The sequence below is a fragment of the Symphalangus syndactylus genome, chromosome 12 (assembly GCF_028878055.3).
Source record: "Symphalangus syndactylus isolate Jambi chromosome 12, NHGRI_mSymSyn1-v2.1_pri, whole genome shotgun sequence".
Taxonomy (NCBI): Eukaryota; Metazoa; Chordata; class Mammalia; order Primates; family Hylobatidae; genus Symphalangus; species Symphalangus syndactylus.
The window spans coordinates 138,924,927-139,501,642 of NC_072441.2; the positions used below are offsets into that span (position 1 = coordinate 138,924,927).

General features: G+C 45.1%; 3 long non-coding RNA genes and 1 other non-coding gene across 4 annotated transcripts in view; 2 read left to right on the forward strand and 2 right to left on the reverse strand.

The window, feature by feature from the left end:
• Positions 1-48,616: 48,616 nt before the first annotated feature.
• On the forward strand, positions 48,617-369,495 carry LOC134734595 (uncharacterized). Its single transcript, XR_010117730.1, has 3 exons — positions 48,617-49,109; positions 345,712-345,833; positions 369,335-369,495. It is a non-coding gene; the product is annotated as an uncharacterized lncRNA (long non-coding RNA).
• Positions 257,044-257,150, reverse strand: LOC129469278 (U6 spliceosomal RNA). The gene has a single exon (XR_008652972.1). It is a non-coding gene; the product is annotated as a U6 spliceosomal RNA (small nuclear RNA).
• Positions 369,496-462,096: 92,601 nt separating the features above from the next.
• On the forward strand, positions 462,097-467,785 carry LOC129468904 (uncharacterized). The gene is made up of 4 exons (XR_008652861.1): positions 462,097-462,147; positions 464,392-464,745; positions 465,004-465,092; positions 466,002-467,785. It is a non-coding gene; the product is annotated as an uncharacterized lncRNA (long non-coding RNA).
• Positions 467,786-561,762: 93,977 nt separating this feature from the next.
• The window catches only part of LOC129469077 (uncharacterized), an 18,784-nt gene continuing 3,830 nt past the window's right edge, over positions 561,763-576,716 (reverse strand). The window contains exon 3 of the long non-coding RNA XR_010117727.1: positions 561,763-562,315. This is a non-coding gene — a long non-coding RNA (uncharacterized lncRNA). The remainder of the gene's footprint in view (positions 562,316-576,716) is intronic.

Below are 576,716 nucleotides of genomic sequence, written 5' to 3' on the forward strand. Positions count from 1 at the left end.
CCTGGTCTTAATGTAGTATTTTTAAAAATTAAAATTAATGAAAAAATCTTTGATGAATAAAATACCAACATTCTAATTAAAGACAGGCTCTGTTGACAGGGGCAGTGAAGTAAAGAGATGAACCATGCAAATGTAGAGTGTGCTGTGAGAGGTAGTGAGGACATCGCCACGAGTTCATCAAAAGCCATTTCGTCTTCCTCCTTGGCTTGAGGATGAACTTCACATCTCCTCCTCCTTTGCAGTTAAGTGTGGTTTTGCAGTTAAGTGTGTGCAGTTAAGTTCTAGCTGATGGATTGTCAGTGGAATTGACGTAAGCTACTCCAGACCTGGCCATTAAAAAATATCTAACATTCTCTTTTCCATTCTCTTTCCCTCTCCCAGCTTGATACAGATGAGCACGGTGACCTCATATGCTAAGGGGTGAAAATGACAGAGGCACAAGATTAAAAGAACCTGGGAAACATAATCACTAATAGAGGAGAGCAGCCCACTGGTCAGATTAGCCCCCCTTTTAGGACCCTCAGGGACTTTAAAAAAGCCTTATGTTGTGTTAATCCACTGAGATTTGAGGGGTTTTATGCTCCAGCAGCCAGTATTACTTTAACTAATATAGAACTTGTTACCAGAAGTGGGGTGCTGCTGTTACAAAAACCTAAAATACATGACATTGACTTGGTGGCCAGGTAGCAGGCAGCAAGGAAACTGATTTTAGAGCTGGACTTATGGAAAACCATGACATATAGGGGCAAACCTTTTGGTGAAACTCACCTGTGACAACTTGGAAGGCAGACCAGGTGCCTCCTGAGCCTGCTGCATTAGGGCACACAGTTTGAAACAGTCAAAGCTATAGTATCAGTTGGATTTTACTTTCTGCTTTTGCAATGTGTTACCAGAAGGAGGTGAGCTCAAGAGGAACTTGGCTGGTTAGTCTTAAAACACCTCTTGAGTCCCTGAACTTGCACAGAAGAAAGCAGCTGCAGAAGTTGTAGAGCCTTAAAGAAGGGAATATTCTACAAAACCCACTTCAGATGGGGCCACAGAAGACAGTGAGCAAGGAGAAACTTCTGAGAGCCAAGTCAGGAGCCACAAAAAGTAATGAGAGTGGAAGGTTCTCCCAGAGAACAGAATCGGCATCTAATTAGGAATATCTCTCCACTGTAAGGGCGAGCATCTCTTCTTACTCCTCTAAATTATGGTAGCAGGTTGTTTATCTAGGCCATTTTCCTCGCACCCCTTGCTGGGCTGTGCGCTCCTTGAAGGCTGGCGTGGTGCTTAATGGGTTGGTCAGAGCCTGGTGAGATTTGCATTCCACCTTGCACTAGCAACAATATAACCTTTTCTGCAACACAATATACGTCAGGAGTCTTTAAAATGCTTATACCCTTTAGCCCAATAATTCCATGTCTAGAAATCTAGTCCCAGGAAATAATCTGATGTGTAAATAGAGATGTAAACATGAAGTTATCCAACAAAATATTATTTAAATGATAAAAATTGGATATTACCTAAATATCCAACAGTGAATTAAATAAATGATTTAGGAAATTTATAGTATTTCTATAGGGTGCAATATTATTTATCCATTAACTTTTTTCTTTGCATAGAAAAAGTTTTTAATGATTCAGGAAAATGCTTATGATGCAAAACTGTGCATATACTAAGACTTCAACTATGTACAAGACATATGCACAAAAAAAGCTCGAAGGAAATGTGTTAAAATGCTACCGGTGATTGTATGGGGAATTATAGGGTTTACTACAGATAATATCGTTGAAGATTTGGGTAACACACTGTACAGATTTTCCACAAAGGTCATGGATTGCTTTTATAATTAGAGGGCAACATCCTACCTTAAAAGAAAAGAATTTGATCATGTGTCAAAGTCTTCTTATATCTGCTGTTCTTCCTATTCCAACATCGGACTTGATGTGCTGGAGACAGCATTGGCCTGACGGAGATTTGAGTTCCGGATTAATTTGCTATGTGATCTTTGGCCTCACTTGAGCCTGTTGTCCCATTTTTACAAAGAAGGGGCTGCATGGGATAATACTGAACCAGCCTTTCCAGTTCAAAAAGTCTTTGTACAAATGTGCTGAATCACTCTCTGGTTTATCATTCTTTTTCATTCCTGGAGGTAAAACCAACCTCAAAATCTTGGAGCCTGATAGACTTTGAAATTGGACCTCATTTTAATTCTCAAGTTTTTAGCATGAGAGCAACATTCAATATGGTTCTGAAATATCTCATGCAAAAAAGTGCCAGAGTCATAGACTGAAATATTTATTTGAATATAAATGAACTCAGATTTGCCAAAATACGTTCCCCCTGTTGTCATGGACACAAATGCTTGACTTTCTGATTTGCATTTCTTTTCTAATGGGTACAATATGTTTCAGCTCCTCATTGGTGCTGGGATTGGATTTGAGAAACTCACCCTTCTGTGAGCTCCCCAAAATGTCAGCCAGTGGGGAACTTTTCTGCCTTTGATTCCACTTTACCTAGCCAGCCGGAAGTAAGTTTGCACCTCTGTGGGGTCAGGACAGGGGCTCAGAGTGCTCCTGTCCCCTCCCCGACGGCTTCCCTTGGAGGTACAAATAGTGAATTTTGGAGTGCCAGGAGATGTTCCACCTACTGCCTCTCGGGGCCTCTTTTCCAGCCCAGACCCTTTCCCACCTCTTTGGAAACTCATCTTTGCTCCTCTAGTTCTGTGGTAGTGAAGGTTGCAGGATTTCTTCTTATGCAGACATTCCTGGTCCCTGCCAGCATCTGCTCCTTCTCCTGTGTGCTCCCTCTTGATCCGAAGTTGCCATCTGTCCCTTTCTCTAAGCTCAAATCCTCAGAAGCACGTTCCACTTACTTCTCCCTTTTCATCTTCACCTCAAAAAAGACAATCTCCAAAGCCTGCTGATTCTGCCTCCTAATGACCCCTCTGCCTTCATGGAGCCTTCTTCCAATAAGTTTCCCATGTAATAGGGATAAAACTCTAACGGGATCCTGTTACTTTGCCTTGTTTAATGGCTTGACCCTGATATTAAGATAAAGTCTGAAATATTTGTGATGGCTTTTGAGATAAGATAAAGTCTGAAATATTTGTGATGGCTTTTTGAGAGGAGCTGCGCTCCTCTCCAGCTCCAGGTCTGTGCTCATTGCTGTTCCTTCCATCCAGAACACCCTCCTCCTGCTCCCTGACCAGACACTTCTACTCAGGCTCCGGGACTCACCTTCAGTGCCATAAGTTCAGCACAGCCTTCTCTGCCATCCCCAGCAGATTGTATATTGCCCTGATACATGTACTCAGCCCCACTGGGCTTTTCCTCCACAGACTTGTCATAACCAGAATTCAATATTTCTTTAATGTTCAACTTTTCTGCCTATCTGTAAGCTCAAAGATGGTCAGGATCATGTCTATTCAGTTTGCCACTGTCTCCAGCCCCTTATCAGTGTCGGGGGTGTGGTAGGTGCCAAATAATTATTTGAATGACAATTAGTTCTTCAGATGAGTTGTCAGGATAAATTTCTAAATAAAAGTGTGACTGTATAAGCCCCCAAGCCACAACTCTCCCCTCCCCTGACAAAACCAAGTAACTCAAAACTTATCCTTGAGTTCCTTGCTCATCAAAAGAAAAGAAAGGCCGAGTTCCCTAGTATCACACACGAGGCCTGCTGCAGTCTGACGTGCAGCCCGTCTTCCCAGCCTCGCTCTTCACACTCCTGCCTGAACTTTCTGTGCCCCAGGCTCACCCATCCCCCGAGAGCCCCTGACCCCATGTGGCTGCTAAGCTCGGGTCCTTGAATCTAAGTCCTGGGTTCTTTTCCCCTCTTCTCTGTGTGGAGAACTTCAACACACTCTTCCAAACCCGGATCAGACGAAGGAAACAAGGCCTTCACCCTCCTCTGAGAAGCCTTCGCATCACCCAACCAGCTCATACAGCCCCGCTGGGCTGTATTATTCATGTAGAAGTCTGTGGTCTCTTTCACCCTCTTGTGAATCCTTTTAGGACAGGAACCCCAGCTTCTTCTCCGTGTACCACCTGTGCCCAGCACAGGGGTAAGCTCACAATGCAATGAGAAAATCCTTCCATCCCCTGCCCATAGTTCCTCTCTGCTCCAAGATGAGAAAGAACTCTACCTCCCTTCGTGCCTGGGGGTTGCCCCTGCTCTAATCCCTCCCTAGTCATGCCCCTCCCACAGGAGGAGATGTTGATAGCCGGAGCGAACAGAGTAAGGATATTCTCTGGAACAAATCGTACTAGTGGGTGGGTGTCTGTATCTTAAAGGCAGGAACAGAGGCTCTGTGCCTCCTCCACCTGCTAGTCCAGCCAGGCACCCCACCCTGGATGCAGCTTTGGGCCTGAGCCTGAGAGGGTAAGTCATGCGGGGGCCACTCTGAGGCTCTCGCCATCTTAGGTTCAGGAGTGCTGGGTAAGAAACCCTTGCACAGACCTCCTGGCAAAGCTTATCTCCTTATCTCAGCTTTTCCCAGAGAGCCTTGCATGTCGGGGGGTGGGGGGGCGGTGAGGAAGGGATGCTGGATGTGTGACCAGTTGCTAGTAATAAAGGGCTGCTTCATTTTCCACTGAAGCCTAGTACACCTAGTGTGTGTGCTTCACTAGCCAGGTCCTCTGACCCACAGCTACTCTCTCGTATGACAATTGAGAATATGTGTTCTTGATTCACAGTGCCTGGGCTCAAATCCCAGCTCAGCTACTTGCTCACTGAGTAACTTCGGACAAGGAATTAGGCCTCTATTTCCCTATCTGAAAAATCAGGGAACCAAAAGTCCCTACCTCACAGGACAAAATGAGAACCTTTGAGCACAATGCCTGGCACATGGGAAGCATCTATAACAGTTAGGGATCCCTGCTAGGGCAGTGGAATGTAAGCTGTCTGAGGGCAGAAATGTGTCTGCCTTGCTCAGGGTTGTATTTCTCATGTCTGGAACTCAGCCTGACACATAGTGGGTGCTTAGTGAGTGCTTATTGTATGAATTATTGTTGTTGCTATTGTTAATAATGTATAGCAGGTGCTCCATGAAGCTTTTTTTTTTGAGACAGAGTCCCACTCTGTCACCCAGGCTGGAGTAAGTGGCATGATCTTGGCTCACTGCAACCTCTGCCTCCTGAGTTCAAGCAATTCTCTTGCCTCAGCCTTCTGAGTAGCTGAGATTACAGGAACGCACCACCATACCTGGCTAATTTTTTTGTATTTGTAGTAGAGATGGGGTTTCGCCATGTTGGCCAGGCTGGTCTCAAACTCCTGACCTCAGCCTCCCAAAGTGCTGGGATTACAGTCATGAGCCACTGCGCCTGGCCTCCATAAAGCTTTTAAAGTGAAACAATGGATACATGAATGTCCCTCCAAAGCCAGGCTGCAGTACACAAGCTCACTGACAGATAGAAGAGTCTATTTTAATTAAATATATGGATGCAGACCAAGGAGATCTCTATTTTGCCTTTATCTGAAATGTCTGCAGAATTTTCCAGGTTTGAACAGCATTGGCATTTTGGAACAGTCACGTGGTGGGAACAGTGTCATTCATTCATCCCACGGGACTCCTCCCTGTCTCAAATGCTCTTCTGGGTCCTATGGACACGGACAAACCAGGCACTGTTCCTGCCTCAAGGAGCTCCAGGCTCACATGTGAGAGCTGGGGCAACACCTGGAGAACAGCCTCAGGTGTCGACCACATGAGGTTCCAGCTCTAGCTCTGTCCCTTACTTGGTGAATCCCCTGAGGATGCCCCCTCCTGTACCTTGAATGGTGGGGTTGGACTAGACCGGTAGTTTCAACTCTTTAGAGTAGAGGAACCCTTTGTTTCAGCAGTAAGGTAGAAGCGGAGGGTATGAAGCAGATGAAAAGGGAGCTGAGAGGGGAAGGGAGGTGGGCTCTGCCTGCCCATTCAGTCCCTGGGGCCTCCTGAGGAACCCAAGAATTCGAAGAGTGGCGAACAAAGGACCCATTGGCATTGTTCGTGATTCTGAGATAATGCAACATAAGTGGTTCTGTTCTGTGTTATCCAAGGAGGTTTTTTGCTTTTGTTTTTGTTTTTAAATAAAGTTCGATTTTAGAATAATTTTAGATTTACAGGAAAAGTGTGCAATACCACAGAAAGAGTATCCATGCCCTAGGCACACCCAGCCGCTTAGAGCCCCCTGGCCCACCTGGGGCTTCTATGTACAGGGCACACACCCACTTTCTCCTATGATTAACATCTAACATAAGTATGGTACAGTCTTCACAATGAACCAATCAGTACGGATACATTATTGTGAACGGGAGTCCATACTTTATTCAGATTTCCTTGAAGGTCCTTTCTCTGTTCCAGGGCCCCATCCAAGATACAACATTGCTTTTAGTACTCATGTCTCTAATTTAGACCTTTTTGACTGTGACAGTTTCTATCTTAGTTCAGACGGCCTGGGTGACTTAAAGAACACACATCTGTGTCTCACAATTCTGGAGGCTGGGAAGTCCAAGATCGAGGTGCCAGCAGACGTCTGGGGAGGGCTCGCTTCCAGGCTTGCAGACGGCCATCTTCTCATTGTATCCTCACATGGTGGAAGAGCAGTGGGAGAGAGCAAGCTCTCGTATCTCTTCTTATAAGGTCACTAATCTCATTCATGAAGGCTCCACCCTCATGACCTAATGGCCTCTCAGGGGCCCCACCTCCTAATACCATGACATTAAGGGTTAGGATTTCAACATATGCATTTTGTGGGGACACAGACATTCAGTCCATAACAGTTTCTTAGGCTTTCCTTTTTTTAATGACCCTGACAATTTTGAGGGGTTCCAGTCAGGTATTTTGTAGACCATCTCTCAATTGGGATTTGTCTGATTTTTTCTCTTCATTATTAGACTAGGGTTATGGGTTTTAGGGAGAAAGGCCACAGAGGTAAAGTGCTATGTTTATCTCGTTTATCAAGGGTACACACTATCAACTTGACCTCACTGCTGATGTTGATCTTGATCACTTGGCAGAGGCAGTGTTTTTCAGGTTGCTTTAGTGCAGTTTGTCTTTATTCCCCCTTTCCATATTGTACCCTTTGGAAGGAGGTCATTATATACAGCCCATATTAAGTGTTGGAGAGTTATGCTGCACCTCCTTGAGGGCCAAGTATCTACATAAATAATTTGGAATTCTGCCAGGGAGGATTGTCTCTTCTCCATTTATTTGGCCACTCATGTATTTATCTTAGTATGGACTTCTACATATGTATTTTATACTTTGTGTTATGATGCAATATTATTTTATATATTTTATTCAAACTGGATCCAAAGGGTTTTGGTTCCAGAAGGACTCAGATATCAAATGGTCATGCCCTAGGGGAGAACCATGGTAGGGATACAGAGTGCTGGTGTGAGGAGGCAGGTGGGGACAGTTAGTTGTGGGAGACCTTCACTCCATCTGGGCTTTATGCTGTCACAGGGCCCCTGGCAGCTGCTGCTGAGGACATTTTGGGAAAGTAGGAAAGAGAAAGCACCCCTCCCACCCCTACTCACTACCCTTGAAAAATTAGAAAAGAATTCGACAAAGAAAGGCCAACCGGGCTGGAGACTACCTTCTGTTCCCCTGAGTGGTTCTGATGACAGGATTTTAAGGGGCAGCCACATTTGCTCACATTATCTCCTGTTACTTGTGTCACATGTGGAAAAGCTTCTCGAGTCAACTGGAGAGCAAGGCAAAAGAAAACCTTGATGGCTTCACCTGCATGTGTACCTTAAAAGCACGTGCTCCATAGTGGAAGAGAACAGAAGTGTGCATGTGCATGTGTGTGCAGGCAAAGGCCCTTCCTGATGACTCACGGTGTCTGCCGATGGCACGGCAGAACCCAGCATGGGAGCTTAGCCACTAAGAGGGGCTGTTGGAGGCAGAAGGTCCAGTGCCAGTACCTGCCCCTTCATCAACTGGCCAGGGGACACTAGGCAGAATGCCCTGCCTCACACATCTCTGGGTCTTGCTTACCTCACCTGTAAAATGTAGGAGTTAGGAGCAAAGAATATAAATAACAGCAGCAAGGCCAGTGATAGCACTGTCTGTATGAGTTCTTACTGCATAGTAAGTGCTGTGCCAAGTATGCGACATGCACCATCTCATTTAACCCCCACAACAAACCTGAGAAGTCAGTTCTTGTCCTCATATTATAGATAAAGAAACAGTAGTGTTCTCGTAGAAAAGAACACAGTTAGTAGCAGAACTGAAGTTTGAATCTTTTTGTTTGTTTTGTTTTTGAGACAGGGTCTCACTTTGTTGCCTAGGCTGGAGTGTAGCGGCATGATCACAGCTCACTGCAGCTTCAACCTCCTGGGCTCAAGCGATCCTCCTGCCTTAGCCTCTGCAGTGGCTCAGACTACAGGTGCATGCCACCACACCTGGCTCATTTTGTTAATTTTTTGTAGAGATGAGGTTTCACCATGTTGCCCAGGCTGGTCTTGAACTCCTGGGCTCAAGCAATCATCCTGCCTTGGCCTCCCAAAATGCTGGGATTACAAGTGTGAGCCATTGCCCCCAGCCATCTTTAAAAATTATGGTAAAGGCCAGGCACCATGGGTCACGCCTGTAATCCCAGCTCTTACGGAGGCAGAGGTGGGAGGATAGCTTGATCCCAGGAGTTTGAGACCTGCCTGGACAATATAGTGAGACCGTGTTCTACACACACACACACACAAGACAACAAAAAGCAAAAAACAAGTGCAACTCCCCTTAAATTGGGGTAAAATATATAGAACATAAAATTGGCATTCTAACCATTTTTAAGTGTACAATTCAGTGGCGTTAAGTATAGTCACCTTGTTTTGCAACCATCCCCGCAGCTCATCTCCAGAAGTTTCTTGTCATCGCATATTGAAACTCTGCAGCTGAGAAACAGTAACTCCCCATGGCCTCCTCTCCCAGGCCCTGGTGACCATGGTTTGACTTTCTAGGACTGGGGTTTCTCTGAGTACAAATGCAGGCACTGGGACAGATCTCCTGGGCTTGAATCCTGTGCTACTCAGACAATTTTGTCCACTTCTGTGCCTCTCCTTTCCCATCTGAAAATGGGGGGCACTCATAGCATTTGCCAAGAGAAAGGAGGCTGTGTTATCTGAGAGATGGCCCTTGAGGGAAAACCCGTGGAGGGAGCTGAGACAGATTTAGGAGGCAGATGCAGACAGTTCGAGCTCATTAATTCAGACCTCACTGGTTTGGAGTCTGGCATGATTTGAAGCCAGTAAAACCAGGCTTCCTTTACACTATTAGTGATTATAAATAAGATTAGGTGGAGAAGTGCAAGGAAACTAAGGTAGGCCATTGTTATCATAATATTGCAAGGGAATGTTAATTCACACCAGCAAACAAACTGTTCACAACTACTTTGAGGCTGCTGTTTATACATCGACAGTGTGCTAATTACACACCTGTTTTCTCAAAGCGGGCTCTCTGGGTCTAGTCTGTTAGCTCTTATTGGGAGAACTTTTTACATTTGAAGGCAGTTAGAGTGCTTTTCTTTAAAAATATTCTGTATGATTCAGACTTTTCCCTTTACTTTGGCATTCACCAACCAGTGGATGATCCGTGTGCCCCAGCACTGTGCCTGGCATAAGGGAAATGGAATGAATGATGCAGGCAGGGTGCTCGCAGGAGGGGCAGGCTTGGGGAGAGGCAGGCAGGGGCTACTGGGGAGCTGAGGAGAGAGCCTTCAGGGCATGGAGGTGCCTGGGCAAAGACTTCTCAGGAGGAAGTGAAGGCTGACTTTGGTGTTAAAGGATAGGGGGTTCAGCTTGATGGGGGACGTGTTCCTCAGCTCACAGCCCTTCACCTGTCCTCACCCCATATGTCTGTCTAGCTTCCTTTCCTTACCTTGCCCCACCTTTCATATGATGCTCAGCTGTCAAGTCAGAGCCCAAGGACCAGCTCCTGCAGGTAGCAGCACCCTTCGAGTGATGTGGCTGGGCCCTGGGAGCCATGGGAAGCTGAGGCATTGCCCCTGCTTTGAATGCATAGGACGTGATGTTAGGGCAGGATGGTAGAGTAGTAGTTCTCAAAGCTGGCCACCCCTTAGGATCACCTGGCAAGCTAAAACCAAACCAAACCAATAGATTCCTGGGTCGCTTCCCAAACCAATTACATAAGTAGGAGAGAGAATCACAGCTATAGGGCTAACCACTCACACTGCTCAAGGGGATGCTTAACCCCACTATGCCTTAGATGGCTGTCAGACTGTTCTGTGTTTTTGTGGCTTTTCCCTCATTATGAGCATAACTAATTCTTAAGCCAGCCAACCTTTATTGAGCATCTACTTAATACCAGGCATGGAACTGTAATCTGGAGGTTCGATAACAGATGGCATAATCCTGCCTTCAAGGACTTCATGGCTAGGCTGAGGGAACTGTGGTGAGAAAATAGTGTTCTGTGTGGCCAACGCTATCCTAGAGGAGGGAGCACGATTGTGTGGAGCACAGAACAGGCTGTGGGGAGTCACAGCTTGGAGGGGATGCTACCGGGAAGAAAGTAGGACTTTTCCAGGCCAAGAGGAGGGAAAGCACTTTGGGGCAGAGGGAACGGCAAGTGCAAAGGCTGAAAGTGTGAAGGTGTCTTGTGAATGTATTGCTCTGTGTCAGGCACTTTGCATTTATGAACTGTTCATAATCCTACAAGAACTGCTTTCATCTCCAATTTACAAATTAGGAAACTGAGGCATAGGGAGGCCAAACAACATAGCTAACATCACATAATCAGTAAACAGAGATTGAAACCAAGTTGTAACCCAACCCAGAGCAAGAACTAGTTACGAGAACATGGGTTGGGAGGGCGGGTGTGTGTAACAAGAGTAATGATCATAACATGATCTTATATTTATTGACTGTTTATATAGTGCTCATTTCTAAAACACATTTCCATTCTTTTTGTGTCCAACAAATCCTGGCTGGACTGGCCGGCAGTGAACTACCCCTCAGCCCTCTGAAGCCAGGTGGTATAGAAGGGTGGCCAGAGGCTGTGGGCTGGTGGCACGGTCAGGTGGGACTTCTGTGTGGGGCCACTGGCCTTGGAGCTGCAAGACGAGGCTGTGGGGGTCTCTAGCTCCAAGGGGGGATGCATTATACTGTGAGTGTCTGGAGTGCAGATGGCATTGCTTAGTGACTTGGTGGGCTTCTGTGGTCAAAGGTTGAGGAGTGTCATGAATTTGGATGAGCGTAGATACTCATTTTGGTGCCACCTTTAGGTCTCCAGCTAATAACCCAGAGTTTCACTGAGGTTGTCCATGGTTGTAATACTGTGGGCGTGTCTCTTGTAAAAGTGATATTCTTATGGAACAGCCAAGAGATTACTTTTGAAAAGCAAGAGCTCTGGGCGATGAAAACCCAGTTCCTTGTTAGGACAGTAAGTGACCAGCTCATAAGGACAGTTGGAGCAAGAAGTCTCTGCTGTGTCCTAGAGCTCAGCAGGAGGCCATTGATGATTCCTAACACCAGTTTTGAGGGACATGGGCCACTTGGCATTGTAACAGAGCTCAAGTGGAAAGTGCTAATCACATGTTACACTGACGAAAGTTAATACTTGTTTAAAATACACATCTCTGGGAATCTTCTCTCGCAGAACCAAATAAATGAATTTGAGGAACAGGCCCAGTCTATGTTAAACATAAAGAGGATGAGAGAATTAATTAAAGAGGAGGGGCAGGATTTATCTCAGTGCCTGAAGCCTTGGGGCCTTGGTTTGACACATCCGTGACAGCCTCTGATGTTTATACTGAGATGCCTTCAGAATGCGTCCTCTCCACACAACACAATGGGGAAATTAGATTAGCAAACATCGTAGAGTGAAGACTAGAAAAAGGAGTCCCTTCTGGAAGGAAGCAGCCCTGAGGTGCCCAGATTGGCCAGCCTGGGAGGCTGATTCCTTTGGTCTCCTTGCTCCATTGGCCAGGGGCCTTCACGAAACCTGCACACCTGTGCCTTGCAGTCCTGTTTGCAGGGGCCCTGTTGTTGAGGTTTGACACCCCCTCCTCCAAGAGGGTAATCTGGAGTTGACCTGGGAGCCAGACAGACCTGTGTTTGAATCCTGGCGCTGTCCATTGCTGGCTTTATTTTCTCACCTGTAAACTGGGAGGAGGTCAGTCCCTACCTCATCAGGTTGTTGTGAGAATAATAAAACAATACCAGTAAAAGGCTTAGCACAGTGCCTGTCACTCAGCAAGTGCTCAGCGAAAGATAGTGTTAGAAGGATGTCCCTGCCTTAGGACTCTCAGATGAGCTGTTTTAAAAGTGTAGGGTTTATTATTATTCAAGTATAGGGAGAAGAACAGATCAGGAAACGATTGCCATTAAAAAGATAGTTTGTTACTCACAGGTGCCAAGAGGAGGGGGCACACCACGCCACACAGGGCCACGTCGAGGAGCACCGGGGTCTGTCAGGAGGCTGAAAGAGTGAGGTGGGGGGTGGGAGCCTTGGCTGTGGCTTCCGTGGGAAGGAACAGGCACAGCAGGGAAAGTGGCCTTAGGATTGGCTAGTTTGAATAATTTCAGTGGGCTCTGGGGGGTAGAGGCTGTCTGGAGCTGTCTGGTACCTGGCCCTGGGGTGATTATGGCCTGGAGTATAAGAGCCTGGGAGAGCCCAGTGAAGGAGGTGCCCGGAGGATGTGGGCTTTGGATTAGTTGTTTTGTTGTTGAAAGACTCCCTTGGAAGGGAGTAGTTTGCATCTCTTGCAATTTGCTAGCCCTGAAAGGAGCGGTCTCTCCCCAGTTAACAAGGCCACAGATGCCAGAGCATTAAGGATACAGTAAATAGGCCAGGTGTGGTGGCTCACTCCTGTAATCCCAGCACTTTGGGAGGCCGAGGCAGGTGGATCACCTGAGGTCAGGAGTTCGAGACCAGCCTGACCAACATGATGAAACCTCGTCTCTACTAAAAATACAAAATTAGCTGGGCGTAGTGGCAGGCGCCTGTAATCCCAGCTACACAGGAGGCTGAGGCAGGAGAATCGCTTGAACCTAGGAGGCGGAGGTTGCAGTGAGCTGAGATTGTGCCATTGCACTCCAGCCTGGGCAACAAGAGCAAAACTCTGTCTCAAAAAAAAAAAAAAAAGAATACAGAAAATAAAAGATATATAGTTATTGCACAAGTGAAGAAGGCAGATGGGTAGATCGGTAATTCCTGAGCACGGTGGTGAGGGTTCCATTCCAGTGATGGACACAGAGAATCGAGGAAGTAGGAAGGCTCCCAAGAGAGGCTGTGAACTGAGTCGGGGCCAGGAGGGTGATGCGGGAGGTGCTTTGCCAGCAGAGAAGCCACAAGTATGAAGCCCAGTGCTGTGAGCATATCTGGCCTGATGGACGACAATTGTGTATGACTAAAGTGTTGGAACCAGGGGAACCGCGGCGTGGTAGAGAGGACACGTCTGCAAAGGTTGGTTGGGGGCTATTCATCAAAGGCCTTGGATGCTCTGACAAGGAGTCTGGAATTGATCCCGTAGGAAAGTGTGTGTGTGTGTGTGTGTGTGTGTGTGTGTGTGTGTGCATGTGTGATTGTGAGTGCGTTCCAGTGGAATATCCTGCGCAAGTGAGTGTCCTGGCGCAAGTTCTGCTGTCAGCAAATTCATTTGACAGTGGGTGTGGGTCTAGACTGTGCTTCTCAATCTCGATGGCACATTTGACTTACTTTTGAGCACCTGAGGAGCTCTGTAGAAATACTGACACCTGAGCCCACTCCCCAGACCAGTGACGTCAGAATCTCTAGAGGTAGGGCCTGGCAACTGACAGGGTTTTAAAAGTTTCCTAAGCCGGGCGCGGTGGCTCACGCTTGTAATCCCAGCACTTTGGGAGGCTGAGGCGGGTGGATCACGAGGTCAGGAGATCGAGACCACGGTGAGACCCCGTCTCTACTAAAAATACAAAAAAAATTAGCCGGGCATGGTGGCGGGCGCCTGTAGTCCCAGCTACTCGGGAGGCTGAGGCAGGAGAATGGCATGAACCCAGGAGGCGGAGCTTGCAGTGAGCCGAGATCGCGCCACTGCACTCTAGCCTGGGCAACAGAGCAAGACTCAGTCTTAAAAAAAAAAAAGTTCCCTAGATGTGATCGTTTAAAAGAGTGATTTTAAACTGCAGATTGCACCCCATCAATGGGCTGTGAAATCACTCTAGTCTGTTGTGGCCAATATTTTTACATCAAATAAAGCATATTAGAATACTAAATAACCAGAATGCATCAAGTGCTGTTAGGTGAAACTTTTGCTTAGTTATGCACACATACATCTATACACACAGATGTGTGTACTGGGTGGTGGTACGAAATGTATTTCATACCTATGAGAGGTGGTCTTGGTCAAATGTTTGAAAGCTCCTGGCCTGGAAGGGAGAAGGTGGAGTCATTCCCACCCAGTGCCCAAGGCTACGGGCCTTGCTCAGATAGTCCATGCTCTTGTATAGCTCCCCTTCCAGAGGGAAGAGACTGTGCCTTGGTTCTCTCCATGCTCCTCTACCTCAGCCTGGCACAGCCTTGTGGCTGGATAGGAGCAGCAGAAGCCAAGAGGTGGTGGGAATTGGTGGCCAGCCAGAGACATCCCATCTTATTTCCCCCCAGTTCTGTCTGTAAGAAACCATGGACCCAAAGATGGCACATTCCAAGAGACCTTCTCAAGAACACACCAGGGCCTGAGACTGACAACATCACCAGGGAATCATATGGAGTCAGTCACCTCTTGTGTGCCAGGCAACATCTTAAGTGCCAGGTACTGAGCCAGGCATGGTATATGCATTTCCTATGGCTGCTGCAACAAATCACTACAAATTGAGTGGCCTCTAGAACAGGAGGTCAGAAGTCCAAAATAGGTCTTATTTGTCTAAAATCAAAGTGTTGGCAGAACCACATTCCTTTTGGAGGCTCTTTGGAAGAACCCATTTCTTTGCCTTTCCAGCTTCTAAAGGTTGCCTGTCTTCCTTGGTTTGTGGCCCCTTCCTTCATCTTCAAAGCCAGCAGTGTTGCATCTTCAAATCTCCCTCTTTGACTCTTGCCCTCCTGCCTCCCTCTTATAAGAATCCTTGTGATTACATTATGATTACAATAACCCAGATAATCCAGGGCTGTCTTCCAATCCCAAGACCTGTAACTAAATCACACCTGCAAAGTGCTTTTGGCCATGGAAGGTAACATATCCCCAAACTCCTGGATACAGGATTAAGATGTGGGCATCTTTGGGGAACCATTATTTTGCCTACCACAATACCTATCTGTTTCCAATTTTTTTGTTTGCAGTGTTTATATCTCCATTAGACTGTGACTTCTTGAGGGTGAGAATTTTGTAAGGTTTGTATCCTTGGCATGTAGCACATTGCTTAACACTGCAGCTATTGTTAAACATTAGTCTGAGCAAATATATCTTGACCTCTTCCTCTTGTGGATAAGAACACAGATGCCTAGATATATGAGTGGCTTGGTCAAGGTTTTACAGATTCTAGTGGCAGAGCTGGATTCAGAACCCAGGTCATCTGAGTCTTTCAATTTTTACACCTAAACAGACAGTGGCCCAAATTCTATCAGTGAATGAGATATCCTATTCTATTCCCCTGGGCTGACATTGACATTTCTCCCAACCCTGCTGGCTGTGATTGTTTAGAAGGATATGGCTTATCCATGCAGAGTACAAGGAGGAGTTCAAGCTATGGAACCCGTAAGACCTAGGTCTAAATCCTGGTTTTGATATGGGAGGGGGGCAGAAAAGTGCTGGGTAGAGAAGGGTGGGGTCCCTGGCGAGGGCTCCACCTTCAGGCCTATGCCCATGGACCCAAGTGAGAACAGGCACTCCTGCTTTTGCACCCAAATGTTGCATTTTCCAAGACCACCCTCACCTGCCACGCACCCCATCCTGTGCCCACATAAACACGAGACCCTAGCAGGCACAGATACAGGCAGAGAATGTTGAGCAGGCACAGACACCAGCTGACCGGCAGACCAGCGACAGCGGAATGACGTGGCAGAGAAAGAGAGAAAAGGAAGGACATCTGGACACCAAGGGGAGTTCAGCCGGGACTGGGCGGGGGGCAGTAGGAGAAGAGTCCAGCTGCCAGGTAGCCCGACTCCAGGGGAAGACTACGTTCCCACTCCATCCCCCGCTTCTGACTCCCCATCTATCTCGCTGAGAGCCACCTCCACCACTCAATAAAACCTTGCACACATCCTTTGAGCCCACATGTGATCCAATTTTTCTGGTACACTGGGCAAGAGCTCAGGGTACAGAAAGCTGTCACACTGGCCCTCTGCCCTTGTGATAAGGCAGAGGGTCTATTGAGCTAATGAACACAAGCTGCCTGCAGATGGCAAAGCTGAAAGAGCACACTGTAACACACACCCACTCGGGCTTTGGGAGTCACAGACACCCACCCCTAGACACTGCTATGGGGCTGGATCCCAAAAGCGCTCCCCACAGCCTCTGCACCTGCCTGTCTGCATGCTTCCCCTAGGGGTTTGAGCACTGGGGCAACTGAAGGAGCGAGCCACAATCCTGTTGCACGTCCTGTGAGGGGGATAAGGGAATTCTCTCGTTTCAGTTTCACCTTGTAGCAGTTTCACCTTGTAGCAGTTAGCTATTGCTGTGTAATGAGCCACCAGTATAAGTCAGGGTTCTCTACAGAAACAGAACCAATAGGATAGATAGATGATAGATAGATAGATTGATAGATAGATAGACATATGAGGAGATTTATTATAGGAATTGCCTCACATGATTGTGGAGGCAGAGGTCTCGCAATATGCCATCAGCAAGCTGGAGCACCAGGAAAACCAGTAGTATAATTCAGTCCTAGTCTAACATCCTGAGAACCAGGGAGCTTCTGGTATAAGCCTTGAAGGCTGAAGGCCCAAGAACCAGGAGTTCTCATGTCTGAAGGCAGGAGAAGATAGATGTCTAGCTCAAGAAGAGAGGGAATTTGCCTTTCTTTGCCCGTTTTGTTCTATTTGGGCCATAAACAGATTGAATGATGTTCACACACCTTGATGATGGTGATCTTTGCTCAGTGTACTGATTCAAAAGCTAATCTCTTCTGAAAACACCTTCACAGACACACCCATAAATAGTGTTTAAGCAGATATCTGGGCATCCCTTAGCCAGTTAAGTTGACACATTAAATTAAGCATCACTCTACCTCAAAACCTCGTGGCTTAAAAAAGCAATTTATGATTTCTCGTTAGTCTGTGTGTTGGCTGGAGAGTTCTGTCGATCTGGGACAGACATAGCTGATCTTGGCTGGGCTTGGCCATGTGTCTGTGGTCACCTAGTAGGTCAGCTAGGGTCTGAGTGGTCTAGAATGACTGAAGCTTAGACAGATCAGATCATGTAGTCTCTTATTGTCTAGTAGGCAAGCCTGGATTTATTCTCATGGCAGTGGCAGGGTTCTGAGTGATAGTAGAAGTGCACAAGCTCAGAACTGGCACATCATGACTTTTGCTGCATCCTGTTGACCAAAGCAAGTCAGAGACTGGATTCACAGGTATGGAAATCTCTCCATGTCTTTATGGGAATGTCTTTAAATCATCTTGCAAAGGGCATGAATACAGGGAGAGATGGGAAATTGGGGCCAATTTAATAGTTAATCTACCATATTCCATGACTGGCCAAGTTTCTTAATTCCTCTCATCCTTAGTTTCTTCATCTGAAAAATGGGAAATAATAATAATATCTATTTCATTATGGTGAGTATTAAATAGGATGAAACATATAGGACACTTAATAGTGCCTCCCATGTGCTTAATAATGACAGCAGTTGCAGTGCTCAATGAAGACAGCAGTTAGTATGATCACTGTTGCTATTATTATTGTTATTGCAATAATAATTGTTATGATTATCATAGTTATTAAAAAGACTGGCAGAAAACTGTGGTTCTGATAAGGGATAGCAAATGCTTCCATGGTAAACCTGACTTTGCTGGTGTGGGGGCAAAAAGGTGTGATAAGGGCAAAAAAAACGATGATGTGGTTTGGCTTTGTGTTCCCACCCAAATCTCATGCTGAATTGTGATCTTCAGCATTGGAGGAGGGGAGCCTGGTGGGAAGTGATTGAATCATGGGAGCAGACATCCCCCTTGCTGTTCTCATGATGGTGAATAAGTTTTCGTGAAATCTAGTTGTTTGAAAGTATGTAGCACGTCCCCCTTTGCTCTTTCTTTCTCTCCTCCCACCATGTGAAGACGTGCTTGCTTCTTTTGTCTTTACACCATGATTATAAGTTTCCTGAGGCCTCCCCAGCCATGCCTCCTGTACAGCCTGTGGAACTGGGAGTCAATTAAACCTCTTTTCTTTGTAAATTACCCAGTCTCAGGTAGTTATTTATAGCAGTGTGAGAATGGGATAATACAAAGGTGTTATATCTTTCTTTACCCATCAAAAGGGCCATGGCCAATACGCCTTTATAACAAAGGACAGATTAGCAAGGGAAAAGCATAATAGATTTATGTAATCAAAGTTTTAGGTGACACAGGGTCCTTCAAAAATGAAGAGCCAAGGACTCAGGCAAAACTGTCCGTTTTAATGCTTAGATTAGATGAAGAATGCACAGTCATGTAGACAGACAACTGGACAAAAGGGTATGACCTAATGGTAGTAGACTGAGGGCAGGGGGACCAAGCAAGGCCTGTCTGTTCAGATTCTTCTTGGCCTTTCTCTGTAACATTCCTCCCGCTCAGGTACAGGGTAGGACCCCTCTGGAATGAGGGTCTTATGACCTACCCTCAGACAAGGTGGGTCGGATAATTTCTTTATGGCTGGATCCTACACAGAAAGGCAGGAGAAGGTTAAAGTAATATGTCTAGGTTTTATGGCTTGCTTTGGGGCAGAGGGATCCTACTTCCTTGAAACCACCTTGGGGAAGAAGAATTCCAGTTTCTATTACTTGCTTCGTGGGAGAAGAGAGGTAAGAGGGGTAAGACAGTGGAAAGGAGGAGAAGGTCAGGGAGAATTTGCTTCTGAGGCCTTCCAGTCTCCTATAGTTCAAACTACTTGGCATGCCAAAGCAACACAGTTTAGGGTGTAATTTTTTGAGCCCTAACATTGGGAAAGGGAAGAGGCCAAAACATGGCAGTTTTTCAGGTTATTGAGCACTTATTACCATTTCCTTCTATTTATAAACAGATGATTATCATTCAAGATAAATATGAAAACAGCACTTAAGGATAGCATGGGACTTGAATTAAGAGGATCTGGATCCATATACTAGTTCTTCATTTTATTAGCTGTGAGGATTTGGACAAATTCCTTTACGTCTCTGAGTTGTGATTTTTTATCTGTAAAATGGAGATAATAGTACCTACTTCACAAGTCTGTTACACGAGCTGAATCAATGGATATAGGTTTAAAAAAAGCTTTGTAAGCAGTAAAGCACTAGGCAAATATTAGTTATAATCAGTGCTTTCCTTTTGCCATTTGCATCTATGACCTCAAAAGCACATCTCAGGATGACAAAGCTTTAAAAATATGATGAAGTTTCTTGGCTCTCCGGTATCTGTGAGCAGGAAACTTCTTTAAACTTGTGTGATTTTCCAGCAGTTATCCAAGCTTAAAAGTTTCATTAAAAAGGACAAATTCCAAATGTTCAACCTTCTAAAATAAAAAGGAATGACTCACAGGTCATTAGCATCCCTGGAACATAGTGGCTTCTGTTTTATTGCTATTAAGTAGGATTTAGCTCTATTTTATTAAGGCAATTTTTACAATCATGTGAGAGGTTAATGCATTTCGCACATAATCCATGCCTAGCTCACTAAATGCTGAACCCATTAAAGCCAAGCCATACAGGGGAAAATTTCAAGACAGAGCGACATATTATGGGTGGTATGGAATGAATGACTGAAAGTATCTGAGGGTTTTTTTTTTCCTCTTTAAAATTTAAAATTCGTTCTCAAGCAGGAAAATAACAGGGTTGTCCTGGCAAAAATACTTACTTAGGAGCATATTGCTACAGCGGGGAGGCTCTGCTGGGGGTCGATGAACCGATGCCTAGGCTGTTAACGCTGGGACCACTTACAGAGAACCTTTTCGAAAAGCCCCAACTCCCTTGCCAGTAAGGTTTACTTGTGTTATTTCTATACATCCTAGCACCTGAAAGATGGTAGGAAATGCCAAGAAAACTGCATTTATTAAGCAATGATGAATTTCTTCCTCATAATACTCTCCTCACCAAAGACATAGGTGATTGGAGCTTTGAGTAGATAGGTCACTATGACCACATGGATCTGAAGGCTGGAGAAGAGGGAGGCAGGGGTCAGATCACGAAAGCCTTTGTGATTTTTTTTTTAAAGACAGTTTCAGTTTTATCCTTTCGGATGTAGGAAGCAGAGCAGGAGTTGTTTTTATTTTCGTTTTTTAAATCACCTTTACTGAGGTATGTTACACACAGTAAAATGCACCCATGCATCAGTTTTTTGTTTTTTTGTTTTTTGTTTTGAGACGGAGTCTTGCTCTGTTGCCCAGGCTGGAGTTCAGTGGTGCGATCTCGGCTCACTGCAAGCTCCGCCTCCCAGGTTCACACCATTCTCTTGCCTCAGCCTCCCGAGTAGCTGGGACCACAGGCACCCGCCGCCATACCCGGCTAATTTTTTTGTATTTTTAGTAGAGGCGGGGTTTCACCCTGTTGGCCAGGACAGTCTCGATCTCCTGATCTCGTGATCCACCCGCCTCGGCCTCCCAAAGTGTTGGGATTACAGACGTGAGCCACCACACCTGGCCTGTCAGTTTTAAGTATACAGTTTGATGAATTCTAACAAACGTATTCATTTGCACAAATACTGCCACAATCAAGATGTGGAACACCCTTGTCACTCCCCTAGATTTCCCCCGTGTCCTTTTATGTTTTCTCTCTATTCCCTCCCATCTCTGACCTAGACAGCCACTGGTCTGATTCGTCACTATACAGATTGATTTATTTTATTTTAGAAGTTAGCATAATGTTTTTGGTCCATGTTCTTGCGTGTGTCAGCACTTCATTCCTTTATATTGCTGAGTAGTAGTCCATTGTATGGATTTCCACAATTTGCTTCTCTATTTGCCTATTGATGCACATTTGAGTGCATTTGGATTATTTTCTAGTTTCTAGTTTTACAAATAAAACTGTTATGAATATTCATGTACAAATCTTTGTGTGGACATATTTTCATTCCCCTTGGACAAATATCGAGAAGTGGAATTGCTGGGCCATATGATAAGCATATGTTTAAGTTCTACCAGTCTCTTTTTTTCTGAAGTAGTAAGATTTTTGAGCTTCTACCAGCAATGTATGAGAATTCCAGGAGCTTCACATCCTTGTAATTTTAGCCATTCTAGTGGGTTTGCAGTGTTATCTCGTTGTCTTTTAATCTGCATTTCCCTAATGACTAATGATATTGACATCTTTTCACGTGCTATTGCGGGCAGGATTTTAAACAGAGGACTCTTCATGTCAAATTTGTGTTTAGGCTCTTGAACCAAGATACCAACTGAATTCTACAATTTGATTTCTTCTCATCATTCCTGCTGAAACGATAAAACCAAGGAACAGGGAAATCCTATGTAAGTGCTGAAAACCACAAAGAGATCCCACCCACCCATTTGAAATCTCTGCAGATTTTGGCAATAAACAAAGGAAGCGGAGAGCACGAATACAGATGGAGGAAAGCACTGACTGCCCTCTCTGCTATCCATTGAGTGAAGCAATTCCCACTCTGCCCCCAAGCCCCTAATTCTTCTTGTATCAGAGTGGAACAGATGGAAATAGATAAAGGAAAACTTCCATGTCAGAAATTTCAAGTTATTCCCTAACAGCCATTCTCTTCTTGTTTCATAGCAATAGAAATTTTAGCTGATCAAGCGGCTACCCAGAATACAGAGAATATTGTCTAGCCTCCTTGGCAGCTAGGTATGGTCATAGGATTGAGTTCTAATCACTAGAATATGAGTAGAAATGGTGAGGGTCATTTCCAGAAAGTGGTTCTTAAGGGGAAGATGTGTGATCTTTCCCCATCTTCCTACTGCTGACTGGAATATAGACTTGATGGCTGGAGCTAGAGCATCCATTTTGAACCATGCAGTCCAAGACCATATACTGAGGAAGGTGGAGCAATAAGATTGAATAAGCCAGAGCCCCTGGCACTGTGAAACACCCCTGGGGTTCTTTTGCCTGAAAGAGAAATAAAGTTATATCTTATTTAAAGCACTGTTTAGATTTGCTGTCACTTGTAGCTGAAACTAATTCTAATTCATAAGCCCTAACTGCTGGCTGCCCTCAGTCAGTAGTAGAGGAAGGTACAGTGACTTACTAATCACCAATAGATTATCCAGAGTAAACCATCTCTAAACCTCATCAACAAGTATGAGCAAATGGTGAAAAGCTGCTGGCACTATGAAAAGACTTAGCAATTTAAAGAGAAGGACTGAGGAACCAATGTAAAACATATAGCACAAACTATATCCAGCAAAAGTTTCTTCGGGAAGTAAGAAAGAACTTTAAAAAGCCCTCTTAACTGTATTTTTAGTGAGATTTGAGGTGCTGTAAGGCTGATTTAAAAAGATCAATCTGGTGGGGAGTTGCCAAGATGGCCTAATAGGAACAGCTCCAGTCTGCAGCTCCCAGCGTGAGCGATGCAGAAGATGGGTGATTTCTGCATTTCCAACTGAGGTACCTAGTTCTTCTCACTGGGACTGGTTGGACAGTGGGTGCAGCCCATGGAGGGCGAGCTGAAGCAGGGCAGGGCATTGCCTCACCCGGGAAGTGCAAGGGATTGGAGTATTTCCCTTTCCTAGCCAAGGGCAGCCATGACAGACCACCTGGAAAAACGGGACACCCCCCACCCAAATACTGCACTTTTCCCAAGGTCTTAGCAACTGGCAGACAAGGTGATTCTCCCCTGTGCCTGGCTTGGTGGGTCCCACGCCCACCGAGCCTTGCTCATTGCTAGTGCAGCAGTCTGAGATCAATCTGTGAGGTGGCAGCCTGGCTGGGGGAGGGGTGTCCATCATTGCTGAGGCTTGAGTAGGTAAACGAAATGGCTGGGAAGCTCGAACTGGGTGGAGCCCACCACAGCTCAACAGGGCCTACTGCCCCTAGACTCCATCTCTGTGGGCAGGGCATAGCTGAACAAAAGGCAGCAGACAACTTCTGCAGACTTAAACTTCCCTGTCTGACAGCTCTGAAGAGAGCAGTGGTTCTCCCAGCATGGTGTTTGAGCTCTGAAAATGGACAGACTGCCTCCTCAAGTGCGTCCTTGACCCCTGTGTAGCCTAACTGGGAGACACCTCCCAGTAGGGGCCAACGGACACCTCATATAGGTGGCTGCCCCTCTGGGACAAAGCTTCCAGAGGAAGGATCAGGCAGCAATTTAAATCAAATTTGCTGTTCTGCAATATTTGCTGTTCTACAGCCTCCGCTGGTGATACCCAGGCAAACAGGGTCTGGAGTGCACCTCCAGCAAACTCCAACAGACCTGCAGCTGAGGGTCCTGACAGAAGGAAAACTAACAAACAGAAAGGAAGAGCATCAACATCAACAAAAAGGTAATCTACACCAAAACCCCATCTCTAGGCCACCAACATCAAAGACCAAAGGTAGATAAAACAACAAAGATGGGAAGAAACCAGAGCAGAAAAGGTGAAAATTCTAAAAACCAGAGCACCTCTCGTCCTCCAAAAGATCACAGCTCCTTGCCAGCAATGGAACAAAGCTGGACAGAGAATGACTTTTACAAGTTGACAGATGTAGGCTTCAGAAGGTCCGTAATAACAAACTTCTCCAAGCTAAAGGAGGATGTTTGAACCCATCGCAAGGAAGCTAAAAACCTTGAAAAAAGTGATTAGATGAATGGCTAACTAGAATAAACAGTGTAGAGAAGAACCTAAATGACCTGATGGAGCTGAAAAACATGGCATGAGAACTTTGTGATGCATGTACAAGCTTCAATAGACAATTTGATCAAGTAGAAGAAAAGATGTCAGTGATTGAAGAACAAATTAATGAAATAAAGTGAGAAGAGAAGTTTAGAGGAAAGAGAACAAAAAGAAATGATCAAAGCCTCCAAGAAATATGGGACTATGTGAAAAGACCAAATCTACATTTGATTGGTGTACCTGAAAGTGACGGGGAGAATGGAACCAAGCTGGAAAACACTCTTCAGGATATTATCCAGGAGCGCTTCCCCAACCTAGCAAGGCAGGCCAACATTCAAATTCAGGAAATACAGAGAACAACACAAAGATACTCCTTGAGAAGAGCAACCCCAAGACACATAATTGTCAAATTCATCAAGGTTGAAACGAAGAAAAAAGTGTTAAGGGCAGCGAGAGAGAAAGGTCAGGTTACCCAGAAAGGGAAGCCCATCAGACTAACAGCAGATCTCTTGGCAGAAACCCTACAAGCCAGAAGAGAATGGGGGCCAATATTCAACATTTTTAAAGAAAAGAATTTTCAACCCAGAATTTCATATCCAGCCAAACTAAGCTTCATAAGTGAAGGAGAAATAAAATCCTTTACAGACAAGCAAATGCTGAGAGATTTTGTCACCACCAGGCCTGCCTTACAAGAGCTCCTGAAGGAAGCACTAAACAGGGAAAGAAACAACCGGTACCAGCCACTGCAAAACCATGCCAAATTGTAAAAACCATCAATGCTATGAAGAAACTGCATCAATTAATGGGAAAAATAATCAGCAAACATCATAATGACAGGATGAAATTCACACATAACAATATTAACCTTAAATGTAAATGAGCTAAATGCCCCAATTAAAAGACACAGACTGGCAAACTGGATAAAGTGTCAAGACCCATCAGTGTGCTGTATTCAGGAGACCCATCTCATGTGCAAAGATGCACACAGGTTCAAAATAAAGGGATGTAGGAAGATCTATGAAGCAAATGGAAAGCAAAAAAAAAAAAAAAAAAAAAAGCGGGGGTTGCAATCCTAGTCTCTGATAAAACAGACTTTAAGCCAACAAAGATCAAAAGAGACAAAGAAGGCCATGACATAATGGTAAAGGGATCAATTCAACAAGAAGAGCTAACAATCCTAAATATATATGCACCCAATACAAGAGCACCCAGATTCATAAAGCAAGTCCTTAGAGGCCTACAAAGAGACTTAGACTCCCACACAATAAAATAATGGGAGACTTTAACACCCAACTGTCAATATTAGACAGATCAACAAGACAGAAGGTTAACAAGGATATCCAGGACCTGAACTCAGCTCTGCACCAAGCAGACCTAATAGACATCTACGGAACTCTCCAACCCAAATCAACAGAATACACATTCTTCTCAGCACCACATCACACTAACTCTAAAATTGACCACATAATGGAAGTAAAGCACTCCTCAGCAAATGTAAAAGAACACAAATCACAACAAACTGTCTCTCAGACCACAGTGCAATTAAACTAGAACTCAGGATTAAGAAACTCACTCAAAACTGCACAACTACATGGAAACTGAACAACCTGCTCCTGAATGACTACTGGGTACATGAAGGCAGAAATAAAGATGTTCTTTGAAACCAATGAGAACAAAGACACAACATACCAGAATCTCTGGGACACATTCAAAGCAGTGTGTGGACGGAAATTTATAGCACTAAATGCCCACAAGAGAAAGCAGGAAAGATCTAAAATTGACACCCTAGCATCACAATTAAAAGAACTAGAGAAGCAAGAGCAAACACATTCAAAAGCTAGCAGAAGGCAAGAAATAACTAAGATCAGAGCAGAATTGAAAGAGATAGAGACACAAAAAAAACCTTCAAAAAATCAATGAATCCAGGAGGTGGTTTTTTGAAAAGATCAACAAAATTGATAAATTGCTAGCAAGACATATAGTGAATAAAGAAGAAAAGTTAATAATAAAGAAGAAAAGAGAGAAGAATCAAATAGACACAATAAAAAATGATAAAGGGGATATCATCACTGATCCCAGAGAAATACAAACTACCATCAGAGAATACTATAAACAACTCTACACAAACAAACTAAAAAATCTAGAAGAAATGGATAAATTCCTGGACACATACACTCCCCAAGACTAAATCAGGAAGAAGTTGAATCTCTGAATAGACCAATAACAGGCTCTGAAATTGAGGCAAGAATTAATAGCCTACCAACCAAAAGAAGTCCAGGACCAGACGGATTCACAGCCCAATTCTACCAGAGGTGCAAAGAGGAGCTGGTACCATTCCTTCTGAAATGATTCCAATCAGTAGAAAAAGAGGGAATCCTCCCTAACTCATTTTATGAGGCCAATATCATCCTGATACCGAATCCTGGCAGAGACACAACAAAAAAAGGGAAGTTTAGACCAATATCCCTGATGAACATCGATGCAAAAATCCTCAATAAAATACTGGCAAACCAAATCCAGCAGCACATCAAAAAGCTTGTCCACTATGATCAAGTGGGCTTCATCCCTGGGATGCAAGGCTTGTTCAACATATGCAAATCAATAAACATAATCCATCACATAAACAGAACCAATGACAAAAACACATGATTATCTCAATAGATGCAGAAAAAGTCTTCGACAAAATTCAACAGCCCTTCATGCTAAAAACTCGCAATAAACTAGGTATTGTTGGAATGTATCTCAAAATAATAAGAGCTATTTATGACAAACCCACCGCCAATATCATACTGCATGGGCAAAAACTGGAAGCATTCCCTTTGAAAACCGGCACAAGACAAGGATGCCCTCTCTCACCACTCCTATTCAACATGGTGTTGGAAGTTCTGGCCAGGGCAATCAGGCAAAAGAAAGAAATAAAGGGTATTCAATTAGGAAATGAGGAAGTCAAATTGTCCCTGTTTGCAGATGACATGATTGTATATTTAGAAAACCCCATCGTCTCAGCCCAAAATCTCCTTAAACTGATAAGCAACTTCAGCATAGTCTCAGCATACAAAATCAATGCGCAAAAATCACAAGCATTCCTATATACTATTAATAGACAAACAGAGAGCCAAATCATGAGTGAACTCCCATTCACAACTGCTACAAAGAGAATAAAATACCTAGGAATCCAACTTACAAGGGATGTGAAGGACCTCTTCAAGGAGAACTACAAACCACTGCTCAACCAAATAAAAGGGGACACAAACAAATGGAAGAACATTCTATGCTCATGGATAGGAAGAATCAATACCATGAAAATGGCCATACTGCCCAAGATAATTTATAGATTCAATGCCATCCCCATCAAGCTACCAATGACGCTCTTCCTAGAATTGGAAAAAACTACTTTAAAGTTCATATAGAACCAAAAAAGAGCCCGCATTGCCAAGACAATCTAAGCAAAAAGAACAAAGCTGGAGGCATCACCCTACCTGACTTCAAACTATACTACAAGGCTATAGCAACCGAAACAGCATGGTACTGGTACCAAAACAGATATATAGACCAATAAAATGGAACAGAGGCCTCAGAAATAATGCCACACATCTACAACCTGATCTTTGACAAACCTGACAAAAACAAGCAATGGGGAAAGGATTCCCTATTTAATAAATGGTGCTGGGAAAACTGGCTAGCCATATGTAGAAAGCTGAAACTTGATCCCTTCCTTACACCTTATACAAAAATTAATTCAAGATGGATTAAAGACTTAAATGTAAGACCTAAAACCATAAAATCCCTAGAAGAAAACCTAGGCAATACCATTCAGGACATAGGTATGGGCAAGGACTTCATGACTAAAACACCAAAAGCAATGGCAACAAAAGCCAAAATAGACAAATGGGATCTAATTAAACTAAAGAGGATCTGAATGGCAAAAGAAACTACCATCAGAGTGAACAGGCAACCTACAGAGTGGGAGAAAATTTTTGCAATCTACCCATCTGACAAAGGGCTAATATCCAGAATCTACAAAGAACTCAAACAAATTTACAAGAAAAAACAAACAATCCCATCAAAAAGTGGGCAAAGGATATGAACAGACACTTCTCAAAAGAAGACATCTATGCAGCCAACAGACATGAAAAAATGCTCATCATCACTGGTCATCAGAGAAATGCAAATCAAAACCACAGTGAGATCCATCTCACGCCAGTTAGAATGGCAATCATTAAAAAGTCAGGAAACAACAGATGCTGGAGAGGATGTGGAGAAATCGGAATGCTTTTACACTGTTGGTAGAAGTATAAATTGGTTCAACCATTGTGGAAGACAGTGTAGCGATACCTCAAGGATCTAGAACTAGAATTACCATTTGACCCAGCAATCCCATTACTGGGTATACACCCACAGGATTATAAATCATGCTACTATAAAGACACATGCACACGTATGTTTATTGTGGCACTATTCACAATAGCAAAGACTTGGAAACAACCCAAATGTCCATCAATGATAGACTGGATTAAGAAAATGTGGCACATATATACCGTGGAATACTATGCAGCCAATAAAAAAGGATGAGTTCATGTCCTTTGCAGGGACACGGATGAAGCTGGAAACCATCATTCTCAGCAAACTATCACAAGGACAGAAAACCAAACACTGCGTGTTCTCACTCATAGATGGGAACTGAACAATGAGATCACTTGGACATAGGGTGAGGACCATCACACACTGGGGCCTGTTGGGGGTGGGGGGCTGGGGGAGGGATAGCATTAGGAGAAATACCTAATGTAAATGATGAGTTGATAGGTGCAGCAAACCAACTTGGCACATGTATACCTATGTATCAAACCTGCACGTTGTGCACATGTACCATAGAACTTAAAGTATTAAAAAAAAAGATTCAATTTGAAAACAATAAAGAAATCTTAGAAAGGAAAGGCATGATTTTCAAATTAAAGCACCCCATAAAGGCCATACATAGCAGAATGGATACTTCAAAAACCAACTTGAATAATTAGTAAACTTACTTGAGAAATTCTCCCAAAACTCAGGAGAAGGTGTGAGGAGGTGCAACAGAAATGCTGAGGGAAAAGAAAAGAATTTTAGAGAGATCAGGGAAATATAAGCAAAATAGCATGAGGGCCAGATCCAGAGAGTCTACCTCCATATAAAGGAAGTCCCAGAAGGAGGGGACTTTATAGAGTTGAAATTATAATAAAAGAAATACTAAAAGAAAATGTCCTGTCCTTGAGTTGAAAAAATATGTATCTTCAAATAAAAATATGCACCAAGGGTTGGGAGAAAGCATTAAAGGAAGCTTAGAACTTGGAAGATTATCCTACAAGGAAGAGTCAGAAAAACCAACAAGAAAAGAGGATTGGACTATTGTCCGATTTATCTTCAAATTGTGCTCAAACATAGTGGAAAATATTTACCCAATCCTGAGGAAAAATTATTGTGACTCTATAATTTTTCCTAAAAAATAAACAATTAAAATAATGAAAGCCTTTGTTACCTCCTATGTGCCACACACTGTTCAAAGTGCATTTGTTGAATTATTTCAATTAACACTCACAACAATCCCATAAGGTAGGTACTATTATCCTTTTTACAGGTGAGGAAATTGAGGCACAGAGAAGTTAAGTAACTTGCCCAAGGTCACACAGTATAGAAGTAGACAGTGTAGAAGAGATAGAGATGAACTCAATTCATGCTCTTAACCAACCAGACTTTAATCAAGCATTCTTACATGTAAATGTAAAACAGCAACTATGGTAAGTACCATGAGGAGGTGCTATGGAATTCATGGATTTAGGGATCCTGCCTGTCATTTTACAGATGAATGGCATATAGCCACCGTTTATTGAATGCCTTTTTTCCTAAAACAAACAAACAAAAAAAAACAAAACAAAGCAACAACAAAATAAAACAAAGCCAGGTACCCAAAGGGAAAAGCTAGAGGGAAGGACCTGGGTAATGATTTTCCTCTTACATGGAGCACTTAGAAACTCAGACGTGAAAGGGACCATGGCCGATGTGGTGCCTCACACCTGTAATCCCAGCACTTTGGGAGGCCGAGGCGGGTGGATCACCTGAGATCAGGAGTTCAAGAGAAGCCTGGCCAATATAGTGAAACTCTGTCTCTATAAAAATTAGCCCAGCGTGGTGGCTGGTTCTTGTAATCTCAGCTACTCAGGAGGCTGAGGCAGGAGAATTACTTGAATCACTTGAACCCGGGAGGCGGAGGTTGCAGTGAGGCGAGATGGCGCTGCTGCACTCCAGCCTGGGCAACAGAGCAAGAGTCTGTCTCAAAAAAAAAGAAAGGGACCATGCCTATCAGAGGAGTGGGCCATCTTCAACATACCCAATGCCTGCTTATAGACCATGTTAATGGGGAGCTCACTACCTCCTCAGGACCCCAAGTCTTTGTTGGATACCTTGGCTGCAAACAATCCTGGCCTTCAAATTTGAAGTTGTTCTTGAAGGTTTAAAATAGAAAATGATCTGGCCAGGCGCGGTGGCTCATGCCTGTAATCTCAGTACTTCGGGAGGCCGAGGTGGTGGATCACTTGAGGTCAGGAGTTCAAGATCAGCCTGGCCAATATGGTGAAACCCTGTCTCTACTAAAAATACAAAAATTCGCTGGGCGTGGTGGTGCACGCCGGTAGTCCCAGCTACTCGGGAGGCTGAGGCGGGAGAATCGCTTGAACTCGGGAGGTGGAGGTTGCAGTGAGCCAAGATTACGCCACTGCACTCCAGCCTGGGTGACAGAGTGAGACTCCATCTCCAAAATAAACAAAGAAAATGATCATAAAGTCTTGACTGGTTTACATTCAAGTGAAAGGGACAATGTGCTCGTCTCTCATTCTAAGCTTTAAGTATCTTTCCAAAGGCAGATCCTACTTGTAATGGAAAAACAAAGGGCTTATAAAGACAGCGAGCGCAGCTTTCCAAAGGCTGGTCTTGTAATCACGCCCCCTGCACAACTGCACTGTGTTCTGGTGCTCAACATGCCTTCCCCAGTCCCTGATTCACTTATTGTTTATTCAGTAACTCATTCATTTACTGATTTGTTCACACACATTCATTCATTCATTCACTCCTCCATTTATTTCTTCATTCATTCATTGATTCCATAGGAATTTGCTACACCCCTGGTGGCCTATGTGCAGGACAGGGGAACAGGATCCATCTCCGGGAGGCCCTGCTTGGTGAATACTCAGACTCAAGATGCTGACTGTGAAAAAGCCTGCAGATTTTCAAAGTGTGTGGGGTCTGTGATGTGGGGCTGCTCCCAGCATCCAACTAGAGGACCAGAACTGTGAACCAAGGGACAAGGCCTGTATACATACCATAATTCCTTTAGCTCTGCTGACTTGGCACATTGGAGAAACATGGCACTAGAAACTTACGAATAAATAGAAAAAGCACTTGATTTTTCCATCTAGCTCACATTTTATAATGAGGGTCCAGGCTTAGGTCACACTTTTCTTCCAATTGCCAGCTGGCGGGGGTACAGAGATGAAACGGTCATGGTCCCCACGATGGAGCGGGTCAGAGTGGAGAGAGATAGTGCATTGCAAAGTTAGGAGGAAGCTCAAGGGCAGAGGTGATTAAATCCCCAGGGAGAGAGTGATGATTAAGTCAGCAGGTAGCAGGGGTGGGACAGGATGGGGGAGAGAAGTCCGGAAAAGTTGCAAAGAGGGATTGACACTTGAGATGGGCTTTAACCAATGGCTGGGAGTTCACAGGTGGACTGGGGAGAAGGGCCTTCCAGGAAGAAGGAGCAGCATGTGCCAAAAGCTTGGAGGCCAGAAGTGCACTAGGGTTCAGTATGCTTGGATCCCCAGGGAGTGGATTTGGAGGCTGGCACAAAAGGCCCCATTGTTTTATCACAAGGAGATGGACGCTCACTTCACACTCTGAGCAAAAGCATTCTGCAGCAGTTCAGACCCCCTGACTAGGAGGAATCTGGGGAAAGAGCCACACCTTCACTGTCCAGTTGGAGGGAGCTGATGAGTGATGAATAGATGGAGGGATAGAGGTCAGGTGCCAGATGGCCTGGACCCCTGCTCTTCTTTGTCCTGTCCTGTGGCACCTGTGACTTTCAGCTGCAGGGATGAAAGGAGGCATAGGGAACTGCAGGAATAACAAGAACTCTTGATAGGCTGAGACTTCACTGGACCTGCCAACTTTTCCATTGGCTATTAAGGATAAGACAGGAGCAAATTTGGGGGCCTGTAGGGGCATCAGTTTTTCTAAAAAGGAAGGCACCAATTCCTTAGGCGCCAAGTCTCATGTGCAGCTGAGCTTCTCGTAACCCTGTGGGTTCCCAAGAATCCTTGTCAGGCAGTGGTGCTTTCCTGGCAAAGTAATTGCCAGTAGAATGCAGCCCCAGACCAGGGTCTGACCAGGCTGCAGAAAGATCCGTGGTTTCCTATGGAGCAAGGCCCACGCAGAAGTCTTTAATGAGCCACAGAAGGGCTTCCATGGGGCTCAGGCTGCTGGGGGCTGGGGCCGCCGTGACAGACTTGGAACCCTGTGGTCCTTCTGCATGTGAGCACTCAGCTCCTTCCCCACTGTGTGTCCACAAGGGGCTCTCTGCTCATAAGTGCCAGGAGGGACAATCTGCCTGTGGTGTCCCTGTACTGTTCTCACCTTGCAGCATGGCCAATTGCGCTAATTCTTGCTCAGCCTGAAGCCCGGAGCTGAGCCAGAGGCCTCTCTGCTCTCGGCTGTAGCTGTTCTGGAACTTGGCACTGTTACCAGTCTTCCTCAAAGTCATAATTACCACCACTTAGCCCGGGTTAGTGATCTGGAGCAGGGAGCAGCCCAGCCCGCACTGACTCCCGCTGCCAGCAGACCAACTACTGATGATAGCTTCATGGTTCATAATAATAATAACGACGATAATAGCTATCATTTATTGGACACTCGCTGTGGACCAGGCACTGGGCTAGGTGTTTTACATGCGGAATAGGGCCTACTCCTGTTCCTCCCTCAGTTCCTCTCCACCCACCTTCCTCCTACTCCGGGTCTGCTTCATAACCATTGATTTGCATGGCAGCTTTTGTTTTATAGCAAAGGAAGCAAGGGCTGTTCTAGGGGAGGAAGCTGGAGGGGATGATATGCATTGCTTCCCATCTGCCTTCCTACAGGGCCTGGGTTTGGGTGTTATGGTCAGGGCACACGGCCACAAACTCTTTTTCATGGGACACCTGGTAAGAATCTAGACAAAAAAAATCCTGGACAAAAATGGACAGGAATCCAGGGAGACTTTGCGAGGCTCAAGGCACGGCACAGATCTCTCCCCACCTCTGCCTGGAACATGAAGGTTGGTGGCTTTGCAAATCTCCAGAACTGCCCTGTTGAAATAGACAAAGACCACCTTATGAGGGTCGGTGCAGGGTGCATTCTCCAGAAGCAGAGGCTGAGGAGTTTGGGGCACAAGGTGTTGCTAGGGATCCACACCTCCAAAGGGCAGGGCGCATAAGCAGGACTGGCTGGAGGAAGAGGCTGAACCATGAGGCAAGCCCAGCACAGCCTCGGCCCACTTCATGGGAAGCTTCGGAGTGACTCGTTCATCAGTGTCTGTATCTGGTGGAAATGGTCAGGCCTTGGTGTCCTCACCTGGCTCAGTCACTTCATGCAGGCTGCCCAAGGAAGGGTGACTGAGGGTGAGGCTTCTGAGGCTGACCCTGAGGGAGCTGACGGCTGGAGGCAGCTGCCGGCTGCCTTTCCTGCACTTCCCCAGCTGGCTTCATGGCGGGGGGAGGTAGGGACACAGACAAGAAGGAACTGAGGTGGGACAGGAAGAACGGGTTGGTGCCAAACGGTGAGAGAAGCTGTCTGGTTTTGTGGAAATGTGTGAAGTTCCTTTTGGCAACTCCTAGAAAAAAATGGGGGACTCTTTGGGAAGACTCATTTCTGTAAGTGGAGCTGGTAACGCTTGGAGCCACCATAACTCGGTCATTAGAAGTTAATGTGACCTTATTTTCTAGTCAAAGGCTGATGAGATTACACATAGCAATCTGTTAATTTCACATGAGAATCCTGCTGTATAGGTGAGGAGACTGGGTTTCAGAGGGTTAAGTAGCTAAGGTGCTCAGAGTCACCCCAGAGCCAGGCCTTGAATCCGGATCTCACCAATTCTGCCACTCACGCATTTCTGTGTTCTGCTGCCTCAAAACGTTGGCTCAGGGGCTGAGGGCCTCAGGCAAATCCCGCTGAAGATTGCCCCAGGTGGATCCTCCCTGGAATTAGCTCGGTTTCCAAAAAATGGACAGCAGGACTGTCTCAGTCTCCTAGGGCTACCATAACAAAACGCCACAAACTGGGTGGTTTCAAACAACAACCATTCGTTGTCACGTGGTTTGGGAGGCTGGAAGTACAAAACCCGGGCACTGGAAGGGCCACGCTCTCCCAAGGCTCTATGAAAGGATCTGTTCCACGCCTTTCTCTTAACTGCCAGTGCTGCCGGCAATACCTGGCTTGCAGCTGCATAACTTCAATCTTTGTCTGCACCATCGTGTGCATCGTCTCCTGGGCCTTCAATCTTATATGGGCACAGTCATAGTGGATTAAGGGCCCATTCTGCCACAGTACGATCTCATCTTAATGAATTACATCCGCAACCATCTTCTTTGCAAATAGAGGCCACGTTTTGAAGTACTGGTATCCTAGGACTTCAGCCTATCTTTTCAACATAATTCAATCCAGAACAAGGACCTATCAGACTCCAGGTCATCCTAACTACCCTCCCCAGATCTATCAGTTATTTCTTCCACTGCCCTTGACTCAATGCCCCAGGAAGGCAAGGGTAAACTTTGGGGTTCAGCTGCAATGTAGAGGGCTTGCTGGACCCCTTCTTGCCGGATGACATAACAGAGGGTCTCACCAGTGAAATGAGTGAAACCGTGAGTTTCCTGACAGCAGCACCTGAGGTTCACACATAATAATATCCCCTGTGGTGCTTGGCACATAGCAGAATTTGAGAATCAGAAGGCACTGACTGATGTAAAGCATAGCACTGTGGTCTGCTAAGATAGGGGATGAAAGGTGACTATCAGACTTGGCAGGGCAGGGAGCACCAGTGACTCCAGGAGAGTGGTTTCCTGGAGTTGAGGAGGGGTCAGAAGTCATATTATGGTGGATTTGAGAATCCATTGGGTTGAGGAAGTAAAGGCAGTAAGTGTAGACAATTCTTCGGAAGAGTTTTGCTGTGACTAAGAGGATATAGACAGTAGCTGTAAGTTAGGAAGGGGAGTTATAGAATCAAGTGAGGTATTTTTTAAAATGGGAAGACTTGAGTATGATCTGCCGATGGCGAGAGCCGAGCATGAGAGTTCGGAGATGCAGGCAAGATAAGGGAGGAAGTTAGGAGAGGCTGGTGGACTTTTCTACCTCTGAACTTCTCTAATCCACATCATCTGGCCTAACCTAGACATGTAATCCGCTTCTCTCCTCCCAGATTCAACTACAGCCCCATATCCTTGGCAGGGACACCTAGAGGGGGGTGGTGATGGGGTCATTGCTTGTAATTTGGGTCCCAGGCAAAGGACTGCTGGCTTCTCTGTTCCGTAGGATGACACTCTTCCCTTTCTGAGTCTGATACTCATCATGGAGTTTTTGTGGTTTAGTTACCAAGCCTCCTCCGTGATTCTGTCGATTTCTAGGCCCTCAATCAATGTTTGCTGAACAGTGAATGAATGGATGGATCCCAAGGACAGGGTTATCGTGGAGCTCCCAAGCATTTATCTTGAATCTGTAAAATGCAAGAAAAATTGCCCCATCTGTTTCTGTATTATATCAGGATAGCAAAAAGCCACAGAACTTAACTGTAGCCAACTCAGTCATATATGACAACCCAGCAGCAATGCAGAATGCATTGATGCATTGGTGTAAACCTGTGTGTGTGTGTGTGTGTGTATCTGTAAGAGCTGGATGTGATTGCATATCTCATATCACATATGTGTAAGGACGTATGTGTCTGAGTGTGTTAATGAATGTGTATGTGCCTGTTTAATTGTCTATATGTGTGCAACTAAGTGAGCAGATATTTTCAAGAGTGAATGCATGTGTGTGCGTGTGTGTGTGTGTGCGGGTGTGTGTATGTGAGTATATGTGAGCTCACGCGTACCTGCACTGCAATATGGGCTCCAGTGAGCAGATGTACTGCACGTTGTCACCTGATTGTGTCCATACCTTATGCACCCCCCAAAAAACCTCCTTTTCATCCAAGCTCATAGTATCCAAATGAATCTAAGAACTATTCTACTGCACATATTCACACTAACCTGAGCTGAGCCAGTATGAATTGGCTAAAAATCCAGAATTATCAAATATTTCAAAAGATAGGCAACCATCACTGTACAGAATAGCTAGTAATTAAAGCAGGCTTACCTCCACCCAATGCAGGCATTGCTTCATCTAGCGGCACCTTCTAACAGAACCTTCTGTTAGATGTTAATTATTATGTTATTATTTATGTTAATTAATGTTGTGTTATTAATTATGTTAATTATTATTAACATTAGAAACTCTGGGCAAGAACAGTAGAGAAATGTTCTATATCTGCACTGTCTTTTGCAGGATACACTGTTGGGCACATGTTGAGTACTTGAAATGTTGAAATGTGGCTTGTGTGAGAAAGGAACTGAATTTTTTTTTTTTTTGAGACAAGGTCTCACTTTGTCACCCAGGCTGTAGTGCAGTGGCACGATCTCAACTCACTGCAACCTTGACCTTCCAGGCTCAAGCAATTCTCCTGCCTCAGCCCCCTAAGTAGCTGGGATAACAGGAATGTGCCACCACGCCCGGCTAATTTTTTGTGGTAGAGACAGGGTTTCGCCATGTTGTCCCGGCTGGTCTCCAGCTCCTGAGCTCAAGTAATCTGAATGCCTTGGCCTCCCAAAGTGCTGGGATTATCGGTGTGAGCCATTATGCCTGGCCCAGGAACTGAATTTTTAATTTTATTTCCTTTTTTTTTTTTTTTTTTTGAGATGGAGTTTCACTCTTGTTTCCCTCCAGGCTGGAGTGCAATGGTATGATTTTAGCTCACCACAACCTCCACCTCCCAGGTTCAAGCGATTCTCCTGCCTCAGCCTCCTGAGTAGCTGGGATTACAGGCATGCACCACCACACCCGGCTAATTTTGTACTTTTAGTAGAGATGGGGTTTCTCCATGTTGGTCAGGCTGGTCTTGAACTCTCGACCTCAGGTGATCCACCCGCCTCGGCTTCCCAAAGTGCTGGGATTACAGGTGTGAGCCACTGCACCTGGCCAATTTTATTTACTTTTAACTAATTAAAATCTGAATTTAAATAACCACATTGGCTAGTAGTTATGGTATTGGTCAGTGCCAATCTAGAATGAATGTTCCATGCTTTTATTTTACCACTGCATCCCCTAGAGCCCAGCGTAGTGTCTGACACCGGGAGGCAGCTGAGTAAAGACAAGCTGACTGAAGGCATGGAGCCAGGGCAGGTCTGCAGGGATTTGCACTAATGAATAGAATCATGGAGATTGATATAATAAATGGAAACATAAATACTGTTTGTAGACAACTGAGTGCTTCTGAAATGTTGGATAAATATCTTCCCTGAAGAGTTATACAATATCTTTATGGTGGAATTTATCCTAAGAGTTTATTAAAACTTTGCCATTTTCTGCTTCTGTTTCTCTCTCAAGCCCAGCATGAGCAAATCTCAAGCTCTCATTTGCATGAACTATTCATTTCTTCCCAGTGGAGGTTCAATTGGTGATTATGATGAAGCCGTTGCAACCCCAACCCTCCTTGTATGTCCTGTGTGCTCAAAGCCTGGGTTGTTCGGAAGACCCTCCATCTCTAAATGGAAACTACAGAAACTCTGACTTCAAAGGGGACTTCGCAGTCACTTGCTCTGCTCCTATCTGCCCACCGTTCTCAAGCTCAAACAACCAGGGGGTCACAATTGGATGTTAGAGTCATCCCAATTCCTACTGATTTGGTGGCGTTATCACTCTGCCAACTGAGATGATGCATGGAATCTACCAGAACTCCTTTCCTTTCATTATTATCTATAGTTTCTTTGCAGATCCAGCCCTCCTTTGTGCAGTTGGTGCTGCTTAACCTTAGGGCATGACCCCGTGTGAATCACCTCTTGTGAATGCTCTGTACCTGCCTCACAGTGTTATGGGGACAATCAAACGAATTAATTCCTCTAAAGTACTTTGAGGAGTCCCTAACATATAGCAATTTCTAAATACATGCTAATTATTATTAACATTGTTATTTTTAATCATTATTTTATCTTGTTAGAATCTGATGATTGGTCAGTTGAGATGAATTTCGGCCAGTTGAGATGAATTTCTTTTAAAGATACTATCAATGACTACTTTCCTTTTTTGCACTTTAAATAAGAAATTGTGAAGTCAATCAATATTCATGTCACTTTATAAATATCTTAAACCACCGTACCTATGAGTAAACCAGTAGTTCTTATATTTTTAAAAATTATAGACTCCTTTATTTAATGGAAACTGAAAATGTAAATCAGATATAAATGGAGTTTCTGGATGAAGGGAAAGTGGGGCTTAAAGACCATCCCTGCCCAAACTGCCCCTGGGGCTTGAGGGGATCCTTTAAAACCAAGAAAATTCTTTTTTTTTTTTTTGAGATGGAGTTTCGCTCTTGTTGCCCAGGCTGGAGTGCAGTGACATGATCTTGGCTCACCGCAACCTCTGCCTCCCAGGTTCAAGCGATTCTCCTGCCTCAGCCCCCCAAGTAGCTGGGATTTCAGGCATGTACCATCGCGCCCTGCTAATTTTGTATTTTTAGTAGAGACAGGGTTTCTCCATGTTGGTCAGGCTGGTCTCGAACTCCCGACCTCAGGTGATCCACCCGCCTTGGCCTCCCAAAGTGCTGGGATTATGAGCGTGAGCCACCGTGCCTGGCCTCAGAAAATTACTCTTGAGGAGATGTCATTCACAGCCCCAATTCCTCTTCACGTTGGGATCAGGTGACATGTACCGTTTCATTACTTAGGTACCTTTAAATGTGCTAATTGAGGTTATTGGCTGACTTCATTTTTATGTTTTATTCCCTTCCCAGTCCCTCCATTGTTTCTGGCTAACTTGCACCACAAACCTCCTTAATCTCTTCAAATAAATTGACTCTTAACTTCTGATGCCCAAGATTCTAGCAGGAGAGTTCATGAACACTCACTAGAGGTGCTGCTGCTTCTAGTGTTCCATTGGTTTATGTCTCTCCTGCCCCTCTTCGCTCCCCTACTAATCCTGAGTTTTTGAACACCTGGAACAATGTCGAGGTCTTTCTTTCCTTTCCGCAGCCCACTACAAGGTCAGGGACACAGTATGCACTCAATAAATGTTTGCAGAATGAGTGATTTTCCTAGGAAAGAGCAAGGGATTTGGAGTCAGAAGACCTGGGTTTAAGTCTTAGTTCCACAGTGTAACTCTGGGCAAGTCTACTTAACCTCTCAGAGAGCCTCAGTGTTCTTATCTGGAATGAGAACATTGTAATGTATGAACATTAACATTGAGCATTCAATGTTCATTTTATGAATGTTGTATGAACATTGAATGTAAAGTAGGAATGCGTGTCTCACAACACTGAGGTGGGAAGTAAGGCGGGATATGAAGTTCTTAGTAAACTGTAAAGGGATACACATGAAAGAATTGCTGTTATTATATCTAGAGCGGGTATCTTAGTCTGTTTTTTGCTGCTGTAACAGAATGCCATAGATTGGGTAATTTATAAGATTTTATTTGGCTCACTGTCCTGGAGGTTGGGAAGTCAAAGATCATGGTGCTGGCATCTGGCAAGGCTCATCACACGGCAGAAGATGAGAAGGTGAAAGCAAGTGAGCTCAAGAGAAGAATCAGGCTGAACTCATCCTTTCCACTAGAAACCCAATCTGGAGATAACCAGACAATGGCATTAATCCCTTCCTGAGAGTGGAGGAGCCCTCGTGGCCTAATCAACTCTTAAAGGCTCCATCTTTTAATGCTGTAACAATGGCAATTAAGTTTCCAACACATAAACTTTTGAGGGACACATTCAAACCATAGCAAGGGGCAACTTTGGCCCAGTGAGACTTCTGGGCTCCCTTCTGGGGCTGAACAACAGGGATAGATTCATTTGTAGAAAATGTTTGCTAATTATTGTCTGGTTTGAATAATTATCCAGGGATCCTGGAAACAGCCCTTCCCACGGATCAAACTGTCACATCTGCAGCTGACCTTTAAGTAATCTGAGTGGGGGTAATTACAAAGGGCTGGTTTTCTCTAAATATAGCTGTTCCCCAGCTAAAGGTCAACTCAAAGGAGGACAGTTTGATAATTGCAAGCAGTTTGATAGTGAATTGGGGCAAACATTCCCAGGGGTGCAGTCAGTGGTTTCCTTTTACAAAGAACAGGGTGTGATGGGGAGGATCTGACTTTCTGACCCCGAATAGAGAATGTCAAAGTTCCCACTTTATCTAAATTCCAGTAGTAAGGTGGCATCATTTGTGGGAAGGTAACTGTAGTGAAAACTTTTGCAGAGAGTGGAGTTAGATCCTCTGCCTCTGGACTTTCAGAGTCCTGTGAATTCTGGTGCTCTGGTCTCCTGTTTGTTTCCTACTTGTATACTTTGTTTCTCCAGTGAGAGTTTTTGCTCTTCCACGGTTGAGACCTCTATATTAAATACCAGGATGTGTAAAGCAAGAAAAGATTTGGATATGGATCCTGATACTGCCAGGATTCTTTTTGGAGGACTTTGGATGAATTATTTTCTTCATTGAGCTCCAGTTTTCTCATCTATAAAATGGGGCTTGTGAATTACTACCCTGCCTGCCAGGATGGGTCATAGGGAGATCTAATAAGGAAATATATGGGAAAGGACTTTGCAAGCCTCAAATTCCTCTGTAGATGCTGGAGGAGGTCAAGACACACTCATCCTGTCCTATCTCCTTAGCCTGATTTTTTTTTTTTTTTTTTTTTTTTTGAGACAGAGTCTCGCTCTGTCGCCCAGGCTGGAGTGCAGTGGCGCAATCTCGGCTCACTGCAAGCTCCGCCTCCCGGGTTCACGCCATTCTCCTGCCTCAGCCTCTCCGAGTAGCTGGGACTACAGGTGCCCACCACCACGCCCGTTAGCCTGATCTTAAGCTCATCTGCAGTGGGCCTTATACTTCTCTTGCAACCGTCCTCTCTCCTCACCTCTCTCCCCACCTGGTGTTCAAATTAAAAAAACAATTGAGGCAAGTGAATTGGAATAAAAGAGGAAGAATATGATAATTAAACAGAAGCAGGGTGACCACCCTACAAAATGTGAGACTTGATGGTTACGGTCTGAGAGTCAAAGGCCCAATCTTAATTTTATATTTCCTTTTTCTTCACTAGACCCATGCTCTACTCTTACTTCTCTTCTACCACAATCCCCAGGGGGCCTCTTTACTGTGTATCTTAGATCCGGAAAAATTTTCCCTTCGCCTGGAGTTTCCAAACCCTATCACTTACAATATTTAGAAAAGTCCTCCATCCTCCTTTAGGCGAAGCAGTGACAATGTTTAATAGAGCTGAGCTGCAATATCCCATTTGCCAGCAGGTGTCACCATCGAGCAGACAATGCATTCATTAATTCAACACCTAAATATTGACACTGCTGTGTGCTAGGCCTTCTTCTAGATATAGGTAAAACAGTGAACAAAACAGACAACATCCCTACCCTCATGAGGATGGACAATGACTAAATAAACACTTAGATATACAATGTAATGTCAGATAATTATCAATGCTATGAAGAGGATAGAGACTGAAAGGAGAGAGAGGATTATTTTAGATAGGGTGGTTAAGGAAGGCCTATCTGTGAAGGTGATATAAAAAATATCTTAAGGCCAGAGATGATGTGTCTACACATCCATGTGTGTAAGGCATATTGCCTTAAAAGTTTTTACTAATACTAAATTGAATATTTTGCTCTGAATCCTCATTTCATAGAGTTTGGTGGTGGGGTGGTGGGGGGTGGGGAATAAACCTTAACCTTCCTTAGAGAACCCACCCACCCAGGCATCCAGGGAGGAATTGCAATTCGAGGCTCCTAGGCAGAGAGAGGGAGAGTGGGGGAATAACCTCTTGCCTTGGCCATGGGTTCCCATAGCACTCTCTTCTATGGCTTCCTATATGGCCTGGTGGTTTTCTACTGCCTCAGGGCCATGTTGGACTGTTCACAGTTCCATCTGCCTGGGTGACCCTCCCAGAGGTGCTGATGAGAACAAGTCTGCTCTGCACCTTTCTGTCTCTCTCTCCTCCCTCCCCTAGCTGGCGAAATTTCTATCTGGTCCTCTGAGAAGGGGTCAGAGAGTGAAGCTCAGCTCTCCCCCTGCTTCTGGCCAAGACACTTGTCAAAGCCTGAGAAATCCCCTTCCCCCAAGGGCTCAGGCTTTTGGAACGCAAAAGCCAGAGAGATTTGCAGCCTATTTCTGGTTTTTGCCCTGCTGCGTCTTTCCCCTGAGACAATGAGCAGAATGCTGACTTCCTCTTTGGGGATAGTGGGGTGAGAAGGGAAAATATAGGGGAGAAAAAATACAAGTTGGATAGACTTGTATCTCAAAATATCATCCCAGCCACAACTGTTAAATACATTCCAGCCTTCGTTGATTCTCTAAGTTCAATACGTTGTGTGTTGGGGGTACTTAGAGTCAGGGTCCTGACATCTGTGTTTGTTTCGATGCTCATGTTCGAATCCAAACCTGCTTCCTCTAGGGTAAGTGTGATTTCTTCTAGTTAAGTACGGGAAAAAATTAAGTAGTATTAATAGTTTTTTTTTTTTTCTCCCTAAGTGAACAGTGAAATTGGCAGGCAAAAGGCAACAGAAAGCATTTCCTTAGCTTTCGGGTGACTTGGAAGCTCTTGTCTAAAAATATGGACAAGCAGGAGTGTGAGGGAGTGTGTAGGAGGCTTGTCCCCACAGTTCTCCACAGCCAGGAGCATGGGGGCCACTGTGGGAAATGCGCCCAAATGTCTCTGCTAAGAGCCTCTTTTAAAACAAGCTCCCCTCCCATTCCGAGATTTACAGTAAACTTCTCAGAGGACATGGGCAATTTTCCCCAAGCCCTTGAAATGAAAGACAAAGAAAGCAGAGTGACAGGGCATCTGTGGAGAAAGGGCTTGCTGGGCAGGCCAGGCCAATTAGCTGCTTTCCACCCCTGGGCTCTCTGTGGTGGTCTTCCAGTGTTTGGTGGGGAGGGGAGGGGAGCCATGGGGCCTGGCGTGCCTGACACCCAATTAGTGCTCATTCACCAACTGACCAGCCCAGCTGGCTGGCCTGCTCCCTTCCAGCTGCTCAGCAGCCAGCTCCAACAGCTCTAAGAACAGGGGGTGCTAATTGGATGCTGAAACCCAGCCGCTTCTCCATCCGCCCAGCCCAGCCTTGTGAAGGCCCCGGCTTTCTTGGCCAAGCTTCTGCCCCTGGTTCTGCTGTCAACTCATCCTCCCTGGGAAAATGCGGCTCCTCTCAAGTAGAAATGTAACAGCCAGCCCTGCAGCTTCCACCAGAATTCTTGAAGAGCCCAAGTGAAGGCAGAAGCAAGGTCAGTAGGGGAATGGGTAATGTAAGGGAGGAGAGAATGAGAGGTCCTGGGGGCCATCAGGTTCCCTGAGGTATTGGAGGAAGCATGAACGTAGGAGACAGGGAGCCCTGCCGCTAACTCTCCATGGTGTCTTTCATTCTTGGGCCTCAGTTTCCCTATCTGCACACAAGGGGACCTGAGTAGATGCCCTGCACGCACCCTTCCAGCCCTGATGTGGAACGTCTCTGAGCCAAGACTCTGGGGAGTCTGCAGATCCCTGCAGTGGGGTGGGCATGCACCTTGGGACCCCAAGTCACAGGAGTCCTTTTTGAGCTCAATGCGGTTCTGGCTCCGGCTGATGAGGGCCTGAGCCTGCCTCTTAGAATACTTGGTTCTCCAAGACAAGTCAAGATCCTGGGGGAACAGCCCTGCTGTCCTGGTCCTGTAAATCTAGATATTCAAGTGGTTTTCTTGTTTCCATGTTTCCTGCTGTGTCAGTGATTCCAGGGATGTCTCAGGGTCACAGTAGGTTCACACAAGTGCTCTCTGGAAGGGACTGCAGCCCCATGCCCCTTTCCCAAGGCAGCCCCCAATGTGTTTGCACAGTAACAGCCACAGGGTCCAGCTTCACTGCCTCATCTCAGGTTATCAGGTTATCCTGCTGATATGGTGGCAGACGTTAGTAACCGTGTCCCATTAAGAACCCACATTATATTGTCTTGTTGCTCCGATTCTTTACTGCCTCCCTATATTGGGATTACACATCCATGCTCTTTATCATGTGACTTTGCAGTTCCTGCAACCACAGTGGGTGGTGTAGACTTCTCTGCTGGTATATACTGATAACGAACTGGGTCAGATGACTTGCTTCGGCCAGTGGAACATGGGTAGTACTGATGCTGCCAGTCTGTGCTGAGACTCTAGGATGCATCACTGTGTCTCCTCAGCCTTCTTGTGCCCCTGTGATCTGCTATGGACAGGACATGCTCCTGGAATCCACAGCGCCTGCAGCCTGGGCCCCAGAATGGATGTGTGGAGGAGACCTGAGCCTAGCCCAATACCTGGGGCCACTCTGGTCCGCATGAACTCATCTGGACCAGCCAAACCTAGGTCAACCTGTTGACCTATAACTTTGAAAATAAATGTGTGTTGCGGTAAGCCACAAAGATTTTGAGGTTATTTATTAAGAGACAAAAAGCTGACTAATATGGCCGGGCGTGGTGGCTCACGCCTGTAATCCCAGCACTTTGGGAGGCCAAGGTGGGCAGATCACCTTGAGACCGGGAGTTTGAGACCAGCCTGGCCAACATAGTGAAATCCTGTCTCTACTAAAAATACAAAAATTAGCCAGCTACTCAGGAGGCTGAGGCACAAGAATTGCTTGAGCCTGGGAGACAGAGGTTGCAGTGAGCCGAGATCGCGCCACTGCACTCCAGCCTGGGTGACAGAGCAAGACTCTGTCTCAAAACAAACAAACAAACAACAAAAAACCCCCAAACCTGACTAAATACATCAATAAAGACAAGAAACTTCCAGGAGAAGGATGCTGAGGAGCAGCTTGTGGGTGTCCAGGAGCCGGGCACAATAGAGATACCATCATACTCATCTGGCCAGGGGCAGCTCAGGGGACAGGATGTCCCATCTCATGGAAGGCCAGTCCTTGGCCACAGCGTGGCCACCTCCTAGCACTGTCCAGGCCAACCCAAGCTCTGGAAGGACCACATGACCCCTGAATGGGACTGGGGAGAAGCTTCTGAATTGTATTTTCAGAATTTCCCCCAGGTGAGGCCTGAGGGGAGTGGACACTGCTGTTACTCAGGTAGCACGCGAGGCACAAAGCCTGGTAAGATGGGAAAAGAGCAGAAACAAAAATCCCTAGACTCCTGAGGGCAGCTGAGATGATCCTGGAATCTTTAAGATCCGTGTTGATTTGGAAGCCTGGACAGCAACTCTGCATACTGCTGAGATTCAGGGATGACTCTGATCCAGAGAAAGTAATTCCTAATCAGTTTAAGCAAACGGCAAGATGACTCTTCCCTGGGAGTCTGCAGCACTGAGAGAATTGCTGTAATTGCAGGCAGTTGGCAGAGAAATCAGGCGCCTGCCTCTAGTCCCTCAGGCTGCGTTCCCGGGGGACCCCCAGTTTAGAGACCCTCCCACTGAGACTTGGCTCCCTGAGCCGATCCTCCCATGTGGATGTTGACCACAGCTTGTTTGCATATGGCTTGAATTTTGGTTAGGGGCTTTCTGATTGCAGCCTGATTTGTCATTTAAAATATTATGCACAGAAATTAGGATGCACATGGAATTTTGATTCCAGCCGTTCTTTGTGCTTGGAGAGACAAGGCTTCTCCCAGGGAAGTCTGTAGAATATGCTGTGCAAGGGAACCTCTGCAACTTTCCAGGAGTTTCAGTTACTCAGGGAGTCATGGCAACCAGGTCTCAATGTCAGCAGTCTAGGTTCTGGTCCTGGCTCTGCCACCGATGTCAGTGGAACTTAGGGCAAGTCTGATCATTGAGTTGAGTGTCACTTTCATTCTCTATGAGACGGGGATAATAAAAAGCAGCATCGGAGAGATGTTGTGAGGACCAAATGAAATATTGAAGGCAAATGTTTATCACCATGTCTGGCATATAATACACAGTAGCTTCTATTAATAATTACAAAGGGCTTAGCAAATAGTAGGTATTCCATCAGTGGTTCCTATTGTAATTATTATTAAAACACAGATCTGACCGTGTGCACTTCATGTTTGAAATCCTTTGTTAATCCTCATGCCTTTAGAACTGTTTTTCAAATTGTACTGCTTGGTGCCCTGGGAGTTCTGAGGCTGAGGACCTCTCTGATGTTCAGGAAACTAAGGCTGGAGTGATAAACCATCCAAGGTCACACAGATATGAAATTACAAACCCGGGAGTCCAACCCAGCTCCTGCCACATTTCTTCCCAATGTACATCATGATCCAGGCACACTGGACTTCTCTCTGTTCCTAAAACTCTATATTTATACTGCTTTGTACAAATTCTTGCTGCCTGGAAACCTCTTTCCATTTATTTGTCTGTCTAAAGTACATCTTTGTCTGAAAAACCTTCCCGGGCCTCTCAAGCAGTCTTTGTTTCAGTGCTAAGGTGTCTCTGTTGGAGCTCTGAGCATCTATCCATATAGACCAACTCATTTTCTAATATATTTTATAGACTCTGAGGTATATACTTCTTCCCATTTTAGCATCTCTATAATCAGGATCCATCTTATCATCTTACAATTGCTGCTACTCAGACAGGGGTAGTGATGCGGCCTCCAGGGGCTGCGCCTTCCCTTCACTGATGTGGTAATGAAGTTATGCTGGGAGACCTGGTCAGACGCCAGCAGGCAGGCCCCTGATGGCCCATCAACAAAATATTTGATGACCATTTGGAAAAGGAAGTAAGTCTTGTTTATTGTCTGAAACTTTTTGTTGACACATTCTGGGAAGATCAAGAAAAAGCTAGTGGCCAGTCATGGTGGCTCACGCCTGTAATCCCAGCACTTCGGGAGGAGATTGAGGCGGGCGGATCATCTGAGATCAGGAGTTGGAGACCAGCCTGGCCAACATGGCGAAACCCCACCTCTACTTAAAAAAGAAACAAATTAGCCAGGCATGGTGGCGCGTGCCTGTAGTCCAAGCTACTTTGAGGGCTGAGGTGGGAGGATCACTTGAGCCCAGGAGGTCAAGGCTGCAGTTAGCTGAGATCCTGCCACTGAACTCCAGCCTTGGTAACAAGGTGAGACCCTGTCTCAAAAAAAAATAAAAAGCTAGGAAGAAGAGAATAATTGGAAGTTCCTAGCATAAAGAAAAGATAAATATTTAGGTGATAGATTTCCCAGTTACCCCAATTTGATTTTTACACATTATATGAATGTATCAAGTTATCACATATACCCTGAAAATATGTACATCCATTATGTATCAGTAAAAATAAAAAAGGAACAGCCAGCACCACAAATGTAAAATGGGTATCAACAGCTCAGAAGAAACAAAAAGTTTCAGACAAGAGACAGGAGTGGAGCCCTCTTTGAAGAAACGCAGCATCATCTCCACTCTTGATGTCACTAATGATGATTCTGTGCAGAAAGGCCGGGCTCCCAGCTAAACTCCCTTAAACATAGAACCTCGGCCCTAAGTGAAAATAGCTGACCGCAGTTTTCCACCCACACGTTGCCAATTTGGCCTGCCCCGCCCCCATCCTGTGCCCATAAAAGCTCTGAGAGCAATACAAGCAGCTGAGCGTTGAGGATACAAGCGGCTGAGCGGCGAGCGGAGAAGCGAGTGAGGATCGGAGACTATGGATAGATGCTGGTGACTTTAGATGGTGTGGCTTCAGGGAAAGATCACTTTCCTATCTCCTTTCCAGCTTCCCTTTCTGCTGAGAGCCACCCACTGCTCAATAAAGTCGTCCGCATCGATCACCTTTCAAACAGTTTGTGTGACCTGATTCTTCCTGGACGCCAGACGAGAACCCAGGTGCCAAGAGGGCAGGGGCTGTCACCCTGACCCTCCACTGAGTTGGTTGGTACTTGGCCATCCCTGGACGGCAGAGCTGAAAGAATATTGGTTGTAACACGCTTGGACGCTGCTGCAGGGCCTGCACAGAGCCTGTTCCTGCCAGAGAGGAGCAACCGGGTGGTTCCAATGTTCATTTGCTCTGGTTTCCACACTCTGTTTCCCTCCTGTGAGGAGTGGCCAGCCGCGGGCTGAGTGAAATGAGCCACTCCAGTTCTGGCCCACGAAGGGGGTCAAGGGAACTATCCTGTCTCAATTCCATGTGGAAAAACATGGACATTGGTGACTTTGGGTTGAAAAGTGATTCGTAAGATTGGACCCTGAATAGGAAGGTTAGGAATACTGTAGCTAACTTACCGCACTTGTAACATTCCATGATATACAATGATTAAATAATTATGAAAGAACACTTTCAATAAGTATAAGGTAAAAAAAAAAAAATCTAACCAATGAGAAGGCATTGAGTTGCAGCATTTTTTCCTTTTTTAGTAGTCTGTAAAACAGTGCTTTCCTTTACAATCAATAACACCTGAGATTGGATGAAATGCAGGTAGCTGAATTCAGCTGAAGCGGCAGCCAGCAGGCCTAGATGAACTGACTTAAGTTTAAAGGAACCTGGGAGGTCAGGGAGACGATGAACCTTCCCTGGCGATGGGCCCTGCAGTTATAAGTCTCCATAGGTGGTCATTCTTCAGGAAAATGATGTTCTTTGTGTGAGCATGGCACGGAGGGGAAGCTACTAGCATTTTAGGAGGGGCAGTTCTTCGTTATGTGGAGTGTTCTGCGCATTACAGGACGTTACGCTTCTACCAAGTTCTGCAGTGCCTCCAAGACATCTGACAATGGACAAAGGCCCCTGAGGCCCCACACATTCCAGACGCTCCCCTGGGGGCAGTACCACTCGGGTTGAGACCACTGGGCTACAAGATGCAGATGGTTTGATGCAGCCCTGCCCCCTGTCGGTGAATAGCACCAACGTCTCCCCGTCCACAGCCTCGGGTCCTCATCTTTCACGAAGGCGCAGCATGGCCAGCATGATTCCGGTCCCAGCGTGAGTACAGCCCTGGTGTGGAGGGGCTGGGGGCACCGTCTTGGGCATTTCTGCCTCCCCTGTCAGCCCCAGCCAACCTTCTTCTGCCCCGGGTCAGCTTTCCAGGAGTATTTTCTCTGCATTCCTCAAGGCAGCCTGGGAGAGAGAGGTACGTCGCCTCCTTTTCATTTACATGGGGATTACTGGAGACCAGAAAAGTACTTTAAAATGATATAATGTCTCTGCACCTCATCAAACCCTTCCCCTTCCACCAATTTCTGCCTGATTTACAGTTAATATTGCACACTCCCATCACCCTGCCGGAGAAGCGGTGATTATTTCTCCATTGCCATAAAGAATGTAAAGGAGATGGGAAAAATCAGGTGAATTCAGAGAAAGTTTAGTGTAAAAAAAAAAAAAAAAGTGCTGGGGGGAGGGGGTGTCAGGGAAGGCAGTCTAATAACAGGAGCAAAAGTATTCCTGGAAACAATTTCAGAGTCAAGCGATTCCTCCAGGCCTCAAGACAGTCTGCAGGCATGGGCTGCTGCCCTGCTAGACGAGTGCACGGGGCCACGGTGGGGTGGGCCTGGTGGGGAGCCTTCCCTGGGTGCTCGTCTGCCCAGGGCTCTAGATAAAAACAGACCCCACCCTAGAGCCAGCCCACCCTGAGAGAAGGCGAGAGCACTGGCTCGTCCTCCCCACTGCCCACTTCCCAGGAATGTCTGGTGAGCATATTGGCCTCAGGGCCTTTGAGATGCAGAGGTGGTCCCTAAATTTGTAGTTCCTGGGTAGGGATTCGTTTGTTCGGCTTGATTTCTTTGGATGCTAACAACCCTAATGTGGGTTCTGGGCTCAAATCCTGGCCCTGACAAGGACTGGCTGTGAGACCTTGGGTGGTCATTTCACATCTCTGTGCCTCTGTCTTCTCTTCTATAAAATGGGATAAACTGGCATGTGGTAAGTGCTAATAAAAAATGTAGCGCCGATCCTCTTTACCCATCGTTAGTCAGTTACTGATCATTAGCAGCAGCAGCATCGCTATTCCACAGCAGGTGAGTCTGTGAATTACCATATTCTTTCCAGTTTGCCGATGATGGACTTTTGCTGATTTTACAATTAAGGAGCTGAGTATCACCTTTATTCTTCAGGGGAAAGAGATGCTCTGAGTCTCCCACATAATCCATCAGCCAAAGGAAATTATGGAATATGCTAGACTTAATTACTGCTACTGTAGTAACCTGGTATTTCAGCAATCTATTTCCATGTAACAAACTATCTCAAAATGTAATGACTTAAAATACAACAATTCTGTTATTGCTCATGATTCTGCATTTGGGCAGGGCTTGGTGGGGAGTGTTGACATTTGCTCTCTGTGTGTGCAGCTGAGGGCTGTGGCACAGTTTGATTTAGGGTGTATATCTGCGGCCTTGGTTCTCACTGTTGGCTGAGTTTCTTGTTCCCCACATGATCTCTCAAGGCGATTAGCTTAGGCATCTTCACATAAGCAAGATGGCCTCAGTACAGTCAACATCTTAGACAGTGGTTGGTTTTCCCCAGAGCGTGTGTGCCCAGCTGCATGCACACGCGTACACACACACACACACACACTCCCAGGAACTGCCAGGACTTCTTAAGGCCTAGGCTCAGAATTGGCACAGTGTCACATCCAGCACATTCTACTGGTAAAAGCAGATTACCCGGCCAGCCCAGAATCAAGTTCATGGGTGTACAAGAGGCATGAAAATCAGGTAGTTCATTGCAGGCCACTAAAGTAACCACAGCTAGGTCTTCGGTATAATTATTTTTTTTCCTTCTTCCCCAGCAGTGTAGATTTGCCTTTTCCCTTTCATGCTTATCCTTTGTTGCACATGGATCTTTATTGGAAGTGACTTCAAATCAAACCATTTTATTTCTTTTGCTTTTTAAAAAAATTAGTCAAGAGAGAAAACAGGAAGTCTGGGAGGTCCGTGGGCGTTCCTCTGTGTCTCTAGATTTCTGGGTCTTGGGCCCGTCTTCCTGCTTCTGTGGCTGATATCTCCATTGATGAGCATCTCTCCCTGTCTCTAGGACCATCTTTATCTGTTCCCATCTCTGAGCCTCTCATCCTTGTCTCTCTGAGACTCTGTTGCTGTGATTCTCTCTTTGACTCTATATCTTTCTGTCTGTCTCTGTTCTGTGCACATTTTTCCTTGTCTTTATTTCTGCTAGTCTCTGTTTCTGTATCTGTCTCTGTCTCTCTCTCCCTATGACTCTTCTGTTTTTTCTCTCGATCTCCCACCATCACTGTTTTGGCCAGAGATACAGTCCTTTTATTGGTGTAAAATGTGGCCTTCCTACTGGTATTGTCAGAGAACTTCATGCTTTGTCTCTGGCCAATACTCCAGGGCCTTCCTGAGTAAGAGAGGCTCAGCCTCCAAGAGACCTTGTCTTATGCCAAGAAAGTACCTAGGGTTTCCTTTCCTTCCTCTCGTCTCAGCATCTGCGCCCTGGGGTCTGAGAAATGCTTGGACCCCATAGCCTTGCCAAGACTGGGAAGTGCATGCCTCAGCCTCCAGGGGCCTCCCTTGGGAAGCAGGGGGGCTGGGGAGGAGGTGGTGAGTGGGGCAGGGCAAGGATAGAATGAGGGAAGTAGAGACAGAACTCCATGTCCCAGCATTTGAGGAGCTGTAAAAGGAAGAGGAATGTTTGGTTAGAGGGGAAAGGATGTGTCCACTTCTGCAGTGCAGGTGCTGAGGACAGCACTTGGGACAGAATAATGGGATGGAACAAATGTAGCTGTGCCTGTCCACTGCCGTACAGTGGGCTCCAGGAGGGTGGCAGCCTTGCTGGGCACACAGCGGGCTGTGAAATGCTGAATGACCCCACTTCCTAGTAGCTAATGGGAACCAGTGACTTCAAGAGGTAGTGAGTAGCCCATCTCTGGAGTTGTGCAAGCTGAGGCTGAACAAGCACTGGACCTGTGGAGTTATAAACCAAAGGCCCACTGAAACAGAGCCCCACATCCCTGGCCAAGTCCTCCCTTTCCTCTCCCCAGACTCCCCACTCTGCAGCTCCTCCCCACTTTCCCTATTTGCATGCTTGTTCCCTGTAAGCTGGCTGGCAGAGGCAGGTGCAGGCTGGGCAGGGCCAGTGCTGAGGGAGGACTGGAAGCAGCCAATACTTTCTGAGCCTGCTGGCAGTCACATCCTCCGAGGAACTCATCTGAAAATGACCTTCCCCTCTCCTACAGCACCCAGTCACATGCAGGTTGCAATGGGTTGCACACAGCATCTCTCTAAGGTGCTGCAGGCAGCTTCCAAACACCCCAAAGCAAGGGGGAAAATAATTCAGGATTTAGACAACAGACATATCAATTTCTTGTCCACTTTCAAAACCTATTTTCTGCAGAGTTTCTGGTGATGATGGTGCAGAACTCTGACCCTGCAAAGAGGCTCTTTTAATCCCAGGGCTCCCCTTGTCTTTCTTGTGGAGCATTGGCTGGAGTTGGGCCAAGCAGAACAGATCCCAAGAGTATGTGCACTCCTGGGTGCACCAGCACAGCCGTAGCCAACAGGGCATAAATAAGTAGGTGCACCTGCCCTCAAAATCACATCCATCTGCACAGGTGAATGCTCAAGGTCACATGCACCCACATACTCACACACATGCACTGAAAAAGCATACCTGCCCTCATCATATGCACTTGTGGGGAGGCACAGTTACACTAACAAACTCACTCATATGCTTGGATGCAGCCATATGCATGGGTACATAAATATGCACGGCAGTGCCTGTGTGCATGCCTGCACTTATGAGAAGATACACCTAAAACCACACCTGGCCGGGCGCGGTGACTCACACCTGTAATCCCAGCACTTTGGGAGGCCGAGGAGGGTGAATCATGAGGTCAGGAGTTCAAGACCAGCCTGGCCAACATGGCGAAACCCTGTCTCTACTAAAAATACAAAAAACTAACTGGGCATGGTGGCACATGCCTGTAATCCCAGCTACTCGAGAGGCTGAGGCAGGAGAATCGCTTGAACCCAAGAGGCGGAGGTTGCAGTGAGCCCAGATCACGCCACTGCACTCCAGCCCGGGTGACAGTATGAGACTCTGTCTCAAAAAAATAAATAAAATAAAAAACAAACAAAAAACAAAACCACACCTGATGTTCATGTGTGCATAGATACATAAAAAATAAAAAGCAGGTGATAAGCACTCGGTAAAACCCTCATGTGAAGACAGACCTACACACACACCCAAGTGTGTACATACACACTGGTACACCCACGGACAGCTGTACACACAAATATACAAGTAGCACGCTATGTTCATACACTTTTGTCCCCCTCCCTTCCCCTCCTCTCCCTTCCTTCCACAGATGAGTGTAAGGTGCAGCATAGCGTAGTGATAAATACTGGTTCACATCTTGGCTGTGCCACTTTCTAGCCCTGTGTGACCTTGAGCAAGGAATCGAATGTCTCTGTTTTTTCATCTGTAACATGTGGATAATAGTAGTATCGACCCCACAGGATTTTTGTGAGGATAAAATCTATTCATATGTGTAAAGGTCTCAGAGCAATGCCTCATCCATGGTAGACTCTCCTGGGGTTGCCTCTGACTGTGGCAGAGGAACTAAGAAAGGGCAAAGCACTGGGTTTGTGGCAAGAAGTGCCTGGTTCAATTCCAGGCCTTGTTCTTTAGGCCTCCATGACTCTTGGCTCAAACTTCATTTCCCTGTGCCTTGGTTTCCTCACTTGTGAGTGGGGACAAGCAGTCTTGCCCTGGTCGCCTCCTGGGACAGCTGAGGGCTGTGGTAAGTACAGCTCTTCAGGAGCTGTAAGATGTGGTGATGCTGGAGGGAATTTCACCTCGTGGGCCACAGGACCCGGGAGAATCCACTTGGGGCCTAGCACTGGCTGAACGGCAGCCGGCACAGGCAAGCTGCTGAAGGTCCTGTGTATCTCCTACTTCTCCCTGACTGCAAGCCCTAGTGCCTGGCGCTGTCACCAGAAGAGTCACCCATGTGGGTTTAGCCCATTGCATGCGCTGAAGGTTTCTGGGAAGTTACAAGTGCTGCCTGGAAGGAAAAATACTGTAGCTTCCATTGCACATGGAAAGAAGCACAGCTGCTGGTTTTCCTGGGCCACAGGGGCTCCCCCTTTTCTCTGGAGGGTCCTCCTCTTTTTCTCCAGAAGTGCAGTTCAGGGGAAGGGCCGTGGAAAATGAGGAGAGACCTCGTGCAGTCAGCCAGATGAGCCAGCTGTGTTGGGTGGTCACTGGGGGCAGTCAGAGAGATCCTATCCCATCATGCCACCCCCATGTGGAAACATTCCAGGGTCTTCCAATGTCAGAGGAAAATCCCAACCCCTGCTCCAGGCCCTCTGTGAGCTGTTCTTTTCTGCCTCTCCCACTGGTCTGCCCCCTCCCCTCCTTCATTCTACTGCAGCCATGCCAGACTCCTTTCTGTTTCTGCTCCTGTTTCAGGCTTTGTCCATGTGGTTCCCTTTGCCTAGAATGCACTTGCTCTAGTTGTGCGTGGTTGACTCCTCGCCATTCAAGACTCAATCCATTACGCCTCCCAGCAGAAGTCAACCCTGATGTGCCTCCTTCTGCTTTGTCCAACTACCTCGCTTGATTTCCCTGGCAGTTACTGCACTTATCATCCACTCCAATGACCTTTTAATTTTTTATTAAATTTTTTATATGCTATATTTGTACATATCTATGGGATATACATAACATTTTGTTACATGCATAAAATGTGTAATGATCAAGTCAGGGTATTTAGGGCATCCATCACTTGAGTATTTATCATCAGATGACCTTTTAAAAATACATTCAAGGCCGAGGCGGGAGGATCACCTGAGGTCAGGAGTTCAAGACCAGCCTGGACAACATGGTGAAACTCCTTCTCTACGAAAAATACAAAAATTAGCTGGCCATGGTGGCAGGTGCCTGTCATCCCAGCTACTCTGGAGGTTGAGGCAGGAGAATTGCTTGAACCCAGGAGAAGGATGTTGCAGTGAGCCAAGATTGCAACATTGCACTCCAGCCTGGGTGACAAGAGCAAAACTCCATCTCAAAAAAAAAAAAAAAAAAAAAAAATTCATTTATTGCTTATTCCCTGATGCCGACCCCACTGGAATATGGCCTCATGAGGGCAGGGTCTCCCCAGTGCCTAGTTCATAGTAGATGCTTAACTAATATATGCTGTCCCAATAACTAAATGGCTTACCTTTCTTACCTGCTGCCATGTAATTCCACCGTTCTTGGGGGTAGGACTGTGACATTGTACCATGAGTGATTTGTGGTGAATGATAAAGCACCAGTGCTGTGAGTGATTTATTAAAAAAAAAAAAAAAAGATAAATCAGAGCAGATTCAAGCACCTCTCTGTCATGATAACACTCTCACTTTCTCAGATTCCAACACAGTTTCTGAGTGAATGAGACAGAGAAAGAGTTATGGCCAGGGGAATGGGAACTGTGTCCCCAGTCCCATCCCTGCCTCAGCTGTACTGTTAATAAGGTTACAAATTCACGTTATACTTTTGGTTTCATCAAAATCTGGGTGTGCCTATGAGGCTTTAATATATAGGCAAATTTCTTATATATTTGAGCATCCCTGGGGGTTGCGGGCAGGGATCTACAGAACCAACCTGCAGACCATTGGGGAGCAGTGTGTGCTTGCTGTTGTAGGCCGCGGAGATTCCGGGATTGTTTCTTATGTAGCATTATTGTAGCAGTAGTTGACTAGCACACTAGGACGTGAATTAAATGTTATGTTAGCAAGAAAGGTCTTGGCCAAATGTCTGTGATGCAAAGTGAGAGGGCCATTTTGGGTGGGGGGACTCTGATTGCATCAGTGGTATTGAACTCTTCTAATTTGTTTCTCCTTTTGTTTTGAATTTTAAACCAATTCAAGCACTGTTGGTGCTCAGAATGATTGCTGAGATTATGATGGACAAAATGAATCAGTAGCAGGCCTGAATCTTGGTCCATAAATTCAGCCAAACAAGAAGAATTCTATTTCTTATTTTTTAAAAATCAGATTAACTGCTAATCAGAGCCCTCTCCTGGGAGTGTGGTTAAGCCAAGGTCTGTGAAAGACGTCTACCTTTTCTTTCATTAAGTTTTATGCCTACAAAGAAATAGTCTGGTCCAGTGGAAGGAACATAAAACTTGGGTCAAGATGATCTGAGTTCAGATCCTGCTTCTGCACTTATCCATCACGTGACCTTGAGTAATTCATCCCCTTGAATCTCAGTGTCTTCATCTGTAGAATGGGACCAATGATTCCTTCCCCTTAGTGGTGGGGTTCAGTGGGATGATTCAGGGATCCCAGGGCAGTGCCTGTCATAGGGAAGGGGCCAGGAAATGGCTCCCCTTTTGGCCTCCTGAAGTGTCAACCGGGTCACATCATCTTGCAAAAGTCAGGAGAACCCCCATGAACTCATCATTAACTACAATCATCACCAGCTCATGGTCATTCTTATTGGTCCTCTCCCTACCCTCATGCCCCCCCCCATTATCTTGAAGCAAATCCCAGAATCAATATATTTTCTTCTGTGTATGTTTGAAATTTTTACATAGTAAAAAATAACAAAGTGAGGATGATAATGCCTACTTCATGGCATGGTTGGAGGACAGCAGGAGAGAATTTATGCAACAGACCTATGCCTTATAGTCAGCAGGGTTCTAACCCCATTCTGGGATGAGAAAGGACTTCCTAAACAAAGCAACATTAACAACAAAGAGAGTTAAAAATATGTATATTCGAGAAACAACATAAACACAATTAAAGTCAAGCAAACAAAGAAACAAAGATTCTTTGTTAATGTCCTTATTATTCACTGAGAGCTCTGACAATTCACTAAGATAAATACTAACACTTCAATTACGAAACGGGAGAATAACATAATTCACAGAAGATGAAATACAAATAAACATGTGAAAAGGCATTCCACTTTGCTAATAATCAAAGAAATAGAAGACAAGATTTAAGAAATGGTAATGCCCCGTGCTTGAAAGGGTCAAACCTGACAGTGCTCTCATATCCTGTTGTTAGTCATTTAAATGGGTGTCTCTCTTCTGGAAAACAGAAGTGGAACTATGTATTCAAACTTAAAATACAAGTTGGGACTTCTTATTAAAAACCTTAACAGAAAAACCACCCATATCCTTTGCAGCTAGGATTCCATCTCTAGGAAATACTCAGAAATTCAGGCAAAAATTTATATGCAATGACATTCATTATTTATAATTGAAATTTTTTTTTAAAAGGAAGCAACCAAAATCTTGCACAGTAAGAGAGTGCTTAAATAAACTATGGTACATCTAGATGATATAACATTCCTTAGCCATTAATAATTATATTTTGCAAGAATTTTTAATGACATGGGAAAATACTTATTCTATATTGCTAAATGAGAAAAACGGGTTACAGAACAGTATGTCTTTATGCTGTATAATCCTGATTATGTAAATAAATAAATATACATGTAGAAGGGTGATCAGTGAGGCAGAACAAAAGTATTGTAGAGACACTGTGCATTTTTTTTTTAAGTTGCTAGCAGATTTAAGTTCCTACCAGTCTCTGGTGTTAAAGACAGAAGTCACCTTGGAAAAAATGGTTCTTTGTTTTAGATGTCCTTCAGCTACACAGACGTAGGACAAATATCCACTCCGTGTTCTTGGAGTATTACTGAGTATTGGTGAAATCCCCAAATGCAAATGATAGAAGCTGAGAAGTAAAATATTCTATTATTATTATTTTCAGAAGAAAAGGCTGTTTTGTGTTAGAGTGGGGCTATCTCTGAAAGATCTTTTTGATATTAAATGATTTTTCTTTTTTTTTAAGGGAAGATCAGTGGGGAAATGGGCAGGAAAGCAGGATAGAAAGGGCTTCATTCATTCATTCATTCATTCAATGAGGAATGATTGAGGGTCTACTACATGCCCCGGATTGTTCTAGACCTCAAAGTAGCACTGCCCGGTGAAACAGAGTTCCAGCTCTCATGGGGCTTACTCTAGAGAGGGAGACAGACAGTAAACGAATACAAGTATAATATGACAGGATGTGATAAGTGCTATAGTGAAGAAAGCAGGGTAAAGGACCAGGGAAGTATGCAGTGGGTGTTATTTTATGCGGGGGCTGGGGTCAGGGAACACCACACTGCTGGGTAACTTTTGAACAGAGATCTGCAAGAGGTGAGAGAGTGAGTCACGTGGACATTGTGGGGAGAGCGTTGCAGGCGGTGGGGACAGCACAGACAAAGCCCTAGAGAGGGAGATGTACCTGGACAATTTGATGAACAGCAAGGAGGCTGGTGTGGCCAGAATACAGGGCCAAAGGGGAGAGTGGAGGGAGAGGTGGACGCAGGAGGGATGTTGGATCATACAGGCCATGGTGTAAGGACTTCAGATTTTTGTAAAGACGGCCTTACCGAGGTATAATTTATGTTATAAATTTAACCATTTTGAGTGTTCATTAGATGGGTTTTGACAGATGTCTCCACCTATGTAACTACCACCACTATTAAGACATAGAACATTTCCACCACCCTCATTGCCCTTTGCAAGTGGTCCCTGCCCACCCCAGCCTGGGGCAACCAGGAGTCTGCTTCTTGCCATTGGAAATACATGGTACTCATTTTGCGTCTGGCTTCTTTTGTTCAGTGTGTTGATTTTGAGATGCATTCATGCTGCAAGTATGACTGGTTTGCTCCTTTTTATTTCTAAGCAATTTTCCCTTATGTGTATGCACCCAGGGCATTTATCCACTTGCCTGTTGATGGAGTTGTTTGGAGTTTTCTAGTTTGGGGTTCTTATGAGTAAAGCGGCTATGAGCATCTAGCACACTTTTTGTGGACATACATACACTCATTTCTCTTTGGTAAATACCTAGGAGTGGAATTCTGGGTAATAGGGTAAGTATGTGTTTAAATTTATTAGAAACTGCCAGTTTTCCAAAGTGGTTCTGCCATGTATATGAGACTTCCAGATGCTCTAGTTCTTACCAACACTTGATATGGTGAGTCTTTCTAATTGTACCATTCTATAGGATGTGTAGTGGTATTTTGCGTTTTACTTTGTTAGCAGTGTGATCTCAGGCAATTTATATAAAGCTCCCTGAACTCTGGTTTCTTTGTAAAATGGGAATAACGATAGTTCCTACCTCACAGCAGTGCTATGAGGATTAAATGTGGTGGTGCACGTAAAGCGTTAGTTGACTGCTGAGCACGTGGCAAGTGCCCAGTAGAGAGAAGCTGGCTATAGTTATGTCTTAAAAGAGGGATGCCCTCTGTGCTCCCAACCACAGGCCACCATTTATTTATCATCAACCTTCTACCATGTGGTTGGAGCCCACAGATACCATTGGTGAGTGTTGCCTCTCTTGTGTCCCCTTATCCCTGTCCCCTGACCTGGGGACCCGCCCCCCCAAATCCCTCTGTGTTAGGTCTCATCGTCTATCCCAAGTACCTCTTCAAGGCATTTTCCCAGTGAACATTGTTCATAGCCATTAAGGTAATAAATAATTTTCAGCCGGGCACGGTGGCTCATGCCTGTAATCCCAGCACTTTGGGAGGCCGAGGCGGGTGGATCATGAGGTCAGGAGTTCAAGACCAGCCTGGCCAGCATGGTGAAACCCCATCTCTACTAAAAATACAAAAAATTCACTGGGCATGGTGTCGCATCTGTAATCCCAGCTACTCGGGAGGCTGAGGCAGGAGAATTGCTTGAACCCGGGAAGCGGAGGTTGCAGTGAGCCCAGATTGTGCCGCTGCACTCCAGCCTGGGCAACAGAGCAAGACTCCATCTCAAAAAAAAAAAAAAAAAAGATAATAAAAATTTCAAGTATTCCCTCAAGCCCGCGCCAGGGCTCATTCTCATCAGCCAGGTGGAGTGAGGGCTCTTCTGGGGGCAGGGTAGGGAGCCAGGAGCTCAGGCTGGTACCAGGCAGGCCCTGAGAGAGAGGGACCTTGGTCCGCCCTGCTGCCTGCCACCACGGAGCAGCCATGACGATTACACCTCCCCGCTCTCCGCTCATGCTCCCTCAAGGAGATCTTGAATATTTATCATGTATTAGGTGAAAAAAGAAGTGGAACAGGAGGAAATTGTGTTACTGCATATGAAATTTGCCTGAAAAGTTTCCACTCTTCCTCTAGTTGGAAAATAGTTTTCATTTGAAATATGAAGCTTCTCTCTAACTTATTATCTCAGAGGCGAGAATGGAAAATGTTGCTCCTTGGGTTTCGGGTGGAGCTGCCGGAGGTGGTGGGCGTTTATGGTCACCAAGAATTGTCTGTAGAAATTGCCCCTTGCGCATCAAAATTGCACATTGCTTTTTTCTTCTCTTGCTGCTTCCCCCACTGCAATTTGCCTGCAGCTCACAGGCAGGAGGGAACAGAGAGGAGTATGTAGTGGGAGGTATCCCTGTGCCCCCACAGGACACCCAGACTCATTTTGTCCTGGACACACATTGGGCTATAGCAGCATCTGTCCATGTCATTCAGTTCTATGTTGGAAGGAATCTCTTGGGCCACAGAATCCAATTTCCTCTGCAGCAACATTTTGTGGTTTTCAGGGTCACTGCTCCCTTTGAGACTTGGGAGACCGCTGTGGATCCACGCTGCAGAAAAGCACACATACATATCAACTTGTGTGGGGTTTGTGGATTCCCTATGTTTAGTCCACTTTCTGGTCAAGAACAGTCTACAATGACATGAAAAAACTCTACCACCAAATTAAAAGGCACCATTTACGGAACATTCATCATTAAATGGGTAAGTGCATGTAAAGGGTACTTAGCATGGCACCTGGCACGTAGTGAAGTACTCTTTTCCTTGTAATCCTGATGATAACTCTGGGTGCTGCCGACCCCATACTATAGATGAGATATCTGAGGCCCAGGAACTTTAAATCATTTGTCAAAAGTCATGCAGCAGGGCCAAGATGATAACCTAGGTCTTTCTGACCCTGTACTTGTCCTCTTTCTTTTTATTCTTTTCTTTTCTTTCTTTCTTTCTTTTTTTTTTTTTTTTTTTTTTTTTGAGACGGGATCTTGCTGTGTCGCCCAGGCTGGAGTGCAGTGGCACAATCTTGGCTCACTGCATCCTCGGCCTCCTGGGTTTAAGCAATTCTCCTGCCTCAGCCTCCCGAGTAGCTGGGGTTACAGGCTCCCGCGACCACATCCGGCTAATTGAACTTGTCCTCTTAATATTCACCTTGCAGGTGGGTCTCATCTCTCTGTGCTCATCTCGAGTGACAGTGTCTTTGCAGTCACTCAAAGCTGAGCACCTTTCCATGTCTGCATTGTTCAGACTTTTAGAAAGTCTTCCCCTTACCTGAAGCACAAACTGGCACCCTGGTTTTAGCCCTGTCCTCTGTGGCCACACATGACACAGGCACTCCTGCTGTCCCATCATAACCCTGCAGAGATTTGAATTCAGTCGTGCTCTTCCAGCCGCCACCTTCCTCTGCATCTTGAGACTTGCTCAAGGTCACATAGCTTGAACGTGGCGAAGGCAGGGTGGAAACTGGGTGTGTTAGTTTCCTGCAACTGCTGCAACAAATGACCACAAACTGGGTGGCTTCAAACAACAGAAGTGTGTTCCTTCATAGTTCTGGAAACCAGAGCTCTGGGATCAAGGTGTCAGCAGGGTTGGTTCCTTCTGGAGAATCTAGGGGAGTATCGGCTTCTTGCCTTCTCTGGCTTCCAGTGACTGACAACATTTCTCGTCCTATAGATGTGTCACTCCCACGTGTGCTCTGTCTTCGTGTTGCTTTCTCCTCTGTGTGCCTGTATTCTCCTCTTCTTTGAAGAGTCTTCTTTGAAGGACACTTGCCACTGGATTTAGGGCCCACTTGAATAATCCAAGATGATCTCATCTCTAGATCCTTAACTACATCTGCAAAGACCCTTCTTCCAAATGAAGTCGCATTCACAGATGTCCCGTGAACATATCTTTTTGGGGGTGGTGCACCTTTCAATCCACTCTACTGGATTGGCCGTCTCCAAAGCTTTGTGACTGACCACTATGCCTTAATGAAGAAGCCCCATACCATGGGCTAAATGTGTCTCACAGATATATTTGATTTGGTCTAATAATCTTTTAAGAGCAATTTGAATCGATCATGATTATTTAACAATTGGAAAAGACTTCATTTATGTGGCTGTATAAAGCAACATTGTCTCCTTTTCCTCCAGGAAAGCATTGAAAAGCAACAAGGAGAAAAATAAATGTCTGTAAATTTCACTTTTTATTGAAGCTAGAGGGCAGTTTTAATCACCAGACTCTAATTTATGTGAAAGGGCTGCCAAATCCGCTGAGACCAAGCAGCATTTCAATGAATGAAGAGAGGACACAAAAACTGAACAGAGAAGTCTTAGCAACGAGAGGATTCATTGCTGGGAGATCTCAAAAGTCTTTGAAAAAAATTCATTTTATGAGGGCAAATGTCACAAAGTTACAAAAGCAATGTGCAGATCTCTTGTTTATAACCATGAGTGTAGGAAAGGGAGTGAGCTGAGGTGGAAATAGTTTCTCTGGATCTAGCATGTTCAAAGAAGCAAAGGAGATGCGGCTACAGGAAGAATCACACAGACAGCCATATTTGCAGGAAGCAGTCTGACTCTGTGGCAGTAGAGAATAAGAATATTTGCTGGGCGCGGCAGCTCACCCCTGTAATACCAGCACTTTGGGAGGCCAAGGCGGGCGGATCATGAGGTCAGGAGATTGAGGACATCCTGGCTAACACGTTGAGAATATCCTGGCTAACACGGTGAAACCCCGTCTCTACTAAAAATACAAAAAAATTAGCCAGGCGTGGTGGCTGGTGCCTGTGGTCCCAGCTACTCGGGAGGCTGAGGCAGGAGAATGGCGTCAACTCAGGAGGCAGAGCTTGCAGCGAGCTGAGATATGCCACTACACTCCAGCCTGGGTGACAGAACGAGACTCCGTCTCAAAAAAAAAAGAATAATATTTGTGTCGTGAAAACAACCACTGGAACATTGTTTGAACCTACCTGTTTATTGACCCTCTTTCCCCAGGGAGAAAGATTCTTTCAGGAAACCGAACTAATTTCCCAATGAGTAATACAAAGGAACTGACATGTCATCAATACAAGGATGTTCTATGAAAAAGAGCAAAAGATCACTTACTAACACATAAAGAACATGCATCAGAAAAAAGTCGCCCCAGAGCACTTGGAAATTGTGGGTATGTTGGAGAACTTCTGTTTGCCCTTCATATCCTCCGTCCATCCTGCTCCAGACTGACCTGTGCCTTGGGGAAGCTGACCCATGTGAATTGCCTCATTGGACTACCCTCTGTCCTCTGCTTCCCAATGTGACATGTTGGGAGAAACTAGAGGAGGAAGAAAGTGATGTAGGCTTATTTATTCCCCTGCTCCTTCTCTATTTGGTCACCTGCTTGGCCTGAATCCCTTTACAGAAGCCACTGCTTTCTAGGGAAGCCCTTTCCACAGCGCTATCCTCTCTCCAGATTCTGGTAACCATTCTATCATCTTGCCCCAGCAGACTCAGGGGTGGTGCTGTGGGTTGAATTGTGTCTCCTAAAAAAGGATATGGTGAAGTCCTAACCCACAGTACATTGGAAACAGACATGCTTCGAGAGAAGATGATGTGAAGAGAAACACAAGGAGAAGGCAGCCATGTGACTGGAGTGATGCATCTAGAAGCCAAGGAATGCCAAGGATCACTGGCAAACATCAGAAGCTGGAAGAGCAAGGAGGGATTAACCTCCAGAGTCATCAGAGAGAGCATGGCCTTGCTGACACCTTGACTTCAGACTTCTAAGCTCCAAAACTGCAACCACTAGTTTTCTGTTGTTTTCAGACACCCACTTTGTAGTGTTTTGTTTTGGCAGCCATCGGAAACTAGGGTAATAGAAATGGTAAGGCCTAGGTGCTGGGACTGCCACCTTCACATGAAACAAAGGGGGAATCGGAGAACAAAAAGCCCCTGCTGCTTGAGGGTGTCATGGAGAAGTAGTGGGAATAAGCTGGAAATGCCAGTGAAAAAAAAAAATCATTAAATGAGACAAAGAAGAGAACTTTCAAATTCCAATCATGTATGTTTGTGTATATATTTATAATATTATACATACGTTACATGTACTTAACTTTAATGAAGATATAATGGTTATGAACTATCTATGTACCAAATAAAGTAGAATCTACATGAAAAACAACAAAACTTATGGGAAATGCAAGGAGAAAGAGAAACATACTAATAGTAGAAGATCTTACTTTTTTCTTTTTGACAGATTAAGTGGATTAAAAGTAAATATAAATAAATTATAATCTAAATAATATAATCAGCAAGGTATGATGTACATGTCATATATGCACACACATATATATATATGTATATACACACATATATATACATATCACAGAGAGTTATATAGAGAGATTTTCCATGGGCACTTAAAGGAAAACTGTAGCAGTTTTTCCCTCAATAAGTTCTGCCCTCAAAAAATATAGTAGAGATTATTTTCAGATCATAATTCAATTAGGTAGAAAATAACAATAAAATCAGATAACAAAAAGCCCCTGCTGCATGGGGGTATGGTGGAGAAGTAGTGGGAAAAAGCTAGAAATGCCAGAGAAAAAATGCATAGTTTTAAATATTTAGCCTTAAATTCAATAAACAAGTATGAGAACAAAACATCCAACCTGGAAAGTTAAAAAAAAAAATCACAAAATGAGCCTAAAAGAAGAAGAGGAAAAAGTGAATAAAGTACCAAGAATAAAGTAATGAATTAGAAAACACAGAAAATGGAATAAGGATAGAATAAATAAAATTCAAAAAATATTTTAAAAGACAATAAAATAGATTAGTTTCTTTTCCTAATAAAAAAAATCAGAAGGCAAATATACACAAAATAGAAATAATAAAGAAGAATTAACAAAGAGACAAAATTAATCATGAAAACCGTTCAACTCTACAAAAACAAATTTGAATTAGAATGACTATTAAATTATCTAAAATATAATTTACCAAAATGATTCCAGAAAACATAAAGCATTTTAAATGTACTGATATTCATGGGAAAGTTGTCAAAGAGCTATCTTCCAAAAGGCACCAGGCCAAATGGTTTTACAAATAATTTTTTTCTGCATTAAAGAACAAATAATTCCAGTATTCCAATATTAATGATTCAGCTCTAGAACATTGAAGAGAAAAAATCCAAATTATTTTAATGCATCAAGCAATACATTGGAGACAAATCCCAGTGAAGATTGAACGCAAAAGGAAATGCCAGACTCATTTCACTTATGAATATTAATTTTAAAATCCAAAATAAGGCATTAGCAACAAAATTAATAGCACTTAAAAGTATAATAAATCATACTTAAGTGGAATTTATTCTAGGAATGCAAGGATAGTTTAACATTAAGAAGCCAATTTAAATTATTTGTTATATTAAAATGATTGATCTATGAAATGGAACCACTGGTTTTTTGTTTTTAAAAAACTCAATAAAATAGGAATAAATGGATATTTCCTTAAGATGAAAAAATCTCAACTAAAAAATCAGCATCATAAATAATGGGGAAATGCTGGAAGATTTCCTGCTAAAGTCAGGAACAAGAGAAGAATTCCCACTTTCAGAACTATTATTTAATATTGTACTAGAGGAAGAAACCAATGAAATTAAATAAGAGGAAGAAATTAGAAGTATAAAAATTATAAAGGAGGAAATAAAGTTATAATTCTCAGATGATATAATTGTATATCTGAAAAACCTTGGAAGATATACTTTGGAACTACTGTCAAAAATAGGAAAATTCAGAAAGGTAGTAGGATACAAGATGAATATAAAGAAATCATTAACTTTCATATATATATAAACAGCCAGTTGTTTATATGAATGTAATGGAGGAAATGAACTTATATCCTCCATTATATCCTTTAATTTTGTAGATAAGTTTGTTTCTTCCATTATATCCTTCATTATATTCATACAAATGACCAGTTGTTTATATATATATATATATGAATATAATGGGATATAATGGAAGAAACAAACTTATCTACAAAATTAACAAAAAGATAAAACACCTAGGAATAAATTTAACAAGAAATGTCCAAGGCATATATGAAAAACAAAACAAAGCAAAACTTAACAAAAAATCTACCTTTAACCACTTGGAAGGCTATTAAAAGAATCTTGAACAAATGACAGTCTGCTATATTCTTGAATTGGAAAATTTAACCCCATAACCATTTCATTTTCCCCCAAGTTAATGTTTTTTCTAAGTTAATTTTTTTCTTTTTTACTTTTTGTTTTTTCTTCTTGTGGAAAACAGGGTCTTGCTATGTTGCCCAGGCTGGTCTCAAACTCCTGGGCTTAAGTGATCCTTCCACCTCTACCTCCCTAAGTGCTGGGATTACAGGCATGATCCACTGCGCCTGGCCCAAGTTACTTTTTAAGCTTAACGTTATCCTTATAAAAATACCAATAGCTCTTTTTGGGGGGCGAGAAGGAGAATGGGGAACTGGGCAAGGAAATTGTAAAATTCATGTAGAAAAATAAGAACAAGGATCATCCTTTTTACTTCTTTTCAATTTGCTTCCTTTTACTCAAAATTGTGTTTTTTAAAGAAATTTATCCATGTTGATACATATAGCTATATATCATGCATTCTAAATGTTGTATGCGGATACTGTAATGTATTAGTTCTCCTGTTAGTGGATATTCAGATTGTTTCATGGATTGTGGAATGTCTTTTATGTTTCCGATCATTCTGGTTGTGTATGTGGGGGCGGGGGGCAGCCTGGGGCTCCTCCACCACCTAGGGAATATAAATTCAGACCTACACAGAAGAGTCACCTAGGATTCTGATTTTTTGCAGATGACTTACAATTTATTTCCATCCATGGGCCTAGAAATCTGATGCTTCCTTGAACTGATGGAAATAGTTTTTCTTGACCCTTGATGCTCTCACCTTGTGCAGGCAGAAGGCCACAGTGCAGCCCCTGGGATTATTAAAATCCCAGGCCCCCCAAGTCACTAGGTCCAAGACACCTGGGACCACCATACTCTCTGTTTCTGCTTACAGCTTTGGATTTGGGGTCTCTACCAGATTCCTGGGGATCCCAGCTGTTTCTTTTAATCTCAACTATGTGTCTGCAATCTTCATATCTATGTGGCTGTGGGAGGTGGGAGGCCCTTTTGTATCAGCTCTGTTCACTGGGTTGCCAGAAGTCCAGGATTTGCTCTGGGTCCCCAGGACATTCGATTTTGTCCAATTGTTCCAGCCAGTGAGGTCTTCTCATGTCCCGATTCTAGCTCCTGGCCTCCTTGCTGCCCCTCCTGGCCTCCTGCTCTGTCTGTCCTGGATGTCTTTATTCAGGCCGCAGAGAGATGGAGTCTGTGAATGTGCTATACACAGCACCCGGCACAGATGCTGCCTCCAATGAAAGTGTATGCTGGTTTAGGACATTAAAAACAGACATTGACGGCAGTCTTTAAAATCTTCTCCAGGTTGACACTAACCCATTAATCAGTATAGAGAGTTGACGATTTTCAGACCCATGGGTTCCAGTCCTAATTAGTCCATCTGTGTAGTGCCCGCCCTGGGCAGGTAGAACCTCTGTGTTGGGGGTGGGCTGGGGGGAGTGGAGGGTGTAGGGAGAGAGGAGAAAACCTGAACAAGGCCAGTCCAAGGCTGAGAAATACACTCCCTTGTGGGTTTGATCTGCAGGAGTCATTGTCCACAGGCCAGAGGGGAAGCAGGTTGGATGTGACCAGCAGAGTCTTCTGAATGCTTTGATTCGGAGTTTGGCCCCTGGCCAGAGAGGTCCCCTGGCTGGGTTCCTTCCTACTGTAAAAGATTTTTCAGAACGAGGTTCAGGGTGATGTAAGTGAAGCCAAAGCCATGGAGGTGAAAGGAGTAACCAGGCAGAGGCCCAGGACAGCGCTCTACTCCCAGGGCCCCGAGGGAGTCTGCAGCTTACTGAACCCCTGGAGGCTTGGCCCAGAGCCCTGAACACAGGCCAGGACTGAGCTCAGAGTGGCACAACAGCTTGCATGTTCTACCCATCGGTGGGAGGGGTAGGTGGGGCTCCTGATTCCCAGCCAGGTCCCAGGGCCTCCCAGTGGGTGGGATTGGGGCACAATGTATGAGTAATGGGGATGGTTCTCTGCCCAAGGCCAGAGCAAGACAGGCCCAAGAAATTATAGGTTCAAACCTGCCTGTGATCCAAGGCCCTCCCACGGAAGATACCATCCTGTAATCCCAGGCCTTCTCTCTGAGGCCAGTGAAACCTCAGACAAAGAGGTCTAGGCAAATGAAGGAAGAAGCATCTTGAACACAGAAATCACTGTTGTTTCAGCCATTCTATGCCCACTACCTGGCCCATGTTCCTTTACAAATTCTGATGGGGCCTGATGTCGGCAGCCCAGGTGCAGAGAATGACCCTGCCTCGGGTATGTTGTGGGAGCTTGAAACTTCCCAGGGTGGGTGGTAGGGTTGAGAGGTTGCGGACCTGCTATGGTGAGGCATTACCGCAGCACCTCTGGACAAACTGAGCCATGCAGTGGGACCAGGTCTCCCCTCTGTCCGGGGTTAGCCTTCCTTCATGGGTCACAGACAGGCGGCAGCATCTTGCCAGTCACCGCATACATTATCTGTGCACCCCAATTAGCAATGAGCAGAGAGAGATAGGCCATCACTCAACCAACACAGGCCTTTTGCTGGTACTTACCACAGCATAGAAGCTGGGATGCAGGAGGATGACCTCTGACACGCCTCAGCTGGCAGTCTCCGAGGTAGAAGAACCCATTGGACTTTGGTGGTCCCAGAACTTGAGGACTGTACAGAGAAATTGATAGGGAAATCTCAAGCAAGGAGAAAGGTGTTTTCTCTTCATGAATGGGCTGTGAAAAAAGGAATCCCTGGAAGAGAGTTACAGGACTTTTTGAGAGAGCATTTTAGAAAGATCTCTCTATAAACAAATATTTTAGGGGAAAATATTGATTCATTTTAGGAGAGAATGTTAATTCATGGCATTATTCCCAAGTCCAAGAGTCCATATGTAATTCCATCTATGGTTGCACATAAGACATTTGGGAAGATGAGAATGTGCGTGCATTACAGGACACCAAACAAACCAACAGTGATGGAGACAGCATGCCCTGAGTTTGGAATGCCTTAGAGAGCTTGGCAGAAATGCAGGGATGTCCAGGGTTGTTTAGAAGGAGTGAGATTACCAGACACTCCTGGCAGAAAAGGATAAATAGAAAGCATCCTTCATATGTCTGGCAGGACTTAGCAGATGGAGAGGACACATCTGGATCTCTGGGGCCTGGCCACTTGCCAGTGGCTGTTGGGGAGGAACCAATGGGAAGTCCAGTGTATTTGCACAATGTCACTCGCTTATAAGGACTCAGTGAAGCAGGAGCTTCTGTAAAGTGCAGGACAATTTGGAGGAGGTGGGGTTGAAATGATCATTCACTGGGCAGTGTTCATTCTTTGGTGCTATGTAGAATACAGCTTTTTTTTTTTTTTTTTTTTTTTTTTTTTTTTTTTTTTTTTTTTTTTTGAGACAGAGTCTCTCTCTGTCACCCAGGCTGGAGTGCAGTGGTGCAATCACCGGCCACTGTAACTTCAACCTCCTGGGCTCAAGCCATCCTCCTGCCTCAGTCTCCCGAGTAGCTGGGACTACAGGAGTGCACCATTACGCCTGGCTAATTTATTTATTTTTGTAGAAACGGGGCTCCACTATGTTGTCCAGGCTGGTCTCAAACTTTGGGATCAAGTGATCCCCTCACCTTGTCCTTCTAAGGTGTTGGGATTACAGGCATGAGCCACGGTACCTGGCCCATAGAGTACAACTTTCTGACAAGGAGGGAGCAGAGATCTAAAAAGGATGTCATCTTTGCTGGAAGATTCAGCCTCAGAGGACTAAAGACATTGAGGAGATTTGGGGGATGCTTTAAGCAGTTTGTCAAACGTTATCCTAACAAAGGAGCAAACTTCCCACAGATTTGATGTGTCTTGCTGCAGTAGGGGCTCCTGTCGGCAAGGGGGCAGCCAAGAGCAGCCCTGGGGTGGAGACGGAGGCTAGAAATCATGGGCCCAGGGACCCAGCCAGGGAACCTGGCAGAAGCCTGCAAGCAGGCATTCGGGACGGGGGCGGGGGGGACCAGGAAGGCAGCACCCCAAATGCCTCTGAGAGCTCCAAGACTGCCTTCCCTCTACACACTGCTGCCATCTTGGAAGGACTAGAGACCATGCTAAGCCAGGAGGATGCTGGGAAAGGAAACCTGTGTTTTGGTTGTGGCCTAGCACATAGCAAGGAGGAACCAACTGTGGTACCTGGAATCTCATGGGTCCCCCATTCCCAGTGTAGGGGAAGCTGTCCAATTCCCAAGGTTGGCAGTTCCCATCGGGCCCCTGTTCTCTCCTTTTGTGGGTGATCAATCTAGCACAGTGTTTTTCAGCCAGGGATAACTCCCCGCCCCCCGCATTGACACTCCCACCTCCCTGTAACCCACCCACCCACCCCGTGCTCCACTGTGCCCCATCCCTAGGGGATGTTTGGCATTGCCGGGAGATTGTTTGTTGTTACCACTTGCGGGAAGGGTGCTCCTAGCATCTAGTAGATGGAGGCCAGGGATGATGCTAGGCATCCTATGCACAGGATGGCCTCACAACAAAAAATTATCCATCTCAAAATGCCAACAGTGCTGAGGTTGAGAAACTCTGACCCAGAATTATCTTGCTGAGTTTGTTTTCAAAGGCAAGTGCCAGGCTTCAGGCTAATTTCGCCCTCAGTCTAGCCAACACCACCGTCCCCGAGGCAAGATGTCCTGGGTACTTTCTTAGAATTGGCGAGGAAAAATTACAGAGAATAAAATACACATCATTTCTCTGACTCTCTTACATCAGGGAAAACAAAATGTAAATTAAATTTTCAATCCATTATTCTGCCACACCTTCAACCTGCCAAGCTTTGAGGTGCCTAAGGATTTCCAACTCAACAATTTCAGTTTTTAGTTTAGTTTTTTTTTTTTTTCTACTTTCAGCTTCATGCATCGGTGTGGGGATGGAAGCTGAAAGTGTGGGAGTGGATGAGATCACTCACAGAGCATTTTCTGCAGAGTGGGAATTGCAGAGGAACAAGGACAAAACCCCAAGGACTGTAGTCACTTAATAAGGGGCCAAGGAGGAGGAGGGACAAAGAAATTCCTGAGGAAGGAGGGGAAGCAGCAAAGTGAGAAGGGGGAGGAGAATTTAATTCAAACATATCACACATTTTTAAAGCACTGACTATGTGTCAGGCACTGTGCTAGAATCCAGAGATACTGGTGTGTGGGGATTTAGGGAGTTCCAAGGAAACGAGGGATCCGTTCATTTATTGGTTCATTGGTTCATCCGCCTGTTCATACGACAGCTATTTATTGAGTGCCTACTATGTGCCAGGCACTATTCTGGATTCTGAGGCAGATATGTCAGTGGTAATCAAAACAAAAGTCCCCCCTCAGGCAGCTTGTGCTCTGGTGAGGAGGACACAGAAGAACAAGGTGAAGAAACATTGCTAAGAAGTGAATGGGAATGAGGGCTGAAAGGGGACTTCCATGGCGGACCACAGAGAGCAGTTCTGGTTGACTGATGGCTGAAGACACTGACTGCCAACGGCCCAGTGAGGGAAGAACAGGGGAAGGCCTGGCGCATAATAGGCTCACCACATGTTGGACAAACAAGCCAGTTCCTGGGTCACTGCCTAGAAACAGCCTCGGTCTCATTCCCTGGTGATTTATTATTGCAACTGCTGCCATTGCCTTTGCGCTTCTTCTGAAAAGTTTTGTGTAAAGTAGGAAATAGAAAGTGCCGGGGTAGTCCTAGATTTAGAAAAGGGAAAGGAGGTATTTATTATTCCTTTAGTATAAGACAAGGCACAGTACCAGGAAAGGAATAATCAAAGTTGACAGCTCAGAGGAGATGACAGGAAATGGTTTGGAGGAGTCTCCTTTGGTCACGAATGCTAAGAGAATTTGTGCCAAACCAGGGAGTTAACTGTGAGAGATTTTGCCTCAAAAACATGTCTAATTTCATTTTTAAAACCCTTCTAGTAGAGGTGAAGCAGGCTTGTATCTGTGGATTATATCACCCCAGGAGGGCTTCACAACAGACATGAAAATAAATTAGTTATGACAGTCACTTCCTGAAGTCGGCAATGCTAGTTCTCACTTGAGACCCAGTGGCCATCAGCGCAGCAGTTAAAGAAGTTTAGAAGAGCCTTTGAGTGGGTGTATTTTAGAGCCTGGATTCAGAGACTGTGGAAGAAAGTTCAGAGTGGTGCTAAGACCTCCAAGCATGACGAGAGAAAGAGTTGTTCCTTGTGGGCTTGTTTGAAGTAAAAGGATCTGGATACCCACTTCTGGTGAGATTTGACGTTCACACAAGTCTGGGGCCAGGAGGCCTATGTGTTGGACCTGTGTCTGCCCTGTGTGACTGTGGGCTGAGCGCTTGCCCTTCTGAGCTTCTGCACAAGCAGGGCATTGGATCCGTGATCTGTGAGCCCTGGAAGTGACCTGCTCTTGTTTTGTCCTGTCCTCATTTGTCTGCTAATAGCATCTCCATTTCCCTTGGGCAGCCCCATCTCCCATCCTGTGCGGTGCTTGTAAGCCTGTCAATCAAGTTCTCCTCACCTCTCCTGGCTAAAGGGAGTCACATGATCCAAGCTCTGCCAATCAGACTCTCCCTCGGGAAGGAATCTGAATCTTGAACAGAGAGACACCAGGTCAAATACCAGCGGGAACCATTGGCACCTCGGCCCTGGGTCTCTGCAGCTGCTCTGCTCTCCATCTTTTTTGAAGTTTTTCCTTCAATCTCATGAATGACCTCATTCCTCCTGTTGAGAATTCCCTCTTTGCCTACGTTAGTAAACATCACTCCTGTTGCTTACAACCAACGAATTCTGATGTTATGTAGCCCTTTGAGCTTTGAAATTTGGGGGAAATAATTGTGCCTCACAGCTTTCCTGTAGAGATTAAATGAAATAATGTACATGATGGCGCCTGGCAGGGCAGGTACTGTCAGGGTGAGTTCCCGCCTCTTCCTTGCCTCTATGACTTGTCTATTGAACATGCCATTGGTGATGAATCTTCCCTCATGAGACTCTTGAGACTTCATGAGACTCATCCTCGTGAGACTCTTTTGTAGAAATTAACACAAGAAAGGGTTATTGTGGGGGATGTATGAGGTAATTCATTTCGTTCATTTGGCAAATATTTAATGAGCACCTGCGGTGCGATAGGCCCTTCTAGGCACTGGATACACATCCATGAATAAGACCAAGGCCCTGCTCTCAAGGAGTTTACAGTATAGTGGGAGAGGCAGACAGTACACAGATATTAGGTTTCGATGGGGTGGTCAGGGAATGTGTTTCTCTGGAGGTGACAAATGGGCAGCAATATGATTGAAGTGAGGGAGGAAGACATTCTATTTTTTAACTTTTAAGTTCGGGGTATATGTGCAGGTTTGTTACATAGGTAAATGTGTGTCATGGGGGTTGGTTGTGCAGATTATTTTCTCACCCAGGTATTAGGCCTAGTACCCATTAGTTATTTCTCGTGATCCTGTCCCTCCTCTGACTCCCACCCTTCGATAGGCCCCAGTGTTTGTTCTTCCCCTCTATGTGTCATGTGTTCTCAGCATTTAGCTTCCACTTGTAAGTGAGAACACTTGGTATTTGGTTTTCTGTTCCTGTGTTAGTTTGCTAAGGATAATGGCCTCTAGCTCCAGCTCTGTCCCTGAAAAGGACATAATCTCATTCTTTTTTATGGCTGCATAGTATTCCATGGTGTATATGTACCATATTTTCTTTATCCAGTCTGTCATTGATGGGCATTTATACTGATTCCATGTCTTTGCTATTGTGAATAGTGCTGCAATGAACATAAGCATGTGTGTGTCTTTATAATAGAATGATTTATATTCCTTTGGAGTATATACCCATTAATGGGATTGCTGGGTCAAATGTTATTTCTGTCTTTGGGTCATTGAGGAATCGGCACACTGTCTCCCACAATGGTTGAACTAATTTACATTCCCACCAACAGTGTGTAAGCATTCCTTTGCCAACATCCATTATTTTTTGATTTTTTAAAAGTAGCCATTCTGACTGGTGTGAGATGGTATCTCATGGTTTTGATTTGCATTTCTCTAATGATCAGTGATGTTGAGTTTTTTTCATATGATTTTGGCCACATATATGTTATGTCTTCTTTTGAGAAGTGTCTGTTCATGCCCTTTGCCCACCTTTAACAGGTTGCTTGTTATTGTTCTTGTAAATTTCTTTAAGTTCCTTATAGATACTGGATATTAGACCTTTGTCAGATGCGTAGTTTGCAAAATTTTTCTCACATTCTTAGGTTGTCTGTTTACTCTGTTGATAGTTTCTTTTCCTGTGCAGAAACTCTTTAGTTTAATTAGATCGCATTTGTCAATTTTTGCTTTTGTTGCAATTGCTTTTGGCATCTTTGCCGTGAAATCTTTGCCTGTGCCTATGTCCTGAATGGTACTGCCTAGGTAGAAAAGACGTTTTAATTTCTAGAGGAAGAGCTTTCCAAGCTATGGGGGCAGCAAGTGCAAAGGCCCTGAGGGGAAAATGTGCTTAGTGTACCGAAGAACAGCTAGGAGACCAGTGTGGCTGCAGCACAGTGAGTGGGGAGGAGAACAGTAAGAAAAGAGGCTGGAGAAGTAGCAGCAAGGCTCTAGGGCCTCCCTGTCAAGTGGCCAGTCCTGCCACTGCGTGCACACCTTCAGGGATGGGGAGCTTACTTCTCCCTGAGGTGATATTGCCTATATTTGGACAGGCTTTTTAGAGTCAGGGTCTTGTTCTGTTGCCCAGTCTGGAGTGCGGTGGCATGATCATAGCTCACTGCAGCCTCAAACTCCTGGGCTACAGCAATTCTCCCCCTTCAGCCTCACGAGTAGCTGGGACTAGAGGCGTGTACCACCACACCCGGCTAATTTATTCATTTATTTTTGTAGAGGTGGGGTCTTGCTATGCTGCCCAGAGTGGTCTTGAACTCCAGGCCTCAAGTGATCCTCCCTCCTTGGCCTCCCAAAGTGCTGGGGATAAGCCACTATTTTGCCTCTTGAAGCTCCCCAGGACCCATCTGCCCTCACTTTTCTTGGCCAACCCCTTGGAGATCTGAAGCCAGCTCTTCATGTTTTCATTTTATTTCCTTACGGTATCCCTCAGATTATCTGAGTCTCTTTGTAATTTTTCAGCATATTCCCTCCCTTGACCCTCTTTATTCTAGGCAGAATACTTTTATTAATTCTGCCTGGGATGAGTTTGTTTTTTATGGCAGCCCATTACACGCCTGTCACTGCTAATCACACCAGGCTTTTCTTTTGTTTAAGAGGCTTCTCTGGCAGCTCTCCCTGGATCTCCTCTTCTGCTCCTATAGGGCCATCGGTTTGTAATATAAGTTCAAGACACAACATTTATTTCTGTTAAAGTCCTCTTGTTGAGTCAAGCCCACTACTAATCCAGCGAGTCAGACCTTATGAGATCCTGATCCCATCACCCAACATATTTACTATTTCTCTATTTTTTGGTCACCCAGAAGTCTCATCCCAAAGCCACTGTCTCATTTGTGCATAAATATGCCTAGGTTGGCCTTGGCTGGGTGCCAGATTCTGCCCAAGAGCTGCAGACGCAGAGACCCCCTTTGGGGAATCTACAATCTAGTTTGATGGAGGACAAAAAAACAGGTCATTCCAGCACAGCACAATGTGTAAGTCCTGTGGGAACCTGGTGTGGGTGGGTGCCAGGAAACACAAGCAGAGGCAACATGGAGCAGATATCTGCCAGGAGTCCAACTGGGAGGAAAGGCATTCCTGGAAGGAAGTACAGCACAGCAAGGCAAGGAGACAGGAAAGTTAGTGTTATGTTCAGGGAACTGCACGTAGAACGGTGCGTCTGGTGCAGGCCACTGAGTACATAGAAGCCTTGCATGCCTGGAAAAGGTGGATGGCAGAGAATATCAGTATCTTGAGTACTTCTCAGGAGCCAGCCGAATCCAGGGAAGTCTCAGTTTTCAATATCAACACAACTTGTGGGATTTCTGCAGTGGCACCTCCGGGCACACAATACTCATTTATCAGGGCTACCATTGGAGATATCCACACAGCAGATGCTCCTCTCTTGAAAGGTTTCCCTATGAGCCCCACCAGGGTTAGGATAGGCTTGGCAACTTCTGGGCTTGTGAGAGCTGGTCAGGAACACTCAGTTCTCACTCAATACACTCCATGGTCTTGATCCAAACTTACCCCAGTCCTCCCACCTTCCCTTTGGCGCTAGGCTTGTCCCTGTAAGATCCTTGAAATTCTGGGGGCCCAGAATGACTTATGTTCTGAATTTAGCACCTTAGCGCAGCAGCATTCTGTCTTGCAAAACCACCGCTCTGCCAGCTTCACATGAAGGGGCCATTTAATATGCAGCTGAGAAACAGCCCTACAAAGCAAAGAAGATAAGGTGGGAATGTTGAATATTCATTTTTCTGGTTAGAGGGTGTTTTTCCTATGATTCTGTTATTCAAATTAGCTTGGATTGTAACTTCCATTTCAACAACAAATGCTTAAAGAAACACAACAGGAAAATCCCCACTTTCTCTCCTGAGATCTCTTCCAAAGTGACCACCCCCCACCCGAATACGTCACCTTGAAGCCATGGCTGATTCATTTTGTCCACCCTCACAGGCCTAACCCAGCAGACAGGACGAGGATGGAGGAGAGAGACCAGTCCTGCAAAGACTCTGGGTCCTGGGGTCAGTGCCCACAGTCCCAAGACCTGCCATTTGATCTATGGCCTTTGAGGAGCAGTGGGCCAGCCTGATCCTCAGCCCAGCTCAGGAAGTAACTGAGAGCCACCGCTCTGTGTTCCCAGTGGGACGTGGGAAACCCATTCATTCCACTAGACCTGGAAACTGAGCCTCAGACCAGATAGCACCAATCAATGATGAAAACGTGCGCAGCAGTCAGCATTTACATGGGACTAAAATATTTTTGCATCCATCCATAGCTTTTCTCCTCCCTTGACAACTCTTGGTTCCATTCTGGATAGACCCTCACCCCTATAACAGTTTCTGCCTTCACTCTGGCTCCTCTCCAGTCTCCACGTGGCAGCCAGGGTGATTTTTAATTGGATCATGTCACCCCTACCTAAAAGTCTTCTGTGACTTCCCATTGAGCTTAGGATAAAATCTCTGGCTTACACAGCCTCTGAACCCCTTTTCTGCCCTCGTGTTCTCCATTCACTCTGCTTCTGCTACCAGTTCCTGGAGTCTGCCAAACTCTTCTCTGCCCCAGCACCTTTGCACTGGCTGTCCTCTATCCTGGACATGATTCCCAGTTCTCCTCCTGGTTGGCTTCATCTCATCTTTCAGCTTCAATATCACCTCCTCAGAGAGGCCTTCCTAGATCTCCTGTGTGCAGTCGTTTCCCTGTATGAATTTATTCTAGCATGCTCTTCATTTCCTTCCTAGGCACCATCTGTAATGATTTGTTTATTTGTCCTCTGTCTCCCCTGTGACAAGGCAAGTCCCCCTAGGGCAGGGATGTTCTTTATCTTTGTCATCACCGCATCCTCAGGACTCAGCACGGTCTGGATAGACATTGACCAAATGAACGTACTGAGTGCCAACTATGTGTCAGGTTCCTCATTTACTCTTTACAGTAATCTGATGGACGTGGTCAATATCCCCCATTATAGACGCTAAATCAACACTTTGATGTTACACAGCGGCAGAACAAGACACCGAACCTAAGTTACTTAACCCCACAGTCCATGTTCTTTCCATGTACTCCTCTGTGCCTGAAGCCCCAAGTCCTGATTTTGCTACTTACTGTCTATAGGACATAGAGCGCGGCCCCAGCGTTTTGAACCTCCGTTTGTTCATATGTAAAATGTGGGCCTTAATAAAATCTGCCCCTGCACTATAGAGTGGCATAGACTCTGAAGCCAGCTCGTCGGGGTTCACCAGCCGGCTACCGGCTGTCTGACCTTGGATGAGTGACTTCACCTCCCTGTGCCTCAGTTTGATAATCTGTAAAATGAGCATAAGTGATGGTATTTGTAAGGATCACACGAGCAAATGTCTGTAGAGCCCTTTTTCACCTACACAGTTGTGAAAGGGTTAGCTATTGTTATCAGGAGTTGGCATATATGAACTTTATTGCTTTCCAAATCCCTTCACATTCCAGCGTCACAAAAGCCCCCTGAGGTGAACAGAAAAGGCTTTATTTTCCTAATTTATAGAGGAGTAAACCGAGGCTGCGGAGGTCTTGCTTGGAGTCTCCATTCCTGACAACCTGGCAGCCCCAAACTCGAGGCCAGGTCCTGAGCAGCCCAGCGCTCTCTCCTCGGAGTCTCTGCGGCTTCTTCTCTGACTTCGTGCTGGATGTCCGCGCTCCCACTCCCGCCCCACCTGCCTTGCTTCTGCTGATCTGTCTTTTGCTCCATTAGGCAGGGCCGCGGCCCCTGGCCCTGCGAGACGCTCTGCGCCCTCTGCGCGCTCCGGCTGCCCGCGCCCGCCCGACCCCGCCCGAGAGGTGATGGCAAAGTGAATTAGCGCGCAGCCGAGGGCGCGGGGGCGCCGAGGTGCCCGACAGCTCCGCGGGCGCAGCACTTCCCGGCCTGATATTTGCACAAAGTGCACTCAGGGCTTCTTTACATTTGCACTTGGCCAGGGAGTTAGCGTTTCCGCCGAGCGCGACTTCTCCAAAGGGCGCTCGCATCCTGTGTTTGAGGAACGGAGGCGAATACTTCCCACTGCTCTCCGGATCGCGTCTCCCGGTCCCCGTGTCCCCCGCCCGCTCTCGCCGCCGCCGCCGCCGCCCCCTCCTCTCTGGCTCGCTCCCATCCTGGGCACGCTCCCCTCTTAAGTTCTTCGCGTCTGTCTTCCTCCCGTCCACGCTCTCTCCGGTCCCTTCGGCTCCTTCCATCTCCGCCTCTCTCCATCTGTATCTCTCCCAGGTCCAGCTCTCGGCCTCTCTCTCCCGGTCTCTGTCTTTACTTCCGTTTGTCTCATTCTCCCAGTCTCACTCTCTCCATCCTGGCTGGGTCCTCTCAAATTTTGCCTCTGGTCTCTCCCTCCTTCTCTCCCTCAACAATAAGGATGCAGGTCTCAGCTCAGGCCTCGCATTCCTGTGGTTGATGCCTGCATGGTGGTTTGGAGCGAAGCCTTGGTCCCATGTATTTTTCAGGTCCTTTCAGAGGGTTCTTGTAGATCTAGGAGAATAGAAGGGAAGGGGCCTCAGGTCCTATGTGGGCCAAGCCCCCATTATCCATGTGGCTTTTGCTGGCTGACCATCCCGATGACATTAACTCTGGGCACTGCCTCTTTTGCCACTGGGTCCCCTTCTCCCAAGCACAGCTCTCCAACACTGTTCTAAAGCTGGCTAAAAATTCCTCCTGGTAAATTCCAGACCTTCAGCTTCTCTTAGCAGGTGGCACCTCCAAGCCAGACTCTCCCACCTGATGGACCAGGAAATACTGATGCCCCCATGCTTACTCACCCTCCAAGCAGCCAAGTGGCCCCTGGGGCATCTGGAGTTCTTGGGCTAGTTGTCTCTGGCAGGGAGCAGCCTGGGCTGGGGCTCCTTGGAGGGATTTAAGGAGGGCACCCTGAGTTTCCTGAGAGTGTCCGGCAGGATGTGTGGCATCTGGCACTCCCTACTCTGCCGAAATGGGCTGGGTGTGGTCAGGGAAGTTCCCTCCCCTTGGACACTTAAGCAGTGGATTACAGAGCACACTGCTGTTCAGGTCATCAAGGGCCCCTTGGAGTGTCTGTAATTTGTGTTCCAGATGTCCAAGTTGTCCTCAGCCCAGGCTGGGGTCAAGGAGGTAGGGGGCAGGGCAGCGGGCGGCGAGATCCAGCGACCCTGGATCTGATTTCACCTGCAGTTGGATATTTCTGCCCTTCCTGCTTTGCCCATTTAGAGGCATCCAGGACCACTGCAGGCTGACTCCTCCAACAGTACGTTTCTGGTCTGCAGACCGGAGCTGCATGGTTATTTTGAAATACTTGATGGGGAAAAGTTTGATTGGTTCCTACACACACTGGCTTTAGCAAAAGAAATTCCAGTGTTACTGTTGTCAATAAAGAAACGACCCATTCAATTCTGTAAATCTAATTTCAATCATTGCATTAAATACTTGCCTAAAAATGATTTTAAATATTTTATCATACGTGAGAGCAAACTTTCTCATTGATGGTGCCTGTCAAGAATTTGAAAAGCTCCTCGTTAAAAGTTTTGCTTATTTCTGTGGAGTCAGTTGATCAATTGTGTATAATCATTTCCAGTATAAAACCTGATATTTAAAAAAATGTTTCCAGAAGCAAACTCAAGTTTCTCATTAAAACATTTGAAATGATTTAATTTGGAAGTTATATACAAATTCAATATTTAATATCTTCCCTAGTATTTTGTATTTTATTTTTCTTATAATTTTATTTCATAAAAAAATGTAATTAATTTTTAGAAGCTTCTCAATGGATCTACATGAGATCTGTAGAGGAGTGGAAGAATTGGTCTTGTGGTGAGATGGTGACAGCAGATGGAAAACTTCTGAGGATCTGTCTGATCTCTGAGGACAGAGGTTTCCCCCACGTGCAGGAAATAGAAAGAGAAGGGCCCTGGCATTCGGGCCTCCCCCACTGTGCCTCTCCCTGCTGCAGTGTAGCCCAAGCTCAGCCCCAGATTCCACTCCAAGAGAGGTGGATTCCGCCGTGAGTTCCAGACACAGGCCACATCTCCCAGCAGAAATGCCGCCCAGCTTTCTGCCAGCACCAGTGCTGCTTGACCACACCTGCTGCTGCCCTGTATGCCACTGTGGTGCCCAAGGCAGTGGTTTACATAGGCGGCAGCAGACGGTCTCCCTCACGCTCGGAGGGAGGGATTGCTCCTGTGGGGGCCTTCCCTGGAGAGCTCCTCAGCATTGCAGGTTCCAGGCAGAAAATGGCTGTCCCCTCAACCTGCCTTCCTGGGGACTGAACCACCCTGGTGCATACAGAAATATGGGTACCTTGTCACCCTAGACACAACTTCTGATTTGCACATCAGGAGATTTGCACGCACTGGAGGAAGAGGACCCGGCTTGAGTGAAAGGCAGGGGTCCAAATCCCAGCTCTACCCCTTGCTAGCTCGTGACTTTGACCTCCACCTCATCAGTCATTCTCTCTAGGCCCCAGTTTCCACATAGGTACTAGGAGGCATTAATACTTCCTTTGCAGAATTATAAGGAGCAAATGAGGAGGTGTATGTAAAAAGCTTTATCGTATGTCAAATATAAAGTGCTGTAGACATGGAGGGGTTGTGGTTATCGCTGTCAGCAAAGCTGGGTACCATGACTCCTGCTGGACCACGAGTGATCATTGCAAACTCTGTAGGAGCAATTCCACAGTCAGGAACATGCTGGCGTTCCACTGGCAATGGCTGAGTGGTGGTGGTGAGGCGGCGGGGGGCTTCCTGGCAGAGGATGACTTGTGTTCCAAGATCCAGCTCCAAATTAGAGTCTTCCATAACATGTCAGAGCCTGGCACTTTCATTCATTAAACAAACATTTACTTATTTATTTTTAAATTGCTTTTCTCTTTTTTCCCATTCTGAAAGTGAAAACATGCTCATTCTAGAATGTTTAGAAATACAGATATGCTGAAAGAAGAAAATTAGAGTCACCCCAGATCCTGCCACCACGAATGAATGTCTTGAGCACACACACATCTCCCCACACTCCTTCAAATACATTTTAGCTAAATGTTATATTATAGAATACCCCTGCTGTTTTGTAATTGGCATTTAAGGAAAATCTAACAATAATCTGAATATTTACTAGGTCATAAACTATCCTTCTACAATATCATAAAAATCACTGCCTAGCTGTCCATACCATTAAACATTCAGTGATGTCTACTGTGTGCAGAGCCCCGAGCAAGCCCCTCTCAGAGGGGTGAGTAGACTCAGCTCTGTCTGCCTCCTGGGAACTCACCATCCTGCAAAGGAACTCACACCAGGGAGATGGAACCTGTTGTGACATAAGGCAGGTACTTCACCCTGCGGAGGGTGCCAGGAAGGAGATATCATTTCCAAAAGAGGGAGCAGGGAAGGTACCCAGGCAGAGAGGACTGGCCTAAAAGGTGGGCTGCATTTAAGCCAGGAAAAATGCAGAAGGAATTCTGGGTGTCAGGAGGAATGTGAGTTAGAGGAGTGGGTGAACTGACATATCTTCAGAAAAAATGACAGAATCAAACTATATTCTCTGTGCTTGTGTGAACGCTGGTAAAAGGGGTGGGGCTTTGCATCAGAATTGGTGAGCTAAAACCTGTTACCCCATCTAAAGAGTAGGAATCTTTTAGAACAGGGTTATATTGGTGACCTTGGGCAAATCACATCACCTTAAAATGTTAACGCGGGAAAAGCTCGGTGATTTCCTTCCAACGTCACATTTTATATAGGAGAATTGAGGCCCAGAATAGGGAGTGACTTACCTGAGATGATGCAGCAACTGTTGGAAGTGATGCTAGGAGCTGCTGGACTGCTCCAAGGGCAAGGACCAAGGACTAAGTTGTTCACAGAAGTCTACCCAACACTTGGCACAGACCTGCACTCCCACAACAGGCTCATTAAACCGAGCTAAGTCACCATCACTAACCAGCCTAGCTTTGTAGCCTTGTCTTGGGGAAGACTTCAAGAAAGAACGAATATGCCATGCTTCCTAAGACCCACTTGTGGTACAGTCAAGAGGTAAGTATTAGGTACCCCCTACCCCAATTCCACCTGGGAGGGCTCCTATCTGAGTCATGGTCTTTTGGTTAGAAAGAACAGATCGGCTCAAATCGAACTGTCTCAAATAGAAGAAAGTTTATTGTAAGAACACATAAAATTCTCTTGAAATTCAAGGATTGGACCCATAAGGCAGCCGTGAATGGGAATTGGAGCTGAGACCTGAGAAACTATTAGGGGGTCAAAGCAGCTCTATTTTCTTCCTGAACCCCACCCAGTCTCCCAGGCTAACAATTCATCCTTCTAAGCATGCATCCAACCATCCATCTATGCAACTATCCCATCATCCATCTATCTATCTATCTATCTATCTATCTATCTATCTATCTATCTATCTATCTATCCATCCATCCATCCATCCATCCATCCATCCATCCATCCAATGAAACGTTCCATGAGCCTCTGCCCTCCAGTGAGCATCTGCCATGAGCTATTGCGTATGGTGGTGGAGACAGAAATGGACAAGCACAATCCTTGCTCTCAAGGAGCTCACAATCCAGGAGAAAATTGCTGTCATGTTTATTTATCTTCTCATCCTTCAGCAAGCATTGCTGTGTGCCTGACTGGGCTTGGCACTGGGGATACAGAGATGAATGAGGCAGCCACATCCCTCTCCAAGAGGGAGGGGGACCCATGGATTTAATCGTGATACGATCTGATTGGTGCTAAAAAGAGAAATTGATTGGTTGATTAACTGATATTCTGCCTTGTTCCATAAAAGATTTAAGATTTAAAGATATATAGATTAAGACTCTGGTACAGTTATCAATGTGGAACTGTTTTGCAATTCTATTGCTGGGGTCATAGGGCCAGAGCACACCCTTATAGATGGGAGTAGGGTTTGCACAAAAGGAAATGAAAATGCTCATTGTCAGCCTCGTAAGAAAGATGTCATTCCTGCAGCAGGAAATGAGGACTTTGGTAAGCAGGCCTTCACTGGGCATAAGAAAAAGACTTTTCTATTTCAGGTACTAGGGGCAATTTGTTCTGGACTCTATGGTATGGAGATCCCTAGAACATCCCTGGAGGTGGTGGGGTGGGGTGGAGAGTGAGTGTCTCTGGACCCCTTGGGGGCCGGCCAAGGAAAGGCTTAGAGCCCGCTTGGAGGGGACTCTGGGGCAGGTCTGGGTCTGAGCCATCCTTTTTTCCATGGCATTTCCTTCCTTCCTTTATTTTCAAGGTGACCATACAATTGATGGTCCAAATCGGCACACCCTAGAGAGTGAAAGGGAAGCTAGTAATAATTACACTCAGATTGCCAGAATAAATAGGGACGTGTAACCACTTGCTTGTTGCTAACCCATCAGTAAGGTGTCTTTAAAAGTTATAGACTGGCTTTGCCATTTGAGGGGAAATTGGGAAGGAAGTGTATTCATGCTTGAGGCCCATGAAAATATTTGAATTCTGGAAGAAATTATTGATTCCAAAATATGAAAAAGAAAACCACAAGATTTTTTCAAAAAGGTGTTTAATTAAATGACTCTAAAACACTAGTTCAACTTTGTTAATGGCTAAATTCATAAAAATTGCTTTACATTTGAAACAAGGTTGCAGATTTGATTTTCTCTTTTCTCAAGGATCCTGAAGAATGCACAATGGTTGCTGAGAAATCATAGCTGAACATAAATCAGTTGCTCCTAACCAAATTATTACAGAAGTCAAATTAGAAAAATCTTTTCAAAATATTTTTATAGCAAGAAATTATTAATTGAGGCATATGGGTGTTTTCATATGCATGTTTTTATGTATGGTGGGGCCTTCAAAAATCAGTATATCTAGAGTCAGTGACCATCTTTAAAAGGTCCCAAGCACAGGCAAGGGCGCTGTGGTGCCCATCTCTGGGGATGTCCTTCACAGACATCCGTGATGGTTTTCCCACGCTTTTACAGCCATGCAGAACCATTCTGGACTATGTGAATAGCACCATCGATTGTGCAGTGCACCACAGCCTACATGGCTGTACAAGGTGACCCTGGACGCAACGCTGGGCAGGGGGCTCTTCCAGAAGCCAAAGAGTTGGCGCTGAACAAGGTAGTCTCCAGGGAGGACACCTGTACCCAGCAGACAATGCGGTGACAAGAACAGGAGGGCAGAGTGGGAAACACCCAGCGTGTGGGAGCCAGGTCTTAGTTCTCCATTTGGTCACCGTCCAGCAGGGGAGACAGGCCTGCGCACGACTGGGCTCAGAGGTGGCAACTATGGCAAAGGCTACAGAAGCAGCCAGAAAGAGTGCAATGGGGGGCTGGGGGTGAGAGAGGGAAAGTAATCCAAGATGAAGGGACTGGGGAGGTTGTATAAGCGTTGATTCACTCTGAGTCTTAGAGCACTGCAAGAATTTATTCGGGCAGAGAGTCAGGGGTGGCCGGCACAGGGTACAGGGCACACTGGGGGCCCTGGGGTGCGCCGCTGGCCCTTTCCCTGCCGAAAGATGTCAGCCGTCAGGTGCTGTTAAACTCCAGCTGGACAAAACCCGCTGGACGGGAGAGTAGGGTGTGACTTGGCTGGAAGCAAAGGTGTTGGGAAGGGTTCAGCCTTTGTTCTGACACCAGCTCCTGTCTTAGCAGAGCATGTGGCTTCAGGAGGCTGTCCTGGAACTGCCTCTCCCTCAACTCTGTTTCAGGACTTCCCAGCCAAAGAGGATTTTTTTTTTTCTTTTTGCTATAAAACAGCTTCCTTGTTTATTGTAAGTCTGTAAAACCTCTCCTGATGGGGAAAGAAGTGTGCAAGTGTTTAAAAAATGATTCCAAGAAGAGCTGGCATTTGAATGAGGACTTGCTGACCCAGCTTCAGAACTGGATGGGGCTGTAGAGGTGGCTGCGGCCAGCCCCTGATTTGAAGGGAGGAAGCTATTACCCCTTTTCTATTGATGAGGAAACTCAGGCAAGAGGTTAAATGCCTGTGCAGGGTCTCGCAGTGATGATTATTGAAGCCAGAATCCCAGCCCCAGGCTGTCAGGTGTAGTGGCGGAGGTGACATTTGAGCTAGATTTTATTGTTGGGAGGATTTCAACTTGCAAAGATGGGAAGGGAAAGATTTTAGGCTAAGGGGTCAGGATCAACAAAGGTGGGGAGCAGCTGACAGTGACAGCCATCCTACATTAAAATGAGCTGACATTTTTTTGGAGCCAGGCCAGGTTTTTTAGTACTTTACTTGTATTAGCTCATTTAATTCTCACAACGACATTATAAAATAGATATGATGGGCCGGGCGCAGTGACTCACACCTGTAATCCCAGCACTTTGGGAGGCCGAGGCGGGTGGGTCATGAGGTCAGGAGTTCGAGACCAGCCTGGCCAATATGGTGAAACCCCGTCTCTACTAAAATACAAAAGTTAGCCGGGCGTGGTGGCGTGTACCTATAATCCCAGCTACTCCAGAGCTGAGGCAGGAGAATCACTTGAACCTGGGAGGCAGAGGTTGCAGTGAGCTGAGATCGTGTCACTGCACTCCAGCCTGGGCGGCAGAGTGAGACTCCATCTCAGAAATAAAAAAAAGAAAAAGGTATGATGAATCCCATTTTATGGACGATAAAACTGAGGCACAGAGAGGTGAAGTGATGTGTGTGAGGTCACATACCTGTGAAGTGTCAGAGCTGGGACTTGAGCCTGGGAAGTCTTGCTCCAGGGTCTCCCAGTTTAGCTACCATCACCAGTATCACTTACCCGCTGGGCGCCTCCCATGGTGCTGCTGTATGCCTTGCTAAGTGCATTTCCTGCATGGCTGCATTTCGTCCTCATAAAGAACACTAAGGGTAGACATGGCTATTGCTACCATTTGACAGATGCAGACATTGAGCCTCAGAGAGGTTAAGTACCTTGCCCAAGGTCAAGCTTTGCCTCCCATCCTGGAAGTTATTTCTGAGGCGATCCCACTTCATTGAGAAAAGCCCTGCATTTCCCACAATTTCACATTCCCAGATCAATTGCCCCCCGGCTTGCCACAAAGGCCCGCGACGCCACTAGATTAGTTTTAAGGTTTTCAATAATTCTGCGAAGAGACAGAGCAGCATAAAGCGAAGCTAAAAATATCATTTTTCTGTAGCTGTCATAACAACATTTGGGCTAATTGATTCTCAATAGAATAATGACATCCAGTGTGTAGTGAGAAATATTCATGAAAAGATCTGTGAAACCCTCGAGGTGCTGGGCTGTGCTGGCAGCCCAGGACAACTCTGGGACGTGTCCGTGTAGACGCCTGCGCCCAGCCTGCCCCGCGGTGGGTGAGGCCTGACCGCGCCAGCCAGTGCTGCAGCCTCTGGGACTGTCTTTGGACATCAAAGCATTTTAGTCACTGAGGACTGGGGCTCCCAACCCCCGAGGCTGCTTTAATCAGAGAAAGGTGATGAAAAGATTAGAGGGTATGATTTATGGAGAGAGATTAGCATCAGAGGAGTCGAGGGGGAGAAAAGAGAACTCTCTCAAAGTAGTTGAGATAACAAAGGCTGCGAAGGCGCGAGGGGGGAAGGAGGGGAGGCAGCCGTGGGCTGGATCCTGAGTCTCCACTGGACCATGGGGCTGGAGGGTACTGTTGGGGTGAACGGAAGGATAGGCAAGCACCTCCGGCTCTGAGGCTGCCCAGTCCAGCCTCCACCCGCAGAGCTGCTCCCGGCTGCATGCCAGTTTCAGGATGGCTCAGGCTCCAAGGGCGTTACTGGAAAAGCTGCCTTTGTGGGCCCTTTCCACAGGGCTGCCCAGGAAAAGGAGGCCAGGCTTGGAGTCTTTGAGGTCATGCGTTTTGGGGGGTGTCTTGGCCTGGTGAGATGGTCTCTAGGCTAGAATCTGTGATGCTCACGCGTGTTTTATGACCAGTTCCAGGCATGGGTCCCACAGAGGAACACGTTGTTTGCAGGGTGTAGGTGTGCACATGCTTGCGGGTGTGGGGGGCACACACAATACTCATATTTATTAAGTCCTGATATGTACCAGGTACAGTTTTAAGGGCTTAACATGCCTGAGCTCACTTCATCCTCTCAGCAGCCTTCTGAGGCAGGGACTCTTGCTATTCCTCTTCTGTAGAAAAGGGAAATTGAGGCTCAAAGAGTTTAACTCTACCAAGTCACACAGCTACTAGGTGGCAGGTCTGGGACTGGGGCCCACATCTGTCCAGCACCCAAAGTCCACAGGGTGCTAGAAGGAGGGGAAGCGAGACGGCAGAGGTGTGTGGAGATGTTGGGGGGAGAGGCTCCTCTGGTTTGTGTTTGAGGTCTGAGGTACGTGTCTTCTGCGTACACTGTGAGGTGTGTCCCTGTGTGCACCCTGTGGAATGCTCCATGTGTGCTGGCTGTGTGTTTTGAACACATGCATGCGGAATGAATGTGGAGGGTGCTGAGAGCGTCTGTGTCTGTGGGCAGGCCCTGCGAGGGGCAGAAAGCAGCCCTCCTCGGCAGAATGCTGTGCGTCGTATCAGGTGCTCCACATTCTGATCCTTAACTGCCCCAGGTTTCACTGGACATCAGGTCGTAATGCCATCCTTCCACCATCACAGCCCTGAATGCACCCTCACGCTCCCACCTGCCCTTTCACGATCTCACCCTCTTACTTCTGGAAGCCCTCTGGGGTGTCTTTTGTGAGGCAGGTAATTGTTCTCTGATGTTCTGCTTCTTCACACTCCTCCAGGAATATCTGCAGCTGGAACTGGCAGAGGCTGCTGGGCCCCCGCAAGAGTGCTAGAATTCACCCTGAGGGGAGTGCCCAGGTGTGCAGACCCACAAGCAGCACCAGATTCCATGCTGCACGAGGGCAGGGCTGTATCTCCGGCTCACCACTCAACCCTTAGCACCAAGCGCAGGCCCAGGAACATAATAGCTGCTCAATAAATAGACGCTTTATATTTCCTGGAAATGCCACTGCCTTAAACCATCCTGCGTCACATTTTGTAACTTGGTGTCTGAAAATGGCTCCTTCACCTTCATTCTGCCTGCTGCTCAGTCCCTCAACAGGGGTCAGATGCCAGAGAGCCCCAAAGACCAAGGTCCAAAACAAATGTCTTGTTTACCTTCCCATTCCTATAGTCGAAACCTTATGCAAATTTGCTCCTTGTAGACCTGCCCACCAATTCGCTAATACATTACTAATGGCTAATAATTCATGGCAAACATTTACTGAGCACTGGTCAAGTCCCAGACACTGTGCTAAGCTGTTAATGTGAGTAATGGCTTTTCAGTGCAAAGCAGCCCCATGAGTGAGGCACTGTTTTTATCTCCATTTTACTGGTGAGGAATCTGAAGCTCAGAGATGTTAAGTAAATTTCCCAGAGTCACACAGCAGGTGAATAAGTGCAGGATCTGGGAGTTGAACCCAGGTGGTCTGACTTGCTTTTGACCACTGTACAGCATGAGCTTCAGATCGGTCTGAATTCCAGCTAAATGAGGCCTGAGTGGAGAATCTTGATACTCATAGGTCATTAACTTCATGTCAAAAAAAAACCTTTGATGTATTATCCTGGTTTTACAGAGGAGGAAACTGAGCTCAGAGCAGTTAAGTGACTGCCAGCAGTCACACAGCTATTAAAGAGGCTGAGCTAGGATTGGAACCCAGATCTGCTAGCCCCAAAGCCTCATTTCCCATGCTGTGCCATCCTCTGGAGGAGTGGAGATGGTCCTTGGCCACAAGGAAATGGGTGGAAAGTAAGGAAGGGGACCTGCCAATTAAAGATATGCAGTTTGGAGCTGGGTACCAGGGTCTTGGAAGAAAACATAGAAATCCAAGCACCCTGAGAGACCTGGGCAAAGGGGGCAGGTGACCTGTCACATATAAGGGGGCATTCAGAGTTGCCGATGCCCACATCACAGGCATGTTTTGGACTTTGGCCCTTCAGCAGGGAGTTCCTAAATTCTTTCCACACTACACGCTCCCATGGGATAAGGAGTCACTGGGACACTGTCCACAGGCCTCTCTTTGTCTTGGGAGGGGTAGAGCCTCCACACTAACCGGATGGTCATTATAAACAGAATATGGCATCTCTATCTAGAGATAGCATGTGATCAAATAAAGAAGGAAAAGAAAGGTTTTGACTCATACAAATCCAGGCCCTGCTGTTCATTAGCTGTGTGACAGTGGGCCAGGCACACACCTCTGAGCCTCGGTTTCCTGGTGCATAAAATGGGGATATTAAGGCTTTCCCTTCCTACCTAGCAGGGCTGGCAGCGGTCAGGGGGGTGGCGGTGGAGGGTGCGGAGGCCTCTGCTGTTGTTGCTGTGCAAATGTGTGCCACTGGATGCACCACAATGTGAAGAATCCAGCAAGGCGCCATGGCTCACGCCTGTAATACCAATACTTTGGGAGGTCAAAGCAGGTGGATCACCTGAGGTCAGGAGTTCAAGACCAGCCTGGCCAACATGGTGAAACTCCATCTCTATTAAAAATACAAAAATTAGCCGGGCATGGTGGCAGATGCCTGTAGTCCCGGCTACTCAGGAGGCTGAGGCAGGAGAATCGTTTGAACCTGGGAGGCAGAGGTTGCAGTGAGCCAAGATCATGCCATTGCACCCCAGCCTGGGCAACAAGAACAAAACTCCATCTCAAAAAAAAAAAAAAAAAAAAAAAAAGTGAAGAATCTGGTCAGGGAAGGCAGCTTAGCAGAGGAAGGGAGTGGAGAAGGCAGGGAAAGGCATTTCTCAAAGGAATACAATCTATGGGGTCAGGTCAACATGGGAGTCCTCTCTCTAGCCTGTGCTGAATCCAGCAGTACACAGCTTCTGTATCAGAAGGTAGAGATGTTTCTGTGTCCCAAGATGAGCCATTTTCATCATTCATTTATTCATTCATTCATATATCTAGTCTTTGAATCAATGTTTATTGATAAGGCATATATGGGAGACATTGGACTAAACATTGTCAGGACCCTGGAGGTGAAGCAGACGAGGACCCGACACACTTGGGGAGACAAGATACACACATAGTTACTGTGATATGAGGCACAGGGTGGCATCAGTCATCATCAGATGGGTACAGATAATGTCCTGTGGAAGTTCATAGTTGGGGGACACCACTTTCAGCCCATGCAATCAGGGAATGCCTCCTGGAAGAAGTGGCATTTAGAATGCACAAGCAGCCCTGAAGGATGTAAATATATATATATATATATATATATATATATATATATATATATATATTCTTTTTTTTTTTTTTTTTTTTTAATGAGATGGAGTCTCCGTCTGTCATCCTGGCTGGAGTGCAGTGGTGTGATTTCAGCTCACTGCAACCTCCACCTCCTGGGATCAAGCAATTCTCCTGCCTCACCCTCCCCAGTAGCTGGGATTACAGGTGCACCACCACGCCCAGCTAATCTTTACATTTTTAGTAGAGATGGGTTTCACCATATTGGCTAGGCTGGTCTTGAACTCCTGACCTCAAGTGATCCACCCACCTCAGCCTCCCAAAGTGCTGGGATTACAGGCATGAGCCACTGCGCCCGGCCGGATGTAAACGTATTGTGGTGCCAGAGATGAGTCTTCCAGGGAGATTGTACTCCACGCATTGAACACAGCATAACGTATATGCGCACACAGCATAGTAATGTATATGCACACAGCGTAATCATCATGACAGCAACAATAACAACAACAAGATGTGTATGGAGAATGAAGCGGAGGATTCTGACCCCCATTTCACTCAAGGAGAAGCACAGGATGGGAGATTGATCCTGCAGTTTCCCCAGTGGCTTTTAGGCTCTCTGTGCCTCTCTTCCTGTGAGTGATCACTCTGAGGGTGATTCTAGTGTTCAAAGACATGCATCCTTTATGTAACGTGGCCCCTCACATCAAGCCAACAACCTCATCTGGTGCTTAACCCAAAGAAAAGCGATTTGTTCTGACGCTGAAAGAAAACCCAGCTGTGTTGGACTCACCGAGGGATGGTATATTGGTCTCCCTCCTAAAGGATTTGTAAGGATAATTTTGACCATGCTTGGTTTTTCCCTTTATTCGAGGACTTTAAACACCATCTCTACATCACACAGCTGACTGTCGTGGGAGAAGTGCGGCACAGGCATGGTGGCGGGTACAGCTGGGATGTTCAGGGAGTGTAATTAGAGGGCTCCATGACTGCTAAGGGCCCACTGGATTCCAAGAGCTCGTGAGCCGGCTGTGATCTTTGGAATCCTCATTAGAAATTCTCTCCAGAGCCTGGGGCATATGCTTTTGCTCGTCTTTAATAATGGCAAATCTTCATGCTTTGAGGTTGGATTTGATTTCGGGAAACAACCACAAGAGGCATTTGGAGCCCAGCCTGGTGGAAGAACAAGCTGGAAAATGTGCTTCTGGTTAAACGGGAGGTGTGACTCTAATTGGCACAGGGGGGTGCCAAGTGCAGGTAGAAGCCAGAGCAGGAAGCTCCAGGGGAAGCTCCGGAGTTGCTGCAGGGAATGCCAACCTGGGGGCAGGCAGAAAGGGAATTCTGCCATCCTCTGGCTTGGGCACATTTGGCACTCCACCAGTTTGACTGGACTTTGTTTCCTGCCTGCAGCTCAGTTGTACACTCAGTGTTATGAATGGTTTAGAGGCCATTTTCAGAGTGTTTGGGTCCACTTGGAAGCTAGCAAGTGCACAGACCATGGTGGGGGCTGGCGGGGGAACATCCAGGCCTCTCTGTGAGCTCTCAGTGCTCACTCAAGGAGAAGGCCCCTCTGGACCTCTTTAGTCGAATAGCTGGAGGTTCGCCAGAGGAAGGGTTGAGGGCCTTCATGCCTTCAGATCGTAGGCAGACTGCTAGACCCCACCCACGGGTCTGCCTGCCTGGGATACCACATCTTCAGCAGCCCAGCTGAGCTGCCTTGATCTCCCTGCCAACTTCCCTGTGACCCCTGGGCACAGTGACCACAGGTGTTGTGTCCTACAGGGATTTGCACACCTGATCCTTCTTCCCTCCACCTCTGCCACTTGGGACTGTTGGCCTTATTTCACAGTGACCCTTCTGTGCCCACATCCTGCACCTACAAAAAGACATGCTTGTGGCTCCCTTCAGGGTGACTTGCTCACTGACTTCAAAGGCACTTCCCTTTGGAGAGCCAACTCTAAGCATTTGAACCACAACCCCAGCTTGCAGAGGGAGCGTGTTTGGAGGAGGGCTGAGCACTTTCGTTAGAGTGTTTATTTTAGAGCCATCCCCAAATAGTCTGCAAATGGTGATCCGCCCCAGTCTTCTTGTCCTAAGAGGCTGAACCCACAGGCTTTGGGCTCTGAAGACAAAGTGCAGAGTGAGCCATCAGAGGAGGATGCAGGCCGGGGGCTCACACCCATGACAACATACACTGCACACCCCCACGCATGTGCAGAGTGTGCTCTCACCTCCCCACACCCAGCAAGCTCATACTCACCCACACCCACCTCCTCACACACATGCACACTCAACCTGCACAGGCCCATGTACCCACACACTCCCACCCCTCCCAAATGTCCTGCACATGGATCGTTACACCTCTCCCCAGCACAAATGCACATAACCACAGGCTGTTCCCTGCACTCTCCTGGAGGACACTGAGACACGGGGAGGAAATCTAAGAGTAACTTAGAAATGCCATTCTCTGCAAATGAGCTTTTAAGCAAAATGGTGTAAGAGAAAAAGTAGCGATCTGACAGTTCTCTGAGTTGGGTTCAAGGGCAGGAATTGCCAGGTGTGAACTACGCATTCTTGTGCAAGTCCTTTCTCTGCACCTTACTTTCCCTATCTCGAAAGTGGGCCTGATCATAACCCCTTGCATGTAGGTGATTGTGAGCACAGAATGAACTAACGGAGGAGTATGTTTTGCTTTCTACACTGCAAAGTACAAAAAATGCTCATCACCAGGGTCATCATTATAATTCCAACTGAGAAACGGGCCATATGGAGATGACATGGACCTTCCTTATCTAGCCCATCCAAAAAAGAGTGGGCCATACACTTTCATCTTGGATGGGTACAGCCATTAGTCCCCACCTATCTGGGGCTGTGCCCCTTCCCGCAGCCTCTGGTGAAGGTGGCTCAGCACTCCTGACCCAGGAGATCTGAGATGTGTGGTGGAGGTGGAACTGGTCAGTGAGGACCCAGAAATGGCCAGGCGATTCCCAAAAGAACTTAACATAATCAATGCAGCATCTATTACAAAACATCTATATGCAAAGATGACTCTTGCCCCAGCAGATGAAAAAGTGACTATTGGCAAATCTCTGACAAATGTTTCTGGGATGTGAGGGCTTTGGGGAAGGTAAAGAGGGGAACAGAAAGGGGAGAGCTAATGTTCTTTCACCTTCCAAAGAAAGGGGGTGGCTCGAGGCCTCGTGGTCCAGGGACAAGAGGAGGTGGTGGGGATGGGGGGAGGGGGACAAGGAGCAGCCAAGCAGGGCACTCACTTCAGAAAAGCTCCCAGGAAGGTGACATGGGGTGACCAGTGGCTGGAGGGGCATGCATTTGAACGATGTGTAGATTATGCTGCAAAGGAATGGATGGACCTCGACGCGCCATGCACTTCCTGTAACTGCTTAAGAAACAAACAGTTCCAATAAAACCGGGGGGTAAGGAGAATGGGTGGGGTGGGATGGGTGACGCACATTTAGTGGTTGGAAATTCAGAGAGAAGAATAGTTCTGCCTTCCAAAGACGAGAACTTTCCAAATGTGAGAGAGCAGATGAGACTTGGAAGCAGGACTTGGGTATCGTGCATTTGACAGAGAGAGTAGGAGAGGCATGAGCCCTTGGAGGTATGATCCCCCAGAGTCTCTCCTTACAGGAGAGACTGAGGCCCCGAGGAGGAAAGGCTGTGACTAAGTCTTACAGTGAGTGAGAGTGGGGGTTCTCAGGACCGTGGATGGCATTCAAGGTGGGTACGTCAGCACATGCTGAAATTGTATAGCAATGGGTGTCTAGATGGGAGAATTTTTTTTTTTTTTTTTTTTTGCTAGGAGAAGGACTATCACTTTCATCACATTTCCAAAAGGTTGTAAGATTTCAAGCACGCAAGGAAGTATGATTACAGGCCAGAATGCCTGGGTTCGAATCCCAGCTCTGCCCCTTTCGAACTGTGTGACTTTGGGCAAGTTACCAGCCCACCTGCATCTCAGTTACCTCATCTTTAAAATGGGAATAATAAAATCCTCACTCAAAAGGGTTGTCAATTAGATAAGATTGCAGGTGCCTTGCATATGGTTAACAAATAGTAGCTGTTTTATTTATTTATTTATTTATTTATTTATTTATTTATTTATTTTCTGAGCTAGGTCTCACTCCCTCACCCAGGCTGGATGCAGTGGCTCACTGCAGCCTTGACCTCCTGGGCTCAGATGATCCTCGCACCTCATAGCTGTTATTTTTTACACTGTCATATTATTATCTTTAGATATGATTCCCTTGAAGACAAGATGAGCACCTCTTGCTTGTACACGGGTGCAGTGGGTACTGGTGGGTGAGCTGTGAGTTCCAGGCAGGTCCGGCCCATGGAATTCGGGACACTGAGCCAGCGGCCGTTGGCGGGCACGGCTGGGAGCAGCCCCACACCCACTGGGCAGTTTGTATGCAGCGGGTGTTGTGAGAGTGTGTCCCAGAGAGGGGAGGGCTGCTCCATAAGACTGATTTGTTGCTGCTGAACCTCATTAATCAAATCTTACCAGAGAGAGCCTCCTGCAGCTGCTGGCAGGTCAGCGTCAGGGAGATAAGTGATGTAGCCAGACCCAGCGAGGGGGAGAGATGAGGTGGCCATAAGTCTTGACAGTGGCAGGCTCTGAAGCAGGAGCTCTGAGCCCATACATCCCCAGTGCCTGGGGCGAATCTCTGAGCCAGGACAAAGTTCTTCCTCCCAAGGAACTCTCTGGAGAATGGAGAGTCGGGATGGAACACGTGTTGGGGAGCTTCTGAGAAGCAGGGGCGTTCATCCATGTGTTTTGAGACAAGTGAGTCAGAGATGACCAAGACCTCACTGGGGTCATGGTCCTTCAGATCACTGGATTCCCCCAGCAGGTGCCCCAGACAATTTCCTCAGCAACACCCATGGCCCCATTTCCAGCCCTGCTGACCAAGCAATGTTCAAAGGAAACATTTCTGATATTGATCTCATCTGCAGCTGTGCAGTTGAACAAATCACTCCACTACTTGGAACGTCAGTTTCCTCATTGGTTACAACAACAGAACTGAGAAGTCTGTGCCAGCTACAGTTCTAGCTGCTTTACTTAATTCTCACTAGCAGTTTTAGGATGTAGGTACCATGATCTTCCCATTTTACAGATCAGGAAACTGAGGTCACACATCTAGGGAGTATTGGTTCCCTCGTGGGGGTGGTCAGGGAACAGGCTCTTTGCTGGCTGTTCTAGTGGTGTGGTCTGATTGTCAAGGGACTCTGCAAGCAGTCCTGAATGAGTCTTAGGGGCCTCTGCCCCAGCGAGATGAATGAGGCTGACAGCTAACTTGATTGTCTACTTAGACATAAGGGGCTGTTTCTACCTTCCTCCCAGGACAATTACTTATTCTCTGCTATAAAATGCCCCTGGTGCCAAGGCCTGTGCTGGTTTACTTAAGGAGCCTGACCACCCAGGCCCGTCACTCACTCTCTAGCTGTGTGACCTTGGGCCTTTATTCTCTGAGCCTTGATTTCCTATTCAAAAATAATAATAACCACTTGGATGAGCCATTCTGAGGCTTAAGTGAAAACAAACAAACGAAACTTGTCAAGTATTTGGAACAGTGCCAGACACATAGTAAGCACGTAATAATTGTTGTTGTTACTGGGGTCCCAGAGAGGAATCTACCTGATTGCTGCCCCAGGAGCCTTGTGACTCTGCTTCTGCCCATAGTGACCTAAGTCACATGCCCGCTAGAGCCCCTTTCTTCTTTCCAGAACCTGTTCTCAGTGTTTTCACTCCCTAACCATCTCAGGCCTCTCTTCTTACTCTGTTTACCATTTCTGGGATTACAGGTTGTCTTCAGCCCTCGAAAGAGATGCACCCCCTTCCATGCACATATAGCATCCTCTGCAACCTCAATAGCCGAAAATAGGGAAAATTATCCTCACGGCCCCAGCAGATGTGCAGGTAATAACTACAGGGTTGTTTTTTTTTTTTTTTTCTCACACTTAGTATGTGCGGGGCATCAAGCTACACACTTTACAAACATTAGCTCACATAATCTTGATGGCATCCTTGTGAGTTAGGTCCTACTTTTAGGCCTGTTTTAGGGCTGAGGAAGCTCAGGGAGGTAAAGTAACTTTTCCAAGGTCACTCAGGTAGTGAGTGACAGAGCTGGGCTTCAAAACCTGGTGGCTGACCACGAAGACCATCCCCTTAACCCCAATCCTAAGCCTGGGGCTAAGCCCCCGGCACAAAAAGCTAAGGCCTACCTTAGGTACTCAGAAAATGTCGTTTCCCTTCCTCTGAACCCCACCACACTGCATTGCAGAGGCCCCCACATTTACAGGGTTGGCTGATCCTAAGTTCGGGAGTTGTTAACTTCTTAGTACTTCTCTCTTTGCCTCATTATGGGGTAAAACTGCATTTGGTTTTTAAAATTCCCTTTTTATTTAGTCGCTGTGAATGTTAAGAACTGCCAGTACTGGAAGCTGAGATCCCATCCATATGCCAGGTTTTAAATAGCAGACTAGAAACAAGTTTACACAGGAAGATCAAGCTCACCCCAAACATGCAGCCACTGCACTGTTCAGACAAGAAGCCCGTGCCCCCGCCCCGCCCCGCCCGCTCGCCCCCCGCCCCGCCCCGCCCGCTCGCTCGCCCGAGTCTTCCCACTTCAAACGATTTCGGAAAGTCATCCTTCTTGTGTTAGAAAAACATTGCTGAGTTCCGTCTGCTGCTCTTCATACACGAGGAAGGAAGTGGTGACCCAGGGATGGCAAGGTGTGCGGTGGTGTGTTTCTTTTCTTGGCAGTGGTGGCGGCCTCGCACGATCCAACCGCATTCACCCCGGAGGCCGCTTCCACCTCACTGGAGTCAGAGGTGCTCTCACGTTGCCCTGCGCTCCGAGCAACAGCAAGCTGCAAGCGGAAGAATCGCACCGGACTAGACCTTCCTGATCTGCCAAAAAGCGCTCCGTGACTTTGGGCAGTGACTTCCCCCGCACCACTCTGAGACTCAGTTTCCTCCTCTGCAAAATGCACGTAGCAGAAGGAGCCCTGATGGTTAAGTGCCTGGACTCTGGGATCACACTGCCGGTGTCCAAAACTCTCAGCCCCGCAGCTTCCTGGCTAAGTCCTGTCTCAGTCTTAGTTCCCCTCCCTGTAAAGCAGAGGCCCTAGTAGTGCCTGCCTTCTAGAGTGTGTTGTCGTTGTCGTGAGGGTTAAGAGCCACGGCGCTAAGTATTGAAAACGGGGGCCTGAGATGCGGTGAGTAGCAGCAAAACACCAGTTAGGATCACCAGCCTGGGACTGCCTACCTCTCCACGTCCTTATGGGGGTGGCGGAGATTCAAGGCCTGAGGGCCGCCAGCCCAGGACTTGGCACTTGCTCCAAAACCTCATGGCTGCTCTCAGAACTGAAGTGGATCTCTACAGTCGGGGCGCAGCGTGAGACCTGGTCCTCTCCCAGTCCATCCTTTTTACCAGCCCGAACTCACTGGGGTCTGTCCAGGCGGCTGGGAGGGGGCGGGGTTGATCTATGGGCTGGGTAACCTGCCTGGGGGAAGGGAGGGGGCCTCTGACCCGAGGGGTAAATCATGGACTTCCCCCAGGGCCCGTCAGTTCCCCAGGAAAGAAGCCCTGGGTATTTGTTATCTCAATGTTTCCCCTGAGGGGCTGACCACATGATTCATTTCACTCACACTAATTGGATGTAAATTAGATGAGAAATCAGTAATTTGTCCAAAGATTTGTCATTCCCATGGCTTTCCAGGCAGAGCAAAGCCCTGGTCCTGCGAAGGCGCCCCCAGCTGTAAGGGAGGCAGAAGCCTGGCGTCTTCAGAGAAGACGATGAGCTGCTTCCTGGTGGCTCCTGTGTTTGCATTTTTTAAGAGGATGGAGCTAAGGTGAAGATAGAAGAGGGCTGGGGAGAAGAGGAATGGAGGGGAGGAAAGGAGGTGAGAGGGAGAGGGGGAGGAGGATGGGAGTTGGGGATGAGGGAGAGAACAGGAGAGGAGAATCAGAGCTTTCTCGGGCTGCTTTTGGCCGGCTGGAGGGGTGGAGGAACCTTCAGGTAATGTTGTTTAGCATCAGTAGGAAAAAGGATTACTCCAGGCTTCTTTCCCTACAACAATATGCTAATCAACCCCTTGGGCCCACTCGGATCTGGGAAGCCAGGCAGCTGCCTCTGTCACATCTCTAGGAGCACCGTGGCCACTGATTTAATGAGGGGGAGGGCAGGGCTCCACTGGGCTCCTGGGAGTGGGATCAGACAATGACTGGGGGCGGGTGGCGGTCAGGGCAGCGTGGAAGGAGCGGGTCTGACCAGGGCGCCTGCGTGGAAAGGAATGGCAGCAGCCAGGGCTCCCCACCACCGCCAGTGCTGCTGCAGGGTCAGGTGAGAGCAGCTGCTCATGTTCTATTTATTAGAGAGACAGAGTCCCCTGAAGAAGGGCGGAAATGTAAATATTTTAAAAAATGAATCCGAGGCTTGAGTCAAAGGCATAAAGGACGGGAGGGAAAGTGCTGAGTTTGGCAGGTAGAAAAAAGGCGGGGAGGTCAGAAAAGGGTCAGAGGGTTCACTGGCCCGAAGACCCCTTTGGAGTAGTTGTATCCTAACTGTGACCCCAGCTCAGAGCTGGGGAATGCTAAGGTGGGATCCCTGCCCACCCTTCTGGAAGAGCGGCTGTAAGCTTCACCGCTGAAGAAAAGAGGAGGCTGTGTGGACTCCAGAAAGTGGGCCTCACCTGGCCAAGGAGGCTAAAGAGCAGAGGCAGAGGGCAGAGGCCCTGGACTCAGAGCAGAGGCTGAGGTATCGTACAAGGTCAAGGTCCCTGCAGTGAGGCAGGGTCAGGGATGGGGGTCTGAGGTGTTGAGCCCTTGAGTTAAAAAAGACTCATTATTATGTGCTCATTCATTCGTTTCAACATTCCACGTGTATTTATTAAACTGTTACTGTTTGCCAGGCATGGTGCTAGGTGCAGGATGAGCCAAACAGACTTGATTCCTGAAGCCTTGAAGCAGAAGCAAGTCTAGGAGGGGAAGTAGACGCAAATCAAATAATTGTGCACATCCATGTGTGACGATAAACTATGCTGAGTGCCATGCAAGAAAGGAGCACAGGGCTTTGACAGCCCGGGACAGAGGAACTGGACCCAGTCTGAGAGGTGGGGATGTCAGTGGGAGTGGGGGACGGAAATAATGCTACGATAATCAATTCAAAGTGATAAAAGGGTAACTCACAAGGAGAAGCATTGACCTTGGTGCTCAAATCTTGTTGGGGATGCATGTGAGTGTGTGGGACAAGGTGCGAGTGAGTGTTTTGAAATCTCTTGTGAGGGTGCATACACAAGAGCTTTTGTCTATGTGGGGCAGGGAATACGCTTTTCTGGATGATGTATGCTGACTGTTTTGGGGTGTATTTCAAAGGAATATAAGCAGCAGCAACTGGAATCTGGGGTGGCCTAAAGAGGATCTCCATGTCTGCCTCTTCACTTCACATCCCCAAATTTGAGAAAGAAAAAGAGAAATCAGTCCTTCCCTTCAGTTTCAACCTTTCTATGATTCTGGGTATGTTCCTTGTGGTTGTGTGGCTGAAAATACCAGGCCCATGCTTAGTGTGGTTCAATCAGGGTTTCCTGCCCTCCCCAAAACGCTCCTTCGATTCTGTTTTTACTCTCTCCTTCTTTGCTTAATAATTTATATTTGTTTGAGTTTATTAAGTGCCCAGGACTGGTAAGCCCTTCAAATAGGTTATTTCTTTTGGTGGGTACTTGTATCCCCATTTTACAGCTGAGAACATGGAAGCTGAGAGAGGTCAAGTGAGTTCTCCAAGGTCATGCTGCAAGAGCAGAGACACCAACTCCAAACTGACGACCTCTGACTCCCAAGTGCCTGCTCCTAACCCCTTCCATCCTTTCCCCCGTCTCTTGCTTCCTTCCTTTCTTCTTTCTCTTCCTTCTGGGCTTCTATAAACATCTACAAGCTTGTGATGACTTAGAGGCTGGTTATTCACATTACACCATGGCTCTCTGCTTTACACAAGTGTGGTTTCATAACGAGGATCTGATTCATGCACTGCTTTTAGGGACACCTATATCCGCATCCCATTGCCAAGTTCCTCAGCAAATGTCAAGGTGTTGAGGGAGAATCATCCACATTTCAGAGTTGGAAGTACAACCCCCCTCATTCCACAGAGACAAACTAACTGAGGTCCTGCGAGGAGAGAAGGCCTGTGAAGGACAATGATACTCACTGCCATGGTGGAAGCCAGGGAGGCCCCTTCTGACCCCTGCAGTGCTCCAGCCGGCACACCTGGCTTCCCTCTGAGGAATCTGGGTGTCCCTCAGTGGATGCAGTAAAAAGCTCCTCCAAGTCGACACAGAACCTGGACCAGCACAGGCAAAGGCACCGCCAACCATTCTGAAAGTTCTGACATAACTCCCAGGCCTCAGGCTGCCAAGGCAAGTTTTCTGTCTTGAGATGAATAAGCTGCTGTCTCCACTGTTGTGGAGGATGACACTTACACGTAAGGGGCCATATTTCTACCCCGTTGATTAGAGGACAGGGAAGGGGAGCTGAGAGATAAACGCAACTAAGCGATGCAACACCCCTCTTTCCCTCCCCTTTCCCTCCAGCGACCATGCTGGTTGTGGCTGCGGCTATAAGAGTATTGGCTGTGACATTCACTGATGCCCTTAGGGACACCTGCTGATATGAGAGTCTGAAGCTCTGTGGTCAGACAGGCTTGGGTTCCAAACCAGGTCCTGACACTTAAGAGCCTCAGCTGCCCCATCTATAAAGTGGGAATAATAGCCCTGCCATCTGCTTCTCAGAGTTGTTGGGAGAATCAACCAGACTTGTAATAAACACGAAGCAAGTGGTACCATGTCTGGCAAAGTGGGAAAATTTAATGAAATAAGGCAGGTAGAAGACCTAGCACTGCTCCTGGCACATCTGGGGAGTTCATTAATTGTGAGTTCCTCCTTCCTCTCCTTTCCCAGGCTGGACCCTGAACCTTGGTAATTAGGAAAAGAACCTGGGGGCCTCCTCCTGCCTCCCCCACACCCCTTTTTAAAATTTTGAAACAGAATATAACATAAAATTAACCATTTTAAAGCATAAGTTGAGTGGCATTTAATGCCTTCACAATATTGTGCAACCACTATCTATATCAAGTTCCAGACATTTTTTGTCGCCTCAAAAGAAAACCCTTTGCCCCTTAGCAGTCACTCCTATTCCTCCCCACCACCCCCAAGACCCTGGCAATAACCGGTCTGCTTTTTGTTTCTGTGGATTTACCTATTCTGGATATTTCATATAAATAGAATCTTACCATAGGTGACCATTTGTGTCTGGCTTCTTCACTTGGCATAATGTTTTCAAGGTTCACCCCCCTTGTAGCACGTATCTGTATTTCATTCCTTCTGATGACTGAATAATATTCCATTGTATGGATGTGCCACATTCTGTTTGTTCATACACTGATGGACATTTCGGTTGTTCCTGTCTCTCATTATTGTAAATAGTGCTGCTGTAAACATGTATGTACAAGTATTTGAGTGCCTGTTTTCAAATATTTGGGGTATATACCTGGAAATAGAATTGCTGGGCTTTACAGAAATTCTATCTTTAACTTTTTGAGGAAACACCAAACTGTCTTCCATAGAGGCTGTACAGTTTTACATCCCCATCAGCAATGTACAAGGGTTCCAGTTTCTCCACTTCCTCATCAGCGCTTACTATTTACCATTTTTATGGACATCTTAGTTGGTGTGAAGTGGCATCTCAGTGTGGTTTCGATTTGCGTTTCCCTAATGACTAATGATGTTGAGCATCATTTCATGTGCTTCTTGGCCATTTGTATATCTTTTCTGGAGAAATGGCTCTTCACGTCTTTTCCTCATTTTCGAACTGGGCTGTTTTGTCTTTTTTGTTTTGAAGTTGGTTACACCTCTAAGGAACGTTGGTGAATAATGGGTAGTGGGTAATATCTAGAACAAAACTTTCAGGGTCACCTCACCACTAGACTCAATTGTCAAAAGCCAGGACTGTAGGCTGGGTGCGGTGGCTCACGCCTGTAATCCCAGCACTTTGGGAGGTTGAGGTGGGCAGATCATGAGGTCAGGAGTTCGAGACCAGCCCGGCCAACATGTGAAACCCCATCACTACTAAAAATACAAAAGTTAGCCGGGTGTGGTGGCACGCGCCTGTAGTCCCAACTACTAGGGAGGCTGAGGCAGGAGAATCTCTTGAACCCAGGAGGCGGAGGTTGCAGTCAGCCAAGAGCCCACCATTGCACTCCAGCCTGGGTGACAGAGAGAGGCTCCATATCAAAAAAAAAAAACCAGAAAAAAAAAAGCCAAGACTGTTCTGGCCAAATCAAGATGCCTGGACATTGTATTTTTATTTGTATTAGTGTACTGTAGGCAGAATAGAGACCTGTTGAAGGAGTTTGGAGTTGCGTAGAACTGGGCTTGAAGGAGTTTGCAGTTGTGTGGAACTGGGCTTTAATTCCAGCTCCTCTGCCTTTACCAGCTGTGTACCGGTGCACTGGTGACAGTCCCAGAGTCAGTGTCCTTGTCTGTAGAATGCTTCTGAGGGTTGTTGGGAGATCTCTCAGAATTGGGATGAACACAAAACGTGGCATCATGCCTGACAACCAGAAGGTGCTCAAGAAATGGGCATTCCCTTCCTTCCTTTTTCACTTTTCCTCTCATCCAGCCTTCTCTTTTCCTCACCTTATTCCTTACTTAGGCACGTAGATTTGTGGAGGGTCAGGAGGGCAGGGGTAGAATGCAGCCACAAGTTGAAGCAGGCTCAGATGTTTTCTGGGGAGGGGCTCACCGAGAAGCTAGAAGTTTGGGGAGTGGGACATCTTGAAACTGCAGGTAAGAGAAACAGGAAATACTCCTGGCTCCTCTGCTGGCCTAGTTACTAGCTATGGATTCTCAAAGGGGATAAAATTGATGGGTTTCCAAATATTGCTCTTCAGATCCAAAATCTAAGCGCAGAGCTTCTAAACCAACAGTTGGATTGAATTGACCATCAGATCAGACATTTGTTGACTCAGGGTGGGCCCTAGGCTCTTGCAAGAAAATTGAATTTTACAGTTACAAAAGTTTTGCTTTTTAAAAATTTTTGTTTGTTTGTTTTATCTTTGACTCCATGGGTCAAACTTAAATAGGACATTATATTAGAAAAAAAAAACCAACAACTAATAAGTCTATTGAATGCTTACCATGTAGCAGGCTTCTTACATATATTAACTCAACCTTTGTAACAACCCTATTGCTATTAACTGAATCATGTCCCCCAAAATTCGTATGTTGAAGCCTTAACTCCCCATGTTGCTGTATTGTAGATAGGGTCTGTAATAAGGTGACTAAAGGAAGTCCTAACAGTGTAGCCCTGATCTGCCATATGAAGATACAGCAAGAAAGAAGGTGGCTGTCCAAGCCAGGAAGGTAGCCCTCAACCAGAACCCAGCCATGCTGCCACCTTGATCTCAGACTTTTGGCTTCCAGAACTGTGAGCAAATACAGTTGAGGTGTCTAGGCCACTCAGTTTATGGCAGCCTGAGCTGACGAACACACCTAGGAGCTAGGTATGTCCCACTTTACATCTTTTACAGAGAGGTTAAGTCACTTGACCAAGGCCACACAGCTGGTAAGTGTCAGAGCCAGAATTTGGACCCTGGATGTCTGGCTCATGAGCCCATGTCCTTGACCTTGAGGCAAAAGTCACCTCAAGAACCCCATAGCAGGGGAATTAGCCAGAGGATCAAAGTCACTCTCTCTGCTACCTGCAACAGTGGTGTTGATTCCTGCTCAGTCTTTTGTCTAGGAGAAATGGAGAAGAGACGGGGGGCCGCTTGCCATTAACTCCCAACGCAAAGCATGAGTGGTGCACTGCAGTTGGTAGGCGTGCCAGCTCCTGAGAGCCAATTATGTGCATCTTTTCCCGACTCTGTATTCAGTGACATCATGTTGGTAGGTTGACATTCACCATAGTGGGAGTATTTACACCACAGATAGTGGAAAAACACTATAAATCAGAGGTTTTCCCCTGGAGAGCCAGTTGTTAGACATTTACCAGTATGCTACTTCATACCACATCAAACACGTGGAGAAGGCGTATGGGGGGCTAGGCTCCTTGGCAGCTTGGGGTAAGCCTTGGTCCTGCAGAAGCTTGTCCAGTGACCATCTGATATGATTGTCTCTTGATAGAATCAAATATCCTCCAATGCTGAAGCTGGAAAGGCCCTTGGAGATATTCAAGCCCAACTTCTCGTTTCAAAGATAGAAACCCAGGGCCCAGAGAGGGGAAGTGACTTGCCTAAGGTCACACAGCTCATGTCTCAGCCACTCATACAGTTAATTTACATCCATTTAGTCCAAGCTGGTAGATCTCGTTGGGGGGAAATGCCAGAGGTTTTCTGGCGTAGATTAAACGTTGATGCTGCTATTTGGGGAACTATTCTGTGAGGATGGGGTAGTGTTTTCCGGATTTCCTGGCTGTTCCCTCCTCCTGCATTTCCACACCCCACAGGGTGTAGTAGAGAGCTGAGCAGGATGCACACGCTGTAATCAATAATGCAGCCTCTTCTGTCTCGGAGTGGAGTCTGTGGAAGTCAATGCAAATAGCACAGCTTGTAAATGTGCAGATTGGACTGGAGCCCTAAAGTGCACCCTGGAAAACACGGCTGCGTGTTCTTCATCTACAGCTAATTATAACTTTATTCATTACAGTCTGGCTCATAAGATTATAGACCTAAATCAGGAATAGAATATGTGTTACATATATATTTTTGTAATACTTTCCCTCCGTCAGAAGTGAGTCTCTGCCTCTATCGGGAGGCGTGAAGTCAGAGTCCCATCCCCAAGTCAGGCATCTGCAATGTGGCATTTTCTGTCGCCGCCCCACACTTTTCTCAAAGCAACGTGGAGGTGTTAATCAACTCAGAAAGCACCCACCCCGCCCGCCCCGCCCGACAAATCAGTGCGACTGTCAAAGGAAGATGTAAAAGGAGTTATTAATCTTTGGGGCCAAATGTTTTTAATTATGTACATACAGTATTCAAATGAGGTTAAAAATGGTCTTAACAGGTTCGGCTTTTCCCTCTGCAGTTTATCCTGATGCAGTGGGGCATACAAGTGTGAAGGGCGCAGGCACGTTTCAGATTTTTCTTGTTCTAAAGGGCTTGTTGGAACACCCTGAGGCTCAGTCCTTGGACCTTCTTACTCTATTTCCCTCCTTAGGTGACCTCAATCCATTCCTTGGCTGTAATTCCCATCTATGTGCTAAGCACATCAACATTTGTATCTATAACCATTTCCTGTACACCCAATGCCAGAATCATATCAAAACTCTCTGCTTGATGTCTCTACCTGGGTACCTTAAATGCTTAAGACAAAACACTGGGTTTTTTTCCTAGCAAAATATGGCCTTCCTTGTGATGTCCCCAGTAATAGCTTTATCTTTTGCCCACTATTGCTCAGTAAGTAGCACTATCAGCTGTGCAACCTGCAAACCCAGGAGTCACCCAGGATTCTTCTTTTCCTTGCCTGTGACATCAGAGGACATGTCCGGTGGAAGTTAACCTTGCAGATTATATTCCAAGTCTATCTCCTTCTCTCCAGTGTCACTGATGGCTGTTACCATCTCATCCCCAGGCCACAGCAATAGCCCTAGCTGGTTTCTCTCCTTCCTGTCTTGCCTCTGCACAGTCCATTCTCTACTCAGCAGCAGGAAGAATATTTTAAAAATTAGAGTACCCCACTGCCCCTCTGCTTCCAGCCCTCTAGCAGCTTCAGAATAAACTCCAAATCCCTTTCTTTTTTTTTTTTTTGAGACGGAGTCTCGCTCTGTCACCCAGGCTGGAGTGCAGTGGCGCAATCTCGGCTCACTGCAAGCTCCGCCTCCCAGGTTCACGCCATTCTCCTGCCTCAGCCTCCCAAGTAGGTGGGACTACAGGCGCCCGCCACTACGCCTGGCTAATTTTTCTGTATTTTTAGTAGAGACGGGGTTTCACCTGTTAGCCAGGATGGTCTCGATCTCCTGACCTCGTGATCTGCCCGCCTCGGCCTCCCAAAGTGCTGGGATTACAGGCGTGAGCCACCGCGCCCGGCTCCAAATCCCTTTCAATAGCCTCCAAGCTTACAGGATCTGGCCCCAGCCCACCTCTGCTCTCTGTCTGCTGTCACCTCTACTGTTCATCCTGTACTCTGGGTTCCTGGAACTCGCCAAACTCATTCATGCCTCAGGGCATTTGATCTGCTGTTTCTTCACCCCGGAAGACTCTTCTTCCTGTTCTCAACTTGGTTGAAATCCTTCAAATGCTACTTCCTCAGAAAGGCCTTTCCAGCGGGGCTGAGCCTGAGCAGGGAAAGGGAGGATGAAGCCCATTCTACATCTTTGGAGGGAGCTTTGTCCTTTTTCCAATCAAGTCTTCAATCAAGGGAGAATTCTCATGGTAAACAAAGGAGTTAAAGGGACGGGAGCACTGAACGCTGATCAGCCCCCAAATGTCCACAGTGGTCTGCAGGGGCTACATCCTCAGTGATAGGTAACAAACCCATGGAGCAGTCAATGATTACAACCCACCCATCAGACCTTGACTTATGACTTTGGGTCCTGATCCTTGGATGGTCCCCCATGTCCATGTGTTGAATTTTACCAGTCTTCTAAGACCTCCCAGAACTCTTTTCTGGTTCCCAATTAGATGCTGTCTCTCATTCAGCTGAGTTCCTAAAGCACTTGGACTCTGATCTTCCTAAGGCCAGGAAATGTGCCTTCTTGCTTTTCCCTCCTCCAAGCTTAGCACTGAGCCTGACACAGCAGGCACACTGTGAAGGAATGATGAAAGACTGTTGGCTGCATAGATGATTATCTTGTGACCGTAAAAATTTGCCTTGCCTTCATGGACTTGCCTTTTCCCCACACTATTAGATGGTAAGCACATTGAGGTCAAGGCTGAATCTTAACTCACCTGTGTACTCCTCATGGTGCCTAGAGCAGCATTTAGTGGGCTCTCAATGGATTTCTGTAGCATGGAATCCACCACTGAGGGAAGTAGTCCAGAGTCATCTCAGTCTAACAAAAAGGACCAATGGTGATAAATGCCAGGTTTCTGCCTTCCAGGAACCTGGAGTTCCACCGAGCAAAGAGGTAGGACTTCTGGCACTTTGTGTGGTCTTTTGACATTTTTCAAGGAGCACAGGGTTCAGTTAATATGGTGCTGAGGTCTCCGTTGGGGTTTCCTCTGGAGAAGAGAGAGTTTTTCCCCTTTACTGAAGATGCCAAATGAGGCCTGGCATGAAACATGGATTCACAGGGCCTTTTGTGTGCAAACAATATATCCATTCTCGAACAGTTTTATATTTCCTCATCTGACTTGCAAGGGTGGCACTTTGTATAAGCCACATTGTTTGAGCTGAAAATTGTATTCTACAGATTTCATTTTGATAAGAGAATTCTGGCTTCATCGCCAACCAACATTTGAAAAAGTCACATAAAGAATAAATGTCTTGAGAATACATTTTCTTAGTGCACTAATTCTGGTAGGGATCACAATTCTCCATAGTTCCTTAACTTGTTGCATCCTGAACATTCTTTGATTAACCAGAAGTGTGTGCTGGCCAAGGCAATAATCTTGGAGCAACTACCTTTCCCTCTCTTTAGTGACAGCTTCCATGGGTGCGTCACTATCACACAGGCGAGGTCAGTGATGCCAGAGCCATTGTCATCATCATCACCACCATCATCAACATCATCACTGTTATCATCAACATTCACATTCATTGAGATCTGTCTATGTGCCAGGCATCTTGCTAAACACTTCATATGCATTATCTTGTTTAGTCCTCACATCAACCTTATGAGGAGCTCAGAGAGGTTAAATAGCTTGCTCAAGGTCATAGGATTACTAAAATGTGAAGCTACCTGGGCAATGCAAAGCCTCCACTCATGAGCACCGTATAATATGTAATGCATTGATGAACACAATTCATTCACTCCTGGGAGGCTTTTAGTCTTCTGAGTAGGCCTTGGAAGACACCTTGGCATGGTGGAAAGGGCATTGATGTTCAAAATCGGGCAGACCTCAGTCCTACTTTCGGCACTCTTATTTACCAGTTAGGTGACCTTGGGCAAGCTCCTTAATTTACATAAGGTTCACTCTCCTTATCCTTAAAGGGAAGATGATAAGAATAATTTTATGAAGTACCGAGTAAGGGTTTCCAATACAGCAGGTGCACAATAAGAATATCCTGACAAACACTTACTGGGTGCTTACTGTGTGCCAGACAAAGAACTTAATTTTCATAGGTTATCCCATTTCATCCTCAAAACAACTCTGCGAGATCAGTACTTTTATTCGATTTCCATTTTATAGATGGGTAAGTCGTGGCTCAGAGAGGTGAAGTTACTTGACATCAGTTTTGGAATCAGACTAGCCTGTGTGTGAAACATAACTCTTCCAACTAACAGTTTTCTGACCTTAATATTTGAGGCTTAGTTTCTCCGCCTAATATATAAATTACCACCTCATGAAAGTATGGTAGAAATGGAATAAAATAAGGTAGATAATATGCGGTCAAAAATGTTCATTTCATGCCCTTTTCTTTCGTGAACCCTCTGCTGCATCTCCTTCCTCTAAATTCCCAGAATATGTTGTGTCTCTCTTTTGACCTGTATTACCAAATGCTTCAAGTGTTAAGCTGCAGGCCTCTAAGAGTCAAAGATTGTCTTTGGGTCCCTCACAACGTCTTTCACTGATACTTGTTCCTTGTAGGCATTAACAAATGAACATGTGAATAAATTAAATAAATAAATGTGTGCACGGAACCATAAGGTGACTCCCCTCAACAGGGGGCTTCATGGCCAGCACTTTCAGTGCAGTGTCATTGGAAATTTGATTTGAATGGATATCTTTGGCTTAGCACAAGGGCAGTGTGGTGGACAGAAACCTGTCTTCTCATTTCTATGGCTGTCCCTTTACAGCAAGGGGAAATTCTAGCCAGTTGCTCTTTGATATGGAAGGAGTCAGAAAGCCTGGGAGTTCATGTGCCAGAGGAGACATGATTCACAGTCATTGCACTGTGTAGGAAGGACGAACTGGGATGCAAACTGCTAGCATGTTCCAGGGTTTGCCTCTCGGTAATGTGAGCTTTGCAGTCTGGCCAGGAGTGAGCTTTTTACCATAAACATTCAGGGCATGCTGCTTATGTTTTAAAAGTGACGTGTTTTAATTTCCAGCCAAAAATACTATATGTTTGGATTGCAGTTTCTCAAGTTGCTAAAAAATTATTCAGAGGAGATGAAAACCTGCCATGCAGTAGAGGAAGCAGCCTGATGTTTAATGCAAAGGCTAAACCCGTTCTCTGGGAAGCATGTTCTTCTCTTTAAACCAGGCCATGAAAGTAGACACTGCAGAACTTGTTATTTTCAGTCTCCCACAAATTGGTGCCATTTATGGCCAACTTGGATTCTCTAGGACCTATAAACAATGTCAGGACACTTGGTCTGAGTATGTATTTTTTCATTTATTATTGGCATATCAGACAAGATAGGCTAGATTAAGCTACAATTACAAACAACTCTCAAATTCTAACATGTTACAACAGTGAAGGTTGCTTTCTTGCTCAAGTACATATTGCTCATGGGTCAGCGGGAGGCTGTGCCCTTTGCCTCTCTTTGAGAGACATGGTCTGCTGGTGTAGCAGCTACCATCTTGAACCTCGCAGCCGCAACACCGGAGGAGAGAGTGTGCACTCTGGAGGACTCACAATGGCAGCTAAACAGTTAAATGCTCTGGCCTAGAGGCAACATGTGTCACCTCTGCTGACAACTCATTGACCAGAACTAGTCACCCAGCTGCATCCAGCCACAAGGAGCCAGGAAATGCAGCCCATTCTGTGCCTGGAAGGAGAACTGGACAGAAGCACGCAGCACCAACGAGCTCCACATTGGGAATTTAACGCACGTGAAACTGTTGAGAGAAAAGAAGAGAAAAATCATAATCGTATCTCAGGGGAAGAGAAAGCTTGACTCTTAGGGGTTTTTTTAATCCATTCTGAGCAGGATACAAGATTTTTTTCTCTCTCTCCTTTAACTTCTGAGGAGTTGTTTATAAATTCTCTCTGTACTTGAAAAACAACTAAGCCATTAGAGTTGAGATGGATTCTCTGGTGTGTGTGTGTGTGTGTTTGTGTGTGTGTATAACATAGTATAGTGTGGTATAGCTGACCAGAAGACAGAGAAAGTACATTAGTATGATGCAAAATCTCCCCTGAGCTACTCAAGGACTTAGAGGTTGTTGGAAAGATGGAGAATCTTTAGTGTCCAGCTCTCTGAATTGGTCTTGGACAGGCTCATGATGAACCTTCTAAAACATAGGAGTTCCAACAGGTCTTGTGGTTAGAAGTTACTTCCTTTATTAAAGTAGTTCCACGATGTCTGAGCCTCAAGATGAGATCCAGGTTAGGTTCGACTATAAGGCAGGCTCATACACTGTATTTTTCCCCTCAGGGACAAGAACACTGAGGCCAGGCAACACCAGAAATAATAATAAGCACAATCCCTCCTGTCCGTATCCAAGCTCAAATTTTGTCCTCTGATAACCCTCTGCCACAGACTCAGCATCAGCATCTGTATTTCTTAGAGGACAGACCTGAGTCCTGGAGAGCTAAGATGATTTGCTCAAGATGGCCTGGTTAGTAAGTGACCAAGTCAGGATTTAAACTTAAGACATCTGGACACCAGGTCCAGTTCTCTTTCTGTTGTGGTCTCCATGGCAACCAGAAGCCTGTGCGTCCTAAGTTTATTTTCTTATTACTAGCAAACTAAAACATGAGTACACATATCAGGTGTTGGGCGGAACCTCCTTCTCCTCTGCCCCATGTTCTTAAGGGAAGAGATGGCAGCATAAGTGACACTCCGGTATTCATGCAGCTTCACGAACTAGTCCCCAGAGGAGGACTGATGTATCTGATGGGCCTGTTTCAGATACATCACAACAGGCATGCTCAGCTCAGCCTTTTCTGGGTTTTCTGGGACCCACCTTCAGGAAGGATGCATTCAGGACCAAGTATCAGGTGGCAAGTTTTCCAGGACAAGCCCTGTGAGCTTTGCCCTGGAAACAGGCACACTGTGGTCAGCCCATTTACTAGATGGGTAAATTGGAACCTGAAGTGAAGTGCTGAGAAGCGCACTGTGGCCATAAGATCTGAAGCCATGCTCTTCAAATCACCTTCAGAGATGATATCTTGATATTTTGATTTCTATCTATGTCCTCTGCTTTATTTCTTGGTTGGTTCCAAACTTACTTATAGGAGGGCAGAAAAAGGTAAAATTAATGATCACTCCAAAAATCCAACTTCAGGAAATAATCAGTTGCCTATGAATGGATGAAGGTTAGTGTTGAATTCCCCAGTCCTCTGCCTTCCTGCTTTCTTATGATTTAAAAAAGTGGACAGATTTCCAGGGTTCTATGAAAAGGTCCATGTCTTGTCTATGTCTGAATTCTTCATGCCAAATACAGTCCTTGGTCCATGATAGGTCCATTGAGAGTGTTTGTAGGATAAATAAAGTCCGCAATTGGCCCAGGAAGGCAGGTCAGAACAATGGACAGCGCATGAAAAGGCCTGAGAATTCCTGACTCAGGAGCTTCAGAGATTAGGCAAGAGATAAAGGCAGCAGCCTTTGCAATGGCTGTGCGCCCTGGGGGCCACGGAGACTCCCAACACCGGCAGGCCCTGAGGCCTGCGCTTCCTGTCCATGCAAGTGTGGCCCTGAGTTCAGGTCTATTCCAGGGGACCCAATGAGAACAAGGCATCCTTATCAAACAGGAAGAAACCCTACACACACCTTGGCTGGGGAACCCTGCACTCATCTTGCCTGCAGAGGTATGACTGGCACCCAGGACAGCACTCTCCCCACATGGGCTCTCTCTGATGGGTCACAGGAAACTCAGGATTCGCCAGGCCTGAAGCCTGGGACTCTGTTTTGATCAAAGACTCAGTTCCTGAAGAAACCTAAAAACTCTCTGTGTGTCTGTGTTTGTGTGAATGTACCTATACACATTCTGTGCACATGTGAAAGACATGCATATACAAACAGTATATGACAACACGGTTTCTTATCCCTTGCTGAAAATCCAAGCCTGTGGTCTTCACTTTTCTTAAAGGTAGTGTGTAGTGTTGGTGTTTGCGAATAGGATCTGGTATCTAGTTGTCTGGGTTCAGTTCCCAACTGCAGACTACACACACACACGCACACACACACACTTCTCCAACCCTCAGCATCCTGGGGTTTTAAATACATTCCCATTAAGAGTAATTAACTTGTCTTTTACTGGCTCTGGCCTTTGCATCTTATTTAGGATCCTCAGTCTCTTGATCATCCCCATTCCTCAAATTATTTCTGAAAGCCTTTCTTTTGTCTCTGATGTCCACTGCTAAAGGGGCTGTTGATTGAAACTGTTTGCACACAGAACGGAGCATCTAGTACATGATAGGACTATTTAGTCAGGGTTTGCTAGAGAAACAGAATGAATAGAAGACACACACACACATATACGTATGCACACACATATATGTACACACACATGCATATAAAGAGATGTATTATACTGAATGAGCTCACATAATTATGGATACTTAGAAGCCCCAGGATGAGCAGTTGGCAAGCTGGAGAACCAGGAGTGCCAGTGGTGTAGTTCCAGTTTGAGTCCAAAGGCCTGAGAACCAGGAGAGCTGATGGTGTAAGTTCCAGGCCAAGGGCAGGAGACCACCAATGTTCCAGCTCATGCAGTCAGGTAGCAGAAGTTCTCTCTTACCCAGCCTCTTTGTTCTATGTACATTTTCAACTAATTGGATGAGGCCCACTCACATTAGGGAGGGCAGTCTGCTTTACTCAGTCTATCAATTGAAATGTTAATTTCACCTAGAAACACACACACACACACACACACATACACACATACACACACACACACCCAGAATAATGTTTGGCCAAAGGTCTAGGCATCCTGCAGGCCAGTCAAGTTGACACATAAAATTCACCATCACACTAGGTAATCAGTAAAAATCACCTAATTATGTATGTTTATTCTCATGCTCTTGTAAAGAACTGCCAGATACTGGGTAATTTATAAAGGAAAGAGGTTTAATTGACTCACAGTTCCACAGGCCTGGGAGGCCTTAGGAAACTTACAATCCTGGTGGACAGGGAAGCAAATACGTCCTTCTTCACATGTTGGCAGGAAGGAAAGTGCTGAGAGAAAGGGGGAAAAGCCCTTATAAAACCATCAGATCTTGTGAGAACTCACTATCACAAGAAAAGCAGCACAGGGTAACAACTTCCATGACTCAATTACCTCCCACTGACTCCCTCCTACAATATGTGGGGATTATGGAAACTACAATTCAAGATGAGATTTGAGTGGGGACACAGCCAAACCATATCAAGTTAATTAACTAGTTAATTCATTAATGAGCAAAGCAGTATTGCTGCAGGTTTGCTTATCACCATAGGTGCAGTATCCTGTTGATGGTCCTGAAATTGTCCTTGGCCACCCTCACACCCATGCGTAAGTTGTCCTGATAAAGTGGGGAGAATATTTTCCTTCCACAGGCACGTGGCACAAGTCCACGAGCAGACAGCTGCACTTTGTGATGAGCCCTAAAAAGGCTGCCCCGAACTCCCATGTCTCACTGATATCCTCTCTGCAAACCACATTATAGCTTCTTTCTACTGCCCACCTCTCTAGGACTCAGACCTGCATGGATGAGGGCTGGCTGGGTACACATCTACAAGCCTGGTCCAGAAAACATGGTCCTCCATAACCCCCTCCACTCAGGGTGCGCATGCCCTCACCCACCCCAACCCATCTCCTTGTTAATCCACTCTCCTCCAGGTTGCTACCAGGAGCCCCTTCAACTTTAGACTTGGGCTAAGCCCTGAGCTTTCCACAGATATGCATGGAACACAGGGATCCCCTGCCAGCAGGGCCTTCAGCAGCCAGTTTATTTTGCTTGATACTCATGGTCTGCATTTGCTTCAGTGCACCCCAGAGGTGTTTATTGGCTCATTGTCACACCTCATGTGGGCAGAGCTATGGCGCTCACTGAGTGCTTTGTTCTCATCACCTTTGGTGGTCACTGCCAAGAAATGAGCAGTCTCTGCTCATCTGTGCTGGACCAAGGCCAGGCTGTTCCCAGCGACTGGCTTCGTAACTCTCATCAGAAACAGGAGCATCAGGCACATGATGTTGCTCCCCAGACTCCAGAAATGGGGAGGGGATGTTCCTCTGAAGGGCACTTCCGGCTTGTGGCAGAAAGAGGCAGAATTCATGGAATCTCCTTTCCAAATAATTGGAGATTCTTTAGTCCTTCTTCCACCTCAAGGCTTGAATCTACTTCATCACATCTTCACTGAGTGCTGAGTCTTAGAACCCCTGCTTACACGGATCTGTAGGAGTAGGGGTGCTTGCTACCATCTGCACACAACCTATTGCTAAACAGCTCTGGCAATAAAAGTAACAGTAACACTCTGATAATAATAATTATTACAAAGACCATTTATAGGGCACTTCCATGTGTCCAGTGCTCAGCACCTTACCTGGCTTGTCTCAGTCAATGCTCCCAAGAACTCTCTGAGGCAGGTGTGCTATTATTCATGTTCCACAGACAAGGAAGCTGATGCTTCCAGAGGGGCTAAGGAACAACTCAGTGGAGATCCAAATCCAAGTTGTCTAACTCCAAAGCTTGTGCGCCTAAGCACCTTATTTGAGTTCTGTCTCTGAATTCCCATTTCACTCTCACTCTGTCTTCCACTTCTTGACTCTAGGTTTGCGCTTTTAGGCCTCACAGCCCAAGTCCTCTCAGTCTTTCCTGTGACAGCCCTTCAGAGTTTTGAAAACAGCAATCATGCCCCTGAACTGTGTACTTTTCCATCCATAAGAGCCCAGTTCAGATCCTTCTTTCTTCTTCCTTTGACACAGCTTCTAACCCTCTTCCATCAAACTTGCAGCCCGTCTCAGGGGCTGTGGCTGGAAGTATAGAGTCCTGAAATGAGCCTAGGCTCCAGTGACAGATGAGAGCAGGACCCTCACATCCCTTGTTTAAGACACCAGGAAACATGTGTCAATATAGCCCAGGAACATCTAAGAACCCCCACCTAGAATGCTGACTCATTCTTAGCTCCATGTCAGTGAAAATCTCTGCTGAGAATTTTCCCATTGGCTGTAGCTGCTAAGTCTCTCCTTCCCTGTCTTGTTCTTGAACAGTTTTTCTTTTTGAACCTGAGAGCTGGACCTGACAATCGTGTCTATTAAGAATCTTAAGCAATGACAGTCACACTAGGGATTACACTCACAAATCAGAGCAAAGCTCTCCCAGACATCCTGTGTGGAAGTGATGGGGAGTTTTGCACTGGCTTTGGTTTGCAAAATCATCAGCTCTGTCAATCTCAAAAATCAGAAATGCAAAAGAAAAAGATGGACTTGGAACTGGAAGAACTGGAATCTAGTCCCAGGTTTGAACCTGTCAAATTATCTGGGTGACCTTTGGAAAGATGCTTCACTTCTCATTACCACATAGCATCATAAACAGGTTAAGTTTATCAATCTGGAGATGTACAGACCCTGAAGCCCAACTCCTGGATTTGAATCCTGGCTCTGATACTAGTAAGCAGGGTGACCTTGGGCAGATTATATAATCTCTCTTCAGCTCATCTACTAAGTTTATCCATCTACAAAGTAAGAATAATAATAGTATCTACTTTAAGGGTTATTTTGAGGATTTGCAGAATTAATACAGGCAAAGCACCAAGAATACTACCTGATACATTAGCAGAGCAGTATTGAATTATTGTTCACATTTGTTATTTTACTTGAGTCTCACAATAATCGTGCAAGATAAAAGGAGAGCAAGAACGAACTTTGCTGTTTTCTGTTTTTATTTACTTATTTGTTTAAATTAACTAAATGTGTATGTAATTGGACATGTGACACAATAATTGGAGAACAGATGAGTCGAATTCTTGAGGTTTCACTTACAGAAACAAACAAAAGATTTAGAAGCATACATGATTGTTTAGAGCCAGTTTCTTTCTTTTTTTTTTTTTTTTTTTTAAATCCCTGCACACACACTCCTCTGGGACTACATAAAATTCGCTGGATGAAAGCAGTTTGGGGACAAAGGGGGAGTGGAACAGAGAAAAAGCAAAAGTGCTAAGTGACCTAGGGGTGGAAGGAACTCGGTGCCCTGCCCTTCATCCCACACAGACTGAGTGCTAGGAGTGGTGGAGGTAACAACAATTTCCGATTGGGAGATTCAAGAACAGAGAGGATTCTTGCCTTGCTTCTGAGCAGAGCCTGGGAGGAGGCAAATCTTATAGAATTTTCCTGCATGAAGGGAGCAGTTGACTAGAAGTGGTGGCCCAGGGAGACAGGGGAGGGGGCCTGAGACATCCTTGCGGAGATCTCCCTGGTCCAGTAGGGCGTCGTGGAAGACACTGCAGGGAGCCAGTCCTGGAGGGGAGTGTGGTCCAGGCAAGGTTTTTGTACAAGTGACCAGTGTGGGTAAAGCAGAGGACTCTTGCCCTCTCGTGGCTTAGTACTTCGTAAGCCCTGAGAGAACCTGGGAAAATGAGGGTGGAGACTCTAATTTGAATAAGATTTTCTGCCACAGAGGAAGAGCAGCTAGAGCAGGGGTTAAACTCACAGGAAAACGATAAAGAAAATAACATTTCATAAATATCTGAGTATGTTAACCTGAATTTTTACTCCTAGTATGAACAGCATGAAAAATATTAGAAAATGCTGGCAAGTTAAAAAAAGAAAAAAATAATAATGTAAATTACCCATAATCCAACCACCCACGGACAGCCATTGCTAATATTTTGACATGCATGAGCGCACACACACACACACACACAGATCAGACACATAGAAGGTCTAGATTCTGACTTATTTTACATTAACAATATTTCTGAGATTTAGATTTTTAACTTCCAAGGAACACAATGATGGAAAATTACATCAAAATGGAAGCTACGATATGTAGTATGTGGTAAGAAACAATAAATGGTAAAACAATTTAATGTAAATATGTCCTGTGAATCTATTGATGTATACCTTACAAATGTCATCATATTGTATTTGTCAAAAATGTCACTTTTTACCAGAAAATGGAAAAAAATAAACTTACATAAAACCTATCCATTCAGTGATGCAAACACAATATGGCATTTTCTTTATGAATTTTCACACTGAGAATTAGCAAAATATCTTAAAAGTATTACGTAATTATAAAAATGTATATTACATTTATATTTATTAGGAGATCTTTTCTGATCTATGATGGAGTTATGACAAAAATCATTTATCATTAGGATTTATTGTAACGACTTTTGAGAAACTGCAGCTCTTTTGAAAAGCTTCAGAGGTGACACTCCTCGCTCTTGCTGTGCTTTTCCTTCCAGATTCCCTTTTGCTATGGGCACCTGAAGCTCGTTCAGCGGGGTGGCGAGTGACTTTCCTCTCATGAGGCATGCATCTCACAACATGACATGGCCTCTGATAGGGTCATTTCCCATCCCCTGTGGGGATCAGCCCCACCCTGTTCAGCAAGCCTGATGCTTCCAGGATACAGATCACACCAGCACGGGTTTCCACAAGCCACAGTAACTTGCTCATTCATTATTCCAGGAGTAGTTTTTTTTTTAATTGTAAAAAACACTTTTAGAATAATGCTTTCTGTTTTTAGATGCTTCCAATTTTAAACAGAGATAAAATATTTTTTATCATATATATAAAATACGTACAATAAATACAGGTTGAGTGTCCCTTGTTGGAGGTGCCTAGGACCAGAAAGGTTTCAGATTTGTAGCAGTGACCAGTGTGGGTAAAGCAGAGGACTCTTGCAGATTTTTTCAGATTTTGGAATATTTACATATACATGAGATATCTTGGGTAGGGGACCTAAGTCTAAACACAAAATTCATTTATGTTTCATATTATATACCTTACACATATAGCCTGAAGGTAATTTTATATGATATTTTTAATAATTTTGTGCATGAGACAATGCATTTTGACTGTGACCCATCACATGAGATTGGGTGTGAAATTTTCCACTTGTGGCATCTCTCAGTGCTCAAACAGTTTAGGTTTTAGAGTATTTCAAATTTTGTATTTTTGCATTGGGATACTCAACCTGTATATATTTGTTTTGCAAGCTGCTTTTATAACTAAGCAGTGTATCATTCATTTTTTATATATCTATATTGTCTGTTAAAATAGCAGCATGGAACTTCATTATATGAGACGGCCACAATTTATTTTACCAATTCCCCTACTGTAAAATATTTTAATTATTTCTAATTTTCATTATTACCAAAAAAATGCAGTGAATATCTTCAAATATATAAGTTTTGCATACTATTTGTATTATTTCCTTAGATGAAATTTCAAGAAGAGAAGTAGGTGATTCTAATGGTATGTATATTTTTGTTTTTATTTTTTATTTTTTGAGATGGAGTTTCGCTTTTGTCACCCAGCCTGGAGTGCAGTGTTGCCGTCTCGACTCACTGCGACTTATTCACTGTGACTTCCGCCTCCCAGGTTCAAGCAGTTCTCCTGCCTCAGCCTCCTAAGTAGCTGAGATTACAGGCACCCACCACCACGCCCGGCTAATTTTTGCATTTTTAGTAGAGATGGGGTTTCACCATTTTGGCCAAGCTGGTCTCCAACTGCTGACCTCAGGCGATCCGCCTGCCTTGGCCTCCCAAAGTGCTGGTATTACAGGCATGAGCCACCATGCCCCACCCCTATATGCATATTTTAAAAATTGTTATACCTATTGCTAGATTGTCCCCCAGAGAAGTGGTACAGATTTACACCTAATCCAAAGGGCATGAGAGTGTGAGTTTTTATACATTCTCTCCAACTCTGAGTATTATCATTTCTTCTACTCCTTGCTCATCTAACAGGTGAACATCAAGATATCACACTGTTGGAATACACTTGTATTTATTCATTTCTTTCTTCCAGTTGAAGGCATGCTTATGCCCTAGCTCATGTCTTTTCTATAGAGGTGCTCTTCTTTTTCTTATTAGTTTATACAAATTCATGGAGATATACTTCTTAATTGTCAAATGGGGAGCAAATATGTTTTGTAGTTTGTTGCATGTTCTTTAGTTACTTTTATATTGTGCTTTGGAGAATTAAAATTCTTTTAAAGAATTTTATCAGCCAAATCTGTACATTTTTTCACTTACGAATTATCTGGCAGTTTTGTTGTATTTACTTGGCAAATAGATGAGAAGTTTAGGATGATTGTGAACTCCATAAATCTCAATCTCTCCCAAACACCTTATATATTAGTTAGGATGTTCTCATTTGCAAGTGAGTAAACTGACTTAAACATTAAAGAGGACACCTTGACTCACATAAATAAATTGAGAAGTAGGTCATGTAAGCTTCAGGCATTGTTTTCAGGGCTCTGCCTCTGTTTCTCAGCTCTGGTCTCCCCTCTGTACTCTTCTAAGGGCTGGCTCCATCCTCAGTCTGGCTTTCTGATTGGTTGCAGGATGGTGGCCAACAGCAACTGGGGCTTCGTACTTGCCACGTACATTTACAATGGAATAAACAATAACCCTTCCTGCAATGATCAGAAGATAGGCCAGAGCTTCTCTCTGATTAGATTACTCCAGATCAACTCATGTGCACGTGTTCATGCCATATACTAACTGGCTTAAATCTGGTTTATGAACCAATTCACCATGGAAGAGAATGACATATTCTAGATTAGTTTAGACCAAGAACTCTCCCCGCCACATCACAGGCTATTTTACAATAGAGGATGGGTGGGCTGGATGTTGGGGTAGTAACTACAATATCCACTTAGCTGATTTCTGCTCCCTGGGGTGGGAACTGGGTATGATTTTGTGGTTGAGAATAAAAGCTTTGGAGTCAGGCAAACCTAGGTTTAAATCCTAGTTTCACCCACTTTGACTTCAGTTACAAAAAGGGATATTAATATTGCCTTGATCCATTTTCTGCTGCTATAACAGAATACCACAGACTGGATTATTTACAAGGAATGTAATTTATTTGGTTCACAGTTCTGGTGGCTGAGAAGTCCAAGATTGAGGGGCCACATCTGCGTTCTTGCTGCATCATAACATGGCGGAAGGCATCATATGGCAAGAGAGCTTGCTCGGGAGAGAAACGGGCTGGACTCCTGAGACAAGTAGCCCACTCCCTCAATAATGGCATTAGTCCATTCATGACGGCAAAGCCCTCACGACCTAATCTCTTAAAGGTCCTACCTCTGAACATCATAATAATGGCAATCACATTTCAACCTGAGTTTTGGAGGCGACATTCAAACTGTAGCAAATGTCAGACTCAATAGAAGGAGACAGTGATGTTGTGTGTAGGAAGCCCTGAACACCGTGTTTGACTCACAGCAAGAGCTTCAAAAAGGTCATTACCAACCTTTTGGTTCCTAGGTTGTTACCTACTTGAGGGCAGAGATTGTGTGCATCTTTGAGTCCTCAGAGCCCCGCCATGTGCCTGGCATGGTCTTTAGAAAATGTGTGTTTGGCTGGGCGTGGTGGCTTCTGCCTGTAATCCCAGCACTTTGGGAGGCCGAGGCAGGTGGATCACTTGAGGTTAGGAGTTTGAGACCAGCCTGGCCAACATGGTGAAGCCCTGTCTCTACTAAAAATACAAAGATTAGCGGGGTGTGGTGGTACACGCCTGTAATCCCAGCTACTCAGGAGACCGAAGCAGGAGACTCTCTTGAACCTGGAAGGTGGAGGTTGCAGTGAGCTGAGACTGCACCATTGCACTCCAGCCTGGGTGACAGAATGAGACTCCATTTGAAAAAAGAAAAAAAAAAGAAAGAAAATGTATGTTCGATGAATGGGTCAGGAGCCATCACCCCGCTCTCAAACAGGAGGGTACCATTAACAAACAAACCACTTCTTTCCTCTCAGGATATTTGGCTCTTGTACTGTTTCAGAATGGAGGCTCCTTCACAGTTTTTGTCCTTGCAGCTTCTAGAAAAGACAGCTCTGGGCACAGGTAGAGAGCTGCATAGGCCATTGTAGCCCAGACCTTGTGTTAGCTACTCACGCTAGTCCCAGGGGGCTGTGGCATTTAAGGTTACAGACCTGAGCCAGACTACCTGGGTTCAAATCTCAGATCTGTTGCTTCCTAGTTACGAGAATTCGGGCAAATCACTTCATCCACTTGTGCCTCTGTTTTTCTAATATACTCCTAAAACCAGGGATAATAGGATTTATCTCATAGGGCTGAGAAAATTAATGAATGAAGATGTGTTAAACAGTTAAAATGATGCCTGGCATCTAGTGAGTGATACGTATTTAAAAAAAATTTTAACTACTGAAGTTGTTTTTGTGAGATTATCAGTCTTGAAATTGTCCTCCCCAGGAATGAAAATGCCTCTGATAACTAAGTCCTGTTGAGCAAAGAGGAGCTCCCTTATGGTCAGGCGCGGGAGAACAAGAGGGCTGACCCTCTTGGATAATTCCTTCTTGTTCAGATTTCCAAGATGAGGTATGAGTTGTAGGGCGTTAAGTCCCAATTTGCTACTCATACACTGTGTACCTCAGACATTTTCTTTCTCCTCTTAGTGCCTCACTGGCCCCATCATAAAGCAGTTGGTTAAAGCCAAGTTTTCTTACAGCCGACCAGCCTGCAAGACTGTGTGGCAGGACTTCCCATTTCCTTCAGGGAAATTGACGCTCTAACCCAGGCTGGGAGTGAGCCAAGTCCTAATGTGTGCCCTTTGAAGGCGCGCCCAGCTTCACCATTTCAGATGCAATATGCTTATTGCTGGTCTGATTTTTATTGGGAAAAAGCAGCGGTGTACTCTCCAGGTCCCTGGGGTCTGAATTAAAATAAAGGAAGTACTTTTAAAAATCAAATCCAAATAGCAGGACTTGGAAGCATGCTGTTAAGCGAAGGCATCACAGACCTCGAAGCTGCTTCCATACCAAGTTCTGAGACAAAGCCTCATGGTAATTGCATTTGGAGGTCCCAAAGGCATTGGTAATGGAGGCAAGATTGTCTCAGAGTCTCATCTGCACAGCAAAGCAGATAAATCACAAAAGCTACAGCTTACTGAGTACCTACTAAGTGCCTGGTCCTAGGCCATGTTATAATCCGGTAAGATGAATACTATCTTCATTTTACAGATGAGGAAACTGAAGATCAGATTCAACGAACAATAAAACTCCACCTGTGGTTACACAGGTAAAAAGTGGCAAAGCTGAGACTGGACCCCAGGTTTTTCTTGCACCAAGATCTATATGCTTTCCATTAAGCCAGAATCTTTTGAACTGCTGACTGAGACTCAGTAGTGAGTCATGAAATCTATTTAGTGAGTTGCAGCTAGTACTTTCAAAGATGACATAGATCTGATCATGTGCCTTCAAAAGATAAAAAGTGAACTAGGCTAAAATGGAAAATATGATGGCATTACATAGGCAAGGATAACTAGCATTTAATGAAATATATATGTGCGTTTGCGTTGCGTGTGTGTATGTTTATGTACACATGTGTATATACATATACACAACAATGACGTATATTTTTATGTACTGGGTCATGATGTAAGCTATATTTCTTACTGCAGTCATAGTCAAAAAATATGAGAAAGCCATTGCTCTAGAATACATTGCTTCCCAGCTAGTAAGAACTAAGATTTACTAAGATTTTACTATGTGTTTGGAATCTTTTAAGTATATGAGCTGAATTAATCATTACAACACTATGAGATAGGCGCTATTAATATCCCTGTTTATAGATGAGGAGACTGAGGTTCAGAGAGATGAAATAATTTGCCCACAGTCAAAAAATTAATAGGCAGCAATGCCTGAATTGGAACCTAGATTGACTGGCTAGAGCAGCTGAACACTTAGCCTCTTTCTTAATATTTCTGCATGAGATGCCAGGGAGAGAGGCCTCTATTTCTTTAATGTAATTTTATTTTTGAGATAGAGTCTTGCTCTGTCACCTAGGCTGGAATACAGTGAAATGACCTCTGCTCACTGCAACCTCTGCCTCCCGGGTTCCAGTGATTCTAATGCCTCAGCCTCCTGAATAGATGGGATTATAGGCACACACCACCGTGCCTGGGTAATTTTTTTTTGTACTTTTAGTAGAGATGGGGTTTCACTATGTTGGCCAGGCTGTTCTCAAACTCCTGACCTCAGGTAATCTGCCCACTTCGGCCTCCAAAGTGCTGGGATTACAGGCGTGAACCACCCTGCCCGGTTGCCAGGAGGACTCTTGACCACAAGAACCATATAGTCAAATCAATAGGTTGGAAAGAGCCAGATGCACATTGGGCGTGGTCAACTGTGGCCAGCAGGCTCTGAACCATCCTCAATTGCCTCAGTCTCCTACTTCCCTCTATTTTCATTAGCAAGACAGTTGTGAAGACCTCTGTCGAATCTGTAGCTTCAAATTTCTTTCATCCTCCAATATTTTAGATTAATTAACCTCCTAATTATTTAGACATTCATTCTCCAACTTGTGTGCAATTCAAATCTATTACACTTCAGGGAATGCGTCTATATCGTGTGTATTCTGCTGCGAACCCCACGTGGTCAGAAGAGAAGTGGAAGGGGGAGATTTGCAGAATCAATTTTTAAAAATTCCAATGTGTTTCTGAGGCATCTGAAGTGTTGATGAGATAGCTGGGGTTCTTGGGTGCTTGACTTTTAAATTCACATTTCTGAAAAGCAAGATACAAAATTGATTATACAGTATGATCTCAACTGTGTTAAAAATGTATACAGAAAGGATTGGAAGGAAGTGAACAGTGGTTGCCTCTGGGTGGTGGGGTGATTTCAATTTTCTCCATATGGTTTTTTTTCTCCCCAAATTTCCTGCAATTGATAAAAAGTGTGGCTTTAAAAAATTCGCTAAGTTAAATTTAATTCCAAGGTAGAATATGGGATTGTATATAATTTTAAGAAGTGAGAACAGTCTATAAGCCAAATGCATCAGGCCTTTGAAGCAATTAGAAAGTGTCAGAGCAGCTTGCTAGTAGGGTCTGAGTTCCGAGTCACGTGGCATATTATGTGGTGTGGTGACCCTACCACATGGTGACTTCCTACTCTTCCACTCACCTCACTCGGAGTTGGGGAGCAGCCAGACTGGAGCTCAGATTCTGCCATCCAACAGATAGTCTCACAGGCAGGGTTAGGATCAGCTGCTCCAAAGGAACGCATTGCATAGTCTGACTTCCTACTAGACTGTACCGTTGCTCTAGAGCTGATCTCTTGTTGTACTCATCTTTGTACCTCCTAAGGCCATGCATGGGACATGGCTCAGGGTAGGATAATAGATGTTTGAGGAATAAATTTGCGTGTACATCTCCTTCTATACTAATCACATATTTAATACAGCAAATCTAGAAGGTAGATAATGTTATTATCTCTGTTTTGTGAATGGGGAACTGAGGCAAAGATCATTTAAATGACCTGCCCAAGATTACACAGCTAGTAAGCAACAGAACTGAGACTTGAATCCGTGCAGTGCTGCTGTGCATTGCATTGCCTCGCCTCTTGGACTTCGTGACATTGCTAAAAGTCAAGGCCAGTCACAAGAGACCTGGAAGGCCATTTATCTCCCAGACCGTCAATCACAAAGGACAAGAAATGTAAATTTTTGACATTACCTCCAAGTGAAAACTTTCACCCAGTCACAGAAATACATTGACAGGACTGAAAGAGGAGTATGTCTTCTTGGAATGTGGTCTGTTCTCTGTTATAGGACCATCACACCTGAAGTGCACACTGAATCAATATGTTATTGTGATATTGGAATTTTTTTGTGAATATCACAATGACAATTATGCAATTATGTGATATATCAATTATGATATAATTGCATTATATCACATATGCATCAAAATCATTTGTTAAATATAAACATTTAAAATACACCAAAATTTTATCACTTTGACATTATGTATTTATTTTAACATACCAAAGCCTTAAAGATGGAAGTGATAGGAGTCTTTTGGGCTCTGGAGAGGCCTTGTTTAAATTAGCTCCTCTCCCAGATTCTCCTCCCTCCTGACATACCTAGTCTTCTTCACGATAGCAAGGTGGACATTTCTAAGTTTATACTCAACATGTCACACTGGCCTTGATTATCTAGATGGCTAGACTATAAGGCCCAAAGGTGTAGGCTTTAGACCAGTCCTCCTGGGTTCAAATTCTACCACTGCCATTTGTTAGCTGTGAGAACCTGGGGAATTTAGTTTAACTTTATGGGTCTCAGTTTTCTTATCTGTAAAATGGAGATAATAATATTTATCTCAACGAGTTTTTGTGAGGATTAAATGAACTATTGGCCATGAAGTGCTCAGAACTGTGCCCTGTGTGTAGAAGTGCACAGTAATGTTAGCTGTTATTAGGATAGGCACGATGATGTCCTTGTCTCTATTGGAGTCTGTGCATTTTTAGAGCAAGTGTTGCATTTTATTCATCTCTCCCCAGAACTTCCCAAGAGTTGGGCCCAGAATAGGTGCTCCCCAAACATCTGTTAAATAAATGAATGAATGTCTTTGTAAATGTGGGCTGGCTGCATGTGTTTGATAGAGTTTTGGTAAAGATCCAAAGAAAAAAAGGTGATAAAATGCCCATGAAATGTAAAGGATGGAATGAATGTTCCTTTCTTCTTTTGCTCCACCCTTCTTCCAGACCTAGATCTCCATGACAAGTGTCCTCACTTAATTCATAGGCCTGATCGTGGACAGCACTGGCCAACTGGGTCCACCAGATGAGTGCTGAGCACAAAACAGGAGGGTGCTGACCAAGCACCATCAGGGAGGCAGGTGCTTACCACCCACCACCAGGCAGGCAGGAGCTGACCAAGCACCACCAGGCAGCAGGTGCTGACCAACCACCACCAGGCAGGCAGGTACTGACTAAGCACCACCAGACAGGCAGGAGCTGACCAAGCACCACCAGGCAGGCAGGTGCTGACCAACCACCACCAGGCAGGCAGGTGCTGACCAAGCACCACCAGGCAGGCAGGAGCTGACAAAGCACCACCAGGCAGGCAGGAGCTGACCAAGAACCATCAGGCGGGCAGGTGCTGACCACGCACCACCAGGCAGGCAGGTGCTGACCACCCACCACCAGGCAGGCAGGTGCTGACCAACCACCACCAGGCAGGCAGGTGCTGACCAAGCACCACCAGGCAGGCAGACGCTGACCAATTACCACCAGGCAGGCAGGAGCTGACCAAGAACCAACAGGCAGGCAGGTGCTGACCAAGCACCACCAGGCACACAGGTGTTGACCACCCACCACCAGGCATGCAGGTACTGACCACTACCAAGTAGGCATGGGTACTGACGAGCCACTGCCAAGTAGGTAGGTACTGACCAACAACTGCCCAGTAGGTAGGTCCTAGCTAAGAAGTTAGGTCCTGACCAATCACCACCAGGCAGACAAATGTTGACCAACCACCATCAAGCAAGCAGGTAGATGCTGACTAACCACTGCCAAGCAGAAAGGCGATGACCAGTCACCAGCTTGAGTGGGTTATTCTTACCAGTTGCCGCCAGGTGGATGCTGACCAATGCTTCAAAACGAAGGCATCTAAAGCAGCGAGGCCCGGGCTCAGGCCTATCTGTGGTTTACTTGGTGCCTCCAGGGCCTCCGTCCTATGTCCAGGAACTGAGTCATGGAGTCCTCCCTCAACCCCGGGCTGGGCCAGTTGCAAGTTGAGATGAGCCTCAGGAAGGAGGAGTTGCTAAGGCAGTGGGCATTCTGGTGAGCAGGTTCTCAGGAGTTATTGCCCCACTTCATCTTCATTAATGGCCATAATGCTGTCAAGCCTCATCCCTGGCACTCCCCCTCCCCACCGGTTTATGGCGTCTTTGGCTGCCCCTGTCTTGTTGCAAAAGAAGGAAGTTGGGAGAACCACGAAATCACCAGAGGCTTTGCTCTTCTTAGCACAAAACCATGTTCTGTGTGGAGGTGCAATTCCTGTTGGACTAGGGTTCTGATTAATTGTGTACTGGAGCCAGGGAAGGGGTCAGGGGAACATGGGTTGGGCTTTGACTTTGGTAATGAATTCCAGAAGTTCTTATTCGTTGTACCCTCTTGAATTATGTTTCTAACAGTGTATGTTTGTGTTCTCCAACCTGGTCTTCCTTTCACTGTGGGTGCAATGTTAACACCTCCATTTTCTTTGCCCTGGGAATGGTGCCAGGAGGGAGCTACAACATGCTTGGAAAAGAAACCTGCGAGATCCCACAGGTTCTTAAACTTGGTTGGCTTGGAAGGGACTTGGTGGCCCCTAGTGGGTTTGAAAAAGTCTGTTGCAATTTGTGACCTGTCCTCTGAGCTTTTCCCCCTCATTTTGTCCTCAGAGATTTGTTTATTCAAATCTCAGAGAACAGTTTGAAATAATTTATTCCTCCAGTCACTGGTTCTGAGAACCTACTTCAAACTTGGAGTGGCCACTGTAGCTCCCAAGAATGAATAAGACAGACTGTCCCTGCTGTTCTGGAGGCTGTCAGCTAGAGGGAGAGATAACTACAACACACTAATTCACTAATTCTAATAAAGAGCTGGATAACAGCAGTGCTGATCTGCAGAGAAGCATAGGAGTAAATAATCTTGAAGGAGAGCTACAGGTTGGGGAGACTGGAGAGAGGGATGCCTGTGAACTGGACTTTGAGAAGAGGAGAATTCCAATAGGAAATAAAATGGAGGAAAAATTTACCAAATTTTTTAGAATGGGAAAAAGAACAATTGCACATTATTCTCATCAGCAAAGGATGGTATTGGACACGGTGATGGAGTGAGAAAATGAAGGCATGACCCCTGCCTTTGAGGACAGGAGAAGGGAGAAAGGGACGATGGCACAGTATCTGGCCAGCCATGCTGGTTCTATAATCATGGCACAAAGGAAATATTTTGGGACTATGGAGAAGAGAGATGATCACCTGTCAAAAAATAGTTGGCACTTGGTTGTATTTCTCTTTTGAGTTTCTGCTTAGTTTGTGATTTCCTGGAAAATGCCATCTCCTTCCCTTTCCCAGCCTCCATGCCACCATCTTTCTACAAATGAATTGGAAGGCAGTTAGTCCATCTCCTGCTAATGATAACAGCTACCATGCATGTATGGACTAGCTATGGCACATGGTACCTTATTAAATTCTCAGTGTTACTGTATTAGTTATCTATTGCTGCATAACAAATTATCCCCAAACTTAGAGGTTTCAAACAATAGCCACTTATTATCTCATAGTTTCTGTGACTCAGGAATTTGCATGTAGCATAGCTGGATCCTCTGTCTCAGCGTCTCTCGTAAGCTACAACCAAAGGGTTGCTTGTGCTATATCGTCTTAAGCCTCGACTTGGGGGAGGATCTGTTTCTGAGCTCCTTCATGGGGTTGTTGGGAGGATTCAGCTCCTTGTGGGCTGTTGGCTGGAGGTGGTGCTTAGTTCCTTGCCACATGGTCCTCTCCATTGGGCAGCTCACAGCAAGGTAGCCTGTTCATCAGAGCAGCAGGGGGAAAGGGCCAAGAGGGAATGCAAGCAAGATAGAAGTCATAGTCTTATGTCCGAGTCTTAGAAGCAACATCCCATCATATTTGCCATATTCTTTTCATCGGAAGTGAGTCACTAGGTCCAGCTCACACCCAAGTGGCAGAGATTATATAAGGGCATGAATTCCAGGATGGGAGCTAATTTAGAAGCTCACTACCGCAATCACTCTCTAGAATAGGGGTTCTGTCCTTTTTAGAAAAGGAAACTGAAACCTTGCCGAGGTTCACACACCAAGTGGCAGAAGCAGAATGTGAACCGGCGTTCCTCCAAAGCCCGACTCTTTCCACCACATCAGCCTACCCCGGTGGCTGGTTAAAGTCTCTCAGGACGGACCAGGTGAGGTGTCACCCCCCGAGTCACCTGTCCAGGTGGCTTGCTTGACAGCTGCCCAGCCATACACTGAGGTTTACACTCAAGCCGGCATCACTTTTCTGTTCTCCCTGATCCTGAAAGCATTTCTTCCGTTCCAGTTTTAGACAGCAGTGAGGTACAGGAGAGGCCAAATGCATGACGTCCTCTGTGAAGCTCCTGTCCTGAAAACCTCTCACCAACTTCCCAGGGTCTGGTTGAAAGCACTTGAGTGAGGACATGCACCTTGCAGTAATGTACTTTTTCCACAGATGATTAATCAGGAGTGTCCCCATATGGTTTGGCACAGATGGAGGTGAGGGAGACAGCCAAATCGTAAATCCAAAGAAATTTATAGCTTCCTCATCCATCCCATTATTACATCAGGATGGCTGTGTTTCCCTTTACTGCTTGAAGATATTGAAGAAGTTTTGCATACTCCAGAGAGGCTGAACCCACCAGGCAGTTTTTTTGGTTGAAAGTAACCAATGGGACATTGGTTTGGGGGAACTTAAGACTTTTGCCTCAGTTGATAGAAATTGCTTGATAGAAGTTCCAAAAGAAACTGTTAAGGCACTTAATATTTGCTGCTTTAAATTGAAGTTTTTTTTTTCTTTTTTTCTGAGATGGAGTCTTGCTCTGTCGCCCAGGCTGGAGTGCAGTGGTGCGGTCTCAGCTCACTGCAACCTCTGCCTCCCGGGTTCAAGTGATTCTCTTGCCTCAGCTTCCCGAATAGATTACAGGCATGTATCACTATGCCTAACTATTTTTTTTTTAATTTTTAGTAGAGACAGGGTTTCACCATGTTGGCCTGGCTGGTCTTGAACTCCTGACCTCAAGTGATCAGCCCGCCTTGGCCTCCCAAAGTGCTGGGATTACAGGCACGAGCCACTGTGCCTGGCCTGAAGTTCTTTCTTATTTGCATTTTTTTCCGTCTGTTTTGAAACTTCTCAGAGATGATTATCTTTATATCCACACATCTCCGACATGTCTTGCCCACAGTAGGTGCCTAACAACTCTCTTTTCAGAGCATGTGTAACTATCTCTTTAATGAATTTAAACAGCCATCTTTATATTCATTTTAGTTCAGTCTTTTATCTTTTCTGAAGTCTGGAGTGACAGAAAGTTCCCACACTTGTAGCAGTTCGTACCTACAGTGGTTCACTCGGTCTATGTGGCCAGGAGGTGGTGTTGCATGAATTTGTTATCTCACGTTTAAGACTTTTATAATTACTGGAGGAATTTTCTGATGAGCCCATGGTAGTTTATTCTGATTCTGTGAAATTCAGCTCTACAGGGGACATCTGTTGTCTGTTCCTGGTCTTGTCCTGATTTCTGGGTCTGCCGTACACAGGACCCTGACCCTCACTGTGCCATAGCTTCTTTTTCTTTTTTTGTGAAAGGTAGAAAACAGTAAACCATCTCTGTCTTAAAAAGAGTGATGACAGACAAGTTTCTCAGTAAAAGGAACATTGGCCCAGGAACCTGACCTTTGCGTAAAACCTGCTTTATTTCTGATAGTGTCCCTTTTATGGGTGGTGGTAAAAACACGTACTTTGTCCTGCCACCTCCTCGCCACATAGCCTTGGTCTAGCAAGATACCTTCTGAGCCCAACCTTACTTGTTTCTATAATGACACTACTGTTATTATCCTGCTTACCTTACGGGGTCAATGTGGGAACCACAGGAAATAGTGAATATAAGCCAGTCTACGATATGATGCTAAAGATTAATGATTGCAAAAGCTATCATGTACCACACAGTTACTATGTGTTGGGAACTGTATTAAGTGCTTTATGTGAATTATCTAATTTAATCCTCATAACAATACCATGAAGTGGACGGGATATGCCCATTTTACAGATGAGGAAGCTGAGACCTAGAAAGGTTAAGTGGCTTGCCTGAGGTTACGCAGCTAGGAAGTAAAGAAGCTAGAATTCAAACCCAGAGAGCCTGACTCCCAAATCCATGAATTGTTTTATCTACACAAAGCTGCTGCACATTATAAGGCACTATATAAACATACAATTATATTACCTTTCCTTCACTGTATACAAGTGTAAGGTGTTGCTATTTTATTTTTCACAGTTAGCTACAGAGTACATTGAAATCTGTGGCCATTCACAATGTAAGAAGCATGTAAGATTTTCAACATGGGTGCCCAAGACCATTCAATTGGGAAAGGACAGTCTTTCTTTTTTTTTTTTTTGAGACGGAGTCTTGCTCTGTTGCCCAGGCTGGCGTGCAGTGGTGCGATCTTGGCTCACTGCAACCTCTGCCTCTTGGGTTCAAGCGATTCTTCTGCCTCAGCCTCCCGAGTAGCTGGGATTACAGGCAAGCGCCACCACACCTGGCTCATTTTTGTATTTTTAGTAGAGACGGGGTTTCACCATGTTGGCCAGGATGGTCTCGATCTCTTGACCTCGTGATCCGCCTGCCTCGGCCTCCCAAAGGGCTGGGATTACAGGCATGAGCCACCGCGCCCGGCCTGGGAAAGGACAATCTTTTAAATTAACCGTGCTGGGAAAACTGAATATTCACATGAAAAAGAATGAAGTTGGACCCCTACTTTATACCACATAAAAAATTAACTCAAAGTGGGTCAAAGACCTAAACATAAGAATTAAAAGAATAAAATTCATTGAAGAAACATAGAGGAAAACCTTCATGACACTGGATTTAGTGATGATTTCTTGCATACGACACTAAAGGCACAGCATCAAAAGAAAAATTAGATAAACTGGACTTCATGAAAATTAAGAACCTTTATGCATCGGAGGACACTGTCAAGAGAGTTAAAAAACAACCCACAGAATGGGAGAGAATATTTGCAAATCATGTACCTGATAAGGGATTAATGTTCAGAATATGTAAAGAACTCCGACAACTTAAAAACAAACAAGCAAACAAAGAAAAAAATTCAAAAATGGACAGAGGGCTTACATAGACATTTCTCCAAAGCAGATACACAGATGGCCAACACGTAGGTGAAAAGATGGCCAACATCATGATTCATGAGGGAGATGCAAATCAAAAGCACAACGAGATGCCACTTCACACTCATTAAGAAGCTACTATCAAAAAAATGGAAAATAACAAGTGTTGACGAGGATGTGGAGAAATTGGAATCCCGGTGCATTGCTTGTGGGAATGTAAAATGGTGCAGCCTCTGTGGAAAGCAGAAGGAGGCTTCTCAAAAAGTGAAGCGTAGAATTACTGTATGATCCAGCAATTCCACCTCTAGGTATATGCCCAAAAGAAATGAAAGCAGGGACTTCCACAGATGCTTGCATTTCAGTGTTTACAGTGGCGTTATTCACTATAGCCAAAAGGTAAAAGGAACCCAAATGTCCATCAACAGATGAATGGATAAACAAAATGTGACATATATATACGTATATGTATATATATGTATATATATGACATATATATGTCACATTTTGTTTATCCATTATATATTTTATATATATATATATATATACACACACACACAAACAATGGAATATTATTCTGCTTAGAAAAGAAATGACATTCTGATACATCGATACATGCTACAACATGGGCGAACCTTGGAAACATTACGCTAAGTGAAATAAGCCAGACACAAAGGACAAATATTGTATGATTCCACTCGGATGGGGTACTTAGAATAGGCAAATTCACAGAGAAAGAAAGTAGAATAGAGATTACCAAAGGATGAGGGAAGAGGGGAATGGAAAGTTCTTATCTAATGGGTAGAGTTTCTGTTTTGAACGATAAAACATTTCTGGAAATGGATGGTGGTGATGGTTGCCCAGCATTGTGAATGTGCTTAATGCCACTGAATCGTATGCTTAAAAATGGTTAAAATGGTGAAATTTATGTTATATGTATTTAACCACAACGGGAAAAAATGTTTATGCATGTAAGAAATCCTACCTTAGAATATTTAGGTCTTGTTAATTTGAATTGTTTCATTAAAAATAATTTTGATTATGTTTTTCACTATTTAAAAATAACATTTCATTGAAAAAAAAGTAGAAATGCAGACAAACCAAAAGGGGAAACATAAAACATTCATTATCCTAGAGAGAGCTACATTTAAAACCTTAGTGTCCTTCCAGACTGTCTCTCTCCCTCTCCTGTTTCATTTTACTCCTTCTCTTTTTTTCCCTTTTGATTCAGTTCTACAGCCTTGCATTCTTCAGGAACGTTGAAGTCACCTTCTTCGTGTGTGTGAGTTCTCATCTATACCAGAGTTTAGTCTTACCCATCTAATGGGGGGAAACACTTTCTAAAACTAAGCGAAGTGATAAAACACTGAAAAGAAGCCAATAAATGTGTGATCAGAATGCTCAGATTCCTGCTGAGACCATTTGGAAGTTGCGTTGGAAGGGACAACTTTCGGCACGCTGCTCCCAGAAGTCTGAAGACGTGTGGCCAAAGAAATGATCCGCAGTGTTCAATTTAATCCATATCAGAGAACAAATAATAATTTTGTTGTAGTTGCTATTAGTCCTTCATTCTAGCCTCTTTATTGGGTTATAGGGCAGGGGCAACAACTGCTTAGCTGTGCTCTTGGTCTACATATGACTTATTTGTGGAAATTAGAGTCCATGTCTGCTCAAACAAGAGTCTGCTGTCGCTCTACCTTTATCTCTCGTATTATGCATAATTATTCTATATAATTATTATTTTAATTATTATCCAGCTATTCATAGAGTGCATTTCTATTATTCTTTATCTATAATAATATGAAAAGTTAATTGAGGCCATGTGCTGTGGCTCACACTTGTAATCCCAGCACTTTGGGAGTCTGAGGCGGGAGGATGGCTTAAGCCCAGGAGTTCCAGGCTGGGCTGGGTAACATAGCAAGACCTCACTTTAAAAAAAAAAAAAGGCCAGATGCGGTGGCTCACATCTGTAATCTCAGCACTTTGGGAGGCCGAGGCAGGTGAGTCACGAGTTCAGGAGTTCAAGACCAGCCTGGCCAACATGGTGAAACCCCGTCTCTACTAAAAATACAAAAATTAGCCAGGCGTGGTGGCATGTGCCTGTAATCCCATCTACTCAGCAGGCCGAGGCAGGAGAATTGCTTGAACCTGGGAGGCGGAGGTCGCAGTGAGCTGAGATCATGCCACTGCACTCCAGCCTGGGCGACAGAGCAAGACTCCATCTCAAAAAAAAAAAAAAAAAAAAAGGTGAATTGACGGCTTCCTTTTCCTCAAGAGGGGGCGCTCTTCCTGCCCTTGAGCATGAGAGGTTCTGCCAAGGCAGGCTTTGGAAGGGCATCCCCTTCAGGAGCTTTGCCCACTGTGGTCTCAGCCTCTCCTGCTACCTGTGGTTGCTTGGAAGAAGGAAACATTACTGAAGCCAAGATTTGGCTTATGGGGTCAGAGAAGGACAGAAAGTAAGCCTGGTTTTTACGGCAAGGTGGCTGTGGTGCCGATTTGGCGTTTCGCAGTATTCGTCCCCTATGGGGCTGCCTGTCTTGCTTCTCAAAGACAGTTTCAAGCTTGAAGTGAGGACCCAACTCTGAATTTCTATTTTGATGACTTTAGGTCCTCTTGGGAAATTACATCCAGTAATTTCCATTTCCTTTTGGCTCTTTGGCTTTGTTCTATGCGGTTTTGTCTAGCTGTGCACCTGAGCCATGATGCCTACTTGGGCCGACTTCCTTTGGCCTCTGCTGCTCCTCCTAAGTCCTGCCCTGTGTGGGCCATGACAGGGCTGTTGGGTCTTCTGGGAGTCAGCACATCGTTCAGTAGATTTTCTCCTCGTTTCAGATGGTCCTCCAGTTTATCTTGATCCTTTCCATCGTTCTGCTCAGCTCTTAAAGCTAGCATAATGCTTTCTCCAAATAAATCTTAAAGATCATTAATTAATTCACTCATTCAACAAATATGTATAAAGCACTTATATTCCAGGGCCTCTGTTAAGCACAGGGCATATTTATGAATGAGAAAATCCCTATCCCTGAGTTCAGTTGAAATGAAGAAATAGGTAGATTCTCAGCTCTCTACACATAATTGCATAGTTCTTAGACTATGAGTATAATCACAGATACTTAGGAACCTAGAGCATATGTAATTATTATTCCTTTTCTCTCTTTCTCCTTTAGCTTCTGAGATAATCATGAACCTGCTTCTCTTTCTGCCTCTCTGACCAACCACTAAATGTTGGCATTAACCAGGATTCGGTCCCAGGTTCTTGCCTCTCATCTTATCATATGGATTTTTTTTTTTTTTTTTTTTTTTTGAGACTTAGTCTTGCTCTGTCACTCAGGCTGGAGTGCAGTGGCGCGATCTCGGCTCACTGCAAGCTCTGCCTCCCGGGTTCACGCCATTCTCCTCCCTCAGCCTCTCCGAGTAGCTGAGACTACAGGCGCCTGCCACCATGTCTGGCTAATTTTCTGTATTTTTAGTAGAGATGGGGTTTCACCGTTTTAGCCAGGATGGTCTTGATCTCCTGACCTCGTGATCCACCCGCCTCGGCCTCCCAAAGTGCTGAGATTACAGGCTTTTATTTTTTCCTGCATGTTTTTTTCTTCCTCATGGACTTCAGTTACCACCAATTGCTGATGAATTCTCTGTTTATTTCTCTGTGTGGGACTTCTCTCCTGAGCTCTAAATGTTATTCCACTGCCTATTGAAAATATGTCCCACCTCGACCTCCAACTGAACATGTAAAAATCTTCATCCTTTTCTGAAACCTGCCATCTTGATCATCACCTTCCCAGTCCCAACCAGAAACCTGGAACTCTAGCAAGTGGTCTAGTAAGCCCATTGCTTACATTACTTTCCCCCGACTCTCATCCCCCAATTGAGAAGTTGATTCTTAACTTTCTGCATATTTCACCTCCTCTCAAAATTCTCACTGCTACCTTCTCCTTCCTAGTCTAGGCCAGTGCCTTTTGAAGTGTTTTACTGGAGTCCTTTCAGGGGCTTCTGAGGTTGGAGTGGAAAGAGGTGTTAAGCAGGCCAGATTATGGGCATCCTGTCCCTGACTCAACCAGAGCAACTTCACGTTTATCTGTTTTTGCATATTGTTTGAAGAGCATCCAGTGGATAAACATTTGAAAATCATGGGTCTTAAATCCTTAGCATTTCTTTCCTGGATTTTTTGCAGGGCTCCAGCAAACCATACTTCCCTGTTCTTTCACCCATGGAATCCAGTGGTTCTTAGTCTTTTCTTAGCTGAGATGCACAGGAAGGCTGATGTTCACACGCTGGGTGCACTTCCTGTTGTGTGTAAATTCCTAATGTACAATAAAACCATTAGAATGCAAGCGAATGAGTGTGGTGCTACTGTAAGCATAACCTTGAACCCACTCTAATGTATTAAAATAAGTATATCCTCTCTGGTCTTTTAACTATTATATGTGATAAGAGGCTTGCAACACATCTCCCAGATCATCCCAACTCTGCTCTAACCTATTCTCATCCACACTTGTTGCTGCCTTCTACACGTGGGAATCTCAGTCACTCTCCTGCTTGACACACTTCAGTGCCTCCAGATTGGCTCTCAGATGGGTTTCAGCTCCTTAGCATGGCTGGCAAGTTCTGCATGATCTGGTCCTGGTTAACCTTCCCAGCTTCAGCTCTTGCCCCAATTCCCCATGTGCAAACCATACCCACCCAGGCTGGCCAGGCTTCTGGGCATTTGCTCATGCTGTTCCTTCTGCCCATCACTGCCCCTTCCCTTCTCCTCTCCCTTCAGCCTGCATCTTGAACTCCAAATGAGATTTTTAGGTGAAACAGTTTTATTTTTCCCAATAACTGCCACCAGCATGCTCCATCAACCCCTTCTTCCTTTCTTGCTGGGTAGCAAGGATAGTTAGTCACATCACAATCCAATAATTTTTTCAGTTCTATTTATTTCTTAAATGACTCGCTTCTCTCCTTATTCAGTCCGGATCTATTTTAGCTTTTCGTTTCAGAAAAATTTCAAATGTGCAGGAAAGTTGCAATAACAGTAAACCTTCCTGTACTCTTCAGCTGCCTCCGCCAATTATTAATACTTTACCACATTCACCTCTTTTTCTCCTTGTCTCTTTACACGTGTGTGGATGTGTTTTTATACACACACACATGCACACACACACACACATTCATATTGCTATTAATATTTGCTTAACCATTTGAGAGTAATCGTATACACCAGTACCCTTTACCCCTAAAGACTTCAGTAAGAGGTCTCCTGGAACATTTTTTTTCCATATCCATGACACATGATCAAATTTGGGATATTTAACGTTGAAAACAATTTATTATCTAATAGAGAGTTCATGTTCATATCTTCAATTGTCTGCATACTGTCCTTTATAGCAATTTTTTCTGACCCAGGACCACCAATTTATTTGTAAAGACCATCTCCAAACACTATTTGCTCCTTGAAGTTTTTTTTTAATTTCCCTTTTGCCTGTTGGCACTGACCACTCCCTCCTGCATTCACTTTACTGCTCCAGTCTTCCATCACAGTGTGTATCATATTTTATCATGTGTGTCTGTTTAAGTGTTTTAGTCTTCCTCACCAGACTGCAAATTCCTTGAGAACAGAGGTTGTATCTCATTAATCCTTGTCTCCCCAGTGTCTACTATACAAATGGATTTGGTATTGAGTATTTAATGACTAGCTTGGACATTTGATACTCTCAGTCCACGGTGATGCTTTTCTTTTTGGTGATGTCTTCTCCTCGATCTTATGTAAGCATTTGTATGATTGTAAGTTGGCGGGATGGGGGAGCATACACTGGACTGAGCATGAGGACACCCTGATCCTAATCCCAATCCTGTTTCTAATCAGCAAGATGGCCTGGGGTAAGTTATTTCATCTTCGTGAAATTCAGCTGCTTCTTCCATATTGTGTAGTTATCATTACTTGCCCTGCCTACCTCACTGAGGTGTTGGGAAAATCAAACGAGAGGAGTATTACAGTGTTTTGAAATGGTGATGTGATTTCTGAGACCATGTGGTTGTCTGCCTGCTAGGTATGTTTTTAGTTACCGGTCTGTTTGGGATCTCCATGTTTCTGTATCTCACTCTGGGGCTCTCACTCTGTCTTCTGGGAGGCTGGAAGTGCTGGGTTTGGTGCATGAAGCACACAGACCAGCAGTTGGCTTAGGCTCCTCAAGCTGGGTTAGCAGTAGTGCGTTAAATAGTGTCCCTCCAAAATGCATGTCCACCTCCAACCTCAGAATGTGACCTTATTCAGAAATAGGGTCTTTGTAGATGTAATTTTAAGTTAATATGAGGTCATATTGGATTAGGGCCCTAAATTCAATGACTGGTGTCCTTATAAGGAAGCCATGTGAGCGCACACAGGGATCAAGGCCAAGTGACCACGGAAGCAGAGACGGGAATGATGCAGCTACAAGCCAAGGAACACCAGAAATTGCCAGGAGCCACCAGCACCTAGGAACACGCAAGGAAGGGTTCTTCCATAGAGCCCTCAGACAAAGCATGGCCTACTGAACCTTGATTTCAGATTTCTTCCAGAAATGAGAAGAATAAATTTCTGTTGTTTTTTAAGTCATCCAGGTGTTGGTAATTTGTTTTGGCAACCCTAGGAAATGAATATAGTGACTTTCTCCTTGCTACCTGCATGATGCCTGGTTTAGCAGAACCTTCCTGCTGGAGCCAAACAACCGGATGAGTGAAAGAGGTGGAAAGGGGTGGAACTAGGATGTGAAGGCATCTAGTGCCCTCCTGTACCTCTCTAACCCACTCTGCAGATTTTAATTCTGTGGGAGGATTTGTGGTCTGCTCAGAAGACAGACCAAGAGGGTCTCTGGTTGGCCCCAGGAGCGTGCCCCATCTTCTTCCACGGTCTTAAGTACTCTGCGGTAAGGGTGTACAGAGCCGGAACTTTCCAGCTAGGCTCCAGCGTCCTTAGGATGGGCTCTCTGGATAGTTTCGTTGGCAGCTTTAGCTTGTGAGCTCACTGAGCCTTGGGAGGGTTTGTCATGGCCTCGAGGGAGTTGGCTCAGTTATTAGTGGAGTCTGGAGATTTGGGCCTATGCCTGCTGGTGCCGTTTGATGCTGAAGGAGATACTGCATCTATGATCCGAGTGCCTCTTCTCTGCCAAGGCATGTCCTCACCAGGGCTGCTCTTCTTCCCTGATGCAAGAAAGAACTCCACTCCTCAAGGTGCCCTTGTGGACCACTGGCCCCTTGCCTGTTCTCTCTGGGGAAAATGGTATCTGGGTAGGTGTCACTGTCCAGCCCTGCCTTGCGGGTGTTAGAGAACAAGAAGGAGGAAGAGAAGAACAGAACAGGAGGACACAGAGCTGAGAGTCTTTCCTCAAATTGGAATCAGCTTCAGGGGCCACCCACTTCCATTGTTATGATGTCACAGAAAGGAGCAGCCACTGGAGGGGTGGAGGAGACCCATGAAATCATCTGGCCCAGTGCCTTCTCCAATGCCACCAGGATGGTGGAGATTGGAGCCTCTTCCTGGCAGCTGTGCCCTTGAATACCCAAGGCCACACAGCAACAAAGTCAGGGGATGCGCTCATCGGGCCAATGCCTGTCTGCTCACCTGGTATGATCTACTGGGCTCTCACACCATCAGCAAACCCAGACTCCTCACCTTAAAGACTGTAATAGTCTCTCACCATCAGACCACAGCCTCAGCTTCTCTTGGGATAATTGGAGATGGCTGATAATGAATGTGAAAAGATGATTCATGTTATATTTAGGCAAGACTCTGGGTGTGCGTGTGAAGGCGAATTGCTCAAAGTTGTGTTGGGGTGCTGCTGATTATATCAAAGGCTCTGGGGGAGGCAGGAGAAGACAAAATGTAATGCTGCAAATTTTAATACATGAAAGAAGCCATCAGCTAAGAAACTTTCTAGAGAATGATCTATGGCCATTGTTGACTTTGCCTTCATACCCTCCAGAAAATGCTTTGTTGTTTTAAAAGTTCTTTAGGGAGAGAAAGTGAGAGAGACTGACCTTGTCCTTATGTAATGATCAAATGTAGCATGATGAAATTGCCGGAATCAACAGGAAACAGGGGAGCAGATCTCCTATGAAGAAGAGAAAGAAGGGGGCAACATTTGGCCTTGTCTCCTTCCCTGCCTCTTCCCCTGCTCTGTGGAGTTAGCACCTTGTCAAATGTCTATCTGATCCTAGTGAGAAAACTCCAGTGAGTGACTGTGTTGACCTGTTTGAGAAATTTCATGATACCACCAGTGTTATTTTGTACTGACAGCCACTCCAACTGATGACAGCTGGATTTACTTCTTATTTCTTTTTTTTTTTTTTTGCTTCAAAATCATGATACCCCTTGCAGTAAAAGCTGAGGGAGTCAATGAGAGTCAAAGAGTTCCATCTGTAGCCTCATTCCTTTCGCCTACAAGGAAAAGGCATAGGTCAGATGTGAGATGTGGGTCAAATGTTTCTGCATTTCTCCTCTATCTCACAGGGAGATGAATTATGTTGTAAATTAAACAAACTTTAAAGCAACAGGAGTTAAAAGAGACAAAGAGGGACATTATATAATGATAAAAGGCCTGTCCAGCAGGAAAATATTACAATGCTAAACATATATGCACCTAACAGTGGAGCTCCCAAATTTACAAAACAATTACTAATAGACCTAAGAAATTAGAGAGACAACAGCACAATAATAGTGGGGGACTTCAATACTCCACTGACAGCACTAGATAGGTCATCAAGACAGAAAGTCAACAAAGAAACAATAGAATTAAACTATACCTTGGAACAAATGGACTTAACAGATATATACAGGACATTTCATCCAACAACCACAGAATATCAACCACATTCTATCCAACAGTGCATGGAACTTTCTCCAAGATAGACCTTGTGACAGGCCATAAAATGAGCCTCAATAAATTTAAGAAAATTGAAATTATATCAAGCACTCTCTCAGACCACAGTGGAATAAAACTGGAAATCAACTCCAAAAGGAACCTTCAAAACCATGCAAATACATGGAAATTAAATAACCTGCTCCTGAATGAACACCGGGTCAAAAACAAAATCAAGATGGAAATTAAAAAAATTCTTTCAACTGAATGACAATAATGACACAACCTATCAAAACCTTAGCTGTATCCCAGAGTAGCCACATGTAGGAGAATGAAACTGGAAGGCACTGGATGTCTTCACATCCTAGTTCCACCCCTTTCCACCTCTTTCACTCATCCGGTTACTTGGCTTCAGCAGGAAGGTTCTGCTAAACCAGGCATCACGCAGGTAGCGAGGAGAAAGTCACTATATTCATTTCCTAGGGCTGCCAAAACAAATTACCAACAACTGGATGACTTAAGTTTTGTATAAGGGGACACCTCTCCCCTTACACAAAAATCAACTCAAGATGGATTAAAGATTTAAATCTAAGACCTGAAACTCTAAAAATTCTAGAAGATAACATTGGGAAAACGCTTCTAGACATTGGCTTAGGCAAGGGTTTCATGACCAAGAACCCAAAAGCAAATTCAATAAAAACAAAGATAAATAGCTGGGACCTAATTAAACTAAAGATCTTTTGCACAGCAAAAGGAAGGAAGAGTCAGCAGAGTAAACAGACAACCCACAGAGTGGGAGAAAGTCTTCACAATCTATACATCTGACAGAGGACTAATATTCAGAATCTACAACGAACTCAAACAAATCAGTAAGGAAAAAACCCAAACAATCCCATCAAAAAGTAGGCTAAGGACATGAATAGGCAATTCTCAAAAGAAGATATACAAATGGCCAACAAACATATGAAAAAATGCTCAACATCACTAATGATCAGGGAAATGCAAATCAAAACCACAATGCGATACTACTTCACTCCTGCAAGGATGACATATCAAAAAATCAAAAAACAGTAGACGTTGGCATGGATGCGGTGAACAGGGAACACTTCTACACTACTGGTGGGGATGTAAACTAGTACAGCCACTATGGAAAACAGTGTGATGACTCCTTAAAGAACTAAAAGTAGAACTACCATTTGATCCAGCAATCCCACTACTGGATTCTCCCCAGAGGAAAAGAAGTCGTTATTCGAAAAAGATACTTGCACACGCATGTTTATAGCAGCACAATTCACAGTTGCAAAATTGTGGAACCAACCCAAATGCCCATTAATCAATAAGTGGATAAAGAAACTGTGGTGTGTATATATATATATATATATATATATATATATATATATATATATGATGGCATACTACTCAGCCATAAAAAGGAATGAATTGACAGCATTTGCAGCGACCTGGATGAGACTGGAGACTATTATTCTAAGTGAAGTAACTCAGGAATGGAAAACCAAATATCTTATGTTCTCACTGATATGTGAGAGCTAAGCTATGAGGACGCAAAGGCATAAGAATGATACAATGGACTTTGGGGACTTGGGGTGGGGCGAGGGACAAAAGACTACAACTAGGGTGCAGTGTATATTGCTCGGGTGATGGGTGCACCAAAATCTCACAAATGACCACTAAAGAACTTATTTAACCAAATACTACCTGTACCCCAATAACTTATGGGAAAAAATCATGGCACCCCTTGCAGTAAAAGCTGAGGGAGTCAATGAGAGTCAAAGAGTTCCATCTGTAGCCTCATTCCTTTCTCCTACAAGGGAAAGGCGTGGGTCAGGTGTGAGACATGGGTCAAATGTTTCTGCGTTTCTCCTCTATCACAAAGGGAGATGAATTATGTTGTAACTTCACTTTAATGGTAATAGGAAGACCCTCTCCTAGGAAATGCAAACTTTTTCCAATTTTTCAGGAAAAAAATATACTGTGGCAGAGTAGAATTCAATCTAAGGTGGCTGGGGATTGGTGCTATCCAGGCCAAACCAGAGCTAGCCCTCTATTTCCCCAGAAAGCCTCACACATCAGCCTTTTTGAGTCATTTAAAGGCAGGATAGGAACAATCTGATGGGCATGTCTAGGACTACAAGGGGAGTGTAAAGAATGAAACCTGCTCAAAAGTGCCTGGCTCCAGAAGCCACAGGCCAAGGGGAAGTCCTAGGATATTGTCTCTATGGAGCGGAGTTGAGAGAGGCAGCTTTGAGACAAAGAGCACAGATACCAGGCTTGAAATCAAAAGCCCTAGGTTCAAGGCTGGGCATGTTAGCTCATGTCTGTAATCCCAGCCCTCTGGGAGGCCGAGGTAGGTGGACTGCTTGAGCTCAAGAGTTTGAGACCAGCCTGGGCGACATGGCGAAACCCTGTATCTACAAAAAATACAAAAATTGGCCAGGCATGTGGTGCACACCTATAGTCCCAGTTACTCAGGAAGCTGAGGTGGGAGGATCGCTTGAGCCTTGGAGGTGGAGGTTGCAGTGAACCAAGACTGTGCCACTGCACTCCAGCCTGGGTGACAGAGCAAGACCCTGTCTCAAAAAAAAAAAAAGAAAGAAAGAAAGAAAAGAGAAGAATCAAAGTCCTAGGTTCAAGGCCCAGCTCTACCGCACTAGCTGTTCAAGGGCAGAAATCAAAGTGAATGCACAGTAAGCTTAAAACCAAACAAACAAACAAAGTGAGCCCTAGCTGTGTGACCCTGGGCAAGTCATTTCACCCAAGTTCCTTCCTGGTAAAATGGGAATAATAACTCCACTAAAAATTGTCATAAGGATGAAATTATATATTTGAAAGCACTCTGAAAATATAAAGTGCTACACAAGGCTTGAGTGTCATAATTCCCATTGTGGCCCTGAGTATGGGATGCAGAAGGACAGCAGTTGTGTACACATTCCAAACTGCCAAGAAAGCTGGGTGGTCATGAGCATTGAGTTTCATCAAAGATCTGCTCTTCTCTAACAGCAAAATGTGTAGGTGTATTACTTGTAGGTGACTTGGGATACTTCTTTTTTAGACCCTTGTAGCTAAAAAGTCTTCCATCTGACACTGCCACTCACTGAAAGTCCTTGGGCAACTCATTCCACCTACTGGCACCGTCATGTCTTCATCCCTGGAATGAAAGGGTTAAAGAGATTTCCTCAATGGTCCATTTCAGTTCTTAAGTCATATGATTCTACAAACCTAGAGGAAAGCTTTTTTTTAATTTATTTTTTATTTTATTTATTTATTTATTTTTGAGACGGAGTCTCGCTCTGTCGCCCAGGCTGGTTGGAGTGCAGTGGCGCAATCTTGGCTCACTGCAAGCTCCTCGTCCCGGGTTCATGCCGTTCTCCTGCCTCAGCCTCCCGAGTGGCTGGGACTACAGGCTTTTTGTGATTGTGTCAAACTAGCTTTATTGAACACTGGTTACATACAGGGAAGTGTGCTGAGCGTGGGAGGACATTCTCAGACTTGAGCTCACACACTAGTGAACACTCATGCCCAGAGAACTGGCACTGCTCATGGGAGTTGAGAGGAGGGAGGCATTAGTTACCCAGCATGGAAGAAAGAAGAAAGGTGGAACCAGGGAAGGAAGTGGCACTGACCTGGCCCTTGCCTGATAAGAAGGTCCTGCAGGTGCAGCTCCACTTACCTAGGGAGCCGCCTGAGCAAAGGCTTGGAGGCAGGAAATCGGAAATGGCGTATTCTGTTATTATTCACTTAAAGTCTTAACAAAAAGAAAATACAAATAGGTACTAAGGTTGGGGAGTTGCCGTTGTATTCTGGGTACAGTGTCGGACCCAGTGGTAATTGCTGCTCATTTCTGAATTAGTTGGCCTGAGTTCATCACTTGCGCCCTCCTTATTGGCAAGTGCACTTGTGTGCCAAGCTTCATCCTGGTAAGACTGGATGCCCACACCCTGCGTGCTGGCTCCCTGGGTGGAGGCAACTTTCCTGTCTGGGCACTGCCCCTCTCCACTCACTTCACACACCGGTGTTTTGACATGCTAGTGCCTGACCTGTTAACATGGCATAACGAGGGAAAGCGCCCAAAGGCGGTGCCTGGCTCCTGAACTGGCACCAGGCCAGGGCAGCCTTGTTTAGCTCCTTTCCCTGGGGTGGCAGGAAGGCAGCTACTTAGTAGTTCTAGCTTCTCTGAGTGCTTCCAAACCAGAGTCTTTCCAAATGTCAGGGAGGAGAGTTTCTGATTTTGTCCTTTTATGATGTGCTTTTAAGGCCAATTATTTCTAGAGCTAATAATAATCCTGATACCCCATTTAATTAGGCATTGGTGAGAAAAGGTACACATTTCAAAAATCCATGAAATTGCAAGCAGATTGCATGACTCAGGATTCTGGGTGAGTGCTTTATCGTTTTGTGATGATGATTATTTATATTAATAAGCATTTCTTACTACACACACCCCCATGGGGCACTGGGCAGTGCTCATGGAGGACACAGCCTCTGTCCTCAGAGATCTGTAGAAGGCTGTCTCTAAGACACTGTAGTAAATCACATGAGTATTGTAACTGTCAAGATTTTAAACACCTAAAAATCAGCACTATCATTAGCAATCAGTAATCACTGTTATAGAAGAATAAATCTTGTAATCTCCAAATTACCTGTTTGTACCAATTAGAGTTCAACTGATGAAACATACCAATCAAAGGGGAATTTACTTGAGGCACCCAAGCTTATCTAGGTAAAAAAAAAAAAAAAAAAAAAAAAGGAACCAGCTGAGCTCCCAAACTGTTGTTTCCTAGCTCAGTATCAGTTAGGGTGGATTTTCTGGAAGCAGAGCTGATAAAACCCTGTGCAAGTACCCTCAGGCAGGAGGGAGTCCGTTATCCATTTATTTGTTTACTTATTCATTTATTCCCTGCCTGCCTACATAAAGGATTTGAGGTAGGTCATGATAAAAACACATATATAATAAGACTGTTTAAAAAAACTCAAAAGAGGGGTGGGAAGTCTTGGGGTGGGAGAGGAGCACTGTGCTCGAATGTTTAACTTGCACACATCTTTGCTGAGTCCCTTTGCTGAACACGGTGCTAGGCTCTGTAGGAGCAAAAAAGAAAAGCACATCTGTCTTCTTGCCTGTAAGGAACTTATAACCTAGGGTGAGACATGAGCACTGGATTTAGTTCTGAGCTTCTTGGAAGCCACTGTGCCAAGGAATCCCATGGGTTATCTCGTTCTCAGCATGCAATAAAAGAAAGCAAGTCCGTGGAAGGGTAGCTGTTTTCCCTTGTAAATAGGAAAAGAAAAAAAAAAGAAAAAGAAAAAAAGAAAAGAGAGCTTGAAAAGACCCAGTGGGAAAAAAATCTGTTTTGTTTTGTTTTGTTTTGTTTTTTTCCACCAATTTCTCAGAGATATTCTCCATGCAATGATTTCTTGGCTGGAGGGGGATGAAGGAGACAAAAATGTGGATCCACTGAGCCTTCCCTGGTTTGCTCCTGAACTTCTGAAAACCTGGATCTGGTGTTTGAGGCTGAGGCAAAGCCAGGAAGTAGGGAGCTGGTGGGAGGTGGGGAATGGGAGCTGGCGGCAACCTGGTGGGAAAACCAGTTCCTTGTGAGATTTGGCTCAGAAATTAGGAGTTGAAATGAGTGTTGAAATCATGGAAACTCCTTTTAGCAGCCCGTCTCAGCCCCATGCCGCATGCTAGTCTCCCTGTAAGGTGCACGTTCTATATGTTCTGTTACCCGGGTGGTCCTAGCACCCTGCAACCTTCCCCATCCCTGGATCCTGCTCACCTCACCATTTTCCCAGCCTCTACCTGGCTGGGCTGCTTGTCCTATGTGGCTCTGCTTTATTCATTATCTCCAGGGACTTGTGTTGTTGTCATACACAACACAATTAGGGCTCACTTTGTTTATTTGTTTTGTTTTGAGATTCTGCCTTTGAACATGATTAGGTTATTGTAATGGCAGATCTGTTGACGCGGCACCTGAGCCGGTCTCTGCACCTTGCCCTCTGCTGGCAGATGGCCTCCAAGATGACCCCTAAGGGTCCCAGCCTCCTGGTGGTTTGCACTCTGTGTAATCTCCTCCAGTACAGAATCAGAGGGATCTGTGTGACCGGTAGAATACCACCGTGTTAGACACTGCACCAGGTGCTACAGATGCAGTGATGAACAAGACAGACATTGTCCTGGACCTCATGGAGCACATCATTTATAAGAGGAAGAGCATGGACTTTGGAGCCAGATAGAATGGGCTCAACCTTCATTCTCCACTTGGCTTTGTGGCTTTTGGAAAGTTATTTAACATCTCTGAGCCTCTGTTTCCTCGTCTTTACATCAAGCAAAGTAAGAGCCACCTTAGAGAGTTTGATCGAGATTAAATGTGACTGTGTATAAAGCATTTAGCATAGTGTCCAGGTTTTGGTAGCTACTCCATAAATGTTATTACCCCCAGCTGTTCGAGGTGCTGAGAATATAGTGATGAATGGGAGGCCATCTCTGCCCTCAGGGGGCTTGGAATCCAGTGGAGGGGATAGATGTATACTCACTAAAGTTCAAGGAAGACTGTGACAAGTGCTGTAATAGAGGTACAGTGGGCTGCGGGAACCAAAGGAGGGCATAGAAAAGAACTTCATTGAGACTACGTGACATTTTAACAAGCCTTAGAGGGAAGGTGGAATTTTTGTCAATGGAGTAGGGGAGGGACATTGCAAACCCTGGGAAGTGACGAGGTATACAACCTCATGGTATTAAAAATGGTGAAAGAGCGCTAGCTGAGTGCTCTGGGTCATATGGCTTCCGTTTTGTGGGCTGTGATCTCCTGATCCATAAAATACAGCTGTGGAACTAGATAGTAAATGATGTTCCTTCCAGTTCACATATTCCTCAAGAGCAGGGAGTATTGCTTTATTCATTACCAATTTCCAGCTCCTGACACATGGTAGGCACTCAATAAATATTTATTAAATGAGTAGGTATAATTATATATGTAAGCAGCTTGCCCCAAATGAGAAAATCAAAGAAGTCTTTTTTCCATTGGCTTGACACAAGCCATTTCCCTTGGGCACCTGCACAGTGACAATTAAGCAGACAGCTTTATGTCACTAGTTTTTGCCAAAGTCCTTCTACCATTCCGTGCCTTAGATTTCCCATCTGAGCTTTGTTTCTTCCATAGCCTTCTGGGTCTTGTTGTGAAATCCTGCTCAAACTTGAAAGCCACTGACCTTTCCCTGGAGCTCCCTTTAGCGTTCCGCACAATGTCATTAGTCCAGGTGAGGCAGATCCTGCCAGAAGAAGCTCCTCACGTTTTCCTTAGCTGAACTTCCATTTTACTTTTAGTGTCTCCATGAGTGGAATAACTTTGAAACTAGAGGTCAACAGGAGCATTACCAATGCCGTTGAACTACTCTGCTGAAAGACAGGGCTGGCTAGTGGCGAAACTGCAGTGAGGAAGCTTCAGCCTTAGAGGTGCCCCCGTCCCTACCCCACTTTGTTCCACTCCATCCCCTCCTGGAGGCAGTGCTGAAGGCCCTCGTGCTGTTTTCTTCTCTACTGGGCTCCCTCAGTATATCATCCCCTGGGCTTCATCCTACCCCAAGCCTTTCCAAACGACCCTTGCTCTTTCAAAGCTTATCCCGGATTCCATTCTTCAGAGATCTGTTGTCTTCTCTGTTTGGGGGACAATTCAATAGACATCTGATGCTCATCCTGTGCCTAGGTCAGGACTAAGCTTACAGGTGCAAAGATGCATGAAACAAGATCCGTGGCCCATAGTCTAAGATGAGAGTAACAAAGGCGACAAGCTAAACTATGCACAACTATTCATGGACAATCCCTTTTAGGTAATAGATTTGCATTTTACCAGGAGCTTTTTGAAGACAGTGACTTACCTTCAAAGCATGCTTTTTGTATGAAAAAAAAGCATTCAAAAAATTTTTTTAACCTTAAAAGCAGTACTGCAGTACTTAATATTTGTAGAAAACCTGGACAGTAAAGAAAAATATAAAGTAGGGACAATCTTTTCCATGATCTCACCACCCAGAGGCAAATCAGCATTGGCATATTTTTCTTGTCTTCTTTTCCATGTGTTTGAGATTCCCATGTTTATATAATTTTGCGTACCGCTTTTGTTACTGAGCAGTATACCCCAAACATTTTGCAATGTTATAAAACACATTGAAGAGTGATTCTAATACTAGGAGTTTGTCAGCAAGTAGGAGTAGTGAATTTATCGGCACAGAGACCTGGCTAGCCTCTCTAATAATACTCCCTTTTCTGCCTGCTCCTAAAACAAACCCTGGCTCCCTGCAAGTACCTCCATAGCATATTTGTAACGTAGCTGATCTGCTTGGCCTTTCTCTGAAGAAACAGCATCCTGTGCTGTAAGGTGCAAGCGCTTGCAGTCCTCAGATTCTTTACTTCTTCCCTTCCCCCACCCCAATTTCCCTTGTCTCCAGCAAGCGATAATATCTTTCATCTGAGCCTCTCTCCCTGCCTCCAGTGACTGCCTCCCCTGATGAATTCTCTCTGGGTGACTCTAGCATTTGCATATTCCTCGCTTGGATATTCTGAGATGTTGGAACCAGAGAGCAGGTTGACGCGATCAGGTACTTAGCTGAATGAGGCTTTCTCGGGAACTGCACAAATATTTGGAGTCGGGTGTGTGCCAGTAGGCAGTTAATTGAAATGTGGACACAGAAAGCTTCTGGAGCAAGGAAACTGAAGTTGAGAAATTAACTGTGGGAAGTAATCTTCCGCAAGATACAAAACAGTAATTAGGGAATTTCCTTTAGCGCAAACTGAAATTGATTTGGTATAGTAAAAGGACAAAACAAAAAACAGTGAATGAGTGTAGGATTAAGGTTAACTCCTATGATACTAGAGCTGGAAGGTGTTCTTGAAGAACACTGGTCTGACCCTCTTGGAAAGGGAAGAGAACCCAAGGTCAATGGCAAGTGCACGGCAAATTCAGGACCAGAAGCAAGATGTCCTGACTCCAGCCCAGGGCACTTTCTACTTTATATGCTGACTGTCTACCTGGAGACCTGGATTATCATATTAGTAGCTAAAGGGCAAGGACTGCGATTTAAGCATTTTCTGTCACCAATGACTTTGTGAATACATTTAGTAAAACCTGTAACAAAAGCAAGCTTCTCACTGACTGTACTCTTAACTCGAGTGGAAGCGCATCAACCTCCTACTTGGTGTCTGGCTACCTGCTGAGCACTGGCGATGGAGCTGGTTAAAAATAGAGCCATCATTAAAAAATCAGGAAACAACAGGTGCTGGAGAGGATGTGGAGAAATAGGAACACTTTTACACTGTTGGTGGGACTGTAAACTAGTTCAACCATTGTGGAAGTCAGTGTGGCGATTCCTCAGGGATCTAGAACTAGAAATACCATCTGACCCAGCCATCCCGTTACTGGGTATATACCCAAAGGACTATAAATCATGCTGCTATAAAGACACATGCACACGTATGTTTATTGCGGCACTATTCACAATAGCAAAGAGTTGGAACCAACCCAAATGTCCAACAACGATAGACTGGATTAAGAAAATGTGGCACATATACACCATGGAATACTATGCAGCCATAAAAAATGATGAGTTCGTGTCCTTTGTAGGGACATGGATGAAACTGGAAAACATCATTCTCAGTAAACTATCGCAAGGACAAAAACCCAAACACCGCATGTTCTCACTCATAGGTGGAAATTGAACAATGAGAACTCATGGACACAGGAAGGGGATCATCACACTCCGGGGACTGTTGTGGGGTGGGGGGAGGGGGGAGGGACAGCATTAGGAGATATACCTAATGCTAAATGACAAGTTAATGGGTACGGGAAATCAACATGGCACATGGATACATATGTAACAAACCTGCACATTGTGCACATGTACCCTAAAACCTAAATTATAATTAAAAAAATAAATAAATAAATAAATAAAAAATAAAAATAAAAAAAATAAAAATAGAGGCCCTGCTTCATGCTGTGTGATGTTAGCCCGATGCCAGGTGAGGGCCCCACTCCCTGTTTATCCTCTTCGGAAGGCATGAAGCCTGTAGGCCCATCTATGTTTCCACATCTCCCAGGAGAATGGACCCATCTCCTTAATTATTATTACTATTATTATTTTGAGACAGAGTTTCAGTCTTGTTGCCCAGGCTAGAGTGCAACGGTGTGATCTCGGCTCACTGCAACCTCTGCCTCCTGGGTTCAAGCAATTTTCCTGCCTCAGCCTCCCAAGTAGCTGGGATTACAGGCGCGTGCCACCACGCTCGACTAATTTTTGTATTTTTAGTAGAGACAGGGTTTCGCCATGTTGGCGAGGCTGGTCTTGAACTCCTGACCTCAGGTGATCCACCCACCTCGGCCTCCCAAAGTGCTGGGATTACAGGTGTGAGCCATTGCTTTTTATAAATGATGAATAAGGAAAGAAGATCTCTGTGCCATTGCTTTAAGATTCAGATTGTCTTAAGATGATATGAAATCCCTTTTTATTGCTCAGATATGTAGGGCCAGAGTGATCATTTTTAGGCTTCCCCTGGAACATGGCTTTCAAAGTGTGATCCCTGAACCAGATGTATCAACACCTCTTGGGAACTTGCTAGAAATGCAAATTCTCAGGTTCCACTTTAACCCTCCAGAATCAAACTCTGGGAAGCGGGGCCCAGCAATCTGTGTTTTAACCAGCCCTTCCAGGGGAATCTGATGCACAGTGAAGTTTGAAAACCACTGCCCCAGAAAAATTATGATTTGGAAGTCTGGGCTGCTGGATTCTAGCACCAGGAAAGTAATTTATTTTTGATTATTGGACCCATAGGAATAAACTCTCTTCATTTCAGAATGCCCAGGTGAGCTGTTTCCATACATTGCTGAGTGTTAAACAGGAAAAAATTTCTGAGTAATTCTTCAAAATTTAACTGACCAGCACAGTGAGACACAATTCTGGTAACCTGACATATTTCCAGGAAGTGCAATATTTTCATACTTTAAAATTCCATGGAATGACTAAATAAGTTAATTGATTACCTAATCTGTTATTTTTAGAATCCCACTTCCTTACCTCATGTGAAAGTTTATTCAAAATTCAAATGGGAACATTTTATTACCCCAAAGTGTTTTCCTATATACTTTAACATGTTACTAAGGAAACCAGTTGTAACATTGCAGTGATATTGTTGCTCTAGGAAATTAACAATTCACCAACATATACGCCATGCTATAAAGATTTTTTCCCTCTCTCTCTAGAAAATTTCACGCTTATTGAATTTATACATTCATAACACAGGACATTGGAAGCAATGGGAATAAAGAAGTAAGGAGAAATTGTATCCCAGAGTGACAGAGGATATTTCCCAGGAAGTGTTTTGTGCTGTTTGAGCATAGGCAGAGCGAGGTGATTTTTCATTCAGCATCAGGAGCTCCTCTGCGTGGGGAAGCCAAGTTAGAGAGAGCAGCTATCTCGCAAGGGCAATTTGGTGGTGGGGCTTGGGGGCTTCTAACTGGTGAGTGCTAGAGAGGACGAAAACTGGGTGTGTGGTGCAAAGTGTGTGCTAATCACACGTTTAGAGAATCAAACCACATCAAAGCGGTAGATCACGTGAACCCCTGCGATGGCACCAGGAGATGGGGACACAGCCCAGTGGGAGGCCTCCTGCTTTTTCTTTCTGGAAGAGGGGGAGGAGACGTTATTAATGATGGGATGAATTAGAACAGATGGATACTTTTGACACATTTTCCCTTGTTGTTATTTTCCAATTTCCCATCTTCCCACCGCCTAGTCATGTGGCTTTCTCTTGGTTAGGAGTAAAGGCATGTGACTTTTTAAAGGGAAGCCTCAGGAAGGGAGGGTAGAAATGGAGACATTGGCTTAGAGCTCAGAGGGCATGCTTGACAGATGCAGAAAGTTCTCCTGAAGCCTTTGCTGGGTGCAGCAAAGGGGAGACTGCCATGCCCACTTGGCCTTTCGGATGCTGTGCTCAAAGATGAGCCATGTGACCCTTTCTCACTCACTCCATCCTGTCCCCACTCCATCTGGGCAGCCATCACACCCTCCCTGATTACAGGTACCTTTCTGCAGCCTTGAGGAAATTTGCATTGTAAATGTTGTTTGTTAAGCCCCTGAAATAATATTAATCATGGTAAAACAATTATGTTGCATAATTTGTACATAAAAAAGAATGAACCTTTTGCTTGAATTAATGTTTCCTCTACTATGTATCTTTCTTGTCCCCACAAATAATGAGACCCTGTCTGCCCTTCTGGGTGAGAAAGGCTTTGAAAAAATAAAACTATCTGCCTTCTTATGGCTTCCTGAAACATTGCACATGTGTCCAGGGCCAGGTAGCTTATGCGATTTCAGGTGGAACAGACAAGCACCCTGGTAAAATGGACATCTTGGCAACCCATAACTAGACCCTTCTTGCAAGAGGAGGGACAAAAAATGGACACCAGGGGGTTGGACAAAGGGAAGCTCTGGGAAGCAGAGCAATGAGGCAGCCAGGGTCTCTGCCTGTGTCTCTTCCTGTACATGCCCTGGTACCCATTTGGAGGTAAACAGCCATCGGTCAACAGAAATCTTAGGGAGCTGGGACCCATCCTCCACATGCACTATAGGGGATTGAATGGTCTCCCGACTCCCAAATGTATCCACATCCTAGTCTCCGGAATCTGTGAATGTGACCTTCCTTGGGAAAAGGGTCTTAGCAGATATAATTAAGTTAAGGATCTTGAGATGAGATTATCTTGTGTTATCCGAGTATGCCCTAAAGCCAATGACAAGTATCTTTACAAGAGTCACAGGGAGGAGAGACACACAGGAAGAGGAGAAGGTCATGTGAAGGAGGTAGAGATTGGAGCGATGCAGCCACAAGCCAAAGTATGCCTGGAGCTGTCAGAATCTAGAAGAGGTAGGGAAGGGTTCTCCTCTGGAGCCTGCAGAAGGAGCATGGCCCGGCTGACGTCTTGACTTTCGACTTCTGGACTCTAGAACTGTGAAATAATACACTTCTGTTGTTTTAAACCAGCAAGTTGTAGTAATTTGTTATAACAGCTAGGAAACGAATACATGTGTCATGACCTACCTGTCCGACAACCTCCCAGGGCAGTTCATGGCTCACATTTTTAAGATGACATTCTCTGCCTCTGCAACTGGAACCATTGCTGGTTCCCTAGTTTCACATCTATGCTTGTCATATTGCTGTGTGTGCTGCGTCTGGGTCCCCAGGTGACCTACCCAGGAAGGTTCTCCTTCCCAGGAACTCAGAGAATTTCAATGTCAGGTCAGTCTGACATACAATTTAGAACTAGAAATAAGTGCCTACAGATGAGGCAGGATTGGAGAGGCCTCTGTAGCTGCCATCTTGGACTCTCTCTCTCTCTCTTTGTGAAGTCTCATTGGCACATGACCAGATTTAGCACCCACGGCCCAGGACGATGCACCTTTTTAAATGATAGTACCATATATGGAGCACGTTCATGCCAGGCACTGTGCTAAGAATTTTACATTCATTATTTTACTTAATTTTGCAGCAGTCCTGGAGGTGTGTAGGTATGGTTATCCAGGCTTTATAGACGAGGAAATTGAGTCCAAGGAGCATTAGGTAATACTCCCAAAGTCAGAAAGCCACTAATTTGCAGAGCCAGCATTTGAACGAGTAACTTTGACTTCACAGCCTATACCCTCAAACACTTTACAACTTTGTTCTTAGAAAGACACCTGAGTGCAGGGACATACATCTGTGCCTGCTCTGGGCACTAATCCTCAAAAGACTATTTTTGCATTTGAGGCCATTTAGTTTGGGCAGTTCATTCACATTGCACATTTTCTTTTTGCAGGGTGTTCAGGGGGCATTTGAGGACAGATTCCAACCTAAGCTGTATCCTCTAAAATGTACTTTCTGGTTTGGTCAGGGATCTGCCTTCATGCTAAAGTCCATATTCCTGAATATTGTATATCAGGCTGTTCATGATCTGGCTCCTGCCTGTCTCTGTAACTTCATCTCTCTTAAAACCTTTCTCCACCTCTTTTGGTCAACTTCGAAGCTGTTCTAAGCAGCTTTCCATTTCTCATGTGCCTCATACTCTCACTAGACTCTAGTCCTTTGCACAAGCTGTTTTCTCTGCTTGGCACTCAACTTTCTCGCTACTGGCTTCATTGTCGCCCCTCTTTATCCTTTGACTATTTTACTTCTTTAACTCCTATTCATCCTCCAGGTCCCAGCTTAGAAGTCAACCACTCCAAGAAACTTTTCTGGACCATCTGAGATTGGTTGGGTACCCATCTTGGTGCTCTCATAGCGTTTCTTTATTTCCCTTGGCAAAGCTTATCTGTTTGTATTATAATTATGGTGTCTCTATCTCCCACCCTGCTGCAGGTTGAGGGCAGGAACTGTGTCTGCTTAGTTCACCATTGTATCCCTGGCAACAAGCCCAAGGCCTGTATACAGTAGGTGTTCAATAAGATATTTGTGAAATGAATGAGTTGAGAATGTCAGGGATGCCTTCCCGGATCATTAGGCTCAGAATTTATCATTGATTAGGATATTGAGGAATGTTATATGAAAGGGCGTAACTATCTGACCAGTTGTCAACCTCAAAGTTTAAGGATGTTCTCAGAATATTCTAGATCATTTTATAAGTTACTACCCGCAACATCATCTAAATCATTTGGAAACATTTTAGCATGAAGGAGATGGTATTATTTGATGTCTTCAGGTCCTTTCTCCTTTGTAACTGTATTTTTAGCATGAACACTTAGAGAAATGAATTGCAAAAGTCTAACACTGCATAAGGTAACAAATTCTATGTTGTTTCTAAATGAACTTCTGCAAGTGTCAAAGGAAACCCCTAACTTGAGTACCTAAATGGGCTGAATGTGGAAGCCCCCAAAGTGACTATGGGTTTGGAGCTTGCCACTTCTAAACTTTCTCACCATGCTGAGTACAGGTCATTTCAATCTGTCCCTGCTCTTCCTTTCCTCGTCACAAAGTCATTGTCACCCTCCTCTAGATTATTTCTGGCCGTCTGACTTGTTTACGATTGCAGAGCCTGGTTAGATGTGCTGCACTTTGAGGGCTGTTTTATTTGGTGACTTCAAGAGCAATGCTCTGTGGCTGATGCAGGGGAAGGAGCCCTGGATCAGGAATCAGAAGATCTGGATTCTCCTCTGGCTCCTCCTACTCTCCATGGCCTCTCTGGGCTCCAGTCTCTTCATGAGTGAGGTTAGGATGATCACATGTGCCTCATAGGTAGGTGTGAGAACCAGAAGAAGTAAGAGACATGAGGGTGCTTTATAAACTGGAAGGTGTGCAGGTGTGAAGGTGACCCGCACATAGTAATTACTCAGCTAACGTCTGCTGAAGGGATCTGTCCTGTGTCCATGGATGGTTTTGTATCCACATATGTGCAGCACAAGGGAGCCTCCTACTTGGCTTATGAGGATTTGTCAATGACACCACAGCATGCCCCCTCCATCCCTTGCCTTGTTTTCTAATTGTCTTTCCTCTCTCACTCTACAACACTCAGAACTTGATCACATTGTCAGAATGGGAAGGCTCATCACAGTTTTTTGGCTTCGTATCTAACATCCTGCCTTCAATCAATAGATACCAAAATGTCTTTGCCAATAGACGAAAAGGGAGTCCACAACTAAAGCTAATGGCAACAGAATATGAGGATGATTGAGTCCAGGGGAGGAAGGATACTAGGAAAGGAAGGAGGGAGGGACAGAGAGAGAAGAGGTGGGGGAGAGATAATGTACAATACAGTTATAGGGCTAACGATTTGATTTTGACTGTCTTCCCTAATTGGGGTCTTCCAGTGGGAGGAGTGGCTGTGTTCCTACGAAGTGAATGCAGATTGAAATGATGAGACACCCTATAACCACCTCCTTCCTCCTTCCTGTTTCCTTTGGGTAGCTGCAATAGCCCTGGCTGTTGTGTGTGGCCAGCACTGGAGGGGATGGAAGCGTGAGAGGGAAGGAAGAAGGAGCATGGGCTGCCCCTTACTCCTGGCTGGTCAGGTTGGTGTAGGCTACTCCCTGGAGTTCTGTAGGAATTGTGACAATACGACTTCCATAGCAGCCTCTGCAAAGCTGGCCTTCTACGCCCAAGTCCATCACATCCTGCGTGCAATGGAGCCACCTTATTTATTTGGAAGGTAAAACTGGCACTTAGTGGGAGGCTCTCATTCACCAAAAGGGGCACATGGCTGCACCAGCCTACAAGGGAGGAAGCAGAAGGCACCAGCTCCTACATGATTCTCGTTCAGCTTGTGTCTCATTGAATGCGGAAGGGCTTGCTTTCCAGGAACTCACTGGGCTTTTCCCAGTCTACACAGGGCTAATTATCAAGGGTCTTGCCCACAGGTTCGAACTGCCCCTTTAAATAGAACCTGTAGGTGAAGAGTTTGCCTGGGCAAGTTCCTGGGCACTGGGGGTCGCTCTTATCCCACCAAAGGGCCATAGCAGGGCTCTTCTTGGGCTCTAAGAAATGACTTTAAGGGACGCCTAGGGCTATCAGCAGAGAGCTTTGGAGAGGGCTGGCCAAACTCCCAACATTTCCCCGACTGAGCCTCAGGCTAAGGGTTGCAGCATTTGTGCTTCCTGCCCAGAATTAGGGCAGACAAGCTCTGGGTCATGCCAGGTCCTTGGGGCTTTAGGGAGGGATGTCCACCAGTGTGCACATGGGTAGAGGAGGAGGGGGAGGAAGGGATGTCTTGGTGTGGTGGGCAGAATTGTAAACTGTGTCTTTCTAGGCTTCTGGGGAATCTGCCTTTCTTCTTCATCTGCTTGTCTCTGTCTTATGCAGTACTAGGAGCCTTATTATCTCTTGCCAGTACTATTGTAGATGTCACCTAAATGGACCTTCCTGCGTCTAGTTTCATCTCCTCCTGTCCTTTCTTAGTACTGTGGTCAGTGACGTTTACTGAATGTCAGCTGCATGTCAGGGTTTGTGTTGGTTACCAGCGGCATAGGAATTAACTAGACCCAGCACCTGAGCCCTAGAAGCCCCTGATCTAAGGGAGGCAAATTGTGCCAGATAATGACAATATGGTGTCTTTAGTGCTGTAGCAAAGGTGAGCTGACACTGCTTTGCAAGTCACAACAAACCAAGCTGGTGACATCAGAGCTGACCTATAAGAGGCAAGTAGGGTTTTGCCTGACAAGGGAGGGAAGGAGGATTTTAGGCAGCAGGACAAGCGCATACCCAGTGAGTACTGACCTGGCATGTCTGGCACCTCTAAGACCACACACACAGAACAAACTTCACTCTGGACCAGTAACTAGATAGGGACTGGATCAGTCAGGGCCTCCGATGTCCTACTGAGCTGGCTGGGATTTTTGTGAAAACCAAAATCGAATCACTTTATGATTCTCTGCTTAAAAACTGTACACCGTCAGAGGGTAGAGCATCAGTTCTGTGCTGCATGACCTGCTTATGCTCTTCTCTTTCCTGGACCACTTTTTGCTGTCCCCATATTCGTCTGTTGAACTCTGATCTATTCTCCAACAAGTATCTGAAGCCCAAACACCTCTTTGAATTTTTTCCATGACTGAACATGATCTTGCCTTCTTCTCATTTGATGCTCATAGCATCAAATGCCCCTTTGAGGATGTGATGTCTCCTTTCTGTACTTTGTATTAATATTTATATCTGATTCATTTTTTTTTCTTCATCTAGACCTACACAAGGCCTGGCACATAGCAGTGGTCAAAAGTTTGCTGAACTAGAGCTGCTTTTGACCCCTGATATGGGTTGAATTATGTTCTCCCAAAAGATATGTTTAAATCCCAACCCCTGGTACCCGTGAATGTGACCTTATTTGGAAAAAAGGTCCTTGCAGATGTAATCCTGTTAAGATGAGGTCAAATCGGAGGAGGGTGGGCCCTAATCCGATATGACTGGTGTCCTTCTAAGAGGAGACACGGATCACAGAAGGGGGATGTTATAAAGATACAAAGGGAAGTTGGCCATGGAAAGATGGAGGAAGAGGTTCAAGTGATGCTGCCACAAGCCAAAGAATGACTGGAGCTATGCGAAGCTGGAAGTGGCAAGGAGGGACCCTCCTCTAAAGGCTTGGTAGGGAGCATGGACCTTCTAATGCCTTGATGTCAGACTTCTGGTCTCCAAAACTATGAGGTAATAACTTTCTATTGCTCTAAGCCCTCTAGTTTGTGGTACTTTGTTATGGCAGCCCTAGGAAGTGATACCATGCTCCTTGCTTCTCCCCTCCTCTTCTCTCCCTATATTGAGCCATGGCACTGTTCCCCGGGGGTTCTGGGCCCTGACAGCCATGCCAGGGCCTGGTCCCTCCAGCTGGGCCCCTCCCTGACTCACCACAACCACACATATCTCCTTGCTTATTGTCAAGGCCTTGGTTCCCGGTGGCTGGCCAATTTGTATGCCATCATTTGCTTTTGTTTTAGTATATTCTTGCTTGGGTAATAGATTTGAATTTTTACCTGGGCCTTCTAGAGACTGAAAGCTTTCACTTCCAGGAAGTGAGGAGCTATTCCAGCATCACAGAATAGCAGATGGAAGGAAGACCTGATAGCAGAGATGGAAAGAAAAAGGCTCAGAAGAAGTGACTTGGCTAAGGTCAAACCACTTTGTCACATGTTCACTAATTCAGCAGATACTTATGGAGCACCTACTCCATGCCAGGCACTGGGCTAGGTGTGGGATATACAGCAGTGATTAAAGGTAGGATAAGACCAACAAAACCTGCCCTCAGAGAGCCCAGAGCCCAAAGAGGAGGTCGCTGCTTGCTATTAATCAAAGAATCACCTAACTAGATGTAAATAAGTAATAAAGATTTATGACAGAGAGGTATATGGTGCCATGAAATCAGGATGAACCTGAGAAACTGGATGGAGATTTCGGACTAGGATGGGATCTTTTGATATCTGTGCATTCATGCCTCTGCTGTTATGGATGGGAACTGCATCCTGCCTATGGACATGGCTCCCTGTGAGCAAAAGAAAGAAAAGAAAGTATGTTCTCCAAAGTTGTGGAAATCCCCAAGAAAAGGGCCATATACTTCTTAAAAATTTACTTATTCCTTCATTCATTCCTGATGCATTCAACAAACATTTATGGAACACCTTCTATGTATCTGGCACTGGCTAAGGGATCTGGACACACATTCAGCTCCCTTAGCTCAAAGAACACACAGTCCAGCCAAACAGGCAGACCTATGAATAAGCAGCTATAATCTAGTGTGGTAATGATATAACACAGAGGTAGGTTCAATGTGCTTGATCTGTAGGAATGTAATCCTGTAGAATAAGGAAAATCCAGGTACTGCCTTGAAGGAGAGGCAGATTTTCATGGGGAGAAGTGAAGTGGAGTATGCAAAGAGAAGGAGATCCAGGCAGAGGACACAGTGTGGGCAAAGGACCGGAGATGTGCACATTTGTGACGTGCTTGGGAAGTGGCAGGTAAGTTTCATGTGGCCAGGATGCCGGGTACGGAGTTGTGGGTGTTGGGAGGCCAGGGTGAAAGAGACCCAGCTTTCATGTTTCTTGTCAATTCCTTTCCTTGGGATTTCTCGGGCAAGATATTCTGTCATTTTCCACTGTGGAGTTCCCACCCATTTTCAAAGCTGTAAAAATATTTTTGGTAAGTGTTGTTCTTTTCCTTAAACAAGCCAAACTTAAGACATCACCAGGCGGGGCCCACACCCATGTCTCTCCTTTTGCCCTGCATCCTAAGATAATATAGTGAAAGAACATGAACCTTTAAGTAAGACAGACTTGGATTCAGAGCCTGCCTCTGCCATTTACTAGCTGTTTGGTTATGGACAAGTTATTTATCCTCTCTAAGCTTCAGTTTCCACCTCTGTATAATGGGGATAAAAATTCCTACTTTGCAGAACCCAGGAAAGTGCCAGGCATGTAGTAGCCACGCAATAAATATTCCTCTTTGAGATTCTGTAACTGCAGAGACCATCAGAAATGGACCAGCTGTTTCTCCAAAGGCAGGAGTCAAGGTTGCTACCAGGTGCAGTCTGAAGAATACCATTTCCTTTTCTTTTAGTTTAAGTGTCTCTAGAATGAGCAAATTCAATGTCTTTCCTGTGAGGTCTCTTTACGTTGAACTCAGCTGAGTCTTTGATTAGCACCAAAGCCTCATTTTTCACTTTTGACTGGTCTCCTCCCTTTTAACATTTGAGCTCTCAAGACGTTCTTTGTTTCTGTTGCAAAATGTGTGTGTGTGTGTGTGTGTGTGTGTGTGTGTTGGAGGGAGGGGGTACAAAGAGGAGAAGTATATTTTTAGAGCCATAGAGGAGCTGGCAGAAATTGAAAGTAAGTTTTTCAAGTTCATATGTTTATGCTTTGGGAGAGATGTAAAAGGAAAAGCTCAGCGGCAGGCTGTGTGTCCTGTTCAATATCTAAGAAGATTTCTGAGACATGCCTTCTGGCATTCAGATTAAAAGGCACCCCTGCCCACTTGCGGCCAGCCGCCCTTCCTCTTCCCTTCCCCCAGCAGGGGCAGGGGCCTGCATTTACCAGGTGGGTAGCTGCGCTCAGGGAGGAGGAGGAGCCTGGTGTGTCAGTGTCCGTGCTCCGGTGAGCAACCTGCTTCCTCGGGTGCTAGGATCGGGGCAGATTAATCCCCAGAGGTGGTTGGTGCATAATTAACATTTTTGCCTCTTATTTTAATTAAGGAGGGCCAGGGGATAGGGTGTTAGCATGTCTAATGGGACTGTGTGGCATGTGCTGACTGCCCGAGGAGTTTCAGTTATTAGCACTTGTTGAAGACTTTCTAGATAATTAAATACCACATTAATCATTGCTCTGAATGGACATAGATTTTTATTTCTCATCTCAACTCCTTGCGTGCAGGAGGCAAAGTGGCTCCTGGACCTGGTGGCTCCCAAGCACACAGGCGGGATCTCACCCTATTCGTGCCCACTTTCAGTGATTTTGCGGAAAAGGAAAGACTCTCCCAGACATTCGCCTTCGTTGTTCTGACAGCTGAAGCTGTCTTCACAGGCACATTAACATGACCTCATTAGTTTCTGCGTCTCCTCTTCTAACCACATAAAACGGAGTGCAGTAGGAGCCAATCATGCTAATTACATCAGATCGGTTTGCATATTCATAAACCATTTTCTGTTTTATGGACAGCAAAAATAAACACAGTATCTCTTTAATAATTTTAAGTGGGTCACTTTCAGGACTGTATCTGTTTTAAATAAATTATCATATTGTTAAAGGCCACAGTCAAAAGCTATTTTTTGAGCAGCCTGAGAGGTGGAGGGTGGGGGGCAGGGCACGTGGAGGGGACTCGGAGATCAATGGGATTAGCCAATTGGTCAATTTCCAAGGTTTCTTTTGCCAGGGAAATTCCAAACTTGAAAAACCTCCCTGCTTTAGTGAACAGGTGCAGTGCAGCCTCTTACTAATGACAAAATAGATTCTAGTCAGACAGATGAGACTATCAAAATCACAGTCTTAAGCAGTGGGAGTGAAACCCAGTAACACACCAAGTCCTGTGTTTTCTTGGAGGCGTTTAATTTTAGGGGCCAAGTTTAACACTCTGGATTTTCTCAAGGTGGGATGAAAAAATGGGGGTAAGAACAATGAGAAGTAGGAGTCAAATCTGCAGAAACGGACCTTTCCGCTGTTCCCCATGTGTTGTATTTCTTCCCAGACAACACCGAGACCAGAACAGGCCCACTCAAGGCTCCTACTTTGTGAGGGCCTTTGCAATCCAGTACCCGTAACCATCAACAATGGAACTGAGTTACAGATTTCCTTTGCTTTAGGGGAAAAAAAGGTTTGAGAAACAAAGATAGACACAAGATTTGCACAGAGAGAGAGCTCATGCTTAACCTTGTTAACTGTTAACTAGGACTGTTAACTAGGTAGTCCTGTTAACCAGGACTGTTAACTGTTTTTTTTTGTTTGTTTGTGTGTTTTGCTGTTAACAGGACTACCCAAATACCGTGTTACCCGAGACAACTGATTTGATGATGACAAATCATTTCTAGTCATTCATTAAAAGTAGGTCCTTGAGGACTAATATTGTCCTAATCTGATTGAGTGCTATATGTATTTCAAGGTAATAAGATGACATTTCTTTATGGAAAAAGCATCTTGTAATCTAGGCATTCCACTGACATAAGCTGGTCTTTTTTATCATGTTTAATGGAGAGGTTGTACTGCATTTACATGCAGTGACAACATCGCGTTTATTTCTAGCTCTGGATCTTTCTTCCTTTTCTCTTTGTTGTAAACATTCCTGGCAGAATTAATGTGGTATTTTTTAGTGGTAGTTCAGGCTATCCTCATTTTGTTGTTGTTTTTGTAATGCTGTCTCCAAATGACTGGGATTGGAAGCTGGAAAGGCTCTCGTTTGCTTTAATGCATACATAGGTCTCTGACTCAGAGCTTCTTGGGGACCTTCTGCTCAACCTCCAAAAACGTTTGCATTTATTCACCTTCACCTTGGCTCCTGACTAGGCGAATAAACTCTGAGCACAGATGGCTGCCCCATGTTATTATCTGAACGAGAGTTGAAGCTTTTGTGTGTCAGCTGCACTGATTTTGAAATACCCTATTATTTGTGCAATATACCTTGGAATTATGGTTTATAATTTCGTGAAAGCCTAACATATCTGAATGTTTACAAGTTCTATCCCTTGGGGAAATATATAGTGTTCATTTCTTTTGTTTAGTCTATTTAAAGTAGGACTAGATACAAAGCAGGAGTGATTGACAAATTAATGCTCTCAGCTCCTACTCAAAAGTACTTGAATTATTAGTACAAAAAGCATGTTACAAACTGTAATAATTTTAACTCCATTTCATTGCTAAAAGCTAATAATAATGAAAACAAATGAAAATAGTAATGCAATCTAATGCTAGCCAGAATGGAAGCAGTCACAGCATTGGGACTCTGTGATCAGCTCATTAGTTCCATTAAAACTCAGGAATTGGGGAGTCTGTTCATTTATGTTGGATTCAGTTCTGGGGGCGAAGGGAGGGTGGGAAGAGGGAAAAGAATGGACCTATGCAGCAGAAATAAGAGCCAGCCTTCCTCCTTTGGGCCTTCTTCCCTCCGCAGCCCAGGGACTGTGTTTCCAGAGTGACAGCTATGCTCCCACAGCAGAGGAGAAGCAGCAGAGGGGCTAATGGGTGGTACCAGTGAGTGAGAAGTCACTGCTGATTGCAATTAGGACAAAGGAGTCTGGAAGGCTCAAGTCCCACCTGCGGACTGTCTCAGCCATCTCGGGGGAGGGGAAGAGCTAGGTGTGCTACAGAGAACCAGACCACCAGCCCCTGAGCAGAGAATGCCAATTATCAGGAAACTTGGTGTATTCGTCAGGGTTCTCCAGAGAAACAAAACCAATAGAAGACAGAAGTATTATACATATGAAGTTTACTTAAATTTCTTGTAAGAAATTACATGTATACTAATATTTGGATAAGAAATTGGTTTATGCAATTATGAGGCTGATTCCAAGGTCTGCAGTTGGCAAGCTGGGGACCCTGGAAAGCCGATGGTGTAGTTCCAGTCTGACTCCGAAGGCCTGAGGGCCAGGAGAGCCAATGGTAAGTTTCAGCCTGAGGGGAAGGAGAAGACCAATGTTCCACTCAGGGAGTCAGGCAGAAGTTCCCTCTTACTTGGCCTTTTTGTTCTATTCAGGCCTTCAGTGGATAGGATGAGGCCCACCCATATTAGGGGGTGCAATCTGGTTTACTCAGTCTCCAATTCACATGTTCATCTCTTCCAGAAACACCCTCACACACACATACCCAGAATAATGTTTGACCAAATGTCTGGGCACCCTATGGCCTAGTTAAGTCAACATATAAAATTAACTATCACACTCAGGATTTCCTAATCTGAATTTTCCTTGGTCAGTATATGAGTTATTATCTATCAATGCAAAGCAAGTCGCTCAGTGTGGTTCTTCTGGTGTGAGCTGTTAGTCTGAGCTTATTCATGCAACTGCAGTAAAGAGGTAGGTTGTCTAGATGATCTAGGATGATCTAGAATGGCCTTGTTCATACATCTCAGGGGATCAACCGACTGTCAGCTGGGCAGAATGAACCATGTGCCTCCCATTATCCAGCAGGTGAGCCAGGACATCTTTCCTTTACTGTAACTTTGGCCAAAGCAAGTCATATGGGCAAGCCTCAAGTCAGTGTGGCAGGGAACTAACCAAGGGTGTGAATACAGAGAAGAGTTAACAAGTTGAAGGCCATTGGTTAACAATTTGCTTGTCAATTTCCTGGTCCCCCTAGGAGGTGCTCTCTCACCCTGGCGTGGAGGGGCAGATGTGAACAAACAATGTGTTCTGTTTGCTGTTTCTTCCCAGTCTCCTGTGTGGATTCCTTGTCCTAGCCTAACCTTTAAATGCTGGTATTCCTTAAGGTTCCGTCCTTGGCTCGCTGTAGTAAGGGTCAAAATATCCTGCACATCCAACCAGGAAACTGGAATATCAGAGCAGACTACTACAGTTTGCAGGTGAGCCCCAAAGAATCCCAGTTTGTAGGTGATCCTTCTCTGCGTGGAGACCCTGAAATATTATGTGGCCCAGTCTCTTGAGAAACATCTTTTAAATTCCCTGGCAGAATTTAAAATTGAATGAAAGGATCAAAATTGAATAAAATTGAATAAAATGGAATGAAAGGATCAAAGATGTCTTAGGGAATTCTGAAAAGAGCTGGGTTTATGTAGAGGTTAGGTCATCCAAGCCCAGAAGCACGGGCCTGTCTCTGGGCGTAGGTGGATCCTGCCCTGGAAAATCTGCTACAAGAAAGGCAGCCTGAGTGACATGGATAGAAAATCCTGGTGGCTGTTGAAGGAGCTGGGGCCATCTCATACTTGGGGGAAAAGATGGGGCTCGAGGGCCAGGGATTTTTGGTGTCTTGCTAAGTAGGCCAGGAAGTGGCTTGGAGGCAGAAACTCCATGATTGCACCCATGCTTGGGGGTGTGGCACACCTGTGGAGGGCAGGGGGAGGCAGACTGACTCTGGTTTGTGGAGATGATGATGAAGGGTGTCTTCCCAAGATGTGGAACATTTAGGCCAAGACATTCCAGGAACCCTGCCTTAGCCTATGGAACCTTGTGGCCCCAGAGCCCTGGTACAGGCCAGTGGCCCAATGTGGCTGAGTGAGCCTTCAGGCTCTGCATAGCTGTGGAGTCGAAATCCTCACCCAACGAGCGGCAGCCAGGATGAGCACAGGGCTGCCTATGGTTCCTTCCTTGTGTGTTGTGCTGCTTCTACCTTCAGAATTAAAATGTGCAGAAATACAGGTTTATTGTTATCAATCCCACCTCAGGAAACTTGACAAATGCATTCACATGCAGGTAATTAAGAGATAAAGTCAACTGAACAAAGCTTTGTCATTGAAATAATGGTTTCCCACTGTTAAGTTTATGCCTCAGCGAAGTAAAGGTGTATTTGTCTGTTCTCTACATGGCCGGGCATGGTGGCTCACGCCTGTAATCCCAGCACTTTGGGAAGCTGAGGTGGGTGGATCACTTGAGATCAGGAGTTCAGAACCAGCCTGGCCAACATGGTGAAACCCCATCTCTACTAAAAATACAAAAAAATTAACCAGGTGTGGTGGCAGTCGCCTGTAATCCCATCTACTTGGGAAGCTGAGGCAGGAGAATCACTTGAACCCGGGAGGCGGACGTTGCAGTCAGCCTAGATTATGCCACTGCACTCCAGCCTGGGCGACAGAGCTAGACTCTGTCTCAAAAAAAAAAAAAAAAAAAAAAAAAAAGAACTACCTGAGACTGGGTAATTTAGAAAGAAAAGAGGTTTAATTTAATTGACTCACAGTTCCACAGGCTGTACAAGAAGCACAGCTGTGGAAGCCTCAGGAAACTTACCGTGGAAAGCAAAGAGGAAGCAAACACGTCTTACATGGTGGGAGCAGGAGGAAGAAAGCAAGGGGGAAGTGCTACACACTTTCAAACAACCAGATCTCATGAGAATTCACTCATTATCACGAGAACAGCAAGGGGGAAATCCGCCCCCATGACCCAGTCACCTCCCACCAGTTCCCTCCTCCATTATTGGGCATTACAATCCTACATGAGATTTGGGTGGGGACACAGAGCCAAACCATATCACAAGGTGTTTGCTCCCAAAGCATAACTCCCTATGCCTTTGACAACTGTCTGCGACATGCTCCTTCATCCCCTTGCCCCTCGTTACCTAGTCATGATAACAGCAGAGCCAGTGTCTGGGGACCCTCCGTAGGAATGAAAATTCTCTTTGCTCAAGAGGACTGGATTGGGACCAGAACTCTGGGGTTCCCACATGAACTTTTCTGCTCCTACTCTGTGGGGGTTGCCTTGGAAAAATACCCTTCCTTACTCTGCTTTTATTTCCCCCCTCTAACATGAAAAAAAAAACATAACGTCTGACCCTGATTCCTTAGTTGAATGGAATGCATCTAATGGCATTCGGATAACTTAGGCTATTAGCAGGATATACCCTTAATGTGGTCATTAGGTTTCATTTCTACTCCTTACATGTTGTACTTCTGACTGCAAATACGTGATCAAGCTCATAGAATAAGTTAAAGTTGATTTTAAGGGCATTAGAATTGGACATCAATTAAGACAACTAAGGAAGTTTGGGTCATGCATGCCCTATCATGCTTTTTTTCCCTTCTTATGTTCCAGTAAGGAGTTAAGTAAGCATATTATCTCCTGTGCAAAGGTCAGAAATAGCCCCTGTCTTAGCCAAGACCACCTAAAGTGAGGATGGAGTTCCTTCTCTTTGTTAAGCAAGTGTGAACCTTTCACTGGAGAAGTGTAAACCATGCTCCCCTAGAGCAGATATGCACATAGGGTCATGCACTGAGCAGGGTGGGCTGGCGGGCTGGCTGGAAGGATGCACGGGTAGGAGGCAGGAGGCAGGAGGCCCTCAGCCCAGAGGCGCTCTGTTCATCGGAAGGGTGGTGATGGCTCTGTCGCGGAGAACTCTAGCAATGAAAGTTAGTGGCTTCTTGGATAGGATAGATGGGAGGAATAGCATCAAGATTCCAAATTCATCTTTTCCAAATACTTTGTTTCTTAAATGTCCTTTTGTTTTACTGGGTAGAATTTCATTATTATCACTCAGGAGCGAAGATGAAAATCCCAGTTTCTGTTCTGATGTTTCTGTGGCTTTTAAAGTAGAACCTGACAGCAGGCATGAGGAGGGAAGACACAGTGCTGGGAGCGGAGACCTGGGTTCTAGTTCCTGCTCTGCTTGGACTCCCTGTGTAAAGCCATTTGAACTAGTGCTCAACAAGGAGGGTGCATCTGATGGTTTCTAAAATACCTCCCAGTTCCACATTTGATTATCCTGATGCTTAGTATTAGAGATGGTCATCTAGCAGAAATGTGTTATTGATCCCATGTTTGAAATATCCCTTTAGAATGGTATCAAAATGTAGTTTTCCTCAAGTTTACATTTCTCCTTAGATTCGTCAGGTACATGATTAATCACTGAGAAAGGAGGTGTAATTCCTAAAAGCTGATTACTAGAAAAGAACCCATTCTTTTTTTTTTTTTTTGGTGATCCACCCGCCGCAGCCTCCCAAAGTGTTGGGATTACAGGTGTGAGCCACCACGCCCAGCCCCTTAAAGGATTTCAACACCAACCAGGTGTTTGTCTTTTACACTCTCACTGCCACTCCCTTTCTTAAGAGCAATGCCCCAGGAACCACACAAGATCACCAGGATACAATAGCCCACTGCCACCAAATTTCTCTCTCCTTTTTTCTCTCCTTTGAGACAGAGTCTCTGTCATCTAGGCTGGAGTGCAGTGGTGCAATCACAGCTCACTGCAGCCTCAACCTCCTGCGCCCAAGCCATCCTCCCAGCTCAGCCTCCCAAGCAGCTAGGACTACAGGTATGTGGCACCATGCCCAGCTAATTTTTTGTATTTTTTGTAGAGACAAGGTTTTGCCATGTTGCACAGGTTAAACTCCAGGGCTCAAGTGATCTGCCTGCCTCAGCCTCCCAAAGTTTTAAGATTACAGGCGTGAACCTCTCCGCCCAGCCCCAAATCTCTTTTCAATGAGCACTTTGAGGCCTCAAGCTCCCAGGTGAGAACAAATCTTTTTGACTCTTTTGTTTTTGTTTTTAAGACAAAGGGTCTCACTCTGTCACCCTGGCTGGAGTACCGTAGTGTGATCTGGGCTCACTGCAGCCTTGAATTCCTAGGCTCAAGCTATCCTCCCACCTCAGCCTCCCTAATTAGCTGGGACTGCAGGTGGGCGCCACTTCTCCTGGTTACCTTTGACTCCTAAAACCAACAGGATAAAGGCCAGGAGTGGTGGCTCATGCCTGTAATCCCAGCACTTTGGGAGACCGAGGCGGATGCATCACTGGAGGTCAGGAGTTTGAGGCCAGTCTGGCCAACATGGTGAAACCTCGTCTCTGGAACTCGTTCTTTACAGAGAAAGAAGTATTGGATATTTCTCTTTAATTTCTTAATTCTCCCTCACCTTTTCTTAATTTGAGGGGAAGAGGGAAAATGAAAATTAGTGACTCAGGTTGGAACTAGTTTATATATTGCAAAGCTTAATTTATTAACATTAATTTTGGAGAGCAGAGATTGTTCGTGTTGTGTTTTTGAACACTAAGCTTCACTGGATTAGTACTTAGAATAATTGTATTTAGAAAAAGGCGTTTTGGGGGAGATTCCACGTCTGTCAAATATTAGCATAACTGAGATTTATTCTTTAGGTTTTTATTTTGTGGCAGAAATGATGGGATAATAAGGTCATAGGTAGGTTTGGGGTTTTCAGGGCTTGAAGAATTATGTATGTACTCTTAAGGTAGCTGCTTCTATATAACAGAAAGAGATATGTCCTCTGGAGGGAGAAGAAATACACAAAGAAATATCTCAACTGAAACTGAGGGGTAAAGTTGAAGAGAATCAGAATGTTCTATATAGTAAAATGGGGAGTGAGGTTGCCCTTAAGAGGTAAAAAGAAGAGAGGGAGATACAGAGGAAGGGGGAGAAAAGAGCGAGGAACAACAGAGCTACACGGCAGCCTATTAAGAAAACGATTTCTAGTAACTAATTATAATGTGTTAGCTTTGCCGGAATGTAAATCTATTTCCATTACCCCAAAACCTTTCATAAAGGTTCCCGTGCACACACCGGCTTTCAGTAAGTGGGATTTGGTGGGGGGAGGGAAGGGGTGGGGGCTGCCATTACTGTTTGTGGGGAAACCTCTGGTTTAGTTTCTAGGTGATAGAGTGGCAAGCTGCACTCTTGCCCTGAATTGGCCTCTAGTTACTCTGATCTCCCTTTACGGCCCTCTGCCCCACCCCCCAGCTTGGGAGAGGAAGCAGGTTTGTAGCTTAAACTCCTCCCCCTTGTTTTTGGAAACTGTCTCAGCAGAGAAACTGTGCCTGGGTAGCCCTGGCAGTGAAGGCGAGGGCGGCAGCTTTCTAGCGCCCCTTGTGGCTGGGTGGGGGTCTGCCCAATCCCGGTGTCAACATCAGGAGGCCCATTGTCCTCGCATGCTCTCCAGAGCCAATCTTATTGGTAACAAAGCAAGCATTTCCGCTTCCATCTGCCTGACTCCACATCTCTTTCAAAGCGTCCGAAACTTAGGCAGGAAGAAGAGGGGCGGCTTTGTTCCTTAACTCCAGGCACAACAGCCCATGCGTCAGACGACAGTAAATGTTTGCGGAATTGAAGACTGAACCAGTGAATCATTGAATCATGGGGATCAAAGAATAAAATGTCACAGACGCATGAATTCACAAAGTGGAGGTTAATATTCAGTTAAATTATATGAAATTGCTAGTTGTGCAGGTCAAAAACAGTCAAACATTGGCAAGTTCACGTAGTTTAGCCTAATAATCCTCTAGTCCCAAGGGGGCAATGAGGTCCTTTCTGAGCACCCTGGGGCTTCATTCTAGAATAACCAGCTTCCAGCTGGCAACTGACTAGGGACGTTCAGGTTCCTGCCTGGAGTGCTTCCACCTGAGTTCAGGATCTCTGCATAGAAAGCGTCATTGTGTTTCCTTCCATCGGAACCAGTCTTAACCTGCTGTCCATGCCACTTCACCCGGAACCAAGATAGCCTTTACCCTGGCCCCAAACTCTCTTCACTTGTGACCTGGGGAGCAGCTGTGACCCAGCAAGAATAGCCTTGAAGCCACCCATGGAATAGCCTGGTAATTCCCAGATCAAGTGACCAGTTCATTTCACCACCCCCACCCCAGCAGCTAGTATTCATCTTGTTAAGGTGATGTGTAGGTTATGAAGCACTTTGGCATCAATCATCATAACAGTCCCATGGGAGAGGTATTATTATCTCCATTACACAGATGAGCACCAGAGGTCCCACCAGCTGATGGCTCTGGAGCACTGTGCTATGTGACTTAAACAAAATATTTCGTTTAATTCTCATAGTCTGTTATGGGCAAAATTATGTTCTCCTGCCCCTGGAAATTCATATGTTAAAGCTCTAACCCCCAGCACCCCAGAATGTGGCTGTATCTGGAGATGGGAGCCCTTAAGGAGGTGACTGATTAAGATTAGGCCTTTAGGGTGGGTCCTAATCCAATCCATCTGCTGTGTTTATAAGAGGAAATTTGCAGACACACAGGCACTGAGGATATGCATGCATAGGAAAGCCCCCACGAGGACACGGTGAGAACATGGTCATCTGTGAGCCAAGGAGAGGGTCCCTGGAAGGAACCAACTCTGCTGACACGTTCAGATCAACGGATCTTGGTCTTCCAGCCTCCAGAACTATGAGACAATTCCTGTTGTTCGAGTTGCCCAGGTTGTGGTATTTGTTACGGCAACCCTGGCCCACTAATACACATCCCTCACGACAGAGTGCTACTATGATCCCCATTCCGCAAATGAGGAGACAGAGGCTAAGAGTGGTTAGGGATCTTCTCCAAGGTGGCACAGCTAGTAAGTGTTGGAACTGGAATTCTAACCTAAGATCATGTCTCTGGAGCCCACTGGCTGCAACTTTTCCCTTGTTTATATGAAGAGAATTGCTCAAGGTCACACGAATAGAATAGTGAAGCTGAAACCTGAGGCCACATGATGACATCATCACTTGCTCCCCAACAGTATTTTATCAATCAGTGTTGCCATAAAACACAAATTCATTTCTAGCTAACAGTTCCCTAATTCTTAGGCTTGAGAGGATAATAAAGGTCTGTGCGCAATAAATAGAAAACATTACATAGTATTAATTAAAGTAGCAGAATGAAATGCCATATGGAATTCTATAGGTGACTTTTTGTGCTGTAAAGTTACCAATAAATGTAAAGATAGCTTAAGATTATGATTATGATAAGGGCGAGTCAGGGGAAAGGCCCCTGACCTCGAAGCCCGGGTTTTGGTTTCAGTTTTGCCACTTAATATCTTGGGCAAGTCATTTGACTTCTTTGCACTTGACCTTGAGCAAGTTATTTGACTTCTCTGCACTTCACTTTCCTCCCCTGCAAAGCAGGGTCAATAATTCCTGTGTGGCATCCCTTCTAGTGCCTCTTGAGTAGCAAACGGGGTAAGAAATAGAAATAATCTGTGTGAACTGTCAAATATTGAACGAACCTATGTATTATCTTTGAGAACACTAACAAGAGCCACAGATTTACATTCTGTTCTGTTGAGGGCCTTCCCCAGGCTGTGCGGAAGGAGCCTGTAGTCTAGAAAGGATCTGGCAAAATGGGAACCACGCGAACGGTGCCAGAGCACCAAACTCCACATGGGGTGCTTGGAAACCTCCTGCACCCTCTCAGCACGCAAACTGTTGCAGTTCCCAAACCAATAAAGATCTCACTGCCTCGGAAGGAGAGCGAGGTGTGATTTCACATTCTCCACACGGCTGCTGACTGCACACACCACGCAGCCCGCGATGGAGTAGGCGCACGCATGTGTCTGTGTGTGTGTGAGTGTGTGTTTGTACTTGGAGAGGGTGTCTGTGAAATCTAAAGGGCCAATATCGCACTCGTTGCAGCACTCAACAGCCAGCACCGTCTGGGGAGCTCCATCCTGTATTGACGCAACTGTAAGTTGTAACAGATAGCATTCTGGAATTCATGTGTGAATTTGTTTAGGGTGGATTTATGGGGGAGTTTGCTGGCTTTCCCAAGCTTTCAGGAAAAGTAGCCAACTGTAAGCTTACTAGAATCGCCATTCACTTTAGTTCTGCTAGGGGACTGTCTTCTGTCCAGGAGGCAGGAGAACCATGGTTACCAGGGGCAGGAAGGTGGGGAAATGGGGAGAGATTGGTCAAAGGGTACAAAGTTGTAGTTATGTAGGATGAATGGCTAGAGAGCTGATGCACAGCATGATGACTGTACTTAATAATATTGTGCTGGATACTGGAAATTCGCTGAGAGTAGATTTCAGGTGCTCTCACCACACACACGCGCATGTGCACACACACACACACACACACACACACACGGTAACTGAGGGGATGGATATGTTAGTTTACTTGACTGCAGTAATCATTCCACTATGTGTATGTATATCAAACATCTCATTGTACACCTTAACTGTATATATTTTTTTATTAAAAAATAACAGAACAGTAACATGTAAGGTTGTGGCCGTTATTATCGTTAGTTGTAGTAACAGCAGAATTGTGAGTGGGATTTTGGCAACTTTAATCTGTAGAGGTTTTACAGCTAAGGTTGATTTAAGAATCCAAGATTTAGCAACAAGATGACCCCTCCTTCCTCCCTTCCTCCCTTCCTTCCTTCCTTCTTTCCTTCCTTCCTTCCTTCCTTCCTTCCTTCCTTCCTTCCTTCCTTCCTTCCTTCCTTCCTTCCTTCTTCCCTCCCTCCCTTCCTTCCTTCCTCCCTTCTTCCTGCCTGCCTGCCTTCCTCCTTTCTTTCTGTATCTCTACCCATTCTCCCACTTTTCTTCTGAAAAACACATTGATTTTATCTTTCTTCTGGGGGTATCCCCTAAACTGGGAACAAGCTTTGAAATTTCAGTGAATTCATTTATACCTAGGTATGTTCAAAAACTAGAAGAGAGGGCCAAAAGAGGTCTGTGAACCAAGATGTTTAGTAGGAAGGGACAGTGACACATGGTCCTGGGCTACAAGCCCTCAGATGTCAGAGCAAAGCCCTGCTCCACCCGCTGGCATTATGCAGGGGTGGCTCTCCCAGTTCTATAACTGCTTTTGTGACCCCTTTGTACCCCAGGCTGAGGACCCTGGGAAACACTAGTTACACATCTCCAGGCAGAGGCTGCTGAGGTGGGCTTTAGAGATGTTAATTTGTGTAATGATTTAGAGTTGATTGACAGGAAGCAGGACAATAAGCCTGGAAATGTGAATGAACCAGGCTGGAGCTGAGGCTAGAGGGCCCCAGGAGATGGAGGAATTGAAGATTTCTGTCTAGATTTAGATTCCCAGGAAGCAGACGATTTGGTTATAATTCAGATCTCTGCAGCCAGAACTCAGCAAATAGGAGCTAAGGAATTTTGACTTTTTTAAAACCAGGGGGTCAGTGGATGAGCTTTAGGGGATCCTAGAAATGAAACACATTTTATTTGTGGGTGAATTTTCCTGGAGACAGGAGACATAGCTTTCGTTAGATTGTCAAAGGCATTTGTGACTCAAAAATGTTTAAAAGCCACTGGGCCCTGTGTCTCCAGGGAGCAGACGATCTCAGGAAGAAAGAGGTCTCAATTGTCAAATCCAGATCGGTGTTAAGACCCCCAGTGCTCCACTAAATTTGCTCCCACCCCACCCTCACCTCCTAATTGCTAAGTTCACTGTCACCCTTTTAATGCTCATATGGCATTTGACACTCTTGACTACTCCTCCCTAGAATCTCTCTCTTCTCTGTTTCCGTGACACTCATCTTCTGGATTTCTTTTTGCCTCTCTGATTTTTTGTTTTTTTTTCTGTGTCCTTCGTGGACTTGTTTTCTCGGTCCACCTTTTAAATATCTCCCTTCTCCAGGGCTCCATTCTGTGCTGTCTTTTGTTGACTCAATACACATGCCCTTAGTGACTCTGTCCACAGTCCCCCTCCCTGGGAATTCCATGCCATGGCATCCACCTACCCTCTACGCCAGGAACCTGGGTGGGGTCTCATCCCAGCTGTGTCCTCCCCCCATCGGTAGGTCTGATCAGCAAAAGAAGTCCTGAGTCAGATCAGATTGGGACCCTCATCCTTTTCTTTCCCACTGCCCCTGCTTAGCTCTGTTGTCAGCCATTCAGCAGCTCCGGCTCTCAGCAGCCTCCCCAAGCTGCTCCCCTGGCCCACAGCCTCTCCCACAATCCATTCTCCACACTGTTGTTGCAGTGATATTTCTAAAACACAAATGTAACTTTATCATTCTCTACTTAAAACCTTAGGGCCAGGCTTGGTGGCTCACACTTGTAATCCCAGCACTTTGGGAGGCTGAGGCAGCCAGATTTCATGAGCCCAGGAGTTTAAGCCTGCAGTGAGCTATGACTGCACCACTGTACTCCAGCCTGGACGACAGAGCAAGACCCCATCACTGAAGAAAAAAAATAAGAAGTTCAGGATAAATGGGAAGTTCAAATTCTTTAGCTTCACACACCAGGACTTTCAGGAGCTGGCTGCTGACCAGTGTCTATCCCATCCCCGACCACGGGCCCACAAGCCCCTTCCTCTGGCCCCTCACTGGCTGCCTCATCATGCCCTCCAGGTGCTGTGCCCTTGCACACTTCTGTTCTCTGTCCTTTATCTGTAACAGCCTTCTGTCACCCTTTGCCCATCTTGTCCAATATAGACACATTTTAACTTTAATAAAATGAACAGTTTAGTTCCCCAGTTGCATGAGCCGTATTTCAAGTGCTCAGTTACCTCATGTGGCTACTAGGCACCGTATAAGTAGATCATAGAACATTGCCATTGCTGCAGAAGATTCCACTGGACAGCACTGGTCTAGCTAACTGTTATGGTACCTCTGAAATTCAGCCTGAGTCACCTCGTCCAGGGAGCCTTTCCAGTCCAGGTTAGACATTCCTTCGCAGAGAGCACCTTTTATCTGCCTCAATTATGCTGTAGTATGACATCCAATTGACTTTCGTGGATGTCCCATCATTCCATAGGTTTTCTGAGGGCAGGGATCATATCTTATTTGACTCAGTATCCCCAGCACCCAGCATAGTATCTGGAAAAACAACAACAATGACAACCAAAAAAAACAAACAAACAAAAAACAGATGCTCAAGAAGCATTTGTGGAATGAATGAAGTGGTACCCAGCTGAGCTGGGCTGAGCAGCAGGACCATGGCCCTCTAAATATTCCTCACCTGCAGGGAGTGTGTTGGTGACAGAAGGCCTCCTGTAGGGGAGGGACAAAGCTTTGATCCCTCAGTTGGAGGTGGAAGGAAAGAAGTCCTTATATTCCTTTGGCTGGTGCAATGGAAGTGGGCAAAAGTAACCATTGAACACATTTAGTTTTCTGTGCATATAATCATGATCTGAGATTCGGACCCGGGTGGCTTTCTTCTCTCCTTTGTAGGTAATTTATGCATGTAGAGAGCCACAGAATCTTAGAATTGGAAGGAACCTTAAAAGTAATGTAACTCAGACCTTTATCCAATGTATTCATCTCCTCTGCAGCAGAAGTCTCCACTTCATCACATCCAGTGACAGGGAACACCCTTCCTCCTGAGTCAGGCCATTACATTTCCAGCCAGCTATTTTGGTAGAAAGTGCTTTTTAATATTGCACTGCAATCTGCCTTTTTTTTTTTTTTGATCTGCAGGCCTGACCCTAGCTTTGTCTTCTGATGCACAGAGAATGCATCTGTCCTTCTTCTATAGTTAAAAGCAACCTGTGGGTGCATGCATTTGTCCTTTCCTCCAAAGATTATTGGCATTACTAGGTTGGACACCTCATGAGCAGTTAATTTTTATTAAACCAATTATTTCACGGCTTCCTATTTCCTTACTGATTCACACAGAGATGTAAATCAGCAAACTTTTCTTGTCACGGAAAGGCACTATAATGTTTTATGCCTTAAATGCTTTTTACATATAGAAACTGAAACCAGTTTTTGGTTGAGATGTTCAGGGAAGGAGCTAAAATGTCGAATCATGTGAATTCCTAAGCTCATCAGGAGCACAAAACATATCACACTCCAACAGATCACGTTGACCATCAGCTGACTAGGAAATTTCAGTTCCTGAAATCCTCACAGCATCCCTGTGAGGTGAGGTTTATTAGTTGAGAATTTAATGGTCGAGAACATAAAGGTTCAGAAGAGTTACGAGGCTTGTCCCTCACAGAGCTCGTAAGTGATGAGAATTGGAACTTCAACAAAAATCTCCGAACCCAGTGCTGTTTTCACAGCACCACCTCACCTCTCCAAATGAAGGCAGGGGCCCATCCGTGTGACCTATTGTTTGAAACCTGTTACGTAGGTTTTTTAGTTCCCGTTCTAAGGTAATCAGCATAGACATCCTTGTCCTATCGTCCTAAGTGTGAGGGGCGGTGGGGCTAGACCTAGGACATGGGTGTTCTGGATTCATGCTCTGGAATTTCCAAAGACTCTTTGACCTGCTCAAGGACCAGCAAGGTACAGCATGGTCCCAGATGTGTTCACAGCAGCCTGCCTCTGAGGGCTTGCTTGATGGAAGGCATACCCTGGACCATCTGCACAGGCAGGTGCTGAGACACTTCTGAGCTCCTCCCTGCGGAAGCTCTGTTAGCTCTTTATTTAGATCCTGCTCCTGCTGCAGCCCTGGGCTACCCTCATGGGCTCTGCTGTTCTTCTGTAAACCATACAGGGTGTCTCCAAATAGGGTATTTCACACAGAGGAGAAAGGATGGCTTTGCAATCATGGAGTGGGCACCAAGGCCCACCCTCTCCAAGTTCCTTTTTCACCCCAACTCTTTGCAAACATAGAAAAGTCATTTATTGTTCTTGTGCTTTCAATTTCTCAGAGTCAGAGAAAGGCCATAATATGCCATTCTCACTGTTAGTTGTTAGCTTCCAATGAGACAAAATATTCACTTGTTCATTCATTTGCTTGTTCATTCATTCATTTATTAGCAGATATGTATCCAGTGTCAGCTAGGTGTCAGGCACTCTTAGGTGCTGAGGATACAGCAGCAGACAAAACAAAGTCCAGTACTCCTGGAGCTTCCGTTCTGGGAGGGTTACAGACCAAAAGCACATAAAGAAGGAAAAGTAAAGCAGGATACAGGGACAGAATGTGACAGGGGCGCTGTTTTATAAGGGTGGTAAGAGACAATTTCTGCAAGGAGGTTATATGTGAGCAAAGAACTAAACGAAGTGAGGGAGCCAGCCATGGGGCTAGGGAGGGGACTGTTACAGCCCTGAAATGGGACGCCCTTGACCTATTCAAGAACACACAAGGAGGCCAGTGTGGTCAGAGCGGGGTGAAGGAAGGTGGGAATACCAAGAAGGAGGTCGGAGACATAGCCTGAGGCCACTTGACATAGACTATAGCTCAGGTTATCTTCACGTAGGGATGAACTGGAGCCCAGGCACCCTCCGAGCACTGGGTACCAGCCATTCTGGTCAGGCTAGGCCGGAGTTCAGAAGACTATGGCCAAAAACAGATGGGACTTCTGGGGTGATCTGAAGTGTAGGCCGGATTCTGGTTGCAGCCACAGTAAGCAGTTCATACAGAGAACCAGAGGTTCGAAATCAGGCTCATGTAGAGAACCAGGTTCAAGACCTGAGGTAGAATCCAGGGATGTGGCTTGGGAAGTAGGGCTTGGGAAGTGTGCCAGTAGTGCATGGGTGGACCCATGGCCTGGAAGCAGTCTGAAACCAGGGCCGCTCCTGGGGCCCCAAACCAGTCACTGCAGCAGGCCTGTCCCAGAGAAACAAAGGGCCTCTCCTCTAGCAGGGCTGTGCTTGGGGTCTAAGGACCCTACCCACTTTGGTTGCTGTTGCAGAGCCACAGAATGAGAGGAAGAGCCTCTCATCAGAACCTCAAGGCACAGGCCGGGCACGGTGGCTCAGGCCTGTAATCCCAGCACTTTGGGAGGCTGAGGCAGGTGGATCACTTGAGGTCAGGAGTTCAAGACCAGCGGGGCAACATGGTGAAACCCCGTCTCTACTAAAAATACAGAAATCAGCCAGGTGTGGTGGCGGGTGCCTGTAATCCCAGTTACGTGAGAGGCTGAGGCGTGAGAATCACTTGAACCCAGGAGGGAGAGGTTGTGGTGAGCCGAGACTGAGCCACTGCATTCCAGCCTGGGCGACAGAGCAAGGCTCTGTTTCAAAAAAAAAAAAAAAAAAAAAAGAGTCTCATGGCACAATCTGGCCTAACCTGATGAAAGAAATTGGGGGAACTAAAGGAGGGGTGGTCTCTGCTCAGAATCACTTGCTGAGTCTCTGTTCCTGGAATTCTAGCCCAAGCCCTCTGCTTTGGACTTCATGTCTTCAGACTTCCAGTCTGTGTGGGCTTTTCCAGGCAGGCTTATTTGTAATGTCTTCATTCTCCCATCCTAGTGGGGCTCAGCAGATCCAGAATGCATGTGCCCCAGTTCCTTCTGGAGGCCCAGGGGCATACAGAAGCCCCAGTTAGGCTCCCGAGGCCTGGCACAGACCACCCACCATGGCCAGCTTATCCTGGTGACCTACCGCCATGAAGACTGAGAAGGGTCTCGGGAATTAATTAGGCAGATGAGCATTCTGGACTTCATGTAATACCCCTTGCTCCTGCTACAGAAATTGTATTGTGGGTAGTGCTTTATAGTTTGCAGAACCTTTCAAAACAAAACTGAGGTATATCTCATACCATAAAATTCATCCTTCTGATATGGTTTGGCTCTGTGTCCTTATCCAAAGCTCATGTTGTAGCTCCCATAACTCCCACGTGTTGTGGGAGGGACCCGGTGGGAGATGAATGAATCACTGAATCATGGGGGCAGGTCTTTCCTGTGCTGTCCTGGTGATAGTGAATAAGTCTCACAAGATCTGATGGTTTTAAAAATGGGAGTTTCTCTGCACAAGCTCTCTCTGTGCCTGCTGCCATCCATGTAAGATGTGACTTGCTCCTCCTTACTTTCTGCCATGATTGTGAGGCCTCCTCAGCCATGTGAAACTGTAAGTCAATTAAACCTCTTTCTTGTGTAAATTGCCCAGTCTCAGGTATGTCTTTATCAGCAGTGTAAAAACAGACTAATATACCTTTTAAGGTGTACAATTCAGTGGTTTTAGGTATAGTCACAGGGTTGTACAACCATCACTACTATCTAATTTCAGAGTATTCTTCCCACTCACAAAAGAAACCCTGTACCCTTTTGTAGTCACTTTCCTTTTCCCCTTCTCCCCAGCCCCTGGCAACCACTAATCTACTTTGTCTCTATGGATTTGCATTCTGGACATTTCATACAAATAAAATGCTACAATATGTGGCTTTTTTGTGTGACCTTGCTTGCAGCATGAATCAGTACTTCACTCCTTTTAATGGCTGAATAATGTTCCATTGTATGGATACAACACATTTTGTTTGTCAGTTGATTAGTTGATGGACATTTAGGTTGTTTATAATTCTTGGCTATTATGAATAATGCCACTGTGGACATTTATATACAAGTTTTTGTGTGGACATATGTTTTCAATTATCTTGGTTGCAATTGCCAGGTCATAGGCTAACTGTGTGTTTAACTTTTTGAGAAACTGTTGAACTGTTTTCCATAATGGCTGTACCATTTTACATCTCCATCAGCAATGTATGAGAGTTCCAATTTCTCCATATCCTCACCAACATTTTTCATTGTCTATCTTTTTGATTATAGCTATACTGGTGGGTCGAAGTGGTATCTCACTGTGGCTTTTATTTGCATTTCTTTAATAACTAATTATGTTGAGCATCTCTTTATTTGCTTATTGTCTATTTGTTTATCTCCATTGAATAAATATCTATTCAAATTATTTGCTCATTATTTAGTTGGGTTATTTGTCTTTTATTGTTGCATTGTAAGAGTTCTTTATATATCCTGTATAATCTTACCAGATGTATGATTTGCAGATAGTTTTGCCTATTCCATGAGTTGTCTTTTTACTTTCTTCATAGTGTCGTTTGAAGTATAAAATTTTGAATTTTGATCAAGTCTAATTTACCTATCTTTTCTTTTGTTGTTTATGCTTTGTGGTGTCTTATTTAATAAGCCATTGCCTACTCTAAGGTCATAAAGGTTTGCATCTGTTTTCTTCTAAGAGTTTTGTAGCTTTAGCTCTTACATTTATGCCTTTGATCTATTTTGAGGTATTTTTTTTTTTTTTTTTTTTTTTTTTTTTTTTTTTTTTTGAGACGGAGTCTTTCTCTGTCCCCCAGGCTGGAGTGCGGTGGCGCGATCTCGGCTCACCGCAACCTCCACCTCCTGGGTTCACGCCATTCTCCTGCCTCAGCCTCCCGAGTAGCTGGGACCACAGGCGCCTGCCAGCACGCCCGGCTAATTTTTTTGTATTTTTTAGTAGAGACGGGGTTTCACCGTGTTAGCCAGGATGGTCTCGATCTCCTGACCTCGTGATCCACCCGCCTCGGCCTCCCAAAGTGCTGGGATTACAGGCTTGAGCCACCGTTTTGAGGTATTTTTGTATATGGTGTGAGGTCTGGGTCCAAAAGCATTCTTTTTTATATGGCTATCCAGTTATCCCAGTGTCATTTGTTGAAAAGTCTCTTCTTTCCCCCATTGAGTTGCCCTGGCACCCTTGTCAAAATTCAATTAACTCACATACATTTTTAGGATGTTGTTTCTATACTTCATTATGAATTAACTTGTTGGGATTAAAATTAGTCTATGGCCTCACAGGGCCAGCATGTAGAACAGACCCTGGCACAGAGTAGATGCATAATAAGTGCTGACTTTAGTCAAATGGAATAAGCCTAGGAGATAGACACATTCACTCTTTGAGCCTCTACTGTGTTCACTGGACCCCCTGGGATGGAGAGAAGTGATTTTCTCTCTGGCCCCTGCTCTGCCAGTAACCCTGTTGAGCATAACCATTTCCACAAAACACATATCTGATTTATCTTGTCGTTTTGATTCTGTGTCTGCCTCCTGGGGACTCAGCAAGCAAGCAAGCCTTAGCTCCTCTTTAGACCTGAGGAATTTACCTGGAAGCTCTGATCTGCATCCTTGGTAGGGATGCAGAGTGCTGCGGGCTGGTGTGTACTTCTCCTTGCAGGCTACTGGGGTGGCCTTTTATGTGCAACCCTGTATGTACACGGGTGCTTTCCAGCATTCCCAGACCTTGCCTTGACAACACAATGTGACAACATTAAAGATATATGCTTGGGAAGTAAAACGTGCTGGTATCCCCATTCCCCAGAACAGGTGTTTTCATTCTGGTATGTCCTTTCTAGCCCTTACCACACACAGACATGTTTTCTTGCATTTGCCAGTACAGTGCAAATATGATTTTGTGGCTTCATTTTGTATGTTGTTGCATAAATATTTTCCATATCTCTACATGGCCTTCATATTACACATTTGTAAGACTTCATTGTGTTGATATGCCAATGCCTTCCTGTTGAACATTTAGACCGCCCCCTCCCCAGCTTTTAAGAAAATAGAGTTTAAAAAAAAAAACAAAAACGAAAACAAATCACATCCCACTTGTCACAATCACGGTTCCTATTCAGATGCAACCTGCAAGCCTTGGTGGTTACAGACTGGCTAGACCGCTAATGACTGAAGACTGGCTAAAGAGATTCAGAGAAAAATATGTATAAAAGTGATCTGAGACCTCGGTATCTCCACGAAATACGAGATTAAGTGGTTTGCATGTGTGGCCTAAACTCTTCCAACTCCTAGTAATGTAATCAGGGTCATTGGTAGTTAAGTTAGTGAATCAGGAGACTCTGAGCTGCATGGAAAAGGAGGAAACTTTTGCCCAGTAGCAAACCAGAGTCAGAAAAGGAGAGGCCGGCGAGAAACATTTTAACGGGGAGGGAAAACGTTGCCAACAATTTTGCCTGGTATCTCAGAATGGTCATTTGGTGCTTTGGAGAAAACCTTAAATGACACAGAAGTTTCCATCTAGTTGCATTCTGATTATCAACCGACCCTCTGTGCAGAGCAGGGGCCCAGGTCCTGGAGAAATCCAGCCAGGAGAAAGAAGGCGCCTCCCTGTTTCCAGGGTGTTCTTCTGGAGGCCAAGGGAGCAAGCACACACACGGAAAGATGCCGTGGGCCGGAGAGTAAAGCGCACTTGTCTCCCTGTGACTTCTTTATCTGCGGGCCCCCCACGTCCCGCTAAGCTCTGCGGGGTCCGGGGAAAGCTGGGGTAGCCCGAGAGCCACCATTGTGCCCTTGCAATTAAACAAGAATGCTCCGACTTGACAGTTCCACTGTGAAAGTTTTCAAATAGTATTTGGAATGTTTACATAATTGTTGAAAAGAGGCTTTTTCAATGTACCTGTTTACACTCTTTCCTTTTGGAAATTCTTTCAGCAATCAGGCCGTGGAGGGCTCTCAGGCTGCACTTGCCGCCCTTGATTGCGGAGGGAGGAATGAAAGGCCCGTCAGTGAATCGCTGGGAAAACATTCCCTAACAAACGCCCTCTAATGAGGGGGCGCCGCTTTCGCTGCCGCAGCGGCGGTGGAGAGGGCGCGGGGAGCGGAGGGGCAGGGGCGCGGGCCAGGGGGGAGGCCGTGCCGGGTTTTGTGGCGGCGCTCCTGGGTGGGGGGAGCGCGGACCCCGGGTCTTTGTGTGCAAATTTCCCACCGGGACCAAGCAACTTTCCACAATTTAATTAAGTGGCTTTAGAGTCCGGAGTTGGCCTAACAAGCTCCTGTCCATGAATGAAAGATTTGTCCCCAGCAGCGGGGGCCGGCTGGAAACAAAGTGGGCCGCAGTTACCCTGGATCCGGCCGGTTTCGCGGCTCCGCGGCCAGCCCCAGCCGCCCGGGAGCAGGAGAAGGCGGCTGCGGGGGCTGGCAGCGGTCCTTCTGGGACGCGTCTCACCTAGCTCGCAGCAAATATGCCATCCATATGCCCAGGATCACAACCGAATGAGCTCCATCAGGCCTGGCAAAGAGGCATTTAAATTGCTAATATTGCACTGGGGAGCGACGACAGAACTGCCTGGGCTCAGCTCTGTAGGATCCACAGAGACAAACCTGGGGGTGGGGGTGGGGTGAGTTGGGGAGGGATTCGGAAAGAGCCCAAGTGAGAATCACTACAAGCTGGCTATTAGGAGGGGCGAGAAGTGGGGATCCTTGGTAGAGAGATGCCAAGGAGAAACCGTGGCAGCAATGCGCCCAGGGTGGAGCGCTGGGGCTTGGGGGGGGCCACTAGGGCCCCTTTCCCATCCATTATTTCTGAAGAGAGGCCAGCTGGAGTTTCTACAAAGGCTGCTCTGCTACGGGGAGGCATCCCCCCACTCCCCAGCACTCTTACCTTTGAACAAGACAGGTTTTCTAGAAAGACAAAAAATATTGGCTGGTTGGAAGAAGGGAGGGGCCAGCTGCCGCTGTGAAATGTTCCTCGGTTACACTTGTTGAGTGTCCCTGCCCTTGGTGGTGGTCTGTCAAGCAGGTTTGGGATCGGGGGTCTTTTGCAGCCACTCTCCAGTGGAAGGTTCAATGAGTGTTTTTCTCTGACTGTATTTTTAGAAAAAATTATGATGACAGTTGTTAGGTCTCAGGCAGGCAGGCAGGCAGCACATTCCATTACAAAGTTAGCATGAAATCAATATGTAAATAACCCTTTCTAACTGGCAGCTATTTTTGAAGGCAGAACGCACCGGATGTTGCAGGTTTGTTCCAGTTCACTTTAAATACCTCTCTGTCCTCAGAGTCTGTGAATGTGCTCACATTGAGAAGAGCCTTTCCCCCTTTTCAACTGATCTTTGCAGCGTCCCCGATAGCGGTAATGCCACCATGAGCTTTGTCCTCAAACCTCCTCCTTCATCATTTAAAAATCAGATTGACAAGACCCGCTCCAGGCTGGGAGTGTTAGTCCCCCTTCGGCATGGTCATTTTTCACAAGCACGGGTTGCTCCAGGAAGGGTAGAGGCGGCAGAAGCCGCGGCCGTCCGCGGAAAGAATTAAAGGAGAGTGAAAGCCCGAGAGGCTGCGATCAGAGTTGAATCAGAGATTCAGACAGTCACTGCCAAAATGCATAGAAGTCATTGCCAGGACATAAAAGGTCAGAGGATACCAGCCGTGAGAAGAACCAGGTTAGAACCGTGACTGCAGCTGAACAGGAAGAGACAGGTCTCAAGGTACTCCTGAGTGAGCAAGGGCCTGAGACCGAAGTTCTTTGCATAGTTCCTTGTCAGTAGTGACAGTTTTCATTGTGGTTTAATTTTGAAACTAGCTGTGCTACGTGTATCTGCATTGAAACAGAAATACTTATAGAATGTTTTGTGTCAGTCATGGATGGCGCCACAATGCCTGGTGTGACATATGGGGTGTGTGTATGTGTACGTGTGTGTATTTATTTTCTGAATTCAAAGGGGCGATGAAGTTCAAGCTGGGGCCTAATAGTAATGATTCCTACAGTTACTACTATTCTATGAGTTTTTATGTGCTTGCAGTTCTAGAGTCTTTTTTAAATAATTGAGTTGAAATCTGCTTTGCTGTAACTTATATCCTATGGACTTAGACCCAGAATAAGGCTTCCTCTGCCGCAGAATCGTCTTCAAAACAGGTGGTGTCTCACTCAGAGATTTCTCTACTCCAAGATGAATAGTTCTTGTTCTTCAAAGATGGGAGTCCCCTCCCACAAGGAGACTCCATCGGGTCCATGTGTTGCCTCCATGTTCTTGCCATTTAGTGCATCTTTGGAATGAACCAGGAACAGATATTCCTCTTGAGGATTTTTAGTGTGATTTAACTGCAAAGGGACTGTCTCTCTGCAGGGAAGATACATTTGGGGTAAGGCTTTAACTCTCCCAGTGCACAGAGCTCTGTCTTTTACTGCATGAAGGTGGTCAGATTACGTAGAAATTTGACCTGTTCTCTCTGGGCCCAGAAGGCAGAGCTATGATCACTGAGGAAGGGGAAATATTACAAGGAAGTCATATTTCAGCTTAAAGGTGGCGTGAAGAAGAATTCTCTAATGAAGAAGAAATGACATGCTTTGGGAGGTAGTGAGTATCCTACAACCTGGAAGGATTCAGGCTGGGTAGAGGGTTTCACCAAAGGTACCTTCCAACTCTGGATCTGGTCATCCATTCGCTTATGCATTTATTGATGCATGCTAGATGCAAGGTGCCATTCCTGGCTCTGAGAGGTTTCATCATCGAAATTAATACAGAAGGAACTAACAGTTTTTTAGATTGGCATAAAATACACATAACAAAATTTATCATCTTAACCATTTTTAATATACAGTTCAGTGGTATTATGTTCACATTGTTGTCCAAACATCACCACTACCCATATAACTCCTTTCATCTTGCAAAACTGAAACTCTGTATCCTTTAAACACCTTCCCATTTCTCCCTATCCTCAGCTCCTGGCAACTACCGTTCTATTTTCTGTCTACAAATTTGATGGCTCAAGGTGCCTCAGATAAGTGGAATATGAGGAATTATACAGTATTTGTCCTTTTGTGACTGCCTTATTTCACTTGGCGAATGCCCTCAAGGTTCATCCATGTTGTAGCACGCGTCGGAATCCGGAATTGCCTTCCTTTTTCAGACTAAATCATGTTCCATTGTATGTATATATACCACATGTTGCTTATCCGTCCATCTGTCAATGGACACTTGAGTTGCTTCCACTTTTTGGCTACCGAGAATCATGCTGCTGTGAATATGGATGTACAGACATATGTGCAAGACCCTGCTTTCAATTCTTTTGTGTATATACCCAGAAGTGGAATTACTGGTCACATGATAATTCCTGTTAAATTTTCCGAGGAACCAGTATATTGTTTTCTATAGCAGCTTCATCATTTTACATTCCACCAACAGTGCAAGTTCTCTCCACATCCTCACCAACACTTGTTATTTTCTGGAATTTTTTGACAGTCACTGTTCTAATGTGTGTGAGGTGGTATCTTAGTGCGGTTTTGATTTGCATCTCTCTAATGATTAGTGATGTCGAGCATCCTTTCATGTGCTTATTGGCCATTTGTGTATCTTCTTTAGAGAAATGTTTAGTCAAGTCCTTTGCCCATTTTTTAATCAGGTTGGGTTTTTTGTTGTGGTTTAGTTACATATTCTGGATATTAACTCCTTATCAGAAACATAATTTGCAAATATTTTTCCCATTCTGTGTGCTATCGTTTTACTCTATCGGTTGTGTCCTTTGATGCACGGGAAGTTTTACATTTTGATGAAGGTCAATTTATTTACATTTGCTTTTGTTGCCTGTGCTTCGGCGTCATAGTGAAGAAATAATTGCCATAGCTTATGTCATAAAGCTTTTCCCCTGTGTTTTTTTTTTTAAGAGTTTCATAGTTTTAGCTCTTACGTTTAGGTTTTGGGTCCATTTTGAGTTAATTTTTGTATATGATGTAAAGTAAGGGTCCAACTTCATTTTCTTGTATGCAGATATCCTATGCAAGATACTCCCAATCATTTGTTGAAAAAACTGTTCTTTTCCCACTGAATGGTCTTGATGCCCTTGCTGAAAACCGTTTGACAATATATGTGAGGGTTTATCTCTGGGCTGTCTATTCCCTTGGCTAATATGTCTATCTTTATGCCAGTACCACATTATTTTGATTACTGTAGCTTTGCAGTAAGTTTTGAAATCAGAAAGTGTGAGATCTCCAAGTTTGTTCTTTTCCAAGATTGTTTTGGTCATTTGGGGTCTCTTGACATTCCATATGAATTTTAGGAAAGAAGAGCTAACATTTATTGACTATATATGATCTCCTAAGTGCTGGCCATGCAAATAGGATGTAAGGAAGAAGTAAGCCTTGTTTTCTAAAAGTACAATCTTATAAGAAAAGAAAAGACATAACAAATAAATGTAAAGCAGAAGTGGACAGGTGCTTTATGCACCTACATATTATGAAAGAAGGGAAGGGAGGAGAAACTGGAGACAGTTCCAGACTGCTTTCGGAAAGAAAAGTTATGGTGGAATCTTTGATTTATGGATTGTTAAAATTGTCACAATGTTTTTCCTGAATGTAGAGAAGTGGACTATGCTAAGATAGCCAACTCCGGTCTTTTGGTTTCTCTTCTCTCGTCCTTTCTTTTTTCTATCATTTTTCCTTTTTTTTTTTTTTTTTTTTTTGAGACACAGTCTCGCTCTGTCACCTAGGCTGGAGTGCAGTGGGGTGATCTTGGCTCACTGCAACCTCCACCTCCCAGGTTCAAGCAATACTCCTGCCTCAGACTCCCGAGTAGGTGGGATTACAGGCACGCACCACCATGCCTAGTTTTTTTTGTGTGTGTGTGTGTGTGCCATGTTGGCTAGGCTGGTCTCCAATTCCTGACCTCAGGTGATCCACCTGCCTCAGCCTCCCAAAGTGCTGTGATTACAGGCGTGAGCCACTGTGCTCAGCCTCTCCCCCTTTCTTAATCTATTGGTTCCTGACTGTCCCTGATGACATTTAATTCAGTCAACAAATATTAGTATATACTATCTGCTAGATACTGACTGGGATACAGTGAGCAAAACAGACCCAGCCTCTGGCTCATAGAGGTTACACCTAGAGGGAGAGACAAATGTCAGATACTTGAATGAGTATATATAATTAGGGACTGATAAATGCAATGAAGGGAAAGTTCAGGAAACTATCAGAACATATCATGAGGGAACTGACCTAGTTGGAGAGGAAGTGTCAGGGAAGGCTTTCCTAAGGGAGTGACATTTGAGTTGAGATGGAAAAGATGAGTAGGAGCAGGCTTGGTGAAGGAGGCTGCAGGGAAGTATACCAGGCAGAGGGGAAGAGCATCAGCTAAAACCTCATAACAGATGAATGAAATCTAATTTTAATGTTAAAACAAATAAATAGTTAAGTAAGCACTGGTCTTCAAATCCATCCTCTGGTTCCAAAAATTACCTAGGACTCAGGAAAGTTGAGGAATTTATTCATTGAAGTACTCAAATGTTACATGTGGGATTTAAACAGAAATATGTCATTGCTGCCATTTGAATGAATGTCACAAAAAGGTTTAGGCAAAACTATCCACGTTTTCACAGCCTACTTAGCATCGCATGGGGTCATAAACTTGCCACAAAGAAAATCCGACTAGGCTGATGCGTGCTGTTTGGTGTATAGGTTCAGAGTCTTCCTCAACTAAGGAACAGGGGTAAGTGATCCCATAGCCCTTTCAGCTCTATGAGTTTCTCATAGTTTCTGTCTCTAATAGTAATCATTAAAAACCCTAAGTATATCAGAAGTGGTTTAAATATCCAAAACTATTTTATCTGTATTAGAAGAACAGAAATGACTCTTCAAAAATAAGCCAATGGCTAGGCTTATTATGGTCATTAACTCAATGGAATATTATATAGCCATTAAAAATAATAATTTTGACAAAAATATAATATGTGGAAAAATACCTATAGTATAATAGCAAATGAAAAACGAAACACAGGTGAAATGGCATGTATATAATGACTACAATAATGAACTGGAAGGGTAAATATGTAAATGGGAAATCATTGTTAGGAAGAGAGATGATGGACATGTAACCTTTTCTTTTCATAAGTTTTAATGTTATTCCATTTTATCTTTATATTTAAAAATGATGGGAGAAAATTTTTGCAATCTACTCATCTGACAAAAGGCTAACATCCAGAATCTACAAAGAACTCAAACAAATTTACAAGAAAAAAAAACCCCATCAACAAGTGGGCAAAGGATATGAACAGACACTTCTCAAAAGAGGACATTTATGCAGCCAAAAGACACATGAAAAAATGCTCATCATCACTGGCCATCAGAGAAATGCAAATCAAAACCTAAAATGAGATACCATCTCACACCAGTTAGAATGGCGATCATTAAAAAGTCAGGAAACAACAGGCGCTGGAGAGGATGTGGAGAAACAGGAACACTTTTACACTGTTGGTGGGACTGTAAACTAGTTCAACCATTGTGGAAGTCAGTGTGGTGATTCCTCAAGGATCTAGAACTAGAAATACCATTTGACCCAGCCATCCCATTGCTGGGTATATACCCAAAGGATTATAGACCATGCTGCTCTAAAGACACATGCACACGTATGTTTATTGTGGCAGTATTCACAATAGCAAAGACTTGGAACCAACCCGAATGTCCAACAATCATAGACTGGATTAAGAAAATGTGGCACATATACACCATGGAATACTATGCAGCCATAAAAAATGATGAGTTCATGTCCTTTGTAGGGAAATGGATGAAACTGGAAACCATAATTCTCAGCAAACTATCACAAGGACAAAAAACCAAACACTGCATATTCTCACTCATAGATGGGAATTGAACAATGAGAACACATGGACACAGGAGGGGAATATCACACACCGGGGCCTGTTGTGGGGTAGGGGGAGTGGGGAGGGATAGCATTAGGAGATATACCTAATGTTAAATGACGAGTTAATGGGTGCAGCACACCAACATGGCACATGTATACATATGTAACAAACCTGCACGTTGTGCACATGTACCCTAAAACTTAAGGTATAATAAAAATAATAAATAAATTAAAAAAAAATAAAATAAAAATAGAGCTTTTTAAAATTAAGAATTTTCTTGGAGACAAAAGACTAAATACCGGCACCATATTTCTAAGCTTAGCCAGTAGCATTTTGGAACCCCTAATGGGAACAATCACTATTAATTATGTGACCAAACCAGTAAGTTGGGAAAAGTTGTCATAACTAGAATATTGGTAGGAATCAAATATGTGAATATTTCTTTTGAGGGTTGGAAAGTCTAAATAGTTTTATGACAGGACACAGTAGTACTAATCCTATGAATTTTGGTTACAGTTGTTTTTCTTTATATTTAAAATTATTCCTAACATAGTTATTTTCAATATTTTAAATTTCTAATTGTAAAATATACATAACATAAAATTTATGTATGTATATATAAGTGCATTTCTAAGTGCAAAGTTTAGTAGTGTTCATTATATTCACATTGTTGGGCAGTGGGACTCCAGAAATTTTTCATCTTGTGAGACTAAAACTCTTAAACAATGCCCCATTTCCCTTTTTCCCCAGCTCTTGCCAACCACCATTTTACCTTCTGTTGCCATGAATTTGACTACTTTAGCTACCTCATATAAATGGAATTATACAGCATTTGCCTTTTCGTGACTGCCTTATTTCACTTCACATAATGTCATCAGGGTTCATCCTTGATGTAGCATGTGTCAGAATTTCTTTCCTTTTTAAGGCTGCATAATGTTCCATTGTATGTATAGACCACACTTTTTTTTTATCCATTCATCCATGGATGGACACCTGGGTTGCTTCCACCTCTTGACTATCGTGAATAATGCTGCTGTGGGTGTACAAATATCTCTTTGATATATTTACGTTTTGCTGACCCCCTTGATTTGGATCCTCTTTGGGAAATCACATTCCTCTATCGTCCACTGCTCACTCCCCTATGTCTGAAAGTCTGTGAGCTCTGAGGATTAACTTTAGTTAATCCCGGGCTCTCAAGGGCTGGGAGGCTTGTACCAGTTGGTAAGAGCTGATCTTCAACTGCAATGACACAAGGTTATCTCATCTTTGGTGATTGACTCTTTATAGTGACTGTGGCTTAAGAAGTCATTCTCAGTGACATCACCAATGTCTAAAGAAGGTGCTGGGACCAGGCACGGTGGCTCACAACTGTAATCCCGGCATTTTGGGAGGCTGGGCAGGTGGATTACTTGAGGTCAGAAGATCGAGACCAGCCTGGCCAACATGGTGAAACGCTGTCTCTAATAAAAATACAAAAATTAGAGCCGGGCATGGTGACTCATGCCTGTAATCCCAGCATTTTGGGAGGTCGAGACTGGTGGATCTCCTGAGGTCAGGAGTTCAAGACCCGCCTGGCTAACATGGCGAAAAGCCATCTCTACTAAAAATACAAAAATTAGCTGGGCATGGTGGTGTGTGCCTATAATCCAGCTACTTGGGAGGCTGAGGCAGGAGAATTGCTTGAATCTGGGAGGCAGAGGTTGCAGTGAGCCAAGATTGCGCCATTGCACTCCAGCCTGGGTGACAGAGTGATACTCCGTCTCAAAAATAAATAAGTAAATAAATGAATAATAAATAAAGAAGGTACTGGAAGTTTTCAAGAATAAAATAATGGCCCCCAAACAGCTTTATGTTTCCCAAGTGTAGTTCAAGCTTGTGACTAATCTATCTACACTTGTCATATATTCAGAGATGATTCCACCACTTAATAACCGGGTTTCCAGTGATTTGGGATGTGTGATAATTCAGCTGGTACAAGACTGATGTTTATTTTTTACACTGTTTATGAATTAAGAGACTAGTAAACCAAATAGTCTTGTAAACAAAGTTACATGGTGAAGGTGGAGAATGTTGCAACTGCTTAAGGGGACAAAACATATTCAAGGATATTGGCAGTTTCATTTGCATATAATTGATGTACTAATTATAGATAGGTTTGTCTACTAATTAAAGTAACATAGTTAGAACTTCTACTTAGAACTTTTGGTTAACAAAGCATATCCTTGAAATTAGTAAAATTACATTTCTTCTCTTTTGCAATTTAAATATGAAAAATGTCTACTTTTTGCTACAAGTTCCTAGAACTGTTATTGAATGAATTATTAGAAAGTAGAGCACATTCACCAATAAGAATGACATAAATCATTCATTTAACAAACATTTTATTGAGCCCCTACCATGTGCCAGGCATTGCAAAGCACCAAATAGAATAGAACAATGGACATGACAAATAAGATTTCTGATCTCCAGAGCTTGCCTTTTAGCAGGTAGGAGGCAGACAGTAATAGACAAATAACAGGTAAATGAATAAGATAATTTCAGAGAGTGAGAAGTACTGCGGAGGCAGGAAAGCAGGGTCATGTGACAGTGTGAGTGAGGAGCTTGCTACTTTAGCTTAGTAGGTCAAGGAGGGTCTATTTGAAAAGGTGACATTTGGCATGATACAGGAAATACAAGAAGGAACCAGCTGGGTGCGGTGGCTCACGTCTGTAATCCCAGCACTTTGGGAGGCCGAGGCGGGTGGACTACCTGAGGTCAGGAGTTGGAGAGCAGCCTGGCCAACATGGTGAAACCCCGTCTCTACTGAAAATACAAAAATTAGCCAGGTGTGGTGGCGCACACCTGTAATCCCAGCTACTTGGGAGGCTGAGGCATGAGAATTGCCTGAACCCAGGAAGTGGAGGTTGCAGTGAGCCGAGATTGCACCACTGCACTCCAGCCTGGGAGAGAGAGAGAGAGACCCTGTCTCAAATAAAAAGAAAGAACCAATGTGGGGAATAACTGGGGCAGAATCTTCTAAGACAAATTCTCTAGGATCATAAGGAACAGCAGATTCCACAGCGACAAGGCTGGTGTAGCTGGAGCATAGTAGGAAAAGGGAGACAGAAGCGTTCAAAGAAGTTGAAGACACAGGCAGGCGTAAGCTAAGAGGAGCACTGCATGCTGTGGTCAGGAATATTTTATTCTAAATAAAATGGAAACCACTGCGTGGGTTTAAGCAGGCCAATGACATACTCCAATTTGTGTCTTAAAAGGCATTCTCTGAGCTTTGTAGAGAGTGAGTGGTCAAGGGGCAAGAGAGGAAGCAGATCTTGTACCTGATCAAGGACAGCTACATGAGTTAAAGTCAGGAGCAAGCGGAGATGGAGTAACTCCAGTCTAGTTATTTTATGCATCTTCTTTTTTATCTCTGTGTCTCCCTCTTCTCTCCCCTTTTCTGAGCACAACAAACTCCTATGGCAGAAGTTCTTTTTTTTTTTTTTTTTTTTTTTTGAGACAGAGTCTCGCTCTGTTGCCCAGGCTGGAGTGCAGTGGCGCGATCTCAGCTCACTGCAAGCTCCGCCTCCCGGGTTCACACCATTCTCCCGCCTCAGCCTCCCGAGGAGCTGGGACTACAGGCGCCCGCCACCACGCCCGGCTAATTTTTTGTATTTTTAGTAGAGACGGGGTTTCACCGTGGTCTCGATCTCCTGACCTCGTGATCTGCCCGCCTCGACCTCCCAAAGTGCTGGGATTACAAGCGTGAGCCACCGTGCCCGGCCAGAAGTTCTTAATCTAGAGGTTACATCAGAATCACCTTGGGAGGTGTCTGCAAGAATGCTGCCTAGTCTGACCAGGGGAGATTGTTGCTTGGGATGAAGTCCGATCATATTTGTTTGTTTGTTTAATCCATTCAGGTGACTGTGTTGTGCACTGCAAAAAGTCCAAATGGCAAAAGGTGATGATGGGGTTGCACAGAAATTAGGGACAAGAGGCCGGGCACGGTGGCGCATGCCTGTAATCCCAGCACTTTGGTTCACGAGGTCGGTAGATCGAGACCATCCCGTCCAACATGGTGAAGCCCCATCTCTACTAAAAATACAAAAATTAGCCGGGCGTGGTGGCGGGTGCCTGCAGTCCCAGCTACTCGGGAGGCTGAGGCAGGAGAATTGCCTGAACCCGGGAGGCGGAGGTTTCAGTGAGCAGAGATGGCGCCACTGCACTCCAGCCTGGTGACAGAGCAAGGCTTGGTCTCAAAAAAAAAAAAAAAAAAAAGAAAGAAAGAAAAAAGAAATTAGGGACAAGAGGAACAAGCACACTCTTTTGCTCTAGGGACTCTCCATACAGACCAGACGCTGTATACAATTAATTGTGATACTAAATACGAAGAAAAGAAATCCATGCTAATACTGGGGATGGGGGAGGGAGAGCTACAGACAAAGGGCTCTTGGTGTGCGGGGAAGGGGGAGATCCTCAACCCTGGGAAGGGGTAAAGACCTGATGACCTGGATTTTAGCCTCAGAGCTTTGTTACTGACAACTGGTGGAATCACTTCACCCTTCAACTGGCTGTGTCATTAGTGACTGGCTGCCTGTGTCCCCCCAAGCCATGGATACAGAGAATGAGTTGGCAAACTAGCAGGGCTGGGACAGAGGCAGGAGGAGGGGGCCACGCAGGAGGCAGGGAAAGTGAATTGACATTTCACTCATTCAAATCCACTCTTCCCACTCCCACTGTCACTCCCACCAAGGCTGAATTTCTGAGCACGCGTTCCTGCTAACTCATCTTTTCTCTAGGAGATTGATAGGAGCAGTACCCTAGATTCGTGGACAAACTAAAAAACACAAACAAAAGTCCTAATTTCTCAGGTTCCCGTTTGCCATTTCCACCCTCAATACCACCACCCCCGGAGTGGGGAATTTGGAAGTGTATATGGGATTCGGCTGACCTGGCTTCTCAAGGAGCTTTCATTGTGCTTCGAGGGACAGAAAATAGGATTTGGGGTGGGAAGGAAGGGGTATAGAAGTGAGAAAACTGTGGATGATATATATCTGCATTGCTTTTTTCAGGCTTAAAAATGCACACTAGACTTACAAAGAGATCAACCAAGGGCCAAGTATTTGCCTTACAACAGGGCTCCCTAAGGGGTTTCTTTAAATTGCAAGGTTTCCCCAGTGCCTTCATTATTGAGGATCATTAAGTGGAAAAGATGCAGTTGATATTAGGACTTCGGGAGCCACTGGGCAAGCTATGTGCTCCGTTTTCATTAGCTGTGTGGAATATGGGTCATCTTGTTAAGTTACGACTTTCTCTGAGCTGTTTCTGAGCTCCTGCTACTTCTGTTGGCCTCCTCATTTGGCCTCTGCATCTTGTGGAAGACACCAAAGCACTTGACATTTAACATTTATCAGCAAAGTTAAAAAAAAAAAAAAAAAAACTAACGCGAATTAAACAGGATTTTTAATCCCCTCAACTGTTGCCATCAGTATAATCACTAACAGAATGAAATCAGAATCAGTGGAGGAAAATATTAATCATGGATTTGCATCTATTAACTATCATGCAGAAGAGAGCAGGTTGCATGCTCCTGGGTGATTTTGTAAAATTTCTGAGGCAGGCAGCTGCCAGTCACTGGGAGAGAAGGGTTACGCACTGGAGTATCTGTTCCCTTCCCACCAGTGTCCAGCTGTTGTGGCCTGCTTGCCCTCAGAGGCCCGACTTGCTTCAGGCTGAGGAGGCAGAGAGCTAATAAGAACTTCCTGAACAGAGCCCTGTGAGTTAATTTGGATGATACAGGAACTTTTGGGGCGTTTTGAGACTGTGAGTCTCTAATTGTTTTAAAAAAGTATGTGTGTGTGCACAGTAGCTTCCCCTGGGCTGGGAGTTCACCTCTGAACATATGAAATTAATCCATTGCTGGGGGCCAAGACAAATAGCAGCTGGAGGCCAGGAACAGGGTTCAGAGTAGGTCTTTGGGGATACGGTCTTTGGCAGAATGGACTCTAGGGGTTAAGAGTGTGAACATTGTGTTGAAACAGACCCACTTTTCTTTTTCTTTTTTTGTTTGTTTGTTTGTTTGTTTGTTTGTTTGTTTTTTGAGACAGGGTCTTGTTCTGTCACCCAGGCTGGAGTGCAATGGTGTGGTCTTGGCTCACTGCAACCTCTGCATCCTGGGCTCAAAAGATTCTCCTGAGTCAGCCTCCCAAGCAGCTGGGACTACAGGCATGTGCCACCACACATAGCTAATTTTTGTATTTTTTGTAGAGACCATGTTTTGCCATGTTACCCAGGCTGATCTCAAACTCCTGGACTCAAGTGATCCACCCGCCTCAGCCTCCCAAAGTGCTGGGATTACAGGTGTGAGCCACCATGCCCAGCCCAGACCCACTTCTTATCAACATTCTTATCAATGGCGAGACTTTGGAAAAATTATTTAAACTTTTAAAGGTTCGGTTTCTTGATCACGAAAATAAGGGTAGCAATAATTGCTATGAGAATTAAATGGCACAATGAATATAAAGCACTTAGCTCAATGTCGTGTTCACAGTGAGCATTTGATAAACTGTATTCAGGCCATTTTCAAAAAATGTTTATCTTTGAACAACATGTTGTCCTGGCCACCTCATCCACATCTGTGATTTTAACCTCTAATAGCCTGAAAGACTTTTTCTCTGTATCTCTCGTCTTACTCCAGAACTAACTGCATTCTAAACAAGACCCATGGGTGCCTCAGACTTACCAAGTCCACAACAAACTGCATTTCCCCCACAAACCCAAATCTCCTTCTCTAGACCCTATCAAGTAAGGGGCACCATTCTTCCTTCAGCTACTCAAGCCAGGTAACTGGAGGTCAATCTCATCTCCTTTTATCTTACATCCAGCACCCAAATGAGATTAGGTTCCATAGCCTGTTGATTCTACCTGCTAGGTAGCTCTCAAGTTCATTTTTTCCTCCTAGCAACTACTTCCTAGCCTAGAGCTGCAGCATCCCTAGTCTTGTTCCCCTACAGTCTCCCACCCTAGGGCCCACAGAGGGATCTCCTGAAGTCATCTATCTGACAATTTCTCTCCCACCTACAACCCTTCAACATTGCCTATGGCTTACAGAGTGAAATCTGATCTCATTGGCTTGGGCACAAGACCCTTTATGGCATGTCTCCTGCTGTCTCTCCAGCCTCACCTTCTGCTGATTGATTCCCCCGACATCTGCCAGTCTTATAACACTTGGTTCCCTTGGAGGAATAAAGTCATGAGTCTAGCCCTGAGTGTTCTATAAAAGTTGAGTAAGAAAAGGGAGACTTTCCTGGCCAAATATTTTTTTAAATTTCAGAAGTGCAATAATATATTCATTTATTTATTCACCATTTCAATGGATATCTGAGTACCTACTATGTGCCAGGCACTATTCTAACACCATAAATACAATGACAGTTATAAAATAACAATCTTATGGAGTTGTATTACTGTTGCAGGAGCCCGTAAACGGATCAATGAAACTGAATAGAAAATCTAGCTATGGGCTCAACTATATAAAAAACGAGGATATTATAAAAGTGATCTTTAAAAGCAATGAGGAAACATGGATGATTCAGTATGTGCTATTAATGTCACTGTCTTGATATTTGAAAAGTTGAATCCCAGACTCACACCATTTATCAATACATTTCTAAATGGATTAAAAGTCCAAATGTCAAAATTAGGCTTCTGTCTTTGGTCTCCTAAATTATAGTCAGCTCCCAGTTTCTGTCCTTGTTCTCTTTTCTCACCAGGAGTCACAAACTCAGATGCTGATCAGGATCAGGCAAGTCATTTAAATAAACAAAATTGTCCCACAGGGACTGGGTAAACTGGAAAGCATTTATTCCAAGGTAAACATCAAATAATCACAATCAAAATCATCACCATAATAGCAGCAACTAACATTTGTAGAGTTAGTGTTTTGTGCTGCTATAACAGAGTACCTGATAGTGGATAATTTACTAAAACAGAAATTTATTTCTCATAGTTCTGGAGGCTGAGAAGTCAAAGATCAAGGTGCTGGTGAGGGCCGCTTCCAAGATGGCACCTTGGTGTTACATTCTCCATAGAGGAGGAATGTAATGTTGTATCCTTACTAGGCAGAAGATGGAAGGGCAAGAGGGAGAAACTCCCTTTGTTAAGCCCTTTTATAAAGCCAAAAAGTCCCCACCTGTCAATGCTGTTGCATTGGGGATTAAGATTCAACATGAATTTTTGGAGGGAATAAAGTCATTAAAACCATAGCAGCTAGAGACTTTTCTAACTACTTTATGTAATTTACTAATTTATTCTTTACAACTACTCTATGTGATATGTACTATTTTTACAGACAAAGAAACTGAGGCACTGAGGAATTAAGTAAGTAGCCTGCTTAATTCACATATTTAGTAAATATTGAGCAGGATCTGGAATCCAGGTAGTCTGACTTCAGAACCTAAGCTCTTAGCCTCCATATTCCAGCCAGTTCTTAGACCAAACAAAACACATGCATGGGCCAAACCTGGTCCGTGGGGTGCTGCTTTTCAACCCATGCCCCCGATTCTTTTAAAAGGCTCTCGCACTCTTGTCTTTGTGATTTATCTTCTCTCTGCTGACAACTATACAATTCCATCTCGAACTCAGTCTAGAGTTGTTTCCTGAGATCCATTTTTTAAAAAACTTTCTCTGGATCTCACCTGGATTTCCCCTAGGCCTCTCATACTTAACAGATTTAAGCTGACCTCTTCTCCAACTCCACTCTTATCCCAAACCTCCCCTTCCCTTGTAGCTTACTCCTATGCCTTCTACATTTTCTTCACATCTTTATTGGGTCTTTTCCATGTGTCACCTTCTCAGGAGGCCCACGCTGACCACTGTATTTAAAATCACAGCCCTCTCTCCGTGCACACTCATTCACACATTTCTGCCAAAATTCCTATTCCCCTTGCTTCTCTGGTTTATTTTTCTCCACATCACTTATCACCACCTAATTTATCATATATCTTATTTATTTTGTTTGTTGTGTAACTCCCATCACTAAAATGTAAGCTCCATGAAGGAAATTTGTTTGTTTGTTTGTTTGTTTGTTTGTTTTTCACTATTGTAGTTTTAGCGCCTGGAACAGTCCCTGGCACAGAATAATTCCACTGAAAGTGGGAATGAATGAATGAATGATGCTTCTTTCTTATACAACAATAAAATTTCCTTGAGGTCTTGTGCTTTATCTTTAAAAGGAACCCAGATTTTACATACTACTTTATAATGTATCCAACTTTATTTTAATAATAAAAGAGGTCTTATATTGTTCCCCATACTTCCTGGATACATCTTCAAGTAAACTCAGTGTTCCAGGTCAACGTTGCATTTTATCTTGTGGCCTCCTGTGGACCTGGTATACCATCATGTCCCTCCCACCCCAGCTCTTTGTCTTGCTCTTGCCTTGGCCTTCCCAACAGCAAGTGAAGAGACCAGCTGCTCAATGAGGGTCTCAGGGTGTGAGTTGCCTGCAAGTTCACAAGCAGCTGACAGGATGAGAGACTGTGAAATGCCTGGAGCCACGGGCATTTCAGGCTCTGCGGAGAGACATACTGAGGTTGGGGAAAGGGAAGGAATGAACCTCTTGATTTTTCACAAATCAAACCATATTTTTTCCTTTTCCTTTTTTATTCTTTTTTTCTACCTGCACTTAAACATGTTTTTTTTTTTAATTTTTTCATTCTTTCACTTTCCCTTCTATTGTGAAATTCTTTTACTCCTTAATTTATTTCATAACTATGCATGCAGTGCCTGTAACAGGCCAGACAGTATGCTGGGCTTTGGAAATAAAGCAGTGGACATAACAGATATTGTCCTTCCCTTCAAGGAGCTCCCAGACTTGTTGGGTACACACAACAATACTGACCATGCACTCTGGGGTGACAACTGCCGGGTTAGGGAACTGCAGGGTAGAACAAGGGCACCTACAAGAACACCTAACTCAGACTGGGCGTGGTGGCTCATGCCTGTAATCCCAGCACTTTGGGAGGCCGAGGCAGGCGGATCACTTGAGGTCAGGAGTTCCAGACCAGCCTGGCCAACATGGTAAAACCCCGTCTCTACTAAAAATACAAAAATTAGCTGGGCGTGGTGGCACGTGCCTGTAATCCCAGCTACTCGAGAGGCTGAGGCACGAGAATCACTTGAACCTGAGAGACGGAGGTTGCAGTGAGCTGAGATCATGCCACTGCACTCCAGCCTGGGCAACAGAGCAAGACTCCATTAAAAAAAAAAAAGCAAAGCACCTAACCCAGACCTCAGATTTTGGAGTTCAAGGAAGACTCCCCAGAGGAAGTGATGCTTAGGCTGATACCCAAAGAGTGAGTGCCAGCTGCTCAGGTAATGGGAAGGAGGTCCTAGGAGCACAGTCAAACCAAAGTGGGTAGGAGAGGGCAGCTGAGGGTGTGTGTGTGTGTGTGCGCACACGTGCACACAGATAAAACCGTTTTGCACAGGTTGGATTCGGTAATTGGAAATTTTTTTTTTTCCCCCTGAGGGAAAGCACACTTGGGATCCCTCCAGTATTGGAAAGAGTGGCTTTATTCTTAGTGGTTCCAGAAGGCAGGGGGATAGCACTGGGTAGGTGTTTGAGGTGGGTGAGACTTTCAGGCAGAGCTGTCCAAAACACAGTGGCCACCAAAGGAGGTTGGGACTGGCTTATCACTTATCCAAGAAGGAGCCAGAAGATGTGTGATAGTGGTTCTTGCTGGGAAATTGGGTTAGAAAATCTTTGATGGCTCCTCCTGCCAGAGGTTCTTGGACCCTGGGCCATTGTCCTTCAGGAGGGGCCTAAATGAGGAGAGCCTGGGATGCATTTGGAGTCTGCCTTGGTCTTGGTTAACAGAGAAGCATCAGACCTGAGCCCTGCCCATGGTGAGCCCATCCACTGGTCAGGGAGAGAAGCACATGCAAGGCTGCAGATAACTCACAGGTGAATTTGTGGAACAAATTAGAGGAGCAAAAAAATTTGGTTAAATGAGTGACGTGAGTGGCCCAGAGCAGTAAAGGATACAATGGAGTGGAAAGAAGAGCTTTCTGAAGTCAGTGAACTTGGGTTCAAATTCCGGTTGTGCTGCAGACTCATGACGTGACTTCCAACTTTCCCTCTCCGAGTCTTCATTTGCCCCTCTAGGAAAGTAAAGGCACCATTTGAATGCTAGCAATATAGGTTCCATAACCAGCGTCCCGCAATGACCATTTCGATAGCTCATAGCTGGGAAAAAAGAGGATTTATTCATTTACTCATTGACTCATTCACTGATTCATGCAACAAGTACTTGCTGAACCCACCCGTGGGCTTGGCCACTGCAAGAATTAGAGGCAAACACAAAGATGACCGAGACAGTCTCTAAGAAGACATGAACACCATTGTTCATTGCACCCCTGTTTGTGATACTAAAAAAAAAAATCAACACAGAAACAATAAAAAAATCTATCAGTAGGGAAATGGCCAAAGAAATGTGGCTTTATTCATAAGATAGAATATTATTCATTTCTAAGAGGAATAAACTAGATGTCTATATACCAAACAGAAAGATCTCAAAAGGAAGCCGAAACATTAAATGAGAAAAGCAGGAGGAAGAACAATGTAAGTTTTATGATACCATTTGTAGAGGATCTCGTTGCCTCTTCAGCATCCATTCCCCATTCTCTTGCTATAATTTTGTGCAGATGTCCACAGCAACCTGTGCAGCCTGTGTGCCTTTAGAGAGGCTGTCTTTACCCTCCCCTTACAGGGGGCACATGTTCGAGGCCAAGGCTTGTCAATGGAATCTCAACCCATGGTCATAATATCTGGTTCAGAGGTGCATAAACCATTTTAGGCCATGAGAAGTGAGAAGTTTCTTGAGGCTTCTGGAGAAGCAGCTTCCTCACTTTTCTCAGAGCACTTCCTGAATGACCCCCTCTCTCCCAGCAAGGCCTGCAGTCCTAGGAGTCATTGGTAGCCTTTTATAACCATGAGGAGGAGCTAGCTCTAGGATAAAGCTGACACCATGGAAAGATAAGCCAAGTGTCAAAAGAAAGTGGGTCCTTAATGACATTTTTGAGCTGATAAATCAGGTCAACCCTGAAGTCTTCCTTGCCACTAAACTTTTCAGGTATGGAAGCTAGTTAATCCTCCTCAAAGTTTAAGCCAGGTAGAGGTGGGCTCTCAGTATTTACAACCAAAGGATACTAACCAATACATTATTTAGATAAATTAAGGAACACATACAAAAAAATACTATAGTTATTTTTTTGTGGTTATATACATTTGGAAGTAAAAGTGAAAAGCTTGAACCGAAAGCACATATATACACAACTCATGATATGGTTGCCTCTGTTGGGGGTTGGGAGGGGTGCATTGAGAAATAGGTTTAGGGATGGAAGATTAAATAATAGCTCGCATTTATTGAATACTTACAGTCAGGTGCTGTTCTATGAGTTTTCCATACACTAACTCGTTTAATCTTCGTGACAACATTCCACAGTTTTTACAGAAGTGGAAACTGAGACAGAGAAGGGTTGAGTAATTTGTCCATGGTCAACTTTCTAATGAGTGTCAGGATGGGGATTTGAACCCAGACAATCTGGCTACAGAGCCATTTATTGGCTTTATATTCTCTTAATACCTATGCTAAGGTGACATCAACGTTATCTATCATGTTTTCTGGTTTTTGTTTTTTAAGTGAAGCAAGTGTGGTACAAATTTAATGATAATTTGTTCTGGTTGAAGGGACACGTGTGATGGTTTTGTCGTTCTCCGTGTGTGTGTGTGTGTGTGTGTGTGTGTGTGTGTGTGTGTGTGTGGTGTTGTTGGTTTGTTTTTTTGAGACAGAGTCTCGCTGCATTACCCAGGCTGGATTGCAGTGGCATAAACATCACTGTAATCTCCAACTGCTGGCCTTAAGAGATCCTCTTGCTCAGCCTCCCAAAGAGCTGGGATGACAGGCGTGAGCCACCACAACTGACCAGACTTTTGTGTGATTTTTTACATTTCTTAAAGGAAACATGAAGCTGGAGGCAGCTCCTGCTCTTGAGGAGTTCTCAGTCCACTGAACACAACCACTGCAGCCCAAACTGAGAAGCACCAGAAGAGATGTTGCTGGGGACTTAAGTGAAGGGAGAGGCCACATCTCACTTGGGTGAACATGGAAGGCTTTGTAGCAGCCCTGGCATTGGAGGTTGGACCCAGAAATGAGGTCCAAATAATGTTTGGACATGCCATGTTGAGGGCAAGTGAACAATTGGGCAGCAAGGACTGGGTAGAGAGGTGGGAGCATGTGGGGCCAGACGAGCCCAATTCAGCCGGAGCGGAGGACACGTGATGTGGGGAATGAGAGAACATTGCTAGAAATCAGCAGAAGCCAGACAGTGGCAGGGCTTATGCAAACAATGATGCCCTTTCGTTTGGCAGGGCTGGTTGATGCTTCTAATGCTTGCTTCCTCGCTATCCTTGCTGATCTCAAGAGGTGCCCGTCTGGCTGTTTTTGCTGCATCTCCAGATGTTCTCTGGGCTCCTGTGGTAAATTATCTGCTGACCCAGCAGTAGCCCCTTCCTAAGCACCCAGGGTGCTTTCAATGTAAAACATGCAGTCACATTTGAACTGGCAAGACCTCGTCTGCCTGGGAAGCCGTATTCAGACTGATCAGCGTGGACTCTATTCTGGGAGCTGAGCCTGCTCAGGGTCACCTGCACAGAAGTGGGTGAGATGTCCTGGGGCCATCCACAATGGCTCCTGACGGCCGCGGGAGGGACACAGATGCAGGCTAGCATGTAATTAGTGCCAAGAACGCAGCTCTCTGATCACTTTCCCTCAAGAACGTGCCTCTCTGGCTGAGAGGCAGATAATGGACAATCACAGAAGATCCTTGATTATGGCTTGATTGAGCTTATGGGAGCTCCAGACAGCTAATGCAATTGTGGCTTCCAAACGGTTCAGTGCAGGGCATTTCCATACGGACAGGGAATTAAATAAAGCTGTCCTGAACACTTTGCTGGGCTTGTGCCTCCAGTGTCTGGCCGGATACAATCTTCCGCTTCAAGTGACCGCGACAGAGACTATAGGGAGTGGTCATGACCCAGGATGAGAAGGCCAGCTTCCTCCTTAATTACTGTCACATTTCCCCTTTAGGGCTCCCGACCTGCCTGGCATTAGCTTTTTGCTCCCTTTCCTGGAGCCAGGGATCCACTCCCTGCCCCCAGCCCCTAGTCAGCACCACAGCTTCAGCCTCGGCTTTTCCAGAAGCTTTGACTTTCAGTAAGCAAAGGACTGTGCTGAACATGGTTTGCGGTGAGATGATTCACTGGTCTGGTGGAGACAATCAAGGGAAAAGCAGGGGATGGGGCATAAGTCTCAGGTCAGGGTTTCTGGGGGTTGTCCCTGGGCTGCTAAGCCTATCTTCCCCTTTCTGGACCCCAGGCTCTCCTCTCTGCCACAGCAGGGAGATGGGCTACATGATTTCTAAAGTCTAGGGATTACACCAATTACCCTCATCAGTGAAAGCAATGATTCGAGTGAAATAGGATGTTAACATGACTTTCCTCCTATCTTTGAAATAGCAGGAATATTGGATGGAAATAGATGGAAACAGTTGCTACCAGATAACCTCTCTGGGGCTTCCAGAAAGGAAGCCAAATTGACCGCAGTCTTTTCGCTGTTGCCCATCCTCAGTCCATATAGACAGAAGAACTAGAGAGTAGATTTAAGGCGGAAATTGAGAGGTATATGAGCCGTTGGCTTGATAAGAAGAGCTGTGCCTTTTCCTTTCCTGCCCCGTGGTGAAAATAAGAGGAGTGGGTATCCTCATTCCCCAAGCCAAGTAACAGGTTTCCGAGAGGGCCGCTCGGAGTGTGAAATGCCTGCACAAGTGCAGATGGGCATCTCACTCTTCAGCTGAACAACTGCTGAGCTGCAGAAGCTTCCAAGCCTACCCAGTGATGGCCGGGAGTGAAGCAGAGTGGGAGAGTGCTTGGAGAGCTTGGCATGCGTTCCTTAGCACATGAATATAGAAACTGGTGACTGGGGAATTCTGAAGGCAAGTGGTAGTTGGAGTCATTTGCAACTGTGAGGGCAAAGGTAGGACAGCAGATGAGCAGCCTGTATGTCACTGTGGAACATGGCAAAGGCACTTGAGTATCTCAGGAGGGAAGTGGTTGCTGTGGAGGACAGCTCGGTTTAGGCAGTTCTAGGTGGTGAGGACGTTCCACCTTCCAGGCAGGAGGACTCCTTTAGTGCAGATCCTGGGGTAAGAGGAAAATTGCAAGAGGTCAGCCAGAGGGCACATTGCTCATGTCAGGAGACCATGGAGGGTGGACGTCCCAGTAGAAACTTCCCAGTGAGAGAGACAGCATTTGAAGGCCTGTCACATTAAGAGCATTAATGCTAACCAGCATTGGCCAAGAGAGGACTGTAGGACCAGTTAAAGATAAGACTCACTCTTTCCTTATAATCCCTACTTCTCTTGCCTCCATTCTAGAGTAGCCAAGAACAGTGGGATGAGGATAAAAAAGGGAAAAGCAAGGAAAGAGTAGGCCACAGCCCCTTCTCTATGTCCAGTAGGCCACATCCTCTTCTCTATGTCAGTAGGCCACATCCCCTTCTCCTTGTCCAGTAGACCACATCCCTTTCTCCTTGTCCAATAGGCCACACCCCCCTCTGTATGTCCAGTAGGCCACGCCCCTCCTCCTTGTCCAGTAGGCCACACTGCCTTCTCTTTGTCCAGTAGGCCACGCCCTCTTCTCCTTGTCCAATAGGCCACACCCCCTTCTCAGCCCCAGGGATGAGTCCTGAGCCTGGCAAAGTGAAGTGGCTTTGAATCATATGCAAGACAGAAGTTTCAATTTGGGCAATTTTTATTTGGATACTTTGGCCTTTTTAATACCTGGAAGTAAGTTTTAACTACCTCAACAGAGAACATTCTCATGACTGCAAGTGAGAAGAAAGCTCTGAGTTCTCCCCAAGATGGCATGGAGGGGCAGGGAGGAGCACGTTTGAAGGCAGTGGTTGTTTCCCATTTATAAGCCATCAAGCTCAGACCATGCAATATGCAGTTTTCATAACGAATTCTCTGGTTCAGTCTGCCACCATAGATGGCTTTGGTTTAGCACTGGAAATGAAAAGGTGAAAAACACTAGATTCACACCTTATGCTGAGCAAATATTGTCTTGAGGATGCAGACCACATTTTCTTGGCCCCCAGTCAACCTTCCCTGCTCCTCGGGGTTGGAAGCCTGTGTTCTGGCTCTCATGTCCATCATGTGCAATCCCTATCCCAGCACTTCCCTGTTGGATTGAACCCGTGTGTCTGCTCTGTCCTCCTTTGGATACCGTGCCTCCAAATCATCCCCATCACAGCACTTCCTTGGTGGATTGCACTTGTGTGTCTGCTCTGTCCTACTCTGGACACCGTGCCTCCAAAAGCAGAGGCTGTATCTGTAATGCTGAGTCTACAGTAGCCCTCGATGCTTGCAGTTGATGGCTATGTATCTGCCGCTGATCTTACCTTCCTCTCAGTCTAGAGTTGGGGACCTCTGTTTTCTCATCTGTAAAATGGTGTATCAGGATGGCTGATTTTAAGGGCCCTTCTAGGTCCAGAAACCTTGGACTAACAGCATGGGGTTCTCTGCTCATTCCCACCCTGGGAAACATTCTGACAACCAGTTGTTTGCTGAGTGTTCAGGGCTGGATTATCTTGACGGAAAGACCTGAGACAGTAGCAAGGACAACTCACCTTTGTGCTGGCCACATATTGTGAAATCTATTTTGTCTTGGGATACAGCAGGGCATATGCTGGGTCACTGTAGAGGGACTGGCAGATGGAGAAGGGCTAAGAGGGAGAACCTGAGTAGCCACCCCTTCCCACCACCCTGCCTGACACACTCTGCAGGTGGAAGTGAGGGCTATGGCAGCTATCAGAGTCTCAGCCTCTGATCTGAATTAACCTGGGACCACAGTCCCTGGGAGACAGAGTAGCGTGGTAAAAACAAGCTGGACTCGGCCAGGCGCGGTGGCTTACGCCTGTAATCCCAGCACTTTGGGAGGCCGAGGTGAGTGATCACAAGGTCAGGAGTTTGAGAAGAGCCTGACCAATGTGGTGAAACCCCGTCTCTACTAAAAATACAAAAATTATCCAGGCGTGGTGGCGGGCGCCTGTAGTCCCAGCTACTTGGAGGCTGAGGCAGAATTGCTTGAACCCAGTAGGCGGAGGTTGCAGTGAGCCAAGATCGCACCACTGCACCCAGCCTTGGTGACAGAGAGAGACTCCGTCTCAAAAAACAATAACAAAACAAAACAAAAAAAAACAAGCTGGACTCCAGTCCAAGAGTTTTGTGGTAGTAGATAGGACTCCAGAAAAAAAAAAAACAAACCCGAAAGCCCAGGGAGCAGGGCATCAGCCCAGCCAGAAACTGGGAAACAAAGTCAAGGTCTGACTAACATGGCGATATTGGTGCTGCATCACCAAGAATTGCATCTAGCCAAGAATTGGCTAGAGTTGAAGTTCCTGCTCCCTGAGGTCAGGATTAGACCTCCTAAAGCGGGGCAGAGATGCCGAGGGCACATTGAGGGTTAGCAGGGTCCTAAAAGTACATGGAAGGATCAGGAATCAGGCTTGACAACCCCCAGCCCCGCCCGCTTTCCAGACTTCCTTGTGCTCCTTGTGCGTGCTTCACTTGTAAAGGGGAAGCACTGTGATTTGTATGTTTTGCCCACAAAAGTACAGAGCTCCTGTCATGCAAGGGGAGTAAGCAGTGATTGCCATAGCCTTGGGTCTGAAATTTTTCCAAGATGTGGGGGTTGCTTGCTCAGTGAGGCTGTAAGGGCTTCATGAAGTCAGGGAGGGGCCAGATAGAGGGTTTTCGTGAGCCTCTAAACCATTGGATCCCCCTACCCTCTCTCTAATCCTCTCTACACACACTCTGTCTCACACATGAATACACCAATCTTCTTAATAGACACACACTGAATTCGTAGGATTACATATGGAATTTATAGGAAATTTTAGATGTAATTTATGTAATTACAGTCATGGAAGCTGATCATTTCAGAGTGCAAGGACCTCCTGTCTCCTCTCCTTGCACACAGTCAGGATATTTACAACCAGCACCATCTCTAGGGCCCCTGCCTGGGGGAGGGGGGCATTTCACCATGAATAGAGGGGTGTGTGGATTGGCATGGGAGGGCTCTCAGCCTGAAAGGATGGAGGATGACTGAGGAGGAGAGGGAAGGGTGAAAGAGTAGAGCTGCCATTCCCACCTCAGCTGTCAACTTGGGACTGTGTGACTCTCTTGAAGTGTGACTTTGCAGAGAAATTCAGACCCCCGCCAGTGGGACAGCTGGCTCCGGTTCTTCCCACACAGTGATGACTCAGGCAGGCTGGCCCCTCTTGAGGCAGCTTTTTCATGGCTTGCTAAAAGAGCGTGGTGTCCTAGTCTGATTTCTTTGGGGTCTAACCAAGGTCCTCTTAGGAATGCACCAGTGATTCTCATTCAGGTTTCCTTGGGGTGTCTCTGTTTATCCTGGTGACAGGAGGTGGCTGTTTCAGCAAAAAAAAGAAAAAAAAAAAAAAAAAAAATCCCAGTGACTAGGTTGGGCCAGCACATGGGAGAAATATTCTACTTTCCAACAAAAGGAGCCTCTGAAGCATCTTAGTGCTTTTAAATTATAGAATTAAGCAAATTTATGGCAGAAAAATAAACATTAAACTTAGCTTTATTTTTGGTCTGTTTTGTTTGCAAGGAATAACCCCTGTCAAACTATCAGAAAGAAGCACAGGGGAAGGAGACTCGCAGCGGGACCTGGGGATTCAAAAGTAGGGCTCTCCCAGGGAACCGTGGCTGACAGCTCAGCTTCCCTGAGGCTGGAGCTGCAGGGAGTTTTAAGTTGAAGGGAGATCTGGGGGCCTCAGAGGCAGCTGTCCGTGGGCCTTCTCTACTGTACTATTGTGGCCCAGGGTTGTGGCTTGAATTGTGTTTCCAGAAAGATACGTTGAAGTCCTTACTCTCAGTACCTATGAATATGAACTTATTTGGACATAGGGTCTTGTCAGAGTTAATCAATTTAAAATGAGGTCATACTGGATTTGAGTGGCCCCTAAATCCAATCACTGGTGTCCTTATACGAAAAGACACAGAGGTACATGGAACACATAGAGGGAAGATGGTCACGTGAGGCTGGAGGCAGGTAATGGAGTGATGTTGTCACAAGCCAAGGAACACCAAGCATTGCCAGCAGACTCCAGAGGCCAGGAGGCAAGGAAGGCTTCTTCCCTAGGGCCTTCAGAGGGAGCACAGCCCCGCTGCACCTTGGTTTTGAACTTCCAGCCTCCAGAACTATAAGAGAAGATGTTTGTGTTGTTCTAAGGCACTCAATGTGTGCTCTTGTGTCCTGGCTGCCCCAGGAAGTGAACACAGCCAGCTGTGCACCATGGCCCTGCTAGCAATGGCAGCCTCTCTGTTTCTTGTTCAAATTCTTTTTTTTTTTCCCTAAGATGGAATTTCACTCTGCCACCCAGGCCAGAGTGTAGTGGCATGATCTCAACTCACTGCAGCCTCTGCCTCCTGGGTTCTAGCGATTCTCCTGCCTCAGCCTCCCAAGTAGCTGGGACTACAGGTGCCCACCACCACACCCAGCTAATTTTGTGTATTTTTAATAGCGAGAAGGTTTCACCGTGTTAGCCAGGATGGTCTTGAACTCCCGATCTCACGTGATCGGCCTGCCTCGGCCTCTCAAAGTGCTGGGATTACAGGTGTGAGCCACCACGCCCAGCCCTGTTCAAATTCTTGATACAGAGGGGATCTGGTCCTGGTCATCTTTTGTGGCTGACCTGTGGACCAGCTGCCCTTGATGGTTCAGGGGCTGCCTTAGGCCAGTTGGCTGTAACGGAATGTGGTGGGGTCACTCGGAACAAAGCGAGACTTCTTGAGCTCAAAAGGCCGGCAGAGGTCAAGCACCCTAAACATGTCCAGCAGACCCAGGCACCTTGGTCTGGGCCCACTGGGAGGTTTTGTGGAGCTGTGATCCTCCTGTAGAGTTCTTTCATATTCTTCCGTTTCCCCTCTCCACACATCTACCTAGCTCCTACTTTTGACTGCTAATGAATGGCTAAAGAAAAAAAGTAGGTCCTTTTTTTTTTCTTTTTTTAAATGGACGTTCTGTAGAAACTACAGGCACTTAAGTCCTGGATTAAGATTCATGAGTCCTGAGTTGAAAGCTAGATTTTTGTTACTTACCAGCTATGTGACCGTGACACTGGGCAGACCTTTTCACTTCTCTGAGCTTTGGATCCCTAGCTGTGAAATGGAGCCAGTGTCACTGGCCTGCTAAGAATGTGATCAAATAAGAAAATGGATGTGAATATTCTTTGATCTTGTTAAAGCTCCAAGTCCACAGGGAATGCTTTAGGCAAGAAGCAGCCCCCCAGTTAGGGTGGGTTCCATGCAGAAGCTGGGCTGTGGAAACTGAGGGGCAGGCTCAGGGACAGAGTGCCTGCTGGCTGCCTGCTTTTCCTTTGTCTTTTTCGATAATGCTAATTTGGTTACTCTTAGTAACAGCTATTCCCCATTACTATTACTCATTCCGGGCTCTGAATCATTCTGATGGATACAACTTGACATCAACCAATTTGCCTAATTCATCACCTTTGCATTTCTTTAATACTAAAGACAAAGTAGGAAGGTTTTCCGACTGGCTTTGTGATTTTCTTTCCTCCTCTCCTCCAGCATCAATGGGGGATGCAGAAAAGACTCCCTCTGAAGGGCTGCTGGATGGAGAATTCAGCCGGCCAGGAATTCTGAAGTTAAAACCCACTCACTTTGTGGCCTTTACCAAGTTCAGGATGACCGTAGCTTTGCTTGTCCTTGTCTCCACAGCCCCCAGGGCTGGTGGTTGGACAATCATTCATTCTCTGTCTGGGATTAAACCCAGCCCAGCCGGGACTGAGACTGTTCCCCACCCAGCTTCGCTGCACTGGTGTAAGCTCAGCCATGGCCTAAAATGTGGAGTTCTCGTTTCAAGGCTCAGGCCTGCTTGGAATTTCTACATCCCTTCTCCTGTTCCTTTATGATGAGCCGTAATCCTTTCACATTACAAAATCAAAATGCAGAAGCATATAAGGTAAAGGGTGATGTTTTCCCCATTCTTCTTCTCCAGTGTCCTCCTCTCCCCAGCACCCCCTTGGGTAAGCAATGTTTTGTTTTGTTTGCATCTTCCAATGTCTTTCTTTATGTTCACGCTAACATATTCATTTATATATTCATACATAAAGGAGTTTTCTACTAATATTTAAATGTGTTCTTACCGCACATACACAATTACCTTTCTTAACTTAATAATATATTATGGACATTCCTCCATGCCAATTCACATATATCTTTCATTTAAATGGCTTCATAATGTTCTATACATTCATTCGAGTCTTTCCCTGTTGTTTTCCGTTCTGTAATCTTCATACACACATCTTTTTATAGTGATGTTTTAGTTTCTGTAGAAAAGAGTCACAAATGTGTGATTTCTGGGTCAAAGGATATAATATGCTTAGTTCTTATAGTTACTAGCAGATTACTTTCCAGATAGGATGTGGGGATATAGCTCATCAGTGAAGTATAGGAATGCCTGTTTCCTCACACCCTCACCAGCTTTTAGATGCTAAATATAAATATTTTGCATTTTTTTTTACTATCTGCTGGGTGACAAATAGCATTTTAGTGTTTTAATTTCCATTTTCTTAAATACAGGTGAGTTTGAACATCTTTTTATATTTCTTGGCCATTTGCATTTTTCTGTAGATTCCTTGTCAAATCTTTTGCCCATTTTTAATTGTATCCTTTAACTATTATAGTCTCAGGACGGGCGCGGTGGCTCACACCTGTAATCCCAGCACTTTGGGAGACCGAGGCAGGGGGGGATCACTGGAGGTCAGGAGTTCGAAACCAGCCTGGCCAACATGGTGAAATGCTGTCTCTACCAAAAATACAAAAATTAGATGGGCATGGTGGCACATGCCTGTAGTCCCAGCTACTTGGGAGGCTGAAACAGGAGAATTGCTTGAAACCGGGAGGCAGAGGTTGCAGTGAGCTGAGATCACACCACTGCACTCCGTCCTGGGCAACAGAGCAAGACTCTGTCTCAAAATAAATGAATAAATAAATAAAATAAAAAATAAAAAAATAAGTACGACAGTCTCCTTGTACTTGTCCAACATAACTTCTGTCCATAATAACAGCTAATATTTGTATCACATACAAAGCATTTTTCATATACATTAGCTCGTTAAGTCACCACTATGATTCTGCAAGGAACATATTATTTTTAGTTTTAGGAAACTGAAGCCCAAAGACTTGTTCAGGCTACGTAGTCTACTGCTGCAGAGCTGAGGCTCCGACTGCCTTCCACAGCCCCATGGGAAGGATCCATGGGTGACTTTTCTGTCCCATTTGGTGCCTTGCACAGACCTTACACCAGGGAATAGATGTAAAATGAGTAGAATGACATATGATGGATGGATTAATGAATCAGAAGATGGAGAGACTGATGGATAGATTAAAAGATGGCAGTTTGGAACAACTTCCCAATATATACCCCTCCCCAACAATATATGTCTTCTGGATTTCTGCTCAAAATGCCCTTCTCATTCTTCATTCTCATTGCCAAGCACAGTCTTTCATAGGCATCTGACCTTGGTATAGTCTTTGACTTCTCGTGTATGAGGAGGGTCTGTCTCAAGCATGGAAAACAGCCCTTTGCCTCAGGTAGGTAACGTGAAGAGTGACACAGAATGGAAGAGCATAACACAGCAGTTCTCAGCTAGAGGTGATTTTAGTCCCCCTTCCCCAGGGGACATTTGACAATGTCTGGAGACATTTTTGATATCACAACTTGGGGAGGAGGTGCTACTGGCATCTGGTAGGCAGAGGCCAAGGATGCTGCTAGACATCCTACAAGGCACAGGGCAGTGCCCACAACAAAGAATTCCTTGGCCCCAAATGCCAAGAGTACTGCTGTCGAGGAGCCCTGGCTTAAAGCTGCAGCAAGCCCCTTAGTGGCAGTGTGATAACAAGGAAGGATGTAGGATTTGTAAACTCAAGGGACTTGCCTGTGAGCATTAAGGGGCCTGTATACCAGCTGTATGATACTGAGCATTGATCCTTTCTCAGCCTCAGTTTTCTCAAGTGAAAATGAGGATAATCTTATCTTCCATGAGAGACTATTGTAAACATTAAGCAGAAGGATGTATGTGAAAGGCTGCTAGGTACACGTGGGAGATGTCAAATCATCAGGAAGCATTTGAGAAAGGTCTCTTATTTATCTGGGTGTGAATTTGGGGGAGCTCAGCCTGTACTCTCTTGGTTTCTCGACTGACTGTGTGTGGGTTCTTTGGATGTGAAAATGCAGGTGTTTGTGGTTTGGAGTCTGAAAAACCAGCTGAATGCTAATCTCCCCGCGTCCTTGTTTGCTCCTCTGGAAACTTTGCTGGGGGACAGCTAATCGATGGGGGGAAATGATGACTCCTGCATTGTGCACATACTAACTGGCAGCCCTGGAGCCCAGACCCGGGACTTGGGAACATGCTTTTGCTCTTGAAGGAAGGCTGGGCAGGGAACTATAATGGAATTTCTAATTCTGGATCTGGTTAGTTGAGAGCAAGATCTGATCTACTTGATGTAGCAGACCAAGGTAGCGGAGGGAAGAAGTGGAGCCAAATGGCCAGATTAGGGGATGAAAAATCAAAGAAAATGAAAAGCAATGAGAAAAGACAGTGGGAGTTGGTCCTGAGGAACTGGGCAGCCTGAGAGCCAAAGCCCAGAAAGGCGTTTTACACTCTTGGTCTATGTCACTTTAATCCTAGCCGTTTACTTAGGCAAGGATTTTTGGGCAAAGGATTTTTCTAATCAGCCCCACTTTATCACCCCAAGTCTAACCTCACCCTCCACTCTGCCCACACTTCCTGACCCACACTACAGCCTCTGCTGTGTCCCCACCCAGGCCCTGTTCTCTGTACTCTCTTCTCCCTACTTGCCTGGACCCCTCAAGCCTTCCTTCAACCTCACTGGTTTGGTTAGAATCCCATCCACCATCCTTGGCTCAGTCCACCCACCATGCTGATGGTGGAAGGGACAGGAAGCAAGCAAGGGAGAGAGCAGAGGAGAGGGGTGGTCTCTTTTGAGCCAAGGGAATTAGAGTCCCCAGCCTGCTTCCAGCTTATTCTGCCCCCAAAGACCAGAAGGATAATCCTTTCCCTAATATTCTTGACATAGAACCAACTTATGTACAAATACACCTGTCCTGTTTTGAGTCATAACTAGTGGTTCATAAGCATCTTTTACAGCGTGTGGAATTCACAGCTTGGAGGTGATGCACATCCTGCCCAGGATTCAGGCCCTAAGCCAGGTCCTGTGTCTTCTCAGCACACGTACGCCGGATCCATTGGCCTTCTTGTCTTTCTGGAACTCTTGGGCTAGGGTTGCCCTCCTCTCAGTAAGAAGCTTCTGTGAGTGTGGAACAGAGCAGCAGATAAAGTCAAGGATGTCAGGAGAGCTTGTAAGGTGATTCAAACCCTAGTTCCAGGAAGAGAGAACCCAGGGAAATTCTTTTATCAGTGTTCTTCATTCAGCAGTGGCAGCAGCGTGGTGGAGGGGCACAGACCGCGTGTCTCCCAGTGTGGGGACCAGTCCCTTGAGGAGCTCAGGCTGCCTCCAGCTTGGCCGGGTGGGGTGGGGACCATGGGGGCTGGCGTGGCAGCTGTGGGCTGCACCAAGGCCTGTCAGGGAGGAATGATTAATGAACAGCCGCACCAGCTGAGGCTAACCTTTGGAGAGCTGAGCAGGGCATCTGCAGAACTGTCAGCGCTCTGACAAGGACAGAGCTGAACAACCAATTATGCCGCCATCACTAAGGTGGGCTGTCACTTTAATCCCAGCCATTCACTTAGGCAAGGACAGGGAAATTTCTCCTCTGCAGAGGCGTGTGCCTTGGCCATCTTAACCATTTCAAGACAGGGCAGGGACCCTGGTTGGGAGCTGCACCAGCTGTGTCCTGACAAGTCTCCCCACTTCCAGGCTTTCCCTGCTTCCCAGTCTCTCTTTCATACTGGCCACAGAGCAGAATTCCAACCACATTTCCGCCTGTGATTTCATTCTGCTGCCTCCCACAGCTTGCAGGATGAAGCTGGAATTCCTTAACCTGGCATTCAAAGCTTTTCATCCCATTTATTCACTCAGTTGTTTACCTGATGAACAATTACCTATTGCGCATTTGGTATATAGTAGGCATTCTGCTAACTACGGAGCAGAGTAATTAAAAGTAAGAGAGTTCTCACCCTTTAGAAGCTTGTGATCTCAGAGCAGAGGCAGACAAGTCCCTGAGTGGAATATAAGATCTCTTACAGAAGTAGTAATAGAAAGCTGTGGGAAGCCACAGGAGAAACACCGAAACTAGATGGGTGGGGTAGTGGAGAGCCAAGGGGTAGGGATAATCTTGGGCTTTGTCTAAAGTGCTAAGCAGCCATTAGTCAGGCAGAGAGGTGGGGAAAGGGAAAAGCTAGTACAAAGGCACAAAGTCGAAACTACCCATGAATTGTAGCAACGCCAAGTGATTCCATGTGTCTGGCATTCCAAGTACGGATGCTCCTGGATTCCTGGGGCTACATCTAATAAACCCATCTTTACTTGAAACTATTGTAAGTCAAAAATGCATTTAATACACTAACCTACTGCATATCATAGCTTAGCCTAGTCTACCTGAAATGTGCTCAGAACGCTGACATTAGCCTACAGTTGGGCAAAATCATCTGGCAACACAATACATTGTAGAATATCTGTTGTAACATTGCAATGATATGACTGGACTGGGAGCTTCAGCTCTCTGCCATTGCCCAGCATCGAGCAAGAGTATGGTACCACATATTGCTAGCCCAGGGAAAGATCAAAATTCAAAGTATGGTTTCTACCAAATGTGTTTCACTATCACATCATCATGAAGTCAAAAAATAGTAAGCTGAACCATCATAAGTCAGTGTCCATCTCTATATGAGAAGTAACTAATAAGCCTGGAAAAGTAGGGAATCAGGTGGTGAAAAGATTTGAACACCAGATAAAATGATTCGGATTTTATCCTACTTTTTAGAAAGGAATATATTTGAGACCTGCCTTCTACCTACTTTTTTGACATCCTCTCTGACTATCTCTTGCCATATATCCTGGATTCCAGCTGCACGGGACATTTTGTTATTCCCTGACCTTACCATATTTTCACACCTCCATGGTTTTGCTCTTGCTGTTCTCTCAATCTGGAATGCCCTCCCCCCATTCCTTGCTATAAAGCTAGTAATTGTGTTTTACTGCTAATAACAAAGGGCTGAAGTCAGAGCAGCTTAAGAAAGATGGAGGCTTGGCTGGGCGCGGTGGCTCACGCTTGTAATCCCAGCACTTTTGGAGGCTGAGGCAGGTGGATCACAAGGTCAGGAGTTCAAGACCAGCCTGGCCAAGATGGTGAAGCCCTGTCTCTACTAAAAGTACAAAAATCAGCTGGGCATGATGGTGGGTACCTGTAATCCCAGCTACTCGGGAGGCTGATGCAGAGAATTGCTTGAATCCAGGAGGTGGAGGTTGCAGTGAGCCAAGATCACATCATTGCCCTCCAGCCTGGGCGACAGAGCAAGACTCTGTCAAAAAAAAAAAAAAAAAAAAAAAAAGAAAGAAAAAGAAAGACGGAGGCTTATTTTTCTTTCATGTAACATGAAATTTAGCAATAAGTAAAGTAGTAGCATGACAGGGTCATCAGGGACCCAGGCTTCTTCCATCTTTCCATTCCACCCCCCTTAGTGTGGCTTTCCTCCTCAAAGTCAACTCACTCATGGTCACAGGATGGTTGCCAGAGCTGCAGCCATTATGCCCCCATTCCAGGAAAGAAAAAAGAGGAAGGGGAAAAAGATAAAAAGAATGTACTTTTCAATTAAGTTGGTGGTTGGTGGCTTCGAAGAGCTTTTCTACAAGCCTTGCCTAAAACCTTTGCTCTTATTGTATTGGCCGCCCCATCCACAAAGGAAAGTGAGAAGTGTGGTTGTTTTGTTTTTGTTTTTGTTTTTTGTAGTGCTTATTCTATCCCAAGGAAATCAGGGCTCTGTTAATAAGGAAGAAGAGAATGAGAAGACAACTAACAATCTTTGCCACAATTGCTAAGCAAAAGGCACTTGAACACCTTCCACAGAAGAGGCAGACATGAAAGAAATGAAAGGTACAAGAATGGAAAAATCATGGCATAAAAGGTTGAGAGGAGAACAATGCAACTGAACAATGAAGATAAATATAAATAATTCTTAAATGTCTAGGTATTATCCAAATTTCTAACATTTATTTTGGAGAAAATTTTACATGATGTAAAATAAGAATAATATAATAAAATAATCTTTCTGAAACCTTAGTTTCTTTAAAACAATCATGAAGAATGAAGTTGGAAAAAGAAAGTAAAAGTGTGCCTAACTACTCATCTAATATAAAATGATCTCAAAAGATTCCAATCCATACTCAATTCATGAGCATGAATAAATAAATCCATGTCGTATCCCACAGATTCCTGGAAGAGGAGCAGTGCACCTTCTACACATGGCCATGGCAGAGTAACTGGGATCAGACTTCCTTCCCAATATAAACAATAAGAAAACTAGACAAAATATACAACTGTTTTCAAACATTGAACAACTGGCAGTGCAGGGTTGTGATCTTTGTGAGCAGGTGAGCAAACAAGGTGAGCCCTACAGTTACTGCAGATTACTGCCTGCGGGTATTTTCTGGATCATGGTTCAATAAAAGGGAACCCAAATCTTGTTGATTTGAAGAAACAGACGTCAAAGAGAAGGATGATGAAATAGTTATAATTTGCAGAAAATAATTTACAGAAAAGGAGCTCCAAGTATCCGCATGGCAGTCCCCTGAAGTCTGTGGCTGAATCCTAAGGTACCCAATGGTAGACAAAATGCCCAGAGGATTATAAGCTGAATAATTCTCAGAATCTACATAGGGCAAGGATATGTTAAAATTCTGACCTTTCAGGATGGAGAGGCCTGTAAATATCCAGAAAATTTCAGAAGAGAAACCCCAAAAGTCTTGCCTTAGTAATAAAGCTAAACCAGCCTTAGAGTAAGGGATATTTTAAACCTGTTATACACATGCACATACACATACATGTACTCATACACAGACACATAGATTGCTTTACCCTTGAAAGGATCCAGCTGACTTGTAAGCAACCTATTTGTCTGCCAGAACAAAATTTAACATTCCTTAAAGGATGACAACAAAATCCAGGAATTAACAACATAATCCTGACAATGTCCAGCATGCAATAAAAAATTAGCAGACAATCTAAGGAGCAGGATAATGTGACCCATAACTAGGAGAAAATTAGTCATTAAAAACAACGTTGGAAATGACAGAGATGGTGGAATTAACAGAGAAATTTTAAAAACAGCTATTATGAATATGACATATGATTTAACGGAAAACATGAATATAATGAGGATATAAAACAACCAAATGAAACTTCTAGAGATTGAATATACTGTACCAAAAATAAAATGTTCACTGAATGAGATTAACAGCAGATTAAATACTACAGAAGAAAACACCAGTGAACTTGAAGACATAAGTAATGAAACCATCTAAAGTGAATCAGAGAGGAAAAAAAGACTGAAATAATTAAATAGAGGCTGAGCAATCTGTGGGCAATGTAAAATTTAATATCTGAATGATGAAAGTCTCAGAAAACAGTGGGGAGTGGACAGAAAAATATTTGAAAAAAAATCATCATAAAATTTTCCAAATTTGATGAACACATAGACCTAAGAAACTCAATAAGCCTTAAATAGGATAAACACAGGGAAAACCACACCAAGACACATCATTATCAAATGCTGAAAACTGGTAATAAACAGAATATCTTACAAGCAGCTAGAATGTAAAAACACATTACATACTAGTGAACCCATATGAGAATAGTCCCAAACTTATTCAGAAACTAACTAGAAGACCATGGAATGATAACTTTAAATGATCAGCCACCCAGTGCTATCACCTTAAAATTCTATATCCAGTGAAAACAGCCTTCAAAAATAAAGGAAAAATAAGGGTTGCTTTATTATTATTATTTTGAGACAAAGTCTCACTCTATCACCCAAGCTGGAGAGCAGTGGTATGGTCTCGGCTTACTGCAACCTCTGCCTGCTGAGTTCAAGTGATTCTCCTGCCTCATTCTCCTGAGTAGCTGGGATTACAGGCATGCACCACCATGCCCAGCTAATTTTTGTATTTTTAGTAGAGACAGGGTTTCACCATGTTAGTGAGGCTGCTCTTGAACTCCTGAACTCAAGTGATCCACTCTCCTCTGCCTCTCAAAGGGCTGAGATTAAAGGCATGAGCGACCGTGCCTGGCCTAGGATTTTTTTTTAGATAAACAAAAGCTAAAAGAATTGGTGGCCAGCACAAATATTAAGGAAAGTTGTTTAGGCTAAAGGAAAATGAGGCCAGATGCAAACATGGATATAAACAAAAGAATGAAGAATGCTGGAAAGAATAAATACACGAGTGACCATCAAATACTTTTTCTATCATTTTTAAATTTCTTTAAAAGACTATTGTCTGCTTAAAGGAAAAGTAGTACAATGTATTGTTGTCATTTTAACGTATATAGAAGTGTAATGTATGGCAGTAACAGCACAAAGAATGGGAAGAAGGGAATGAAAATATACTGTCACAAAGTTTCTATATTATATATAAAGTGATTTAGCATTATTGGGAAGTAGACTGTTGCATACGGTCCATCTTAGAGAAACCACTATGAAATAGCGATAACGAGCCAATAGTATTATTGGAATATTAAAAAACACCAATCCAAAGAAAAGCAGTGAGGGAGGATAAAAGGAATAGAGAATAAATAGGACACACAGAGAAAAACAAACAAGATGTTTGACTTAAATCCAAACATGTCAATAATTACATAAAAGTGTATCTAGTTTAAGTATTTCAATTAAAAGGCAGAAATTGTCATATAGTTAAAAAAGCAACACCTACGTATATTATGTCTACAAGAAATACATGTTAAATATAAACAAAATACATTAAAACTGAAATAATACCAAAAGATATACCATGCAAACACTAATCAAAAGAAAGGTAGAGTGGCTATATTAATATCAAGACAAGCAGATTTCAGAAGAAGGAATGTTATTAGGGATATTCACAAAGATGATTGAGTCACTTAATCAAGAAGATACAATAATCCTAAGTACACCTCATAACAGAGCTTCAAAATATGAAGCAAAAACTGACCAAACTGAAAGGAGAAATAGATAAATTCACAAGCATAGTTGGAGATTTCCATATTCCTCTCTCAGTAATTAATAGAACAATTAGTCAGAAGATAAGTGAACATAAGGAAGACCCAAACAATATTATCAGCCAATTTGACCTTTTTGACACATATAAAAAATGCCACCCAAGAACAGGAGATGTGCACTTATAACAAGATAAACTACACATTGGGATATTAAACAGTATCATTATGTTTAAAAAGATTGAGACATACAGGATACATTCTGTAAACAAAACACGATTCATTTAGAAACCAATAATAAAACAAGGTATCTGGAGACTGCCCAAATACTTGAAATTCAACAATGCACTTCTAAATAACCCAGGGATCAAAGAAGAAATAACAAGGGAAATTAGAAAATATTTTCAACTGAATGAAAATGAACATATGACATGTCAAAATTTGGGGGGATGCAGCTAAAGCGGTGCTTAGAGAGATATTTATAGCTTTACATGTTCATATTAGAAAGGAAGAAAGGTCTCATCTCAATTATCTAATTTCAACCTAAGAAGCTAGAAAAAGGAAAACAAATTAAACCTAAGATAAGCAGAAGTAGGGAAACTAAATAGTAGAAATCAATAAATAGAAAATAAACAGCAGAGAAACATCAATGAAACAAAAAATAGGTTCCTTGAAAAGATCAACAAAATCAATAAAACCTCTAGCTGGACTAATCAAGAGTAAAAGAGTAAAGACATAAATCACCAGTATCATGAAAGAAAAAGAGCAGCCCTATAGATCCTACAGACATTAAGGTATAGGAAGTAATTCCAACAACATTACACCAAAAAATTCAACTTAGATGAAATAAACATATTCTTTGAATGACACAGATTAGGCCAGGCATGGTGTCTCACGCCAGTAATCCCAGCACTTTGGGTGGCCAAGGCAGGCAGATCACTCGAGGTAAGGAGTTCAAGATGAGCCTGGCCAATGTGGTGAAACCCCATCTCTACTAAAAATACAAAAGTTAGCCGGGTGTGGTGGTGCACACCTGTAGTCCCAGCTACTCGGGAGGCTGAGGGAGGAGAATCACTGGAACCTGGGAGGCGGGGGTGGCAGTGAGCTGAGATCATGCCACTGCACTCCAGCCTGGGTGACAGAGTGAGACTTTGTCTCAAAAAAGAAAAAAAAAAAAGGATACAAATTAAGCTGACTGTGAATAACACATAGAAAATATGAACTGTCCTATAAGTTTATATAAGAAATATAATTTATAATTTAAAATCTTCCCACGAAAGAAAACTCCAGACCTGGATGGCTTCAGTGATAATTCTGCCAAACACAAACTCAAAAAATAAAGGCAGGAGGAGGAACACCTAACTTCTTTTACGAAGCCAATGTTATCTTAATAATGAAAACAGACACAGACATTATAAGAGAAGTAAAGCATAAACCAATGTCATTCATGAACCTAGAAGAAGAGCAGTGGCACCAGATAGGCATGTCAGTTCCCAATAGAAGTTTGATGATAAATTATGGTACTAGAAGATCTGGAGCTCGCCCATAGATATCTCGTGGAACAGGAGTTACATCTACTAGGAGTGAGCTTGTTAATGAGCTAAACTGAACCCCTGCCACCTGGGTACTCCTAAATCTAGCAGAGAGAGACTTTGAGGAAGTCTATGCTCCTGCATGAGTGGGTGAGAACAAAAATGATAGTTTCATTTGTTTCCACATGCTAGCAAGATCTGGAAAACTTGGGTTGTATTGACAGAATGCCAACTTTATAATGAAAGAATAATTTCAAGAACTTTTAGGCACAAAATAACTTTGCATTTAAATATATACAACAAAAGATATTCGAAGTGTAAGAATAAATAATCAGAAATATGACTGTGGTGAAAGATTTCAATATTCCTTCTTTTATTTATTTTTATTCTCAACTTGGTGAATCTTTCTGTGTATTCAGCTTTGATTTCAGTTCAGAAAGCTTTGCTTTTTCTCCTTTTTTTTTTAAAGTCTTTGATTATTGCTTCTGTTATAGATATTCTACATTCATCTTTAAAAATACCTTTACTTTTTCAATTGATTTCCTTTTTGTTGTTGTTCTCCATATAGGTCTTTTTCCTTGTTGCTTTGTCCTTGCTTTTTAATTTTATTTAGGAGTTTTAAAAAGTCTACCTACAAGTCCCTCACGTTAGTGATTCTTTTAAAATACCATTATTATTGTTATTATTATTATATTGTCAGTTCTGTTCTACAGGCCTTGGTAATTTACCCTTCCACTCAAGCAGGAAACATAATCTCTGATTTTATCCTTATCGATTCCACCTCCCACGTTTAACATATCATCAAATCCTGCAGCTCTGATCTTCAAAAGGTGTCTTAGAATGCGTTTATCCAGCCGGGCATAGTGGCTTGCGCCGGTAATCCCAGCACTTTGGGAGACCAAGGCAGGTAGATCACCTGAGGTCAGGAGCTTGAGACCAGCCTGGCCAACATGGCGAAAACCCATTTCTACTAAAAATACAAAAAAATTAGCTGGGAGTGGTGGCGGGCGCCTATAATCGCAGCTACTCAGGAGGCTGAGGCAGGAGAATTGCTTGAACCCGGGAGGCAGAGGTTGCAGTGAGCTGAGATCACGCCATTGCATGCCAGCCTGGGCAACAAGAGAGAAACTCCATCTCAAAAACAAAGAATGTGCTTATCCCTTTTCTCACAACTACTTCTTTTGTTTGGACCTTATAATTTGTCTTTGGGATTATTACAAAAGCTTTCTAACTGATCTCCTGGATTCCAGCATTTTAGGGCAATAGATTGATTGCTTAGCTAACCTAAAGAACTTATAAGTTCACTCTTATCTTCCTCTCCAAATGCATCTATTTCTCTTCTTTCCCTTGGATGTTCAAGTAATTAGTGTTCTGTGAACTTTGTGGGCCTCCTCTCATTTTTGTAATTTTGCTTGTGCTCTTTAGATGTTACTTCTTACATTCCCTTGGCAAGCTCATACTCATCCCTCAAGATTCAGTTCAAATGTCACATACCCCGGGAAGCCTTCTCTCACATTTGTCATTCCTCTTTAATCTGTGCAGAGTGGGGTCCCCCAGCACCCCAAATTTTCCTCTATCACATCATCCATCACACACTACTGCAATCCTCTCTTTATTCATCCATCTCCCCCATCGCCAGATTGTGAGCTCCTTGGGAAGAGAAATTGTCTCATTCATTTTATTTCCCTAGTACCAAGCACAAGGTCTAGTACACAGTGTTTTTATTGAATGGAAACCCTAGAGTGATGTCCCTGATTCCACATCCTAGATGAACAGCACTTGTACCCATCCTTTGTTTAATGCTATATGAATCTAGCCCCTAGATTCTGTGATGCAAGCAACAGAAAAGTCAGCCACTAAGCAAGCTATGTCTCTAGCTCCTGGCACAGGGCCTGGCACATCGCAGGCACTCAACAAATAGGTCCTGAGCTGAACTTGGTTGCAATATATTATTCTGTCCCAAGTTGGACCTGTGCATTGAGAAGTGGGCTGGAAGTCAATGATGAAAGGCTATTAAACTGCATCCAAACCAGTCTCCATGGGGATTGCATGAATTTTGTTATACATGGGGAAGCAAGAGGACTAGTGAACAGAAGGAACCGAATGTTGATGATTAGATGGGTTATAATGACAAAAGACCTGGTGATTTAACAAGAAGGCATCTTCTGTAGGGGATTTCTGAAGTTGGCCAAATTCAGTGTGACATGCAACAACATAGCAATCTCCTGCCCATTCGTGGAGGCATTCAGCAAATGGAAATCAGATTTCAAGTGAAATCATGTTTGTGGGACAAATAAGAGAGCATTGGGCTGCCTCCATCCACCTCCCCTAAGACCCAGATGCAATGAGCGTTCTGAAAGGGAGGATGGTCGCTGCATAGTGCCAGCCAATGGTGCTCACAGCCAAGAGGATAATTTTGGACAATTCCAGAGAGGGAGGCTCAGAGGCAGGTGCTCCCCTGTGGTGCAACCCATGCATACATCAAGCTGGGCCAGGGCCTTGGCCACTGCTGGTCATCCCTGAGGGCCATTTTAAGACATAATTGTAGGGTCCAATGAATGATTGCTTAGGAGAGGGAGAGGGAAACTGTAAACAATAAATCTTTTAGTCCACTCCCCTGATTTGTCTTAAGCCCTCCTTCTTAAAATCTTGCATTACAGAAGAAAGCATTAACTTTTCTTTGCCTTTCAGTTCAATTTGACCTTTTTTTTTTTTTTTTCCACTGAACTCCTCGCTGTAGGCAACAGTTATAGGGGTCGGGGATCCGGAGAGGGGTGAGACACAGTTTCTGCCTCCATGGAATTCTCAGCATGTCAGGACAGTTGGAGGACAGAGGGAGAATTCCTGGGCTGGCCCAGAGTATGAGCAAGTAGGACTGCTTTGGCAGAAAAGGAAGAACCTAGACAGGTGAAGAGCCCTCATTAGGCAGCGCAGGGGCTGGGCAAATCCCAAGGAGGCTGGAACCCTAAGGGAAGGTTATCTGAGCCAGTAGGTAGGAGGGGAACAAAGGACAGTTCTGAGAATAAGAAGCAGGCAGCCAGAAATGGGTCAAGTGAGGCTCAGAGGTGGAGATAAAGCAAAGCTCTCAAAATAACCCACAACTGGTTAGATCAAAAAGCACTTGGCCAGGAACGGTGGCTCATGCCTGTAATCCCAGCACTTTGGGAGTCCGAGGTGGGCGAATCATGAGGTCAGGAGTCATGGCTAGCCTGACCAACATAGTGAAACCCCATTTCTAGTAAAAACACAAAAATTAGCCAGGCATGTTGGTGGGCGCCTGTAGTCCCAGCTACTCGCAAGGCTGAGTCAGGGGAATCACTTGAACCCGGGAGGCAGAGGTTGCAGTGAACCAATATCGTTCCATTGCACTCCAGCCTGGGCAAAAAGAGCGCAACTCCGTCTCAAAAAAAACAACAAAAAACAACAAAAAAAACCACTCAGAGCATCCAAGGAGCAAGAGGAAATGGGCAACTCCTGCTGCCTGTGGTCCCTGTAACCTCATGCAGTGTTTCCATTCCAGATAGTAAGGGCCCCTTGCATGACTTCTGTCCCAGTGGTGCAGGGAGACAGATAGTAACCAGCCAGGATGAAAGTGCTGTGTATGCAGGAAGCTCAGGGTGCTGTCCGAGGTATTGAAGCAAGGGTCAGGTCAGGCCTCGTGGAAGTGATGACATTTGATGGAAGCCTGCAGGAAGGGTCAGGGCCCCGGACTTGGCACATCCCCTGGAGAAACCACCCTCCCCAGCACCGGATGCTTGAATGACTGGCAGTTCTGCTTTCACTCCTTCCCTGAAATCCCATCTTCACCAACTGTTCTGGGGCTGGAACATTGAGATTCTGAGAGGCAGCGGGTCTATTGGAATGCACAAGAGGCAGCCTGCCTGCCATCTCCTCTTCTTTCCTTGGGCTGTGTTCCCAGGGAAGGCGAGAACCTTCTTCTTCGTGTCTCCTGGGTGGAACATTTGAATTCTCCTGGGAAACCCCACTAATTCAAAACCCACTGATTCAGAATTTGTGATCATTTGAATGGGGACTTGGATGAACTTTCTCCTTGAACTATGTATGTGATGGAAGGAGTTTTCTAATTACATAAATAGAGTAAGATTTTAAGAGTAATGATGGATTTAAAAGCTATTTTTCAAAGGTTTTAGGAGAAATCGGAAGCATAGAAGAGATCTGGGCTCATTCAGCTCAATCACAGGTAGGTTTGGTTTCCAGCCTCTGCTTGCATGAGTTCTCCTGTAATGGGGAACTCACCAGCTCCTGAAACAGCGACTTCCATTGGTGGCAGATCAATTAGCATTTTTTTTTTCTTGACAAAGATCTCTCTGTGTGGTCCCTAATTATCGGTTTATTCCTGGCCTTGGATCTGCACAGAGACTCTGTGTCATAAGGATGCCCATTAGAGACTTGAAGATGGATCTTCCAGGTCTTTTTTTGTTTGTTTTTTTTTTGTTTTGTTTTTTGTTTCTCTTTTTTGAGATGGAGTCTTGCTCTGTCGCCCAGGCTGGCGTGCAGTGGCACGATCTCAGCTCACTGCAACCTCCGCCTCCTGGGTTCAAGCGATTCTCCTGCCTCAGTCTCCCGAGTAGCTGTGATTACAAGCATGCACCAACATGCCTGGCTAATTTTTGTATTTTTAGTAGAGACAGGATTTCACCATGTTGGCCAGGCTGGTCTCGAACTCCTGACCTCAAGTGATCCACCCGCCTTGGCCACCCAAAGTGCTAGGATTATAGGCATGAGCCACCGTGCCTAGCCAAGGTCTTCTCTTTTCTGGTTATGCATGCAGGAATGGGTCTTGAGGCCTCAAGTCCCAGGGAGAGATTATGGATTTTCTGGGCAATAAACTGTAGCGGGCTTGCCTCCTGGGGATGGAGTGCACTGCCCCTGCAAAGTCCTGGTCAGGGAAGGGTTGGGGGCCTGGGGGGTCTGAGTCACGTGTGCCCTGAAAGCAGGCCCATGGTGGGAGGTTTTAACCAACTGAAGTGGGTAGGAGGGCACAGGCTGTGGAGCAGAGTGCCCTGCAGGTACTGCAGGGAACGGCAGCTGTATTTACTGAGCACTTTTCTTCCCTCCCACCCTCTATCTTCCCTAGATCCTCACTGTTTCCTTTCTTCATGTCCTTCTTTCCCTTTCCTTTTGTCTCTCTAATCAGTTTTTGGCTGATGTCCCCATCCCTCTCTCTCCCATCTCTGCCTTTCAGCCAGCTTCATTCTCCTCGTTTCCTATTCCTTCTATCTCACTGTCTTTTTTTCTGTTTTTATGGTTCTCTCCCTTCCTCCTGCTCTTTCTGACTCCATCCCTGCCTCTGTGCACTGTCTCCCTGTCTATGCCCCATTCAAAAATAATAGATCATATATACAACCACACTCAACTACAGCTAGTTGTGAGTTGGGCTTCATTTATCTGTTACCTTGAATGTTTTATGCAGGTCAGTGACCCCTCCTTGAACTAGTATTCTATTCCCTGCTTCTGAGTGTTGGTCTTTGATTTATTTATTTTGTGCATCTATTTTGTGATAGCTGAGAACAAGTAATTTCTGCAGCAGGCAAACAGGATACATATGTGAACATCCAGATTCACAAATACAAAATGATTTGCTTCAGGAATTATCTAAAAAGCCAGTGCATTTACAATGTGATTCAATTTACAAAGATTACCTTCGTGTGCAACCTCTCCGTAACATCCCCGTTATGTACGGTTGCTTCGTATCTGAGTCTTTTAAAAATATGTTTGCAAGGCTAACCCAGTCTTTGTTCCTTTGGACAACTGGAGGACATGAAATCATTCTTTGAAAGCAGATGGGCATAGTGTAAAATACATAGATTTTCAATCCCGTTTCCTCAACCCTCTGTGTATAGGAAGGTTTAGCCTCTCTGAGCCTCTGTTTTCTCATCTGTAAAATGGGGCCAATAAAACTACCTGGCAGGCCTATTGTGAGGAATAAATCAGTTGACATTTGTAGCTCATGACCTTTGAAGCTGGTAGGGTTACTTGAGAGTTGAGAAGTCAGTGTATCTAGGGTCTTCCTTGGTATTTTCTGACCACACTTTGCAAAATCATTAAACTTTGGAGACTGCATTTAGGAAGCCCATGATTCTCAGCAATAAATCCTACCAGAAGAACCTTTGTCGATTGCTGGAATTCTTAAAGGGAAACTTGTTTGGAACTGACATGTGAGGAAACAGCTGTAACACGCTGTCATTGTTAAAGTTTTGGTTAACAGGTATGTTTGAAATGATCTGTGTGGAAGTACCATTGTGTTTCTTAGAGGCAATAGTTTGGTATGAACTTAAACTTTGGAAATGTTAAGGTTCTGTATCAAAAGGAAGTAGTATCCACTGATATAGCAGAGGAAGCAAATTTCAGCAATGAATAGGAAAGACAAAAATTTGAATTAATTCATGCCAATGAAGAGGACAGTAGAAAAAGTGAAGAAGTGATTAACCAGAGAGAAATGTGTAGGACGGGAGAGAATGGGGCTTTGGCCTAGAAGCTGTGGTGGCTTCAAGGTGCTTTATCAGGTTCTTCCCCCTGAGGATGGAGCAGATGTCAGACACTGGAGGAGGGACCCTGATGCTCTCCTCTCTGCAGAGCCCCATTTGTAAACTGAAGGAGGAAAAGGCTGGGAAGTTGGTGGCAAGAGACAGCCAGAAGGCCTTAGAGAGTGCTCCTAAGAGGAGTTCTCAGCCACAGGAAAGGGGACTGTAAAAGCTTTTGACCCCAAATTAATGCTGAATCCCAAGTCCATAGAGTGAGTTAAGTACTTAGATCAATGCAAAGCACTTTACTCAGTTCTGGGAATAAATCCAGGCCAGATTGGTTTATATAGTCCTAGATACTAGTTAATAACTAGTTTATTGCGGCACTATTCACAATAGCAAAAACATGGAACCAACCCAAATGTCCATCAATGATAGACTGGATTAAGAAAATGTGGCACACATACACCATGGAATACTATGCAGCCATAAAAAAGGATGAGTTCATGTCCTTTGCAGGGACATGGATGAAGCTGGAAACCATCATTCTGACCAAACTATCACAAGGACAAAAAACCAAACACCACATGTTCTTACTCATAGGTGGGAATTGAACAATGAGAACACTTGGACACAGGGTGGGGAATATCACACCCTGGGGCCTGTCATAAGGCAGGGGACAGGGGGAGGGATAACATTAGGAGAAATATCTAATGTAAATGACGAGTTAATGCGTGCAGCAAACCAACATGGCATACATATACTTATATAACAAACCTGCACTTTGTGCACATGTACCCTAGAACTTAAAGTATAGTAAAAAAAATAACTAGTAACAAAAGAACAGAATGGAAGCTAGCAACTAATTCTATTCCATCCTATCCTATATGAGCTAAAATTTTTTTAAAAAAGACGTGTTTCAAATTGCTATTTCCACTCCCTCAATTTATATTCTCTTCTTAATCCTTGCCAGTTCAGCCTCTGTCCCAGCTCTCCAAAACTGCTTGTGAAGGTCACTAGTGACTGCCATGTTGCTAAAGCCAGTGGCCACTTCTTAAGTCATCTTATTTGACATGTTAGCACAGTTGAGCATCACCTCCCTTTTTGCATATGTATTTTTTTACTTTTTATTTTGAAAATGTTGAAACCTACAGAAAATGTGCAAGAATATTACAGTGAATACCAATATGTCCTTCATCTGGATCCACCTGTTGTTTAACATTTTACTATATTTATATTAGCTCTTTCTTTTCATAAAAATAGACCTATTGGCTGGTGTGGTGGCTCATACTGATAATCCCAACACTTTGGGTAGCCAAAGCAGGAGGATCACTTGAGCCCAGGAGTTCAAGGTTACAGTGGGCTATGATCACGCCGCTGCACTCCAGCCTGGGTGACACAACAAGACCCTGTCTCTATTTAAAAAAAAAAAAAAAAAAAGACCTATTATTAGTTGCTGTTTTTGCTTAATCATTTAAGGATAAATTGCAGACATTATGGCCTTCACCCCTAAAGACTTATACATGTGTCTTCTAAGAACAAAGAAATGTATTATTGATACAATACCATTGTCTAAAAGAGATTCCATATTCTAATTTCTGCCAATTGTCTCAATAAATGAACCTTTACAACAACAACAACAAATTTCCAATCCAGGATCCAATACGTGACCATGCATTGCACTTAGTTGTCATGTTAATTCTGTTTCCTTTAATCTGGGACTGTCCCTTTTTGCCACGTCAACATTTTGAAGAGGATAGCAGTTGTTCTCTAGAATGTCTGATCCTTTGTCTTGATTAGATTCGGATTATCCACGTGGGGCAGGAACACTGCATACATTGTGTTATATTCTTCTCAGTGCATGACATCGTAAGGCCTTGATGTTGCTTTGTCCCATGCTGGGTGATGCCCACTTTGATCACTTGACTAAGGTGGGATATACCATGTTTCTGCACTATGAAGAAATTTTTCCCCTTTGTTTTTACTAAGTGATCTGTGGGAGATACTCTGCTCTGAATCACCAATGAAATATTGCCTATAGATTTTTAGATCCATTAGTGATTTTTAACTGAATCAATTATTGCAAAATATTGACTCTCTTACTCTGTCATTTCTTCTATACTTTTTAGTTGTCATTCTACTGTAAGGAAGACTTCTTTCTTATCCTTCACTTTATTTCTTTACTTGTTTGTTTTGTATCAGAATGAACTCATGGGTTATTTTTTTAACTCAGTAAGTTACAATCCTGACTATTATTACTCATTTTAATGTTTAAATTATCCCCAATTTGGTTGACTATTTTAGGTTGGCTTCTGTGTTCCTTTTGATGTACTGAGATGCGGAATATACAAATGAACAATGGCCAAACCACATATAAAACTAAAAGTTTGACCCACAATCTGCAGCCACTGGCCCAGAAAGCCAAGCCATTATCTATAGTAACCAGCCCAGGAAGCCAGCTTGCTATCCATAAGTCAGACTTGTAGGAAGTCAGACCAGTGTCTCTAGCAATCAATACCAGAAGCCAAACAATAAATCTTCTAATAATCAGCCGAACATGGCCAGGACTGGATCAATAACTGACAACTTCCCTAATTTTTGTCTCTGATTCCAATTTAGGACCAGAAAAAGCCAAATACGCTTCTCTAAGCAATCACATAGGACACCCCACTTCTAGTTAGCTCCCCTATGGCTTCCCCATGTCAGAGCCCCCAGGCAGGGTATATCTGAAGTCTCCCCTTTCTCCCACTACATGTATGTAGGCTTTGCCACTCCTCAGACTGCGTTCAAGTCTCTGCCAAAATACAAGTGACTGCGGCTGACTCTCATGCCCTACTAAGCTCCGAATAAGTAGCCTTTGCTTGTTCTTATTTGAGTGGTCCTTGTTGATTTCCACAGTAACCCCATCATTTTGTCCATTGAGTAGCTCCTTACTCTGACACCAGAAGTTCCAGGCTCACCATTTACTCTCCCTGCCTTAGCCCTGGAATCAACCTTTTCTCTAAAAAGCCCACATTCCTTTTAGTGGGGACTGATACTTAGAAACCAAGACCTGGACTCTAGCTGTGCTCATTGTTACCAGGGTCACTGTGACCTTTTAAGAACACCTTCTTTCTAGAGGGCTATGACATGACACTCCCCAGTTGTCTTCCTGACTGCATTCCACATGCCTTCACAATCTCCTCTGCTCCTACCCTTCTTTAATCAACCTCAAAATCTTTAAGGACACCAGGTTTCAGTCTTAAGTCTCCTTCTTTGTGGTAAGATAATACATTCAATTGTTTTTGAAAATATCTATTTACTGAACACATATGGCACAGTAGAAAGAACTCAGACCAAGTGATGGGAATCTTGGGTTCAAGCCCAGATATTTTATTTACCAATTATATGGCCTACGGCAAGTCTTTTGAGCAAAACCCTTACTTATTTCATGTCTAAAAAGAGTCATAAAAAGAAATAATATAGGTAAAAAGTGCTTTATAAACTGCAAATAATAGTCATGACACTCAAGTGTGCTAAAATGTTGCCATCTCATACATGTATTACTAGGATCAAATGAGTTACCACATGCCAGGTATCTAGGACAGTGCCTGCTGCATAGTAGTAGGTGACATATGTGTGTTTATTATTATCACTAATGTTATTACAACTGGTTACTTAGCTTATATCCACTCATTCCTCTGAGTAGTAGAAAGCCTTCCTCCCAATTTAAGGTAAACCCTGTCACTTCCAGATTTAAATATAATGGCTTTAAGATTCTCTCCCACTTTCCCTTTGCCCATTGATCTTGGTTGGGAGATGTTGCGGTAAGTGTGGTCAGAGGGTGTCTGATCCCTGACTTGCTGACCCCCTTCGTTGAGGGTGTTCCTCTCTTCTTCCCGCCTGCTCTCTGACATCAGCTGTTAACCCAATACACACCCCATTCCACCCTGCAGCTAATGATGTCCTCAGGGCACCAGGGTTGCCCACATCCCTCCTGCTGCTCTGGCTTCCTTTGGATTTGCCAATCCTCTCCTCTGGGGCCACAGAAGCTTTTTTCTGATTTCCTCTCACTGTGCTGGGAAGCATAAGCCTCTGATGCAGCTGGGAACCTGAATGCCCAGGCAATTCAGTCCGCATGGCTGCTCCACCTCTCAGACGGTGATAAGCACAGAGCTCGCTGAGAGCCTTGCTGTTTCCCCAGCCTAGACCTCGGTTGCCAGCTTATCATCACCCTGCTCTCCGAGTCTCCACCCAACCTTCTCCCCACAATTAATCTAATTTTTCTATCAGCTTCCTGTCATTCCAGGAGCACCCTGCCAAGAATTCAACCTAAATAGATAGAAGGGCTCAGCCCCTTCTTAGGGACCAGCAACTAAGCTCCAGTCACATCCTCTCCTACTCTCCATCTCCCCAGCTGATCCATCTATTTGGGGGAAGGAAAATAAACTTATATTATTATGTATTCTTCCCTACAATATAGTTTAAATCTATGTTTTCTGATATTCAAAACCAAACTTCTAGAATAAAAACAAAAAATAAACCTATAATCATTTTTCTTTCTTCAAAGCACAACTTTCAGATTGGAAACTTTAGTTTTTAATGCTTTCATTGCCATTGTACAAATATCTACTTAGAAGCTCACAAGTTGAGAAAGGGACTCTTTGTTCCAAGCTGTGCCCTCTCAGGGCAGCTGCATTAATAGTGGGGGAAACAGTAATAGGTACAAGAAACCATATGAAGAAATGCAACCTCCATTTCAAAATATTCCACTGTACTATAAAAACAATAGCATTTTTTTTCTGGGAAAAAAAGCTATTTTCTGGAACGAGAGCTTTGACTCCTCAAGTTGGTCAGTTGGATCCAATCTATATCATACTATATCAGTTAGTTTCAACTTAACCTATTATCGGTCTTTATTGCCTCTGCGTAACTTCCTTGAGTCTGCCCACTTGGGTGGGCAGTAGGGAGGGAGAGATTACCATTAAAACCACATCTGAAACAGACATACCTTTTACATTTAATGTGAGAAGGATGTCCCAAGTACCCACTGTGGAGCAGAGACCTAGACTGGATGTGGGCCAAAGAATGAGCTTGGCCAATTAGGAAGATCTTCCCAGAGATGGGTTTAAAGTCAGGTTTTGGAAGATGTAACAGACCTATGGACGTGGAGGGGCTGAGTGGAAGGAGAAAGAGGACAGTTATGCGCATGGGGTGAGATACTCCAGGCCAGCAGCACTTTGGTTTTGCTGGAAAGGAGGTGCACAATGCTGACAGACCGAGGAAACACACCCAGTGAAGACGCCAAATGCCAAGCCATATTATTCAGAATTTGGGCAGCAGCATCAGGATTGGGTTGTGTATTTGGTGACCCAAGATATCTGAGGAGTTCCCTGGGTACTCCAGTTCCCACCTGTCAATAGGGGATTTGGGCTTGTATTCATAGCTTTTAGAGCAGGGCACTGTGTTAATTTATAAGTTAGTGCACACCAGGACCCACCTTGAAACCATGTCCATGAATGCACTCATCTGCTGGTTTCAGCCGAGGGAGGGTAAAGTCTTTGCCGGTCGCATGCTCTGGACCTGGTTCAGGATCACCTTCATTTCTCACCTGGACTCCTCTGGCTGGTTAGTTGGGCCTAAGCTTTAACATCCACTATCAACTGATGTCAACTTGATCTCTATTTATTAACAGATGTCTTCTATGACTTTCCATTGCCTTATGGATAAAATCGACATGCCCTCTCTGATCTATATGCCCTATTGTTCTCTGGGGCCTCCAACCTTACCTGCTGCCACTCTCCTCTTTTACTCTGCTCCAGCCTATCTGATCCTCTTTTTGCCCCTTTAATGAGCCCAGCGTGTTCTTGCTTCATATCACTTCTCCTAACAATTCCTCTGCCTAGAACGGTCTTCTTCTAGGTCTAAAATGTCTGGCTCCTTCTCACCCTCCCCAGGCCTCAGCTCAGAGTTAGCCACCTTTTCTCACCACCCCCACTTTACCTCTTATCTTCCCCCACATCGCATTCCATTTCTTTATGGTGTTTTATTTTCGCTGCCTGTCTCTATCTGAACCTTCTGTGTTTGTTTACATGCGTGCTGTCTGTCCCCCACTGCGAGGTCAGCCCCACAAGGGGACTTGCTGCCTTGCTCATCCTGCACCCAGCATTTGGGGTTATTCCCGGCCTCTAAGAGGGGCTCAATAATACTTGTTGAATGCTGGATGAATTCCAAGCCAATCCAATCCACTCCACTCTGTTGGCCAAAGATAATAAGACAACGTTCCGCTCCACTTCCCTCCCAGCCCTGCGGCATCAGAGATCCTTGGAGATAAAAGGCCTTTTAGCTATGCATAGTCTAGTCCAATGGGTTTTCAATTTGTTATTTAGCTGTGGAAGTTGTTTTTGTTGTTTTGGTTTTCAAATGAAATCTTACACAAAAGGCTAATTTATAAAAGCAATAAAAGAAGAGCTCTAATGAAAGCCAGGTTTCTCACTGCTAGAGAAGGAAGACGGAAAGGCTGGAGTGAACCCTGTGGTGCTGGGTTACGTTCAGTGATATCCGTACAAACTTGCATTTGCTTGTTTGTGTAGATAAAAAAATAAATAGAGATGTGTGAGTATACATGGGTTAGTGGACACCCATGTATTTTCATAGCTCTGTTCCCTGAGAGGGCCTGGGGGCAGTGGTGCTTCAGCAGAAAACGACACACCTAGTGCCCAGATCTACTTATATAAGTAAATATTGAATAAATAAATAGGGGAGAAGAGACAACTTTCCCACACAGAAACATTTCAAATAAATTATGTAGATCTTTCTTCCTCAAGGAGGTGGAGCATAGCTCCCCACTCATGAAGTATGGACTCTGGCCAGTGACTGCATTCCAAAGAGTACAGTATGGGAAGCGGGTACAGGGGAGGAGAGTGACATTAAGTGGAGAAACTTAATAAACACGACCTCATCCAGGTAATCAAGGACAACATCAGCAGTGATAAGTCATGTGTATTGTGTATACTTGATAGGATGAGATGAACATGGCAATTTACCCCTGTCATCTTCCTCCCCCAAAACCCATAACCCCAGCCTAATTAAAAGAAAAACATCAGGCCGGGCACAGTGGCCCATCCTGTAATCCCAACACTTTGGAAGGCCAAGGTGGACAGATCACTTGAGGTCAGGAGTTCAAGACCAGCCTGACCAACATGGTGAAACCCAGTCTCTACTAAAAATACAAAAATTAGCTGGGCATTGTGGCGTGTGCCTGTAATTCCAGCTATTTGGGAAGCTGAAGCAGGAGAATCACTTGAGCCCGGGAGGCAGAGGTTGCAGCGAGCTGAGAGTGCACCACTGCACTTCAGCCTGGGCAACAGAGCAAGACACCATTGCAAAAAAAAAAAAAAAAAAAAAAAAAGAAAAGAAAAACATCAGAATTCCCAGGTAGGATCATTCTACAAAATATTTGACTAATACTCCTCAAAACTGTCAAGGTCATCAAAAACAAGAAAAGTCTGAGAAACTTTCACAGCCAAGAGGAACCTAAGGAGACGTGATGACTAAATGTAATGTGGTACCTTGGATGGGATCCCAGAACAGAAAAAAGACCATTAGGTAAAAACTAAGGAAATTTGCATAAAGTAGGGCTTTAGTTAATAATAATATGTCAATATTAGTTCATCAAATATACCATACGAATTTAAGATATTAATAATAGGGGAAACTGATTGCAGGATACATAGGAACTCTCTACTATTTTTGAAAATTTTCTGTAAATCTAAAACTGTTCTAAAATAAAAGGATTATTTTTTTAAAAAAGCTCACTTAACAATATTTTAAAATGTGTGAGTTTTACTGGATAAAAATAATACCTCAATTTTTAAAAATGAAAAAAAATTAAGGAACTTGAGAGATTTCCCCAACATAGCTAGTACGTGGTGAAGTTAGAATGAGAATTCAAGTTGTCTTATTCTGTATCTCAGACTACCTGCTATGGACTAAATTGTGTTCCTGCCTCCAAAATTATTACACTGAAGCCCTCACCCCTCAATGTGACTATATTTGTAGATAGGGCTTTAGAAAGTAATTAAAGGTAAATGATGTCATAAGGGTGGGACCATATTCCAATGGGATGGTTAGCCTTATAAGAAGAGAAAGAGAGAGATAGAGGTTCCCCAACCCTTCACCCACCCTCCCACCCACACACATGCACTATGGAAAGGCCATGTAAGGACAAAGCAACCATCCACAAATCAGAAAGACAGCCCTTATCAGACACCAAACCCTGCCAGTCCTGGATCTTGGACTTCCCAGCCTCTAGAACTGTGAGAAAATAAATTTCTGTTGTTTAACCCACTGTGTGGCATTTTGTTACAGCAGCCAAAGCAGACTACCTTAGAAATACACTACCTTAGAGAATAAACACTAGGCCAGGTGCAGTGGCTAAGCCTGTAATCCCTCCAATTTAGGAGGCCAAGGTGAGCGGATCACTTGAGGTCAAGAGTTTGAGACCAGCCTGGCCAACATGGTGAAACCCCGGTCACTATTAAAAATACAAAAAATTAGTCAGGTGTGGTGGCACACACCTGTAATCCCAGCTACTCAGGAGGCTGAGGCAGGAGAATTGCTTGAACCCAGGAGGTGGAGGTTGCAGTGAGCTGAGACCATACCACTGCACTCCAGCCTGGGCAACAGAGCAAGACTCTGTCTCCAAAAAAAAAAAAAAGAAAAAGGTAAAATAAACGCTCCAAGTTATTGAATGCTATATCCTAACGTCCTAAGCACTGTTCTGAGAGCTTTGTAGATATCTGATCTTCACAGTAACCATAAGGGTAGTTAAGTGATATTACTATCTCCATTTTGCAGAAATCTGAGCTTTAAAAAGGGTAACTTCCCTGGGATCACACAGCTAACAAGAGTCAGATGTGTGTCTCCCACTCACAATTATTTGATGTTAAAGCCCAAACTTTTTCAACAACTTCCCAGGGCCTATTTGTGGAGTGAAGAAAGTTACATTTTAGCTCCTTGAGGACAGACCATCTACACAAATAATTTGGAATGCTTCTTCATGGGGTATCTGGCTTTTTTCTCCATTTATTAATTTATCCAAACATTGATTTCTATCAGTATGGTCTCATAGATATTGATTTTATATTTTAGGTTATAATCCGATACTACTTTCTTTCCTTTGTTGTTTACATAGTTCCAGCTTTGGCTCCTGAGAGCTCCTTTGGTTGGCTCCCGGGTCACTTTGACCTAGTACTATTACCATTTCTTTTTGTTTTGGTTTTATGAGCACTTTCTTACTTTCTGGCACTACATGATACCGCAGTATCATGCTATATGTTTTCTGCCCTACTCGTAGACTCAACCATTTCTCCAAGAACCCTAGTCCCTTTCACTAGAGAATGGTATTAGAAACCAAGATCTGGCATGTGTGGTCATTGCTACTGTGTGTCCTTGTTTCTAGGCCCTCTCAGCTGACAGAAAAAAATACGTGTGTTAAAACGAATCCATGTATATACACAGAACTGTACATATTTCTATATGCCACCATCTGTATCTACATTAACCTAAACATTCGTTTCTGCTGATGTCTCCAACTTGAATCTATTATCACATGGACCATTCTAGCTTCCTCCCTTGCTTGTTTGTAATCTCCCATTCCAACAGTGAGAAAACTGACTCCCACCATCTGCCATTAATTTACTTAATTATTCACTTGCAGTATATATGCTTAGTGCTATCAGTATTGTGTTAGCCCATGCCCCATGGGAAACAATTTTATCAACTAGAGAACAGTATTTATTTACAGCTTTTACCTTTAGTTCTATTAACTCCACTCATTTCCAAAGTTACTTAGGTCAGGACCTTTTCCCCAACCCTCTTCCATGAGGTTGTTTCATACATTTGTACACAAGTAGATTGCTTTGTCACATTCTGTCCTGGACCTCAATCACCTAAAAGATTTTTTTTTTATTTTCATACATTAAGACTCACTCTTTGTACTGTAAAGTTGTATAGGTTTTGATAAATGCATCCTGTCATATATCTACCATTACAATATCATACAGAATAGTTCTGCAGTCCTAAAACCTCCCCTGTGCTTCACCTATTTAACCTTCCCTTTCTATACCTGGCAACCACGTATCTTTTTACTCTTAACATAATTTTGCTTTTGCCAGAATGTCATCTAATTGGAATCATACAGTATGTAGCCTTTTCAGAATGTCTTCTTTTATTTAGCAATATATATTTAAGATTTACTCATAACTTTTCATGGCTTGATAGCTCAAATTATTTATTGACAGATGATACTCCATTGCAAAGATGTAACAGTGTTTTTTATCTATTCATCTACTAAAGGGCATCTTGGTTGCTTCCTGGTTTTGGTGATTATGAATAAAACTGCTATAAAGATTTGCATGCAAGTTTTAGTGTGGACATGTTTTCAAGTCATAGGGAGCATAACTGCTAGAGAGTATGGGAAGACTATATTTGGCTACTTAAGTTTCCCGAAGCGGCTGTTCCATTTAGCATTTCCACTATCAAAGAATGAGACTTTCTATTGATCTACATCTTCACCAGCAATTGGTATTGTCAGTTTTTTGGATTTTAGCCATTCTAATAGGTGTGTGATTATAGCTTATTGTTGTTTTAATTTGTAATTCTCTAATGACATAGGATGTTGAACATCTTTTCATGTGCTTATTTGCCATCTGTGTATCTTCTTTAGTGAGGTGTCTGTTCAGATCTTGTGCCTATTTTTAATTGAGTTGTTTGTTTTCACGTGGTTGTATTTGAAGAGTTCTCTGTTATTTTGGTTACTAGACCTTTACCAGATACCAGATAAGTGTTTTTCAAATATTTTCTCCCAGTCTGTGGTTTGCCTTTTCAGTCTCTTAACAGTATCTTTCAGTGAGCAGAAGTTTTAATTTTAATAAAACCCAACTTCTCAATTTTTTATTTCATGGCTATGCTTTTGGTGTTATAGCTAAAAACTCATCACCAAACCAAGGTCATGAATTTTTCTCCCATTAATCAGTTTTGACAAATATATACTCATGCTTTATGATCTCGACTGTGCCATCCACACAGACAGGTTGAAGTCTTAGCCCATGGCACCTGTGACTGTGGCCTTATTTGGCAATAGTGTCTTTGCAGATGTAATCAAATTAAGGTGAGGTGATTGCGGTAGGTCTTTACAAGGAGAGGGAAATGTAAACACTAAGACACAGGGAGAATACCATGTAAACACGGAGGCAGAGACTGGAGTGATGCATCTACAAGCCAAGGAACACCAAGGATTGCCGTCCTTCCCCAGAAGCTGAGACAGAGGCACAGAACAGATTCTCCCTCAGAACGATTAGAAAGAGTCAACCCTGCTGATACCCTGATTTTGGACTTCTAGTCTCCAGAAATATGAGATAATAAGTGACTGTTGTTTTAAGACACTCAGTTAGTGGCACTTTGTTACAGCAGCCCTAGGAAACTAATATAGCATGTGTAACCATCACACCAATAAAGATATTGAACATTTACATCACTCCTGAAAACTCCCCCCTCATGTTCTGTCCCAGTCAGTGTCTCTCCTAAAAATAACCACTGTTCTGGTTTCTATCATCATCATTTAGTTTGCCTATTCTAGAACATCTTATTAACATTATAAAACAGTACATAATTATTTTTGTCAAGCTCCTTTCACCCAACGTACTGTTTTTTGGGTTGATCCATATTGTCTCACATATTAGTAGTTTCTACTATTTATTGCTGAGTAGTATTTTAATCAATATACTACAGTCTGTTTATCCATTCACCTATTGATGGACAATTGGGTTGTTTCCAGTTTGGGGCTATTCTGAACAAAGCTGTTACGAACATTCTCACACAAATCTTTTTGTGAACATATGTTCAAATACTTAGGAGTGGAATAGCTGGATCATAGAGAATATATATATTTAACTTTATAAGAAACACCCTAACTCTTTTCCAACGTGGTTGTAATATTTGCATTCTCACTATTACAATGTATGTGAGTCAGAGTTGCTCTACACCCTCACCAAAATGTGGTATTGTCAGTCATTGTTGCTCATCTCACTGTGGTTTTGATCTGCATTACCTGGATGACCAGGGATGTTGAGCATCTTTTCATGTGCTTAGTGGCCATTCATGTGTCTTCTTTTATGACGAGTCTGTATAAATCTTTTGCTCACTTTTTATTGGATCATTTAGTTTTTTTCATTATCAAATTATAGGAATTACACATTTTGGATAAAATTTCTTTTTCAGGTTTATGTATGGCAAATACATCTAGCAGGCTGTGGCTTGCCTTTTATTTTATTAATGTTATTTTGGGAAGAATGGAAGTTTTATATTTTATGAAGTCCAGCCTATCAGGTTTTTTTCTCTTATGGTTAGTGCTTTAGAATCTCGGCTAAGAAATTTTGCTTGCCCCTAAGATGCAAAGATACTCTCTTCTAGAAACTTTATAGTTTTAGCTTTTTTATTTAGGTTTATGCTTCATCTTAAATTATTTTTTTTTTCTTTTGAGACAGGGTCTCACTCTGTCACCCAGGCTGGAGTGCGATAGTGTGATCTTGCCTCACTGCCACCTCTGCCTCCCAGTTTCAAGCAATTCTTCTGCCTGCCGAGTAACTGGGATTACATGCACCCACCACCACACTTGGCTAGTTTTTTTGTATTTTTAGTACAGATGGGGTTTCACCATGTTGGCCAGGTGGTCTCAAACTCCTGGGCTCAAGTGATCCACCCACCTCTGCCTCCCAAAGTGCTGGGATTACAGGTGTGAGCCACTGTGCCTGGCTTTAAATTAATTTTTGTAAGTGGTATGATATGGAGGTTGAGGTTCATTTTTCTCCACATGAATAGCCAATTGTTTTAGCATCGTTTGTTGTAAAGATTATCTTTTTCAAATAAAATTACTTTTGGTGACTTTAGTTGGCTGTGTATTATATGGGCCTTCTTATGGACTCACTATTCTGATCTACTGATTTATATGTCTACCTTTATGGCAATATAACAGTTTCAGATTTACTGCAGCTTTATAGTAAGTGTCAAAATCAGGTAGAATAAATTTTCTAACTTTGTTCTTTTTTTGAGATTGTTTTGGATATTTCAGGCCCGTTGGATTTCTATACATATTTTAGAATCAGCTTGCCAATTTCTACAAAAATGCCTGCTTTGATTTTGAATGGGATGCCATTAAACATGTAGATCAATTTGGGAAGAACTGATGACAAAAATATTGAGTCTCTAGATAGAGATTTTAAAACATTCCATATGATTTTGTACATAGACAATCATGTCATCTGTAAATGAAGATAGTTTTACTTCTTCCTTTCATTCTGGATGCTTTTATAGCTTTTTCTTGCCCAATTGCACTGGCTAGTACTTCCACCACAATGTTGAAAAGAGGTGGCAAGAATGAACATCATTGTTCATGATCTTAGGGAGAAAGTATTATATCTTTCATCATTAAGTATGATGTTAACCGTAGGATATTCTTAGATACTTTTATCAGGTTGAGAAAGTTCTCTTTTATTCTTAGTTTGTGAGAGTTTTTGTTAGACATGGAAGTTGAATTTTATGAAATGTTTTTTCTATATTTATTGCAAAAATCATATGATTTTTCATTTTTAGTCTGTTATGGTGGATTATATTGATTCATTTGATAATGTCAAACTGAACTTTGTATTCTGGGATTAAATCCCACTTGGCCATGATTTATTATCATTTTTATATATTGTTGGATTTGATTTGCTAAAATTTGGTTATAATTTTTTGCATCTATACTTATGATAGAAATTGATCTTTAGTACTCTTTCCTTAATGTCTGTCTGGTTTTGATGTCAGAATGAAACTGGTTTCATAGAATGAGTTGGTAAGTATTCCCCACTCTTTACCTTTCTGGAAGTGTTTTTGTAGAATTGGTATTATTTCTGAAATGTTTGCTATAAGTTACCAGTGAAGCCATCTGGACCTAGGTTTTCTTTGTGAAAAGGTTTTCAGCTACAAATTCAGTTTCTTTAATAAATATAGAGCTATTTTTATTATCAGTTTCTTCTTGAGGGAAGTTTGGTTGAGCCTTTCAAGAAATTTATAGACTTCACCTACATTTTATAATTTATTGACATAAAGTTGTTTGCCATATTCCCTTAATACCCTTTTAAAATCTGCAGACTTCCTAGTGATATAACTTCTACTATTCCTGCTACCGGTAATTTGTATTCTCTCTCTCTCTCTCTCTCTCTCTCTCTCTCCTGATTAGCCTGTGTAGAAGTTTAACAATTTTAGTGTCTTCTCAAAGAACTTGCTCTTGGATGCATTGATTTTATCTGTTGTTTTCCCTTTTTTATTTCTAATTTCTATTTTGGTATTTATTATTTCATTTTTCTGCTTCCTTTGGGTCTTATTTGATGTTTATTTTCTAGTTTCTTGGAGTGAAAGCTGAAGTCATTGATTTGATATGTTTCTTTTTCCCTGATATAAATTTCCCTGTAAGTACTGTGTATTAGTACATTTTCATGCTGCTAATAAAGACATACCCAAGACTGGGCAATTTACAAAAGAAAGAGGTTTAATGGACTTACAGTTCCATGTGGCTGGGGAGGCCTCACAATCATGGTGGAAGGTGAAAGGCACTTCTTACATGGCAGCAGCAAGACAGAGAATGACAGCCAAGTGAAACGGGCTTCCCCGTATCAAACCATCAGATCTTGTGAGACTTTTTCACTACCACGAGAACAGTATGAGAGAAACCACCTCCGTGATTCAATTATCTCCCACCAGGTCCCTCCCACAACACATGGGCATTATGGGAATACAATTCAAGATGAAATTTGGGTGGGGACACAGAGCCAAACCATATCATACTGCTTTAGCTATACCCCCATATTTTGAAATATTGTGTTTTGATTTTCATTCAAGCCAAATGCTTCCTAATTTAACTTTTGAAGTTAGAACTAGGTTATATAGTTTCCAAATATTTTGGGATATTCTAGATATCTTTCTATTATTGATTTATAATCTAGTTCCATCATAGTCACACAATGTACATTGTATAATCTGAATTATTTTCCATATATTGAGACATATTTTATGGCCTAGGCATATTTTATGTTCTATCTTAGTAAATATTCTGTGTATACTTGGGGGAAAATGTGTATATCGCTGTAGTTGGGTAGAATGTTCTATAAATGTCGAATAGATCAAATTGGGTAATAGAGTTGTATGACTCTTCTATGTCCTTCTTGATTTTCTGCCTATTTGTTCTATAAATTTTTTTTATTTTTTTATTTCAATTAGTTTTTGAAGAACAGGTGGTGTTTCATTACATGATTAAATTCTTTAGTGGTGATTTCTGAGATTTTCACGCACCCATCAGTTGAGCAGTGTACACTGTACCCAATGTATAGTCTTTTATTCCTCATCCCCACCCCCAGGCCCTTTCCTGAGTCCCCAGAGTACATTGTATTATTCTTATGCCTTTGCACCCTCATAGCTTAGGTCCCACTTGTGAGCGAGAACATATGATATTTGGTTTTCCATTCCTGGGTTACTTCACTTAGAATAATGTTCTCCAACTCCATCTAGGTTGCTGTGAATGCCATTATCTTGTTCCTTTTTATGGCTGAGTTGTATTCCATGGTATATATATACCACATTTTCTTTATCCACTCATTGATTGGTAGGCATTTGAACTGATTCCATATTTTTGCAATTGCGAATTGTGCTGCTATAAACATGCATGTGCAAGTATCTTTTTTGAGTAATGACTTCTTTTCCTCTGGGTAGATACCCAGTAGTGGGATTGCTGGATCAAATGGTAGATCTACTTTTAGTTCTTTAAGGAATATCCACACTGTTTTCCATAGTGGTCGTACTAGTTTACGTTCCCACCAGCAGTGTAAAAATGTTCCCTTTTCACCACATCCATGCCATCATCTATTTTTTTTTTTTTTTTTTTTTTTGATTAAGGCTATTCTTGCAGGAGTAAGATGGTATTGCATTCTGGTTTTGATTTGCATTTCCCTAATCATTAGTGATGTTGAGTGTTTTTCATATGTTTATTGGCCATTTGTATATCTTCTTTTGAGAATTGTCTATTCTTGCCCTTAGCCCACCTTTTGATGGGATTTTTTTTCTTGATGATTTATTTGAATTCCTTGGAGATTCTGGGTATTAGTCCTTTGTCAGATGTATAGATTATGAAGATTCTCTCCCACCCTGTGGGTTGTCTGTTTACTCTCCTGATTGTTTCCTTTACTGTGCAGAAGCTTTTTAGTTTAAGTAAGTCCCAACTATTTATCTTTGTTTTGTTGCATTTACTTTTGCATTCTTGGTCATGAACTCTTTGCCTAAGCCAATGTCTAGAAGGGTTTTTCTGATGTTGTCTTCTATAATTTTTATGGTTTCAGGTCTTAGATTTAAATCTTTGATTCATCTTGAGTTGATTTTTGTATAAAGTGAGAGAAGAGGTTCCAGTTTCATTCTTCTACATGTGGCTTGCCAGTTATCCCAGCACCATTTGTTGAATAGGGTGTTCTTTCCCCACTTTATGTTTTTGTTTGCTTTGTCAAAGATCAGTTGGCTGTAATTATTTGGCATTATTTCTGGGTTCTCTCTTCTGTTCCATTGGTCTGTGTGCCTATTTTTATACCAGTACCATGCTGTTTTGGAGATAATGGCCTAATAGTATAGTTTTAAGTCCAGTAATGTGATGCCTCCAGATTTGTTCTTTTTGCTTAGTCTTGCTTTGCCTATGTGGGATCATTTTGGTTCCATAAAAATTTTAGGATTTTTTTTCTAGCTCTGTGAAGAACGATGGTGGTGTTTTGATGGGAACTGCATTGAATGTGTAGATTGCTTTTGGCAGTATGATCATTTTCACAGTGTTGATTCTACCCATCCATGAGCAGGGGATGTGTTTCCATTTGTTTGTGTCATCTACAATTTCTTTCAGCAATGTTTTATAGTTGTCCTTGTAGAGGTCCTTCACCTCCTTGGTTAGGTGTATTTCTAGATATTTTACTTTTTTACAGCTATTGTAAAAGGGGTTGAGTTCTTGATTTGATTCTCAGCTTGGTTGCTGTTTGTGTGTAGCAGTGCTATGAATTTGTGTGCATTAATTTGGTATCCTGAAATGTTGCTAAATTCATTTATCAGTTCTAGGAACTTTTTGGATGAGTCTTTAGGGTTTTCTAGTATACAATCATATCATCAGCAAACAGTGACAGTTTGACTTCCTCTTTAACAATTTGGATGTCCTTTATTTCTTTCTTTTGTCTAATTGCTCTGGCTAGGACTTCCAGCACTATGTTGAATAGAAATGGTGAAAGTGGGCATCCTTGTCTTGTTCCAGTTCTCGGGGGAGTGCTTTCAACTTTTCCCCATTTAGTATAATGCTGGCTGTAGGTTTGTCATAGATGGCTTTTATCACATTAAGGTATGTCCCCTCTATGCCAATTTGCTGAGGGTTTTAACCATAAAGCAATGCTGGATTTTGTCAAATGCCTTTTCTGCATCTATTGAGATGATCATGTGATTTTTGTTTTTAATTCTGTTTATGTGGTGTATCACATTTATTGACTTGCATATGTTAAACCATCCCTGCATTCCTAGTATGAAGCCCACTTGATCATGGTGGATTATCTTTTTGATATGCTGTTGGATTTGGCTAGCTGGTATTTTGTTAAGGGTTTTTGCATCTATGTTCATCAGGGATAATGGTCTGTGGTTTTCTTTTTTTGTTATGTTCTTTTCTGGTTTTAGTGTTAGGGTGATACTGGCTCATAGAATGATTTAGGGAGGATTCCCTCTTTGTCTTGTGGAATAGTGTCAATGGGATTGGTATCAATTCTTCTTTGAATGTCTGATAGAATTCAGCTGTGAATCTGTCTGGTCTTGGACTTTTTTGTGAGCAATTTTTTTATTACCATTTCGATCTCACTGCTTGTTATTGGTCTATTTAGAATTCCAGGAATTTCTCCATCTCCTCTAGGTTTTCTACTTTATGCATGTAAAGGTGTTCATAGTATTGAATGATCTTTTGTATTTCAGTGTTATCAGTTGTAATATCTTCCATTTCATTTCTAATTGAGCTTATTTGGGTCTTCTGTCTTCTTTTCTTGGTTAATCTCACTAATGGTCTATTAATTTTATTTATTTTTTCAAAGACCAAGTTTTTGTTCCATTGTTTTTTCTTCTTGGTTTTGATTTTATTTAACTCTGCTCTGATCTTGGTTATTTCTTTTCTTCTGCTGGGTTTGGATTTGGTTTATTCTTTTTTCTCTAGTTCCTTGAGGTGTGATCTTAGATTGTCTATTTTTACTGTTTCAGACTTTTTGATATAGGGATTTAATGCTATGAACTTTCCTCTTAGCACTGCCTTTGCTGTATCCCAGAGGTTTCGATAGATTATGTCACTATTATCATTCAGTTTGAAAATTTTTTTAATTTCCATGATTTCATTGTTGAGCTTATGAGCATTCAGAAGCAGGTTATTTAATTTTCATATATTTGCATGGTTTTGAGGGTTCCTTTTGGAGTTTATTTCCAATTTTATTCCACCGTGATCTGAGAGAGTACTTGATACAATTTCAATTTTCTTAAATTTATTGAGACTGGTTTTGTGGCCTATCATGTGGTCTATCTTGAAGAATATTCCATGTGCTTACAAATAGAATGTATATTCTGTAGTTGTTTGGTAGAATGCTCTGTAAATATCTGTTAAGTCCATTTGTTTTAGGGTATATTTTAAGTGCATTGTTTCTTTGTTGACTTTCTGTCTTGAGGTCTTGCCACTGTCAGTGGAATATTTAATTCCCCCACTAATATTGTGTGGCTGTCTATCTCATTTCTTGGGTCTAATAGTAATTGTTTTATATATTTGGGAATGCCAGTGTTAGGTGCATATATATTTAGGATTGTGAAATTTTCCTGTTGCACAAGTCCTTTTATCATTATATAATGTCCCTCTGTCTTTTTTGACTGCTGTTGCTTTAACGTTTGTTTTGTCTGATATAAGAATAGCTATTCCTGCTCGCTTTTGGTGTCCATTTGCATGGAATATCTTTTTCCATCCCTTTACCTTATGTTTATGTGAGTCCTTATGTGTTGGGTGAGTCTGTTGAAGGCAGCAGATACTTGATTGGTGAGTGTTTATCGATTCTGCCATTCGGTATCTTTTAAGTGGAGCCTTTAAGCATTTACATTTAATGTTAGTATTGAGATGTGAGGTACTATTCTATTCATTGTGCTATTTGTTGCCTGAATACCTTGGTTTTTTCCATTGTGTTATTGTTTTATAGGTCTTGTGAGATTTATGCTTTAAAGAGTTTCTATTTTGGTGTATTTTGAGGATTTGTTTCAAGATTCAGAGCTCCTTTTAGCAGTTCTTGTAGTGCTGGCTTGATAGTGGTGAATTCTCTCAGTATTTGTATGTCTGAAAAAGACTATATCTTTCCTACATTTATGAAGCTTAGTTTCACAGGATAAAAAATTCTTGGCTGATAATTGTTTTGTTTAAGGAAGCTGAAGATAGGACCCCAATCCCTTTTAGTTTGCAGGGTTTCTGCTGAGAAATCTGCTGTTAAGCTGACAGGTTTTCCTTTATAGGTTACCTGATACTTTTCCTCACAGCTCTTCAGAGTCTTTCCTTCATCTTAACTTTAGATAACCTGATGACTATGTGCCTAGGCAATGATCTTTCTGTGATGAATTTCCAGGGTGTTCTTTGAGCTTTTTGTGTTTGGATGTCTATATCTCTAGCAAGGCTGGGGAAGTTTTCCTCAATTATTCCCTCAAAGATGTTTTCCAAACTTCTAGATTTCTCTTCTTCTTCGGGAACACCAATTATTCTTAGGTTTGGTCATTTAACATAATCCCAAACTTCTTGGAAGCTTTGCTAATCTTTAAAAATTCTTTTTGCTTTATCTTTATTAGATTGAGTTAATTCAAAAGCCTTGTCTTTGAGCTGTGGAGTTCTTACTTCTACTTGTTCGATTCTATTGCTGAGACTTTCCGGGGTATTTTGTATTTCTCTAAGTGTGCCCTTCTTAGAGAAGATAATCTCCAGAGAAATAGATAGCGTAAATAAAAAGATAATCAAAACTTTCGAGAAATAGACAGCATCAATAAAAAACAATCACAACTTCTGGAAAGTTGTGATTGTTTTTTATTGATGCTGTCTATTTCTCTGGAGATTTTTCCATCTATATCCTTAATATTTTTCTAATTTCTTTGAGCTGGTATTCACTTTTCTCTGGTGCCTCCGTGAGTAGCTTAATAATTAACCTTCTGAATTCTTTTTCTGGCAATTCAGAGATTTCTTTTTGGTTTGGATTCATTGCTAGTGAGCTAGTGCGATCTTTTGGGGTTGTTAAAGAACCTTGTTTTGTCATATTACCAGAATTGTTTTTCTGGTTCCTTCTCATTTGGGTAGACTGCCAGGGGACGATCTGGGGCTCAGGATCTGCCATTCAGATTCTCTCATTCCACAGGATGCCCCCGGATATGGGTGCTGAGGGATGTGGCTTCCTAAGGGGCAAACTGCAATGATTGTTATTTCTCTTCTGGATCTACCTGGCTCCAGGCTGGTACTGCGGAGCATCTGCAAAGAGTCCTGTTATGTGATTTGTCTTCAAGTCTCTCAGCCCTAGATACAAGAATCTGCTTTTGTGGAGGTAGCAGGGGAGTGAAGTGGACACTGTGAGAGTCCTTGGTTGTATTTTTGTTTATTGTGCTAGTTTTGTGTTGGTTGGCCTCCAGCCAGGAGGTGGCGCTTTTAAGAGAGCATCAGCTGTGGTAGTTTAGGGAGGATACACGCTTACCCTAGCATCACCTGGATAAGTTTCTCAGGTAGTGGGCAGGGCCAAAGAGCCCCCAAGAGATTACGTCCTTTGACTTCAGCTACCAGGGCTGGTAAAGACCATCAGGTGGGGGCAGGGATGGTCTTTACCTGATGGTAAAGACCATCAGGTGGGGGCAGGCCAAGGGCGTCTGAGCTCAGACTTTCCTTGGATGAGGCTTGCTGCAGCTGCTGTGGGGCATGGGGGTGGTTTACTCAGGCCAATGGACTTATGTTGCCAAGGGGATTATGGCTGCCTCTGCTGCATCATGCAGGTCGACAGGGAAGTGGGGGAAAGCTGGCTCCCATGCAGCCCCAAAGGCCAGTCTCACTCCCACTGATCCCTCCACCCCAACAGCACTGAGTTTATTTTCAGGCAGTTGGTGAGCAAGGCTGAGGACTTGCCCCAGGCTCCAGACCTCCCCAGTGGGAAAGCAAAGAGGGCTTTCAGATTTTATACCTCCCTACCTGCTGCAACTTCTGTGCTGTGTCTGCATTCCTGGTTCACCCTCTTCCCCAGATTATGTCCAGAAAACTTCCTGTTAGGTTTAAATTTTTACAAAGTTCAACTGGAAGTTTCTTTCTCCCTGTGGTCTTTCCCCAGTTCCACTGGCAGGCCTCCCCAAGGACCCCTGTGAGACAAAGTCAGAAGTGGCTTCCCCAGGGACTGAGGGTCTCCACAGGGCTCTTCCCGCTTCTTCCTCTACCCCTGTATTTCACTCAGCTCTCTAAGTTTGTCTCAGCTCCAGGTGAGGTCAAATCTTTCTCCCATGATCTGGACCTTCAATTCCCAAGTGAGAATGTATGTTCAGGGGCAGATGATCCTCCTTTCACACTTTCATACTTTGGACACTCACAGTTTTTCAACTGTCTCCAGAAGCCTGCAGCAGCAATCCATTTCCTTCAAAGGGCCTGTGGATTCTCTTGGCTTTCCTGGTATGTTCCTGCAATAGTTCTTGGAGCAAAAGTTCATGATCTGTTCTATAAATTATTGAAAGAGAATAATTGAAAGCACCAACTATAATTGTGGACTTATCTATTTCTCCTGTGGTTCTATTAGCTATTACTTCTTACGTTTTGAAGATCTGTTATTAGGTGCATAAACATTCCAGATCATTGTATCCCCTTGATAAATTGACTCCTTTAGCATTATGAAATGATCCTCTTTATCCCTGATAATTTTTTGTGTATGTGTGCTGAAATTTTTACTTGGATATTAATGTAGCCACTTTGGCTTTCTCTTGATTAGTGCTGGCATGGTTTCCTTTTATTTTTAACCTATTTATGTGTTTTTTAAAGACACACACACACACACACACACACACACGTGGGATTTTGAAGGTAGCATATATTTGAGTATTGCTTTTTAAATCTAATCTGACAGACTGCCTTTTAATTGGAATGTTTAGGCCATTTATATTTAATGTAATTATTGGTATGTTTGTGTTTAAATTTGCCACTTTCCTATTTGTTTTATATTTGTCCTTGCTGTTCTTTGCTCCTCTTTTCCTCCTCTTCTGTCTTCTTTTGGTTTAACTGTTCTCTATGGTCTCATTTCATCTCCTTTGTTGAGTTATTAGCCACAATCTTTGTTGTGTTATTTTAGTGGTTGCTTTCAGGTTTATAGTATACATCTTTTAATTACCACAGTCTAACTTTCAGTGATAGTTTACTACTTCATGTGTAGTATAAGCCCTGTTCATGTATACTCTAGTTTCTTCCCTACTGGCCTTTGGGCATTGTTATCATACATTTTACTTCTACATATTTTATATATCTCATAATATGTTGCTATTATGCCTTAAACAGATGATTATTTTTAAAGATATTTAAATAAATGAAATTATTATTATTATCAATATTATTATTACAAATCTACTTATGTAATACCATGTCCTGTGCTGCTCAATGCTTTGTGGAGATCAAGGGTCAGAAAACTTTTTCTGTTGGGGCCAGGTAATAAATACTCTAGACCATGTGGTTTCTGTTACAATTATTCAATCCTGTCATTGTAGCACGAAAGCAGCCATGGGCAATAAATAAATGAATAGGTATGGCTGTGTTCCAATAACACTTTATTCACAAAAAGAGGCAGCAGGTCAGATTTGGCTCATGGGCCATAATTTGCTGACCGCTAATGTATGTAGGTTTCCATCTGGTATTATCCTTTTTTTCCCCCCTGCTTGATAGACTTCCTTTTACATTTTCTATTCCACCAGTCTGCTTGTGATTAACTCTTTCAGCTTCTGTATGTCTAAAGAAGTATTTATTTTGCCTTAACTTTTAAAATAATTTTTGCTTAGTAAAGAGTTCCAGGTTGACTTTTTCTTTTCTTACAGAATTTTAAAGATTTTGAGCCACTGGTCTTCTAGTTTGCATTGTTTCTGACAAGAAATCCGCTATCTTCCTTGTCTTCATTGCCCTGCATGTAGAGTATCTCCTCTACTTTTCAAATTTTATCTTTGTCACTGATTTAAAGCTACTTGATTCTGATATGCATTTGTGTATTTTTTTAATTTCCTGGTTTTGGTGTTCACTGACCTTCTTGAATCTGTGAACTTATAATTTTTATTGAATTTGAAACATTTGGTCACTATTTCCTTAAATACTTTTCTGTCCTCCCTCTCTTTTGGGAACCCCACTTACACATATATTAGGCCACTTGAAGTTGTCACTGTTGCTCTGTGTTTTTTTTTTTTTTTTATATGTCTTTTCCTCTGTGTACTTTATTTTGGGTAGTTTCCATTGCTATGTCTTCAAGTTTACTACTCCTTTCCTCTGAAATGTCTAATCTGCTATTTCCCATTCATTGTATTTATTTTTTTATCTCAGACATGGTTGTTTTCTTCTCTAGAAGTTTGGTTTCAGTTTTTCTAATATCTTCTATGTCTCTACTTAATGTTCAATATTTTCTCTAGCTTGGTGAACATATAGAATACAGTTATAATGACTGTTTTAATATGCTTGTCTCTTAATTCTATCATTTGTGTCATTTCTGAGTCAGTTTTGATTGATTTTTTTCTTCATTATAGGTTGTATTTTTCTAGTTCTTTGAATGCCTGATATTTTTTTTACTGGATGCCATATATTGTGAATTTTACCTTGTTGAGTGCTGAATATTTTTGTATTTCTAAAAGTATTCTTGAGCTTTATTTGGAGATACACATTACTTTCAAATAGCTTAATACTTTTGGTTCTTGCTTTAAGCTCAATTATCAGGGACCAGCAGCATTTAGTATAGGGTTAATTTTTCCCACCACTGAGGGAAGACCCTACTCAGTACTCTAACTGATGTCCTATGACTTATGAAGTATTCTACTCTGGCTATTGGGAATAGACCCTTCCTATTCTTGTGAGTTGTAGCACTGTTTCCTCTAATCTTTTGAGTGATATTTTTAGTCCAGTTGTTCATATGCATGTGCTGATGATTATTCTATTGAATACTCAAGGGAAGCTTCTGTAGATTTCTGAAGTTTTCCCTGTGTGCAGCTCTTCTTTTAAATACACTACATTGGGAATTCTAGATTCTTTGTTTTTCTCAACTTCCATTTCTGCCTCCTCAACTCAGGGATGTTGCCATGCTCTGCCATGGTTCTGCCTTCCTTGTGATGGTCTGCAAACTTCCTTCAAGAGATAAACCAGGTCAGTAATAGGGCTATATTTGTTTCCTGTCATTTAGGGATTACTGTCCTTCATTACCTGGTGCCTAATATTTTCACAGCTATTGTTTCATATATTTTGTTCAGCTTAAAAAGAAATTGTTTCAGACTGGAGGTTAAATTCAGCCCCTGCTACCCCCATACTGGCTAGAAGTAGAAGTCCTATCAATTCATGTTTTAAATAATTAAGAAAAAGAAAAATTTCTTTTGTATTTTCCTACAAAGTTATCATTTCTAGTGCCCTTTTTTCCTTTCTGTAGAGCTGAATTCCCATATGGTCTCATTTCTCTTTAGCATAGAGAATTTCCTTTAGCATTTCTTCTTTTAGAAATATTTATTTGTTAATATTGACAAATTAAAATTATATATATTTGTGGTATATAACATGATGTTTTGAAATATGTTTACAATGTGGAATGGTTAAATCAAGCTAATGAACATGTCTTACTTTCATACTTATCAATTTTTTGTGGTGAGAACCCTTAAAATCTACTGCCTTCGCAATTTTCAGTTATACAATAACTGTCATTAAATATAGTCACCACGATGTACAATAGATCTTTTGAACTTATTTCTCCTATCTGTATCCTTTGGCCAACATTTCCCAATTCCTCCCTCCTCCTCTGCCCAACTCCTGGTAACCACCATTTTCATCTCTGCTTTGATGAGTTTGTCTTTTTTAGATTCCACATATAAGTGAGATCATGTGGAATTTGTCTTTCTGTGCATGGCTTATTTCACTTTTTTTAATTTTTATTTTTTCGTTAAGCTGCCAAGTTGAAGTGGAATTATTTCACTTAACATAATATCCTCTAGGCTCATCCATGTTGTCACAAGTAACAAGATTTTCTTCTTTTTAAGAAGTCTTTTTTAATTTAAGAATATTCCATTATGTATATACACCACATTTTTAAAATCCTTTCATCATTGATGGGCACTTTGGTTTTTCCATGCCTTGGCTATTGTAAATACTGCTGCAACAAACATGGGAATGCAGATATTTCTTTGACATACTGATTTCATATGCTTTGGCTATATACCCAATAGTAGGATTGCTGGATGATACAGTAGCTCTATTTTTAATTTTTCTGAGGAATTTCCATACTGTTTTCCATAATGGCTGTACTGATTTACATTTTTACCAATAGTATACAAGGGTTTCCTTTTCTCTACATCTTTTCCAGCACTTGCTATCTTTCGTCTTTTTGATAATAGCCATTGTAACAGGTGTGAGGTGATATCTCATTGTGGTTTTAGTTTGCATTTCCTTGATAATTCGTGATATTGAGCATTTTTCTTATATACCTGTTGGTCATTTGTATGCCTTCTTTTGAGAAATGTCTGATCTTTATTTCCTTGCTTCTACTAATTTCATATTAGTTTGTTCTTTGTTCTTTTTTTTCTGAGACAGTCTTACTCTGTCGCCCAGGCTGGAGTGCAGTGACATGATCTCAGCTCACTGCAACCTCCACATCATGGGTTCAAGCGATTCTCATGCTTCAGCCTCCTGAGTAGCTGGATTACAAGCATGTGTCACCACACCCGGCTAGTTTTTGTATTTTTAGTAGAGAGGAGGTTTCGCCATGTTGGCCAGGCTGGTCTTGAACTCCAGACCTCAGGTGATCTGCCCACCTCAGCATCCCAAAGTGCTGGGATTATAGGCATGAGTCACCGCACCCAGCCTAGTTTGTTCTTATTTTAGGCTTAGTTTGTTCTTCTTTTTCTGGTTCTTTGAAGTGTAATGTTAGGTTGTTTATTTGAGATCTTTCTTCCTTTTTGATGTAGGTGCTTATTGCTATAAATTTCTCTCTTAGAGCTGCTTTTGCTCCATCCCATAAGTTTTGGTATATTATATTTCCATTTTCATTTGTTTCAAGATTCCAAATTTTTCCTTTAGCCTCTTTGTTCACCCATTGGTTGTTCAGAAATATGTTGCTCAATTTGCATATATTTGTCAATTTACTGAAATTCTTCCCATTATGGTTTCTAGTTTTATACTACTATGATCAAAAAAAGATACTTGATATAATTTCAATTTTCTTACATTTGTTAAGACTTGTTTGGTGGCTTAACATATGGTTTATCCTGGGGTAGTATTCTATGTGTATTTGAGACGAATGTGTATTCTGTTGCTGTTAAATGGAATGTTCTATATATGTCTGTTAGGTCCATTTGGTCTAAAATATAGTCAAGTTCCGTGTTTCCTTATTAATTTTCTATCTGGATGATCGTTCATTGTTGAAAATAGGGTATTGAAGTCCTCTACTAATGTTGTATTGCATTCTTTCTCTCCAGATATATGAATTTTGCTTTATATATTTGGGTGCTCTGATGTTGAGTGCATATATATTAATAATTGTTATAACCTCTTGATGAATTGACGCTTTTATCATTATATCTTTGTCTCTTTTTAAAGTTTATGACTTTAAGTCTATTTTATCTAATATAACTCCTGCCCTATTTTGTGGTTTTCATTTTCGTGGAATATCTTATTTCATCCCTTCACTTTTAATCTATAAAGGTGAATTAAGTCCATATAGGTGAGTTAAGTCTCTTGTAGGCAGCCTATAGTTGAGTCATGGGGTTTCTTTTAATCATTCAATAGCTACAACTTTTGATTGGAGAATTTGGTACATTTATATTCAATGTAATTATTGATAGGCAAGGACTTAACTATTGCCATTTCATTAATTGCTTTCTGATTGTTTTGTAGTCTTTGGTTCTTTTTCCTGTCTTGCTGTCTTCCTTTGGGATTAGATGATTTTCTGTACTGGTATGCTTTGATTCCTTACTCTTTATCTCTTGTGTACCTATTGTAGGTTTTTGCTTTGTGGCTACCATGAAGCTTACATAAAACCATTTATAGTTACGACAGGCTATTTTAAGCTGATAACAACTTAACTTAGACTGCATTTTAAAAACTCTACACTTGCTTTTTCCCACCCACATTGTATTTTAGTCACAATTTATACCATTTTACATTGTGTATCCCTTAACAAGTTATTTTACCTATTATTATTTTTAAATATTTTGTCTTTTAACCTTCATACTATGGATATATGTGATTTATACACCACCATTACAGTATTAGACTATCCTGAATTTGACTATGTATTTATGTTTATCAGTTAGTTTTATGCTTTCATATGTTTTCATTTTGCTAGCTAGCACTTTATCTTTCAGTTTGAAGAACTCCCATTAGCATTTATTATAAAGTAGATCTAGTGGTGATAAACTCCTTCAGCTTTTGTTTGTCTATAAAAGTCCTTATCGCTCCTTCATTTCTGAAGGACAGCTTTGCCAGGTTCAGTATTCTTGGTTGCCAATTTTTTTTCCTGTACTTTGAATATGTCATCTCATTCTCTTCTGGCCTAAAATATAAAATACTTCACAAATTTGCATGTCATTCTTGTGCAGAGGCCATGCTAATCTTCCCTGTATCATTTCAATTTTAGTATATGTGCTGCCAAAGTAAGCACTAGTACTTTTTGTAATTGTGTCACCTGATAACATATTAGCTTGCCTTTCATTTATCTGCAAATACCTATTTTATCTTCATTTTTGTAAGGTATTTTACTTGATACAGAATTTTAGGTTGATAAGCTTTTTCTTTTTTTTCTTTTAACATTTTAATTATGTCTTTTGGCCTCAGTTGTTTCTAATGAGAAATCAGCTTTATCTGGGTGCTTTTTATATTTTCTGTTTATTTGTGGTTTTTTTGGGAGTTTAACTTTGATGTGTTACATGTTATTTTCTTTGTATTTATCTTTGTGGTGTGCTTTGTTTTTTGGATCTATGGGTTTCTTCTTTTTGATCAAATTTGGAAAATATTTGACCAATGTTTTTTCAAATATTTTTTCTGCTTTGTAGTTCTTTTGCTCCTCTTTTTCTGAAACTCCAGTTGCTCATTTTCTCAGCCATTTGATACTGTCCCACAAGTTGTTGAGGATCTGTTCATTGTTTTTCAACCTTTTCTCCTTCCATGCTTCTGCTTGGATAATTTCTATTGATCTATATTCCAGTGCACTGATCCTGTCTTCTTCTTTATTCAATCTACCATGATATTCTATAATTTTTTTTACATTTCAAATACTGTATTTTTCAGTTTCTAAAATTTCCTTTTAGTTCTTTTTATAGTATTCATATTTCTTCTCAAATTCCTCATCTCTTCACACATTAAACATGAATACATCTTTTCCTATAGATTTGTTATTATATTTATCATAGTTATTTTTAAATTCTTGACTTAGTTCATTTGGGCTGCTATCAGAAAAATATCTTCAATTAGGTGGTTTGTAGACAACAGAAATTTATTTTTCGTGGTTATGGAGGACGGGAAATCCAAGATCAAGGCAAGGCACCAGCAGATTTAGTGTCTGGTGAGGGACCTGCTTTCTCTGTGTGTGTGTGTGTGTGTGTGTGACAGAGTCCTGCTTGGTCACCAGGCTGGAGTGCAGTGGCACCATCTCAGCTCACTGCAACCTCCATCTCCCGAGTTCAAGCAATTCTTCTGCTTCAGCCTCCTGAGTAGCTGGGACTACAGGCACACACCACCACATCCAGCTGATTTTTGTATTTTTAGTAGAGACGGGGTTTCACCATGTTAGTCAGGATGGTCTTGATCTCTTGACTTCGTGATTCGCCCACCTCGGCCTCTCAAAGTGCTGGGATTACAAGTGTGAGCAACCATGCCCAGCCAGGACCTGCTTTGTTATAGACAGTGCCTTCTTGCTATGTTCTCACATGGTGGAGGGGGTAACTAGCTCTCTGGAGTGTGTTTTATAAGGGCGCTAATCCTATTTATGAAGCTTCTGCCCTCATGGTCTAATCTGCTCCCAAAGGCCCATCTCCTAATATTATCACATCAGTAATTAGGTGTTAACGTGAATTTTGGGAGAACAAAAACATTCAGACCACAGTAGTTCCCTTCTGCTAATTTCAGTATCACGGTTTTGTCACTTTGTTGTTATCAACTGATTTTTTTTCTTCACTGGGCCACATTTTTCTGTCTGTTCATATGTCTAGAAATTAAAATTTTTTATTATATATAGATAATTTTATATTCTGTTATCTTTCTTTGAAGAGTATTGAGTTTTGCTCTAGTAGGTAGGGAAATGACCATCAAATCCCCTTGGTCTTCCATGGAGTTGATTTTAAGCTTTGTTAGGGAAAGTCTATTTTGATTTTTCCCCTTAGTCCTAGGGTGAATAATACCTTAATCTTAGAATATGGTACTTAATCCTAGGGTGTGGCCCTTCTGGGATTTCAGTGCAAAGCTTGAGGTACTTATTAAGGCTCTCTCATCTGTTGGTATTTAAACTTTAAACTCTGCCTCCATTGTGGGCAGCTACTGAATCCTCTGCTCAGTTGTGTGTTTTGGGTTTTTTTGTTTTTCTTCAAGATTCCAGCTACTGTTTCCCCTATAGACTTCTTGAAGTCTCAGCCCATACATTCAGGGGTTTAGGTGTCAGCCAAGGATTTGAGTGGAATCTATATGCAGATTTGGGGGCTCCCCTCTGTGACTTCGTTCTTTCTGGAATTTCCCCCCTTCAATGTCTAACTGCTCTGGAAGACCCAATATGCATCATCTGACTCCCCAATATTACTGCAGCTTTTTGCTTTAGCTCTATCTGAAATGCCTCACCATACCACACAGACTAGGGACTGCCCTCAGATGAAAGCTGAATAAACTAGATCTCACTCAGTGTGGTTCTTATCTTTCAAGGGGACAAATCCCCTCTAGTTCCTGCCTGGTTTGGATAATTTCCCAGTAATTTCAAACCATTTTTTTCTATTTTGTCCAGAGTTGATAAATGTTATCAGTAGGAGAGTTAGTGCAATACAAGCTACTCTGCCATTACCCTAAGTTGGAAATCTCCAGGTTTCTCATTTTTAAAATGAGGATAATATCTACTTCACAGTTTTATCCCTCTGTCTGAGAATTAAATAGGAATATATATGTGAAATGCCTGGCATGGATAGATATTCAGGAAATGTTAGTTTCCTTTCCTGTATGTTGAATTGGCATCTGCTTCCTTTTCGCTTCCCTTCACTAGTCCTTGCTTTGTTCTCTGGGTCCACCCCACACAGGTCTAACTTCTTTCCCATCTGACAGTCCATCAGGGATTTGATGACAAAGATCATATCCTGTGCCTCTACATCTCCTTTATCTTCAGGCTAAAAATCCCAATTCTTTCTGCCATTTCTCAGGCCACAGGTTTTCTCTAGTGAACTTGGAGTCCTTATAATGATTCTATTTCTTCATGGAGGAATGTCCTAAACTCAAGCTTCCAGTTCTGCCATTTATAAACTCTATAATTTGAGCAAGTCATCTTTTGCGTTTCAATATCCTTATCTGAAAAATGTCATTATAATTCCTATCCAGTCTGTGTCTTGAAAACTCAGGCACCTCAAACTTTAGCCAATGATGGTGAGAGGGTCTGAGGGGATGTCTCCACCTCCTGGGTTCCTGCTGGCATTGATGGAGAGACTGGGGCTTCCTTCTCTGATTACCTTGGTGGGGGAAGAAGAGGGAACAGGGGCTATTATAATTCAGCCTCTCTCCAAAAGTGAGGCCTGTGGCTAATTTTCTCTTGAATTACCAAGGGCAATCATGTTTTCCTGTTTTAGGTTTCACTTTTTCTTCCAAAAATCACTCAGCCTAGTCTCATATGTTAAATCCATATTCTTCCTATTATCACAACTTTGACCCTATGATTTGCAAAACAATGTTGGTCATATTATGTTATATATGCATTTTCCTATCCATCCTAAGTGTCTCTGTCTGAAACACTATAATCAAATAATATATCCTCCCAAAGTTTCTCTTTGATCCCCAGATTTATTTAGGGGGAAAGGAGAGTGGTAGTGATTTGTTCATTCTCCAAATCAGAGAAAGCACTAGCAAAGATATAAGAATTCCTTTATAAAGTCCTTATACAAGTAAGTAAGGTGATCACAAAATTGATTATCCAAAGCAGTATGCTTTTGAAAGTGAAAGGGGGCACTATTAATAATTACACTATGACTGACTGCCTCAGAAAAATTGCAATGTATGTGGCATTGTGCAATTGGGTACCTCAGGGCTTGACTTCCTGTAAAGGTTCCTGATTCTTTTTTTTTTTTTTTTTTTTTTTTTTTTTTTTTTTTTTTTTTTTTTTTTTTTTGAGACAGAGTCTGGCTCTGTCGCCCGGGCTGGAGTGCAGTGGCGCAAACTCGGCTCACTGCAAGCTCCGCCTCCCGGGTTCACGCCATTCTCCTGCCTCAGCCTCCGAGTAGCTGGGACTACAGGCGCCCGCCACCACGCCCGGCTAATTTTTTGTATTTTTAGTAGAGACGGGGTTTCACCGTGGTCTCGATCTCCTGACCTCGTGATCCGCCCGCCTCGGCCTCCCAAAGTGCTGGGATTACAAGCGTGAGCCACCGCGCCCGGCAAGGTTCCTGATTCTTGAGGAAAACAATGTTTGGCAACCAGATCACCAGATACACAGATGAACAGCTCTTTTTCCTATTCATCTATAGCATCTTTCTTTTTCAGGAACTTTATTGTTGGAGAACTCACTCCACTAGTGCAAAGGGTTTAGGATCACCTGTGCAGAGCCACCAGTGAAAAGGACTGATCTGGTCACTTTTGTCTGAAGCACATTCGCAGCTATGAGGCAAAAACTTGAGCTCAAATCACCTTCCTGCAAGTCAAGGACTCACTGCCCCTCACTGAGTTGCGTCCTGCCTGGCTAATATGTCTTTACTCACACAGCTCCTGCAAAAGGTCACTGCTTTCCCCCAGATGTGCTGGTTTGCATATAATGGAGCTGCAAAGTGACCCTCCTCTCCAGTTCAATTCAGCCCCAGTCCCAGACCATGCCTAAGTTCAAAACAATATTCAAGAAATATACATGTTATACTTATCTTGTTATTTTCTGAACAAGCTGCTTTTTCCTGCCCTGCACTTTTCCACACTGCTACTGTTGTGTCTAGAGTGGCTTCCTCCTTTCTAATCCTTGCTTTCTGGTAAGATTGTACTCATTCATCAAGTCCCAGCTGAAATATCATGTGCTCCTTGAGGCTTTCCCTGATGCTCCCTCACCTCCATTAATCTACTCCAGGTGTCAGAGTCAATTAAGATTTACTTCTGCTAATTTAATTTTTAAAAAGCATGTCAGTGGCTTAGAAAAGATACTACTTCTCTTTCATATAGAAGAAGTCAGAAGGTCAGTAGTCCAAGGCTGTTATGGCAGCCCTTTGGTGCCATCAAAGATTCAGGCTCTTACCTTTCTGTTTGCAATCCTCAAAGTCACCTCATGGTTCAAGGTAGCTGCTGAAGCTACAGCTGTATGTTCATCTGATAGCTGGAGAAGAAAAATTAATAACAGGAGGACAAAAAGTTTTCTTAGCTATTAAGGTCCTTTTTACATTAATGTTGTGAATTACATGAAACTATTTTTCCTTATGTTAAGCCAACCTTGAATTCCTGGAGTTAATCCACTTTGGTCAAAATGCATTATCGTTTATATACATTGCTGGATACCACTTGCTAATGCTTTAAGATTTTTGCAACTTCTCATATGGTTTTGTAAGTCTTTGGTATCATGATTATGCTAACTTCATAAAGCAGATAGAGACTTCTCTTTCCTTTTGACATTTTGGAATATTTATGTAAGATTAGAATTATTTGTTCCCTTGAATATTTGGTAGAACCCACTGATAAAACCTCTGGATCTGGAGTTGTTTTTTTTTTATGAGAAGACTTTTAACTACTAATTCAAACTTTAATAATTATAGAGCTATTTGGGTATCTTGTTTCTTCTTGATGTTAACGTTTTCTAGGAATATGTTTATTTCATCTAATTTTTCTTTGTCTATCTCTTTGTCTGATTCTTCCATCTACCATTTCTGCTGCATTTCAGATACTATCTTGAGTTTGCTCTTCCAGTTCATAGATTTTCCTTTCAAATATATCTAGTCAACTGCAATGCTTATCTATTCAGTTTTCTATTTCAATTTTTATATTTTATTTTTATGATTCTCTTTGGTTCTTAAAATGTGCTTGTTCTTTTCTGCTGTTTTTGAGCATTTAACAGCTATAGTGAGGTATAGCTGACATACCTCACTGTGTCAATAATGTGCCAATAAATGGCACATTTTGTGGTGTATAATTTGATAAATTTTGACCTGTGTATAGCACTTATGAAACCATCGCCACAATCAAGAAAATGAACATGTCCAACAGCCCCAGAAGGCCACCGATTCCCTTAACCCTTCCTTTCTGTCTTTCTCACCCACCTCCCATACCCAGGTGATTTAATTTAGTTGTTTGGCCCCTCCAAGTCTAATGTTGAAATGTCATCCTCAGTGATAGAGGTGGGGCCTGGTGAGAGGTATTTGGATCATGAATGGCTTAGTGCTATCCTCATGGTTGTTTAAAAGTGTGTTGCACCTCCCCTACATCTTTCTCCTGCTCTCGCCATGTAAAGTGCCTGCTCCTACTTTGCCTTCCACCATGATTGTAAGCTTCCTGAGACCCTCGCCAGAAGCCAAGCAGATGTTGGTTCCTTGCTTGTACAGCCTGGAGAACTGTAAGCCAGTTAAACCTCTTTTCTTTCTCAATTACCCAGCCTCAGGTATTCCTTTATAGAGATGCAAGAACAGGTTAATACAGAAAATTGGCAATGAGAAGTGGGATGTTGCTATAATGATACCTGAAAATGTGGAAGTGGCTTTGGTACTGGGTAACAGGTAGAGGTTGGAAGAATTTGGATGGCTCAGAAGAAAACAGGAAGATGAGGGAAGTTTTGAAACTTCTTACTAGATAAATGGTTGTGACTAAAGTGCTGATAAAAATATGGACAGAGAAGGCCAGGCTGAGGAGTCCTCAAATGGAAACGAGGAAGTTATTGGGAACTGAGTGAATGTCATTTGTGTTATGCCCTAGCAAAGTTCTTGGCTGCCCTATGTTTATGCCTTAGGGATCTGTGGAGGTTTGAGCTGAAGAGTGATGACTTAGAGTATCTGGCAGAAGAAATTTCCAAGCAGCAAATCATTCAAGATTCGGCCTGGCTGCTTCTAACAGCCTACATTCAGATACAGGAGCAAAGAAATGACTTAAAGTTGGAACTTATATTTAAAAGGGAATCAGAGTAAAAGTTTAGAAAATTTGCAGCCTAACCATGTGTTAGAAAAGAAAAGATCATTTTCAGGGGAAGAATCGAAGCAGGCTGTAGAACAATCACTTGCTAGAGATATTTGCATGACTAAAAGAAAGCTCTCGCAGAGCACCTCTACTGGGGCAGTACAGAGGGAAATGTGGGGTTGGAAACCCCACACAGAGTTCCCACTGGGGCACTGCCTAGTGGAGCTGTGGGAAGGGGGCCACTGCCCTCCAGACCCCAGAATGGTAGATCCACCAGAAGCTTCTACCCTGCACCAGGAAAAGCCACAAGCATTCAACTCCAACCTGTGAGAGCATCCATGGGGGCTACAAAACCTGCAAAGCCACAGAGACAGCGCTGCCCAAGGCCTTGGGGCTCACCTCTTGCACCAATGTGCCCTGGATGCAGGAAATGAAGTCAAAGAGGTTTATTTTAGAGCTTTGAAATTTAATGACTGCTGTGCTGGAATTCAGATTTGCATGGGGCCTAGTGTTCCCTTTTTTGGCCAGTTTTTCTCTTTTGGAATGGTAGTGTTTCAAAATAGTAGTACGATGCCTGTACTACCATGGTATCTTGGGAGTAAACAACTTGTTTTGATTTTACAGGATCATAGGTGGAAGGAGATGAGTCTCAGATAAGACTTAGGACTTTTGACTTAATGTTGAGACCAGTTAAGACTTTTGGATACTATTGTTACTATTGGCAGTACATATGAAATCATATCATGTGTGCCCTTTTTGTTGTTGTTTGCATTATTTCACTCAACATAATTATTGTGAGATTCATTTATATTCTTCTATCCTTTTTATTGCTGAGTTGTATTCTATTCTATAAATATACAAAAATATACATTTTGCAATGTGAGAAGGACATGAGATTTGAGGGGCCATGAATAGAATGATATAGTTTGGATGTTTGTTACCTTCATATCTCATGTTGAAACATAATTCCCAATGTTGGAGGTAGGGGCTGGTGGGAGGTGCGTGGGTCATGGGAGCAGACACACTGTCCTCATGATAGTGAGTGAGTTCTTGTGAGATCTGGTTGTTTAAAAGTGTGTGGCACCTCCCTGCTCTCTCTCTTGCACATGATCTCATCATGCAAGGCACTTGCTTCTGCTTTGCCTTCTACCATGATTGTAAGTTCCTGAGGTCCTCACCAGAAGCTGAGCCAGTGTTGGTGCCATGCTTGTACGGCCTCAGAACCATGAGCAAATTAAACCCATTTTCTTTATAAATTACCCAGTCTCAGGTATATCTTTACAGTGACGCAAGAATGGCCTGACACACTAGGCAACCACTGATCTGCTTTCTGCCACAATAATTTAGTTTTCATTTTAAGAATTTTATATAAATGAAACCATATCACGTTCTCTTTTTGTTGTTGTTTGGATTCTTCTACTTAACATAATTATTGTGAGATTTGTTTATATTCTTGTATCCTTTTTATTGCTGAGTTGTATTCTACTCTATGAATATATAAAAATCTGCTTATTCAGTCACCTCTTGATAGACATTTGAAATGTTTCCAGTTTTTGACTATGACAAAGGTACTGTGAACATTTATGCACAGGTTTTTGTATGAACATATGCTTTTTTTTTCCCTGAGTAACTACAAGTACAGGCTAGGTTATATGGTAGGTGGATATTTAACCTTTTCAGAAACTGTTGGCTGTTTTCAAAGTAGTTCTACATTTTGCATCCCCATCAGCAGTGTATAAAGGTTTCAGTTGTTCCAAGTCTTTTCCAATACTTGGCATGGTTAGTCTTTTTAAGTTTAGACTTTCCAACAGATGTGTGGAGGTTTTTCATTGTGGCTTAAATTTGCATTTTTCTAATAAATAATAAAGTTGTATCTTCTCTTTTATTTTCTTGATCAGTCTCTTGCTAGAGATTTGTCAATTTTATGATTGTCTCAAAACCAGCTCTTGGTTTAATTGATTTTCTTAGTTGTTTTCTGTTTTCTATTTCATTGATTTCAATGCTGATTTTTATTATTTCTCTTCTTCTGCTTACTTTGGATTTCATTTGCTCTTTGTTTTCTAGTTTTTTAAAGTGGAAGCTGAGGCCATTGATTGAGATCATTCTTTTCTTTTAATATAGAATTTTAATGTTATGAATTTCTCTGTATGTACTGCTTTAATTGAATCTCACAATTTTGACATGATACATTTTTGTTTATATTTAGGCCAAATTCTTCCTAATTTTCTTTTTCATTGCTTCTTTAAGCTATGGGTTATTTAAAAGCATGTGTGTAACTTACAAATATTTGGGGACTTTTCATATATCTGTTACTTATTTCTTAACATCTTACTGATATTTAACTTAATTGTGAAATGAGAACATAATCTGATGACTCCTTTTAACTGTATGAGACTGGTTTTCTGGTCCATAATATGGTCTATCATGGTGAATGTTCCCTGTAGACTTAAAAACAATGTATATTTTTCTGTTATTGGGTGGAATGTTCTATATATGTCAGTAAGTTGGTTGATAGTGCTGTTTAAATCTTCTATATCCTTATTGTGTTCCTGTCTGTCTCAAAAATGTCTAAACATTTTTGAGAGTGGATTATTGAAATCTTTGATTATTATTGTGGATTTGTCTATTTCTTCTTGAAGTTCTACTAGTTTTTACTTTGTGTGTTTCGTTGTTCTATTAGGTGCATGAACATTTACAATTATTGTATATTATTGAAAAATTGCACTTTTTAGCATTATGAAATAATGCTCTTTATTCCTGATAATTTTTTCTGCTCTGAAATCTACTTTGATTTTAACATAGACTTTCTAACTTTTTTTTTATTTGGGTTAGTATGATGTGTGTTTTTCTAGCCTTTTATGTTTAACCTATTTGCATCTTTATATCTAAAGTGGGTTTCTTATAGCTATCATATAGCTGAGTCTTGTTTTTTTTTTAATCGAATCAGTTAATCTCTGCCTTTTAATTGGGGTGTTTAGACCACTTAGTGTTTTTATTTACAGTACTGGGTGATATAGTTTGGCTCTGTGTCCCCACCCAAATCTCATGTTGTAGCTCCCAGAATTCCCACATGTTGTGGGAGGGACCTGGTGGGAGATGACTGAATTATGGGGATGGGTCTTTCTTGTGCTGTTCTCATGATAGTGAATGGGTCTCATGAGATCTGGTGGTTTTAAAAACAGGAGTTGCCCTGCAGAAGCTCTCTTTGCCTGCCACCATCCACATAACATGTGACTTGTTCCTCCTTACCTTCTGCCATGATTGTGAGGCTTCCCCATGAGTTCTCCATTATACCTCTTTCCTTTGTAAATTGCCCAGTCTCAGGTATGTCTTTATCAGCAGCATGAAAAAATGGACTAATACACTGGGTTTAAATCTGCCATCTATTTTGTTTTCTATTTATCCCAGGTAGTCTTTTTTCTCTTTTTCTTTTTTGCCTGCCTTCTTTTGAATTAATTGAGTTCATTTGTATTATTTCATTTTTCTTCTTTGTTGGCTTAGTTAACTGTAACTCTTTGTTATGTAGTATTACTGGTGGCTTTAGAGTTTACAGTATACATTTTTAACTTACTACATTCTGCTTTAAAAAGTATACCACATATGTAATATGTGAACCTTACAAATATAATTCCATTTCTTCTCTGCCAGCTTTTGTGCTACTCTTGTCATACATCTGATTTCTACATCACACCTCACAATGCATTATTATTATTTTTGTTTTGAACAGGCAATTATATTAAAGATATTTAAATGATAATAGTCATTGATTGTCACCTCTTACTAGGGGCTTCTCTCAGGTCATCTTTTGCTATTCTATAGCTACTTCTTCATGCTGCTCCTAGTTGTTCTTTACTGCTTTGCCCTAAGCCTGGACACAGAACCTTCCATTAATTCTCCCAAATAATACTCAGCACAGTAAGAGTGCTGGGGGGCAGGAGCAGTGGGTAGAAATATGTGCAGATGTGCAAGTCTAAGGCTAGCAAAAGAAAAGAAAAAGTTAAAACTTAACATCAGATATACTTACGGTCCAACAAATCACGCCCTCCATAGAAGTCATCCCTGGCCATTTTGCTTTGTAACTCTAGAACTACCAGCATGTTTCTGGGGCAGCTTACCTCCACAGATGGGAAGTTCCTTTGACCATGTCCTTCTCCATGGGAAGGGCCCTGGAAAGACTGTGAGATTCTCCTTTCTCCCAATCTGAGGCCTACCTCATTTCCTTCCCAAGAGATTGAGAGTAAGACCCTCTATCTCCTACAAAGTAGACAGATATCCCACCTTCATTCCTAGGTTGAGGCTGGGCCCTATGACCTGGCTGGCTGTCACATGGTCAACAGTATATTTCCCAAAGACTGTATCAAATCTCCTCCAGTTCCCTTTCATAGTCTTTCACTTCCAATGTGAGAGGAAAAGAAGATCAGGCATGTACATTCCTTTCTGTTTAATATGGGCTCATGATCTCAAGAGCATATACTTGAAAAAAAAATACAGAGACGTCTCCTAAGAAATGAATGAAGAGTTTGATAAATTGTTGTTTTTAAATGTATGCTTAGAAAAGCAATCTACAAGGGCTTGAACTTGCTCATCATACAGCTGATCTACAGTACTGTACAAAACACTCAACATCTTAGTGTATATTTGAACGATGTCACTGGTTCAGTGTTTACCTGTGAATGGTGAGGCATACATACTGACCTGACATCTGCAATATAGTGTTGTGGTTCAGAGCATAGACTGAAAGTCCTCTCTTAATGGACCTTCTCAGAAAATGAAAGGTCTTCTCCCCACCCCAAATTCCTACTTCTCCGTAGAAGCAGAAACTTTCTATTATTCTCTAAGTGGAAGTTTCTCAGCTTCATCAATTTTAAAATCCAGAACCACCTGCAGGTAAACTTTCAGCTGGCAATCTTAAAATAATTGTGTTTCTCCCACCATGTCAAAGTTTGAGATAGAATACTATAAAACCTTTAATAATCATTGCCACCAACAGGCATATGACTTGAACGTATAATTACTTGCTTTGCCCACAACCTGTCCAACCTTGAAGGGTCCACTCCATATTCTGCTTGTTCTCGGCTTTCCCTTTCCCCAACATGTGTCTAGACCAGATCTGGACACGTATTCAAAGGCCAGCCATGGACCAATCAAACTGCCTGACTCCAGAATTTAGAGTCAGCACCTCTGGACGATGATAGGAATTTGAGTTGAAATGTACAGTCAAGGATAGAGTAGGTTCTATGTGCAACATCCCACTCAGGATGAAGTTATAGGGAGCAGAAACCACAGGCTGCAGAAAAAGCAGGCTTGTAGGAGAGGAGTACAAAGCAAGAGACCATGTGTCCCCCATAAAGGAGATGAGGAGAGAGAAGCTGCCTCCCTTGCTAACGTCACTGACCCTAGTGGTAGACCCAGCTGCTCTCTTGCCTTGGATGCCAGGACATTCTTCCTTGTAGTAGAGACTTTTATTTTCCTATCCAATACCCATTCTTCCCTTCTTGGTTTTATGCAATGTGATAATATACATAACAAAAAGACTGTATCTCCCACCTCCCTTTATAGCTAGGAAGAGCCACAGCCTAAGTTCTGGCCAAAGAGAAGTAAATGGAAGTTGTTGGGTAGAACTTCCTAGAAGTCTCTTAAAGAGGGGGAAGGAAGCTGAATACACTTTTGGGCCCTCTCTACCCTCCTTCTAACTGCCACCCGGAGGGCAGAGTTGATGGCTAAAGCTCCAATTTAAGGATGGATTCCTTGGCTAAGGATGGCAGAGGAGAAAGATGGAAGGTAGTTTGAATCCCTGAAGATAGTCAAACTGTCATACAAACCCAAGACTATATACCTCGCAATTTCTTATAATGAGAAAGAAAACAAACTCTTCATGCCAACTTTGCCTCCTTGAGAGCCAGAGACAATTGGCGGTACAGTGCCCTCACAGAGCCAGAACACATTCGGCAAATGTTCCATGCTAAGCATAAGTTTGCAGCCCATGAGCCAAGACATGGGCCCTCCCTCACTGTGCTCAGGGCCTTCCAGGGTCCCATGTCCACAAAAAAAAAGGTGGAAGAGCAGATGCTGACCACTTAGAACAGAGCAGAGTACTTTGTGGAGTGGTTACTCAACAGTATCAAGGTGGTCACATGGGGTGCCCCTCCTCCATGACTCCAGGTGATTATGTGAGGTGCCTCTTCCTGGGGCTCAAGGTGGTATTCATGCTTATTGACAAGAGCACTATTATGCATAGGTGTTTTAAATGCATCTGAGAACAGTTTTCTGCCATCGCTGCTGGAAGGCCTTCCTTCACTGGTTTACAGGAAAGGGGATGGGGAGGTAAAATTCACAGAAGCTGAAAGTAGCATGAGTGACCTGGTGTTAGAATCCAGCAATGTGAAGAAGCTACAATTAATGATGGAGGAGAAACTTTAGAAGATGGTGAGGAAAAGATCAAGAGACAACAAAGCCTCTCTGCTTCACATCCTAAAAACCCATAATTTTTTTTTTTTTTTTTTTTTTTTTTGAGACAGAGTTTTGCTCTTTTTGCCCAGGCTGGAGTGCAATGGCATGATCTTGGCTCACTGCAACCTCCACCTCCCGGGTTCAAGTGATTCTCCTGCCTCAGCCTCCCGAGTAGCTGGGATTACAAGTGCCCGCTGCCACACCTGGCTAATTTTGTATTTTTAGTAGAGACGGGGTTTCACCATTTTGGCCAGGCTAGTCTCAAACTCCTGACCTCAGGTGATCTGCCTGCCTTGGCCTCCCAAAGTGCTGGGATTACAGGTGTGAGCCACCATGCCCCACCCCAAAAATGTCTTTTTAACCCTTTATGACTGAAGACTTACACATCTTCCCACTTAATGGCTGCTGGGTATGATGGCTCGCAGAGGTCTAAACATGTTATATAGAACTCTCATAGATACGATAAAATTATAATAGAAGCCATCTGGGATACAGAAAGTACATTAAAGTAGCAAGGGATTGGCAATCCCACCAAACAGATCAGACAATGAGAATTTTCTACTAAGGTTGAGAAAACCGATGTGCCATAAGCCTTGTTTTTCACTAAGTGTTCAGCCACAGTCTGAAATGAAGGGTAGTTAGAATAATTAGTAGTTTTTCATCCTTTTTGATGAATTTCTAAAGTTGTACAGTAATAACATGTCTTGAATATGCAATACTGAACATTGAAACAATCTTTTCATAATAAAATGCTAAAAAATGTAAAAAGAAGTTTGTTGAAATAAACTTGGCAGTATCTAGTAAGGTTGAACATAGGCAAACCCTGTAACCCTACAATTTCCTCATAAGTATAAACCCTAGAGCAGGAGACGGCAAGCTTCTGAAAAGGGCCAGTTAGTAAATATTGTCGGCTTTGCAGGTCCTAATTTTTCCATTGCAACTACTTAATTCTGCATAAATATTGCAAAAACAGCCATCAATGCAAATTTGAATGACTATATTCCAATAAAGTTTACTTACAAATACAAGTGGTGGGCCAGATTTAGTCAACTGCTCCTAGAGAAACTCATGCAGATGTATGCCAAAATATGGGTACAAGATAATTACTGCAGGATCATTTGTAGTAGACCCAAACTGAAAACAACCCAAATGCAAATATCCATCAACACGACAGTCCGTAAATAAACCATGGTGTATGTATCCACTGAATATCAAACGGCAAATTGAATGATCCCTATAGTACAAATAACACACTCTTTTAAGAGTCATTGGGTGACGTTGTTGTTGTTGTTGTTGTTGTTGTTGTTAAGACGGAGTCTTGCTCTTGTCGCCCAGGCTAGAGTGCAATGGCGTGATCTCGGCTCACTGCAACTTCTGCCTCCTGCATTCAAGCTTCTGCCTCAGCCTCCTGAGTAGCTGGGATTACAGGCGCCCGCCACCATGCCTGGCTAATTTTTGTACTTTTAGTAGAGATAGGGTTTTGCCATGTTGGCCAGGCTGGTCTGGGTGACTCTTAAAAACAAAATGTTGAACAAAAGTAGCCAGACCCAAAAGAATACGTTCTTTACGACATTTGATTTTGTAAAAACTAAATATTGTCTAGGAAAGCATCTTAGGTGAAAAAACTGTCAAATAAAGCAAACAGAATTGCAATGAAAGTCAGAAGGCAAGGAACAATGGTGATCATGAATGGGTTCATAGAAGGCTTTGGGTGCTGGCGATGTCCTATTCCTCAACTTAGGTAATGGTTACATAGATATTCATTATCTTATATTTTACAGAAATCATACATCTAGGTTTTTAATCCAGTTGTTTTATGTGTAAATTTTACAGAAAAATGTGGGGTTCTGTTTAATACTTTCCATCTATAAAGTGCTACACATGACAGATGTTAATATATAATGTCTAGTTCTCCCTGGAATAAAAGGTGCCACTCACAGTTTTTATTTTCTGTGTAAGAGCAAGTGTCTGTCTTGCCCTATGGCTGGGAGCTAAGGTTGACCAGCAATATGAACAAATCAGAAGCATATTAGCCAGTGCTTTGTATTCACATACTTTCACATGCATGTAACATAATTTCTTAGTAGTTCATACGCTTTTTATTTTGTAATCTGCAAAATACTAATGTGCACACCCTTCAGAAAAATGTCTGTGCATTGTTCCTATAAGTGAAATCAGACATCGACTACATGGCATTCTGGAGTAGTTGGGGTCTGCAGCTGTCTTCCCTCTTTTACTCTGAAAAATATTATGAAATTGAGAAGTGCTATCTTTGATAGTGTCTCCTGGGAGCAGAGCACGTGATGAACAGACTTCCACCGTGGAAGAGATGGGTGAGGAGGTTAAGTAAATTTTCTTTGTGTAGTTCCCATTAAACTTCAATCAGAGTTACAGAAAGAAATTTCCTCCAGGCGGCTGCGAATACAGGTATTGGTTTGACTTTAATAAAAGTCATAACTGATCTCTCTGAGGTCTCTCGTGGAATGAGCTCAGCAGAATCCAGGCAGGTCCTTGAGAGGAAAAGCGCCCACTTAAACATCGCATTATCCTAATAATCCCATTCCAGGGCTGCCGTCCCATTATTTTAAAGGTCTTCATTTGCAAATTGTGGTATTTGAAAGTTTTCTTTTTACATTATTGCAGAAAGCAGGATGGATCTTTCTGAGGGTCACACACCTATTTACAGATTCTCTCTCCTTCCAGACCAGAGTAAGACAGCAAGGTGGAGGCTGCTTTGCACCTTCACATCATTGCTTTAATTAAATCACCCTGTTTAAAGCAACACCTGCTTTGAGGGTAACACTGCTTTTAATGAGGTTTATTAAGAAAGAAAAAAGAAATCCTCTCATTGCTAAAGAAGAGCCCTGGTCAAGATGGCCATCAGGGTAACGTTGTCTCAAGACATAAAATCTCATCCAGTTTTTATTCCAACAAATCTTTTCAGCGCACCTGGTGTGTGTTAGGCACTGCTCTAGGCCCTTAAATATAGCAGCTATCAAGACAGAGAAGAAATTTGCAATCCAGTAAGGGAAACACCAGGGAACAAACAGAAAATTAGTAAGATAATTTCAGATAATGATAAGAAGACGATAAGAAAATAAAAGATTGGATAATAAGCTAGGTGATGATTTGGGATGGGGGCACCAATGTAGATGGGGTTGAGGGGAGCCCCTTTGAGAGGATAATAAGTGCGTTGACAACTAATGGATGAGAAGGAGCTATCCATGCAAATATTTCAAGGAAAGGGAGTTCCAAGATACTGTCATTTAGATGTTTGTCCCAGCAAACCCTATGTTGAAATTTGATCCCTAATGTTGGAGGTAGGGCCCAATAGGAGGTACTTGGGTCATGGAGGCGAATCCCTCATGAATGGCTTGGTGCCCTCCCTGCAGGGGAAGGAGATGGGGAAGCAAGTGGATTCTCACTCTATTAGTTCTTGCGAGATGGATTGTTGGAAAGAGCCTGGCACCTCCTCCTCTGTCTGGCGTCCTGTCTTGCCACATGATCTGCACACACTGGCTCCTCTTTACCTACCGCCATGAATGGAAGCAGTCTGGGCCCTCACCAGAAGCAGTTGGTGGTGCCATGGTTCTCATACAGCCTGCAGAACCAAATAAACAGCTTTTCTTTAAAATTTTTTTTTAATTTATTTATTTTTATTTTTATTATTTTTATTTTATTATTATACTTTAGATTTTAGGGTACATGTGCACAATGTGCAGGTTTGTTACATATGTATCCATGTGCCATGTTGGTGTGCTGCACCCATTAACTCGTCATTTAGCATTAGGTATATCTCCTAATGCTGTCCCTCCCCCCTCCCCCCACCCCACAACAGTCCCCGAGTGTGATGTTTCCCTTCCTGTGTCCATGAGTTCTCATTGTTCGATTCCCACCTATGAGTGAGAACACGCGGTGTTTGGTTTTTTGTCCTTGAGATAGTTTGCTGAGAATGATGTTTTCCAGTTTCATCCATGTCCCTACAAAGGACATGAACTCATCATTTTTTATGGCTGCATAGTATTCCAAGGTATATATGTGCCACGTTTTCTTAATCCAGTCTATCGTTGTTGGACATTTGGGTTGGTTCCAAGTCTTTGCTATCGTGAATAGTGCCGCAACACTATTCACTATTCACAACACTATTCACTATGGGGGAGGAAGCAGGCGATTCTCTTTAGGCTTTACCCTGGTCTTGTTCTACACTGGAATGAAATATTCACTTATGAATTTTCTCGGGATGTTCTATAATTTACAGTAGTCCCTGCCTTATCCACGGGGGCACATTCCAAGACCCCCAGTGGATCCTGAAACCACAGATTGAATTGAACTCCTAGATACACTATGTGCTTTCCTATACATACATACCTATGATAAAGTTGAATTTATAAATCAGGCACAGTAAGAGATTAACAACAATAACGAATAATAAAATAGAACAAATATAGCAATATACTATAATAAAAGTTGTATCTCTCTTCTCTCTCAAAATATCTTATTGTACTGTACTCACCTGTTTTCGGACTGTGATTGACCATGGGTAACTGAAATCACAGAGTGAAACCACCAGTAAGGGGGGACTACTATATACTCTTTTTTTTTTTTTTTTTTTTTTGAGACAGAGTCTCACTGTCACCCAGGCTGGAGTGTAGAGGCACGATCTTGCCTCACCGCAACCTCCACCTCCACCTCCCGGGTTCAAGTGATTCTCATGCCTCAGCCTCCAAAGCAGCTGGGATTACAGGCACACACCACCACACTCAGCTAATTTTTGTATTTTTAGTAGAAACAGGGTTTCACCATGTTGGCCAGGCTGGTCTCGAACTCCTGGCCTCAAATGATTCGCCCACCTTGGCCTCCCAACGTGCTGGGATTAGAGGTGTAACCCACCGTGCCCTGCCTATATACTCTTTATCAGATTTAAAATGACTTTAGTTTGATTCTTCTGTCATATGTCCTCTCTTTTTGGAGGGTAAGAGATGCCATCCCGATGGGTATCCATTCTAATCCCTCTTTCCCCCATCCACCTTCCCCGCTCTTTCTCATTTCTGCAGAAGCAGAGCCCACAAACCAGTGTGCACTCTGGGCCATCCAGGAGTCTCATCAGGGTTATGATAATCACACCATCAGTAACTCTGGTCAGCCCAGTTGACAATGCAGGTGTCAGTGCTGTGGGCGTTCCAGTTTCTTTGCCTGATTAGAAGGGGGTCCCCTTCAGGGCATGGAAATTTCAGCTTCTCTTCACTTCTGACTTTTGCCTGAACAAAGTGACACAGACAAAGGAGGCATGGCTGGGGCTAGAAAGGGGTGAGGGGCCACTGGGAGTGCACCCGGCAGAGCTCAGCCTTGTACAGAAGGAGTGGAGGGAGGTCCCGGTGACAAGCCTGGAAAATGGAGAAAGTCGGAACAGCTCCAATACTGCATTATCAGATAAATCTACCTCTGCACCTAAACAGAGATGCTAACCTAAAGAGACAAACAGTTAGGCCATGGATACTTGGGTACAACAGGAGGAGAGAAGACATGTCAATATAGAATCAACTGGGTTTTGGTTTTGGGGTGTGTGTGTGTGTGTGTGTTTTCCATCTCTTGCTGGCTTGAATGCAGGTCTGTTTCCAGTTCTGGAAATGAAGATAATGGTCGGGGGTGGGCAGAATTATAGAGAGGGCTGGGGTCTCTCCACAAGGGAAGCCTGACAACACACATTCTCCTATTCGATAGCTAGGACAGTCCTATGTAGTAGGGTACAATTGATCATTATTCTCAGTAACAGGAGAGAAAACTGAATCCAAAGTGGTTAAGGACTCATCCTTTGAGACACCATTTGTGAAAGGTTGGGCCTGTGCTTAAGTGGGCTGGCTCCAGTCTTGTGCCTTCTGGCCAGCCAGGACTACAGGAGGCCCTCATGCCACCCCCAATGCCAGCCCCACCTCCACCTCCATCACCTGCACCTCATAAACACAAATGAGAGTCCAGACTCCCAGGAATGATGCTGACTCTGCTCACTAACTGGAAGGAGAAGAAGTGGACCCATTGCTCCCACCTATTTAAAGGAACAGTTTGTACTGATTTAAGAAAGGCATTTGTTCAAGTCTACAAATCCTTTTAAGAACTAGGATCCACTTCTGTGCTGAAAAGGCTTGTGCTCAGAGCTTCTAACTGATGATAATGACTAGTCAGTTATTCTTTTGTGAAGCCCATGGGCCCAGCAGAGCACCTTGAGTGGGTGGTGCCTGCAGGCCCAACTGTGCCGGCTGGCTCCTCTAGCATCTTGCATTAGGAACTGAAAGCCAACCTGCTGGGCTCCCACAGGGACCAGCAACAGGTCCCAATCTGATCTGAAGCCCACTTTTTTTTTTTTTTTGCCAGATAAAATACAGGTGTGCCAGATGGGACACACTTAACTAAAAAAATTACATGTCACTTATCTGAAATTTAAATTAAATTAAACTTTCACTGGGCATTCTACATTTTAACTTGCTAAATCTGGCAGCCTTATGCACCACTGACTCCATTCCCATGAACCTGCCTCCTGTCCTTCAGTTGTGAATGACTCCTTGAGTAAGAATGCCTTTTCTCCTCTGGACTTCCCATGGTTTGGAGGCCCCAGAATCTGTGGGGATTGGAGGAGCATAAATATAGATTGATGCATTCTATCTGCCAGGCTGAGTACTTTACATATTCTAACTCATTTTAATCTTCACCACAACCCTCTGAAGTATGTATTCTTAGCCCATATCACAAATGAGGAAATCGAGCATCAGAGAATTTTCCTAACTTTCTCAAATTTGCTCCCTCATAAGTGGTAGGACCAAGATTTTAATCCACATGTGTGGGTTCAGGGAGGGAGTGAATGCAACTCTGTGATGTGACCTCTCTATCCTCCATTTCCTGTATGAAATGGGAGCTGATCACAATGATACCAGCTTTACAGGATTAAAAGTGACGCTGTGCTGATGTGATCACCTCAGAGCCTGGCACATGGTTGGTACATGAGGATGGTTTTTAGGCTTTCACTTTCCATGTTTGGTAGATCCAAAGCCATCTAGTGCCCATGGCAAGACAGTGTAGCCTAGAAGTTTCCCTTTGGCAGAAGCAGCAGCTTTAGGGATGTGACTGAAGACCAAGAAATCCTTGCAGCTCTGCCCTGGTTCTGGGGCCCCTGATGATTCTGTCTCTAAATGCCAGCTGGGTTATCTATAAAATGAGGGATAATTGTGCTCAAAACCTCAGTATGTAAAGTGATAGGTTAATGGTTCCAAGGGGCTTTTGATGTCCCAAATCTATGAGTAGTCCAAGACCAATGTGCATGTTCTCATCGGCCTGTGGGCATCTCCCAAGCTGTGTGTGCCTCATCGGAGGTCCTGGGAGATCAGATCTTGTCCTGATGGGGAGGATGATATTCTTCATCCTCCCATACAGGTGGTCCTGAACACTGCCCTTGAAACCACCTTTGCAAAATTGTAACAGTGAGAGAAATTTAATACAGCTGACTCCATCTTGCTTCTAACCTTACAGGCTAACTTGCCTTTGCTCATCTCTGCATGTAGACCAGGCTAACTATGGGAGGAATTTGGTTTGTAATTTAACTTTAAAGAAAGGATGATAATAGTTCCTTCCCCAAAATAACTACCTCTTTATTCAGGGGCCAAAATCACCTTTATAAAACTAATGAAAAGCCACAAGCTTAGAATTATGATAGGGACCTGAATTTTGCTAACATGTAGTCATAGTTAAATAATAACTAGTCATTGTTTTCTAACTTGCCTGTCTGTAATTGCTTACTACTCAGGAGTCACTACCCAGTGGTCATAAGATTTGTAACTTCCCCAACTGCCCCTATAAATAGCATTGTGAAACCTAAGACTGGTCTTTGAGATATTTTTCAGACTTTGCATTCCAGTGGACCAACTGATGCCACCCAGACCAGTGACCCCCACCCAGGAACTGACTCAGCACACAAAGACAGTTTTGGTATGCCTGTGATTTCATCCCCAGCCCAACAAATCAGTAGAACCTATTCCCTGCCCCTGCCCTAGTCTCCTAAAAAGCCGTAGTCTCCAAATTCTCAGGAGAGGAATTTGAGAAATAACTCATGTTCCCTTGCTCAGCCACTTTGCGATTATTAAACTCTCTGCTGCAACACCTGCTGTCCCAACATATTGGCTTTTTCTGTGCAGTGGGAAAGAAGAACTTGAATGGGTTGTGACATCCACTCCCTACCCGAATGTAGCCCCTCCCACCTCCGCTGTGATCTGTTGCCCAATTGGACTTCCTTTCAGAACCTACACCAGCTCTTTCTGGGTGAGTCATGGCCCCTGTCTTGGGGATGGGTCAAGTTCTAGGTCCCAACGCCCCTTGTCAGCCCATTGGCCTGGGCCATGCTAGTTGGGGGTCCCAAAACAACACAGGTAAACAAGTGGAAAGAGTTCCAGGAACTAGTGTCCTCAAATGTCTTTCTAAGCCTTCTGTAGAAACCCACGGAATGTGTGGCTTGAGAATAGTGGTTGAAAGAAACCTCTGTGCCTAAGATGCATGTCTCAGAGGGCTTCCAATTCTTGTTACTGTAGTGACTGAGCATCTGGTTGCTGAAGAAATGACAGAGAACAGGAGAAATAAAGCCCAAGGGCTTCCTAGGTCTCCCTGAATGGTTAGCAAGGTTAAAATACAAATAAATAGTGTGGAACCAGGTACCTAGGCAGGTTACATGGTAGGCCCTAAGCAAATAGGGTGCTTTCCCAGCACAAGTGTCCAGAGGAAGCTTAAACTCTGAGACACAGTGCCCATGACTGTCTTGGTCATTGTTGTATTCTTTGTGCCAAGATCAGTGTCTTGCACAGGGTAGGTCCTCCTCAGTAAATATTAGGTTGATGCAAAAGCAACTGTGGTTTTGCCATTGAAAGTAATGACTCATTTAGTCATGAGTGGATGGCTGGCTGCCTGGCTGGCTGGCTGGCTGGATGGATGGATGGGTGGATGACATCTGACATTCAGTTACAAGGCAGTGGTTTAGCAGAAAATGTCAGGATGATATTCTTGAAGAAAGTAAAGAGCAGCATGTATGGGGCAAAGATGAGTAGACCATTTGGGTCACCTTGTGCCATCGTGGAGGGGAGATTATAGGTGGAGAGATTTTGGCCTGCAATCAGAGCCACAAAACAGAGACAGAGTATGCCTGTGTTGCCAAGCTCTCAGATAACATCTAGACACACCCTCTATTCTCTTCCATTTTACAAGGCCAAAAACGTTGGTGCATTCTTGGCTCCTTTCTCCTCTCATATCCTACATCCAATGTATCATTAAACCCTATTGGCTGTATCTTAAACCTATATCCCGAACGCAGTTACTTCTCACTGTCTGTACAATTTCCATCTTGATTGAAGTTATTAGACCTCTTATCTACATAGATAGTTCTAACAGCTTGAAGACTAAACTCCAATCTTCTTTCTCTCTTGCCCAAATTCACATCTAAAGGGCCTGGGGAGTCTCGTCCTACAAACCATAAAATTTCATCAGATTGGTTTTATTAAATCTACATAACATGGCTTACTTTCCACCCTGAGTCTGGCATAACATCACATGACAGATAAGGAAAGAAATAAAAATATTTTACCCCAAAATAGGTTTCTTTGCTGTATTTTGAAGTGACCCTGCGAAGCTATCTTTTGTGGGGGAAAATTTGCATGTGTAAAGAGTCTCTACTAGCATAACTAGATCTTTCCCCTCCCAATCCTGAAGGGATTAACTGAGAGTCTATCACCTTTCAAAATAGGAATCTTTGCCATCTATTGTCTCTAAGGGTGGCCACCTGAGAGGCTTCATCTATATAATAGGAACCTTGGTTTCTACAACCCCTTATCTTTACCCAGACACTCCTTTCTATTGATCCCAGATTTTTAGATAATAACTCTTTCAACAAATTGCCAATAAGAAAATCTTTGAATCCACCTATAACCTGTAAGCCTCCCCTCCACCTTTCTGGACCAGACCCACATATATCTTACACATATTAATTGATGTTTTATGACTCCCTAAAGTGTAGAAAACCAAGCTATAACCCAACCACCTTAGGCACATGTTCTCAGGACCTCCTGAGGCTGTGTCATCGGTCATGGTTCTCACATTCGGCTCAGAATAAATCTCTCCAAATATTTTACAGAGTTTGGCTTTTTCATCAACAAGCTCCTGTCTCCCTGCTTCTACCACTATCTCCTGACACTGACTCCCCATAGAGAAGCCATTGTGTTCTTTAAAAAAGTCAGGTCAGATTATACCCCTCCTCTGCTCTGAATCCTCCAAAGCTTCCCACTCCCATCTCACTCAGAATCAAAAAAGTCTTTGCAGTGGCCGCCAAAGCCCCACACAACCTCGCTCCCTCTCCTGCTGACTGATTTGCCCCCTCATTCACTGCTTTCCTGCTACTCTGGTCTGCTCTAGCCTGGTCACTATTCCTCAGACACACTGGTGTGTTTCTCATCTCAGGGCTTCTGCACTTGCTCTTCCTCCTGCCTGGCCATTTCTAGATGGGCCTTACCTGGCTTTGAGGTCAGCTAGAGGTGAGTGTTACACTCAGTGCTTCTGCTTTGCCATAAGGAAATTTATGATTCCAGCTAACTGGTCACCTGGACACTAAATCAGTTGTTCTTCTGGCCAGGCCTACCTAGAGCTTGGTCAGGTCCTTACCAGAGAAAAATAACCAGTAAGTCAGTGACTCGGCCCCTGGAGTAAGGAATTTGAGAACAAGGTATGTATGGTTGTGCTGGTTGTACACTACACAAGGGCACAAGTCAAGGTGGCCAATAGGGGCTGGAATCCAGCTGGAGTGCTGCTTCCCAAGCTTGCCAAATAGTAGGACACTGTGCAGGGTTGCATCCTCCCAGAGGAAGTGTGCCATCTTCTAATTCACACAAAGGCACTGTATGAGCCACCATTAACCTGCCCAGGAAGCTGACCTGGCTATAGTGGGTAGCTGGATGGTAAGCAGTTGACATTCAAGTGAGGAACACCAAAGGCAGGTGCTGCAGCCTTGGTTCTGCTCCTGGAAACAGTGGGTACTGGATGGGCCTATCCATGGGAAACCAGCAACAGGCAGATGCTAGGCAGCTAGCTGGGTGGTGGGAAAGCCCTGTCTCTCTGTGCCCTTCCAACTATGTAATGTGAGTTCCAACTAGGACAGGGATAGAAGCAGCATAAAACTCGCTCAGAATTTTATAAAAGCTGCAGAATCTCTTACAGAAAAGAACATACACACATCCTAAATTTTGCACACAATTTCTAGGGACCCATACCACTCACCTACTCACCCTCTGCCTGTGGCTATTAAGTCAAATACCCCTGTTAATCCAGGGTGTCTATGCTCACACCCGTAATTTCAGCACTTCAGGAGGCTGAGGTCAGAGGATTGTTTGAGCCTAGGAGTTTGAGACCAGCCTGGGCAACATAGGGAGATCCTGTCTCTACAAAAATGAAAAAAATTTAGCTGGGTGTGGTGGCACATGCCTGTGGTCCCAGCTATTTGGGAGGCTGAAGTGGAAGGATTGCTTGGCAGTAAGTCAAGCCTGCAGTGAGCTGTGATCATGCCACTGCACTCTAGCCTTGGCAATGGAGCAAGATCCTGTCTCAAAAAAAAAAAAAAAAAAAAAAAAAGTCCTCCTAGCTCAGATGCAAAATCTAAGCAGCACATCTAAACACTCTAAGGAAGCACCTGCTCAGTGGCAGCTGTGCTGAGAGTTGGGGCTGCAGGGCAGGATGGAGATTTTTGAAAACCATCTAAGAGGGCAGCCCCCAGAGCAGGACCCTCCTTGACCCAAAGGACCAGGGACTTCATGAGGAACTTTCTCTTCCCCTCTCTTCCACAAAACCCAGAAACCCTGTTCAGTTTCTTTTCCTTCTTGAGGGAACAGGCAGAGCCCTGGCCGCCTCCTCCACAGCACAGACAGCCCCATCGCCAAAGGGCCCAGACAATTAATTACCCACCATCATGGCGCCGTTTCGCCTTCAATTTTCCTGACTGCCACAGGAGTAACTCAATCTGTGAGACTTCACTGGGCCATTTAAGGGAGCATCATAACGCTTTCTGTTCCCCAGAAATTGTAACCCGGACTCGGTTTTGTAATGCTAATTGCCTTATCTTCATAAATTCTACAGTCTTACATAATTTACCCGCATTGTAGCAGGATTTCCCAAGAATAAAAAAGCAGGTGCCGTCAATGGTAATTTGAATAAGAAAAGACATGTTAAGTGGTTCTTCTCTCACTAGTAATAGAAATTAATTAGCTTTGAGCGGCTTTGGAGGTTTTTGCATTTTTTGCTGTAACCTGTTATGTTTTCTAATTGTATGGAAAGAAGGTTTGATTTGATCACATTATTTGGTGACGGAGAGGCCTCTGTTTGGAGTCAAAGGTACAGGAACGGTGGCAGCCTCAAGTGTGGGAAGCCACCAGAGGCTTGTAGAGAGTGTGGCCTTTGCAGTCAGATAAATATGAATTCTGAGCCAGGGTGAGCCACTTGCTAACTCTGTGAGCCTGGACAAATCACTTCTCCCTTTTAAACTTCAGCTTTCTCATCTGTAAGAGAGAGGTCACAAACTCTAACTGGAAGGGAGGGAGCCCAGAGCTGAGCAGTTAAGAGCATTGGCTCAGGATCTGGAAGTTTCTACCTTCAGATCCGGAGCCCATCGATGACTTGCTCTCTGACTTTTCCAATTGGGGTGCCTTTGATTTCAAGAAACATGAAATACTATTTAAACTGGCTTAAGCTCTCCAAAAATTTATTATTTCCCATGAGAACACTAGGGCTAGTGCAGGCTGCAGGGGTGGTACAATTAATTGATGGGTTAATGTCATCAAAGATATAGGTCTGCCTTCTCTCTTCACTCTGCCATACCCAACACTGGCTTTATCCTAAAGTAGGCTCTCCCCTCCCCTGGCAAGAAACGAATACAATCTTCCTGGTTGACATCTAGCAGAAGAGGGAGTGAGTGTCTCCCACTAACGTGGGTTACAAATCCTTCCCTTCAGTCTGACTGAGCCAATTATTTCGCCAGTCCACCCTTGGAGCAATAATTGATTCCAGGAGAAGGCCACACATGGATTGTTAGATTAATCAGAAGCTACAGCCATAGAGCTGGGATGGGGTCTGCTTCCCTGGTACTCATGTGGGGGAGGAATTCTATTAGGAAGGAAGAAGTGGAGGTCAGGTGTGGTGGCTCATGCCTGTAATCCCAACACTTTGGGAGGCCGAGGTGGGCGGATCACCTGAGGTCAGGAGTTCAAGACCAGCTTGGCCAACATGGTGAAACCCCGTCTCTACTAAAAATATAAAAAATAGCAGGGTGTGGTGGTGGGCTTCTATAATCCCAGCTACTCAGGAGGCTAACGCAGGAGAATCGCTTCAACCCAGGAGGTGGAGGTTGCAGTGAACTGAGATTGTGCCACTGCACTTCAGCCTGGGCAACAGAGCGAGACTCCTTCTCAAAAAAAAAAAAAAAAAAGGAAGAAGTGGGGATGTGGATGAGGAATAGGCAACCAGCAGTATCCCCACAGTAGTAGGTACAGTACACAGTGCAGACATGCTGCATACTAGACACATAGCAATAACTACCTTGGGCAAGTTACTTATTTCCATTAAGCTCTGTTTCCTTGTCTGTATAACAAGGACAATAAAAGCACTGCCTCCTGAGGTGGCGTGAGGGTTTCATAACACAGATCTAAAGCACACTGGGCCTTCCATGTGCTCTAGTTTCTTCCTCCTGCTTTTTTTTTTCTCTTTCCGTGAAAGAAATCTTCTAGCAAGTTATTCAAAGCAACTCTCCGCATTTTGGAAGGACAAAGGAGGAAGAAATGATAGGAGAAATTTCCTTGAGTATGTTCTTCAAAGTAGCACCTTTTCAACCACAAGAAAATAATAATTAAGGGAAAGTATTGCCAAAGATAGAACTGAGGGAGTATGACTATGATAAAAAAAAAAGAAGCATTATGAAAGCAAGACCATAAAACATGTAGAGAAGATAGTCAAAGGTTGATACTCTTTACACACTTGTACCAACCAACACCACACTGCCTCCTGCCTCAGTTCACTCCCCTTGGATGGTTATACCCTGGGTCCTGGCTCCAAATCATGGCATGCCAAGTGACAAGCAGGTCCCTTTGCTAAGGGAAAGATGCCGCAGAGACTCAAAGAGTCTTCTGCCACTGATTAGAGTCATAAAGACAGAGCTGGAAGGCAATTCTTCATTCAGCTGGCTAAGCCCCTCATTGTACAACTTTGAACACATTGAAGTCCAGTGATTCTCAGATTGGATAAAAGTTCAAGAGTCAACTATTTTCTGTCCACAGAAAATACATTTAACATGTAAAAACACAGATATGTTGAAGGGAAAAGATATACCGTGCTTTTTCTTATGCAAACAGTGAACACATGAAAGCTGATGTGCCTATATTAATATCAGACATATTATACTTCAGGATAAGAAATATTATCAGAGATAGAGTTATTTCATAATGATAAAAGGTTTAATTCATCAGAAAGACATGACTGTTGTAAATGTGTATGTGTCTATTAATGGATCCTTAAAAGAAATGAAACAAACATTGGCTATCATAGTTGGACATTTCAACATCACCCTCTCAGCAATTAATGGAACAACTAGGCAGAAAGAATCAGTAAAGATACAGAAAATTTGAGCAACACTATAGATCAACTTTACCTAATTCACATTTATAGAACACTGTACCTCAATACATGCGAGATATACATTCTTTTCAAGTGTATACAGAATGCTCACCAAGACAGGCCATATTTTGAACCATAAATTTCAGAAAATTTCAAAAGATTGGAAACTTACAGAGTATGTTCTCTGACAACAGTGGATTTAAATTAAAAAATCAATTAACACAAAAATATCTGGAAATGCTCCAAATAATTAGAAATTGAAGAATGCACGTCTAAATAACCAATGCATCAAAGAAGAAATCACAAAGGAAAATGTAAAATATCTTGAAATGAATGATAATGAAGATACAACATATAAAAACCTGTGGGATATAATCAAAGCAGTGTTGAGAGGGAAATTTATGTGTGTATGTGTGTGTATATTTAAATGTTCATGTTGGAAAAGAAGAAAGATTTTAAAATAACTTGTCTAAGTTTCTGCCTTAATATGCTAGAAAAAGAAGAGAAAATTAAATCAAATTAAGTAAAAGAAAGGAAATAGTAAAGACAAGAGCAGAAATAAATGAAAGAAAAAGGCAAAGAAGAGAGATAATTAACAAAGTTAAATTTCATTCTTTGAAAAGATTGAAAAACCCCTGGCAAGACTGATGAGAGAGAGAGAGAACACGCGCTATTAAGGATAAAAGAGAAATCACAGATGTTACAGATATTAAAATAAAAATAAGGAAATATTTTGCCAATAAATTTGACAACTTATATGAAATTGACAAATTCCTTAAAAACACACACATGCAAACACAACTTTCCAAAATCGACACAAGAAGAAATAGAATATTGGATTAAGCCTGGGTTATATACAATATTGGATTAGAATACTGGATTACAAATTTGAATTTGTAATAAAAAACTTTTCCATAAAAAATATTTCACTGGTAAGTTCTATTAAACTTAAAGATAAGTAACCTTAATCTCACACAAATTCTTTCAGAAAATAGTGAGAGATAAAACAACCCCCAACTCATTTTTATAAAGCCAGCAAAACTCAATACCAAAACCAGACAATTAAAAAGAGTCGTATGCTAATTTTTCCTAGATATGGGTTCAAAAATCCTTAATGAAATATTATAAATCGAACCTGCAAATATGTAAAAAAGATACTGCATCATAACCAACTGAGGTTTATCCCAGGAATGCAAGGTTGATTTAACATTTGAAAATCAATGTAATTTACCACATTGCAAAAATAAGGGAGAAAAATCATTTGAGAAACTCAGCATACATTTAGCTCACAGAAAACTTCCTCAGACTAATGAAGAGCAGACTGGTACATAAGAGCCGACTGGTCCTGTTGGTGCATAAACAACACCAACAGTAATGACAACAGCAACTACTCCAACCTACAGTGAACATTCTATTTGGTAGGTGAAATACTGAACACTTTCCACTTCACGCTGAGAACAAGGCAAAGACGTCTGCTCTCACCACTTCTATGCAACATTGCACTGGAAATTGTAGCCAGTACGATAAGGAAGAAAAAGACATAAATATTGGAAAAGAATTAAAGCTGCCTTTATTCAGCAATGATATGACTATTTATGTAGAAACATTTTAAGAAATAAAATTTTAAGAATATGCAAACTAATGCATTAATTTAGCAAGATCACTAGTATGTGAGGTCAATATACACAAAGCAATTTTATTTGTATCTACTTGTGGTAAACAATTAGAAAATTTCATTCATAATAGCATAAAAGTATAAACTAAATATTCAGGAATAAATTTAATGTAATATGTATAAGACCTTTACATTTAAAAATCACAAAATATTAAAGAAATTAAAGAAGACTTAAATAAATGAAAAAATATACCATGTTTATGGATTAGAAGTCTCAATGTTACAATATCCATTTTCCCCCAAATATCTATAGATACTATGCAATCCCAATCATAAGTTCAATAGGCTGATTTTTTAAATGAAATTGACAAGTTGTTTCTAATATATATGTATGATATTGCAAAGGATTTAGAATAGCCCAAATAATGTCAAAATAAAGAACATAGTTGGAGGTTATTACCTTATTTTAAGACATAAAAAGCTTGTAAAACTAGAGTAATCAAGATAGTGTAGGGTGGAGATAAGGACAGACAATTAGGTCAATGGAAGAGAATAGAATCCAAAGATATACCTATACGTATACAGTTATTTGAATTTTACCAAAAGCACCAAGGCAATTCAATATGGAAATGAAAGTCTTCTCAACAAATGGTGCTAGAATAAACATGATAAAAGATGAACTTCAACTCCTACCTAACACCATGCACAAAAATTAATTTGAATGAATAATAGATCTAAATGTAATAGCTAAAATTATAAAGCATCTAGAAGAAAACAGGAAAGAATCTTTATAACACTGGAGTAAGCAAATACTTTTTAGCATATAAAAAACACAAATCATTTTACTTGTCAACTATACCTCAACAAAGCAGGAGAGGGGAAAGCACTCATCATAAAAGTTAACAAATTAGACTTCATCAGGGGAATGGAAGAGAAGTGAACAACGTTAAGAGATATCAAGGAGGTAACATAGACAGGGCCTGGTGATTGGAGGAAGAAGTATGTTTTGGATTACTCTCAGAGTTTTGGCCTCATTCACTGAGAAGGAGCACCCAAAGCAGTACCCAGTTAGTAAGGTAAGATCACAACACACAAAAATAAACTTTTTAGGATGAAACTATGACCATGTTTCTCCCCTGCTTACTCTTCTTTTATTTTATTTTATTTTATTTTATTATTATACTTGAGGTTTTAGGGTACATGTGCACAATGTGCAGGTTTGTTACATATGTATCCATGTGCTGTGTTGGTTTGCTGCACCCATTAACTCGTCATTTAGCATTAGGTATATCTCCTAATTCTGTCCCTCCCCCCTCCCCCCAACCCACAACAGTCCCTGGAGTGTGATGTTCCCCTTCCTGTGTCCATGTGTTCTCATTGTTCAATTCCCACCTATGAGTGAGAACATGCGGTATTTGGTTTTTTGTCCTTGTGGTAGTTTACTGAGAATGATGTTTTCCAGTTTCATCCATGTCCCTACAAAGGACATGAACTCATCATTTTTTATGGCTGCATAGTATTCCATGGTGTATATGTGCCACATTTTCTTAATCCAGTCTATCGTTGTTGGACATTTGGGTTGGTTCCAAGTCTTTGCTATTGTGAATAGTACCGCAATAAACATACGTGTGCATGTGTCTTTATAGCAGCATGATTTATAGTCCTTTGGGTATATACCCAGTAATGGGATGGCTGGGTCAAATGGTATTTCTAGTTCTAGATCCCTGAGGAATCGCCACACTGACTTCCACAATGGTTGAACTAGTTTACAGTCCCACCAACAGTGTAAAAGTGTTCCTATTTCTCCATATCCTCTCCAGCACCTGTTGTTTCCTGACTTTTTAATGATCACCATTCTAACTGGTGTGAGATGGCTTACTCTTCTGTAGTGAGTCTCCCTGCCTACAAAATATGGTCCAAGCCTCTTAGACACACAATGCCCTATATGATCTGGACCATGCTGACTTCTCCTACCTCAGGCCCATTACTGTCCTTCCTTCCCTCCCTTGAATCCTGTGCTACATTTATTTATTTCCAGAGGTATTATGTCTTTTCATGTCCCTATGCATTTGCATTAGCTGAACTCTCTGCTTGGACGATCTCTCAACTTGAGCGATATATCAGTCCTTTTCTCAGGAATCCCAGACCATTCAATGTAAGCCTCTAATATAGGAATCTTTGCTGCAATTTTTCCTTTACTCATGTGTCTTTCTCAGTAGATTGTGAATGCCTTGAGGATAAGGTTATTTCTTACTTAACTCTGGTATTCCTTATACCTAGTGTCAAAAATGTTGAAAGAATGGATGGATGGATGGTGAAGGGTCAAGATTTCTGTCTTTGCACTCACCACTCATTCTGCAAGATCTTATTAAGGTCTAAATAGCTTCTCTGCAGAAGAGGAGAACTGCTCAATCCCTTGGGAGGTGACAGATGACATCATAAGTGGCATTTGATCAGAAAGATGTTATGGGAGTGATTTCACCTCATTCTCTGGGACTCTATGAAATGAAAACAGTCACAGCTTCCCCCAAGAAAGCAAGAATACCATGCAATGTGCTTGGGGGAAGAAGGAAACCCCAAAACACTTCCTAACAATATCACTAATAAGGTGATCTTTGAAACCAAGTCAATGAAGTCAGCGTTGTTAGAGTATTGGACACAAGGAGGGCACCAGCGAGAATATTTTTTTTTTCCTGAAAATCTTTGAGAGTGGAAGAAATATGATCTTATTCAATGGTCCCCCTTTTCCTCCCAAATGCAAGTTACCTTTCTCTTTATCTTCAGTGCATCTCCCTTGGTTCAAGCTTTTACTATCTCTTGCCTGAACTATTTATTGCAGTGGCCTGCCAGGTCTCCCGGCCTCTGACCCATCCTAGGCACTGGGGCACCAAAGTAATCTTTCTTTAATACAGATCTAACCAGGTCACCCCATCCTAAAACTCCATCCCTCTTATATCTTGTGGGAGAAAGCCCATGCTAATTTACATGATTCATAAGGCCCCTCATGTCAAAGGCCTTATCTCTCTTTGCAGCCTAACTTTCTATATTGCTATCAACAGCCACAGTTTCTGATGAGAGATGTGTTAGATGAGAAAAAAGATTGAAGACCATCCTAGCTACTCTGCTTTTCTTGCCATTCTTTGTAGATGCTTGTAGGGACAGAAAGGCAGTGATGTTTTGCCTTCCTATCATAAAGGATCATGACTGACACCCCTGTAACAAAAGGCAGTTAACAAGAGAAAGTATAACAAATATATTACATGCATACATAGGCACAAAAGTCATGTGCACAAATATGAAAGCTCTAGAAAAGGGCAAGGTGGTTGATGTGTATATACCCTCTTCCTTGAGGGGATGGAAATGGAAGGATGTTGTAAAGGAATGAAACTGAAAACCAGACAATGGTTTGTAAATGATTCTCTTTGGATGCTGAATGAGACCAAAGGACAAACAATATCTTGTGGACTAGTTACAGACAGGTGAGGGGAAGAACTGCATTGTGAACAAAGGTTGTCTTATTATGCAGATACACTCTCCCAGGTAATCTGTCAGCACGGCCCTCAGAAAAATAGATGAAAAGTCTTTCTGAGCATCGTGACAACTCCCAGTCTCTTCTCTTCTCTGGTGATTAACCTTTCCTGGTTATTTAATGAGATTCCCTAGGAAGAGAGTTTTAAGACAATTACATTTATTTTGGAAGAAGTTTTCTTAGTCAGATAAGGGAACTTCCAGAGAAAGCCCTCTCCTAGTGCTTTGAGAAAAAAAAGAGAATCAGAGAGACAGGGAGGCAGGGGAAGGTCAAAGAGAAACCTTGAGGCTGCTTCTTCCTTTTAGCGTGTCAACACACCACATCTGGGGACATTTTCTGAGCCCAAATGTTGTGTTCATTTTTTATTGCTAAGTAACAAATGGCCACAAATTTAGCAGCTTCAAACAACATACAGCTGGGCACAGTGGCTCACATCAGTAATCCTAGCACTTTGGGAGGCCGAGGTGGGAGGATTGCTTGAGCCCAGAAGTTCGAGATCAGCCTGGGTAACACAGTGAGACCCTGTCACTACAAAAACAGAAAACAAACAAGAAAAGCATAGTTTATTATCTCAGTTTCTGTGGGTCAAGAGTCCAGGCCTGGCTTAGCTGGGTTCTCTGCCTCAAGGTCTCAACAGGCTGCAACCAAGGTATTGGCTATGCTGCATTCTCATCTTGAGGTTGGAGTGGGGAAGGGTCCTCTCTAAGGCTCACCCAGTCTGTTGGCAGACTTCAGTTCCTTGAAGCTGAAGGACTGAGGCTCTCAACTCCTACAAACCACCTACAGTTCTTTGCCATGTGGGTCTCTTTACAGACAGTGTACAACACAGATGCTTGCCTTTTCAAAGCCAGTGGGAGAGAGTGAGAGCAAGACTGCTAGCAAGATGGAGTCTTTGGAAAGTAATGTCATCACAGAAATGGCATATCATCTTTGCCGTAATTTATTGGTCAGAAACAAGTCACAGGTCCCACTCACACTCAGGCATGAACACCAGAAGGCAGGGATCATAGGGATCATCCTAGGGTCTGTTTGCCAGATGCCAGACTTTCAAGCTTCTGAGTCTTTGCTCATGCTACTGTTCCCTTTCTCTGTTATGCTCTTCCTCTGCTCTCTCACCAGCCAAGATCCTACTGACCCTTTGAGCAAAAGTTATTTCTGTGGTGGCTTCAATAGACTCACCTCTGCTTTCAATCAAGATAGTTTCTCATGACTCTGCTTCCAGAACACTTTGTTCATTAAGCTACACTAGCACTCAGCAGAAGATGTTGACCTCTGATGATGAGCTGCATTCAACAGGCTCTTAGCACCTTTTACACGCCATGGACTAGACTTATGATATGGTTTGGCTGTGTCCCCACCCAAATCTCATCTTGAATTGCAGCTTCCATAATCCCCACGTGTCATGAGAGGGACCCAGTTGGAGGTAATTAAATCATGGGAGCAGGTTTTTCCCGTGCTGTTCTTGTGATAGTGAATACATCTCATGAGATTTGATGGTTTTATTAAGAGCAGTTTCCCTGTACATGCTTTTCTGCCTGCCTCCATGTAAAATGTGCCGTTGCTCCTCCTTCACCTTCTGCCATGATTGTGAGGCTTCCCCAGCCATGTGGAGGTGCGAGTCAATTAAACCTCTTTCCTTTATAAATTACCCAGTCTCAGGTATGGCTTTATTAGCAGCAAGAGAATGAACTAATATAACATGGCACCGGGGACAAAAAAGAGAAAGAGACCAGCCTGTGGCAAGAGTTCCCCAAGCCAATCCATGGACTGGCCCCATCAGAATCACATGGGCAGCATGTAATAGATAATGATTCTCAGGCCCTAGTCCCTAAAGATGCTGATTCCATGAATCTGGAATGAGGCTCAGGAATCTGTTCTTACAAAGCTCCCCAGGTGATTGTGGTCCCCAGTCAGTCTCAGAACCACTGGCATAAAGGAATGAGCATTGCACCTGAGCTGCTCAAGGCATACTTCAGACCTACCTCTACAGAATGTTGTAGACTGGACAGATAAACTCTGAGAAGACAGACGGAAAAGCCTTGGCTCAAGTCTGGCTCTGCCACTTAACCTGTCTGACTTTAGAAAAGATACTGGTCCTCTCTCAGCCTCAGTTCCCTCATTGGTAAAATGGAGAAATCATGCAATCCACCCCATAAGGGTACTGTGAGGCTGTGAGGATTAAGTGAGATAAAGTGCTTGGGAGAGCACCTGGCATGCAGGAAGCCATCAGAAAGAGTTTTGTTATATTGATCCCTGAGTTCAGCTGCTCTGCCAATTAAGACTACAATGTCGTTGGAGCTAAAAACATTGGTCTTTGGACAGGGGCTCCCCTCTCCTCTCTGCAGATTCTATTCCTGTGTGGCTTACAGAAATGACTTAGACAGCATCCTCTTCCTGTGGTCCCTCTCCACCCAGACTGACTCCTCCTCAGCCTCAGCTGCTGTTAGCACTGCAGACAGGGGCCTGGCCCTGGAGGAACCTTCCCACCCTTCACTGTGGCTGGCTTCCTCTTATGGGAAGAGAGCAGCCAGCATAGCCCCAGGACAAGCTCAACCCCTGCCACAGCTCTCAAAGCCCAGCTCCCTGGGAGCTTGAGGTGGGGGCATCATCCACTTTTTCCATGGCTGCCTCTGAGTACTTTGAATTTCATTAGGGCAATTATTTCAAATGGAATTAAAAGGGTTTAAAATTAGACCCTAAACTCTTAACAATTAGTGACGCAGCGACCTGCCATCCACAGAGCCACAATAGACCTATGTTGATTGGTACGTGAGCACAATGCCACTCTCCAGATTTGCATGCACTATTACAATAAACGGCTTTTAATAAAATGAATATTCTTAATTACCACCGCATTAATAGGCTGTAAATTAGTCATCATTAAAGGCTCCACAGTCCCTCCCCATCTCTCTGAGAGTTGCCAGTGGACTTCACCAGCTCAGCTGCTTCTGCAAACTCCAAGTTTTCCTGTGGCCTCCTGGGAGGTGATGAGTTGGGGGTTATGCCCCCATAATAGCCTCAGGCCAGAGATTTGAATGCTGGGACTGTCTCTGTGATCCTCGCCACTGCACCAACTTGAGACTTCCTGTGTTCTCTAAAGGCTGGGCAGCCCATGTCAGCTCAGGTCCCTCAAACCACCTGGACTACATCATTTATTCATCCCATTACCCATTCACTTATTCAGCAGGCACCATGTTGGGCACAGCAGATACTCACCGAGAAGTTATCCAGCATCTGCTTGAACCTCCAGTGTCTGCTTGCAGCCCCTGCTAACAGGTTTTCCAGAGAGGAGGCTGACACCTGCTGGAATCTGACAGGCACTGGGCTCCAGTCATCCACATGCCCAAAGAAGGGCAAGTTCTGGCAGAGGAGAACCCTGGGAAAGGTCCGTGTTGGGCAAGAGCACTGGACTCACAGGTCTGAAATCCATTCCCAAGTCATTGTGAGAGCTTGAGCAGGTCACCTGCACCCCTGGGCCTCAGTTTCCCCATCTGTATGGTGGAGGCATTGGTCTAGGTCTAGAGACAGCACACTTCTTCTGAAGGGCCAGATCATAACTATTTTAGGCTTTGTTAGTCAAACGGTCTCTGTCAAAACTATACAACTGGGCAAGACAGGCAGGAACCAGATTTGGCCCATGGGACTGTAGTTAGCTAACCCTGGGTTAGGGAATCATAAAAGCCCTGGCAACTCTGATGTTCTAGGAATCTATAAAAGGGCTATTCTTCCACAGGAGGTGTAGGGAAGATTTCAGAGGCAAACTTTCACAAGGGACATTTAGACTGAATTACAGGGGATGTGCTTTTCTTTCCTGTTCTGTATCACACCCATCAACACACATATGTGCGTGCACACACACACAGACACACACAATAGCAGGCTAAATGATGACCTCCAAAAATATCAGAGCCTCATCCTTGAACTGTGAATGCCACCAATATGATAAACCTGTGTGTTTTTGTAGCTGTGATTAAGTGAAGGATCTTGAGATGAAGCAATTATAATGGATTATCCAGATGGGCTCTAAATGCTGTCACAAATGTCCTTTTGGGAAAGAGGCAGAGGAAAAGTAGACACAGAAGAAGGGAAGGTGATATGAAGATGGAAGCAGAGGTGCGATAAGGCCACAAGCTCAAGGAAGGCAGGCAGCCACCAGCGCCTGGAAGAGAAAAGGAGTAGATTCTACCCTGGAGCCTCAGAAGGAAGCATGATCCTGCCCACACCTTGACTTTAGCCCAGTGAAACTGCTTTCGGACTTCTTGCTTCCAGAATTGTGAGATCATACACTTTCATTATTTCAAGCCAAGTTTGTGGTACTTTGTTACAGCAGCCATAGTAAACTAATACACACACTTTTTCCCCTACAGGAACCACTGACGTTCCTCATGCTCTCTGTTAGCTGTATTTTGTCTAAAAGGAGAAATAATAATAATCATCCTTTATACGGATTATTGCACTGCGATTTATATTGATAAAACACTTCCATACGCATACAGTAGCTCTGTGAGGAAGATGTTAGAATCTTTATTCCATAGGGTAAAATCTAGACTCTCAGAAATGTAAAGTGTTTTACCCAAGGTCACTCTATTAGTAGGTGTCAGAGCCAGAACCTGAACCCAGATCTTTTGATTCCCAATGTACATGGCATAAGTTGAAAGCTAAGCTAAACACACTGGCTACAGGGAAACAAGAATTACGGGAGGATTGAAGTCAAATTGCAGTTTGGGAAAAGAGTCCCTTTAGAATGGAATGATACTGTTTGGGTTTCCAGCTAATGCCTGACTCAGGATCAGGCTCTGATGAAGATTTAGGATGTGTCTCATTTCTGGGTGGGTGGCAGACCCCACCTGAGGGGGGCTCTTGGCTGGGAATCCTCAGATTCACTGAGGTTTGGACCAACCCAGCAGTTGGGCCTTCTGTGAGCCCTGAACGTGGCTCTTTAATTTAGGCCTTTTCAAGCCATTTGTGAAAATCGCAAGCAGCTCTACAGTGAAGGCCAGAGAAGGGCACTCTGCAACTAGCTAGTCTGGAATTGTTTCCATCACACCACGGCTGGAGAAACCAGACAGCAGACATGTTGATGCCTTGTATGTGCCGGTGGCAGAAGGAGCAAACCCAGACAGGAACTCACTTTATTAAAGAGCAACGTCCTGTAAAGGAGGTTAGTTGTCTGGTTTGCAACCAGAATCATGACCGCTATGGCAAGGACTCCACCAGTCCAGATCTTTATTTATTGCAAAACCCAAATGAGTACTTTAACCCAGGATTCTCTGAAGACCACAAATGTATTGATCGAGAGTGATTGAACAACCCACACCAAGAAAGGATAATGTATACAATTTATTATACATTTAATTCAAGCACATTTGTTTCCAACAATCACAAGTGATATATAGTATGGTATTCTAAAGCTGGAGGACTTACTCTAGCTGATTTTAAGACTTATTGTAAAGCTAATGGTGGTATTCAGACAATGTGGTATTCATGTAAGGATATACAGCTAAGTCAATGGAACAGAACAGAGTCAAGAAATAGACCTATACATATATGTTCAGTTGATATTTGATGAATGTGCAGAATGATTCAGTCGGGAAAAGGATAGCCTTTCCAACAAATGGTGATGGAACAACTGGGTATCCTTATGAGAAAAAAATAAACCTTGACACCTACCTCACGCCATACAGAAAAATTAACTTGAATGGACCATAGACCTAAACATATAACCTAAAACTATAAACTACAAAACAAAACACAAGTACAAAGGACTTTGATCCAGAATATTTAAAGAGCTCTTACAACCTAAGACAAACAAACCAATTTAAAAACGGGTGAAATGTTTGATCAGACATTGCACAAAAGAAGATATACACATGGCCAATAAGACCATTAAAAGATGTTTAACATCATTAGTCACCAAGGAAATGCAAATTAAAACTTCAGTGAAGTGGTAGTGCTCGTACCAATTACAATGGCTTAAATTTTTTAAAATAGACAATACCAAATGTTAGTGAGTATGTTGAGGAACTGGAACTCACACAATTTTTGGTAGAGGGTGTACAATGTTACTTTATAAATAATTGTGCAGTTTTTTTTAATAAATTTAAACATACACTTAAAAAAATTTTTAGTGACAGGGTCTTGCTCCGTTGCCCAGGCTAGAGTGCAATTGCATGATCATAGCTCACTACAGCCTCAAATTCCTGGGCTCAAGCAATCCTCCTTGCCTCAGCCTCCTGAATAGCTGGGACTACATGCATGTACCACCGTCCATAGAAAAACATACAGTTATTGTATGACCTAGCAATGCCTAGGTATTTATCCAAGAAAAACATATGGCCACAGAACGGCTTGTACACAAATGTTTATAGCAGCTTGATTCAAAACAGCTTAAAATGGGAAACCCGTCAGATGTCCATCAACAAGTGCATGGATAAATTTTGATACATTCATGCATTGGAACACCATTCAGCAGTGAAAAAAGAACTACCAATACATGCTACAACACAGATGAATCAGATGCAAGACAAAACATACTGTGTAAATCCATGTGCATGAAGTTCTGGAACAGACTAAATTAATCTATATTGATGGAAATCACATCAGCAGTTCCCTGGGGAGGGAAATTTTGGGGGAAGGATTGACTGAGAAGGGGCACAGGACACTTTTTGGAGTGATGGAAATGCTCTATATGTTGATTGATGTGGTAGTTACAAAGGTGTATACATTCGTCAAAACTCAAATTGGTTCCTTTTATGGCATGTAGTTTATGAACTCAATGAAATGAAATTTATTTTAAAAATATATACATATTGTGGAGTTCTGATCATTAATTTCCATATCCTTCCCAAAACAAACTGGTGAAAACTCACATCCAGATATGCACACATGGATAAATCAGCCCAGACTTTTCTTTTTCTTGTGTTTCTCAAGTTCTACTGGTGTGTTCTCAGTCTTGGCCTCATGCTGGCCTGTGCTGGTACATCACTCCATTGTATACAGGCTTTTTAACTATGAAAATTCCCAGCCTCTGCTTAGGATGATTTTGGGTTTGGGGGAATGATAGCCACACTCTGCTCTGAGTATAGAATCAACTGAAAAGGAGATACTGGAATCAGACAGAACTGAAACTCTCAGGTCCGTCTTTACTGAGGCTAATTAAAGGTTTAGGTCAGTGGTCACGCCAGGCTCCCTAACAGTTCTCTCTCCACCCATGCACTGGCCAACTAGACAACCTTGGCCTTTTCCACAAAGACAGACATTCCCCTTAAGTAGACTATGTGGAGGAAGAGAGAATGCCTGAATGCTGAGGACAGCTGCCCCACAAGTCAGAGAGAACTAAAAGAGGCTGAGCCATACTCCATCCTCATTCCAAATTCGCCCGCCAGTTAAGTCCTAGGGAGAGGGAGGAGCATATGAGGGACGGGGAAAGGTCAAGAGTGTATATTCCCGCCACCTACAAAATATAAGGAGTCATGGTAGGGAGCGGGGAGGTGAGTCAGCAGCAGTGTCTATCATTATGGTGACCACACATTACACTTTCTCAGGGACCATCCCAATTAAAGCCTGCCGTCATGTAGAAACTATACACGATGCCCCTTTCACTCTCAAACGTGTCCCTATTTGAACAATTGATGATATGGTCATGCCACCTACCAATCATATGGAAAAGGGCTTGCTTTCCTCTAATGCTGATGACAAATGTCTCCACCTCATGCCTATTACTTTCCCTTTTTGAGGCCCAGAAACCCTTTCTGTCTTTCTAAGCACTCTTAGCCTCAAGATCCTGCTCATACTGCAAAACTGGGAAGGGTTTCTAAGCCTTCTTTTATCCAATCACATTAGATCCTTCTGGCAACTTGGATCCAAGCTGAAAATGAGTGGTCCACTGGGCAAATGCATGACAGTTCTGGTATTTCTTGAGCACTACCATGAAATGCTTGCCCCACTCAGGGTTTTGCTATTTATCCTTGTATTAATCCGTTTTCATGTTGCTGATAAAGATATACCTGAGACTGGGTAATTTACAAAAGAAAGAGGTTTATTGGACTTACAGTTCCACCTGGCTGAGGAGGCCTCACAATCATGGCAGAAGGCAAAGAGGAGGAAGTCACATCTTACATGGATGGCAGCAGGCAAAGAGAGAGCTTGTGCAGGGCAACTCCTATTTTTAAAACCATCAGATCTGACTGGGTGCAATGGCTCATGCTTGTAATCCCAGCATTTTGGGAGGCCAAGGCAGGCAGATGACCTGAGGTCGGGAGCTCGAGACTAGCCTGACCAACATGGAGAAACCCCATCTCTACTAAAAATATTTACAAAGTTAGCTGGGCATGTGGTGCATGTCTGTAATCCCAACTACTTGGGAGGCTGAGGTAGGAGAATCGCTTGAACCCGGGAGGCAGAGGTTTCAGTGAGCCGAGATTGCACCATTGCACTCCAGCCTGGGCAAGAAGACTGAAATGCCATCTCAAAAAAAAAAAAAAAAAAAGAAGAAAAAGAAAAAAGAAAACTGTCAGACCTTGTGAGAACCATTCACTATCATGAGAACAGCATGGGAGAAGACCCATCCTTATAATTCAATCATCTCTCACTGGGTCCCTCCCACAACATGTGGGAATCATGGGAGCTACAAGATGAGATTTGAGTGGGGACACAGAGCCAAACCATATCAATCCTTTGCTCTCTGTTGGGAGGGGAGCTGCACTGTGTGCTGAAGGAACCCAGAGAGGCATGTGACAAGATTGCTGTCCTTGCAGAATTTCTAACCTGGACTACTGGGGCAACTGTGTGCAGCTCATACCACACGGGCCATTCAATAGAGAGCCTTGGAGGCTGCAAGAAGGAGGGAGCTGTTCTCACAGTGGATGAGAGAGGTGGCATGAAGACATGGTATCTGAGCAGAAGGTCAGAAGGCAGAGACCAGGGAGAGCCTCATGGATGCAGTATGATAGCAGCCCACTGGGACTTCCCCATGCCCCACCCAAGTGCAGGACTTCAGCCCCTTCCACACGATGTGCTCCAACAGCCCTCCAAAGTGTCATCCTTCTGTCCATACACTGCATTGTTGCCAGAGCTGGCTTCCCATTGCCTAACTCTGGCTGCTTCACAACCCTGCTCAAGAACTTTCAATGGCTTCCCATGGCCCACAAGATGGCCAACATCCCAGCCTGTCATTTTAAGGCTTACCACAGTAGAGCTCACTCTTGTCCTATCATTGTCATCTCCCTGCACTCTCCCACTTTGAAGTTGCACCATCCTCCTTTTCAGGCGTTTGCATCTCCAGTGAAAGATGTCCTCATTTTTGAAGAATGGGCTGTCATGCTCCCTTCTCTCTCTTGCCTCCTCTGACTCTTCCAGGCTGCAGCAGGCTCTCCCTTTCCTGTTGCACATCATTCATTCTTGTTGGTAACTCTTATGAGTCTACATTGTCCTATAATCTGTTGGGCTTCATGGGCCTCCTTCTGCCACCCCAGACATCAGGACCCAATAGGGCAGGCACTGTGTCCTTCAAGGTCTCCATCCCCAGGGGCCAGCCCAGGGGAGCGCACAGAGGAGATGATTAGGAAGTTGTGCTGGGTCGTGTGGAAGGACCTCCAGGGACAAATGCACCCCTCTCATCATCATACCATCATCTACTTGACCTGTGCCCTGTCCATGCCCAGGGCCCCAGAAGGTGCCCTCAGTGACCAGCCAGGTCTTTCTTTGAAGAAGTTTACAGGAAAGCCAGCTGGTCCTCCAGTTATCATTTTGTCCTTTGGGTGGAACTGCAGGGGAAAAAAATGAAGTATATTAGTTTACTGCTTGATCTCTGCTCCCCTAAAGCAGAGCCAAATCTAAAGTGAATATTGATGAGTTCACAAAGCCCAGTGTTTGGTATTCACTGAAAACCATTGTGTATTCCCTAAATAGTTCGTTTTGTTTTTGAAAGTTCTAAAAAATTCACTGTATTGAAATGCATGTTGTTGCATCGATTTTTCTAAAATACACCTTGTTATCTTTTCTTTGGTAATTGGTGACTGGTAATGACTTTGGCAATTTAACATGTTCTCGCAGACACTTTTCCCATTCCCCTTGATAACTGAAGTCAGGAGCGAGGGCCTGTCTGTCAATCTCTGACGCCTGTCAGCCTGCATGATTGACAGCTTTTGGTCCCACAATAGAGACCATTTTTGCAGCCCCCGTTCTGTTATTTTCCCCTCCTTTAATACTTGTGGGGGATGGTGTTTGCTTTATAATCTGCGTTTAAAATCCAACTTGGAATGAGGCCAGCTCCAGAGAAATTATCACAGTGTCTTGTTAGCTTTGCATCAGGAAAAATCCCCAGAGAGTTTCTTAAGCTATGATTCCACCTCTGAAATTACCTCTGCTCAAAAATCTAAGCTTCAGCCTTCATCCTGATCCTTTCCAATTCCAGGAGAAAGGCCAAGGGGTGCTCTAATAGAGGGCACGACCAGGGGGACCGTGAGAATCTGGAGTGGAGTCGGGTCGTGCCTCCCTCCCAGGGCCTCCATGTATAAGACCCCACATAATGTATGTGGGTCTGAGTGGCAGAGCTACTCAGAAGAAACGCTCTGGATCTTCTAGGCAATTACATTTCTCAAAAAACAGTGGACAGGAGCCTCTCCTAACTAAGAGGAGGAGGCATTTGGTTCATCATGGCAGCACCAGGTCACATGATTGCCTGAATCTTTTGGATAAATAACCAGAAAACAAGATCAATGAGGGCCAAGGACTGAAGGGATGACATGTTGCCCTGTGGTGTGTTTGGGGTTCATAGACCCACTTCAGAATCTGATGAAAACTGTGGCCCCTCTCCCTAGAAAACTGCACATCCTGTCACACTCAAATCCTGCCTGTGATTTCAGAGGAAGCTGCTTCTCTTCTGTGATCTGTGGCTCTGGGGTTAAGGTCTCCTGCTCTATGTGAAGGTAGCAGAGAGCTCATCCCCAGAGTCATGACTCTGCAATGTTGGGTGCTGATTTGAGGGGTAGACATAGGAAAAAAGTCTGTAGAAGGCCAACTCTCGGAACCATATGCATTGGTCAGAGCTGCCTGTGACAAGAGTGGCTGTGGGGGAACGGGGGCTGGTATGGTTTGGCTGTGTGCTCCTGCCCAAATCTCATGTGGAATTATAATTACCAATGTTGGAGGTGGGACCTGGTGGGAGGTGATTGGATCAGGGCGGTGGTTTCTCATGATTCAACACCATCCCCCTAGTGCTGTTCTCTTGATAGAGTTGTCAGGAGTTCTGGCTGTTTAAAAGTGTGTAGCACCTCCCCCACCCCCTTCCTCCTGCTCCAGCCACGTAAGAGGCGCCTGCATCCCCTTTGCCTTCTGCCATGATTGTGAGTTTCTGAGGCCTTCCTGGAAGATGAGCAGACGCCACTATGCTTCCTGTACAAAACTGTGAACCAATTAAGCCTCTTTTCTTTACAAATTACCCAGTCTCAAGTATTTCTTTATAGCAGTAGGAAAATGTACTAATATGGGGTCCTCACACAGAAGCCCAAGCCTGTAAATTTTCACCACCAGGTGATTAGTCTGTGGACACGCTAGGCAGATGGAAGAGCACTGATCAATATTTAAATTGGTGGACGTTGAGTAAAGCAGATTGCTCTTCATAATGTGAGTGGGCCTCATCCAATGAGTTGAAGGTCTCAGTAAAACAAAAACTGACCTCCATGAGCAAGAAGAAATTCGGCCAGCAGATCGCCTTTGGACTTGAACTGCAACTCTTTCCTGGGTCTCCAGCCTGCCAGCCTCCCTTGCATATTTTGAATTTATAATCCACAGTCACATGAGCCAGCTCCTTAAAATAACTCTCTGTCTCTCTCTCTACACACACATTGCACACACACACCCTGTTTGTTCTGTTTTTCTGGAGAATTCTAACACACCCATTGATAAGTATTTTTTAATTACTTTGAGGTGGGATTCATAGCTTATGGAAAAGCTTTAGGGAAATTTTCTTTGAGACCCAAAAGCCCAGCAAGAATTATTTCACAGAAGGGCTAGGAGCCCAGCATAGGTGGGCGCTTCCTCCTGAATAAAGATTCCTGAAGAAATGACATGTCTTTCACAGACAGGAAGGGTCTGCAGACCAAGGCGAAGTTCCTCAAAGGGGCGTCACATGTGAAGGAGGAATTCTTGCTGTGTATGTGCTCTGGTGCCAGGGGCCGGGGACAGCTGAAGGACAGTGGAACCTGGGGTCCAGGACACTCAGCCTAATGAAGCCAGGGACCTCACCCTACAAAACAAACCTGACAATGTCTCTCAGAGTTTCCAATGACGATTTTTAAGAAACTGCTCAAAACCTGGAGCTGCAGGCAGCCGAAAGGCCATCTCAGGTATCTGATATACCACATAACATTTCATTCATCATTTCAATGGAATTTTTATGTGCTTTCTGTAAGGCAAGCATTAGAAAGACAGAGGTGAAATAGACCAAAATAAGTCTTTTTCTCCATGGATTTTATTTTCTAGTAAGGTGAGGCTGGAGGAGAAAGTACAGATGACAAACATAAAATAAAGTTTAAGACATAATTAAGGCCCCCATAAAGAAATGAAGAATTAGAGTCTAATTAATTTCCTCCCCTTGAACCTGGGAAGGCTTGTGACTTGCAATCAAAAGGATATGGCAGAAAGGAAGCTGTATAACTTCCGAAGTTGGTCATAAAAGATGATGACGATGCTTCTGCCTTGTGTGGTAAAACATTGGCCTTGGAGCTCTGAGTGTCATGAGAGCCAGCCAACTGTCCTGAGGTTGCCATATTGTAAGGAAGACCAAATTAGTCTTCTCCAAGGGACCACATGGAAAGGCCCTTGGACTACATACACAGACAGAAGGGGATGACTAGCCAGCCCCTAGCTCCTCTAGCCCTTCACTATTCCATCTCTAGATACCATGAATATAGCTGCATGAGAAAGCCTAAGCCAGACCACCTTGATGGGCCCTTCCCAAGTCTTTGACCCGCAGAAACTGTAAGAGAGAATAAAATGATTGTTGTTTTAAGCCACAAAATTTTGGGTTTATTTGTTATGCAGCAGTAGACAACCAGAACAGAGTGACTGGAGGTAAGGGGTTACCTTATATGAGGAGGTCAGGAAAGTCTCTCTTGAAAGATGACATCTGAGGCCTCTAAAACAAGAGAAGCTGCTGTGTGAAGGGCGGGGAGAAGAGCATTTCAGGCAGAGGGAAGTACAAAGGTCCTGGAGTGTCAACACCCTGGAAATTTCGCAGAGGAGCAGTATGGCCTGGGCTTAACAAATGACAGGGAGAGAGAATGGAGAAAGGGTCAGAGAGGTAGGAAGGAACGGATCATGAGCCTTTTAGGCCAGGTGACCAGATGTCCATTTGCCTGGGACAGTTCTGGTTGAAGCTTGTTGTTCCAACATAATTGTATGGATCTCCAACTTGTAGACCGTGGTAAAATGGGGGAAATCATGGTACCTATTCTTGGGAGGTATTGGGAGATAAAACAAGAAGAATAGGAAAACGTGAACCCCTGTGTATCACACATGGAAGTGCTAAAATATTGTTAGCTTGCATTTTCTTATTTTCAATGTGCCAGGCAGTAGGTTAGACCTTGAGAAGGGATATAAATATGACAGTGTTTCCAGGGTAGTGGTAGGGAGCAGACAAGTATGGTACATAAGCCGCCATCACCCCAATTTAAATTAATGGAAAGCTAGAGTCAGGAAGGCACTGAGAGATGGAAAGGGTTACTCCAAACCCTGGTGGCTTCCCTGGTCCTAGTTTTAATTCCCATGAGGTCTGCCTGAGTTTGGTTTCTGTGAGACCTCCATGTTCTTACAATAACCACTGTCCCTCCTTATTTGAGCTGGCTTGAGTGAATTTCTGCTCCTTTGTAACCAGTGATCCCTGAGGAATGCAAAAATGTTAGAAGATTGTCAACATGTTAAGAGAGCCCCAAGGATGATGAAATTGATTATTTCCTGTTGTTGCTGTGGGAGGTTTGGGAGCCAGGAGCTTAAAGTTTAGTTACGACTTGGACCTACATTGTTTTGGAGTGAGACTTCTGTGGAGTAAAGAGTAAGTGGTCCAAAGGATAGAAGCTGAAAAATGCAGGGCATATTCAAAAGCTGGGAAGAGGTACAATCTGCCAGGAATTTGGGGTGTGCAAAGGAGAGTAAGGAGCCACAGACCTGGAGAGGGAAAGAGGAGCCAGGTCCCTTGGTCTCCAGGTGGCAGGTTGAGGTGATAGGACTTCATTCATAGAAGGCAAGGAGTCATTCTGTTGCTTTTAAGCACTGAGATAACAGAAGGAAGACAAACAGCCATTTGAGGATGGATGAGTGCTGCACAGCCCTGGAAGCAGAGGCAACAGAGAGAAGGCTGTTGCAGGGGGCCTGGATGGAGATGATGGGCCTGGGGCTAGGGCAGGGCCAGTGGAGATGGACAGTAGAAACTGCTTGGATTATCACCAAGACCAGGAGAATAGGATGTGCAGATTTGCCAGCTTGGCCGTGTGTCTACGCCTATGCCAGGGGACATCATGGCAGCCTCCCAGGATCACATGAAGTGAGGAAGGAACTGGTTCAAGGGAACCAGAAGGAAGACAATGAAAGATGTGCTGGGTAAAACAACAACCAAAAACCTATAACTTTAGCAGACATTTGCTAGAACAACAAAACTTAGGGCAGGCTAAGAGGTCAAGATGGAAGAGAAGGAAAAGCCATAAAAGTTCAAAAACATACAAGTGTTGATAGCAGCGTGGTTCTTAGTAGTAAAAGCTTGAAACCACCAGAATGTCCAACAGCAAGGGAAAGGTTAAATAAATTATAGACTGTCCATTCAATGGAGCTATACAGTAGACTTTAAAAGGAAATGGTAGATGTATGATTTGAATGTGTCCCGCAAATTTCATATGTCAGAAATTAAATCTCCAAATTTATATGCTGATTGAAGGTGGAGTTTGGGAGAGGTAATTAGGATTAGATAAAATCATCAGGGTGGGGCCTCATGATGGGACTGGTGGCTTCCTAAGAATAGTAATATAGAGACCTGAGCTGACATGCATGCTGTTGCCCCTCTTGCCATGTGCTGTCCTCTGCCATGTTGTGATGCAGCATGAGGCCCTCACCAAAAGCCAACAAGAAGTGGCTGCCTGATCTTGGACTTCCCAGCCTCCAGGACTGTGAACCAAAATAAACCTCTTTTCTTTATAAACTACCCAGTCTTGGCTGTAAGACAGTTAGATTTGAATGCATAGGCATGGAAATATATCTAGGAGATAGCAGGGTTTGGAAAAAGAGTGGTTAACTGAATAATGTGCATGACATGATCCTATTTATGTGGATAAAGAGATGTAGCAATTTTTTTCCTAAAAATTTGAGGAAGGCTGACTCTTACAAGAACAGCAGTCACAGAAGAACAGCGCTTTGTGAGAGCTATTCTTAGGGGTTAGGGCTCCGTGTCAATAGAATTCAGGAGGGCACAGCCCAAAGAAAGAAGAGATGAGTGGGAGGAAGCAAGAAGAGATTGTTAGCAGCTGCTATGAGCGAGACACTTTGGGGAGGAAGAGAGATGTCTAAAGCTGACTCTTAGAAAGCTGTGAAAAGCTCCTGCACTACCTTTTTAAAGAAACCAACAATAAAGATTTATATTATTCTCCAGGCTTCTGGAGTCTGATTTGGGTTATTTTGGATGACTGTTGAGCAGAGACCAACAGCCTTAAAGGCTTCTTAGATATATTTGGGTCACATCCATATATATGTATATAGGCACTTTTTAAAAGTCTGAAAGGATATACACCAAACTGTCAACAGTGGTTATCTCTGAAGAATGAAATACCAAGGGACTTTTACTTTCTCTGCATTGTCTTAAAAATTTTTTTTTACCTAATCATGCATTATTAGAATAAACAATACAGATACAAAGAAAGGAAAAGGAAAAAAATCTACTGAAATCAGACAAAGTGCACAGTAAATAAATACATGTTAGCTACAAGCATAGTCAGTAAATAGTAATTAAGTGACAAATTAAATAAAGCTAATAACAAAGACTAAAATGATGAGAACTCGAGACAATGGGAGACTGCCTCCCCCACTGCACCCTTTTCCACAGTGCCAAGCACAGTCCTTGCTGCTGGGGCTGAGGCTGGGGCTCTACTTCTAGGAGAAGCCTTAGGGTGAGAAGCCTCTAGCCGACAGGCTATGGGCTGCTCCAGAAAAGGCTGCTGGGAGAGGAGCCCCAGGGGGCAGACTGGGTAGTATGGGGGGGCAGAACCAAATGCACTGGATCTTTGTGTCTGTGCCTTGGCTACACTCAGTTCTCTCTCTCCCCTTCTCACCTTCCCCTACCTCTCTTCCATTTCTTCCTTTCCCTCTCCTCCTTTATCCTCCCCTCCCCTCCCCTTCTCCTCTCTCTCTCTCTCTCTCTCTCTCTCTCTGTTAATCTCAGTTGGGTTCAGCAAAAATTCTGGGAATCAACTCTCTGTAAGACTTCACTCTGTTCTTAGGGTGGGTTGTGGTGATGGGGTGAGGTTTCACAAGAAAACCAGGAGAGGAAAGTGTAGGAAAATACCCCTCCCTGAAAGGCCAAGCTGACACTTGAGCAAAGGTGGAGAACTTGGGCAAGTGCACAGTGAGCAGATGATATGGCTGGGACCAAAGTGCAGGGGCCTGTCCTCTCCACATTCAAGATCTGGTGATCTGGTGAGGCACGAGCATAGGATGTGCAGGAAGGAACAGTGGGATCCGAGTCTCAAGGGTGAATGGCCTAGAAAGTCATGCAAAATAGCTGAGATGTTATTTTCTAGGCCTTGGGAAGTCAGAAATGGATTTAAATTGGAGTGACAGAGTCAGGGGTGCATTTTAGAAAGATCCCTGGAGCTGATGTGGAGGATGGTTGGAGAGGAGCAAGTCAAGGCAGAGAGTAACAGGTCTGCAGAGAAGTACAGGTGCAACATGATGAGGTCCCAAGTGATGCAGCAGCAGTGGGGATGAGAAGATGCTGAGAGAACCATACACGACATTGAACAGGGCGGCTGTGATCTGAGCAGATGTCAGGGAACTCCCCCTGTGAATCTCCCCAACAGACAGTCTACTTTGAGGGAAAAACTCCTTATTGTGTATCATTCATTCATCCTATTGCATAGCATTCATCCACTTGACAGACATTATTAATGTCTTCTCTATGCTTATCCCAGGCCAATCACCAAGAAATAGATGTGAATGGGACATAATCCTTGTCATCTAGGAGCTTAGAGTCCAGTAGAGAAACAAATGTGATATATTGATTGTAAACATGGCCCCAGTTATTCCTCAACCCATATATACATGCCTTTGCAAAGTGACTTTGGAATTCCTCTCATACGAGGTGGATTCTATTTTCCATGCCTTGAATCTGGGCTGGTCTTGTGATTTGCCTTGGTTGATAGAATGTGGCACTTCCAAGCCTAGGCTTTAGAGGCCTCAGGTACTGCTGTGCATTCTCTTGCGACTTTGTCATACCCAGAAAGACCACACAGAGTAGAGCCAAGTCTGCTCAGTTGTCCCAGCTGGGACTGAAGCAATCATGAGAAAGCACAGCCAAGATCAGCTCAGCCCAACCTAAATCAGCAGAACTTCCAGGTGACTCAGATTCATGAGCCACAATAAATAGTTTTTATTTTATGCATTAAGTCTTTGGTGGTTTGTTATGTAGCAATGGCTAACTGATACAGCATAAAATAAACTAGTTTCTTTTAAAAGCATACTACAAATGATCATAACCCGGCTGCCACTAAGGCCTCATAAACATCCTCTATTCTCATCCAACCTGACTTTCAAGCAGGGATCAGCACTGGATCTTACTCTGGGGAGACTGTTCTCCATGGGTCTGTTGCATTTCTACACATTTTGCAAGCAAAGGCACTGACTGCCTTTGGGACTATCTTTTCAAGGGTGTTTGTATAACAAATAGTTTTGGAAACTAGAGATAGTGTCCCTCCAGAGCAACAGGAAGTTTGGTTGGTTGTCTTACATAACAAAAATGTCTCTCTCCAGGGCAAATATCAAGCAGGCATACTTACTCATTATAAAAGATTTGGGTTCCTGAGGCTGGGGTTCCTTTCTTGTAATGAAACTTGCAGCCTGTGCTGCAGGTGTTAGGTGGCTCTCTTTGTGTCACCCTGCGGGAATTGGAGCTTGGGGAACAGCACAAATGCTGACACTCTGGCTACTGCTATGGCTGTGAGTCATAAAGTCCTTTGTGTCTTACTCAGGAATCCCATGTCCCCTGCCAGCATCCATGACACCGCAGCAGGCTGACTTCTTACCCTGCATGTAAAGTGAATCTCAGATCCTTTGCAGTTCTTGATACTTACCCTTCTGGAAACAATTTAATCCAATTCCACAAAGCCTTAGTGAGTAATAAGTTTCACTAAAGATGGCACGGGGAGACAAAACAGAGGTTTACATGGCACACCTTAAGAAAAATCCCCCCTGAAACGTTTGTTTCCTCTGCAGAGCCCCTCATACTTCCTCTGCAGCCATGAGCAGGCTCTTCCCAATTCCATCCCCTACTTCAGCCTCCCTCCTATGCTGGCTGCAGTTCATCCGGATCTACACCACCACCACTCCCCCAGGCCTATCTACGGCTCTTCCTTTGCTCAAGAAGAGACCGTGGGCATAGACTTCCCCCAGTGTTTCCAGGCCAGCCTTCCCACACCCATCACCCAGCACAGCAAACAAAGAAGCCTGCATGGACTCCACCCATCTTAGAAGATAGCTGGATGAGAGAAACGATAAATAACTTCCTCCTTTCACAATTTTTTTTTGTCACGAAGATTCTAACAAAGATGTAGGCAATCTTTGAAGGCACATAGGAGGGAGAAAATATTTCTGAATGAGAGATCTAGTAAGGCTTCGAAAAAGATGCCACTGAACCCTGAAGGGTGAATAGGTAGGTTTTCCAAAGACAAGACAGCAAAAGCCTGCCAGGCAGACACGGCATGTGATGAGAGAGACAGGAGCCCTCCAAGATGAGAGGTCTGGGGTTAGGGGGTGCAATCCCAGAAGACCTGGAGTACATTGGAATTTGCAGACAGATTGACCCACTGAAACCACCATAAAATGCAGCCTGTCTCTGGGTGCTGGGCACATGCGTAAGGTTCTTTAAATTCACACATGAAATATCAAAGCACAAGGGCTTGTAACCAAAGGAAACACCTACTAATCATAGTTTTCGCCAGGAACACCCTAACTGACATTTTAATTAACAAGTTGTTCTCCCCCCACTCCATTTTTAATATAAGGACTTCTTGTTGCTTTAAATCTAAAATTAATTAAGTGAGAGTTCTCCTCTGGAGTAGAGGATATGGCTCATGCTAAATGGACGGGAGTGATAAGGTAAGATATATGGCTGGAAGTGTAGGGGGGCACTGAAAACCTCTTTGCTTCTGCAGCTGAGGCAAACCAAACCAGCCACAGCCCATTTTCTCACTGAGAACCTAGGGATCCTGGACTTTTTCCAAGAAATATTCCATTTAAATCTGCAGCCCAGCTAAACCCTGGAATTACTGAAGGTTAGAATTCTGTTACAAGGCTCTACATGATCTGGCCCCTGCCTCTCTCTGTAACGGTAATCTCACCTCGTTCCACCTAGTCCGTGGGCCCAGTCACACTGCCCTTCTAGTTGTTTCTGAACATGACAAGCTTGTTCCCACCTCAAGGCATTTGCACTTGCGGTTTCTTACGCTGGAGACACTCTTCCAGCACATTTGCAAGGCAGGTCTTGGGTGAGACGTTGCCTACCTTTTTTTTTTTTTTTTTTTTTTTTTAGACAGAGTCTCACTGTGTCACCAGGCTGGAGTGCAGTGGCGAGATCTCGGCTCACTGCAACCTCTGCCTCCCGGGTTCAAGTGATTCTCCTGCCTCAGCCTCCTGAGTAGCTGGGACTGCAGGCACCCACCACCACGCCCATCTAATTTTTGTATTTTTAGTAGAGATGGGGTTTCACCATGTTGGCCAGCATGGTCTCGATCTCCTGACCTCGTGATCCACCCGCCTTGGCCTCCCAAAGTGTTGGGATTACAGGCTTAGCCACCACGCCCGGCCCTCAATACCTTTTCTAACCCTGTCTAAAATACTAATCGATTCCTCTCCCCCAACCATTACCCTGATTTAATATCTTCATAACCCCTATCACTCACTGAAACCATGTGCCTTTTGTGTGCCACTTCTCTTCTGTCTGTCACTAGAATGGCAGCCCCAGGAAAGCAATGGCTGGAAATAGCATATATTCTCACTTATAAGTGGGAGCTAGGCTATGAGGATGCAAAGGCCTAAGAATGATATAATGAACTTCGGGGACTTGGTGGGGGAGATAGGAGGGGGGCGAGGGATAAAAGACTACGTATTGGGCACAGTGTACGCTACTCCAGTGACAAGTGCACCCAAATCTCAGAACTCACCACTACAGAACTCATTCATGTAACCAAAGCCCACCTGTATCCCAAAAACTTGAAACTAAAAAAAAAAGTGTAAAAATAAGTAAATAAATAATAAAATGGTTTTTTGTTTTGTTTTGTTTTTTGAGACAGAGTCTTGCTCTGTTGCCAGGCTGGAGTGCAATGGTGCGATCTTGGCTCACAGCAACCTCCACCTCGCATGTTCAAGCAATTCTCCTACCTCAGCCTCCTGAGTAGCTGGGACTACAGGTGTGTGCCGCCATGCCCAACTAATTTTTGTATTTTTAGTAGAGACGGGGCTTCATCATGTTGGCCTGGATGGTCTCGATCTCTTGACCTCATGATCTGCCCGCCTCAGCCTCCCAAAGTGTTGGGATTACAGGCGTGAGCCACCGCGCCCGGCCTAAAATGGGTTTTTTAAAGTAGCATGTATGTCTCCCTGTCAGTATACTCTACCATGAAGTATGTATGTATTTATGCACTTGTTTATAAAATAACTTCTATAAGTAAACTGAAATACCACTAAAAGAAGAAAGAGAAAGAAAGAAAGAAAGAGAAAGAAAGAAGAAAGAAGGAAGGAAGGAAGGAAGGAAGGAAGGAAAGAAAGAAAGAAAGAAAGAAAGAAAGAAAGAAAGAAAGAAAGAAAGAAAGAGAAAGAAAAAGAAAGAAAGAGGGGGACAGAGGGTAGGAGGGAGGGAGAGAGAGAGAAAGAGATAAGGAAGGAAGGAAAGAAGAAAGGAAGAAAGAAAGAAAGAGCGAGCTAGTGCCTTATTCACTCGTGCATCCGTGCACCTAGGACATAGTGAATGCTCAGGAACTACTTGTGGAATAAACGGAAGGATGATATTCTTTCTGCTAAGAATGCTCTTTCCCCCCACTTCCTCCCCTCCTTTCCCCTGCCTTTGCCTGGCTGACTTATGCTCACTCTTCTGCTTTCAGCTTCAGCCACAGTTCTTGATTTTCTAGATTGGGCTAGGCCCTCTTTGATACCCTACTTTACAGCATTCATCATAACTGAAATCAATAATTGTGAGAATGGGTTGTTTAATGTCCATCTAGAATGTAAGACCCAGGAGGGCAAGGAGTTGGTAAAACACTCTGTAATAAGTAGCTACTTTTTTTTTATTTGTATCATCATCATGCTGTATTCTTTTGACCAAGCCAACCAGAAGGAAGATCTTCCAAGATACTCTGAGACACGACCGTCCTCTCCCCAGACCAGAAGTTGTCTGGAGACCACAGGGGCAGGGGCCTGGGCCTTGTGTGATCTGCGTTCAAGTCTGCAGGACAAGGGTTCTTGGTACAAGCATCAGTGAAGCAAGTGCAGTGCTGGAGCCCCTTCTTGCTATTGAGATTTCTTCCTCCAGGCAATGAGTCAGCGGTATAGAATCTCATCACTTTGAATATAACATATTTTATTTATCTATTCCTCTCTTGATGGGCATTTAGGCTTTTTCTAATTTTTTGCTGTAAAAAAATTATTCCATAATCCTCCCTTCAGTCTTCTGCATCTAGATCTTTTACTTTCTGCTGAATTGTTCCCACCAGCCAACAAACACATCATAACTGTCTCATCTTAAGAGTAATAATAATGATACGAAAACAACTTTTCATTCCTCTGCTTCCTATTTCAACTATCACCCCATCTTTATTCCCCTTAATAGAAAACTCCTTACTGGCTTACGCTTGTAATCCCAGCACTTTAGGAGGCTGAGGCAAGTGGATCACCTGAGGTCAGGAGTTCAGGAACAACTTGGCCAACATGGTGAAACCCCGTCTCTTCTAAAAATACAAAAATTAGCTGGGCATGGTGGTGTGTGCGTGTAGTTCTAGCTACTCAGGAGGCTGAGGCAGGAGAATTGCTTGAACCTGGGAGGCAGAGATTGCAGTGAACAGAGATAGTGCCACTGCACTCCAGCCTGGGTGACAAGAGCAAAACTCTATCAAAAAAAGAAAGAAAGGAAAGAAAGAGAGAGACAGAGGGAGGGAGGAAAGAAAGAAAGAGAAAGAAAGAAAGAAAGAAAGAAAGAAAGAAAGAAAGAAAGAAAGAAAGAAAGAAAGAGAAAGAAAAGAAAAGAAAAGAAAAGAAAGAAAGCAAGCAGGAAAGCAGGAAGGCAGGAAGGAAAGCAAGCAAGCAAGCAAGAAAGAAAGGAAGAAAGCAAGCTCCTCAAAAAATTGCTTTTACTCAACACCTACACATCATCTCGTCCTGTTCTCTCTCAAGCCCACTCCACAAAATGCCTGGCAAGGCCTCTGGTGACCTCCATGTGGCCGAATCCAACAGCCAGCTCTCAAGCTTCATCGTGCGGAATCTTTGTTGTCATGTGGCATGTAGGAGCATTCCTCTTTCCTGGAAACTCTTCTCCCTTCCCTCTTTCCTGGTGCTCATTCTGAGAAGGGCTATTTCTTATTAGCCTTCTTTTCTGATTTCTTTCTCTTCCTGTGCCCTCAACGATGGTGGGTCCCAGGACTCAGCCCTTAGACCTCTTCTCTTCACTGCCTGTGCTCATTCCCAGGGCAATTCATCTGCCCCACAGCTCTGAGCACTATCTACACACAGTTGACTCCCACGTTCCCACCACCCATCCTGACCTCCCCACTCAACTCCAGGCTTACAAGGCCAGCTGCCTTCTTGACATCTTTGCTTAAATGTCTAATAGGCTTTATTAGATTTAACATGCACGTACACGCACACATACACACACACACACACACACACACTGAATCCAGTTATGCACACGGTCTTCCCCCACCTTCGTAAATGGTAGTCCAGTCTTCCAGGTGCTCAAGCCAAAAACCATGGAGCCAACTTGGTGTCTTGTATTTTTCTCACACTCTCTATTCAGTCCTTCAGCAAATCCAGTCAGTGGTACCTTCCACACCAACTCAGCACTGATCGTGGATACATCTCCACCACCATCAGTTTGTCCAAGCCCCCATCATCCCCCACCTGAAGCATTTTAAGGGTCCTCCACTTTCTCCCAGCCTTGCCCTACCCCAGTCTGTTTTCAGCACAGCCACAGCTGCTGGAGTGATCTTTGTAAAACACTGTGAGATTGTGTTCTCACTCTATTCAATGATTGCCCATCTCAATCAGAGTAAAAGTGAAAATCTCTACAGTGGCTGGCAGGGCTTTGTATGAGCTGGGACCTAACCACCCATCCAATGTCATCTCTTTCCCCCTGCCCCAACCCCAGCTCTCCCTGCTCTGGCCACAGTGGCTCGCTTGCTGTTCCTCAAACTCACCAAGCCCCGCTTCCAACTGAGGGCCTTTGGAGGGGGCATTGGTCCCTCTGTCCAAAATACTCCCCTTCCCCTCCCATAGTCATATCTTGATACTTCACTCTGTCAGAATGTCTCTTTATCAGAGAGGCCTTCCCTAACTGTCTGTCTTAGTCAATTCAGGCTGCTATCACAAAATACCATAGATTGAGTGGCTTAAACAACAAACATTTACTCCCACGGTTCTGGATGCTGAAAGTCGAAGATCAGGGTGCCAACATGGTAGGTTTCTTATTGAGGGTCCTCTTCCTGGTTTCCTGACACAGCAGGAAGAGAAAGAGCTCGGATCTCTCCATCCCCTTATAAGGACATCAATCCCATCATGGGGGCTCTATGCCCATGACCTCATCCAAACCTAATTGTCTCCCAAAGGCCCCACCTCCAAAGACCATCACATTGGGGATTAAGGCTCCAGCATGAATTTGGGAGACACATTCAGTCCATAGCACTGCCCTACACGGCATAGCCATTTCAGGCTCCTTTTCCCCCTCATCTCACTGAACTTTCCTCCACAGCACTTAACTGCCATCTGACATGCCCTTTGTTTAACCTATTTATCCATTGATTGATTATTATCTGACTCTCCCCGAGTAGATTGTAAGGTATGTGATAGGAGGGATAATGGGCATCTTGTTTGCTGTTCTATCCCTATTACGTTAAACATGTAGCAGGTGCATAATCAACATGTGTTGAATGAACGAACATCTGTATGTGCATCTTTGCCCTACAGGTGGGTTTCTCTAGATCAGACACAAGGAATAGAACTGTTCCTTGACAGGGCATATGCATTTTCAATTTCCCTAGATACAGCTGAATTGCTGTCCAAAGTGGTTGGGACATGGCCTTCTCATTTTCCCAGATCCTCTCCAACACTTTAAGTTTTTGCCAAACTGATGGGTCAAAGTGGTGTTGTGTGGCTTTAATTTGTATATCCCTGATTCTTTTTTTTTTTTTTTTTTTTTTTTTTTTTGAGACGGAGTCTCGCTCTGTCGCCCAGGCTGGAGTGCAGTGGCGCAGTCTCGGCTCACTGCAAGCTCCGCCTCCCGGGTTCACGCCATTCTCCTGCCTCAGCCTCTCCGAGTAGCTGGGACTACAGGTGCCCGCCACCACGCCCGGCTAATTTTTTTTTTTTTTTTTGTATTTTTAGTAGAGACGGGGTTTCACCGTGGTCTCGATCTCCTGACCTCGTGATCCGCCCGCCTCGGCCTCCCAAAGTGCTGGGATTACAAGCGTGAGCCACCGCGCCCGGCCTGTATATCCCTGATTCTTAGCGAGGTTGAGTATCTTGTCTTTGTTTCCTGTGACTTGTCTTTCCTATTCTTTGCTCACTTTCTGATTGAGTTGGTCTCTTGGGCCTCAGTGCCCTTATGACAACTGAGAAGGTCTGCTCAGGTCATCTCCAAGTTTCATTCCAGCTCCGGTGTTCTTTGATGCAATTCTGTTGACAGTTATTTATTGAACAACTCTCAGAGCAAGCATTCTTCAAGTCACAAAGGGTGTGCCTGTGAACAAGAGAGACAATGTCATGCTCTCATGAAGCTTGTATTCTAGGCAGGAAGGCAAGTTAGAAAGTTGCCAAGAACTCAAACAAGGAAATTATATAAATTCAGACCACGCTCAATGCCATGAAGAAGAGTGACAGGATGGGAGATGTTGTTGCAAAAGAGTTTCTGAGGAGGTGATATTCGGGCTGGCACCTGAGTGATGAAATGGAGCTAGCAATGGAAAGATCCAGGGAAAACATTCCAAGCAGGAGGAATAGCAAGCATAGAGGACCCATGATCAGCTTAGCAATGCTGCGAGGAAAGAAGAAGCTTGCAGAGCCAGAAACGAAGGAGCTGCACATGGAAATATCTGGAAAACAGCATTCCAGTCTGGGAGGAGCAGAGGGTGCTGAAGCCATCGGGAGGGAGAAGCCAGTAAGACTTGTTGGAAGGACGAAAAGAAGGGCACTGATGCTGGAGCAGGGGGAAGAAAAGAGGAGCATGTGTGCAGTGCGGGAGGGAGGCAGGGCCAGAGCTGAGAGCCTTGCACAGCATTGCGAGGGCTCTGGGCTTTGTCTTAAAAACAGTGGGAGGACAGTGAAGTCTTCTATGCAGGAGAAGCATGTGCTTAGATTTGCTTCTTTAAGAGAAGCTTCAAGAAGCATGAACTGGGGGAAACAAAAGCAGTTTTAGGGAGACACATTAAGAGCTGGAGTGAACACTTGTCATCTCTATAACTGCTCGACCTCTGAAAGCCCTTCTCAGATTTGGGATCCACCACTCTGGGAGTCCCGTGGGGAAGTCGGGCCCATTCTGCATGCCAGGAGCTACAACCACAGGAACTTACTCTCCTTAACCCCTACCGCTGAAGCGAGAGATGAACCCCGACAGTCAGCTAGCTGTGCCTGCCTGGGGTTTAGATCTGAAGCTAGTGACACAGAGTGACTCAGGACATTCAGAAGTCATTGTGGAGGTAGCAGCAAACGGTGACATTCCCTGTGGCCATCAAAGAAGGTGCTTCTCTGTTCTAATTCGGGCAATGGGCTGGGAGGACATGGGGGTGTGGGGAAAGCAGAGGCCCCATCCAAAAGGCTCCAGGGACCTGGGCCAGGCAGGCAACAAGCCCAGTGTGGCCAGATCTTCAGATTTCCCAAAAGAAGCTGAGTTGCCAAATTCTTCTCTAAAATCACCCAGTTTTTATGCTGATTACAAATTCAAATTTGAAAAACCCTGCAGGTTAGGGCAGAGAGGTCAGACATAGCTTACCAAGGACCAGTTTATAACCTCTCTCCTAATGCTTTATCCTTTTGTGGTGAGGAAGTCCTTCCTCACATTTAACAAGGTCAAAAGAAGAGCATTTTAGCAGAGGGCTGGGAAAGAGTCAGCTGGAGATGGAAGTTTCTTAGCTAAAAGGAAGCAGCTGAGCTTCCACTGCTCCCAAAAGCACAGAAGTCCAAGGGCAGAGGCTGAGCTGGATGTAGACAATAGGAAGTTGTGGCACTCCTGGATTAAGGTAGCTGCAGCTGGGATGGAGGTGGCCAAGGGTGGAGAAGCAGAGCAAATACCCAGGGTGACTGCCCCATCTTTCAGGGACTCTGCCCATCTCAAAAGCATTATGGTTTCTCTGGAGAGAAACAGGTGACATCAGGCAGGGAGACAATGGCATAATAGACCTGGGCTCTGCCACGAACATATCAAATTACCCTGGACCTGGGCATCAGTTTCCCCCTCTGCACCATGAAGGGGTGGAGGCAGATGTGCCCAAAGAGCATGTCCAACTCGACAGTCCTTCACTGCTGGGATCCCTTTGCCCCAAGAGCAACAGGATGAGCATCTTCTCTGGAGATGTTCCCTGGGGTGGCTGGAGAAGCAAGCAGAGACCTCCCCGCCATCATGCACTGAGCAATGATTTCTGGAATAACTTCAGATTCAAGCAGCTTTTGTAAACTGCCCCATTTAAATTAAAACAAATCAATATGCTTTCTAAAATTTAGTCTCAGCTAAACAGCTGTGACAGTTCATAGCAACCTGAACTTGAAATGAACCCACCCTACGTATAAATAAAGCCTTTGATGTCTTCATTAGTTTCTCACATGCCATTTTTTCACAGTCTATCAGGCTAAGTGCTTTGCAACTTATATATATTTTTGCAGGAGGAGTATTTAACCTTCTGATTAGTCACCGCAAGCAGCACAATGACAGAAACCCTGATTTTGCACACAATGAATTTATTGATAGATTTAGCCCATTAGCTGTATTTACCTGTCAGTCCTATGGACACTAATGAGTTGTTTTTCAAGGACTAATGAGAACTGTAATGGCTAATGGATGTTTACAGCTTCACCGCGCAGCACCATGTGATGCCGTGAGCACCCGCTCCCGTCCCTCCGAGTCTTTAATTGGCACCATCAGAGGACTCTTTAATTACATTTGAGCAGACAATAAATATTCCAGCCAAATCAATGGCAGGGAGGCAGTGAGCTGGATTCTGCAGGAGGCTGGTCACTCTGATGGGCACCAGCCTAATGCTTCAGCCAGCACTGTGACTTCCCCATGATACCCTTTGGCGGGAGGAAGTGCTGAAGAATGTCCTGGCAAGACATGTGTTTAAAGATCTGCCTCCCAAGTCAACCCCTGGGCTTGTAGAGCAGGGCTGGGGGTCACTGTCCCGCCATGGGGGAGGGAAGGGTAAGAGAGTCCACAAAGTGGTGAGCCTCCAGGCGTTGGAAAATAGAGCACCCCTGGACACTTGGATTTAGTTAAACTTCTTATTCATCAAGGACATGTTTTCCTCTGTGTTATATCCAAAGACAGGGCTCTGGCTAAGGTCAATATTCACAAGACAGTCTTAGCATTAGCAAGGGACAGTTGGCTTATGATAAATTTACGAAGAAAAATCCAATGTTTGCAATGCGTATTCACTCATTCAGGTGTTTATCCATTCATTTGGCATTTACCAAGTGCCCACTGAAGATAAAATGTACCAAAAAAGGTACAAATAAGGGAACATCTTACCAAGTAGAGAAATAAAGGGAAAGAACATCTAAATTTACGGAATGCTTTTAAAGAAGTGTGAGTACGTTACTTTCAATTGCATAAAACCCATTGCAAAGATCATATTTCTATACCAAGGTACCATACTCGCTGGATCTGCTGTTATGCATTTCTAATCGGAACCAATATGCCAGATGGCTTAAGAATACCTGCTTCTTTGGCAGATGAAGCCACTGTTGACCAGTTCTTCACAGAAAGGGCAGAGATCAGCTTGACTGATCAATCAGATTTTCGTTCTAAGGAGGCTGGTGAGAGTGGAGAGGAGTCTAAGGATGGTTTTGTAACAGGAGCAGGTTATGGGGATATTAGAGAACTGGGGGTGCTATGCCTGGAGATAAGTGAACCATGTGTTGGTGGCAGTGGAAGGAGGATGCTGCTGAGCGAGGACATTTGTTTGTTGACCCAATAGGATCACATAAGGATGACTGGGCATAAGGCACCGGGGTGCAGCCGTTCAAAGACCAACTTATCTGTGAGTGAGTGCATCTATCACTGAATACGCTCATCTACCAGCCTTGACCTTTCCAGTGCCCTTGCCAGTCCTGGGAGGGGGGTCTGACCTTTCTTGGTGCTTCCTATGGGCCATGAACACATTCAATCTGGTGATGGGGATGCTGCTACAGAAATTAGAAGAGCAGTTTCCATAGAGAAGTGGGGGCGGAAGCCAGATTGCACAAGGATTAAGGAAGGAGTGGGTGGTGAGGAAGTGGCAGCAGTGACAAGTTGAATGATGGAGAGAGATAGAGCAGTCACTCAAGGGGGTCAGGAGGACCTGAGCACGTTTATAAGATTCGAGGAAAATGTCACCTGAAAGGCAAAGATTGGAAATGCAATGAGGGGGGGTGACTGATGGAGTAAGGTCTCAGAGGTATCAGGAGTTGGGTGAGAACAGAATAAGAGAAAGAGGAGGAGGGACTGGCCTCAGAATAGGAGAGGGAATCTACCTCCAGTGGTGAAGGGAAGCAATGAAGATGCCCAGCAATTTTGATGTGGAAAAGAAGGAAACAAGGAGCTTCAGTCTCTCCTTATTTTGTTCTCTGAGAAGACCAGGAGATTTCACTTGTCTCAGGCTAGTGCCTGGAGGAGAGTGGAGAAGGTCTGGGGTAGTCATACTAGGGCTCTCAACCAGGGGCACTCAAAATGAAAGGATCAGAGAGGGCTCCAAATTGGGCCTCCAAACAACCATCATCTGGAGACAATCAGCAAGGCTTCCTTGCTCTGCTCAGGAAGGAAAAGAAGCAGGAGAATGGTTCTCCCAGAGTTCAGGATTTGCAGAGCACAGGCAGTCAGGATGCTTGGAGGAGCACAAAGGATGCTTGAAGGCTGTGAGCCCTTGACCATGGGGTCAAGGCTGGGAGGATGGATGAAGAGAATCAAGAGAATTAGGCGGGTGAGAGCCTGTTGAAGATGAAAACAGGGTTTAGAAGGGACAAAACAGAAGGATATGGAAAAGGCAAGATAATTTGGGGGTCACTGGGATCCTAGGACCAACCTTAGGCTGGCTGAGCAGCTAACAACAGTGCCCTTCTGCAGAGCTGGGGTCTTCTCATTCCTGGAGACCATCCTAATGGGGGAAGGGAGGCCATAAGCATCTGTTTCCTTCTAAGCAGCAGACAGGGGTCAGACTTAGTTGCGCAGCCTTATGAGGCCCAACATCTGGTGTTCTTGAGGTGACTTCTTGGCTCCTTTGTACCCCCAAGTCACTGCCTTCCTCCAAGGTATGGCAGGGCTTCCCCCTTGGTTTCCATGGCCAACACCCTGAGTCCTCTTTAGCACAGAAGCATTCCCACCTCCCAGTCTGTAGGGATAGACTCACTCTGATCCTTTCCTTGCCTAGATCTTGGGGGTCCCTTCCTCAGGGAGATGAGGTCCTGTATTGAATCCTCTCAGGCAGAAACCAGAAAGACCCAACACCATTGACCAAGTCTCCAGAATTCTAGCTCCCCAGAGAGGAACTTTTGAACAGTGATGCCCTCAGCTGCATCAAATGAGAGTTTACAAGTCTCGTTGACCCTGAAAAGTCCCTGTAGGGATGCAGAAGCCACAAAGGGTCATGATGAGAGCATTAGGGAGGAGGCTGAGCTGGGGGTTGTGGTCACTGAGGAAAGGGGAGAATGCCTGCACAAAGAGAGGTGGGCTTGAAATGGGCTGGCCCCCATCCAGTACAGCATTTACTCAACAGTTATTGCACAAGTGCCTCGTGGGTGCCAAGCTCTGTGCTTGGCAGGGGGGATTCCTAAGAAAAGACATAAACAATATGGCAGGGACACTGAGGGTGCTGTGGGAGGAGAGGGCAGGTCACCGACCCAGCCAATGAGGCGTGGGAAGGCTTTTAGAGGAGGGGAATGTCTGAGCTGTCTAAGTGGGAGAAGAATCTCCAAGAGAGAAGACAAGAAAGTATTCATTCATTTACCCCACTGATATTTACTCACTGGCTGTCTCTGCCAGGCATTATTCTAGGGGCTGGAGATGCAACAGTGAACAAAAGAGTCCCAAATCTTTGTCTGTATTGAGCTTATGTTTCAGGGTAAGGGTAACCATGCTATATTCAGGGTACTGCGAGAGATCAGCGTGATTAGAACTAAAGTCTGAAAGAGTTTGTAACAAGAGACAAGAGTGAGAAGATGGATGGGGTGAAATTGCATGAGCCTTGCATTCCGTGATAAGGACTTTGCAGCCTACCCGAAAACAGCTGAAGGGTCACCAAAGAATTTCACGCAACTGACATCTGCATTTCAGCTGGGCAGTGGTAGAAAAGGTTGAAGGTAGAGGAAGACCTGATGTTGAGCCCAGTTAAGAGACTGTTGGAATACTCTGGATGAGAAGCCAGTGGGGCGGCAGTAGGAACAGAGAGACGTCGATACATTTGAGGGGTTTTAAAGAGACAGAGTCAATAGAACTGGATGAGCTATGAGACAAGAAGAAAAAGAGGAACCTAGGAGAGCATCCATTTTCTTATGTGGGTGCCTGGAGGGATGCCTTGCTGAGTGGAACACAGCAGGAAGGACAGCCTCAAGGGGAGAGCGATCACTTTTCAGACCTACTGAGCTTGAGCTGCTGAGTGTCACCATACTGGGATGGGTGTGCTGACTTCAGGTCTGAAGTCAGGAGAGAAACTTGGCCTGGGGAGTCATCAGAGTAGATGGGAGGAGGGAGGGATGTGAGTGCTTAGAGAAGGTGTTTATGGTGGGAAGAGAGGAGGTCTGGACACAGAACCTTGAGGATCACCAACAATGAAGGGGTAGGAAGGGCTGAAGTAGAGGAGTTGGAAGAGGAGTCAGAGAGATAGGAGGAGACCCAGGACACTGCCACATGAGGTAGGAGAGGGTTTCCAAAAAAAGGAGAGTGGTCAGGTGTCAAATAGGCTCAGAGAAGTCCTGGGAAGGCTGAAAATAATCATTAGATTCAGAAGAAGCAACATGGAGTCCTTAATGAGATTGGTTTCCGTGGGAGTGAAAATTGGAATGTGATGGGGAGAGAATGAGAGGGAGATAAGGAAGTGAAGACGGTGCCCACCCTTCCAAGAATCTGGCTTTGAAAAGGAGAGAAAAAAGGCAATGAGGATAAATAATCATTGAGTTGAGGGAGGTGGATTTTATTTTTAGACAAAAAATGTTCTGTTTGTTCATAATCCAATCCAAGAAGAGCTAGCCAGGAGAGAGGGAGAGGAGGAGTGAGGTTGGAGCTCTGAGACAGAGTGGAGGTGATTGTCAGAGCAGGATTGACAGGATCCTGGGGACTGGATGCAGAGTCTGCCTGGCCGGAAAAACAGGAAGGTTGGCTCTGCCTCCCAGATGGGATGAAAGAAGACAGGCCTGAGATTGGGTATGGATAGGTTTATGATTAGGAAGCTGGAGGGGAAGGGAGGGAGATGGGGCAGGCGGTCTTTAGCCACACCATGCTGAGCGTGGGTCCCCAGTGGCCAGACTCTGGACATGGCAGAACCTCTAGTGGCCACATCTGCTGCACTGGGCATCGTGGCTTTAGCAGTGGTGGCAGCCATGGTGGTGCCTTAGGATGGAGCCAGACCACAGCCATGCAGTGATGACCTCTATGCAGTAGCAGGGAATGTCAAGTGCTGAGGAGGAGGAAGGCAGCTGGGTGAGACAATGAAGGCAGGCAGGGGCAGAGCATGTTTTTGGTGTCCCAGACTCCTGCTTCTTATAGCTTCTCCTACCTTCTCTCCTCTCTGGCTTTGAAGCCTCCTGAAGCCCAATGCAGCACCACAGAATCCCACCAAGTGGCAGAAAGCTCCAAGCTGCTCCAGTCATGGGGAAGAACATGGACCAAGAGGTTGGCATAGAAACCAAAGATGCCACCTCCAGAGGGAAGAAGCCTGTCTGCATCAGTGCTCCCAAGCTATCGTTGGCCTGGATGACAACAGACAATTTTTACTGGGAGGATGAGTGGAGGAAAGAAGAAAGGATATAAACATTTATTTCATGCTTATTGCAAGCAACACCATGTCAAGTGCTTTAGAAATATTCACTTGTTTAATTATCAAGCCAACCATGTGAGGTGGTATTATCCCTGCTGTAAAGATGAGAAACCCAGGCCTCTAGGTTGCTCAGGATGACGCAGAAAGGTAGCAGCATTGAGCCGGGCTTTAAATCCAGGTCTTTCTTCCCTCCAAAGCAGGTATTCCTCCCATAGCACACATGGCTTTCTGGACATTCTGCCCCTGCCACCACCCTTAGATCTGCAAGCACCTGCACAGCAGCTGCAGCCACACCACAGTCCTGCATGTCAGTCACTGGAGGAAGGCCTCCTGCCGGCCACAGACCTGAAGAGAATAATGTTGCAGTCACACCCTGCTCAAGGTGAAAATTCAAACTTACAGAAAAAGTGCTGGACTTGGAGCCATAAAACATAAGTGAGTTCAGTTTGTAGCTCTAAGACCCACCAGCTGGATGACCTTGGAGATGTTGCTTCACTTTCTAACCTTCAGTTTCCTCCTTATAAAACAAGAATCCCAGCCAGGCGCGGTGGCTCACGCCTGTAATCCCAGCACTTTGGGAGGCCAAGGCAGGTGGATCATGAGGTCAGGAGATCGAGACCATCCTGGCCAACATGGTGAAACCCCGTCTCTACTAAAATACAAAAAATTAGCCAGGCATGGTGGCAGGCGCCTATAGCCCCAGCTACTCGGGAGGCTGAGGCAGGGGAATTGCTTGAATCTGGGAGGTGGAGGTTGCAGTGAGCCAAGATTGTGCCACTGCCCTCCAGCCTGGCAACAGAGCAAGACTCCGTCTCAACAACAACAATAAAAAAATCCCTACCTCATAGCATTGTTGGAAGGGTCAAGAGCATACAATTATGGGCATGCCAGTAAACATGTAATAACCAGCTCTCAAAGAAAAAAAAAATGAAGCCTGCATGTGTAGTCTTTCCTGATTTCTGTGGTGTAAATACTCTCACCTTGGCTGATGTCAGGCTACTAAGGTGACATTCCTGCACATGGGGTTGGGAAGAGACATGGGTTACCACACCATTATATAATATTTCCTCCCTACAGATACAGCAGACACAGCCTCCAGAGTACTATCTCTAGAGTAGAAATAACAATAAAATAATTAGAAAATGATGTGACTTTTAGTGTTTATTACCTTTGTTTTAGACATAAATTATGTAAGTTTATATAATTTAAACTTTAACAATGGTTGTGTTTAATGACTGGTCACAACATTCCTGAAATGTAACAAGCAGCTCTCAAGAGTCAGCTCTAATACACCACTGAGAATCACAGCTATGCTAGAGCTGAGGTAGGGGTGAAGTGGGATTTAAACCCAGGTCTGGCTGACTCCAGAGTACGCTTCCATCAGCTTCTTACCTGCATTGTAATGTAGGGATCTGGCCGCCTAGAATTGCTGGTTGGCCCCAGGGCACAGTTAGAAAAAACAGAGGGAGATGCTCATCTGTAGGCACTGCATGGAAGAAAGTTGCCCTGGCTTCCCTCCAGCCACTGCACAAGGCTTGGGCTCAGCCTAGGCAGCAGCCACCTGCCCTGTCTCTGTTGATCAAAGGCAGCAGCAGCTTTTGCAATAATGTCATAACGTCTGTTTCTGGGACTGAGTATTTTGTTAGTCTTCCCAAAAGTTGGACCAGTGGTCAGGGTCATCCATCCACCACCATTCCCCAACCTCCGAGAGCCTCAATCTCCTTCTTTATCCAAATGAGCAGGTTGGACCAGTCCCTCCCATATTTGAAGTCCTTGGACCTGACTCACTACCTAAGCTGTGCTGGAGGTTCTGATAGCTTCAGAGCAGGAGCTGGAGGGTCTCATGGAAAGGGTGGGTTGGGAGGTAGAGACCAGATAGGAAGCAATTGTGCTGGTTTTGCTGAAAAATCCCAAAGAGGCAGGAAGCTGAGAGGGTGACAAGAGACCTTTTTATTGCACAGTGGAATAATGCCTGCCTGGGAGTAAGCGAACTCTGCTCCTGCTTACCATTGTGACGTGCATGATAACAGGTTCCTTCCTTCTGATCTGCACCCCCTCTCTTCTCATCTATAAAGTGAGGAGGTTGAGCTACATGGCATCTGACTTACTCCCAATCTGACTGCTGTTTACTCTGCAGCCATGTGAGTACGAGGGGACAGAGAAGAGGGAAGGATGTAGCACATGTGGCCCATGTGAGACAACTGACCCAGATGGGCTAAAGCGAGAGGAGGAGGAGGACCCAGTGGCTCAGAACTCTCAGCCTCAAGGGTGGAAAGAGGGTGAGAGGGATTAACATGTGCGTGCTTATGCAGGTACCTCTATACGTGTGTGTGAGTGTGTGTGTGTGTGTGTGTGCGCGCACGCACGTGCATGGTGGGGCTGAGTTTAGCTTGAAAAGCCTGTGTGCGTGGTGTTGGCAGTATCTCCAATACACAAATTGTGTCCCAGCCCTGGGGTGATCCTGGGGCCTATGTACACGGTGGGTACTGCTTAGTGATGCTAAAAGGATGCTGGGCTGATCCTCCTGGTGTTGCCATGGGAGCTCAGGAGAAGTGCAGGCTGGGAAGTGACTGTCGGGTGCAGCTCCATCTCGAAGAAGCCTGTATCACGCCTTTGGCAGAACATCAGGTGGGAGTCGCAGTGCACAATGAGCTCTTGTTCTTTGAGGCTTTACACTGAATCTGTTTCCAAGGTTTTATGAATCATTTTGCTGCTGATCTTAAAATAATAATAATATACAAGCCGCAGTGGAGGAAGCCTTCAGCTTGTTTTCTCCAAGAGAAGGACATGAACTTGGAAAGAATTCCTTCTCGCCTCTTGCCTGTGCAGGTACTTTATCTTCTCCACAACAGTCAGAAAAGCCTCTTTGAAGACTGTGATGCTGCCTGTGGCACAGGCCACCTCAGCATTGAGCCTCAGCCTGGGAAGGAAAGGGTGGATCTTGAAGAGGGAACAGAGAAGTACCGAGACTTGGGGACTGCCAAGAAAAAGTAACGACAAGCAGTTCAGGCTAAGGCCAAGGAGTTGCTATGTGACCCAGGCAGTCCCCAGATAGGCCTGTTCCCTCAGGAAGTTCAGCTCAGCAGGAGCAGCCTCTCCAGGAGAGCCTTCAGGCCTCCCAGGAGGATGAACATTTGCCCTGAAGGCATGAAGTTTGCCCTATGTCAGGAACTCATTTCCGAGAATGTGTGTGCCACTCATAGCCAACAGTTTCTTGCTTTACTCCTCAGTTGTCTGCCTTTTTGCCCACTGGTACTTCTGTGTGTCTGCTGGCCTCTGGCCTCTGGCCAAAGTTTCCCTTTGAAAGTCAGACTACAGAAGACCATGGAAGGAAAGTGTTGGACTCTGGTTTTACCAAGGGCTCGCTGGCTGTGCCACTTAAGCATTCCTCACCTCCAAGTAAAACCAAGAGGGCTGGATCCCACTCAAGACACCTGCCCATCCTGCCTTCCAGCAGGTCTTAGCAATGTGCTGAGCTGACCGGCATGCCAAGATATGGAATCCACACCAGGCAGTGGTCTGTGGTGAATGCTCATTCATTGCATGGCCTTTCTTAGTTTTGTCTTTCCACATGGAAAATGGGGGGGGGGGTTACCGAGAGCTCATCTGGCTCTGCTGCCACCTTCAGTGTGGAGCCACCTTCCAAATTCTCCAGCAACAGCTGCATTTCTTCACCTGGTCTGATTCTCGACCCCAACATGCCCCAGTTCTTGTTTCTCCCTTGCCTTCTGGAGCTGAGCCCTGCCTCAGTTTCTCCAATCTCCCCAGAGCCCTGACTCCAAAACACTCCCTAGCCACAGCCTATGCCCTGCTTGCCTCCAAGGCCTCAGTCCCACCTCCTCCTGCTGCCTGGCTTTGCTTGCAGATGGTTCCAGCGCTGGTTATTATTTAAACGAGCTGCTCCTGGCTCACATGTTAATTAAAACCCGCTGTCCAAAATCTCTTGGTACAATTTGCAGTGTAATCTGTAGCCTCTAGTGCATCATTGTATCTCTATTAAAAGGGATTCTCTGTAATGATGCGGGGATTTAATTAGTTTCTTTGCCAATGTTGTAAAACACAGTGATAAACGAGCCAACAGGTCCGCGGATCATTATTCTCCTCAAGATGAGCTTATTAGCTGATTATGAATCATTAACAAAGTCTACACGGGATTTTCTTATCTAATTCAACACAATTTTTAACATTCAATGCTCAACATCCATTTCTTTCAACCGGCAACATTGTGTGGTGATTGCAATCTGTACGTATGGCTTCCTACTCTCGGCTTGGGTTTTTCCCCTCTTTGTATTTAATTTTAGATGTACGGTGGGGGAAACAAGACCTGGTGATTGGAAGCCATATAATGATGAATTGAGAGTCTCATTTTATAAAGGGAGACAGCCATGGTGAACTGGGCCTGGGAGTGTTGGTGTCTGTATGTGCACACTTGTGCACGTGTCTATCTGTAGTGGAGGGATGGCCTGGGGATGTGCGAGTCCCCGTGTGCATGGATGTGTGTGCTCTGTGTATTCATGTGTGTCCATAGCCTATGGATAGTGCTTCTTGTTTGTATGCATCCTGTATATCCTCTGTATGCATCCTGTATATGCTTGTATATACAAGTATATACACACACAAGTAGAGGGAGCTTAGAGGAAGAGAAAATTCTCAATAGGCTTTCAGACTGATGTTATTCAACCACTCCATGAGATGTCAGTATCCCCAAAAGGTTGCAGATGGGCCTCTCCTGTCTTCATGGCTCGGAGTCTGTTCTCCTTTCAGTGAGATATGGGCTGGGCACAGAGCTTGGCACTACTAGCCCTGTGAGGTAGAAGGTTCTCTCCCTGCTTTACAGATGAGGTGACTGGGGTCTAGAGAAGTCAAACGGCTTGCCCAAGGCCATAGTAGCAGCTGGTGGAGCTGGGATCAAACGTAGCTCTACCTCATTCTGAAGCTTTCTGTCATTCCGTGCTGCTTCCTGGGCATTGGCTGCTTCTTATCGGAGAAACTTGTGGTTCCTCTGGGACTGACATAGACCCTGCGTCCTGCAGCACCACCTCCAAGCATACACCACTTGGACCCTGGCCTTTTGCAGGCTCAATGTGGGAAGAGCAGCTACTGCACCCTCTGGGAAGTGGCTCTGTGGATCTGGTCCTAGCAGTTTACATTCACATGACTCATGCCTCTTCATTTCAGCAAAAAAATACTGCCGAAACTATGATTGCTAATAAGTATGAAAGCCAACTAGGTACAAGTGAAAACTGGGCATTGTCACCTCAATGACCAAGAAATGATATGCAGGGAACAATATGCATGTAAACATAACTGTTACAGCTCAGGGGCCTTGGAGGTCCAGCATGCGGAGACCTCAAATGCACAGGTCAGAGGGAGACAAAGAAAGCTAGACTGAGCAGCATGTGGATTTGGGGAGTGTTTTGGGCTGAGCTGTGTCCTTCCAAACTACATATGTTAAAATTCTAACTCCCAGTACCTCACAATGTGACTGTTTTTGAAGATGGGATCTCTGAAGAGATAATTAAGTTAAAATGAACTTATTAGGATAGACTCTAACTCCATATGACTTTTGTCCTTACAAGAAGAGGAGATAAGGACATAGACACATACAGAGAGAAGGTGACACAAATTCACAGGGAGAAGATCGATAAGCTGAGGTGGGAAGCCTCAGAAAAAATCAACCCTGCTGAAACCTTGATCATGGACTTCCAGTCTCCAGAACTGTGAGGACGTACATTATTTTTTTTTTAATTTTCTTTTTTTTTATTATTATACTTTAGGTTTTAGGGTACATGTGCACAATGTGCAGGTTTGTTACATATGTATCCATGTGCCATGTTGTTTTGCTGCACCCATTAACTCGTCATTTAGCATTAGGTATATCTCCTAATGCTGTCCCTCCCCCCTCCCCCCACCCCACAACAGTCCCCGGAGTGTGATGTTCCCCTTCCTGTGTCCATGAGTTCTCATTATTCAATTCCCACCTATGAGTGAGAACATGCGATGTTTGGCTTTTTGTCCTTGCAATAGTTTACTGAGAATGATGTTTTCCAGTTTCATCCATGTCCCTACAAAGGATATGAACTCATCATTTTTTATGGCTGCATAGTATTCCATGGTGTATATGTGCCACATTTTCTTAATCCAGTCTATCGTTGTTGGACATTTGGGTTGGTTCCAACTCTTTGCTATTGTGAATAGTGCCGCAATAAACATACGTGTGCATGTGTCTTTATAGCAGCATGATTTATAGTCCTTTGGGTATATACCCAGTAATGGGATGGCTGGGTCAAATGGTATTTCTAGTTCTAGATCCCTGAGGAATCGCCACACGGACTTCCACAATGGTTGAAATAGTTTACAGTCCCACCAACAGTGTAAAAGTGTTCCTATTTCTCCACATCCTATCCAGCACCTGTTGTTTCCTGACTTTTTAATGATGGCCATTCTAACTGGTATGAGATGGTATCTCACTGTGGTTTTGATTTGCATTTCTCTGATGGCCAGTGATGATGAGCATTTCTTCATGTGTTTTTTGGCTGCATAAATGTCTTCTTTTGAGAAGTGTCTGTTCATGTCCTTCGTCCAGTTTTTGATGGGGTTGTTTGTTTTTTTCTTGTAAATTTGTTTGAGTTCATTGTAGATTCTGGATATTAGCCCTTTGTCAGATGAGTAGGTTGCAAAAATTTTCTCCCATTCTGTAGGTTGCCTGTTCACTCTGATGGTAGTTTCTTTTGCTGTGCAGAAGCTCTTTAGTTTAATTAGATCCCATTTGTCAATTTTGGCTTTTGTTGCCATTGCTTTTGGTGTTTTAGACATGAAGTCCTTGCCCATGCCTATGTCCTGAATGGTATTGCCTAGGTTTTCTTGTAGGATTTTAATGGTTTTAGGTCTAACATTTAAGTCTTTAATCCATCTTGAATTAATTTTTGTATAAGGTGTAAGGAAGCGATCCAGTTTCAGCTTTCTACATATGGCTAGCCAGTTTTCCCAGCACCATTTATTAAATAGGGAATCCTTTCCCCATTTCTTGTTTTTATCAGGTTTGTCAAAGATCAGATAGTTGTAGATATGTGGCATCATTTCTGAGGGCTCTGTTCTGTTCCATTGATCTATGTCTCTGTTGTGGTACCAGTACCATGCTGTTTTGGTTACTGTAGCCTTGTAGTATAGTTTGAAGTCAGGTAGCGTGATGCCTCCAGCTTTGTTCTTTTGGCTTAGGATTGGCTTGGCGATACGGGCTCTTTTTTGGTTCCATATGAACTTTAAAGTAGTTTTTTCCAATTCTGTGAAGAAAGTCATTGGTAGCTTGATGGGGATGGCATTGAATCTATAAATTACCTTGGGCAGTATGGCCATTTTCACGATATTGATTCTTCCAACCCATGAGCATGGAATGGTCTTCCATTTGTTTGTATCCTCTTTTATTTCATTGACCAGTGGTTTGTAGTTCTCCTTGAAGAGGTCCTTCACATCCCTTGTAAGTTGGATTCCTAGGTATTTTATTCTCTTTGAAGCAATTGTGAATGGGAGCTCACTCATGATTTGGCTCTCTGTTTGTCTGTGATTGGTGTACAAGAATGCTTGTGATTTTTGTACATTGATTTTGTATCCTGAGACTTTGCTGAAGTTGCTAATCAGCTTAAGGAGATTTTGGGCTGAGACAATGGGGTTTTCTAGATATACAATCATGTCATCTGCAAACAGGGACAATTTGACTTCCTCTTTTCCTAATTGAATACCCTTTATTTCCTTCTCCTGCCTGATTGCTCTGGCCAGAACTTCCAGCACTATGTTGAATAGGAGTGGTGAGAGAGGGCATCCCTGTCTTGTGCCAGTTTTTGAAGGGAATGCTTCCAGTTTTTGCCCATTCAGTATGATATTGGCTGTGGGTTTGTCATAGATAGCTCTTATTATTTTGAGATACGTCCCATCAATACCTAATTTATTGAGAGTTTTTAGCAGGAAGGGTTGTTGAATTTTGTCAAAGGCCTTTTCTGCATCTATTGAGATAATCATGTGGTTTTTGTCTTTGGTTCTGTTTATATGCTGGATTACATTTATTGTTTTGTGTATGTTGAACCAGCCTTGCATCCCAGGGATGAAGCCCACTTGATCATGGTGTATAAGCTTGTTGATGTGCTGCTGGATTCGGTTTGCTGGTATTTTATTGAGGATTTTTGCATCAATGTTCATCAAGGATATTGGTCTAAAATTCTCTTTTTTGGTTATGTCTCTGCCAGGCTTTGATATCAGGACGATGCTGGCCTCATAAAATGTGTTAGGGAGGATTCCCTCTTTTTCTATTGATTGGAATAGTTTCAGAAGGAATGGTACCAGTTCCTCCTTGTACCTCTGGTAGAATTTGGCTGTGAATCCATCAGGTCCTGGACTCTTTTTGGTTGGTAAGCTATTGATTATTGCCACAATTTCAGAGCCTGTTATTGGTCTATTCAGAGATTCAACTTCTTCCTGGTTTAGTCTTGGGAGGGTGTATTTGTCGAGGAATTTATCCATTTCTTCTAGATTTTCTAGTTTATTTGCATAGAGGTGTTTGTAGTATTCTCTGATGGTAGATTGTGTGTCCGTGGGATGGGTGGTGATATCCCCTTTTTCATTTTTTATTGCATCTATTTGATTCTTCTCTCTTTTCTTCTTTATTAGTCTTGCTATTGGTCTATCAATTTTGTTGATCTTTTCAAAAAACCAGCTCCTGGATTCATTAATTATTTTTTAAGCCAGCCAGTCAGGATAATTCTTCATCCAGTTGTCAATGCAGTGTCTAAAGGAAGGCAATGAACATATGCACACTTCAGGCCAGTGTCCAAACCCAGGCAGGTCCAGTGTGACCAAGAGTGGACACCTAGGTGCTGAGAAGTGCTGTAGGTGATGTATAGTGATTACAAGTGATTTGTCCAGTCAAAGCAGGAACTCAGCAAGTGTGAGGCTAAAAGGAACTTGGCAGGGGTGAGTAACCCAACCAAGTCAATGGAGGCATTAGGGCAGCTCTAGTCCCAGCAGGAATATGAAGTTCTGGACAAGGACACTGAAGTAGAATCTTGTTCACGCCAACAGAACCGGTATGGTAGCTGGTAAGAAAAGTCTTCACAGAGCTATACACAATCGCACAGGATCAAATTAGGTGCTCCACAGAGGCACGCTGAATGATTGAGCATCAGTTGGCTACAGTTACTGTATCAGTTAGGTCTTGCTGAGTAACAAAGCATCCCAAAACATAGTGGCTTTACAAAATAACCATTTATTATTGCTCATAAGTCTATAGGTCAGCTAGGTGTTCTGTCTGTTTGAGTCTGCTTTCTTTTTTCTTTTTTGAGACAGAGTCTTGCTCAGTGGCATGATCTCAGCTCGCTGCAACCTCTGCCTCCAGGGTTCAAGTGATTCTCCTGCCTCAGCCCCCCAAGTAGCTGGGATTACAGGGGTGCACCACCATGCCTGGCTAATTTTTGTATTTTCCATAGAGATGGGGTTTTGCCATGTTAGCCAGGCTGGTCTTGAACTCCTGACCTCAGGTGATCTGCCTGCCTCGGCCTCCCAAAGTGCTGGGATTACAGACATGAGCCACCTCACCCAGCTGATTTGAATCTGCTTTCTGCCAGTCTGGGACAGGATTGACTGATCTTGGCTGTGTTTCCTCATGCATCTACTAGGAATTGGAAGTGGGCTAAGAGGCTCAGTGGCTTAGGATGGCTTCCTCTGGACCAACACAGCTCCATTCCATGTTTCTCATATCCCTTCAACTGGGTAACCCAAGTATCTTCTCATGTGAGCAGCACGAGTCCAAGAAACTTGTCTGGACAGGCTGTCATGGAGACAGCAGGTGCAAGAGAAGATGTAGAAACCTACGAACACTGTTCCAGGCTCTGCCTGTATCACATTTGCAAACATCACATTGGCTATAGCAAGTCATGTAGGCAAGCCCAGAGTCAGAATAGGAGGGAACTACAAAGTTACAGGGCAAAGGATTTGGATACAGAGATGCCATTAATTCAGGTCACTGGTGTAATCAATCCACCACAGTGAGTAAATCAACAAATGTCTAAAGTGGAAGTCAGCAGGAACAAAAGTAAATCCAGACTCTCTTGCTTGTAGGGTGAGGCCACTTATTATCCCTGTCTTTGCTCAAGAGCTAGGTCTGGCCCTCAGGGTGTTATATGGAGGGGCTGCAAATAACCTCTCCTGGATGGTCCCTGAGGCTATACCTGACCCCAGTTTTATACAATTGGAATGCCACTAAAATGTTGTGTGAGAATATGAAAATAGTGGGATCTTCAGGATGCTGCCACTCTTCTCTGCACACTCTGCGTGGACAATCACATCCCCTCTCACCACCTCAGCCACTTTTCTCCTGCCCTAACACAGCTGAAGGGGCCATTGGGAGCAGAAGCTCTGTAGATTGATAGCTTTAAATTGACAATTGTGGGAGATGGAGGGAAAAAGATCTCCTGACGAGCACTGAATAGATATCGGATGCTGAGATGTGCTGTGATAATCCTGAAAGATTCTGCGAAGGTGTTCTGATAGATATCCCGCAATGACCAATGTTGAGAAATACAGATCTCTATAAAGAGATGGTTTCCAAATCTAAATCTCTAGCCCAGATTATTCTCCTGAGTTCCAAACCCATACATTCAGCTCTCTATGCATATCCCCATTTGCGTGTCCCACAGGTCATCACTCTAAAACTGAACTAATCCCTATCCTCACAAAATGTTTCCTTATCCTCCTCCTAGGTTTCTCTTATCCCTACCACCCACCCAGTCACCCAACTCTGAAGTCTGGAAGTCACCCTTAACTCCCACTTCTCCCTCACTAATCCAGCCCCATCATCTCATATCTCCATAATTAGAAAGTTTTTGGCATTTCAACCATCTACCACATATCCTACTTGAAGGATATTTCAAAAAAGAAAATCTATTCATGTCACTCTCTTGCTTATACCTCTTCAGGGGCTCCCCAGTGCCCAAATATCATCACATAACTTACAGCACCTTATAGTACCTAGCCCGTGTAGCTTTCCAGCCTCAACTCTCTCCTTTCTGCTGTGTGAATGTTATCTTCTCCACTTCTTTAAATCATTTAAATGGCATCTTGACTTCACCTCAACCTTTTGCATATGCTATGTCTTCTGCTGGAAATATTCTCTCACACTTCCCCTATTACTCAATTGCTCCTTGTGCTTCAAATCTCAGCCCAGATGTCTCTTTCTCAGAGAAAACATTCTTCATCCATAGTTGGGTTCATGTCCTTACCCAGGGTATCGCCTTTATAGCACTTGTCACTTTGTATTTTATGCTTCTTTGCTTATCTTTGTCCCCCCACCCAACTAGTCTGTAAGCTCCTTGAAAGCAGAAACCATGTCTTGATCCCCAGTACCCCCGACCCCCAGATCTCCTCTACTTGGGAGGGTATTAACATGAAGTGAACATATAACAAAGTATTATTTAATAAATGAATGAAACCCAGATGAGGCACATAGGGGAGTTACCAAGCTACTTATATGAAATCTCTTTGTAAGATGCCAATAGTCACCTTTCAGGTAGGGATTATATAAGTTAAAGTTTTCATATCTGTTGTTTTATTTAAACAAGGCACAGTTGATAAACTGGGAAGCAATTAACTGAGAAACTCTTTCCCTGCCCTCTGCTAATACAAGAGTCCCACTCCATGCCCAACACCTAAACAGATTCCCAATGAACACTTCTAGATTATTGATTAAAATTTAAGTATTAATCTGCTTTGCAAATTTCCCATTAATGTATTGCAAGAGGTTATTATGTAGTGAATATAGTATTTATTGTGACCTACTTACATTCACAATGACTTTTAATTGTTAACTAAAGAAAAAGAGAAGCTGTCACCCCCAGTGTCAAATTTCTGAAGGAATTTTTGGAGGCAGATTTGAGTGGGTGTCTTCAGAGGACAGACCAATTCTGGGTCAATAGGACAACTTTCCCATTGACAAAACCATCATAATGGAGTGAACTCTAGAATGGACACAAACAGAGAATCAATGAAAGATGATGAAGAAGAATTTCCCAAGAACAAAAACGAATAGATTAGAAGGTATAAAAGAACAGTTTAGAGATATGGAGGCTACACTGAGAAGCTAATATTAGTCTAATGGAGCTTCAGAAAAGGGGCATGGAAATAATTGTTGAAATGCAACATTGAAATGACCAGAACTGAGAATTTTTCACTTTTAAAGAAAATAGCATTAATTATATCAAAAATGGATTAAATAAAAATAATTCTATATCTAGAGACATATTATAGAACGCCTGTAAAGAATTAAGGAAAAAACTAACATGTTAAAAGCTGCCAGAAGAAAAAACAGATACTTTATAAAGGAATGATACTAGAGTGACAGCAAAAATCCTCAGCAACAATAATAGATGGCAAAAATACAGTAAACTAGTAGCTTCAAAGTGCTGAGTGAAAATACCTGACAAGCTTGCATTTTATACCTAAAGTAGCATTCCAAATGATAGGGGGAAGTCTTTTTCAGGCATACAAAGACTGTGAGTTTCCCAACTCATTAAAAGAACAATTTAAGACTTGCAGTTTTATCTCTGACATGTAAAAGTGGAACTCTCATCCTTACAACAATAAAAATGCTGAAAAAACTGAAAACCATTGACTTCTCTTAGAGTAACTAGAGAATTAAGGGCACAGAAAAAAAAAAATCACCACCAAAATCTGGAGAGATAGGTGAATACAAAAAAACCACTGCCAAGATCAGCTTGCCTAGAACAGAAGCTGCTGGAGCCATAAGATGATATCTACCCTTAAATGGTAACTTTGATGAATTGCTAGAAGTAGAGTATAGACTAGCATGAAAGTGACAAACACCTCAGAGCTGCATTTTTGGGGGCCTCAAACTTTCTCAGTTTTACCTCCATGAACCTCACCAAATTGTCATGGTGAAGAGTCAATTTTTTAAAATCCCATGCTTTTGGAAGGGATAAAGGAAAAGTAACAATTTTGAAATATATCCAGAGCATTCTCCTTAACAAAGGCCCAGTCATCAATGGAAACGACTTTAATCAGAGCTTTATCTCATGTGGGGAAAGGGAAATTATCTAACTCCAACCCCCTTTAGACTTCCTTTCTCATCTAAGGAGAAAAAATGCTGAGGAACACTTGTGATGGTCACAGTTCAGGGACACGGGCCCACTAAAAGACTGACACTTAGTTATAGAATTATAGAATCCTATAATTTTTACCCCATACCTCACCGTCGTATCAACAGGGTTCCAGTGTAATAACAGTAGATTATATACATATAAAACAGCTGTGATGTCCAGATTCTATTTAAGAAGGGGTTTTTAGGGAAGTCTAAAAACAACAGGTGAAACAAATAACAAGTACACTCGAGGAAATGGAAGACTTTAACACATACAGCCACAGCAAACATTAAACACAGCCCAACTCCCAGCCAGGTTAACACAAAATCTCGCACTAAAGGCCTATTTGCCTCAGTTTCTATTACCTGATACATCATGTCATGCTTTCAACAAAAAATTATAAAGCATAATAAAAATCAAGAAAAAAATTGTTTAAATAGACAGCAATCATCAGACAGCAATCATCAGAGCACAGACATAGCAAAATTTTGGAATTATCAAACTAAGAATGAAAAAAGTAAACAACATGAAAGAACAGATGGGTAATATAAACAGAGAGATGAAAATGCTAAGAAAGTATCAAAAGAAAATGCTATAAATAAAAAAAGCCACATTGTAACAGAAGTGAGGAATGTCTTTCATGGGATGATTCTTAACCTAGACATAGTCAAGGGAAGATTCACAAACTGAAAATATGTCAATGAATGCTTCTCAAACTGAAATACAAAAAGAACAAAAGAATAAGAAAGAGAACAGAATATTCAAGAACCATGTGAAAACTCAAAAGTTGCAACATACAGGTAATTGGAATACCAGAAGGAGAAGAAAGAGGGAACAGAAGGACTATTCCATTAGGCCAGAAATTTTTCAAAATTAATAACACCAAAACACGGATCCAGGAAGCTCAGAGAACACCAAGCAGGAAGAATCCCAAAACAGCTATCCCTAGAAAGTCACTTTCAAACTGCAAAAAGACAAAGACAAAAATCCTGAAAACAGCAGAGGAAAAGAAACAGTTTATCTGGAGAGGAACAAGGATAAGAAATACATTGGACTTCTCATCAGAATCTATGCAAACTGAAAGAGAACAGAGGAAAATATTTAGACCTTTGAAAGTAAAAGAATCTAGAACTCTATATTCAATGAAATTATCCTTCGAAAATAAAGAAATACTTTCTCAAACAAATGAAATCTGAGAGAATTTATCATCAGTATACCTGCACTGCAAGAAATTTTTAAAGAAGAGCTTCTTCAGGAAGAGGAAAAATAATATAAGTCAGAAAATTTAAATCTACATAGAGATAGAGCATTAAAGAAGGAATAAATTAAGGTAAAGTAAAATATTTTATTTTTCTTATTGTTAATTGCTTTAATAGATAACTATTCAAAGTAATAACAGTAGCTATGTATTAGATGATTATAGTATATGAATAAGTGAAATGAATGACAGCCATGTATTGAGGGACAAGAGAGGGAAGTTGGGAATACTCCGTGATATTGTTTGGCTCTGTGTCCCACCCAAATCTCATCTCAAAGTGTAATCCACCACATGTTGAGGGACTGGTGGGAGGTGATTGGATCATGGGGGCAGTTTCCCCCATGCTGTTCTTGTGATAGTGAGGGAGTTCTCATGAGATCTGATGGTTTAAAAGTGGCAGTTTCCCCTGCATGCTCTCTCTTTCCTGCCGCCACGTCAGATACGCCTTGCTTCTCCTTTGTTTCTGCCGTGATTGTAAATTTCCTGAGGCCTCCCCAGCCATGAGAAACTCTGAATCAATTAAACCTCTTTTGTTTACAGATTACCCAGTCTCATGTAGTTCTTTATGGCAGTGTGAAAATGGACTAACACACTCTGCTATAAGGTATCTTCCCTACCTGTGAAGACTTCTCATCAGAAAGAAGTATAGTCTACTTCTCATCAGAAGTAAGCATAGTGTTACTCGAGAGTACAATTTGACTAGTTGTAGATGCATATTGCAAACTCTAGGGAAACCATAAGCCTTTTTTTTTGAGACAGAATTTTGCTCTTGTCACCCGGACTGGAGTGCAATGGTTCGATCTCAGCTCACTGCAGCTTCCGTCTCTCGGGTTCAAGCGATTCTCCTGCCTCAGCCTCCCAAGTAGCTGGGATTACAGGTGCCCACCACCACACCTGGCTAATTTTTGTATTTTTAGCAGAGATGGGGTTTCACCATGTTGGCCAGGCTGATCTCGAACTCCTGACCTCAGGTGATCCACCCACCTCGGCCTCCCAAAGTGCTGGGATTACAGGCGTGAGCCACTGCGCCTGGCCGTCACAAACATTTTTTAAAAGAAGTATAATTGATATGCTAGGAGAGGAGAGAAAATGCAATCATATAAAATGCTCAATTAAAACAAGAGAAGACATAACAGCCCTTAACATGTATGCACCAAACAACGGTTTGTTAAAATACATGAGACAAAAACTAATAGAACTGCCAAGTATTGGAGTTGGAGTCTTCAACACTCCTCTTTCAGTAATTTATAGATCAAGTAGGCAGAAAATCAGTAAGGACATATTTGAACTCAACAGCACGATCAATCAACTAGATTAATCAACTAGATATAATTGATGTCTATCAACTACTTCATTCGATAACAGCAGAATACACATTCTTCTCATGCTCACATGAATCATTCACCAAAATGGAACACATCCTGGATCATAAAACAAACCTTAACAAATTTAAAAGAATAGAAATTATACAATGTCTGCTCTCAGACCATAATATAATTAAACTAGAAATCAGTAACAGTAAAATAGCCTCAAATACTTACAGATTAAACAAGACACATCTAAATAATGTATGAGTTAAAGAAGAAATCTTAAAGGAAATTTTAAATATTTCAAACTAGATGAAAACAAAAACACAACTTATCAAAATTTATGGAATGCAGTAAAAGCAGTGGTTAAGGCCGGGCGCGGTGGCTCACGCTTGTAATCCCAGCACTTTGGGAGGCCGAGGCGGGCGGATCACGAGGTCAGGAGATCGAGACCACGGTGAAACCCCGTCTCTACTAAAAATACAAAAAATTAGCCGGGCGTGGTGGCGGGCGCCTGTAGTCCCAGCTACTTGGAGAGGCTGAGGCAGGAGAATGGCGTGAACCCAGGAGGCGGAGCTTGCAGTGAGCCGAGATCGCACCACTGCACTCCAGCCTGGGTGACAGAGCAAGACTCCGTCTCAAAAAAAAAAAAAAAAAAAAAAAAAAAAAAAAAAAAAAAAAAAAAAAAAGCAGTGGTTAGAGGGAAATTTATAGTATTGAATGCAAATGTTAGAAAAGAAGAAGGATTTAAAAAATCAATAATCTAAGCTTCCAACTTAGGAAATTAGAGAAAGAAAGATCAATTTAATCCTAAAGTAAGCATAAGAAAATAAGTAATAATTAGAACAAAAATCAGTGAAATTGAAAACAGGAAAATAGAGAAATCAACAAAATCAAATGCTGTCTTGGAAAAGATCAATAAAATTGATAAAGCTCTAGCTGGCCTAACAAAGAAAAAAAGAGAAAGAACACAAATTACTGATATTAGAAATAAAGGAGACACCACTATTGATCCCATGGATGTCAAAAAGATAATAAATATATGAATAACTACATGACCACAAATTTGATAACTTAGATGAAATGGACAAATTCTTGGAACAACATGAGCCACCGAAGCTCACAATAGGAGAACGAGATGATCTGAATAGATTATTAAAGAAATCTATTAAAAAATTAAGTCAGTAGTTAATATCCTTTCAAAAAAGAAAGCACCAGTTTTAGATGGGTTCACTGTTTAATTCTATCAAAATTTAAGAAAGAATTTATATCAATTCTTTACAATCTCTTCCAGAAAATAGCAGCCAAGGGAACCTCTCTTAACTAATTCTATGAGACCAGCATTACTCTAATACCAAAACTGGATAAAGGCATTACAAGAACAAAAAGCTATAGACCAATATCTTTCATAAACATAGATGCAAAAATCTTCAACAAACTATTAGCAAGTTAAATCCAACAATGTATAAAAAATTTACATACCATAATCTAGTAGGATTTATTCAAGGTATATACAAGGCTGTTTCAACATTAAAAAGTCAACTGATGTTATCTACCCCATCAACAAAATAAAGAAGTAAAATCACATGATTATATCAATTGATGCAGAAAAAGCATTTGACAACCCCAACATTAATTGGTTTTTTAAAAATCTTAGATAATTAGGAATAGAGAACTTCCTCAACTCGATTTTTTTGAAACTACAAAAAAAGCTACAGCTAACATACTTAATAGCAAGAAAAAAAAAAAAAAAAAAAGATGTTTTCCCCTAAGATTGCGAAAAAGGCAAGGCTGTCCCCTCTCACCACTTCCATTTAACACTGAATGGAAGTCCTAGCTAATGCCAACAGGATAAGGAAAGGAAATAAAATGTATATAAATTAGGAAGAAAGAAATAAAACTGCCTTTTTTTGCAGATGATTGTCTATGTAAAAAATTCCAAAGAATCAGCCAAAAAAAAAAAAAACCCTAGAATTAAATGATTATGGCAAAGTTGCAGAATATAAGAATAATATACAAAATCATTAGCATATATATGTATAGATACATAGAGAATAATTGAACTTTGAAATTTAAAGCACTGTATAATTTTCAATATCAAAAAGTTAAATTAGATATAAACCTAACAAAACATGTACAGGATCTATATAAGGAAAACTACAAAATTATGATGAAAGAAATCAAAGATCTAAATAAATGGAGAGACATTTCATGTTCATAAATAGCAAGACTCAGAATTGCTAAGATGTCAATTGTTTCCAGATTGATCAATCTCAGTCTCAATCAAGATCCCAGAAAGGTATTTTGTGGATATCAACAAATTGATTCTAAAGTGTATATGGAAAAGCAAAAGACTCAGAAAAGCCAACATATAAAGAAGAACAAACTTCGGGGACTGACACTACTCAATCTCAAAACTTACTATAAGTTTAAATTTATCAAGATAGTATGGTATTGACAAAAGAGTGACTCATAGATCAATGGGAGTGAATAGGAAGCTCAGAAATAAATCCACACAAACATAGTCAACTGATCTTTGAAAAGACTATCAAAGGGTAGTCCTTTCAAAAATGGTGCTGGAACAACTGGATTTCCAAATGAAAAAAAAAAAAGAATCTAGATTCAGACCTTAAACCTTTCAGAAAAATTAACTCAAAATGGATCACAAACCTAAATATAAAATACAATACTATAAAATGTTAGAATAAAACATAAGACATAATTTAAGTGACATTGTGTTTGACAGTGACATTTTAGATACCACACCAAAAGTACAATCTACGTGACAGTGGAAAAACACACATGAACTGTGTTTTTCCTATTCTCTCACTCAACACATTAATCAACACAGAAGACTTCTGTGACCAAATGTGTGCAAGATTTTCCTCACACACCAAGCAAGCGATCAATTCTGCAGCAGACATCATCTGGATGTCCTCCAGTTCACATCTGACTCTATCTACCTGGAGATAATGGCCAAATCCCACAAGCTGAGGGCTCAGTCCCACAAGACTGACCCTCCTTGTTGTCATAAGTCCAGGCCTCCAGAACTTCCAACCAACCAGCTTTAAGTTGGGATTCCCACAAGCCCCTCTTTGGGTTCGATTAATTTGCTAGAGTGGCTCACAGAACTCAGGGAAACATGTTAACCAGTTTATTATGAAGGAAATTACAAAGGATACAGATGAAGAGATGCATAGTGCACAATATGGAGGAAGGGGCGTGCATGGACCTTCCATGACCCCCCGGGTGTGCTACTCTTAAGGAACTCCCACGTATAGACCTATGTGAAAGCTCTCCAAATCCATTCCTTTTGGATTTTTACGGAAGCTTCATTACATAGGCATAATTGATTAAATCATTGGCCACTGGTGATCAACTTAACCTTCAACCCCTTTCCCTTCTCAGGAGGTTGGGGGTGGAGCTAAAAGTTTCAACCCTCTAATTATGCGTTGGTCTTTCTGGTGACCAGCCCCCATCCTAAAGCTATGTAGAGGTTGCCAACCATCAGTTAATCATTAGCATACAAAAATATAACTTTATAGAGTCTAAGGATTTTAGGATTTGTATATTTAGGGAAAGGAGACAAAGACTAAATATATATTTTACATTATCACACCATGAAGGAAAAAAATGGACACATTGAACTTTATTAAAATTAAAATTTTTGCTCTGTGAAAGATACAGTTAAGAGAATTAAAAGACAAGCCACAGACTGGGAGAAAATATTTGCAAAACACATATTAGCTGTACATCCAAAATATACATTAAAAAACTCTTAAAACTTAACAATAAGAAAACGAACAACCTAATTAAATATTGGCAAAGATGTGAACAGACACCTCACCAAAGAAGATATGCAAATGAAAAATAAGCGTGTGAAAATATGTTCAACTTCATTTGTCATCACAGAATTGCAAATTAAAACAATAATAGGATACCACTACACACTTATTACAGTGGCTAAAATTTTTTCAAATATTTAAATGACAATACCAAATGTTGGTGAGGATGTGGAACAACAGGAACTATATCATTCATTGATGGTGGGAATGCAAAATGGTTCAGCCACTTTGGAAGACAGTTTGGCAGTGTCTTACAAAGCTAAACATAGCCTTACAATCCAGAAATCACACCATACAATCCAGAAATCACACTCCTAGGTATGTAAATTGATTTGAAATTTTATATTCCCACAAAAACCTGCATGGAAATGTTTATAGAAGTTTTGTTCACAGTCTCCAAAAACTGGATGCAACCAAGATTTCCTTTGATATATGAATGGAAAAACAAACTGGTACATCCACACAATAGAGTATTATTCAGCAATAAAAAATATATGAACTATCAAGCCACAAAAAGATTTAGAGAAAACTTAAATGCCCATTGTTAAATGAAAGAAGACACTATGAAAATACTATATTGTGTATGATTCAAATTATATGACATTCTGAAAAAAGCAAAACTATAGACAAAGAAAAATGATCCATGTGTGCCAAGGGTTTCGGGGTAGAAGGGAGCAATAAATAGATGAAGCATGGGGTATTTGTTACAGCAGAGAAACTATACTGTATGATACTGTAATGGTGGATACATTACAATAGGCATTTCTCAAACCCATAGAACTTGACAGCGAAAGAAAACTTAATGTACACAAATTTTTATTTTATTTTATTTTATTTTTATTTTTATTTTATTTTATTTTATTTTGAGACAGAGTCTCCCTCTGTTTCCCAGGCTGGAGTGCAGTGGCCCCGATCTCGGCTCACTGCAAGCTCCGCCTCCCAGGTTCATGCCATTCTCCTGCCTCAGCCTCCCGAGGAGCTGGGACTACAGGCGCCTGCCACCACGCCCAGCTAATTTTTTTTTTAATGTACACAAATTTTTAAAAGTCAGTTAGAAGGAAGGGAATCCCAGAAAGGAATGCAGACTGTGATAAGAGAATTTACCGGTATTGTAAAAATAACCTTACTGAAGAGGGTGAGAGATCAAGGTGCTGACCTAAGTAACTTTGGAAATTAGTAGTCTTTAAGACTAAAGGCATTTTAGCACTCTTCTCTACTGGATAAAGTTATTGTTTCTCACAGGGTATGGTTTAAAGTTTCCGGTACCACTGTACATGTATATTGGAACTGGACAACTAAGTAAATGGATGGTGGATGTTGGGGGCCAGGTTTCTCACGTTTGAGGTGGGAGTTTACAGATAAAAGGGGGAGGCCAGAATAACCCAAGGATTAGAGTTGGAGATATAACTATGAACTCGTGGTTAGATTAATACGGGCGCAAACGGTTAATTACAGAAATTTGTTTGTTAAGTGGTTTTATTGTTTAAATATCAACTTTTAAATTCGGGGTACATGTGTAGGTTCATTGCATGGATATGTTGTGTGATGCTGAGGCTTGGGGTATAATTGATCCTGTCACTCAGGTAGTGAGCATAGTACCCAATATGTAGTTTTTCAACCATCCCCACCCCTTACTCTAGTAGTCTCTAATGTCTATTGTTCCCATCTTTATATCCATGTGTACCCAATGTTTAGCTCCCACTTATGAAAACATGTGGTACTTGGTTTTCTGTTTCTGAATTAATTTACTTAGAACAATGGCCTCAAGCTCCATCCATGTTGCTGCAAGGACATGACTTTATTCTTTTTTATGGCTGCCTAGTATTCCATGATATGTATGTACCACATTTTCTTTATCCAGTCCACCATTGATGGGCACCTGGGTTGAGTCTATGTCTTTGCTACTGTGAATACTGCTGCAATAAACATATGAGTGTATGTGTCTTTTCGGTAGAATGATTTATTTTTCTTTGGGTATATACCCAGTAATGAGATTGCTGAGTTGAATGGTAGTTATATTTTTAGTTCTTTGAGAAATCTCCAAACTGCTTTCCACAGTTACTGAACTAATTTACATTCTCACCAGCTGTGTATAAGCTTTCCCTTTTCTCTGCAGCCTCATCAACATGTTATTTTTTGACATTTTAGTAATAGTCATTCTGACTGTGTGAGATGGTATCTCATTGTGGTTTTAATTTGCATTTCTCTGATGATTAGCGATGTTGAACATTTTCTCATATATTTGTTGGCCACTTCTATGTCTTCTTTTGAGAAGTATCTGTTCATGTCCTTTGCCCACTTCTTAAGGGGGTTACTTATTTTTTGCTTGTTGAATGAAGTTCCTTATAGATTCTGGATATTAGATCTTTATTGGATGCATAGTTTGTAAATATTTTCTCCCATTCTGTAGATTGGCTTTTTATCCTGTTGATATTTTCTTTTGCTGTGGAGAAGCTCTTTAGTTTAATTAGGTCCCACTTGCCAATTCTTTTTGTTGCAATTGCTTTTGAGGACTTATTCATAAATTCTTTGCCAAGGCCAGGGTCCAGAAGGGTATTTCCTAGATTTTTTTCTTCTAGAATTTTTAAAGTTCTAAGTCTTACATTTAAGTCTTACATTTAAGTCTTAATCCAATCAACTTTTGAGTTAATTTTTGTATATGGTGAAAGGTAAGGGTCCAGTTTCATTCTTCTGCATATGGCTAGCCAGTTACTATCCCAGCACCATTTATTGAATAGGGAATGCTTTCCCCATTGTTTATTTTTGTCAACTTTGTTGAAGATCAGATGGCTGGCGAGAATGTAAATTAGTTCAGTAACTGTGGAAAGCAGATATGTGGCTTCATTTCTGGGTTCTCTATTATATTCCATTGACCTATGTGTCTGTTTTTATACTAGTACTATGCTGTTTTGATTACTGTGGCCTTGAGGTATAGTTTGAAGTCAGGTAATGTGATGTCTGCAGCTTTGTTCTTTCTGCTTAGGATTGCTTTGGCACTTTGGGCTCTTTTTTGGTTCCATGTGAATTTTACAAGAGTTTTTTTCTAATTAATTACAGAAATATTATGTTATAATCTCATGTGTCTCAACTTGACTGGGCCATGGGGTATCCAGAGATTTGGTTAACCATTACTTCTGGGTGTGTCTGTGAGTGTTTCTAGGTGAGACTAACATTTGAATCAGTAGACGGAGTAAAGCAGATTGTTCTCCCCAGTGTGTGTGGGCCTCATTCAATCTGTTGAAGGCCTGAATAGAAGAAAAGGCTGAATAAGAAAAAATTCTTGTTTTGGCCATTGCACCCAGTTTTTTGCAAAGCTTGCAACTATTTCAAAATGTCGGGTTAATTAGGATCATCCCATTGGTTAATAAATAAATGTGTTTGTGCTTTTAAAAATAATTCTTTCTGACTGACTCTCTTCAGACTGGGACACTGGTCTTCTCCTTCCTTTGGACTCAGACTCAGACCGGAATTTACAACATCAGCTCACCTGGGTTTCCAGCTGGCCAACTTCAGATCTTGGACTTCTCATCTTCTATAATCATGTGAGCCAATTCCTTATAATAATATATTTACCATTGGTTCTGTCTCTCTGAAGAACCCAGACTAATATATTGTGCTTTTACTAACATATTGTGCTTTTTGGTTTTGGGGGGTTTTTTGAGACAGGGTCTTACTCTGTTGTCCAGGCTGGAGTGCAGTGGCATGACCTCGGCTCACTGCAACCTCTACCTCCTAGGCTTAAGCAATCCTGCCTCAGCCTCCCAAGTAACTGGGACTACAGGCATGCACCACCACACCCAGCTAATTTTTGTATTTTCAGTAGAGACAGGGTGTTGCCATTTTGCCCAGACTAGTCTCGAACACCTAAGCACAAGCAATCCATCTGTCTTGGCCTCTCAAAGTGCTAGGATTATAGGCATGAGCCACTGCACCTGACCAGTAATACATTTGTGTATATATACATGGGTTAACATAAAAATGTTTGTGCTATCAGCTGGAAGGGCATAAAAGAAATGACACCTCAGTAGCAACAAGCACACCTAATGCCTAGATCTTGGTTTCTAATACTGTCCTCCAATAAATAAAGCAGGAATCTTTGAGAAATAGTTGATTCTAGGACTGGAGCAAGAAATACACAAGATGATACTGGAACTTCTCATAGTGCCATAAAATAAGGAAGTGTTCAACAACAACCTATGATGGAGGTGTATCAGAGGAGGACAAGAGCCAATGGAAAGAGCTCCCAATGTCCAAAGCTGGAACAACTTGAACAACAAAACAAATAAGGTATGCCAGATTCTAATCCAAAGTAAAAAAATAAATATTTCTGAATCCATGCTTACATAAATAAGTGATTGAATAAATTACAGATACTCCACCCTCAAGGAAGGGGAGCATAACTTCCCACTCTTTAAGTGTGGGCTGCACATAGCAACTTCCTTCCAAACAATACACTATGGAGGGGGCAGGAGAGGATAACTAACTTTACAGTGGAGAAACCTGACACACCACCTCAGCCAGGTGATCAAGGCCACTATCAACAGTCATAAATCGTGTTGATAGTATGTTATGTACCCTTGACGTGATGCAGTGAAAATGGCACGTTGTCTCTGTAGTCTGTCTCCCAGTAACCCATGACCCCAGTCTTATCATGAGAAAAACAGCAGACAAATTCCCATAGTGAGGCATCCTACAAACTACTTGGCCATTACACCTCAAAATTCTCTTACTAAATGTGATATGGTATTCTGGATGAAGTCCTGGAACAGGAAAACAACATTAGATAAAAACTAAGGAAATATGGATAAAGTATGACTTTAGTTAATAATTATATGTCAATAGTGATTCCTTAATTATAACAAGAATTTCACACCAATGTAAGCAGTTAATAATAGGGGAAACCATAGAGGATATTTTGAAAATCTCTACTATCTTCTCAACTTTTTCTGTAAATCTAAAAAGATAATGTCTATTTAAATAAACAAAAACAAAAAAAATAACTTAAAGGATATACTTCAGCAAGGAGAAAACTGAATTTAGAGGGAAGCTAATGAGCTAGAAAATAAAATATGTCAGTAAATTTAATTAACTATTAACTGAAAGAGATAATTTTTTTATTAATAGGCAAAACTATGACTAGAAATAATAACTAGATGAGAATGATGTTCAATTAGTGATTAAGTAAGTTAAAGTCTGTGTCATGTTTGGGAAGTATGAGGATAGAAATATTGAATGACTTAAATCTGTTAGAAAAAAATGAGTACTTAAGTATGTGTATACAATTAAGTATATAAAAATTGAGGGATAACCACAATAAAATGAAAAACACAGTCTATTTTCCAAACTGCTACAGAGGGGAAAAAGGGTATGCAGGGGAAGAATGGATATAGAAAACATTTTCAGTTCAACAGAATGCAAGAAAAGGAGAAAAAAAAAGAACAGAAAACAAAGCACAGAAAAAGTTGGTTAAAAAGATATGCAAATATGTAGATCGTGACAATAAATGTTGTATGAGATGCATCTTGCACATACCCTCAAATTCTCTTGGCCTCACCTGTCTCCCAAACACTCAGCCTCTTGCCTTTCTACAGCTACTGCCAAGTGACAGTCAACTCTGTTGGGTCCGTGGCTGGAGGCCACTGCCCATTGTCTCTGTCCTTTCCCACTCCATTGGCACTTTATGTCACAATGCATGAACCAGGTAACTCAGCCTGAAGTTCAAAAGAGTTAAGTACCCAAGGGCAGAAGGCCTAAGTAGAGATAAGAGAACAGAGCCAGCAGATAAATGCCTTCTGTTTGCTTCCCTTCAATGGACTTTTCCAAGGCGTGCATATGCCTGTACAGCATGTGTGGAGATGTGCCAAAAGGCCAAGTGAGTGTATCTGTCAAGCATTGCCATTGTCTTGTGGTGTGCTGTGAAGTCCTTACACATGCTTTCCATTCTCCTTTGCCTCAGTTACCCTTTCTCTCTCTCTCCTAATGACTCAACATTGCTTCAGGCTCTGTTGCTGAGGCAAATGGAAAATAAACAAATAAATTTAAAAACCTATCTACTCAAATAGATTGGAGGAATAGATTTAAATCCAGTAAAACACAAGAGACACATCCGAAATAAAATTCATTAGAAATGTTGAAATGAAGACATGGAAAATATACACTGTGAAATTACTAACAACAACAACAAAACTGGTGTAGTAATATTAATATCAGACAAACTAAAACCTGAGGTATAATAGATAGTACGTAACAATATATTACATACATATTTAATATATATACTTATAGAAAGAAAAAATCCACCCAGGAAATATAACAATAATGAATTTATATGCACCTAAAAAAATTACCTGAAAACATACAATACAGACACAGACAGGATTAGAAAAAAAAAAATGACCAATATAAAAAATAATGGGAGATTTCAGCAAACATCTATTAGAAATCATATACCAAGTGGCCAGGTGCGGTGGCTCATGCCTGTAATCCTAGCACTTTAGGAGGCTGAGGTGGGTGGATCACTTGAGGTCAGCAGTTCCAGACCTGCCATGCCAACATGGTGAAACCCCATCTCTACTAAAAATACAAAAATTAGCCAGGTGTGGTAGTGCACGCCTGTAATCCCAGCTACTCAGGAGTTAGAGGCAGGAGAATCGTTTGAACCCAGGAGGCAAAGCTTGCAATGAGCTGAGATCGTGCCACTGCACTCTAGCCTGGGCAACAGAGTGAGACTCGGTCTCAAAAAAAATTTAAAAAAGAAACCATATACCAAGTAGACAAAATGTTATTAGGGTATAGAAGGTTTAAACTTAAAGTATAATAATAATAAAATAAAATAAAAAAGTATAGAAGGTTTGAACAACTAAATCAATATATTTTCTAATAAATGCATATATAGAGTTTTCAACCAATAAACAGAAAGAATGCATTCTCTTTCAGTTCATATGAATTATTTACAAAAATTGACTACGTATAATACTATACACAGGAAATCTCAACAAAGAAGCAATATCATGTAGATCATTTTCTCTTGTGGCAATAAATCTAAATTAGAAGCAACCATAAACATTAAATCCAAACAAAACAGGCACACATTGAAATTTTTAAAATGCTTTTCTAAATAACTTACTATGAAAGAGGACATCACAATAAAAATTATAAGTATTTCTCATGAACTGTAACTGAAGTTTGCACATTAAAACTATGTAACTAGTAGAATACCTGCAAGAGAATTTGTAACTGTAAATGCACCAATTAAAATAAAGTTAGAAAATAAATGTTATATTTAACTGAAGAACCAATAAAAAGATTGTAGTAAACAAAAACAAGACAGAAGACAGTAAATATTAAAAATAAGGGTAGAAATTAATAAAACAAAAAAAAAAAAGAAAATAACAGAATCAACTAAGACAAAAGCTACTTCTCTTAAAGAGAAAAACTAATAAAACAGTCTTCCAATAAGACTAAGCAATGGAACAAAGACAAAAGGCATAAATACACAAAATTAGATACGAAGAAGGGGATATAACTAAAATAGACTTTAATAATCATAATAGAATACGATCAGCTTTATGTTTTAAAATTTGAAAACACAAAGAATTTTACATTTCTAGAAAATAAAAATTACCAAAATTGGCTCAAGAAGAAATAAGAAACTTGAATAAATTAAGCCATTAAAGAAATCACATGGCAAATAAAAGTAAAACCACCTCAACGAAAAGATCCACTCTTAAATGGATACTTGATATGTGACAGAGGTTATGTCACAAATCAGTAAGGAAGGAATGGCTTCTTCAATAAATGGCACTGAGACAACTGACCACACTTATTGAAAAAAATAAAACCAGCTGCTTACATTTTTAATTACATATGAAAATTAATTCTGGGTAGATTAAAAATCTAAATAGAAAAGGCAAAACTTTAAGACATTTAGAAAAAAACATGAAAACATCTTCAGGGTAGAGAATTTCTCAAACAAGACACTATGAGAAAAGAAAAATATTGATAAATTTAACTTTTATTTTAAAACTTTATTCAGCAATAGTTATCATATGCAAAGTAAAAGACAAGCCACAACAGTCTCTTTGGAAAATAAATTGGCATTCTCTAATAAAGCTGAAGATATGCATACCTTCTGATTAAGAAACTTCTCTCCTAGATATAGTCCCTAGAGAAACTCATGCATGTGTGTGCCCAGAGCCATGTACAAGAATGTTTACAGTGATATTGTTTGAACTATTCAAAAACTGGAGGAGTGAAGCAAATCAATAGTAGAATTTTTGTGGAACATTCATTTGATAAAATGCCTAGTAGAATTTTTGTGGAACATTCATTTGATAAAATGCCATCAGCAGTGAAAATGAGGAACTACAGCCACATATCACAAGGTTTAATTAATCTCACAAACATAGGTTGAATCAGAGAAGTAAGACATAAAAGAAAAAGTGCAAAATGATTTCGCCTATTTAAATTCAAATGTAGGAAAAACTAACCTATAGTGTTTTGAGATAACTACATTGGTGGCTAAACTATATAGAAAAAAAAAAAAAAAGAAAAGCAAGAATGTGATCGATAAAAATCAGGATAATGGTTACATCCAGGAGAAAGGAAGTAAGTATAATTAGGAAGGGACATATGAAGGGTTTCTGGAACTGACAACCTTCTACTTCTTAAATTGAGTAGTAATTTCCCTGAGTGTTCACTTTGTAATTATACTGAACATTTAGGACTTAAGCACTTTTCTGAAGGTATGTTTCATTTTACAGTTTTAAAAGATTGGAAGAAAAAGACAAGTCACAGACTAGGAGAATATCTTTGTAATACATATGATCAACAAATAATATTCAGAATACATATTTTTTAGCATATCCATCATATCAAATATTTATTATTTCCTTGTGGTGAGAACATTTAAAATCCTCTCTTTTCACAATTTGATTTTTTTGTTTTTTTTATGGGATTTCTTTTTTTTATTATTATTATACTTTAGGTTTTAGGGTACATGTGCACAATGTGCAGGTTTGTTACATATGTATCCATGTGCCATGTTGTTTTGCTGCACCCATTAACTCGTCATTTAGCATTAGGTGTATCTCCTAATGCTGTCCCTCCCCCCTCCCCCCACCCCACAACAGTCCCCGGAGCGTGATGTTCCCCTTCCTGTGTCCATGAGTTCTCATTGTTCAATTCCCACCTATGAGTGAGAACATGCGGTGTTTGGTTTTTTGTCCTTGCGATAGTTTACTGAGAATGATGTTTTCCAGTTTCATCCATGTCCCTACAAAGGACATGAACTCATCATTTTTTATGGCTGCATAGTATTCCATGGTGTATATGTGCCACATTATCTTAATCCAGTCTATCGTTGTTGGACATTTGGGTTGGTTCCAACTCTTTGCTATTGTGAATAGTGCCGCAATAAACATACGTGTGCATGTGTTTTTATAGCAGCATGATTTATAGTCCTTTGGGTATATACCCAGTAATGGGATGGCTGGGTCAAATGGTATTTCTAGTTCTAGATCCCTGAGGAATCGCCACACTGACTTCCACAATGGTTGAACTAGTTTACAGTCCCACCAACAGTGTAAAAGTGTTCCTATTTCTCCACATCCTATCCAGCACCTGTTGTTTCCTGACTTTTTAATGATGGCCATTCTAACTGGTGTGAGATGGTATCTCACTGTGGCTTTGATTTGCATTTCTCTGATGGCCAGTGATGATGAGCATTTTTTCATGTGTTTTTTGGCTGCATAAATGTCTTCTTTTGAGAAGTGTCTGTTCATGTGCTTCGCCCACTTTTTGATGGGGTTGTTTGTTTTTCTCTTGTAAATTTGTTTGAGTTCATTGTAGATTCTGGATATTAGCCCTTTGTCAGATGAGTAGGTTGCAAAAATTTTCTCCCATTCTGTAGGTTGCCTGTTCACTCTGATGGTAGTTTCTTTTGCTGTGCAGAAGCTCTTTAGTTTAATTAGATCCCATTTGTCAATTTTGGCTTTTGTTGCCATTGCTTTTGGTGTTTTAGACATGAAGTCCTTGCCCATGCCTATGTCCTGAATGGTATTGCCTAGGTTTTCTTGTAGGATTTTAATGGTTTTAGGTCTAACATTTAAGTCTTTAATCCATCTTGAATTAATTTTTCTATAAGGTGTAAGGAAGGGATCCAGTTTCAGCTTTCTACATATGGCCAGCCAGTTTTCCCAGCACCATTTATTAAATAGGGAATCCTTTCCCCATTTCTTGTTTTTGTCAGGTTTGTCAAAGATCTGATAGTTGTAGATATGCGGCATCATTTCTGAGGGCTCTGTTCTGTTCCATTGATCTATGTCTCTGTTGTGGTACCAGTACCATGCTGTTTTGGTTACTGTAGCCTTGTAGTATAGTTTGAAGTCAGGTAGCGTGATGCCTCCAGCTTTGTTCCTTTGGCTTAGGATTGACTTGGCGACACGGGCCCTTTTTTGGTTCCATATGAACTTTAAAGTAGTTTTTTCCAATTCTGTGAAGAAAGTCATTGGTAGCTTGATGGGGATGGCATTGAATCTATAAATTACCTTGGGCAGTATGGCCATTTTCACAATATTGATTCTTCCAACCCATGAGCATGGAATGTTCTTCCATTTGTTTGTATCCTCTTTTATTTCATTGAGCAGTGGTTTGTAGTTCTCCTTGAAGAGGTCCTTCACATCCCTTGTAAGTTGAATTCCTAGGTATTTTATTCTCTTTGAAGCAATTGTGAATGGGAGTTCACTCATGATTTGGCTCTCTGTTTGTCTGTGATTGGTGTACAAGAATGCCTGTGATTTTTGTACATTGATTTTGTATCCTGAGACTTTGCTGAAGTTGCTAATCAGCTTAAGGAGATTTTGGGCTGAGACAATGGGGTTTTCTAGATATACAATCATGTCATCTGCAAACAGGGACAATTTGACTTCCTCTTTTCCTAATTGAATACCCTTTATTTCCTTCTCCTGCCTGATTGCTCTGGCCAGAACTTCCAGCACTATGTTGAATAGGAGTGGTTAGAGAGGGCATCCCTGTCTTGTGCCAGTTTTCAAAGGGAATGCTTCCAGTTTTTGCCCATTCAGTATGATATTGGCTGTGGTTTGTCATAGATAGCTCTTATTATTTTGAGATACGTCCCATCAATATCATCTAATTTATTGAGAGTTTTTAGCATGAAGGGTTGTTGAATTTTGTCAAAGGCCTTTTCTGCATCTATTGAGATAATCATGTGGTTTTTGTCTTTGGTTCTGTTTATATGCTGGATTACATTTATTGATTTGTGTATGTTGAACCAGCCTTGCATCCCAGGGATGAAGCCCACTTGAGCATGGTGTATAAGCTTTTTGATGTGCTGCTGGATTCGGTTTGCCAGTATTTTATTGAGGATTTTTGCATCAATGTTCATCAAGGATATTGGTCTGAAATTCTCTTTTTTGGTTATGTCTCTGGCAGGCTTTGGTGTCAGGACGATGCTGGCCTCATAAAATGTGTTAGGGAGGATTCCCTCTTTTTCTATTGATTGGAATAGTTTCAGAAGGAATGGTACCAGTTCCTCCTTGTACCTCTGGTAGAATTCGGCTGTGAATCCATCAGGTCCTGGACTTTTTCTGGTTGGTAAGCTATTGATTATTGCCACAATTTCAGAGCCTGTTATTGGTCTATTCAGAGATTCAACTTCTTCCTGGTTTAGTCTTGGGAGGGTGTATTTGTCGAGGAATTTATCCATTTCTTCTAGATTTTCTAGTTTATTTGCATAGAGGTGTTTGTAGTATTCTTTGATGGTAGATTGTATTTCTGTGGGATCGGTGGTGATATCCCCTTTTTCATTTTTTATTGCACCTATTTTATTCTTCCCTCTTTTCTTCTCTATTAGTCTTGCTAGCAGTCTATCAATTTCGTTGATCTTTTCAAAAAAAAAAACCAGCTCCTGGATTCATTAATTTTTTGAAGGGTTTTTTTGTGTCTCTATTTCCTTCAGTTCTGCTCTGATTTTAGTTATTTCTAGCCTTCTGCTAGCGTTTGAATGTGTTTGCTCTTGCTTTTCTAGTTCTTTTAATTGTGATGTTAGGGTGTCAATTTTGGATCTTTCCTGCTTTCTCTTGTGGGCATTTAGTGCTATAAACTTCCCTCTACACACTGCTTTGAATGTGTCCCAGAGATTCTGGTATGTTGTGTCTTTGTTCTCGTTGGTTTCAAAGAACATCTTTATTTCTGCCTTCATTTCATTATGTACCCAATAGTCATTCAGGAGCAGGTTGTTCAGTTTCCATGTAGTTGAGCGGTTTTGAGTGAGTTTCTTAATCCTGAGTTCTAGTTTGATTGCACTGTGGTCTGAGAGACAGTTTGTTATAATTTCTGTTCTTTTACATTTGCTGAGGAGAGCTTTACTTCCAACTATGTGCTCAATTTTGGAATAGGTGTGGAGTGGTGCTGAAAAAAATGTATATTCTGTTGATTTGGGGTGGAGAGTTCTGTAGATGTCTATTAGGTCCACTTTGTGCAGAGCTGAGTTCAATTCCTGGATATCCTTGTTAACTTTCTGTCTCGTTGATCTGTCTAATGTTGACAGTGGGGTGTTAAAATCTCCCATTATTATTGTGTGGGAGTTTAAGTCCCTTTGTAGGTCACTCAGGACTTGCTTTATGAATCTGGGTGCTCTTGTGTTGGGTGCATATATATTTAGGATAGTTAGCTCTTCTTGTTGAATTGATCCCTTTACCATTATGTATGGCCTTCTTTGTCTCTTTTGATCTTTGTTGGTTTAAAGTCTATTTTATCAGAGACTAGGATTGCAACCCCTGCCTTTTTTTTGTTTTCCATTTGCTTGATAGATCTTCCTCCATCTCTTTATTTTGAGTCTATGTGTGTCTCTGCACGTGAGATGGGTTTCCTGAATACAGCACACTGATGGGTCCTGACTCCTTATCCAGTTTGCCAGTCTGTGTCTTTTAATTGGAGCATTTAGCCCATTTACATTTAAAGTTAATATTATTATGTGTGAATCTGATCCTGTCATTATGATGTTAGTTGGTTATTTTGCTTGTTAGTTGATGCAGTTTCTTCCTAGCCTCGATGGTCTTTACAATTTGGCATGTTTTTTGCAGGGGCTGGTACCAGTTGTTCCTTTCTATGTTTAGTGCTTCCTTCAGGAGCTCTTTTAGGGCAGGCCTGGTGGTGACAAAATCTCTCAGTGTTTGCTTGTCTGTAAAGTATTTTATTTCTCCTTCACTTATGAAGCTTAGTTTGGCTGGATAGGAAATTCTGGGTTGAAAATTCTTTTCTTTAAGAATGTTGAATATCGGCCCCCACTCTCTTCTGGCTTGTAGAATTTCTGCCAAGAGATCAGCTGTTAGTCTGATGGGCTTCCCTTTGTGGGTAACCCGACCTTTCTCTCTGGCTGCCCTTAACATTTTTTCCTTCATTTCAACTTTGGTGAATGTGACAATTATGTGTCTTGGAGTTGCTCTTCTCGAGGAGTATCTTTGTGGTGTTCTCTGTATTTCCTGAATCTGAATGTTGGCCTGCCTTGCTAGATTGGGGAAGTTCTCCTGGATAATATCTTGCAGAGTGTTTTCCAACTTGGTTCCATTCTCCCCATCATTTTCAGGTACACCAGTCAGATGTAGGTTTGGTCTTTTCACATAGTCCCAAATTTCTTGGAGGCTTTGTTCATTTCTTTTTATTCTTTTTTCTCTAAACTTCCCTTCTCGCTTCATTTGATTCACTTCATCTTCCATCAGCGATACCCTTTCTTCCAGTTGATCGCATCAGCTACCGAGGCTTCTGCAATCTTCACGTAGTTCTCGACACTTGGCTTTCAGCTCCATCAGCTCCTTTAAGCCCTTCTCTCCATTGGTTATTCTAGTTATCCATTTGTCTAATTTTTTTTCAAAGTTTTTAACTTCTTTGCTATTGTTTTGAATTTCCTCCCGTAGCTCGGAGTAGTTTGATCGTCTGAAGCCTTCTTCTCTCATCTCTTCAAAGTCATTCTCCGTCCAGCTTTGTTCCGTTGCTGGTGAGGAACTGCGTTCCTTTGAAGGAGGAGAGGTGCTCTGCTTTTTAGAGTTTCCAGTTTTTCTGCTCTGTTTTTTCCCCATCTTTGTGGTTTTATCTACTTTTGGTCTTTGATGATGGTGATGTACAGATGGGTTTTTGGTGTGAATGTCCTTTCTGTTTGTTAGTTTTTCTTCTACCAGACAGGACCCTCAGCTGCAGGTCTGTTGGAGTTTACTAGAGGTCCACTCCAGACCCTGTCTGGCTGGGTGTCAGCAGAGGTGGCTGCAGAACAGCGGATTTTCGTGAGACCACAAATTCAGCTGTCTGATAGTTCCTCTGGAAGTTTTGTCTCAGAGGAGTACCTGGCCGAGTGAGGTGTCAGTCTGTCCCTACTGGGTGGTGCCTCCCAGTTAGGCTGCTCAGGGGTCAGGGACCCACTTTAGGAGGCAGTTTGTCCGTTCTCAGATCTCCAGCTGCATGCTGGGAGAACCAGTACTCTCTTCAAAGCTGTCAGTCAGACAGGGACATTTAAGTCTGCAGAGGTTCCTGCTGAATTTTTTTTGTTGTTGTTTATACTTTAGGTTTTAGAGTACATGTGCACAATGTGCAGGTTTGTTACATATGTATCCATGTGCCATGTTGTTTTGCTGCAACCATTAACTCGTCATCTAGCATTAGGAATATCTTCCTGCTGAATTTTTGTTTGTCTGTGCCCTGCCCCCAGAGGTGGAGCCTACAGAGGCAGGCAGGCCTCCTTGAGCTGTGGTGGGCTCCACCCAGTTCGAGCTTCCTGGCTGCTTTGTTTACCTAAGCAAGCCTGGGAAATGGCGGGTGCCCCTCCCCCAGCCTGGCTGCCGCCTTGCAGTTTGATCTCAGACTGCTGTGCTAGCAATCAGCGAGACTCTGTGGGCATAGGACCCTCCGAGCCAGGTGCAGGACACAATCTCCTGGTGTGCCGTTTTACAGGCCCATTGGAAAAGCGCAGTATTAGGGTGGGACTTACTTACCCAATTTTCCAGGTGCCGTCTGTTACCCCTTTCTTTGACTAGGAAAGGGAACTCCCTGACCCCTTGCACTTCCCGAGTGAGGCAATGCCTCGCCCTGCTTTGGCTCGCACACAGTGCGCTGCACCGACTGTCCTGCACCCACTGTTTGGCACTCCCAAGTGAGATGAAACTGGTACCTCAAACAGAAATGCAGAAATCACCCATCTTCTGTGTCGCTCAGGCTGGGAGCTGTAGACCGGAGCTGTTCCTATTCGGCCATCTTGGCTCCACCCCCCTCTCTTTTCACTATTTTGAAATAGACAATACATCATTAACTGTAGTCACCATGTTGCATAATAGAATACCAGAACTTATGCCTCCTGACCTGAAACCTTGTACCCATTGACCAACATCTTCTCCTTCACTTTCTATCCCATTGCCCCCAGCCTCTGGCAACCACCATTCTCTACCTCTGAGTCTCATACTCTCTACTTCTGAGTTCTCATACTCTGTACTTCTGAGTGAGTTCAACTTTTTTAGATTCCACAGATAAATGAGATCATATGATATTTATCTCTCTGTGCCTGGCTTATTTCACTTAGCATAGGTCCTCTAGGTTCATCTATGTTGTCACAAATAACAGAATTTCCTGGGTTTTTTGTAAGGCTGAATATTAATAGTACTCCATTGTGTATATATACCACATTTTAAAAATCCACTTATCCGTTGATGGACAGTTAGGTTGTTTGCATATCTTGGCTATTGTGAGTAATACTGGCACGGTTGTGGGAGGACAGCCATCTCGTCAATATACTGATTTCAACTCCCTTGGATACATACCCAGTAGTGGGATTACTGGATCATATCATAATTCTATTTTTAGTTTTCTGAGGAACCTCCCATTCTGTTTTCCAAAATGGCTCTACTACTTTACCATACCACCAATAGTGTATAAGGGTTCCCTTTTCTCCACATCCCCACCAAAACTTATCTATCTTTGATAATAGCCAATCCAACAGGAATGAGGTGACATCTTATTGTGATTTTAATTTGCATTTCTCTGATAATAAGCAATATTGAGCACTTTTTCATATATCTGCTGGCCATTGTGTGTCTTCTTTTGAGCAATGTCTACTTATGTCCTTTGCCCATTTTTAATAGGGTTATCTGTTTTCTTGTTATTGAGTAGTTTGAATTCCTTGTATATTTTGGATATTAGCCCCTTTTCTAATGTATGATTTACAAATATTTTCTCCCAGTCTGTGGGTTGTCTCTTCATTCTATTAATGGATTCCTTTGCTGTGTAGAAGTTTCTTAGTTTGATGCCATCCTATTTGTCTATTTTTGCTTTTGTTGTCTATGTTTGTGGGGTCATATCCAAGAAATCACTGCCCAAACTTAATATCAGAAAGGTTTTCCTATATGTTTCTTTCTAGTAGTTTTACCGTTTCAGGTCTTACATTTGCGTTTTTAATCCATTTTGAGTGAAAAATAGATATATAGTCTTTAAAGTCTTAAAGTTAATAAGAAAAAGAGGGCAAAAGATATGAACAGAGTAATGTAGTTTTATGTGTGTGCATATATGTATATGTATACACACACACGTAAATATATATACACACATATATACATATATCCATATACATACATTATATATGTGTGTGTATGTGTATTTACTAGTGAGACTGAGAATCATATATATGTGTATATATATATACACACACATTATATATACACATATATATATGATTCTCAGTCTCACTAGTAAATTGAAGAAATTCAAATTAAAACAACAATGAAATATCATTTTATGGACATCATGCCAGCAAACATTAAAAGGCTGACAACACCAAGTATTGTTCAGGATATGAAAAAACCTATCTCTAATTATACTTCTGGGAGCATGCTCTGGGGTGCAATTTAGCCACATTTAACAATATTGAAGAAAAGCACATTCTATGGCCCAAAAGGGCAGTTTTGCATTTTGCAGAAAGAGTCTTTTAAAGGAATATTTATCTGTGCCATTGTTTGTAATAGCTAAAAGTTAGAAATGACTTCAGTGTTCCTAAACAAAAGAAGGAATAAATAAACTGTGGTATAGTAACACAATGCAATGTCACGTAGCAATTAGAGCTACAACTATCAAAATGGAAAAGCAAATTCTAGAATATGCATAGTAAGATATCATTTACATAAACTTTGAAAATATGCAGAACAACACCACATATTGTTTATGATGCATACATATGTAGCAACAGTATGAAACTACGCATGAGAATGAAAAACACTGAGTTGAGGGTGGTGTTTGCCTCAGGAGAGGGAGGAAAAAGAATGAGATCAACTAGGAGCATACACAGCTTCAATTATATCTGAAATATTTTACTTATTTTTAAAAGAACTGAAGCAAAAAGAAAATCTGTCATTTAAATTCACCAGATTAACAAATTAAGGTAGAAAAACCATGCAATCATCTCAATAGATTTAGAAAAAGCATCTGATGGAGGGTGGAGCCAAGATGGCCGAATAGGAACAGAGCCGGTCTACAGCTCCCAGCCTGAGCGACACAGAAGACGGGTGATTTCTGCATTTCTGTTTCAGGTACCAGTTTCATCTCACTTGGGAGTGCCAAACAGTGGGTGCAGGACAGTCGGTGAAGCGCACTGTGCGCAAGCCGAAGCAGGGCGAGGCATTGCCTCACTTGGGAAGCGCAAGGGGTCAGGGAGTTCCCTTTCCTAGTCAAAGAAAGGGGTAACAGACGGCACCTGGAAAACTGGGTCAGTCCCACCCTAATACTGCGCTTTTCCAACGGGCCTGTAAAACGGCACACCAGGAGATTGTGTCCTGCACCTGGCTCGGAGGGTCCTATGCCCACAGAGTCTCGCTGATTGCTAGCACAGCAGTCTGAGATCAAACTGCAAGGCGGCAGCCAGGCTGGGGGAGGGGCACCCGCCATTTCCCAGGCTTGCTTAGGTAAACAAAGCAGCCAGGAAGCTCGAACTGGGTGGAGCCCACCACAGCTCAAGGAGGCCTGCCTGCCTCTGTAGGCTCCACCTCTGGGGGCAGGGCACAGACAAACAAAAATTCAGCAGGAACCTCTGCAGACTTAAATGTCCCTGTCTGACTGACAGCTTTGAAGAGAGTACTGGTTCTCCCAGCACGCAGCTGGAGATCTGAGAACAGACAGACTGCCTCCTAAAGTGGGTCCCTGACCCCTGAGCAGCCTAACTGGGAGGCACCACCCAGTAGGGACAGACTGACACCTCACTTGGCCGGGTACTCCTCTGAGACAAAACTTCCAGAGGAACTATCAGACAGCTGAATTTGTGGTCTCACGAAAATCCGCTGTTCTGCAGCCACCTCTGCTGACACCCAGCCAAACAGGGTCTGGAGTGGACCTCTAGTAAACTCCAACAGACCTGCAGCTGAGGGTCCTGTCTGGTAGAAGAAAAACTAACAAACAGAAACGACATTCACACCAAAAACCCATCTGTACATCACCATCATCAAAGACCAAAAGTAGATAAAACCACAAAGATGGGGAAAAAACAGAGCAGAAAAACTGGAAACTCTAAAAAGCAGAGCACCTCTCCTCCTCCAAAGGAACGCAGTTCCTCACCAGCAACGGAACAAAGCTGGATGGAGGATGACTTCGACGAGTTGAGAGAAGAAGGCTTCAGACGATCAAACTACTCTGAGCTATGGAAGGAAATTCAAAACAATAGCAAAGAAGTTAAAAACTTTGAAAAAAAATTAGAATGGATAACTAGAATAACCAATGGAGAGAAGGGCTTAAAGGAGCTGGAGCTGAAAGCCAAGTGTCAAGAACTACGTGAAGATTGCAGAAGCCTCAGTAGCAGATGCGATCAACTGGAAGAAAGGGTATCATCAGTGATGGAAGATGAAATGAATGAAATGAAGCGAGAAGGGAAGTTTAGAGAAAAAAGAATAAAAAGAAATGAACAAAGCCTCCAAGAAATTTGGGACTATGTGAAAAGACCAAACCTATGTCTGATTGGTGTACCTGAAAATGACGGGGAGAATGGAACCAAGTTGGAAAACACTCTGCAAGATATTATCCAGGAGAACTTCCCCAATCTAGCAAGGCAGGCCAACATTCAGATTCAGGAAATACAGAGAACACCACAAAGATACTCCTCGAGAAGAGCAACTCCAAGACACATAATTGTCAGATTCACGAAAGTTGAAATGAAGGAAAAAATGTTAAGGGCAGCCAGAGAGAAAGGTGGGGTTACCCACAAAGGGAAGCCCATCAGACTAACAGCTGATCTCTCGGCAGAAATTCTACAAGCCAGAAGAGAGTGGGGGCCGATATTCAACATTCTTAAAGAAAAGAATTTTCAACCCAGAATTTCATATCCTGCCAAACTAAGCTTCATAAGTGAAGGAGAAATAAAATACTTTACTTTACAGACAAGCAAACGCTGAGTGATTTTGTCACCACCAGGCCTGCCCTAAAAGAGCTCCTGAAGGAAGCACTAAACATGGAAAGGAACAACCGGTACCAGCCACTGCAAAAACATGCCAAATTGTAAAGACCATCAAGGCTAGGAAGAAACTGCATCAACTAATGAGCAAAATAACCAACTAACGAGCAAAATAACCAACTAACATCATAATGACAAGATCAGATTCACACATAACAATATTAACTTTAAATGTAAATGGGCTAAATGCTCCAATTAAAAGACACAGACTGGCAAACTGGATAAGGAGTCAGGACCCATCAGTGTTCTGTATTCAGGAAACCCATCTCACGTGCAGAGACACACATAGACTCAAAATAAAGGGATGGAGGAAGATCTATCAAGCAAATGGAAAACAAAAAAAGGCAGGGGTTGCAATCCTAGTCTCTGATAAAATAGACTTTAAACCAACAAAGATCAAAAGAGACAAAGAAGGCCATTACATAATGGTAAAGAGATCAATTCAACAAGAAGAGCTAACTATCCTAAATATATATGCACCCAACACAGGAGCATCCAGATTCATAAAGCAAGTCCTGAGTGACCTACAAAGGGACTTAAACTCCCACACAATAATAATGGGAGATTTTAACACCCACTGTCAACATTAGACAGATCAACGAGACAGAAAGTTAACAAGGATATCCAGGAATTGAACTCAGCTCTGCACAAAGTGGACCTAATAGACATCTACAGAACTCTCCACCCCATATTAACAGAATATACATTTTTTTCAGCACCACACCACACCTATTCCAAAATTGAGCACATAGTTGGAAGTAAAGCTCTCCTCAGCAAATGTAAAAGAACAGAAATTATAACAAACTGTCTCTCAGACCACAGTGCAATCAAACTAGAACTCAGGATTAAGAAACTCACTCAAAACCGCTCAACTACATGGAAACTGAACAACCTGCTTCTGAATGACTATTGGGTACATAATGAAATGAAGGCAGAAATAAAGATGTTCTTTGAAACCAACGAGAACAAAGACACAACATACCAGAATCTCTGGGACACATTCAAAGCAGTGTGTAGAGGGAAATTTTTTATAGCACTAAATGCCCACAAGAGAAAGCAGGAAAGATCCAAAATTGACACCCTAACATCACAATTAAAAGAACTAGAAAAGCAAGAGCAAACACATTCAAAAGCTAGCAGAAAGCTAGAAATAACTAAAATCAGAGCAGAACTAAAGGAAATAGAGACACAAAAAACCCTTGAAAAAATTAATGAATCCAGGAGCTGGTTTTTTAAAAAGATCAACAAAATTGATAGACCGATAGCAAGACTAATAAAGAAGAAAAGAGAGAAGAATCAAATAGATGCAATAAAAAATGAAAAAGGGGATATCACCACCGATCCCACAGAAATACAATCTACCATCAAAGAATACTACAAACACCTCTATGCAAATAAACTAGAAAATCTAGAAGAAATGGATAAATTCCTCGACAAATACACCCTCCCAAGACTAAACCAGGAAGAAGTTGAATCTCTGAACAGACCGATAACAGGTTCTGAAATTGTGGCAATAATCAATAGCTTAGCAACCAAAAGAGTCCAGGACCTGATGGATTCACAGCCGAATTCTACCAGAGGTACAAGGAGGAACTGGTACCATTCCTTCTGAAACTATTCCAATCAATAGAAAAAGAGGGAATCCTCCCTAACACATTTTATGAAGCCAGCATCGTCCTGATACCAAAGCCTGCCAGAGACATAACCAAAAAAAGAGAATTTCAGACCAATATCCTTGATGAACATTGATGCAAAAATCCTCAATAAAATACCAGCAAACCAAATCCAGCAGCACATCAACAAGCTTATCCACCATAATCAAGTGGGCTTCATCCCTGGGATGCAAGGCTGGTTCAACATACGCAAATCAATAAATGTAATCCAGCACATAAACAGAACCAAAGACAAAAACCACATGATTATCTCAATAGATGCAGAAAAGGCCTTTGACAAAATTCAACAATGCTTCATGCTAAAAACTCTCAAAAAATTAGGTATTGATGGGATGTATCTCAAAATGATAAGAGCTATCTATGACAAACCCACAGCCAATATCATACTGAATGGGCAAAAACTGGAAGCATTCCCTCTGAAAACTGGCACAAGACAGGGATGCCCTCTCTCACCACTCCTATTCAACATAGTGCTGGAAGTTCTGGCCAGAGCAATCAGGCAGGAGAAGGAAATAAAGGGTATTCAATTAGGAAAAGAGGAAGTCAAATTGTCCCTGTTTGCAGATGACATGATTGTATATCTAGAAAACCCCATTGTCTCAGCCCAAAATCTCCTTAAGCTGATTAGCAACTTCAGCAAAATCTCAGGATACAAAATCAATGTACAAAAATCACAAGCATTCTTGTACACCAATCACAGACAAACAGAGAGCCAAATCATGAGTGAACTCCCATTCACAATTGCTTCAAAGAGAATAAAATACCTAGGAATTCAACTTACAAGGGATGTGAAGGACCTCTTCAAGGAGAACTACAAACCACTGCTCAATGAAATAAAAGAGGATACAAACAAATGGAAGAACATTCCATGCTCATGGGTTGGAAGAATCAATATCGTGAAAATGGCCATACTGCCCAAGGTAATTTATAGACTCAATGCCATCCCCATCAAGCTACCAATGACTTTCTTCACAGAATTGGAAAAAACTACTTTAAAGTTCATATGGAACCAAAAAAGAGCCCGCATTGCCAAGTCAATCCTAAGCCAAAAGAACAAACCTGGAGGCATCACGCTACCTGACTTCAAACTATACTACGAGGCTAGAGTAACCAAAACAGCACGGTACTGGTACCACAACAGAGACATAGATCAATGGAACAGAACAGAGCCCTCAGAAATGATGCCACATATCTTCAACTATCAGATCTTTGACAAACCTGACAAAAACAAGAAATGGGGAAAGGATTCCCTATTTAATAAATGGTGCTGGGAAAACTGGCTAGCCATATGTAGAAAGCTGAAACTGGATCCCTTCCTTACACCTTATACAAAAATTAATTCAAGATGGATTAAAGACTTAAATGTTAGACCTAAAACCATTAAAATCCTACAAGAAAACCTAGGCAATACCATTCAGGACATAGGCGTGGGCAAGGACTTCATGTCTAAAACACCAAAAGCAATGGCAACAAAAGCCAAAATTGACAAATGGGATCTAATTAAACTAAAGAGCTTCTGCACAGCAAAAGAAACTACCATCAGAGTGAACAGGCAACCTACAGAATGGGAGAAAATTTTTGCAACCTACTCATCTGACAAAGGGCTAATATCCAGAATCTACAATGAACTCAAACAAATTTACAAGAAAAAAACAACCCCATCAAAAAGTGGGCAAAGGACATGAACAGACACTTCTCAAAAGAAGACATTTATGCAGCCAAAAAACACATGAAAAAATGCTCATCATCACTGGCCATCAGAGAAATGCAAATCAAAGCCACAGTGAGATACCATCTCACACCAGTTAGAATGGCCATCATTAAAAAGTCAGGAAACAACAGGTGCTGGAGAGGATGTGGAGAAATAGGAACACTTTTACACTGTTGGTGGGACTGCAAACTAGTTCAACCATTGTGGAAGTCAGTGTGGCGATTCCTCAGGGATCTAGAACTAGAAATACCATTTGACCCAGCCATCCCATTACTGGGTATATACCCAAAGGACTATAAATCATGCTACTATAAAGACACATGCACACGTATGTTTATTGCAGCACTATTCACAATAGCAAAGAGTTGGAACCAACCCAAATGTCCAACAACGATAGACTGGATTAAGAAAATGTGGCACATATACACCATGGAATACTATGCAGCCATAAAAATGATGAGTTCATGTCCTTTGTAGGGACATGGATGAAACTGGAAAACATCATTCTCAGTAAACTATCGCAAGGACAAAAAACCAAACACCGCATGTTCTCACTCACAGGTGGGAATTGAACAATGAGAACTCATGGACACAGGAAGGGGAACATCACACTCTGGGGACTGTTGTGGGGTGGGGGGAGGGGGGAGGGACAGCATTAGGAGATATACCTAATGCTAAATGACGAGTTAATGGGTGTTTGGCACATGGATACATATGTAACAAACCTGCACATTGTGCACATGTATCCTAAAACCTGAAGTATAATAATAATAATAAAATAAATAAATAAAAAAGAAAAAGCATCTGATGAAATTCAGCCACACTAATTCATGATTTAAAAAAAAAAAAAAAACCTTAAACTAAGAAGAGAACCTTAACATGATAAGAATTTTCTGCCAAAAACCAACAGCAAATATCATGTATGATGGTGAAATGTTAGAAGTATTTCTTTCAAAGCCAAGAACAAACTAGGATGTCTGGAGGTCCTAGACAGTGCAGTATGACTAGTGTGCATAGTCTTGGAGGAGGAGGGAGGAAAAGGGAAAGAAAAATAAATTTAAGCAACACCGAGACAACTTTTCATGTATATCGGATTGGCAAATATTAAAATGACTGATAACACCACAGATGTTGGAGGATGGAAGCATCAGGAACTCTTTCACTGTTGGTGGAGCTGTAAATGGGCATACCACTTTGAAGAGTAAATTGTCAATATCTGGTAAACTTGAAGATGTGCATATAATATTATCCGGCAATTCCACTTTTAGATATTGTAATCGAGAAAAATTAGGAAGCAACCTAAATGTCCGTGAACAGAGAATAAGTAAGTCAGGTGCAGTTCATTCATACAATTAGCTACTATATAGGTGTTGAAACAAATGAACTAAGTTTTCATGCACAGATGTGGTTAAATCTCAAAATGTAACATTAAATGAGAAACATCAGTTATAAAAGGACAAAGTCAGTACAATACAATTAATGTCCGTTTTAAGAACACACAAAGCAATCCCACATATTGTTATGGTTATACCTATATGCATTAAATGTATAAAAACTGGTATAGAGTGATTTTTTAAAAACTTTGAGCAAATTACCTTTGAGGAGGAAAGAAAACATGGGGGCTGTTAGCTGTATCTGTGATTTTTCTTCCTGAGAAAAAGAAGAGCAGACTACAACAAATACAGCAAAATATTTCTTAACCTCTTAAACCTGGATGGTGCAATATGAGTTTCTATTACATTATTTTTACCTTTATTTCTTTATGTTTGAAATACAGTAATCCCACCTTATCCAAGGGGGATACATTCCAAGACCCCCAGTGGATGCCTGAAACCACAATACCAAAGCCCAAAAATATTATGCGCAATTTTTTTTCTTTCTTCACAATTTCACAGATAGAAGATTCATCCTTACTATGGATCTTAGCAACCTCAGCATGCAATTTTTTTTTCTTTCCTTATTAAGTCAAGAACTTTCAACTTCTCACTAAAAGAAGTACTTCATGGCTTCTCTTTGGCATATTCGAATTGCCCACGTCACTACTCTTGCACTTTGGGGCCATGACTAAGTAAAATAAGGATTACCTGAACCCAAGCATTGCCATACAAAGTCAATCTGATAAATCAAGACAGTTACTGACTGACTAACGGGCAGATAGCACATACACATGGATCTCTATACAAAGGGATGATTCCCGCCCGGGACAGAATAAAGCAAGATGACTACTCAGAATGGCATGCAATTTAAACTTAGGAATTGTTTATTTCTGAGTTTTCCATTTAATATTTTCAGACTGGTTGATCTCGGGTAACAGAAACCCTGGAAAGTGGAATTGCCAATAAGGGAGGATTCCTGTGTTATATTATCAAATGATTAATTTAAAAATGATGAAAGATCATGGCACAGTGGAATCTCAGAATTGGAAGAAAACTCAGAAGTTATTTAATTAGCTATGTCATTTCTCAAGAGTCCCACAGGCTTGGCTTTTATGACCCTAGTGACGGCGAGCTCACTACCTATTAGGCAACTTCAGTTCTGGTCAGGTTTCCCTGTTAGAACAAATACCCTCGGCCAGGTGCGGTGGCTCATGCCTATAATCCCAGCATTTTGGGAGGTCGAGGAAGGTGGATTGCCTGAGCTCAAGAGTTCAAGATCAGCCCGGGCAACACGGTGAAACCCCGTCTCTACTAAAACACAAAAAATTAGCTGGGCGTGGCGGCACATACCTGTAATCCCAGCTACTGGGGAGGCTGAGGCAGGAGAATTGCTTGAACCTGGGAGGCAGAGGTTGCAGTGAGCCGAGATCGTGCCATTGCACTCCAGCCTGGGTGACCCAGCAAAACTCTGTCTCTAAGAAAAACAAACAACAAACAGGAAAAAAAGAAAACAAATTCCCTCGCATGGAACCAAAATCTGTCTCCTTTTATCCCCCTGGCCCAGCATAAGGGTTTTGACTTTGCCTTCACAGACTTGACTGGGGGTCTGGAGCCTTAAACTCTGGCCCTGGTTTTCTCATGACCTCCTGGATAAAACTTTCCAGTCTCTTGCCCTCATTTCTCCATCTATCAATTATATGATGTGAATGGTCACTCAAGGCTCTAACATCCAACAAGTCTGTAAGATTAATGTTTTCCCAAAACTTTGGTACAGCAGGGCCTTCTATAAAAACATAATTTCTAAAAAATAAAATTCGTCTCTTCAAAAGCATGCATATTGCTTAAAACAAGGCTTAACCTTCTGTCTTAAAACTTGCCTGGTAAGACTGTGCCATTCGGCGAAAGTAGAAGTGCACGGCTCTACACAAACAGAAGGCCCGGCCGGGGCAGCGGAGGCGAGCTGCCCAAGAGATTGAGAGCCAGCCTCCCCAGGCTAAGGCTCGCAGTTTCCCAGCAGCCACATGCATCCCAGGCCCAGTGTGGCTCAGTGGAGAGGTGCTCCCTCAATGTCCCCTTGGGGGAAGCCTTGTAGCTAGCCTCCTGGGAAACACTGGGGAAGGAATCCTTCAACCTGCCCCTTCTCCATCTATAGAAGCCCTTCACGTCATTCAAGACCCAAGTTTCTGCCTATCCGAGGCTGGCCCACGTCTCCTGCAAGAGAATGAACCCTCTTTCCACAAGCCATTCTTCATATTTCTGATAGAAGTGAAATTTTTTCTTTAACAAACTCTCACGTCTTGCTTTCTATGTGTTAGGCACTTCTGAGCACTTTGTATATGCTGATTTATCTAGATAGATGCTAGTTGAATCTCCATTTTACAGATGAAAAGCTAAGGCACAGAGCAGTTGAGTCACCTGTCCAAGCTCACACAGCTAGTTTTTAGCAGAGCTGGGGTTTGAATCTGGACAATCTGGTCCCAGAGTATGTGTTTTTCTTCCTACTGTGCTAGGCTCAACTTATGTTTGAGTGGTTTACACATGTGTCTTATATCCCCCAGTAACTCATCTGTTTTGTAACCCGCTTTTCTCACTTAATACTTTATCATGTACATCTTTCCATGCCATTAAATATTATTCCATAACATTATTTTTTAATGACTGCCCTAGAAATCCACTATGATATACAACCAGCTCGATTGTCAGACATTTAAGTTGCTTTTGCTTTTTCACTACCATCAACAATGATTTGGTAAATACACTTATAATTAAATCTCTGCATACATCTCTGTTTCTTTAGGATCTGTTCCAGAAGGAACTGCTGGATCAAAGCATGTGCGAACTCTTAAGGCTTCTGATACATTTTGCCAAATTACCCCTTGAAGGACTTAGCAGCAGTGAATGGGAGAAGCTGTTCCCCAGGGTCCTGACCCACCCAACTATAATCACACAATAAGGAAGTAAGGGGGATGGGGGAGGGATATTATTGCTTTCATTTGTTGTTTTTTTTTTTTATAAGTAAAGAAAAACTTGTTTATTCCTTATGATTATTTGTATTTTTTCTTTTATAAATATTCTTTGTTTATTATTCAAATCAGCATGCTATTCTCCTTTTTGTTTGCAAGAAGAGAAAGAGAAAAACACTTAGAAGATAAAATCCCGGATTTCGTTCCTCCTCTATGGGCAGAGACAGGAGCTAATAAGAATGTAACATGCATTTGCAGACTTCTTATCAGAAACCTTAGCAAAAATTAACTTTAAGCAAATCCTCTGCCCCTACCAGCTTCCAGGATCTGAGGGGTAAGAACGCCCCAGGCAGTGGCCCTACCTGTCCTGGGCAATGCCCTGCCAGGCTGTGTAATGGGTGGGTGTACAGGCGTCCAGACACAGGGGTCAGAGCATTACCCAGGCCAAATCCCAGCTCTACCACTAACAACCATGGGACCTTGAGCAAGTTGTTTCAACTCTCCCTGCCTCCGTTTCTCCATTTGTAAAATGGGAATAATAATGATTGATAATACTTTATTTGGCTGCTGTGAGGGTCATATAAGTGCATATAGAGAGCATTTAAACCACCTGGCACATATTAAGAACCATGTAACTATTAGCTGTTATTATTATTGTTTTGCTCAAGATTTTCTCTGATTATAGCTACGCTGCTTCCATTCTTTTGTAATTCACATTGAAGGAGGATTTCCTTTGGGCATGTTATATACATATTTTGTCTACACAAAAAAACAAAAAAAAAGTGAATATTATAAAACAATAAAAACAAACATTTGAATGAAATTCATTCAGCAAATTTGAACCCCACTATGTAGTAGGACTCATGCTGGCTACGGAGATGAAATGTAATTCCTGCCTTCAAAGATTCCTTGAATGAGACAAAGAAAACAAGATGTACACCGAGACTGCAATAGCAGGTAGACTAAGAGCAGGGCCAGTTGTGGGACACCTTTTACAGGCCACTTTAAAACATCTCAATATCCCTGTCCCTCCAGCCACCACTGAGTGACGGGTTCTACACAGGCCTTGGTCAGCCTCTTGCAGGTGCAACCTGACAGAGCCACATCTGAGGCCATGACACATGCCTCTCACTTTCTGCCTGAGGCTTCTCGGAAGTCCCAGGGAGAGTTTCAGACAGAACCCACTGGGAAGGCACTTGTGCAAGGTGGGAGGGGAGGTAGGTAACACCCGTGGGGTCACCTTTCATTCCCCCAGGCAAACAAACAATCCTAAGGCTCACTTGGAATGGTGGCCAGCTGGGTACCCTGTCCTTGTATAGGCTATCCTCCTTCTCTGCCTCATCCCCCTACATCCTCACACGTGCTCCCTGGCACCACTTTCAAAATAAAGACAAAGACATACAAGCCTTGGGTGCTGCTTTCAGGGACACCTGGGTTAAAAGAGGTGCTAAGAGAGGCACAGCTAAGGGGCTGTGGGAATTCAGGGGAGGACAATCAGGGTAGGCTCCCTGGAAAAGTTGGCATTTGGGTGGAGCCTTGAAGCCTGGCCATGCGTCGGTAGGAGGAAATGTATGAACAAAGTCTTGGATGCAGAAATTCTCAGGGTACAAATGGGGCAGGTGGGGCTTAGAGTCTCTGAGACATTATGTGAATGAAGGATTTGAGGTGAGAGGGAGAAGCAAGAGTCATACCCTGAAGCACTTTGAATGTTAGGTAAGGAGTGTGGACTTCCCCTGAAGGCAACAGGTGAATGAGGCCAGTTCTGGGTTTTGGAACAACCGTATAGCTGTGATGCAAATTATGGGGAACACCAGTAAAAGTGAGTGTTGGCCAGATGTGAACATGGAGGGGAGTAAACCAGCCCAGAGGTTCTTGGGTGGATCTGGTGGGAGGCAACAAAGACTGAACTGAGGGGTTGGGGAGAGGGAAATGGGGCTGTGAAGTAGGTTCAGTGTTCACTGGTTACCCACTTATCTGAATCCAGTGACATAGAACAACCACATACATGACAGGTTACATGAAGCAGGGTTATGACTTACAGATAGGCAGCAAGAGACAACCGAAGCCTAGGGTTCACTGAGAGCCGGTCCCCAGGCTCAGAAAGCTGCCCAGGGTGGAAGGAGTCTTGACTGCATGTGCCCCACTTGCACTGCAGCCCACAGGCCCCAGAAAGCAGCCCACCCTGGGTCTTATACCCCAGGGAGATATGAGTCACCAGACAAAAGCACCGAAGAACATCCTGTTTCTAGGGGGGAAATTGGAACAGAGCCCAGACTCTTCTGGCCAATCCTTTCCCATCTCAGGATGTTACATTCTCAGCACATTCTACAGTTATTCTTGAGAACCATAAGTGAGAAAGGAAGGAGAACTGGGCTGGTTCCAGGCCACCCAGAGACTTGTCTTGCTGGGACAAATGGGAAAGCTAGAGGTGGCATCTGCAAGACTTAATGGAACTAGGGTTGAGGGAGAGAGTAACACTTGCTCTATTTAGTGTGCTTTGTCAAAGGTCATTATTTGCCTATTCTAATTAAGTGTTCTGTATTGAATAATACCATTTCTATCCATGAGCAAAGAATCTTTATGTTTCCCAGTGGTACAAGGCTCAGTCCATCTAATCTAACAAATTGATGCTTTTAACAATGATGTGAACTGATTCCCAAATTACTCTCTGCTGCCAGACCATGAGCTCCTAAGAAGTGCCGGGCTCGGGTGCTGTACAGACATGGTATGAGGCTTGTGTGGCCAGGAAACTCTCCTGTTCACAAATAGTTGTTGAAATAAAACAGTAGAGGAGTCAATTAATGCTAGCTGCTGTAACAAGCATCCCCAAATTATCAGTGGCTTAATGCAGTCAGAGGTTACTTCATACTTACACAAAATCCAATGCAGACGTTCCCTTTGGTCATCTCTCCTGAGGAGCTCAGCTCCGGGTGATGCCTCTGGAATTTCAGTGGTTTTCGTCAGTGCTTTCTCAGAGTCCTTCACCAGACCCTTTGCATCAGGTTTAAGAATGAAGGAAGAGATCAAGTATGAAGGATGAATGCCCCTGCTTAACTGCTTTGGTCCAGAAGAGACACATATCACTTCCACTCACATTCCACTGCAAAAGGTAGTCACATGAATGCAAGCAAAGTTGAGAAACGCAGTCCCTGGCTGTGCAGCTGCTTCCCTGAGGCAGCTCTACACTGTGGAATAGGAGTGCAAGTCTTTGGTGTTTGGCTGTTGTCTCTGCAGTGAACAGAATGGTGAACACAGCTTAAATCCTAGTGGGGACCACAGACAAGAAGCTATGAAAAGGAATGTGCCAGAGAAAGTGCCATTAGGGTGGGTGGGCCTGGAGAGGGAGTGTGGTCAGGGAAGGCTTCTTGGAAGAAGGTGCCTCTGAGCTAAGACCTAAAGAGTGCATGGAGTTAATCAGGAAGAGGTGGAAGAGAGTGTTCCAACCAGAGGAGATACAGTGTGCAAAGGAGACCTGGAAGAAACAAAGATGTTGTATTCTAGAACTGAAAGAAGTCCAGCGAAAACTACGAGGAAGGGGAAGCATGAGATGGAACTGGAGAGGTAGGCAGGGGCCAGCCCACTCATTCATGCATTCTTTCCCTCTGCCAGCAGGTACTTACCACATGTCTGGTATATGCCATTGTTCTAGGCAACGGGGCTAAAGCTGTGGGTAAAATAGACAAAGTCCTAAGGATCATGGACTTTTTGAGCCACAGTAAGGAAATCCCTTGAAGGGCATTCTGTTGGGGCATCGGAAAGCCAAAACATTTAGGGCAGGGATGGCGGGAGGCTGCAGCCCTGCTGTCTCCCAGTGCCTGCATCCTTAGATGTGTGATGGAGCCATTGAGGCCACAGCCTGGAATTGGCTGCTGTGTGTGGATTCAATTTCCGGCATTTTGGGCAGCTGCCCTTTGTTGTGGATGGATTGTTTACTCGGCCATTTGTTGTAATCATTTCTGATCTTTTGCTTATTGTGTCAAAGATAAACGCCGCTTGGCTGATCCCCTGGGAGCGGGACGCCTGTTCCGCAGGGCTTTGTGAGCCATCGCCTCGCACTTGAAACAACCTGTTATTTCCTCCCTTGAAAGAGGCTCATAAAATGATAGATGAATCTCCAGTAACTATAATACCTTCCTAATGGTTAGAGAAACTGGAGCCATATAGCAGGAGGACAGTCTAGAAGAAAAATAGGAGAGTTAGAAAGACAAGCTTTAAAATATAATGGCGTCGTAATGGGCAAAATGAAACACACGATGCTATTAGAATTCTGCCCCATGCATCTTCAGCACAGCGTTAGCTGGAGAGCGGCCCCCCCTGCCGAGAGACGCTTCTTTCTCCCCAGGGTGGATGCCGTAACAGCGTTTGTTGAGTGACTGAACGGTGGCAGTGTTTGTTGAATGACAAAATCCACAGATACTGTTTACTGTGCAAGTGATGGATAAGTTCCTAAACATGGTACTGGGACCCCTGAAGGTACTGGAGAAATACGTCCTGATTAAACAAACAGATGATTCTAAATGTTCAACCCACAGGGAACTCAAAAACTATGGGTATTTCCCATGCTGCAGGCCCTGTGTCAAGCACTCTGGGAAGAAGAGCTCACTGACCTCAAAAGCCACACAGCTAATGGGTGAGAGATGAGGTCACTATAACCATAAACCTAACGATGAAAGACACTGAACCCCAAAATATGCAGATATGCCACATAATGTTCCAAGGAAAAGAAGAGAAACTGAATTGTTTTTCCCTGACTGCAGCCAACTCCAACGTGTCTGATGGTCATGACTGTAAGGTGTCCCTTTGAATTCTATTTAACTCAATCATAGCAGATTGCATTTCCCCCCAAAAAATGGCCACAACCATGTCTCACCTCCCACATGCTCTTTTCCAATATGACCTTGTTACTCTTTTGTCTAAATGTGGAGGGAGGGCAGGCACCGTGGCTCACATCTGTAATGCCAGTGCTTTAGGAGGCTGAGGTAGGAGGATTGCTTCAGCCCAGGAGTTTGACAAAGCACAGCCTGAGCAACATAGTGAGATCCCATCTCTACAAAAAAATACAAAAATTAGCTGGACATAGTGGTATGTGCATGTAGTACACACACCACACACACGCACACGCGTGCGTGCGTGCGTGCACACGCAAAGTGGATGGAGCCTAATTCCCTTCCTCTTGAATCTCAGTGAGCTTGTGCTATGGTTTGAATGTGTCGCCTCCAAAATTCAGGTGTTGCCAATGTGATAGTATTGAGAGGGGGGCCTTTAAAAGATGTTTAAGCTGTGAAGTTTTCTCCCACATGATTAGGTGCCCTTATTAAAGGGCCCAGAGTGGGGAGTTTGTCCCTTTTGCCCTTTGGCCTTCCGCCACATGAGGATACAGTGTTCCTTCCCTCTGGAGCACATGGCATTCAAGACACCATCTTGGTGTGGAGAAAAGGGAACCCTTGTCCACTGTTGGTGGGAATGTAAATTAGTATAACCACGATGGAGAACAGTTTGGAGGTTCTTCAAAAAACTGAAAATAGAGCTCCATATGACCCAGCAATCCCACTGCTGGGTATATACCCCAAAGAAAGGAAATCAGTATATTGAAGAGATATCTGCACTCCCATGTTGCAGCACTGTTCACAATAGTCAAGATTTGAAGCAACCTAAATACCTATCAACAGATCAATGGATAAAGAAAATGTGGTACTTATACACAATGGAGTACTATTCAGCCAGAAAAAAGAATGAGATTCTGTCATCTGCAACAACATGGATGAAACCGGAGGTCATTACGTTAAGTGAAATAAGCCAGGCACAGAAAGACACACACTGCATGTTATAACTTACCTGTGGGATTGAAAAATCAAAACAATTGAGCTCGTGGAGATAGAGAATAGAAAGGTGATTACCAGAGGCTAGGAAGGGTAGTGAGAGGACAGATGGGATGGCTAATGGGTTTAAAAAAATAAAAATAAAAAGAATGAATAAGACCTAGTATTCAATAGTACAACAGGGGGACTATAGTCAATAATAAATTAATTATACTGTTTAAAGTAACTAAAATAGTATAATTGGATTGCTTGGAACCAAAGGATAAATGCTTGAGGGGATGCTTACCCAATTTTCCATGATGTGATTATTACATGCGACATTCCTGTATCAAAACATTTCATGTACCCCATAAATATATACAGCTACTATGCACCCACAAAAAATAAAAATGTTTAAAAAAAGACATCATCTTGAAAGCAGAGATGGGATCCTCACCAGACAAGGAATCTACTGGCACCTTGATTTTGGACTTCCCAGCTTCCAGAACTGTGAGAAATAAATTTCTGCTCTTTCTAAATGACCCCGTCTATGGCATTTTGTTATAGCAGCACAAAGACAGCTGGAAGGCTTCACCCAACAGAGAATGAGGGACGTGATGCTGTCACTAAGTTCATGCAGCCCTGCTTTGTTCACTAGAACATTTGCTCGTGGAGCCCTGAGCCACCGAGTAAGAAGCCCAGCTGCCCTGAGGCCACCACGCTGTGAGGAAGCCGAGCCACGTGGAAAAGCATTTCAACTGCAGTCTAGTGTTTGTGTCATCCCAGCCCACATGTGAGACTCGTGAGCAAATGAGCCTTCGGAAGACTCCAGCCCCAACCTTTGAATGTTCCCAGCTGATGCTCCAGACATTGTGGGGCGGAGCCAAGATATCCCTGCAATGTCCTGACCCACAGAATTCATGTGAATTATAAAACCTCCTGCATGATAAAACCTGCTAAATTGGCGGAGAGGGGTAATCTCGTTACCCGGTGTTATGTGTGACACTGAGTTATGTCCCCTCCCCAGATTTGTATGTTGAAGTCCTGAACCCCAATACCTCAGAAGGTGACTGTGTTTGGAGATAGAGCCTTTAAAGAGGTGCTTAAAGTAAAATGAGGTCGTTTGAGTGGGACCTAATCTAACATGACTGGTATCCCCAAAAGAAGAGGAAATTTGGATACAGTCACATCCAGAGGGAAGACCCTGTGAGACACAGGGAGAAGGTGGCCATCTACAAGCCAAGGACAGAGGCCCGAGAAGGAACCAACCCTGCCAACACCTCCATCTCAGACTTCCAGCCTCCAGAACTGTGAGAAATAGATTGATGTTGTTTTAAGCCACCAGTATGTTGTACTGTGTTACTGCAGCCTGAGCAGACAGATACACAAACGAATAGTAACCAGGACATCAGCTCACCCTTAACGGGTCCCACTCCAAGTCGGGCCCTGGGCTGGGGACTGCGGATGCTGCCCTGACCTCAAGGAGCTCTCAGTGGAGAGGGGGAAAGAGACATAGAAATGAGCAATTAAAGGGCGTGAGGCCGGAGGATGGTGACTGGTTGCCAAGAGGAGGAAGGGGCTAAGGAATGCTTCAGGGAGGGGTGGTGCTCCAGCCCCGGACTTTAAAAGGGTAGTGAAGGTTCCCCACACAGAGAAGGGGAAAGGGGATCCCAGGCAAGGGGCTGGCTGAACAACAGCACAGGAGTGTAAAAGGGTCTAGAGGTGAAAGCCAAGATACAACAATAAGCTCCCAGTTGTTTGTGGCAGAGTCCAGGGAGATGTTATCGGCCGGAGGTGAGGGCTGGCTCACAAACAGCCTTGAACGCCATGATTAGGGGTCTTCTGGGTGTGTTTGCTGGGTCCCCAAAGCTGGAAAGGGCAGCATAAAGCCAGCTGGAGGGAGTGAAGGGAAACTTGGGCTTGAAATCAATGAAGGCAGGACGCAAGCCTCCACCAGGGCCTGTTCCCAGCGACAGGGAAGCAGTGGGAAAACCCAGTCCGGGCTCCGGATCAAGCGTTCTGCCCCGGGCTCCCCAGACTGGCCGGCGGGTCAGTGGGGAGCCTGGGGGTGGTGCAGTGGGCAGGCCCGAGCCGCCATGAATATGCATGACCCCGCCCTGGAAGCCCGGCTTCCTGTGGAGCATTTACCACGCTTTATCTTGACAAGGTGATGTCCTTCAGTAGAGGACATTATATGGCTCTTAGTTCAGCAGTTCTGTCAAGTCCAAGGCAGGCTTTTGATTTCCGCTTCATGCATATGCTTAGGTGCTCAGAAAAGGCAGCCAGGAGAGGAACGGCGAGGCCAGGGAGGGAGGTGAGCCCCAAGGAGGAAGCCGTGGGCTCTCCTCGGACTGCTTCCCGGCCGGCTCTGACTTACAGCTGACTTTGGCCGCGCTGGCCGTGGGCTGCATGTTAACAGCCCCGACACTCATCCCAGCAATCTGGGGCCAACTGCTGGCCAACTTGTCCTGGCCCTGCCACTGGCCCTCTGGGTGACCAGTGGGTGACCATAAAGAAGTGTCTTTCCCTCTCTGGGTCACATCTCCCACCTCTGACAAATGAGGGAATTGCATCAATGGTCAATTCAAACTTCTTTTTTTCCTTCTAAAGCAGCTAAACCCCAACTCCAAACAAAATTTGCACAGAGCATAATAAAAACTGCTGCAATTAAACCAAAATAGTCAGAAATCCTTTCCCTCTGCATGGTCTCTGAGGTGCCCCTAAGATCCCAGGCTGCACAGAGCTCAGACAAGAGCCTCCGTGTTAGGTCTTTTCTGCATGCTCTAGGCCAACATTCTGGGACCTGAAAGCCCCTTGTTAATTTCAACATGCTCCACTGACCCCATGCGGGAGGGTAACTGTATTTTTAGTACCCACCCCCACCCCGCCACCACCATCAAGAACATTAATGTTTAACAAAAAACAACTGTGGATTTGGCAACAGTTCAAGTAAATTTGTATTTTGTTTATTACAGCATCTATATCCATTTTAAAATAGCAATTCATGGAAATTAAAGATAAATTTATTCAGCCCACAGCAGCATTTCCCAGTGTCTCTCAGAACATGTGCCCTTCTAGGAGAGTAGTTATGAAAGCTTAGTGGGCATTAGAATCATCTGGTGGGCTTGATCAAATCTTTCAGGCCCCACTGGGGGAAGTTCTGATCAGGATATGAGGGTCAGAGTGGAGACCAAGAGTCTCATTTTTAGGAAGCCTCTTAGGTGCTTCTGATGTCAGTGCTTTGGGAACTCACACTTTGAGGTATGCTGCCCTAGATACTCTGTTAAAAAAAGAAAAAGGAAGGCGCGGGTGCAGTGGGTCGCGCCTCTAATCTCAGCACCTTGGAAGGCCAAAGTGGGCGGATCGCTTAAACCCCGAGAGTCGGAGGCAAGCCTGAGCAATATGGCGAGATCCCATCTCCACCAGAAAAAATACAGAAATTAGCTGGGCATGGTGGCACGTGCCCTAGTCCCAGTTACTCGGGAGGCTGAGGTGGGAGGATCACCCAAGCCTGGGAAGTCGAGGCTGCAGTGAGCCATGATCGTGCCACTGCACTCCAGCCTGACCAACAGAATGAAACTCTTGTCTCAAAAAAAAAAAAAGGTTAGGGAGAGAAAAGCAGCATTTTTTGGTTAAATAAGGTTAGGAAATTGCAAGCTCTCTGCCCATCTTGAAGCTTTATAGTAGAATAATAAAATATCTGAGGAGTCTAGCAGTTTCTAAACTTCTTTGACCACGTAAGTCTTTTTTTTTTTTCTAAGTACCAACATTTAATTCTGGAATATGTTTTGAGAAGGGCTGGCTTATGGACAAAGTTCGATAATATACATATGAGTTTGGGGTTCTTTACAATAATTTCTTGGCCTACTCAGTAGATGTTAATTCTTTCTTCTCTGTTAGCTTTTTATGGCTCCAAACCAAGGGGCAGTTCACAGGGAAAGGAGAAGTCCACCAGCAAACACCTCATCTCTTTCTCCAGCAAAGAGCAAGGAAATAGCTGGCATTCACAAATCCATCCATATCCTTCATTTGACTTATAACCTATGAGAGAGGCATGTTACAGAGCCTCTCTCTGGCTTTATAGTGAGACTGGCTGTATATAATAGTGCTAGAGCATGAGGACTTTGGTGTCCAATGGCTTTGGGTTCAAATCCTAGTTTCCACTTAATACCACCTGTGTGACGTGAGCAAGACACTGCCACTCTCAGAGCCTCTGCTTCCTTGTTCTTTAAAATAGAGATAATACATAGCTCATCATTTCATTATGAAGATCAGATGAGAGAGCAGAAGCAAAGCATTGGGCACCCAGGAAGCACACAGGAACAAGGGCGATATGATTACTACTTACAGGATCGAGGATAATATGAGCAGATATTATATCTATGGGCAGATAAGGATGGGATCTGGAAGAGGTGAACCACACCAGCTGGGGATGCCTGGATTAAGGCAGTGGGCAATGAAGTCTCTGTTCTATGTTTCTGCTTTCTTACACTTTCTACTTCTAGACCATTCATTCTCAAACTTGACTTTTAGAATCTCCTGCAGACGAGACCAAAGAAATCAGAACCTTCAGAGTCAAACCCAAGCATTAGGATTTTTGAAATTGTTGGCCCTAACTTCTCTTTTGAGTTCAAAGCCTATATATTTATTTCACATCTCTTTTTGGATATCTCCTCCTCAACATATCCAAAACTGACCTCCTGGTCTTCATCCCAAAGGTGGACCTCTCTCAGTGTTTTTACTTCCAATGAATGGCATCAACCCCCAATTCCAATAGCCAGACACTTAGAAGTCCTCCTCCAGCTCTGCCTTCCCACAGCTCCTATTGAGGGTTGAACGTTTCAACGTCTTTCCATCCTTATTACTATCTACCATTCAGTTCAAGCTACCAGCTTCTTTCACTTGGACCACTGCAAAGCTCTTGGATCTGCCTCCTGCCCTTTCTCCTCACCTCAGCCAGAATGACTCTCTCTAAACACAAATCCAATCACAAATCCTCCTATTCCGGCTTTTCCCGGCACCTACCTGCCCTTCATTGTACCTGTTGGAGTAGGAGAGTAACATTTGTCTCTGTGACTATTTGTTTCTTTGTTTTGAGACAAGATCTTGCTCTGTTGCCCAGGCTGGAGATCAGTGGCACAAACAGGACTCACTGCAGCCTCAACCTCCCAGGCTCAAGTGATTCTCCCACCTCAGCCTCTGGAGTAGCTGGGGCTACAGAGAGGCACCACCACACCTGGCTTATTTATTTATTTATTTTCGTAGATACCGGTTCTCACTGCGCTGCCCAGGCTGGTCTCAAACTCCTAGGCTCAATCAGTCCTCCCACCTTAGCTTCCCAAAGGGCTGAGATTAGAAGCATGAGCCACCATGCCCGGCCACCATTCCATTGATCCCCACACCCCACCACTACCAGGTTCTAAGTTCCTTGAAGGCAAGGCATACTTCTGCCTAGCTTTCCTTTGTTTTAAGTGCATAGAAGGCACTGAATAAATGTTCAGTACCATTCAAGCAACTCCATTAGAAACTCCTTTCCAGGGAATTTTTTCGTCTGCGTTCTTACTGGTGGGCTTTAATGAGGATTCCCAAAGAATGTGGAGTTGTAGGTATGAGTTTTAATTAACTCCAATAGGCATTTAATGTAGATTTAATAAGACAGTTATTGTATGTTAATTAAATGTCAACTGATTGCTAAAAGGTTTTTGCAATTATTGAAGTTTACTAATTATCTAATAGATAAATCAGTTTCCCACGTAAATAACTAGCATCTCCACAAGCAATAAATACGCCATTAGATTCCACACATTAACATATTGAAATTAGAGGTTAGCCCCTCAGGGAATTCTAGAAACCGGTGTCCAATCCAGGGAGGGAAGGTACCAATCGTCTCGTCGCTTTTATGTCCCATCCGTTGGGAGGCAGCGAGAAATCGAAGATGAACCTGCTCAAAGCCAGGGCTGGTTTTAGGAAAGCTTACTTACCAGGCTTTCAAAAGCCTGAAGCTGATAGCAGAGAGAGGGGTCAACTGTACAAGGTCCCTTCATGGCCTTGGGGATCTGTCTTGCCAATTGTAAAAGGCGGATCTCTAAGGCTCCCCACACCCTGGAGATCTGTGACCATTGCATGGCTCATATATGAGCACCACTCGCGGTGCCATACTGTCCCCTCTCCAGGACTCTACTCCATGACTCACGGCCCAAGCCCCGGCTCTTCCACCCATCACTGTGTAACCATGGGAAAATCATTTCCCTCCCCAAGCCTCAGTTTCCCAATCTGGAAAACCCATCCCCCGTGATTGTACAGATAGATATTTAATCTATTCATTCAGAAGCAAATGACTATGAATCTGAGTGAGGAGTGAAAACAGAAGGAGGGAAAGATAATGAAAAGAAATGCGGATGTTTTGAGAGTAAAACTGAACAATTGTAAACTATCATGTGCTGGATACTGTGCTAGGCATTGCCAGCTATTTTTTATTTAATTCTTAACTACTCTCCAGTTTGAGGTGATTCAGACTATCCCCATTTTAGAGACAGGGAAAGAGACACAGAGCGGCTAAGAAATTTGCAAAAGGTTATACAGCGAGAGAGTGGTAAAGGCCCAGAGCTCAACTGCAATGCTCAGTGTCCCTCCTGACCTTTGCTCTGCCACCCAGGGTCACAGGAAGTTAAACTGAATCTCTCTAAATGCAGCCCTTCTGAAATGGGAATAAGAGCTAAATCCAAGCCAGCATTTACTACATTCCAGGCAGTATTTCTAAGCACTTTGCATGTATAATTTTTCCTAATTCTTGCAACAATCCTATGAGCGGTTATTTTACAGATGAAAAAATAGGAAGCACAGAGGAATTTAGTGTCTTACTCAAGGGCACATAGCTACAAAGGAGCAGAACCCAGAATCTGAACCCAGGCAAGCAGACCCTGTGCTAGGGCTAGGCCACCCTGAACACTTGCAGGACACAAATGGTGGACCATGTACCACAAGTCTGAACAATTAAAAATTCTAAATATGTTGAATGAAAGACTTCGACAAATATAAATTCACAAGGACCTGCAAGGCCAGACTTGCATTTAGATCCTTGGACTCTGCAAAGCTCCACACTGGCCAGAGCCCTTCTCTGTTCACAAAATACCCCAACACCTGCAAGCAGCTGCCTTTTGCCCATGCCTCGCACTGTGGCCTGCTCTAGGAGGATGGACCCAGGGAAGAGGCCTACAGAGGCCCTGGAAGTGGGTGCGGGGGCACTGGGACAGGAAACCCTGGTGTTCCAGGTACCTGGAATATGATCTTCATCTAGAACGAAAAGTAGGGTTCCAGGTGAGAGCAACCCCTGGATGCAAGAGCTGCTTATCCAGAAGAGGGGTGGGGCTGAGGAGGGCTAGAGAAGCTCCTTTTAAAGCCCAGAGCTCAGGGCAGGGGCATCTCTTGCCCAAGTCTATGGCGGGGGGCAGCCCTGCCCTTCACCCTCTGCCATATTGGCCATGTCAAGTGGTGGAGCTAAGATTCAAACCCAAGCAATCTGACTCCAGAGCTTAAGTTCTTAATCACTCTACTCGAAGGACCTGGAAGTCCTCCCTTGTCTAAGGGATGGGCCAGCAATGGGAGACATCAAGGCAGTCAGCAGTGTGGAAGCACTCTGCTTCCAGAGTGAGACAAAGCCACGCAGACAGCTACTAACACGGATACCAAGCACCTCACTTTAGCTTTCTGAGCCTCAGCTTTGTTACTGGTTAAACAGGGGTAATCTTAGCCGTTTAATTTTGAGGAGTTGTTATGGCATAAAATGACAGTGTTTGTAAAACACTGAGTACTATCCCAGGCACATAGTAAGTTCTCAATAAATGTTAGAGACATAGACAAGTACCTCTGTGTCTACAGCTATTTCTGCCCGAAGTTAGACCATCGAGGGCCTGTCTCTTCCCAGCTGCAAGTTCTCCAGCTCTGATTTCTGAAATGCCCTGTTTTGTGTCCCCATTTGGGGTTTCCCCAGGACCATCACCTCCCACCTCCTATGCCAGCTCCAAGGGTCCAGCAAACTGAGGCCCTGCAGCCACAGCACAGCCAGGAGTGCCAAGCCTGTGGGCACCTCCTCAGCCTTTCTGGGGATCTAGCTCTGAATATTAAAAGTCCCATTTGCAGGAATTCACTTCCATCCTGAGAAAGTGATGTCTTTGGGGAATCCTCTTCCTTTCAGTGACCAAGAGGCCAGGGGATTTTCAGCCAATGAAGACTCACAAAGCAAATAAAGGGGGACAAACCCCCCAAACGGCTCCCAGGACCCCTGGGGTCAGAAGCCAGGGGCTGCATTTATGTGCAAATGGAGGCGGATTAGGGATTAGGGATTATCAGAGTCCCGAATTACATGCAGCTGCCAGATCTCTTTGTCGGAGGGATCAGGGAGATTTCTTGGCCTCCCCCGGCTCTCCCCTCCCCTCCCCTGTGCTGTCAGAGGCAGAAGGCAAGAGGGACTCATGAGGCCCGCTGGGGGAGGGCTGGGGAAGAGGTAGGGAGAGGCAGGCCTCAAATCAATAGGCAGCCCACGTGGCCCAGCTGCCAATGGCGATTGATGCATCTTCCTGCTGATTCCTGCACATCTGGCAGGGGTGGGGTCACTTGTGAGCTCAGCAACTCAGTCCCCAGCTCTGGCCTTTTCTGGAAAAGCAGCTGGCCCCAAGAAGGGTGCTGTTCCAGAAATACATCTTCCAAGTGTAACCGTCACCATCAAACCTTTCCTTGTATTGACAAATTATATCACCTTCACGTCCACTCTGCAAACTGTGGCAAGGCCCTGCCCAAGGTGCCGCAGATCAAAGAGAAGGAATGAGAGCTTGGGTCTTCCAGTTCCCATCCAGGGCTCTCTGGGTTTACGTCGTGGTGTCTATTCTTTGCAGGCCAGAAATTCAGATAGCATGCTTTTGGGTTTTTTTTTTTGGTGTATCTCTTTACTAAATACTGATACAGAACCAAGAAAAAAATACTTAAAATGACTCTCACAGGTAGTTATGGTCATCTCCACTTTAAAGCGCAGAGGGCCGAAGTTTAGAGGGCTTTAGTAGTTGGCCCAAGGTCACCCAGCAGTGACGACAGCATCTGGAATACAACCCTTGTCCTGACCCCTACGGCCTCGGGAGTTTGGCAACCCATGCTAACAAAGCTGAAGGCCGCTGAGAGCTCAAGACAACTCCTAGGCCTCAGGAGCCTGCCCTAAGGGACGCACAACATCCGGACTCAGTACCCTGGGGTCACTGCTCCCCAGAACAGCTTCTGGGAAGTTGCCCAGTCCTTCACTGGCCACCACGGTCGAAGCATCTTGGGATGTCCCAGCCCAGAGGATGAGGAGGCTGTGGGGATGGGGGTGGACACAGAGGCCAAAACAGCCCTCGCACAGCAGCCTTGGCTCTCACTGAGAAGATGAGCCCCCTCCCTGCCCCTCAGGAGGCTGAGATTATGGACCCAGCGGAGACCTGCGGGAGGCCGCACTGGGCTTTTACCTCTTAATGCTTAGACTTGGGGGAAATTCACCTGCAAAGTCACAAGCAGGAAAACCGTCTCAACCAGAACTTGGCAAACTTTGGCGGCAAAAGCCCAGGTAGGAAATATTTTAGGCGTTTTGAGTCCTATATGGTCTCTGTTCCATACCCTTATTTTTCTTTACAACCCTTTGAAAAATGTGAAAATCATTTTTAGCTCAAGGGCCCGGGCTGCAGGCTGGAATTGGACCTGATGCCCCATAGTTTTCCGACCTCTGTTCTGCCTTTCCTCGTCCCCTGGGATTGAGGTGGGGGTCTGGGCTTATATCTCGGCGACTTCTGTTTATATCTCAGCGACTTCCGTTTATATCTCCTTGGCCCTACAAATGAAGGCAGGTGTAGGGAAGTGAGTATTTTTAACTGTGTGCATTGCTGCCCCAAGTTAAAGGCTAGGGTAGGTGCTGGCCTGGGGCTGGGACTAAGGTGGAGGCAGGAGCCAGGGTAGAGGGGCTTCAGTTCCAACCGAGGCTGGGACTGGGACTAGCCGGGCTGGTGCTGGGGCAGCTGTAACAGAGCCAGACCAGATCCCCACATTCTCCCCTCAGCGAGAATCAATAACTATTTGAATTTCTTTCATCTGAGCAGGGATAGCAACACAGGCAAACACGGAGAGGGGAAAGGCATTGATCTTCCCAGCTGCTGCCAACCCCTCCTTGGTGTTCTCACCGCTCCCATCTTGCCATCTGGCCTTCCCTCCCCCCAGGCCTCTCTGCTCGACATCCACATCCGCTCGCTGTCCCACACTCAGGCACCTGAGGGACCTCAGAGGCAGAGAGCGATGCAAGGATGTTTCGGTCCCCACAACAACCAAGCCCATCCCGTTGATGTGGATAAGAGGACCCCACTTCGCAGCTGGGCTCCCCTTGGGGAACCTCCACCTCTTCTCTTGGGGCAGCCTGATTCTTATCCCCTGGGGCAGCTCCCCCACCCTGCCAGCTTCAGAAATCCATTTTCATATTCATGCATCTGAGAGACAAAGCAGGTATTTCATGATTGGCTTCTTGTGCAGACTGTGATTTCAGATTCAGCCAACACTGGTGTGGTTCCCTGAGGTGTTAGATAATGGATTTCATGGGGAGACACTGGAGGCAGGGTGTGCAGCTAGGAGAATGAGGCTCAGGGATGGACAGGAGATGGTGGAGGCCTGAATTGGATATGAAGGAGGAGAGGGGGTGGATTGAAACAGATCTGTGATATGAGACTAGTAAGATTTAATGACAGGATGAGGGAGAGGGAAGACTCTGGGACAATCCACAGGATTCTGGATTGGGTGAGCTGTGGCAGGTCACTTACTGAGAGAGGTGACCAGGAGGAGAATTGGGTTCGCAGAGGAATGTGGTGAGCCCGGTCTTGAATCTGTTGACTTGGAGTCAGGAAATGAAAAAGGCTGGAGGGTTGTTATATGAGTCTAAATCTCAAGGAGCAGCCTGGCCTAGAAACAGGAATTTGAGCATCCTCATTTCTACCACCATCTTCTTATAAAACCCAGAGCTCCTGTGCGACTCTTGCCATCTGGTTATACGGCGCTCTCTTGTTCCAATTCTCTACTGACCACTCTTCCTCACTCACTGAAGGCTTAAGATTCTACAGCCCAATTCGGCTTGGGGCAGCTCAGTTAAAAATATTGACTTCCTTACATGCCCTTTCGCTTAGAGTGGCCAACTGCCCCAACTCCTTCTTGATGTCCTGACTTCCAGATGGGGAATCCCTCCACACGCTGGCTTTTTAGTTCTTGGCCTCTCCATCTCCACTTTCCTCTCCTCTACATTTTTCATACCTTGTCACCCCCAGAAACTGCCCCACCTCTGAAATAATCAATTAAAAATACCCACTCTCCAATCAAAATCTATTATTCTAGTTTCTTTCTACAAGTTCCTGAGACTCCAAGTCATTGGTCCTTCCACTTTCTATGCTCCCCCGCTTTTTTTTTTTTTTTTTTTTTGGAGACAGAGTCTTGCTCTGTCACCCAGGCTGGAGTACAGTGGAGTGATCTCTGTTCACTGCAGCCTCCACTTCCTGGGTTCAAGCGATTCTTGTGCCTCAGCCTCCCCAGTAGCTGGGATTACAGGCTTGTGCCACCACACCTGGCTAATTTTTTGCATTTTTAGTAGAGATGGAGTTTCGCCATGTTGCCCAGGCTGGTCTCAAACTCCTGAGCTCAAGCAATCCACCTGCCTTGGCCTCCCAAAGTGCTAGGATTACAGGCATGAGCCACCACACTCAGCCTCCATTTTCTATCCTTAAACTCCCTATGTAGCTTTGAAATTGTCTTTTACTGGAAATCCAACTAAGGCAGCTTAACCAAAAAGGAACCTATTTTTCCTCCCCTAACAAGATATAGACAGAAAACAGCTGCTTAAGGAAGTCATCAAACTCCGCTGGCTTCCTGGTCTGCCGTGTTTGGAGGGTGGCTTTCGTGCTCCTTGTAGTCCCTTGCATTACCAACCCCAGTGCTTGACCTCTCCCTGAGGCCCACCTGTTTTATGTGACTTTGCAGTTTTTCCCACTAAAGGAGAGAAATAAAAGTCTCCACCTCTTGGCTTTGGGTTTCGCCATGCTTTGACCAACAGGATGAGGCAGAAAATGACTGTGTACCAGTTCTAAGCTCAGACCTTAAGAGACTCTGCATTTCCACTTGTTCTCTTGGGCTTCCTCCATTGCCCATGAGAAGAACATGCCCCAGAAGGAGGATGAGAGATGCCTGGAGCAGCGCCTCCCCAGCTGCTACAGCCTGAAGCAAAGCTGAACAACCCAGCCTGGCCTAGAGCAGCCAAATCGCAGCCAACCAGGAGATTCATGGGAAGCTGAGTTTGGGGGTAGTTTGTTTGGCAGCATTATTACGGCAAGGGTTACCAGATACATGCATGATCTCAAGATGGAAGGTTCCCCTCCAGCCCCTTCATCTCATTCTAGGGATAAAGAAGGACAAAGAGAAGAAGGCACATCCCAGATGAGTTTTTCCACTTTAAACAGCCTTCATAGAAGTCTCACTCAGCAACTTCTGCTGACGTCTCATTGGCCAGAACTGTTTCTAATGGCCACTCTGAGTGAAAGGGCATATAGGGAAGTGAGTATTTGTAACTGAGCCAAAGCAAATTTCTTTTTTTTTTTTTTTTTTGGCCTGTCACTCTCCCCCATGACTTAATTTTCCTCCTTATCTGGCTTAGATTTCAGAGTTTGTCATTATAGTTCCTCCATTCAAATGTCCTCCACTCTCTTGCCCATCCTTCTGGCCATTACTGACATAATAAGAGCCCAACTTTGAATAAAACCAACTATCCATCTTCTCAGCAGCTTGACCCAAGAGGCTGAATATGTTGAAGAAGTCACACCACTGGGCAACCTGAAGCCATCATGAATCAATGATCACCTACCTCCAAAAGAAAATCTTACTACATTTGAACTCACCCTACACGTCCCACACTCTATACATTTGCCTCTGTTTTCAAACCTCTAATGTCCCCTTCACCCCCTCAATCTCAGCAGATAAACTTTTCTTATAGTTCACAGAGAGACAGAAAGTATCAGATTGGGAATGTCCTCCACTTCTCGCCACCAGACCTTCTAATCTGCCAGCAGTCGAGCTGGACTTACCAACTCCTCCCATCCTCATGGTTCAGCCTATGTGTCTCTGTACTGAGGTCTCCTAAGTCTCCCAACCCCAACTAGCCTAGGTTTCCTGGACTTACACACTCCTAGTACTACCTGGTACTTCCCCAGTATAGCACTTATTATCATAATTATATATATTTGTATAGTTCTTGCTTATTGTCTCTTTACTCCATTTATGCACTGACTTAACACATATGCGTTGCATGTTTACCATTATTTTAGTTGCTGAGGAAGCAGCAATGAATAAAACAAAGTCTCCGGCCCCACGACGTTTACTAATCTGTAAGCTCCAAGAGGGTAAGTACCGTGCTTGTCTTTCTCATCTATATTTTCCCAGTATCCAATTCAGTGTCTGGCATCTCCTGGGAGCCCCATAAATAGTTGTTGAATCAAGGGCTTTGCAGGAAGCCGAGAGGTTAGATGAGCAGGTAGTGAGCCCATGCTATAACTCTAGGGAGCACTAACATTTAAGGATAGGAACAAGAAACAATAGCCTACCGATGACAGTAAAAAGGAACAGTCAGACAGATAGAAGAACTAGTAATATGCAATGTCCAGAAGCCAAGAGGGAAACGAGTTTATGAGAGAAGGAGTCAATTGCAGCAAAAGCAACTGCTATCTCCAGTAGTATAAAACTGGGCTTGTCATAAGAGAACATTGATTGCCTTTACCAGAGAAAAGTTATGGCACCAAAGGCAAATTGTAGTCAGATAGGGAGTGCCTGGGAATTCAAGAGGTAGACTCAACAGGTATGAAACAAGGCTGGGCATGGTGGCTCACACCTGTAATGCCAGCACTTTGGGAGGCTGCGGTGGGCAGATTGCTTGAGCCCAGGAGTTCGAGACCAACCTGGGCAACATGGTGAAACCTTGTGTCTACAAAAAATACAAAAATTAGCCGGGCATGATGGCATGCACCTGTAGTCCCAGCTATTCAGGAGTCTGAATTAGGGGGACTGCTTGAGCTCAGGAGGTAGAGGTTGCAATGAGCTGAGATTGCACCACTGCACTCCAGCCTGGGTGACAGAGCAAGATTGTATCTATAAATAAATACATAAATAAACAAACAGGTATGAAACAAGAACTCTTTCAAGAAGCTTGTCTGGTTGTTGAGGGATACTTTGGGAAGAGTATCTCGCTCAGACTCATAGAATCTCAAGGCTAGAAGAAGTTGGTCAGCAAACACTTAATGAGAAACTACTATATACTAGACATTAATCTAGTACACAACATAGATAGAACCCCTGCCTATTCGTGGGGAGAGATAGAAAATAAATACGTAAGTAAAAAAGATAATTTTAGGCACCAATAAGAGCTGTGAAGAAGATAAAATAGGAATAACAAGTTAGAGGGTAACTGGCAGGTCTGCATTAGCTCAGACGGTCAGAGAAGGCCTCCATAACAGGGTAGCATGTGAGGTAAAACTGGAACAAGACAAAGGAAGCAGACAGTCAGACAGAGGAAAAGCAAGTGTAAAGGCCCCAAGGTGAGAAGGCGTTCAGCATGTTTGAGAAACAGCAGGAAGACTACTATGGCCGAGATGCAGCAAGTGAGGGGAATGAGGTCAGAGAGGAGGGCAGGGGCCACTTCTTGTAGAATCCCATAGACTGTGGTTAGATGTTTGGATTTTGTTCTAATTGAAATAGAAAGATGACTTCAGCTGCTCTGTGGAGAAGGGACCATAGGGGACAAAAGTGGAATCAGGGACACCATTGAGGAGGTGGTGGTTGTATCCAGACAAGAAAGCTATGACAGACAAAATGGTAAGAAGTGCTCATATTCTTGATATATTTTGTAGGTTTAATCACAAAGGTTGATAGATTGGATGGAGTTGGGGGCAAAAAAAAAAAAAGAGAGGAATCAAGAAATGATTTCTATTCAACATTGCATTGGAGATCCTAGCCAATGCAATTAGGCAAGAAAGAGAAATAAAAAGCACACAGATAGAAATGAAGAAATACATCTGTCTCTATTTGTGGATGACATGATGGTCTACATAGAAAATCATGCAAATTGTATATTGTCTACAAATATCTTTACAAAAGCTATTAAAACAGATAAGATTAGCAAGGTCATAGTATACAAAGTCATACAAAAATTAAATGGCACAATCGGTTAGCATGCGGTACTTATACAAAGTCATATGTAAAAATCAATTCTTGTTCTAAATACGAGCAATGAACAACTGGACATTAGAAACTTAAAGGTATCACTTATAATAACACCAAAAACTTAAAATGTTATTATAAATCTAGCAAAATATATATGTAAAAACTATCAAAACTGATTAAAGAATTCAAATATAACTGAAAGAAATTGAGAGATATATTGTGTACATGGATTGGAAGAATACTGTTAAGATGTCAATTCTCCCCAAACTGATCTATTGATTCAGTTCAATACCTATCAAAATCCCAAAAGAAAATTTTGTAGAAATCAGCAAGCAGATTCTAAACTTTGCATGGAAAAACAAAGAAATTATAATAGCCAAAACAACTTTGAAAAAGAAGAACAAAGTCAGAGAAATCACACTACCTGATGTTAAGACTTACTATAAAGCAAGAGTAATCAAGATGTTGGCAAAAAGATAGACAGATAGATCAATAGAATAGAATAGTGTCCAGCAATAGACTCCTATATACATGGTTAATTGATTTTTGACAAAGGTGAGAAGGCAATTCAATGACAAAAGAATAGTCTTTTAAACAATAGTTCTGGAACAATTGTACATAAATATGCGAAAAATAGAAAAGAAAATTTAAAAATAAAATTGACCCACACCATGTACCATATATAAAATTTAACACAAAATGGCCAGGCGCTGTGGCTCATGCCTGTCATCCCAGCAGTTCGGGAGGCCAAGGTGGGCAGATCACCTGAGGTCAGGAGTTCGAGACTAGCCTGACCAACTTGGAGAAACGCTGTCTCTACTAAAAATACAAAATCAGCCAGGTGTAGTGGCACGTGCCTGTAATCCCAGCTATTCAGGAGGCTGAGCAGGAGTATCGCTTGAACCTGGGAGGTGGAGGTTGAGGTGAGCCGAGATGGTGCCATTGCACTCCAGCGTGGGGAACAAGAGTGAAACTCCATCAAAAAAAAAAAATTAACATAAAATGGATCATAAGTCTCATAAAACTTTTAGAAAATAAGAAGGGTGGGGGAGCTTTGGACTAGGAAAATGTTTCATAGATATGACACTAAAAATATCCATAAAAGAAAAAATTGATAATTGAACTTCAATAAAATTTGAAAGACACTGCTAAGAATGAAGAGGGAAACCATAGACGGAGGGAAAAATATTTGCAAAGCAGACATCTGATAAAGAATATGTAAAGAATTCTTAAAACTCAGTAATAAAAAAAGAAAACAGTCCAACTTAAAAACGGGTAAAGGTTTTAAACAGACACTTCTCCAAATAATATATAGATGCAAACAACAACAACAACAAAACAACATATAAAAAGATGTTCAACATCATTAGTCATTAGGGAAATGTAAATTAAAACCACAAGGAAATACCATCACACAACCATTGGAATGGCTAAAAAGTTTATTTAAATAGGCAGTACCAAGTGCTGACAAGGATACACAGCAACTGGAACTCTCATACACTGCTGATGGAATGCAAAATGGTATAGTTTGGAAAACAGTTTGGGACTTTCTTATAAATTTAAACATCACTTTCCTTATGAACCAGCAATCTCACTCCTATGTATATTTACTCAGGAAAAATGAAAACATGTTCACTCAGAAACATCTCTACACAAATGTTTATAGCAGCTTTGCTCATAATTGCCAAAAAATGGAAACAATGCAGGTGTCCTTCAGTGAGTGAATGGATAAACGATGGTACATCAATAAGACGGGATACTATTTAGCAATAAAAAATAAACCTGCTGCTGATACATGTAATCCCCAAGGGTGAATCTCCAATGCATTAACCCCAGTGAAAGAAGCCAGATTCAGGAGGCTACATATTGTTTTTATTCAGTTTATATTACATTCTGGAGAAGGGAAAAACAGATCAGTAGCTACCTGAGGGTCTGGGGATAAAGGAAGTGAGTGACCACAAAGGGGCTCAAGGCAAATTTGGGGGGAAGCTGGAAACGTTCTGCCTCTTGTCTATAGTGGTGGCTACATCGATACATATGGGATACGTATGAGTCAGACACAATTCACCCAATTGTATCCCTTGGGTGAACTAAGCCAATAAACCTGACTTTTAGGAGATATTTCTAGGTTTCTAGATCATCTCAACCAAGTTCAAACATCCAACAGAAGTTAGTTTTATGAAGCATGGAGGAAGGAAAGGAGATGCATACATACATGGGAGAATTGATAGGTGAGTCAGCTAGGTCTGACTAGCTGACCAGCTGGCTGGACAGACAGCTGGACCATCATCAGAGTGGAGATATAGACTGGGCTGGACAGGGCAGGAGGCTGCAGGGGACAAGCAGGCAGAGCAACAGCAAAAGCACTCACTGGTCTCAGGGCTATACCATCCCCAGGTGTGTGACCTGGGCAAATTCCTTATCTCCTTCCTTGTAGATGGAATAAGAATCATCCCCTCCCAGCTGACCACATTTATCCATTTAGCAAACATTCACTTGGCACCAGCTCTATGCCAGGTATCCTTCTAAGTGCTTCACCTATGTGATCCACACAGCAACACATCCATATTCCTATTTTACAGAGGAGAAAATAGATGTATAAACAGGGTGAGTGACTAGCTCAAGGTCACCCAGAGAGTGAGTTGTGGAACTGGGACTGGGGCCAAACGTATGACTCCAGAGCCTGAGCTCTCAACCCCACACCATAGCCCCGGCCCAATGCAGGGGTCATCACACCCATCAATATCAGGTTGCACCAGATGAAATTGCTGATATGTGATCACTTCTGACTTACAAAAATAGCATTTTTTTATCTGGTTCCGCCTGATAATAATACTATTAGTAACCACTGTTTATTGAGTACTTCCTGTGGCCAACACTGTTTCTAGCACTTTGCAAGCATTATCTTATTTGATGTTCCCCAAAACATTCTGAGATAAGCATTAGCATTCGCATCTTATAGATGGGAGGGCTCTGAGCCTCAGAGGCAAGCAGCCTGGACACATTCAAACAGCAATTGGCAGAAGTAAGACTGAATTCCATCCACGACTTCACAGCCTGGAGCGCCTCTGTTCCCTGATGGGGAAAAGCCAGGTGCTGAGTCTTGACCCTTCCACTAAGCCCATTTCAGTTCCTGGAAGCCCTGGAAACCACCCTTAGTCCGTCCAACCTTCCTCCACCACGTCCCATTCCCCGTAGGGCTCGACAGATAAAGGAGAGACCGGCTGGCAGGGAGATGCTGTTGGGCTCCTCCTTTTCACAAAGTTAGGAGTTTCTAAACTCTTTGGCACCACTAATATTTCAGGGCCTGCTCAGCTCATTTGTCTCTTTCCTCCCCACCACTTCCTCCAGGGCTCCATAACCCCCTGCAAGGCCAGACTCCTGTACCATCCAGGTTATGAAAGGTTTAAACATCTGGGCAGCCCCGCGTCAGCCACTGGGGTCCCAAGACCTGGCCCAGTCCATAGCCCCTGGCTGCCCCCCAGCCGGGCTTTGAATGATGACAAGGAAGGCAGCCTTGGTGACTGCCAGCTTCTGTTCCTCTGTTGGTGCATTGCTGGGGCTTCAGTGACACAGACCTCCCACATCCAAGGTTGACCTCTGCTCCTGGCCTCTCCGGGCCTGAGCCCAGGCCCAGCTGAGCTTCTGCCCCGGATCAGAGCTGGAGGAAATGGTTGTTGCTGCTATGGCAACGAGGCTTTGTACTGTCTGTCCAGACAAAGAGGGTTTTCTTGTCCCTCTTTGGGTCCCAGGGTTGGGGAGCAGCTGCTGTTGGGCAGAGGCCAGGAGGATGCTCCACAGTATCTGACAAACCCTGTGCCCAGCATGCTGTAAGCACCAACAGCTAAGAAAAGCCCACCCCATCCTAGCCACTCTGGATGCTCACGAGCCAAGAAAGACACATTTCCAGTTCTCTGCTCTGTCCTATGGCAGATCTCTGAGTAGCATTTTCCATCCAGGACACAGTGACGTCCCCATTTCCTAAGGTAGATACATAAAAAAGAATGCAGAGGCTATAGAATGTGGCCTCTTTCCCCAGTTCAGAGAATCAAAGATGTGTTTGCTTGAAAGTATCCCAGCCCCTTCTATTCACTATTCAGATAGACATCCTGAGACAGGCAGGAGATCTAGGTCACGCAGCCGATTTTCACCAGACTAGACCTGGCAACGAGTTTTCCCAGCTTTCAGGGCAGCCCCCAACCCCACCTCCTCACCACCTCCTGCTGGTATGGTTTGGCTGTGTCCCCACCCAAATCTCATCTTGAATTCCCATGTGTTGTGGGAGGGAACTGGTGGGAGGTCATTGAATCATGGGAGCAAGTCTTTCTCCTGCTGTTCTCATGATAGTGAGTAAGTCTCACGAGATGTGATGGTTTTAAAAAGAGGAGTCCCCCTTCACAAGTTCTCTCTTTGCCTGCTGCTATCCATGTAAGATATGACTTGCTCCTCCTTCCTAGCCTTCCGCCATGATTGTGAGGCCTCCCCAGAGACATGGAACTGTAAGTCCAATTAAACTTCTTTCTTTTGTAAATTGCCCAGTCTCAGGTATGTCTTTATCAGCAGCGTAAAAACAGACTAATACACCTTCTATGCACAGAAGCCTGTGATTCAGCCTTACATGACCTTCCTTTAACTGTAACAGCAGCCAGGTGGCTCCTGGACTCCCATTCTGACACCAAGGGTCCCTGAGAGGCACACAGTCTGGGTTTGTAGCTGGATGATGACCTCCAAGCATCAAGCACAGGCTGAGCTTTGGAAGATCATCAGAGTTAGGTAGTAGTGATCCCTAGAGCAGGATAGCCAAGAAGTTCTTAGATACAAAACAGTCACTGAAGCAGAAGCATCGAAGGTATGAGTCAAACTTGGAATGGAGGATGGATGGAGGGATAAGATCCACAGATGGAGTACAAGAGCAACAGGCTTGGCAGAACCAATTCTCCCGGCTCTCAGGGAAGCCCTCAGCCCAAGCTACCTATCTGTACAGTTTGGCAGACAGTAAATAACAGAATATGACAATTAACATATGCTGAATATATGAATGAATGAAGAAACTGAGGTAGGGGGGTGCTTTCCTTCTAACTCCTCGCACCTGCAGCTTGCCTCAGGTATGATTCAGGGTCATAACTTCCACTCCAGTGCAACCCTGCAGGATCAGACTGAAGCTCCTCTCTGTGGATTTTGTCTGAAATCCCACTCTCAGTGGCTTCCTCTTCTTCCTTGCTCTGTGTCTCTCTTTTCCTTACTGGCTTCCCCTGGAGCATTCTGTCTCAGGGCCTGCTTTGGGATACCCTGACGTAAGACTCGTCTCGGCTGGGGGGATTGCCCACGCCTGTAACCTCAGCACTTTGGGAGGCCAAGGCGGGAGGATCACAAGGTCAGGAGTTCAAGACCAGCCTGACCAACATGACGAAACCTCATCTCTATTAAAAAGACAAAAATTAGCCGGGCATGGTGGCACATGCCTGTAATCCCAGCTGCTCAGAAAGCTGAGGTAGGAGAATCACTTGAACCCAGGAGGCAGAGGTTGCAGTGAGCCGAGATGGTGCCACTGCAGCCTGGGTGACAGGGCAAGACTCCGTCTCAAAAAAAAAAAAAGAAAAGAAAAAAGACTGTCTCAAGGAGCTTAGTTAGGAAGGGCATCCTGACACTACAGCAGAGCAGGGAGAGAGTAGCACAGAAGCCAGCCCTGGGAAGGAGGAAGACGTGGGTGCGTGGGTGGAATGTGTGGGGCTGAAGTTACTGAAGTCCAAGTAGAAAAAAAGTAAGCGCTATCTTCTGGCAGCTGTTCATCACCACACGGATGAGCCATACCCAGTGACCTTAAGGGCAGTCACATTACCCAAGCTCAGCCAATCATATTCTCTCTCCTGAGAATTGGGACCTGGAGGTAAAAGGCAGCTAATTAGTCTCCTCTTGTGTCTGGAACTATAACGTGGGCAAATAAACAGCAGACAGGACTACAGAGGTGGTCAGCCAGAGGCCAGAGCACTGGAGCAGGGGGTTCTCGGCAGAAAGTGGATGGAGGCTCAGGTGGCAGTTAAGGGCCTAAATACGTGGACAAGGGCATGTGGGCAGGATCCCGGGCCACAGAGGGAGGGATGGGCAGCAGACAGGGAGGCCAGTGGGGACAGCCCTGGGATAGGACTGGGAGAAATGCCTGGCTTATTCAAGAGCCCAGTGACTTGGGTGGGGACGCAGGGGCACTTGGGCAGACCCACAGCCATGAGACCATGCAAAGGTCCTGGTGCCCAACCTCTGGATTCTTACAGGACCCATCCTGGGGCAGAGCCAGGAGCAGCGCTGAGCCAGGGAGTGAGGGCAGAGCAGCCCCAGGTGTGGGGATGGGGCTCTGGAGCCAGGGCAGGAGGCGAGACTGAGGACCGCTCCACCCCATCCAGGAGAGACAACCTGGCTCTCCAGGGTCCTCAGCCCAACAGCCTTGAATTATCCTGCCATTAGTGGTGATCCATCCCTTCTGAGCACTGTGCCATTTCATCACACCATCTCAGCATCCAACATTAGGAGATAAGTGCGCTCAAAACATATGTCATTACTCATTAAGGGACTTTTTCTGGATTATGGCTGGGGCTTAATGACTTGTTAAAGATGTTTAACACTTACAATTTTGTTTTTAATTTAGGAAGCAGCATGATCAAACTGCGCCCTGAGACTCTCTCCTCGATTTGGTGAAATCTGGAGATGGGCCGGCTCAGAGGCTGTCTGTGCAGGGGAGGTGATCCTTAAATTGAATTGCAGCCCTCCGAGGGGTGTTTGCCCCGTCAGCGGCTGCCAGGATCTGACATGTTAATGGGGCTGAGGAAACAATGGGTTTCAGAGGTAATTGCTGAAGCAATGACTTCCAGGCAACATTTGACTTAAAAAAGGAGGGTTGCTGCTGCTATTGCTGCTGCTGCTGCTGCCGCCGCCGGGAACGAGCGGGTGGGGGCTCTGCTCCAGGCCTGTCTCCAGAATCCCAGCCAGGATTGCCTACCTGCAGAGCTCAGGTGGGTCTGTGCTCCACAGCAGCCCCAGGTGCTGACAGACCACTTCCTTTCCGTCCTGCCCTTTGTTTTGCCCATTGTCTACACTGGGAGTTGTTTCTCAGGGGAACTGCCAGCCAGAGAGGTTGGAATAGCAAGTTCCTGATTACAAATTTCATAAGAAGATGGACTCGAGTCAGAAGGGGCTGTTCACACTTGCCCCCGCTGGGCAGGAGCCCACTCTGTGGGTTGGGGTAAGGCACATTGTAGTGAGGATTCCATGAGTTACTCCCGTCGACTCTTTGAGGTGGGAAATATGATGTCCATTTTACAAACAAGGAAACTGAGGCCCTGAGAACTGAAGTGCCGGAACCAGAACCCAAATTGAGGCAACTGATTGCCACCTTCTCTTGACCCCACATGAGACCCATTGTTAGGCAGTCGCTGCTTACTGGTTATGTGGCTCGGGACAAGTCACTTTGTCTCCATGTGGGGACAAAGATTACACCACAAGCTGGTTCTCCTCCCTGTCGGACTGCATTTCGGCTTCTTGGAGAGTCTCCAACCTGCCAGGAATGCCAGACTCTCTGATACAGAAGGAGAATCTGAGATCTCTCAAGTTTCTTTGCTCAAGAAGGAAAAATTGGGGAAATCACATAAGAAACTTTAGTAGGCCGGGGGCGGTGGCTCACGCCTGTAATCCCAGCACTTTGGGAGGCTGAGGTGGGTGGATCACGAGGTCAGGAGATCGAGACCATCCTGGCTAACACAGTGAAATCCCATCTATACTAAAAATACAAAAAAATTAGCAGGGCATGGTGGCGGGCGCCTGTAGTCCCAGCTATTCGGGAGGCTGAGGCTGGAGAATGGCGTGAACCTGGGAGGCAGAGCTTGCAGAGAGCCAACATGGCACCACTGCACTCCAGCCTGGGCGAGACTCTGTTTCAGAAAAAAAAAGGAAGAAAAAAGCAACTTTAGTAAATGTGCAGCTGCCTGCAATAGGAAATAGTTCAGAGGCACGTTCTGGGCATGAGCGAGTTTAATATCAGCCTCGGACGAGGAGTTGAGAAAGAAGAATGGACCCTGAACCTGGCTTCCTGGAAAGCACATACCAGATGCAAGTGAAGAGAAGCAGACAGGGTTGAGATGGAGGTCCTGAGTGGAAACAGAGCCTTATTGGAGGAGCTGGAGGAAAGGTTACTAAATCATTCAGGCATACATTCATCCACTCAACAAATATTCACCCAAGTACCGTGCATGTGGCTCTGTACTGGGCAATGGTAAAAAGACATAGGCCCTTGAGCTTCTGCAGCTCACAGCCACCATTAGCCAGGGCTTATCGAGTGTTAACCTCCACCTCAGTCTTCTTCCAGCCCTTGATCCCGAGCCTGCTGGAATCCTCGGCTCTTGTTGCCACGGCCGTGAGTCTCACTGGTCATACGTGCCCTCTCCACCCAGCAAAGGAGAAAGTCACTCTCCATCATATGATTCCCAGGACTTTTAAGGGACTTGTTCTGGATTATGGCTGGGGCTTCATGACTTTGTAGAGATGTTTAACACTTAACAGTTTTGAGCTGCACTCTGTACCCTGGCAGAGCTCAGGACCAGGCCTCAGGAGAAGGGAGGTTGGCCGTTGAGGGCTCTCCACTACAGAGGAGTGGCTGGGAGGGTGCAAGTTTGGGAACCAGTTCCAGAAGCCGCTGAGCCCACTGGGCCTCTGCCGTGAGCCCTTCTGTGGATTGGGCTTGGAAGGAGGCCCCGGTGAGCAGGCAAGCCCTCACTCACTGAGGATCAGGGCCTAACAAGATGGCCTCGCTCCCTCGCTGTGGAAGCTGCCAGCCCAGCCCGTGCTTGATGAAGCCTTTGGAATTCTCAGGAGACTACTGCTAAAGGAGACTTTCTATGTCAAGAAGCCCAGACAGTGTTCTCATGTGGCCCGAATGTCCTGAGCACCTAGCATGGGTGTACAGCAGCCCCAAGGTAGGAAAATCCCAGCAGTGGTGGCGGCGGGGGTGGTGGGGGGTGGACCCCAGCTCACCCCTGTCTGGCTCAGGGACAGAAAAGGCCCTGTAGCCACGGCTAGTGTCCTTCAAATCCTACACCAATGCCTGCAAAGAGGAGGGCTCCCTCCACCTCAATGGCTTCATTTGAGTCACACAGAAGCCACCACAGGGAACCCAAACAGACCTGAGGCAAAGGCAGGGCTGTCCCCACCAGCATGCCACCTCTTCAGTGTCACCTCCTGCCCAACCCTGCCCCCAACAACACACAGAACCGTAGGCATGAGCTTAGCCCCCAGGCCAGTGTGCCTGCTTTGCTTTCTTCCTAGAAAGCTTCCCACACACCTCCAACCACTTATCCCTCCAGCCCCAACTAGGATGCCGCCTCCTCCATGAAGCCTTCCCAGATGCCCTTTCCTCTGGGTTCTCATAGTACTTTGCCCAAACATTATTATGGGATATAGTTGTCAATTCACACACATGTCCCTTCTACAAGACTAATACTCTTTGACAGCAGAGATCTCATGTTGCTCATCTTTTGTCCCAAGCATCAAGCACAAAGTATACATCAAGAGCATTCAAATATATTTGAAGGAGAGAGAGTGAGGGAGGGAGGGAGGAAGAAAGAGAGAGAAGGAGGGAGGGAGGAAGAGAAAGAAGGAGGGAGGGAAGGAGAGAGGCAGAGAGGGGGAAGAAGGGAGGGAGGGAGCGAGAGGGAGGGAGAGAGGAAGAGAGAGAAGGATGGAGGGAGGAAGGGAGAGAAGGAGAGAGGGACGGAGAGAGGGATGGAGAGAGGCAGAGAGGGGGAAGAAGGGATGGAGGGCAGAAGGGAAGGAGGGGGGAGGCAGATAGAGGGAGGGAGAGAGGAAGAGAGAAGGAGGGAGGGAGGGAGAGAGGCAGAGAGAAGGAAGGAGGGAGGGAGAGAGGGAAGGGAAGAGAGAGAAGGAGGAAGGGAGGGAGGAAAGAGGGAGGGAGGAAGAGAGGAGGAGGGAGGAAGGGAAGGAGAGACGGAGGGAAGAAAGAACTAAGGAAGGAAGGAAGGAAGGAAGGAAGGAGGGAGGGAGGGAGGGAGGGAGGAGAGAACAGAAGGGAAGGGAAGCAGTGAATTGTAGCCATCTCCTGCTGTGCAGGTCTGCATGCCATCAGCTCAGGATATAGTCATAACTCGACTAAATTATTTTTTCATGGAGAGGGAGGGAAGAGCCAGGCACATTTGTCACTGTTCATGGTTTCTATTCTAGTTCATGGGTGACTCCCATTTAGCCACTCACAGTTTTGCAGTTTTTCTTTGTTTTTACTTTCCATCTTGATGGAAAAAGAGTAACTTATACCCTCATAGAGCAAATAGAACTATGACTTCTGTTTTGGTGCTTTTTTGCATGTGTTGCAATTTAGAGGGGAAAGGTTTATTTAAACTTGCTGTGTTACAACAATAAAGTACCCTCAAAGAAGAACAACACTGTCAGTATGCAAGCCTTCATTAGGAAAACACCACATCAGCAGCGCAGTTGCAAGCTTTTGGATAAGAGTAATTGTGTATGTATATATATATACACACACACACACATATAAAATTGCCCGTTCCTAATTCTTCCTTACTAACTGTTAAAATCATCTCTTTCACTGTTTATAAAGCAAATTCCTTGTTTTAGTCTATGGCTTTCCCTATCATCACAGTTTTTTCTCTCCAGGAATCATCAGGGCAGGCATGGACCTGAGCTTCCTCACTCCCCAGTCTAAAGCTATGTTTATGGCTAAAGGGACCCAGAAAACAAATACTCCCTGGAGAGGCTTCCCACTGGGCCTATGATGGGCAAGGGTGAGGTTCCAGAGGAGGGATGTGGAGGCCCCACATACTCTCTTTCCTCCCGACACCATCCCCTTTCCCACAGGGAGCCAAAGGTGCTACAACATCAGCAGCATCTGAAATGAGGCCAGGATCTCTAAAAGCCACTGCAGAAAGGGAGTAGATAGCATCGAAACCTACATGTGCTGGCACTAGAGTGGGATAACAAGACTCGTTATTGAATCCTCAAAATAACCCACTTTTACAGATGAAGAAAGCAAGGTCATAGAGGTTAAGAAATAAGAACCATTCAGCAAATATGTGACGATATCCACTGTGTACAGGTACTGCAGCAGGCCTTGGGGATGTCAAAGAAGGAAACAGAGAGGACTCCGTTCCTATGGCGCAGGCATCCTAGCTGGAGGTGAGGGACCGTAAAACAATAAACATAATCAATACATAAAACAAAGCAAGCTGGAAGGTGATTCATACAGAGCGTGTACACACACAAGGTAAGGAGACCAGGAAGGGAATGCCTGTCATGGGGTGGGGGAGGGGCATTTGAAGTCCAAGTATCAGGGTGGACCTCACTGGAAAGGTGACGTGGCGGAGGTAAGCACGCAGGCCCCATGGATACCCGGGGAAAAGCATTCTAGGCAATGGAGCAAGGAGGGCCAAGGCCCTGGGACTGGGGTGGTGAACGAGGGGGAGAGTCCCTAGAGAGGTGGTGGGGAGATCAAGGGGGGATACCAATCCCGGGGTGGGTGGGGTGACCATGGAAGCCTCTACAACCATTGCAGACTTTGGCTGTTACTCTGAGTGAAGCAGAGGAGCCGCCGCAAGGTTTTGAGCACAGGAGAGTTATGATGTGAGTCGTATTTTACAGGCTCTCTCTGGCTGTTGGTTGAAATACACTGTCGGGGCAAGGGTGGAAGAAACACCATCAGTTAAGAATGCTGTTGCAATAACTAGGTGAGAGATGACAGTGGCTTGGACCAAGGTGCACCTCGTGATATGTAGGGGGAGGGTGTTCCAGGCAGCAGACATGGTGAGAAGTGGTCAGATCCTGAAGATATCAGGCAGAAGGAGCCACCAAGGCTGCCTGATTGATTGGATGTGGCAGAGAGGGGTCAGGAGGTCCCCAAGTCTTCTTGGCCTGGGCAACTGGAAGGACATGTTCATTTCAGGCGGCTGTTAGGTATCTAAGTGGAGACGTTGAGGGGCAGTGAGAGATGTAAGTCTGGGGTTAGGGGAGAGTACCAGGATGGAGATATACATTTGCAAGTCATGAGCCCACGGTGGTGTGTAAAGCCACGAGACTGGATGCAATTACAGAGCAGTGAGGGTAGTTCGAGACTCAAGGAGGAGCTGGGACTGTGGCCACTCCATGGGTAAGAGGCTGGAGAAAAGAAGATGAATCAGTAAAGAAGACCCAGAAGGCGTAGCCAGGGAGGTGGGAGAAAAGCCGGAAAACTACAGCATCCAGGAAGCCAAGTGGAAGGAAACGTTTCTACAAGGAAGAGGAAGTGGCTCACTATCTGCAGTGCTGTGGGTAAGACCTAGCAAGATAGGAGCTGGCTGTTGGATTTAGCCATGACCCCTGGATATCCAGCTGGTAAATGGCAGCTGGGATTCAAATCCAGGTCTCCCCCACAATCAAGCTGCAGGTTTTGCCTATTTCACAGCCTTCAGAAGGGAAACCATGCAGAGGACCCTCCATTTTAGATACTGCCACTCATGCCTGGAGAGGAGTCTCCCACAGCTTAGCCAGAACCCCAGAAGACAATTGAACATAAAAAGCAGGCTTTGGAATCAAGTGTGCTCCATCCACGTCCGGCCCTACTACTCACTGGGGCGGGGCCTCAGGCAGGTCTCTAAGTGAAGAGATTTCATCTCTCTGAGCCCCAGTCTCCTCACTGGGAAATGGGAGTGGGAGAGACAGTAGTGCAGAATACTTCATGCAGTGTCCAGGCACATGGTCAACATTTTTTTTAAAGTAGCCATTACAATGATGAGAGAACCAGAGCAAGAACGATGGAGGAGACACAGGCATCCCCTATCATCACTAGGCCAGGGTGACCCCCTCCCTTCTCTCCCTCCCGCTTGCTTCCTTAGTCAGCCACAAGTCACTCTTGGGAGCTTGTTGGCCATGAGACATTTCCCGAGGGCCTGTTCTGAACAAGGCATCTACTGCTGAGACCAGTGGGCAGCAGCACGCCAGATCCAGAGGCACACCAGGACTGTAGGCAGCGCTGCGGGAATTTCTGTTCAGAACCATGCCCAGGCTGTTGCTTTAGGAAGAGTGGCAGTGAGTGGCACTAGTGTGCATTTCTGGAGGGGATGAAGGCAAAGGGGGGGCTTGGGCTCCTGCCCTGCTGAGGCATGACACACTGAGGTCTCCCCCCAAGATTACCTGGGGCTGTGGGTTAATGGTCTATGTTTCTGGGGAATGACAGCGAGTGGTATTTTCAGCCTCTGGAAATGGTGCTGTGGACAGGGGTGAATGAAGACATATGTGTGAGTATGTGTGTGTCTTTACATATACACGGGTGTGGGTATACAGGTGAGTGGCCGCACATACATATGGCTGTGTACACTCATGGGGGTGAGCACATATGTGTGCTATGCTGCACTATGCCAGGCTACTCCTTGCCCAGTGTGGAGTCTAACAGAAGTGGTGGGCAAAGGCCCACGTCTGAGGGTGCCCTCCCAGGGAGGGCACACTGGAGCATCGGGGTGAGGTGGAGAACGTGCCCCAGGGATCCCGCTGGCTGAGCTGTCTCCCCACGTCACACTCAAGCATGTGCTGCCACCTCCCCTGGCCTGGGCAGGACTGTCCCACTAGGACAGGCACAAATTGGTGGGAGATTCCCACCTTGGTTTATATGGCCAAGTCCCTAGAAGCCTTTCCTGGGAAAGGTGTCTTGGACCTGGTGATGGCCTCTCAGTCTTCACACTGAAGACTCAGGGTTGGAGGAGGGGGAAGTACTGGGCCACACTCCGATGTCAGCTAAGGCCCCTGAGCAAGGACTCCATCCATCCTGACAAGGTTGGGGCTCTCTGCGCTTCCCTATGCAATTGACCAAAGTCACAGCTGCCCACCTTCTGCCCTTGGAAATGAATCATTTAAGATTCCCCTTTCATTCTGGAACCTCTCAAACAGCCTCATGAGCTGCGAGACCCAGAAGGCGTAGCCAGGGAGGTGGGAGAAAAGCCGGAAAACTACAGCATCCAGGAAGCCAAGTGGAAGGAAACGTTTCTACAAGGAAGAGGAAGTGGCTCACTATCTGCAGTGCTGTGGGTAAGACCTAGCAAGATAGGAGCTGGCTGTTGGATTTAGCCATGACCCCTGGATATCCAGCTGGTAAATGGCAGCTGGGATTCAAATCCAGGTCTCCCCCACAATCAAGCTGCAGGTTTTGCCTATTTCACAGCCTTCAGAAGGGAAACCATGCAGAGGACCCTCCATTTTAGATACTGCCACTCATGCCTGGAGAGGAGTCTCCCACAGCTTAGCCAGAACCCCAGAAGACAATTGAACATAAAAAGCAGGCTTTGGAATCAAGTGTGCTCCATCCACGTCCGGCCCTACTACTCACTGGGGCGGGGCCTCAGGCAGGTCTCTAAGTGAAGAGATTTCATCTCTCTGAGCCCCAGTCTCCTCACTGGGAAATGGGAGTGGGAGAGACAGTAGTGCAGAATACTTCATGCAGTGTCCAGGCACATGGTCAACATTTTTTTTAAAGTAGCCATTACAATGATGAGAGAACCAGAGCAAGAACGATGGAGGAGACACAGGCATCCCCTATCATCACTAGGCCAGGGTGACCCCCTCCCTTCTCTCCCTCCCGCTTGCTTCCTTAGTCAGCCACAAGTCACTCTTGGGAGCTTGTTGGCCATGAGACATTTCCCGAGGGCCTGTTCTGAACAAGGCATCTACTGCTGAGACCAGTGGGCAGCAGCACGCCAGATCCAGAGGCACACCAGGACTGTAGGCAGCGCTGCGGGAATTTCTGTTCAGAACCATGCCCAGGCTGTTGCTTTAGGAAGAGTGGCAGTGAGTGGCACTAGTGTGCATTTCTGGAGGGGATGAAGGCAAAGGGGGGGCTTGGGCTCCTGCCCTGCTGAGGCATGACACACTGAGGTCTCCCCCCAAGATTACCTGGGGCTGTGGGTTAATGGTCTATGTTTCTGGGGAATGACAGCGAGTGGTATTTTCAGCCTCTGGAAATGGTGCTGTGGACAGGGGTGAATGAAGACATATGTGTGAGTATGTGTGTGTCTTTACATATACACGGGTGTGGGTATACAGGTGAGTGGCCGCACATACATATGGCTGTGTACACTCATGGGGGTGAGCACATATGTGTGCTATGCTGCACTATGCCAGGCTACTCCTTGCCCAGTGTGGAGTCTAACAGAAGTGGTGGGCAAAGGCCCACGTCTGAGGGTGCCCTCCCAGGGAGGGCACACTGGAGCATCGGGGTGAGGTGGAGAACGTGCCCCAGGGATCCCGCTGGCTGAGCTGTCTCCCCACGTCACACTCAAGCATGTGCTGCCACCTCCCCTGGCCTGGGCAGGACTGTCCCACTAGGACAGGCACAAATTGGTGGGAGATTCCCACCTTGGTTTATATGGCCAAGTCCCTAGAAGCCTTTCCTGGGAAAGGTGTCTTGGACCTGGTGATGGCCTCTCAGTCTTCACACTGAAGACTCAGGGTTGGAGGAGGGGGAAGTACTGGGCCACACTCCGATGTCAGCTAAGGCCCCTGAGCAAGGACTCCATCCATCCTGACAAGGTTGGGGCTCTCTGCGCTTCCCTATGCAATTGACCAAAGTCACAGCTGCCCACCTTCTGCCCTTGGAAATGAATCATTTAAGATTCCCCTTTCATTCTGGAACCTCTCAAACAGCCTCATGAGCTGCGAGCATGTCTCCCTAGGTAGAATTTAAGGCAGCTGCAAAATGCCTCGATATTTTCAGAGGCCTTATTGTGCTTAAACTCGTTAGAGAGGCCATGGAGTTAATTAGTATATAGATTTTCCCATAGAAAGCTAATTTTCAGAATGATTTGCAGACTGCAATCCACTTTCTTCTCAACTTTCTGTTTTTCAAAAGAAAAGTCCAAATTTTGGTGACCAGATGACTTCTTCCACGCCTCAGTCCCAGCTCACCCGCCCCCTTAGCAGTCTGGAGCCCCTCCAAGGCTTGCTGCTTCTCCATCATCCTGCCCAACTCACTGGCTCTCCACCATTCATCTGCCTTTCCATAAGCACCAATGCAGGCTGCCTGAGGCTGGCTTGAGCAAGTGGAGCAGAGCGAGTGAGCTGAGGGTGCACCTTTCAGTGGTACAGGGTGCAAGGGTTAAGTGCATGAAACTGGGTCAAATAGGGGCAAACCCAAGCTCTCCCTTTGTGGCAAGTTACTTCACCTCTCTATGCTTCATTTCACTCACCAGTAAGATCAGGAGAGTAATCATGAGCTCATAGAAGTGTTATAAGAATCATTATTAATATTGATTTTTTTAAAAGGTAACATGGGCTGGACACGATGGCTCACGCCTATAATCCCAGTGCTTTGGGAGGCTGAGGCAGGAGGATCGCTTGAGCCCAGGCATTGGAGGCCAGCCTGGGCAACATGGTGGAACTCTGTTTCTACAAAAAAAATTAGCTGGTGTGGTGGTGTGCACCTATAGTCCCAGCTTCCTGGGAGGCTAAGGTGGGAGAATCACCTGAGCCTGGGGAAGTCAAGGCTACAGTGAGCTGTGATCATGCCACTGCACTCCAGCCTGGGCAACAGAGCAAGATTCTGTCTCAAAAAAAAAAACAACAACAAAAAAACACATATGGTGCTCCCAGTGTTCTAACTGGACTTCCATTCCACTGAAATTCCATTCAGCAAACATTTCCTGAGCACGCAAGAGCCAGGCCCTGCACTGGGCTAGCTCCCACTGTGCACCAAGCCCCATGAGTTCTTCCTTTGTGCCATGCCCTAGGCTGGGTGTCACCACATACACCAGCACCTGTGCTACGTAGACACCAACTGTGTGCCAGATCCCAGAATGGCAGGGCTTCTGCCTATTTCATGGGAGGAAACTGAAGCTCAGAGAGGTTAGGTAACTTGCCCAACACCACACAGCTAGTGGGGGACACAATAGGGCTTTGAATCCAGGTCTGCCTAATTCTAGAGCTCTAAAGAGATGAAGTGACTTATGGGAAGGGGTAGTTACTATTATAATTATTATGAATACAGCTACTACTCTTACATTTTCCCCAGAATTCTAAGCCTTCCCTTACATTTCATGGGATTCTACCCTCCTGTGCATCTAATGGTGGAAAAGTAAGAAAATCAGAGCTTCAGCCCTGGAAAGTCCCCTAGAGATCATGGAATCCATCTCTCCCCCTTGGACAGGTGGGGAAGTTGAGGCCCAGAGAGGTTCACAGAGCGACCAAGGGCACCCAAGGAGAGAGAGCAGGCCGGGCGCAAGGACTATTGACCGCTGGCCAGCCCTCTTCCTCCGCGCGAAGCCCACCGCCTCGCTGTATCAGGACTTCGAGCTCCTCAGAGGGCCTCTCGACATGCGAAGCCAGGGGAAGAGCTGACACCTGACAGCCTGATGATGGTTTGGATGGTTTCTGAAGCCCTCTGCTGAGTGAAGGCAATATTAGTCATCAGAGATCTGCAGGCGCCTGAGCATCCTTGTCAGAAAATGTGATGACTTAGTGGACTGAAAATGTATTTCCCTGCCTTATCACACATCTGGAGTTCCAGCAGAGCAGCCCCTGGGCTGGGGAGGCAGTCAGGCTCAAGAATTTGCACAGATATTGGTGTTTATCAGAAAAAGTCCAAATGGAGGCTGAGCCGGGAGGGTGACGGGAGTAATAGCTTGAGAACATGCCGATGGTGATAAGGAAACAGTATCTGCTCATTACCTCAGAGACCTCTCCCATCACCCCCAACCTGCAGCCCTGTGTGCTCCTGACTTTGAGAGGAGATCACATTTGCTTTTTCCACCAAGGGTGAAGGGAGGGAAAATACCGCCTACTCTGACTGGGGAGAAGCCAGCTGCTCTCCCAGAACTGGGCTTCCATTCCACTGAATTTCCATTCAGCAAACATTTCCTGAGCACCCAAGAGCCAGACCCTGCTCTGGGCAAGCTCCCACTGTGTGCCAAGCCCCATGAGTTCCTCCTCTGTGCCATGCCCTAGGCTGGGTGTCACCTGCATACACCAGCACCTATGCTAGGTAGACACCGACTGTGTGCCAGATCCCAGAATGGCAGGGCTTCCGAGGTGCACCAGGTCCTATGTTGTGTGGGCACCTCCCAGCAGGTGCTGTTAATGCTAAGTCCTGGGGCATAAAGCTCAATCAGTTGCCCATAAGGCCTCTGTAGTTTGTCCAGGAAGAAAGACATGACTCATTAGCTAAAATACCCTCTGAGCTATCTATAACCAGTTGGTTAATAAAGTCCTGTAGGGGCCAAGATGGGTGAGAGATTTGTTCTGCATAGGGCTCTCAGGTGAGGCTTCCTGAGAAGTCAGCTTTAAGGGATAAGCTGGAGTCTTCCAATCACAGAAAAAGGCAAGAGCATCCCAGGAAGAGGGCATGGCTCCAGCAAAGGCAGAGAAGAGTGACAGGACTTAGCACAGTTGGGAAATGGCAGGTTGGCCAGTGTTAGAGAGGAGGAGGGCAAGAGGAGACAGCAGGAGATGAGACCTCAAGGGAAGGACAGAGCCATCTCATGAGGAGTCAGCCGTGCTCTGAGGAGCCTTGTGGGTCTGTAGAGAAACCTTAGTGGAGGTAGCCTCTGGGAACCCCACCACATTTCAAGCAGAAGAGCTCCATCTTTATTTCATATATTAGGCACCTGTGTAAGATGACGCTTGAAAATTGGGTTTGGCAGCTAGAAAAGAAGGGGGGAAGGAGGGAAAAATGACAAAGGAAAGAAAGAGAGGGAGGGAAAAGAGAGGAGAAGAGAAGGGAAGAAGGGAAGAGAAAAGGAGTAGAGGGGAAGAAGGGAAAAGGAGGGGAAGGGAAAGGGAGAGGAGGAGAGGGAGGAAGGAAAAGATAAACAAGGTTAAGTCTGAATTCCATACGTTGCAAAGATAAGGAAGCTGAAGTCCCAAAAGATTAGTTGACCAAGCTTGGAGTAGAACCCAGATCTGCCCAGGCACTGTTTCAGTGTTTGGCCCCAAGCCTGTTCATGAGTAGAGCCCAAGATAAAGTTCTGCTAAGCACAGATGCCCCACAGCCTACTAGAGTGCAACAGTGGCCACATCTCCCAAGCCATAGAAAGCACCAAACCAATGGACAGAATGTTTCTCATTCACAATATTTCACCAAAAAACTCTCCTAAGCCTTTGACTTGGCTTTCAGCTGCTCTAAGGCAGGCTTGAGGGAGAATACATCCTGATAGTTTGAATTTTCCTGGTGTCTGAAGTAGTGACTTCCAGCTGCTCTGTCATTTCCAGATAAGGAATCTGAGATGCAGACGGAAGAGGCATTGTGTCCAAGGTCACATGGTGGGCAGTGGCAGGGACAAGGCTAGATGCCAGGTCTGTTGGCCTGGCACCAGGCTGCTCCACTGTGTCTGCCACTGCCAACAGGCCACAGGAGGCACTGTTAAAGCCTACTGGATGCTAGTCGCTCAATGTGACTTAGTGTGAATTCTGTGTGGGTACCTTCTTGGTACTATCAGGCCTAGACCAGACACATGAGTGCTCCAGGCAGGTTATATTTTGACCCACCTTCAATCTGATAGACTTAAAGGATTTGTTCCTCATTTATTTTGGGGATAAATTGAGCCCTGCCTGATGAAAGGTACAGAAAGCAGATGTGTTGCCTCTCCTAATTTGTGCCATGTTCATTATCCCAGCAATTATGCTCCACCCCAAACTTGCATGCCCTCATTTAGCAAAGCAAAAGCCCTGGATTCAGCTAACCCACTCTCCTTAGAGGGCAGTTTAGAAGCCACCTATTTTTCCTTTGGTCTCAGGCAGGGGGAATGGCAGTGCAAAGAGATACCTTATCCCTGCCCCTCACTCCCAAGCAGCTTCTGTTCAGCCATACCCAGTGTCCTCCCTGAGACAAGTTCTAGAAATCATAATTGACCCCATATTACAACATTTCCAGCATTTTGGGTGCCCTAGCCTTGGTCAATGGGAACTACCATGGTGAGGTGGATCAAGTCCCTGACCTCAGGAATGAACATTCATTGAGCACCTACTGTGTGCCAGGCACTGGCCAGTGGCTTTCATATCGTTTATCTCATTAAACCCTCATCATGGCCCCAAGATGTAGGAATTGTCATCCTCATTTCACAGATGAAGAAACTGAGGCTCAGAGAGATGCAGTCACTTGCCTGGGGTCCCACAGCTCAGGACCAGGGTTTATTCCTAGTTCTGCATGTCTGGAGCCCACCCTATCTCAGGGCATAGGATTCCTTTCTCCCTCCTCATATGGGCCCCACTTCCTAGATGGTGCAAACAACTCCACGGAAATAAACCCTCTGGACGTGGCTACTCAAAAAGCCAATCCTTTCTCCCAAGGTTACTTGGAAACCCTGGGGTGGAGGCATAGCTCTCATGCTTGCAGTCCAGGTGGGCTTTCTGGTGACCTCTGCCCTGCAAACCCCAACTCCTTAAATAGTACCTTCATTTGCAGAGACTGGCCCCCTCACTCCTTGACTGCTATGTAGCACCAGTTCCCCAAAGGGTTAAAAATGGGAACCAAATAATTTATTTCAAGATCTTCAAAAACAAATTCAAATTTTTTTTAATTATGTCAAATTAAGGCCATTAAAAGTTAAGCTGTGTACCCAGAGCACTTTCCTGGGAAAGGTGCTGTAACATCGTTATTTCTCCCCAAAACGCACTTACTGTACATTTCTCAAAGCCATCAGCCTTGATTGAAGGCTAATGAAAAAGCTGTCCTGCGTCAGTTTATTCCTTGTATCCATTAAGAATAATTACGGCTGAACAATTTTTGATGCCTGTAACCTTCGAAAGCGTTGCTAATGGCATTATAAATTGCTCCTTGTCCAATGACTATGGCGAGATGCTTAATTCAAAGGCGCTCTGTCAACAGGACTGATTTGTGTGGCTAATGAGTGCGTTTAAAACAACAGCCTCGGCTCATGCATCCGAATGTCAATAAGAGGACGAGGTTCAATAAGGAGGCTTGTCCATAATAATTAGCAGGGACAAGCGCTCCAGATCAGGCCCATTGTGGCTTTCACAGCGCTGTTCTCAAGACAGCACTAGCATCCCTGGGGCCTGCCCGGGCACAACTCTTCACTCTTGGACTGGAGTTGGAACCAGGACCCAGAAGACCAGGACAAGGGATAATGGCAGAGGAGGACATGTTGACCAGGGTGTTCAAGATAGTGATAAGAGGAAGCCTAGAAGCATTTATTAAGCACTTCGTCACTAATTCTGCAGACATTTATGGAGCACTTACTGCGTACGCGTGCCAGCGGAGACAGTGGTAGGATAAACACAGATCCTGGCCTCCCCATGTTCACCAACTAGTGGGGCCAATGAACTAAGCCATCATCAGCGAGGCCGGCAAGTGTCATGCTGGGAAAAGCAGAAGATGCAGCGAAAACAGCAAGGAGAGTGTCCAGACAACCTAGTGCCAGGGGAAGTGGTGTTTAAGAAGAGACGGAAGCATCACTGGGAGCTAGCCACTCAAGGGAACTGCCATCGGGGGAACAAGACAGGATGAGGAAACTAGAGGAAGGCTCACCTGCTGGAGTGGTGGGAGGTGAGACTGCTGGGGTTGGCAGAGTTGGGGGGGGGGATATGGAGCCATGGCTGCCAGGCACGTGGGGTGTGGGTGAGGGGATACCTAGGGGAGACTGAAGCACTTTAATGTGCACCTCTCTCCCCAGTCTCAGAATGCCCTCTCCTATCCCAGTCCTCTAAGTCTCAGTGCCAATGCCATCTCCCCCAGGAAGTCTGCCCTGATTTCTCCTTGCTTTCTTGTTTGGCTACGACCCCCAGCTAGCATCAAGGCTGCGCTTGTCAGCATCTCCTTATGTCCTGCGTGTCACGTAGACAGTCATCTCCTTAAGAACAGAGACTGATGCCTTAGTTTGCTGTTGCCCCATAGGGCCAACCACAAAGTCAGACACATAGCTGGCCCTCAGTCAGGGCTTGTGATCTGCCCTGTTTAACTTTTCCTGGTATTCCCACTGCTATTGCTATTCCTATGGTTAGCTTTTTATTGCACAAACATTTGTTACAAATTAGGATAGGTGAATGAGCAGGAATAGAAGAGGAGACGCAGGAGTTGGAGGAGGTGCTCAGAGATGAGACAATTTGGGCCCTGGCCTCCAGGACCCCCCACCTTTGTCCTGGATGTGAACACACACAGCATGTTTGCTAAACAGCACAGCTGGCCAGGGGCTAGGGGCTGAGGCCCGTTTGAGGGAGGATTACAAGTGAATCCTCGAAGTTCCAGTGGAGGCATTTGTCTTTTAATGTACAGCTAAGAAAAGCCAATGCTTGCTTTAGGCTGGGGAGTAACATAGGCAGACATAGGTAATACAAGCAGTTGCCTCTGACTGCATGTGAGGACTGGATTGGAAAGAAAAAATCGAGGGAAAGAAAGGGCTAAGAACTCAGGATCCAACTGCCTGAGTTCAAATCCCAGCTCTGCCATTTACAAGCCATGAGGTTTTCAGCAAAAGTTACTTGCCCTGTGCAGACTTAGTTTCCGTCTATATGAGATGGCAATAATAAGAGAACCTACATTACAGAGTTATGGAGAGGGTAAGGTGAGAAAATGTGTGTAAAGGATTTTGCATAGTCCCTGGTACTTAATAAGTACTGTTATTACTATAGTCATTGCATATCAAGCACTCAAAAAAAAAATGGAACCTTGTTTTATCAAATGAGGAAACGAAGATGCAAAGCAGTGAAGTAACTGGCATAAGGTCACTTAGCTGGTATGAAGTGTGAGAGGTGGCTCCAACCCAGTACACTTTCCTCTACTCCAGGGGCCTCCCCAGCACAGAGAGTGATGGTTTACAGCAGCCAGGCTGCGTGTGCATGTGTATGGCTATGTATGTGCGTGTGTGCATGCGACATGGGTATTTGCAGAAGGAGCAGGGCATAGCATCAGAACCGGATATGGTGCAGTCACACACCCCTGCTTCAGATGTGGGGCTCTGTCCCAGGACAACCCTGGGCCTGCTAGGAGGGTTCCAGGTGTTTGCCTGCAGGAACTGAGGGGAGCAGTCACGGTGGGGGCCACTCCCATGCCCACCCACTGGCGCCCCCTGCCTCCGGGGGTTCTCCAGGTGTGAAGGCAGCAGACAGGTTTCAGAGGATGGGCTGTCACGATCTGTCTCCCCTCTTTGGATGACAAGTCTCAGATTCCTATCTCAGCAGAGAGGTGCTAGTGAAATCCCGGAGGAAATGATAAACGGGGTGTTTGCTCCAATCAATCTCCAAGGAGAGATTTCGTTTGAATGCTTTCCACTTCTATTCCTACCAAGACAGTGAGGAAGCTGCTGTTTAGATCCTGTGCTTCAGTCTTCCATTTTCTCCAGGATGGCGGGTGTTTGGGGCAGCCCAGACTCCGCCTCAGTAAATGGAGCAGTTTTTAGTCCTTATCAGAGGACCTCCCCTGCAGCCTCTGACACTTCTCACCTTCTGAAAGCATCCTCCTCCTCTGGCTTCCATGACAACTCTTCCGAGTTTCCTCCAAAATCTCTGGCTGGTCCCTCTTGGTTTCCTAGACAGATCTTTCTTCCTTTGTCTTTCTCGTAACTATCCACATTCCTCTTATTTCCAACCTGTGTTCTCTTCCCACTCCAAGCCTTCTCCCTGAGTGAGTTCAGCTTCATTTGTCACCTAAAGGCTATGGCCCCTAATCTCTCACTCTGGCCAGTGCTCTGCTGACTTAGACCCATGTTGCCACCTGCCCTTTGAACATCTCTATTCAGGTGACTTACAGCGATCACAGCAAATGTCATCATTCACCATAGTCCTCCCCAGCCAGGTCTCTTCCTGTGTCCTTCAACTCATTAAAACAGTGCCATCATCCATCTGATTGACAGATAGATGATGTTCGTCTCCTAGAAACTTGACCTAAAGAAGCTTCCCAAAATGCCCCTCCTTCCACAGAAAATTGGGAAGCAAGAATGTTTGGGTTTAGATCCAGGCTCTACCATTTACTGGTTGTGTGACCATAGCATGTCACTTAACTTCTCTCAGCCTCAGTTTTCTCATCTGCAAAATGAAGATAATAGGCCCCACCTCATGAGTTGTTGTGAACCATAAATGAGTTAATATATGCAGAGTTAAGAGATATTCCTATATCTAATTAGTCACTAATTGGATCAGTTCTACCCCCTAAATATTTTCTAATCCTCTACTTCTTTCCACCGTATTGTCAATACTTAATAGTCAGTTCAGGACTTGCTGCAAAACCTGCCTAATGATCCTCCCCTCCATCTGTCTTGCTCCCTTCATGAACAGCCAGAGTGAGTCTAGAGGATATATCAGATCACATCCCTTCTGTGGCTCCTCATCACGGTGTGACAAAGTTCGAGATTCTGAACCTGGTTTTGTCAAATGGGGCCCTTCAGGGGTTTTGCCCCCTGTTTACTTACCCAGCCCCTTCTTTTGCCCTCCTCTGAGCTCTGGGCTTGAGCCACATTAAATTACTTGCTCTTTTCCCAAAAAATAAGGCCTCTGAGCCTTGCATATGCTGTTCCCATTACCACCAGCCCCACCATGAACAACAACTTCATCAGAAGCAGTCTTGCTCCTTCTTCAAGTCTGGGTGTAGGCCTTGCCCTCTGGGAGGCCCTCTGTAGTGGATACTGTTGTGTGCTACCCAGATCTCCTCTCAGGACCAAGGTGCTCATTTCCCAGCTGCTGGGAGCAGGAGCACTGGCTGCCTCCCTCATGGTTATGCCCCATCCCTGGGGCACCCAAATCCAGTGACTGGTTGGTATGGAGTATAGGCCCAGCCCCTTGCCTCAGTTCTGGACAACTCTGCCCTTCCCAGCTCCAGGACTCCCTGTGAGACTGGCTGAGGCCTGTGGTGCAACTGCTTAGCAATTAAACCTCTCCCTGGCCAGGGCGATTCCCTCATCTCCCTATGGGCATGACTTCCCAGAGCCCTTTCCTGTAAACTTCCCCCGTACAAATCTGCATCTCAGAGTCTGTCTCCAGGAAACCTGACCTAAGATGCTTCTCAAAATGCCCCTACTCCCTAGGCTGGGCCCGGTTCTCTTGCTTCCTGTGGCTCCCCACAAACCAGTCTCCCTCTGCTACCTTTATTAAACTCCTACAACACTGGATAAAATCAGTGGTTTCCTTGTCCATGCCCCTCATTAAGTGGAAGCTGCCTGAGAGGAACCACACTCATTCCTCTGTCTCTACAGCGCCTGGCTTCGTGCCTAGAATGGTTTCATGACACTTAGAGGTTTGTTTTGTTCTGTTTTGAGATGGAGTGTTGCTGTGTCACCCAGGCTGGAGTGCAGGGGCACGATCTCAGCTCACTGCAACAGACTTAGAGATTTTTATGGAGCCATCTCCAGGAAAGATTTCTGATGCGGCTTATAAAACAAATCATTTAACATTTTTGCTCTTTGTTGTTAGCAAATAATAGGTATGATTGCCATCTCAGAGCATCATTCCATCTTGGGCCTGAAGGATACAGGAGGCTTGAGGATGCGATAAAAGATGGTAAGAGGCTGGTGGCTCAAGCCTGTAATCCCACCACTTTGGGAGGCTGAGGTAGGCAGATCACCTGAGGTTGGGAGTTCGAGACCAGCCTGGCCAACATGGTGAAACTCGTCTTTACTAAAAATACAAAACTATATATATACTGGACTCAAGACTCAAGTTTCTTCATATATATATATGAAGAGACTTGAGAAAAGATGGGAGAGATCAGAGACAGTGAGGGTCCAGGAAAGAGATGAGGATTAGTGGAGCATGCCTGACAGTCATGTGACTTGGTAATGGAAAACAGCATCTTTCACACTTTGATGCAGCCACTCGGGTAGCAAAACAGCCATATCAAATATGCCTCATACTCTAGCCTGGCATATACTGGGTGCTCCCTAAAAGTCTAGTCAATGGCTGCAGTTGTCTCCCTGATAAAGCCTAGACTGCTTAGCAAGTCTCATCATGGCCCTACACCAGCTAACACTTGCCTGCTTTCCTGGTCTCATTTCTTGCCCTGCCTCCTCACATAACCTCCTGTTCACATGCTCCTGCCTATGCACAGGCAGCTCCTGCCTTTCCCCACTTTTGCCACTCAGGGAATTCCTATTCAACTGAAGCCCTCCCTGATTGCTCCAGGAGGCCATTCCCTTTCCTTCTCTGATGGGTTTTGGATCACTCTGCTTTGGGGTCACCTGTAATCTTGTCTGTCTCCCCAAGCCAACTGTGAGCTTCATGTAGGCAGGGAATATGACCAATCAGTCTCTATCTCCAGCACAGGATTTAACCTAACCCAAAGCATAAGATCACACATTGTTCAGTAAGGGGATGGATGAAGTTTCTCTGCATCTGAGTTGGCTCAGGGCATGCCTTTGGGTATGATCTTCAGCTCCCCGGGACATAGACTGAGAAGAAGCTTAGAGCACTCTGGCACCTCTGGAAAGCATGTAGTTAGAGACCCAGCCACAGTCTCCAGAGAAGGTGCCATGGACTCGGTGATTACAGCCACAGGTTTCATCTAGATCTCACTTTAGGGGAGTGAGGACCAACAGCCTTGACACTGCCTTACATCCATAGTGTCCACAGAGCACCTGCCCCGGCACCATCCCAGTCCATAGTATCTCTACTTCACAGCAACCTCGAAGTCAGGTGTGATGCTAGCCCTATTTGATAGATGATAACTAAGGCTCAGAGGTCTCCTAAACTCCTTACAGCTCCACCATTCCTTGATTCAATGACTCTTCCTGGATCTCATCCATCTGTGACTCTGGCCAAGGAGAACCATGGAACCCAGCGCTGGCCCTAGCTCTAGAGCCCTTTGCTGAGAGCCAACTCCTGACCAAGGAGAGGCAACAGGACTGGGGAATAGAGGAGGCATCGCTTTCCTTTAGAAGGGCTTACCCTGACCCTCCAAAACTGGCTAGCATTTCGGCTCACGCCTATAATCCCAGCACTTTGGGAGGCCGAGGAGGGCAGATCATGAGGTCAGGAGATCAATGCCATCCTGGCTAACACGATGAAACCCTGTCTCTACTAAAAATATAAAAAATTAGCTGGGTTTGATGGCACGTGCCTGTAGTCCCAGCTACTGGGGAGGCTGAGGCAGGAAAATGGCATGAACCTGGGAGGTGGAGCTTGCAGTGAGCCAAGATTGTGCTACTGCACTCCAGCCTGGACGACAGATCAAGAATCCATCTCAAAAAAATAAAAAGAAAGAAAAAAAAAAAAAAAGACCCTGCCAGCCTACCCTTCAGTTTGGGCAGGACTTAATCCATGCTTGGTCTCATAAACCTCCCACGGATTCTGAGGCCAACCTTGAGATGCGATTTACAGGACAACTGATATAGCATGCATGATTGGGCTTTTGGAATTGCAGAGTGTCACAAGGAAGTTATTATTATTATTGCTGCATTGTTATTTTTATATATTTTATTTTGGGGGAAGAGGGTTCCTGGCATCCCTTTGTTCATAGAAATATATTCAAGAGCCATCCTGAATATGGAACATTTCAAATAAACCATTGAATAGAATCTGTGATTACTTTTTAAAATGCAGTTTTTTATTCTAGAAAAATCTCAGCTGGGTGCAGTAGCTCATGCCTATAGTCCCAGCACTTTGGGAGGCCAAGGACAGCAGATTTCTTGAGCCCAGGAGTTTGAGACCAGCCCTGGGCAACATGGTGAGACCCCATCTCTAAAAAAAAAGAAAAAAGAAAAATCTCAAACTTGTCAGAGATTAAACAGAAAGATAAATGATCAGGATGATTTTGAAGGTTTTTTTTTTTTAGTTTGCAAATGTATTTGTATATTTTAACTCACAAATCGTCTGTGGGTGCAGGGGGTATTGTAGGTGTGTATATGTGCACACATGCACACACACCCATGTGAGTACATGTGTATGTAGATACACCTTGGCTGTAATGTCTAAATTTTGAGTTCCCCAAGGGCAGAGACTGTGTCTTCTTTCCTGTCCCTCACACAGAGCCTGGCATGTGACTGATGCTCAATAATTACTTGTTGAGTGAAAGAAAGTGAAGACAGTCTGGTCAATAAGAAAGAGCTGATGTAGCAACCTTCCCCTGGGCAGCATCTTGATGGGCTGTGACCTTCTGTCAGTTACCAGCAGAGGAATGGGGCAGGGGAAAGGGACTGAATTGCTAATGCTATGAATCTGCAAAGTACCAGGAACTATTTCCCAGGGTTGTCACTGCGCCCACCCCTGCACCCTCATCAGAGGTTGGCTTTCTTCTTCATCCACCACACATCAACATGCGCACACATATGCATGCACACACACAAACACACACATTCTCTCTCCTCTAAGGGCCTGAATGGCCTCTGCCATTCCTGATATTGTCATCTTCAGTGCTCTTTGTCACCTCCCCTCCCTCTTTGAAGACCTTAGCACCTGGATCTCAGTCTACATCCCAGAGGACCTGTGTCGGAGCTGATGGTCTGTCCAATCTCCTGGACTCTCAGGTGGCCTTAGCTGCAGTAGATTGGAAAATAGCCTCTCTTCCTTATGGCTTCTCCCATCAAGATGAGAAGTCTAGTTCTCTTCCCCTTGATTTTGGACAGGACTCCATGCTCCCTTTGGCCAATGGAAAGAGGCAGAAGTGATGTTGCACACATTCTCAATCTGGGTCTAAGCTGCATGACGAGACCCACAATGCCTAGTCACCTCCAACACCCAGCCAGTGGCCAGTCAACCAATGCCCAGCCATGTGAGTGAGGCCATCTGAGACCAACCATGCCAGCTGACTTCAGACACGTGAGTGAGCCCGGCCAAGATCAGCCAAGCCTGGCCAAGATCAGCAGGACCTCCCAGCTGACTCTAGACATGGGAGCAATAACAAACGGTTGTTTCCAGCCACTAGGTCTCTGGGTGGTTTGTCCCCCTTCAGTGATATCCCTGCACTGTCTCAGCTGCCACTCCATGACCCTTTTACTGTCCCTTTTACCCAGAGCCACAACACCCCTGAAATGGGTGACCTAACTACCTACTCTTGGACCTGACCCCTGGGCCCTCCAGCCCCTCCACCCCCTCCACCCTCTTATTTTCACTGCACCTGTCCTTTGGTCTCCACAAAACCACCAACTTTTTCTTCCCCTCTGAGTTTTCCCAATCTGCCCTTCCAGGCTTTCCTTTCTTCCCAGTCCCACCTAGGTCCCGTGGCCTATCCCTCATCCATGCTTTGCCAGTGGCTTCGGTTCCTTTGTCCCTTGTGTTTCTATCACACCCTTAGAAAAAAACCCACTCCTGGGTCAATCCAACAGTCCCCTTGTATGCTGCAGCATCTGTGCTGCTGAAGGAACTCACCCACCCACAAGTTCATGCTTATCAGTGGGGGTCCTCTGCTGCCCACCAGGCTGTCAGAGTTTTCTTGTCACATGGCCCTCTGAGACCTGTCCAGGCCCTCACCTCTCCTCCCTCCTTAGTGAATGCCCTGCACATCCCACAAGCAGGCAACCTCCCTTCCTACTTCACAGAGACACAAGGCCATCGACATCTTGCAGCCGCCTGTAAACGTGTCTGCCTCCCTATACCCCTGTTTTCCTTCCACTTTCTACAATCAGAAAGTCATCCTTCTTTTTGCCCAAGACTTCCTCCTACTGGACTTCCTACTCCGGAACAGTCAGGCTGCCGTGGTGGTTAGTAGCACAGGATTCAGTGTCAGATGATGTGGGTAGGTAGAAAGTCGCCTGCACACGTGACCTGGCCTTGCCACCATGGAAGGGTGACCTGGAGAGCTGAGAACTGAAGGACCCATTTCTCTTCCAGCATAAGCTCTCCTCCTATCTCTCTGTCTCTTTCTCTCTCTGTCTCACTTCTCTCTCTCCCTATCTCCCTTGTCTATATGTCTCTGTATGTGTCTCTCCCTCCAGATGCTCATCGTGTGTGTGTGTGTGTGCATATATGTGTATAGAGAAAGAGAAACACACACACACACACACACACACACGCAGAGTAGAGTGGAGCCCAGAGGGTGAAGAGGGATGATCCTGGAGAGGTGGGGAGGAATCCCGCCAGGGTCTGGTGGGGAGCCTTGAAGGATTTTAAGCCAGGGAAAGACATAGTCCAATTTGCACTTTAGATAAATCGCGGTGAGAGGAGAGTGGAGAATGGGGTGAGCTGGAGACAAAGAAGCCAGCACAGAGCTGTCAGGGGAACCCGCCTGGCCGGAACCCAGGGAGCCTCACTGGAGAGGGGCAGGGGGAGGCAGAGAGAGACAGACATGGAGGGATGGGAAAGACCCACAAAAGAGAGAAAACAGAAAGAGACAGAGGTACAAACCAAGAGAGCATCTCAGAGACACGATAAGAACACAGAGAAACAGAAACAGAAACAAAATGGGGAGGGGAAGAGAAAGACAGAAATTCCATCCATCCAAGGAAGGTGTGGCACAGAAAACCGACAGGAGATGTGGGCAGGTGCGATCTCTGCAGGACCCTGGGCTCCCTGGCCCTCGTGGGACCCCGTCCCTCCACCCTCTTTGCCACCCCTGGAGGTACTGAGCCTGAGGGAGAGAGGCAGAGAAGAGAAAAATAAAAAAAAGAAATAGAGAAGAGGAAGGGGTGGGATGGAGGAAGGGTAAGGGAAGGCGACCTCCACGCAGGCCAGGCCCAAGAAGCCCAGTGGCCATAGCCCCAGCCGAGCTCCTTAATGGGCTGGCCTCTGCAGTTCCAGCCTTTACACATCCTGAGACAGATTTATAACTGGAAGTCTATTTGAGTTTATCAAGTAGGAGAGCAAGGCGGAGTTGGATATTTCTCATTTTGGTGGTCCCCAGAGGTCCATGTCTGCATTAGCGAACTGGAGACATCATCATAGATTCATTCCCCTGCCCTTCCTTATAAAGAAACGGGAAGAAAAAGCTAAAGGAGAGAAATGCTTGCCTCAAAGGACAACACAAAAATCCAACTAGAACTGGGCAGCCCCATTGGGAACAGGAAGGCTATCGACTCCAGCTGGGACCAGTGACACAGATACCTGCCCCCACTCCATGTCCTCCCCGGCACGGCTTTACCTCCTCGGCTCTCCTCCTGCTCAAGAGAGGATAAAGACTCCAGTCCAGGCTCTCACAGACTCCCTTCGCCCCTTAGAGAGAAGCCACGGAACGTTGGGACCTCTCCCAGACATGCGGAAAAACTGTGCCTCAGAGTGAGGCCAAGTCTGCAGGCCCACCCCACCTTCCAATCACTGGGTGATCCGAGACAGGTCACTTAGCCTCTCCGAGTTCAGCTTTCGTCATCTCTAAGATTGAATCCCAACCAGGTGACAGGTGCCAGACTTGAGTGGATCTGCTGAAATCATTGTTAGGTAACAGGGGTACCTTAATGGCGCTGGTTCCGGGTTCTTCTTCCTCCTCGATACAGACCCGCCAAAGAAAAACCAATCAGAAAGAGACGCCTTCTCGCCTTGGTCTGAGCCCAGCCCCCCGGCCAACCATTGACCTCCACGTAACGTCTCAGAGTATAAAAAGCCGAAGCCCCAAAGCCCTCTCTCTCTGCTTCCTCTTCGGCTCCCTATCTGACGCCTTCAATAAAGATCTCTTGACTGTAACTGGTATAGTGTGGTCTTAGCCTGAGTCTGTAGAGTCACTCTTTCATTGGTGCCATGACTCGGATTGGGACCCCCGCCTTCTGGTGGGACCCCGATCCCTCTCAGGCTTAGACCAGGCCTCAGTCGGTCTTCACCCATTTTCCTGTTCGCTGAGCTCCGCACCCACCATCGGCTTCCATCTGGTAAGTTCCCCATCTCAGGCCTGCCGCTTAGGCCGATCGCACCAGGTCCAACCCGCGTTCCGCCTAATGACCCTATGGCAGTGATAGGCCCATTGTTTCTTCCTTCCGCCTCGACCCGCAGGGAGCGGAGTTTTCTCACCTCTTCCCTTTCTCGCCCCGGCCTGGGCCTCCCTTCCCTTTCTTGTCTCAAAAATCCTGGTACCAGGTGGCCCACGGTCCTCGGCCGTAGTCGGCCCCTCAGTCCTTTCGCTTTGGTGACGACCGAACCGGAAGCTCTGAGTCACGTCACAGTGTTTGGCTATTAGGGGACACCCTACTTAGCCCTCACTGCATATCCTCTCGTAGCCCCACAATGGGAGGCTCCACATCCCTGCCGGCCAACTCTCCCCTACAATGCCTCCTAAACAATTTGTCAGCCCTAGGCTTAGCGGCCGACCCCAAACCAAAACGTCTAATTAAATACTGCACCCAAGACTGGCCCACTTACCCCTTAGATAACCAAAACAAGTGGCCCCCTTGTGGGTCCCTCGATCCTGGTATCCTCCAGGATCTCTATAACTATTGTGAGCTAACAGGAAAATGGGCAGAGATCCCGTACCTCCATGGGTTTTTCCTCCTAAAGGCCCTCAAACTGTCACCCTCCCAGACCCCCCTCATTCCTTCTGCTCCTGACTTTGATCCCGCCGATGAGCCCCTGCCATATCACCATCCACACCCCTTCCCCCCGGGCTGCCACCCAGCCCACAAGGGCCCCGCCCCCGGCGGCAGCCTCACCTCCTTCCGCCAACCCCATCCTCTCCAACCTCTCCTACTTCCTTTCCTCCACCTTTCAGCCCTCCTACTACTCGCTCCAGATCTCACCTCCCTGTCCTCGCTCCTCTGTGAGAAGTAGCAGGGGCAGAAGGCATCGTTCGTGTCCATGTCCCCTTTTCTATGGCTGATCTTTCACAAATCGAAAAACACTTAGGCTCCTATACCTCCAACCCTGCTTCATATATCAAAGAATTCCAGCATCTTCTCCAAGCTTACAGACTCACCTTTCACGATATTTACCTGATCCTCTCTAACACCCTTCTCCCTGAGGAGCGCCGGCGAGTCTGGGAGCAAGCCCGCACTTATGCAGGCCAGGTCCACCAAACAACCCCAGCCCTGCCCATAGGGGTGCAAGCAGTCCCCGAGCAAGAGCCTAACTGGAATTAGAACATCCAAATTGGCGTCGCTGCCCGGGACCACTTTGCCACCTGCTTAATAACCGGGTTGCGTAAAGCGGCCCAAAATGCAGTCAATTTTGAAAAACTCCACCAAATCGTACAAGAAAAACATGAAAACCCATCCGCCTTTCTTGACCGCCTTACACAGGCACTCCAACAATATACCAACATAGACCCTGGGGCCCCCGATGGCAGGCAGCTTCTCATGTCCCGTTTTTTCGCACAAAGCTTCCCAGACATTAGAGCCAAATTAAAGAAGCTAGACGGAGGTCCCTTCACCCCGCAGACCGAGATTCTGGCCACCGCGTTCAAGGTATACCATAACCGTGACGAGCAGGCGAGGAGGCAAAAGTGTCAAATGCTGGCTCAAGCTCTCTGAGCCCCTCCTCGGCCAGCTATAAACACTAGTGACCATAAGCCACCATGTGCCCACCGTCAGCCCCCTGGGCCCTGCTTCAAGTGCGGCAAAGAAGGACATTGGGTTTGAGAATGTCCAAATCCCAGGCCCCCAGTCGGCCCTGCCCAAAGTGCCACCAGCTTGGTCACTGGGCTGCGGACTGTCCCGGTCCCCAAAGGGGGGCCAAGCCGGCCCTCAGCCCAATGCCAGACCTTCTAGGAATAGCCATTGAGGACTGACAGGGCCTTGGGACTCCTCCCCCGACACATGTCATCACTTCACAGGAGCCCAGGGTCCCTCTAACAGTGGATGGGTGTCCCGTTACCTTTCTCCTTAATACCGGAACCACATTCTCGGTTTTGCGGGAGTTTTGGGGTCCCACCTCCTTCTTTGGACCTCCTATAGTCGGGGTTGCAGGCGAAACCATACGCCCCAAGGCCACTCCTCCTTTGTCCTGCTCCTTCTCAGGCCACATTTTCCCCACCGGTTTCATACCTCAATGTCCCCTTCCCCTACGGGGAAGAGACATTCTCTCTAAATTTAAAGCTTCTATCACTTTCCACCCAACTGCCATCCCTAACTCCACATCCCTCGTGGCCCTATTAGCAAGCTCACAGACCTCACCTCCGCTTCTACTCCGCCTCCACTTCTACCACACGTCAATCCTTCCGTCTGGGATATCACTACCCCTTCTCTAGCACAGTGTACCCCCGTACAAATATTTCTCAAAAACCCACATCACTTTCACTTTCCCTGTCAGCCACAATACCCCCTTCCCGCCTCCAGCCTAAAAGGACTACAACCAATAATCTCAGACCTTTTGAGGAAGAAGTTCCTTAGGCCAACCCATTCCCCGTTTAACACTCCCATTCTAGCTGTCAAAAAAAACCCAATGGCAAGTTCCGTCTCATCCAAGACCTTAGACTCATTAATGAGGCCGTCAGTCCCATCCATCCTCTAGTTCCCAACCCCTATACTCTCTTATCCTCCATCCCACCTAACGCCACCCATTTCTCTGTAGTAGGTCTCAAAGATGACTTTTGTACCATGCCCCTCTCCCCTCAATCACAAAACCTCTTTGCTTTCACTTGGATGACCCAGATATTCAACAATCCCGTCAGTTAACATGGACTGTACTCCCTCAAGGATTTCGAGACAGTCCCCATATCTTTGGCCAAACCCTCACCTCCGACCTAAAACTACTCCATCTTCCTCAGTATGTAGATGATCTTCTCCTGTGCAGCCCGTCCTTAGCCATCTCCCAAACCGACACTGTTTCCCTCCTCAACTTCCTCACAGACAAAGGGTACCGGGTGTCTCCTCTTAAAGTTCAACTCTCATCTACACAGGTCACCTACCTAGGAGTCAAAGGCGATCACTTTGGCTTTATCCGGAGCCTCCCCACCCCCAAAACCAAACAAGAAGTTCTTTCATTCCTAGGACTAGCAGGTTCCCCAACTACTCTTTATTAGCCAAACCACTCTACGATCTGTCCCAAGGAGCCCCGTCCGAACCCCTGAACGCCACCATCCGACAACCCTTCCGAGCACTCCAACAAGCCTTACTAAAGGCCGCAGCCCTACACTTGCCCAATCTCCAAAGGCCTTTCATTACATATAAAAGCCATATACTTTCCCTTCTAGTCTCATTCCTACACGACCCCAGACTTTCCTTTCAACCATGTGCTCCCCTCCTGCCACCCTCCTCCCAATCAATCCTCACCCCCCCCAACACAATTGTATTGAAATCCTGGAATCCCTTCCACCTTGTCCAATACAGAAGGGCCCTTAGACAACCCTGACCATACGTGGTTCTCAGATGGGAGCTCTTTTTCCTTACAAGGACAGCGCCTTCCAGGATACACCATAGTCTCCCTCATTCAAATCATAGAAGCAAAACCTCTGCCACCCAATACTACTAATCAACAAGCAGAACTCATTGCAGCCACTCGAGCTTTTCAGTTGGCAGCAGACACCTCACTCACACTTTCCAAATATGTTTTCCATATCATCCTCTCTCATTCGGCTGTCTGGAAGGAAAGAGGACTACTTACCACAAGAGGAACCTCCATCACTAACGCAACTCTCATCACCCACCTCCTTCAGGCTTCCTTACTTCCCACTAAAATCGGGATAGCCCACTGCAAGTCCCATCAAGTTGACTCCTCCCCCATAACCCAAAGCAATAACAAAGCAGATCAAGAGGCCCGATAAGCAGCCCTATCAACTCTGTCGTCCACCGTAATGCTAGCCACCACAGAGCCATCAGACCCCCACCCGCCAACTCAACCCTCTGATCCGTCAAGACACGCTCTTTTCACATATCTTCATTCTATTTTCCATACTAGCCCCCAAGCGTTGAAAGCGTTCCTCACCTCTTTCTTTACCCTAGACTCCTCTGACTTACAATTCCTCAAACAGCTCACGTCCACATGTAACATCTGCCAACGCACTAACCCACAAACCCCCTTAAGACCAGGACCCTTCCCGACTCACCAGGCTAGGGGACACACTCCAGGGAGTGATTAGCAACTCGACTTTACTCACATGCCCTCTGTAAAAAGGTTTAAATACCTTCTAGTCATAGTCAACACCTTTTCTGGGTGGGTTGAGGCCTTCCCAACTACCAACAAAAGAGCAGGCACGGTTGCTTCAATTCTCCTATCTGAAATCATCCCATGGTTTGGGATCCCCTCCTCCCTTCAAACTGACAACGGTCCCAAGTTCACATCCCAAGTCTCACAAAATATAGCAATAGCTCTCAACATACCTTGGCACTTCCATATCCCATATCACCCCCAATCCTCCAGAAAAGTCGAACGAACCAACCGAACTCTTAAAGAAACCCTAATTTAACTCACCCTCGAATTACACCTAGATTGGACAAAACTTTTGCCTACTGCTTTATTCAAGCTCCGAGCTCTCCCAAAAAAAACCAACTCTCTTATCCCCTTTCGAAATTATGTACGGCCGACCGCCTCTTCCGTCAGGCATTAGCCCGTCTTCCCCCCCATCCACCCAACACATCCCATCATCCCTCCTGTCTTTCATCCATTGTGAGCTCTGGAGAACACACGAAAGCCTTTTGCCTACCCCTGACTACACTACCCCTACATTCCCCCTCACCCGGGAAAGTGGGTGTACTTCTCATTGCCAGACAACCCACAGTCAACCTCTCTCACTCCAAAATGGAAAGGGCCCCTCCAAATTATACTGTGTAAACCTACTGCAGCCAAACTCCAACAATCTCCAGGACAACTAACTCCCTGGCTCCACATTTCCAGGTTAAAACCGGCCGCCGGCCCAGATCAACCAGACGCCCCTCCCAGCGGCACCTGCCTGCCCCCCACCAACTACACCTGCACACCGGTTCTGCACCACCCCCTCAAACTTCACATCTCCAAAACGCCTTCACCTCCCCCAATCACGGAAACATAACATGTCCCTCTCTCCACGCCTTTTCCTCTCCACGCCTTTTCTTCAGTTTTCTTCCCCTCAGCCTCCTCCCCCTTCACCTCGCGTCTCCCTCAAAACACCTCAGCAAAACTCCTTGTATGCTGCTGCCTCCCAAATCCCCGCCGCTGACTGTTCCCGATGTTCCCCTTCTAACAAACCACACAGTCCCTCTTTGTTCCAACTCAACTGCACCTACACCACTGCTCCTCCAAACTTCCCAGCCCCCGAAGGCTGGTGCAATGGCTCCCTACACAAGTCTATCAACTCTTCCACTGGTGGCCCCTGTGTTCCCGTCACTCTCTTTCCCCAACTCACCCTGTTACCCTTCTCTGAAGGCTCATCAGCATACCACTTTGACCACCCTGACCTAGACCCCTCACAGATTCACCGACACAAGAGAGCAGTTTTCCTACCATTCGTTCTCGGGCTATCCCTCACCACCTCCCTACTAGGCTCAGGACTAGGGGCTGCCTCCCTAGGTTACAGCGTGTCTCAGTTTTCCGATCTCGAGATTCCCAGTCCTTAGCTGCTTTACCACGTCAAATCACATCCCTAGCAGGGGTAACACTTCAAACCGCCGAGCTCTAGATTTACTCACCGCTGAAAAAGGCGGTACTTGCATCTTCTTACAAACATTAAAACTTACATAACATTAGGAAGAAACTAATAGGGGCCAACTCGTCCCCATCACTGTGGGACACCCTAAAGACCTCCTCCTAGCCTGGATCCTCCCATTTCTAGGCCCTCTCATGGGTCCTCCTGTGCTCTCCTTCCGTGCCTTCTCAAATTCATGAGACAGCAAGTCTCATCCATCTCTAACCAAACCTTTAACCAGCTTCTCCTTAGACAGTATCAACCCCTAGCAACCAGCGAAGAAGCGGCTGACTCCAGAGACAGACTCTGAGCACCATGTCTCGGTTCCACCAGTTCCTAGATGATCTCCGCAAAGACTGCTGGCTCATCACAGACCCCTCCCTGCCCCTTGGCTGGCTACAAGGAACATTCATGGATTTCACAACTGAGGAGGTGTTCACATACAGCGCCCTACTGCTTGGCCTTATACTCCTGCTGTGCCCCGTACACAACCCCCACAGTCCTCCCATACCCCTCCCCCACGACGCCCCCGCTCAGCAGGAAGTAGTCAGACGAACTACAACGCCCATTACCCCACTTCTTAAGAAACAAAAAAGGGAGGAATGTTAGGTAACGGGTACCTTAATGGCGCTGGTTCCGGGTTCTTCCTCCTCGATACAGACCCGCCAAAGAAAAACCAATCAGAAAGAGACGCCTTCCTGCCTTGATCTGAGCCCAGCCCCCCAGCCAACCATTGACCTCCACGTAACGTCTCAGAGTACAAAAAGCTGAAGCCCCGAAGCCCTCTCTCTCTGCTTCCTCTTCGGCTCCTTACCTGACGCCTCCAATAAAGATCTCTTGACCGTAACTGGTGTAGCGTGGTCTTAGCCTGAGTCTGTAGAGTCACTCTTTCAATCATCTATGTGGAAAAGCCTTCTGTAAACTGAAGAGGGCAGTGCCCGTGTGATCTGTCCAGGCAGTGGAGGAGATCATGTAGCACTTCCTCTAACATAGTGCCTGTCTCCTCTCTAGAAATGTGCCAGGGTATCAGACCTCACACCCTGACCCCTGGCTCACATCACCCTTCCGCTCTTTGTGCAAGTCTTATCTTTCCACACGGCCAGATTGATGGAGGGTCAAGGCTCAGGAGGCATGCCCAGGGCCCAGGGAGGAAACATCCACCCGAGCTGCCTCTCACGGAGCTGGTCAAAGAGCTGCCAGGCCAATGCCAGGGCTGGGTCAGGGAAGCTCTGGAGAGAACAGAAAGAGGCTCCTGGGAAGAAACCAAGTGATAGGCGGCTTCCTGGGGCATGCCTGGGCCATTTCACAAAGGATAACAAGCCTTGAGACCATCTGCATTTAACTGAGGGTCTCTGGCCAGACCCCAAGCAGAATAGCAGCCAAGGAAAAGCAGGCTGGTGACTGGAGGCCCGAGGGGACCCCCATCAGCTGGGAAGACAGCCTACCCACCTCCAGGGCCGCACCCACCGCACCAGATTCAACAAAAGGAACCAACCAGCCACGTTTGGGTTGGTGGGGGCAGGGGTGGGACACAAGGCCTGAGACAAGTGTGAGGAAGGCGCGCGATTCTGTCCATAAACATCTCAATAGCGTGATTAACTGAGCATCGCAAATTGTAACCCTTTCCTTTAATGCACTTTCCCTGAATTACCACAGGAGCCTGTGGCCGAGGAGCCCGTACAAATTGCTGGAATGGGCAGTTAAGCGGGGAGGTCGGAGGTTAAATGAACACGGTTGTTTATGAAGACACAGCCCGAATCCATTTGCATTTTAATATTCTCTCAGTGAGACGGAAAGCCACTTTGAGGACAGCTTGTTTGGAAATCCCATTAACGGGTTATTTATGGGGCTCGTGGCTGCGTGACCCTTGCCCTTGTTTTGTTAAACATGAACCAGACATGAATCAGACGGGCAGCGGGCTAGCTGCTATTGTTTCCTGTAGCACAAAATGTCATCGGATTCAATTATTCTGAGGCTGACACTTTCTGAATTATCACCCTCATAATGCTCAATTTTCCCTTTTTTCCCCTTTGGTCAACCTGATTATTTCTGTCTTTGTAGAAAGCTGAACTCTTAAAGCAGCCATTTCACCACCACTGGCTGTCAAGGGGGCTGGAGGCACCACCATTTGGGGCTGGATGCCCCCAAGAGGCTGCCAGCCTGGGGGGATGGATGACGCAGGTGGTGTTGAGGAGAAATCCACCCCCTAGACAGCTGGCAGCCTCTTCACCCCACTTTTAGGTGGGGGGACAAGCTCCAGGGCCCTGTGTTTCCTTGAGAACTGAATTCATGGGCTCTGTCACCTGGATCTCTGAAAAAGCCTTTTGATCAACATTGAAATTGATTTCTCTGAAAAAAAATGATCTGGAAACTTACCATAAAGAAGGAGGTGGCCATGGAAAGTCAAGGGATATTCTGGCATGAAAAGTTCAGTGGGTTAAAAAGTCTTATTTTAACTTAAATGATAAAACGGAGGCAGGGAATACTCCAAAGTGAGGAAACAGCCCAGAGTTGAGTCTCACACTCAGATGTTTGCCATGTGGAGTCAATTCACCATTTCTCAGATGGATTTGCCTTAAAATGGATGTCATTTTAAAAGTAAAAAGGGATCCTGATGTCCTGGACCCCAAGTTTGGGCCACAGCCTGGGGCCATCTCTCCTCAGCACATTCCAGCTCCCAGCCTGGGCACATCCAGGGCCAGTAGGGCCGCTCCATGGGCGTGGTATCCATGGCTTCTCTCTGGCTCAGGAGATTAGGAGGTGGTCAGTCTGTCTGGCCAGAGCTCTGCCTTGCAGCCCCACAGTCCAGCTCCATTCAGCAAAGTGTCACTGGCCTACTAGGCCCAAGAGCCAGATCTGGGTGCTGGGAGAGGTGGTGGAATCAGACTGATATTGTCACCTTCTCCCTGCCATATAAGCCATTATTTCAGAGCAAGGAAAAGCTTTGACAGGCATTCCAAAATACCTGGAGATATTGTGACCCAGAGAGAGGGCAGGAGGAGCTCAGGTTGACAATTTGCCAGGTGAAGAACTGGGACTAGAACATAGGACTTCTCTCTTTGGCATGGCTCCTTCTGTGACACAGAAAGCTGACATGGCACCTGCCTGTCTGGAATAAAAGAAGAGCTAGATGGCTGGGCATGGTGGCTCATGCCTGTAATCCCAGCACTTTGGGAGGCTGAGGTGGGGTGATCACTTGAGACCAGGAGTTTGAGACCAGCCTGGCCAACATGGTGAAACCCCTTCTCTACTAAAAATACAAAAATTAGCCAGGCATGGTGGCACATACCTGTAGTCCCAGCTACTCGGGAGGCTGAGGCAGGAGAATCGCTTGAACCTGGGAGGTGGAGGCTGTGGTGAGCCAAGATTGCACCACTGCACTCCAGCCTGGGGGACAGAGCAAGGCTCTTTCTCAAAAAAAAAAAAAAAAAAAAAAAAAAAGACATGCTAGAGCCCAAGGAAGCGCCTTGGGATGGGGTTTGGGAATGAGAATACCAGTAACCAGGTAGCACGCGCTGGATCCCATCACGCTGACCACTCCAGGCCGTACCTGCCTGGCTCCCCACAGCCTCGCCGAGGGGTATCTCTGGCTGCTGGAGCCCACTTTGCCACCTTCAGAGTAAAGATGAGAAAAAACAAGAAATTAAAACCAATACATTGATGGAGCAGCCCTCCATGATGACTTTTAGGATTGGGCGTGATAAACAGCCCAGCTTCCCAGCCCTCGTGGAGGCTAACTCTAAGGAGCATGCTCTCCTCTGCCTCCGGTTGCCCACAGGGGTGGCTGACTTGATGCAGAACTCTTTACTGCCCCCCCTAGTCCCCCAGCCCTGACATCTCACTTCCCCGCTCCCCTCCCTCACTCCCAAATAAACGATTTGTACTTAAGTCACTGTCTGGGGGGCATCTGACCTCAGCATTTACACTACTCAAGGCTGTACCCAAAGGGGGCCAACCTGGGGTGGGCATGAGAGGGCACAAGCCTGAGCGCCCTGCTTCCCCTGCCCAGGTGTAGGGACTGCTGCGAGAGCACCTGCATCTTCTCAGGAACTCTCTTCCTAACACTTGCTGCAAAAGCCTTTGCACCAAGTTTAAAATAGATTTCTCCTTATGAATGGGCCGTCTGAGGAATTCTCCTCCAGTGGTTAATTCAATCTTAATAGAAGCTGATTTTTTTTCTCCCAGAAGAGAAGAGAACAATACATCTTTAGAACGGGTTTATAAGTGTCATGATTTTTCTACTAATTTACGCTGCATTCTCTGCTTTAAAATGTGAAATTACCTCATTGTGTCTCTGAATATCCTCTGTGCTTGGGCCTGAAATTAAGCTTGCCGGAGAGAGGCCTAAATGACCACAATTTGCTGTGTGAAATGCCCTGATTGCAAGAGCAATCCCCAGCAAGCCCCAGCTTCAGCACAGCCCAGCTCACTCAGGCTGATTGGCCTTCCCCGTGCACGAGGCTTTGCCAAATACACCTGGTGCTACCTGCCGTGTGGGGGAGGGGCGGTAGCGGGGACGTTGCCCGCCTGGGCCGATTCATCTCCAGTCCCCACACAATCCACCTCCCAGGAACCAAAGAGGATGTGCTCCCTGCCCAGCCACCAGGTAAACAGGGTGGCCCCACAGATGAACACGGCCCACGGCCCACCAGTCCTCCCCCGACCACCATCTCACAGCCAGCACAAGTGTTTCTAACCCTCCACAGCCCCCAGATTGCTCCTCGTTCTTCGTCAATTGCTCTGTGGTCCCCAGCTCTTTCCACTTCTCCCAGGGCTTAGCCTCTCATGAGAAGATTCTGTGTCACTGGGTGCCAGGCCCAGCCTGTGGTGGGGGTGAGGAGGTCAGACTCCTTGAGTTCCAATCCAAGCATTTACTATGTGACTGTGAGTCACGCATCACTTCCCCGTGTCTCAGTTTCCTCCTCTGTAAAATGGAGATGGTAATATGCGCAAAAACAGAGTTGTCAGTAGGATGAAGAGAATGCAGTGGAAGTGTCTGGCTATGCTGGTTGCTCAGTCAGTATTAATGGGTCTGTTTCAGGCCACAAACTCAGGTGTGCATAAATTTTAAGTTTATTTTTCTATAATGCACACTAATATCTCCTTTTTCTATAACACACACTAAGTGGATTCATTTCCATGCAATGAAAAACACTTTCATTTGGGAGAAAAGCAAGTTGACCTGGGAGAGTCTAGAAGCTGAGATTGGCTCAACATGTGCATCTTCTCTCATGTGCCCAGAGGCAGACATCACTGCTTCCTGCTCCAGGTTTCCAGGTGGAGGTTCAAGACCCCCCAACCCTGAGTCATGAGTGGCCCTCAACCCAGCACCAGAGCTCCGCCTGGACTCATATACTTGGGACCAGCCCCCTCCTCCACCCAACTGTCCCCAAAGGACCAGCAGTTCCTCCTAGGCTCCTGGGCCTTTTTAACCATTGTGGTTTGGGAACAAAGACAGCCACTGGCTTCAGCTCCAAGGTCCTGCCTGCTTGTCTTCCACCCTCCAAGTTTTCCCGGAGCAGCAGGGAGCAGATTGACTCATTCCACCTGGTCTCTCAGGCTGACTCCTAGCGTCATAGACTCAGGGAGTGTCTGAGTGGGCAGGGCTCCAGCCGGCATATTCATTTCCTGGGACTGCCTTAACAAAGCACCACAAACTGTGTGGCTTAAACAACAGAAACATAGGGTCTCATGGTTCTGCAGGCTGGAAACTTGAGATCAAGGCACTGCCAGCGTTGGTTCCTTCTGAGGGCTGTGAGGAAGACTCTGTTCCTCACCCCTTTCCTAGCTTTGGGTGGTTTGCTGGCAATCTTTGCTAATCCTTGGCTTGTAGACACATCACCACAATCCCTGCCTTTATCTTCACGTAGGGTTCTCCACGTGGTGTGTGTGTACAGGGTATGCGTGTCTATCTCCAAATTTCCCCTTTTTATAAGGATGCCAATTACACTGGATTAGGGCCCACCCTAATGACCTCATTTTAACTTGATTGCCTCTGTAAGACCCTATTTACCTCTCTGAGATGGGGAGAGAGGTTGGACTTCAACATATGAATTTTAGGGGGACACAATTTAACCCATAACAGCTAGCCATTCCCTTATTTCATGGATGGGGATGCTAATGGCCAACAGGGAAAGGGTTTGCCCCGCTCCATCAGCAGCCTAGTTTCAGAGGTGGGATTCCAACTCAGGACTCTCTTAGCCATGACACATCCCTGACCTCTTGACATTATAGCCTGGGGGAGGTGGGAGAGGCCTGAAGGAAAAGACGGCTGTGACCCAATAGGGCTAACAGTGACAGCATCTCTCACAGGTCCCATCCAGGTCCAGAAGCCAGGCCCACGCACTCTGCTCCGCGCCGAGTGTTCCTAATGGTCAATCAGGCTGTAGCAAAGAGCTTTTTAACAAACATCATTCATCTTATCCCGGTGCCAGCAATGGGACTGGCTCGTAGACAGGGAACGCAAATCCTAAATACAGCATTAAAATGATTTTAATGTTCACCGTCAAGTGCCAAAGCTTGGGGCTCCCGTCTCCACTGCAGCCCATTTTGACGTGGAAGTTGGGATCCTGAAAGGCAATTTTGTTAATGCTACTGGGAGGAGCATTCAGGTCTGGAAACTCATCCATCATCTTAACACGCTTCAGGATGGACTGGGAAGATAAAGCTTTCATTTTCTCTGCCAGGCGGAGCCTCTTCAATTAGGCTCTGAGGGATGCAGGGGAGGGTGGGAGCACGGATGGGCACCCTGAGGGTGGAGGGAAGGGGATGGAAATTCCTTGTGTACAGAACAGCCTGGGGTCAGGGAAGTGGCACAGACCCTCCCTTCATCCTGTAAAATAAGGAAGCAGGCTGGGTGCAGTCGCAAATGCCTGTAATCCCAACACTTTGAAAGGCTGAGGCAGGAGGATTGCTTGAGGCTGGGAGTTTGAGATCAGCCTGGGCAACATGGCAAGACCCCATCTCTACAAAAAAAAATTTTTTTAAATTAGCCAGGTGTGGTGGTATGCATCTATAGTCCCAGGTACTCAGGAAGCTGAGGTGGGAGGATCGCTTGAGTCCAAGAGTTCAAGGTTACAGTGAGCTATGATCATGCCACTGCACTCCAGCCTGGGTAACAGAGCAACACCCTGTGTCCTAATAAAACAAAATAAGCACAGTATAGAAAATGAAGGGCGGGGTCTGCCCCAGCTCTGGTGGGGGAAGCTCAAGGTCTGAGTCTCAAAGCAGCCCCTGGGAGAGTGAGCAGAGGGGTCAGAAAACAGCAACCTCAGAAGGGGTCCTGGCTGAGCTCTCCCTCTGCAGCTAGGAAGGGAAAGGGGACAGTTCCAGGACATGGACAAGAGGCCATGGCTGTGCCACAAAGAGAAGTCACTAGACTCAGAGGCTAACATAAGTAGACTGCTGGTGGGGCTGGAGCAAGCCAGGAGGACTTCCCCAGAGGAGGGGCTAAGTAAAATGCAAAGTTTGCCTGAATTTGGACTTGGGGTAGGGTATTTGTACTGCCACTTATATCTTTATCCTGATATACTGTCACCTGCCATGGCTGGACTTTCCCAGAGTCAATTGATTATTGATCAGGCTGCCAATAAGTCAACTAGGAATTTACTGAGCAACATCCACTAGGTGCTTAATGGGCCTTGCCCTCTGCCTGTCAGCCAAGAAACATTTATTGGAACTCTCCAGTAACAATAACAACAACAACAACAATAATAATATGACAGCTACAGCTTATTGAGCACTTACTATTCATTTTAACTGCTTTACATGCACCATTCATTGCTTTTCTTGCCTGCTTCCTCTTCCATCTCTCCCTGCCTCCTGCTTTATGCCCCAGTAATACCTGTCTGCCCACAGAGTGATTCATATCTGACACCCATGCTATTTCCCTGTGCAGAGCACCTTGCCCATCCTTCTTCAACTGACCATCCTCTTATGCTACAGATGTCGGCTTAGGGATCACCTCCCCAGGAAGCCCACCTGAGCTCCAGCTGGAGCTCAGAGTCCTTCCTACATGTTCCCAGCTGCTCCCAGTTGAGAAGGCAAATGGAATCACGATATTCCCATGGCTTCATCCACGGCAGACATCACTAATAGATCACCACACTGTTTCTGAGAACTTCTCAGGGCTTGGCTAGAATTGCCTGCCATGAATGCACAAAATGGGTGATTAAGTCAGATAGCTGAGCTGCAGAGCTTAGCATAACACCTGGGTGATAGTGACGCATGTTCAGTGCTGTTGCATCATTGTGCCCCAACCCTGTCTGCCCCCCACCCCACCAAGGACCCACATTTTGTCACCTTGTTGGTGGGGGAGTGGAGGGGAGAAGAGGCCTAATAGACAAAGAACAGAACAAGAAGAGAAGGGCCCTTTCTAGGGAAGAATGTGAACTAATAAAAGCAGGGGAACAAATGGCCTGTGACTTCTGCCCACAGCTAGGGGTGCGTATCTATCTGAGCCTGGGTCAGATCAAAGGGTAGAGTCTCTTGGAAGGATGGGAGAGGAGGCCAATACGGGGCATGTGGTTGACTTTTTGCTTCCTAAACCTAAATAACTACCACTCACAGATCCCTTACCTACCCAGCACTGCACAAAGTAACTTACATGCACGCACTTCATCTCTCCATCCCCAAAACCACTCCATAGAGTTGATATTATTATCCCCATTTTACTAGTAGGGAAACTGAAGCCCCAGTGGATTCCTTGTCAATATGGGGCTTTTGACTCCAAAGCTCTTCTACAGCACACCCTACCTTTCCGTCCTGTGACTGCTCACCTTTGAAATAAAAACTCTCCGTGTGTGTGTGTGTGTGTGTGTGTGTGTGTGTGTGTGTGTGTGTGTGTGATGGGAGTAACAGGGCTGGGGAGGCTTGGCAGAATTTAAAAACAGACCCTAAAGGTTCACAAGGGCATATGTAAATAAGGAATAAAATTGCTCTAAAAGCAAATACAGAAACTAAATAGCATGTGCCCGCCCAACACCTCATTTCTTCCTTTTGTTCAACGTGCTTTCCTCCCCCAGCCACCTACTCTTGGTCTGACGGCCCTTTCACAGTTGCCTAGAAAATCGTAGGAAGGGCAGGAGGCTCCCTCATCCTGGATCCACGCTGTTTCAAGTGACCAGTGACCAGGAGTCTCCTTTTCTCTGAAAACGGAGGGGTTTCCTTGTGTTCTATGTAAATCAGCTGTTTGTAAATGTGCATCTTTAATGAAGGAGCTGTCAGGTTGGGCTGGGGGATGGCTGGGATGTAAGAGGACAATAGATTCCACACTCTGGGGTGAGGCCTGCAGGGAGGGGACTGTGGGGCTCAGGAGGCTGGGAGAACAGGAGCCAGATGCAGGGGTCGGAGAGCAGGAGTGACAAGGCCCAGGGCTGAGCCTTGCTGAGACCTGGAGCCTCAGGCACCAACGTGGCAAGGAGCAGGGAGCCTGTAGTGACAGCTGGGCTGGGGGTGTGCCATGTGCTTGGGTGAGGAGGAGACGCCTCAGGCTCTGGGGCAGCTGGGCCACCCCCTAGGTGCCAGGAAAAGGCCTCGGGGCAGCCTCAGAGCTCCTTCAGCAAGGGTTGTGTGCTAACCGAGGTACTGCAAGTGACTGAGGGGCCCCGTGTGGCCTGCACTGCAGGAAGTGACCTGCTTAGGTTCCACAAAGCAGGATAAGGCTCTGCACAGCCCCTGATGGATACAGTGGTGCTCAGTAAATGGTAGTGTTGATATTTAAGACTTTAATTGCAAGTAAAAATAAGGCCATTCTCATTAGCTTAAACAGAAAGGAGGAATTTATCATAAGGTCCTGGGGTGTCTCCTGGATCCCAGGGGGAGGATGGAGCTGGCGCTGGCCTCTCTCCATCCCGTGCAGTGCCTCTCAAGTCTCCTCTCCCTGCAGACCAGCTCCTTCCACCTTGGCGTGGAGTGAAGTGCCACCTCACCACCCCTGAATTCACAGGTCTGAATTTCTGTCCCTCCAGAGCCTCATCAGCTCTCAAGCCCAGTTCCAAATTCCCTGGAGAGACAATCTCATTGGCCCAGCTTGGGCCAGGGGTCTAATCAGTCATGGCTAGGGGAGTGGGGATTGCATCGCCGTCATTCATTTACTTAATCATTTGTTCATTTAACAAAGATTGATAGAGCACCAGCAATGTGCCATGCCTACTATAGATGCAGGCAGCCAACAGAAAAAGCCTCTGCCCTCAGGGAGCTTACGTTCTAATTCAGAGAAGACAGAAAAGAAACAGCTGACAAAATGCACAGGATGTCAGGACAGCAATATGGCAGGGCAAAGAGAGAGCTGGGTGGGGACGGGGATGAAATTCCGTAAGGTGGACAAAGAAGGCCTCATAGGCAAAGTGACATTTCACGAGAGGCCTGAAGGAAATGAAGGAGACAGGCAGTCCGAATTGTGGGGCAAGAGCCCTCCAGGCAGAGAAAAGCAGGTGCCAAGGCCCTGGGGCAGGAGGCTTGGGATGGGCCGAGGACAGGCAGGGCCTTCAGTGCTGCTGGAGTAAAGCTCACCATGTGGGAGAGGAAGGAGAAGAGCTCAGAGGGTGGCAGGGCCCAGATAGGACAAGGTCTGTGGGCCAGTATGGGGCGAGACATCATGAAAGTTCTGAATGGCATAATCTGATTTTCATTTCACAGAGCGTCGCGTCTCAGAACCTCCTATGCATGGCCTCAAGTCCTCTGGGCCTCACTCACCATCACTAGTGCTCTTGACCTCTTGTTTTGCCCCAGCTGCTGCCACAGGGACCGACTCCCCAAGTGAGCTTCATCCCAGCCACAGCTGCAGGGACCCTGCAATTCTGCAGGCTGGGGCCACCTCCAGGTCCGCAGGATCCTTCCTCCACTTCTGCACCCAGAAAAAAATTACACCAAAAGGCGTGTTTTCTGATTTCTTTAGGGTCATTGAAGGGGTGGGTGACACCACCCAGGAGTGCAGGAGAGTTGATGCTCCATGGGGCAAGCCTTTATAGGAGATGGAAGGAAATCTGAAGATAAATTCTCTCTACAACCCACCCCCTTCACCAGATTTTCAGGTCTATTCAGATATAGCATGGATGGCATAGTCCATTTTCATGCTGCTAATAAAGACACACATGAGACTGGGTAATTTATAAAGGAAAGAGGTTTAATTGACTCACAGTTCAGCATGGCTGGAGAGGCCTCAGGAAACTTACAATCATGACAGGAGGGGAAGCAAGCACGTCCTTCTTCACATGGCACCAGCAAGGAGAACTGCCGAGCAAAAAGGGGAAAAGCCCTTATAAAATCATCAGATCTCGTTAGAACTCACTCACTACCATGTGAACAGCAGCATGGGGGTTACTGCCCCCATGATTCAATTACCTCCCACCAGGTCCCCCACATGACATGTGGGAATTATAGGAGCTACAATTCAAGATGAGATTTTGGTGGGAACACAGCCAAACAATATCAGATGGTCCTGAAAGCAAGAAGATATACCTGGGACCAAGCCATCAGCTACACTTGTTACAAAAACACTTGTCAACAAAGCTCAGCATTACAGTTCCTTTGGTTCGCTCTCCTTCTCTCCCTGCCTCACTCCCCGCTGCCCTCAATCTTGCTACCAAGGGTCTGAACTTCTCATTAATGTGATTACACGGGGTTCTGCCTCAGGCTCTGTCTTCTGGGAGGACTAAGGCAGTTGGTACTAGGCATGGCCCTCAGGATGGGATTTAGGAATCGGATTGCCCATGCATCTGAAGACAATAGGGACCCCATTGCTGGTGGAAAATGGACTGGTGACCTCCGGTATGCAGGGCTTCACCAATGCTAAACTTTCACCTGTAGTTAGTGAGATGCAGTACAAGGAAGAAGGCGAGAAGCTTCGGTGCTTGATCAGTCTGGAGGAAATTATAAAGACTGTGGTGAGGGTTGGCTGTTTTTGACAGCCTCAAAAGCCTTGCAAAATAAAATAGTGGGTCCAGGGAGGCTAATTGCCAGCCGAAGACCTGCCTTGGAAGGCAGAGGACCCCATGGCGTCTTTAAAGGAGACTCATCTCCTCCTGCCACAAAGCAGACTCTGCTGAAAATTGGATTCAGGCTTTGATTGTTAAGGGAGAGACCTGCAAAGGAAATGAGTGCATAGTCTCACAGGTGACCTTAAAGTCTGTAGCAGGTGAGGCGTGGAACCCTGACATAATGGATGAGAATACTCGTATAGATAAGCCTGAAAATCTAGAACTGCAAATTCCCCCGGAGCCCTCTGTGCCAGAAGAAGCAACTCCTCCCCTTTGCTGATAGAGAACAGCCTGCTCTCACCTGGAGACCATGCAATGCCGCCACCCACAGCAGAGCGAGCTGGAAAGGTAAGGTGGTATTCAGAAAGTACAATGCTTGAGATTTTGGAGGGGGTACAGTTATTGTTAGTGTAAGCACTGGTGTGTGACCTTGAGAGTGACAAGTGGGACTAGGTGGAATGAAGGGGGCCGGGGAAGTGAGAAGCAAGGCTCAGAGAAGGATCGTCTCTATGTATGATCACCAAGAAAGATCGTCTCTACGGAAATCAACAAGAAGGATCGTCTCTATGCATGATCACCAAGAAGGATCGTCTCTATGGAGATCACCAAGAACTGAGACAGGGCAGTGTTGCAGAAAGAGTGCTCGACATTTAAATATCTTCAGGGAATGGTAGAGGGGAGTGACTAGGGCTCTCTAGATGACTGCAACAAGGAGTATCAAAGAGGTGTGGTCTGATGGCACAACTTCAAAGCCACAGTTTCGGGGGGATGCACAGGAACAAATGATCTGAAAGAGGCAACAAGGAGCAGGGAGGACACCTACCCCACCTACCAGTGGTTCAGGAGCTGCGGGAATACGAACAGCCACCACTTGAGAGGGATTCAGGAAAGGCAGCGTCCTTGAAGGGGAGCTAAGTTTTCTCTAGAGTAAGAAGGAGAAGGGGAACGTTCAGGGACAAGGATGAGGTAACAGGAAATTTTTCTAGTGACTAACCATAGGAAGCCCAGTGGAAGGATTTGGGGAGTAGGAAAAAAGGAGAGTTAGGTCATGTTAGGGGATGTACAGAGCCAAATGAAGATCAGAGGGCAGGGGATGAGGAGTAAGCTGGGATTTGGGGGATTTCACAACGACTAACCTCAAAAAGGGTAAAAAGCATAACGAGATTTGTCTGGATAGCCTCCAAGGCAGATGGTTGTGGTAAGGCTGTAAGTGTTGGGAAAAGAAAGAAGGGGATCTTGAGGATCATGGAGCTCTGGAGTCCCCCCTTTTTTGAGACAGGGTCTTGCTCTGTCACCCAGGCTGGAGTGCAGTGGTGCAGTCACGGCTCACTGCAGCCTCGGCCCCATGGTCTCAAGTGATCCTCCTGCCTCAGCCTCCCTAGCAGCTGGGACCACAGGTGTGCACCACCACACCCAGCTAATTTTTATTTTTTGTAGAGATGGGGTCTCTCTCTATGTTGCCCAGGCTGGTCTCGAACTCCTGGGCTCAAGCGATCCTCCCACCTCGCCTCCCAAAGTGCTGGGATTATAGGTGTGAGCCACTGCACTTAGCCTGGGGGCCCCCTCTTTACTCTTGCCAAATGCATACAGACCTGACTGCTGGGGCCCAACCCTGAGGATCAAAAAGAAGAGAGGTCAGATTCTAGAGAAGGCATGTGTAGTCATGGGCTGGACAGACACCCCAAAAGGTTGAAATCTGAGTCCAATTCCTCACTCTGCCTTAGCTGAGTGATCTTAGGCAAGTCCCTGAGCCTCTCTGAGCCTGTTTCCTCATCTATAAAATGGAGAGGTAATACTTCCATTATGGGGTTATTGGTTATTGGGAGGAGTCTATGAGATGAGCAGTAAAGAGTACTGAGCACAGAGCCTAGCTCATCCCAAGCCCTTAGGAAGAGGTCGCTCTTTGTTTAAAGAGACTGTGCACTTAAACCATGCAATCTGGTGTGGAACCTTGACTGCAAATCTCAGAAGGTCTCCCCAGTTCTGATCCCTCTTTCCTCAGCAATGTCTGTTGGAGCTCTTTGGACTGAATATTTATTTAAAAAATGGCTAGACGGGGAATGAATGAAACCCTCATCATGGAATGAACTACATAGTTTTCTAAAATGTTAACTTTAGTATACACATAGACATGGCATACTCCAAATACCCTACAGAACAGGTCTGATGTCTATACCTGGACCTCCACACTGGGGTCATAGTAAACCTCCAAGATTTACTGAGGTCCCTGTCCCTAGCACCTGGGAATGCTCCTTTGTGTCTAGCATGGATTCATTCTAGACCCATCACTTCCTTCTATCAAGGCATGTTTAATCATTTAATAATTTTTTGAGTGCCTGTTGTGTGCCATGACTTGCATCAGATAGTTCATTCAAGAAAACAGAAACTGGAATTCCTAGGAGACAGGTACTTTAAAAAACTTTGAAAGGGCTGGAAGGACATACGTTAATGAAACCCACTGCTATATCTTAAGAAGTTGCATGAAATAAGGAAAATTGCCAAAATGGTTGTTCCTACTTCCAGGGCTAAGGTGGATAATTTCAGGAAAACCCCCAGAGCCCACCACAAACATCTCACATTTGCCAAAACCCACGCATCAGCCCATTGCTTCTGGAAGAACATTAATATAGATTCTGCTTCTCTTCCACCTTCCAAATCTTATGTGTGCCATCAGCAGGATCAAAACAGGGATTCTGGAAAATGTAATTTCCAAGTGTCTAGCCCTTATGAGACAAGAATGTGCAAAGAAGAGGGGAGATGGTGCTGAGCTGCTACCTGACAGTCCAGCATAGCTCTCTGCTAGGTATGGGGGTATGATGGAAAATAAACAAAGCTCTCGCCCTCTTGGAGCTTATATTCCATGGGGAAGCCAGACGAGAAAATGAATTTAGCACAGGTAATATCATTAATGAATGTTATGAAGACAAATCTGGGTAAGGAAAGAAAGAGACAGATTGGGATGTCCTTTTAGTTAGGGTGGTCAGAGACTTGAATAAAGTAAGGAAGCCGTGTGGACATACAGGGGCATAATGTCCCCTGCAGAGCAGACAGCAGGTCCAAAAGCACTGAGTCAGGAGGATGATTGACCGGCTCAAGTAACAGCAACACCATTGTGGACAGAGCAGAGGAAGACAGGGGCACAGTGGTGGAAACTGAGATCAGAGAGGTGGGCAGAGTGGGATGGCACAGGGCCTTGTGGGCCACGGCAAACACTTTTCTCAAAGTGTGATATGAAAGCATTTGCGCAAAAGAGTAATATGATCTGACTTAAGTTTGTTTTTTGTTTTTTGGGGTTTTTTGAGGTGGACTCTTGCTCTGTTGCCAGGCTGGAGTGCAGTGGCACGATCTCGGCCCACTACAACCTCCGCCTCCCGGGTTCAAGCGATTCTCCTGCCTCAGCCTTCCGAGTAGCTGGGACTACAGGAGCACACCATCCCCAGCTAATTTTTGTATTTTCAGTAGAGACAGGGTTTCACCATATTGGCCAGGATGGTCTCAATCTCTTGACCTCGTGATCTACCTGCCTCAGCCTCCCAAAGTGCTGGGATTACAGGCGTGAGCCACCGCGCCCAGCCCTGACTTAAGTTTTAACAGTATCACTCTGCTGTGTGAGAATTGGGGAGGGGGCAATGGGGGAAATGAAGCATGGGGCCGGATGAGAAGGCTACTACAATAGTCCAGAAGAGAAATATTGGGGCTGGGGCGGGGGAGCAGGGTAGACCAAGGTGGTGGTAGAAGAAGTGGTGAGGTCAGATTCAGAATCTCTTTCAAAACAGAACTGGCAGGACTTGATGAATGGGAGGTGGGCTATGAAAGAAACATGAGAGTCAAGGATGACTCCAAAATTTTTGGCCTGAGCAACCAAGAGGTTGATGATACCATTGACTGAGGTGGGAAGAAGCAATGGGGGACAAGGGAGAAAAATTAAACATTTGACTCCTGACATGTTCAGTTTAATATCACTTTTATATATCCAAGTGGAGATACGAAGTGGAAAATTAGATATACAGGCACATCATTCATGGAATAATTCAGATCCAAAGGCAGACATTTGGAAACCATCAGCCAGCAAATGATGTCTAAAGCCATGGGACAGGAGGAAGTCGCCCAGGGAGTGAATGCCAACAGGAGAGAGAAGAGGTCAGGGACTGAGCTCCAAGGCTGATCTCAATGGCAAAGTAGTCTCCATTTCTCCAGCTGTAATTGCTCCAAATTAATATTTAAAACCAGAGCCTCATCTCTGTTCCTTAGAGCAAGTCAGGGCCCTCTTTAACATCCCACAAGCCCTAGGATCCCTACTCTTCCAGGAGTAGATCTATGCCCGTCAACTACTGGTTTCCTCTCAGATCCATCCCCACCCTTTTCTGATCTCAGTATCTCAGGGAACTCCATTTCCCAGGCTCCCTCTGCCTCTAGCTTTCTAGCATTCAGCCAATGAAAGGCATCTGTAGAAGACCGGAGGGTGCGAGAGGAGAAGCCAGGGTACTTCTCCCCCTCTCTCACTATGACAGTGGCTGAGTCTGTGGCAGTGGTTATGCTTCTCCAGAACTCCAGCTCCTGCTAGCTAGCCCCCAGCTGGCTAACTGAGACTCTGGCTCCCACTTGATGGCCTCCGCTTCTGGGCTTTGGTGACACCACCTCCTCCCACTGTCCCAACGTCCCTTAGGGTAGTAGCAGCTTCCAGCTGTTGCTAATCTCTAGCAGCTGCCTCACAGTCCTGTTTGGCTTCTCAGTGCTTCCATCACCAATCCCTGCATTCAATTCTGTCTGTTTCAAAGACCTAGAATGGTTTCTGTCTTCCTGGCTGGCCCCTGACTGATTCAGAGCCCTTTGCCAAAATGTCAGCAGCAGGTGTCTGTTACATGCAGTTGGCTCCTCTTCTCTTTGTCCCTGCTCTTTTGTGCAGCAGGAGAAGAGAGACACTCCAGGCTGTGGCCTGGAGGAAAACAACTTTCACATTTAGGGCAACTAAAAAGAGTGCCCCTATCACACATCAGTCAATGAGCCTATGTTACGTCTCACGTCACACTATCTCCACCTTGCCTTGCTTTTAACCATTTTATTCTTCCCTAGAGGTGGATTCATGCAGTGTAGAGGAAAGAATCTAAGAAAGCTAGTCTCCAGTATTTACTGGGCATGTTGCTTTACTGTCCTGAGCCCAGTTTCCTTACATCTATAAAATTAATGTCAGGATTTCTTTGTTGTAGAGCTGTAAGATTTGATGTGATAATGTATATGAAAGCTTCAAGTGGCCGGTATATAATGGACTCAAAACATGTATTTCTTCTCCAAGGTAGTCCCCAACCTGCTCAATACTCATTCTTCATTCATTAATTCATCTCTCACTCATTCACTAATTTATAAGCATTTATTATACATCTATTATGTATCAAGCAATACTGTGGGGAATACACAGTTGAGTCAGACACAGTGCTGCCTTCAGGGAGTTCAGTCTCCTAGGGGGTATTAAACACATCTATCATGACTCTAACACAGATAGAAAGAGGCACAAGAAAAATACCAGCTGGGCCTATAAGAACCGAGAGAAAGAAACTTTATGGAGGACCAGCAAAGATCCTATGAAGGGGTTCTTAACTATTATTTATTTATTTGAGACAGTCTTGCCTTGTTGCACAGGCTGGAATATAGTGGCACAATCTCAGCTCACTGCAACCTCCACCTCCTGGGTTCAAGTGATTCTCATGCCTCAGCCTCCCAAGTAGCTGGGATTATAGGTATGCGCTATCATGCCTGGCTAATTTTTGTATTTTTAGTAGAGACTGGGTTTTGCCATGTTGGCCAGGCTGGTCTCAAACTCCTGCCCTCAAGTGATCCACCCGCCTCAGCCTCCCAAAGTGCTGGGATGACAGGCATGAGCCAACGTGCCCAGCCTTAACCATTTTTTATTTTCCATGGATCCTATAGGCAATCTGGTGAACATCTTCAAACAATATTTTAAAATGCAGAAAATAAAATCCATAGAATTACAAACAGAACCAACTACTTTGAAATAAATATATCAAAATAGTAAACAAAAATCTGTAAAATAGAAATGTAAGAGCTTCTTTATCAATGTATTAAATAGCAAGATCACTACTCTCAGGGCCTTTTTTTGTTTTGTTTTGTTTTGTTTTGAGACTCAGTGTCACTCTGTTGCCCAGGCTGGAGTACAGTGGCACGATCTCAGCTCACTGCAACCTCCTCCTCCAGGGTTCAAGTAATTCTTATGCCTCAGCCTCCTGAGTAGCTGGGATTATAGGTGCCCACCACCACACCCAGCTAGTTTTTGTATTTTTAGTAGAGGTGGGGTTTTGCTATGTTGGCCAGGCTGGTCTTGAACTCCTGACCTCAAATGATCCACCTGCCTTGGCCTCCCAAAGTGCTGGGATTACAGGCATGAGCCACCATGCCCAGCAGGGCCATTATTAAGTAAGATAAGTTTACGTGAACACAAGCACTGAAATACCAGGGAGTAGATCTGATAACCCAGGTGGATACTAGGCATCTAAAGGGCAGGTCGCGTCTACATCGTGGAGATGCCAGACTAAGGGATGATTCATGTCCTGTGGGAGATGGAACAAGACAGCGTGAGATTTCATCACACTTGTCAGAATGGTGCCCAATTTAAAACTTATGGATTGTTTTTTCTGGCATTTCCATTTAATATTTTTGAACTATGGTTGACTTTGAGTAACTGAAACTGTGGATAATGGGCTATCCTGTAATTGTTTTTTCTATTCCCATTCACAAACCTCAGATTTATCCACAGACCCACGGGAGTCCATGGACCCCAGTTTAAGAAGCTCCCCCATGGAGCGGACTATTACCCAGTTATCAAGAACCTGAACTTGGACAGCCTGGCTTCTAATCCAGGCTCTGGCACTCACTTATTCTGTGACCTCTCTGAGCAAGAGTCTCCTCATCTGGAGAATGGGAGACAGCCCAACATGCCCCTTCTGTCGTGAGGGTTAGAGGGGAGCTGTCTGCAGATCCCTTAGCACAGTGCTGGGAACCTGGTATGTGCTCAGTGGGTTCTTGTTCTAGTAACATGAAAATCAATCATATCCAGCTGGCCTGTGCTGTGAACCAGGTTCTAGGCACAGAAGTGTCATCCTGTCTCTGTTTTCTACAAGGCGGTGAGAATGCCTCAGCTACTTCATGACTCAGAGAGATGACTTCCTCATTCTGAAGGACCAGGCTCCATGAGCAGAGAGAGAGAGAGCTACAGCAACATGCTGGTCAAACGGTGGGGCTAGATGAGGAGTAACAAATGCAGGGACTGGCCAGCCCCAAATATTTGCTCCCAGGGGCTTACATGGGACTCCTACATGGGTGGACACCCAGGCAGGGCCTGCAGAGAAGTGGAGATGATTGATGAGATCTGATGTTGGAATTACAGGTATTTTTCCCCCTTTTTGCATGTTTCTTCAATAGTCCTTACTGTCCCCTGCCCCACTCTCTGCAGAATGAAGTCGGTTCTTTTTAGGGAAACATTTAAGGCTTTCTTTTGATCTAGGCCCTGCCTGCCTTTCCAGCTCCATCTTGCAAATCTCCCTGGCATGCACTCTCTACTTCTGCAAAAAGAAACTTTTAAGATGTCCCAGCACACCCCCAGGATTACCTGCTCTGGGCTTTTACTCACATCAGTCTCTCTGCCTGAGCATCCTCTTCCCTCCCCAGTCCACATCCTTCTCAGCCCATCCAGAAGACCCCTTTCAGGAATCTCCTGGCTCTCATCTGAGCTCCCAGGTCTGCCTGCTAGGGTCCTGACTTCTCTCTACATTACCCTAATCTACAACTATTCACATGTCCTGGCCCAAGTGAACACCCTTGGAAGAAGTGTCCATGAGTGCCTCATATCTCCAATCACTCCCCACAGAGTGTCACACCCAGGAGATGCTCAGGAAAGGATAAATAAAGGGACCACCAGGCCTGAAACCTCTCCAAAGGGCCCTAAAAGGCCAGGCACCTGCTGGCTCTGCAAGTCCAGGCATTCCTCCATCCAACGGGCCTCTTGACCATCCATTCATTTACTCACTCTTTCACAAATATTTACTGCAAGCTGACTGTGCCAGGCTCTGTTCTCGAGAACACGGCAAGTGAAAAAAACAGGTAAGGATCCTGGAACTTACTTTCCAATGAAGGGAGGAAATAAGTAAACAAAATAAAACTGCAGAATATGTGGTATTTCAGACAGTTGCAAGTTCTCTGGAGACAAGAAAAAATAGAGAAGGGGGAGAGGGAGTCCCAGGGTACTCCCTTAAATAGGTAGTTAAGGAAGGTAGTTAAGGAAGCCTCGCTGAGAAAGTGACAAATATGTGAGCAAAGTAAAGGAGGTAAGGGAGACAGCCATTCAGAGATCTGGGGGAGAAGAATTTCAGACAGATGAAGCAGTCTGTGAGTTTCTTGTTGCTGATGTAAAAAAATTACCACAGACTTAGTGGCTTAACACAACAGGAATGTATTTTCTTACAGCTCTGGAGGTCAGGTGTCTGAAATGAGTCTTCCAGAGCTAAAATCCAGGTATCAGCGAGGTTCCCTTGGCAGACTCCAGAGGAAAAGCCACTCCCTGCCTTTTCCAGCCTCTAGTGGCTGCTGGCATCCCCTGGCATTCCTTGGCTTGTGGCTGCATCGTTACAATTTCTGCTGCTGTCATCACATGGACTTCTCTTCCACAGTCATATCTCCCTCTGCCTCCCTCTTACTAGGATGCTTGTGTTGACGTCAGGCCCTCCCGGATAATCTAGGATAATCTCCCCATCTCAAGACCCTTATCTGCAAAATCCCTTCTGCCTTATAAGGGAACATTCACAGGTTCCAGGGTGACGGAGGTTAGAGCGGGCAGGACCTTAGCCTTGGTCAGGGTTAACACTAGCTGCTGCATCACTAAGTCCTCCAAAATCTCAGAGGCTTAACAGGGTATCTCTTCTCACTTCCCAGCTCAGAAATTCTCAGATCCTCCAGGCCTCAAAGTGCTCCGTGGGGTCTTCCATATTCATTTGACAAATAGAGGAAAGAAACAGCAGGGATCTCTCCAGAAATTTTAGGCCCCAGGCCTGGAAGGGATGGACATCATTTCTATCTACGTTCCAGTACCCCGAGCTATTTATATGCCCCATCATAGATACAAGGACAATAGGAAATATGGTCTTCCTTTGTGCCCATGAGAAAAACGACATGGCTTGGTAAACCCATAGCCTTTTCTTTGCCACAGCCCTGTAGGACATTGTAAGAATTTCAACTTTTACTTAAGGGAAATGGGAACCCTCAGAAAATATTGAGCAGAAGAGTGACACGCTTTGACTTAAAGTTTTTTGAAAAAACACACCGCCATGGAAATGTTCCCTATCTTGATTGTGGTGGTGTGAACTTGACGGTTTACATTTGTCAAAACTCGTTAAATTGTACACTTCAAACTGGTGAATTTTGTTGTATGTAAATTACACCTCAATAAAGCTGATTTTTTCAGAAAATGACCACACAGGCTGCTATTTTGAGAATAAATGGGATTGGGGTGCAAGAATAAAAATCAATGGGACTAGTTGGTAGGCTATCGCAATAATCTTGGCCCAAGGTGGTAGTCATGGGGGTGGCAGGAAGTTGGGTTTGGAGTATGGTTTGCTGGTAGAAGCAAATAGGATTTGCTGACACACAGATACAGGGAAGAGGGTTAAGGCACAGGCTGTAGGCTCAGGCTTCCCAGGACTGAATTGTGGCTCTACCACTTATGATCTTGGGCAAATGGCTGAATATTACTAAGCCTTTCCAGTACCCCAAGCTAGTCATATGCCCCCTCATAGATACATAGATACAGATTTCTCTGTGAAATGGGGATAATAGAAAAAACTTCATAGCATTGTTGGGAGGTTAAAATGAGAAAATATATGAAAAATACTGAGCACAGGCCCTGGCATAAATTGAGGACTTGGTACATTTCAGTAGAGGCAATAGCTACCCTGGACTGAGTGATTACAACAAGCCAAGCCATTTCTACGTTCTTTACATTTCTCTTCCCATGATGTGATGGCCAAAGAGCTGGTCTCCATGTTTTTCTGGTCCAGAACTGGAGTGACCATAGCTGGAGACTTTACTGACCAGAACCTGGGGTCAGAGTTCCCAGCTCGGACCTCACAAGGTCCCTTTCAGAGAAAGCACCCCCAGAGAGCAGACCTCCTAAAATGAGAGGCATAATTCAGGCCTGCCACCCCCACAGTGAGGGCCAGAGCACTTCCTTGTAGGAAAAACACAATTTTACAACAAGCTCTTACAGTTTTTTTGTTTTGTTTTTTTTGTTTTTGAGACAGAGTCTTGCTCTGTCGCCCAGGCTCGAGTGCAATGGCGCGATCTCGGCCCGCTGCAACTTCTACCTCCCGAGTTCAAGTCATTCTCCTGCCTCAGCCTCCTGAGGCGCCACCATGCCCAGCTAATTTTTGTATTTTTAGTAGAGACGGGGTTTCACCGTGTTGCCCAGGCTGATCTTGAACTCTGGAGCTCAGGCAATCCACCGGCCTCGGCCTCCCAAAGTGCTGGGATTACAGGCATGGGCCACCGCGCCCGGCCAACGTTTTTTTTAAAAAAGAAAAAACCTACAGGAGGCAGTGGGAACTTGTCATTTCAATTGCTTGAACAAGACCCTCTCTCTGTTTCTTAGCAATTCCTAGATTCTCCGGAAATCACTAAGGGAGAGGCAGGAATTAGCATTCTCTGAGCGCCAGCTAAGTTCCAGGACCTAAATAAGATGCTTTCACAAATCACAGACAACCTCAGAAGAGCCCTACGTGATAAATAATCACAATTCCCATTGTCTGGCAAGGAAGCCAAAGTTCAGAGAGGGTAGGTGACTTGCCCAAGCTCACTCAGCTGGGAGGCTGTAAAGGTGGAATTTGCCATTTTATGGGGAGCCGTGATTTACTCAAAGTGATGCAATAAACGGCAAGTCAGTACAGGGGTTGGGAGCACAGACCCTGGAACCACATTGCCTAGGTTTGCAGCCCAGCTCCACCTCTGACTGGTTGCAGGGACCTGTGCAAGTTACTTAACCCCCATGTGCCTCAGTTCCTTCATCTGTAAAATGGGAATAATAATAATATTGGTTCCTAATTGTTATGGATTAATTTTATGTGTCAGCTTGACTGGGTTAAGGAAGAACCAGACAGCTGGTAAAACCTTCTTTCTGGGTGTGCCTGTGAGGATGTTTCTGGAACAGATTAGATTTGAATCAATGGTCTGAGTATAGAAGATCCACCCTCACCAGTGTGGGTGGACAGCCCAGTGAGGGCCCCAACAGAACACAGATGGACAGAGGAAGGGCTAATTTGCTCTCTCACTTTACGTTCTCCTGCCTTTGGACATCAGAACTCCAGTTTCTCAGGCCTTCAGACTCTGGGACTTATACAAGCATGCGCATGAACACACACACACACATATACACACACGCACACACACACACTTACAGACACACACACACAGACACATACACACAGAGACACACACACATACATACATATACACACACATACATAGACACACACAGACACATACACACAGAGACACACACACATACATACATATATGCACATACACACGCACATACATATACACAAACATACACACATACATACACACACATACACACACAGACACAGACACACATACATATACACACACATATACACACACACACACACAGACACACAGAGACACACACACATACGTATACACACACGCATACACACATACGCACACACACACATACACACACATACACACACACACACACACACACACACACATACGCTGGTGGTTCTCAGGCATTCAGCCTCAGACTGAGAGTTATATTGAAACTGCCTTTGCAAAATTATGACCAAGACAGTGAAAGAGCTCTGACCTAATCGACTTCATCTTGGTTCTAACCTTTAAGCTGTCCTTGTTCCTTCCTGGGCACAGGCTGAACTAACTTTGGGAGGAATTTAGTTTATAATTTATAGTTTAAAACAAAGATGATAACAGCCCTTTCCCAAAACAAACCTCCTTCTTGCCTGGGGACTAGACTGCCTTTGTAGGACTAACAAATTAGCCACAAGATTAGAAATTATGGTTTAGGAGTCATGCAGCTGGAGGCCAAGATTCTGACCCTCCCTAAACTGCTCCTAAGACCAGTGCTTGAGATATTTTGCAGACCCTGCACTTGATGGATCAGGTGGCACCACCCAGATAGATAAACTGGCTCATCTGCTCTTGTGGCCTACACCCAGGAACCAACTCAGTGCAAGAGGACAGCTTCAATTCCCTATGATTTCATCTCCTAACTAACCAATCAGTACTCCTGGTTCACTGGCTTCCCTCTACCCACCAAGTTGTCCTTATAAACTCTGATCCCCGAATGCTCAAGGAGACTGATTTGAGTAACAGTAAAACTCCAATCTCCTGCACAGCCAGCTCTGCGTGAATTACTCTATCTCTATTGCAATTCCCCTGCCTTGAGAAATTGGCTCTGTCTAGGCAGTGGGCAAGGTAAACCCAATGGGCGGTTACAATACCACTGGCTCCCCTGTTTCTCAGGCCTTCGGACTTGGACTGAATGCACCACCAGCTTTCCTGGTGCTCCAGCTTGCAGACAGCAGATCATGGGACCCCTTGGCCTCCATAATCATGTGAGGCAATGCCCATAATAAATCTCCTCTTATACACCTCTGTGTATATAGCCTATTGGTCCTGTTTCTCTGGAGAACCCTAACTAGTACACTACTTGTATTAGTTCATTCTCACACTCCTGATAAAGACATACCCAAGACAGGGTAATTTATAAAGAAAAAGAGGTTTAATGGACTTACAGTTCCACATGCCTGGGTAGGCCTCACAATCGTGGTGGAAGGTGAAAGGCACATCTCACATGGCGGCAGACAAGAGGAGAGAGCTTGTTCAGGGAAAGGTCCTTTTATAAAACCACCAGATCTCATGAGACTTATTCACTATCACAAGAACAGCATGGGAAAGACCCGCCCCACCCCCGCCATGATTCAGTTACCTCCCACAGGGTCCCTCCCACAACACGTGGGAATTCAAGATGAGATTTGGGTGGGGACACAGCCAAACCATATCACTACTTTTCAGGATCATTGTTAGGATTAAAGGAGTTAAAAGATAAATAAAGAGCTAAGAAGGCATGTGGCATATAGTGAGATTTATGTAAGAATTAAGTCATTATTATTGATTATGGCAGGCCCTCATGCCAGTGCTCGGCCCAGCACAATAACATAAGGAACAAGAAGAGAATCATAAAGTTTCTCATTGGAAGAGCCTAGAATAGGGGTTAGTAAATTATGCCCCCTGCACCATATCTGGCCATTCGTCTGCTTTTATAAATAAAGTTTTAATGAGACACTGCAACAGTCGTTTGTTTGTGTATTGCCTGTGTCTGCTTTTGCTCTACAATAGTAGAGTTGAGTAGCTGGGACTGAGACTGTGTGGCCTGCAAAGTCTAAACCACTTACTTTCTGGCCCTTTGTAGAAGAAGTTTGCTGGTGCCCCTAGGAGATAGCTAGTCCAATGCCTTATCATCTACATCATCGCCACAGCTGGTCTTGATGGAATAACTCCAGGGATGGAGAGTGTTCTCCCTTCTGAGATAGCCCAGCCATGTTTCAGATCACTCTAACGTTTAGAAGATTCTTCTTTAAATTGATGTCATCTACCTCCCTGTAACTTAAAATCATAGGATATTACGAGATCCAACCTTTCACAAAGGGAGTAGAGAAACTTGCCTAAGGCACTCAGTAACAGAATTTAGAGCTAGGATTTCAACTCACTTCTCACCGTTAGACTATAGATTCCTCACATCACAGAGGTAAGTCTGGAAACCAGTTCTGAGTCACTAAAAAAAAGTCACTCCATGTACTGCTTCCCAAGACAGAGACGTATGTAATATATTTAAGAAAAACCTTTACCCTCCAAAGCTATTTTAAGTTTACAGTTTCAGTGTTCATAGGAGTAAAACTTCTGCTATTGGTAATCTCTCAAGAATGACTCATTTTTTTAATAAAATAAAAGACTTGTTTTTTAGAAGGATGGAGGGGGCAGATAAATAGAGTAATTGGCAGCCAGGGCTGAGAGGTCAGACAGACCTGGTTTTCCATCCTGGCTCCACCACATAATAAACATGAGAAGGTAGCTTCTCTGAGCCTCAGTTTTGTCATCTGTAAATGGGAGCCACAATGGTACCGATCTTCACTGGACTATTGTGACAGTGTGATGATATGACACCTAGCACAGTCCTGGCACTACGCATCTGCTCAATAGGTATTTGCCCTTATTATAACTGAACATGTACTATATGGCTTTCTCTTGCCTTCCTTCTCCCTTCCTTCCCTTCTCCCAAGTTGGCATAAAAATTATTTTCCGTTTCCTTGCCTCCAATTAGATATTGATTAGAGTATCTGATTGAGAATGAGCACTTAATAAAAGTAAATAAGTTCTGACATTTTATTTTTACTCTTGAATAAAAATGCTCACCATCCTCCTGAAAATGAGCCGTCACATTTTATTTAACAGCAGAAAAGATTCGTACATTTGGCCCTGCAGGAGCTGAGGAATCTATTTTCATTATAACAAACATTGATTTTGCATTAAAAAGTCTCATTATTTGAGATAATGACTGCTGGGCTCCTTAGTTATTCTTTTGGTTCCTAAATCATTAAAACTCTAACATTTAAAGAGCAAGTGGGACCACAGTGGCTCCCAAATTATCTCCAATGAGTCGCTCCCTGTGTGCCCTAATCACGGACAAGATTCAGGAGCAGTGCAGACCCCAAAGCACACATGGTGAAGTCCAGTTCTTTCTCTTGCAGTTTCAGAATTCTAAATTCCAAACAGACTTGTTTTTCTTTTAAGACCATTTTACAAATTGAAAAGAGAAGGAAAAAAAAAACCCCTCTAGTCTCTGTGTTTATGTGCAATCAGTTCTTTGAACAAATTCGCATCTTAAAAGAACTGGAAAGGAAGAAAGCAGCGTTCATCCCCAGGACTGGGAGTTGGTGGCATATTGGGTGATCATGGCGGTGGCAGAGGTGCCTGGTAGGCCTACCTTCTACCAGCAGCAGATAAATTATTGACTTCAGGAATATTCCTTAGTGGATGGTTTTCCACTGTTACACTCTCTCTGATACAGGGCATTTATGCTGCCTGAGACCTGGCTGGACCCCTCATTGGCAAGCCACGTGTGACATAACTGAGTTTTGCAGAATTTCAACCACATGCACCAATTTGGATAATGTATTCTTTCAGATGCCAGGACTGAGCTTTAAACAAAACATAATCCTGCCTGCATATCAATTTCCCAGGACTGTGAGGAGGAAAAGGGAAAAAAAAAAATAAACCCAGAACCACGATGCTTTCAGCTGCAGCATTTCCATTTGAGGGTTAGCAGTGGGGACGTCCGAACAGTATGCACAGTTTCCTGGTTCATTAAGAGGAGCACAAGGAAGGAAAGGGGGAAAGATGGGGAGTGAATCATAAAATATGAAAGGACTTCCCTGGAAATTGGCATCAATGTGATTTATTCAATCCAGACCTACGCTCGACTATTTAAAAATAATTGAATAGTTGATACCCACTGCCACTTGTAAGTGACGGGAACATGGGCCGGGAGTGGAATGAAGGAAGGTGCTGGGAGGAATTTGAGATGTCCCAGATCTCAACCCTACCCAGCCTTCTGAAAGAGGAAAAAGAATTCTCCCCAGACCCCGCCCTAACCACCAGTCACTTCTTGTGGGATGCTCCTCATTCCATTCCTGTCCACGCAGACACGAGTTTCTGTAGAGTTGTAACCACCATATGTAAGCAATTTTGCATCCTACCGTCTATATTTGGCATTGTGTTTGAAGCATTTTCTCTTTGTAAAAATCATTGGTTTTAAAAACATTACATAAGCAATATATGCTTATGGTAACAAATGCAAACTATGCAGAAATATGTGATATAAAAAAGGGAACATTGCCCCTCCCCAATAGACACCCATTCCCTAAGATTGCCACTATTAACAGTTTAAGGCTCATCCTCCAGACATTTTTCTGTATCTATAAACACACACACACATACACATATATGTATACTTTAAGACATTTTTACCAAAAAAAAAAAATTCTGTTTTGCCACTTTTTTCTGTAAAAATGTTGTGAAAATATTTCATGTCAGTATATATAGAGACCCACTTCTACCTTTTGGTCTACTTTATACATTCCATTGCTTATTTCACTTATCCCTCCATTGCCAGGCGATTAGAATATTTCCAATGTTTATCACACACCGTGCCACCATACATCCCTATACATACATCTGTGCAAATGTTTCTGTAGAATTGATTCCCAGAAGTGAGAGTGCAGATCTGAGCATGTGACCTACAAGTGTTTTCCATGTTGTTTCAGGCATCCCAATTATCACTTTTAGTATCTGCAGAACCACCTTTTGAATCCAACTTAGCTGACTCGCATGGCGGAAGGGAAAACAAATCTGTTTAAAGCTCTCCTATCTGCAACTTCCTTCCTATAGAAAAAAAAAAAAAATAACTTGGCAAGCCCCTGAGGGTGTAAATGTAAAGTGTCCACCCCAGGAAGTGGTCTGGAAAGAGACGGCAAAACTAAGAGAGGGTTGAATTGTGTGTAGAATGTGGAGTTTCCCGAAAGATCTGGGAGAAATGGATGTGTGGGGAGTTTATGGAAAGAGAATCCCAGCAATATGGCAGAAAACTTAGGGTCCTATGAAAGAATTCCAACAGCAGGAACTTCCCCAGCATGGGTCTGGACTGAGGGGCTTTTATATACGGCCCAGATACACGATCTTCACTTAGAAAATGTGATTTGAACTGCGCGTAATCAATGGTATTCCGGTGGGGGTTGAAGAACCAACTCTAGGGAAGGGGCTGAAAGACCTTGATGTGCAGCATTTGCTGATTTCCATGATATAAATATTCATCCCACGGCAGGAGTCTGCTGGAGGGTGCTGAATGCCCCACCATTGTCCTATAAACCATCGATAAAAGTCTACTCCACCCAACATCCCTGGACCAGTGGACTCCCCGAGCAGAGGAAATCAGGCAGGGTCCAGCTTGGAGTGAAAAGATGAGCAAGTGAGGACAGGTGCTACAGGATCCAGAAGGGAGTTGGGCAGCCGGCTGCAGTGAAGACTGAGAAAAGGATAGGAAGCCTCCCTTGAGAATACTTAGGGGCTTCCATTGGGTGGAAAGGGCTTGAGTTACCTCTTTTAAATGTGAAGGAATGACCCCAAAGGCCTGGAAGATGTGGGGACCCCTGGTGTCCCATTTGAGGTGACTCTAGTGTTGCACACTTGAGCCTCTTGCACTGGCTAACGCTGGGATGAACTCTTTAGCATGCGTCCAAGACTCTATAAGCTAATCCTCAGCTCCTTCTCCACCCTACCCTTCCTCTTCCTGCCTGCACACTCTCTGTTCCACGACACCACAGTCCTTGCCAGTCCCCAGATACATGCTGCATGCACCCAACTGCAGGCTTTGCCCAGCCCTTCCCTCTTCCTAAACCGCCCTTTCCCTCCATTTGGGCTAACCACCGCTATATCCATCAAGGCCCAGTTCAAATTCTCCCTTCCCAACAAACCTTCACAGGCAGAATCTGTCTCCCTCTCTCCTGAAACCCCACAGTCTTTTGTTCAAATGGTTTCCATACCATTAGTTAATGGTCTCCCCACAGTCCAGAGAGCTCCACTGAGGAGGAGACCTAGAATTCACTGTCTCCCTGTCCTCAGACAGCGCAGCGGTTTCCACAAAGCTGATCTTGAGTCACCATCTAAGAAGCCTGTTATACAATCTGAGCCCTACCCCAGCATCTGACAACATCTATGTGATGGACCCCTGAAAGGTAAAAGAATTGTTCTTATCACAGAGGGAAAGAAGCGGGGCTCAGAGAGGCTTAGCACCTTGCTTTGTCATCCAGCAGCAATGCTGGAACTCAGGTCTTGCCCTTAAGTTCAGCCTTGTATTCTATCTGTCTGAGGGAGGAGGGATCTGCAAATGACCCATCCCAGGTGCTTCCCACCTGGGGCCTCAGCCTCCTGGGGATTTGCAGGTTTATTTAGAGGAGACCTCCCTTTCATTTGCACATAAAGGAGAGATGAGGAAATCCATGTCTCTGCCTCTTTTTTGTTTTGTTTTTGTAGTTTTGGGGTTTGGGGTTGTGTTGTTGTTGTTTGTTTGTTGTTTTTGTTTTTTACATTAGAAGAGGAATCACTGAGGAGTCCATCCCACATTTTACTGATGGCGAAACTGAGGCTTGAGAGGGTCAGGACTTGGTCAAAGTCACGCAGTGAATGTGCAGGCTTTGTCCTGTGTCAACTTAGCAAAGCTGGAACTACATGTCCCAGAATTTCCTGCACGGTTCTGGATTAGGGGTGGCCACAAGAGAAATTTGTGTGAGATTTGGAAGGCGGAAGTGGAGCAGCAGCTTCATTTGCACTCAAGGTCTATGTGGGTTTGGGTGATTCTCAGCTCATGCGTGTGCAGCCCACCTGCTGGCTCACCTTGTTAGCTTGGAATCTTGGGGTGGCAACCCCAGATCGATCTCCTCTTTCAGCTTCTCCAAACTCGGGGCCAGGCTTGTGTACAGCTTTGTGGTGAAGTGGGCTAGTTCTTCTGCAGATCACCCATATCATCAGTTGGAGGCTTAGAGGCAGTGGGAGGCCACCCAGGTCCCAGTGAGAAGCAGATGCCATCCCAGCAAGCCCTCGATTGGTGATGCTCCTCCTTTTGTGTTCAGGCCATTCTTTTGGGTTCTGCCTTGTCCTTGCTCACCTCCTCTTCCTGTCCATCTTCTCTTGCTGACCGCCAGCCCTGCTGACTCCAGGTCTGGAGCAGACACGTGGATACAGGCTGACACCGCTGCCTAGCAGCTCCCATGATCAGGAAAGGCCTTGCCCCGAGCATAAAGCCCTCGGATCGCACAAGTTCTGCTTCTCTGATAGAACTCTGATAGAACAGTGACCTCACACAGAATCAACAGCCTGGGGCTCCTGCCCCTGCTCTGGACTCCTTGCCACTCTCAGGAGGCTAGCATGATGACCTGAGTCCGAGGCCCCAGGCCCCAGGCCCTCCCCAGTGAGATCACTGCCTCCATCACGGGGCTGAGGCTCTCAGATCTCCCCCAGCCCAGTGGCCAAGGGAGAGATATGTCTGGCCTGTCCCCCAGCTCATCAACATGGTCCCTGCAGGCTCCAGGGACCCCAGTCCATCCTCTCCTCATATAGCCTGCAGCAGACTGCGGGGCAGACATCTCATCCTGGCTCCACATCTTCCCCCACCAGGCTGGGGTTTTTTGAAGGCTATTTATTTCTCCTGGTCCCCAAGCCCATAACCTCAGAGCTGCCTTGGATGCCTGCTGTCCCAGGGACTCTATAAATAATCAGACAGTAAAGATGTCACACCACCAGCTTGGGCCACTGCCCAAGCAAGCCTGGGGCTGGCCCTTCCTCACGGGCACCTCCACCCGCTCCACTGAGTCCAGCTGAGCTGGGACTTATTACTGCTCGTCCCATATAGGGTTCCTGCAATCTGCGGCAGGACAGTCTCCACACTTCACCACTGAGCAGAGATTTCAGGATCAACTGTTTTCTCCTGTCCTCACCAGGCCCTTCCTTCCTCTGGAAGGTCCCAGGTAGCCCAGGAGACTCTCCCGTTTTGGAAGCTACTTCGGAGGAAAAGGTGACAGTAACACTGTGGAAATAGATGGATCTGGATTCCAGTGTCTCGACTGCCACTTGCAAATTCTGGGACCTTGGAGAAGTCGCATAACCTCTCTGGGCTTTAGGTACCTCATTTATAAAATGAGGATATTAAGATGAGCCTCATAGGAACGTTGTGAGGATTAAATAAGGTGCTATATGAAAGCATATAGCCCAGGCTCTGGGCATGTTATAAATGGACACCATCTTCTTATTATTCTTGTTTGTTTGTTTTTTTATCACTATGGCCACCAAACTGCATGCCCCATGAGGATGAAGACTGTGCCTGACTTGTTTTCTCACTCCCTAGTACAGTGCCTATCACATAATAGCACTCAATACCTATTTGTTACATGAACTATAATAATGCTGACTGATTAGGGCCAGTGTATGTTTAAAGTACCCAGGACTGGAGAACATTTGGAGATTTCAGTAGGTGAGGTTGCTAGAACATTTTTTGTCAAGTGTGACCATCTGTGTTCTCTTAAAGTTTTTCTTTTGCCACCTGCCAACTACTGCCCCACAGGCAGTGACTGCGCTGGAATTCACCCATGGGGCAAGGACTTCCACACCTGCCCGCAGTGCAGAGCCAAGCAACACCTTGCTCTGGATGCTGCACCTATAATTAGGGCAGCTTTGACCCACAGCCCAGCTCTCCTTCATGGCAGAATGCAAACAGGGTCCAGCCCAATCAAAAGGTACACCCTATTAATATCACCCATGTAACAGATGAGGAAACTGAGGAACAGAAGGGTTACGTAAACTTGTCTAAGGTCACATGGCTAGTTAGCGCTGAAAGTAGGATTCAAACCCACCTATTGCTTATCACATACAGATCATATGCAGATCTTATATACTCTGTAAGGTAGCTATTAATACCTTCATACACAGATAAGGAAGCTGAGGCTCAAGGAGGGTTAGTAACTCGCCCAAAGCCACACAGCTAGTACAGTAATCTTATATAACATATGAGCATTTGACTCTAAAATTGGTACATCAGGCAAAAGTTGCATAGAGTTCAAATTGCTCTTCAATTCCCTGAAATCGGCTCCCTGGCTTTCTTTGTATATAACCTAGTACAGTCATTTTTACCTAAACACCCTTGAGTTTGAGAGCAGATGAGCTGAACTGAAGGAAGGACAAGAAGGAAAGTGTAGGCTGGGTGCAGTGGTTCAGGCCTGTAATCCCAGGACTTTGGGAGACCGAAGCAGGCAGATCACCGAAGCAGGTTGGAAGTTTGAGATCAGCCTGACCAACATGGAGAAACCCCGTCTCTGTTAAAAATACAAAGTTAGCCTGGTGTGGTGCCGCATGCCCATAATCCCAGCTACTCAGGAGGCTGAGGCAGGAGAATCACTTGAACTCAGGAAGCGGAGGTTGCGATGAGCCAAGATCATACCATTGCACTCCAGCCTGGGTGACAGAGCGAGACTCCATCTCAAAAAAAAAAAAAAAAAAAAAAAAAAAAAAAAAAAAAAAAGGAAAGCCTGGGAGAAGGCATCACAACATCAGAACACAACATCATTCGACTGCTTCAGCCTTTCAATCATGATTAGCCCCCTGGCACACATGAAGCAGGGGAGGAGATGTGAAGCATTCCTACTAGCCTCACTCAATTGAAATTTAATGTTAGTGTCCACTGGTCTTAATATATATTAATAGATGTCATTGTTAAGCCAATTAAATGTGTAACATATGTAAAAGCACCTGTACAGTGATGGGCCTAGAGTAGGTGCTCAATATATGTGTGCTAAATTTGAATCTACAGTCATTCATTCATTCAGTATGTATCGAATTTCTACTAGGCGCCAGGCCTCGGGGAACAGCAGAGAACAAGACGGACAAGATACCTGTCCTTATGGAGCCAATATTCCAGTCGAGGAAACACACGATGAACAACGAAACTACTAGGTATACAATAAAATGCCAGGTAGTGACGGGAAGAAAAATAAAATGGATGGGGGAAAGAGAGTAGTGGGGCGGCTCTTAGATAGGGCAGGGAGGGCCTCTCTGAGGAGGTGGCATCAGAACTAAGAACTGGTCTGGCCTGGACAAACTGCCCACATGTGGACACCATTGTCCGAAAAGTACAAAACCTGATCACCTGCTCCCCGCCTTTCCAAATTCACATTTTATTTTGTGGCCTCCACTGAACAGCCATCACTGCCATGCCCTGAGGCATTGGGCTCATGACCCCTTACAGTGGGAGAGTAGGGGTAAGGAGGGGCTGCTAATGTGATTCCTCTGTAAAAGGTGAATCAAGCTCATGCCCATCCACCTGACACCAGGGCGCTGGGTCTCTGTACCACGACACAGCTTCGGTGCTAGAAAAAATCCAGCTGTAGCTGTGGAGACAAGACACAGCAATGACGTGAACCAGAATATTGATTCTAGAATCTCATGATGCCTCTGATCCTGAGGGTTCTGGAGCCAGGAAGGGTCCTGAGACACACCTAGCACTTCACATTCAGTAAGTCATGCGTGATCATCAAATCATTTGATTAATTCCCTTACTCTTACAGGTAGGCCGACTGAGGTCCACAGACCATGGGACTCTCCACAAACCACAGAGCATCAGCGGCGACAGAGATAAGAACTCAGCTCTCCCAACTCCCAGTCTGGTGCTCTTTACACCAAAAGTCCACCTTCCAGTTCCCGGGTAATCCAAAACTTTCGTTTGGTCTGGGGTCGTTTCAACAGCAGATGCGCTCGTCTCTGTGCAGGACCTGCCCCCCAGGGGAATACGGTAGTGCTGAGAAGACGGTGTGGACGGACTAAGGGCTGAAGATGTCCTGGGGACCGGGTGGCGATGGTGAGTGTGCTTGCTGAGCCCAGGAGACGGACCGCAGCACAGGACACTCGGGTGGGGTCCAGAGGGGAGGAGCCTCCTGCAGGGACAGCAAAGCTGATGAGGGGACAACATAAAGCCACTTCTGTCTTTACCTCGCATTGCCTTTGCACCACATCCATTTTGGTGCGGTGCAAAGCTTCTCCCGTTTTATTCCCAAGTCTGAAACTGCCTAGGGGGAGGAGGGAGAGGAGTGTTCTTTCATTCTCTAAGGGCCTCTCGTGTGCCGTATGCTGGGAACGTCTCCTTTCTCAATTTATTTCCTTCACGCAACAACCTTGTAAGACGGTGATTCTCATCCCTGTATTACAGATGGGGCCCAGAGCTCAGTGTGGGGGCAGCTTGCGCAGCAGCCCCCTCCACCCTCTCGCCCCAGGTCACCCAGCCAAGGCCTGCAGAGCAGAAGCCTGTGCTCTCTGACGCGTGGTCTCCCACGTGGCCAGCGGGAGGGCTCCTCCGGCAGGGTTTCCAGGGAGGCCATGAGGGCCGTCTAGATTGATAGCGAGTTCCCCACATCCTGTAACCCCCTCCCTGCCAGGCCTGTGCCCGCCGCTCTGGCTGCAGGCAGGGAGCGAGGCTGGGCGCTAATTTACACTTGTTTAACTACAGCTGCCGCCCTCCCGCCATGTGTCTATCCGCCATTTATTGCGCTTTCCAAAGCCCTGCCCGGCACTCAGGGGCATTTCCTGCCTGCGCTAATGGAGGAGAATAGACGCATTATATGTGAATAATGGATTATGATGATACAATTTGGGTCTCTTAGCTCTCACCGAGCCTAGGCTGGCCTTGCATTATTGATAACTTACACACACCTTCCCGAGCGTGTTTATGTAAATATTTAATAGGGAAAGCAAGTTAACCCATTGGTTTCAGCCATTTCCAGAGCACTAGAAGTAAGGGCCATGAGGGGTGACTTGGGGGGCCCCCAGCAGGAGTTAGTTCTCTTTGGAAAAGCCAGGAAGTTGCCAAGATGCTCACTTGGTCACAAGGAGTGTATGGCCTTGAGGTTTGGGGTTTTCCAAGAGCTGAAACAGAAGGGTAGGGCTACCTCACTGTGGGAGATCACCTCCGGTCAAGAAGACGAGTTGCCCAACACAGGCAGAGCAGGGCGAGGATGTTGGGATGAGGGGTGCAGATTACTGGAATGCAGCTGTGGTGGATGTCACCACTGAATAAATCGAACCATTGCTTCCTATCTTACATGGCCGATTTCCTGTGCTTCCCCATGGCTTCTGCATTTCACACTCCATTGCATGTTGGAAGGCAATGCTTTAGAGACTGCCTGGGTTTCACCCTGGGCTCCACCACTCACCCGTTGGACCCGTTAGTTAATCTCTCTGTGCACTGGCTGTCACATCTGTAAAATGGGGAACTCATTTATTTGTCCCATAGGTACACATTGTTGGTGCAAGAATTCAGTGAGATAATATCTCTGAAGTCCTTTTACAGTGCTAGGCAATACTACCTATTATCATATAAGCCGCAACTGGAAAGATGCACACGCTTTCACATGGGTCTTCATGCCATGACACACATTGGCCAGCAGTGTTTCTGAGTGGTGTAGAAAATAGTTGTGCATCCCAGACACAATGAAATATGGTTATTTTGCTAATATCCTGTTCCTGGCAATTAAACTACTATGTCTCCTTTGGGAAATCACGAGGGTGGGCATGTGCCCCATCTGCTTATGCAGAGGGTGGAGGACCAGGCAGAATCAGGAGATCTGAGCTGGCCTCCCTCTGCACCCGGCCCCAGGCACCTGCCTCCTCTCCAGCTTATCTCCCCCATCCCCTTCCCAGGTTGCCATTGACAACCTGCCATTCTCAGAGCACGCTTCTGAGCTGCCGAGCCTTCGCACCTGCTGGCTCCTCCACCAGGTGGAATGCCCTTCTCTCTATCCTCTTCCTGGAAACCCCAGCTGCCTCAGGATATGGTTCAGTCATCACCTCCTTCATCCAGCCTTCTCTACCTCTTTGTCTTAACATTGAAATGGCCAGCATGTTCTTCTACCTGCCTGCCAGACATGCAGGCCCAAGGTACCAGGAGGCAGATGCTGACAGATGCATCTCAGTATGCCCGGCACCTCCACCACACAAGGGCTGTGCTGGTTGCTGTGGGAATGCTGCAGGGCACAAAACGGATAATGCTGGAGGGAGAAGACAGCAAACACAAGCCTCAAGAAACTCTAGTATGTAAGAAGAGGACATGCACGATGGAAGAGGGAAGCCGCCATGCAGAGTGCAGGGGTGCACTTTTAAATGGGACAGTCAAGGTAAGCCTCACTGCAAAGGTGACCTCTGAGCAGAGGTCTGAGGGAGGTGAGGAACGAGAAGAGTGAACAGCCAGTATGAAGATCCAAGGTGGGATCAAGGGAAGCACCAAGGTGGGCGTGGCTGGCACAGAGTAAGAGAGGGAGGTCTTAGCAAGCAGGGAGGTTCAGGTAGTACAGGGCCTTGTGGCCTTGGCAAAGACTTTGCCTCTTGGAGGATTATAAGCAGGTGTGACTGGGTCTAGTGTTTGTGTTTTAAAGGGATCATCCTGGCAGCTATGTAGAGCATTACTATAGGGGTCAAGTACCGCAGCAGGGACAGCAATTAGTAGGCTACTGCAAGATTCCAGGTAAGAGTGATGGTGCCTTATGCTAGGGTGGGAGTGGGGGAGGTGGTGGGAGATGGTCAAGTGCTGAGGTTCTAACAGAGGTGGAAGGTGGAGCTGTCCGGGTTTCCTGATGGTTTAGGTATTTGAAGTGAAAGAAAGAGCAGAACCAAGGATGACTCCAAGGTGTCACCAGAAGGATGGAGCTGTCATTAACCAAGTGGGGAAGACTGTAGGGGCGGTGGGGAACAGGTTTGCAGAGGGGAAGATGAGGAATTCCATTTGGGATGCATTATTAGCCATGTTAGATCTGATATATCTATTAAACATCCAAGGGAAGAGTTTGAATGGGCAACTGCTTGTAGGAGTCTGGAGTTCTGGGAAGAGGGTCGAGGCTAGCATTAGAAATGCGAAAGCCATCAGTATACGGATGGATGAGCTCACAGGGGAGAGAGTGTAAGGAAGAAAGAGACACCGAGGCCTGAGCCCAGGGTGCTGCAAGGAGTAAGGTGGGGAGGGAGGAGAACCAGCAAAGGATGCAGGAAGAAGTGCCCATGGTGAAGGAGGAATACCCACTTGTTGAAACTTCAGTGCGTTGGTGCTGTAATAAACAATTATAATAAAATAGCCACCACTAATTGAGTACTTACTCTTTGTTAGACACTTCACATATGGTTTTCCCTTTGATCCTAAGATTTGGGAGTTCTCATTCCCATTTTACGGATAAGGAAACTGAGGCTCAGAAAGGTAAAGCTGCCTGACCAAGGTTTCACGGCTAGTTATGGCAGCGGAGCAAAAAAGCCAAGCTTCGAGTCAGCCCAACTAACATTTTTTGACCATCTGCTGGGAGCTGAGTGCTCTTGGTAGACATTATCCTATTTAACACTCTCAATACCCTTGCAAAAGTAGATGTCGTTTCTACCCATTTTACAGATGAGGAAACTGAGGCTTGGAGTCTCATTAAGTGACCTACCCAAAAGTTACCCAAGGAGAAATTGGCTGGCAGAGATTTGAATCCTGGTCTTCTGCCTTCCTTTAGACACTTGGGGTGCTCTCAAGTCTGCATTTGGAGAAGGGAATAGCATTAAGGTATCAGCTGGAGCTTCTCAGCTTGAAATCCTAGGCCTCTTCCAGAGGGCAGATGTTCGGCTGGTACCACGGGGCTCTCCACTGAGTCCTAGGCTGGGAGCAGAGAAGGAGGGGACTCTGTTACCAAATCCCAGGCTGGGCACTCCCAGGGAGTCCCTTCCTCCCCACCTGCCTGGCATCTGGCCTCCGCCAGCTCCTGCCTGGCTGCCAGATGTATCAGCTGTGGCTCCTCTCCACGGAGAGTCTCATTTATTAATTAACGTGGATGCCAAGGGGGCAACTTCTCAGGCCCAGCCTCAGAGCAGATCTTGGCACATTTTTCAGACTTTGTTTAATAATTTATCATCTTTTAATCATAAAAATAATTAGCACAAGAGCAATAATCTGTGCTCTGCCGAGAGCAGACCAACGGAGGAATTTTCAGACAGTGCCAGAACCCAGAGAGCAGAGCTTTGGCAACGAGGAGAGGAAGGTTGGCTCCAGGCCAGGTGTCCTCTCCAGGACTGGCCCCTGGGAGCCAGGTGTCAAAGATGCCATCTGGCTTTTGGGGGAACTGGAGAACCATGCTGCTTTCCTGCAAATTTGAGGCTCCTGCTCCTAACTCTGACTTGGCTCACTGGATAGCTCTCTGGGAAGTTCCTTCTCTCTCTGGGTCTTAATTTTCCCACCTGTAAAATGGGAGTTCAATTAGATAACGCGTAAGGACACTTTTGTTCAAGGCACCATGATCCAATGAGACAGCAGATGTAGAAGCAGTGGCTGTGGCAGTAAAGACAGTGAGCTGGAGTGCCCATGGGAGCCACAAAGCCTTCCACAGTCCCTGCCGCCTCCCACCCCCGCCAGCTTCTGCATCCCCAGGTGCTCAAAGAGCCCTGGGACACACTCAGTTCTGCCAGGTATAAGCCTGGGGCAAGTCCATCTCCTCTGTGAGCCTCAGTTTACCCATCTGAAAAAAAAGAGTGATTGCTCTTGTCCTGCAGCTTTCCCAGAGGATCCAAGGGAGAGGATGACAGGGTTGCCCCTTGGAGACATTGATCTCATTCTGCCCCACATTTAACTACCACTCCCTGTCCAGACTTTGGGTTCTAGAGGGCAGGGCAGGACTGCCTCATCCTCTGTGCCTGATAGCCCTGGCAGTGACCGAATGAGCTCGGTGTTCTGCCAATTCCAGCAACCTGTCTTGAGATTGTCCAAACTGTGCAGGCAGACACATCCTCCCACCAGGGTGGCAGCACGGTCCAGTGACTCTGGATAAAACCACAGCAGTTCAAGAAAGCAACTCCTCCTCTTCTTGTGGGGTCTTGTACAAGCTGCTTTGCCTCCAGCTGCCTCAGTCTCTTCATGTGAAATTGGGGATATCTGTCTTAGATTGGGGATCCCCAGAAGCAGACCCAGAGACAATAATTCAAGATCAAGTCACTTATTTAAGAAGAGATCCTGGAAGCTCCAGTAGGGAGTGGAGAGGTGAGACTGGGAAGGGGAGGAGAGCAATGAAAGGCGGGTGAATGAGCTGGTGACCACACTGGGCCCAGGCCCACTGGGGCCATCTCAAGGGTTGGCAAACTACAGCCCACAGGCCAAATCAGTCCTGCCTCCTGATTTTGTAAATAAAGTTTTATTGGAACACAGCCATGCCCACTCATGTCTGTATTATCTATGGCTGCTTTTCTGCCACAATGACAGAGTTAAATGGTTGCAACAGACACCATATGGTCCTCCAAGCCTAAAATATTGACTCTCTGGCCCTTTGCCAACAAACTTCCCCAGCCCCTGGTCTAGGACATAGTGTAGAACTGACCTCAGAGCTGTCTCCTTTGAAGGAGGGGAAGCTGGACTCTTTATGCTTCCACCCCAGTCCATTGCTTACTGTTCCCAGGGGCCCTAACACCTACCCCCCTACACATACACTTCTAGTGCCAGGGAAGCACACTCTGGCAGCCAGAGGAACCCCAAGGAAGAGTCATGGCAGGTATGGGGCAGTGAGTGCCCAGGGGAAGTTGGAGACTGGGGCATCCAGGGCTGCTGCTGCAAGATCTGACTAAACTGTTAAGAGGACTAGAACAGATCATACTTGGAAGTACCAAGAACAGGGAGTGCCCCCTAATACTCCACACCTTCCATCATCACCACCAGCCCCTAACCAAAGTCATTCCCGGCTGCCTCATTCCCAAATGATCTGCATTCACCTCCTTGCTGGGCCTTTGCCTGCCTGTCTTTCTTAGGTGCTGCTGATTTCTGAGCTCCAAGTGACTCTGGTCCTGGGAAGAGGGTTCCTCTCCAGACCCCAGCTCTGGTCACAACTGCACTCACACTGTCCTCTCCCTGGCTCCGGCGGGCAGCCCTGCCTTTCCTGCTTCATTCTCAAGTGCCTCTTGCCTCCTGCCTCCTGGGACCCCATAAGCCCACCCACCTGGGCTCTGTCCTCCTAGGCCTGAATTTTGGACCTGCTCGAGGTGGGCAGGGGACACTGCCCTCTGGTCTCCATCCCAGCAGGCGAGTCTTCTCTTCCTGGTCAGTTACGCCACCCCTCGACCCCACCACCACTCTCAGTCAATGTTGCTCTTGCTCTTCTGTACCACCCAGAGGCTGTCAGCACCACCTGGGCCCGGCCCTCACCTTTTACCCACCCCTCCCGGTGAGTATCGTGGGCAGTCGGCTCTGGGCTGCTTTCAGAGAAGGACATAGGCAAATGGATTTGACCAGAAGGCAGTTAGCGTGATCAGGGCTCAATCTGGGGTCACGGTCAGGGCTCAGTCTGCTCAGGCTAAGACCAAGGTCGGGGCCCAGTTGAGCAGAGGCCAGAGTCACAGCTCAGTCTGGGTTCCAGTTCAGGATTCAGATTGAGGCTGGAATCAAGGCAGAGCCTGAGGTCAAGGTCAGGGCTATACTTGGGCCGAGGCCCAGGGATCAGTCTAACCAAGAAGCGCAGCACACCCAACTGGTTTATCTAACCTCTTAGCCCAGGCCATAGCTCCCGCTCCTTGGCTTGCCCCCCTGGCCCTCCCTGGGAACCTCCAGCCTGTCCCTCCCCACCGGGGCGCCTGCATTTCCATTCATGTGTGCGCCCTCCTGGCCAGGCGGTGAGGATTCCCAGGTCCATCTGTCTGCTGAGCTGTCGTGGGAACCAAGCTCAGTGAATGGGCCCGAGCCTGTCTCCCTCCGGAGCCTGCCTCCAGACTGTTGGCGTTCACGGCTCTGCCTCGCAGCCTCCGAGCTGGGCTAGCGCTGCTGAGTCCAAACGCCGTCCACTGCTCAGTTCCAGCCAGCCACCAAGCACTCCCCAGATGGGCAGGGACCGCGCCATGCCTGCCTGCCTCCTGCCTCAGGCACTGCTCGCTCCCTGCCAGAGGCCCAGGGGAGGTGCCCAGTCCCTAGACTCACAGCCCTGGGGGCCACGCAGGGCCAGGGGAGGGCAGGAACCCACCTCCACCAGCTCCAGGACCCTGAGCACCATTCAACCAGTGATTCCCTCCAGCCTGGCCACTGGCGCTGGTGAGGCCTGGCCTCCCTCCCTCCAGGTGCCTCTCGGCCTGTGTCCTCTAACCACAGAACTGCCCTGAGGTCTCGGGGAAGCCAAGGTGAGCCATGCAATGGGACCCCCAGGGCCTCTGTCTGAGAAGCTCCAGGCAGCATGGAGTCCAGAATCAGGCAGCCCTGGGCTTGCATGTCGCTGGTGCCACTTCAAGCTGTGGGACCCTTGACAAGTTACTTTGTGCCTCAGTTTCCTCATTTATAAATGGGAGCTTCTAGGTTGTAGTGAGGGCTATTAAAAGGTGTAAACCCCCTGCAGGGGCAGGAGCTTGAGGTCTCCATCTGTTATCTTTGTCTGCCTGGCAGCCCTGCCCCCTTCTTCTGGTTGTGACACCCCCTCCCTGTGCCAAGCTGGCCCTTCGCCACAACCTGGGGGTCTGGTGGGGCAGCCTGTTCTGGGAGCTGACCCCCATGGCCACGGGACAGGCACAAGCTGGCTCACAGATGGAAGCAGAGCAGAGACGGAGAGAGGCTGCATGAATGGCTGGTCTATTGACATCACCTGGACCCCCAGAACCCGAGGGCCAGGCCCCCCCAAACCTCCCAAGCATGGAGCCAATACCTCCCTTTTAGCTGAAGCTGTTGGACATGGGCTCTTATCTCTGGTGACCTGGTGACAGGGTTCAGAAACAGCAGGAAGCACATATTATGGTTAAGAGCCTTCACCCTGAAGCCACAATATTGGGGTTCAAGTCCCAGCTCTGCCACTTCTTAGCAGTATCACCTTAGACGAGTTACCCAAGCCCATGGGGTCACAGTTTCCTCATCTGTAAAATGGGGGTGACGCTAGTACCCACCTCCCAGGGTGCTTATGAGGATTCACTTAATATATGGAAGACATTTAGAATAATACTTGGCTCGTAGTAAATGGTATATAAGTATCTGCTAGTATTTTTATTTTTTTTTAATCATCCCCTGCTCAGTTGTCCAGCCTAGAGGACAGGATGGATACTCGACAAATATTTATGGGGTCCCTACTGTGTGCTCCACACTGTGATGCACTGGCCATAAGGCTGCTGTGGGCTCCATCCTCCAGGGGCTCACTGCCAGTGAGGCTGGGTGGCCGAGGAACTGCTGCTCCAGGGCCGCCAAGATGAAGCTGCACCCATGGCACCCACTCGGCACCCACTGCACAGTGAGCTGCTTTCTAGGAAGCCTGCGGGGTGGCCAGCCAGGGTTTGGGCCAGGGCTCCCAATACTCACTGGGTCGCTGGAATCTTTATCTGATGCTGGGGAATTCTTTCTAAGTAACTGGGGCCTCCAAGACCCTGCTGGCCAGGATCCCTGAGAAACCCCCTCATCCTCCCCAAACCTGACATCCCCAGCTCTCACTCAGGACCCTGGAGAACAGGGGATTGTGGACACATTAAGAAAATCATGCAGAGATCTAGGAGAGAGGGTACGGGCTACAGCGACGAGTGGCCAGAAGAGTCTCTCGGGGACCCCAAAGGACAGAAAGTGACTTTGTTGTGCAAATAGGAACATTGAGAGAGGAGGAAAGAGGCAAACTAGAGCAGACTAACCTAGGCACCCCTAACCTAGGCCATATCAAGAGGGAGTTGTGTCTCTGATGGAGATTCGGCTGAATGGACAGAAAACCTGGGTCAGACAGCCAGCGGCTTCCTGGAGAGCCAGATATCCCAACCTGAGCCATCTGGGAGACAGAGGGGCTCAGACCAGTGGACAGAGAAAGGCAGGCTGAGCATGTCCAGGAAGTGTCAGGGTCTGCACGCTACTGCCAACCTAGTATGGGCACCAGTTTCAAGTTTTGGTTAATTAAACTTTGCAATATAATTTTTGCAAAATTATATGATAATTGTGTGATAATGGTTATTAATAGTGACATTTGTATCACAGCGAGAGGCTATATAGCATGATGGTTTAAGAGTGCAGCTTCAAAATGCCTGGGTTTGACCAGTTTCACTACTTAATGGTTGTTTCACCTTGAAAAAAAACCACTTCCCCTCTCTATGCAACAGTTTCCTCATCTGTCAAATGGAAATAATGAAATAACATAATAGTATTCACCTCATAGAATTGTTAAGAGAATTACATCAGTCAGTCATTACATGGGAAGTCTTAGAAGAGAAACTGACACATAGTAAGTGCTCAATAAATGTATATTACTTGTTATTGAGCACTCACTATATATCAGGTACTGTGCTAAACACTTCATTTGCATCATTGAATTTAATCCTCGCAACAATCTATGAGATAGGTGCTCTTTCGGCCCCCATTTCACTGATGAGAAAACCGAGGCACAGAGTTTGCTTGGGCTCCCATGGCTCTTAAATGGCTGGCTAAAATTCAGGTTCAAGATTGTCTGAATCCAGAGTTTAAACTCGCAATCAGGAGTCAAATACAAAAATGGGGATGATAGAAATGGGACCCAGCAGAAAACAAAAAACAAGCTAATTATGTACAGTAGAGACGTGGGGGCTGTGGTGAACTGAAACCCTCATGCCCTATCTAAATGGAGCAGCCCGCTCAGTGCCATCTGACCAATGCCCCGAAGGGCTCCAAGGGCTGGCATTGTGGCTGGGCCCCAAGCTGAGTGAACCAAGTCCCCTGACCATAGAGCCTGGAGGCAACCATCTTCAAGAGACCACTGAAGCCAACCTCCCATGCCCATGACCCCACATCAATGCTCAGAGTGTGAGTCTGTGGGCCAGCAGTCTTCCTCCACACCCACCAGCCTCATAATGCTGTTGTGTTATGTCCTTGTCCCACTTCTCCACTCCCTCCCTCAACCCCTAAACTCTACCTGGAGCTGGAAATCCAGAGAGTCTTCCCTAAGGGTTCCCTCCATCTCCTGCCTTAACTGGAACCAGGGTCCTTCTTGAAGACACCTCCTCCCCTGCAGCCCCCCAGAGATGTTGCTGTCTGCTCATTTACTCTGTAAGAATCAGAGGTGGGGTTGGTATCCATCTTACTATCCATTGCTCCTCTTTGGCCTAGAAAACAGTGCACCTTTGAGGACCATGCCATTCAGCTCTACCACCCTTTCTCCTTGCCCCACTGTGGTAGACGTTGTTGTTGATATCATGATCAGCCCCCAGAAGCCTTTGATACCTGGCTGAGGTCTTCTTTTTCACTTTAAGATTTTATTTCACGCTTTTTGCTTTTTTACCCTGTGCCTCTATCCTGGGTGAATTCGACGTCCACAGGAACTATCCATGCAGCATGTAGGCTTCTCAGGTCCTCAGTCTCATCTCCGATAACCCTCTCTCCCACTTCCCCCAGCCACTCATTCCCTGTCTCAGCACAAGCCTTGCCATGACCCCAAACTGCAGCCCCCAGCATCGCTAACTCAAGCATCCTGCTCTCTGACCAACCTACTCTACTTCTTTAAGTAGAAGTAGGTTGCATCATGGTCCTTCTTTAGCTTCCTCAAGACTTTCATCCACCTCTTCATCTTTCTCTCAACCTATCAGCTGTCTTCCTCTGCTTCTCCTTTTATCCTGGCATAGACTCTGTGGCCCATCATTTTACTAACACTCCTACCAGTACTCCAAATTCTCCCCCACCACTTTCTCTTCTCTACCTGTTTATCAAAACCCCAATCTTGAATGAACCCAACCCTTTGCTGTCTCGTGCTGCACACAAACCTACAAAATTCATGATCACTGGTTTCCTGTGATTCTCCAACCATTTTTCACCAGCTTCCTCTTTTGCCTTCCATGACTTTCAAACATTCCCAGACTCTTCAAACCTCATATGCTTTACTCCTCCCCTCTCACGCTCATCAGGTGACCTCACCCCTTCCCAGAGAAGATGGAATCCATCAGAAAGGAACTCTCCTACAAATCTACCTACATCACTACCCATTCTCTCTCCCACTCCTGCATGAGAGGAAGGGTCCTTCCTCCTAGCTATTCCTGTGTTTTGAACCCCATTGTCTCCCACCCCACATTATTCGTTATTTCTTCTCTCTCCTCTGTATCCATCCACTTCATCTTAAAAGGATCTTTCTTGTTGATATTTAAACATTTATGTCTCTCCCATCTTAAGATAAACCCTCCTTGGCTACAGGTCTCCAGTTACAGGTCTCACTCCTCTCCTCTCCCCCTCTTCTCTCCTCTCCTCTCCTTTACTGCCAAACTGCCTGAAAGAGTTGGCACCATGTAACCCCTTGGTATAAGTTATTGGCTAGGAATATGGGCCCTGGAGCCAGACTGCCTGCTTTTGAATTCCAGTTCCATTTCTCACCAGCTGTGTGACATCAGGCAAATCACCTAACCTCTCTCATCCTCTGTTTCCTCTTGTCTATAAAATGGAAACACATTTACCTACCTCAAAGAATCATTGTGAGGGTTAAAGGAGTTAATACACATAAAGCACTTAGAACAGGGCCTGCCCATAGTAGGTGTTCACTTCCTATCTGCCATTGTTTGCTACTATTATTATGGCTCTGATTGCTTCCTCTCCTCCCTGCTCCTTCCTCCACCCAATAATCTGACTTTTGGCCTTTATTCTACCAAACAGCTCTGGCTAAAGGTACTAGTGTTCTTCTTATCTCTTAACCCAAAGGACACTTCTAATCCTCTTCTAATTCGACATCTCAGCGAGTTGATCATTCCTTCCTACTTTAAACATTCTCTCCCTTTTACCTCTCTGAGGGTTCTTTTACCAGTTTCCTTTGAAGTTTTATCCTCCTGTCCCAGACATGGATTTGGGTAGCATCGTCATGGGTAACTCACTACCCTCCTTAAGACAAGGTCTCCCCAGTTGATATTGCCAACCCAAGAATCTCTTCTGACCTCAAGTCAAAATCCTACTCAACACTTAGAGTTCTCAACCACTCTTGAAATCAAATACAACCAAAATGAACTCATGACTTCCCTCCCACTCTATTTTCCCAAAACAAACCTGGTCCTCTTTCAGATGTCACCACCATCTCTTCGGTTTTGCAAGTCAGAAACCTGGAAGCCATCATTTTTCTCTCCTGCTTCTTCATCCCCTCCAATTAATCCCCAAGTGATTATTACCCCCTAAAGAGCCCTCACCATTTCTACTGCCTACTCTCTAATTCAAGCCATTCTCATCTCTTCTCACTACTTGCTGACTAACTGGTCTCAATGCCAGATCCCTCTACCAATACTAATTTCCACGCAGCACCCAAACTGATCTTTTCAAAAGACAGACCGAGTTTATCTTCACCTCACAGCCCTGTTCTCTTCCAGGTTGACTTCTTGAGCTCCAGGTGTTGGAAAAATGGCTGCCACAGCTCTAAGCCGCACATCCTTTGCTTTTGAGTCCAACTGTCTCTTATCCAGAATTCCCTTCAAAGTCCCATAGCATCTCCATGGCTGTGATCAAACTATGTGCCTATCCTCAAACCAATTATTGTGGCCCAGGGGATGCAATGTCATGAGTGGCTTAGTGTGGGTTATGTGCTCACTGCTGAAGTTGAGGAATAAACTCCCAACTACATTACACGTACTAAAAAAATTGGGGAGGGCTGTTTCTGCAAGGAAAGCCAATGGCTGCCAAAAACAGATGGTGTCCACTACAGTTGCCAGTACAAACATGAGTCGTGGTATATCAGTATTTCTCTGACTGTGTTCAGCTGAATACTAAACTCTCAAAATCCTCTTGAGTGGGGACCAAAGGAGAAAACATATTTTTGGGTAAATACATTTAAGAAAACTTGAATTTTATTCCCCTGCCTTTACAGATGCACAGTGCATGTTAACATATTAGGAGCACTGAAATCTCCTGCAGCTAAGAAACCTGTCTGGCTTTCTTTAACCCACCATTTCCTAAATATATTTCAGTGTATATCCCTTCTATAGTTACTATGTGTCCCCCAAAGTTCGTGTGTTGGAAGCTTAAACTCTAATGCAACAGTGTTAGGAGGTGGGGCCTAATAAGAGCTGATTAGATCATTATCATGAGAGTGGCTTTGTTATAAAAATGAGTCTGCCCCCTCTTGCTCTCTTGCTTTCATACTCTCTTGCCCTTCCACCTTCTGCCATGGGATGACACAGCACAAAGGCCCTTGCCAGATCCTGGTGCCATGCTCTTGGACTTCCCAGCCTCCAGAACTGTGAGCCAAATAAACTTTTGTTGTTCATAAATAACCGGTCTCAGTCTGCTATTCTGATCCTGGTGCCATGCTCTTGGATTTCCCAGCCTCCAGAACTGTAAGCCAAATAAATTTGTGTTGTTCATAAATAACCAGTCTCAGTCTGCTATTCTGCAACACAAAGCAACCCCTTTCCCTTACATTCCCCTATAGGGATGTTTTTCAAACATACTTTGAAAAACCTCCCTGGATGAGAAGACTTCAAAAAGTTTGTGGAAACATGAAATTAAAAGATAAAAATAAAAAATATAAACTTTATTTCTCAATATAACCTTCATCAAGGTCAAGTTGCTTTTGTAAGCAATGATACCAGCCATTTAGTCCATCTCTAAAGAACTACAGGTCCTGGGAATTTGACCATATCAATACAGCCTTTTTTACATTATTAACTGAAGAAAAATGGGTACTCTTTACAGATTTTTTTTTAAGATTGGGAAACTAAAAGCAGTCAGAAGAAGCCAAATCAGGACTGTAAGGTGGAAGCCTAATGATTTCCCATTGAAACTGTTGCAAAATTGGTCTTGTTTGACAAAAGGAATAAGCAGGAATATTCTTATAGTGGGGAAGGACTCTCTGGTGAAGCTTTCCCAGGCATTTTTCTGCTAAAGCTTTGGCTATCTTTCTCAAAACACTCTCACAATAAGCAGATGTTATCATTATTTGGCCCTTCAGAAAATCAACAAGCAAAATACTTTGAGCATCACAAAAAAAATGTTGCCATGACCTTGCTGTTGACTGGTCCAGTTTTGCTTTGACTGGACCACTTCCACCTCTTGGTAGCCCTTGCTTTGATTGTGCTTTGTCTTCAGGATTGTACTGGTAAAGCCATGTTTCATCTCCTGTTACAACTCTTCAAAGAACTCCTTCAGGATCTTCATCCCATTTGTTTAAAATCCCCATTGAAAACTGCTCTTGTCTGCAGCTGATCTGGATACAATGGTTTTGGCACTCACCAAGTGGAATATTTGCTCAACTTAAATTTTTTAGTCAGAACTGTGTAAGCTGAACTAATTAAGATGTCTATGGTGTTGGCTATTGTTTCTGCTGTTAATCACTGGTCCTCTTCAATTAGGGCATGAACAAGATTAATGTTTTCCTCACAAATTGATGTGGATGGTCTGCAGCTGAGTGCTTCATCTTCAACATCATCTCATCCCTTCTTAAAACCAGTTACCCATTTGTAAACTGTTGATTTCTTTGGGGCATTGTCTCCATAAACTTTTTGTAAAGCATTAATGACTTCACCATTCTTCCACCCAAGCTTCACCATAAATTTGATGTTTGTTCTTGCTTCAATTTTAGCAAAATTCATGTTGCTTTGATAGGGGCTCTTTTCAAGCTGATGTCTTATCCTTCTTAGTGCCTCAAAATAGATCCTGTTCAGACATGTTATAACAAGTTAGTGCGGGTTTATTTTGGTGCAAAAAGATTTTGAAATCCATCTATAGTTTTTTCATTTTTTTCTTTTTTCATTTTTTTTAAGATAGGGTCTCACTCTGTCACCCAGACTGGAGTGCAGTGGCACAATCATGGCTCACTGCAGCCTCAACCTTCCAGATTCAGGTAATCCTCCCACCTCAGCCTCCTGAGTAGCTGAAACTATAGGCTCCCACCACCAAACTGAGCTAATTTTTCTATTTTTTGTAGAGACGGGGTTTTACGATATTGCCTAGGCTGGTCTTGAACTCCTGGGCTCAAGTGATCCATCCACCTTAGCCTCCCAAAGTGCTAGGATTAAAGGTGTGAGCTGCTGCACCTGGCCTGGTTTTTTCTTAATACATATTTTCATGAAGTTTTTGAAGACATCTCATATTGAGTTACTTTGTGTGCTTTTAGAGTCCTCTCTTCCTTCACTTTCAGCTGCTGCTCTGGGTGTTTTTACTTCTAGAAGCCACTCTCCACCTCTTTTTTCTACTTCTAAATCCTCTGTAGGCTATACAAACAATAATGAAGACTGTCAAAACTATTCATAACATAAGAGAAAGGGACTCTCAGCAAGGTTCTGGTGCATCCTCCTGTGAGTAAAGTGTGGAGATGCAACAGCATTTTGTCTCTGCGGTTCTAATTATTTTAGGTCTCAATCCTTGGCTGGAGAGAAGGAGTTGTCAGAGAGCTGAGTTTTGAGGCATGCTATTCTATACTGACCCCTCTTTGTAAGAAAGTCTTCAGAGTCCGGGCAACAGGAGAGTGTTACAGGACAGGAGAAGGCAGGGGTGGTCTGTATACCTCCAGGCAGTTCCTATCATGGAACACCACTCAGTGTCAACCAGAACAACAGCAGGACAGCCCAGGCAGGCGGAACTCTAAACTCTGAAAATGCATTTCAACGAGAGGGCCTTTAGTCACACTCAGGAGAGATTTTATATGGAAAAGGGGACACAGCAGCCAACATGAGGAACAATTATAAAGCAGAGACCAATAGTGATTCTAGGATTGTGGTGAGCTTGCAAGTGTGCGCTCAAATATACACATAGATGAAAGGTTGCCTTTCCGGAACATAGGGACACACAGAGACAGGACTATATGCACAAGAGAAAGGGAGAAAGACACTTTGACCAGATCTGACCCAAGGAAAGATACTTAGAGAAATCCAAGGTATAGAGCTGTAGTGATGACGTTCCCTGAAGCCTAAATCAGGAGCCGTGGACATCACTGTGGTCTGATATGTGGGTTTCTTCCCAGTTTGTCTCGTGAACCTCTGACACATAATCTGCCCCACGGGCTGGCCTGTGGTCTGACTTGTGGTCTGCCAGCATGTTCTGTCACAGCTCCGCAGGGAGACTGAATGTCCAAAACTGGGCCAGGATACAGGGCACGTTATTCAGGCTGGAATGCTCAGCCCTCCTGCAGTCTGTCTAGGCCCACTTTCCGGGGAGAGGCATTGGAGGTCCCTGTGAGTTATGACTTTTATTATGCAGAAAACAGGCACATTAACTTCAGGTCTTTGAAAAATGGGATCCTGTAATCAGAGTCTGTGTCTGTCCTGATGCACAATGGCACCAGGCCAGAGAAGTGCAGGGATGAAATAAACATTTAGAAAGACAACTGCATTTGCAGATCTAAGAATTGAGTTATATTCATTTCTGACAGCTTCCTGAATCACAGCCCACGTCTCCGCCTGGCAAAACTGGGACCTGGCCCTTTAACTAGACTCCATTTCACATAATTAAAGACTCACAAAATTAAATGGCCTGAATGGAAAGTGGCTTTCAGTGGACTAAATGCCGGGAGCAATCTCCTCGCCAGAGTGGAGAAGTGACACTAGCTTGCAGATCAATATCATCTCTGTTATTAATATCAAAAGCACATTACTTTGTTTTTGCCTGGCTCTCCTCCAAGCCTCCGGCCCTGCCGCGGAGCAGCCATTTGCTCGGGCCATAATTTACTTTGGTGAGTTTTTAAGGTATTGTTTTGTCAGGACCAATCACCGTGACGTTATAAATGGCTGGGAGGACTTGCACTCTCCCTCAGTGACATATGCAGCGAAATTAATTTTTAAAAGTTTCACGTCAATTACTCCTGTCCTTGAGTTATGCAAGGGGACAAAGGAGCAGAGACGTAAGGACGTGAGTGATCTCAAACAGATGAGGTAACGACACACAGAAGCTGAGGCTGAAGACCAGAGCAGACATTACACTATCTTTAATTGATGCATTGAATTAAACAATGCTAAAGCCAAATAAATATTGGCCACTTAGCAAAAGAACCATTGATTTTTATGATGGACAACAATGCCATCCTTCACTTTGCTGGTGGAGGGTTTCGAGCCAGGGTCTTATCGGATCCAAAACAGCCAGTTCACTGGATTACACAGCAAGATGCCACCGCTCTTTGGTGGGACTGTGCAAAGTTGAGAGTAACTGTTTTCACTGTTTCTTGCTCAGCCTAGCCCATGTTCCCTCTCTCATTTACCTTTTTCTTTCTTTTTTTTTTTTTTTTTTTTTTGAGACAGGGTCTCACTCTGTCACCCAGGCTGGAGCCCAGTGGCTCAATCTCAGCTCACTGCAACCTCCACCTACCGGGTTCAGGCGATTCTCCTGACTCAGTGTCCTGAGCAGCTGGGATTACAGGTGTGAGCCACTGTGCCCGGCTAATTTTTGTTTTTTTTTGTTTGTTTGTTTGTTTTTAGTAAAGACGGGGTTTCACCATATTGGTCAGGCTGGTCTCAAACTCCCAACCTCAGGTGATCTGCCTGCCTTGGCCTCCCAAAGTGCTGGGATTACAGGCGTGAGCCACCGCGCCTGGCCTCATTCGCCTTTAAGGAGACCTCAGGCTGGGCCTTGCCTCCCTCTGCTTCAGTATTGGCAGCGAGGGCAGAGGCACCGAACATCCTTTTTCCCAAGATCTCTCAATATGTCTCATCTTCCTCCTATGCCACCTCCCCCACCAGACTGTCCCTGAAACCAAAGAAGTGGCTTGCCTTCAGCCCTAAGTACAAAGGGCGCCACTTCCTGCTCTGCCTGAAAATCAAGGCAGAGAGGAAGACACAGGAAGGGAGACACAAAAAGATCTATGTTGGAAAGAGAAAGAGATCTACAACTTTCAAGCATGCAGGATATGCCCAGCGCCATATCAGACACCGTGCAGCATTATCTTCATTAATTCCCCCAGAAACTTGAAACATGGGCATTAGGGAGGCAGACTTGAAGATGGATATTGACTTCCAGGAGTGAGCATCTAAAGCCTGCAGACCAGGAATCAGACTCTGTCAACCTCACAGACCCCAGGTGCCTGTGTGTCTCTACCCAAAAACATCCACCCCCTTCCCGCTGGAATGCAGGTTCCGTGAGGACAGAACTTTATTTTGTTCTCCTATATTCCCAGTGCTAACTGGCACTTGCACGTGCCATGCTCTTAGTAACTATGCATGGAATGAATGGATATTACAAGAGAAGCCCTGAGATGTGAATGTTAACGTCATCAACGGAGAGGAGCAGGTTGCTGTTTGGCACCCAATCACACAGAGGCACCTGCCAGGATGGCTTCAACCTGGAAGGGTGAAGGAAGGAACATGCCAAGCAGCCACTGTGCTCAGGCCAGGTACACACATTGGCCATCTGCGCTGGGGGTTAACAACAACAGAGTCTGGCATAGTCTCGAAACCTCCCATCACATCGGGCTCTGAGATGTCTGAGCAGAGCAATCATGGATTTAACCAGAGTGAGGACAAGGTCCTTTTTCTTGATTCTCTACTCTGGTGTCAAAGGCCAAGATAGGATGAGGGCAGTGGGGAGTCAGCAACACTTGTCTGCACTTCAGCAGTCAAATAGGACCACTAGTCTTTGGAGAGCCATCTTACAAAAATGTATTATGATACCCATTTCATGGGTGAGGAAACTGAGGCCCAAAGAAGCTAAACAACTTATTCATGGTCTTAGGGTCTTTGCCGAACAGTCAAGTGAAAACTGCACATTTCAACGATCCAGTTGTTTCCCCTGTATCTCATCACTGGGCATCCCAGTGCCATGCTCACAGGGCTGCCTGGTGTGAGGACATTCACAGTGCAGTACCCAGGCTGAGTGTGAACTAGAGTCTTCCCAGCACAGTGAAATCAACTGGCAGGCCTCAGGCCCAGCCATACACTCTCATGGTAGGAGGAGGTGCAGTTGAGTTTGGTGGAGGGAATCCTGGCCTGTACATGTCAAGGTTCGCTCATGCCTCCATCAACAAGCATCTGCCGCTGCGGGCAGACCCCATGCTAGGGAAGCCTCAGCGAATGAGGATCCCATTACTTTCCTTGCCCTCACCAAGCTTACAGCTGGTAGAGAATGAGACCCCACGTTGTTTCAAAATTCGTTGATTTTTACTTGCATAGATCATGAACAAGGAAGACAGCCTTTAAATATTCCTAGCTTACTAAGGAGCTGCACCGTTCTTCTATATCAGTAGCTGAATTAGAAAAATATCAGACAGTGTACACAGCATCCTGTGACAAACACAGGTTTACGACTGCACGTGAACAAACACCAGGATTTACAGGAATACAGGAAGTATTTTAACAAATGTATTCTTTCCAACACAAGTATTTACAAGAAGTATTACAACAAATGTATTCTTTTTTTTTTTTTTTTACAAACATTCCTAGTCTCAGGGTAGCAAGGGAACAGTCCTTGAGAAAGAACTATTCAAATTTTGACGATCACAGGCTATTGCCGCTTTTAGTAAGTACTTGGAAACTCAGTGTCCAGATGCCAAGATTCCTAGTAGGTATGGATTCAAATTAAATGCTATGGTAAGTAGTATGTTACCATACTTCTAATCTTATTATTTGTTTAAACAGAGGGTGCTTGCTAACTTCATGCTTCTGTCAATGACTTGGAAAGCATTTGTTTAGTTGGCAGGCATGCAGGCTGGGCCCGGCTGTGCGCAGGTCCTGGGCTGTCACAGCCAAGTCAACTGCAATCCTGATGTCTGAGGAGCCCCTGGTTCAGTCAGGGGAGGGACCCAGAAACAGGCTGAGTCTGCTCATGGCTGGAATTGGGTAATGGCAATAAGAACATGAACTTAACCCTTACTGTGGGCGAGGGGGAGGGCCCATCAGGAAAGTGCCTGGGGGCTGGGTCCTGAAGAGTGAACAGGAATGTTCTAGAAAGTAAGCAGAAAGGCATACCTGGCAGAGGGTTTTGCAGGTGCAAGGACCTAGAGGTACAGCAGGGTGCGGCGCATCTGGAGGAGAGTTTGGTGTGGGTTAGGATTTGTGGCTGTCAGAATTCTCGATAACCTGTAGAGTGATCCTTTACAGTGTAAACCAGATCACATTTCTCCCCGATCCAAGCCCCTGAGAGCTGTGGTTGCACTTAGGGTAAAATCTAAAGTCTGACGATGGGCTCTGAGTCCCTGCAGGATCTGATCCCTGCCCACCGCTGCCCCTGCTCTCCAAGCTCCAGCCTCATTTCTCTTCCTTGAGTTGGTAAAGTCCATTCCAACCTTGAGACCTTTGCACTTGTAGCTCCCTTGGTGTGGAATATTCTTCTTCTAGATCTTCCTCTGAGTGACTTCTCATTTAAATCTTGGTTTGAACATCCCCTCTATGGAGTGGATTTCCCTACATGCTAGCAAAACAGCCCCTCTCGCACCCCCCAGTCACTTCCAATCACACCCACTTGCTTTAGTAACATCAAAGCTCATGCCATTCCCTACAATCTTCTTGTTGACGCATTTGTTCATGATAACCTCCATGCGGACAACAACCTGGCCTACTGTGTTCACAGCCTCTACGACAAAATCCAGAACATACCAGATGCTCGGAAAGTATTTGTTGAATGAATGAGTTAAGAGCCTGGAGGTCTTTGGGCTTCTCCCAAGTCTTAGAACATTTGAGAAGCAGAGAAAGCAGAGGAGGAGGCTCCTTCACCTGCCATGCCCTGCCTGTGGGGAGGAGGGAAAAAAGCCTGAACATATGGATGGAGGGACAAAGTCGAGTTTGAAAGCACTGGACCAAGTCCAAGAGGGCCAATTCATCCATCACAGGCCAGCAGCAGGAAGCACTGGACTTCCCTGATACTCACAGGAGGCGAATGGGCCTGGGCCTGGAAAAAAGAGCGGGGAGTGAGGGCAGAGCTGATGAAAACTTAGGAAGCAGCCCAGCCCACAGCCTAGGGGTTCCTCTCCCACCTCAAGCATCCCTGCACCCCAGGGAGGTGAAGATTGAGACTGAGGCCAGAGGGAATCCAAGACTGCCTCTGGCCAGGCTCAACAGTCACATCCTTCAATCAGCCTTGCTCTTTTTTGCCTTCCTGCTGTTCCCTCTGCCTAGAACATGATCCCCTATCATTTATCTGACAAATCCCTACTCATCCTTCAAATGTCAGCTTAGAAGCCACTTTCTCAAGGAAGCCTGCCCTGACAGTTCCCCGCTCCTCGCTGCCTTTGCCAGGCTGGGTTTAGAGATCTTCCCTCATTATAGCAATCACCACCCTTTATGATAATTACCTGCCTCTGAAATCACATGCATCTGGGCTTAAGTTTCAGCTCATGGGATTGCTGCTCAACCTCTTTGAGTCTCAGTTTCCACATCTATACAGTGGAAAAAATAATAAACATCATGCAAGTATGTTGTGAATATGATTTGGGACAGTTTGTATAGCTGGTGAGTAATAGGTATTTAATAAATATTAGATATGGTAATGATGAAGAAGAAAAATTTCTGAATCTACCTCCAAATGCCTAACAGGTGGTCAGCTGGGCTGAGGTGGGAAAAAACCCACTGGACTTGGAATCCAAATCATGGCTCAGCCATTATAGCTGTGATTTTAGCAGACCTTATACTCCCTCTCAGCTTCCTACTCCTCTTCTGTAAGATGGAATTCCCAAAACCATCCTCATAGGACTGCTGTGAGGATTAGACTTATTTAATCATCTTTCTTTTCTTTCCTTTTTTTTTTTTTTTAGAAATGGGATCTCTCTCTCTCACTCAGACTGGAGTGCAGTGGCACAATCACAGCTCACTGCAGCCTCAAACTCCTGTGCTCAAGCGATCCTCCCACCTCAGCCTCCTAAGTAGCTGGGACTACAGGTGCACACCACCACCCCTGGGTCCAATCATTTTTCAAATATATATAGACTAATATGTGTCTAGTACTAATTTAGACTTCAGGTGATTGAGGTCTGATCCTTGTACCCACAGGGGATGAGGGTCATTAGGCAGTGACAGCAGTGTCGTTCGGGTATGCAGGCCTGCTTGCATTCAGCAGTTCCCACTGAGTGCCTACTATGTGCCAGTGTGGAAGAAGAACAGAAAAGACTCCTGCCCTAATAATATTAATAGAAGCAGCTAATATTCATTCAACATTGACTGCGTGGTTCAGTTCTTTAGGCTTCCTAAAACAGAGACACAATTAACAGCTACCTCAGAGAGTGGCAGGCAAGATTATATGAATTAATGCATGTGACGCTCAGAGCAGAGGTCCTGGCACCTCGTAAGTGGTCGATAAATGGGAGCCCTAATTCTATTTATTAGCTCACTAGGTAGCAGCCTTGTATTTAGAGCTTTACATGTTTTATCTCATTTAATCATTTAATCCGGGGTGATAAGTACTAAGATACGACACGTGAAATCGCCTATAAACTTAAAAGCCTTTCCGCATGTGAGCGCTTGTTAATGTTTCAGAGAGGACAGCAGAGGATCATAGAATGGGATGGAGCAGTCAGCACGCAGAGAGATCAGCCAGAAAAGCTTCTGGAAGGTGAGCCTGAGGATGAGGCAGGGATCTGGGGCCACCAGGGCTGAACAACAGAGGACAGGACAAACAGCCTCTCTCCTGCAAACCAGGGCGTTCTGCTGCTGCAGAAGGCCAGATTCAAACAGGGCAATTTAAAAACGTGTAAAAGGCATAAAGCGAGAGCAGCTGTGCACAGCTGCCGCCGAACGCTCCATCGCTGCCTCGCTGTGGACTCTAAATGACAATAAACCTTCCACCCCTTATAAATTACGCAGACTTTCAAAAAAACCATATCTCCTCCTGCAACTTTTTATGGCTGTTTGGCAACTTTAATCATTTTGCAAAATGCAATTCCTGGCCATAAATTCTCTCCCAAGTACAGATTTAGGGAGATCTAGAGGACTGCGGCGGGTTGATAGGTAAGTTTTAATCTGACAAGGCCAAAAAGTCTATTAGATTTACGGGGAGGCAGCAGATACCTTGTAATTACACCAGGCTCGACCTCCGGGGAATCTTGAATTCAAGGGGAGTGGTGGGGAGAAAGTGGGAAGGAAGTGGCTGGGGCGGTGGCAAGGGCGAGCTGGAAGCCCCTCGGTCGGTCAGCCCCTGGCCCCAGCCTTTTGGTCACAGGCCACAGTGATTTCCTAGCAAAGGCTCAAAGACCTTGGGTTCCAAGTCACTGAAGCCTGTGACTGATACACATGCACACACACACACACACACACACACACACCCACCCACAGTGCCTGTCAAGAGAAGCTGAGCTCTTGTGAAGGAGGTCACACATCCCTGAGCAGGGTAAAGAGTGAGTGAGAAGGCAGTGGATTTCAATTACACATCCAACAAGTATTGAGTCCACATGCATGCTATGTGTCGCACACTGTACGGGACACTAGGGACAGAGCCATGGACAGTGCATGGGTTGTGCGCTGCACAGGGTACCCAACTAAGAGGGCATTTGGCATATGGCCCAGTACAAGCAACTTTAGCCTGGAGGCAGTTGCTCTTAATTACCACACCAATCTGCCCTGCTCCCTCCAAGGTAGCCATCTCCTTCAGCACAAGCCCCTTCAGGCTCCTTCATCCCTTTCTTGCCTTTCTCTTCTTCCCTCTTCTTTCCATCCTCCTCCAGCCCCTTGTCCTTCTCCCTTAACTTTCTTTCTCCCCTCCCCACTCCTCCTCCTCCCACGCCCACTTCACCACCACGGGGTAGTTGCTTTGTAACAGTCCCTACCTTCCCAAACCTCTCCCTGCAGGGTCACTAGGGCATCCCTTCCAGGCTCACCCCTGCAGAAACAATCTAGGAATTGACAGCAGCTTCAACCCAGCTGGCCAGGAACTAGGTGCCATGCTGCTCTCCCCTGACACCACCAAGAGCCTGAGTTCTTCTCCCAAGGAACCAGAGTCAGAACTCCCCAAGACAGGGCTCCTAGGCTCAGGGACAGCCCACCAGCCTGGCCCCAACCTGCACCTGCAGCACAGCAGACAGATGATAAGAACCTCTAGGCCCTTCTACTCTAGTGCTTCTGCAGGTCTCCGGCCCCACCTCCCTTTGCATGAAAGAGAGGGTTCTTTAAAAATGGAACAGAATAAAATATAGATAAGCATTAGTCAAATGAAATTAATGCTTCCAATATTGTTTTAGGCTCGCACATATGCATCAAGCATTTATGAAATTGCAGTTTATCACATGAGAATATTGCAGTTATATATTAGCTTACTGTCTGGTGGCCACTCCACGGCTGTCTCTGGACCCTAGATCGCCCTTCACAGGCAAAGTCAGCCTTGCCGACATCTATTGCCTTCCTCTGCTGACACGCCCCCAGATGCTGATAAAAGGCCTTGCCCCCAACAACATATGAATATTTAAATGACAGTTAATTATTCAGCATATAATGATGTTATTAGCATCCACTTCATTGCTGGCTGTGGGCCCAGCCAAGTCTTGTCCCACACTTGGGACAAGGGGTGGCGAGGAAAAGCCTAAACCAGGCGAGCCCTATGTCTGCTGCATCTGCAGGGACGCATTGTTATCTGGGGGAGTTGTCAATTCACAAAAATGATCACTGAGGATCTCCACCCCGGACCTGTTCCATGTCAAGCCATGTGGACGTAGATCACATGAGGAGTGTTCAAAATCTTTGCCTCTGGGGAGGAGATTTAGCCAACATAGTTCCTGCTCACAGAGTGCTAACAGTCTCATGGGAGCTCACATTCGCCCTGCCAAGCCCCTCACAGGCACGTCATTAGTTTCACAAAACAACCTTACAAAGTAAGGGCTTTTCTTTTTTTTTTTTTTTGAGACGGAGTCTCACTCTGTCGCCCAGGCTGGAGTGCAGTGGTGCAATCTCGGCTCACTGCAAGCTCCGCCTCCTGGGTTCACGCCATTCTCCTGCCTCAGCCTCTCCGAGTAGCTGGGACTACAGGCGCCCGCCACCACGCCTGGCTAATTTTTTTTTTTGTATTTTTAGTAGAGACGGGGTTTCACCGTGGTCTCGATCTCCTGACCTTGTGATCCGCCCGCCTCGGCCTTCCAAAGTGCTGGGATTACAAGCGTGAGCCACTGCGCCCGGCCAAAGTAAGGGCTTTTCTTGTCCCTCTTTTCTTAGAAATAAGAAAACTGAGGCAAGGTGCAGTGGCTCACACCTGTAACACAAGCACTTTGGGAGGCTGAGGTGGAGAGATCACTTGAGCTCAAGAGTTCAAGACCAGCCTGGGCAACGTGGCAAAACCCTATGTCTACAAAAAATACAAAAATTAACCAGGCATGGTGGCATGCACCTATAGTCCCAGCTACTCGGGAGGCTGAGGAGGGAAGATCGCTTGCACCCATGAGGCAGAAGTTACAGTGAGCCGAGATGGCCCCACTGTACTCCAGCCTGGGTGACAGAGTGAGACCCTGTCTCAAAAAAAAAAAAAGGAAAAGAAATCAGAAAACAGAAGCTTAGAGGTAAAGTGCTGTGCACAAGGTCGTGAGGTACATGAAGGAACTGGGATTCTAACACGGAGAGCCTTACTCAGAGCTCTTGCTCTTCTAGCCACGAGCAAAGCTTGTGCTCCCAGACAATGGGAAAGAAGTGCAGCAACACACACGCAAGCAAAAGGCTCTGAGATCCAGAAGGGAGGATGCATTCAGATGGAGATAAAGCGGAAAAGGCTTCTAGAATAAGGTAGCATTGGAGCTGGACCTGGAAGAATAAATAAGTAAGCGCAGGATGCGGAGGTGGGGAGGGCACCCCAGTCAAAGAGAACAGCACACACAAAGGCACTGGAGAAGAAAGGTGCTTTGAAAATGGTGAGATTCCAGGTAAACTGCAGCACAAGCTCTGTGTGGGGTGCACAATGGGAAGATAGTTTGGGAACAGGTGACAGAGAGTATAGAGGGTACGACTGTATCCTGAGAGCACTGTTGAGTCTGGAAAGATTGTGGTAGATGGCAAAGTGGTTACAAATCTCCCCTTCCCATAAAGAGGTGGAATCTGTTTGCCCACCCCAGTCTCCCCACTACATCTGGACATGAGCATGTCGGCCATGTGACTTGCTTTGCAGAAGGGGACATTAGCAAATACAGCACAAAGGTTTGAAAAGTGTTCTTGCTGTTCTTGAAGTCTGAGACCACCATGGAAACAAGCCTAAGAGGCCACATGGAGGAGAAATGAGGTGTCCCAGAGGAGCCCAGCCCGAATTACTGGCAACTTGCCAACAACCCAACATGTCAGCAAGTCCATCCTGGGTCATCCAGCCACCAGTGGTTCCCAGCTGGCCCGCCAGCAGACACAAGATGGAGCCCAGCAGAGATCAGTGGAGTTGGCCCACTGATCTCTTTTACGGCGTTCAATTTTGGAGTCGTTTGTTACATAGCAACAGCTAAGTGATACAAAAGTTTAAAGAGGAGTGGCCTGACCAGAGGTGTTTTAGAAACAGCGCTCTGGCCACGGGGTGGAAGATAGATTAGAAATGGTGAAACTGGCAGCTGGATACCCTCAAGGAGGCTGATATCAGAGTCCCAAGTGAGAAGATGAAGGTGAAATCAAGGCGATGTGAATGGATGAAGTGAAGGTCCTCCCAGTGTCTCCCAGGGGGCACTATGATGTCACTGAAGCGAGTCTTTGGGCCAAGCGTGGTGGATCACTTGAGCCTAGGAGCTCGAGACCAGTGTGGCCAACATGGCAAAACTCCATCTCTACCAAAAATACAAAAATTAGGCAGGCGTGTTGGTGCATGCCTGTAATCCCAGCTACTTCAGTGGCTGAGGCAGGAGAATCGCTTGAACCCAGGAGGTAGAAATTGCAGAGACTGTGGCCACTACACTCCAGCCTGGGCAATAGAGTGAGACTCTGTCTCAATTTAAAAAAAAAAAAAAGAAAGTCTTCGGGGAACTCCTACAGACACACATGCACCCTACGCCCCACGCCCTGTGTTACCTTGGGGGACCTCACACTTTGAAAGCCAGTGCCCTCCTGCCTGTGTTGTTCTCTCTCTGCCCACCTCCACCTCCATCAGCTCAGCCCCACACCCCTCCACTGAGCATTCCTCTTCCAGCTCCCTTTCCACTCTGAAAAAAGATTACCTTTCACACAGGTTTCACTGCCTAAGGAGTCCAGACTCTTACCTGTGTTCCACTCCCAGCTCTGCCTCCACCTGTGACTTGAGGCAAGCCTCTGCCCCCCATCAGGCCCCAGTTTCCCCAGATGCCTTCTGCTTAGACACTGGGCTTGTGGCCTGGCCCTTTGGCTTCCCCAGATTAGGAGGCCTCCTCGGGTCTCGCTGCCACACCTCCTTCCACCTACACTTGAATTCTCAGGAGAGGTAGAAGAAATACCCACTCACCCACCCTACTCTGGTCCTGGTGGTGTCATGAGGGACTAAAAGAAACAGCCACTGACCTAAAGCATTTTCTCAGATTCCAGCCCTTCAGAGTCACCACTCAGGACCTACTGAGGACATGAGCATGCCAGGCTGACCCAGCACGATGGAACCTGTGCTCCAGACTAGTGCATCCATTGGACATGCAGAACCCAAAAAGGACATCCAGGGAGAGGTCAGGACTGGGAGGAAGACGATCTGAAGATGAAGCTAGTTCTACCCCTCAACTGACCTTGGGAGCTTAAGTGAGCCATCTAACTTCCCAGAGCTCCCTGTATAATGAAAGCATCATGGCTTTCACACCTGCCCCATCCCTGGACCCCAATGGTTCCTTAACGAGTGTTCATTTTCTTCCCTGTCCCTGCCACCTCCGTGCCTCAGCTCTTCATCTATAAACTAAGAAGGCCAGTCTCCTCTCCTCCAAATTGTTTTGTAAGTCCAGATACGAAGCCCTGCAAAGCACTTGGCGTATGACAGGTGATCATCAAACCTTATTTCATGCTTTCAAGTTGAACACCAAGAAAAGTTCAAAGGAACTAGGATACGTTCCTTTGAACTAGCGACATATTCTTATAAACAGTTTAATTTGAATCTAATTAAGCATCTAGGATGAACACCCAGCTTACAGGAAAAAAATGAAGATGGAGAAACAAGTTAAATGACATCAGACAAATCCAGTGTGTAGAAACTTCTACTGTACAAGGAAACTGGCCTAGACTCTTCAAAAAGCTAATTGATAAGAGAAAAAAGTTAAAAGGGCTATTCTAGATTTTCTTTACTTTTTTTCCTCCTAGATACACAGTATCTTACTCGGTTGCCCAGTCTGGAGTGCAGTGGCACAATCAGAGTTCATTGCAGCCTCTAACTCCCAGGCTCAAGCAATCCTCCTGCCTCAATCTCCTGAGGAGCTGGGACTACAGCTGTGTGCCACCACAGCTGACTTTAGAGATGGGGGTCTCACTATGTTGCCCAGGCTGGTCTTGGACTTCTGGCCTCAAGCAATCCTCCCACCTCAGCCTCCCAAAGTGCTGGGATTCTGGATTTTAAAAGGGACAAAATGCAAAGCATAAAAACACATGCCATAATTAGGTTCTAGTTCAATTTAAAAAAAAAAAAAGCTATAAAAAGCATTTTAGGACAATTGAGAAATATGGCTATAAACTAGAAATTAACTGATATTATGGAATTACTGTTAATTTTCTCAAATGCAATAATGGCATTGTGGATATGAAGAAGAATATCTTTATTCTTAGGAAAGCATGAGAATTATTTGGGGATAAGAATCATGATGCCTACAACCCATTTTCGAATACTATACCAAAAAAAAGAGAGACAGCAAAGATGGCAAAATGTTAACAAATGCTGAATCTAGATGGAGAGTTCGTGGGTAATAATTAGACCATTCTTTCAGCTTGTCTGTAAATTTGAAAACTTCCAAAATAAAAAGTTGGCGGTCAGTGGAAAAAACCCAGGATTGAGAACTGCGGAAGCAAACTCAGCCAGCTGCAGAGACCCTGCCTGGCCCCATGCAGCCGGGCTGTCCAAAGACAAAGGCTGAGTCACTATTGGAAATGGTCCTTCCGGCCCTGGCTCCAAGCTGGGGACGGCAGGGCGTTGGGGGCCCAGCTGCAGTCCCACCTCCCCTACCACCCCTTTCTTGGAAATGTCAGCTCCCCAGGCTTCAAGGAGGGCCCTGTCCTGGTGCAAGCTGGAGTAAGGAGTGTTCTGTGAAGCTCACTGCTTCTTGGCCGGGAGGTGACCATGGTCACCAGCCCCTGGGGACAAAAACGCTTTTGTTTGCACCAGTCTGAGCTTTTGGTCCCTGGTGCAAGAGTTGACATTGGTTCCCATTTCGAAATGCTCCTGTAGCAACTTCTCTCCATTTCCTTACTTCTGATGGATGATGGGGGAACAGGTATCTGGGGTGGGGGATTGTTTGGGGCTCACATCACTAGGATTTCTAGGGTGCATGGGCTGGGCCAGGCAGAGCAGAGCTAACTACTTGGGGACACAGCAGAGAGGGTGCCTCCAGAAGACAGAACTGGAGAGTGGCTCAGACACCCACCACTGCCAATCCCCAAGGGTCCAGGCAGGGCCTAAATAAGCTTTGCAGCGGACAAGGGTTGTTATGGGCTCTAACCTATGCAAGAGGCTCTGGGTCTCCCATGCAACCCAGATCCCTGAGACTTTAGCAAGATCTCAGAATCTATGGGAGGTAGCCGTGAAATTCACAGAGTCTGGAGGCAGGTTTTAGCCTGTTTTTGGTTTGTTTGTTTGTTTTGAGATGGAGTCTCGCTCTGTCACCCAGGCTGGAGTGCAGTGGTGCAATCTCGGCTCACTGCAACCTCTGCCTCCTGGGTTCAAGCGATTCTCCTGCCTCAGCCTCCTGAACAGCTAGGACTACAGGCACATGCCACCACGCCCAGCTAATTTTTTGCATTTTTAGTAGAGTCGGGGTTTCACTGTGTTAGCCAGGATGGTCTCGATCTCCTGAACTTGTGATCTGCCCACCTCAACCTCCCAAGGTTTTAGCCTGTTTTTTAACCTGAGTGAGGACATATCAAGGGTCTGGAGCAGTGCAGGTGGAGCTCACAGCAGCCAGCATTTGTTTAATCCTTCCCAAGTGCCAAGCACTGTGCTAAGGGTGGTCTGTGGGTTACCCCATTTACTCCTACTAAAAGTTCTGTTTCAGCTCCTTAACTATAATCAGAGGATGTGGACTCAGCTTTCTACTGTGGCTGAGAATGGACAAATAAACCCTAAGGAAATACTAAGGAAATCAGTAATGCCCAGATTATGGAGCATGGTAAACCAGGATTGAACCCAAATGGACAGTCACTCCTGTCCATAGAGGAGACAGTATTTTTCCTCTGAAAATAGCTCTAGCTCCAACCCAGTGTGTAACCAAATGGGCCGTCAAAAATCCAAGTGTTTGGGAGGCCTAGGTGGGTGAATCACCTGATGTCAGGAGTTCGAGACCAACCTGGCCAACATGGCGAAACCCTGTCTCTAATAAAAATACAAAAATTAGCCAGAAGTGGTGGTGGGTGCCTGTAATCCCAGCTACTCAGGAGGCTGAGGCAGGAGAATCACTTGAACACATGAGGTGGAGGTTGCAATGTGCCAAGATCACACCACTGTGCTCCAGCCTGGACAACAGAGCGAGACTCCGTCTCAAAAAAAAAAAAAAATCCAACTGTAGGCCATAATGATTTCCCAGAGTGGGTCTTATTGGGCACATTTCCCATGAGATAGTCCATTAAAAGGGGGTTCTGGCCCAGCATGGTGGCTCACGCCTATAATCCCAGCCAAGGCAGGTGGATCTTGAGATCAGGAGTATGAGACCAGCCTGGCCAACATGGTGAAACCCTGTCTCTGCTAAAAATACAAAAATTAGCCGGGCATGGTAGTGTGTGCTTGTAATCCCAGCTACTTGGGAGGCTGAGGCAAGAGAATCGCTTGACCCTGGGAAGTGGATGTTGCAGTGAGCCTAGATCGCACCACTGCACTCCAGACTGGACAAAAAGTGTGAAACTCTGTCTCAAAAAACAGCGGGGGAGGGGTGTGGCAGACATGGTCAAAAGAGTCCTTCCATGACTGGATTCTTTTTTTTTTTTTTTTTTGAGACAGAGTCTCGCTCTGTCGCCCGGGCTGGAGTGCAGTGGCGCAATCTCGGCTCACTGCAAGCTCCGCCTCCCGGGTTCACGCCATTCTCCTGCCTCAGCCTCCGAGTAGCTGGGACTACAGGCGCCCGCCACCGCGCCCGGCTAATTTTTTGTATTTTTTAGTAGAGACGGGGTTTCACCGTGGTCTTGATCTCCTGACCTCGTGATCCGCCCGCCTCGGCCTCCCAAAGTGCTGGGATTACAAGCGTGAGCCACCGCGCCCGGCTCCATGACTGGATTCTAAGATGAAAGTGGGGGCAGGACAGAGTAGGGGTGATGCAGGGTGATCTGTTGGCAGTTTTGTGGAATGATTCAGTCATTAGACCAGTCGTTCTACAGACAGAGCTCAACAGACCATCCCCTGTTTAAATGAGACCCCAACTCCACTAGAACAACAAAATTATCTTATGAGTCAGAGTTTAATTAACCATGAAGACAGAAACCACCTTAAGAATTTATAATACGAGGAATTTAGTGCAGGGAATTGGTTACATAGGTCATAGAGAAACTGAACCCCCACCAGGTGACAGTGAGGTGACCAAAGATAAGCAGGGAGTCACTGTCACCTCTAGATTGGCGAGACAAAGGAAGGAGGTAATGTCATGGGCCAGGGCCACTCAACAGACTGGAGCCACAGAACCTAGAGGAGTTGGAGCCGTGGAGGGGATGCAGCTGCAGCTAGAGAAGCCACCAAGACAGAAAGGGAAAGGGAGAAATATCGTAGGTTCTCCCTCTTCCTCCACCATCCAGACGCCCACCAATGTTTCTTATTGGCCAAATCCAGGCAGCAGGCAGCTGATAGAGTGTATTAGCCCATTTTCATACTGCTGTGAAGAAATATCCAAGACTGGGTAATTTATACAGTAAAAGAGGTTTAATGGACTCACAGTTCCATGTGGCTGGGGAGGCCTCACAATCATGGCAGAAGATGAAGGAGGAGCAAAGTCATGTCTTACATGGCAGCAGCCAAAGGAATGTGTGCAGGGGAACCGTCCTTTATAAAACCATCAGATCTCATGAGACTTATTCACTATCATGAGAACAGCACAGGAAAAACTTGCCCTCATGATTCAGTTACCTCTCACCAGGTCCCTCCCATGGCACATGGAGATTATGAGAGCTATAATTCAAGATGAGATTTGGGTAGGGATACAGCCAAACCATATCACAGAAGATCCTGGAAATAAAGTCAGCAGGGTTAGCGCCCCAAAAGGGATCCGAGTGCAAACAGACTCAGGATATGCACAGTTCTCAGATCCACGTTTCACATGAACTCTCGAGCTTCATAGTCTCCTTCCGAAGGCCCCCGAGGGAAGAGAAAGGGAGGAAGTGTTGAGGATCCTCCAGCTCCATTCTGACTGTCCCAGGTATAGGCAGGTCACTCCTTTGAGCACAGGCAGAGATGCAGAAGTCAGACTTTCATGGGCATAAACATGCCACTTGGCAAGCCCTACCTACCGTCCAAAGCTTTAAGCTCAGTGGAAGTCTTGGGTTGAATTTAAAATCCCACAAACTTCAGTCAGAGAGCACCTGAGATCTTACCACATTTGACCCTGAATCCTGGCTACCCGGGACCAGCTATGGTCATGCCAGACTTTCTCAATGTAAAACATATGGTTTCACATGTACACCAAAAGCATCAAGCATTGGAATGCTGCAAAGGTCCCAGGTGGCTAGTGCCAGTCAGATTCCCCAGGAAACATTCTGAGATGGAGATTCATGTAAATGGAGTTTATAAGAAACTCAACACGTGTCAAGGGTGAAGGAAGCAGGATTGGACAGACAGAGAAATTGAACTGTAATGCAGTCTAAACGAAGGCCTCAGCCACTCCCACAGGGAGCTCTGGGGCTTGGCTGGGACTTCAGAGAAGGTTCGATTTGAGGCCAGGGGCAGGGCCTTCGTGCCCTTGCACAGCCAAAGACCGGATGTGGACTGCCCCCAGGGAGGAGACAGAACGTGGAGCTGGCCGGGTGTCTTCAGCCAAGAGCAGTTCCCAGAAAGGGACTCCACGGGGAGCAGCCAATGCTCCAGAGGCCGGGGAATGAGTGCCTTCTTCCCAAAGAAGGGATCCGGCAGTCACACACAGCATCCACTACCACTGCACAGGACCAAAAGAATTTTCCAAGGAGAAAGGCCCAACGCTGTGGGAGGTGTTTGGGGAGCTAACTGTGTTCTATGTTTTCACTGTTGTTGCTTTATTTATACATCCCAAGTAAACAGAAAGATGAGAGTGGGGGACACTACGTGACGACCAGTCATGAGGACTGCAGACCAGCATCTGCGCCATGGATTTTCCCACCCACCCACGACATAGTGAGACCTGGAAGTTCATCTTGCTGGGTGAATAAATGAGGTGCCCTGATACTCGGGTTTATAAGCCAGTTATGTGTCAGAAGCGTTCTGCCCCAAAAGAATGATGTAGGGTTTAGAGCTTTTCTGTTTTTTGTTTGTTTGTTTGTTTGTTTTTGAGGCAGTATCTCACTCTGTCACCCAGGCTGGAGTGCAGTGGTGGGGCAATCTCAGCCCACTTCAACCTCCACCTCCCAGGCTCAAGAGATCCTCCCACCTCAGCCTCCTGAGTAGCTGGGACTACAGGAGCATGCCACCATGCCTGGCTAATTTTTGTATTTTTTATAGAGATGGATAACATAGGGTTTCATCATGTCACCCAGGCTGGTCTCAAAGTACTGGACTCAAGCGATCTGCCCGCCTCTGTTTCCCAAAGTGCTGGGATTTACAGGTGTGAACCACCGCACCCAGCCCAGAAACCCTTCTTTAAAACAGTCATTAGCAAAGCCAACTGTCTATTAAAGAAATTTATGGTTTGTTCCAATTAAACCATGCGGCATCCAGAAAACTGCATTAAATCCACGGCATCCAGAAAACTGCAGCTCCTTCTTTGCTTTGGAGGTGAGGGGACAGGCATCTGGCCACCCAGAAGCTGGAGCAAGTGTTCTGATAGAAATTAGCATAACGAGTGGGTCAGGATTTGTCACTGCCCTAGCCCTGATCAGTCAAGAGACTATCAACCTCCCCTTCTGACTTGTAGTAAAACTGGTCAGGCATGACCCAGTGCAATTGCATATGAAGGCTTCACAGCATGGCTTTTAGAACATGCTGTTCCTGCCAAAAGAATATTTTCCAGGCCAGATTATATCTAGAAATAACTTTGCCCTGTGAAAACCTAAACTGATCCCAGCACTTTGGGAGGCTAAGGCGGGCGGATCACGAAGTCAGGAGTTCGAGACCAGCCTGGCCAACATGGTGAAACTGCATCTCTACTAAAAATACAAAAATTAGCCAGGTGTGGTGGCAGGTGCCTGTAATCCCAGCTACTCAGGAGGCTGAGGCAGGAGAATCACTTGAACCCAGAAGGCAGAGGTTGCAGTGAGCTGAGATCGTGCCATTGCACTCCAACCTGGGCAACAAGAACGAAACTCTGTCTCAAAAAAAAAAAAAGTCTGCCAGCGGTACAAAGGAGAAAAAATCACCTCCTTAGAAATACAGTTGGTGTTGGTGTTGTGTTTGAAATTGCGGCCGGGCACGGTGGCTCACGCCTGTAATCCCAGCACTTTGGGAGGCCGAAGCAGGCAGATCACGAGGTCAGGAGATCGAGACCATCCTGGCTAATACGGTGAAACCCCGTTTCTACTAAAAAATACAAAAAATTAGCCGGGCGTGGTGGCGGGAGCCTGTGGTCCCAGCTACTCGGGAGGCTGAGGCAGAATGGCATGAACCAGGGAGGCAGAGGCTGCAATGAACTGAGACAGTGCCACTGCACTCCAGCCTGGGTGACAGAGCAAGACTCTGTCTCAAAAAAAAGAAAAAAAGAAAGAAAGAAATTTGCACTTTTCGGACCAAGACCTGGAATTCAATGCTGTCAGCATGAAAAGAAGTGACCCTCCTGGTGCCAACGTGTGCAACTGGATTGCCATGGGACACAAAAAGAAAACACAACAGAAGGAAGGTCCATGCCTTTATTCAGCTGTCTATGTACTGAGGACCTGCTGTGTGCTGGGCACTTGAAATATATAGGTAAGCAAAGAGATATGGCCCTACCCTTCTGGAGCTTACAGACCAGTGCAACACGGTGTGGAAAAGCCAGTGGCACAGAGGTAGAATAACGACTGTAACAAGTGCTGTGAAGAAAAGGAACACCTGTGACTTCCCAACCTTAAAACAGCAGACCTGACCCAATCCGGGGAGCCAGGATATATGCAGCCCCAGCAGTGAAAGGCTTCATCACTCTGCAGAAGGAAGATCTAGAAGTTAGTGTCAGGTCCAATTGTGCAGCATGTGTATATTTTTGTACATTTTCTCTAACCATACATTTTTCTATTTCTATGTATACATATATGTTTGTATATGTATTTATATAACTATGCATATAGACACTACGGCTAGATGCTTCAGTTAACCATAGAGTAAACTGTGTGTCATTCTCGTTCCAGAGCAGATTGTGCTGGTCTCAATTAATTCTGTTGTTGACTTTCTGCATAGGAAGCCCCTTCACATAGTGTTTAGTCACTGGTGTCCAGAGTGAGCGGAGCAGGGAAGAGCCCCCATCCAGAACCAGCCCTTAGCCAGGGAGCATCCTGTCCCCGTGGACCACATGTCTGAATAGACAGGGGAGTGTGTATGAATTTGGATAAGGGTATGCCTGCAGGCCTGTGAGGGAGGCCACGAGGACACAGAGAGTCTCTGTGTGCCTGCCTGTGTGCACACATGTGTCGGCACACGAAGCGAGGACACACATGTGTAAGTGCAAATGCTCTGTGTTCTGCCAAGAGGGGGGTTGGAAGGGAGCGCCTCATTTTCCTGGGTTGGCAGTTTTGTGGCTCGATGCCTCTGGGAGTCGGGCACTTGCTGCACGTCCTGGTGTTCCTTACAGCCATTTTGCCTGCAGCGGTCACACAGTTGAAAAATCTGGGTCCATGTGACTGCTCAGAGACTCTGCAAAGGCAAACAAGTAGGACTCATGGCCATTTTGCAATTCCTGCTCATTAGACATGTCTGGGGCCTTGCGAGTGAGCTCTGAGGATAAATAAGTATAAATATTATATTTGCCTCCAGGTTATCTTTAAAAATGTATTTCCCTCTCCCTCTACCCCCCCAACCTCCACCAACAACTGTCAGTGCCTCCTGAACGCTCCTGGGTATCAGCAGTGCCGTGCTGAGAGTCTAGGGTCCTGAGCAAGTGGCCTGCTTCCCCTGGGCTGGCCCCCATCACCCAGGGCATGGATAGCCAGAGGTGGCAGGGTACCCCAAGAGCCTCTTGATGCCCCCTAGGTGAGGAAGGGGACACCCATGGCCCCTGTGGTGCAGAGAGTCAGCCTCCAAACAACACCACACAAAGAGATGACAGGGGGCTTCGTCCTCACCAGTAGGTCTGGCTGGCACGGCCAGGGCCACAAAGGAACTGGGGTCAGAGCCATGGGCTGGGTATATCAAACCTCAGCTGCCATGATGCGAGCTTAGGAGGGACTAAGTTCCCCATGTTGGGGCTAAGGAGGTCCAGGCACCTCCAATTTGTGGGTCACTGGATTTTAAGAAAGCAAAACCTACTCAAATAACTCAAGGAAAAAGGGGGGCGGGGAAGGAGATGGGGATCGTGTCCCCCCCATACACACACACACCACTACCACTATGATCTATTGAACTAGCAGTGTTTTCCTGGTGTTCGGGAACTGGTGTGTTGAGAAAGCACCCCATGACAGCCACCGGTGTGAAGTGAGAAGGGGATGGAGGGGCTCAGAGCTCCACTGGGCAGGCTGTGAGCAGCAGAGGCGGCACCATCACAGGGCACCTTCTGCGCTTCCCTCCCTCCTCTCTGGGGCTACCGCCGGCATCCGCTCTCTGCCCATAACAGCCTTTCAGTGTGTGAGGAAGAAAACAGGCCCCGCATGCATCTCCAGGCTAAGCTGCCTCGGCTCTGCCTCATGGGACAATATTTGCAGTTCCCTCACTGACCCCAGCTCCCAGCCACTGTCCTCCAAATGAGCCCCATCTGCCAGCGTTGCATAAAATATGGGTCACAGTGGAATCGGCTCAGTGTGGGACCAGAATCGCAGGTCATGGGCTGCCCCAACCATGCTGGGAGAGACTGCCTGTCCTCCCTCCCTCTTGCCTGCCCCAGACTCAGGCCAAGCGACCTTCTTGGACTCTATATTGGGAAAGGGGTGGCACCATCCCAACGACATGAAAAATGTCCCCAAATGGCATGACAATAATAGCTACCATGTGTTTAATACTTCCTGTGTGCCAGGCACTTGACTGATGACTTTGCACACATAATCTTATTTTATCTTTACTACAATAGAGGTAGTGTTATTTTCATTTTGCAGATGAGGAAACTGAGGCCAAGAGTGGTTGGATAACCATCCTAAAGTCATACACACAGGAAGAAACAGAGACAGGCCTTGAACCTCAGTCTTTCTCAGCCCAAGGCTGTGATCTTAACCACAGCTCTACACTGCCCATAGGATTTTCATAAAGCGACAGAATCCAGCTGCCTATGTGTTCCCCTCTCAGTGAAACTAGGGAATGGGAGCTCCAGAGTCACCACATGAAGACCAGAGCTCCTCCAGAATCCTGTGAAGAGATGAAGCATCCCTAATCAATGGAACATGACCAATCTACATCTACTACCTACACCCAGGATCATGCCATTTCACTTTCTGGGCTCCCTGTGGTGTGATCAGAAACCATGGGCTATGTCAAGCCTGGAAAATGGAACTTGGGTAGTAAGATGAGAGGAAATTCAGTGATGGAAAACCCCTAGAAGGCACCCAACCTAACCCCTTCGTTACACAGAGAAACCCATACCTAGTAAAGGGAAGAGGCTTTTTGGTACCACCAAGCTTAGAGCTGCAAATGGAAAATGGATTTCATCTCATATACCAACTCTGACCAGTTGGCTGGCTTTGAGCATTGTATTAAGAATTCTAGGGCCATATCTGGGTTCAGTGGGAAGGAATGCTGTAGTTAACCAGCAATGCTCACCATGCTTTCTAGAAGTAATGGTAGCAAGCATGCCAACCCAAGATTGGGTCTCAGGTCTCCTGAATGCAAGTCCAGTGCCACACATGCACAGGCACTCTAGTCAATTATGAAACACTCTAGAAAAGCCTATTCGAGAAAATTATGAAACAAAAGCATCACGAAGTGTCTCAGTGGTTTTCTTAGACACAACATATTTGGTGGCAAGGAACAGAAACCCACTCAATTTAGCTTAAGTAAATGATAATTAATTGTCAGGATATCACAGGCAATTTCACAGATGCTCAAGGACAGGAAACAGCACATCTAGCCCACAGGAGCCCGGAAGTGGAATTGAAACCTCAGGAACAGACGCCATCCTCTTTACCTCTTAAAGCTGCATGTGGCAGAAAATGTTGGCTACCTATACAATAGCTATACCTCGTCCTTCTTCCTTGCTAACAGAATGCAGAGTTTGCTCAGATATCAGGCTACAAAGAGACCAGCCCAAGGGAGCATCATGACTCGTCTAAATCAGCCTTGATAATCCTATTCTCCTTTGTCAATGATTGGTGTATCCCAGTTCTGGGCAATGACATAGAAGGAAAAGTCTGTATGGAGCTTAGCGGAAGAAGGAGACACATGGAGAAGCTTATCCTTCCCTTCCAGCTTTAGATGTGACCACATGAGGTTGTTTCCATGTGATCGGTCCAGATTGGTGAGGTGTTTCCCCCGCTCCAATCACCTGTAAGTAGCTCTGAGATCACCTGCTACAGTTGGCTGGCCAAGACGAGATCACTCACATTCTGAGGGTAATAAAGTGAAAAGCTGACAAGAAACTTGATGAGACTTGAACCACCAGCTACAGCTTTCCTGGATTTGCCCCATCTTCTCATGTCCCTCTTAAGTGAGAAAATAAATGGGCATATCATTTAAACCTTTTTTAGTAGTTCGGTGGTACTGAAAAGCCTCTTCCCTTCTCTAGGTATGGGTTTCCTTGTGTAATGAAGGGGTTGGGTTGGGCAATTTCTAGGGGTTTTCCATCACCACTGAGTTTCTTCTCATCTTACTAAACCTTTTTTAGTTTAGTCAGTTCTGCTTCTTTTTTTTTTTTTTTCTGAGACGGAGTCTCACTCTGTCGCCCAGGCTGGAGTGCAGTGGCGTAAGCTTGACCCACTGCAACCTCTGCCTCCCAGGTTCAAGTGATTCTCATGCCTCAGCCTCCCAAGTAGCTGTGACTACAGGCGCCTGCCACCATGCCTGGCTATTTTTTATTTATTTTTAGTAGAGACAGGGTTTCACCATGTTGACCAGGCTGGTCTCGAACTCCTGACCTCAAGTGATCACCTGCCTCAGCCTCCCAGAGTGCTGGGATCACAGGCGTGAGCCACCGCACCCAGCCTAATTCTGCTCCTTGACGCTACAGTATCCTCCATATTTTATTTCATCCTCTCCATGCTTCAAAGTCCTCAACTGTAAAATGTGTAATAATAAAATTGTTCTAAGGATTAAAGGAAATGGTGTATATAAAGCACCTTAAAGGCAATGGTGTATATAAAGTGCCTTGCACAATTGTTAACAAGCTTCACCAGTTACCATTAGAAATCATTAGTATTTGTGCTAGCTGAGGTCCAAGATGGCCACCATCAATTCCTTCCCTGCCTATAACACTGCCATTTTCCCCATCAAGAGGTGGAGTCTATTTTTCCCACCCCTTAAATCTAGGGTACTCTATGACTGCTTGGACAAACAGAACAGAGTAGAATTGATATTATGCCAGTTCCAGGCCTAGCCCTTAAGAAGACTGGCCATTTTTGCTCCCCTTCTCTTCAGACACTTGCTCTTAGGACACTTGCACTTAGAACCCAACTGCCATGCAGTAAGAAGCCCAAGCCACGTGGAGAGGCCATTTGTAGCTACTCTGGAAACAGCCCTAGCAGAGTTCCCTGACTACAGACAGTGTCAATTGCTATGATTGGCATCCATCCCAGCTGGGCTTGCAGATGACACCAGCCCCAGCCATAGTCTGATTGAAACAGTATGAGTGACCACAAATGAGAAGGACCTAGCCAATTCTAGTCAACCCACAGAACATGAGAGATAATAATAAATTGTTGTTATAAGCCACTAAGTTTTGAGCTGGTCTGTTATACAGCAAGAGACAACCAAAACATTATTCATATATTTATTATGTCTGTTTCTCTGCATTCCCCCATAACTCTGACTTGCATGTGAAGGGGAGTGTGTCCCAGGAGCAGGTGGATAAGCTGGAGCATCTACTTTGGCCCCAACTCTACGTGACTATTCCATTCCAGTGCCCAATACCATCTTACTGATTTAGTCCCTGTGTCTATGTTCCAAATGCTAAAAGAATAAATCTGATTGGTCAAGTGGAGCTAGGCGCTCACCCCTAGTAAAATCATTTGTGATCAAGGAAGAAGGTCATGTGCTCCTTAGTACTGTATGGAGTAGGGGTGGGAGGATTGTGGATACAGAAGAAATAGTATGTGTCTCTTGCAAGATATCTCTCAATTCATCTGTTTTATGTTGGTTTTTTTCTCAAGCACAACCTAATTATCAAGGTGGCTTCAGGAGCTTCAGCCACTACATGCTTTCAGGTTCAAGTATATGAAAGAGAACCACACTGTTTTCTGGTAGCTCCTCCCAAAGTCCTGGGATTCACCGTGAACAAATTTGCAATCAAGGAGAAGAGATGATCTGATTGGGGAGGCCTGGAATATAGACTCTACTTGTGGAATCTAGAGCCGTTTCCAGGCAAGGGTGAATGGATGTTGGTATGTGCATGTTGCAGGGGAGGGTACAGGGAGCTAAATAACAAATCCCCATCACACTCACCAAATACACATGAGAATTCCCAGAAACTTCAAGGGGAGAGGGGGTGTTCTGAGCAATGAATACTATTCTGATCAAAGGAAGGCATAGCTCATTGGTAAACAAGAGATGGCCATCTCCTTAACCTGTTAGTCTTAGGCAAGCATCACCAGTCTCTCTGAGTCTTCTCTTTTCTAGGCTAAACAGTTCTGGCTTCTTCTACCCTTCCTCATAGATCTTAATCACACAGGATCATGGTGGCCAGGCCAGTGGCCACCCCTATGAGGAGCCTTGCTGCCTGGACACCTCTTCAACACTAATTATAGCAAAATAATCTCTCTAGAAATCCATACCATCACAGTCAGGCCCACTTGGGGTAAGTTGGAGGTAAGTCTCTATTTTCTAAAGCTATACCCTTAAACCTTTATACTTCTAGCTATTTCTCTTTCCCTCGGGGTCCTATTTCTATTAGCATTTCTACTGGTTATAACTGCCCTCCAATAAGGCCAGGTGGAAGGCTTGTCTCCTTAAGAATGACAATTATGTTGCATGAGGCGAAAAGGCATTCTCAGTCCCAGGATGGCTCTGTGGTTTTCTGCCTTGCCCGAAGCAGCCATTTTGAAGGGGGTGGGGAGAAGTGGGCATCAGAAACCCAAACTCTGTCTGGGCCTCCGAGCCATCCATCAGGGGCTGATAGTCTCTTCATTGGTGGCCCAGGGCCAGGGCAGTAAGTAGCTTATTTCTACTGCATTACAGTTTGAGCCCATATGCAAACCAGAGGACGATGTCTATAAATAAGATATTATAGTTAAATCAATATTGATTATTAGGAGTTAGTGTTATATTTAAAGCCATAAAACTGAATAAATATTACGTGAAAGTGTCCTAAATCTCATGGGCAAAATCACTAAGCAAGACAAAGCCACAGGCCTTGGATGGATCGAGCAGTGACCCTGCTTCCCACCCTCGAAAGGAGGTGTCAAGCAGATGGCTGTCCCTCGTAGGGTGGGGAGAGGGAAAGGCAATTTGGGGACAATGTAAATGTCTTTCGACCCATTTCTCAGCCACATCCTTGGTTTTGTTCGGGGTCTGTGTTACACATCACTTGGTATATGCTCAGCTGATTTTCATGACTGGTATTAAAAGATTGGTCTATTCAGACTGTTATGATGATTGTATTCATCAATGTAATGACAAATTTATTTTTCTAAGATAACCTTTTTTCTGATTGGAAAGTGATTCATGTTTATTATAGAAACTACAGAAAGGTGACCGGGCGTGGTGGCTCACACCTGTAATCCCAGCACTTTGGGAGGCCGAGGTGAGCAGATCACCTGAAGTCGGGAGTTCGAGACCAGCCTGACCAACATGGAGAAACCCCGTCTCTACTAAAAATACTAAATTACCCGGGTGTGGTGGTGCATACCTGTAATCCTAGCTACTCGGGAGGCTGAGGCAGGAGAATGGCTTGAAGGCGGGAGGTGGAGGTTGCGGTGAGCCAAAATCGCTCCTTTGCACGCCAGCCTGGACAACAAGAGTGAAACTCCATCAAAGAAAGAAAGGAAGGAAGGAAGGAAGGAAGGAAGGAAGGAAGGAAGAAAGGAAGGAAGGGAGGGAGGGGAAACTATAGAAAGATAAAATAAGAAAAGAGAAGAAAATAAAATTCACCCAGAATCCTACTACCCAGAGATAATCACCATTAGCATTTTGGTGTACATCCTTCCAGTCATTTTTCTGAGTGTGTGTGTGTGTGTGTGTGTGTGTGTGTGTGGTCTGTATTTTGATATAATTGTTTAATAGGGTTGAAATAAGCAGGCTGTTTTGCAACCTTGACAATTAATTCTATTGTATGTACTGAAATTTATTTAATCAACCTCTTATTACTACATATTTAGATTGTTTCCAAAATTAATTAAATTACCTTTCCGTTTTGTTCATTCTTTTAATAAGTGGAACTAAAAGGTGCTTCTCTTTAATAAATAAGCCATTATTTCTTTGTAGTTGATAAGGAGGAATAAAACCTGAGACAGGAACAGAGCCCCTTGTCCAGTAGAACAAAGGAAGTAACTGTGTTCCTGACTGTAGTGTGTGCCTTAGTGTGGTTCACAGGCAGTGCGGTGACGGGCTCCAGTGGAAACCCAAGGTCAGTAAGGCCTCCCCACTCAGCCTCTGCCACACATCTCCTCACCTCACAGAGCCTAGAGTCCTCTCGAGGCCCTTTGCTGCACCATCACAGGACTAACTGCTCCATCTGGAAGAGGAGGGGTGCCCTCCTCATTAGTGAGCACTGGTTGGGAATAACTACCATTGCACAGAGCCTTGGCAGAAGGGTAATTCCTGTGTCTACTTCCCACTACTCCACACCAACTGTGTACATAAAGAGGGCCCTAGCCTTCACCTGTCTGCGGGGGTTGGGGAAGACAGGACCTAAAGTCAGCCAGCCAGTCACTGTCTCCCAGGAAGCTGAATCCTGAGCAAAGGTGCAAGGATCACGGCCATTTGGAGGCTAACTGGAATGGTGGCAGAGCTCGATCCTGCTTCTTAGCAGTTTCTCAGCTCCCTGCTTCCTGAATCCAGGCTGCTAAGGCTTCCTCAATCCCTGCCTTTCACAGGTGTGAGTTCCTAGCCTTCTGTTAATTACGGTATTAATCAGGGTTCTATGGAGGATGAAAACCCCCACGATCTGCCATCTGCAAACTGGAGACCCAGGAAAGCCAGTGGTGTAAATTCCAGACTGAGTCCACAAGCCTGAGAACCAGGAGTGCCAATGCGAGTCCCAGTCCAAGAGCACGAGAAGACCAATGTCTCAGCTCAAGCAGACGGGCAGAGACAGCCAACTCAGCCTTCCTCTGCCTTTTTGTTCTACTCAGGCCCTCAACAGATGAGGTGAGTCCCACCCACATTGGGAAGGGTGCTCTGCTCTACTCTGTCCACCAATGCAAATACTAATCTCCTCTGGAAATACTCTCTCAGACACACCCAGAAATAATGTTAACCAGATATCTGGGTATCCTATGCGCAGTAGAGATGACACATCAAAATAACCATCACAATTGGTGATGCTGAGTTAGTTCTGTTGCTTGCAGACAAGAATCCTAACAGAAATCTACTTCCTTCCCACTCCCCTCACTCATCTTTCAAAGCTCAAGTTAAATGTCATCTCCTCTCTGAAGCCGTCCCCAAGTCCCCTAAAGGTAATCAATATTATCTTTCTGCCTCACTTCCACAGCCCTTTGCTTGTAACTCTTAGAGCACTTACTTTATCCTGCCTATTATTTCAAGTAATTTTTTTAAATTTATTTATTTATTTTTTGAGATGGAGTCTTGCTCTGTCGCCCAGGCTGGAGTGCAGTGGCGCGATCTCGGCTCACTGCAAGCTCCACCTCCTGGGTTCATGCCATTCTCCTGCCTCAGCCTCCCGAGTAGCTGGGACTACAGGCGCCCGCCACCACACCTGGCTAATTTTTTTGTATTTTTAGTAGAGACGGGGTTTCACCATGTTAGCCAGGTTGGTCTCAATCTCCTGACCTCGTGATCCACCCGCCTCAGCCTCCCAAAGTATTGGAATTACAGGTGTGAGCTACCGCGCCCAGCCTATTTCAAATAATTTTTAACCTGACACAGAGCCAAAGTTGTGTCTTACTCTGTAATTATAGGAACTTGTTGAAAGGCGCTTATGTGAATAAATAAATGAATATGCATATATATATATATATATATATACACACATATACATATATGAATAGGTATAACACACTTTGTGTTCAGCCATCAACTGATTAACCAATGTTAACAGGGATACTGGATATTGTTCAGTATTTAGTGAAAATGAGAAGTCACAAGCCTTTCCATCTTCTACAGATGTGAAAAGTATTTCCGGTCAGGATACATGAACATGAGGTTGTCAGTGTTTCCTCGTGCTTTATATTTGCATTCACTGTGAGCTGGTGCACCTGGCTATTGTTAGTCCCTGACTATTCCTCAGTGACTCTGTACCAGGCTTCACAAACTGGCCACCTGCGGGCCAAATGCATCCTGGAACTCTTGTTTGTCCCACATTGGTATTTTTGTTTAATTGAGTTAGTTGCCAACATTTAAAATTCAGGAGATCTCACATAAAATTCCAGATTTCTGACTTCTCTTGAAAACTCAGAAGACCTGGCAACACCAGGTTCAACTTCCCAAATGTCAACAATCGGCTGGAGCTAAGCGGTGGCTACTCTCCCTCCCCCGACTCCCTTGGGATGGAGCATGAACTCTCATGCTGACTGTAGCCCCCACAAAGCCCGCTTCACTCGTGCCCTGCCTGGTCCCTGAACATATTACTACCCTTGATCTCCACTTGCAAAGGTTAATCATTAATGGTGAAAAGATGGCTTCGGTGTTTCCAGAATATCATGGTCAGGAAAAGGCATATCTAAAGAATCCTGGGAAACTACCCTCCTCACTTCATTCCCACCTTCCCTCATGGAGAATTCACCTGCTTCTGCAAAACTAAAACCAAGTTATTCTTTTCCCCTAGAGCCTCCAGAGACACAAGTTCATCCTTCCTAACAGACCAGAGAGGAGGATTCCAGCACCCAAAGTCTCCAAAGCCCAAAATGGAGTCAGAACTCAAGGCCAGGCCTTTCCATCCTGCCATAACCCAGTGGGATAGAATTAATTTGCCCCAATATACAATGAAGAAAGTGAAGCCCGGAGAGGTGAAAGGATTTACCCAAGGTCACATAGCTGAAAAGCAGCCCATGTGGGACTCATGCCCGCTGCTCTAGCCATTGCCTGGAGGCATCTGGAGTTCAGCCAGGCTAGGGAGGGGTGGAGCCTATAGGTAATGGTATGACTCTCAGCCTTCGAGGCAGTGTCGGGGAATCTGCAGCTCCATGTAGGAGCATCTCCTGGCTAACACAGGGCAACCAGGATGAGGGCTTCGGCTCTAAGGACAAAGAGCAGTTGGGGGTGGGAGGATGACCCAACTCCCTCCCCGATGGCTCAGTTCTTGATGCAGCACACCCCAGTCTCAACCCCAGGCCAGGATGCCTCCGGGCAAGACAAGTTTGGCGCCAAGACCTTTCTGTGCCAGGATGTCAGAGCAGAAGAGGGCGAAAAAGATGGAATTCTTGTTCAGAGCTTGCTATTTTTTCTTTTCATAGGGAGGGAGAAGGGTAAGGTCTTGAGCAGACATCCTTGCCTCCTCTTTCTCTCGCACCCCACCATTCAATCCATCTACAGACTGATGGCATCGCCTCCAAAACAAATCCTGACCCCACCACATCCCTTCCTGTCTTAGCTTCACAACTTCATTCTAGCCACACAACTACAGTGGCCCCTGTCTCCCTGCCTCCACACTTGACCTCATGCAACCCACTCTCAGCACATAGTACAAGCTTTTTTTTTGTTTTGTTTTGTTTTCTTTTCTTTTCTTTTTTAATTGAGATAGAGTCTCATTCTGTCACCCAGGCTGGAGTGCAGTGGCAGGATCTCGGCTCACTGCAACCTCTGCCTCCTGGGTTCTAGTGATTCTCCTGCCTCAGCCTCCGAGTAGCTGGCACACGCCACCATGCCTGGCTAAATTTTTGTATTTTTAGTAGATACAGGGTTTCACCATGTTGGCCAATCTGGTCTTGAACTCCTGGCCTCAAGTGATCCACTCACCTTGGCCTTCCAAAGTGCTGGGATTACAGGCATAAAGCACTGTGCCCAGCCCAAGCTTTCTAAAATGTAAATCAGAACTCATCTGCTTAAAATCCTCTCAAAGGCTTCTCATTACCCTCAGAATACAATCTAAACTCTCTTCCATGGCTTACAAGGTCCAGTATGTTGTGGCCTTTACCTGCCTCTTGAAATGCACTTCCTGCTGGTCTTCTCCATACACACTACATCCAGCTCCAACAGCCCTTTTCTGTTCCTTGAACCCAGCCAAGCTTATTCCCACTCATGTCCCCCTCACCAGTTGTTCCCTCTGCTTGGAATGCTCTTTCACCCATCTTTGTATGGCTGCTCCTTCTGGATCTCAGCTCAAATATCACCTCCCCAGACAGCCCTTCCTAACCCTCAATCTAGAGAAGTTTGCCTCCAGTCACTTTCACTCATGTTATCCAATTTTACTTTCTTCACAGGACTAACATTATCTAAAATTATCTTATCTAAGTATTTGTTTTATCTGTTGAAGCTCTCTCCCTTCTAAGAATCTGAGCCCATGAGAGCTGGGCCAATGTCTGTCTTATTCAGTACCATTTCCCCCAGAGAATGGCACATAGTAATATGCAATAAATAGTTGTTAAATTAATTAACTAATTAATTATCCAGGTGAGAGATGACAGGCACCTAAAGTAAGGCAGTTGCATCAAGAGTGAAATGGAAAGAATAAATGTGCGAGATTTAATGAGACGGATTTAAGAACCAGAATCAATAGGGCCAATTCTAAAGAGATGAGACAGCAGGAGCCTCGGGCTTGAACAGCTTGGTAGGTGGTGAAATAAGTCATCAATATGGGTCACGTATGGGGAGGGGACAATAATGAATTCAGTTTTGAAAAGTTGATTTTGAAGTACCTGAGGGACTTCCAAATGATGTCTGGTTGTATACTGAAGTTCAGGAAAGAGATTTAGGATGCTGGTTGAGATCTGAGGAAATCCTGGGGGAATAAGTGGTAAGTGGCTGGAGCTATGGCTTCATCCTACCTGCGGTAAGAGGACGGTCTAAGATGCAACCCAAGACAACCCAAAATTGAACAAGACAGGTGGAGCAGAACCAGAAAAGGCTCCTAAGAAGGCATGCCTGGAGAGGTGGAAGAGCAGGAGGAGTGTTGCTAGGGGGCAAACTTCTCAAGGAGAAGGGAGTGCTCAACAGTTTCAAAAGGCAGGAGAAAGTCTGAAGGTACAACTGGAAAGTACTGACCTTCCAGTGTGGGGACCACTAGGGGCCTCCTTAGAACAGTGTCCGTGGTGGCCTCTGGATGGACACCAGATTGGAGTGGGTTGAGGAGGGAGCAGGAGGGAAGGACATGGACACAGTCATGGAGTAGAAACTCATCTGGTTAGTCTGGCTGTGAATGGAAGGTCAAAGACATGGTGATAGGCAGGGAGGACAAGGGATCAAAGAATGATTTTTTTTTAATTGGGAAAGACTGCCATCTCTGTAGCCCAAACATTTGATTGTATGCTAGTCTATATCATGGTTTAACTTCTTTCCTAAAGGGCTGCTAATGACCATGCGAATCACCAAATATAGTGTGTTCTAGGTCCTCAGCAGCATTTATGGTATGAATGAATGCTGAAACTGCCCAAAAAAAGAAACCCTTGAGCCAGGTACCAAATTCCTCCACCAACCTAGGAGAGTAAAAGAAGAAATGACTGTGAGAAAGAGATGCAGTGAGTGGTGTGGTAGATAATATGACTCTCAAAGCCTTGGTGGGATGGGAGATGTGAGTGATACGGGGCTCGGCTTTAATGGTCTCTGAATCCCCTTGCGTGGCTCTGATAAAAAGAAGCTGAGTAAAACAATGTAATAATAACAACAAAAAGACCTGGCCTTGGAACCCTTATCTAGATTCTACTTCCAACTATACCACCAGCTGTGTGACTGCCTTTTGGGCCTCAGTTTCTCCATCTGCCCTTTGGGGACATTGATCTAGACCTTCCCTGAGAATCTGCCACCACTGACACCATCCCTGAAACCAGTCAGCCTGGATTTATATACCAGCTCTGCTATTTTCCACCTGTGTGACCTTAGATGAGATACTCAACTGTTCTGTGCCTCAGTTTCCACATTTTTAAAAGTGCTAATAATTGCCCTACCTCAAAGAGCTGTGAGGATAAAATGACAATTAATAAATGTAATACTCTTCGGATAGTGCTGGGTACCTAGAAGGGCACTATGTAGGCTTTGGCTACTGTTATTGTAGTAGCCATCAGCCCAGGGAGCCCCAGAGTTAGTAGGTGAAGGATGCTGGCCTCATTTAAAAGGGCAAGAGAGAAGACACTCTAGAACAGAGATGGGCAAATTTTCCTACACAGGGCCAGGTAGTAGATATTTTGGCTTTGTGGGCCCTATGGTTTCCGTTGCAACTACTCACTTCTGCCATTGTAGTAGAAAGTAGTCAGCTGGGCACGGTGGCTGACGCCTGTAATTCCAGCACTTTGGGAGGCCGAGGCACGGGGGATCACCTGAGGTCAGGAGTTCAAGACCAGCCTGGTCAACATGGTGAAACCCGATCTCTACAAAAATACAAAAATTAGCTGGGCATGATAGAGGGTGCCTGTAATCCCAGATACTCGAGAGGCTGGGGAGGGAGAATTGCTTGAATTCTCTGCCGGGAGGCAGAGGTTGCAGTGAGCCGAGATCACGCCATTGCACTCCAGCCTGTGTGACAGAGCAAGACTCCATCTCAAAAAAAAAAAAAAGAAAAAAGAAAAGAAAAAGAAATCAATCACAGACAACATGCAAACAAATGGGCGTGGCTATTTTCCAATAAAACTTTATTTACAAAAACAGGCAGTGGGCTGGATTTGGTCCAGAGGTCATAGTTTGCAGACCCTGTTCTAGAACAAATGTCCCTGGAAAGAGGGATAGTGAGTTTTCCTCTCTGGTGGGTAGAACTAAGAAATCCCATGCATTCCCCATCCAGGCCGGAGTTCTGACCACTCTGGCTGCAAATTCACTAAAAAGCAAAACTCCCCGCTCACAGAACAAGCAAATAATGAACGGGTTTTGAAAATAATTAAAATGGAAAATTGATTGTCTGGGCCAAAGCAGATTTATGCAAAGGGTCCCTGCTCCACTGGGAGTGGAAGGAGGGTTTCTAAGCTCTATGTTGAACAAGCTAAGCATTTTTTCAGATTATTCCCAGCATAATATGCCAAAGGGAATAGGCTCCATTTATTATTTCCTTAAAAAAATCAATGAGCTGAAACATTCCCTCTAGACCTATAATATTTATTTCAATGTTCTGTCAATAAATATAACAAGGTTAGCTTTCTATCAGTTTAGTTGGAAGAATCATTTGAGGGAAGTTATATTTGTTAAGCTCGATTACAGAAAGCAATCAATAGAGGAAAATTCCCTGGTCACTATAGGCAAGAAATATAGAGCTCAGAGGAGCCATCCCAGGAAGGAGATTGATGCCACTGTCCCATAATCCCTCCCTCCTTCCCCCAAAGGTAGGAGATGTGGGTGCAACCTTGAGTTATGGAGTGTCAGGCTGAAGCAGTCCCCATCTGATGCTGACAGGGAAACTGAGGCCTGGGGAGAGAAAGGGAATTATTCAGATCTTAGAGTGGCAGAATCAGAACTAAAATCTAGATATTCTAATCTCGGATTTCTCCCAGGTCTTGAGCTATTTGGTTGGCTCAGGTTGGACGCAGGATACAGAGACCCTTGGAAAAGGAATGCTTTTCTCTTTCATTTGAATTCAGCTTTGTTGGACAAGGCTTTTCAAAAGATGGACCTGGGTAAGATGGTCTCAGAAAGGTGTTGGAAAATATGCTCCTCTGTGAGCTGGGAATTTCTGAGGGCTTGGAGAGTTCGGGGAGATATTTCACCAATTTATCCTCACCCTCCAACACAAGCACACATACCCACACATGGGACACACACTTTCCTGGCTAAGTTGGCAGGTGTGTCCGCTCTCATAGAACTTGAATTTCACCTTTTGGCATTGCTGTTGGACTTGGCTAGATAAACCTACTCAATTATACCTCAGCCTTCCACAAGATGAGTCATGGAAATACAGGATTTGGGGTCAGAAAACTTGACTAGTTGGCTCAGCTCTGCCATATTCCTAACTGGGTAAAGTCATTTCCTCTTCTCCAAGCTTCTTTTTTCTGTCTTTAAAATTGGAATAATAATATTGATACTTTTTCATAGATTAGAAGAAGTATAAAGAATGCATGATATTGCTGGAAAAATAAAAACAATTATTACTATGATTATTTAATGGTTAGTAGCATTATTGAATTATTGGTAGCATTTATTGAATGCTTTCTATATGCCAACATTTAACTAAGCATCTTACATGCTTTATCACATTTAATTCTCACAACAACATTATGAGGTAGATGATATAAATATCTTTATTTTCCAAATATGGAAACTAAGACCTGAAGCTTAAATAACTTTCCCAAGGTCACAAAGCTAGAAAATCGAGGATTGAAGACTGAACCCATGTTATCCAACTCCAAAGCTTGTACTTATAACCTCTACAATCAGAAAGATTATGGTAGAATCCTGATCTGAAAGGAGGGAATTGCCTTTCCTACTCCACACCCAAATCCCAATCCACCTCACTCGAAAAAGCTAAGTCCCAGGATGTCTGTGGGTCTTCATCTTTCACCTCCCTGAATATCCAAAGGAGGCTCCAATGAGTCAAGTGCTTTATGGATACTATCCCAAGACATGCTCATCAGCAAGAGGTCTTCAACCTTAACCAACTTCACCTCTCACCTAGAGATTCAATTATCCTAAACAAAAAGTTGTGAAAACTCTCCTGATCTATCACTGAGTTGCTGGGGGAATTGGAGAAAAGAATTTAACAAATACAGTTGAACAATTATTCATTGAGTTCCTACCATGCCAGGCATTATTCTAGACAATAGAAATATAAATATATTCCACAGCCTGCTGAGCATTACTCCCTGGATGTTCCTCAGTATATCCAAAACTAAATTCAATGTCCCACCACCCAGTTACCTAAGCTAGAATCCTGGGAATTATCAGGCTCTGCCCCACCTCTCACACCACCCAGCACACATCTACTGAGTCCCTACTAAATCCCAAGTGGCCAATCACCAGGCCCTGGTCATTCTGAGACACGACTATCACCATCTTTAGATATTACATTCTGCAGGCCATGGGGAATTCAGGCTCTAGGGAGATTATCTGGGTAGCCAAAATCATTCCAGGAGATCCATGAAATAATAAACATTGTAATCCAAATGCATCAGACTTGACTAGCCCCTGAACACCAAGGCAGTCTCATTACTCTGAGAACTTGGAGCCCTCAGCTGACTGATAACAGGAAATCCAGTCTTTTGAAGAGTTGTCTTCAACTCTGCTTCCTCAGAGATTCCAAATCTGAGAATCTCAAAGGTCGCCATCGTATTTCCACAAACCAGTCCTTGACTCCCTTCATCACAGTGAAAATCAACTAAACACCATAGCCTTGGAACTCAAGAGTTTTGCGGAGTTGCCACTCTGGGTGACTCAAACAGAACTGAAACTTGGAGTCTTGGCTATCCTAAAGACAGAACCATCTCTCTCTGTTAGGCTAAGCTAGAGAGGTCTCACCGCAGGGTTCTTGAGCGTGATGGAGTTTCAATATTCAATGGTAAAATTATTTAATTCATACATACAGCCCTTTCCTCCCAGGAAGAAGCTGCCAGTAAGAGATCTAAGCAGGGCTTGTCCTAGAGCCACTGACTGGCCTTAGAGAGGACAAGGAGTGCTCAAACATCTGTGCATGCACTAAGGCAAAGTTCTGAACAAATTGATCTGAAACAGACAAAGGGAACTCTTGTCCTATTGATTCTGTTCACTATAAAATATCCTGAGTCCACCAACTTCTCTCTCCATTTCTACCACAACCATCATACAAGTCCAAATCACCACCATCTTATGTCTTGACTACTATAACTGCCTCCTGACTTCGTAAATCCATTCCAACCCTTCCAGTCTACTCTCCACACAGCCACCAGGGTGATCTTTTTAAGATGCAAATCTGATCATGTGCCACCCTTGCTTAAAACCCTTCAATGAATTCCATTGCACTTATGACAAAATTTTAAATTTGACTGTCTTACTGTATTCTCTCAAAAGTACAGCTCTGACTATATATTCACATGAACTTGGGTGCAAGAGATAGTTCCCAAGAGGCACAAGTAAAGTGGGGAATGAGGAAAGCTCACAGGGAGGGTAGAAAAGTTCTAGACATATTCCTCATTGTCCCCATTATGTAACAGCAAATCTAGCTCCTCTCTCTGTATGCTGGTCTACTGGCACAAAGAACCCAAAATAAATTGGTGGGAAGGAATCTTTTTTTTAGGTTCAATGGAATCCTTACCATTTCCCCTAGTGAAAGTGCCTCATCCTTTGGGACAAAGACCTCTAAATCCACAGAGCCTTAAGATTCTAGGATAAGAAGCACAAGTTCCCCCAAGTTGGTCCCTGGAAATTATGGTGAAAGGGCACAATCCCACTTTCACCCCTTGATCCCTAGATCCATATATTCTAGCCATTGTAACACAACACTACTCAGTGGCCATTAGTGTAACATATACACTGCATCCTGGAGAATGGAATTCTAGACTTATGGATTCCTCAAACTGCCACATTAACTGAGTTTTTAAGGGATGATTATAACATTCTATCAAGCCAGCAGCTTCCAAGTAATTTGGTATATAATAGGACCAATGCATCCCAATGCCATTTGTCCATTGTCATACCTCCTTTCCTGTAAAGTGGGGGGTCTTGATCTGAGAAGATGCCATGTAGAATTCTATGTCACTAATCACTCTGTAAGCCCCTGGGTAGTGGTGCTGGCATAGGCACCATGGGCAAGGAAGACAAACCCACGTCCAGAGTTTTGTCAATCTCAGTAAGGACAAATTGTTGCTTCTTCCAGAGGCAGTTGCCACCAAATGGTTGGTCATTCTCCATAAGGCTCAGTACCATGCTAAGTGTTCGATGTTGGGCCCTGCTGTTGACAAGTCACACATTCAGCAGCTGCATTGGCTAGATGTGCCTTGGTGAGAGGAAGCCCATGTTGTTGGCCTATGTAGATCCTCCATCCCTACCACCATACATGGGACAGCTGAGGACAGAGGCTGGTTGACACTCAATGGACAAGTCTTGACTTCTAGTTGTTTGATACCTTTTCTACATTGGATGCTTTCTCATGAGCATTAATATCAGACACAAAAATACCAAAATTTTGTGTCCATTCCTATAGGGGCATCCATGTCCCTTATCCCCAGACTCCTTAGCTCTGATCATTTCATCTTGCTTCTTCCAGGCCCCTGACCAATTAGCCAAGCAACTCACCATTGCCCAAAACTTTACGTATATATCCATGTCAGACCACTCCTTTCTCCATAAAAAGTTAACGATCTAACTGTACTGCTTAAAGATCTCCTGTCAACACTGCCCTTTAGTGTCACCACTATATTGAACTGATCCATGTTTGAATCAACCCAGGATTTTTCCTCCTCCATTAGCTGGTCATGGGAATCTCCTGACAAGGGGATATATATGAGCTGAGAGGAGGATGTTGGTTCAACAAAGATAGATGACATGGGAGTCTATCCCACCTGTTCAAGCACTTACTTGAGCCTCTGAACCTGTTCAGGTCTGACTCAAATGTACCATCTTCTTCATACGATGGATTGCTAATGTGTCTAGCCAACCTTGTGACTCAGATATATAATACCTAGCTCATGATGGCCAGCTCTAGCCATATATTCACTTAATGGTCTATGGTCATGTGCTCAGTTTCTGTTAGGGCCCAGTAACACCCCAGGAGCTGATTTTTCAAGCGTTGAGTAGTTCTCTACTGAAGAAGGCATAGCCTTGCTCTATAACTCTAAGGATTTCCCCATGAGTCTCCTAATAAAGCTTGCCAGACTACAGATACCTCTAACACTATTGGTTTACCAGGTCATATGGCACAAGAAATAGGAAAGTTTTCACTGCAGCCCAGGCTTGCTGCTGAGTCCTCTTTTGATCTAAGACCCATTCAAAGCTGACAGTTTCCTGGTCCACTCAATAAATGGGTTAGAACACTATCCCAAACTATAAGTATTCACTACCTCAAAACTCCAAATAGGCCTACCAAGAACTATGCCTCTTTCTTTATGGTAGGAGATTCAAGGAGCAATACCTCTAAATGCGTGATCAGTGCTTCAAGTCCTGAATCTTCGTAAGCTTTATGTCCTCTTGACATGCATGTCTCTTACTAGAACATCCAACTACTTGCCACTTCCTGTTCGTTGGAATTGTTGAGATTCCATCAGTATAGTGGTGCCATCAGTATAGTGAACCAGCATGGTGTTTTTGGAATGTCAAGACAATCAAAGTCCTTTTAGATTATATTGTGGCAAAGAGCAAGAAAATCAACATAGCCTTGAGGCAAGACAGTAAATATATATTGCTATCCTTCTCATGTGAATACAAACTGCTTCTAATCCTTTTTTCTGATGTGAATTGAAAGGATCAAATACCGTGTATCAAATGCTGGAGGCTATGTTGATCTGTCCTAGTAAAGATACCATATCCAGCACAGCAACTACAATCAGCACTCCTCCTTGTTTTGGTGGTCCACTGGTCACTATCCTTGACCAATCTGGATTTTTAGGGTCCCTATCAATAAACTGAATGGGAATGTTGTGGGGAAAACCAATTCCTAAATCCTTTAAGCCTTTGGTGGCAGCACTAATTTCTACAATGCCACCTAAGATATGGAATTGCTTTGGATTTAATATCTTGGCCAAAGAGTTAAAGAGCATTTTAAAAGACCTCAACTTGGGCTTCAGAACCAATATGAAGGTTTTGTCGACTACTAAGTATATCCATGCTAATTACATACTCAGAAATGAGGAAAATGAACAAACCTTTAGTGTGGGCATCTATTGGACCCACTGTAAGACAGAGTTAAACCAGGGTTCCCTTATCACCTGCCCTCAATATGCCCAATTCTAATATGGGAGTGATTGTGGCATTTGCATTCCCAGCTGACTCGATACCAAACAGCTCTCAAAAAATTTTATTGTTTCCTCTTTCCCTCATGTACAGGTACTCTGATAAATAGCTATAAGTCTCTTTGGAGAAGGACTGGGGAGACATTTATTGTAAATACTTGAAGTGGCTTTGCAGAGTCCTTCCTCAAGGGCACATGGCCTCCTCCTCAATCAATGGACTCTGGGTCTGAAAAGGGGCTCAGATCTGGAAAATGGCTAAAGATTCATTATTTTCTATTATGGAAGCTGCCATAGGCCTTGATCTTTTTTGCTCACCTGTTCTTGATCTTTTTTGATTATATAAGGTAAGTAATACCTTGTGGTCTGTCCATATGTCCAGCTCCTAGGAACATGGTCTATTAGCCATCAGCACAGATTCTTTGGGTGAAGACCTCTAGCTGCCACTTGACTCTACTGCTTGATGTGGCAAACAAGTCCACCTTTCCTCTATTACCCGCTGGCGCCTGGTCTCTCCTATTCCAAAATTCCATCATTCCCATTGTCATCGAGGAGCCCAGTTCCAGTGCAGCATCTCTTACCATCAACCCTGCCTGCAGAAGATAGCCACTACTGAGCTCCTCAATAATATTGTATATCCCTAACTAGTGCCTTTCTTATTGCTTTAGTGAGGGGAGTATCCTCTGGACTTTTCTAGAAAACATAGTCAGTTGGTATCATAGTCTCACATCACATCTCTAAGTCTTCTGATTCCTTCCTCAATACTCTACCAGCAATTCCAGCATCCTTCCATCTAATTAATTAGGTCCAAGCTTCATGGAGGTCCTTAAGGTCCTAAGGTCCAAGCTTAAAGAGGACCTTAAGCTTAATGGAGGTCCAAGCTTAATGGAGGACCTTAAGCAGGTCCAAGCTTCATGGAGACATCTTGGCAGCATCTTAGCACTGACTCCAAATGTCCTTGCCAGGCATTAAATCCTTAATCCCAGGAAAGGATTCCTAGATCAATAAACACTCCCTGATTTACACTTATATTTCCACCCCCAACCCCACTCAAGTCTGGGATCCACCTCTACATGGATCCCCCTGGTTCCTCCTGGTACATGTTGGCAGCTTATTTGGCAATTCTGGTGAATGAGCTATTTCCTCCTGGAGCAGGGTCTGTATTTACCTGCTCAAGCTATGCTGAGACCTGACCCCCATTAGTTTTTCTGCTTCTAGGTGACTTTGAGACTCTCTCCATTAAGAATTGGAGAGCCACAAAATGGAAGGTGCCTGGGTCCCTGATTGCCACTTGGAAGAAAACCACCACTTATCAGAACATCTATTCTGGAGACGAAAAAATAAACTTTTTTCTGTTAAGATACCAAGATGTTAAAGGTTTATCTGTTATAGCAGCTGGCCTTGCCTTAACTAATATAATGCTCTAGTTACCTCCAGGCCTCAGAATCCAGAACAAACTGAACCAAGTCTCCAGAAAGAGGAGGAAAATGTCCCCTCCAGCTAAATTCTACCACATACCTCCTCATTTTCTGCTCCAGGATTCACTTCTTCCCAGAATGACTGAAATTGGAAATGTCAGTCCTTTCTAAGAGAAGTCTTGCCCCCAACCCACATAAGTGCCATCAAACCCTAAAGCCATAACAAGCAATAATTGGCATTAGCACATTTCCTGAAGTCTGAGGTTTTCTGCCTTAATCCTACATACGGGTCCTCACCAGACCCACAGGTGGGGCTAACTGGGCAAACTGTGCTCAGTCTAGTTTTTTTGGGCTGACCACAGCCCAAACATTTCAAAAAGTCTCACCCATGCTGATCTTATTTTAAAAAATGACTTTTTAATCAAATGAGAGGAAAAAGAAGAGAAAGATGAAAAGGAGAAAAAAGAGGAAGAGAGGTAGGAGGACTGTTTGCAAAAGATGCTACTTTGCTATCAGTACCCCACAAGTCATCCACACTGGAGACCTTAGGAGGCATCTGTTTTGTCAGAATACAGGCAAGAAAGTAGTACAGTGTCTGAGAAGGAACTCTACTCCTAGAATCTGGAGAGCAGATTCTAGATCTGACTCCGCCACTCACTGGCCCTGAGTCTTGTCTACCCTCTGGGTCTTGGTTTTTGCATCTGGAGATAATTCCTATTTCTCAGGCCACAGAAGCTAGAAGTGAGAATAAGAGTAAATTATAGCCCAAAACAAATGGAAATGGATATGCCATCACTGCTTCAGTTCCGCAGCCACCGTCACTGCCACTGAAACCACTATGGTACCGTTCAATCATTCATGCAGCAAACGTACATTGCATGTGCTAGGAATACAAGAATAACAAGGAAGCCATGGCCCCTGCTCTCCTAGAGCTTACATTCTAGTGGAAGAAACAAGTGTTCATCACATAATCAAACAAATTAGTATATAATTACAAACTGACATCAACATTCTGAAGGAAAGCAACACATTCTATGAGAGCAAATAAAGAATAAGCTGGCTTAAATGCTTCTCCAAGGACGTAACATTTGAACTGACATCTGAAGCATGCGTAGGAGTTAACCAGGCAAAAAGGAGAGGGTGGGGGAAGAACATTCTGAGCAGATGGTATAACAGGTGCCAAGGCTCTGCGATGGGGGAGAGGGACAGGAATGTGTCGGTGAAAGTAAAAGGCCAAAGGGGAGACTGCTGTGAAATGAGGCTGGAGAGGCAGGCAAGGCTGCAAGGCTGAATCCTGTGGTCTTAAAAACACATTAAAGGTGTCGATCTTCTTGGCAAGCGCAATGGAAGGCCAGTGAAGAGATTCAGATGGGGGAAGGAACGTGACCAGATTGGTGTTTGGAAAGGATCACGATGGCTCTGGTACGGACAATGAATTGGAGGGAACAGGAATAGAAGCAAAAAGGCAGTTAGGAGCCCTTCACAGTAATCCAGGAAAGAGATGATGGAGGCTTAGACCATGGGTGTAAAAGCAACAGGACTTGGGGGATGGGTGGATAATGGGTTCCGAGCAGCTGCTGCTGACATCTGGTGCCCTCCGTGTCTCATAAAATTTACGAGGTTCTTTTGGTTTTGAACAATGGAATCTCATCTTACACAGAGGTTAGATTTTGAAGTCTGTGCATAAGACAAGAACTGCATATAGTCTAAAGTACCCTTGAAAAACTCAAACCACTCATAAAGTACAGTATACATGGGTTTGTTTATACAGCCATGAACAGAAATTTTTAGGCACACTAAAGTTAGAGAGCCACCGAACTAGAATAAAGAAAGCAACAGAAGGAAAGCCCATATGCAAATGTCTGGGCATTCAAATCACTCTGCCTTTACGACAACTATTCAAATCCCTTGAGTGAATGAGGGGATTTGGGAGAGGGGGAGGGGAAGGAAAGAAATGTACATGTAGGAGGCAGGGGTAGGAATCTTTTTAATGGTCCCACTTTCCTGAATATTTATTCCATTCAGTGTCACTATGACACCTTTACAACCTAACACATGTTAATATATCAGTTGTTTATATTAGTTGGGCTGCTAATATAGTGTTGGATTCCTACCCCAGTGTCTACTCCAGTCTCTAATCCTTCTTCCCTGAAGGTGAGTTCTTTCCCCAGAGCCCTGCCTCTATCCCGCTCCAGATATATATAAATGCTAAGTTGAGCTCAAGATGAGTCAGGGCCCTTGTATCACACAGGATAGGCTCAGTCATGCTGCCATAACAAACAACCCCTTAATCTTAGCAGCTTCAAACAGCAAATACTATTTCTCACTCATGCCACTTGTGCGTCATGGCTTGGTTGGGGCTCTGCTCCATGTATCCTCACTCAACTGATGGAGCAGACACCATCTCGAACATTGCCAGTCTCCAAGGCAGAGGGAAAGAGCTCTGAAGGGCTTCATGCAGCAATTAAATGCCCATACATGGCACAAGTCACTTCCATTCACAACTCATTGGCCAGAATTAATCAGTAGGCTTCACCCAACCACAAGAGGGCCAAGAAGTGCAATCCTTCCATGTGTTCAGCAGGTGCATCGCCAGAAATATTTGACAAACAACACTAATGACTTCCACATGCTCTAAATGTACAATGACAAGAGAGAGAAGAGACAAGCTTTAATTATTAAGCCTGTGTTTGGTTCTGGGGCCCTGGGTAACCATGTGGCTGAATAAAATGTGCCCTACTCATGCCCCAGGGGCAAAGTCTGTGCCCAGAAATAGACTCCAGACAGCATTTGGACTGCTATCTTGGAAATTAAAGCGATGTCCCCATAGAGGCAGCTGACAGCCTGTGGCTTGGCTTCACTACCTCTTTACCTCCTGCCCAGGATCTATGGGGACCAAACACAGAATGAGGAATATTGGGGCTGGAGCTCACTGTCATCAGAAATCTCTGACAGCTCCTGGAAGTGCGTGGGTTAGGGACAATGCTGTATAGATGAATCCCCGCCCTCAAGGAGCTCCCAGTGTCATGGTGTTACACGCTGTGGTAGATAGTTGCCTTTACTCCTTCTCATCCGTAGATGCAAATGATGCTCCTCCCATCAGCAGGTGGAGCTTATTTCCCCTCCCCTTGAATCTGGCAGGCCTGTTACTTGCCTTGACAAGACAGTGTGACAGAAGTGAGGTTCTAAACCTTATAAGCCCAATCCCTAAGAGAAGTGGCCGTTTCCACTTTCTTCCTCGTGAAACCCAGCTACCATGGCATAAGGAAGCCCAAGCTAGACGAGTGAATGACTAAAGGCCATGTGGACAGATATCCTGGAGGATGAGCAGCCATCCTGGACTTTCCAGCTACAGTGGAGCTCCCAGGTGAGTGCGGACACATGAGTGGCCTAAGCTACACTGGGTGATGCAGAGCTGCCTGGCTGAGGCCAGTCAACCCATAAAATCAAGAAAAAAAAAATCATTATTTTAAATCACTATGTTTAGGGATGGTTTGTTACACAGCAACAGATAACTGAAAAATACACAATATCAAATACATATGCATGGTTCTGAGAGAGCCCAGAGAAAGAAAATCTAAGAATGCTTTAAAAGGTGTTATCTCTGGAAAGACTTTGAAACACAGTTGCATGAGGCTCATTGCAGCAGGAGGGTTGCTCTGGAGGGATCCTCCTATAACGTTGGAGGAAGCTAGGATTGGCCCAGTAATATGGTTGCAACTTAGACCTCAGCTATGAGAAGTTCTGAAGGTAGGAAGGGAATTCAAGGTTGTCCCAAACTGAGGGAAAGGAGGCAGGCGTTTGAATCCTTCTCAGCCACCATTAACTGTGGGCTGGTCCCCAGAGGGGGCATTACCCTCAGGAAGGCAGCTGTCTGGCTGCAGGCAGTCCCCAGGGAGGGAAGTGGCTGAGAGCCCTCTGCAGCCTATTATGCCCCCAGCAGCCCGGGAGAGAGGAGCCAGCCCTGAAGAGGGGAGCTGGAGAACACATGTCTCTGCAGGAGGAGCACCAATGGCCCTTGAACTGAGATGTGGAAGTCCCCAGTGAAGTGAGGAAGGGGAGAGAGTTTCCAGGCAAGGAAGCTGCAAAAGCAAAGCGCCAACACAGGAACAGATGTGGCAAGTACCAAAAGAGGAATACATAGAAAAGGGGGTAAGAGATGAGGCAGCACTGAGTGAAGAAATGGGGGCTTTGTCCTGAGGCCATAGGGAGCCACTGAAGGGTTCTAAGCAGGGCAGAGATGTGGTGAGATATCTGTTTGAAAAGATCCCTGTAACAGCAACATGGAAGATAGAGCAGCAGGGTGGAAACCAGAGGTGGCAAGCCTGTCAATGATGCGAGAGAGAAATGAAGTTAAACTCCCGGCTCCTGCTGGTATTCACTGGCTGCATCCTGCAGTGACTTCTTCCCTTAGCAGCCAGGTTATGTTGCAGCTTAACCCAAGTTATTGGTGTGGTTGCTGGAAGAGGAGGTAGGAGACCATAAGTTGGGGTGGGAATTGGGGGAGGGTACATGAGGCATGGCATCTTGCAAGGTAGAGGGCTTTTCATCATCCTCAAGCCTGGGTGTATTAGGGTTTTCTAGAGGGACAGAACTAATAGGATAGATACAGATATAGATATATAAAGGGGAGTTTATTAAGTATTAACTTACATGATCACAAGGTCCCACAATAGGCTGTCTGCAACCTGAGGAGCAAGGAGAACCAGTCCATGCCCCAAACTGAACTTGGAGTCCAATGTTCTAGGGCAGAAAGCATCCAGCATGGGAGAAAGATGTAGGCTGGGAGGCTAGGCCGGTCTCTCCTTTTCACATTTTTCTGCCTGCTTTATAATCGCTAGCAGCTGATTAAATGGTGCCCACCCAGTTAAGGGAGGGTCTATGTTTCCCAGCCCATTGACTCAAAAGTTAATCTCCTTTGGCAGCACCCTCACAGATACACCCAGGATCAATACTTTCTATCCTTCAATCAAGTTGGCAGTCAGTATTAACCATCACAAGTCCACCCCTTGTCAACTTGAACCCATACACATCTCCTGAGATCATACATAATCTTCAAATAAAGACAATAATAAGGTCATAATTATGCCTAATATGATACAACTATCCTTCTTACAACCAGAAACACACCAATCCCCAAATACTATTACATAAAGTTAACAATACTTGAATGCTGATATGAAGTCAATAAATTTTATGTCACTTGATAAAGGAAAAAGGAAATAAAATGAAGATATTTTCTTAGTACAAGTGTCTACATGCACAAACAAGTTTTTAACAAAAGAAGGAGGAAATACTCATGACAATTACCGTCCTCGTTTCTGCAGCTGGTCACGTGGTTGTAGCTGGTATTGATGACTACCTTCTTCTACTACCAATTCTGTATTCCCTTTGCCTTCAGCAAGCACCTCAGCAGGTCGTGGGTTTTTTTTTTCCTGGTGGAGTGACCCAAACCTTCATTCCTGATGGGTCTGCACCATTTGTAGTCCTGCCTGAATTGGGCTGTTGTAGTTTTCCATTGACCTTAATCACAGGGCATGGTAATACTAAGAGACGCCCTAATGGTCTCCTGTGTTCCATGCATACTCTTCCTTACCTCCGTTGTAGAGTAGTAGACTGACTTCATCTTGATAGTCCAGTAAATCACCCCAGCTAACACTGTAACTCCCTTCTTAGCCTGTTGACTTAAAGGTAGGAGGAGCCCAAAGTGTCCAGGTGGCAATCTTCCAGTTTAATGGGATCTTTGTTGTGTCTCCCGGTGGCAGCGTTCCTCCCTCTGGAACTAAGACCTCTAGGCCAGCAGAACATAATGTCACAGGAACAGGAAGCAAAAATTTTGCTCATGGATCACTAGCAGTGATGGCGAGTCGTGCCACTTCCACTTCCACCCCTTGATTCCTGGATGATCCTGGCTATAGGAGAAACAGTACCATGTATTGGACCCTGATTCAGAGCATACATGGCCTTCTGGAGAACTTTGCTGCAGCCCTGCAAAGTATTGTCACCTAGTTGGCATTCTAATTGTGACTTCAAAAGGCCATTCCACTGTTCTATCGATCCAGCTGCTTCAGGATGATGGGGAACATGGTAAGTCCAGTGAATTCCATGAGCATGAGCCCACTGCCACACTCCTTTACCCATAAAGTGAGTGCCTTGGTCAGAGGCAATGCTATGTGGAATACCATGACAGTGGATAAGGCATTCCATGAGTCCACGGATGGTAGTCTTGGCAGAAGCATTGCATGCAGGACAGGCAAACCTATATCCTGAGTAAGTGTCTATGCCAGTGAGGACAAACCTCTGCCCTTTCTATGATGAAAGAGGTCCAATATAGTCAACCTGCCACCAGGTAGCTGGCTGATCACCCCGAAGAATGGTGCCATAGCGAGGGCTCAGTGTTGGTCTCTGTTGCTGGCAAATTGGGCACTCAGCAGTGGCTGTAGCCAGGTCAGCCTTGGTGAGTGGAAGTCCCTGTTGCTGAGCCCATGAATAACTTCCGTCCCTGCCACCAAGGCCACTTTGTTCATGGGCCCATTGGGCGATGACAGGGGTGGCTGGGGAAAGAGGCTGAGTGGTGCCCACAGAATGGGTCATCCTATCCACTTGATTATTAAAATCCTCCTCTACTGAGGTCGCCCATTGGTGAGCACTCACATGGGATACAAATATCTTCACGGTTTTTCACCACTCACAGAGGTCCATCCACACACCTCTTCCCCAAATTTCTTTGTCACCAATTTTCCAAGCATGCTTCTTCCAAGTCCCTTACCATCCAACCAAACCATTGGCTACAGTCTCCATAAATTAGCATATAATTGCACATCTGGCCATCTCTTCTTCCATGCAAAGTGCACAACCAGGTGCACTGCTCGAAGTTCTGCCCACTGGGAAGATTTCCCTTCACCACTGTCCTTCAGAGATGTCCTAGCAAGGGGCTGTAGTGCTGCAGCTGTCCACTTTCGGGTGGTGCCTGCATATTGTGCAGAACCATCTGTGAACCAAACCCTAATTTTCTCTTCCTCTGTCAACTAATCATAGGGAACTCCCCAGGAAGCCATCGGTGCAGCCTAGGGGAGAGAAGGCAGGGTGGCAGGAGTGGAGACCATGGGCACTTGAGCCAATTCCTCATGTAACTTACTTGTGCCTTCAGGAATTGCTCAAGCCCAATCACCTATATACCACTTCCATTTGATGATGGAATGCTGCTGTGCACCGCTCACTTTATGGCTACATGGGTCAGAAAGCACCCAGTTCATGATAGACAGTTCAGGTCCCATGGTGACTTGATGACCCATAGTCAAACATTTAATTTCCATCAAAGCCCAGTAACAGGCTAAGAGCTGTTTCTCAAAAAGAGAGTAGTTATCTGAAGAAGATGGCAGGGCTTTGCCCCAAAATCCTAGAGGCTTCTGCTGTGATTCACCTATGGGGCCTGCCAAAGGCTCCAAACAGCACCCCTATCTGCCACTGACACCTCAAGCACCATTGGATCTGCTGGGTCCTATGGCCCAAGTGGCAGAGCAGCTTGCACAGCAGCCTGGACCTATTGCAGAGCCTTCTCCTGTTCTGGATCCCTCTCAAAACTGGCAGCCTTTCAGGTCACTCAATAAATGGGCCAGAGTAACATACCCAAATGAGGAATGTGTTGCCTCCAAAATCCAAATAGGCCCACCAGGCATTGTCCCTCTTTCTTGGTTGTAGGAGCGGCCAAATGCAGCAACTTATCCTTCACCTTAGAAGGAATACCTCGACAGGCCCCACACTACTAGACCCCAAGAAATTTTACTCAGGTAGAAGATCCCTGAATTTCAGTCGGATTTGTTTCCCATCCTGTGGCACACAAATGTCTCACCAGTAAGTCCAGTGTGTTTGCTACTTCTTGCTCACTGGATCCAATCAGCATAACGTCATCAATATAATGGACCAGTGTGATATCTTGCGGAAGCAAAAAAGCAGTCAAGGTCTCTCCGAATAAGATTATGACACAAAGCGGGAAAGTTGATATACCCCTGAGGTAGGACAATAAAGGCATATTCCTGGCCTTGCTAGCGGAAGGCAAATTGCTTCTGGTGGGCCTTATGGACAGGAATAGAGAAAGGCATTTGCCAAGTCAATGGCTGCATACTAGGTACCAGGAGATGTGTTAATTTGCTCAAGTAATGAAACCACATCTGGTACAGCAGCTGCAATTGGAGCCACCACTTGGTTAACTTTAATCCACTGTCATTCTCCAAGATCCATCTGTCTTCTGCACAGGTCAAATGGGAGAACAGAATGGGGATGTGTTGGGAATCCCCACCCCTGTGTCTTTCAAGTCCTTGATGGTGGCACTAATCTCCGCAATTCCTCTAGGGATGCAATCTTGTTTTTTATTTACTATTTTTCTAGGTAGAGGCTGCTCTAATGGCTTCCATTTGGCCTTTCCCACCATAATAGCCCTCACCCTACCAGTCAGGAAGCCAGTATGGGGGTTCTGCCAGCTACTAAGTATGTCTATGCCAATTATGCATTCTGGCACTAGGGAAATGACCACGGGATGAGTCCGGGAATCTACTGGACCCACTGTAAGTCAGACCTGAGCTAAAACTCCATTAATTACCTGACCTCCATAAGCCCCTACTTTAACTGGAGGATCACAGTGATGTTTTGAGTCCCCTGGAATCAACGTCAGCTCAGAGCCAGTGTCCAGTAGTCCCCGAAATGTCTGATCATTTCCCTTTCCCCAATGCACAGTTACCCTGGTAAAAGGCTGGAGGTCTCCTTGGGGAAGGATGGAAGAAAGATTCACTGCATAAATTATCAGTAATGTAGTGGGGTCCTTCCTCAAGAAGACCCTGCCTCCCCTTCATTCAAGGGGTTCTCGGTCTATAAACTGGCTCAAGTCTGGAAATTGATTGAGGGGCTGTGATTCCCTGTTTTTATAATTCAAATTAGTCTTTTGCCCATTCGACCTGAAAGTTTTCTGCTTGTATAAATTAAGTAGGAATGCAGTAGGCTTCCTATCAATTTCACTTACAGGAAAACACCATGATTAATTAGCCAATGCCAGAGCTCTACACAAGTCAGACTATTCTGATTGCTGCTTTGCCTCTGCTGCCCATTATGGTAGCTGTGATCACCTTACCTTTGATGGTTGAGTGCTGCCACTTGGCCCCTGTCACCTTGGGATCCAATTATTCCCACTGAATTTAAATTTTGTAGTTGAGTGACTGTGGTTCCCACTGTTAGATCTGACATACAGAGAAGAGTAATTACAGGGCTCTTCAAAGATGCAGGTGCTGCCCTCACAAATCTATTTCACAAGGTGTTGGTTAAGGGTACATCTTCTGGACCCTCCCAGCTGGGATGAGTAGATCTAAAGTGACTAATCCACTCCACCATCCCAATCTCTCCAAGCATTTGGATTCCTTCCTCTACATTAAACCAAGGGAGATCAGACACTTCCAGCTCGCTCACAGTGGGCCATCTTTTAATCCATATTTCAGCTAACAAAGCAAATAAACTATTAGAACCTTTTTTAACTCCCCAAGCTGCAATGTTAAAAGCAAAGTCCCTACTTAAGTGGGCCCAAATCAATAAATTCAGCATGATCCAACTCTGTGTTCCTTCCACCATTATCTCATACTCTTTAATATCCATTCCCATGCCTGTTCTCCAGATTGCTGTTTATATAAATTAGAGAACTCCCCTTTTTGAGTATAGCACACCTCCTCATGGATCATACTCTCAACCTCACCTCCAGAGACCTGCTGAGATTTTATTCTAGTTATAGGTCTAGAAGCAAACAGGGGTGTTGGGGATGGCTCCTGAGGAGAATCAGCATTATTTTGCCTGGCAACTGCCTCAGGGGAGGCCATCACTGTTGTCTCAGGCAGCACAGGGTTTATCTCCTCAGGCCAAGGTGGAAAGGCTGATGGCAGCATGGGTCCAGGAGGGGATGTTGCCACTACTGGGAATGGCGAAGCTGTTCCTTCTCTCAAAAAAGGTTTATCGGAGTTTACAAACTCAGCGTCTCCAGCTTCATCCGGGTCCTCCCATACATCCCCGTTTCAAGTTTCAGGGTCCCATTCTTTTCCAATCAATGCCCTCACTTTAACAGTAGACACCTGGAGAGGCTATGCACCCATCTTTGGTTGCAGGTCAGCCATTCACATATAAGAGCTTGTGTCTGTTTTTCCACAATTTCAGGTTTTTCTCTACAAGAGATAAGACTCTCACTCAGGGCAGTCTTAGCATATCTGAGGCTCAGTATCTGCTTCTGAAGCCGGGAGACAAAATTCCTGAGTTCATCATTTTCTTTCATCAGTTTGTCCACTGAACTTAGAAGCAACCAGCCAGCTTCATTATGTTCTTTGGTTCTCCACATATGCTCAAAGCTATTATGTATAGAATCACTAAACTCCTTGCCTCTCATGAGCAGCAAATCAGGAGTGTCAAATGCTTTATTTGCATAACTCTCTAAAGAGTTCACACCAAGGACTATCAGTGTTCTTCATACTATTAGAATTAGAGTCCTTAGCATTTTGAGGTCAAATCATATTAAGCAGCCAACTCCAGAAACCCCAAAACCAATGAGAGAACTCCATCCTTAATATTCCGTTCCTCTAGAACCACTCCTGGTACCAAAATCTGTATTTGTCAGTGTTCTCTAGAGGGACAGAACCAATAGTATACATATATATATATAATATTATTAATATTATATATATATTATATAAATTATAGAATATATATTATATAATTTATATTATATAATATATAATATATTATATATATTATATATTATATAATATATATTCTATAATTTATATAATATATATTATATAATATATAATATATATAATATACTGGGGGTGGAGCCAAGATGGCCGAATAGGAACAGCTCCAGTCTCCAGCTCCCAGCCCCAGCGACACAGAAGACGGGTGATTTCTGCATTTCTGCTTGAGGTACCGGTTTCATCTCACTAGGGAGTGCCTAACAGTGGGTTCAGGACAGTCGGTGAAGCGCACTGTGCGCGAGCCGAAGCAGGGCGAGGCATTGCCTCACTCGGGAAGCGCAAGGGGTCAGGGAGTTCCCTTTCCTAGTCAAAGAAAGGGGAAACAGACGGCACCTGGAATATCGGGTCAGTCCCGTCCTAATACTGCGCTTTTCCAACGGGCCTGGAAAACGGCACACTAGGAGATTGTGTCCTGCACCTGGCTCGGAGGGTCCTATGCCCACAGAGTCTTGCTGATTGCTAGCACAGCAGTCTGAGATCACGCTGCAAGGCGGCAACAAGGCTGGGGGAGGGGCGCCAGCCATTGCCCAGGCTTGCTTAGGTAAACAAAGCAGCCAGGAAGCTCGAACTGGGTGGAGCCCACCACAGCTCAAGGAGGCCTGCCTGCCTCTGTAGGCTCCACCTCTGGGGGCAGGGCACAGACAACCAAAAACTCAGCGAGAACCTCCACAGCCTTAAATGTCCCTGTCTGACTGACAGCTTTGAAGAGAGTAGTGGTTCTCCCAGCACGCAGCTGGAGATGTGAGAACGGACAGACTGCCTCCTAAAGTGGGTCCCTCACCCCTGAGCAGCCTAACTGGGAGGCACCCCCCCAGTAGGGACAGACTGACACCTCATTCAACCGGGTACTCCTCTGAGACAAAACTTTCAGAGGAACTATCAGACAGCTGAATTTGTGGTCTCACGAAAATCCGCTGTTCTGCAGCCACCAGTGCTGACACCCAGCCAAACAGGGTCTGAGGTGGACCTCTAGTAAACTCCAACAGACCTGCAGCTGAGGGTCTTGTCTGGTAGAAGGAAAATTAACAAACAGAAAGGACATCCACACCAAAAACCCATCTGTACATCACCATCATCGAAGACAAAAAGTAGACAAAACCACAAAGATGGGGAAAAAACAGACCAAAAAAACTGGAAACTCTAAAAAACAGAGCACCTCTCCTCCTCCAAAGGAACGCAGTTCCTCACCAGCAACGGAACAAAGCTGGATGGAGGATGACTTTGATGAGTTGAGAGAAGAAGGCTTCAGATGATCAAACTACTCTGAGCTACGAGAGGAAATTCAAAACAATAGCAAAGAAGTTAAAAACTTTGAAAAAAAATTAGAAGAATGGATAACTAGAATAACCAATGGAGAGAAGGGCTTAAAGGAGATGATGGAGCTGAAAGCCAAGTTTCGAGAACTACGCGGAGAATGCAGAAGCCTCAGTAGCAGATGCGATCAACTGGAAGAAAGGGTATCGCTGATAGAAGATGAAATGAATGAAATGAAGAGAGAAGGGAAGTTTAGAGAAAAAAGAATAAAAAGAAATGAACAAAGCCTCCAAGAAATTTGGGACTATGTGAAAAGACCAAACCTACGTCTGATTGGTGTACCTGAAAATGATGGGGAGAATGGAACCAAGTTGGAAAACACTCTGCAAGATATTATCCAGGAGAACTTCCCCAATCTAGCAAGGCAGGCCAGCATTCAGATTCAGGAAATACAGAGAACGCCACAAAGATACTCCTCGAGAAGGGCAACTCCAAGACACATAATTGTCAGATTCACCAAAGTTGAAATGAAGGAAAAAATGTTAAGGGCAGCCAGAGAGAAAGGTGGGGTTACCCACAAAGGGAAGCCCATCAGACTAACAGCTGATCTCTCAGCAGAAACTCTACAAGCCAGAAGAGAGTGGGGGCCGATATTCAACATTCTTAAAGAAAAGAATTTTCAACCCAGAATTTCCTATCCCGCCAAACTAAGCTTCATAAGTGAAGGAGAAATAAAATACTTTACAGACAAGCAAACGCTGAGTGATTTTGTCACCACCAGGCCTGCCCTAAAAGAGCTCCTGAAGGAAGCACTAAACATGGAAAGGAACAACCGGTACCAGCCCCTGCAAAAACATGCCAAATTGTAAAGACCATCGAGGCTAGGAAGAAACTATAGCAACTAACGAGCAAAATAACCAACTAACATCATAATGACAGGATCAGATTCACACATAACAATATTCACGTTAAATGTAAATGGGCTAAATGCTCCAATCAAAAGACACAGACTGGCAAACTGGATAAGGAGTCAGGACCCATCAGTGTGCTGTATTCAGGAAACCCATCTCACGTGCAGAGACACACATAGACTCAAAATAAAGGGATGGAGGAAGATCTATCAAGCAACTGGAAAACAAAAAAAGGCAGGGGTTGCAATCCTAGTCTCGGATAAAATAGACTTTAAACCAACAAAGATCAAAAGAGACAAAGAAGGCCATTATATAATGGTAAAGGGATCAATTCAACAAGAAGAGCTAACTATCCTAAATATATATGCACCCAACACAGGAGCACCCAGATTCATAAAGCAAGTCCTCAGTGACCTACAAAGGGACTTAAACTCCCACACAATAATAATGGGAGATTTTAACACCCCGCTGTCAGATCAACGAGACAGAAAGTTAACAAGGATATCCAGGAATTGAACTCAGCTCTACATAAAGTGGACCTAATAGACATCTACAGAACTCTCCACCTCAAATCAACAGAATATACATTTTTTTCAGCACCACACCACACCTATTCCAAAATTGACCACATAGTTGGAAGTAAAGCTCTTCTCAGCAAATGTAAAAGAACAGAGATTATAACAAACTGTCTCTCAGACCACAGTGCAATCAAACTAGAACTCAGGATTAAGAAACTCAGTCAAAACCGCTCAACTACATGGAAACTGAACAACCTGCTCCTGAATGACTATTGGGTACATAATGAAATGAAGGCAGAAATAAAGATGTTCTTTGAAACCAACGAGAACAAAGACACAACATACCAGAATCTCTGGGACACGTTCAAAGCAGTGTGTAGAGGGAAATTTATAGCACTAAATGCCCACAAGAGAAAGCAGGAAAGATCCAAAATTGACACCCTAACATCACAATTAAAAGAACTAGAAAAGCAAGAGCAAACACATTCAAAAGCTAGCAGAAGGCTAGAAATAACTAAAATCAGAGCAGAACTGAAGGAAATAGAGACACAAAAAACCCTTCAAAAAATTAATGAATCCAGGAGCTGGTTTTTTGAAAAGATCAACAAAATTGATGGACCGCTAGCAAGACTAATAAAGAAGAAAAGAGAGAAGAATCAAATAGATGCAATAAAAAACGAAAAAGGGGATATCACCACCGATCCCACAGAAATACAATCTACCATCAGAGAATACTACAAACACCTCTATGCAAATAAACTAGAAAATCTAGAAGAAATGGATAAATTCCTCGACAAATACACCCTCCCAAGACTAAACCAGGAAGAAGTTGAATCTCTGAATAGACCAATAACAGGTTCTGAAATTGTGGCAATCATCAATAGCTTACCAACCAAAAAGAGTCCAGGACCTGATGGATTCACAGCTGAATTCTACCAGAGGTACAAGGAGGAACTGGTACCATTCCTTCTGAAACTATTCCAATCGATAGAAAAAGAGGGAATCCTCCCTAACACATTTTACGAAGCCAGCATCGTCCTGATACCAAAACCTGGCAGAGACATAACCAAAAAAGAGAATTTCAGACCAATATCCTTGATGAACATTGATGCAAAAATCCTCAATAAAATACTGGCAAACCGAATCCAGCAGCACATCAAAAAGCTTATCCACCATGATAAAGTGGGCTTCATCCCTGGGATGCAAGGCTGGTTCAACATACGCAAATCAATAAATGTAATCCAGCATATAAACAGAACCAAAGACAAAAACCACATGATTATCTCAATAGATGCAGAAAAGGCCTTTGACAAAATTCAACAACCCTTCATGCTAAAAACTCTCAATAAATTAGGTATTGATGGGATGTATCTCAAAATAATAAGAGCTATCTACAGCAAAACCACAGCCAATATCATACTGAATGGGCAAAAACTGGAAGCATTCCCTCTGAAAACTGGCACAAGACAGGGATGCCCTCTCTCACCGCTACTATTCAACATAGTGCTGGAAGTTCTGGCCAGAGCAATCAGGCAGGAGAAGGAAATAAAGGGTATTCAATTAGGAAAGGAGGAAGTCAAATTGTCCCTGTTTGCAGATGACATGATTGTATATCTAGAAAACCCCATTGTCTCAGCCCAAAATCTCCTTAAGCTGATTAGCAACTTCAGCAAAGTCTCAGGATACAAAATTAATGTACAAAAATCACAAGCATTCTTGTACACCAATAACAGACAAACAGAGAGCCAAATCATGAGTGAACTCCCATTCACAATTGCTTCAAAGAGAATAAAATACCTAGGAATCCAACTTACAAGGGATGTGAAGGAACTCTTCAAGAACTACAAACCACTGCTCAATGAAATAAAAGAGGATACAAACAAATGGAAGAACATTCCATGCTCATGGGTTGGAAGAATCAATATCGTGAAAATGGCCATACTGCCCAAGGTAATTTATAGATTCAATGCCATCCCCATCAAGCTACCAATGACTTTCTTCACAGAATTGGAAAAAACTACTTTAAAGTTCATATGGAACCAAAAAAGAGCCCGCATCGCCAAGTCAATCCTAAGCCAAAAGAACAAAGCTGGAGGCATCACGCTACCTGACTTTAAACTATACTACAAGGCTACAGTAACCAAAACAGCATGGTACTGGTACCACAACAGAGACATAGATCAATGGAACAGAACAGAGCCCTCAGAAATGATGCCACATAGCTACAACTATCTGATCTTTGACAAACCTGACAAAAACAAGAAATGGGGAAAGGATTCCCTATTTAATAAATGGTGCTGGGAAAACTGGCTAGCCATATGTAGAAAGCTGAAACTGGATCCCTTCCTTACACCTTATACAAAAATTAATTCAAGATGGATTAAAGACTTATATGTTAGACCAAAAACCATTAAAATCCTACAAGAAAACCTAGGCAATACCATTCAGGACATAGGCGTGGGCAAGGACTTCATGTCTAAAACACCAAAAGCAATGGCAACAAAAGCCAAAATCGACAAATGGGATCTCATTAAACTAAAGAGCTTCTGCACAGCAAAAGAAACTATCATCAGAGTGAACAGGCAACCTACACAATGGGAGAAAATTTTTGCAACCTACTCATCTGACAAAGGGCTAATATCCAGAATCTACAATGAACTCAAACAAATTTACAAGAAAAAAACAAACAACCCCATCAAAAAGTGGGCAGAGGACATGAACAGACACTTCTCAAAAGAAGACATTTATGCAGCCAAAAAACACATGAAGAAATGCTCATCATCACTGGCCATCAGAGAAATGCAAATCAAAACCACAGTGAGATACCATCTCACACCAGTTAGAATGGCCATCATTAAAAAATCAGGAAACAACAGGTGCTGGAGAGGATGTGGAGAAATAGGAACACTTTTACACTGTTGGTGGGACTGTAAACTGGTTCAACCATTGTGGAAGTCAGTGTGGCGATTCCTCAGGGATCTAGAACTAGAAATACCATTTGACCCAGCCATCCCATTACTGGGTATATACCCAAAGGACTATAAATCATGCTGCTATAAAGACACATGCACACGTATGTTTATTGCGGCACTATTCACAATAGCAAAGAGTTGGAACCAACCCAAATGTCCAACAACGATAGACTGGATTAAGAAAATGTGGCACATATACACCATGGAATACTATGCAGCCATAAAAAATGATGAGTTCGTGTCCTTTGTAGGGACATGGATGAAACTGGAAAACATCATTCTCAGTAAACTATCGCAAGGACAAAAAACCAAACACCGCATGTTCTCACTCATAGGTGGGAATTGAACAATGAGAACTCATGGACACAGGAAGGGGAACATCACACTCTGGGGACTGTTGTGGGGTGGGGGGAGGGGGGAGGGACAGCATTAGGAGATACACCTAATGCTAAATGACGAGTTAATGGGTGCAGGAAATCAACATGGCACATGGTTACATATGTAACAAACCTGCACATTGTGCACATGTACCCTAAAACCCTAAAGTATAATAAAAAAAATATATATATATATAATATATATTATATAATGTACATATATAATATATATTATATAATGTACATATATAATATATAAATATAAATAAATACATATAAATATATATATATTATATATAATATATTTATATATATTCATATATAAATATAATATATATAATATATATATGAATTTATTATGTATTAAGTTAGATGATCATAAGGCCCCACAATATAGACTATCTGCAGGCTGAGGAGCAAGGAGAACCAGTCCGAGTCCCAAAACTGAAAAACTTGGAGTCCGATGTTCGAGGGCAGGAAGCATCCAGCATGGGAGAAAGATGCAGGCTGGGAGGCTAGGCCAGTCTCTCCTTTTCACATTTTTCTGCCCACTTTATATTTACTGACAGCTGATTAGATGGTGCCCACCCAATTAAGGGTGGGTCTGCCTGTCCCAGCCCACCGACTCCAATGTTAATCTTCTTTGGCAACACCCTCACAGACACACCAAAGATCAATACTTTATATCCTTCAATCCAATCAAGTTGACACTCAGTATTAACCATCACACCGGGGAAGCTCTAGCCTTTCACAGGAAGGCAAAGGACAGACACTCTGTGGCCTCAGAGGGCTCAGGGTGACCTAGAGTTTCAAGACATTCAAGGTAATCCATCCAGATGCCCCTGTCCTAAGTGTCAGAGCCCCCAATGAAGCCCTGATCAATCAAACAGAGATGACTTGTTATGCTGAGAATTCAGTTTTCTTTGGAAATCTGCTACTCTAACAATTCATTCCTGGGCCAAACCTCAGTTTTTTCTGCCTTCCAGCTGCAAGAGAAAGCCTCTTTATCTGACAGCAAGGAGGCCCTCTGGCTTTCACACTTCACCTTAAATTGGTGATTAATCACTCTCAGCATTTCATTGTCTTTTTCCAATGCCTTGCTTGCCCTCAGCAACAATCATTTAATTCCATAGACTTTATAATTATCACTCCTCTGAGCCTCTCGAATGTCTGAGAAAGTACACCCACCAGTACTTTCCCTTTCACCAGTATCCTATCCCAATTCCCTATCAGTGAAAGTTTTAACAATTGCACCGCTAGAGCATGTCAGGGGCTATCAGTACCTCCACCCACCACCAGTGATGGGGTTCCTATTACCAACTGGCCGGTGGATGATCCAGCTCCAAAATCCCATTTTAGAGTCTGTTTCCTAGGAACCACTTCTAGCACCAACTGTAGTAGTAGGTCAGGTTCCCTAGAAATAGATCAAAGATGGAGATTTGCATGCAGAGGACTTATTGGAGAGTGCTCTTGGGCACAACACCAGCAAAGAGGAATGGAAGCCAGGCTAGGCAGAGAGAGTAGTTGAACTCTGATGCATTGGCAACAGAGGTAAATCTGGGCTGACCAAGGGCTGGTGGAAAGTGCTAGAGCAACTATGACCCTTTAGAGATGTCCCAAAATGAAGCAAGAGTTATCCGTTATTGAACTGGAACTATCTCCAGGGAGATGTAATACCCTTTGGGAGGTGGTGTAATAACCCTTGGGAGGCCACGTAACACTTGAGAGAGGCAGTTCCATTTGGCCAAAGGCAGTTCTTGGGAAAAGACTCAGAATATTGTTGGCCACAGATGCTTTCATTGGCTGGGAGAACAGAGTGTCTCAATGAGTCCTTTCACAGGAAAGCCAGGGAGACATACCATGGTATTCATTATACCCGAATCAGGGAAGTAAAGATGGAGAGTGGTGGTCAGTATTGTTGCTGAGGTCAAGTAAGCAACCACTGGACTTGACCACAAGGAAGTCACTGCATATTGGGAAGTGAGTTCATTCAGAGGAGCAATGGGGAAGAAGCCCATGCAGGAGGTAAAGAGTGAGCAGAAGACAGGAAGGAAAGATAGCTCTTTTGACCCTGCTAATGACTGGCTTCCTATATGGGCCTAATACTTAGGACCAGTTATCCTTTAAGAATGCACAGCTTTGAATGTAGCTTGCATTAACTCTGTGCAATCATGTGTGCAGACACATGTACACACACAGGTACACGTTGAGCTGCCCCAAGGCAAGGATTCCAGCCAGAGACTTGTAAGCAGACCTCTATCCTCATTAACAAATAATGACCTCTTCAGGTCAGACTTCGGTAGGCCACCTCTCCCTGTATACCTGGAAAGTCAAGATTTCCCAGCTGGAGTTTTGGCTTTGTCTTCAAGTCTGATAAGAATCCTGGCAGCAACCCAAAGCAAGGACAGCCCAAGGTACTAACAACATCAACAACAAGTTAATATTCAGTGACTACCAGCTTTGTCCCAAGCACCTGCAAGGTGCTTTACAAACATTAGTTCACTTCACCCTCCTAAAACCCTGTCAGATGCGTACTTCTATTATCCCATTTTACTGATGAAGAAGCAGAGGCTCCAAGAAGTTAGACAACTTGCCCATAGTTTGCACAACTGGTTGTTAGCCAAACTGGGATTGAGATCCCAGTGAAGTTGATGACAGACACAAGCAGCACATTGAAAAATGGGCAGGTTCATTCATTCATTCAGCAAATATATATGGAGAGCCTACTATGGGCCAAAACTGTTCCAGGCACTTGGAAAACATCAGGGAGCTATACCCACAGAGATTCTCTTTCATGGGACTTCTTTTCTAGAGGGATAGACAAACAGCAAATTTTATTTTTTATTTTTATTTATTTTTTTTGAGACAGTCTTACTGTTGCCCAGGCTAGAGTGCAGTGGCATGATCCCAGCTCACTGCAACCTCCGCTTCCCAGGTTCAAGTGACTCTCCTGCCTCAGCCTCCCAAGTACCTGAGATTACAGGTGCATGCCCCCATGCCTGGCTAATTTTTGTATTTTTACTAGAGACGGAGTTTCACCATGTTGGTCAGGCTGATTTCTAACTCGTAACCTCAAGTGATCTGCCTGCTTCGGCCTCCCAAAATGCTGGGATTACAGGCATGAGCCACTGCACCCAGCCAACAAACAACAAATTTTATATATTAACATTTACTCATTTATGTATAGTAAAAGGCAAAGTGGACGCTGCGGTGTGGCACTCAGTTCTCCACTTCTGAGCAGAGGCACTCACCCCCAGCTGCTGGGAGCACTGGTGGCCAAAGCCATTCAGCTGAGTCCCTCCCCAGAATTGTGCTCAAAGAAGACAGCTGCTTTACCCAAAGTCACTCCCCTTCCCTGGGGGCAGCCCACACCCAATAGTAGGTAGATGAGGCGCTAAGGCCCCAGCCCCCTCACCTTAACGCAGAGCGACTCTGAAAGTCCCCCCAGCTCACAGCTCCCCATGGGGTCAGCTGAGGCCTTTGTTGTGACTACATCACAATTCAACTGTTCCCTCTGCCTGGTTCTGCTTCCTCCACTCCCCGAAGGTCTTTATGTGAGAGCCTTCCCCTGTAAACTTCCTGCAAGCCGAAGTCTCTATCGGAGTCTGTTTCCCAGTGCACCCAACTTGTGATAGAAGGTATATGTTCTGCTGAAAAAGAGAGAAAAAAAAAAGAATAAAAGCAGAGTAAGTGGGCTTGGGAGGGCAGAGGCTGAAGGGGCAGCAGGTTGCAGGATCAGTAGGATATTTAAGGTGATCTCACTAAGAAGTGACACTGGAGCAGGCTTGAAGGAGGAGGAAGAGGGTTATTCAAGCAAAGATCGGGTAGAAAAGCATTCTAGGCAGGGAAAGAGCAAAGACTCTAAGACACGGGCGCAGCAAGGAGGTCATTGTGGCTGGAGAGGAGTGCAGGAGGGAAAATAGGCGAGGAGAAGTCAGGAGTGGGTGGGGTTAAAGGAGCAGATCACATAGGGACTCGCAAGCCCCTGTAAGGTCCTCAAGTATTTCTTCAAGAGGGGCAGAGAAGGACAGTGTCTGGCTGCCGCATGGAGGGGAGGAACAGGAGCAGGAAAGCCTGTCTGGAGGTTGCTACAGTAAACCAGGTCTTCGTGGGGTTGGTCGAGGTGGTGGCAGTGGGGGTGGTGAGAAGTGATCAGATTAAGAATATGTATTTAAAATACAGCCAGCATGATCTGCTGATGGACTAGAAGTAGGAAGTGAGAAAAAGAGAGGAGTCAAGAATGACTCCAGGGTTTTTTTGTCCTGAGCAATGGAAACAAGGACTTGCCAAGAGCTGAGACGGGGGAGGACTGCAGGAGAAGCAGGTTTGGGGGAGACCAGGAGCTCTGCTTTGGAGCGTCGAGTTTGAGATTTACAAAGTAGCATCCAAAGGACTGAGCCAGCCCAAACTCTGTGACAAGGTACAATCCTACTGGGGTTCAGGAACCCAGTGGAAGTGAGTGACACTGGGGGCTCAATGGCACAGGGGTCTGAGTCTATGATCTCATCACCTGACATTCCCAGATCCACTCCAAGCTCCTCTGGCAGCCTAATTCTGTGAGCAAAAGACAAAAAGACAGACAGAAAAAGTCTCCATTTGATGGTGGAGAAGGGTCCAGCTCTGTGCATGTCTGGAACTGAGCTGAGAGTGTGCTTGCAGGTGAGAGGAGGGAGTCTATGGAGTGCGATCGTGAACATGGAGATGTTGATTGCAAGTGTGTGTGTGTGTGTGTGTGTGTGTGTGTGTGTGTGGCAGTGCAGGTCCAGGAGCTGGGCTCACCCTGGAGTGTGCAAGTGTGTATAAGACTGATGCAGTGGCCCTAACTGCCCGGCACACTCCAGTGTGGGTGAGGAAACAGGCCAGCCCAAGGCATGATGGCACAGTAGCCTCCCACAGTAGTGGAATGTGTAGAATAAACAAAGGGCTGCTATCAGCATTTGAAACAGAGCACTTGGGTCATCCGGCGGGTGGGGGCAGCATTGCCCCCTTAGCCACCCTGAGCCACACGGATCCCCTCGGAGCCCTGCACAAACAGTCCCAGGACATGGAGGTCCCTGCAGCTCCCCCATTCCATGCCCTCCTGCTCCCCTGGGCTGCTCTCGGCTGGGCTGGGAAAAGTGCCGACACAGCTCCGGGGAGGGAGGAGAGTTAACTCTCCATGTGCCATTAAACATAATCAGGGAGCAATCTGCGTGCAGCCCGCTGGTCTGGCCGATAAGTGATTCCCCAGAACAACAGATAAAAGCCTGGCACTAAAGTGCAGCCAGAAACGATGTGTAATTGGGATGAAAGAATCCTTAAATCTGCACGCTGCTTTTAACTTGCGAGGCTTAAATTACAATTAATAGTTCCCTTGAAGAAGGCAGTAGGGGAGTAGAGGAATTCCAAGGCCTCGAGCTCAGAGCCCTGGGCTGCACTCTCAGCTCTCCAGTGCCGGGGGAGGGCAGGGGGTGCTGAGTAGGAAGGAGGAAGAAAGAAGCTGGGGGTGGGAGGGGATCCTTTTCAAGGTCTTGGGCACCCTGATGGGTTGCATTCGTTATGAGTTCCAAAGCCACCAGTTCCCAAATAAGCTCATCCGTACACCTGGACTCTCGCCCAGCTTCCCTCACGGTGTCCCTGGGATGTCGCCAACAGTAAAAAATCATCAGCCCCATTTTGCAGATGGGGAAACTAAGGAGACACACCTGCCCTGGAACCCTAAAGTGTAGCTAATCCACCTGCGGTTCCCAAACTAGGAGGAACCTGAGAGCTCATCCCTCCTTATGATTCACTGGGGTATAGAGGCCCCGAGATGGGAGGGTGTCTGCCCAGCATCGCAAAAGGCTGCAGTGTGCAGCTAGTCAGTGCTAGAACCCAGACCTCTTGACTCCAGCGGCCATTCCTTCCTTTGCACCCAATGCCAATGAGCCTGGAATCGCTAAGGAGAGTACAGTTCTCTGGCACTAGCCATGCAGCCCCTCCCTTCCCCTACCTGCTCCCAGGGGTCCAGGCAGTGGCAATAACATTGTCAGAGACAGAAAGTCAAGGAAAGATGAGAAAGGCTCCTCCCCAGCTTTCCCTCTGAAGACTTCTTACCCTCCCCCTCCCCTGCCAGCTCTCTCTCTGCCTCACCACATGGGCCTCAGTGCCCAAGGCTTCCTGCTTTCTGTTCTAGGGTCACAACCTATGCTCCTCCTCTGGGGTCCTGCCCTGAAGGCAAAGCTGTGGGCAGCAGGGCTGTGGACAATCAGGTGTGGCAGCAAGGCACAAACCAGAATGGTGAAGCTAGCTGGCTCTCCTCCAAAGAATGAGGGGTTTGGCCCTCAGATGACACCAAGAGACAGTCAGAGGAAGCTCTGAGAGTGGCCCGGCATTCCCAGTGCTGGCTGGGTGGCTGCCCCTGACGCTCAGGCCGGAGCTAGGCTCCCGTGTTGGCGGGAATTCCAAAGCTCCCGACACATGAGGTCATGGATGGCCAGGTGCCCAGCCTTGCAGTTCATGGCTTTGGAATGCGTTCTCTGAGCTGGCCTGCTTCAGTCCCCCCATCTCCCCACAGCAAGCACTGCTGCCTGCTCTTGGCCCTTCAAAGACAGGCAAATCCCATAAAGGGCTTTTTTCTGAAATTGCCTAATTGTGCAAGCACATACATGCACATGCATGTGTGTATGCAAGCAGCATGTGGACAAAGCATCCTGTGTGCATGGGTGAGTTCATGTGCATCTGTCTCTAGCATGACTGGGCATACGTGTGCATAGGTGTATGTCGTGTGTGTGTATTCTCTGCATGGGTAGTTTTAAAAGAACACAGTGGGATCCGCTTGGGGCCTTGTGTAGCTGAACCTTATTTATAGCTCTCCTCTGTCTGGTTCGTTTCCTCTAACTTCCCTGCAGAATGATATGAATGAAAATGACACTATTGACTATCTTGGTAACCATAAAAGACCTTATAGAAATAAGATTTTTATAGTTTGTGGGCTGGGAGAATCAAAAGACTAAGAGTTATGGACTCGGAGGATAGCAGAGAACCAAGCTGAGCCAGTCGGAGATGTCCCCGTGGTGGATTGTCTGTGGGTTTTTTAAACAAACTCGTATAAATAAAGTGATTGTCTTGAAAGAGTTATGAGAGCCCTGAATCTGGTGGGCAATATCTCTGTGGCCTCTGCAAAGGCGGGAGGGCAGGCGTGCTGTCCGCCTGAGAGGAAACCCACACTTTGTCTGAGTCCTGGCTCCCAGCCTCCCAAGGGAGGCTATGGAGGCAGCAGCAGAACAAACGCTGCCCTTTGTTCTGGAGAGCCATCATATTTGGCAGCCCCGGGAGAAGAGCCCCAGGGCTAACCCCACAACTAGCTAACGGGAATGTGAAGACCCAGCGTGGAGAGCCAGCCCCTGAGGCTGAGCCTGCAGATTCTGGGGCTGCAGCTTCTCCATGCTTGAATGGAAAGGACCCTCCCACCCCATGAAAAGTGAGCATTTGGACTCTGCACAAGGACTTGCTCAGACCCTTCATGAGAAGCCACAACAGCAACCCTGCCTAGAGGGCTCCTGACTGAACAGGTCGCTTTTAGCAAAATCCAGACCCAGCTCCACACATCTTTACCAGCTCCCACTTTGTATTTGTGCTTTCAGAGACGACGCAGAACTCGCCCTGCCCTCAAGGAGCTCCCTGTCTGGTTTGGAGGGTAGAGAAGGGAAGAGTGGGCAGAAAGACATTCCTGCAAAAGACTGATGCATGGAAACCAGGGCACATTCTCCCACTCAGGTACACAGGTTCACAGGTAGACAGGTACACAGGTAGGCAGGTACAGACAGAGAGCAGTGTTGAAACTTGGTGATAAAACTTCTGATCCTATTCATCCCCACGGACTCAGTGCTGGGCCCTGGGCACATAAAGCTGAGTCAGACTCAGTCCCAACCCTAGAGGGGAAGCTCTCACCCAGAGGGCAGATGGACAGATCCCCACAACATAGTATGTTAAGGGCTGAATTGCACGAGTTCCCCAGGGGCCACGGGTGGCCTCAGCCTGGTCAGGTAAAGCTCCTCAGAAGAGGAGAAGTTTCTGCTGAGCCTGGAAGGACAGGTAGGAGTTTACCAGAAAAAGAAGGAAGAGAGGGCCTGCCCGGCAGGGAAAATGGCAAACACAAAGGCCTGGCGGTGGGAATGTACAAGGCATATTTGGGAAACCGCTCGGGTGTCCTCCAGGTTTGCTGGCTGGCAGGAGGAGGGTATCTTTTGAAAGGGATATTGGAAGCGGCTCTTGAGTCAGGAAGGAGGGACCATCTGGCCCAGGGGTCCAGGCAGTGGCAGTAACATTGTCAGAGACAGAAAGTCAAGGAAAGATGGGAAAGGGCTCCTCCCCAGCTTTCCCTCTGAAGACTTCTTACCCTTGCTGTTCCTGTCTTTATAGGCAAAGAACGGGACAACTCCCTTAGCAGCCGACCAGCCGCCAGCCCAGCTCCCCCGGTGCCTCTCCTTCACTCTGCCTTCTTATTCCAATATCACCACCCTCCAGCCCAACCCTAGCCCACTGGGGCAACACTAGGTCCATGCCCTCTTCCACCTTGAAAGGAACAATTCTAAAAACCAGAGAGAAAGCCATCTGGTCAGGCTGCTCATCAGAAATAACTGCCAAGTCTGAGAGGTCATCCTGTCTCTGTCTCCTCTCCCCGGGGACCTGAGGACATGGGGTGAGGGCCAAGGAGTGCCCGTGGCACCTGTCAATGCACGGACTCCTTGTCTGCAGACATTGATTTCTCTCCTTCCTGACCTTTCAGGAGAGGCACCCTGAATTCCATGCCAGGTCATTACAGAGCCAGTGGCGGAGACTCTAGGAGACCCAGCCCCACTGGCTGCAGCCCCTTCGGATGCATCTGCGAGAGCAGCCTGGCCATCACCCGCTAGCCTGGCCCGTGCTGTCAACCGGCCAGAGCGTGTCTGAATCGAGGAAAGCTGACTGGGGCTCGATTCACACTGACTCAAGCCGCAAGGCGAGTTTATGGTTCTTGATTACACCCAGCAGGGAGGCCTTCTTAGTGATGAGAGAGAAAATATTCAACAACCTGTCTTTGCAATGTGCTGATCTCTTGGAGAGAGAGAGAGTGCAGAGAAAGTGGAGGAGGGGTTTCAAAGGAGAGTGATTTATGAGTGGAAAGAAGGTTTTTTAAAAAAAAATCCAGGGCTCCCCCAAACTGCCTCAACATTTCCTCTTTCTCATCGTTGGGTTTTGCCTTGGTATAACTTTGAGGCACGGTGATTGCATCCCGGTGGGTTTCTGCAAGCTGGTGCAAAGCTTAAAAGGATGCAGGCCCAGAAGGCGTTGTAGTCCGTCCAGCCTTCACTCAGCATTGCCTCACAGCTGGGAGAGGTCCTGGACAGCACTGCCTGCAGAGGCTCCGTGCAGCCCAATCCCCAAGCCCCTTCTCTCCTTCACAGCCCTTTCCACATTCTGCTTCATACTTAAACTGCATCTGCTTGCACTCGGCACCCAAACACGGTGCCTGGCTCATGCTCGGTGTTAATAAATGAACAAATGTGTGAATGGGTATGCATCTACTCTCCCTTCCCAGGCCGTGCCTCCCAAAGCCCCCATCCAGTAACCTAAACAAAGTCAGCCCTGATGATGTGTTGGGATGAATGAGTGAGTAAGTAACACGGTCCACACCCTGTAGAGCCTGGGCGTTCTCACTGGGCTGCTTCACCCTGAGTGTTGTTTCTGAAGCTCACTCTGGTTTTAAATGACACATCCTAGGCCCCCAGAAAATGGGATGCTGGGGGAAGAAGGGGGACTTTTCTGAAGACAACATTTTCAGTTGCTTCTTAATAATTCATGGGAACTAGAGCTTTAAACCATTGGATCTGAAAGCACCTCCCAGCGGGCAGTCACTGAGCATCTGGTGGGGGGAGGGAAAGAGGAGCCCAGGTTTCTCCAAGAACCCCAATCTCTTCCTTCCCAAGGCATCAGAAAGGAGTCTAGGGGCTGGCCGTGTTCCCTTTTCTTCTCTCCCTCACGCCCTCTCTCTGCCCCCTCAGCTTCCCTGGGGCTCTCCTATGGCCCGACTAAGTCTCCTGCCACTTCCCTTTCCGCCTCAGCCTCCCTATTTGAGGGATGGGGAAGGCATCTCAGAAGAAAGAAGGCACCCTTATCTTCATATAAACATCAGGATTCCAGCCTCCAGGATGCATCCTGGGTTCCTATCCCCAAGGCAGGAGGGCGCCAGTGAGTGGAAGGCAGTGATACCAGACTTGCCACCACCAGCAGAAGTGAGAGGAGTTTAGCCCAGATCAACTCCCGACGGGAACCTTGCAAAATCACCAAAGCCCTGCAAGCTCAATGTCTCTGCCCCGGAGAGAGGCGTTGGCACCTGGTCCCCACTGAGGCAGGCTGGGTCAGCCAGCTGGGGGGCTCTCCAGGCTGCCAGGGAGAACAGCCACTGAACCCCAGGGCTGCTGAGAATCCAGCCAGCTCTCCTTGACTCTGGCTATGTAAAGTTTGGTACCCACCGAAAGGGGAGGGGGCAGTGTCCCGGGGATGGTGCCCGAGCTCCAAAACTTTACACTGAAACTTAATCCACTGAAGCGGAGCCCAAAATAAGCGCACTGCCTAATGTGCCGGGAACTGCCGGTCGCAAGGCCAGGCTGCTAGCGGATGCCGGCGCATCTCCGCCCGCCCGGAGCCTGCATTTAGCGCCAGCGAGGGAGTCTGGGCTGGAGCGCTGCTTTCACACCGACTCGAGCCGCGAGTTTATGGATCTTGATTGCACCCAGCAGGGAATCCTTTTTAGTGATGAGAGAAAAAATATTCAACAACCTGTCTTTGCATTGGGTGTGTTGGACACACTTCCCTGCTTCGGAATCAGACATATGTGAGTTGTGGGAGTAGAACTGCTGTCAGCAGGCCAGAACGCGCCTCTCCTCTCTTCTCCTCTCCTCTCCTCTCTTCTCTTCTTCTCTCCTCTCCTCTCCTCTCTCCCCTCCTCTCCTCTCCTCTCTCCTCTCCTCCCCGCGTCCCCATCCAGGGGGGCAGGGGAGCCATGAGGGGGTTCTGTGTGGCCGGCCCCAGCTGCTCCGGGAGAAGACAGGCAGTCCCCCCAACCCCGCGAGGCCCCCACCCCGGCCCTGGGCCCTCTGCCTGCTCCGCCGCCCCGGCCGCCGCCTCCCTCCTCGGCCTGCACTGCGCGGCTGGGCCGTCCTCGGGGAGCCGGCTCCCGCGTGGGGCCCGCTGACAGCGCGCCCAGTAGAATATTGTATTAGTTGGTTGTGAGCTGTGTTCTCGTCAGGGTATCTGAGTTTCACAGAACAGACGGGGTGAGAGTTTTTGTGCTATATCCAGATTGGCTTAAAATAATGTCGTTTTTGTAGCTTATTAAACCACAGAAACTACACCAAAGTCATCCAGGCTGCTGCCAGCAAACTCTCTGAGTTGGGGTTGGGGTAAGAGCCGAGTTCAGCCGAGGGGTCAGGCCCCTTGCTCCCAGAGCTGGAGCCAGGGAGAGAGGGGAGTGACTACCCTCTGCTGCCTTCCTTGTGGGCTCTGACTGTGGGCTCTGACCTTGGAAGGATGTAGATGGGTCTGCAGCAAGGCTGGGTCCTGCCCCGGGCTCAGAACTCCCTCTGGGTCATCTGAGAGCTCAGGGACCACTTACCCTAGCTTCGGGTTGGGACCTGCAGGCACGGGACAGCTGGAGTTGAGGCACTGCCCTGGGGGGAGAAGGTGGGCTGAGCTGGGCACTGTCTGCAGCCAGGTGGAAAGGCTGAGACGTGGCAGGTCCAGATCCTATCTGGAGACGGCCATGCCTAGGCAGGGGAGATGGTGTGGTGGGGGGGCGGGGGGGTGGGGGGTGGGGGGATTGTCATTTTTTTTCCAGGATTGCAAGGAAGAGGCAGGGCCTGGAATTGCCAGGCAGTAAAGACTTACAGGCACCCCTCCCCTTCTTCTCCATCCCCAGTTCCAGAAGAATAGCCGTGTCCCCTCCCTGTGGAGTGGGAAGGCCTCCTAGGAGACATGCCATAGCAGCCCTGTTCCCTGTCACCCTGCACAGATCTGAGCATCATTACGAGCTGCCGTGGAGGCCCTTCACTACCTTAAACTTCACAACAAGCCTATGAGGTATGTGTTAGAATGACCCCTAACTGCCAGATGAGGAAGCTAAGTCTCAGAGAGGTAGAGTGATTTGCCCAAGAACACCCGGCTACAAAGTGACAACTTTGAAACTTGAAGCCCAGCCAACCACAGAATGAGAGTTTTAACCACTGTAGCACAGGGCTTCTCTGGAATTTCAGACTTAAGAATGAATGATGAGCCAGGTGCAGTGGCTCATGTCTGTAATCCCAGCACTATGGGAGGCCGGGGCGGGCGGATCACTTGAGGTCAGGAGTTCGAAACCGGTCAGGAGTTGAAACACCATCTCCAGGAAAATACAAAAATTAGCAAGGCATGGTGGTACGCACCTGTATTCCAAGCTATTCACGAGGCTGAGGCAAGGGGATCGCTTGAGCCAGGATGCAGAGGCTGTAGTGAGATGAGACCATGCCACTGCACTCTAGCCTGGGTGACAGGGTGAGACTCCATCTCAAAAAAAAAAAAAAAATGAATGAATGATATATAGTCTTCCTTCTCCTGCAATCTCCTGTTTGAGTCTTTTAGAAACAGAGAAGGCTAAGGAAAGTAAAAATGATTCCAAAGGAAACCAATCCCTGCCCCCATTTCCTGATTTGTCCACTGCCATGCCTCCGGCCTCCTGCCTCCCCAGCCTCTGGTGTCCAGCAGGAAAGAATCCAGGGCTGATCCAAATCTCTCCAGGGCCATGTGATACCCTGGCCTAGGGGAAAATGCCCTGGTCACTTTTCCTAGGCTCCTCCAGGTAGCCGAGCCTCAGCCACCAGGGCCACAGACTTCCCTGCTGCCTTGAGGGACCTACGGGACTAGCAGGAGCTGCTCTTCCTTGTACGACTCCTACTCACCCAGGTAACCAAAAACCTAGGTGTCCTTCTCAGTGACTCCCTTCCCCCACCCCACCGTGTCCAGTCTATCCCCAAACACTGAGGCTTCTACCTCTTAAGAGCATCTCCCCAGTTCCACCTCCTGACCCAGCCCAGGCCTTATCACCTTTTGCCTGGGGGTTTTGGCATTACTCAGCTCATCAACTGCTCAGCCTCCAGTCTCTCCTTCTCCAGTCCACACTGCACCAGAGTGAGCCTTCTAGGATGACCCTGCCACTCTCCTGTGTGAAATCCTTATCAAGGGCTCCTGCCCTGATGCTACAGGATGGAGGTGTCATGACTTAGGCTGGCCAAAAAAGACCCTTTACACATCACCTCTGCTCACTTCTCTGCCTCATCCCCCTACACCCCCTGCATCCTGCCATCCAGGATGAATGGTCCCCCTAAACCCAAGCTTCTTTGACACCTCCCTCTTTTGGCTCAGTTAGGACCTTCTGCCTGATACCTGAACTTTGTGGGATCAACTTCACATCTCCCCAAAACAGACCTGCTGGGGACAAAGAGCATGACACACAGAGAGAGCATCAAAGTAGCAGTCCGGAAGCCGCGGGCAGGAGGCAGGGTCCAGGACCATGCCCTCCAGGACAGGCTGGGGGCCGCAGTGCCCCTCAGTGGTCAAGACTTGGACCTGTGCCCAAATCCTAGCTCCAATATTGGGGCTCATCATTGAACCCCTCTGTGTCTCAGTTTCCTCACCTATAAAATGTGGTAATAATAGTATCTACCTCCTAAATTGGTTGCGAGGATTAAAATAGTTAATTATGTAAAGGGCCTGGAACAGGCTTGTCATATAGTGTTACATAAATGCTAGCTGCTTCTATTACTATCACAGTCCATCCAAGCCCTGCCTCCTTTGACCTTGACCCTTTGATCGCCAGTGACCTAACAATTCTCTTTCTCTTGCACACACATCCTCACACACATATGTGCTGATGTATACACACACACCCACGCACACAAGCATGTGCCTTGCCAGCCTCCCCACCCTCAGAACTCTTCTCGCACTTCATGGTCCTTCTGAGTCAGTTTCAGAACCCACGTTTCTAACTCTACCCATTTGCCCCATCAGAGTTCAAAGTCAAAAGCTTCCCAAGAACCCCACCCAGGTTCCTCCTGCCACCCAGAGGGTTAGACACATGGATCCCCAGCCACTCCTGGCCCCTGCTACACTGCTCAGTAGGTGGGGTACTGGTGTCTGGTAGGGGGGACTGAGGCTGGTGCAGCGTAACCAGCAGGCATGTGGACAAATGGAGGTGGTCCCTGGGAAGATGCAGGGTTCCTTCCAAAACGATTCCAACTCAGGAATGATGCCTCCTTTTTTGGCTCCTTCTCCAGCAGAACCCAGACTCACCCCACTCTATAGCAGGCCCCAAAACAGGATGCCCCACCCGAATTAGACATTTTTGTTTCCTGGGGCGTTTGCTGTAGTCTGGTCTGCAAAGTGCCAAGGGCCTGCTGACATGCCATGGGCAGGAGACAGGACTTCCCTCATGGTCTCACAGAAGCTTCTAGACAGGGCCCTTGCACACCAGGAACCTTTGTAACACCCAGCTCAGACTAGCACTTTCATACACCCAAGTGTCTAATTGGGGGAAAAGGGGGAGGGAGGTGGAGTAACGCAGAATGGAATTCGACTCCATTACCTCCCCGCTGTGTGGTTTCAGGGGCATCACTTGACCTCTCGGAGCCTGCTTCCTCCAGGAGACAAAAAGGTATACTTAGGGCTATTGTGGGGAATGACAAGGAAAATGGATGAGAATGTGCTGGAGAAATTCTGAGGCACCAGACAGATGAAAGGTTGTTTACCATCACCTTGGAAGCTGTGCTTGTTCTGTCCCCAGATTCACTTTCTGCCCTGTTCTGGGCTCTCCAGGGGCCTTCCCTATGAAGTGTGTCTCCCAGGCTCTCCCACCCCTCTGGCTTCCAGTCCAGGCCAGCTAATATGTGGCACCAGCAAGGAATCAAGGGCAGGAAAAGAGAGAGGTTGGGAACGCGTCTCCCATCTCCTCTCTGACTCACTGCATTCTATGGCCACAGCTCTGTCCGGCGGCCCCTCCTCTGTCTTCCTTCCCTCGCCCCTCCAGGCCTAAGAGCAGCCACAGCTTCCTTCCCGGTGTTGCTTCAGCTTCTTGTATTCTTTCTCTTAGCCCTGCCTCTTCCTCTCAAATCAGACCCTGTTTGGTGAAGACTTTTCAGGTGTGCCGACTGCCCCACGCTGACCCAGCGCAGATCCTAACTGGCCCCACCAGCATCTTCCATGCTCACCCAGCTGACCCATGTCTTGAAGATGCCCTGGGCTCCCAGCTCTGCCACCCCAGCTTTCTGAGTCTCCGTGGATCGGGATCACTGGGGACCCAGCAGGAAGAAGTTGGAGAAGATAGGAAGGCAGGACGGGACTGGAATGATTCTAGGATGACCGCCCCACTGGCCCCTGCGGCAGAAAGAGCCTCAGCCTGGGCCCTCTCTCTGCCAACGCCCCCTCCCGGCAGAAGGGGCAGCCTATCTGGGTAAAGACCTGCCCAGACCCCACAGCCGAGGGCAGCCCCTCAGAGATTCAGGCCAGGAGCGGCCTTTGTTCCCCACACCTGGAGCTCAGAGCGTGCTTTGCCTGCGGTGGACGCTCTGGTTTAATTAAGGATCTTAGGAGAGAATTCTCTCTTGTTATTTTCTGAATAAATTAAGGAAGTAACTTTGATGCAATATCATTTTCATCTAATCAGGAACATTCTGAAATTACCATATTGTTTTCCATTAGAAACCCCATCAGCCCCTAAATCAGATAACCAGGCTGGAGGCTGCCAGGGCCCCTCTGTCCTGAGGCGGGTGCGTGCTGTGCTGTGAGGACACAAAGGGACTCTCTGCTCCTGCCACGATCCCTTGTTAAGTTCAGGAGATTGCTCGTGGCTCTTAGCAGGGCTCCTGGGCCTTGGCCGGGGCTGGGGAGGGGTCCCCCAGGCAAAGGGCCAAGGAGGAGCCCGGGAGGCCTGCAGAGCAGGTTGGGATGGATCAGAACCTGCCCGGGAGCTTCTTGACAGTTCAGCTGGAAAGGAGGAGAGGTCAGGCTCCGTATCTTGAGCCCCCAGTCCCACCCCTGCCTAGGCAGCCTCCCAGGGACCAGAGGACGGGACTCATCAGATCCAAGCCCACAGCCAGGGACAAAGGAGGGCGACCTGAGATCCAGGATCTGAGGAAAGGCTAAAGGCCACCCATGTGAGGTGTGGCCAGAGGGTGCTGAGAATGCACAAAATCCTCTACAAAGCTCATTTCCAATCTCTGAAGCTCCCTGAAGTCTTGAGCAGAGCGGTGTCAAGACCTCAACGACGTGGAGGCCACGGAGAGGAAAACAAGAGCATCCCAGGGCCAGAGTGCCCTCAGAGAAACGTCACTGCCACTCTCCAAGGTCTCCTCCTGGAGGGCACCCTCCGGCCCTCACAGCAGGGGTAGTCACTGTGGCCAGCTGCAGCTGGAGTCCAGGACAGGACCCGAGCCCTTTCTGAGACCATTCCGGTGCTGAGCGTCACATGCTGCATCTCTTCACGCACTGAGATAGATCCAAGTGCATGCCGAAGAGAAGTCAGTGATTTGTTTGCTTGTTTGTTTTTTTGAGACAGGGTCTCACTCCGTCACCCAGGCTGGAGTGCAGTGGTGCAGTCTTGGCTCACTGCAGCCTCCACCTCCTGGGCTCAAGCGATCATCTTGCCTCAGCCTCTTGAGTAGCTGGGACTACAGGCACGCACCACCATGCCTGGCTAATTTTTTGTATTTTGTAGAGACAGAGTCTCACTATGTTGCTCAGCCTGGTCCCAAACTCTTGAACTCAAGCAATCTGCCCATCTCGGCCTCCCATAGCACTGGGATTACAGGTGTGAGCCACGGCCTGGCCAACAGTGATCTTTTATAAGTGCCTGGTAATAGAGTCAGAATCTCTGTCTGTTGGTCCGTTTGTCCCAATTCTATTTCTCGGTCTCTGTGGCTTTCTTTCACTCTTGTTTCTACCTCCCATTCTCTCTCTCTCTCTCTTCCTTCCTCCCCCTCCTTGTCCTCCCTCCCCTCCCTGCCATACTTCAGGCCCTCAAGAAGCCAAAACCCCTAACCAGAACCCAGTAGGGGCAACCTCCACCCACCCACATGGGTTCCACCTGGCTCTGCTCCTCCCAGCACCAAAACAGGAGTGTCAGCTGCCAGAGAGGGGTCCGAGACCCTCCACAACACTCCTGCCACTGTCCCAGAACCCAGAGGACACAACCAGGCCACCAGGTGTTGTCATCCAGTCAAAGCAGAGTGAAGAAGGAAAAGGAGGGTGGAGCAGAATGGCAAGGAGGAGGAGGGTAGTTGTCACATGGTAGACAAAAGTGTGTGAGTGTGAGGGCAGAAGTGGCAGTGAAGGTGGGGAAGGGTCCAGGAAGGATATAATCTCAGAATGGAGGGGTGGCCAGCCTGAGGGTCTTGCCAAGCCCCAGAGTCACTGGGTGTCCTTTGGAAGGCATGAGCTAACTGTTCTCCTAGTCTCTGGGCCCCAGAGTTCAGTAGAAGGCCAGGCACTCAGAAAGCCCAGGAAACATTTGCTAAACAAAAAATGACTCAGAGAATGATAGGCAGAGATACAGCCAGGGGTCCCTTATAAGCACACGTGGGAAGGGAGCTCTGAACAGCAGCTCAGATCCACAAGGCGGGGAAAGCCACCACCAGGTGATGTTCTGGAGAGCAGGGATATGGCCTTTAGCCCTGGGGCAAATGCTGTCTGCCCCCCACTTCCCTGCTGGATTTGGGACTCTGAGCCCACAGACAAGGAGCACGGCCAGAAAAGGTCATGGCTCACAGATGGATCCCTTCACTCATTATGCAAAGATGTCTGGAGGGTGCGCTCTGTGCGAAGCTCCTGGGTGAGGCCCCCTTGCTTCCCTGTGCTTCCCGGCGTGGGATGTGCATGAAGGTGGTGGGCGCCATTGTGTGCAGGGGTGGCATGGGTGCGCTTACAGATGAGTGGGATGGGGATAGGAGAGCATGTGTGGGGAGGGCCTGAGGGCGCTTTCAGGCATAAATGGGGACTGCTGAGTGATGACAGGGCAGCTGGGAGGGGCCCCTAGCCAGGAGGCTCAGGCCCACTCAGCAGATAGTCAAGGGTAGGAGTATTTTCTCCTAGAGCCCTCCCCGTACATTTTCAGGACACCCACAGCTTCTAGGGGGCCACCCATACTCCACCAAGCCCATGTCAACCACTTGACTTTAACAGCCCACCTTAGCACATGTGAATCTCTGGGTTCATCCAGAATCGGAAGTTACCAAGAGGTGCTTTAACGTATTTGGCTTGGTAAATACTTCCCACAGCCTCCTCCGGCTTTTCTGCCTGTGATTTCCAAGTTATGCCTGTAAGCACACCACTGGGCACACAGTGGCATTCTTCTACTGGCCCACACTGCTGGACCAACTTCTTCCTGATTTTCACCCCCCTGTCCCAAGCTGAGACAGGTCTCCCAGTTCCCCTGGTCATTTGAAAGTACTGACTTCCCTTGTTTCTGGACCACAAGTCTATGGCAAAATTCCAGTCCTAAATTGCTCTCCCCAGCCCCAGCTCTACTTCCCTGCTGCTCCCCTAAATGCACCAGCCCCCCGGGACCCAGCAGGGGTGGGCGGAGAAGATCCACTTTGGTTCACTATCGGCTATTTCCAGAAGAAGTATTGGGTAGCACTAGGCTACCCAGTTCCCTGCCTCAGCCTGGCTGGGACCCAGCCAGCGCATTGGGACGCCCCTGCCGTGGCTGGCTGAAGCTTGTTGTCTAACCCGGCCTGGGGGTACCTGGGAGTGGGTGGAGGGTGGCCTGGCAGGGCTCAGAGAGCAGGCACACCCTGGGTGAGGTCATGCCTGCCTCACACCTCTGGTATTCCCACTGATCCCTATCTCCTCCCCCAGCCCTCAGGTTCCTGGGGCGGAGATGCAGGCAAAAGAGGTACTGATACTATGGTCTGGCCCCAGCCAAGAGAGGGGCTGCAGCTGAGCCTCTACCTGTCTGTCCTCTGCTCCCATCGCTGCCCCCACCCCACCTCCTGCCTCCGCACCGGCAGACAGACAAGGCTGGCCACCCCATAGGAGAGACCCCTCCCCCCAAGTACTGACCCCTCCTGGGAAAGACCCTCCCTCCCATTCCTCCCCAAGGAAGCCAGGCAAGGCAGAGGGGCCCTGGAAGGCAGGTTTCCAGAGGGCTTCCCCTTGGAAGACACCCAGTCCCCTCCCACACTCCACCCTCTCAGCCTCCTCACCTCTACCTCAACTGAACTTTCATCATTTCGGTAACCATTATTAGTAGGGAGCCATATGGCTTATCATGCAAACTTTTGAGAACGAAAGGACGATTATCAGAAATTGACGGTCGCAGGCAAACTGGATACATGGGTGCCCTGATTATTGAGCCCCCTCTGAGCGCTGGACTCCCAAGAAGGCATGTGGGCATTTTGATGAGCTCAGGCTCTGGGGGGGCCCGCATCTTTGGCCTGGGGCTCTCAGGAAGCAGAGAAGTATCCAGCCCTGGATCCTTTTACTGAACAGAATGAGGGGTGGGGAGAGACTGCAGGGACCAGAAAGGAGAGGATAAATGCCAGCAATTCTCGGTAGAGTTCTGTATGTTTCTTGTTCCCTTTACTAGCCCCATCCCTGGCCTAGCCCAAGAGTCAGGAAAATCAAGACCCTAAGACAATGACAGGGCAGACTCTCGAGGGACATGATCTTCCCAGGTGACTGAGCTGTCCTCTCCCCTTCCATCCCCGCTTCCCTCCCCAACACCCCCGCCTCCGCTCCCTTTTCCCTGTGTCTGCCTCCTTCATATGCTACAATCATAGCAGTGGTTCTCAAAGTGTAGGCCCCAGGTTGGCCGCATCAGCCTCACCTGGGAACTCGTTAGAAAAGCACATTCTTAGACACCACCCCAGACCTACTGAATCAGAAATTCTGCAACAGAATCACCCCAGAGGGTTTGTTAAAACACGTTCTGTTGCCTGCTCATGTGGAGAAGCACCGCTCTACTCTTCTCAAGCTTTAATGGATATACAGATCACCTGGAGATCCTATTGAAATACAGATTGTGGGATGAAAATGCAGATTATGACTCAAAAGGCCTGGCACAGGGCCTGGCGTTCTGCATTTCTCTGAAGCTCTCAGGTGGGCTGATGCTGCGAGTCCTGAGACCACACTTAGAATAGCCAGGCTTGAGTACACCCCTGGTTCTCAACCCCAGTGGCACTTTACAATCGCCTGGGGAGCCTTTAAAAAAATGCCAGTACCTGGGCCCTGGCTCCAGAGGTCCTGATTTCATTGATCTGAGGGGAGACTGGAGCATGGGTAGATTTTACAGCTTCCCCAGGTGATTCCAATACACAGCCGATGTCCTCAGCCTAGCGTGATGAGTGGATGTGCTTGGCCACCCCTACACCCCACGCACCCACTCACCCTCTGGGATCCCCCTTCTCCCTTCAATCCTCCTTATCCGCTTCCACATCTCCTTCCCCACATCTGCAGACACTTTGACATGCATAAACACAAGCACGTGGACATAGAGAGAGGTATCTAGGCAGCTGTAGACTCAGACACACACAAATGCAAGCAGGTGGACAGTAGGCATGCAGGCGTGAGTGTGTACACATGGGCTGTACACACGGGGACGAACCCATTTGTCAATGTGCTGTGAACACTCCTAGATTTATACAGCTAGATGGACACATGCAAGTGTACACACAAAACATGCAAGAGTACATGCCAGCCTCCAAGGAGCCAAAGACCCCCTCCATCTGTCTCCAGTGGGGTGACTCTTGGTCTCATTGCACCAGAGGATGGGGTCTGTGGCCCCAGCAGTCCTGTCTGTCCCTCAAGAGACAGATCAGCCCTCAGCAAACCAGAAGTTTGGGCTTGGGTCTCTTTTCTCATTTAGCACCACGGAGGTACTCTAGGCTGGGTGCGGCCCTCCCAGGGAGGCGTCCTCCTATGGTAGCCAACTCAGCCTCAAGATCTCCAAGGGGCCTTGGAGCCATGCCTGTCCCCTAGTGTCCAGGTCAGCCATGGAGAGGCACTGCCACCAGGAGGCTGCCCCTTTCTGGGAGCTGTGGGTGTCTTCTGTCCCTCAGTTCATCACAGTACTGCTGTGTTGGGGCCTCCTTTGAGTTTAAAATCCGGCACCCCCACCCCGCGTGCGGGCTGGGGCCCTCCACGAACGGGGCTGATTGATGACTCAGGGGGACTGCGGCTGCTGCAGGCCTATTTTATGATGTCATTAGGCAGCTTCGGCAGCGGGAAGGAATCCCTCCTGACATCATAAAGGACTTGATATTTCGCTAATGTTATCTTGGCGGCATGTCGCCCTGACATTTTCTCTTTGCAGCCCTCCCCCCAGGACCAGGAGTTGTCTAACTACAGCCTGGAAAAAATGCAAAACAGACAAATGCACCCTCGGGGGACAGCGGGAGAAAGCTAATAGACCAGTCCCCAGCTCCCCACCGATGGAGGTGGTTTAGGTGGGAAGCATGATGTGTTTGTCAAAGGAGACCCGGGGCTGCCTTCCTACTGCCAGCTCTCCCTACTCCAGACACAGCAGGATGAGTCAGTGCTGAGGTTCCAGAACCCGCCCTGCTACCCTGAGGCTATGTGACTTAGGCAAAGCCCTTGCCCTCTCTAGGCCTCAGTGACCCCATCCGTGCTCCCACACAGGGCATTTGGACTGGACAATTTCAAAGGCTGTTGGGTGATGTTGAAGGCCTTCAAGCTGCCATGGAGGGTGACGGTGCCACAGAGGAAAGAAGGAGGGATCCCCTCCTAGGCTCAGAACTGAAACCCTGCACAGCTGTTGGGGGAGGATGGGTGATATGGTTTACAATCCATCCCCTTCCCCAGGAATGGTTTTGGAAGACAGACAGAGAAGCAAGGTGTTTCCCTAGCCTGAAGCCATTGTCTTCCAAAGAACAAGATCAATTACCGGTTCTGAGGCAAATTGGAGATGGCACTGGGGTAAATTTGTTGCTATGGGCCTGGCGGGCAGAAGCCAGCACAAAGTAACCATTCTCTCGCTCCCAGGGCTGCCGGGGTGGCTCAGGGCTTGGCAAAAGGGAAAGATCCTACAGCCCTGGGTACCTTCTAGATTCACCACCAAAAGTAGCTCAGGAAAAATCAAAATCCTCTCCCACCTGGGCAGAAATCACCCACCCCAGCCTGACCCCAGAATCCCTGACAGATGGGCCTCCAGCTCACCACCTCCAGAGATGGGGTGCTCACCCCTTCCCCCAGGCAGCCCAGCCATCTGCCTCCAAGTGGCATCCTCCTAGGGTTCCAAACTCTGCCTCTCAGACATTTATCTCCACCCCCAGGACAGCCCTGCAAAAATATGCACAAACACTTCCCCCAACCCCACCCTCCAGTGTGCAGGAGGAGAAGCCAAGGTTTGTGCTCTGTTTTCAGAGAGTGGAATATTTGTCCTCGAAAAGAACGTAACTGGCCATTTTAACCTGGGATCTATGGTTAGAACCGTAACCATTCCTTTGTAATCCTATGTATCTCATTTTATGTATTTAAAAACACTATTTGGGTCTGGGCATGGTGACTCACACCTGTAACCCCAGCACTTTGGGAGGCTGAGGCAGGAGGATCACTTGAGGCCAAAAGTTCAAGACCAGTGTGGCAACATGGTGAGACCCCGTCTCTACAAAAAAAAAAAAAAAAAAAAAAAAATTGTTTTCATTAGCTGAAAGTGATGGCACGCACCTTTAGCCTTAGCTACTTGGAAGGCTGAGGTGGAAGGATCACTTGAGGCCAGAAGTTAGAGGCTGCAGTGAGCTATGATCATGCCACTGCACTCCAGCCTGAGCAACAGAGTGAGACCCTGTCTCTAAAAAAAATAATAATAAAGAATAAAAACACTGCTTTAGAAGACTGCTAAAGAAGTTTATGGCATTTAAAAAAAAAAAGTAAAGAACCCTGTTCTAAAATCCAGACAAAGCCATATGTAGCCATGAATGTGTCCAGATTGGAGAGATCATTCTGACCTGGGTTCATCTCTAGCTCTGGAGAAACCCTTGTGCCCATCTTGGAAGAAACTACTTTTAAAATAAAGGTAGATTACAAAACATTGTTTAAAAAAAGAAAAGAAAAGAAAAATAAAATAAAGGAATTAGGTTGGTGCAAAAGTAATTGCAGTTTTACCCACATTAATGGCAAGACTGCAATTATTTTTGCAACGACCAAATAGATTAGACCATTCTCCCAGCCAAACCCCCACCCCCTGTCTTCTCCAAGGCCTGTTCTGAGGTCTGATCTGCACCATCAGAGGTGCCTAGGCCACCCAATTCCTAGACTCCTGGCCTGAGCTGAACAGGCCACACGGCGGACGCCAATGGCACCTGCGCGGTCCAGGCACCGTTGTAAGCACTACAGGGGCAGACAAATATGGAGCAGACTCCATCCTGGCCTCAGGAGGTTCTCACAGGTAAGTAGGCACGTTCCAGCCACAACTCGCTGCCTGTCCCTCCCCAGCCAGTGCACCAAGAGCCTCCTACATGCTCGGCTCTGCCCGTGCTGCTCCCTGGGCCTGCAGTGCCCGGCCCGTACTCTTCCGGTAGCTAATCCTCCCCCACCTTTCCAGCACCAGCTAAAATACCTACCTTAGTTCGAGTTTATTCTGGGTTCTGGTGCCCTTACCTCCACGGAGAAGCCTGGCTGAGTGTGAGCCTCCTGGAAGGCCCGCCTTAGCCTTGGATATGCTTGCAGCCCCGGGGCAGGGAGCTCACAGAGAGGCTTCCAGGGAGCAGGATCCCTGACTCTCCCACTGAGTCTGGAACCAGCACACGGTGCTTCCTCCTGAGCTGGGTGCCCCAAGTGGAAGGACCATGAGGTTTCCTCCCAAGGGCCCCCACTGCCTCCCTAACGAAGTCATGCTGAAATAATGCCCTTTCAGAATTGCAGAACGCTGACCTCTGATTGCCCAAGTTGGAAGATAGCTGCTCCTATGTTTTGGCACCCTCCAAAATGATGAGCAATTCATTCATTCAACAAATATTTATTGAGCACCCATGACGTGGCAGGCACTGTTCCAGATGGTGAAAACAAAGACAAAACGTCCCTGCTCTCAAGGAGCTCACATTCTCTCAGGGAGAGACAAGCGACATAGAAAAATCAGTCAGCAAAAAATATATATATACGGGATGGTGACAAGTGCCACAGATAAAAATAAGTCAGAAAGAACAGGGTCTTCCTTACGGAGAAGGGAACACTTGGGTAAAGACGTGAAGGGGGTGATGGAGGGAGGCACGAGGATATCTGGGGGAAGAGCATTCCAGCAAAAGGCACAGCGTGTGCAAAGGCCCTGAGGGAGGAGAGTGCCCAACATGTTCAGGAACAGTCAGGAGGGCAGTGGGGCTGGAGGGAAGTGCAATGGGGGAGAACAGTAGAGACAGGGATGAGGGCCCTGGGGTGAGGGATGATTGACCATGTGAGGCCTTAAGCCTGCTATGATGACCTTGATTTTTACTCCCAATGAGATGGGCACCACTGCAGGCTCTGAGCAGACAAGTGATGTGCTATGACTTAAATGCTAATCAACAGGATCACTGTGGCTGCTGCGTAGAGAATAGACCACTGGGCGTGGACCTCTACTATAGCAGTGGCTGTGGAAGGAGTGGTTGGACTCTGGCTGTATTCTGAAGGTGAAATGATAGACATGAGGCACTGCTTCTGGCTCTGTGCACCGTTTTCTTTCTTTTTTTTTTTTTTTTCTTTCTTTTTCTGAGACAGAGTCTTGCTCTGTCACCCAGGCTGGAGTGCAATGGTGCAATGTCGGCTTACTGCAACCTCCACATCCTGGGTTCAAGCGATTCTCCTGCCTCAGCCTCCTGAGTAGCTGGGACTACAGGCACCTGCCACTATGCCAGGCTAATTTTGTATTTTTAGTAGAGACAGGGTTTCGCCTGTAATCCCAGCAATTTGAGAGGCCGAGGTGGGCAGATCACCTGAGGTCAGGAGTTCGAGACCAGCCTGACTTTTTTTTTTTTAAGATGGAGTCTCACTCTGTTGCCCAGGCTGGAATGCAGTGGTGCAATCTTGGCTCACTATAACCTCTGCCTCCTGTGTTCAAGCAATTCTCGTGCCTTGGCCTCCTGAGTAGCTGGGACTACAGGTGCCCACCACCATGCCCAGCTAATTTTTGTATTTTTAGTAGAGACAGGGTTTCACCATGTTGGCCAGGCTGGTCTCGAACTCCTCCTGCCTCGGCCTCCCAAAGTGCTGGGATTGCAGGCGTGAGCCACTGCGCCTGGCCCCTGTGTGCCCTTTTCTATCAGCCTCACAATCACCCCATGAAGTAGGGCCTTTCTCCCCATTACACAGATAAGGAAACAGAGCTTCAGAAAGCCCATAAGTGGAAGATTCAACCCAGGCTCATCAAGGCTGAAGCCAAGTTCCTCCCATTCTCCTGTACCACGTGCCTGGTCGGGATTCCACAGACCCCAAGAGAAGGGAACAAAGTCAAGATACTTACCAGCTGAGAACTTCATGCTAATTTGGAATCGTCCACAAATTGTCGTCTTCACGTTTTCTCTTTATGTTAAAGCTCAAATGACGCATTGATGTTGTGTTTTTATTTTTATTTATATAGTTTCCATTTTTAATCAATATTTTTATTTTAAATTGCATCCAAAATCATCAGTGAAGGGAGAGAACTGCAAGGAGAAGGGAGAGTGGGGGAGGCATAATCACTGCAAGATGTGAGCTGGGGTACCTTGTTTCTTACCAGAGTCATCCTTCAGCACTGCAATGGGCCAGGCCCTGGGCTAGGGAAATGTGGGGCAGGCAGGAATGAATCTGCCCGAGTCCCTGCCCGGAAGGACCTCCCAGCAGGTTGAGAAGAGAGGAGACATTTCCAGGTAGCACATGAGAGGAGCCATATCCAGGGTGCAGCTGTCTGGGAATGATCTGGGTGACTAAGCAAGGAGGACCAGCCAGGGAAGGCAGGACTCAGGACGCAGACAGGAGAAAGCGTCGCCCTAAATCAAATCCCAGGAAAGGTCCCACGATGACAGAAGGGTTCGTCGTGGAGCTGAGGCAGAAGTGCCCTGAAGCCCAAGCTGGCAGGTCTTCCAGCAGGCAGTGCAGCTGCCTTTTACCAGCGGTGGGAGAGGGCTCCTCAAAAGGGAAGGAGAAAAGGTCATGGGTTCTCACTTGGAGCTACTGCTGGGGGCTGATGATTAAAATGCAGTGGGGCATGCGATGGCTTTAATTTCCACAGCCCCTGGAGCCTGGGTGGCTCTGGAGCTGCATCTGCATGGGGGCGGGAGTGGGGACCCCTCTCCAGAGGTTGAAGTGTGGCTTCTGAAATGTCATCTGTCACTCCCGCAGCAGCCCAAGACCCAGTCTCTTCAAGCAAGTTGCAAAAAAGGAAGGAAGGAGAGAAGGAAAGAAAGAGGGAGAGAAAAAAGGGACAAGGATGAGGAATGGAAGGAAGAAAAGAAAAAGGAAAGGAGATGAGATGAGGAAAGAGTGAGGGGAGAGAGAGATAAATAAGTCCAAAGGGCAAAGTGGGTCCTCCTTTAGGGACACCAGGGTCTGGTCCTATCAGAGGCAGCACCCTGGGAAACCTCGAGCAAAGCTTCCCTTCAAGCAGAGGAAAGGAACATGAGAGTCCAGGAGGCCTCAGCCACAGCACAAAGACGGAAGTGACGACCAGGAGCCACTGCAGACACAGGGAAGATTCCATCCTGCTCACCCTGAGACAGCCATGCCTGCATCCTGAAGTGGATACCAATACCCTCACTAGATGTACACACTGCAACATACACCAACATACAGGCACAGCTACAGAGACACTCACGACATGCATGGACAGATTTACACACAAGTACAAGACACATAGAGGCACTGGGAAGAACAAACATGCTCATAGATGTAGATGACACTTGCACAGATGCTAACAGAAAGCACGGACTGATGTCCGCAGATACTGACAGAGGTCATCAGACACACACCAGTGTGGACCTACCTGCGTGGACAGTGCACAAGCAGACATTTGCAGATACAGGCAGAAACGCACAGACACACATGGACACTGAAAGATGTATGCATGCAAGAAGTTTGCTTATACACAGATGTGTAGGCTCACACTGACACAGACACACCTTGATACACAGATGTGCACAACTACATGGGTGCACCTGCTCTTGCACTGATAGACATGCACACACATTTATAAGAACACACGCACCCAGCATACCCTTAGACACGTGCACACACACAAAGACAAGCTCGGAGACACCGGCCAACAAGCGCAGGCACGCCAGCAACCAGGCAGACACTCATGCTGCTGGGCTCTGTTTTGAGCTTAGGCCCTGGGTCTCAGCTTCCCTGAGTGGCTGTCCTCAAGCCAGGCCCTCTCCTGCCCCACTCCTGCCAGCTGCCCAGCTTTGGCGAGTTCCCTGGCCAAGCCCGCCAGGCCCACCCACCAACCCTTGGTCAGATCCGCCCATCAACACTTGGTCTGCCCATTGGCCCTGTCCCAGGCTTCAGGCTCCAGGATAGCAATTGCTCCATTCTACCAGGTGCCGACTCAGCCAAATTTCACACCCAGAAATGGAGCCAGGCCAGCAGGGCTTGTTGCAGCCCGCGTGGGGCATCAGCCCAGGGGTGGCGTGAGGGAGCCAGGATCCTGTAGTGACAGAGAGAGAAGCAGCCCCAGCTGCCATGCAGCCCTGCCTGGCGACGCTGCCAGCTTCTTCTCCAGGTCATCCCCCCTCTCCAGGCCTCAAGCTCCTCACCTGTGAAATGGACAATGTGCCTGCCCTACTGACATGCCAATTAAATGGACATCCCCTCCCAGATGACAAAGAGATTTTGCCTAAGTTTCCCTTGCCTAATCTTTACAATAACCTGAAGACATAGGTTTTATTTTCCCTGCTTTATACTAGGAAGCTGAGCTAAGGAAGGAGAAGTAACTTAATCGAGGGAGCCCAGGTTCCTGCTCCAAATTCCGTATCTTTCATGGTAGGTAAGTATGCAGCACATGACCTCCCAGAATCCAAACACTTGCCCATGGGAAATGTCACTAAGAGCTCACAGTCTCTTTTTTGGTGAATTTAGATTTGGCCTCTGAATCCTTCTCAACACACCACTCCAAGCACCATTCATAATTGGCCAGAGTTGGCATGTGGAATGAAACCTACTGCCATCCTGTCGCTACATTGAATTCATCTAATTCAGAGGGTTGATGGGATGATTAAATGAGATCAAGGGCAGAAAGTACTTTGTAAGATTACAAGTGATGTGCCTCTCAGATAAATTGTAGTACAGTTTTCTTCTATTTTTTTCCAAGACGGAGTTTTGCTCTTTTGCCCAGGCTGGAGTGAAGTGGTGTGATCTTGGCTCACTGCAACCTCCACCCCCGCACCCCCCACCCCCGGTTCAAGTGATTCTCCTGCCTCAGCCTCCTGAGTAGCTGGGATTATAAGCGCTCGCCACCACGCCCAGCTAATTTTTGTATTTTTAGTAGAGATGGGGTTTCGCCATGTTGGCCAGGCTGGTCTCAAACTCCTGACCTCAGGTGATCCACCCACCTTAGCCTCCCAAAGTGCTAGGATTACAGGCATGAGCCACCGCGCCTGGCCTGTAGTACAGTTTTCAAAGGCTATTTACATCCAATCCTCCCAAGTCTCCCTATGCTGGGGTGGATGGTTAGGGACAAGATAGTCACTGTCATTGCTCCATTTCACAGAGGAAGAGACTGAGGCTCGGTCAAGTGAGTCCAGGCTCACATGGCTAGGTCAGAGGTAAGACTGAGGCCCATGCACTGACTTCTGTTTCAATGCTCTTCACAGTCAGGGCCCCAGCCAGACAGGACGCCAGAATGTGTGGGCATTTGGGAGTCAGTGCTGGGAAGGGAGCAGGAAGGCCAAGTCTTCTCCCAGGAGAAAGGGATAGACCCTACAACTAATTGGTTCAGAGTGCTTCTTTTGACCTTAATTAGCTATTTGTCATGTCTCCATTTGCATACCAGAAAAGATGCAAATTTGCATATTTGTAAATGAGGCCGGGCCTAGATGTGGGTTCTGGAAGAGCTTGGCAGTTGCTGGCAGGCAGGGAGGCAGCTGGCTCTTGCCACTGAAGCATGGGACGCCGAGGAAAGAGGAGATTTGGAAGACAGCTCCTTGGCTCAGGCCTGCAAGGTGCTCTCAAAGGGGGTCAGGCAAGATGGCCCGCCTCGCTCCCTCCCCCAGGGCTGAGGGGTGGGCAGGGAGAATGGGTGAGCCTAATGCTGCTATTTTGATTAGATGAAACAAGGAGGGGGGGAATATAAAGTAATTTCAGGACGCTCTGTGCTGGGAAACCTTCTGTTCACGTCCTTGGATAGAATCTGTAACACTTGCAAAGGGGGAAACGTCCCCCTCCACCTTCCTGGAGAGGAAAAGGTTTCGGAGGAAATGGAGGTCAGGGAAACACACCCTAACACACACACACTCACACACACACACACATGCACACACTCTCTCTCTCTCTCCTCCAGACTCTCATTTCACACACACCTACAATTCACTTAATAGACATACACACTCGCACACACACGTCTGGGCCCCCCAGGAACACCCATATTTACACATGATACCCCCAGCCCCCCCAGAGGTACACACGCAACGCGAACTGGAGAGGCACATTCGCACATATGCAAGCATTCCCAGACTTCCCGCGACACACACATTCACGCCCTTACACATACAGACACACACTCAGACACTTGAACATAGATGTAGGCACACAGACTCACTTAAGCTGTGCGTAAATATTTACATACACACACACAAGACGTGCTCACGCAAGCACATCCTCGCTCAGACCACATTTCCTGGCAAATTCTGGTAATTCTGACCCCTCTGCCAGAGTTCTTGGTGCCTCTTGGGGAAGAGACAAAGGAAGCTAGGGACCTGTCCTTCCTAGAAAGGAAATAATGTGTCCCCAAGGAATTGGACCCCAAATAAGGATTGTTTCTTTCCCTGGAAAGCCAAGGACTAGCAAATGCTCCAGTGCCTTCTGGGCTTCCACCTAGAGCTTGGAGCAGGGTCTGGCTGGGCCTTGACAAACGGCAGAGCAGAGGGGGAGAAGATGTATTGGTGGGTCCCAGGCCATGAATTGCAGGAAAGCATCATTGCCTGAGAATTTCCATGTTGACCTCAGAGGCCAGTGTGGAATGCGGTGGCGTGAGCTGCTGTACCTTCAGCCCTGAAGGCCCCAAGAGGCCAAGCTCAAAGAAGCTCCAGACTCCCGAAGCTTCCCAGGATCTAGGGCTCAGGGGCTGGACACTGCAGCTTAGAGGCACAGGGTCAGGACCAAACTCCTCAGCCACTGTTCCCATTCCCCAGCACCTCCTCCCCAGTGCCTGCATCTCAAAAGGCAAGCTAAATGGCTCTGTATTTGTAAATTAAATATAGCTGCACTTCAGCCTTCCAAAGAGCTGGGAAGGAGAGAAGGAGAAAGAAAAAGAGAGAGAGGAAGAGAAGAAAAGCTGCCGCCCTCAGGAAAGTCTGGCTGGTACAGATTGCCTGAGTCATGAATATTCATCTGGCGAATGAGGAGAGCGGGAGTTTGCATAACAGCTCCACCCACCCAACTGAAAGAAATGTCACCGCCTTTGCCAATAAAGTGCCAAAGGAAGCCGGTGGAGGCTGCCAGCCAGACGGTGCCAAACTGCTGACTTCCACTCTAAGGCGTGGAGAAAGCACACTGTTTCCGGCCCAAGGAGCCGCCACTTGGGGCTGGGGGAATGAAGCTGGCTTCTGGGAGAGAACCAAGAGGAAAAGTTTCACTTGCCACCCACAGGAAGCCTGGTGGGCAGAGCGCCTAGGCCACAGCCCTCCCTAGGGCCCCTCCGAAGACAGGCTCAAAGCTAACTCTTCCAGGGCACCCACCCTGGCCAACCACCAAGGGCCCAGGTTCTAGGCTGGCTCCAGCTGCGAGCCCCATGCTCAGGACTGCCTTAAAGAAACCTCAAGAGGGTCCTCATGAGTCCCAGGTGCTTACCAGGGACCAGGAAGCAAGGGGACAAACCAGATGTCACTTTGGGGCCTGGAAGTTTACCTTGGCCCCATTTTGCAGAAGGGATCACGAACTGCAGGGTCATACACACTTCCAAGGCCCAATCCTACTATCTCTTATTCCAAGACATCTTCCCAGATCCCCTGTCACCAAGACAGCGTCGGTCTCTGTGTCCTCTGTACATCCTAGTCCTGATAGCTTCCTTTGATCCCAGCCCTTTCTGGCCCGTGACTGCTTCCTCCCCTGGCCTGTGAGCTTAGAGAGTGGGCTCTTCCTGATTGATCGGCCTCAGTGCCCCAGCCCAGCATGAGATTCAGGGAAAGCATCTTGAGCGATTCGTTGAGCAGAGTGGATTCTTCCATGCGTTCCCATCCCCCATGCCTGTACCTGGCTCTGCATCTGTCCTTTCTTGGAATCATGCTCGTCAAGTCCCTAGGAGGAGAGGCATTCCATCCCGGCAGCTCACTTTGGGCCCATTGAGATCAGGACTGAAGCCGAGCAGCTGGCCTCCCATCCTCAGCACCCTACTCCCCATGACGAGCACAGGCAGGCTCCAGCTCCCGTGGCACCCCATCCTCATGGCGGCACCCATTAGGTGCTGTTACAAATGCGCCTGCCTGCCCGCCGGCCTCCCGCAGCTGGCTCCCTCCAGTAATTACCTAAATGAATGGGAGAAGCAGAGCTGAAGAGAAGACGTTCTCTTAGTACAGAAAAGCAATTAGGGCTGTGGGCGTCTCCAGCTGCTGCTCCTGTTATGTAAGTTTGGGATGTGTATTTGGGACTTAATGAGGATATTCGTGTGTTCACATCTTACCTTCGCGGACTGCTCATTTCAAGCATTCCAAGTCTGCCTGGGTGCCATACACAGCAATACAAGCTGGGCCACAGGTTCTGAGGGAGGAATACCACTACGGGGCAGCAAAGGAGCCCCTCTCCCAGGCCCCATGGAACCACAGAAATCTATGACAACCCCCTAGAACCTGGCTTCCTTCTGCAGGATTCCTGCTAAGTCCACATTCTGCTTGAGACCTCTGGGAACTTGAATTCCTTTACCACCTCCTTCATGGGTTAAACATCTGCAATTGCTTTCAAAGTTCTTCCTTGAACTGAGCCAAAATTTGCCTCTTTGCAACATTCCTACATTTGCCCAAACAATTCTGTATGTCTGGGACCACACAGGATGCGTTGCTCCCTCTGCCACAGGTCCGTCACTAGTCCTGCAGGAGGTAAATCGATATGGAACTGAAAAAGCTTCTGTAGTTGAATAAGCTTGAGAAAATTCTACATTAAACAAGTTTCTTCACTGTAGGACTTCTCAGAGCCTTTACTGTACTCACGTGCACTGAGCTGTGGGTGCTGCATTTCATGAACACATCTGCTCATGGAACCCTTTTCTGTGAAACAACTGCAAGAAACTAAGATTCCAAGGAGAATGTTTCTGAAAGCACTGCTTCGGCAGGTTAAAAGCAAACATCTAATTCCTTGGCCTGAGCAACTTCGAGCATTTCTCCTAGATGGGCATGATGCCCAGCCTCCCCTGACCCTGGTCATTTTCTGTGGGTGAGCTCTGCCCATGTGTCTGCCTCTCTCCACTGCTCCAGAGAAGCTCTGGCCACTGAGAGTCCAAAAGAGCATTTATCTCCACTATCCAGAACCCCATGCTCCCACTGATGCAATCAAAACACCATTAGAGGGCCAGCAGCCGAATCACACTGAGTATATTCCTTAAAAGTCTTTCCAACAAGCCACTACTGAGCCACAACTCCTTGTTCTGCTCTCGGGCACTGCAGTTGGAACCCACAGGCAGACCCCTCCATGCTCAGTGTTCCAGACAACGGCGCGCCCATGATGCTTTCTCTGGACAGCCAGATGGTGGGCCGTGGTGAGTCCTCAAATATCTGCACACCAACTGGTAGTTCACACACAGTTGGGCTTTTTCACAGCATCACCAAGAGGACGAACTCGTTCTCTTGTTCTAGTGCTTGGTCAACTCAGACTCACTGGCAGAGTGCTCCACTCATCCAGGCTCTGGCCTGGAAGTCTCACCAGACTGAGCTCACCGTCCCCGCCTGCATGGATGGGAGGCCCTGGCTCTACCAGCCCTCGGCTTTCCTGCTCCTTCCGTTGCCCCTTCCATGTGTTTCTTCTCATCATCCTGCAAGTATGTGTTCAAGCCCAGGCATGGAAAATAGGTTCATCTCAGCAGCCAACTCCAAGAGCCTGGTAGTGGCTCCCTGAGCTGGTTATTAGGAGAAAGATTTTATGGCTTCATCTGGGCTCAGCAGAATGACTAGTGATGCCTGCCAGGGCTGGGGAGTGAGCAGGGAGGCACACGAGCCAGTTATTGACATCTCTAATCAAGGCTCAGTCCCTTTCCCTTAAATCAGCTCCCCCAAGCTAAAATCCTCCTTTCTCCCACAACAAACTCCCTTACTCCCACACACGACAATGCACAGCCTCATTCCTCCACTGAAACGGCTCTGTCCAAGGTCATCAACAAGCTCCTATTTGTCAAGTCCTGTGCCCTTTCCCCAGCCTCCATGCCTTTGCATCATTAGATATGGTTGACCTTTCCCTAGAAATTCGCCCCCACACCCATGGAATCCTGAGACACTCCATGCTCCTGCAGCCCCCCGCCTTCCTGACCACGCATCCTGTTTCTTCACCCGTCTTGTCACCATGGCTGTGTTCCAGGCTCAGTTTCCAGCTTTCTCCTGCTCCTGCCGATGCACTCTCTCCCTCTGAGATTTCATCCCTAGCTCTGTCCTTGGGGAAAAGCCCACCCCAGTCCTCTCATTCTAAGAGGCAGCCATACTGCCCACCAGCCACTGCCACAGAACAAAGCTCTGAAAACCCAGGGCCTCCTTCTTCCTCCGGCATCAACTCTTACTCTGGGTTTGCCATGATGCGTGAACCTTCCGGGCACCAAGGGGCAAATTCTTGGCTTATGTCTTGACTCCTTATCCACATCTGTTAAATCACCACATGCGGATTCCTCCTATTTAGTATCTACCTTATTTCCAAAATGCTACAACAAATAGAATTATTATTTGTTCTGATTAAAAAACATGATATATCTTCATTATAAAAAAAAAATCTAACCAATACTTAAAAGTACAAAAAAGAAAGTAAAAATCCTACCTCCCAGATATAACCACTCCAAGCATTTTGGTGAACAGCCTTCCAGACATATCTCTATGCATATATACACATAGAGATCTATGTATGTAATTTTATAGACGAGGAATTGTATTATACATACTGTTCTCGCTGACACCTGCTTTTCTCTCTCAACAATATGTCCTAGACATCTTTCTATGTCAATAAATAGAGCTCTACAAAATTATTTTAATTACTTCATAGTATTCCATTATATGTATGTATCATACTTTATTTAACTGGGTCTCTACCGATGATCATTTAAGGATGTTGTGAGAATTTTGTTCTCATAAACAATGTTGTGATAAATATCCTTGTGCATATTCTCTTTGCTCATTTTTGCAACAATTGCCTTAGAATAAAATCCAATAAATGAGATGGCTGCAATTAAGGGTATGCTATTTCTAATTTTGCCACTCTGTCCTCCAGAAAGCTTACAACAACAAAATTCTCATCAACCGTGCCCACACATCAGTCCAGACCCTCGTCAAGCCTGGGTTTTGTCAGCCTTAATGTTTGGCCAGATTGACAGAAGGCAAATGATGCTTGTTTCTATTGGCATTGCTAAGATTATAGGGAGGGGGAAATAAATGTCTTTTTGTTTTTTCAGGCATTTGTAGTTATTTTCTTTGTGAATTGCCTGTTCATGTCCTTTGCCCATTTTTCTAATGAGATATTTATCTTTTTCTTAATGATTTGTAAAAGCTCTTTGTACACTAGAAATAAAATTAAATTGTTGTCATATATATATATATATATATATATATCCCTCTTTTAAAATGTTCTTATAATGTTCTTTAAGGTACTTAGATGTTTAATTTTCATATAGTCAAATTTATCAATCTTTTCTTTTATGATTTCAAATATCACATCATACTTAGAAGAATCTTCCCCATCTTGAGATGATCAAAATATTCACTCATATTTATGCCATGTGGTCTTCATGGCTTGAGCTTATTAGATCAAGTCAGAGAGTTCTTACCCCAATAAGGAGTGTTGCTATGGCTGGCCCATTATCCCAACGCCATTTATAAAATAGCCCATACTTTCCCAACTCAATTAAAATGCTGTTTTATCATATAAAAATACCGTAAGGCTGGGTACAACAGCTCATGCCTATAATCCCAGCACATTAGGAGGCCAAGGTGGCAGATCGCTTGAGCCCAGGAGTTCAAGACCAACATGGGCAACATAGTGAAACCCCATCTCTACAAAAAAATCCAAAAAATTAGCTGGGTGTGGTAGCATGCACCTGTAGTCCCAGCTAATCAGGAGGCTGAAGTGGGAGGATCACTTGAGCCCGAAAAGTCGAGGCTGCAGTGAGCCAAGATCACACCACTGAACTCCAGCCTGGGCAACAAAGTGATACTCTGTTCCAAAAACAAAAATTCCCTTAAATATCTGGGCCCATTTCTAGACTCTAGTCTGTCCCAGTGATCTGTCTGTTCCTACACAAGAATTTTAATTATATTGTGCCTTTATAAAACATTTTAATATCTGATAGAGTAAATATTCATCATTTTTCTTTTTTGGAATTTTCCTTATTCTCATTTGGTATTCTTCCAGATTAGCTTCATAATTATTTTGTCAAAAAAAATTCTAATCCTTTTGGGATCTTGATTGGATTATCTTAATTTCACACATTTGTTTAGGAGAATTGACATCCTTAAAGCATTAAATCTTTCTACTCAAGAACTAGGTATATACCATATTTATTCAAACTCAGAAGAGCTTTCTTCATGTAATGCTACACACTTTTTTGTAAAGTTTATTTCTGGGTATTTTGTGTTTGTGTTTTATAGTATGGATGGAGCTTTTATTTTACCTTCTAGATAGTCATTTTATAAATAGAAAAGCTGTTAGTTTGTGCAAATTTTTTTGTTACTGGCCATTTTACTAAACTCTATTTTTTCTGATTGTTTTGCAGAATATTGTCTTGAGTTTTCCAGATAAATAATCATCTTTTCTGCAAACTATGATTATTTGCTCCTCTCTCCCAACATTTATACTTTCTGCCAATCTGAATCTAATTGCAATGCCTAACACTTTTGGAAAAGTGTTTTTTAAATGTTGATAACAATGGTTATCCTGATCTGGTTTCTGATTTTAATGACAAAACATCTAGAACTTCAACAACCTAATATCTCTTGTTCCATTCTCTCCACCTCTGTAGCCACTATCTTATCTAGCCCATCCTATTTTTATTTTTATTTATTTATTTTTTTTTTTTTTTTTTTTTTTTGAGACAGAGTCTCGCTCTGTCGCCCAGGCTGGAGTACAGTGGCGCAATCTCGGCTCACTGCAAGCTCCGCCTCCCGGGTTCACGCCATTCTCCTGCCTCAGCCTCTCCTAGTAGCTGGGACCACAGGCGCCCGCCACCGCGCCCGGCTAATTTTTTTGTATTTTTAGCAGAGACGGGGTTTCACCGTGGTCTCGATCTCCTGACCTCGTGATCCGCCCGCCTCGGCCTCCCAAAGTGCTGGGATTACAAGCGTGAGCCACCACGCCCGGCCTATCTAGCCCATCCTAATTTGTCAACTGTGTTACCATAAATGTGGTGAATAAGGATACAGGATTTGAAGTCAGATGACCTGTGTTCAAGTCCTGACTCCATCATTTGCTAATTATGTGGTCTAGTCAAGTTACGCAAGATTTTGGAAACTCAACTTAAAAAAAAAAAAAAAAAAAAAAAAAGGAGGGATGAGGGAGGCTCCTTTAAGGATTAAGTGAGATAATACATGAACGATGTGTAGCATCCATAAATGATAATTTTTAAAGTCTCAGCCCCCAATTTCTCTTTCCAATCCTATATATATATATATATATATATATCCCACTCTTACGTTGATCTTCCCAAAATATCACTGTGTTCACATCACTTATCCTTTCCCTTCCTCTGCTCACAAATCTGAAGCTACACTCCATTGCCTACAAAATCAAGCCCAAATTATTAACCTTGCATTTGAGTCATTCCATTATTCAACCCCAAACTTTCTTCTAGTCTCATTTCCTGTAGACCTCAGCCACCCTCACCCCACAACGCACCCCCACCCACCCTTTACTCCCGCCTACAGGGTCTCCTCATTCATGGCTGCCTAACACCAAGTAGACTCTTGGCTCCCTACTCAGATCCCTCCATCAGCCCCTGTATCAGCTTTTATGTTGCAAGTAACACAAAAATGAAATCCAAACTCGCTTCATGAAGCAGATTGATTAGTTCATGTAATACTCCAGATGCAACAGACATCAGGCACAGTTTGGGGCTGGGACTCCATTTTTCTGTGATTTTCCAGGTTCTTCCCACCTTCATATGTTGGCTACATTCTCAGGTTAGTGTTCCTAGTCACCAGATGCCTGCCAGAAACTAGGCCCACATGTTTCCTCATTCAAATCCAGATGCAAAGAGATTAGACGTGTTTCCCCAGCCATCTCACCAAAACCCTGAGTTTCTGTCTGATGGGGCCAATCTGAATCAATTCCAGTGACTAGGAGAATGTATGTATGATTGGTTTGGAACCAGCCAATGTGCCAAGGTCAGAGAAGGTGGCATTATCTGAATTGGCTAAACCAATCAGGATCCACCTCAGAGCCACACACACTGATGGAGATAGACGTGGCGTCAACAACCTCACTTGCACTACAGCCTCTTCCACTTCTCTTCCCTGGGACTTAGGCTTCCTTTAAGGCCCAAGTCAAGCCCCAGACCTCTGGCAATGTGCCCCTCCATTTGGTTCCTAGAGCTCTTACTCTGCTTGACACACAGTAACCAGTGCCATATATAATTTATTTATGTAGTCATTTGTCTCATCTTTCCAATTAGTAGTCACAGAACTGATTGAAGCCTACAAAGCGCTTTCCACAAGCTAGCCCTTTTGACCTTCACCACGGTCCTGTGAGACTCAGAGGGGTTAAGTGACTTGCCCTATGTCACACAGCCAGAAACAACATTGTCCCAGAGGCCTCTGCAGCAATTTCATACACACACACACGCGCACACACACACACACACACACACATCACAATCCCTCCTCTAACCTGCAACATTGGTCTGATATGAAGATGCAGAAACCCCCCTGGAACCACCTCCTTTTTCCACTTCACCGCAATTTCTAGAGCTCTTAGTCTTCCTCCAAAAAGTACAGGGAAAGTTTTCTTGCCAGACAGCCGTTTCTAAGATTTGTGTGACAAGGCCAGGTAAAATTCAAATGACTCTGGGTGATTTAATCTGCTTGGGGCTGGGGTGGTAAATCAGGGCAGCCCAGGCTGCCACAGCCGCCCCAGAAACGCACAAGCCAAGCTGATGATAGGAGTTTATCTGCAGATCTGCAGGTGAGGGCCCTGGAAGCATGAACTGTGGCCAGGGGAGTTCCCCTCCACTGCACTCGGAATACATTTGGAAGGTCCTATGGCCCACAGCCTCTCTCGACCTACATGTTCCACCAGGAACCATCCTTCCCAAGGCTGCAGCCCCACTTCCTCCCTCTCCCACCCCCCACCCCATCGTCAGAGCTGTTTCCCAAGTCCACACTGGACTTTTCAGGGGAAGGAGACCAGCATGGGTCAAGCTCTCACTGAAACTGCCGCCTCAATGCCAGGCCCTCGTGTACCCATTACCTCATTTCATCTTTACAACAACTGAATGAGGGAGGCATGCCCATCCCCAGTTTACAGGTGACTTAATTGAGGTTCAGAGTGATTAAATTTCTTGCCCAGGGTCATTACGCAGCTAGTAGGAGGCAAAGCCAAGATTCAAATTTAGTCTCATGAGACTCCAAAATCCCCATCCTTTTAACTCTACCCCACTATGGAGTCCAAGAGGAGTAAGAAGATGGCAGCTTCACTTGGGACCATGTTGTTTGAGAAAAGAGAGGAGCAGGCCCTGGTGGAAGGGAGGTTGTTATTGTGAGCAAATGAAGCAACAGTTTTCCCATAGAGAAGAAACGTCAAAGGAAAAGGTAGTCATACTTGGGTATGACATGACTGTGCCAAGCAATGTGTGTATATCTGGGTACTATGTGCCAGGTGCTCTACGTCCATCATCCAAACCATAACTCTATATGCCATAAATATTTACTGTTAGCTGGTAAATATTTACTAACCAGCTTTTTGAAAGAAAAAAGGAGTCCTGATTTGTAGCATTTGCCAATTTCTGTGGTGTAAATACTCCCATGATGGTCAATTTCAAGCTACCAATGGGATGTCAATGCATGCAGAATTGGGAAGAGATGCCCAAACGTTTGGTTCTGTTAGCCAGTAGGAACCCACTCCAGCACTCTACTGCCTGTAAAAGCGGTGTTGTTAGGCCGGGTGTGGTGGCTCATGCCTGTAATCCCAGCACTTTGGGAGGCCAAGATGGGCAGATCACTGAGGCCAGGAGTTTGAGACCAGCCTGGCCAATATGGTGAAATCCTGTCTCTTTAAAAATACAAATAATAATAATAATAATAAATAACTGGGTATGGTGGCACATGCCTATAATCCCAGCTACTTGAGAGGCTGAGGCAGGAGAATCACTTGAACCCGGAGGTGGAGGCTGCGGTGAGTCGAGATGGCACCACTGCACTCCAGCCTGGGCGACAGAGCGAAACTCCACCTGAAAACAAAAACAAAAACAAAAGTTGTCGTTAAATCCACTTAACAAATGAGATCATACAAAAGGTGCTTGGGCTGAAATCCATGCCTTTATAATTTTCGAAAGTCCACATTCCCTCCACAGCTCCATGTTCCCAGAAACAAAGATGATGCAAGGAACCACAATCACTGATCTCTAATCTCTGAAGGAGGGTAGACGCCAGTGAAGTCCTGAAGGGCAGAAGAAGGCCAATGGGTAAAAGTTCAGCAGCTCAATATTCAATGTATAGAAGAACTTTCTGAATGCCCCTCTAGGCTGACAGCTACGGAAAAGCAGTATCCAGGCATGGCTGGCACATAGTAAATGCTCAGTAAATAATTAATGAATGAATGAGACATTACACACTGTTTCACTGATACCTCAAACTCACCAGATCTAAAACTCAGCTCATCTTTGTTCCCAAAAAATCCCTCTCTCCTCCTGTGTGTCCCGTCTCAGTGAATATCACCAAGCCAGAACCTGAGAGTCCTTGTCTCCTCACTCTTCTCCACTTCCCATAGCCAATCAATCAACAAGTCCTATCTATTCCACTTCCCAAATACCTTGTGAACAGGTGCTATCCTCAGCGTCCCCACTCTGCCACCCTGACTGGGACCATCAACACCTCCTGCTGAGCTGATACACAGCTTCCTGACCTGTCTTGTCAGCATGTATCCTTGGCCTGTGTCTGCTCCCAGCCCCTGTCAAATCCATGATCAACAAAGCTGCCAAAGTGATCTT